The sequence below is a fragment of the Parasteatoda tepidariorum genome, chromosome 1 (assembly GCF_982258835.1).
Source record: "Parasteatoda tepidariorum strain Cologne lab strain chromosome 1, Ptep-v5.0, whole genome shotgun sequence".
NCBI classification, from domain to species: domain Eukaryota; kingdom Metazoa; phylum Arthropoda; class Arachnida; order Araneae; family Theridiidae; genus Parasteatoda; species Parasteatoda tepidariorum.
Genome location: NC_141755.1, coordinates 53,662,823 through 54,226,364, shown reverse-complemented (window position 1 = coordinate 54,226,364; position 563,542 = coordinate 53,662,823). Strand labels below are relative to the sequence as shown.

Genomic DNA, 563,542 nt, shown 5'->3' with positions numbered 1-563,542 from the left:
CAGACAAGCTGGTCCTCAACGGTATGATGTATACGACGATCTCTCTTAATTTTAATTTTTTATAGTATCTTTGAAAAAAAAAATCAAGCAGTTTTTTTCTTTAATTAGAAGCTTTTGCTAATGCGATACTTTGAACTTAACTTATTTATTACGAAAAATTAATTTTTAATTTTAATACGTAATACGTTTAGTTTAAATACGTTTTAATTTAAGCACATTTTTAATTTAAATACGCAAAATCGATGTTTTTACAATACACGCCAGAAATTTTTCTATTATTATTTTTTTTATAATTATTTTCAATAGTGATCATTAAACATCGTCAGGAGGTTTTTGATATGGGTAGCGAAATAGAGAGCTATCAGGTGTTCTAATTTTTTTTTTATTATTATCATTATTTGCGAAATTAAAATTTTAAGTTAAAAGAAAATAAATTGTTCAGTCACATACGGCATTTTGCAATTATTGCACTCAATATGTATAATATGTTTAGAATTCTTGTGAAAATAGAATCCTTTTAAACCTTTTAGGACCGTGATCACATACATCTGATAGCGCGATTCTCCATTCATGTCCCCACTGAATCATATATGAAACGAGCCTTTCTGATTCCAGTAGTTTGAGACCACGTGATCTCAATACGCTATTCCCATATTATAACTTATATTCGCACTCGTTAGTAATTCTTCAGATTAGATCAATAGTGATTCCGTAGAATTCAATAGTGTTTTTGCTTTTTTCCCGTCGAAACAGTAATTTACGAACGTTAATTATTATTTACGAACGAATTTAATTACGAACGTAATTTATGTTATATGTGAACTTTTTTAAGTTAATTTCTTACAAGGATTCTTAAAATTTCATCAAAGGAGGTTATTTTGGGAGGAGCGGTGTATGCAACTCTTAATGTATTTAATTTTTTAAATTCATTTTTCTCGAATACCGTCAACGCAGAAAAATAAATTTGCTATTTGTTGATTATTATTATATCTGTATCCTTGTTACAAATTATCTCTGTTACATATTATATTTTCTTCATCGATCTTTACTTATACTTAGGATGCTAAAATTAACATACGAAAAAGAAAAAAATTTCAGGAAACTATTAGAGTAATGGTCAATATATAATAAATTTAAATAATAGTCTAGTAGATAAATAATAATTAAATAATTAATAATTAAATAAATTAAATAATAGTGATTTAGATTAATTATTCCTAGTATATAATATATTATAAGTTTAGTGAATAAGCCTAACCAAATTAGTAAAACTGTTAAGCTATCCCTTCAATGAAAGATTATCCACTTAAAAATTTTAATTTTAAATCACAATCAAGTTGAACAAAAATAATAATCTATATAATTTATACCCTTGTTCAACTAAAAGGTTTCTTGAATTTTAACTTTAAGCCACACTTTTTCATATGGGACATTTTAAATTAAAATCTTTCTTAGTGTTGCATCCAGGTAGATGCCTAATAAGTTTCCAATAGATAACAACACACAGCATTTCTTAGAAAAAACATGGACATCGTGGTGTCTTTCACTAAAAATGCCAGGTCTATTCGAAAAATTGGTTTATCCTTGTATCTCATAAGCCATGCTAGGGTACACCAACCAGTGAAGGAACACTACCCAGTGAAGGAACATTTCATATATATTGATTAAAAATAAGAATTTGAAAGTTTTTCTTTAGACAATAGCTTACTGCCAAACAATAGGAAGTCATCTAGCAATGTTTTGGATTACCTGGTCAAATAGACTTCTCTGGAAAAAAAAATTTGAATTTGTTGTTAGCTCTCCAACACCTTGTTTCTTTGAAAAAATTATAAGGTGATCGTTTGTATTTATATGTTTGAAGTGGAATTAATTGCATGTAATAGCTTTAATTTTCTCACTGTGAAAAAGAGAAGTCAAAATATAGTTACTGAAGTTACGTTTTATTTTTTTAAGCATCATAGCATAATAAAGTACTGAGATAAGGGGGTGTTTATTCACTGGATCACCAAACGATGAAAAACCAGTGAAGGAAGAAATGTTCCTTTACTGGGTTTTTTTCTAAGTTAATGAAAATAAAAGATAAACTTTAATTTTCTTGTACCTTTAGTGATGTTTCGCATCAAAAGTATGCTAAAAATACGAAAAACAACTTCTAACCAGTGAGGGAACAGGCATGTTCCCTTACTGATGGGCATAGATTTCCCAGTGGATGAACAGTATGTGTTAATATGTTGACACTTTAATTTTCAATTCATGATTACAAAAAAAAGTTTACTTTTCCAAGTATTTATATGTTATAATTTCAATAATAGGTTTGTTTTTAAATATTTTTATGGCTAATAAATTCGTAAAGAGCATTAAAAAATAACCTAAATTAAGTGTTCCTTTACTGGATGTTCATTCACTGGTAAGAGCTGTTCCTTCACTTGGTCTTCTTACAGCTTGTTATTTGAACCTCCAAAACTTTAAAACAATATTTTGTAAGTTCTCAACAATTTTTTTACATAATTTGTAATTGGTAACAAATATGTTGACACTGTCATTTAACTATTAATTTTGAAATTAATATGATTTTTGAAAAGGCAAGCGAAGCTTAAGTGTTCCTTCGCTGGTTATTTTACTCTATAGAGTGTTTAATTGACGAGAATAATTTGGAGCATTAAATTTAATTAAAAAGAAAAAGGGGAGAAATTTTGAGTTAAAAGATAAATTAGAGAAATCAATCAGTAGAATCACAAAATTATTCAGTTACTTTGGTTTCGTTTTGATGTTTTTTTTTTTTACTATTCTGTAGACTCAAAATATCCATTCTATTTTTCGAATAAGCTTTAAATATTAATGAAGGATGAAAATTCGATAAAAAGTTTCCATTCCTTCTTTCTGCCCAACTAATATATAAAAGAAACGAATTTAAATTAGAAAATCATTTAAAGTCGAACCTAATACTTAAATTCCCTTCTGGAATTCCGCTAAGAGAATAGTTGCGTGAAAATTTTCTAAACTAAAATGCAAGCAGGCATCAACACAACACAACTCTGGATGTGTCAGATGGTGGTGTTGCAGCACGTACCAGCAGAGGGTAGCAGCTGGAAAACAATGCTCAAGGGATCCTTTTTCTGATGCCCGCCTTTTTTTCTGTTTTAGTCATTCTCTTTGCTTATTCCATTTTCCGGCCTGTTCCTTTTTTCAGTTTCCGCCCTTTTCCTTTTTCTCTCGCTAAGAATAAACTGATTAGCAAAACTGGCGTTTTGTGTTTTTAGACGAGTTTAGTGAATCGTAATGAAACGCCACATGCTCCCCCTGGTGAACGCAGCTGCAAATTAGAAGACTCAAACGATCAAACGATTTTCTGCGGACGCGTGGCAGACGCGCTTTCACACACACACACTCTTCGAAGCGAACGAAACGCAACGTCAGGCAAAAAGACATCTGTGTTACTTTCCGTTTTCAGTTTTTTCTCTATTTAATTTCCTATCTCGCAGCTGATGTAAAAGCAAAATGTTCTTCTAAAAGTATCTTTTAAGTCTTAGAAAAAGAAAATAAAGCATTTAAAATTTTCTAACTTGCTGAAAATTAAATCTCAAGGCTTGATAAAATAATTACGTTTCTTGAGAAATATTCAGGATAATTATATGGAGACTTTAAACTTCTGAAAACTAATTTTTTTTTAATATAATTCAGAAAAGTAAAACTAGATTTTCAATAAATAATAAAAGTTTAAACTTTTTTAGGATTAAATAATTTAAGATTTAGTGATTCTATTGTAGTTATTTGCCAAAAACTACCATTGAATTCTATATTGTTTTGAACACAACTTTTACCACTAACAATACTTATTAATTAGGCTTTCCAACAACACATAAAAATATTCTATAATTTCATTTGTATATTCAGGGGATAAAGCGTTCACCTTCCAATGAGGTGAGCCGGGTTCAAAATTCTCCAATTTCTCAGAAAAAAACATAAATTACATAAAATGTTGCCATGAGTCAAAAGTCCATTTATCGTCAAGGTAACCATGTGAGATTTTCTAGATCTGCAAGTGCAAAGCAAATATAAGTTATTAGATAATCTTTACTCTAAAAATCTTCAAAAAGGCGAATTACCACCTCAATACATGTCACACATAAGTTTTTTTGTCTTCTGAGTTGAATTCCAAATTAAGAGGTCACTGTGATAGCTGCTATTGCCTTGTAATGGCTGCTTAATGTAAAGAATCAAATGAAGTGAACGTTTATCGGGATTAAAAGAATGATTTATTAATTTGTAAAAACACCTGAAATCACGACTCTAATTTTGATTCTTCATTAAAAAAAAATCAGTCCAGAAGAAAGGAAAAACCAAATTTAGTTTAATTTTATGTCGATAAACGAGCAGTAATGGCTACAACCTAACTCATCTTTGCACTCACGAAACTTTCTAACACATCATTTCACTTCTCAGACTTGAAGATGTTCACGTCTTCAAAAATGGATAAGTCTCTAATCCATTTTGTAAATAGACTGATAAAATTAACTGAAAACGCATGCAAAAGAAATAAAGTAGAAAAAAAGAATATGACTGATTGGACGCGGAATGAAATGGTAGGCACAAGAGCCGGACCCGGCTACACTGATCCGAACATCAACTGCAATACATAATCCAAGTTTCACTAGGTTACTTAATGCTTAGTAACTAGCCAGCTTATCAAAAGCTGTTATAAGCTAAGTATAATGCTTAAAAAAAAGAAAGGGGGAAAATGAAGTAGGAGTGTTATATTTTGGAATCGTAGAAATAGTCTGAATGAGATGTTTTACAAAAGGTTGTTCTAAACAATAATTTAAGAAATTGTTTTAATGAAAATTATCGTCCAGATGAATGTTTTCAAGAGAGTAATAGAAAGAAAGAAAAAAAATTAAAGTGTGAAAAAGTGCTAAAAATATTCCTGCATCGCAAGAAAATGGAATTAAAATAATAATTATAACTCTTCCGTTTACATTGTACTTTAACGTGAAATCTATCCAATTCTTTGCTAATCAAGTTTTTGAGTATGAAATTAAAATCTGCCATTTAAAATAACTCCTTAGTAAGACTTCTTAGTATGTAAAACAAATTTCAAAAGCGAGTAATTTTCCTTCAGCATTTTTAGAAGCATTTAAAAAGCAAATCAAAACCTCATCAAAGGATCCAGAGAAAATTCTCATTTTTCAAAAGTTTAACCAGCATTATGTTTCAAATTTAAACTGATTTTTCTGCAGGCGTACTCTATCTAAGTAATAAGAATGAAATGATTGGGGATATCTCGTACTTACACACTATCAGAAAAACCGGTTCAACATTGAACCATAATACTGTGCGAATTTTCAACATTTTGTAAAATCGATTATAGTACCAAGCACTGGTCATAATACTAGAATTAATTTACACTATGATTCAACTCGGTACCATATCAATGTCAGAAAAAATTTGCTGGAAATAATGGCGTAACAGGACGTTTCTGCTTCCCCATTTCATCCCCGTTAATGTTCCTTCCCTTGCCAATTCTGTTTTTCTCTTTTAGATATCGAAATTTAAAAAATTTCACCCAAATATGCAAAACATACCAATGTAATTGGTATGTTGAATCCTATTTTTATTTATTTTTGGCTACTAAAATTTATCCACTATTAAAACATTTTCGTTTTTTCATGATAGAAATTATTTATAAAAGAGCTTCCTGATTACATCGCATGGAGGTAGTTAGAACAGAAATCCTTATTTGTTTATTTATTTGTTTACCAAACTGAACAATCATAATTCTTTATTACATAATTATCAACATAATTATAAATAATGGAATACAGAAGGAAAGATAATTCATTTGAAAATTATGGGCGATCCTTTGTAAATATTCTTAATAATTCGAACGTTTAATTCCACACTTAATAGCTTTTAAATATTGAATACCCATTCAGATATTCTGAATAATAAATAAATAATTTAATAAGCTGAATAAGACTGGAAATAATAAACAAATTATATAACAAACTGGAAAAAAATTATATTTTGGACCATCGAAACATAATCATCATAATAAGAAAAAAATAATAAATAGGATGGAATGTCGGCATCAGAATAGACGAATCCAATTAGTTATGAGACTAAATCGAGAAATGACCGAAATGACAACGGGAGTGGAATGGCAACGGTACCGAAATAATAATGGTTCAACGCTCTTTGAAATTTCTACTTGAGTATCATAAGTTGTATTCAAAACCACAGTACCCATTTACTCCTATATTTCTTTCAAAATGAAGGGAAAAAGAAGGAAAAAAATCGGCATTTTTGAATAAAATTTTGAAAGAAAGTAAGCTTTTTAATTTTCTAAAAAAGTTGATTTTTATTAAATTTTTTCATGTTTTTCTTAAATTTAAATTTTCTTAAATTTCCGAAGTTTAAAGTATTTTATTTATGGTGTCATATGCTTATGAAACTTTGGACTCAAAATGTCCACCGAACACCTTGATAGTACCTCTACAAGGCCATAAACAAGCTATTTCTTACCTTTGTTCAATGAAAAAAGGTCAAAAATAAAATCCTTGATTTATTAGCGGCAAAGAAATAAGTGAAACGTGGAACGCATGTTGGTACCCCATTTGTATCCTAAACGCCCTTCGATTATTAGTCTGCTGGACATTTTCCCTTGTGCTGGCCACTCGTAAATAGTTGTTGATGGTGACAGAACCCGGATATAGAACACAATACTACCTTTTGTGTCGCCGACTGAAGAACAATTGTAAAACAAGAAATTAATTCGAGGTCTTTCAATAGTAAGAAACTCGCCCCACTTCCCGACAGTAAATTTCAACTCTTTCAACTATTTGTACTGAAAAAAAAATACTTAAAAACTATTCGCTGTTGAAAGGTTGTAGCAGGATATCGATAAATCACGTTCGTGAAATTTTCGAAACCGTGAGGAAAGAAAATACTAACTAAAAAAAATCTAGGTAGATTTTTTTTTTCATCTGCTTTTTTGAAGAAGCAGGTATTGCTCACTTCAGAGATTACCAGGCCTCTATACGCCTTCACAACCAGGTCCAAAAATAAAAATTTCAAAATTTTTTTATTTTTGGGCCGTTTTAAAAAATTTAAAAATAAGTTTTTAAAAATAACAATTTATTTTTACGCTATTTACCTAAAATAAACAACCACTGGAAGTTTATATTTTGGGGAAAGGGTCGTAACTCTTAATTTACAGCAGGAAATTCAAATTTTACTTTTTCACACTATATTTTACCTAAAATAGGCATTAAACTTACATAATTGGTCGAATTATGTTTTTGACCATTTTAAATTCGCTATAAGTACACTCTGATATTTTCGACACTTCCTTAGGAATTATGTAGTTATTATTATTATTATTCAACACAAAGAATTTCTAATTCCTTTCGTAATGCGTTTGGAAAATTGCCCAATTGTCTAAATTTGTCGAACGTCAAAAAAATTTCCCTATATTCCGAATAATGAAACTGTTTTGGAGGTTACAGATCTTCCTAGATCAAAAACCTAGATTCCTAACGTGGGCGCGAGGCATTAGAATTGTCTGCAAAATTTGCACAGCTTACAACAGAAAATAATTTTAAATATCGAGTGCACATTAAAATGAATTATTTCGTTAGTTTTATATCGAAAAACGAATGCATACTTAACTCTGCCAACATTAAATGTGTTATTAAAGCCATTATTGGTTTAGTACTTAATTAAGAAAAAGATTACTAACCTATTGGATTTATTGGAATTACATACATTTACAGGCTTGTGTGCTCAATTTAGGGTTATAAGCCTTTGTCAAATAGAAGAACAGTTAGCACAATACAGAGACGACAGCACGAAGATGCATCCAGAATAACAGTGGGATTCGAACTCGCTACCTCCACGCTTTGCACAGCGTTTGGCGGGCGATGACGCTCGACCAGGGGGAGGCCCCACTAACCTATTGGATACTTGCAACTCGAGAAGAAGTGAAATGATTATGCCTAACCATGTGATTTAAACAAAATTTTATTGGATTCCTGTAAGCAAGGTCACACGAGTGAATAAATTCAACTCTACAATAACTAAATACTCTGTTCAAAATATTTAAAGGATATTATAAGTCTTGAATAAAATAACAGTATAAGCAATTTTTTTTTTGTTTTTTTTTTTTGTGCATAAAATGGAAGAGAGTCACAAATGCAAATCTTTCTTATTTTCAAACTTTGCAGTATGCAAATTTTGAGTTTGACGTCGAAGAGGACGCTTTAGCGGCAGCGAATTTGATTTGGCTTTCAACTTAACGTAAGACAAAGCGGAAAAGAATGATCGACATTCAGTAAGCGTTATTTCGATGAGTGTAATGTCTCAACGAAGTCATTTAACCGAATCTGAAGCTTGGAAAGTTGTTGGCCAGTTAGAGAAGGTCCGAACACAAGCCGAAGTAGCAGAAACCATTGGAGCTTCACAAATAGTGATTTCCAGGGTCTGGAACCGTTTTTGGGGGACTGGAAATGCAGACCGAAGACCAGGGCAAGGGTGTAGACGTGCAACAACACCCAAATAAGACCGTTATTTAACGCTAACGGCTCAGAGACACCGAAATATGAGTGCCAATCTTCTTCAACAACACCTTCACTCCGCTACTGGCATCACAGTTTCGACACAAACTGTCCGAAACCGCCTTCCGCTGTAGGTCTGTATGTTCTCCGATCAAAGGTGTGAGTCGCGTTAACAGCAAGGCATCGCCGAGCTCGCAGGGAGTGGGCAACAGATCATGTGAACTGGAGGAGAAGTGAATGGCCCAATATTCTTTTATCTTACGACTCCCGTTTTTCTGTCCATCCTGATAGTAGGCGGTTTTTTTGTCTGGAGAGAACGTGGCTCTAGAAACAATCTCGTGTTTGTGCTCGAAAGTGTAAGATTTGGTGGTAAGGGAGTGACTGCTGGCATCTCCATTGATGGGCGCACCGATCTCTATATCATTCTGAATGGAGCTCTGACCGGTCGCCGATGTAGCGATGAGATCTTGAGACCTATTGTAGTCCCTTACGCGGCAGCGATTGGAGATGACTTCATGTTAATGGACGACAGTTGCAGACCTCATCGTGCTAACTTGGTGAATGATTTCATTTTGGAAGAAGAAATCATACGAATGATTTGGCCAGCTTGTTCTCCGGCCATGAACCCAATCGAGCACGTTTGGGATAGTCTAGAGACAACGCCTCAAGGCTGTACGCCTACCACCCCCGGAGGAGTGGGACAGAATACCCCAGGCCCTCATTAATAGCCTCATTAACTCAATGCCTCAAAGGTGTTCAACGTTACTGGCTGCCCGGGGAAACCATATCCCCTAATAAAAACGATTTTCTTTTAAGGAAACAATTTTTTTTCTTCATATTCACAAATTGTTTTTTTTTTCCCTTTTGCACCCAAATGCTCAATAAAACACTTTTTTTTTTTGTCTGCCAAACAAATGTCATTTTTATCTCATATAGCCTACTACGTCTGTCGATAATGTATCAATCATTTAAACAATTCTCCAGGTGTGAGATCAACCCACAACCTCAATATTCCTTAATTGTTTTGCGTAGTGTATTAAACCCAAATCAGAAGTGCATTAACCTTTGCAATATTCTAACGTATAATTTTCCAAACAAGCTAAGGTCGCCAGTTTGAAAAATAATTGGTAGGAATTGCTTTCCTAAACTATTATTTTGTGTAAATAAAACATTTTACCCATTAGAATACGTCAGTAATTTAAAAATCCATTTCCCGTTCAAAAATATTTTCTTTTTCATCTGAAACTCAAACGACTTAAAAGCTTTGGGGGAAGGAAAAAAAGAAAAAATAATAAAATATAAATTCCATCTATTTTCCCGTCAAAGAGATGGGAATGGAAAGAACTTGAAATTTAGCAAACGAGTTTCAATTCCTGAAACTGTCATCAGAGAGAAAGAAATGGCATTAAAATGGCAACAGTATGTAATTTTTCCGCGACCTGGCGCCTCCATTGATATTAACTCTTGACATCTCAAAGAACAAAACGCAAACGATAAAGTAAAAGCAAAAACACTTCAACTCTCTCGACCTCTTCCTTCAAATTGCCAGATTTTTGGAAAAGAAACTAGCTGAGGACTTCTCAACCGGCTTCGTTCATTGAAGTTAAGGTTATTCTTGGAATGAAATTTCATATTTATTTTGCCATTTGTGAAATGTTTTGGAAAGGCCTGGGTGAGTGAATGACACCCTTTTCCAACGATGAAGTTCTGCACTGTCATCACGAGTTCATTTATCAGAAGAATCGAAACTAAAGAAAGAAAATTCTAAAAAATAAAAAACTTGAACTCGACTCAGCTTTTTAAAGTAACAATTTCTCAACAACAATCATTCTTTTTTTCTTTTCTGTAACTTATCATCGCAGCTGTGTTTGAGTAACTTTGTGGTTAAAAATATACCCAATCCGTTGAGTCACGACTCCGATTGTTAATAAAAATGAGAATGAAAAGAAAAAACTTTCAAATAAGCAAAATAATTGTATTTATCTAAAAGTGTATAAATAAATTGTCCTTGTATGGTATTGACCAATGAGATTCGTGTAATACTCAAAAGATAGTTTGAAATCAATACACTGCTTGAACGAATAAACGTTTAAACGCATTAAATTGAGACTTCATGTTAACTTTTCTAAGCTATAGAATTTGTTGAAAATGTGCATAAATTGAACACACCCGTTTGCGAAATCTGTGCCTTATTTACAAATTTATAAAAAAGCAATTTTTTACTGCAAACATCTAGTTTTAGTTAAATATTTCAAATTTGGATATTTTTAACTCCTAAATAATAAAATGGTAACTTATTATTTTACAACAAAAAATTTAGTTCGATTTAAACATTTGAAATCGGGATATTTTTCTCCCTTTACTAAAACAAAAAAAGTCTACTTATTATCAATACAATTTAATTTTGTAGTTATGAAGGAGATATGACATGTTTTAAAGCACCAAAAAACTCGTTGAAAAAAATTTGATTAATTAAGATAATAAAAACCTACGTGAAAGTATGAAAGATTTAAAGTCAATAATTTCAAACCTCTCCTTATGTCACAACCTCCTTTATCTCCTTATTCCTACAACTGCTTAATCTGCTTTTAATTTTGACGTGAGAAAGAACTATTAGTTCCACCATAGAAATTTATTCCCAAAAAAAGCTCCGAAAAGTGTGTGAATTGTTGTTACAATGTACGTTTAACAGGAGAATCCTTTTGTTTTAAAAATTTGAATTTATTTAACAATATAGCATCATCTTTTATTTATGAAAAAAATCTATTCGTATCAGAGTCAATAATACTGCAAATATAAGTATCAAATATAAATAGAGTAGAACCCACTTGAAAGCAGAGTTTTGCCTCATTTTCAATTGTAAGAAAATGCGAAATTCCACTATAATTTGAGATGTTTTATGATATTTGGGAAACTAAATGTTCAAAAATAATACATTTGGTTTTATTTTAATGATTGAATTTGAGATATTTTTCGTTCCATTGAATTGGGTATACTATAGCCTACGTCACAGGTTGTGTTATTCCTACTAAATTTAACCCATGAACGGCATTTTCTGCGAGCCTAACTTCAAGCCACAAATAAACAAACGAAGTGTTTAATCGTTTAAATAGCTGCTCGCCAGATTTTATTGCATTATAAAGAAAAGTAATTGATATTCGATTTTTGATTAATAATTGATTTATGTGGATAGTGGCATTTATGTGGATAGTGGCACAGAATTTAGCATTGCGTCATGGTAAATGTTATTCCTACTAAGTGGAAGTAGTTGTGTTTTTTTATATTATACCCAATTAAGATATTTTTGAATTTACCTGAATTTAAGATATTTTTTTTTTAAATATGATACCGTCTTATTATTTAAGGGATGAGTTAGTGGATATAAATTGTTTTTTCAAGTGTCGCCTTATTATCAAACAAATGTAGTTTTAGTCATTAATGAAAAGATATGAGTTGAACAAGTTTTAAAGCGTTCACGAACTCGTCGTGGAATCTTCATTAAGATATTAATATATTAAGGCTGAATTTTGACAGAATGAAAGTCTTTAAAGGCAACCCTTTCAAATCTTTCGTCGCATCCCATAACTATCTCCTACATCCACTCACTCATTCAAGTGTTTAATCTGTTCTTAGTTTTATCAGGAGGTGTAACTAACAGCTCCAGTACAGAAATGTAGCACCAATTTTTTTCATTTACAGTGTATGATTATATTTAACATAAAGTGCTCTCTGAAATCCTCAACCAGCAACTTAGTTTTCTAACCACTGCAGCTATATTTATAAAAGTGATGTCTGGGTGTAGTAAAATAGCTATGTGTTACAAGATGAGACACCCCACAGCACCACCTGTTCGAAAACTGTGACATTAGCGAGTATATCTCAGAAACAGTTCGAGAAGTTAAAGGTAAAAATCAAAAACAGTCCTGGCCTCCTCCAAGATTTAATATTTCCATTGAAATTTTTTTTGTTGTATATATATAACATAAAAAGCTTCAATTAATCTTTTTATGTTATTCCTTTTCTGTAAAGCCTTTTCTTAATTTATTATTCAAAACGAAACGCTTTCTCACACTTTTAAATTCACATCCTTTAATCTATTTTTGGCTCAAGTATGCATTAATTAAAAGTAAAACATTTTTTCCTTTTCCACTTCGTGGGAATCACGCGACCTATTTGATAAACCAATAACAATTACTAAGTTTTCCCTTATTCCCTAAAATGAAACATTTTACGGATTTACTTTGCAAGATTTTCCCTAACTTATATTCCCCTAGCACAGTGTTTCCCAAACTTATGACTTTTGTGTACCCCTTCTAAATTTTTCGTAACGCTGTGTACAACTGATAAAAAAAAATGAATCTTTTTTTTTACTGTAAAAAAAGTGCACAGAAGTTAAAAATCACAACTGACTGTTGACACAGCTAAATATTAACTGTTAACTCAGAAAAAAAAATAGCCAATAGAAAAATACGTAATAGTAAATTTTCATGGCTAGCTTTATCTTTGAATAAAATTTTTTTAAATTTTCGTTTGCTGCAAGATATTTCGCATAAGAACGCGAACCAAACTGTTCCCGTACCCCTGGGGGTACGCGTACCACACGTTGGGAAACACTGCCCTAACACAACATTTCGTGTCCACTTTGATAACCGTTCTCTGTCTAATAACTAATAAATAAATTTTATACCCTCTTTCCCTGCCTAAGACCTGTTGTTATCCTTCCACTCGGCCACGATTATGTATATATACAGAAAATATTAAATTAAGGAAAAATTAAAATTATGAAACAATTTTTTTTTCTCATCTCTGCAATATAGAAATGTTTTCCAACAGACATTTGTTTGAACTATTGGATTTGTTAGAACTATTGAACTATTTTCGCTCCATTAACAATGATTTTATGGTAAAGCGCCACTACCCGGTATATGTTTTCGATACACGCCTGGTATAACTAAACTATAACCTGTTTCAGCACACTCATCAGTTTTGTGTGTCTTCAAATGCTGTTTGAAATTCCCTATTGAATTGTAATTTGCACTGCAAACATCACAAGTATGAGAATAAGTTTCGATTGATTTGGTAAGTTTGAAGCCAAACAATATAAGGCTGTTTTTAATGGTGCGTTTTCAAAGTGGTTGATAAGCAGAAAAAGACTTTTCACAGGAAGATTATTTAAAAGTGCCCATGGCACATTTGTTCATGTTTAAAATTAGTATCACAAACTATGAACTATAATAACTCGAAATAATGAAAAAATAGCTAGCTTGAAATAAATAAAAAAAAATTAAAAAATGAAGTAAATATAACAAAAAAATTACTAACTTCAAAATAATAAAAAAAAAATGGAATAAACTAAAACAAAACGAATAACATTAATAAAAATAAAAAATATAACGAAAAATTTCAAGAAAAAAGTTATTTTATACGAGTTTGAAAATGATAGCAAACGTCTCAAAAAAATAAACATAAACAAGTACGAAAATGCCATTTAAACCGTGACGACAAACGCTTTGCTCATGCACTTGATTTTGGTTAAAGAGTATTTGTGCAGTTTCTTATCGTTCTTAATTAAACAAAACATTTAATGATCGTTAGATGAAAGATTATTTTTTTCAGAAGGAACAATTCAAAGTTGTATTTAATTTGTAAAAATGACGGTCACAATATTTACGGAATAAAAGCATCGTAAGGGTGACACAGCATACTGAGTAAGTAAATTTGAGAAAAGAAGGAAAAAGTTTACATTTAACAGTGCTTAAATCGTACCTGAAAGCTCAGCAAACAATGTTGGGTATTTCATTTCAGCAACAGTCAACCGTTGTCAAAGCAAGTTATTTATATGTTGACTGTTGAGAAAATGAATGGCGAACTGGTTAAGAAACATTTGACGGCAGTTACAAAATATATATATAAATTATTTTCCAAACATAAAAATATATATAGCAAACTATTTACCGATAAAAGAAAATTATTTTTAGGTATCAGACTTTCTATATGTTGTAGCTTTGATGACATCTCTGCAGAAATCGTGTAAAATTTGCCAATTTGGAGGATATTCTTTGGCATTTAATAAAAATGTAAAGGCACATCGCAATATGATAGTTGTTCGCGGTGTGAATGATTCATTGCAAATGTCAGGAGAAAGTTAAATCTTTTAAGTTTCAAAGAAACTACTAGCGATGTTTTCCAGGTGATTGAAAATGCTGAAAATAGCTTCAGTTTTGAGGCTCTTTCAGGATTAACAACAAATAGAGCAGCTGCTAAAAAACAGAGGAACTGTAAAATTACACGAGAAAAAATTCTGATAACAATTGCAGTACTTTATGGTATTGATATTTCTGGTTTCAACAAAAAAAATGAAAAAATCCATTAAAAAAAAAAACTAAAAACACCAAACTAAACTAAAACCAAAATAAGCGGTATTTAAACCCTTCATTTGACAATTTTTCCGTTCATATGGTAACGGTGTACCCGAAATTCTGGTTTTCAAAATTGTAGTTCTTATTACCACACAATTAGAAAATTAGAAGATTCTTATTACCACACAATTCGAAGATTCTTATTACCACACACACACACACAATTAGAAGATTCTTATTACCACACACACAATTAGAAGATTCTTATTACCACACAATACAACGTCATACGCTTAGTGTATACAAAACTGAAAAGTAAATTTAACCGAATAAATGGTTTTTATACCTTGCTCTAAGTTCTCGTGATAAAATTACCAAATTTAACCGCATTTACAAATTTCATCACACATTATAAAACCATATTTTATTGCTAATTTCACCAAAATCATTTACCAATTCTGGTAATTTTTACCAGTATTTAGCTAATTATTTTTTAAATATTCTGGTAGTTTTTACCATATTTTTTTTCGGTGTACTTCTGAATAAAATTAAAACCAATGGTATTTTTACAATTTGCTTTCTAAACCACAGCAAAATTTATGGGCTCAAGTATTATCCATGCATCACGTAATTAAAACCGTTACCTTTCTCTACTTGAATATTGATTATGCTTATGAGCGAGTAACAGGAAACTGTTTTTAAATTAAGTAAACATGATTCGCTGTAAAAGCTATGGTTTTTAAAGCGTATAACAGAAAAACTTAATCAACTAAAAAATCAAACTTAATCAGCTCAAGTATTATCCATGCATCAAGTGATTAAAATAGTTACCTTTCTTCACTTGTTATTCAGCGTCAACCATTCGAAGTATTCCTTGGAGAATTATCTTCTGAACCTGATGACGTTGTATTTTTTTACTAATATCAGATGTCTATGTCACGGAAAAAGCTTAAACAAAATATTAATATGCTTGTGAATATTGATTATGCTTATGAGCGAGTAACAGGAAACTGTTTTTAAATTGAGTGAACATGATTCGCTGCAAAAGCTATGGTTTTTAAAGCGTATAACAGAAAAACTTAATCAACTAAAAAATCAAACTTAATCAGCTCAAGTATTATCCATGCATCAAGTGATTAAAATAGTTACCTTTCTTTACTTGTTATTCAGCGTCAACCATTCGAAGTATTCCTTGGAGAATTATCTTCTGAACCTGATGACGTTGTATTTTTTTACTAATATCAGATGCCTATGTCACGGAAAAAGCTTAAACAAAATATTAATATGCTTGTGAATATTGATTATGCTTATGAGCGAGTAACAGGAAACTGTTTTTAAATTGAGTGAACATGATTCGCTGCAAAAGCTATGGTTTTTAAAGCGTATAACAGAAAAACTTAATCAACTAAAAAATCAAACTTAATCAGCTCAAGTATTATCCATGCATCACGTGATTAAAATAATTATTAAAATAGTTACATTCCTTTACTTGTTCTTCAGCATCAACACTTCGAAGTATTCCTTGGTGAATTATCTTCTGAGCCTGATGACGTTGCATTTTTTTACTAATATTAGATGTCTATGTCACGAAAAAAGCTTAAACAGAATATTAATATGCTTGTGAATATTGATTATGCTTATGTACGAACAAGAAACTGTTTCTGAATTAAGTGTACATGATTGGCTGTTAGAGCTAAGGTTTTTAGAACGTATAACAGAAAAACTTAATCAGTTAAATAAGGACTTGCAAGGGCAAGATTATTTAATAACAGATGCTTATAATTTCATCGAAGAGTTTAAAAAGAAATTGTTATTATTTGAGTTCCACTGATTAAAATCCTAAACATTTTCCACCTTTAAATTAGCTTTCTAAAAAGCAAACTTTACAAAATTGTAACTGCTATTGATATCGTTGTTTTAAAATTAGAAAAATCTTATAAAATTTTAAAAATATTTTCTTGCCTATTTATGTTGATGTAAATAGTGAGCCGGAAAATTTAAGTGCTGAAAATTTGATAGTATTTATCAAATTGCAGAACGATAATCAAAGGAAACAAATTTTTGTGTCCCCACTGAAATTTCTTTTTTACTCTTATAGAGACAACGTAAAGAAATTCCACTTAAAGATATTTTGCCCAGTAAGTTTTAAGGGCTTTTCAATTATATTGGGCTGGTTTTCCTTCGAAAATAAAATTTGCAGGCGCTTCATTAACTGATGTCAATTTAAAAAAAACTACTAAGGTGTGCAATATCAAGCAAAAATATAGATTTATAAATATTAAGTGAATTAAATAAAAAAAAAACACATTTCTTGTAAACTAAGACTTAAATGTGCATTGTATTTTAATCAGATAATAACTTATGCATTATTAACATTACAATTTCAATAGTGTGTTTACTTAAGTCCGATCCATTTTAACGCTCTTGGTCATTACAGTGACCCATAAAACCATTAAGATCGACCAGATTTGTTCAAAATCATCGTCGACTTAGTACAAATAAATTAATTTAGTAATTTCTGCACATTAATTCTGGGAAAACAATTTTAGAACGCACATTTGATCCCAACATTATGATCACGACAACTAGTTGTAGCATGTTACCATTATTTTAGATTTTCAAAATATTTTTAAGCTCTGTACATACAAAATAAAGATATCTTAGTAGTATAACAATTTTTTTCCTAAAATTGTTTCGCTACTTCGCATATTGTGAAATTCCAAACTAGCTAGCAAATGATGAGCATTTTAAGAGTTCATAGCTTAGCATTAGTGTCCACAAAGTGTCTATTTGATTTAAACCTCTAATATGCTATAAAATGTTGCAAGGACGTTCATCTTGTGGCATCTACCTACTTTATTACATCTATAGGCACGACTTTTATAACTCAGCAGCCAAGCGAATGAGTACAGTCTTTTGTGGGCATCCTATCAGTTAATTCCAATAAACTAATAAAGTATTAAATTCATAAAGAAGAATAGAAAGGAAGAATATAAAATAATAAAAAATCAAGGTCAGTAGCACAATTAATGATAGCAAAATAATTCTTTGTAATTGCACATACTCGTCATATATTAAATAAAATACAGACGTTTTTGTTTAAAGAAAAAAAAATTTTAAACGGTATTTGTTCTTCATGTAACATCCTAGAAAACAATTTTATCCAGAAAATCCCAAATCGTGTTCGGTAAAAATATTTTCTCATCAAAACAATAAGAATCGCTAAGGTAAGCGATTTTCTTTCTTTGAATGGGTTAAGTTCTTGCTCTTAGAGGGGAAAAAAGTTGGCAAATCCGTAATACGTGCAGAAGTTTTCCTCCCCTTTCTTTGATTTTCAGGATAAAAACTGTTCAGTTTCCAAAGAGTTTATCCGGGAACAAAATCTCGTAAATGGATCGTGAAGCCAGAAACAGGCTATACCCACGTTCAGTTCGAAAATGTTCCGGAAAAGCAAGCGATTTTATTGTTTTCCTTTACATTACACTGCCTCGAGTGATACACAAACGTCCTACTTTTAACTATGCTTATACGTAAAAGAAAAAAGCAAACGATTTTTTTTCTTTGAATTTTTTTAGCAAGCTTTGAGCTCTAAATGGAGCTATAAAACCTACTCAGTTTGCCTACCACCTTAGTAAAACTTTTTTTCTACTTGTAAACGTGAGGTATTAAGTTTCGAAATTCCAGATCGCCATTTCATTTCGCCTTTTTTTTTTCATTCTTGTATTATTTTACAGCCTATGCTCACATACGGCATTGCAATTTTCTTTGGATTGCTCCATTTGTTTTCAACTACAAGCGAACAGTCATCACTATTTTTACTTTCTCAGACGATAAATCTCCGAAGTTTTTGAGTTCCATTTCAGTATAGAGTTCGAAGAGACAGCTTGAGATGTGACAGAATTCAAAAATGTATTTAAATTTTTTTTATTTATATTTTCATCACGTAGCAAATAGCATATTTTCAAAAAATAAATAAATAAAAATCCTGATTTAGAGCATTTATTTTATATTACTTTAATATTTGCTGCTTTTACTAGTTGAAAAAGCACACAGAAATAATCTGATTCGTGAAATACTATGAAAAATTACTTCAGTTAACATTTTTGTTTAGTGTTGCACATTCCATTCACTTTCCATTAAACTTAATAATTTACTTGAAACTAAGCTATAAAATGATTTGAGGGATAAAATACGTGGTTCAGAACTGTAGGAAGGTTATCCACTCCTTTTCAGTTTCAAGTAAGATAGTTGCATGAACGTTGTTTCATCAAGACCATAGTTAATGATTGAAATAAGAAGAAAAAAATTTTAAAAACTATTTTGAAAACTTGCTAACACAGAATATATTTTATTTAAAAAAAATGTATTTATAAATAGTTCATTAAGTAATGATTCGATTGAACAATACATAGGTTGATACAAAAAAAAAGAGAAATTTTGAAGTAAGGAGCTATCCATAAACGAAAATAACTATTTTTTACCCCCATATCTTCTTTGTCACAAAATAGCACACTTCACCATATCCCTCCCCCGTCTTGTCACATGCCATGCTTATATTACAAAAATACATACTTGGGGTTCAGGAACAGAGCCTTACGTTAAATATTTAAAATTTAATTTTAGACTTTGAGTTTTAATAACATTTTTAAGCATAAAAATAATAATTATTGTATGCGTAAATTTACTTTTATAAAAAAACATTTAATTGCTGATTTTGAATGTTTTTATTCTAACCAAATGGTGGGTTATTTTCCCCGGGTTTTTCATAATAGGCCATTGGAATTTGAACACCACCATCTTTCCAATTTCAGCTTCAAGAACAAACGATTTTGTGTTATTTTTTAATAAAATATATGATCTACTGTATACATATATATCTGTATATATATACTTTCGTAAACAAAAGATGTTGTTCTTATTCTTATTTTTGCAAATTACATTACTTCAAAATTATGTAGCTCCCTGTATTTACTTGAAGGAAATGCAACTATGAAAATTTTGTATTTCGGCTCTTAACCATCTAAATCTAAATTAAATCTATTAAGTATGTATTTTTTTTATAACGAGGTGTTCTAACTCGCACAAATAAACACAGGAACAACATTTTTTTTGACGAAAGTGCATGAGTACGGTATACCATTTAAGTTATTTTAACAAAATGTCAGAAACTTTCCCTTCATTTCTTAAAAATGACAAAAATCTGTGCTAAACCAAGCTTTCCTGAATTTCCATAACTGACTATTGGAACTCTGAGCTCTGCAGAGAGAACATCTTTCCAAGTTCATATTTAAAAACAGACAAATTTTGCCTGGTTTTAATAAAACATTAATGACCTACTGTATATAAATATATACTTTCGTCAATAAAAAATGTTGTTCGCATACAACTATTAAAATTTTGTAATTCAACTCTTGGCCATCTAAATTAAATGAATCAAGCATGTTTTTATGGCAACGATGCATTTTTAGGTCGAAATAGATTTCTAATTTAACTTAATTTGCACGTTCGGATGCATTACCTTATCATATTCAGCATTACTTTCAGAATCGAACCACTTTCCTCTTTTGAAATAGGCATAAATCCTAGTACATTTTGTAAATCGCACTATTTTACTTTATACTGCCCGAAATGATCTCACATCTAAAAACGACGTATTTGTTTCCCCTGGGACAATGGAACATCTTTTAGAAACAAAGAAAATATGACTTTTCTATCCCTTTCTTTAATCTCTGGCTTTCTGGTTACAAAAACAAACAAACAAACAATTTTTGCAACTCAATTTAAGAAATGATTTACTTCTTAAGATTACCGAACAACACAAGAGTGGTAGAAAGATTGAAGACGGGGATATAAATGGAAGCGAAATATTTCCAAGAAAAACAGCTGGGACACACAACGTTAGTCCTCCCACTCATAAGCAGATGGCATTTCTGTCCCTTGTCCCACACAGCAAAACAAAATCCTTATGTATAGGCTGAGCTTTTTAGAAATGCCTAAGTCAGGGGGCCCCGGATTTTACGTTTGATCTGAGGTCCGCCCCATGGGACTTAAATCCATTCGTAACGGGGATTTAGAAGAGAGTCTATCATTTGAGAAAATCAAAGTCCTTCGACTTTGTTCGAACTATGCGATGTGATTTAGGGGACACTTTATAACGAGGCTTATATAAGACTCGTTCCATGTCGGGGAGATGTATCGATCTTTCTTTTGGGGTGACAGAAGGGAAATAAATTGGGTAACCTATTGGGGGAGGAATGCTGGAGTTTTTTGAGCTGATGACAACTCAGTAAATTGTATTCTGGAAAGGATTCATTTATTTGAACTTATTTATTTTTATATATTTATTCTGAAATTTTTGGAGAATAAATTAAAATATATCAAATATCGGCAATATTGGAAATAATTTGATGATAGAAATCATTTAATGGCATTGAAATTAACCAGAAATCACCTGGTTTTGACCAAAATACAGTTTTGTGAAATAATATAGATTTCCTAAAGCTGCTACCTCCACCTGTAACTTATACACCCAAAATGGAACTGGCAATAGTCCTGCGTCATCAAGTAGTTTGTTAAATTAGATTCCAGGATTTAACCAACGACTCCCATCTTTTAATCAGGGATGTAATCTATATTCCAACGCCTTCGTCAACGGGACTGAATTAGTTTACATCAGGTACGTCAAGTAAGTAAAAGCAGATATTCTTTTCTCCATTTGCAATCCTTGCAATAATATTCGTCAAAAAACTTTCTGTTGACAATGTTGAATTTCTATTTAAAAAATAAACTCCGAAATCTCCATTGAAGCACTTTTGTCCTGTTGCTTGATGATTAAAAACTTGAATACAAGCTGTTTTCTTAGTATTTTATTTCAGTCGTGTTATTATATTATGATGATCGATAAGAGAGAGGGCAGGGGGAGGGGGAAGCAAACAAGTGTATCGATAATTTTCTTAGGAAACGATATAAGCGAATGAACGAGTGACACCTCCAAGATGGAATTCTATGCCTTCATGGTTGAGTGATTTTTGGGACGTGGAACAAAGAGAGTACAACAGGTAGAAAAGTTATATCAAAACACTGTGTGCGTCCTTAATTTATTTTATTTCCGCAGACGAAACAGTAGCGCTCAAGTCTAGCGTGTCGGACACAAATTGTTTGCAGGTGTGCTGCAACAAGGTCGAGTCTCTTTTAAAAGAGCCTAAACAATGGAAGGAAACGGGCAGAAGCATTAGAGCAGGTTCGATGTCTCTCTACAGAAAGAGATAAAGGAAATATATTATTTCTAGACTGATAGCTTAAAATTCCCTTTCCTTTATTCGTAATCAAAATGCGCATCCTTTCGTCGTGAATAGAATTTTAATGCTGGCTATAAATCCACTGATTTTAGCCCATTGTGAAGCTCCAATGCGATGACGTAAATAAAAGTACTTACCTATCTCAAAAGTCGACAAGTGAATTTTCAAAAATAACAAGTGCACTAACAATAATAAAAAAGAGCTGCAATCGAATACGTTGCGGACTAAATTTTATTTTTGGCTATAGACCCACTAAATCAAAATTTGACTAGTGCACTTTCAAAAATAACAAGTGCAATAACAGTGCCAATAAAACTGAATCAAAGCACTGAAACAGTAACAAAACAGAATATTAATCTAATTCGTGACAAACTGAATGCTAATGTTGGTTATAGATCCACTAAATCAAAAGTCAAAGTGTAGTAACAGTAATGAAACTAAATCGAATGAAGCAGTAACTAAACAAAATCGTAATCGAATTTATTATAAATTGAATTTAAGTGTTGGTTATAGAAAGACTAAATCAAAAGTCGACAAGTGCAATTAAAAAAAAAAAAAAAAAAAGCAAGTGTGATAATAGTTATAAAACTGAATCGAAATGCTGAAAAAATGGATTATAGTTGAATTTGTTATGTGTTGAATTTTAATGGTGGTTATGGATGCATTAAATCAAAAGTAACAACATTAATGAAACCAAATCAAAACACTTTAACAGTAATAAAACTGAATCGCAATCGAATTCGTTGGGAACTGAATTTTAATGTTGGTATATATTATTCCCTGAATCAAAAGTCTAAGTGCAATAGCTAAGTGCAAATATAAAACTGTATCAAAATACTGAAACAGTAGTAAAACTGAATCGTAATAGATTTCGCTGCGAATGGAATTTTAATTGTGATAATAGATCCACTGATTCAAACTCGACAAGCACATTTTCAAAAACAGGTACTGCAATAACAGTAATAAATCTGAATTGAACCACTGAAACAGTTATAACTGAATTGTAATTCAATTTGTAACAAACTGAATTTTAATGTTGGTCATAGAACCAATGAATCAAAAGTCTAAGTGCAATAACAGAAATAGAGCTGAATCAAAACACTGGAACTGGCAATAAAACAGAATCGTAATCGAATTCGTTGCGAACTGAATTTCGATGTTGGTTGAAGGCTCACTGAATCAAAAGTCAAATACATTTTCAAAAATAACAAATGCAATAACAGTAATAAAACTGAATCGAAACACTGAAAAAATGAATTGAAAAATGAATCAAAAATCGACTGGTGCATTTTCAAAAATAACAAGTACAACAACATTGTCGTTTCTTATTCCACTTGATCCAGTCCTTAGCTAGATCAAGTCCAGAAGTCCGTCCATCCACGGAAAGTCATGAACCAGCACAGGATTTTCAAAGAGATCACTCTTCTCTAGCTTTAAACAGGAGAGCAAATGGCCTGGAGGGAGTAGATTGGTATAAATTAACCTTGGGACACACAGGAATTTCCTTTTGTTCTTGCACTTACAAAAGTGCACGCGTATGTCTACTGATGAATCTGGTAATGGTAGTCTGTAATTTTCTATAGCCTTTTAGCTCTAGGACAGCCTCAGGATGTTTTGTTAGTACCAATCATGAGCAGGTGGAATGCTACAGGTCCTGTTGTTATCGGCTCTGACTTTTGAGAATATTTCACTATAGGTAAAAAGACCTATATTTTCTAGTGGTTCAGCGGAGCCCTGATTGGCCAATACACACAATAACAGTAATAAACACTTGATGGCTTAGTAGGGGATAGGGCGGTCGATACGAATTCCGCATCCGAGTAGCACCGACCACAGTGCTGACGCAAAATATCCTCAGTGGTATAAATGATCATGGGTTAGAGTCCCCTTGCCGTCTGACTAACTATGGGAGGTTTTCGGGGTTTTCCTCACCATGTAATGCAAATGCGAGTTAGTTCCGTCAAAAAGTCCTCCACGAAGGCAAATTTCTCCCAATACTTGCTCCAGGAGCTACCTTGTCTTCTGGATGGGGTTCAAAATTACAAGGCTATGAAGGTGAACATTACTAGTCTTAAACCCAAAAAATTGGGTCGGCAGTTCAGCGACGGTTATATATAAAAAAATATAAAAAATAGCAGTAGTAAATCTGAATTGAACCACTGTAATAGTAAAAATTGAAATTAAAAAAAGAAAATAATAATAATTGTAATCTAATCCATTATGACCTGAATTTTAATGATTGTTATAGCTGTTCTGAATTCAAAGTCAAAGTGAAATAAAACTGAATCGAAACACTGAGTTATAATGTTTTTATCGATGCACTGATTCTATTTTCAAAAATAACAAATGTATGCAGTAAGAGTAACACTGTGAGGAAAATAGTAAAATTAACAATGGTATTTAAATATTTTACAATAATACTGTTGCAACAGTATAATTTTACAATTATACAGTTGCAAGTTCGAAATATAGAGGAAATTAAGATAAAGGAACTATGCAATTAATTAGTTGATCTGCGCCAGTAATTGCATATTTCTCTCCATACCAACTTCATTCGTAATCTAATGTGCGTTTTACATGCATTCCATCAGAGGTCAATGAGGGCATTTTGAAAAATAACAAGTAGGGCAAAAATAATAAAGCAATACGCAAAATAATGACCTCAACAATAGTATGAAGTAATACACGAAATTGCAAATCTCGGTGTCTAGTGAAGAAAGAAAATAGTTTTCTATAATAATACAGTGATGATAATTTAAAGTTACTTTTCATTACCCCTGTACATTATCGACGTGCGTTATCGATGCATTAAACTGGAAGGCATTTAAAAAAATTGGAGAAAAAAATTAGAATAATATTAATTAAATCTAAAGGTAAAATAGTAAGCAAAACAATCGTATTTAAAAATTGTTTAAAATTACTTTTCAGTACCTCTTTATTCGTTTTCTTATTCATTGTGAAGTGTATTCTAATATGCGTTATTGATGCATGAAATTAAAAGGCATTTCTAAAAATAACAAATGAGAATGACATGAAATAAATCTAAAGACAAAATAGCAACCACAATAATGGTATTTAAAAATTGTTTAAAAAAATGCACAAAATTGCAGCTGTACCATATTTCTGTAGAAAGTAATAAAGCAAGATAAATTCTGGGGAATAGCTTAAAATTACAAAATTATTTCCAATTTTTTCGCAGGCCAATTCGCTAGGAATTGAATTATATGAATCAAAAAGGCGAACCCTTGAAAAGCTTTAAAAATGTTTTTTTATTAATTAATATGGTTAATTATTAATTATTTTTGAGAAAATTTGAAAAAAACTTATTTTAATATTTTTCCTCGTGAACAAAATGATGTCAACAAATGAACAAATGAAAAGGTTTTTAAATTGCAAAAAAGCTGCCCTTTTAAGTTTTTATTTCTCAAAAACTATTTGAACGATTTCGTTCAAATGATGTTATTTTGACAGTTGAAATTACGCGTTTAAAAATTGTGTAAAAATCTGTATACCTTACAATTCAAATATTCTTTTGCCATAATTATAAAAAATTGTAAAAAGTAATGAATAATTATTAAAATTATCTTTTACGTGGAATTATTTTTGGATTTACGGAGTTTAATAGTTATACGGAAAGAGTTTTCGATTTGCTTAAAAAGCTTCCTAAAAACTTCGAAATATTAAAAATAAAAAAAAATTAAAAAATTAAAAAAAAAAAAAAAAAAAATTGAAGTTTAACTTTATTCAGAGAATATTCGTGCATTTCGTAACTGATCAATAATTAGCACCAATTATTCGAGCTTCCAGACATTAAAATTGGCACTTAGTACATGAAAATTCAATCATTAGTGCTAAAGTCGTTCAGAGTGATTTTTTTCCTTTTTTTTTTACCATCTTACATTGGACTATACCTTATTATTATCATTCTCAATCCAATATTTCATGTCACTGTTTTTAATGTTTCAAATTTTTGTTTTGATCTTCTTCTCTTCATTATTTCGATAGTTAAAATATCATTCAGATTTATCAATTTTCAAAATAAACAGGAATTAAAAATTATGTTAAAAAGTAACCCGTTAACGTAAGCTAGAGGTTTCCTCTTCCGATTTCAAAAAATACTCTAATTTGTAAATAAATAAAAAATGAAACTGAAAAAAGGAGTTGCTTTGTAAGACGGTTTACTAGATTATTTTGTAGAAGAAATGCATCGCTATAGTTATGAACGTATTTACTTATTACGGCATAATCTTTATATTCCCCCCTTGGTATCTTTTTTTTCCAGACAAACGAACACCTTCGTATTTATTTTTTTTAAGCTTATCTCATCCCCATCTACTCCTATTACCTCATTCCCTTGCATTTTTTACGAGCTCATTAGCAAATTAGCATCATTTTGAATTTTTGGTTAAATTTCTTTTTTTAAACTTTTTTTTAATTCATTTATTATTCGGAATTGAGTATCAATTTACCGCACAATATCTTTGAAAAATAATGAGAAAAAAAAATTTTTTTTCTTTTATTTTGAGAAAACTAATAGATCGCTGTTTTTTAAACGATATTTTAGAGAAATAGAGCGATATTTTTTAACTTCGTTATTAAGTTTATGCTTAAAAGTTAAAACCAATAAAACTATAAATTTTCAATAGTTTTGAATCAAGAACTATAAACTTGTTGTAGTGTTGAAGAGTGCAAAAGAAAGAAAAAAAAGAAAAAAAAACGGCCCAACTTGAATTACTTTTGACCTGATGATCGGATCTTCATGTTCTAGGACTCAATCTTAATGGCTCAAGAGGGTGACCTCAAGTAAGATAATTAAAAAGTGCAGACGATATTTTAAGTTGCGAAATCAGACACAAAAATATACTTTCTCTGAGAAAACATTTGTTTGTTTTTTTCTCGACGGATTCGAATTTTTATCCTGCAAAATAGAGAGGTAAATGCAATCTGGAAAATATGGCCCGATAGTTTGGTCACGAGAGCTATCCAAAGTTTGGACCCCTTAATGCAAATTTTTCTTTTTATGTATTTCAATATATCTCAAGAGCTTTTTAAGCCAATTAAAAAATTTTACACACAATTATGAAATTCGTTCATCTAAAGGTGCATACAGAAAACAATTTATGGAAAATATTTATTATTTTTTTTACTTTATTAAATAATGGTCAAAAATTGTTGAACCGTTAGGTATACAAATTTTTGCATCATTTTACAGAATATAATTTTACATGGCGAAATGCACATTTTGAGCAAAATCGGTCGAATAGTTCCTGAGAAATCGAATTTTAAATATGTGGCTTTTTGATATTTAATTTTTCAACCGATTTTACTCAAACAGTTTTGTTTTTTTTTTTGCCTTGCAAAATAATTTTCTTTAAAATTATGGAAAATATTGTATACCTTACAATTCTAAAAATTTTCGACCATTATTAAACGGAATAATAAAAAATAATAAATATTTACTAAAAGTTGTTTTTTGCATCTTTGGATAAATTAATTTTATAATTGTGCGCAAAAAATTTTCAATTCGCTTTAAAAGTTCTCGAGATAAATACGCAAAAAGAAAAATTATTATTAAGGAGTCAAAACTTTGGAGCGCTCTCCTGAGCAAACTATTGGAACCGTATTTCCCAAATTGCGACTGCCCGACATATTCTGGGGATCAGGTATCCGAATCCGTCGGGGGAAAAAAGGCATGTATATTCAGAGAAAGTAAATTTTCTCGTCTGATTTTGTAACTTAAAATATAGTCTGAATTTATTAATTAGCATATTTGAGGTCACCTCCTCGAACCATTAAGATTGAGTCCTAAAACTTGAAGATCAGATCATTAGATCAAAAGTTATTCAAAGCTGTCCATCATTTTTTTTTATTTGGCGCACTGTACATTATACTGTTTGAGACTGAAAGTATCGAACAGGAATACTAACGATTTCAGAAATGGTAATTATCCGTATAAAGGAACGTTTAAAGTAATGATATAGATTTAGAGATCCAAAGTCTCTAGAGTTCCGATTCAAGTAATTGATATGTTCTATGGAGTTCCAAAGAGTTACTGAAAAATAAAAGAATGACAGTTATTATAACATATTGGCAACAGGCTGATATTTCTAAAAATTCATTATTATTCTAACGCAAAAACAAAAAAAAATTAAATCGATAAAATAAAAACCATTTATGGAAATTATGTTAAGTAATCTAATCCTGCAACATGAAACTTAATAACATAAATAACATTGAACATTTTTATTAAATTAGGAAATGTTTCTGAAAAAATAATCGATAATTATATAACAAACGATTACTGTATAGTATCGATTACTGTATACCATGTAATCAAATAAAATTTCTGAAGAGAGTTATTATTGAAGCTACTTATAATTTGAAATATAATTCTGAGCATTCTCTATGGTTAATCCAATCTAGTTTACTATCGCTAGGCGTCCAAATTTGGATGCTAAGTTGGTATATTTATGGAATCGCTCAGATATGAAAACTTGTTAAGAGGAATTTATCGTGAACAAGCATTTAAAACTATACACCAAAACGATTTTTTAAATTTTGGTATTTTGGATCTTTTGCCAAGAATTTATCAAGACCATTAAATAGAGAGAGGACTAAAGAGGCTGAAGTAAAGGTCTGAAAAAGTAATGATTCAAACGAATATATAGTTTGAATTTTATTTACATTCACAATTCGATAACTGTAAAGTTAAAGTTCTCGATGAACTCGATAAGTTATAGAGAAGAAATAATAAATTTGTTAAAATTTAATTTAAAAAAAATCGAACTTAAGTCCTTTACTTTTTGAAAACAAATTATGGTATGAATCATAGTTACATCCTTTGACACTGAAAATGCTTAAATGAAAGTCTGAAAGAACGCAATGATTCATATAAATGAATCCATCAAAGTTTATAATTCAAATACTATTGTATATATTATTTTTTGACTTGAATTAGACAAAACAAAACCCGAAAAGTTTGATAAAATTCTTTGTAGTTGATAAATATTTGTTTTTCGCGTTCTAAAATAATTTAGTAATGTAATGATCATCATTACTTCGTCTGAAACTGAAGGCCGAACAGACGAAAACGTATACTTCGCTTCGCTAAAGCTGAATCGCTTGTTTTGTCTTCGTTTCGGATCAACGAAAACACCTGTTCAGATAAGACCGTAAATAAAAGGAATGCAATGAGAAAACAGAAACTGAGAAAATTAAAATAACAATTCTAGGTAAGTAATCTTTTTCGAATCTCATAAGAACAGGTGCACAGTTCATGACGAAATAAATAAGAAGAAAATTCGAAAAAAGAACAGCGAACAAGCTTAGTTCCGCATCGTGGCACATCTCTTGAGCACCTTACCATATCGTGTCGACAGAGGTCGTATTTAGAAAAAACTCGCCAGGTGCTATGGTGGTAATGGCCGCTATGACCCCTTTAAATATTCCCACCCACCCGCTTAACCAATACAACAACTCTTTGCAAAGTTGTTTTCATTTATATCACGTGATTTTCAGAGTCTTATTTTTTCTTTTTTTTTTCTTTCGCGTATAAGAGAGTTTTTCTTGCAAAGTATGATTCTTATCGTCTGAAGTTTCTTTAGGAAAATGAATGTAACCGTGAGTTTTTTTTTTTTTTTTTTACCATTTGGTATAGTCTACAAAAGGAGAGCAAAGACCTCGAAGATACAAAACAAGAAAATCTAGAGTCAGATTGGACAATTGTATTTAATGGTTCGCCGAATACAGATTTCAGTTTATTTTCTACTAATTAGAACTAAAAATGATTTTCATAATATCGTTTTCTTTTTCTTTTTTTTCAGTTGTTAATTTTTTATTCTTTGATCAGTTTTCAAATGCAGGATTGAAATGTTAACATTTTGCATATTAATAAAATATAATAAATGATTTCTATTGAGAATGGAAATTTTTACAAAAATAAAATTAACTTCAAAAACTTTTTTTATTTGTTCCTGTTTATAATTACGACAACTAAAATCATACAACTAGGATTCCTTATACTATTTGTGGAAGGAAAATCAATTCAATAGTTGATGGATATTTTAAACCGCCGAAAACGTACAAAACTGTGTTACTCAGCAAATAGAGCAGATATGAAGAAAAAAAAAATATCCCCATTTTCAAATACGCAAAATGACCGATAAAATTAGAAACGTACCTAGACACCAGCATCCGTAATTTCTAAGTATTCTGCATATAAATGATTTTGCTCATTCTTTGACTTTTAAGAACAAATTGTAAAAGAATTGTAAACTCCATTATCTGAAGATCATTTGTGGAAAGATCCTGGATTAGCTCTCTATTTGAAATTCGATTGTGAATGAGTTTACAATGATAGATACTCTTCAGCTAGAGTTCCATATTAATACTTGGCTATTTTCGGGGTTTTCTCTCCGTGTAACGCAATTACGAGAGCTCTTCATTTAACTCAAGAATTTTCTTGTCGTCTTCTTGGTTTTGTTTGAAATTACAAGAGTACAGAGGTAATTAGGCTAGCTGAAACCAAATGATTGAGTTATTCTAGAATCATAAGAACTAAACTTGAGAAAGAACTTTAATTAAAAGACATATATTTCAGCTAGGTCGTTGCAAAATCGTATTCGGCAAATATGGGGCGAAAATAAGTTAATAGTTATTTGTAATTATAATCCCGGTAGCAGTACTTGAATGGTGTGGCGACTAGCAACGTAGATTTATTTTACTCTTGCAGACAAAAATGAGATTTCGAGATAAGATAAGTAAAGCTTAAAAGAAAAAGAAAAAAAGATCTCTTTTGTATCATTCTTGTACAGTGCGTCAAAAATAATAAAATAAACGGACCACCCCGAATAACTTTTCATCTAATAATCTGATATTCGCGTTCTAGGACTCAATGTTAATGGCTCGAGGAGGTAACCACAAGTATGCTAATATATAAGTGCAAACAATATTTTAAGTTACGAAATGACCCACAAAAACGTAATTTCCCTGAATAAATAAACTTCTTTTTTGACGGATTCCGATTTTCGACCCCCAAAGTATAAGGGGTAGCCGCACTCTGGGAAATATGGTTCCCAATAGTTCGGTAAAGAGAGTGCTCCAAAATTTGGAGCCCTTAGTGTCAATTTTACTTCTTTCGTTATATCTCGAGAAATTTTTAAGCGAATTTAAAATTTTTTGCACACATTTATAGAATTCATTAATCCAAAGATAATTCCATTCGAAAAGTAACTTGTAGTAAATAATTATTAATTTTTATTATTTTATTTAATAAAGGTCGAAAACATGCTGAATTGTAAAGCAAACAACTTTTTGCATCATTTCAAAGAATTTAATTTTATTTAGCAAAACACAAAATTTGAGCGAAATTGCTCGAATAGCTCTTGAGAAATTGAATTTAGAAAAAGTCACATACTTAAAATTCGATTTCTCAGGTACCACTCGACCGATTTCGCTCAAATTTTGTATTTTGACATGCAAAATTATGTTCCTTAAAATGATGCAAAAATTTTATTCAAAATTGATTATACTTAAATAAAATAATAAAAAATTATAAATGTAGACTAAAAGTTATTTTTTGCATGGAATTATCATTGGATAAACGAATTTTAATGTTGAATTTTTCTATCAGCTTAAAAAGTTCTCGAGATACAGCGAAATAGGCAAAAAGTAAAATTAGCATTAAGGGGTCCAAGCTTAGAATCGCTCTCTTGGCCGAACTATTTTGATCATATTTCTCAGATTGCAGCTATCCCCTATATTTTGGGGGTCAGAAATAAGTCCTTTGAAAAAAGGGTATGTTTATTCAGAGAAAGTACGTTTTTGTGTCTGATTTCGTAACCTAAAATATCGTCTACATGTTCAGGGTGGTCCGTTTTTTTTCCTTTTCACTGTACATCTTTTTTATCTCACACGCTATTGTTTTTTTAATATTATTATTATTATTTTATTTTTACGAAAATTTGTAAAGCAGGACGTTTTATTAAATTTTCTGATTCTACGGAGTTAGAAAAATTTCCAAGGAAAAATCCGAAATAACATGCTTCGCGCTAGGATTACCATACAAAACTAAAAAATATAATAAAGCTAATTTTCCTAGACGTAAAACAGCATGACGTCATTTTGTGGTGGGGCAATATATTTCTATTTGTAACTATTGATTAAATTAAAGCAGTATATTTGTTTCCTCCTTGTTATCATCCCTTTTTAGGCAGAATTTAAAGAGAAGAGGTTTTTTCCGTTTTTTAAGCACGAAATTATTTTTCGGTACCAAAAATTCAAAACCGGCATTTGGATATTATTTAATATATGCTAATATAATTATTACTTTTGGAAAATTTAGCTATTATTCTATCGTATATAAGCAATTTCAAATAAAATATGAGTTGCGAAATTTATGAAAATCTATTAGGCGTACTCGTCAGATTTCCCAAAATAAATCAGACATTAAAAAAAAAAAAAAAAAAAAAAAAAAAAAAAAAAAAAAAAAAAAAAAACTACTTCGCCTTGAAATTCTGAAAACAAACTCAGTACCACCCATAACTGAAGACATCAATGCTAATTGATAAAAGACATAATTTAATAATTCACGAAGCTACCGATAACTAACTTATCGATTATATATGTTTTAAATTAAATTAATAGGGAAAAAATTGAATAATTATTTCTAGACATACATAATTGGTACTTTTAAGAAAATATAACACTTCATTTATATGAAACCAGTTTCAGTTATATGAAACCAGTTCTAAATAGCGATGTAAAAAATTATGAAAAATTCGTCAATTGTCTGAGAGCAGATGATATAATCAGATACCATTAAATAATTTAACCCAATTCTCTCTCACTTCTACGAAATTCAAAATAACAATTTACTAATCTTAACGACAGCATGTCACCTGACAACCAAATTTAAAATATAATTACTTTTCAAATTGTTTTGAAAAAAAAAAATATTTTTATAATCTTCTCTTAATTATTTTTTTTTTAATGTTTGCTATAAAACAGTTCAAAAATCTTAGTATCAGAAAACAGAGCCTGACTAATAAGGCAGGGGCATACAGGGCAGTTGCCCCGGGCCCCCACATCAGAGCGGGCCCCCAAATCAAATAGAAAGTTTATGTTACGTTTCCTTCTTTAATGAACTTTTTTTAAACAAAATATCAATACAGTGTAAAATCCGTCAGTTTTATGTTAGCTTCTTCATTATTCATATTTCGTAAATGGAATAGGCGGAATTCAGCTAAATTTTCGCAATTACGATGGACAAATTTGGCCAATCAAAAGCCTGTATTTTTACATATACTAATAAAATGCGATATGTTCACAAAAATACAGGCTGTCTGATTGGCTTAATTGAGCCATCGTAATTGCGTAAATTTAGCAGAATTCCGCCCGAATGTCAGCAAGGATATGAATTTTTCGCAGCTAGATGACAAAGTTAACAATCGGTATGATGGACATAGAATTGTCAGAAAATCAACAAAATGGACACAACGACATTTCGTCTGACCATTGGAGGGGGAGGGACTTTGTAGCTACTTTAGGTTCTAGTCAATTTTCGTGTTATCAATAATAAGGTGAAAAATTTATATTCCTCTATTAAGTTCGGTTCCTTATTACTGAAATGGTGAAGCAGAGTGGGCCCTCAAAGAAGATTTCGCCCCGGGCCCCAATTAGGCTAAGTTGGGCCCTGTCAGTAAATAGGAACTACAATATTACGTATCCACTAAATCGTGACGGAAAATCAATTGCATTTGTTAAGTAGCAGACCTAATGTAAGTATAAGTGGTCAAAATAAAAGACTACGTACAAGATTCAGTTCATAAAAAGAACTAAATGCATTTTATTTTAATTTTAAAAGGATCACTAGAAAGGTGAATGTATAAAATTCATATTACTTATATACAAACTGAATTATAATTTAAAAAAGAAAACAGGCGTACGCAATAAAGAAATTAAGATAAAGGGAAATTAAGTTAGAAAATGCTTAGTTAACATTTTTTTAGAATATGTATCACATAGAAGAATTGATGCTTGACGGGGTAAGGTAACTCGAAATAAAATGGAAAGAACAGTTGCTAACGTAAACAAAGCTGCTTTTTAATAACCAATCAGGCTTGAGATACTCACAATACGTCACTTGCAGGCGACCCCTAACGCACTTTGTCCATCGTCATTTTTTTATTATTTTTTTTCCAGCCAAACTCCTTAAATATCTCCTCTACCAACTCAAATTGCATATTTAATCTCTCTACACTCTGCAATCCTTTTTCTTTTTTCCTACTGTGAAAATTCTACTCAAAAATTTACCTTTAAAAAGTTAAAACCAAATCATCTTATCTTAAGAGTAAGGATCTAATCAAAAACTTAATATATTTTAACCAATCCTGAATTAAAAAGGGAATGATGCATCCGCACATTTATTTGACACAGCTGGTCAGAAGTTATGGGAAACCCTTTAATTTGGACTTTCCCCACAGTCGGAAAAAATGGACAGGAAACATGAAAGGGGGCAGTAAATCGTCCCCCAATCACTTGTTCACCAAAAAACATGGGTAGAAAAATAAATCCATTTAATCTCAACTCTTTATCTTAAGCATAAGAAAAAGGCAATAAGCTAAAAAGTTAAATTAAAATAAATATTAAATTAAATAAGTTAAATTAAAATATTAAATTCATTAAGTAACGATACAATTACAGATATCGTAACGCATACCATGAGTTAATTTTTGACACATGCACCATAAAATTCGAACACCATTATAATAAACGATGTATCTTAAAACACCACCCCAAAAATATCGTGACGAAAAAAGATTAACATGTTGAATTACATCCTGAAAATTTTCTTATCAACTCATTTCTCTTGCCTTTGACTATCAAACACATTTTTATTATTTCAATTTAACCTTTTTCAATAATGATTCGTTGGATTTTGATAGTGCTTTTGTTTTTTGCCTATGATTTGATTTGCTTGAATTTGATTTGCACATGGTAAAAATATAAATTTAGTTCACAAAGTCATTTTTAGTAATTTTTTTGACAATAGTAGCATACATTTAACTCCATGATTTTATAGAGCTTAATTACATTCGTTGGATATCCATTGTTTTTTCATCAAATTTTGAAAGAATTTTTCTATTTTTTTTTGGATAAATAAACATTATTACGTAATTTTTGAATACCATTTATTTGATTAATAATGTTATTAAATTAATGTTTTACAAACATTAAAATTCCAAATTTTTGTTCAAATTAAAATAATTTCTTTTATCGTTGTAAATTAACAGTGCAGATATTTTCTTCTCTTTTAATACATAAATCCAAAAAATTAAAATTAAGTTATGATTACGGAGCAAGATTAATTCCTCTGGGTAAATATTATTTAACAAAATTGTATAATTTTGAAAATAAAGATAGCTAAATCATCAATAAATCTAAAAAGAAATGTAATATTAAGAGTACAATTTTTTTCATAATAGTGTAAAAATAAGTTAGCTAAGAGTGATGAAAAATTAGATCCTTCTGGTATTCGGTCAATTTGAACAAAAATATGTTTTCAATTAAAAAGATAATTATTAAAATGGCAAATATTAATCAAAATTTCCCATTAATCAAAATCGCAGTTATGAAGGATATTTTTATAATCATAGTTATAACTCTGAAGACCTTTTTTTTAGTTTTGACAGGGAATGCTGTTGAAATAATCCTGGAAATCAAAAGTAGCAATGGAATTAATTTTATTAAATAAATTCTAAAATCGGTTTAATTATTAGTGATAATCCAAGAAAAACGTTTTTTAACAATATTGTAAATAATTTTGTTCAAGTAGTTAGAAAAAATGGCGCCAGGTTTAGTTATGTTTAAGTATTAGACACACAAGTGATTGTTCTAAATTTAATAGAAATTTTATGAAATTTTGGATTTGGACTGATAATTTATATATATATATATATATAATCTCAATTATATAATTAAAAAATTTCAAAAAGTAGAATTTGAATGGTTAACAATCAACTAATCACCATCGAAGCTTAAGTTGTCTAGAATTAGTCAACTATCTCAACAACATTCATCACTTCAACAAACACCATCATCTTCTTTCTTCAGTTTTATTATTTTAAAAAAGGGATAAAAGAAAAAAAATGAAAACACCTCCACGCCTTACTCATGATTACACGACATGATCATAAAACTGAACTTATCATCTTTAGATCACACGAAATGACCACGCAAATGCTGCTAACCGAACTGCAGGTGTTCAAAAATTTGCATTCTGTTCGCTTGTTCCACTTAAATGAGAAACAATTCTGATAAAATTTTGAAAGAGCAGTTATGATAAAGAAATATTCGGGCCGACCTTGAACTAGGTTTTATACGTAACGTAATGAAAAAACAAAAGATAATTCTTGACTAGATAACATATAACGTAAAGTTAATGTGATTTTTCGAGAAAATATTAAATTTTTATTCGGGATTTGAAGTTATTTTTTAATTTTTTTTTTATAATTAAATTTTATAAACATTTATTTTTTTCCCCCTCGGTTATTTTTTTTATTTTACTTTTTGTTATTTATTTTCCTTTCATTTTCTAATCAAATTTTTGACAGGAATAAAATATTTTGCAAAGGTAAACTGTTTTTTATTCTTAGAAAATACATTACTTTGAAAAAAAAACTATAATTATTAAAAAGCTGACACAATGCATTATTTTTAAATACCCTAGCAAAATTATCTTAAAATCATTTGTAGACTTAACTTATGCAGTAGTTTTAAGAAGTATATGTTCGATTTGTTTTTAATCATTTTTCAGACAACTTTATTTCAGTTATATTTTTTTTAACTAAAAAATAATACCTAAATTTAAATAGATGCAATCTGAGAAAAACAAACAAACTAATTCGGGCAAATTTATGTTATATTTGGTTGACTAAATGATGAGTTACACAAATTGTAAGTGGCATTTTATAAAATTTCATTTTTAATTGTAACACGCCAATTTACTCAGTTATTTTTTACCTCATCAAAGAAAATTTTTAGCCTTCGTTGAATTTCAAAATTTGCTTCTTGTTTTAATTTTTTTCACTCATTTCTTAAAATTGTAAACTGTGATTAGTTATGAACTTTTTTACATAATCGAATCAAACTTCAATAAAAACTCAATTTAAATACATTTTCCTCTTGCTTTAAATAAAATCAATTTTATTTTCTGTACAAATCAATATGAATCACGTTTTATGTTACCAAACCACACACATCTTTTTTTTTTCTCCATAATTTCCACATTATTATCCATCATCCTAGATTTTGACAATTTAAATAAATCTTTGACGCTTGTATGTCGTAAACCACTATTTGACATCAAAAGTAGGCTACATTATTTATAATTAAATAAAAAACTTAATTCGATTATGATTTTCTCATAATAGTTAAAAGCTTTCTTGACACCTTCGGTGTTAGCACATAACTTGTACGCGTTACCAATGTTATGACTTTAAAACTATGCGTTACAACTTGTACGCGTAAATAATGGAACGGCAGAGTTAAATTTGCAACAATACAGGGTCGGCTGTAATCACCGCTCTTAATATTTTTATTAAATAATTGTCAAAAATGAAACTATAGAAATATAACATTAAAGGCTGGGTTAAAATTTTGGACGTCCTAAACTGTTTTTGGACATAACAAATAGGTTTTACTGTTCTAACCCTTGAATTTTGTTTAAGGGTAAAAATTCTATACTTAACATATGCGTAACATATTGATACTTGATAATTTTTATTAACAATTTACTTAAATTACTAATAGCAATTTACTTATTAACTTAAAAGAAATAAAATATTATAAGAGAAAAATTTTTGTACCTATTGAAATTCCAGAATTGATAAAACAAAGAATTAGTCATTATAAAATTACAACCCTTTTTCGTTTCATGGTTAAAGATTATAAACAATAAAATTAATTTTTTTAAACTTATTTATAGTGTAAATTGTTGTATCTTATTTTAATATTTTTTTAGACTTCTATAAATACAAATGAAAATTAGAAGATTGGATATTTTTAAGAGCCAAATAATTTCAACTAAATAAAAAAAAAAAAAATTGTAATTTTTGACCAAAAATTTTTTTTTCCTCCAAATTAAATTAAAACCATCATTTTTTACAATTACTTTAATATTATTATATTTTAATACGCAGAGATACTCTTATAAGTTTAAATTTAATTACTTATAAAAGTGATAATTCTATGTTATATTAAGTACTCTTAAGCATTGTACAGATAAAATTATTACATGACTGGAGTAAAAGAGTTTCGGACAGAGGGATCTAGGACAGAACTGTTTAAACCATGGTTCACGGGGTCCAAAGCCCTGCCAACCCCGGTGAAGGGTTACAAATAATTATTTAAGTATGAAAGAAACAAGAATCGCTAAAGAAATGTGTTGAACAGCCAACGAGTTGGGGGGAGGTATTTAAAAAGCAGTTTGATTGCCTGATGATAAGAGGTGTTTCTAATTATCCCTTTTAGCATTCCTATTAATTTTCTAAGTCAATCCAACAAGTTTTTGTTTTCTGTTCCACCTTACTCAGTTGTGATTTCTTAGACTTTGATACTGTTTTTTTTTAGCTTATTAGCCGGAATACCAGCCCAAGCATAATTTTTTTTATCTCCTCCTCAACCCAAAATATTGTAACGTATCAAGCTATATTAAGAAACAGTTCTTTGTTTTATTAAAAAAAAAGTTTATTTCACACCACAACAAATACAGTAACAAATATAAAGTACCCGTAACGGGATAGTTATAATCTTATAAAACAAACTAAATTATATGAAAACTCAAATTTCAAAACAAAACTAATCTCTGCTGTTCTAAAAAGGTCTTCTAATTTTATCGTCTGCTTTTATTTTATTGCTTATTTCTTTATGTGTTTATTTTATTTTATTCATGCTTTTGCTAGCCCGTTATTTTTTAATATTTTTACTTTCATTCTTGCTTTTGCTAGCCAATTATTTTTGAAATATTTTTAGACTTTATAATATATATATTATCAAAGTAGTCGTTACGCAAAACTTATCATTTCCCATAGTAACAATCTTAAGGGGTTGGTCAAAATGACTATGATAACGCTGTAATAATCTGGACGTATACCGGCGGAAACTTAATTATCGATTGCAAAACATTCCTTAATAAACATTTTAGAATGTTATGAGAGACGAAGCACTAGATATTAATAATCTTTCATGAATTAAGATTAATAATCACATAAAAAATCATTTTCTTTGAACGGCTGACAATACAATGACGCGCCGCACATCTGCTGAGATTCGAATGAGCAATGGATTCTAAGCACTTTCTTTTCAAATATCTCATAAAAAAAGAACTGAAGTGAAAAGTGTCACTATAATATTGATAAAAAAATATACCGACCCTCTAGCCTTCGACTTTGTCCTCAAAGTCAAAGCAATATACCGCCTTTCGATACAAAAGAACTTTTATACTCTCCGTCCAACCGCATTCTTGATAGTGAACAACCCAAACAATCAACATAAAAATTCATATCTTTAATGCGAAGACTTCGAATGGGGTCCCCCTTTTTTTTAACATCAAGCAGAAATGAATAAAAAAAAAGTTCTTTTGAGATCAGCGTGTGAAACCGAGACGATAGCAAACATGGGGAAGTTAAGGGAAGGTAGCGGAGTTAGTCATTGAACACCTGTGAGTATCCAGATAAGGCACGTAAAAAATATTTTTTAGTCATCGATCTATAGAATTTAAGAATGGTATTGCGTCATTCCCCTGATTGTTAATACGATTCTATAAAATGAAATCGCAAGTTTAGGTCGATTACTAAATATGCTCACATTTTTCAAGATTTCCAGTTATCATCCTAGATCCTCTAGTCTAGAGTATTATTATATTATCTTGAATCTTTTCCCTAGGATTATTAATATGCTCTGAACACATAATTTAAGGAGGCTGCTACCTGATAGATCTTTAACAAATGATAAATATGGAAATAATGCATAATAGAAATTTATTAGGAAAGGGTTTTGCCATTTGTAGCCCTTTGGTATCTAAATTACTTTACATTTATGAGGATTTCACCATTATTTAAGAAAAATCTTAAAAAAAACCTATGAATTTTGTTGATTTTATAAGCTTTTTTAATCAAAATTTTGTTTTCAAAGTGCAAAATGAAATATATTTTCACTTAAATGGTAAGAATTTAACATACTTACCTCCTCCAAAATAATCAGGCAAAATTGTCTCTGAATTATTAAATAACATTAAAAAATCCATATTAGCAACTATTAACAATTCGGGAAATAGAAATTTTTTTTTTTTTTTAATATTGAATTGTTTTCACCATTTCAATAAAAAGAAATGCTTTTTTAATGTCGTATGACTTACCAGAAAGGAGCTATAATAGTATTTAAAAAAAATTTCTTATATAATTAATCTACTAGTCCTACTTAATTGTGGTATTAATTTTAAGACAGCATATTAAAATTTTTTATAACTATCGAAGTAATAAGACCCATCTAAAAAAATTTTATCTATGTATGAATTTAATTAATTACCTTAAACCATTTTAGTAATTACGGTAAAAGAAAATTTACACTGTAAAAAAAAGTTTATAAATGTCATTCTTAACTTGAAATTATTCTTGCTCTAATGCAAATTTCAATATTTAAAAATAAATATAAAATTATAAATTAGATTATTTTTATTTATATGATCCATAAAAGATATCTGAAAAGAGAAAATTGGAACTGCAATCTAAAAATGAAATTACAAAAGTTTAGAGTGAATTAAATAAGATAAAATAGAAAATAAATTGACAAAGACATGTTTCATCATTCTAAATAATAATTTTTTAATTTTCATAATTATTTTTACAATCCATACATTTGTACAATGTTTGAAAGGGCCAAAAAAATATCACAATTTCATTTGTACATAACTTATTTTAGTGTCAAACAAGTACCAGCTCACACTATACTGTATCTATTGAGGAACATCAAGTTTTTAACATTAAACAACCATTGTTGTACAGATGCAATTGGATTACAAGAAACAAGCTATGTACAATTTGTTCATCAAATTGTAAAATTGAATGCAGGATGTGAAATACTTTTAAAACATAAAAAATTAGAAAAATTTGTTCAAATAAAAATGATTTTACAAAATATTGAATGCTTTTAAATTAAATGAAACTACCTCTTCAAATTCAGACTTTCAAAATCATAATATAAAATCTCTAAATTTCTTGTACAAATTCAATATATACATTATTTACAAATATCACAAGGTAAACTGCGAAACATTAAAAAAATGATTAAAAAAAATACAGTATTATTCATTAAACTTGTTTTAAATACCTCATAAATAATAAATTAGATAAATAACGATTAAGAGAACCACACATCCACAACACAATTAAATGTCTAGCACTTAAAAAAATGTGGGAGTAAGAAAATAAAAAATTAATTATTATCTAAAGTGGTTACATTTATGGATAGTTAATTACTATTTAACATTATTAGTATAACAATTATATACTATTTAAAAGAGTCACAGATTAACAAAAAATTCTGCATTAATCCTAATTAAAGACTTAAACAAAATAATTGTGATTAAATAATTCATTAAATTGCTTTTAATTTAATTTTTAAATTGCATAATTCAAAATGCAATCTAACCAATAAAAAATTGACTTGAGATAATAGCAACCCTACATTTTCTTAAATAAAAAAAATAAAAAATTTAAAAAAAAAAAAGCAATATCACACAAAAATCTGTTTCACATAAACCTTGCAATTAAAAATTTCTATCACCTTTAAGTAGGTCCTCAAGTGTACAAACACAAGTGAGATCGCAACAAAGGAAAAATAACAATATCTATGAACATCTTCCACAGACGGATTAGACTAGTTGAGGCAATGGAGATAGGGCATTCACAGGTATTCACAAAAGGTTTCTCTCCATCGAGTCTTATAACAATATGTATATACAGTTCTGTATCATAAATGCAGCTAACAGGACACTGGTCTTTTAGCTATCACCTCAGCAATGATAGTAGGAATTTTATCTGTTTGATTTACCTGAGGAAGAAAAAAAAGCAACATGAGTATATTGATTTATCAATAATTATGATTTATAGTTTTATAAATAACATCTACTATTAAAACTGTTATGATTACACGTATATAGTTTTTTCTTTCTTCATAAATATAGGTGAAATCGTATCAATGACATGGAAATTTAATTAAAAAAAACAGAAAATGTCATTAATAATTCCTTCTTTTCATAGTCTTTTCAAAAACAATATTTTCACTGTCTTCAAAAACTTGTAAAACACTTTTAGAATTTGTGTATTCGTAAAATAATTCCTTATATATTTTCTACATGTAGTAGAAAATTTAATAGTCATAAAATTATTTCCCACTCTATAAATAAGATTTAAATATATAAAATTATTATTGATAATCTTAAGACGCTTGTGCAACAGGCGGAAAAAAATTATTCGAAAAACCAATGAGTTCGACAGTTATTATTACTATATAAAAGTACTTATTGCAAAGAGAAAGAAAGAAAAAATAAACTGGCTGTTAGTGATGTATATACATTGATTAATTTTCGAAAATATTGTTCTTAGTGTAGACATATCAGTTACTGAAATGGAAAATGTATTAATGAAATCTTTTAAGTTCTTTTCAGTCCCAAATATAAAAAATAAAAAAAAATTAGGTCTGGGATGCTTCCAATTCCAGGTCAAGAAAAGTTTTTCACTCACTCAAGAAATGAATGACGTACTTAACAGAGAATGACTCATAGCACACCTGGCATGGCAAGTCACACTTTCCCCCTTCAACAAACCCATACAATTGTACCCATTAATAAATAGAAAAGTCACTCCGTTGTTTAAATTTTAAGGTGAAGTTGAGACGTTTATATTTAACTACAGAAAATTCATGTAAGAAATTCAGAAAATTCACATAAATTTTACACCTAAGTAGAGAAAGAAAAAATTCATCAAATACAAAACTACTAACTATTATCTAGAATTTTATTTTAAAAAAATTATATTATTTCATCCTTAAATTAATTTCAATCCTCAAATAGTCAATAAAAAATAAGAACATTTATGAATATTTCTCATATTTGACGAACTTTTATATCAATGAAAGCTGTTTTATCCTGACAGTTGGGGCACAGATGGAGCATTAATTTGCAGACGTTAATCAGTAACGTTTAGGGAAGGGGAAAAGATATGTTTAAAAGAGACCAACAGTTATCATGCAGATGTGGTCGCATCTGCTTTGGGGATTTGAAGCGAAAGCCCAACGTACATTTTCATAATAAATACAGAGCTCCCTCTCATTTGAAAGGGGGAACCTTTCATTAAATTAAGCCATCTGCGTCATCCGTTACCAGATGGCGCTCCCAACACGGTCTGCTAGCGTTTCGGGATATCGATTTATTTTAGTTTCGAAATTGGAATAACATTTTGAAATCGTTTAACAGCACAATTATTCACATTTAAAATTCAGAAATAGTCGATGAAGCAATATTGTATGAGAATATAGAGTTAATAACAGGAATTTATAACTGCATTATTCAGTAACCCTAGCCTCATGAAACTTATAAACGTCTCGAATGTAATATTATATAATTTTTCAAGATCAATTCAATATTATATAATTTTCAAGAAGTACAGATTGATTAACATTAAATTTATTGCTAACAAAACATTACAGAAAACTTATTCTTGTATTATCTATAACAAAACTTAATGATTTCGAGCTCTAATGGATTACATTTCGAATAGCATTGCAGTATTTAACAAAACAATTTATTAAAGCTTGGTTTAAAAAATATTATAACCTATTCATGTTTATCAAAATGCTTCGTAAATTTTATTACAAATTCGACCTTGTAAAGTATTATTTTGTTACAAAAATAAACGAGATTCTAAGTAAACAAGTACTTCAGTTCAGAAAAATATTGATCGCTAATTTAAAAAAAGAAGCTTTATAAGATATACAGAAAATCAGATTTTGGGTACTACATAATAATAAAAAAAAAACAGAATTTCGGTACTTACTTCTTGTGCTGCACATGTGTTAATTGCTGGTGAGAGAACTCCAAGGGGTTGTCTGTTAGGACTACTCATTCCCAATACGGCAGCTGCAGGTTTGCTACTGGTTGCAGGATGAGTTTCCAAAGCAATTTGCAAGTCCAAGATGTAATCAATGACATACTGAATTATCTCCAATTTGGACAGTTTCTTATTCCTTGGCACATTGGGCACTAAATTTTTCAGTTTGCTCAGCAAGGTCTGCATTTCCTCCTGTGTCACGTCACGATCGACACGGCCAGCTCTACCCTTCAATATTTCATGTTTCGGCGACATTACGATATCACACGTAGCTTTCATGATGATCGATAGGATTTGGTAATCAATAATCGGAGAAATGAATAATCACTAAGTGTATCAACAATGCACTTGGCGTACGTAAACAGTGTATCCAAATTGGTTCGCAGTAAAATTGAGAATAACAACGTCGGAAGGAGAATATCGCTTCGATCTGACGAAATTTTCAGATTCTGCTACTTATAAACATCATGGAAGCAATGGGTGGGGCAACAGCTGTCATTCGCTTAGAGCCAATCAGATCGTCCGAAAAGGATTCTCTGTGCACGGAGAAGAGCCAATGAGGAGAGGTTATCGCAGTTGCAACTGTCAATCAATTCATATAGAATTCTCAGGCGGTTTTCCAGTTTGAACAACAGAATGTTTTCTCTATGCATAACTAAGGCAGCTGGTTTCATTTTTCTGTCAGAAGTGAGGGCTGTTCTTGTCCTCCCGCCATCTATTAAATGATGTTGTAAGTAGATGAGGCACAAATGCGTGGGAAAATATTTTGTTAGTGAGATCTCGCAGGTGCGCTTGACAATTGCGCGCATCTGGTCACGTAAAGATGACGATTTTTTTTTTTTAAATATTAAAATTATAATAAATGATAAGAGAATGTCCCAAAAAATATGAACTAAAGCTACTTCGTGGGAAAAATTTACTTGCCTGCAATTAGATTAGAAAGGCAGATGATAAAATACTTAATTTTATATGGGAAGAAATGCGGGTGTAGTAATTATGTAGTAAAATTAATGATAAAATATAAGTATATACATCAAGCTATTCTCTCTAATTTCCTGGCACACTTGCAAATTCAATTGAATAATGACAAAAAAATGCGCAAAGTGAAAACTCTCTTTAAAAAATGCCCTGTGAATATTAAATGTAAAATTAATAGTTGAGTGGGTCGTATTCATTAGTGTTGCAAATTTATTGGATAGGGGCCTATTTTATTCTAAAACCAATATCTCCTTCTTTTCTTCTTTATTTTCATATTTTAAACACTTTTCGTGCTATTTTATTGTATTCTTGAAATGTTTAACTGGAATTTTTGTGAGTAAACAGCAATTTTTTTAATTATATCCTTGCTTTATAAAAAAAGATATTTATCTCTAAATTTTCTTACGCAAAACTTGCCAACTAAAGAATCTTTCGGCTGGATCAAAAAATGCTTAAAAATAGATAAAATGAAATATACTTCCCCCGCCCCCTCCCCTCCCCCCAAAAGAAACTGTTGAACCAAATTTTATTTTCTTTGTAGCAAAATATAATACTTTAATGTTGTCTTTTATAGTTGTTATCGAGGAATAATTATTATTTAGAAAATCACACGATACGTTTTTCTTAATTAAGAAAACAAAGAAGCACAGCATAGAATTAATATAAGTATCTTATACCTTTAAACTAATTTTTATCAGTAATGTAACACCTAACGATACATTCTTGTAATATTTATTTATTACAATTTCTTAGCTAATACTTATTTAATACTTTTCTAATATTTATTTATTGTAATTTTATTATAATTCTCTCATCGGCTATCATGTCTTTGATTTTGATAATTATTCCAAAGAATAGGCTTAAACTATGAACTGTGTTTCTTTGTCATAAAGAAATTCTTTAATATTACGTTATAATTCAAAATTTTAAATCACTATCAATTTATCATTTTACAATTATTAAACAGTGAATATTTTCTATTTATTTTTCTATTCTATTACTTTACGCACTAGTATTGAATAAATCTCTGTGACAAAAAAAAACTTTGACAAGTTTTTATAACAATAAAAATAAACTAGGAATTTCTGTTCTATTTTTTATAATAAGATTTGTACAAAACTGAGTTTAGTAAACGTATGCAATTAAAATAATGACTATATTATTATAAAACATTATTATGAAATAACTTTTCTCACTAGTGTTCAATAAATCTCTGTGACAAAAAATATTTGACTGGTTTTTATAATAATAAAAATCAAATAGGAATTTCTGTTCTATTTTTTTATAATAAAATTTAAGCAAAGCTGAGTTCAGTCAACGTAAGCAATTAAAATAATGATTATAATATTGTAAAACATTATTATGAATTAACTTTTCCTTCTAGTATTCAATAAATTTCTGTGACAAAGAAACATTTGACTAGTTTTTATAGTAATAAAAATAAAACAGGAATTTGAAAAGCAAAATTCCTGTAGTTGCTAAGATAACCGAATAAAATCAATAAGTTATTTAAATAAAAACTAAGCCTGTGTTACTGCATTGGGATCTTTCATTTGAATACGTTTTAATTTTGATGTAACAATTTGATTATAATCGAGATACAAAGAAAGGAAAGGCTGCGCTGTAATCATGAGGGTTGGTGAACGAAAAGAGTAAAGGACACAACAGCCTTAAAAAACTAAAAATGAAAAGAAAAAAATTAACAAAATTTAAACTCACTAAATTTTTTTCTTTCTAATAATAAGTTTTTCACTTTTCTATCGAAAAATCATGCGTCTAAAAAGTCATGCTTCTTTTAAAAACCTAAAAGACTCCTTTGTCTCGGTATATGCATTTAGAAATTTTACTGATTTTATTTTACTAATTTCATATATGCAGTTATAAAGCTACTCATAATTTAAAATTTTATAATTTTTTTAAAAAAATATTTGCATGTTTTAATATTTTGAAAGGAAATTAAATTCTTGGAGAAGTTTTCGATGTGAAAGTTCCCCATTATACGATTCGTTAATTTTCACACCGTTTACTCAATTCGCCAAAACACACATCTAAGAAGGAAAAAAAAATTTAAATTTTCAAATTAAACCAATCTTTATTTTTCGATAACTATTCAAATGTTTTCGTTAGAAAGTTGATTTTTTTTTTAAAATCACATAGTTTATTAAAATGTGATATATTTTTTTTTCATTTTAATGCAAAAATTATTTGATCATTAATAAGTAGCAGTTCAAATATTACGTAAGCACCTAACGAGGATGAGGTGGTTCGCGATTTGCTTATTTTTACTGACAAGAGAGGAGGAGAGGTATGAGCAATGCTTACATACAGGCATTAAAATCCCCATATTTTCTTAAAAGCAAAATAAAAAACGTAACAAAAAATTAGTCGTAAAAAATTTAAAATCAACAAAAAAAAAGTGGAAAAAGTTTCTATGAAGAATTTTAGAGGTCAAGAGTTTGAACACTTATTCCTGTAGAATATTCGACTCAAAATTTTATAAAAGAAATTCAAAAGTAAACTTTGTTTAATGCAAAATTACATATAACTATAACTACAATAAAATTCTAAGTTGAAGCAAAAACAAAGAGAGGGGTGTTGCAACTTTCTAACGTAAACATGGGAGGGGTTAATGATTTCCTTATTTTTGCAGATTTGGAGGGGGGGAGGAGCCAAAATTGCCAAAAATATGTTTACGTTATATTCGAACGTCCCTTAAATTGAATATTTAAAAACTAATTGATTATTCCAAAATAATTTATTTTGTAAAGAATTATGTTTGGATAAGCGACTTTTAAATTCACTTGAATAGTTTCAGAAAACTGGATGAAATAAGCCAAAAAGTACAATCAGTTACTATAGTACTTTTCGTTCGCTTTCTTGACCAAACTAATGCGACCATTTTTCCTAGATTTCGGCTACCCTTTATGTTTTGTTTAGAAATTAATTTATTTTAAAAGCGATCTTATTTAGATTGATATTATTCAGAATTTATTAAGGAAAAAAAAGATATTTATTCAGGAAGATAATGATTCAGGTCTTATTTCGCAACTTAAATATTAGCTGTATAAATTTATTATTGGTTAGCATATTTAGGATCGAACCTTTAATCGATTCAGATTAATTGCTGAGTGAAAATCTGATGATCTTGATCAAAAGTAATTAAGAAATTGTGTGGATATTTTTTAAGCGCTGTTTATTAAAATGCGTTTTAAAAGGATTAATTACGGTATAAAAGGTTATCATATCAATCATAGGTTTTAAAAGGATTAAGTATTTTCCTATTCCAGAGTTGTAATCCAGGAAATATTGTGCTCAATTAATATCATGTTATAAAGTGAAAAATATGCAGAAACTAAAATATTATAAAAGCGCATTTTTATAGTTTTGAGTAAGATTTTTCTACTTAGTAAATAGTTTCATCTTCCATTGCATTGAGACAACAGTTATGAACGTGGCGACAATAAGACTCCGTCATTCATTCTCTAAAATGGAACTTCCGCATTTTGAAAATGCTGATAACTGAATCGTTAACAGAATGTAGTAGATAAATTAATTTACAACAGAAATTTTACTTTTAATGTTCTTGAAACAATCAATTTTCTTCCATTTTTCTATGCGACGAAATCCTTTTGCCAAAACAGTGATTTAAAATTTTAAAATAGAAATGTTTTAACTATCAATTCCTATTTTTTTTTTAAATCTAATAGAATGAACATTAAAAATATGTAAATATTTATATCTATGTAGAAAATAGTGCCAATGAAAAAATATTTCTTATTGAAACAAAATAGTTATTCGAAGGGCGAAGACGTTGGTTATGATCCATACTCGCAAACTTCCGCACAATTTTATTACTACTTTAATTTATTACTTTTAACTCCGAACAATTTGTAAAATAATAATGTAAAATTTGTTACGAGCTTTAGAACATTCTTTAAAAATAGATCTTTCAATGAGGGTTCGGCTTTCTAAAGTGATATGTTTACTTTGCATAACCCTTTGACGCAGATGGGACACTGGTGTCCCTTTTAAATAAAAAGTTTTTAGGGCTCTAATTAGAAGAAATTTTTTTTTCCTTTTTTAACTATAAAAACCAGTATAATAGTTATTTGAAAAAAATCTGTTAGGTTATCGGCATTATATTTGTACTAAAATGTAAAATCCGAAAAAAAGTAGTTAGGAAAAAAAATTTGTTTTCATTCCTATTCAAAAATTTATCTATAATTGATTTTATAAATTAAAAAATTTCAATGATAAATGTTTTTTCGATCTAAATAAACAAAACTAAAAATTAGTATAAATTTGAAAAACTGTTATTTGGAAGTGAGCCCTGTTAGGAAGATTTTAACTTCCATGCAGAAAAAAACTATGTTTCATGCTGTATTTTGTAACCATAAATTATTAAAATACTAAGTATAATATTTCTCTCTTATTTTTGCATAAATCAATACAAAATAATGAGAGAGAAAAGTATTTAAAATGTAAAATTCTGCATCAAAGGGATAAACTGTTAGTTAATAATACAGTCGACATCAAATATTATACAGTGAAACCTCCAGGAACCATCGCTATGCAGCGACCTCCTCTATTTACGACCACTTTTCGGAGGCACGGAATTTTTTCCATAGACTTTGTGTTGAAGAAAACCTTTAAAGAAGACCATCAAAACCTCTCTCAGCGACCGCGAAAACCTCTTCACCAAATAAGAAAACATGAAGAAAAAAAATCAAAGCAAAAAATATTAACAAAACAAATAAGGAGATGAAAATATATTCAAAATATTTGTGTGAGGTTCTTATTTAGAGAGCTTTTTTTCACGATTTCTGGAAGGGATCTACAACCTCATGCTGCAGTCAGAGTGCAATAAAGGCTATGCTATCAATGATTTGTTTTCAAAGTTAAAAGTTAAATCAGAAAAAAAAAGAAAAGATTTTTTTGAAAAAACTGAGCATCTCAAACAAACTAACTCCGTCTCATTTTTAAAGCCAACTAATTTTTATAACATAAAATTGAATGCAAACTTAAACAAAAAACATTTTCATTTATTTAAAATAGTTCTATCATTCATAACTCATAATTATTACTCATAATTATATCAGTAGGGATCATTTTTATTGAGGCTAAATTTTATTTGATCGATCCGGTTTTCGTGACATTAACACACCAAGGAAACGACACTAACTAAAATTAAAATCGTTCACAAAAAATCATGAATTTTTCGATAACATATTGAAGTCTATAAAGGTAACCCCTGAAAACTACCAACCTTCATTAACAACCATTTAACTCTGGTCAGTCACTCCCGAGAGGTTTCACTGTATCGAGATATACATTTGATAAGAAAATAATATTCAGCAATATCAAGTTATGATTCTAAAGCACATCACGATACTTCTCTGATAACAAAATATTGTTTGCAAATTGTGCAATAATAAACTATTGCTTCATAAAACTGCTGAATCTATGTCTGTGTATTGTGTCCCGATATGGCTTATTTTATTCAAAAACCGATTTTAAAAAACATTATAAAAGTAATTTACGATTAAATACATGGCGAATTTTTATAATTTTTTTCTTTCTTTCCTTTATCATTTCTAGTATTTGTTGTGGAAAAAAATAAAACATATCAAGATGCTTTTTGGTAACAGAATATTAAACAACTATTAGTTTGTAAATTGTACAAAATATAAAAACTAAATATAATACTTTCTTGTCAAAATCGCGAACGCAGAATTCCCTTGTAGTTAATTTAGTTGATTTAATTTAAATTTAGGAAATAACTGCAAATATTGACAAAAAAAAGGCTCTGTAGTGAAAACAGAAAAAATGGGCTTTTAGTTGTAATTTGCATTTTGATCTGTAAATTGCTATAGTGTACAAAATAAACTTTTAGATTGAATAATTTGGAATGAGTTTTAAATATCGTAACTAAAAATATCACATTCCTTTTCTAAATTTAGCAAATGAATTTGTGAAAAAGTCGCAGATAATAAATTTGGAAAATATACTGAATTAAATATACTTAATTAGAAATTTAAATAAATTAAAAAATATTTTATTTTTACTCTGACATTGTTACAATTTGCTGCAACCTTAAATAAGATGCATCAAATTGTAACAGAATGATTGCAATGCAACTAATTGGATAATAAATGTTAATCCAGATTTTTTGTAAAGAAGTGCGGAGGATGGAAACTTCAAGTGCAAAAACGAAAGTCTCTACACTTTAATAAGGTAGTAAAAAATTCTCAGGATTTTAAAACTGATATTAAAATAAAAAATATTTTTAATCATCTCTTTACTGCTTTTAGCTCGAATTTTCCCCAACATTCTTATAAAATAGATGCTTCTTCATTTATATTAAATATTATTCCATCACATTTATGTACACAAAGCAAATACTTAAAAAAAAAAATGGAAAGATCTTTTATTTTAACACTAACATCGTTACAATTTGCTGCAACTTTCAAGATGCATCAAATTGTAACAGAATGATTGTAATGCAAGAAATTGCCGATACATATAATCCAGATTTTCCTGTAAAGAAGTGCGGAGGATGGAAACTTCAAGTGCAAAAAAGGAAGCCTCTACATTTTAATAAGGTAGTAAAAAAATTCTCGGGATTTTAGAACTGATATTAAAAAAAATATACGAAGTGACTGCTTTAAAAAAAATGAAATAAATTTTAAGAAAAATATTTCATTTTTACACTAACATCGTTGCAATTTGCTGCAGCATTAAATAAGAGGAAGCAAATTGTAACAGAATGATTGTAATGCAACTAATTGCCCGATAAATGTTAATCCAGATTTTCCCGTAAGAAAGTGCGGAGGGTGGAACCTTCAAGTACCTTAACCTTAAATAAGATGCAGCAAATTGTAACAGAATGATTGTAATGCAACTAATTGCCTGATAAATGTTAATCCTGATTTTCCTGTAAAAAAGTGCGGAGGATGGAACCTTCAAGTACAAAAAAGTCTCTTTTTGACCAAGTTAATAGAAAATTCGCACGATTTAACGGATCAACGTAAAAATATTTTTAAACCTCTCACTACAGCGCTTGGCCAGAACATTCAAATCTGCGGTTTCATCAACTTGTTTTGCTCCTAAATTAACTTCTAGAAGTTATTTAGGAGCAGAAGTTTTCCAAGCAATTAGCTACGTTGGTTCTTTACAATAGGAATCAACCTTAAATCCTATTATATCCAGACCACAGACTCGAGCCATTATTACATTTGACAAAAGGATGGCGGAAGCCTGTGGTGAGAATGTTTACGCGATTTTCTGGAATGTGTTTAGCACAATTTTCCTAGAAAGCGATAAGAAGATGAGAAAGAAAAGAAGAAGAAAAAAAATAAGAAGTTTCCAGTAGAAGCAAATGATGTGTGAGGTGGTTTATAGACACCCAGTGAAAGAAATTGGGCGCCGTCTTGGAATTCTGAGCGTGGCGCCGACGCTCCTAAAGGAGATCGCTTTCTCACGCCGCACTCTTCATTGCTTTTCAAGTTAGCATGAAAGGTGGTCGTTCTTTTTCTGATCGTTGGCGACCGTCAATCCACGCCTCTAGCGGTGTTTAAAAAAGTGGGGAGGAGATCTCCTCAATGGGGTGTTTAATTCATCTCTTTCTACGCCGATTTGTTTGGTATTAAAGTGATCCTATTGACCTCAGGATATTTGGCTTTTGTTAAACATCGGTCAATTACAGTTTACAGATTATTTTAACTGGGCGATAGATAAATCGCGAAATAACACCGTGATAACGAAAAATCTGAAATAACTTCTCTTACTATAAAAAAATATCGAACACACGATAATTATTCAAATAATAATATCGTGATTAATGTCGAATACGATAACGTGGCAATTATTAGCGGCAACGATAAATGTCGAATTCGATAGAGCAATGTTTATTACTGATAACGATAATTATCGAGCATGTCGTTAAATGTTGATAAATTTCAATTTGGGGATCGAAAATATAGCTAATTTATTGACAACCAATTTCTTGACAATATATCACGTTTTTAAAATTCTAAAATTGCCCAGCATACGCTGTGCAGCTAAAAAAAAATCGAACAATTAAAATATTTGCTTCATACGAAATAATTTAAAACATTTTTTTTAAAAAATATATTATTTAATGTTATGCGTCATAATTGAAAGATATAAGAATTTATATTCTGTTTAAAATATAATTATAGTGATGATATTTTTATATTTTATACTAATATAAACTTTTGTGTTAATATAAAGCAAAAAAAATAATACTATATACTATAAGAATTCTTAAATATAACACAATTTTTTATTATTCTGTCAGTTTAAAACGTAAAACAATGACGTGTTTGCTTGTCTAATTCAGCTGGTCACCAGAACGTGCGTCTTCGCTCTACTTATTTTATAGCTCCAATTGAAGAATTTCTAAATTTGTTCCAATTTGCTTCTGTAACAAGCATTTTTCACGACATTTCGAATAAAAAAGCAGTACATTAAAAATTCGAAGATAATAAATAAATAAAATGTACATGCAATGAAAACTGCAACTGCAGAGTTCAAAAAAAAATAACGTTTTTTAGATGATTCATATTTTGTCTCAGAAACGTTATGCAGAAGATTTAATTCTGAAATTCATAATTTCTGGCAGATGATATACACAGTGCTGTAGTGGCAGATTTTCAGCGGAAAATATAAGAATAGAAAGATATAAGATTCGGAAAGAAATATAAAACAGAAATCACGGCTTCATGCATACAGCTTAAAAATTTTTTTTTTAAAAATGGGATTTTTTTTAAAAAAGTAATGTAAGAAAGTTTAAGCAACTGATTTTAAAAATAAACTTTGTTTACATATTTCGAAAAAATATATTTAAAACTGGCTTTAAAATTTTGCACTACCTATTAGGGTTCATACACACCTGGAAAAAATGAATAAAAGGTAACAATTTTCTTATAAAGTAGCTGAAAATTTCTTAAAATCAGCTTCCACTATCGAATTAAAATTTTATTTCTGCCACCTTCGAATCGATATTTATTTATCAGTAGTTAAAGTAAAATATTTTGGTAACTACCAACATAATAATGTAAAATAAATTTATATTAATATTACTACGACTTTTTGATTTTTTCTCGTCGCGTATGAACTTTACGATTATGCGAAACGTCTTTTCTGTGGCTTTGACTACAAACCAACTCGAGTCCAACCACCACCCCACCCAAACACTCCAATGATTTTTTTCATTTTTTTCCTCTCTATTTTGTCAGATTTAGTATACAACACCGTTTGCTGTGTTATGCTATTTCAGTTTGGCATAATTCTCGACGCCTCCAGCTTTAATGTCCTTAAATTCTACATTTTATTTTATCCAACAGAAAAAGCGTTGTACATCGAATCGCTTGCTTAAAACATTGTGCCCTTTTTAGTTCCTGTTAAAGCATATTATTTTGAACTAAGTAAAAGACATGAAGACAATTTTTGGATTACAATTTATTACACGACAATAGTTTCTTCTAAGTCTGAAATTTAGCTTCGACTTATGACAGAAAATAATCGTTTGCAAAATAATCGTTTAGTCAGACAAAAATAATCGTTTGCAGATATCTAGATTAAGTAACTTCTTTTACTGATGCATTTCAGATCACTAAAACCACCTAATATTCCCAAAATCCATGTCTTGATAGTATCATGTGGAACAGCTGTAACTCTTTTTACTAATGCGTGATAGGCAGTTCCTTATTCTCATTATATTTCTTTGCCCTAAAGAACGTTTAGTTCTCAAGCAAACATCGTTTTTCAGAAGCAATCGTTTTCGGATCGCGCTAAAACCACCTTAATATTCCCAAAATGCATGTCTTTTGATAGCATCATGTAGAACAGCTGTAAGCAACTCTTTTTACTGATGCGTGATGGACAGTTCCTTATTCTCATCAAATCTCTTTAGTTCTGAAGAACGTGATTCACGAAAATACCCACGATCTGCCTAAAAGAGATCAATTGCAAAAGGAATAGTATTTTGGTTGTGATCACGAAAATAACCAATTTCACGACCTGACACCGTCACGTTCCTTGAGTCTTTTCACCCTTTTTTCTAAGGAAGCAATCTGACATCCTCCTTGTCCTCTTACGTTGATGGATCTGTATTTAAATTATCAATTGGAGGATCTGGAGTCATAATTAAACGTTTTGGAAGGGTCTGATACAAATCTATGAACGTCGAAATGATATAGTATGGTTGAAATGATACTGTAATCATCTCCAATATCACTTTTGAAAACTATTTTCAATTCAAACTACATAGGTGTTTTGTTAAGTTATTTAAAAAAAATTTATTCGATTATTTAGAATTTCTGAAATGTTTTCCAAAGAAATTCGTTCGGGTCATTAAGTAACAGAAAAATAGAAGTTTAGATCATAATAAGTTATAAATAATTTGATTCGAATTTCGTACTTACAGCAGAAGATTTCTACGATTTCATAAATTTTGCTTTCGTGTGTGTGGATGGAATTTCGAAATTGAAATTTCGATCATTTTTCCGATCAGTTAAAGCACGTGTCTGATATCAGTTGTCGTTTGAATGGATTCTTATCACTCACTACAAGCAGAATTTATCACCAATTAGAATTTATCGTTGATCGAAATACCACCTTACTAAAATGCTCAAATCTCATCTGCCTAATGATAATACCAGTTACAATCATTTCCTGGCCGCTACAAGCAGAATTAATATCGCCTTTTTATCGCTAAATAGAATTTATCGCCCATCGCAATTTCGAGCACCTTTCGATATAAAATGACAGACACAAAACTATAAAATCAGATATTAAAACAAAACAAGAATTTTAAAAAAATAACGTTTTCTTTATAAACGAAAAAAAAAAAATTTTCTTTTTCTTTTTGCCAGAACTAAAACGTTAATCTTAGTTAAACCTCGTCCATTAGACATTAGCTAAACGTTATCACTTTCGAAAGATGTGGGTAGAAATTTTGGTGATGATAGACGTACATTGTGACACGCATTATTTCCACCAAAAATCCCTCCACTTCTTTTGAAAGTGATGCTATTCCATTTTAATTTTCCGTTTTAGGTCTGACAAAAATAATTTTCTTCCTTTTAATCTTCTTAAGAAACACAATTTTTACTCCATTTTTTTTCTCTATAATTCTGATATACAAAAATACTGCTGATACATTTTTTTATAAAATGAGATCAAAATTTTGTGCACTGATTCATGAAAACAAATCGAATAAAATGCTCAAAATAAATAAAAGACAATTCATGAGCAACACATTCAATTTCAAGCTCACTAATTCATAAATTTTCGGAGCTATAATAACTTCTTGAAAAATGATTAAATAACTTTCATGAATGCTCATTACAACTCGATTGGAAATATTCCTATAAAAATTTATGAGTCATTAATATCGTTAAAACTTGATATTTCCATTGGGTCTTTAAAAAAACATTATATTATTTTTTTTAAAGAAATTTTCCTTTAAAATGTCACAGTTTTATCAACAAAAAATAAATTAATAAAAGAAGAAAAAAGAAATATATGCATATTAAAATTTATCTAACTATAAAAAATTTTTACTAAAATATTGTTCGTTATTTTTACAAGCAAAAAATTTATAAAAATAAAATATAGATAATTTTTACAAGCAAAAAACTTATAAAAATAAAATATAGATAATTTTAAAATTGATTGCATTCTGCTTAATTTTACAAATATTCACCTAATTTTACACAGCATACAAGGTTTAAATAGTATGAATTAAAGTTCAATTAAATCCATAAATACAGTTCGTGCACATTTTTCATCAATTTTAAAATTTGTAGCTTTAATCCTATGAAACATATATCTATTTATAAAGTAATTTTCAAATTAATTGGTTTTTATAAATTCAAGAAAATTATGAACAAGTAGTGTTGAATTATCAAATCAAATTGAATTTATTCACAAAATAATTTTCAAATAAACTGATTGTATTTACCTAGGCAGAGTTGGTTAAGGTCACGAAATTAATTTTGCATTACTCTGATACTTTTGAGAATTTATTTATAATTTTATGAGTAAATTATCAAGGTATTTAAAATTTTATGAGCGAACTCGGTACTAAGTAATGAGAACTAATAACTGGGTGCCCAGAATATATTGCATTTATATACAAATTTGGTACAAGGTACAAATTTGGTACAACTGATAACCGGGCACCCGATCCGGTACTAAGTTTGCTGAATGGGATAACTGGGTAAATTCCGGCTACTTCCTTGCTCTGAAGTTTTTTATAATAAATTTCAAATAAATAATGGAATTAAATATTTTGTAAGCGAAATTAAAATTTAAAATATTGCGTGCTAGTGTAAAAATTAATTTAAAAATCATCTGGCAAATAGTTTGCAAAAAGTAAAATATTTTATGTTTATAACGATAAGATAAAAAATAAGGATTCAATCTTCTTTTCCAACTGTTCTGCCCTTGGTGGGCTTTGGCTTTCTTTACTTTAGAGTTTCACGTCACTCCACGTTATTGCACAAAATATACACAAAAGGTAAGCAAAGTGTGACCCCAAAAAGCCTTGGACAAGTATTGTTTTGCAAATTTTTATTAAGTAAAAGAAGATAATGCCAGGTTTATTTATGCGTTGAAATTTAACAATTTATATATACAACCATTCAACAGTATTTTGTACAAACAGTACACTTGACAAAATTCATCAATCACATTTTCTTTAAACCCATATCTAAAGTCAAATATTTAAAGCGTGTTGTTTATTTAGAATTTACACTATTATTTACAAAGATATTCAATATTTATTTTTTGCATACTTTATAGAAGGAAAAAAAAACTACAATAAATTTCAAAAATTCCATTTTTTTTTTTTTTTTTTTTTTGAATTTCTGAATTCAAAATATTTATAAAATTCCAATCTAACCACTTTTTTTGTTGTCTAGATTATACAGTATTTTGTTTTTGTCCTTTACTAATGGGCAGTTACAAAATCCAGAAAGAAAAAAACTAATTTTGTTTTCCTTCCTGATAAAAACATCAAATTTTTTTTTTGCAGTTTTCAAAATTTCAAAAAATTTCTTGAACTGTTTCTGCCTTATCTCGCACTCAGCACATTCTATTAACTCAATACATTTATTATTATTATTATTATTTTCGCCAGCTTTTTAGGGATAAGGGAGAAACAGCTGCGGAAATATCATCTCTGGAATGCAAGCAACAATTACGAATTTTCCACATTGTGACTAACTGCACAGTTCGAATTTCAAAACGAAAATCAAATATTTACCAACTAAAGGTAAAATTTATTGTTTCAATATATAGTTGGCTCTTAAAAGAGCCTTTTTTTAAATTAAGAAATGTCTTAAGAGTTTGCAATGAAATCAATAAAATTAGCGTTAATACAATGCAACAATTGTAACGATTTGTTTACAAACAACGCAGCTTGCGGTTGTGAGAATAAGATCTGTGATTGGTTAACTTAGAGGAGAAAAAAAAATAATTCGATGATTTCATTGGATGTGAGTATGAATGCGTTCAGAAAAAGAGTACGAAATATAATCTATTGTTATTAAATTACGACTAAATATTTTTTGGAGAACTTCATAAAATAAAAAATACTAAAACATTTTTAATCACTTCGATAAAAGAAAAATTGCCCCCAAAGCAGCGGAACGAATTTGAACAATAAATGCATTCGGCCCACGGATTATATTATTATTCAATTTTTCTAGCATGATTTTCATAGACATGTCTGTTTCGTCCATTATTGCGTTATATTCTATCTTATGATGTTTTCCCCTTTAATTTATTTTTCTATAACATAGCTGTATCCTTTCTCCATTTGTTATTCCAATTAATGGCTCAATAAATTCTTCGATTGTTCACTGTTCAAAATTTCTTAATATATTTTCATCGTTGTAGGATAAAACTCAGGTTTCAGATCCATTTATTTACTATTGGCTTTATTAGAGTTTTAGAAATCTTGAAATAAATTTGCTTTCTAACAATCCATTAACAGAAAATACTGCTTTATTTCCATATTTTAACTTTTTTCTAAGGCAGTTATTAATTTCATATTTTTTATTTCGCTACTGAGGTAAGTAAATTAAGATACTTGTACCTTTAAAAATTTTATCATCAATTTTCAAATTTTGAACTCATCTTCTCTCTTCCGATTTTGACATAATCACAAATTTCATTTTGGTTCCATTAATCTCTAGACCTATGTTATTTTCTTTTCACATTTATTAGTTGTATTAGCCTTATTTTTTATTCTTTCAATATTTACTATATCATTTGCGTTTGCACAGAGTTGTGTTAACTTTGTAAGTATTTTCTCGTCGGTTAGACGTGATTCTCAAATGCAAAATAAAGGTACATAAAAAATGCATTAAAGGAAAACTTATGGTGACTTCATTATTTTTTCAATTTATAACAGTGTTTAATCAAAACTTCAGTTAAATTATGGAGTAAAAAAAATTTCCGAGGTTCCTCATGAGATCAACTCAATTTGAAAACTTTTAGCAGATAAATCATCTGTAAGGAAAAAACTTATTGCTAGAGTGAGACCGAAATAGAAATAAAATTGTGCCCTTGTTCAGTTATAAAGTACCTTAACATCTACTCGATTTTCTACGTATCGTGTATAATAATAAAATTTGAATACTTAATTCGATATTTTATGTTTAACATTGTGTATAATAATAAAAATTGATATAAGTAAAATAACTGAAAAATTTAATCAGATAGTAAATTAAAATTTTAAAATGTCGTAAGAATTTAATTTGAACTCTATGCAAGTATAATCGTTAACGTTATTTTGATTAATATTAGTCATTTGCAAAATTTACTCATCAGGTTAAAAAAAAAAAAAAAAAATCTTGCTCATCTGCTAAATTTGGAGAAAATAGAAAGATGATCCAAAATTCTCCAAAGCCTAGATAATATTCGAAAGAAACCAGAACATTCTATCAAATAGTACTATTTGAAATGATGATTAAAAGATTAACATTCATCTTTTTTTTTTCCTTCAAAAAAAAGAAAGTGAAGAGAAAACAGGGTAACTGTTTGCAAAATGAAAATACTTGTGATACTTCTAATAATAACAAAGTCTAAAAATGGAATAATAACCAAATAACAGGTGTTGAGAACATCTGCGGTACAATATTGCTGAGCATTTTTGAAATATAATAAGCCATATCTCATGAACTTCTCAGCTGTATTAGAGTCAAGAATTCTCTAAAATATGCTTAGGTAATATTTGAACGATCTAAAATCGGTCTTTCAAATAGAACAATTTAAATACTTTTTTGAGGCGAAGTGAAGAAAATTTAAGATCAACGTTCATTTTTTCTTTTTTTTCTTAATAAAAAAAGACATTTGAGTAACCGTTTGCAAAATGGAAATATTTGTGATACTTTTTTCACCTAATAATCGAATATTCACTAAACAGGTGTTGTGAGCATCTGCAGTACATACAGCCTGGTATTTTTCAAATCTAATAAGCCACAGCTCATGAACTTCGCAGTTGAATAGTAGGCAAGAATAATAAACCGAATTTCAGACGGCTGGTGATGGCAACACCTGTTACATCGTCTGCAATAATAGTATCCTCGAACATAAAAAAAATGGCGCGAAAAAACGACTAGGTATGTAAACGGTCAAAGAAGATCTAATATTGTACCATTGGATGCAGCAGATGTCAAATACGGGAATGATCAAGGAAAAAAAAAAGTTTAATCATTTTTATATTTTTGGAGTCAAGCAACTGTGGTCTAAGGGAGGTTGTTCAGTTTCTCGGCGTGGGAAACTGTGTGCCAACCACCTGCTCATCTCGCCAACTTCTTTACCGCATTCCAGAGCTCGCGATCTGCCGCCTCTTCTTTTTCCCTCTCACTTTACCTGATTTCTCCCCCTTGAAAAAACAATTTAAGAAAAAAGAATTTATGGTAAGAAGTTTTTTGCATGAAAGATTGAGGGGTGTGAGTAAGACACGTGCGGAAAGTGACCCCCTTGAATAAGGACAAAAAATATATATAATTTTTTTTTTTTAAAATATGGTAAAAAAAAAAAGGAGGGGGTCCTTGTGTGCAAATGATTCTTTGGAATTCTAAGAACAGATTGTTAGATTTGAGTTCATCTGTATTCCATTGAAATGTCGCATTCACCGTATGTTATTCCAGAAGTTACCTAACCTTTTTTTTTTAGGTAATCCATACGTAAAAATTAAATTGTAGATCTCGGGTGTAAAAAATGAAAACCAACATTTATTAATTTAAAGAAAAATATATTTATAGTTTAATTAAATATACTTTAAAAAATTAATTCTATTTAAATAAATTTACACTTTAATAAATTAATAAAATATACTTTTCTATTACGCATTTCGAACTAAAAACTTATTTCAAAGCTACTTGCTCTTCAATTGAAGAAACTAGTCAACATGAACAGACGTTGTTTCTTTCCTCTGCTCATCAGATGTTTTCAATTCGGTCAACTGTTTTCAATACAATCAATTCATTTTCAGTTTATACTTGATATTTGTAATCCAATGTATATCGGTGAAAAACATTCCAGATTACTCAAGTAAACAGGAGCTACAAGTTAGATGCGTTGGCATGCATGTTATCTTGTTTAACCTTTTGATGCCACGCTATGTTTATCAAGGAGATAAGATTGACTGTTTGGCCTTCTTTGCATCGTTATTAATGATAAAAGATGATAAAGTCGCCAATCTTTTTTTAGAATATTTAGTCTCAGTAATTACATCTAGACAGAAATGCAGAACTTATCTGTATTTGTTCTGCAAACAACAGCAACAAGAAACAGATTTTTCAGCCTATATTTCGTAATACATCTCTGTGAAAACAAATCAGTAAGTATTCAAAATAAGAAAGTTTAATTCGAGGTACACATGTAAGGCTGGTTTATCTAGTACAAAATATAAAATTTACAAATAAGGAGAAATATTATTGCTATTATTTGACTCTTACAATTTGTTGCTCATTATTATCGATAATAAATTTTGGTAATTTGAATAAAAACTTCTCAATGAGCCTTGGTCGAGACTAACCAACTGTTTTCCCAAAGCAACAATTTGTGTCACATAACTGTACCTATTTTTTTAAAAAAAGAAAAAAAATTGTTTTTCACGTATATTTTTAAATTTTTCGTTGGCAACTTTACGTTTTATATTTCAAATCACTTTTGTTTGTTCTCATTCATGTCTGACAAGTCTTGTTTTTAAGCGAATGAAGCAATGTAAGTTCTTATTTCCAATTTGTATTCCCAATTTGGAACGAATGAAGTTTTTAATCACGTAATGCACTCTTTTACTCAATACCCTTTTTGTTTGTCATCACAAACAGTAATTTGATAGAGAAAAATTTAAAATTCACAAAAAAGTATCCTGTTTACCTAGTACGGAGTATAGAATTTATTAATAATAATGAATATTTTTTTTAAATTGATACTGATTGAAATTCGACCTTTTTCAGCTCTTCCTATCACTAAAAAGTTTAATTATTTGAATGAAATTCTCTGAAGAGGCCCTTTAAATCAAAGTCGACCAATTGTTTTTCCTTATCTAATTTTGTTTGAAATAACTTGACCTTTTCTAAGTACCCCTTTCATTCTGTACCTTATCTTCAGAAATAAATCTTTGAGAAGCAGAACAAAATCCACGAGAAAGAAATATAATACAATGGAAACAATGGTGATAGATTCATTACAAAATACTTTTCTTAAGGGGGTTCAGTACCTAAAAACCTTCAAAAAATCGAATTTGAGATTTTGATCAATAATTAAACTAGAAACTATTAGCTTTCTAACGATATATTGCTTTTGTTTGAAATCCACGTAGAAGTGCACTTAAACTTAATTTAAAAAATGTAAACAAACCGAAAGCACCCATGCCACGCCCACTTTTGACAGACAATTTCGTAAACATTATAATGTCCATTATTTTTTGCATGTGCTATTACCAAGTCATTAAAAAAAAATTTATAATTTCAACTTTACAATATCTTTAGTTGATTGTAACTTTAACTGAATTATTTGTTTGTTCTTTATTTCCATGCGATTTTCGAGAATTTTGAATATAAAACTGAGATTTACATTAGTTTGATTTGTTAAGTCTATTTTTGTTTTGTTCTTTTATTATACTGTTATTAGGTCATTATTTTTACGTTTTTTTTTTTATTCTTCATTACGTTTTTGTTTACTTACGTAAAAGAGAAGAAAATAAAGTCCTGAAATGCAAAAAAAAACATTGCTTATGGACCAGGATTGTTTTGAAGCTGTCATTACCGGCATAGATTAGGAATTTCGTTTACATTATTCGAATTTACCTTGGACTGAATTTTTTTTTCTCCCTAATTTCTAGTTACATCATTTTGATTTTTTGTTTAAATGTTCTTTACATAATATTTCTAATTTTGAAGTAAATTCTTATTTACAGTTCTTTGATAATTATTTCTGTGTTTAGAATGTTTATCTTGAAATATGCATTTTCTTAGATTTTTTTTGTAATATAGTTATTTTTTTTAACAAAAATACTTTTAACTCATTTAAATTTAAACAAAACATCTTGGTAAAGACTTGAATATTCAATTTTCATGAATAAAATTTATGGGTGATTTATGAATTATACAATTTTATAATTATCGCATTCAGTTCGATCATTTTAAGGGCTTTTTATTCGCTCGAAAAGTGAGGAGAGTATAGTATAAAAACCTATTTTTCAATCAAATAAAAGAAACATTTAAGAGTAATTTGTTTGAAATGTAAGCAGTACGAGATTTATAACTTAGAAACAATTTGATTTCTGAATTTAAATTTTAAATATTGTTGGTAGTCTAATATTTACGCTTTAAATGCAAATAACTCAAAACTATGTTTTTTTTGCTTCGATGTACCTTTTCTTGAAAACTGTTGATCACAACACTTTGATATTTGATTTAAAAAGTTCCTTTAGTACTGTAGTTTGTGCTGAAGTGAGCAGTTTTTTAAGAGAAACTTAATATTTTTTTTTAATTCAAAATTTTCGGATGAAAATGTGAAGCTTTTAAAATTTTCTGACATGCTGAGTAATTTCATTTTTTTAAATTTCTTTTAATTCACTAAATTAAAAAAAGTTCACTTCAGTATAATCTAGAATACCTATTACATACACAAAAAAAATTTCAAAGCTCTAACTACGATACTTTTTTTAAAAAGGTACATCGAAATATGCCATTTTAACATTGTCAACATAGGAGGTACCGAACCCCCTTAATTGTTTATGTTAAAACTCGTTATTGACTAATTAAGTTATCATTGAAACTTTGAAGCAAATAGAATTTATTTATCAGTTAAGAATTTTCAAATTTCCGCAGTTCTTACTGCGAATTTATTAATTGAAGAGATTGATCTTGCAATCGAAAATTCAACCATTTTCGATTTCCTAGAGATGTAAAAACTTAAATAAAACTCCATGCAGGTTTCAATTGTTTCCTGGACACTGCAAGTGGAACTGATCGACAATCGAAATTTTGATTATTTTCCGGCAAGCTAGATTGCTCAAATGTTTACTGAAGCTGTCTATAAATAAAAGTTTTAACTCCTTTGATTGCAACAACCGGAATTTATCATTATAATAACCAGCCAGATGAATTTATCATCAATTTTGGCCTGCTTCCGGTTAAGTGTTCGATTTTCAGTTGGAACTTAATGCCTGATGACAATTTATGACCAATTAAAAGAGCTGAAATTTCATCTCAAGCCGTGTCTGATGGCAATGAAAGTTTACAATTATTTTCTGGGTGTTACACGCAGAATTAATCGCCAAATAGAAATCATCGGTCAGTCGAAATTTTGACCCCTTTTTCACCTAAACAAACTAACAGACACAAAACTGAAAAGTTAGAAAATAATAGTAGCGGAAAATATAATAATAATAGAAAATAATAATAATAGAAAATAATAATAATAGAAAATAATAATAATAGAAAATAATAATAATAGAAAATAATAATAATAGAAAATAATAATAATAGAAAATAATAATAATAGAAAATAATAATAATAGAAAATAATAATAATAGAAAATAATAATAATAGAAAATAATAAAATATTATTTAAAAATATGTTTTTCTAGTTACCTCTAAAGAAGGAAATGGTATCATATTAGTCTACATCTTTTCCATTAGGAACTTTTATGATCCCCTAAGTTACACGTCTTTCATTTTTTGTTGAAATCTTACAAAATATTTTTTTACCTCCTTTTTGGTTTACTTAAAAAACGTAGTTTTTAATAATTTTATTATTTATTATATTTTTATTGTTTATTCTAAAAACAATATTAAAATAAATACTCTAAATGTTAGCCATTAAACGTTCGCGAAACTTTATGTACCAAAACAGAAACATTTAACTTGATGTTGTAAGCAATGTCTTAAAAAGCAAATTAAATATCTTATTTATAGAAGAGTATCTTGATACCGATCGTTGTATATTTAGTACTTATTAAAAATCACAAATTAACATAATAGCAGTAGTATTTACTACTAAAATTAATTAAACAATATTAGCGTTAAATATTCACCTTGATGTTGCAAATGATTTCTTAAAAAGCAAATTAAATACCAAAAATATTAATAATAAAAAAAAAGCCTTGCAGACACGTTTTAACTTGTAACAGCTTGACTGATTTTCAAAGCTTTTATGTTCGATTAACGCAACAGGCAGCTGCGTTTATCAACCGCAACTGTCATTTGGCGAAGTTACCAGAAATATAATTGCACATTGCCGGATAATTCAGGAAATATTAACTCTTAAGTAATGAGCAACAATTTTTCAGGAAGCCAGATGTTTTTGAAAGTAATTCTTAACAGCATTTATTTAGGTTTTTCAGAAGCTGAAAAATATAAGGTTTTTGAGAAATCAATTTCTTATCGTTTGTTAGTTTTTGCTTGTAGCTATCTTGTTTTTAAAGGTAAATCTCCCTTCCACATGACCTTTAAGTGATACGGCATCATTTGCTACTGCTATTACTAGACTGAATTTTGAATTAAATCGTTATATTTAATCAATCCACTGTCGAAGTACCTTTTGAGCTCGCTTTCCAAAATGCAGAGAAAACAGGTAATATATTGAAAATATAAAAAAAAATTGCCTCAAAATAATTTGGTTATTTTCTTTTGATAAAAAGTATTAGATTTAGAAACTTACATTTACGAAGTCGATTTATCAAATTTGTGTAGAAAAAATATGCAGAGAGTACGATGAAATAAAACAAATATTCGATACCGATAATTAATCCGAGAATTATTAACTGTTAAATTTGTATTTAAAGTTATCATGCCACCTGCTCTAAAGAACGCAGAAATGCTACGACAGAGTAAAAATTTGACTAAATGTTACGTCTAAATTGTTTAATTTTCTCTACTTTGAATGTGTAATTCAAATCCACTAAGCGACATTTAATTATTCAAAATGTTTATAAAGTTTTTAAAATTCTTTAGCACTTAAAAACTTTATAAAGCATTTTCAATATTTAAATTTAATTTGGTGAAATAAAGCTACAACATAAGAAATTCATTGAATGCGTTCTTTTAAGAGACAAAAAACATAAGATTTATATAGTTTTTAGCTCTCCTAATAATTGCTTTTATTATAATACCACCTCCAAGCGTCAGAGGTTAATAATACTTTTTAATGCGTCAAATGAGTTTTGAAATCGTAATTTCTAAAAAATATTTTACAATTACGCACTACAAGATTACATATACATTTCGGCAAAGTAATAAGGATGTCGTACGAGATTCTGTTTTTCCTTCTTGAAGTCACGCTTGAAAAAACATTAAGTTGTAAACAAGAAAAAGAGCAAAATAGAATAAGGTTTGACATTTTGAATGAAAACAGCATTAAGGCTCCATAGAGGCGCAGTTCTGATAGGTAATTACTATAACATCCTTCTTGGAGTAAAAACTTACGTAACCTCGTTTCAATATCTATCTCCTCACAAATGATGTGTTTTTCCTCTGAATAGAAAACCACTGACGACAAAAGGGTACCTTTTCATTTTTTCTTATTCATGACTTTGTAGTGATTCATGACGTGACTTTTCTTACGTCATAAGACTTAGTTGGAATCAACAAGAAGTTTGTGATTTGTCTTCTTGTTGTAGTAGTGACGACGGGACAAAAATTATTGATCGATGATTAAACCATAAAATGTAAAAGTTAGTATCCATTTCAGCTAATTGCTTGAATCGAAAAATAAATGGCTTAAAAAAATGATGAAGGAAAAAAAGGCTTACAGAATAAACGGGACGAGGAGGTAAAAGGGTACTAATTGGAAAATTATATGTCCCCAATAGTTGTAACGTGCTAATGACACTGATAGATGTACTGAAACAGAGTGATTCAAATTTATGTTACCAACTTTGTCACGCAAAGGAACATAATTTAAGCACGATAGATAAACTCTGCTGCTTAGGACGCTATACCGCGACAGGAACTTTTCATTGCAAATTCTGTTTCCTCTACACAACTAATCTAAAGTATAGAAAAAGTGAGTCCATGAAAACCTAGCCATAAAATTTCTATTGTTGAAAAAAATATATCAAAATGCAAACAAATTTTTGGAAAATAACTTTCCATTGCGTAATCCTTAGTTATCCTCTCATTATTTATTTTAATTTTGATATTTTTAGATGTTTTTTATAGTTTTTGAAACTTTATGGCTTACGAATTTTATAATTGTGTGAAAAAAAATTTGGATTCGTTCAAAAAATTCTCGAGATATGATGAAATACGCAAAAAGTAAAATTAATATTAAGCTGTCCAAATTTTGGTTCACTCTCTTGACCAAACTATTGGGACCTGGGACCATATTTCCCAGATTGCGGACCCCCTATATTTCAAAAGTTATAAAACCGAATCCGTTAAAAAAATTTATGTTTATTCAGAGAAAGTGCATTTTGTGCCTGATTTTATAACTTTAAATATCGTCTGTATAAGACCTGAAAATGAAGTAAACAACTGGTCACTTTTTCTCATCTTTTTATTTAATTATTTATTATCATTATTATTATTTATTTATTTATTTATTTATTTATTTATTTATTTAAAAATTGGGTTATGATTAAAGTACATCAATACAGAAAAAAGAGACACTGGAAAACACAATTTTCGTTACAATGTCCAAAATCTCGATTTAAAATTTTGAATCATCAAAATCCATCAATTTGTACCATTCATTTTTATGTGAAAAGAGAATTCTTATTCATATGTTTCAAAGTTGTAATGTATACATTAATGTATTTAGCCTCCCCAAATATTTCTAAACAGTTCTTTAAAGTCACTATGTTTTACTAAATTTTATCACATATTTATATTATTTTTATTGCTGAATTAACTTTTCATAGACGTAGATAATTTCTCATATGATTTTTTTAAACAAAAAAATATTTATAATTCAATCCAAGCAAAGAAAAAAAATAAGGGTAGCAAAAAGTGACTACTAGATGAAAAGGACTCATTGGTCACCGACTCATTAGGTAGGAGGATAAAATGGCTACTAAGTTATTAGTCAACCGACCACTGGCTACTAACTGATAATTTAAAATTTTTCGATACATTCCAGTGGTCTTCAATTAAATTTTTAAGAAAACCATAATTTGACTTAAAATAGTATTCTTCTCAAAACTAGCCAGCACGAACTGACGTCGTTTCCTTCCTCTGCTCCTCAAATGTTTTCAATTAGATCAATTGTTTTCAATTCATTTTTAGTTTATACTTAAAGTCTGTTATCTAATGTCTGTCGGTGAATAATATTTCAGATTACTCAAGTAAACAGAAGCTACAGTTCAGAAGCGTTAGCCATGCATGTGATCTTGTTTAACCTTTTGATTCCACGTCATGTTTATCAACGAGATGAGATTAACTGCTTGGCCTCCTATTTATGCCTGCCCAAACATTTTGAAAAAGTTCTTCAAAGATAGTATGAGCTAAATTTTATCGTATATTGTTTATTCTTTTTATTGCTGAATTGACATTTTGTAGAGGTATATTATTTCTAATAGAATTTTTTTTTTTAAAAAAATGTAATTTAATCCCAGCAAAAAGAATAAGTCTGCAAAAAGTGGCTATCGAAGAAAAAGACCTATCGATATTAGTGGCCGACTCATTAGGTTTGACGAAAAAGTGGCTACTAAATTACTAGAATCTACCGTCCACTGGCTACTAACTGAAAATTTTAAATTTTTAAGTCTAGTTTGCACTAATTATTCATCATATTTGATATCACCCCCTCAAATTGTTAAGTCATGGAACGTTAAAATCCGATTCTTGTGATATTGCAACTGGAAGATGAAAAGATCTTTGGAATCACTCTATGAAATCGAAGTTTTGCGAAAAGTTTCGGAAACGCAAAATAAACAACTTGCTTGCGTGTGATTCCCCCACCTGGCTACCTTGTATCCTTTTCGTCAGAAGTTTTATTAGGAAAACTCGGTTCTGGTGATTAAAAAGTACCGGATGATAAAATTAATAAATTATCTACCGGGATCATAGCGGAAGCAGATCAAAGCGCACCGGGTGCCAGATACACCAGGTGATGGGTCATTCTTGCACCCTCTCAAAAGGATGGCGTTGGGAGATGTTGGTCATCTGCCCACCTTCACCTGATGTCCGTTTGAAGAAAAAGGCCAGATGTTAGAAAGAAGACGGTTGGAGTTCCTTCAAAAAAATAGGTCAGCTGGCATAGGTGCGGCAATGTAAGTATAGGCCAGCTTGAAGACGGAATTCGGAAATGCATCTCTCCCTCAACGGAATCGGGGGTTGGCGCGTGTTCCACGTCACTCAAACAACATTAAATGCATCCGCTGGAAGATGCAAACTTGTTTATGAGTTATTTTTGTAATCTTTATTTATAGTTGTTGTAGGTTTCTTCGTGACCCTGGGTCACGATCTTTTGATTTTTATTATGCATAGAGGATATATGAAAAACCTCACCCATGCTATGTATTTTCGAATTCCTTATATGCAATGGAGGTCTGATTAGGAAAAATCAAAATTTAAGGCTATACTTTTTTTTCTTCTCTTCATAGGGAACTTAAAAACAAGACACCTTTGCAGTAAACGCATGTTGTAACTTCTCAGATTAAAGTGCTTGGGATATGTTGATCTTTTTTAATTATTTATTGATTTATTATTACAGTTTTTTTAATACAGTATTGTGATTGGATAGAGTTCAATAGCGCTTGAAAAATAGTGTGATTCAAATAGGACTGTTGTACCCGAATTATGGAGGAACTTTTAAAACTTTATATATTTATAATGAAATTATATAATAAAAAATAGTATTGTTATAATAGTGTATTAATTGATAGTCCATTAACAGTCTCTCAGGGGCTTTATCTTTTGAAAGATAAAAATCTTTGTAAAAATGACAAAGTATTTAAATTCAATAAATTTTTAAAAAAAAGTAGCTAAAAAAATATGATTTGTATGTACAATTATTTGTATTTGCATGTACAATACAATAAGGGTAATTAATGAAAGTTAGAACATTTTCAATGCTGCTTAAGAGTTCTAATCATTTTGTTAAATAGTATGAAATGAGTTAAGTTCTGGCCTTCTCAATCAACTTCCTCCAGGCCTGCCTCCGCCTGGCAGTTGTCTTCCAGTTTGAGACTTTTAAGACTGAAAAGTCTCTTTCCACGCAGTCGGCCCATCTCAGCTTTGGTCGACCTCTGGGTCTTGATCCGATGGGCTGAGTATGATGAATCCACCAAGAAAAAAAAAAGGTTTTAGAAAATACCCCCCCCCCCCCCCCTCTAAAAAATAATATGATTAAGTTCAACCTATCCACTGATCATAAAAGTTCATCTCTTATTATGCAAATTTTGAGTTGAAGATAGAATGAGCTTAACTAAAAAGAATAATTCCCACTAAAAATGAAAATTAATAAATAAATTAAAAAAATACATAAAGAGATACCCTTTGCAAAAATACCCTTTAAAAAGGGATTTTGAAATCTAATTTATCACCCAAAATAATTCTTATTTACATCAAACTAAAACACAAGTTGGAATAAAACTTCTCTTTCTTTGTAATTTTATGTGATTGCAAAAATGTACATTGATGATTATGTAATACATTTGGTGGAAAAATATTCCCCACAAAAAAAGATTTTAAAAATTATCCCCCCTCCAAATGTTAAAAAAAAATTTCCCTAAATTTATGAAATATTAAAAAATAAAAATAAATTATCCCCTCCCCAAGAATAGCTATGGCAATTTGTAATCCTTGTGGGAAACCCCTATTCAGCTCTATGAATTGTTTAAATCAGTGTAGATCAATGAAGTTCTGACTTTCTGAAGATCTTACACCATAAAGAAAACAATTGTCATGGTTAAAAGGCATAAACACTGTACAAAATCAATAGCAAACGTGGGAATCGAAACGTATTAGCCCTGTAATTGGCGATTTGTGCAATATTCAAAAGCGAAGAGCGTCTACAGGAAGAGAAAAATCTTGAGTAATTTTAAAAGCGTTTCAGCACTATGAATTATTTAAATCGACATAGATTTATAAAATTCTGCCTTTCTGAAAATCTTACACAGCAAAGGAAAACAATTGACATGGTAAAAGTACATACATAAACAAAGTCAATAGCAACAGTTGGAATCGAAACGTATTCTAACCCATTTTTTGCCTTTCTTTGCTGTTAAAACCCTTCAACTGGGAATGAAAATCTCGTTTGGATTTGCAAACGTCTGTCTGAACAAAGTAAATTAGTATTTATTATTTTTTTTCGGCGTAAATATTACACAGTGAAGTATTCTTTTATTATAAATTTTATCTATGGTAGAACGTATCAAGTTTTCGATTGTTAATGTACAGTGACCCACTAATAAAATTACCAGTTCCTAAATCAGCTGCTTTTTTTTAAATAAAACCTGTAAGAACAGGGTTATTGCAATATCAAAACATGTTAAAACTATCTTTAAATGAAATCATTATCACCGTTTTATACATTTATGCTTTCTGAGAGCATATGTTTTAAAAATGAAAAGCGTTCTGCTTTTTGTTGTCGGATTGTTAGGAATTTTTTTTCTTTTCGTGTTTTGAAAGTTATGTAGCATATAGATAACAAATACCAGTCTGCAATTCGCGAATAAAGGAAAACTGCTTATTAAGTAAAGTTATTGAAAGCCCACCAAAGATAATTAATCACTGGTTAGCCCTCAAAGATAAAATAAAGAAACAGGAAGGTTGAGAAAGAATTCAAATATAAATAATTTAAAGAACAGTTTACTTATTCAAAGAGATAAACCATATCTGTTAGTTATTTTTATCAAACAAGAGTGGATCATAATATATCTGAAAAGAGTTATACCAGTCACTGTTATATTATACTATGATTTAACTAGAAATGAAATTTTTACATTTATTTTAAGTCCAACTTGTTAGCTAGCCCATGTCTAAAGATTTGAGTGGCAAGGATAAACTCAAAATATGTTAAAATTTATCATTGACAGTCGATGGAAGTAACAAAAACTTATGCATGCTCTCAAACAATGTTGACTTTTTAAAAGATTATAACTTTGTTAAAAAAATTCGGACAGTTCTAATAATTTTTCTAAAAATAAGTCCATTTACACTTCGATATTTAAAAATATTGGAAAATTAAAAACTATCTGTTCCATATGTAACGTATTGAGTTACATCAATGACACCCAATTTTTAATTTTTTTTTTAAAAATTAAACACTTTTTAAACTAATGTAAGTTAATAAAAATTAGAGTAAGAGCAAATGACACAAACTTAATTTCACGAAATTTATTTGAACTGCTCGAATACTTTTTAATTGAATTTTTTAGCTTTTAAAGTCTGTAAATATGACATTCTTAAATGGTGGAATATTCAAATACTCAATGGTAAAATCAGCAATGTCAATTGTTAAAAGTTTTATACTCATACATTTTTTAAACATTTGAAATTTTGTCTCAAAATGTTTCGTTCAAACATTTTTCGAAGTTTTATTTTATTTCTATTTTCTGCTTTATTAAATTATAATTTTATATTAAAAGATGATTTGAATTCAGTAAAATATTTTAAAATATTAATGAAAGAATATTTTTTATAGTTAACTCATAATTTTAAGTTTTGATAGAATTTTGTCACTTCGAAGCGCGTACTAAAATTTTACGCATTTCTTATAATTTATTTTATTTAATTGTTAAATGTTAGACATTTTAGACTGCTTCCTATTTTTTAAAAACTAACTTTAAGAATTTTATTTTAATAATATTTCAAGTGGTTTCGAGATATTTGATATTATTACACAAAATATAACTGAACAGTTTTGATGTGGACATACTAATAAGTTATTTTTTAGCCTTTCTTTCCATACATTTTTTTCTGTTCATTTTTTCCCCATTTATATAGATAATGAAATACGTATTAGAACTATAGATACAATAACTTTGCCGCTTCCAGTAGCTTTCATCTTCATGAAGGATCCCGAATGATAATTAAAGAGCTGGTAGACTTCTTTAATCAAAGACTAGTTCCATCTTCCATCCTTGGATGCTGATTAGTGTTGTCGCAGCTGTGAAATAACAATTAAGGATGGAACTGTTATGTGAGAGGGCGGATGTCTGGTGAGCACCAGTGAAAACAAGCTGACAACAGCCGAGTCTGTTGGAAGCAGAGTACTTCCTGCGCTGGGCGACAGATTTTTATTGACCCTTATATTTATGGTTCATCTCTGTCTCTTAAGAACATGTGTTTATTTATTTAAGAATTATGATCAGAATGAGTTTGTTCTTCTGAGAAACAGCTTGACAGATTTGGGAATCATATTCCTTTAGAAGTTGCCGTGTTTATCAGGGAGGCAACTATAGTTCAGAGAGAACAAAGCTTCCTGACAAGTTATTTTTTGACTTGATGGATTCGAAGCTTTTTGTATATAGATCTATTAGGGGGACCGGAAAGTAATGTGGATGCATTTGATATTTGTTATCAAGATTTTATTTTTAATCAATAATGCATTCTCCCTCGTTAGCAACAACCTTTCAATGCCGGATAGGAAGAAAAAAAAATTATTTGGTTTTTAAGACTAACGAATATTTAATGCGCTGAAACTACAAAAAAAAAACTACAGACACTGGACTAGTACATTACTTTTGGGTGCCCCTCATATTATGAAAGTAGTATTTTTTTATTTATTATTAGAATTGGGCAGTTTTACCCTGTAATTACGGTTTACAAGTAGAAATTTTGGATCTAACCTAGCAAACAAGGGAACTCCTGGATGAAGCATAGGAAGAAATTCTCCATTGAGGAATTTTCACGTTATAGGGCGAGGAAAACCACATAAATCTTCCGTGGTTAGTTCGATGACAAGTCGACAAGGGGATTCAAAACGATAATACATCTACCACTTGGATGAATTTGCATCAGCACGGTGGTTGGTGCAAGCAATGAGCAGTATACGAATCGATCAGCCATAGCTGGAATTTAAACCGGGTTTGCCTCTTACGGAGTTGAGCTCTCTAATTTCTAGCCATTCCGGTTTTTATAAGAAATCTTAATATTTTTGTAGAGTGGGAAGAAAAAGTTTTGCATTTTTTCTTTGTCATGTTGCTGAGATTTCTGACAATTTTGGGACTCGATCAAAAATCAATATCTAATTGAATTCCCAAGGATCTATTTTGAAATTAACATTATTTTTTTTTAAAGACATTTATTAGATATATATTAGAATACAATAAATTTTTTAGGTATATATATTAATATATCAGATATACTATATGTTATATATAAATATATTAGAATACAGTAATATAGTAAAAAATAGTGTTCCATATAATAAATTATCAGCCACAACGGATAATTTTTTTAAAAAAAGAAAATTTTTTTCAAGTATATTTTAAAAATTACAGAAAATAAGAACAGATTTTTTCCTTTATGATAAAATGAGATAGAAAATCAAAGAAATAAATAAATAAATAAAAATTCTATTTATAACCATTTGACTTCCGACGTTGCAATGTTTTTACTTCTTTAAGAAAGGCTTTCGATAACCATTATACAGTTCATACTTCTTTGCACACAATTCTTTATTAGATTGGCAGTCCAGTGTCTCTTTCGCCCCCCCCCCCTCCACAGTGCCTATTACATAATGCTGTAATAACATCCTAGCTGTTAAACAATAATAATAATAATCAACTTTCATTCAATATTTGTTGAAGAAAAAAAGGCTGTATCATGTAAAAAGTTAAATGATTAAATAAATTAAAAAAATTCAAGCAATTTATAATTATGATTTTTCACCCCGCTAACGTTAGTGAACGGAGCAACGTAGCCAGTTGACACGAGTCGGCTAGTTGAAATTCCTCTTCGTGTTATTCTATGAGCCTTCTCTATTATTTTTTCATTGCACGCATTAATGAGAGCTACGCCATAGAAAAGTACCTCAAATTATTGCTGATATAACTGTACTTTGGAAAACTCAGTACAAAAATTTATATTGTATTTAGGAAAATAGATCTCTCTCGAATAATTTTCAAATGAAAAAAAAAAAATTAGATTGAAGTTTTTTTTTAAATTATGAAAACTCAGTCAAAATGCGTCTTTATTTTCCACCTTACTGGTGATGAGCAAAACTTGAACATCACAATGTTATGTTCGCTTGAAGCTCACTCGCACCATCTGTTTTATTAAAATTTAACAAACTACAAAAAAAAAAAAAAAACATTATGCGTGTCAAGAATGGACCGCTGCTTTGATAAAGAATTCCGCGTCGTATTCTTATAAAACCCTGTTCTCTCTTTAGCGAGGAGAGCTTCTAGGGAAAAGGGTTTCATTGGTCCCTTAGTAGGCCTCTCTCGGCCCACAAGCCTTATCCAAACACATTTACTCCTTCTGAAGCCAGCAGTGGAATAATGTGACGTCAGGCTTCATGATCCAACGATGCTATAAGAAATCCGCCCAATTCCGCATCAAAATTCCAAGCATAAGCTGGCCGCGCGTGCAGAACCGTAAAAGACATCGTCTGCTCTTCGAATTAAGAAAAGAAGGCAGGTGTAACCATCTGGCAACAGCGATGCGATGCCCACTCTCACCTTGTGAACCCAGCTGTTGGCTTTTTCCCACACTTCCAAATCACCTGTTCACTTATCGGTCCGCTTATTTCTTATGCAGCTTTCTTCCAACAGCTCTCTCCTCACCCATAACAAGAGACAGAAGAAGAAAAAAATAATCTTAAGACATACATGACTTATTTTTTATATGTATATATATTGCCTAAATTTTATATTTTATTACAGTGGGGTGACAGATTTTTCCAAAAGGGAGTATTTAAGAAGAAAAAAAAAATGTACGGTGGTGTTGAAATCTTTGAAACGTATGGTTCGGTTTTAGATTGAAAAGGAATTCGGGGGTGGGAAACGCTCAGGAGTTTAAAATTTAAAAAAAAAAAAAATCGAGGAAAATCATTAATTTTGGTAAGCTTTTTAAACATTTTGAAAGGCGTTTTAGCTTCCTACATTAGCGAATAAAATTTACATTTTATATTTATTTTTATATTCCCAGTTTATAAAAACTATTCGCCTCATTTATTTTACCTGTGACCGGTGACTAATTCATTACGTTGTGTGCTACGTGTACATGAAGAAATTTGTCATCGTGAAGTTATTATAAAAACTTCTGTGTTTTTCTTTCTTTCTAATTTTTTAATATTTAAAAAGTCATTCTAATTCTGCATTGTTTTAATTTAACTTCAATAGTTTTAATTTAATTGGAAAGTCTCGTCACCTATGCGATTTTTAAAAATATTAGTTCGTTTTAAAGCCAGGTCAAGTTTTCCCTAAATATTATATATCCTTGGGTTAAACGAAAGTTTTCTTTTAGGCAATTCTGTAATTTACTCTATATTTTAATCTTCTTGTGAATTTCAATATTGAAAGCATACTTTCCTCCTGCACACTATTGAAAGCTTGTTTTTCACAATAAACTGCAAAATAATTATTTATACTAATTACTTAAACTAATTTCAGAGTTATTTTAATGTAAATAAAGGAAAATTTTTGAACTTAACATTTATAATAGTTTGTGAAGTGGAATTAAATGACGAGATTTCTGGGAGAAAGATGTTTTTTTTTTACTCTTATTTGACGATACAACATCAATTTGTTTTCCCAAGCTTTGTTTTAACAAATTTCCCGTGTTTTTGTTGTCCAGAATACAAAAGGTAAAATCTGTTTTAAACTATCATGTCACACATAAACTGCAAATTACATTTTACATTGAAGGTAAAGCGTAAAATGCATCTTTATGAGGTGCAAAAAAAAAGAAAAGCTTTTAGGTAAGTTTGTCACGAATTGACCCCTTTCCTTACGACTAAAATGGCATTTTCACAATACTTTTTTTTTCTTCTTCTGAAAACGATACTTTAATAGGCATGTTTAGGGCTGTTGAGAAAGGTGTGCGAAATTGTGAGTTCAAAACCATGAACGAAGTAAATAAATGAAAAATAAAAAACATTGGTAATAGACTTCAAACTATTGAGGTAAATTGCCACTTCAAATGCAAAGAAGGGTATTTTTTCCTTCATTTTTCTTCTTCTTTTGACATCGTGCTCCTTTTACCTTCTCTGTTACATCCCAATACAAAACCAATTTCGAACCTTTGCATTCAACAAGAAAAAAAAATTTTTTTTTATTTAGTGTGTTCCATTTCTTCTCGCAGTAATTCATGTGTGATCGTAATAAGCCTACATTTCATCTACATTCTGATAATAATCATTTGTTTGTAAATTCCAACACAAGGTTAAATCTAAATTAATGAATTGAGGATACACGATGGTCTTACTAAAACTATTAAAAAATAAAATAAATATAAATGAAGATTATTAAAGGCAATATAATATTTCATATCACATCGTGAAGAACTACTAAACCTTAATTTTTTTTTCATTTTCCTTGAAAGATCTTTTTTTGGAATGTATGTCTCATACATTTGATCTTACCCTTGCAACATTCAGCTAAATGGGAAAGTGATACAGATTCCCTTTTTTATTATGGTACTGAAAGCAAAGGGTTTTTCGTATTCACAGTCCTTAAAGTATATTTTGAGAACCCTTGTCAAAAAGGAAGTAAGAAAATAAAGAAAATATTGAACGGTGCGAAAGAAAGTAATGCAAGATTAAAAACCTCAAAACCTGCTTGACTGCCTGAAAAAACTTATAATAGGAGACAGCAAATAATTTTAAATATCTTTAAGATTCAACTGGCAATCAAAATGGCGATTCCGCTTTCTTCAGTGATGCAGTGTAAGTTCCGCTTTTTTTTTCCTGACAAGTTTTTTTCTTTTTTTGTTTAGTTATTAACTCGCGAATCCTGAGGCGCGTAATTTTTTAATTAACTTTTCTCAAGGATTCTGGTCTGTAGGTACTTTATTTACGTCGCATTAGAGCTGCACAATGGGCTATTGGCGACGGATTGGGAAACATCCCTGAGAATGATCCGAAGACATGCCATCGCAATTTTGATCCTCTGCAGAGGGGGCGGCTCCCATGCTTTAGTAGCCCGACGACCAGCGAGCTAAGTCGAGCATTTCACGGTGAAACAGTTTAACGAGGACCGCGCTCCCTCCATCCCTACGCAGGCTGATCAAAGTGGTTGCCTACCCGCTTACTGACAGCAGTCATTGATGCATCCTTTGCATATGAACTGTTCCCTGTTTCATCCTTTTTCAACTATGACAGTTCGATATTTACAGTAAATGTAATATACGCCTACAACTTTGTGACAATTGATTTCCTTACAAGTCATGATCTATGAAATAAAATTATGGAATAAAGTGTGATCTCACAAAATAATAATAATAATAATATTCATTTCATTTTCAAAAGATAATGACTTTTAATGCTTAAATTAAAAAAAAAAGTGGCTTGATTTTATGATCCAATGAAATTTTATTACTGTCAGACACTATTAATATTTCTTCCGTTTCATAACAATGCAAAGCATAATAAACTTAAAAATATATATATTAATTTTATCTTATAACAGTCGTTAAACAGCCGACCGAATTTTGGGCCAACTCCAGAGCCTTGTAATTTTGAACTCAATAAAGAAGACAAGGGAACTCCCAGATCAAGTATTGGAAGAAATTTGCCTTCGTGGAAAACTTTTTGATGGAACCAACCCGCATTTGCGTTACATGCAGATGAAAACCACGAGAACTTCCCGCGGTTAGCCTAACGGCAAGGGGACTCTAACCCTTTACACGTCAACCACTGAGGATATTTTATGCTAGCACCGTGGACACTGCGAGTAGGGTGCAGAAATCGTATTGATCAGCCATCGCTGAAATTCGAACTTGGTTCACTTCATTGGGAGGCGATCGCTCTATCCCCTAAGCCACCAAGGCTCCTCAAATGATAATTTTATTTTTTATTTTATAACCGTCTTTGAACTGCCGACCCAATTTGTTTGGTTTGCGACCGCCAATGTTCAACTCCGTAGCCTTGTAGTTTTGAACACAATCCAGAAGACAAGGGAACTACTTGACCAAGTATTGGGATAAATTTGTCTTCGTGAAGGACTTTTTGATGGAACTAACCAGTATTTGCGTTACACGGAGAGGAAAACCATGAAAACCTCACACGGTTAGCCTGAAGGCAAGGGGACTCTAACCCATGATCCGTCCACCACTGAGGATATTTTATGTCAGCACCGTGGTCGGTGCGAGCCGGGTGAGGAATTCGAATCGACCAGCTATCATTGGGATCAAACCCGGATCATTTTATTGGGAGGCGAGCGCTCTATCTCCAGAGCCACCACGGCTCTCGAGTGATAATTATCGAATATGATAATTCGTTGAAATGGGTAGCGTAATTCGACAAGGAAAAAGTAGAGGAAGGTTATAAAATGACACTTTTAAAGCGCACATAAATTTGGATTTAAAATCATCTAAGATCAGCTGTTTGTATGAAACATATTTTGTCTTTTAAAAGTAAGTTTGCTTGTTTTATTTAATGGGAAAATATGATTTTTTCGAAACAGGTTTTTGCTTCCTCGAAATCAATTAAATGTCACTTAGTATCTCCTTTCTTAGGTTTTTTATATTTCACAAATGGACCAATTTTTAAGCTGCTCATGAGAGCATTCTTAAGAACGTTTTAGGTCAAAAACTTCACGGTTTCCATGAAGTTAATAAGATATTTGAGCATCGCACTTTTTTTCTAGTGAGAATTCTGAAAATTATAGGTAACTAACTGGCAAAATACAAAGAAACAGTTTGATATAAAAATTTCACCTTAGAGAAAGTGCTAAGGTACTATTACTATTGTACCCCAAGCCCTTCCAATTTAAAATTCTTCCTCCCTTTACTACGAAAGAAAGGGGTGGTGAATATTAATGAATAACTTGATCCGCTGGTGCATCGGTTCGAGAATATCGTTACCTACTCAGATAAATAAAAATGATTATGCATCAAGGAAAATATCACAATATTTTCCACGCAAGGGAAGATATTTTAAACTAACTTCTTTAAATACCGATTTTTTTTCCTTGTTACAGATGAGTATTTGTTCAGTAAATAAGAAAATCTTTTCATTCTTTCTTATACGAGGATAAGGAAAGAAAACTAATTGCGTTTTAGCATTTAAAGAATTTCGCAGATTAGTTTTAATTTGATACAAATGATCATATGAGATTTATCAGCGGCTACGAAATTTCAAATTTTTTAGAACGAATTTTTTCCGAATTGTTTCCTTTTTATAATAGAAAAAGATAAAAACAGTTCTCATTATTCAGTTCTCAGCGAATTCTTATTAGCCAGAAAAATCATATATGATCCTTATTTAACGAAGAATAATCGAAAATATTGTCAGTTTAAAACTAATAAAAGATAGACCGATATTTACTTGTAAAAATTACTTATCTCTTATTAAACGGTAATTTTATTCTGTTCTATTTAGATTATCGAAAACTGAAATGAAAATATCAATTTCCCGAATTTTGTATACATTCTTTCCCGTAAAGATAAATTTTTTTATTCTTATGAATTCTTCATCGATTCTCAAGTACATTGTAGCATTTAATTTATTCAATAGTGATCTCATTAATTCGGTCGATGGCGCTGAATATTAGTTAGTCATCTAATAAAATCTCGCCAAGTCTCTCCTTACGAGGTTTTATCTATGCTTACACAAAACATAATATTTTCCACGCAAAGTTACCCTACGTTTATAAACCACGCAAAGTTAATCGTAAAAAAAACTTTGCGTGGTTTGATTTCAGTTCAATCTCCCAGTCAATGTATGATGTCAATGAATTTTACGAGTTTTTCTTGATAATGTTTCCTCGTAGGTGCAGTTTGATTTGATGTGAGACACCTAACGAAGAAAATGTGGGTTATGGAAATGTGGATTAAAAAATAACACTGCACGATCAGATTTGTAAGAAGAGACAACTTATGCACGCATTAATGAGAATGTAACGCGTCAGAAACGCGTTTTGTGGAAACTAATTTACAATGGCAACGTCACGAAAAAGAAAATAGTAACATTCCGAAAGAAATTTATGCGTACACAGAATTGATATACTTGATATAAATCAAACAATTTGGAAGCAGTTCTATTTGAGTATATCTTGGACACGTAATGCTCAGAAAGAAAGTAATTGCATTCAGTTGCAGTTGCTTTTACAGCAATTGCAATTGTTTCAAAAAATAAATTTGCGTTTAAGAAAGGCATATTTATGGATTAAGTCGATGACGTACTATAAAAAGTATCCAGAATGATTCGCTTATAATTCATCTGTAATAGACATCGTATAACAAAGTTTTATCAATGATTTTTACAAGATCTACAAGTATTTAGTAACAACAATATATGAAGAATCTTGCACGTCAAGTGGTTCCGTCAAATTTTTAACACAGAAATCCTTAGAAAAGCAAAACAGAAACCGATTGAAAAGTAAATTAAAATATGTAAATGGAAATGAATTAGTCATGATCTTCATGTTCTAAGGATTATTAAACTCATAGCATTTCTGGATCAAACATAACTGTGAAAGTCACAGTGTGTTCATCAAGATCGTATGACTCGCCATAGAATGAAATGCGCCTCCGACAGTTATTTCATTAACAGGGGCGCATCTGGTAAATATGAAATGCTGCCTTCGAGACTTCTTTATAAACTGACGTCGTCAGTAAAAAACGAATTATTAATTTGAAGAAATAAAAATGATATCTTTGAAACCAAAATGCTCAAAGGAATAAGGAATTATTTGCTATAATTCTTTCAACGAAACCTTCTTTTTGCACAACTTTCCATACTCGAATTTCATATATCCTTGCTCAAAAAATTTGTAATTTAGAGTATTACTACTTATTAAACTCATAACATTTCTAGATCAAACATCATTGCGAAAGTCACAGTATGTTCATCAAGATCGTATGACACGCCATAGAATAAAATGCGCCTCCGACCGTTATTCCATGAACAGGGGCGCATCTGGTAAATATGAAATGCTGCATTGGAGACATGAGAGAAAAAAGCCATGTGCTCGGCATAATCAGAGGATAACGGACAAAAGGACCACGGGGCCTAAATAACGGCGGGCCACGTGCGAGCATTTGTCAGCGCGGACCCGTTCCCACGGGACACCCACAGCAGCAGCTGGGGGCCCCGTGCGCTCATCTTCCGGGGAAGCCCACGTGCGATGAGGGGTTGCCCAGGCATCGTCAAGCTGTCACTAGTTGTGACTCGATGGAAAGCATACGCTATAAAGTGGCTTTCTTTTCTCTCTGTGACGGAACGACCATTTTTTTTCTTCTTCTTTTTACCCTCTATCTCCTCTTTTTTTCTGATTGTTCCTGGAAAATATTGAGAGGGAAAAAAGTGATATTCGCTTAAAATATTTTTTTTTTCCCTTCAATATTCCCCAGAATGAAATCTTACCTTTACACATTTTAGTTCCGAGTTTTTTCACCTTCCGAAAAAGTGTTCAACTCCTTGTATTCTTCCCGTCATTTTTGTAGAGTTTAATTATTTTGGGATAAATAATCAGCAACGTAATGTTGAAACTGCTCTCGAAACATAAATTGAATTCAGGCAGGTATTTCGATGCTTTTAGCAAGCATGATCCTCACTGCTAGAGCAGAAACTGGATGAATTTTTTTATTTTTTTCTACACTGATTATGAAAATTATATATATTGTAACAGCTGCATGGCCCTCCTAACTCTTCCTGGTATGTTTTTTACAGGGTTTTTATAATTATATCCTTCAACCAAAGACTTCACTTACTTTTCTGTAATGTTAGAAATAATATTCTTATTAAAAGGGTTTTCCTAAAATGTAAAAAAAAAAAAAAAAATCCTGCAAACATGCATTTCGTTCGAAAACCAAATATCTTCCTTTAATAAATTTTTAAAAAAAAATTATTTTAAATAATTAAGTTGAAAATTTTTCTCAGAAAATAATTAAAAGCAATTTTTTCAAAAAAAAAAATTTTTTTTTTCCTTTAAAAAATTGATGCTCATATGCCATGAATTGATGATGCCATGATGCTCATATTAATTTAAAATTACTTCTGGTGAAAAGGAGGAAAAAAATTAAATCAGTCATAACGCATTTAATGTTTCTATAAACATGTGTACATACAAAATTCACACAATTTTTAAAAAATTAACTTAAGAAAAATAACTGTAAAAATGCGAAAAATTTTTAATATAATGATTAGCATTTGATTAAATAGAGAAAAATGTTTATAACATACTGTTAAATATAATTTTAAAAAAATTTCTTCGAAAAATTTCCTTTCTTAAAGCTTGTTTCTTACGATACTTTAATTAATACAAAAAAAAGAAAAAGACGAAGAAGAAAGAAAAAAAAAAGCATGCAGCAAAATGGATTCAAAATGTTAATGATTCCCAGCGCTCCATACAATTTTAAATTTAAATTGAAAAGACTAAATTAAAGAGTTGTATCTGCAAAAAAGACTAAAGTTGCATCATCACAAAATTAAAAAAAAAATTTAAGAAAAAAATTTAAGCATTTATGTCACAGTTAGGAAAAAAACGTAACGGAGGGAAGGAAAAAAAAAACGGAAAAAAGGCAAAGGTAATATATATATATATAAAAAAAAAAATAGTAAAATAAAGTAAAAATTTGAAGGGAAAAAAAGGTAGTGTTGAAACTATTAAAAGATATACATGTATAATTCTTGATACATGTGTAGAATATGTGTATTCTTTCATTTTCATCTATGATTAAAATGCTCTTAAATGCAGTATTTATATTTTCAAATGCTTTAATCTTCTTGCTTTAAATAAAAAAAATTTCCTTTCATGCTCACAAAATTATAAATATAAGAGTTTAAATGAACAAGTAATTCTCTTATAACTTTAGAATATAGAAATTGGTGAAATTTTTTCATGAATTACGATATAGGTTGGAATTAGGCAGTTTTACATCCAAAATTAAATTAAAAAGCACATTTCTAAGAAAAGTGTTCTTCGCGCTTTTATCTTAATCTTGCACTTTGGAATAAAGTCATTTTGAATTCATTAATTTGAGTAACTTTAATTATTAAAATGTAAATGTATATCTTGCAAGTTAATTGAAAATCAATAAAAATTTCCATTTTTAATGAAAGTATCCATTATTCCCCTCTCTTAAATAATACAAGAGAAAAATTTGTTAATTTTATAAATCACCACCCATTTTCATTCAGTGGAGTGGAGTCACATGAGGTTGTGAACATCAGGTCCAGCAAACAGCAAAGGAACACAATACTAGGGTGGGGTGGAACATATTGCAATGAAAGAGGTGACATTTTACCAAGGGAAAATCAGCAGGGGGGTTTCCATATGTAGAAATTCTTTTCTTCCCCCCTTAATCAACGAATGAAATGACGGCACGCGACGTTTTACCATGGGAATCGACTGGGAAACATACGCCACAAAAAGTTTTTAATATAATAATGAACCTCGTGTGCCACATTGAAAGAAGGGAGGGTGTGCACATGAGGTATTTTTTCGTGGCTGAGTGGGTTTTGTGCTATGCTGAGTACCGTGTGAACTATTCATTTATTGAAAAATTCGTGCTCCAGCCACGCGTCATGATAAAACGTATGCGAATGCAAATTATAGAATTAATAGTAGGGAGTCAGCTGCTGCGTGCTGATCATCTGAGTAAAAGCTGCTATTATTTCATTTTAGAGTAGAAAATTAAAATATGTTTGTTTGATTTAATGATGAATTTTTTTCTTTACTTTTTCGAGTACGTTAATGTGTAGTGACTAGAAAGTTCAAAAATATAATCACCGACATACATGGTTCTCATTTTTCTATTATCAATTATAAAGAACTGTTTTTCGATTATCAATTATAAAGAACAATTTTTCTTTCAGAACGAGTGGTTAAGTTTTGGTACTAATCAATTCGTTAGTTTAGCATTTCTGGTCACTTTTATCACTGAAAGTGTCGCACATTAAAGTTGATCATTGTTAGACTAAGAAATTCGAAATAGTTTTTAAAAGCTTAGCGTAAGACTCGTAATAGTTTGACATAAAAAAAACAACTTTTATTTGTTTTTTACTGGAGAATATTAATTGTTGAATTCTTCAAATCTGGCAGTTGCATTGAAAATACCAGAATGAGAGAACTGTAGGCCAAAATGACATCAAATTTTGATTATAACGTAAAATAATATAAAAGAGAAATAAATAATAAAAATTTCAAGAAAGTAAATTGCGCGAATTTTGTAGCGACACACAGCTATTTCAATGCTGTTGTAAAATTAAATTTAATAAATTGATAGTACTTATTGTCGTATTTTTATACACCTCTCTTCTCTACTGACTTTTACTCCTTTCTCATCGAAGTGCCAGAAATTCTGAATAAATTTACTTACAATAAGTTGTCAGTTATCTATCTTATTATATAAAACGCTACTACGTACGTATGTATGTATGTATGTATCAATAAAACCGATGATATTTCTTTTCTCGCGCTGGCAACAGTTTTCATTTTTAATTGATTGGATTCGGCGCGCAAGAGCACGTAGTGAGCAACCAGATAACAATAACCAGAGTAAGCATTATCAGGTTGTTCAATTCAGATTCATGCACTAAAAACATGACAATATTTAATTTAAACTCAATTAGGAATTAATTGAAGTGAGAATGCTTTAAAAGGAGGCTGTTGAATTGATATTTTTCTACTGGGAGCTACCAAAACGTCTAAAAAACGTTTAAGTGTTTGTATTGAATGCATTGAATTTTTTTATATTTCGCGTTTATTTATGCATTGAATTTTCACGCTTTAAAATGCAGAATATTAGTGAAGTAATATTTGATAATTTATTTAGCTAATATGTTTCTTATTTAGCTAATGTTTTGATTTTTTCACCATGTACAATCTAAATAGCTAATATACTTTTTTAAAAGCCAATAAGAACATTGGTAGAATTCTTCTACATAAGTACAATACTATGTCTTTGATGATAAAATACTATGTCTTTGATTATAATATATTATGTCTTTGTGCTAGAACATTGTGTTCATTGGCGAGCGAGCGCAGCGAGCCATGGTTCACGGCGTGAACCACATAGGATTGCGTAGCAATTCTCGGGGGTTGGCGAGCGTTAGCGAGCAGGGGGCGGAGCCTCCTAGTTAGATATTAATGCGTTTCATTGTTACCATTACTTCTGTATCTGCACGCGGTTTCTTTAATGACACAAATAAAAATAAAAACTGTCCCTTTATATACACTATAAATTATTTGCACTTACATACGGGTAAGTTTAAACAATGTTTGTCTGCATGTAGCATTGATATAAAACAAAATAACCTGTTTTACAATTACATATGAGTCAATAAGGCTTAAATTAAAAACGATTAAGATTGTAAGCAGTACGGGTAACTTCGGGAAACATACAAATGTAAGACACAGAATGAAATTCAAAAACGTGCTATAAAAAGTTCATAACACAATTCACCTCTAAGCCAGGAATGCACAACCTATGGTTCGCGTGCCTAGGCCTTTTAACTTGGCCCCTGAGTTGTCTATATTGATAAAAATATAAAAGAAAAATAGTAGTAGGAAGTTACTAATCTAGTTCAGACCCTTTCTCGAAAATGGGAAAGTGACAATTTCAGTTTCATTATGATAGCATTTATGCAATGGGTTTCAAGTTTGACGTGAAATGTAATTACTTATAAATTTGTAAATAAACTTAAAGAGAAAAAGACAATTATGCAAGCAGATAGGATTGAATTTTAAAAAAAATTATTTCAAAATTCTATCAACAGTCATTACATTAATTTCATACTAACTCATTTTATTTTCTAAATAAAAGTGAAAGTTAACTTTTATAATGAATGTAAATTAAAGTTTTCCTTTTCGTTGTTTGCCAATGCCTATATAAATTGATTTACCATAATTTTCTTTTGTAATCTAATAGGTATAATTGCTTAAATTTATACACATTAATTATTTTTATTATCTGCGCGGGAGCAAAAGATTAAAGACTTCGAACTTTTTAACGAATCTAAGTATACCGAACCTAAGTATACCTCGCATATTTGTAATTACAGTATTTTGTTAATGTTGGCCCCATACTTTGCATTTAGTAGTTTTTGTGGTCTACTACCCAAAAATGATTGAGTTTCCCCCATCTCAACACGATTTACTATCTTCAAAGCCTTTTTCGTTATTTTTTAGTTATTAAATTTATTACACAAACCACGACCGTCAAACTGCACTTTTTTTTTATAAGTTTTAATATCCTCCTTCGATGAATAAAAGGGAATTCGGTGATAGTCATGAGAAGGAAGGAAAGCGGGTCGCAGAGCAGCCCTTGACACCCTTCCAACCGACCCTGCCATCAGCGGATTTAATGAAAGTGGTTATATGTGCTAGTATCAAGGGTTACTGAGCTACGCCCAGGTAACTATACAATTTAATAAAAATAAGAAGTTTATAAAATATAATTTAAAATGCAATTAAATAAAATATAATTTAAAATGCAATTAAATAAAATATAATTTAAAATGCAATTATAAATTACAGATACAAATAGAAAATAACAAAAATTCACCAAAAGAAAATATACCTTGACGCAACTACAATGAATTTTAGCATTCGATCTTTAAAAGGTAAAGAAGAGTTTAAACACCTTTTTTTTAAATTGTTCAAGCTTGGTGTTGTCTTAGCGTCACTTAAAGTTGGTCATTACAGGAACTAAGGTGTGTTGATGCAATTCTAAATTGTAACTGGAAAAAAATTTTGAACGAAACAAGAGTTGAGAAAACAATATGAAACAGAAGCGAAAAAAAAGCAATTTTATTATTAAAAGTTTATTTCTAGAATTTAAAATAATAATAATAACTTACTACAAATTTAATAGCGCAATCAAAAGTTTAATGTTTGTAATATGTTAATTATGGTTCAAGCTATATAATTATGATTCATATAGTAAATTCTAATTATTCTTTAATTTAAGCTGGCGTAACTCAGATTGCAAACGAGACGACCGGGGTTTGAATCCTGACTTAGGCTAATCAATTCGTACACTGCTCTCGGCTATCAATGCCGCAGTTGACGGACAATGGATTTGGTACCCCTTGACGTCGGGCTGATTTTGAGAGGTTTTCCTAGATTTTCTCAACACGTAATTCAAATGAAATACGTTTCCCTTTAAAAATTCCTCTGCTCAATCTGTTCTAAAGCCCGATACAGGAATTCCTTTGTAAACTTAGTTGGTTTCAAAATTGTAAGACTGGAAAGTTTAACCGCATAACTTCATTTTATAACATTCTTTTTTTTTTTTAATTAAATTTAAATAATCCGTTGTGCTCGGGCTATTCAATGCAAGTTACGATTTTAAATTAAGTTTTTCTGTTAAATATTAAAGTTTTTTTTTTTCCTTTCTTTTCTTAAATATTACAATTTTCCAAAGTCATCTCGGTGAGTACATAATTGATATTTTGCGCTGCGTCAAAACTAAAATTTTTTCTGGGATTTTATTCGAAGACAGTAGTCGGGAAAATAATTAAAACTAAAACAATATTAATAAATGACAGTATTTAAATAATATTCAAATCTCACGAGAAAATAAAATCACCAAATGCTTTTTTCGGAACTCTGCGCAATCACCTGCACGCACAGATATCTTCTAATTTAAATAATCTAATAATTCGTCTCACTTTGTACAAACTATTTCAATTTCGGCAGAGTGAAATGGGAATAATTATACCCTTATAATGTCATCCTGTTTTGCATATCCTTACACACACACAACAACAAAACACCAGAAGACGCGTCAACAGATGTGATTCGGTTGTATCTTTCTCACGCTTATTTATTCGGAACACGTAAACCCCTCGGCATCAAAGGATGATTAGAAGCGAATGTAATTCAATACCCGTTGTCTTTGGATCCCAGAATTATTTCCCACGCTTCCCAAAGTAAATAAAAACACGTCTTTAAATATCACTAATAAATGAGTGGCAGTGTAAGAAGCAGGTGAAAAAAAAAAAAGCACGCTAAGGCAGGTGAAAAGCGCGCTTCAGCCTGCTGATAGCCGTTGAGGATACCTAAACATCCTAGCAGATGGTAGCGGACCATGGGAAAAAGTGGCCGTAACACTCCTTCGAAAGCATCTTGCACCTCCTCCAGATATCTGCTGCTGCTCAGCATCTGTGCATCTTATCCTGTCCAGACGCGTTTGCGTCCGAGGGAGATGTTGCTAAATGCAATACTCTTTAATTTTGATTTCAATAGCAGACAAAGTGTGTAAATTTAAAGAAACTTACACAATGAAATCATGAAATGATTTTAATCTAAACTGTTAACCCTTTGACATAGTTGGGACACAGGTGTCCCTTTTATATATATTTTTCTGATTTTTTAATTACAAGCAAAAATATTTTTCTGACTTTTTAATTACAAGCAAAAATATTTTTCGGTATTTTTTTATTGCAAAAACAATCTCCGAACTGTTGAAAAAAAATCTTTTAGATTTTTCGATTCATATTTGAATTAAAAAATTAAATCCAGAAAAAGGGAAAATAATATTTTTCTTTGATATTCATTATATTGTTAATTAAAGAAATTTCAATGATGAATAATTTTTTCTCCTAGATTTAAATAAGTGAAAATTCGAAAAATTATTGTTTAGAAGTGACGCGTGTTGGGAAAATTTTACCTCTAAAAGCAAAAGAAAATGACGCCGGTGTTTCATGCAGTATTTATTAACCATAAATTATTAAATAGCTAAATTTAATATTTTTTACTTATTTTGACTTAAACCAAAATAATTAAAAAAAAAAGCATGAAAAATATGTTTAATAAAAATTTTGCGTCAAAGGGTTAACAGTTTCTTTTTTAACAAAAATGCTTTGAAAAAAAAAAAAAAAACACAAACTAATTTTTTTTAAGGTTTTGTTGTTAAAGCCGGTTTACACTCCACTTTTAACACTACTTTACATCTTAATAGTGCATATTTCATTAAATTATAGTCTTCATGCACTTTTTATTAAATAAAAAAAGACTCAAAGAAATTAAAATTTTTAAAAATAATTTTTGCTTCTATAATTTACTTTTAAGTTTCAGTAAAAGTTTACTTCAAAGAGTTTTCCATCATGTATAATTTAAGAGTTGTAGTTATGGAGAAAACATTTATGATTCATATTAATTACGGAAAAGTATTAAATGAGTAATAATTCAGATTTTGACATGGCAGTAATAAGTAATTACTCAGCAACACTTTTAAACCAAAATTTTCATTGGTTAAACAAATTTTAAAAGGCCTGTAAAAAATAATGCCAATAATAATTCTCGATATAAGTTCCCTACATATTGTAAAAAACAAAATCTAGGCTAAGGATTTTTATTTATTTATTTTTTGAATTGCAGCCTATTATCATACATTAAGGACATAGAATTTAAATCCCTCGAAAAATAGTTTGGTTCAGGTAAAATTGGCTTTGTACAAATACTTTATTTAATAATATACTAGATCTTCAGGGTTTTCTTACGACAGTTAAGTGATTTAATAACTAATATTCTCTTTGTTTAATAGTTAAAAAAATATATTTATCTGGCACTTCCAGAATAAATTAAATGAAATCCATTACAATTAGAAATTATGAATAAATATAAAATTATGATTAAAATTAGATTTTATAAGTAAAAACTTTGCGTTTATTATTAAGTTGATTTTTAAAAGCTTAAAAAAATTACTCACATGAAGCTATTCAACTGTACAAAATCATACAATCTTTAAAAAATTGACTAGTGACAAATTAAATTCTCATCTTGTTTCAAAACGTAAAATTTTAATAACAAACTTTTTTTCGTTAATCTAATTCCTTACATTAATTTTCATTTGGATTCCTTTTTATTTATATTTTTTTTAAAAGTTTAAAATTAAACTTTAAATATCTTTTACATTTGAATTCCCTTTTTTTAGTCTTTAATCAATTTAAAAACAAATTATAAAGTAAATTAAAAAATACAATAAATAATTAAACAATATATTAAATAATTATATAATATATCAAATAATTAAATAATATATTAAATAATTAACTAATATAACTAATTAACTAATAATAATTATTGGTTTGAAGAGTAAAATAAAATTAAATAATTATTGTTTAAATTATCTTTTCTTTTTGAATTGCAAAATTCTTTTATATCAAATGTTTTTTACGTTATTATACGTACATAGTTTATTCAAAATCAGTCTATTCGTATATAGAACTTTAAGAAAATAATAATTATTTGAATATCTAAAAATTAAAACATGCTTGAATCGTTCTTTAAGTAACCATTCGAAACTTCTTTGAAACTTTTTCAGGTGTAATTGATTTTAAAGAGTTTATAGAAATTTCAAAAAATAAACCACTAGCGTAATTTTATTTTATAACGGTCGTTGAACAGCCGACCCAACTTAAGACAACCAATGTTCAACTTCGTAACCCTTTTGCACCAGCACAGCAGACAAAAGAACTCGTAAATCAAGTTTTGAGAAAAATTTGCCATCGTGAAGGACATTTTGGTGGAACTAACCCGCATTTGAGTTACATGTAGATGAAAACCACGAAGACCTCCCACGGTTAGTCTGACAACAAGGGGACTCTAATCCATGGACCATCTACCTCGGATGATATTTTACGTCAGCACTGTGGTCGGTGCGAGCAGGGTGCAGAATTCATATCGATCGCTGGGATTCGAATCCGGTTTACCTCATTGGAAGGCGAACGCTCTATCCCTTGAGCCACCACGGCTCTACAAACGTTATTAGCGTCAATTTCAATTACATGATATTAAATTTAATTAAAAATTTAGAAAGTAGGTAAAGTTTTTAATTATTATTTATGCTGAAAAAACTATAGCACGAAAAAATATTAAGAAATGTACCAGCTCAACGTCAATCTCTACAGCGAAGATTCTACAAGAACAAGACACTACTAAAATTTAATGAATAATAGTTACGACTTGGGAAACAATTTAAAAGTAACGATGGATAATAAATTATTATGAATAATAATAAAGCTAATCGTGATTCATTAAAATATTCTTAAAATATTAAAAAAATACATTAAAATATACTAAACATTAATAAAATATTCTCAATTGAAAATCTCAGAAGTGCTCGTAAAAATGTTTAAAAAAAATAATAAATAAATAAATATCTAAATAAATAGAAAACCTCTAATTTTTTATATTAAGCAATAATTTTAAATAACGAATCTTAATTATAAAATAAAGACAAATAACTGAATTTCTATTTTTAAAAAAAACTACTATAATAGTTTTAGGTTGTGAAGAAAATAATTACTATTGTATGGAGCAACGCTTTTGGTGAAAGTAAACTCAATAAAAAAATTAATAAATAAAATGACGTGTGATATTGCCATTTAAATATCGTGATATATCGCCAGCTGAAATTGATATTCCATGATATAACACTATCTTTTTCCAATTTAACTTAGTTACATAATTTTTTAAGGTATCCGACTACCTTAAAAAAGAGGATTTTCACAAAAAATCACTTTTTTATTTTATTGCTTTATAATAATGCCCAATTTTTCTAGTTTTAAAAACTGTTTTGTTTTTGAATGCACGTCAAGCAGAACTTTAGTTATAGCTATTTTAGTAACAGATGACAGCTCTCCAACTTACCGGAAATTACAAAAATGAAGCCGGTAGTAGGTAATAGTTTCGGATCCTTTTCTATTTGTGTCTTTATTTTTCTTAGATATTTAATTTTTAAAAGCTCTTAAACTCACGGCTAATAATCTGAATTATATTTTAATTAGATTTTACGTTTCGTGGTTACTGTTTGTGGGTACTATGAAAAGTTAGCATATTTTCTGATAGTTTGCTTACATTTGAAGCGTACTTTCTATATCTTGATTTTGATTTGTTTTGAAGAAATTTATTGATTTCTTTTAAAAAAATTTGTTATTTATTTTGATGAATTTATTGAAATGGGTAAAGGACGTACTTCTCGATCTAAGAAACGTAAATATTACGGTAATCAACATGCCACCAAAAGCGATGATTTGAGTAAAGTTGATTTTACCATTTATTCAAAATTGTGTAAAGCAGATGAATCTATTATTTCAAGCTCTTCAAATTTATCGATTTCTATGGATGTCAATAAAGAACTGATGCCTTTGGATAAAAACAATCTGTGTGGCAATCGAATAATTGATATTTAGATCCTAATGGTGATATTAGCTTCATTATGTTGTCCGGTTTGCTATGATAACAAATTGCATTTAGAAGAAAATTCTAGATTTGAGCTATTATAAATATTATAAGAAATATTTTTTACTTCTAATTATTAATAAAAACTATATTTAGACATATATATTAAAGTGTGAAAATACAGTAAGATGGTTGTTTAATAAAAAAATTGTTCCTGTGTTAAATGCTTTATAAGTAGTAGACTTTTGATGTTATTCACTAAATACTTTAAAATATCGCTAAATAATACGTTAAAATATCGCTACGTTAAATAAAACTAAGAAAATGTGTGAAGGAATGTGCCCCCTATAAAATATAATAACTTCCTACTGACAAAAATTCATAGTTTTTAGAAAAAATGTAATTATAAACTTTAATTGTGTTTTTCTCAAAATGACAATTTTGCTGTTTTTTGTCTACGGAAAACAAGATAACTCAACTAATTATAATAAATTTGTCTTCAAACTTTCAGAGATTGTTTCTTGTATTAGTGGTTATGTAACAGACCTCCAGAATTCAGATAACTGTATTATTTTTTGTTTTATGAGATATTTTGCAGTATATAATGTGAAGAAAGTGTGAAAAAAAATGGAGAAATATGCTTAACACTCCATAATTTTTTTTAATTTCATGCTATCATTTAAGTTGAGGTTCATAACACTTCAGAGGGTTATACAAAACGGCTCAAAAAGTTTGATAGCTGCATGTACAATAGTTTTTTGTGTAGAGTGTTTTCCGTTAATGAGTTATTTTCATTAAAATTATCTAAAAAATACTCTTTAAACAAAAAATTTTCTGTTTATTAAAATTTTCTCTATTAAATATGTTTATTTAAATTAATATACAATATAAATTGCAATAATGTTGCGAAAAATATTTATTTTTCAAAAATTTTGTCCCGAAGGTAGTCGGATACCTTAAATAGGTAAATGATTTCTTTACCCAAGGGAAATTTATCAAAACTTAAGATAATATAGAATTTAATAACTATCCTTATTGATATTGCTTCCTTACATTATCGTATTCTTAATTATCGTGAGCAGTATTATTCACGTTTCTAATTGAATATTTATCGTCCCCGATAATTATCATAGTATTAACGTTGAAAAATGTTGCATATTCGATACATTACATTCACGATATGTGGTACAGATTCTTTTAAAAAATATATATTTATCGCAATAGAAATAGATAAGTATCTGTAATAAAATACAGTTGTACCTCTATTTAACGAAGTCGCTAAATCCAGATGAAAAATTCGTTATATGTAAAATTCGTAAAATAGAAAATCGCCATTTGAAATACTTAAACAACACAAAACAGGTTTAAAATTCATAAACACTAGACATAATTAAGATAGCAATTGATACACCTTTATCTTGTAAATTATTATCTGCTATCGAATTGTTTCAAATGATTTTAATATATGAAAGCTTGGTGATTTATTCCGTCTTCATCTTCCTCACAATTTAATGCTGAATTGTTTTTATTTCTCACACTGTACAAAGTATCCGATTCAGGAAATGTTTCTGTGGTTGCAGCATCAGTATAAATAAAAAGAAAATCATTAATCTGTACATCATCGTTAATTTCGTGGTTCTCTCTTAGCTGTACCCATATTTTCTTAAGTTCTTAAAAAGAAATATCATCCTCGGCCTCCTCGCTGATTAAGAATCCAGCATTAGTAAAACTGTTACGAATAGTATTATCTGTAACATCATAGTGCCATACTTTAGAAATTTCTGTTATGCTTTCTCGTACATTGATTTTTGACATGGATTCCTGTATGAAATACAAACAAAAAGGGAAAGGGATTTTACCACTTTCTCTAAAAGTTAAGTGGCTGCGAAAATCAACTCAAAGTCATATCCCCCGTAAAATGCGTTAACAAGTTTGAAATATTCTGAAATATTTTGGAATATAGGGAAAGTGGATCTCAAAGAAAAGCTTATTAAATAGAAAATTTACTTTACTATTTGAAAGTTATTTTATGAAGAAATTTCCCAAAATGTTCTTTGTTCCTCGAAAAACAGAGAAATTCGCAAAATGGAAGTTCGTTAAATAGAAGTCCGCGAAGTATCATCACTCTGCATCACAAAAAAGGAAGAATGGGAACTACGCTTGCAGATGCAGAATTTACCCAATCTGCAAAAAAAAAAAAGAACACGGGGAGTAAAATTTTGCATCCCATTCTCAGCCCCCTTATCACAACGACAGGAGAAGTGATACTCGTATTATTAGGTTAAGGTAATCACTGTGCTTCGCTTAAAAAAAAATCCAATCTTCAAGGCATTCTCACATTAACTGTCTCCATTTGAATTGGACAACAAACATCTGAACATCTGTTTGCCTCCCTATTAAACCACTTATATAAAGTTCCCCACAACAAACCAGGAAAACTAAAAACTATTACATCTCCCGCCCTAGATGTTATCTTCCATCAACAGCAATAATCTCAGTAAGAGGGTCAATTAAGGCTTCAGCTTCGCCATTATTGACCATTTTAAGGGCGACAATGAGCGGTTTTTATTATTTAGACGCCTTAGGCCTTTCTTTGTTTTCCAGTCATCTTTTCTTTGATTCTTTCTCTCTTATCCTTCCAAATCTGATAACTGAGACAATAGGAGTGAAAAGTATAGTTATTGAGTTTTATTCTCTCTTTACTCAAGGATTTTCACATCACGGTTTGATTATTAACTTTCAGAGTTTACATGGACTAATTTTTAAATAAATAAATAAAAAAGATAATAAAATAAAAAAGATAATAAATTAAAATAAAAAAACAATATTTCGGGACGTAATAGGGAAATAACTTACTTTTCTGATGCGCGTTCTGCTTTGTTGTTTAATCGCTAGTGTACTATTGAAGAAAAAGGCAGTAATCGTCATTAAAATCTTTAAAATATAATAGCCTTCATTTTTATTTACTTATTTTTTTTCCTCAGATAAAGAAACGTAAAAGATTTATTATTTTCATTTGTAATAACATTGATTTCTACCATGGATACGTACAAAATGATAACTATGTATTTTTGATAACTATGTATGAATAAATGATAACTATGTATGGAGTTCTGTATTTTTAACCTACTTTTTTCTTATAGATTATCATGCTAAGGAGTGGGATCTTTTTTCGAACTATTCCAACCTGTTTGAAATTAAATCATGCAATTTCGTTTCAGATCGTACAATCACCTAATGTAAGAGGTTTATAAGAAAATCTGTAGTTGAAGCGATATGAAATTTTTTTAAGTGGTTTAAAATATTGCTAAAAATAAGTGCATAGCTACCAAACTAAAAAGAAGAAAACGCAGTAGAAATTAGTACATAAGAATTTCCTGCCAACTCTATTGCGCGAATTCTATAACATTTTTGGCACAAGGAGTTTCAAGGTTTTTTTATAGGTTAAAAAAATAATAAAAAAACTACATTGCGTTTCTAAATTTCGTTTGACTGCTATACTTTTTATTTAAATGCATTAGAAAAAAAAATATATATATTGATTTTATCTTGAAATTCATAATTGTGCATAGCATAGCAAATATAGTTAAATTCATTCAAGATAGTTAATGTAGTCTTTAATTGATTCAATATAGTCTTTAATTGATTCCAGATTTGAGAATACTGCATAAAATAAATCTGAAAATATTAAAAAATACAGAAGAAGTAAAGTTTCAAACCTATTGCGGACTGAATAGTTTACATCATTATTCAGTAGGAATACTTATTATTTATCAGTATTCTAACAAAAAATATTTATTTGATACTGATTTTCTCAAAACCTTTCTCGAACTCAAAAATTGTCTATAATAAAAAAACTCTAGAAGTACTTTTGATTAAGTCAGAAAAAACTAGCCAAAAACAGTTAGTATCTTGCCACTTCTAAAGTGCAAGTCATTAGACTTTGATTACTTAAAACTTAATAATTGTTGAAAAACGCGAATTAACCGGAGAATAACAATCAAGATGATTTTGATGGCATCCACCAGGATTTACATATTTGTGCTATGAATTTTTTCCCGCACCCTTTCTTTTTATTTTTTGTCTTGTAGGACGTCCTTCCCGTGAGGCAGAAATGAAAACGAAATAAGGTCTTCTTTTCCTCTCCCATTCAGCACCAATGCACGTGCGCGGAAATGGTGATTAGTTGAGTTAAAAAGAGGGGCAACTACTCAAGCGCGCACCTGCACCACAAACCATCTCCGCGAGCGGCCATCTTTAATGATTGAACAATGACATTTCTTCTCTAAGATCAATTTTGCGTGAACCCATGGCCACAGGTGGCGCTGCTTGTCGTGGCGGTTACAATCAGTGGAACACCTGTTGAATGCGCTGAATCGTGTTTTCTCGGCAAAACAAAAGCTATATTTTCAGGCTTTCTGTATAGTTACGCACGCATTTGTGCTAATGCAATTTAATAATGCTTTGACGATTCCCTCCCGCACCCTAATTTTTCTTACTTTTATTCTTTTCTCTGCTCCTCTTACTCTTAAATTATGCAAAAGCAAATGTATTAAACCTCAGAACATTATACTAACATGTAATCTTATTTTTTATGCTAGCTGCATTAATTCAGAAATTAGTTAGTTAATACACTAAAGGAAATAATTTTACAAAGTTTGAGTCAATTTAATTAGCCTTATCTATGAAAATAATAAAATAATTGTCTGTGAAAATCGTAAAGAGTTTTCAAACATTAATTGAATGAAAATTAGGTTATTAAACTATTAAGAAGTGTTTGGACTTACTTAAAACGTAACAATATTAATAATTTCATAACTAAATTATTACCTCTCGTCTCATTTACCGACATTAACAAAGTACAAGTAGTAGTAAGTTGTAATAATAATATAACAAGTAGTTATTATAAATTAATTGCTCTCTACTGCTATAAGCGCACGAAAGAAAATTCAATGCTAGCTTATTTATTAAGATTAAAGTTTCAGATTAAAAAGAAACTGAATAGAATTATATGAAATTATATTTTGATTAAGCGAAAAAATAATAAAAAAAGAATTTTTCGACCTATTAGTTTCAGACTATTAATTAAGTGGAATAATTATTTAATTTAATGTTTATATATATTCATTCAAAAGTAATTAGATTTTTTTTTAAATATTAAATAATATGCAAGATTTAATTTGAAATGTACGGGAATCTATAACTTTTAACTAGATGATAAGGATTAGGACTCGGCGAGGATCTGATTTTCTAAGTTCTAATAAATACACTAATTGCAAAATTAACATTCTGAAAAACTATCGCTAAATGGTTTTGCTACATTATATATACGTACTAACCCCGTTATAGGGGATGAACAATTAAAAAAATATATAAAATATTAAAAATTATTTATTCGGTTAATTTTTGTAGGTAATATTAGTTCACATCAGTTCATATATCATTCTTAATAATATATTATTATTATTTTACATTGTAAACAATTAATACGTGATTTGTATCAATTAATATCAGTTCCTGTATAAGTAGTTCAACTCATGAATTATTCAGTTCATTAATTATTTTTATTATTTACTAATACCTGAAATATTTGCAGCTGAAAACATCGTTTTCCAGATTTCAATCAATAGGGCCATATGATTGCCGAATTTATTAATTTTGAAATTTGATAAGATTAAAATCTTGTTTCCTAAGTAAAGATCAGCTAATGGTACATAATTGTTTCGGTACATATTCACATCAATTGTTTTTTCTTATAGCCAGTCATTTTTTGAAAGGTCTGGATTTTTACCTCACCGAATATGTGACTATTATTAGAAAATCCAAACTAAAAAAGAAAAAAATCGACAATATTTATCTAAAACATATAATTCACTCTTAAATAAACTGTCACCAATCAATAAGTACTTTTTTCTTTCTTTTATTAAATTAAATCATTTCTCCTTATTAATACCTGCAAAAATAATGCTAAAGTATGTTATAAGGAGAAATTCCAGCACATTTACGCATTATTACTCGTTTAGTCTTTCGGCGTCGTGAATTACTCCCCAAGTTTACTAACATCTGTTTACTTTATGAGATTTCACCCATTTGAATAACAAACTTCACCCACTCTAATTGATTCCACAATTTTCCGCATATTTTTTGGCGGTTCACGAAACACTTAGCACGAAATGCAAAAATGATTTATTACACGTATATTATTACTTCCAGTATTACAGCCCCATCACTTGGAGAACACGTGCTGAAGTATAAACAACATAGGACTTAATGACTCCACCAATCGAGAAAGTCGATAATAGGCAGCATAATCACCTCCTTTGCGATAGCAATCAGAAAGTCAGGGCCCACAAAGTTCAGGTAATTTGGACCGACCATTTCCCCCTCGACAAAAGGTGAGGGTTTTTAAATGAGGAACCGCAAATTGAACCACCTTTAATGGGCCGGTGGGTGGGATTGCTTGTTCCGCCAAAGGAAAAATTAGGTTTGGCTCGAAAATTTAGGAAAACAAGTGTTCTGAATCTTTATTTTCCGAAGTATATTTGGATAAGATCTAAGTTTTCCTTCCTTAAATTCTTGACATAACTGACGGTATTTTAGATGCGTTTGAAGAAAAGTAAATAAGCTTCGCTTTTACTTAGAAAATTAGAATTAAACGCGAAAGGAAAAAAATCAAGCTCGGAATTTCTTTTTTAACCTTTTAATTCTATATCATAATAAATTAAATTGGTCTTATTTACTACATTAAGCTCAAAGTGAAAGACAAATTTTAAATTAATTTGTAGACAATACATCCGAAATATCGATAGGAAGCGATTTACAAAATATGGAACCCTGAGTGCAAAGAAAGGAACGGAATAAAAAGTACCCGTAAAAAACGATCCCGTAAGGCTTCTCGGAAAAAAAGGTACTTCTAGAGGAAAAATCTGTACTGAAATTTCATGTGTGTTTTCCTCGTTATTTAAACAGTTTATGATCCCTCCAGATTCGCTATTTAAGGTAAAGGGAGAGGGATTTTTGAGTGGAATGTATTTCTTTTCTATTATTAAAAAGAATATTTTAAGTGTTTCCTTTTTCAGAAAAATTTGCAATTTCTCATTTTAGTTTTTTGAAGAGCTTAAATTTTATTTAATTTTATATCTATTTATTCATGAACAATTTATTGTATTTTTTTAACAGTTGTGAGCCCAACTCAAAAATCCTGAAAATTTCTCCAATATAAAATCATTAATTACGTATTTCAAAAAATTAACGTTTTTATAAATTTAAATCATTGATATTTTCAAAACATGAAATACTAAATAAATTATATGCAGCATAATTTAAATGAATAACTATGCAGAAGTTTACTTTTATCTCTAATCACATTTATTATTCTACCAGAAAAAATATTTACAAATGAAAGAGATGCCAAGTATAAATTCGAGTTCTAATATTTCTAAATAAAACATAAACTTATTTTTATGCATAAATGTGATCTTCTTGAAACTTTTGGACCTTGGATTTCCGGAAATCCGGATTTCTTGAAACTTTGTGGACCTTGTGAATATCAGATTTGCTAGTTATAGTAAAAGGAGGGCGAATTTTAAAAGAGAAATATCTCTTTTCATTTTCTTAAAGGGCAGGGGATTATTTTAAATATTCTTATGAAACATTTATTGTAATGTTCCTCGCACCATAAATTATTTTAATAATTAACTGTATTCAGCTAACATTTTTCTTATTAATACATTTCGCATAGTTGTTATTTTTTTACTTCAAACATTTTTAAAAGTCAAAAATTTTAAACTACTAATACATACACGTAGTACACATTTGCGTAGATCAAACAAGACACACATACTACGTAAGAAAGAGAACTGTCAATTATTTTTCTTTATTTAAATATTGAGGAAAATTTTGATTATTTCAAATCTCAATTTTTTATTTTATTTTGTAAGAATTTATTCTTTCCTTATTAAGCTCACTTTTTTGTTTTTTAATTTTGTAGATTTTTTTTGCTGTGTTAATTTTATATCTTTTACTGCTTTATTTAATCACTGTATTTATTTTCAATTGTTTTTAAAACAAAATCAATGAAAAAAAATTCTTTCGCCAAGAACTACGCCAAACACATAATTCCCTCAACAACGATCCTTACAACTCTACCTTTCTACTGTTTTCTTCTGTGGACCTTCTTTACCTACACTAATTAAAAATATGATTTTCTATCTTCTCATAATTCATGCAATTTCCTGAAGGAATATAAATTATTTTTGGCGCATTTTTAGCGCATCGTAAAATTCAAAAAATTGCCAACGTAAAGTGAAAATAAAATTTTTTATTTTTCATTTGATTTTATAGGCTGTGGAATTTAGTAATAGCATGTCGTCCCTCTCAATCAGTCAGGAGATGGGTTGGGCAGCTCTACTAATTCTTCACTTTCGGTGTGGTCTCAAGAAGTTCTTGCATTCCACACATATTATCAGGTGGTCAAATTTCCTTTAACAAACAGGAAATAGTTTCCTAGAAACTAACTGTCATTTGCATCAGGTGTCTGAATCCCACCAATACCATTACACGTGTTCAACAAAAGTCTTTTTAATTTTAGACTCTGGTGTTACAACCGTGAACATCTACAAATACTCAATAAGAAGTTCTTAACTTCGTTCTTTTGTTCGAGAATAGAGCCCTTGTTAAAGATCAAGACAGTGGAGATATAACCCCCCTGAATACAGATCAGCTATCTCTCTCAATAAGTCATCCTTCTGATAGATATACAGGTGTTTGTGTTGGTTTTGAAAGGGGTGAAATGCTTCCCCGTGTGGTGGTTATTCCTTCATCACGTATATGATAGCTGACACTGACATCTTTACCTGTGTGGAGGGCAATTTCAGGTGATAGCCAACCATCTGGTTTAAATTGCACATAATTTCTTCGAGATATCGTGGGAAACTTTCTGCATATTTTAAAAGTGACGAATAGCATAGGCTTGCACTTGCTGAAGCAATTTTTTTTTTATGCTGACTTGAAATACTCTCAAACTTATTTACATAAAATCTCCTTTAAATTTCTTAATTATAAATATGCTTAGTTAAATCAAAAGTTTTTCTTAATAGATATGAAATATCAAAAAATTATCTTCGTAAATAACTCATTATTTTCTATCTTGTTCCTACTTTGAAGAAGGCAGTCCACTGTGATAGAGCTTTACAATTTTTAATGCACTTAAGCTTTTATTCGATTTTTGAAAGTAAAATATAATGACTCCCAATTACATGAAACTTCTAAATTAAAATCATGACTCCACCCCGAAAATTCTGTTCAACGTTAAAACGTTCAACATTTCTTTCTTTTATTCCATTTTTTCCCTTAAATTTATTTATTTAATCATAGCTTTTTCTGACTAATATTTGTACATCAATTTAGTATTTAGAATTTATATATCTGAATCTAACTTTTTAAATCCACATTGCATGTACACTGTCAAAAAAATATGTAATTTAGCGTTCATTTGCCGTATAATTTTACGGACAAGACCCGCTTTACAAGAGCATCTAAATGGTAATGTTCTGTACATTAACGTTATTAGTTTATAACTGCAGCGTAGCATATTTCGGACTAGAGTGTTTTTACGGCATTCATAAACAATTCTTATTTCGCACACCTATTTAAAATATTCCATTTAAATTACAAGATATATTGAATTTATTTTCATTAAAATAGACATAAGAGTTTCCAATTTAAGCTCATTGATCATTAGGTCAATAACTTAACGGCATAGTAAGAGGTATATTTTAAAACTTACTAACAAAAAAAAATTGTTATTTGTTCGGGTAGGAAGAGGTCGGTCAAAGCTTTTTATTTTATTGCTAAATGTGCTGTGGTTAAAAAAAATTGAGGTCTAATGATATCGACCAGCAGTTTCCAAAAAGCATTCTATGAAAACCTATGATTTGGGCAATGGTGGACTGCACTCAGTAATTGCCTCAATTATAACCCCCCACCCCTAGCATTATGCTGATTGCGCTGCTAGTTAATAACGTTTGTAGGTAGATCTCTCCCCTCATTGACATGTGAGGGGTGCAATTTATAAAAATCAAGCACTAACTTGGCGATAAGCTTCTACTTAGCCAAGAAATATATCAAAATATATTAGTCCAATTTATTAAATTCGAGTTATTTCAAACAGGATTAGATTTACAATTAGAATGTAATACATTTACTGATAGTATTGCATTTATCATTACAATTTTATTATCTCTATGGGTAAGTTAATTTACAAATGTAATTATAGAACGGGTGAACTTATGCATTTGAGAACATTGTGTTCAACCCTTTTCAACTTTCGATTTATTGTGAATAAAAAATTTGATTAGGACACATTTAAAGGCATTATTTTGTTTAAATATAGCACTCAGTGTTTCGTAGTTAAAATTAAGAAACAGTTTAACAATCACGAGATAGGACACATTTAAAGGCATTATTTTGTTTAAATATAGCACTCAGTGTTTCGTAGTTAAAATTAAGAAACAGTTTAACAATCACGAGATATCTTCAGAGTAAGAATGAAATAATTTTTAAAAATTTAACAAAACAGCTCTTTTATAGTTTTATTCGATGAAGTAAAAATTAGAATATTGAAAGTAACTTGGGAAAATCGAGTTAATATATTTTCAGTCAATTTCTTTGATATTATGGCATTTTATTAAATTTTATCTTATAATTTGTTGCAAGATTTTCTTATTAACTCTAAAAATAAAGATAAAAAGTCGAATAACATAAAAATATCAAATAAGTTACCAACTTTTATTCCTTTATTTTTTGAAAAAATAATTTATAAGAAATTCTTGCAACGCCTTTTATGATAAAAATTATATTAAAGAGAAGAACATGTACTTGGAAAATTAACTGAGACTATGTCGACTCGACACTCATAAGTTAAAAAGTTACACTCAGTATTTTAAGTTCTGCTTTTCCTAATAAAACTTTAGAAAAGTTGTTGTTTTTTGAAACTATTTTATTTTATAAGACATATTAGGATTTTTATTAAGTGATTAAAGAAAAATAATAGAATTTTGTTAAAAAAATTGTTTCCAATATTTTCTTCTTTTTTTAAATTTTGAATTGACAGCAAAACTCGATATAAGATCATATTTGTATTGCACATAACTATAGAGTAAAGCTTATATTAATCTGCTGATTGACTCAATTATCAACTTAGTAGATGAAAAGAACATGATTTTCAATATATATATTGAAAATCAAATTCTTACTACAATGTTACTGTAAGCAAAACAGAAAGAATTTGCTAAAAATCATTTCGAATGAGAAGAAATGTACGAAATAATTCAACTTTATTTTAAGGTTTTTCTTTAAAAACACATAAATTAAATTTTAAAAAAAATATACTTGATTTTTAAGTTTCTGATTGCTTCTGTCAGGGTTGGCATAAATCACTTCATTTTAGTCATGAATTAAATCCTGATTAAATTTTTTCAATTTTTTAAAAATAAATCACTAATTTAAATCAGTTTAATTTAAAAAAACATTAACTTAAACAAACATAATTTTTATAACATTAATTATGAATTAATTTTTAAAAAAATTATTAATTCAAGTTTTACATATTTTCATACAGTATAATTAATAAATACATTCTTAAATGTGTGAATTTTTAAAAAGTCTGATTTAATTGATAATGTATGTTTATTAAGAAAGCAAGCTAATTTTTTTACTACGGAATAATAAAATGCATATGCATTGAAATCACTATGTTATCCCTTTCATTATAAAATGCATTGAGGTAAATAGTGATTTTTTTTTAAAAAATAAATCAGTAATTGCAACAAAATTATTAAAAAATATTAATTGAAAAGATATATAATTTAAAATATTTTTTTACTAAGAAATTTGATTTGAATTGAAAGATTTTTTTACTAAGAAATATCGAAAGGGATATTCATGTAATTATTGTGTTTCAAAATAGACTACACTTAAATAAAAGTGATACGAAACCTTTAAATAGTAATTTTCCTTTTAATATGTTTAAAATAATTTTCAAAAAACATATTTCAATTACATCCATTTAGTTTTTTGCTAATTAAAATGCAAAACTTTTATATCTTATTGAATATAGAGTTAGAGTGTATCAAGTCTTTCTCAAACCAGAATGGCGAAATTTTTTTTTCAGCAATGTTTTCCTATCTAAACAAATTTACTTTTCATTAGGCGTCTAGTTGACAAATTGTCATCACGTCTAGTTGGCAATTTTAGCAATTATCACCAAGTTGAATCTGAGAAATATAACTATGATTTTTTTTTCTTAACGCAGTGATTAGTACGTAATAATATAATAATAATTTTAACCATTTTTAGTAAGAAATATTAACTATTTTACTTCTATTTTTAAACAATAGTATTATTAAAATATTGTATCAGATGCTTTGGATGGTAAATTTTAAAAAATCCAATTAATTTTATTCGAATAAATCCATTTTAAATCAAACATGTGCGATTTTGGAGTAAAAAAAATAATGATTGCCAACCATGGCTTCTGGTCAGAGACATTTTATGTTCAAATATTTTTTCAAAAATAATATGCAGAAGTTTGGTTAAGATAGATTGGTTGAAACTGGTTTAAAATTCAAATTATTAAATATATTCAAAAATTGCATGTAAAAAAATGTTTAAATTATTAAATGTATTAAATAAATTCAAATTATTGAATATTAAAGTAAGGTTTTTTAAACTTAATTAAAACTTGATACTGTACCCTGAACTTTTATTTTTTAACCAACTTAAGACGACAAGTGAGCAACAAATGTGTATATTTTTTTTTAACTTTTCAACCAATATTCTTGAAACAATTGCATAGGTCTAATTAAAGTTTTGACCGATTTTCGAAACTTTGAAAGCCATATGTCACCTTAAAATGAACTAGGAAATTTTTTTTCATAGCTTAAATACAGTTTGTATTTTAAAATTACAGAAGTATTAAAATTTACAAACATATAAAAAAATTCCTTTTAAATAGAAATTACTAAAAGATGGAGGAAATCTTATTGACTAATCCCCCTCCACCCTCAACACACTAGCTTTTGGCGAACAATATTGGCGAGACGATGCTTTTATCAGAAATTGTTTTACTGCATGAATGAAGTAGGAGGGATGGTCATAAGGGTTACCTTAAGCGCAGTCCACCAACCTTTATTAAAGGGGGATAAGATGTTAGCAGCGCAGTCCACCATATTTCAGAAAACCATTAGCGCAATCAGGTATCACCGTATGATTTAGGGGCAAGATCACAGGGATTCCGAGAGTTAAGAATTCTTTTAACACAGATTTTTTGCAACATGCAATTATAATTATACCCAATCAGTAATTTATTTAATATTTCAATTATTTACATGAAATTATTAAAGCAAAATGCCAAAAAAAAAAAAAAAAAAAATTATTTCTATAACAATATATTGAGTAAATTAGAAAAGAATATGCATTTATAAAAAATTCCATCAGTTTCAAAATTTTCAATCATCAAATTTTTTAATCCAAGCTAAAACTACCAAATTCAAAAATATAAAATTATATTTCTCTGATAATTATTCTCAACCATTATAAGAGTTCTTTTTCGAATTAACTTATTTTATTAATTTTTAGCGTATGAATACACCAAGAATAAATTCAGATATCACATCATACCTATGAATTTAACTATCTCGTTTTAAGACAATTATTGATAAGACGATAAAATATTTTATTCCGCACATTAAGTAATTTCGAAACAACTATTAGTATTACTTCGGTTAGTATATTTAAAGGTCACTTTTAATGAAATTTATTTATAAAATCGGAATACCGCCTAAAAAAGCTCGATTATTTGAGGGTTCCATAGTCGAAAAAAATTGGAAACCGTTGGTTTAGATTAGAGGCTATCAAATGGTGCTCCGATATACCTTTAGGTTCCGGGGAAGAGTTTAAGGGGTTCCGCTAGTTAATATATTTTATAAGTAATGATTTTTAAGATCTCTAATTATACTTTGATCCAACCTATAATTCATAGTTTATTTAATATTTTGCTTGATTTTATAAAATTATTTAATGTGAAATGCCAATGAAATAGATATGACATTATTTAAAAAGAAAATATGATATTTCTACTAATATATTGAACGAAATAAGAAAAGAACAAGCATTTATGAAACATTGCATTGCTCTATTGCTCTTTTCAAATCAAAATAAAATAACTATTTTAATTAATAAACTTACCCTAAACTAAAAGTTTTTAACGTTTATATCAGTTCTTCCATTTTTTCCCCCTTCACTTTTGACTTATTTTTAGTTAAATTCATAACTAGACTAGTCTCAAAATTTAACTGTCGGACACTAAACCTAATTTAAGCTTACTGATAAAATGATGAAAAATATTTATTCCTCTAAAAAAATATTTTAAAAATAAAGTTGTCTTTTATAGGCTATGCGTTCAAAGTTACCTTAATACACTTTACTTCTAAAGTCGGGGTTCCACCAAAAGAAACCTGACCATTTAGGGTTCTATAGCCAAAAAAATTGGGAACCGCTAGTTTAGCATGTATGAAACTACAGACAATCATTGTTAAATGCTTCATGAAATAAAGTTCATGAAAAGCATGAGCAAAACATTTTAGATATCAGTGTCAGAGGAGTGAATGACATGAAACACATGTTCGTGGATCACAAGACACCCTCAGATGATAAGAACATTTCACTTCCAATTTTCTCACGGGCAGGAATTGAAATTTATTACGAATCTGTCCCCAGTTGCTTCCGAGAAAAGATAAATAGTGCATTTTCTTGCTTATTCGGCGGAGATACTGAGAAATTAATTTAAAAACATTATGAATGCATCATTGATTCTATATTTCAAGTAATTCACAAAGGAATGTTATTATTTTTATTTGTTTAAGTTTCTTATTGCGATTAACTTTATAGAAGCCAGTCGTCAATGTTACCAAAAAGAATTTAAGACACAGGCGAAATATTAACTATAATAAAAAGTCCAAATATATATAAAGAGCTGTGGTGGTTCAGGGGATAGAGCGTTTGTCTTCCAATGACGTGAACTGGGTTCGAATCCCAGTGATGGCTGGTCGATGCGAATTCCAAACCGGCTCGCTCCGACCACAGTGCTGACGTAAAAATATCCTCAGTGGTAGACAGATTGTGGGTTAGAGTCCCTTTGCCGTCAGGCTAGCCGTGGGAGGTTTTCTTCTCTATGTAACACAAATGCGGGTTAGTTCCATCGTAAAGTTCTCCACGAAGGCAAATTTCTCCCAATACTCGGTCCAAGAATTCTCTTGTTCAAAATTACGAGGCTACGGAGTTGAACATTGGTATTCGTAAACCCAAAATTGGGTCGGCTGTTCAATGATGGTTATATAAAATATATAGATTGATTCTTCCTATTATTAGAAAATATCCTGCTATAGTTTAATTATAGTTCAGCACAAGTTTTTGACATTTTCTTTTTAGCTGTCTGCAAATAATATAACAAAACTACATTATTAGTATAAAAAAAAAGTATGATCTCAACATAGAGAGAACAGATGATAACAGATGCAGTAAAAGCTTTTTAATGGCCAATATTCCCATGGTTAACAAAAACGCAGAAGAGAGGGATAGATGAGGTTGAAAAACATCTCAAGAGTTTGAAAATAAGATATTGAAAAGAGAAAAATCTTCTTCGGAGTGGCTTCTTTGGAATAAAATGTTGAAGAGGTCATGGTCCAACATGGACTGTAGTTCCAGAGAGCAAGTAAGTATAATCACTAATTTATTTACAGATTTTAAAAGATACTATCACAATGGCCTCTAACGAAAGTGATTAGGTCCAAAATTTTACTCTTATTTGTTTTAAATTCCGTAGTAGACAAGTAGAACTTTTTTAAAAACTTGATAGTAGGTCAAAATTCAATATTTGAGAGTTAATCAAGATCAAAATACTTAATAGTGCTGCGCAAATAATTTTAACTATTTGATTTTCTTTACCCTCTTATTTCAAGTTCCAATGACACTTGCTCGGAAATAATACTTTTAGAAATCATGTTACATTAGGAATATGTATATATACTTATAAAATATTTGCCGTTGAAGCCTAACTTCAATTAAATTCTTAGTCCCTAGTCATGGAATTATTGACTCGTATATTTTTGGAATAGGATATACAGAAGCTATATAGGAAAAAAAAAAGCAAAAGGAGAAACCTGTGCAAGTTTAACGTTTATTAACGCAATTTAAACACAAGACGGCAGGATAAATAAGCGAGGAGCACTTTTTTTGAGAAATATTTGAGCAGCAAAAAATAGCAGCAGGGGAATAAAAACTTGCATGAAGTTGGCAAGCAATAGGGACATTTTCAGATAAATATAAAGAAGACGTTGAATGGCTGATTCTAAAAGAGACATTTAATGGAAACAAAATGTGATAAATCGTCAACAAACGCTTTGTCACTCATATTCATGGGATAAGGACAGGTGTTCACATCTAGGGTAATTAAGCTCAAAATGCCACTTAAGAAACGCTAAACGTGATCTTTCTAAAAGTAACGTTTTTCGGCGTCGTCTCTGAAACCATTACCGTTAAGTCATACGCTTCTTGACTTGTCAGGTAGGCTGACGAATCGCAGTTGTATGCTAGATGCTGGAAGAATGTTTCTTACATCCATCTTCAACAGTATCTTTTTTTTTTATAAACATCGTTTGGCAACAATTTCAAACTGAGAAACGAATTTAAAAATGGAACTTCACGGATCAACTTTCGTGTAAATGGGGTGGAAAATAATTTTCTAGGGTGGATCCAGTCACAAAGTAATCTTTTTTACAGATGCTCTTAACAACATTCCAGTAAGAATGCTGCATAAATTTTTTTGAGTAATACTCTCCCCTTACAAGGATTTCAAAAAATAGGCTACATCCCAAAATCACAGTGAAAAAAAAATTTAAGAATCTGAGAAAGGTGTAATACTCATTCTGAACAATATATTGCATAACAATTTTTCTAATATTGTGTCATATTATTTTTGAAACATATAATTTAAAACCAACTTTCTGTTGAAGTTTTAAATGCCATTCCCCTAACACACAACCTTAAAGATAAGTAACATGAAAAGAAGAAAGTTCACTTAAAAATTTTTTTTTAAAAAGTTCACTTTTATCTAAAAAATATCATTCTATAATGCTTAAACTCTGATTTTTAATAATCTGCTAGCACGATTTTTAATAGTCCAAAGAAAACTAATTAAAAAGCATTAATTTTTACAAGTGAAACAATGCGTTTATATTACTGAAAATTTACATATTTTAATAAAAAATAAAATAAAAATATATAAATTAGAAATGCAAAATAATTTAATTACAAAAATAATCTACTGTACAAAAAAGCTGATATTTTATTAACAATAAAGTTCACTAGCTGGGATCTTGAAATATTAAATGAGAGGAAATGATAAAAAAATTTTATTTTTTTAATAATAAAATCAGAAATATTTAAATCGAAAGCAAGTTAAAAATTTTTAGTTATTCTTTTCATAATTCTTAACTGCGCAAAACTGCCAAGCAATTGAAGAAAAAACAACTTAAGTGCTTTACGGAGATTTTTCCGATGCAAAGTGGTAGCAGAAATTCTGTTTTACCATTCCATTAAAAAATGTACATAAAATATCAGATTAGTAAGCAATATTGTCTTTAAGTGATGGCGAAATTTTTTAAGAATCTTATTTTACTATATTATTGTTCAATTACTATTTTAAATACTGTGGATGGCTAGAACTTTCGAGTTGACAGCTCTGGCTAATGCTATGCATGCTAATAAAGAATTTCAGAAAACTAGTGAAACAAAATTTATTTTTGAAAACAAAAATTGCAATATGCAGCTTATTATACAAAAATACCTTGTTACTTAAATTGATTTTTATATTGCACGGCAATCTACAACAGTTATGTAATTTATTTTACTATTGCATATTATTTAACTTACATAAGAATATATTATTTTATTTTCGTCAAATTAAAAACAGTAATAAACGAATGTCTTTATGAAAAATATATTTTATGGACGATTTGAGAAACTACTCATTAATCCAACTAAAAATATTACTCCTTAACGCAAAAATTATTGTGCATTTTAAAATAATTTAAAAGTTTTATTTTGTGAACTAACTTAATTAATGAGAAATAGAAAAAGAATGAGAAATTTAAAAAAAAACGGAGTACACGATTGAATTCAATCAAACATAGCTTAATGGGTAATTGACATTGAAAGAATATACAATACAGTAACTTCATAAATGCTTGTGAAGTTATTTGATATGTAAACTTAGCATAAAGTCTAAACTAAAACTAAACAATTTCTATCATGGTAGACATGAATATTCAAAATTAAAAACCTAAGAAAAATTGGGTATCTTTCATCCTATCAGGTGACTTTTCCTCAAAAGAAGTATCGCGGCGGAAAAACAACATTTACAGTTCTCCCCCAAATCATCGATACATGCGGCTAGGTTCAAAGGAAACTCAAAAAAGGATTCTGACAAGCAATTAGGTATTCTAGAAAACCTTTTAAATTTTCAAAACACGAAGAACTTCAATTAGCATATATTTTCAATGTGAAATACCTGACAACCTTTCTGGCGAAGTTATCGATTACGATGTTTCATTAGCAGCCGGATTTCGAAAAATCATGTTAATGTGAGAGGAACTTTTTAAAAGTTGTGACCGCAACTGTCAAGGCTACTTTTGGTACTGTCTCTCATTTTATGTTTTGAAATATATTTATTTCCTTACTGAAAGGAGGAAAGTTTGGTGATATTGGAATGCAATTTAATTTCAAAGCTATAATTTAATAGAATGGTGATGGGGGGGGAAAAAAAACGAAAGTTTGTAGTTTAAGTTATTTCTTCTTACATTTCCCCCCAACTTTTTTGAATTTTTGTTTAAATTTTATTGATTTTTATGCAATTATATTTAAAATTTTACGCAAGTAAAAATAATAATATATATATTTCTTTAAGTGTTTAAGCTATTTTATTTCTTTGCAGAGTTTTCAAACCCTTTTTCTTCTTAAGTTTTAAATACGTTTTACGCCTTTTTTTAAAAAAATAATATTTTACACATTTCATAGCATCTTTTTTTTAACATTTCTTTGTAAGTGTTTGCCATAAGTATTTTTTATTCATTATTCTGGTTGAATAGATTAAGATATTGTTCAGTAATTCATTATTATTAAGAATAATTGATTTTTTTAAGCATGTCAGAGATCATTTTAAAGATGTCCATTTAATATTTATTTTTTTAAGTGAACGTTAACCACAAACTGAGAATTTTATAGTTGGATAGTTTGTCCTCTTCAACCTGAGTGTAAATAGATTTGATTTTTTTTTTCATATTTATTTTGCCCATTACTTGCAATTTTTATGTGCAGTAAAAAAAAAATATTAAAAAAAATTTAAAAAAAACTCCTAATCTCCCTCATTAGATTTTGATCTGATGTTCGGATTTCTGCGCACTTAATTAAATTGTCATTAAATTCATGGTTTAAACGACATTTTTCAATAAGTGAAATTAAGTAATGCTACCTACTAGCTAAGTTAAAACATATCAGTCACAAAAACATATTCTCCCCTCTCCTCTCTGAGTTTTATGGGTGGAAAAAAAAATTTGCTCACATTTATGAAATACGTTTTATCGAAGATAATGTGTATGTCCAAGAAATTCTTTTGTCTTACATTCTTTCATTATTATCTGTTTGATATGTTAAAAATTTTACATTTTATGGATTAATTTTAAATTTTTTATGTCAAAATTAAGACTTCACTTAATGAAGAAATAAATAATATAAACTATCAACATTTTTCAGATTATTTAACTTTTATTTTGGGCACTTTTTACAATTAATGATTTAATTATACAAATACTCGTATTGCACACATTTGTCACTTTTTCCTAAACAAATTTAGGAAAAACGAAATTAATTAATTAAAATTTGAAAACTCTCCCAGAAAAACATTCTTCACTGCTCATATACCCGTATAATTTTTCACCTCAACTGAAAAAAAAAATCAAAACATTTTTTCTTCAAGAAATTTTATCAACTTTTGTTTTGAATTTCTTTATTGAATAGTGTAATGAAGAAAGCTAAAAGATTTTTTAAATTTTCATGGATATAAATAACAAAAATTCGTCTAATTACAGTAGCATCTAATTTTAATCACGAATTCTTGGAATGCGTGTGCCTATTTAACATACGAAAATGATTACTTCACGTTTTTTATGTGAATGCACGTGTCTCAGGTTAAAGTTGAAGTATTTTATTATTAATATTTTGATTCCTCTTTTTTTTCAACACCCGTCGAAACGAGTTTATGGTATGTTTCCTGTTCCACACCTGCATGTTTAGCAGAGTGTAAAATTTGAATAATGCGATTTTAGAAGTTTAAACGGAAATTTTTTAAAATACTCTAAATTGTTAAATAGAAAAAAATAAATAAAAACAGCTGTTAATAATCTATTTGTCTGATTCCCTTCTAGTTGTTTTACAAAATATATTGTGCACATTAAACAATCTAGTTCCTTTTGGTTTAATGCAGATCAAATATTAGTAGAGTATGTATTTACTGTAAACTCCAGCTCTTTATCTTCAATCTTTCTTTGCCCAAATAGAGAAAGAATAATACAAATAAAATATAATAAAAATTTTCAAAGTAATAATTATCTAAAATAAATAAATATAGTTCCAAACAAATTTTTCTTCGGTTTTATTACTATATTTTTTATACACTCCGCTCTTTTTTACTCATTTTTATAGCTAGTAAGTTATTTTTAAATTTACTAGTTATAAGTATATTTTAACTTTATGATGTTCCTAGGAGAACTAGTGTTGTTGCATTTTATTACATCGAATTCACTCAATTTACAAATCGTTCATGTGGATTGTTATTTTAATACATCGCGACGTAAATATTCACACATCGTAATTCATATAAATGTTTACCATATACCAATCGTTTTTTTTTTTTAATAATTGTATTATTTTAGATTATAAAGAATCACGATACATGATAAGATAAAGTCGAAAAGTGCCTGTTTTCGTATGATTGGTTGGAGTGAGTTGGAAAACATTGCTCAATGAATAATCTGGATTTTACTGAAATACTACAGACAAAACCCCTCACAAGATTTATCACTCTAAAATAGTAAATTCCTAAGAAATATTTTTCCATCCTGAGGAAAGATATAGTTGCAAAACTAATTAATTCATCAGAGAGGGATTACAATAGATTTAATTCATGACGAGCATTTTAAGTCTTGTAGTTAAATTTGCCATTTATTTTTACCAAAAGAATTCCTATTTTTGAACATGCTATTAAAACCATTTCTAGAAATTTTGGCGAAATTTGTTTTTATATGGTTGTTTTATTTCATAGTACAGAAGGAAAAAATTTCCGGTAAGATCCTGCTTCGTATTTCAAGCAGACTGCATAAAAGTAATACAATCGTTATAAATAAATTAAATTACTTTTTATAATTTAGGAGCTGGATATTAAATCTAGAAAAGTTCATAAAAATTTAAAGTTGGAGATAATCAGAAAAGTGTGTCTCAAAAAATTACAATTTGTGCGATGTATCAGCAATGTTATTCTTATTATTGAAACAAATTGATTAAAATTTTAAACTGCATTGCAATTATAGTAAAAACAAAATTTTGAGCTACTTAACGAAGTTTTATTACTAATAGTTTTCCAGCAAATCTCAAAAAATGTATTTAAAAATACTCGGTTATGTTTTACTGGTGTGTTTGGCTTTAATCTACTCAGTGAATATTAATTTAATTGCAAATATAGAGGGGTAGTGAAAAAGTTCTAAAACGAAGTCACCTCCATTATCTTTTGCATGTTTTTCAAACAAGACAAAAATTGGCCTTTTTACTTAAATAAAGGTCATTTTACAACTGCCATAGAGCTAGAAAGTGTTATATATATATAAAAAAAGATTAATTGTCTCAAGTTTCGAAATGGCGCCGCTGGTAGGAATTCTTTTGTGCCTACGTGACTCGATTTCAGATCTAGGGCATTGCTCAATAATTTCGCACCTGAAACTCTCCGTATTCAGAGTTGTTTGGGCGATTAAAATGATTTCTTAAGCATCATTAAGCATTTTTTATCCGATATTCCGATGGGCGATTTGAATATAAATGAATCCCCTGATTCTTGTAAACAACATTGATTACTGGTATAAGCCGAATTTAACTACCCGCTAGTTTTAAATTGTATGCAGCAGTATCATGCCGAACAGCTGTTATATGGTGCGCATTTTTAAATAGTTACATGTAGGCGAAGTTCGAAAGTTAATGAAAAAGTTTCGATAAGCTTAAAGGATCCAGTTTTAATTATTCAGGGAAAATATCCAGTCTATAAATATTTTTTATTAAATTAGATCGAGCTACAAGTGTCTATGTGAATAACATTTTTAGTCATTATTTTCTAGATGTTAATAGTTAAAAGAATGAATTATTCGAACTTTTATTAACGCGAAATTTTTTGATCATTCGTCAGTAGGAAATACCATTTCAAGATTATTTGAGTTACAGAAAATTTAGAGACTCTTTGTTGATTACGCTCTCTCAATGTTTATTTCATTTAAATATCGACTGTTATGTTTACTCAATAAATTATGGTAAATAACTATTAACACTTATGTGACCTGAAATTTTAGTGTGATAATTTGTCTTCCCAAAAATAAATACGAATTATGGACAATTTAGGGGATCTCTACGAAATAGATACTCTCAATGCGTATTTTTTCTGAAATATTAACTGTTTAGTAACGAAAGTATTGCAAATAAGAAAAACAAAAAGCAATTTATTAAAACTGAATTTCTGAATTTTAGTGTAATACATATTTTATCTTATCACATCAAAATTATTTAGAGTTATTGAAAATTTATAGGGTCTTAACTCTCAATGAGTATTTTTTTTAAATTTAATTAATTTTTTAATTAAAATTTTATTTAAATAAATTCATAAACTGCAAATAAAAAAATATTTTACTTTCGTAAATCGAAACAACAGTAGACACAAGCAACAGTAAAAAAATATTCAAAAAAAAAATATATATATACTATTGCTTTTCTTTTTCTCCCATACTTGCCTGCCTTTTACGTTATTACTGCGAGGTTTTGCGGATGCTTTTTCCTTAAATTTCGATTTAAAATTTTTCAATTTAACTAGGAAGCTTAATTTTTCGAAATCTTTTAACCGCGTACGCAACGGTAGGTAAACTATTATAATAATAATTTTAAAAAATCATCAATAAGGGTATATTTTTTTTTTCTATTATACCCTTTGCCAACTACTTTAATGCTGAGCTATTTTATGGTTATTTATTTCGCTGATGCCTTAAAAATTATCCTAAATAAAAAAGAAACGTAATTATTTTTTGTTGATTTTGGCAATTGAAACATACACTTTTTTCCTATCTTTTTTACTCCATGTCAAGGGATAAATACAACCTATAACTCAGATGAATTAGATAATTTGCTGTTTTAGTCACAGGAATATATTCATGTCTCTGTGATTATCTCAACAGTATTACAATTGTCTTTGAATTTTATTTGAAGACAATCGCGATAAGGTTTTGCTGCGTTTCTAACCGTCCATTTCTCAATCCCCATAAAAACCATCCACAAGATAAAAATCTGTTTCCCGGAAATCTCCTAAGCGCTGTTCGTGAGCCGTATATCCAAATCTGTTATTTGCATCTCGGAGATATTGTTATTGCAAATAAAATACGTGACAGAGTCTGAAGTATTTATTACATGTTTGTTTCACGCAAAGAATGTGATAATGTATGCCACCTTTCGAAAGAAATGCTAAATACTTTTATTTATTTTTTTAAATTTTTGCTAGTTTTCAGCATCCTATTTTGTTCACATATTTTCATCGATAATTTTAGAAAATGAATTTTTACTTCATAAAATTAACCTGAATATTATTTTTGAAACACCACTGGTTGAGTAATATTTAAGAACTTTTTTCATATAGCAATAAAAAATTTTAAAATGATAGTTTATTATTACTAATTTATTAATAAAAATAAGCTTTAATCGTAAGATATGAGAATTGCACTTATTGGTAAGTGCAATAATTGCAGGAAATTGATTCCAAAAATGCGAGAAAAGTTGCTTATCTATCAAAATTGATCAATACCAATTTTAAAGAAATAGAGGATATCGTATTAATTTTTTTATCGTATGGGTTATTATTTACTTCATATTATTATTATTAACTTCATGTGATTAATTAGAAAAAATTGATTCTTGCTCAAAAAATAATTCATAAAAGTAAAAGAATATTATATATAAAAAATATATATATTATATATACATTTTTTAAAACGTATCAACTTTGTATTTTAAATGTGTTTAAAATAAAAAATGTGCTTCACTTTTCATCTAATTTTTAAATTAACCTCTTCTTAATTCTCGATTTCCAATTTTTAGGACGTGACAAAATGTATTCCAACCGCTAGCTAGTTATACGTTTAAAATAGATAATATTTCGTATTATTTTTGAAAATATTAAAGGTCATTAATATTTAGTTACATTAATATTAATATTCATCAAAATAATATTAATATTCTGCTAAATATTTACTACTACCACGACTACAAAAAAGAAGAAAAAAATGGCTGGCGGAATAAGGAGCACCGAGGAAAAGCACCGGAAGAAAAAATCCGAAAAAAAAAGAGCACTGGAATGCTTTATATGCTTTTTTTTGCCCGTGATTCAATGAAAAACACTTACATCAACAATCTCTAAGTTAGACATTTAATATGAATGCCTTAGACATTTAATATGAATGCAACTGAATTAAGTTGCATAGCTTTTTAAATTTAAAACATAATATAATTTGCAAAAAAATAATAATAATAATCACTTTTAAGGGGTCTATGCGAAGTTGTTTTGTTTGATGGGGTATTTTTGTATTATGTAATCTATATAAGACAGAAATACATAAAACAAAATAAATATATACATTATAAAACATGAAGAAAAAAAACATTGCAAAACATAACTTTTATTTTGGAATGAATTATTTAATAAATGTTTTTTTTTTTTTTCTAAATTAAGATAATTAAGCATGAAAAAGAATAATCAGATTTTCCTAAATTTCTAAAATTCAATCATATTATAATATATTAATACACTTTCAATGTGGCAAAATCTAAGAAAATCAAAAATATCGATACAAAAATTCCTGTGAAATATGACAAATATTTTTCATCAAAATCTTTAGCAACTTCTGTCCACTAGATGGCGCAATCCCAGACATTTGCTTATCAAATGACGTATCCGCCGTTGCTGGCGACGCCGTGTCTGCAGCACACCTGTGCTCCCTTTGCTTCAGATGCATCACACCCAGGTCAGGTGCGCGCCTTGCTGAAAAAGGAACACACGTGCATACGAATTGCAAGTGCAACAATCGGTAAATTCGTGTGAACTGTAGGGGGGAGGGAAGTATTAAGAAGATATAGGATATTACTTTTATCATCAAGACTGTTTTATCTACTTATTTATTTTCCACAATTCTATGTAGTGGCCAAAAGGTCTTCAATTTTTTTTTCCATCCCATCTAAATTCATAGATGTTTCCTTCAACTTAATCTTGTTTTTAAATTTCATTCTACCTTTATTTATTTCATTTATTTCTTGGTTAAAAGAAAAATGAATTTATTTTACATTTATGGTTAGTTGAGAGTAAAATTAAAGAAGTCGCCAGCTGAATTCGTTCGTGTATTTCGCGCTACTGGATTATGATTACAGTGAGGTACAACTATGTTTTAAATTAGGGGGAAAGGGAAAAAACTTAAAAGTAATTGTTTGAATGCATGTTTCGAATTTTTATTTCTAAAAAAGAATTTTTGAAATAGAGGCAAATCCTAAATATTAAATATATTTTACATTAACATAAAAAATATATATAAATTATTTGACAGAAAAAAAAATTTAAATTTAGTTATAACGAGCTTATGCCAACTAACAGTGAAAAAAAAAATCGTTTTTTGATTCTGAAAAAAAAAAATGACATGATATAGCTCATTTTTTTAAAAACTAAATTTAAATGCAAAAATGAGCACAACTTTTGAGTGAAAATTTTCGCATATGGAACAATGTTTAGGTGTGTTGAAATGTCCAAGTCATAATAAATTCCACTGGTTTAAAACATTTAAAATTCATGACAAAATTTCATTCCGATGCAACGTTTTGCTTTTACATCTTTTGAAACATCAGTTAAACTTGGCAGAACCTAGTTTATTGTGGATCTAATCATCTGTGTAGCACAAATTTTTGATATATAATAAATTGCGAGTTAGGGATGACTTTTGAAATTAATCCTTTTGATGAGAAATAAATAAATTATAGTAGTAAAAGAATAATAAAAAGAAAGAATGTAACTTCTAATACGTTTAACATTTTCAATTAGTAAGTATTAAAAACCAATTATTTGATTTAGGAAAATTTAAGCTTATAACAAAATGATTAAAGGATGATTTTTTTTCTCTCTAATTTTAGAGGGAAAGTGAAAAAAAATTTATCTATTTGCAGTAAAAGTAAAACGCTTGAAAAAGCACCCTTAATGACACATTGTGGCACCATTAATTTGTATTTAAATAATTTCGAAATTACAATTTTGACTATCTAGTTCTATATATCTCTTATATCGTATTTATAAGTCAGAAATTTGTGTCTTTTACGAAGCGGTAATAATATAACTTTTTAACGTAAGTAATTGTGTACCGCAGCGAAATTCTTAAGATAGGAGTTGTAAAAATAGTATCAATAAATAAATTAACTGTTTTTTAATGTTTCTTTAATTGATAAAAAAACAAAAACTTTATACAAAAAATTACAATTAATATTTAAAAAAGGAAATTTCCGAACTGAATTAAAATTTAATTTATGCTGCATCAATGGTATAGAATTTTTCTAAAAAAAAAGTTTTCTCTTTCAATGCTACGACATTTTTTTAAACAGGATTCCTTGTAACTTGCTGAATTTGAAATATTAGGGGAGAGGGGGGTACATTTCAACATGGGGCACCTTTCAACAACTAGAATTTCTGCTTTCTAATATTGCTTAATGATTCGCCAATATGCCAGACAATAAGCTTTAACTAAGCATAACTATTGACATTTAGTTTTAAGCACTTTCTTTTTACCACTGTTGTGTTACTCTGTGGAACATGTTTTAACATTCCAAAAGTAAAAAGACAGTTTTGATTTTAAAACTGTTTATCTACCAGTAATCTTTTAATAAAGTAAGTGATAATTATTCATCTGCTAGTTTATTTAATTCTGTTTCTAACTGTATTATTTATTAGTAAAAAGTCGTTTTCTAAAGTGGTTAATAATACTTTAACCAAAATGTCTGCACCAGGGGCAGATTTCAACAGAGCTTAGGGGGCACATTTCAACAGTGTTGAAAGGTGCCCCAGGCTTATTATTTCTTTGTTAAGTAATCTTGCAGAAGTCATTAGTCTGCAAAAGGCCCATTAATTACGGTTGTTACATTTAAAATACTCAACTTTTTCTGTAAGGCATTAATCTAAATTTTTTGAAAAACATGTGAATGTGTTCAAAGCATGTTTGTAAAAAAAATTTCAATTATATGAAATTTTTTTAAAAGCTTAAAACCAAGATTCAGTTTGTTGCATTGTTGTTAAAAATAGAATTTATTTACAAAGAATTCATTAAAAGCATCAATAAAATAATTATTTTAAAATTTTATAAACATATTCAAGAAAATTTAATTTAGAGTGAAAATAATTTAATTTTAAGAAAATTGAAAAGCTTACGGTGTAACATTAAAATTCTCAATCCTGTTATTTTACCTTCTTACAATTTGGTGCATTGGTTACATTATGGTGCATGTTTAAGAGCAGCAGCAGGCTTATTTGGAATAGACTTTTCAGCTTTATTTTATAAATTAAAAAAAAAAGAAAATAAAATAATTGTTTGGTTGGTGAAACCAAACAATGTACAGCTAACACAAAATGCTACAGTTCTAAATACATAAGCCAACAAGTTTTTGATGTCCAGCAAGAAACCCTGCTTTGTGAATACATAATTACATGTTCAATTCTCAATTATAGTCTAACTTACAGACAAGTTAGAAAACTTTCCTATGATAACGCAAAGTGTTTCAACTCCAAAATTCAAAGTAGATGGGACAAAAATAAAACCTCTGAAATTGACTGGGTTAAAGGTTTTACGAAGTGTCACCCACAGCTTACTTTTAAGAAAACCGGAAAACACCAGCTTTGCAAGAGCTATAGCTTTTAATAAAGAAAATGTTCAAGAATTTTTCAACAATTATGAGAGAACTCTTAATTCTGGTCATTTTACAGTGGATCAAATATATAACTTGGATGAAACTGGAGTTTTAACAGTTGTTCCAGCTCCAAATGTTGTTGCCAAGCTAGGAGCTCACCTGGTTCGGGAGGTAGTTTCTGGAAAGCGAGGGAGCATGATAATCAATGCTTTATTTTCCAGAAAAACATGATATTAGTGGTATTGAAAGAAATGACATTAAAATGAAACTGCCTCAACCAAGTTTAAGCTGCGTAACAGTTAAGCTGTGTTTTTCTTGACATTCTCCGTAAACTTTGATTTTATTAAAGACAAAATAATGCAGAAAAAACCTAAATCAATCCAATATGTTCATTCATTATTATTAATTTATGAATAAAGTTAATTTTCCAAAATGCATGATCTTGTTACGTTCTCTTCAATTGTTGAAATGTGCCCCACCACCCGTTGAAATCTGCCCCCCAGGAGGGGTAGATTTCAACAAAATACATGGTTCACTAAATATGTAAAATTAGGTATTTTGTCTTTGGCTTAGACCTTTGGAAAAAATTTAGAGGTTACCTCAAATATCAATTTAATAAAAAAAAATTAGAATTTAGATTTTGAAAGCAATAAAACTTCGAAAATAATTCTTAAGCAAAAACTGTTGAAAGGTGCCCCCCTCTCCCCTAAATAATATAAAAAATGCAATTAAATAAATTAAGGGAAATTATTAAATTCTAGGACGAAAGTATTTGGAAAACGTCTATGTCACAAGCAAAGAATTATAAAAAGAAACTTTTAAATACTAAGTGAGTGCCTATGATTATTTAAGTGAAAACTATGAAATGTGCTAAACTATGGAATAAGGTGTACTCTTAAACAGCTTAGTATAATTTCCATACAGAATTTAAATAAATTTAATTATGATTCAAAATTTATTCTTTAATTAAATATGCTCAATAATTATTTTGAAGATCTTTAACAAAATTCCGCTTTTTAGAATCCATCGGTAAAAATATATATTGTACGTTATACATCGTAAAATATATAGCACATAGTTTCGTATAATTTATGTAAATTGTTCTAAGTTTTTATTACCAAAACTTTAGATTGTATTCATCATTCATATTCACAATTTACTTCGTGATATTCGTATTCCGTAGAATGAGAAATAATAATTATATATTCAATACATAGATTTCCAAAACGGGCCTTCTTATATATTATAGATGGAAGCAAAAAACGATTTAAAATTCATAAAGCTTATGTAAAAATCATTAATAATACCAGAACTTGAAATTGCATATACTTTTCTTTACGTCAGAAAAAGATTCTGCAAAAAATTTGATGCAAACAACTTAACTTTGTATTTCATTTATTACTTTAAAAGTTTTTTTGTTTCAATACAGTTCGAAAATTTTTTTTGAAGTATTAATAACAAATATTGAAACTTTCTCTGTCTCTTAGAGTATATAATTAGTATTGCGATTTCACTAATATCAATACAAGAAAGGAATAAGTATAGCTCGTAAATAAAAGCTTACCCCAACTCGTTTAATAGATGTGATTTCTTTTTCTATAACAAGTTGATGTATGATACTAATTGTGGTACAGCATCGATCGAATAAACTATATTTAAGTTTAAGAAGAAAACACACGCAGATGTAAATTTTAAAAGAAAATATGCAAACGATTTGTTTTCTGCTTCCAATGCAAAGAGTAAAAATTAAATTTTTAAGTACATTTTCTAAGTAGGCAGTAATTTTTTCTGTCTATTAAAGACTAAATTCTTATTTTCATCTGCATTGAAAAATATCCCTAATTAAAAAAAAGTAAAAAAAAAAGTAAAAAATATCAATGATCTATATTAATTCGATAAGGACAAACGATTTTAAAAATCATACTTGTTACTTTTTCTTTTTATTAAAAAAGTATATAACAAATAAAATATTGACAAATAGGTATTGGTACTTTGTAATCCACATTTTGTTTGACATAATACGTAAATCAATCAAACAAATAATAAATAAACAAATATATAAAAGCTACAAGCACGCATGTTTTAGAGCAGACGATTTCATGAATGGCAATTTTACACAGCAATGTCTTTTTTTTTCTTCTCATCATAGTCTATTATATATAATTCTCTTACGTGGCTCCCAAATTTTGGCTGTATTTCTTTTCCGCCGGTGGCAACGTTTGCTTTGTTTTAAAAACACCAAAGCATTTTGCCTTTTAATGATGTGTTTCTAATCTAATATATATAACTCTCTTACGTGGCTCCCAAATTTTGGCTGAAGTACTTTGTACAACTAAATAAGATTCTTTTCACAATAGTTAAATATTTACTTCATTTTCTTCATTCATAGAGAAAACAGTCGGCAAAGAATTCTGTTAGGTTAAAAAACATTTCGCTAAAAAAATAACGAATTGGGTATAATATGAAAAAAACACAACTACTTCGATTTAGTAGGAACAACATATGACGCAATGCTAAACGAATGGAATTTAGTTGTTGTTTATTTAGTTATTGTTATTAGTAGTTGTTGTTATTTGTTTTAGTTGTTGTTTATTTAGTTGTATTTAGTTTCAATAACTTTTCTTTATAATGCAATAAAATCTGGCGAGCAGCTATTTAAACGATCGAACACTTCGTTTGTTTATTTGTGGCTTGAAGTTAGGCTCGCAGAAAATGCCGTTCATGGGTTAAATTTAGTAGGAACAACACAACCTGTGACGTAGGCTATATTATACCCAATTCTAAAAGAAATAAAAATAAACAACTTAAAAAATAAAAATGCTGTTGCCAGCCATAGAATTTTTTGAAAGTTAACTTAGCAACATAAATCAAAATGACATAGAAGCGCAACTAGATCAAAATTATGATACCTGAGCGCTTGGCGTAACAAATCCTTCAATTCTAAAAGTGTTGTATCGCCAAATGCCCAAATTAGCAATTGTGTTTTTAAAGAAATTCTATAAAAAGTTTTAAATAAACAACCTACTTCTACAACTGCTTCTTGAAGAACTTGGCTCATTGATTAAAAATATTGTTTTAATTTTACAGTACTAACTTTACTTCTACTTTCATTATTGCTATGAACCTCTTTCATTACATTTTACAGCTTCATGCTAAATTTGAGGACTTTAAGTTGTTTTGTGGTTGAATACTGACATTTAGAAATGTGTACATAAAAAAATAATATTTAGAGGTTAAGAGTTGCCTCAGAATTGTTGACATTGAATTTAGCAATGGAAACAATCGTTTTTGTGGAAAATTAAATTGCATTGTTGACATCAAAACTAAAAATATTGTGTTTCAACTTAACAATACTACCTTAATTTATACTTTAGAATTGCCTCGGAGAAATTTGAATTGTTAGCAGAAACTTAAACAAAAAGTTTTATTTTAACTGACAAATACTATATTATAATTTTAACTTTTTCTATGGCTATATTTTTCTATGGCTTTTTCTATGGCTTTCTAAGGCACTCTAGCTATACTCATTTTCTTACTCTTTTCTTCGTTTTTTATACATTTTATAATTCTGTGATAAAATAAAAAAACTTATAGCTGTTCTGCTTCTGAACGCTGATGAAAGCATAAAATTATGGGCTTCATCAACAATCAAAAATATATACATTTATTTTACAAATTCCATATTAATAGGGTGGCGCCCTTCAGAGAATTAAAAATACAAAATTATCTTCATCAAAGCCGATGCTTTACATCCGGCGTTCAGTGGCAGACTACTATTTCATATTGTTTCAAAACACATGGCTTTAGCCCTCTGGTGGGAAAGACTTTAAAACAAAACTTACAACAGTTACTTTTCTCAACAACTGAAATTTAGAATAGTGTGATTAAGAAAAATATGTGAACTGTTTTTAATTTTAAATTACTATTGAAATGTACAGGTTTAGAATTTTTTACAGTGAAAAGTTTTCGGAACTTCAGTATTCAAAAAAGTATACAAAAACTAGACGTTAAGAACGTATCCAATGAGCGAGCAAAGCGAGCATTGGATTGCGAAGCAATCCGAAATGGACTGTGAAAGCAGTTCCGGGGGTTGGTGAGCGCCAGCGAGCAGGGGGCAAAGCCTCCTAGTCATTTAAAAATTTCTTGTTTTCGGATTAAAGCGTATGTAACAAACAGAGCAGAGGTTCCCAAATGGGGTTTCGCGAAACCCCAGAGTTCCGACATTTAAGATGAGTTTTTTAAATAATTTTTGTAAAAATACTTGGAATTATATTTAGATCCAATCAATAATTCACTATTTATTTAATATTTTGATAACCTTTATTGAAATTGTTTAAAGTAAAATGGCAGAGAAAAAATAATTATTTTATAGGAGAAAACATTTATTTTCTAACAATACATTGAATACAATGTGAAATAGGCATGAGTTAAAGAAATACTCTATCTCATTTTTCAAATCGAAATAAAAAGAATAAATATTCGTTGATAAATATGTTGCGCAAAGACTCATTTTCCACTTTCATAGTAGTTCTCTTTCGTTTCCATTTCAAGGAATACCATAATTCGGCTTATATTATTCACTTTCAATTTATAAACACCAAAAATAAATTCTTAACTGGATTACATTCATCTCCTGGTTTGCGAATTCAACTCTGGGACATAAAACTTAATTTAAGATTATCAATGCTAAAACGATAAAAAAAAAAATTTTTTTTTTTAAATGTTTTAAATCTTTTACTGGTTAATCGGCTCACAATTGTTTCGATTACTTTAAAGTCTGGGTTCCGTGGAAAGAAGGTTAATCATTTAGGGTTCCTAAGCCGTAAAATATTGGGAACCTCTAATTTAGAGAATGAAAAAAAATATTATACTAAAGTTTATAATCTGTATACTTTCAAATTTAATTTCGTAGTAGACGTTTTTCATAAAATTGTTAAAGTTAAATTTGAATTTCGATGAAACTTAGCAAAGATTTTCAGTATTCAAGACCAAAGTTAATTAATGGCCAAAAACGACTCTTCATATTTTTTTTTCTTCAATAAAATTGATTTTCAAAGTATCAAACACGAAAAGATAGGAGAAAATAAATAAATAAATGTACGATTATTTTAATTTTTAAAGAATGATTCTAATTATTAATCTAATTTGTTCGTTTTTCCTGAATAAAAAATGCAAAAAACAGTTTTTCAATCTTAACATCATTTCTTTTATAATATTTCTGTTTGATTTCATTTCTTTTAAAATTTCTTTCTATTTTTTTATTTATTCTTTTTTACGGTAATATAACATTTGATGCTATGTCTTCCATGCATGTTATACTTATTTTAAAATATCTTATCAATTTGATTTCAAAAAATCAAATATCCTACGCTTTTAATGTTAAAAGAACATATCTAGACTAGACTGAATTAAACACTTTAAAGATGTTATCAGTTTGCTTCTGAACACAGACCGACTAATTTATATAGGGTATAAAAACAAAAATAAAGATTTTCTTTTTCCCACAATCTGATTATCGAAGTACTTACATTTTATCATCATATTTCCAATTTCGTATAATATCGATTGTTTGTGATTGAACTTGATTTTAGTGTGAATCATCTTTCATAAAGTAATCTTTTTCAATTTGTAACTGTTAGAAAATATAATGTATTTCAAATAAATAGGAAATAGATATTGAAGAAAAATAAAAGGAAAATTAAGAGTAGATAAAAATTAGTGGACAAGGCACGCATATTTTATACACGAGTTTTATTTAAAAAGTTTTTTTTTTTTGAATGATAATTCTGTTGTCCCATTTTTTATGTAATGGTAATGTTAAATTGTTGGATGATAATTAAAAATTAATTAATCCTGTACCCTAAAATTAAAGGACAGGAATATATAGATTTTTTTTTATTGAAATAGACGTTCCATATTGTTCCACTGCAAAGTAATTCCGTAATAATACTTCATAAACTAAGGAAGGAAGGAAAAATAAATACTTTGTAAGCATGTTACAAATTTAAGATTGCACAACTTGATGCATGCGAAATTTTATATTACCTACTTGCATTTTCTGATATCGGTGTAAATAACCCGAAATAAAATAAGTTCTTATAGGACATTACTGTAAATATAAAGAGGTTTTGTTAGCTAGTAAAAACCGAGTTAGGTCATTAATCAAAGGACAGTTAGGATATTTATTACCAATTTTTTCTATAATTTTTGTAAATATACCTATAATTATATTTAGATCCAATCAATAACCCATTATTCATTTAATATTTTCATAACTTTAGTGAAATTATGTAAAGTAAAATGGCAATGAAAAAATTATTCTTTTATAAGAGGAAATAATTTTTTATAACAATATATTGAATACATTGTAAAATAGACATGAATTAAAAAAAAAGAACGAAAAAAACTCTTTGCACTTCTTAAATCGAAATAAAAAGAACAAATATTCGTTGTGCAAATAGCTATTTTCAACGTTCATAGTACTTTTTTTTAACTTTCTTTTCAGCGAAAACCATAATTCGGCTTATATTATTCACTTTCACTTTATGTGCACAAATAAATTCTTAACTAGATTACATTCAGCTCCTGGTCTGCGAATTCGATTGTGGAATATAAAACATAATTAAAGATTATCAAGAATAAAACGATAAAAAAATTGTCTTTTTAAATGTTTTCAAATGAAAGTCCTTTACTGATCGTAAAAAAATAGGAATCTCTAATTTAGAGAATAAAAACATCATTATACTTAAGTTTATAATGTGAATACGTTAAAATTTAATTACGTTGTAAACATCTTTTATGAAATTGTGAATGTTAAATTTGAATTTCGGTGAAACTTTGCAACGATTTTCAGTTTGCAAGACCAAAGTTAATTAATGGCCAAGCACGACTGTTCCTTTTTCTTTTATGTGGAAGAAGAAAATAAAAAATAAACGTTCGATAATTTTAATTTTTAAAGAATAATTTATAAAGAACGATTCTTATTTAATAATCTAATTTGTTCACTTTTTCCCACATAAAAAATGAAAAAAAAAAAGTTTTTTAATCTTAACGTCATTTATTTTATAATATCAAAATTTACGTTTGATTTCATTTTTTTAAAATTTCATTCTATTTTTTTTTAATCTTTATTATTTTTTTACGGTAACGTAACATTTGATACTGTTTCTTCCATGCATAATAGAAGTATTTGCAGAAAATTTTTAAATTTGATTTTAAGAAATCAAAATCCTACGCTTTTAATGTTAAGAAAACGTTTCTGAATGTTAAGAAACTAGACTGATCACAAGAAATTAACACCGGCGCAAAACTAAAATTCATCTGTTTAGAAAATGTATAGTATATTATATGTTTTCTAAAATAAATTTAGTAATAACATGTTAATATGCATTATAATAAATAATAGGGTTACCTATTAAAAGACCAAATGTTATTTTACAGTATAAATGTATACTGATGTGTAGCATTTTTTATAGTAACAGAAAACAGTATTGCACCTACTGTAGTTTAGTACTCATAGTTACCTACATAGTATTTTACCCTATAATTTTTGCTCTAATAATTAAGCAATGAAATATTTGTGCCCAGTAATATTATCAATCAAAAATGTGCCCTCCTGTTAAATTAATATTTGTATGACTCTTTATTAGATGACAAACATTTAATGCACCACAAAAAATATTTTCCTTTTTTTAAATAATCACATTTTCAATAAGTATTTTCATACAGTAAGTCTTTTATTTCCCAGACCCCCTCCCCTCCTTGTGGCAAGGGGAAAAACTGAATTAAACACTTTAAGTATGTTATCAGTTTGTTTATGAACACTGACCGACTGATTTATATTGGGTACAAAAACAAAATGAAGATTTCTTTTTTCCCACAATCTGATTATCTAAGTACTTATGTTTTATCATCATATTTCTAATATCGTATAATATCTATTGTTTGTGATTGAACTTGATTTTAGGGGGAAGCTTCTTTCATAAAATAATCTTTTTTCAATTTATAACCTGCTAGAAAATATAATGCATCACAAATAAATAGGAAATATATATTAAAGAAAAATAAAATTAATATTAAGAGTAGATAAAAAGTAGTGGACAAGGCACGCATATTTTATTCACGAGTTTTATTTAAAAAACTTTGAAAAAAAATTTTAAGAAAAACTGTGTGGCCGTATTTTTTATGTAATGGTAATGTTAAATTTATGGATGATAATTAAAAAATAACTAAACTTGTACCCTAAAATTAAAGGACTGGAAGATTTAGATTTTGTTTATTCAAATTGACATTTCATATTGTTCAACTGTTCTTAATAATACTTCATGAACTAAGGAAGAAGAAAAAATAAATGTTTCGTAACCAAGTTACACGTTTACGATTGCTCAACCAGATGCATGAGAAATTTTAAACTAACTCCTTGCATTTTCTGAAATCGGTGTAAACAACCCTATTGAAAATACGATGGGACATTGCTGTAACAATAAAGAGTGCATATTATCTAGTAAAAACCCAGTTAGGTCATTTAATCAAAGGTTTTTACAGGAGGATCATTTATTTATTTCTATTTTTAATTTTTTGGTAGCAATAAATTGTTACTACATATTCAAAAAATAAGAAAAAATATTTAAAAAAAAGAGAGAGAGAAAGAAAAAAAACTCAAACAATTTTAGTATAGGATTTGAAAAAATAAATTCCTTTACAGAAAAATTATAATATTCCATAGCAGACTTTCAAAATTGATAATTACAAACAGTTTAGCTTTTAAAATACTAAAACACTATTTAGTTTTTAATATAAAAATAACGTAATTTATAAATTATAATAATTAATATACTTAAGAATAATGACAAATGAAAAAAATGGGGTTCAGATGATTTATGCATTATAGTTCTCTATTAATACCACTTAGCTCATGAGATTTTTCATACCTTTCCTATAACGAAATATTTCAAGTCTAAATTAATATAAATATATAGTTCCTACGTAATTGATCAAAGCTCTCTAAGAGCTTTAGCAACTAGCAGTTCTAAGCAAAAGGGAAAAGAAGAAAGAAACATTTTAGCCACATACTTAAATTTCTTGCTACAAAACGGGCTGGAGTGTGTAAGAAAAAAAGACACAGATACAATTATTACTCGTACAAAAGTAATGTTTTTAACATTAATGCAAAATGAACTCTCAGAATAATATACGAAATTGAATGCAATAACTTAAAAATGTAAAATTGTGGCATATTAATTTCTTCCGATTGAAAAATTAATTCAGGTTGAGGTTTCTCATTGAGGTTTTGTTCGATCACCAAGTTCGTCACCTCCTAAATCAGACCCTGACCATGATCAACTAAAATTGGATAATAAATTTATCCTTATCGAATTAATATCCATATAATGCTGAAATTTTTAAAAAAATGTATTATTTCTTTGTCGGTCCGCAATGCGTGAATTAAGTATTTAGACAAAAAAAAATATTTTTCGTCCTTAAAACAGTCTCCTTTCACTAAGTGCCACTTTGTTATTTCCTGATCAGTATCTTACTCAAAAAGTAAATATTTACAAGGGGGACCATGACGATATCCGTTCGTAGTCGCCGTAGTGTCTAGCTCACACCTGGATGGCAATCCGTCACGTGGTTTGAGGAGTGGAGGGAAGATAACAGTGCCTAATAGGGAGATCATCAGTAGGCGCGTTAGTAGTGTTGGAATTCTCACTGTTCGAGGGACGCGTTGCCATGGGCAACAGTGCACGTGGCTTCTTCCTCGATTTTCCACAACTTCTTGTATAAATTATTGAGGCATTGGGTGCCTCTCTTTCCTCCCCTTTCTCTCTCGTTAATATTTAAAGCATTTTTGTTACAAATGAACTTCGCTGTTAATTTTTTGTTGATAATTTAACAATATTATTTATTAAGCAGATATAAATAAATTATTATTAGTGCTCTTGCCCGTTTTGTATTTTATTTCGCGTCTATAAAGGTTTTTTAAACTATATTTTTCTTTTTTTAATTTATCTGTTCTTTTTCTTTCCGTTAGAGTTTTTTCTTTGTCAATGCTATTAAAATAAACATTTATTATTTTTTTAAAATAAGCATTATAGCATATAGTTGTAAAATAAAAGTAAAATTTAATTATAAATAATATATTACAGCACTGTTGTCCAGAAAATTCCAAAAGAGGCATTTTTTTCAAACTGGAAAATTTAGTTCATTATTTTTATTACCATTTTGCTTCAATAAATCATGCAATTTGTGTACTTTGCAGTTATGTTTTTAAGACTGGCAAAAAATAATGAGGAAAAAAAAAACAACACCAGGCATTTAAATATATATAAATGTTTTTAGTAATTTAAGCTCATAAATAATTATTTTTCTGTAAAGCATTTTAGTTTTAATTTATGTTAATTAGGATCTATTTATTATTATTTTTTTTAAGCCCTGCGGTTTTTCACTATTTATGAAAGAAGAAAAAAATTATGATGCTTAATAATATATTTATATTAAAGAATGAGATGGTCAATAATATATTTATATTAAAGAAAATAATAATTAAATATCTTAAAAAATATATTTCTAGAATGTAAAATATTTGGATAAAGGCAACAGAAAAATTATATTATTCATGAAAAAAGAAGAAAATTTTTCTGTGGCTACAAGTAAAATGCGTTATTTAAGTTAAAAAATTATATATTATCTTCAACACCTCCTTCATCCTAAAATCGTAATTAATTTTTAACAACATGTTAACCTAATTACTTCATTTGTAACTGTTTCCCCGCTTGGAAGTACTTCGATTTAATTTTTAATTATTTTCCAGAGATGGCCGTGATATTGTCAAAGTTCTTTATGTATTGAATTTTAGAAATAATTAAAAATCTGTCTCGCTGCCATTCAAACACACAAACCACGGTAAGTATGAGTTCTGGACATTTCAGCAAAGTAGGCAGCAGAAATATTAAAATTATTTCTACCACCGTTTTGAGATGCGATAGAAAACTCATCTCAATTCTTACTTAGGTTTGAAATGTATTCAACCATATTTGAAAGAATCAAAAATAAATCTATTTAATTACTTCGTGGCTAAGTTTTCATTTCTATAAAAATACCAAATTACTCTAAATAAATGCTTTATTTTTTGACTAATTATATATAACACTATTTGAATTTTTATTGAAGACAACTTAGCAAAATAAATTATAGCTATAGTATTGCCAATAGATAGATAAATATCTAAGTTAATGGGACATACTACAAAGAATCCACCATCGGGAGGAATAGATTATTAGCAGGACCGAAATTTTTGACGAATCAGAACAAGGAAACTTGTTACTAAAATAGTTACCATTTGTTGACCTGAATTCAGCTAAATGGGATGGAGTTGACAACTTTAAAAGCTTAAACGATTGATAAGCACTGTAAGAAATAGTTAATAGGTGTGAAATTTTGTTTAAACTGACCAGTAAGTTCGGTTTTTTAGGCAATGACGTAACTATATTGAAATTAATACGCCAATTATTTCTTTGCATATATATAAAAAAAAATTAGATAATTACGAAAGAAAGCACTATTGGACTATCCATTAATTCTGTCACATATTTATTCACTATATTTGACATTGTTATCACTTGACACCCTTTATTACATTAACATTTACTTACAGTTCAGAAACTAAGAGCCATGATTTAGATCATATTTCAGAATTTATTTATAAATTTTAATTCTACGTTTTAACGGTGTTTGTAAGCATAACAATCATAATTATTATGCGTGTATTTATTTTAACGAAAAAATATTTAATTTGTTTATTTTAAATGTTTGTATGTGCTAAAACCAAAATGTTGAATGTAACAATTCTGTCTGGTTTCTCCCCTCACTTCCCTGGTAGTAGGAAAAAAAGAGCACCGAAAAGAAAACAAAAACACTTCATTAGTAATAACATGCATTTTACAATTGATTAAATTCGTGCCTTTAAATCAGAAATTAATGTAATTAAATATTTATTCAAATAAAATTAGATATTTTCTAAAAATTAATTTATGTATAATGAAACAAATAAGACGAAGAAAAATTAGTAAAAATTGAAAACATATATGACAATCAAGGCTGACGTTTAATTCCCTGAAAAATTCATGGCTGGCAATTTATTACGATTATGACATCAGCCTTGATTGTCATATATTTTTTTCAATTTTTACTAATTTTTCTTCGTCTTATTTGTTTTATTCCTCTTGGTTTCTCTGCTGCTTAGCGCATTTTTTCCATTTGGATGTTATTTTTATTTTTATTAGTATTTTATTTTTATTAGTATTTTATTTTTCTTAGTATTTTGAATTCTTTTCTTAATTTATGTATGATGAATTATTTTAAAAGTTAACGGAAAGGAACTTTCCCCACTTCATATAATTTAACTTGGACTCTTTTTATTTTATTTTATAACCATCGTCGCACAGCCGACCCAATTTTCGGGTTTACGACTACTAATGTTCAACTCGACTACTAATGTTCAATGTTACGACTACTAATGTTCAATGTTTATGTGCATATCGGAGGGAAAAAAATATTTTTAATTTATCAAAAGATTAAGACCCTGAGAAATCATTGCTAATCGATTTAATTGAGCCATGATTCATAATAATTCTATTATATATTATACTAACTACCTTTGGCAACCAGCTTGTCCACCTTTCAAAATTATCTTTTAAGTGCAACACATAAACTTTAAAGGTAACCAAGCAGAATGCACATCACAACTGTATTTACACATTCGAATTCGTCAACCCCTCCTCCAATCCTAAAATCGTAATTAGTTAGCCCAAATTCTTAAAAATAGTTTGCTTCTCTTTCTTTTAATCTATCACCCATCTAAAAGTCGCATTATATTTCAATGAACTTCAATGGAGAAATTAATTTTAGCTTCTTCAATTAAAAACTTAACCGTAAAGGTTTTAATCTAATATATAATATTAATAATAGTTAGATATTTTAATATTATATTAATAGCAGCGAAGCCTTTTTAACTCTTTTCAAGAGATGCCCGTGATATTATCGAAGTTCTTTATGTATTGAGTTTTAGTAATTTAAAATTCGCCCCAATCTGACAAACCACCGTAGGTATAAGTTTGAGATTTGTAGGTAACAGACGAATTAAATTTATTTCCATCTCGTGATATAAAATAGAAATACTCCATTAAGCACCACTCGAGCTATATAGCCTGAGTATCGTCTATGCTCTACAAAGGCAAACTTCGTCACCAATAACAGTATGCGGCACCATAGTACCGTTTATGTTTTAAATTTATACAGCCATTTTAGAAATGATCAAAAATAAGTTTGAATAATTACTTTATTACTTACTTTATTACTAAAAGTATAACTATTCAACGCTACTTAAATTATTACTAAGGATAACCTGGCAAGATTAATCGAAATAAATATTTAACATATAATTAATTTTTTAACATACTTAAAAAAAACTAACAAAATGAATAATAACTAAAGTGTTGCCAAAAGATAGAAAAATATCCCCGAGTATATATATATATATATATATATATATATATATATATATATATATATATATATGGAGAGAGAGAGGTAATTGCATTTAAAAGTTTCTTTCATTCAACTTAAAATTAAAACTACCAAACAAAATAATAATTTAAAAGTACGTAATTATTTTGAAAAATTATCAACTGACATTAAATTCGGGTTCAAATAACCCGAATGGAGTCCGACTTTAAATTTATTAATATTAATTTATTATATATTTAATTATGCTTAATGAAGGGCTAATTTTCCTGCTTTTTCTTCAGGTGCTTCTTTTTTTTCTTCTGTGATTCGATGTTAAAACTGTATCTGACATTTTGTAAAGAACAGTTTCGCTTATTCTTGTCTCGCAGTCTACGACAAATTATGTATTTTCTTAGCGTAAATAAAAAATTCTGAATCAGACAAACACTATGGTACAAATTTAAATATTTCTAATTAAGTATTCATTGAGGCAAAAAAAAAAAAAAAAAAAAAAGTACAACCCTTTCTACACAAGGAATGAAAATCTGATAAAATTAGGAGTTAATTTGAAGAGGAAAGAAAATTAGAAATCTGACCTCCACAGAACAGAAGAGTAACTGTATAATCATTGTAAGGTGATGAGGTTCTGTGATTGATATGATACTCGATGGGGAGCAAAAATTATCAAATTAAAAAAAAAAATTATAAGGCCTTTTTTTCTACATAGTTAGGCGCCAGATACTGGAATTTCACGAAATGAAAGTAAGAAATTCCATACCGATTGTGACAATGATTACAAATTCAATGCATGGATAAAAGAAACCACTGAATAAAAAATCTTCTGATAGAAACTGCTTTCCCCTCTCCACATTCTCCAGACAGCAAACGCGCGAGGTGCCCGGCGCCATCCTGTCGTCGGCAGCAAGACAAGAATAAGCAAAACTATTCTTTACACAATGCTGAATACAGTTCTACATAGGACGTGAACATACATACAGGCCCACCCCCACCCGTCAATTGCACACGTGTCAGAGGTCGAGAGATCGTCAATTATCAACATAGTGAGCTTCCACTTGTCCCATAGCAGACGATATCCAGGTTCTGTTGATTTTTTTTTATTAAATATGTAAGGGGGGAGGGCATAGTAGGCAATGATGGAGCTGAGTTGAGTTGCTGTTGTCCCACTTCTTAGAATCATAGCCTTGCAGGTGTGTATCAGACTGGACGGCACCTCGTCGATCTAGAGTGAAGACAGCAACGTAGGAATGGTTTCGGATTCAGTCTTTCCCACGGATCCGTGGCGACTACAGGGATGGTTTTGTTTTCTTCTTTTTTTTTTCCGGATAGAACACTTGATTTAAACGTTAAGGAATGTTAGATGCCGTTGCAGGTGGGGAAAAGAGAGGCTAGTGAACCGAAACAAAATTTATTTAATTAAACAATACATTGCAAGCGAAAGTTTTTTTTTTAAAGCTAGTGTTTATTTATTTGATTTTTTTCGTTTTGGAAACTTAACTTCATTTTTAAAAATATGAAGCTTTCATTTTATTGAAAAAATTAGTTGTCATTCTACTTATTTAGATTTTTTATATATACTATTAAAAGTTAATTAATTCTTCCAAAAATATTTCGAGCAGTGATTGCACATTCAACTTTTACCGAAAGACATAATTATATCAACATCATGTTAAATATGGTTTAAAATTTTAGTAAATTTTATTCAACAGTTCCATTTTTCTACTTTTTTGATATTATTAAAGTACATAATTAATAAAAAAAGAAAACATTATAAAGATGGACGATTGTTTCTACTTCAATAGTTGAATAACCTAAATTTTAACTTGTCTATTGAAATTTTAAGTGTTGGTGGTCAGACATATTTTTTTATCTGCGTTGCATATTTTAGTGCTTGCCCACTGTTTTTGATTGAGCGTATGCGATACAAACGCTGATTTTATGATACAGACTTGTACCGATTTTTTTTTAAAGTACTGTTACATAAAAAATTGTTATGAAACTACATATTTAAACTAATGTCTGTTTTATCTCCACAACTAACTGCGTAGATGTGTCTTTGAAATTTAAAAAATTAATAATTCCATTGAATTAAATGATATTGCACAGTAAAATATCTATACTCTACTTTTCTTTTTTCTAATCATAAACCAGGTTTTAATATTTTGTGTCGTGGATATATTTCGCAAGTTTTTCTATCATATAACAAATGCCTTAATATTTACTTCTTAATTAAGTTCAGATAATAGCAGTTTTAATGCAACTTTTATATTTATTCTAGTTGCTTTCGAAGCATATTTATAATTTTTTAAAAACTTTTTATTCCATTCATTAACATTGCTAGCTGCACTTTTTCTCAAAACTGCAAATTTCAACACAAAAAGAACGTTTTCATAAAAACAATTGCTCCAGTAAACCTAAATTGTGGAATAAATAATATTTATTACTCTGTCATGCCCAATACTAAGCATACGTTAGTTTGAATTTCGGTACATATAAATATTTCTTACATGTATTATTAGCTTATTTTATGAGAGCTTTTGCCTAAATATTTTTTCAAGAAAAATGTTTATTACTATAATTGCGAGGCTTTTTTAGCGTTTTTTCTTTTAAAAAATCCTTGCACTATGCCAAATAAATATTTTTCTGATAAAAATCTAATTGAAAAATTTATATTCTTTAAAATTTGTCAAAAATTTATACTAATTATTGAAAACAAAAACTTTTTTTTTGCACGTATTATTACATGCATTCAGTTGTGCGTTACCAGGCTCCCACGGGTCAGGGAGAACAGATAAAAGCTGGAATTATCAAGAAATTTTATTTTGACTCTAAAAAGCAGGGAAATTTGCATTATTTTATAAAAACCTTGAAAATCTCTAATCATACTTGGGAGAAAAAAGAAAAAAAAAACAGTCTCAGAATTGTCAGTAACACTAATCAGTCGATTTAAACAATTCTAACATCTGTTAGAATTTTTTATTCTAAAAATTCCGCATATCAATGAAACTTTTCCATATTTCCATCCTCTTTTAATGAGGGTTTTTTTTTCCTTTTCAAAATCTAATATTTGATGTTGCAAAAAAAAAAGTTCTGAAATGAAAAATTGCATGGTATAAGATAAAATATGGTCTGGATTTGCATTGAAATTGTCCTGAAAATACCTGGAATTTTTCTTCTTAAATCAAGTGGGATGTGTGTATGATGCGTAATCCCACGAAGTTAACTGCAGTTATTTTACAAATACATTACACAAGTTTGCTTTCGAACCATATTTTAACTGCACGTTTTTTTTTTTAATAAATATTTTTTACAAAAAAAATGAACTTTTAATTTGATAAACTTCTTCCAGATGCATTTGCAACTCACATTAATCCAACCACCTGTGGCAAGGGGTTAGGGGGATGAACCATACCCAAAAAGCAAGGTGCTTTCCTAAAGGTAATGACTTTTCCCATTCATCTATTAAACGGGCATCCCGCCTTGTTTGCTTGGAGGCGCCAGTTGCTACTGCCCCCCACAGTGTGGCTTCTTTACCAGAGTGTCAACAGCAGAGAGTGAAGCACCTCACAAAAGGCGCTAAAATACGGATTCCTTCTTTATATGCCGCCGCCGTAACATTAAATACTTTCAATCTGGCGCCTATGTTCCCCCATAACACGGGTGCTCTCTCTCTAAAAGGGCTATGAAATTACGATTTCTATATTTTGCATTAAAATACTCATCATAACATTAGAGATTTCTACATTAGAATTAGGCTAGAGCGTCGCCAGATGTGGCTGCGCACTAACCAGCATCATCAGTTACCCCTCCCCGTAATGAAAAAGTTACATTTTATTGAATAAAGCTAATTTTAATAGTAGTTAATAAATCATATATACTTATATTTATTTTTATTCGTAGATTAATATTATATTAATAGTATAATTAATGTTAACATTATTACTATTGTAATTAGTATTAATTAAAAAATATATGGTGCCTCACCTGCAAAGAAAGCAGTCCTCTCTTTCCTTATTATCAATTGTGGCTCAGGATCAGGACATACGAAGAGTTGAGTTGGAAGAACTTCGAATTAACCGAATGTAATTCCAATTCAACAGATAAAAATCTATTTTTTTGCAATTATTTACCATTACGATAGTTTTCGTTTGTCATAATATAATCTGCGAATAACAACTTTTGCAAGTTTTGACATAGTAGACAGCTCTCTAAATTCACCGAACTCAGACAATTAAGGCTTGTCAAATTCCAGAATACTGTTTTTTACTTATTTATTTATTCATTTTTTGTCAGTTTGCAGCAATTTTTTTTTTTAAACTTGGCACTCCTAATAAGGTGCGATTATAAAAAAAATTTCATTTTAGCTTATCTTTAAAATTACTTACAATTTAGTAAATTTGGAGAACATGTACCAGAATTTGAGTCTATGGATGAACAAAGGTTATTGACATTAAAATGTTCCACACATACTACTTAGTTAGGGAAACTTGACCTAATTTCACGTCTAAAATATGATTTTTTTTTGCTATTAATATTTACTACCTATTTTGACGATTTAAATTTTAGACAAGCTCCTAAGGGGGAGAGGGTTTATTTTTGCTAAAAAGAAGGCATGGTCATTGACAAAAAATAGTAACTTTATAAGAAAGGAAAAAATAACACTATTGAACTGGAAGAATAATTAGATAGGAAAAAACAACAACAAAAAAACAGTACATTTTGAGAAAAAAAAAACTTGCATTAAACTAGGAGAATTGCGATTTTTTTTAAAAAAATTTGAGGACGATTGAGGACAGGAACAGGTTTAAAATCAACAGAAACACACTTTCGTAACATCTGAAATATTTTTATAACTAACGAAATTATTGTGTATCCATCCAGTTCGGGTTCCATTTCAATCACTATTGAACTGGAACATGTTATTTTAGTTGTATTATGTCGTATTATTTGTATTATGTCGTTGTTTTGGTTAAATAATGATATCCCGGACATCTGCCTGTAATCTTTAACAAATTTTAAATGCAAGAATTTTCAATACGAAGAATAGATTATCGCGTATATACTAATCGAGAAAAAAATCGCTGCAAACCACATTGTGAATAAGCTCTGAAACAAATACAGTGTTTGGAAGTCTGCAAACATCATACCAGTGGCGTATGATTTTTGCACAACGCAAAGCTAATGAAAAACGAAAAAATGTAAAAAAAATCCCGTAAAGAAACAACAATTAATCTGAAATAGTGATGCAAAATTGAAACATTGATTGGTGATGTTATGTTTAAAATTTATTTGAATTTAGCGGCTACTTTGGAGCCCCGCACGCTTAAATGAAATGAATTTGCATACACATTCCATTCAAATGTAAATAATTATATTTTTTAAAAGATGAATTGATATAAAATTAATTTGAGGTTAACGGAAAGGCACTTATCACATTTCATATTTTTTAGCTAAATGATTGCGATTCATTAAAAAAGTTTTAAAAATGTTCGAGATTCTAATACTTTTCCATTATTGCACTGAATGTTCCTATACAAATACTTCTTCGACGTGTGAATATTTTCGATTGAATGCAAATTTTTAAAATAAATCACTAGATCACATGAGTTCATCAATAAATATAATAAAAAGTTTCTTTTTTGTTTCATATCAATTGATGTGTATTAACTAGTTTTAAAATATCATTCCATTATTATTAGTTTAAAATATAAAATTCGAAAGAATACGTTTAACTGCATTAAAATTAATCTCGAATCAGTCTCCAAATTAGTAGAATTTTTTAGGCAAATTACTTCGCCTTTTGGAGTTTCAGTTTTACGATCTTGTATCATGCTCCTAAAAGAAACTTCCTTTTTCTTTTCCATTATTGATAATTCATAAGTATCGATTTTTATAATTTATCAGTATTAGGAACAACAAGCCCATAACAGGTTTCATACACTACACACAAAATGCAATAAGTTTTACTAAAAAATTGAAATCAATGTAGAATGTAAAAATTTGTTTTTTAATAATTATATTACACCCGCTATCCTATTTTAATGTCTACATATTATTTGCAACGAAAAGCATTGAATTTGAAAAGAAAATCGAAAACATTATATTATTTACAAATTCTTCTAACTGTGAATTGATTAAAATCTTTGGCTGTCATTTTTTCCCTTTTCCTCCTTTGACTACTATTTTCTTAGCTTTACAAATCACAAACGAGTTTTAAAGAAGTAATCGTCGATTCGCTAATACTCCGACCATTGGTGCTATTATGAATTTTTATAGGTTGGGCCTAGGTGAGAACTAGTCTGTAGTAAGTGCCAATTAAAGATTAGCCCGGGCCCGTCTTGAAATATCTGAAAGAAGTTTTAGGGCTCTTTGTTGAAGTTTTCTAATGTTTACTCCTTATAAATCAAAAAAAAAAAAAAAAGTACATTTAATACAGTTATTAGCATAAAAAAATGAGTGTTCAAAATTAAAATGCATTATATTTGTAAATAAGTACTCTTAATTATACATTCAGTTTGGCCTTTCTCTTTGCAAGTTTTGATTTCATAACTTTGTGCATTTCTGTCTTTATCTGTCATATTCTAAAATTGTTCTTAATTTTAATAATTAAACTTATTGTATCTTTATGTAAAAATGTACAAATAATACTTTTTGAACTAGTTAATTTTAAATATTGTATCAAATTGAAATTATTTGTCATTTTATTAACATTTTTAACTTTCAAAAGATAAAGCCCCTGATAGACTACTGATGATTCAAACGTTATTTATAGCTATTATATTGCAATTATATTATATAATTGCAATAAAAATAAAAATATATTAAGTATTAAAAGTTCTTTTCAGTCAATTTCAAATTTAACTGTATATATTTAACGATTTTTTTCCTTAAAAAATATATACAATTATGTTCAAATAATTATTTAATTTCTTTACATTCGCCTTCCATGACCTGAGTCGAAACTGACGTTAAATTTATATCATAGTTAATCAGGTGTTTCTTAATTACTTTTTCTACAGTAATTTTTTCTGAGCTTTTTTTATGTATGATTCAGTGAAGGTGAGACAAAGGAACAATGAAGTTGAAAAAAATAATATTTTAAAACTTGAAGATTTACTAGTTCTCGACCAAATTTGATAGATTCAACCATTTGATATGGTGGTTTTACAAGTTTATTTCAATGTTTTTTTTTCTTTCTTTTCTTTATTCTTTTTAACAAGAACATGTTTTACGGGACCATTCAAATATATAATATGTATTTCTCTTGATAAATTTTTCATTCTGCTTTTCAAGACAACTTTGAAAATAAGGAGCTTTTACGTTAGCATTGTTCATACCCCTTCTCAGCAAAATGAAGCAAATTGCAACCCCCTCCCCCGTTAAGTGCTTACATAATATTTGAGTGACCCCTACCTAAAATCATGACCACTTTAATAATTAAATGAATGTATCGACCCATTAGATTCGAGCCGCTGATCCCGATTTCAATATCAATAAATATTTATTCGAAAGTAATCAGGAAGTTTATTTAAAAATTAATTAATATGCAAGCATTCATATAAAATGCTGAAAGGAACTTTAAAATTTTTTTTTAATTCTAAATCTTTTATAATTGTATTGATTAAATTTACAATAACAATTGAATTTATGTATTAACAATTAAATTGTTGTTGTTTATTTAATGATGATCTCTAGGAGTTAATTTTGCGATGTGTTAAGAATATTGGAGAAAGGAAGCGGATTATTTTAATACAATTAAAAAAATAAAAAAAAAATCCACTATATAGCTGCTAATGAGTACCTATGATTTAATTGAAAAGCTTGAAGAGCGAAAAGCTCTTGTTATTACACTATAAATGAATGTTTGAGACTTATCCTTCTAACTATAGACCTAAAAATTAAAATTTTTATTTAGTGTCCAGTGGCAGCCGGTATACTCTAACTACGTAGTAGCCACTTTTTTTTTTAACCTAATGTGTCGATGACTGTAGGGCCTATTCATTTAATAGCCATTTTTTTTTTCACTTGGTTTAAATTGTATTTTTTTAAGGAAAAATTCATATTAGAAATAATCTACGGCTATAAAAAGTTAATTCAACAATAAAAATAATATAAATATGTGACAAAATTTAGTTAAACATATTTATTGACTTGACTTTACCGTCTGAGAAAATTCGATGCACAATAAAATAATCTTGAAAAAAAAAGTGACCGGTTGTTTATTTAATAAATCGCGACTTTTCTTTTTACCAAATTTTAAACATAAGAATTTTCAATACGAAGAATACATTATCACGTATATACTAATCGAGAGAAAAAAAATCGCTACATACCACATTTTATTTTATTTTATAACCGTCGTTGCACAGCCGACCCAATTTCATGGGTTTACGACTACTTACGTTCAACTCCGTAGCCTTGTAATTTTGAACCAATCCAGAAGACAAGGAAACTCCTGGATCAGTACCCCCAGAGGTATTGATTTGTTGTGGGAACATGGAGGACTTTGAGACTCGACAGATTTAACGTGCATCAGTCACCATTTACTACACGGGGAGTCTTCGGCCGGCGAGGATCGAACCCACGACCTCTTGGATATGGGCCCAGCGCCCTACCGACCAGGCTATCCCCTACATACCACATTGTGAATCGCTCTGAAACCAATACAATGTTAGGAAGTCTGAAATATTGCAAATTACCATACCAGTGGCGTATGATTTTTGAAAAACGCAGGCTAATGGAAAACGAAAAAATATAAAATAAATCGCTTAAAGAAAAAACAATACATTTGAAATCGTGATGCCGAAACTAAAACACTGAGTGGTGATGTTATGTTGAAAATTTATTTGAATTTAGCGACTATATTGGTGCGTTATGCTTAGATTAAATGAAATTGCATACTCATTCCATTCAAATGTAAAGAATTATATATATTTTTTTTAAAAATTAATTGATATACAATTAATTTGAGGTAAACGGATAGGTACTTATCGCATTTTATATTTTTTATCTAAATGATTGCGATTCATTAAAAAAGTTCTAAAAATGTTCGAGATTCTAATACTTTTCCATTATTGCACTGAATGTTCCTATACAAATACTTCTTCGACTTGTGAATATTTTCGATTGAATGCAAATTTTTAAAATAAATCACTGGATCACATGTGTTCATCAATAAATATAATAAAAAGTTTCTTTTTTGTTTCATATCAATTGAATTGTAAAACTAGTTTTAAAATATCATTCCATTATTACTAGTTTAAAATATAGAATTCGAAAGAATACGTTTAACTGCATTAAAATTAATCTCGAATCAGTCTCCAAATTAGTAGAATTTTTTAGGCAAATTACATCGCCTTTTGGAGTTTCAGTTTTACGATCTTGTATCATGCTCCTAAAAGAAACTTCATTTTTCTTTTCCATTATTGATAATTCATAAGTATCGATTTTTATAATCTATCAGTATTAGGAACAACAAGCCCATAACAGGTTTCATACACTACACACAAAATGCAATAAGTTTTACTAAAAAATTGAAATCAATGTTGAATGTAAATATTTGTTTTTTAATAATTATATTACACCCGCTATCCTATTTTAATGTCTACATATTATTTGCAACGAAAAGCATTGAATTTGAAAAGAAAATCGAAAACATTACATTATTTACAAATTCTTCTAACTGTGAATTGATTAAAATCTTTGGCTGTCATTTTTTCCCTTTTTCCCCTTTGACTACTATTTTCTTAGCTTTACAAATCACAAACGAGTTTTAAAGAAGTAATCGTCGATTCGCTAATATTCCGACCATTGGTGCAACTATGAATTTTTATAGGTTGGGCCTAGGTTAGAACTAGTCTGTAGTAGGTGCCAATTAAAGATTAGCCCGGGCCCGTCTTGAAATATCTGAAAGAAGTTTTAGGGCTCCTTGTTGAAGTTTTCTAATGTTTACTCCTTATAAATCAAAAAAAAAAAGTACGTTTAATACAGTTATTAGCATAAAAAAATGAGTGTACAAAATTAAAATGCATTATATCTGTAAATAAGTACTCTTAATTATACATTCAGTTTGGTCTTTCTCTTTGCAAGTTTTGATTTCATAACTTTGTGCATTTCTGTCTTTATCTGTCATATTCTAAAATTGTTCTTAATTTTAATAATTAAACTTATTGTATCCTTATGTAAAAATGTACAAATAATAATTTTTGAACTAGTTAATTTTAAATATTGTATCAAATTGAAATTATTTGTCATTTTATTAATATTTTTAACTTTCGAAAGATAAAGCCCCTGATAGACTACTGATGATTCAAACGTTATTTATAGCTATTATATTTAAATTATATTACATATTATATAATTGCAATAAAAATAAAAATATATTAAGTATTAAAAGTTCTTTTCAGTCAATTTCAAATTTAACTGTATATATTTATCGATTTTTTTTCTTAAAAAATATACACAATTATGTTCAAATAATTATTTAATTTCTTTACATTCGCCTTCCATGGCCTGAGTCGAAACAGACGTTAAATTTATATCATAGTTAATCAGGTGTTTTTTAATTACTTTTTCTACAGTAATTTTTTCCTGGGCTTTTTTTATGTATGATTCAGTGAAGGTGAGACAAAGGAACATTGAAGTTGAAAAAAATAATATTTTAAAACTTAAAGATTTACTAGTTCTTGTCAAAATTTGATATGGTGGTTTTACAAGTTTTACTTGAAGATTTACTAGTTCTTGACCAAATTTGATATGGTGGTTTTACAAGTTTATTTCAATGTTTTTTTTTTATCTTTATTCTTTTTAACAAGAACATGTTTTACGGGACCATTCAAATATATAACATGTATTTCTCTTGATAAATTTTTCATTCTGCTTTTCAAGACAACTTTGAAAATAAGGAGCTTTTACGTTAGCATTGTTCATACCCCTTCTCAGCAAAATGAAGCAAATTGCAACCCCCTCCCCCGTTAAGTGCTTACATAATATTTGAGTGACCCCTACCTAAAATCATGACCACTTTAATAATTAAATGAATGTATTGACCCATTAGATTCGAGCCGCTGATCCCGATTTCAATATCAATAAATATTTATTCGAAAGTAATCAGGAAGTTTATTTAAAAATTAATTAATCTGCAAGCATTAATATAAAATGCTGAAAGGAACTTTAAAAAATTTTTTTAATTTTAAATCTTTTATAATTGTATTGATTAAATTTACAATAACAATTGAATTTATATATTAACAATTCAATTGTTGTTGTTTATTTAATGATGGTCTCCAGAGTTAATCTTGCGATGTGTTAAGAATATTGGAGAAACGAAGCGGATTATTTTAATACAATTAAAAAAAAAAAATCTACTATATAGCTGCTAATGAGTACCTATGATTTAATTGAAAAGCTTGAAGAGCGAAAAGCTCTTGTTATTACACTATAAATAAATGTTTGAGACTTATCCTTCTAACTATAGACCTAAAAATTAAAATTTTTAATTAGTATCCAGTGGCAGCCGGTAGACTCTAATAACGTAGTAGCCACCTTTTTTTTTAAACCTAATGTGTCGATGACTGTAGGTCCTATTCATTTAATAGCCATTTTTTTTTTCACTTGGTTTAAATTGTATTTTTTTAAAGAAAAATTCATATTAGAAATAATCTACGGCTACAAAAAGTTAATTCAACAATAAAAATAATATAAATATGTGACAAAATTTAGTAAAACATACTGACTTGACTTTACCGTGTGAGTAAATTCAAGCCACAATAAAATAATTTTGGAAAAAAAAAAGAAGTGACCAATTATTTATTTAATAAATCATGATTTTTCTTTATTCGTTGACTCGGCAGTTGGCGAATAGTTATTTTCAGATCTATTTAGCTACAAATGAATAAATATTTAATTACTTTAAATTCGGACTTAGCGCTCCGAATAGAATCTAGAATCGTTCTTCAAATTTAAATAATTGTTAAAGTGGCGCTTTTCTCCTCAGGCTGTTCTTTACCGTGTTCTTTTTTCCGTTTACTTAATACTAAAAGTATCTTTAATCCTCAAGTGGTATGTCTAATGACTAAATTTGAGAAAAGAGAGAGAGAGAGAGAGAGAGAGAAGTTGTTTTTATGAAATAGCAAAAGGAAAACGATAATTGTGTATCCAAACAGGGATTCCAAGGCGAGAAAAAAATAGCCAATTTAATCCTTAAGTATAATTTTAATGAGTGACCGAAGCTTAACCGGATGTGAAAAGGAAACCTGTGGATACCGTAGAGATATAATTTGAGTGATGGCTGACAAGTCAGTATTAGTAGCAGCCCTTTTGTAACCTTGGAAGGCCGTCTCAATGGGTCACGTGCCCGAAATAAACAAGGGAGAAGAGGCGAGGGGAGAGTGATGTTGCAGAGATAGAATTGTCCTCCTGGGCGAGGTCAGCATGAGGTCGCCCAGCTGTGAAGCAGACTTCCTGGCACCAGCACTTCATTGGAAATGGAATTCTATATCAGCAAGACATTTCTATAATAATAATCCAAATTTTATTTGCAAAGTTGACTTATCGATTCTGGCAACATAATTTGATGCATGCCCATGTGAGTGAAAATAAAACTAGATGAACCTAATTTATTTTCAATTAATTGCTGAATGAGAAATCGTGATCAACACATTTTTTCACAATTTTAATATTTTTGATTTTTTTTCTCTTTTATCAACCACTTAATTATATTCCAGGAAAAATTATGTTCCAGGGAAAAGTTTCACTCAACTATTTTACACCGAAAAATGAATGTACAGTGGAGCATCGTTTATACGACGCCGAAGGGACCCCCGAAAAACGTCGTATAAACGATAACGTCGTATAATCGATTTTTACTTCTAAATCCGAAACTGACTCTGTTTTCAGTTAATTTTGATGTTTAACGTGTTGATTTACATAAATTTCTAAATTAGACAAAGCAAAACAAACAAATAACCAAAGAAGAAAGATTGCAGTGAGCAATTTGAATGTATGTTACCTCGAATTATATTTTCTTGCTATTAGTCTCTACAATGCTTTGAATAGCGAGTTGAACTTACTGCTTTCTATGATGCAATTTTAGATTTCTAATCACGGTCAAATCTAATGGCTGAAGCGCACTTGTACAATTTGCAGGAAAAAAGAGAGCTTTTACATTTTCCAAAATAATTAGTATCGATGGGTGCGCTGGACATGGTCGAAGAATAGCAAAATGTTTCATTTTTGCCTCTTCATAACATTGTCCAGTTTTTTCAGTCATCTAGTAAAAATTACGGTCGTTATCCAAGCATTCTCGTTGGCACCCTTTTCTGTATCATTTATGTTGGAAAATTGCGCCCTTTTTTAAAATACGCAAGAAAAAATAAAAGATTAAATAAACGTGAACAAAATCTAAAAACCGACGTATAACCGATTCTGTGCGTCGTATAAACGATATATTTTTACATTAAAATGAATAGGAATGATTTGGGACCACACTAAAACGTCGTATAAATGTAAACGTCGTATAAGTGATCGTCGTATAAACGATGCTCCACTGTAATTTAAAATTATTCATTGAAAATTAACCAAAGTAATGAAATGAACCAAAAATTGAAATTAAGATTAACCAAAGTTAAAAATCACTGATAAAGGAATTGAAAAGCACTTTTTTCTGCGATATTTTAATTAACGAGAAAGGAAAAAAAAATTATTCCCTTCGATAATTATTTTGGAATCGATAATTCGATAATTATTTAATAGATATTGAAGAATAATAAATTTTATGAATCATAAAATATTAAGATAACGTTACAAAAAGGGATAAGTATAGGTTTTTAATATGTTTTAGAAAGTACTCTCTAATGCAAGCTTAAATATGATACATAAACATTACATGCTGTTAATACGGATAATTTATTTTATTATTTCTTTATTTGTTTAAAAAAGCTGGATCCAAGCTAATAATCCAAGTAGCAGTTTTCGATAATAATTTGTATAATAAGATTGAATGTGAAGGAATCAATTAAAAAATTATTTAAATAATTTTGGTGACGAAATGCAAAATTCTTGGCAGTTTCTTTAACTTCTTATTTATTGTAAATAATTACACGAGCCAACACTTTTTATTAATATAGTGAAAAACTACTCTCGAGAAGGGTGAAATAAATTAAAAGATTACTAGAAAAGCCTGTTTGAAAATACTTTGTTCTGTTTGAAAAAGATGAAAATTTAGTAATTAGAGGCAAGAAAAAAAAAATTCAAAGCTGTGTAAGATTTTGAGGAAAAATAAGTCGTACAATTGAATCGATTAAAATGTTTGTTAAATTCCGTTTAATAAATAACAAAGTACGTAATTAATTAGATGACCTAACACTTTTCTTCTTGCCATTGTGATAAAAAAAACTTTTACATTTTAAATCAATTAATAAAATTATTAAAGTAGATTTTGTTGCTTAAAAAAATTTTTTTTATGTGAAAAAACCGAAAATGAAATACAAAATGCCGAAAATTATTAAATCGAAAATTAAATAAGATTCCAGATTTAAGGAAAAAATTATTTGTATCGCAATTGGTGAGAGCAAAAAAATAAAAAAATAAAATAATAATAATAAATAAAACATACGAAAACTAATCTTCTTGACAATAATAAGAGAAATTACTTTTTATGTGATTATTCAACTGAAAAACTAATTGAATTAAAAAAAAAACTGCTAAAAGATTTTTTTTAAATTTAAATATTTAGTGGCGAGCTGCAAAATCCAAAAATAATTATTAGTATCTCAAATTATAAAAGTTTCCGACGAAAAACTTAAAGAAACTTACAAAAAATTTAGTATTCTAAACCTGAACAGAACAATAGATATAAGCAAATAAATAATGGTTTATAATTAAAAAAAAAGTTAGTAAATAATATTTTTTGCTTTATACATTTTAATTTTTCCTACTATATTAAAACCTCTCGGGAGTGACCACTCTCTGTTCCTAAATAAAATGGTCGTTGCTGGAAGTCGTTCTTAGAGGTTACCATCATTGACTTCAAAATTGTTATCGAAGGCACATGATTTTTCGCAAACGATTTTAATTCTAGTCCGTGTTATTTTCTTGGTGCGGAAATGCCACTTCTTTTGGCGTCATGAAAGGACGGGAGAAGAGGTTTGTTTGAAATGCTTGTTTCTTTCTAAAAGAACTTTTATTTTAAAAATTTAACTTTCAACTCTAAATTAAATCATTGATAGCATCGTCTTTAGTACACTCTGACTACAACATGATAAAAGAGCTCTCTAAATAAAAGCGTCACACAAATATTTTGAATACATTTTAATCTACTTATTCGTTTCGTTAAATTTCTTGTTTTGATATTTTTTTCGTTTTCCCTTAATTGACCATTAGGCGCAAATGTTAGGCCGGTCACTGGGAGAGGTTTTAATTTTCTTTCATGAAGATTATCATAACAAGAGAAAGTCTATGGAAAAAATTCCATGCCTGCCAAAATAGGCCATAAATAGAGGTGAACGCTACGAGGTGGTCTTTGCTGAAGGTTTCAAGTATAAAATTTTTGAAACAATGGTTTATAAATAAACCATTATTGCCAATAATTATTATAAGTAAGAATGGCTTTTAATTTAAAAAAAAAAACTCATTAAATAGTTAGCAAATAATATTTTTTATTACCTACTATAAGATTTGCCTATTACCTAATAATTTGGAATATTTTACGAAATACATTCAAATCATGATATTATTTTTTTGAAGTTTTTAAATGTGTCATTCTTTCTTTAACAAAATTTCGATAGATTCCGCATAAGGTACCTTTCGATTGACGAACCCCGATGAAAAATTTTTCATTTGTAATATAATAGTATGTTTATAAGATAATATATGTTTAAACAAAGAAAACTGCATAAAACGAACTTCAGCAACTTTGTTAATTTTCAATTTCAATACATATATAGTTATTTATTATTATTATTTTTTTTTTTTCAAAAATGCTGAACTACTAAACAGTAAATTTGTATTAAACAGTGAATTGTAGTTGTAATTTCACAATAAATTTAAAACGCTAAATTTTCTTTTTAAATATTTTATTTGTTCTTCATTTTTTAAATAGCTTTTGGATAAGAGAAGCTTTCCTTTCATAATATAACTACTGTTACTTTACCGTTTATTTTAATGCAAAACTAAAGATTAAGAAGTGTCGGGATTAAGGCGATAAGGGGCCCGAGGTTGATCTGTAACATGGGACTCTATCCATTACAAATTAGCCGAAATTTATCATACATTCGGTGTTAATAAATTTTTTTAAATATTTAATTTCAATTCAGCTCCTCCTTGAAATTTACAGTTAAAAAAAAAGGAAGAAAAATAAGATATATATTCTATATAAAAAGAAAACAACAGAAAAAGATTACATATTAGAAGTTTTACAGTTAATGCTTCCATAGCTTTGAAGTTCGATATCAGTGATACCGAAAACGCGCACAAAAATGAATGCACAATGATTAAATAAATTTTTGAAAAAGAAAGAAAAACTTTAATAGAGAAAATGTAAATAAATAAAGGAATTTTAAATTAGACAAATTCATAAATATCACTTATTTAAAAAAAAAATAGGTAAGATGATTCTGCTGAATTTAAACAGAATAATTGATTTTATTATATAGAAGTTTATTACATAGAACCGAATTATCGATTAATAGATATATTTATTTATTTATTAAAAAAAACAACAAGGAAACAAAAACACAAACACTTTAAAGAAGTGACAATTTTTTTTAAAGATATTTTCTAAGAACCATTGTAGAATTGGTATGCAAGTGAAAATGCGTCTCTCTCATCCAGAAAATTTAGATTGTTTCATAGATATTTGCAGATAATCAGTTGGAGAGATCGAATTCCAATAAATTTAAATAAAATAATATAGTCCATTAAAATCGAGAAGAGGTCGGTCGTCAACTCGTTATCGTTAAAAGAATGCATTGCATTAATTGAACACACCAATTTTTTTTTTTTTTTTTTTTTTTTTTTTGTATTTTGGAAAATTTACACTAAAAATATAGAATGCATCGTAATAAAATAAGAAACAATTTAGCGTAAACTGCCTTACTAACGAAAAAATTGGGTGAATTAAGCCTCAGAAAGATTAAAACATTTTCATAAATTATTCATTCACAATAAGTGTTGCATTACGTTATTCAATGGCATTTGAATTTTGAACTGATATTAATAATTTAAAGGGAGGAGGGGGGAATTCTTTTCACATGATTTTATCTAAGAACTCATTAAGAATATTTGAGAGAACTGTGTAGTTCAGGTTATAAAAGTTGCAGAAATTCACTTAATTTAAATTATTTATTTTGTTATACATAATACTTATTACGGCTCTTCATTATGGCTTGTTTTTTCAGTTTTTCGTATGATGGATTAAGATCTCGTATAAAATTTTTGTGTAGCATGTGCTGCCATCTACTGTTGAATTTTTAAAGGAATTACTTAAAAGGTTATAAAACTTTATCTAATATTCTAAAATTATTTTTTCTTCATAATTATGAAACTTCGTGTATATATTTTGCATTATAATTAAAAAATATTATCACTAAGACTAATAAATGAATGTTTTATTATTTTTTGATTTTGCTCTGATCTGATTTTAACTGTATGGTTGACTGTAAGTAAATGTTTGTAAACACACATTGGGATCGATCGTGTTATTTCTATTTTGATTATGAGTTCTTCAAATTATGTTTTCTCATCTACTTAACTTGACGAAAATAGAATAATGGTTTTCATTATTTGATTCCTAGTATTTGTATGTAAAAAAAAGGTAATCCTTTATTAATTGCTATGTAATAATTGCACATTGAAGATGTTAGCTCCTAATACTGAAATTCATGTTAAACATTCGTGGAATTTTTTAAAAATTTTACAATCTTTTCCTTTTATGAGGGTTATTTTCATTATTATTATTATATTATTGAACATTAACATTTGAGAGTTTATGAGTAAATTGCCTGATTATTTAGTTGGAATACGGAATGAGGAAATCTACCATATATTTTACCAATTATTTTAGTGCAGATACCGATGCAGAAAATTTTGCCCACAAATTCAGGTTGAATGTTATTCCAATTGCATTAAGTTACCGTTTGGAAGATATTTATACATCGGTATCGCACCAACTACGATAGCCACGGTCCTAAATTATTTTTATGCTTGAAAAAACTTAAAATACATGTAGATCAGTGGTTTGCTTGTGGTTGGTTTTACCCTTTGAATTGATTCCCTTCTTGATATTCTTTTTAATTTCTTATGTAACATTACCAATTTGTTGCCAACGTTTGGTGATTATTTTGGTGCAGGTTGCAATTTAAAAATCTTGCCTAATTAGCATGTATTATTCCTGGTGTGCTTGTTCGAATAATTCATCTTAATAATGTAGTGACCAAAATTATGCTCTAAAATTTTTGTTTTTGCACAGCCTGCTAGAAAGATAGTTTTGCTCTTTTAATAAACTATATTTTATGCAAAAATAAATGAAAGCAGTTTCACAAGCAATATCAAAGCTCGATGTGACGATCCCTGTGGCTCGAACAAAAATCAGCATTGTAATGTGAGGTGGCTATGTTTGGAAGATGCAAAGCTAGAGCAAATATTTAATTATTATTCATAAATACTGGACTTAAATTGAGAAAAACATATATACATTTTTTTTTCTCTAACCTATTAAAATATTATTTAAAAAATACCTGTACAGCTGAGACAAAGCACCTAGGAGTAATGTCAAAAGGCAAAGTGAATGAGGACGTTGTTTTAAACCTTGCATTGTATTTGAAAATTGTGAGTAAGGTAGTCTTAAGGTTATTATAAATAACCGATCATTCATTAAAAAAAATATATTTTCCTTGTATAGTAATAACTTTTTAGGATGTGTTAATAACTTAAAGATGTATGCTTTTTGTAATTTGCTCTAAAATTATTAATTTATATTTAAAAGAAAGCGAATTTTTACAGCTTATTGTCTGAAATTTTTTTTCCATTAAACAGTGGTATTTATTTTTGAATAAAGATAATTAAGTTTTTTAAATTTTGTTAATTTTAAGTTATTAGTTTAAGGTTACTTACCTTAGACTTCAGGCTTACTTTCTTCTTTTGCATAATTTTTTTTTAAGAATTGTAATTTAATGTTTATAATCAGGTATTAAAAACGTTAAAAAAAAGAAGAAAACTTATCTTATACTGTTATTGTTCAGAACAACTTTTCATTGATCCATTATCCTAGTATATAAATATACTTGGCTCTGCAAATAGGCATTGCTTTTTGTTGACTCGATTCTTCAAAGACAAACACCAACCTTTAGTGTTATTTATTTTGGGTTTCAAATAGGCATGTAACCAAAGTTAAAAAGATTATTTGCATTAACTTTGCATAACTTAATTATTTTTCTCTTTCCCATTTCAGGAAGAAAAAATTATTTTCAAATGACCAGCTTAAGACTATTTCACTGTTTAAGAAGAACAGCTTCCACATTATCTTCATTTCAAAATGTTACTTCAAAAGAAGTTGCAACTAATGACTTTTCTAAAACAGATGAACCAGTCACAGAAGCATCTTTACGACTTCCACCTTTGCCTTCGCCAAGGGATCTCTTAAAACTTTATAGAATTAAAGCTCAACGTAATTTGTCTCAAAATTTTCTTCTGGATTTCAGACTTAACAATAAAATTGTCACCAGCACAGGAAATGTGAAGGATCATTATGTTTGTGAAATCGGGCCTGGTCCGGGAAATATTACTCGAGCCATTTTGCAGAACGGTGCAAAACATGTTATTGTTATTGAAAAAGATAGACGCTTTTTGCCAGCTTTAGAGGTAAAAAATTAATTTTAGTATTCATTAGTTTCATCAATATTTATAATTTGAGCACTTAATAATTATGTCTTGTTTTTTTAAAGTGTATAGAACGCTTTAACCATTTGTAATGTGATATTGTAGAAATGAGATGGACCTAGCCCAAGCTCGACACTCGTTTATTGAAAAAAGGTTTTGGAAAACGCCGGCTTGGACTAATAAAATTTTAATAAGCTTTTTTACTATAGTTTATAATAAATTTACTATATCACATTTACTATATGTTTGAAAATCAGTTATTAAGTTTAAAAAAAAGTGAAATTTAAGGTATACCTCGGGCTCAAGTATGCTCGGATTAAAATTTTTTTATAGAAGTAGAGTCGGACTTTCTAGATGACTGAATAGGTCATAAATTTGATTACCTGCATCCAGGGTTGGGGTTTTGGACGTCCTAAACTGGTTTTGGACAGGACACGTGGGTTTTACTGTCTTAAACTGGGTAAAACTGTCCTAAACTGGGTTAAACGGTCCCAAACTGGGTTAAACTATCTTAAAGTGTCCAAAACCTTGAACTTTGGTAAAAGGTAAGAATTCTATAGGTGTAACCATAGTACACTTAATAATTACATGTATCAATAAATATTTGATATTTTTTATACAATTTACTATAACTTATTAAAATAAAATAATATAATAGGAAAAGGTTTATAATTTTTGAAGCTCCACAATTCATTGAACAACAAAAGTGAATTCCTTTAAATATAAATATGCTTTTAATACTGATAAATAATATTTTTGCATAAGGATAAATAGGGTAATATTAAAAAATTATAATTTTTCTTAAAAAAAAATGCTAAATTTGTTCAAAAATTTACCTTTTGTTTTTCACAATAATTTTTTTTTAAAATTTTATAATTTCTGCATCACAGGATGATAAAAAAGGCATCTATTTTTAAAAAAAATGTTTTTTAAATATAAATATATTAGTTTAAATTGAAAATACAAAATAACTGTAAAATGTATTAACAGTTTTGAAGGGCATAACATCAGTTTCAGTTACTGACACTGGTGATGTATCACCACTATGCTAAAAGAATTGAATATGAATGAAATAAAAGTATTCTTGAATAGTACTATAGATAAATAAACCAGTTTATGACGAACCAAGCACTTAGTCCCTAATATTTTAACCTGTATGGCAAGGCCAAACTTCAGTTATGTACTATTAAATGAGAGGACCAATTGAACTTGATTACTGATTAATCTTCCTTTGTTTAAATTGAAGAGTCAAACAGTATTAATAAAACATTATACTTTTAAAAACAAATATTCTCTGGTATATTTAACTATCAATATGTTATTAGTTCTATGTTTGTTTAACCTCTTAAATATTGTTCAGATAAAATTGTGACATAATTTGAGTAAAAGGGTTTTGGACAAAGGGGTTTTGGACAGGACGGTTTAAACCGTGGATTAATCCATTCTGTCCTAAACCTTGCCAACCCTGCCTGCATCATCTACTGATAATTTGAACATTTTTGTATGCAACCTATTATATATTATAAAACTACTTTTGCAAAAAATAATTTTTACTGATGTGCATAGGTGATTTATTTTTGCTTTTTTATAAATATTTATGTACATTTTTATCAGAAGAAGGAAAAAAAGAAACCTATTAGTAGTTTTTAAACTTTTAAAATATACTACATTAAAATAAAATAGTTATATATTTTCTGTGGGGTGAAGGAAAAAAAAATAATTAGCTTGAACCTTTGGCCTATTTAACACACTATTTTATGATAAAAATGTATAAGAAAGTGGAGCGCATCGGTACATAGTCTAAGAACATTTTAAATATCAGTCTTGATTTTGTGAATCGAGATTAGTTTTATTATGGCATTATTAGTGTAAACTGATTTTACTCTTTATGTGTATTTTAGAATTTCTTACATTTTGAATGTCATGTCAGAATAAACTAATTTTAACTGTTTTAAAAAGGTATGTTTCTATTATTTAAAACATTCTAATAGTTTTTTTTTAAATATATTGTAACGTAACAGAGTAACAATGACAACTGAGCTAAAAGCATCAATTCCTCGAGAGGTAATGCTAAAATAATGTTGCTTGAGAGACACACACGAGAAGTGATGTTCTTTTTTTTGTTGTTGAAAAAGAGAGTTTTTTTCTGAGAAGAGATATTTCGTTTGGGTAATATGTTGTGATTTTTCGTGTGAATGTTTAAATAAATTGTTTGGTACAACTCACGTCTTATTTCTGGTTGTTGTGACACAACAATATATATTAGTAGATATAATTAATTTAATATTTTATGAAGATTAAAAACATTAATAAAAAAAATTAATGATTTTTAAACAAATTTTGTCAAAATTGAATGATCAACTATTATTATTTATTCTGAATTTAATGGGAAGTAAAATCTATTAAAGTAAAATTATTTTTGAACAAATTTTTCCAAAATTAAGTAATTATGAAAGCATTGTCAAGTAGTTAATGAGAATGTTAAAGGGATTTATTATGTTTAATTAGTCATATAAATCTCATAACTAATTGACCAGTTAGTTATTAGATTTGCTTTTTGTCGGCAAAAGGTTTTTATTAGTAGAAAGTTTAATTTACCACCAATCACAATACTCAAATATGCTACAAAGAGAGAACATTAGTTTCAGATAGAGAACTCAGTTCTCATGCTCAGTTATATAGGAATATATTAGAATGTTTTTATCTACTTCAATGATTCTTGCTATTGGATTGAATAAAATATATTTTTCACTATGTTTGTTGTAATTAAGGTCCATATAGCTTTCAAAATAAAAATGTTTTAATCTGTTTCAAAATCAAGATGCAAATTAATATATATGTTTTACTCCCTGCACATTATGCTGAAGCACTGCCAGTAGTTGCCATAGATTAAGAATTTTGACAAGTACCACCTAAAGGCTATTTGAATTGCAAAGAATTTAATATATAATAAATTATGCAAGAAGTCATATTATGTTAACTTAAAATTTCTTTTCTTGTTACTTGTAAAATAATGTATGAATAAGTTCACTAATTCCACTTCATACATTATTAAATATTTATACAGTACAGAACCCGTTATCCGGAAATCAGAAAACCGGAACGAAATTTAATAAATTTTCCCGCTATTTTTTAAAAAAAAAAAATTTTTTTTTCCTCATAAGATTTTAGGATTTTTCTTTCTTTTTTGAAAGATGTTTACCCTAGCATCATTTTGGAAATAATCATTAGTGTATTACTTCGTTTTTTCAAGATTATTTCCAAATAAATTTTTTTTTTTAGTTGGGTGTTTAACAATAAAAAAAACGACTTTTTGTAGCGATTCAGAAAACCGGAAAAATCAGTTATCCGGAATAGCGATGGTCACGATCGTTCCGGATAATAGGTTTCCTACTGTATAAATTTTCTTGAATTCTATTTAAAATTGTAATGTTTAACATTTTTTTTTTTTTTTTTTAAGCTCTTAGCAGATGCCAGTGGTGGGAGGCTTAAAATAATTCTTGGTGATATAATGGAATTAAATTTGGAAAATATTTTACCCAAGTAAGTAATTTCATCATTAAAGGATTATGTTGTATCTAGGTCCAAAAAAAATAAATTATTTTATTTCAAAATAAAAAAAAATTAATTGTTTAAACTTAAAACATCACCATCATATGATATAAAATTAGTATAGTATTAAATTTGGAGTATTGAACATTTTATTCTTACATAATATGCAGATTATGATGTTGTGTTGTCACCTATCAGTGCTTTGCATTGTATTTTCTTACTAGATATGTGTCCCTGGTGCATTATGTACATTAGAGCAGTATTCCCCATCCAAGGACCGGTACCGGTCCGTGGATGAAATAGTACCGGGCCGCCCATTTCATTGAAACTAAATTTAAATTCCTAGGTTTATGCCCCAAATAAAAAATATGTGTTCTATTAAAGTTTTATTTATTTAAAAGAAAGGGGGCCCTCGAAAGTAGTTACATAAATTTTTTAATGTTCGTAATGTATCATTGTCTCCGATTACCCCCAGATGGAACCGTCTCATTGCAAAGAAACAAGCTCAGGGTTCTCATTGATTTAACATTCTAGTAAGTTAAAATGTTAAATCACTTTGTATTTATTTTTTGGCGGAACTGCATTTTATTTTGAAGGCATGTTTAAATATAATTAAATTAAAATTAATAAATCAAAATAATCTAAATTATAAACAATCAACGTCCCCCCCCCCCATCGGGCTGCTGTAAAACTATCAAACGTTGACAGGTCCACAGTGATAAAAAGGTTGGGGAACAATGCATTAGAGGGTTGGTTATCAGAACGCTGATTTTCTGGAATGTCCAAGGATCATTCAAAGACCATGTTTCCCCCCCTTCTTCTTCTTAAAGAAAAGCAAAATCGCAAAAGTACTTTTTTATTTTCAAAATATCTGAAAGGGGTTGAAAAATGGTTTCTTCTATCTCTCGGTGACCCTGCAAAGAGACTAACATTCTTTTCATCCAGTTTTGATGTTGGTGGCAAGTAATTTCTAATAATTGAGTAGGTTTCTGATAATATTTTAAAACATTAAGCTTTCAAACACTGCATTTGTAATATGATGCTATAATAAACACTAATAACAATTTGTGAATATTGCAGTTTAATTCTAAGATGATTCACACACTAAAATAAACAAGTTAAAAAATTAACAACTGAAATAAATAAGTTAAAAATTCAGATTATTAAAGCTTGTTAATTAAATGAATAAATATATTTATTTTGTCGCAAGGTCCATCTAAAAAATTTGGTAAATCGATGGATATCTCAATAGCAATTTGAGTTAAAAAAGAATGTAGCCATGCGTATAAGCAAGGAGAGACTTCCGTAGAAATGACTGCTAGCAGAAAATGCATGAAATCAATGCATATTAGTTTGCTATGAAAAGTTAAATAGCATGTTGGAAAAAACTTGTTCACTTAAAATGGAGTAACAGATAAATAAAAAGTTTTGATAATGATTGTTGATCTGGGTATACAGAACAGATGATTCTTGAGCGAGAAATATATTTACCACTGATTTTAATGTTTTCGGGTGGGAAAATAAAACATCTTCGCTTTTATAGTAAGCAAATGACAATATAAAATTGGTTACATATACATTAAAAGTTATTGAAAGTATATAGTGGGTTGTTCTAAATTAATGCTGTTGACCATGGATGTATATAGGATTCCTAAATATGGCTTAATAAAATTATACTTCATTCAAAAAATGATAATGCTGGTAATTTATTTTAGGATGCTTGCAGAACTTTTGTAATAATCTTGTAACAGAACATTAGATTATATACTATTATAATATTGTTCATAAGAATATAGGGGGCATTGGGAATCAAAAATTGCAGATTATTCACAAAGATTTGTATAAGCCATAAGATTTGTTCCTGCAATCCACATTAAAGACATCTGTACTTTGATGGATTTCAAAATAAACCTTTACAGATTCCTTCCTGTACTTTTATCCAGAATTTGAAAATTGTTGCATGACAGTTTTGTTTTCCTCTCTCTCTCTTGTTTTATGCTTCCATTCACTGAACTTCTCAGATGGACTGCTTAGTGTATTCATAACTCAAACAAATTCATTTATTCACAAAACTTCTACTAAAATATTGTTAAATAAAATTTTCTTCATCTGTGTCTTCAGAGATATTGCAATATATTACTCTCAAAATATTTATTTATTCATTTTATTTTAGGAATCTGGCCCATGATTGGGAAATACACCCTCCTCCTCTGTATATTATTGGCAATTTACCATTTAACATTTCCACACCTTTGATCATAAAATGGCTGAGGTTTTGCTCAGTCCACAAAGGTCCCTTTGCTCATGGTCGAACAAGGCTGTCATTAACTTTTCAAAAAGAAGTTGCTGATCGTATGGTGGCTGAAGTTGGTGCTAACTGTCGTTGCCGATTATCTGTTATTTGCCAGTACTTATGTCATGTAGACAATTTATTTACTATTCCAGGTAAGTTTCTTGAAATGTTATTTTTTATTGAAATTTTATGTTTGTTTAAAAATAAATATGTTAATGAGAGACAAGCACATAGGTATAAGCCATCCATGGGGAATGTTCAGAATTGAGATATTGAAGTGAGGTTAAATTTAAATATGTAGTCTAATATTAAATATGTAGTCTAATGTTTCATTGATGTTTTAAAGATTTAAAATATTGTAATGTATTATTAAATTTAAAACAAAATTTTATTTTCATTCTGTATTAACAAATCTATAAAATTTGGAATAAAACATTACGAATGTGATTTTCTTGTACCGTTTCTCTTCATTGTGCAAATTAAAGTGCCTTTTCTTCAGAATAATTACTTGAATTTTTTTTTCTAAGAAAGCTATGTTATATTATTATAAACAATATCTAAAAACTCCCCCCTCTTCTCTGTATATACGATTATAAAAGCCATTATGATATGAATTGGTGCTTGACAGGGTTGGCTGGTTTTTGACATGTGACAGTTTAAACCATGGTTTAAACCGTCACGTCAAAAACCTCACTGTCAAAAATGTCGAAAACCTATATTCATAAGTGAAATTTAATTAATACATAAAATTTATATATTTTTTATAAAGGATAGTGTTTCTAAATATGTTCTAGAAAAAATAAATTTAAAATTTTGAAAAAACACTTATATTTTGAATAGTAACCAAAATCTTGTACTTTTGAAAGCTCACATCTTTTGTAATATTATGTATTCATTTTCATGTGTTATTGAAAATCTGCAGTGATATTATTAAGAAATTTATTTATAACCAAATTTAGTGTATAGTATAGATTATACTAAAAACTAGAAATTTTTAAAGATAAACATTAGCAGTTTTGCACATTAGACATCTTTTAAAGAAAAATCTTTTTAACATAAGACAATACAAATTTAAGTGCTTTCTGTTAAATACACAGAGTAGTTAGTGTCGATTTACAGTATATTCAGCCTATTCATTTACTATGCTGAAAATTTAGTTTATCCAAATACTTGTGAATTTCATTTTGCTGAATACTATATCCATAGTTTTGTTGAATATCTAAATATTCAGCTGTTGAATAATTACTTCTTGCTTTCAAGATATGCATTATTTGTATTCTTAATACAAGTGGGGGAAAAAATTAAGAGGTAAAAATTGTTTTAAAATGATAAGTGTAATAATTATAAATAAATATAATAAACAATATGAATTATATTTATCATTATTCACAAATATAACTACTTTTAAATCCAAATTATCAATCTGGATAATAAAGATATTCGGTATAACATTAAAAATTTTTTTCATACACTTGTATCAAGTTTGTATTTATACAACATAACTTGTAAGTTCCTTATAAATATTAGTTATATGTTCCTTATATGTCAAAAATGCATAGTAATAAACTTTTAATTTTCTTAAGTATCAAAAAAATTTTTTTTTTTTCAAAATATAAATATTTAAAAAAATTTTGTGCAAAATTTTTCTGCACATGCATTTGAATATAAATTTCTGAGATTTTAAATCTGTTATTTTACCTTAATTTTAATTAAAAAATATTGTAAAACCTGCTGATTACCTATAGTATAATTAAATTTCAATATAATGCATGGCAACTGTTGGTAGTTTTGAAGTTTACAAATTTTTTTGGCAAACTTTAGTTTTTGACGGTTTAAACCAGTATTATACCCTTGTCATGTCAAAAACCACTTTTTGACGTCAAAAACCCAACCCTGGTGCTTGAAATCTTATCCAGTTTTAGCCTTTACATACATCTTCTATAATTGAATAATTATGAAATTACCACCAAAGGAATAAAAAAATTTTGAATCGATTAAAAAACTCCCTAAATTAATTAATCAATTTCACAACAAACTATCACTTTTCAAATTTTAAAATGGAAATTATTAAGAAGAAATTTTAAAAAATGTTAATGAAAAGAAAAATAAATAAACAGAGGAAATGAAAGGATAAATATTCCATATTGAGAATTTTTAGTCACAATAAAAAGGAATCGGCTAACCTTGTAAGCGAATGATAGGGAGGAACACTTTTGTTTCATAATGCTTGAATGAAAAGGGACTTGTGGTAAATGCCTTTTAGGGTACTTTTTTTGGAAAATTTGTAATTTTTTTTAAAATATGAGTAATTTCAGAAAATATTGAAAATTGCCATTCACAATGGGGGTGCTTGAACTACCTAATCCTTTACCTACGTCCCTGTTGAGAGAGTTGTCACCCTTATCATTCTGGATGGTGTTTTACTTTATTATTGACAACTGGTAACACAAAAAATGACAACTGTTACTTCCTCTGAACGATACAAATGTATTGTTTTGAACTGACCTGAATAGAAAATGCTCCAGACTATAAAAATTTTTGTGCTATTTTACTAGTGATCACAGCTTCCCGTTAGAGAAGCTTCAGTGGTTACACAATACATTGAAGACAGCTTACAAAAACTCTTTGAAGACTGAGACACTGGATGATTTGCTCACCCCTGCTTTAAGTTATGCATAGTAAATGTATTCAAAAAAATTTTCCTTAAAAATAAAATAAAAATTTTGAGAACTCTCAATGGAGTATTGAAATACATTTTTAAAGTAAATCAAAATTATTTTTTTAAACAAAGGACTAATGAATTTTAAAATAAAATATTTAATCACAAGGATTTTATTATGCAAAAGTTAATGATTTTTAAATACAGATATATGATAAAATAATAATCAAAAAGCTGTAATTTTATTTCACATTTTTGAATATTACAATTTATTGTATATGCTATTCATGAAATTCGAACAAAGAATTGTACGACGGTAATTTGTTTAGAAGTACTTCTATTGTGTTTCATATAATGAGAAATTATGGCTATTGTAGGAAATAATGCAGTAATAAATTAAAGGTATAGCAGAACTTTAAAATTTTTACTGCACAGGATTTTGGAGTTGTGGGTAATTTAAGCTATTCAACTCCAACCCCAGACATTTTATGTGTTAAAAGAAAGTCCAAGTCTTAGGAAAATAATGGGAAAAAATTTATAATTTATTAAAGTGAAGATTACTTGCATTAAATAATTGTGTATAGCTTTCATTCAAATGAATATGACTTATAGAGATTATTTTTTAAATATCTCTTGGACATATGATTATTTAAAATGTATAAATACAGATAAATAATAAAGTTGTCAAGTTATAAACACAACTATATTTTCAAAAAATTATGTACTGATTCTTGCTAATGAAATATTTGTAATTAAAATTTTAATTAGGAAATAATTTTCATTGAATTAATTCCAAAGCCAATACTGCAATTGAATTTAATGTATCATCCTGTTCTTGAACAAGCCCTAAATTGTATTATATTATGTATATATTAGGGTAAAAAAATGCTATAAAATGAACATTCCATTCGGTTATACCCATAGGGTGATCTTTATATGAATAAAATAAAACAGCTAATGGTGTGCTTATTTTTGTAGGTCGAGCTTTTTTTCCGAAACCTGAAGTGGATGTTTCAGTTGTAAGGTTTACACCACGCATTCGTCCTCTAATCAGTCAGCCATTTGAGATTGTTAATAAAGTTATTTCAACAATCTTTCAGCATCGACAAAAGTTCAGCCTGTATGGAATCAAGTAAGTGCTTATTTATTGGTTATTATATTAATAATTAAAGCCTGGACTACCAATTTTTTCAAGCTCAACACATATTATTTCAAACTAAACTGTTTTTTTTTTTCTTCAAATAAATTCTATGTATATAAAGAACGGAAGAAATTATAAATAAACAAAAGTATGAAATACTTCACATCAAAATAAAGCTTCCATTATAATTTACCTTGGACCACAACAGCGTAGTGGTTAAGGCACTGAACACTATCTTGTCTAGGAAGTAAAGGTGCCCTTTGTCTAATGCACTGTTGGCCTGGAAATTATAGAGCCTTAACCTACATGACCCATTTGACTAACTGGTTGTTAGTTTTTTTTTGTTATTGGTATATCTACTGTAAAAGTAACTGAACTGGAATAAACTTGCTTTCTTATGACTTAAAACATTTTTGCAAAAAATATGTATTTTATTGTTTCATAATGCTGTAACTAATACATTTTCTTAATAGTCAAATAATAATTAAATGAGAGATAAAATGTGTAAACAACAGTTTTGTTGTGCAGTAACCTTAACCCAACTCACTGAAAGGAAGTCGTAGGGTGAAATCTGAATTTATCAAAAATTACTTAATTTTCCTTATTTTTATTCTGTTATGTATATATATCTCTTCAATTCGAAAAACAATTCTAAACATATTTATTTTTTTACCTTTTCTTTCTTAAAAAATCAAATATATAGGATATTATAGATTTAAGACTAATTCATCAAACTGCTTTAAACAAAATTTCTTAAGAGTTATTGTTTTTATTTTATCTTAATAAACTCATTTTCCTTGAAACAGCTATAAAGAGATAAAATATTAATTTTTTTACTAACTAAGCACATTAGCTTTCAATCTATTAGCATTATAAGTACATTAAATTAAAACATTTTCAATAAAAAAAGTTATATTATGAGTTAGTAATATATTCATCGAAGTTTCAGAACCACATCCTATTCCGCCTCACTAAAATGTCGAATCGGCCCCACTACATCCCTCATAATCAAATCAATATTTTATGTTATAAAAATGATCAAAACTCTAATTAGTAATTATAAGTTTGTTATTCTATGCAAATTTGTACGTGTGTGGATAGTCTTAGTAGGTATGTTACTAGGAAGCATTGCAGAAATTTTAAAAGTTAGAAGTATTGGGTGAGTGAAGTAAAAACATCTTAATACATTCACTTACAACAGAGCAGTGAGGTGATCTCCCTAGACAGTATATTTGAAATTGTTTTTTTTTTATAGATTAATGAGAAAGTCTATGAAACTGTCAAGCTACTTCAGATTTATTTAAATTTTTGTTGACACATTATGGTATTTTAATTATTGACAATTTCGATAGTCACTAGCCTGGTGTTATCATTTTTAAACAGAAATATCTTAAATTCCATCAATGGTAATGTTATAATTCTATGAAAAAAAATTAATCAAGCAATTGACTTTTTAGAGTACTTAGTTCTAGTCAACTTCTATCTTGTTTTTTTTTTTCTAAATGTAAGTGCTTACCCACAGGTTTAAAAAAGAAAGAAAAAAAAGGGGGGGGGCTTTTGTGACAAGATATTGACAAGTCACATTTCCATACCCGTTTAACTGTTGTTTAGTAGTGCATATCCAATTAAGAATTTCATTGAATAGCAATATGTTCATGAAAATTTATTTGTGCATTTAACCCAAACCACTCTAATTTTGACTTATTTTATTGTCCTAACATATTCATATTCCAATGAGTTATTTAATTTTTAGAAATCTCTTTCCAAAAGAAAATCCCGAACTGGTAGAAGAAATAGTGCAAAGAACAAAAATAAACCCCGAAAAGAAATCTTTTGAGTTGGAAATGGAAGACTATAAAGCTTTATGTGACGTCTACAGTGAAATGTGTAACAGACATAACAATCTTTTTAATTATATGTATCAAATACACCAAAAAGATGAATATCCTCTAGATGCAGATTGTACAGATGAATTGCCTACCAATAAATAGTTTTTATATTTTTGCTTTACATTATAGACATACTTTTTTTAGATTCAAAAAATCTAAAAAAATATCACTTTATTATAAATTTTTTATTAAAATAAGCTGACCATTAAAAGTAAATTTTAATTATATTAATTTATATAAAAAGTATTAGGATATTTCTGTCATTATTTGAAATCAATTCAAACATGTGTCTGTTTCTTGAAATGATATAAATCTTAATTGTATAAAAAAGTAGTTTATTTTAAAGTATGATTCATTACTTTTCAATATATACTAAATATATATACAAACAAATATGAATTGAAACTAGATACTCAACAAGTATCATAAAAAAAAAATTTATTTACAAAAGTGAAGTCAACACGAGATCATTATGGACCACATCTCACATACAAGTATAGGAACGTGATAAGATCATTTATTCTAAAGTACCTAAAATAAGAAAATATTTAAAATGAAAGTTACCTTTTTTTAAAAATAATAATAGGAATGATCATATTTTGAACAAAACAAAATGTATGCCTTACAAAAAATTTTCAGTTATTTTTTGGAAAAATAATTTGAGTAAAATATTAGTTATAGAAAAAATTCTTGATATCAGAATGAACTTATACTGAGACAAAAATGGGCACACATCTTAAGTTAAACAATGCATTGTAAAAGTATTTTTTTATTAATTATTTTAAATGAATTAGTAGCCACAGAAAAATATCTTAGTAACTTATCCAATCAAGATTCATTTTAAAAGGTTTGACAGATAAGCAAAATAATTGGGCCTGCATTAAAAATTTTACATTATAAATACTAAGGGAAGAAACTAAATTTTACGGTAGTACAGTTTAGTTTTTTCTGCCGACATAAAAAAAAACTGTTTGCAATATTTTATAAATAATTTAATTAAATGTAATTCTTGAAATTGGCTATATTTTTTAAGTAAAGCCTGGAAATCGTATAGTACAGTAAAATTGAAAACTTAAATAGCATTTGAGTAATTCCTAATTCATATTATTATGTAATAGAATATTCAGTTTTCAGATTCTTATAATGAAATTGATACACATAAAATGTCTGAGAACTAAGCAATTTTTATAGTTATTTTCTTTTCATTAAATAGCAGAGATTAAATTTTTTTGTTGTTAATCATTGCTTTTAATAATTTTAAAAACTTGTTTAAGTATACACTATAAGTAACAAATTTGATAAATTTTGTAAAGAGGTACTTAAGAAAAAAATTCTGTCATTTATAGAGTGAAAAATACTTAATAAAGGAATAATATAAATTCTGCAACATTGATATACTTAAAAATTATCAAAGAACGCCATTAATTTAACAATATATATTTGCAGATCCTTTTAAACAAGTTGCTTTTGGGGAGAAAAACAATGTTTAAATTAATTAAAAACACTTATATCTTTTTTTTTTAATATAAAATTTTATCTCCATTGAAAGTTACTTCAAAAATTTAAAATTGCATAATATCTGACTTTTCAACTTATATCAGATTCATGATGCTACACAGAAAAAAATTTGGTGAGGCATAAAAAGCTTAGATAATGAAATGGAGTAAAATTTTAAATTAATTACGTAACTTTACTTATTTCAATAAATTAAAAAATATCTACCGTGTCATTTGCTGCTAAAAAAGTTAAAATTTTATACTTTTAAAACTTTTTGGATAGTTTCTATCATATTGAAAAATGTATGAAAAAAAATTAAAAGTGTTGTAACTACAATCATATGATTAAGTATCTATTTATTACTGCTATCAACAGTATAATATTTTGGTGATACAAAAACTGAAATAACAGGAACACGAAGAAAGTATCTGATCAGTTTAGTTTAAAAAAATTCCTGCATGCATAAAATTCCAAATAAAATAAATATAAGAATTTACACAAAACTTGACAGGAGTCCAGATACACCAATTTTTTGTGTGTTCTGGACTCCTATCAAGTTTGTATAAATTTTTAAAAGTTACATTCAATATATTTAAACTTTTAAATGGTTTTTTTTTTAAAAATATTAAACTGTTTATTTAAATAGTTTTGAGTGGAAAACTTTGAATGAAAAACTCAGCAATTGTGTATAAGTACTCACCAGTGCCATTTTGTTTAACTGCAAAAGTATTCTGAGAATCTAAAGTACTGTCACAAACTTCAGTTAATGCAAAGAAATCTGTACCTAACATCTAAAAAAAAAATTTAAATCATAAAATGACCAGCTGAAAAAACTACTGAAACAGGTCACTTAATTACATCACATGCATAATGTTACATTTCTGTTTGAGAATTTTGATTTTTTTCAGAGTACCCCACTTTTTACTCAAAATAAAAATTCAAGGACAAAATAAATGAAACTATAAAATATTTAAGTTCATAATTAAAGAACATAGCTCAGAAATATTACTTCCATAAATATCCATATCCACTATTTTCTTTTCTTATTTAAGATTTTGAGAACTTAAAAAACAGCTTGAAAAAAAATTTATCTGAATATGTATACATATATATATAAGAGCTACCATATGATGCACATATTCTTTTTTAAATTTATTTTTTTACTACCAAATCCTATGATTTTATTTATTTTTAACTCCATTTTTATTGCCGAAAAGGTGTCTACTTGTCCTGCGAATATTTGATTTCAAAACACTGAAAACAATAAGCACATGAAGTATGGATGCCTTAAAAAAATCTATGATGAGAAAATTTATTCTTTCATTTCAATTTAATTAACAACTTAAAATGATTTTCAACTAAAAAGGACTGTAAAAAATCTAAGATAAAAAATAGGTCTAACAACAAAACAGTTGAAAGATATAGATTATACTAGTAATTAATTTTACAAGACAGAAGATGAATTCATTAACTCATATTTTTCTTGTATTTCCATTAAAAGAGAATAACTAAAGATTCAATTAGTCTGTGAAAGCTATCGTTTTTTTACTAAAGTGGTACAAATTGTCAGATGAAATGCATAATAAACTTTGAAATAAATACTTTTGTTCAATAGCTAAGTCTGGAACACTACTACTAAACTATTATTGTGAAAAAAGTGAAAGTTAACTTACTTTTGACGCAATATCAATAAATGATTGGTCAACCTCCATGTATCTTAAGCAATTATCAATCTAAAATAAAAGTATAAATAAAAACATTAAAAGACAAGAATAAACAAAATTTATTTATATACACTGAATATTTCAATAATCCTGCAACTTAGGCACATTTGTTAAAAAAAAGTGTCTGTGCAGCAGTCTTTCTATTTATGAGTGGATGAATTCAGTTATGGGGGACTAATTTCAGGAAAAATCTCTAACATATTTAACCCTGCATACATTACAGGTTATTAAAAGACTTATCAATATCAATGTAGCAATAGATATTGAGTGAAAAACTATTAACCAGGTTATAGGAAAAACATTTTGCATGCTCTTTTGTTAAAAAAAAAATAATTTATTCATCATCAACATGTTACAATAGTTTGGGATTTTTACAATAGTTAAAAGTTCTTTCACATTCTACCTTAGACGTTCGAAGAGAATGAATCTATACATCTATAAAGTGTAGAGACCTCTTCTAATTAAAATGCAATAGTGAGCCTTGTTCATCATTACATTGTTGTCAACGTCATTAGAAAAAACTTTTGAGACAAACTGTCTTTGCTTTGATCAAATTGAGTAATTAAAAATTATAAATCTAAGGTCCTCGGTTAATATCTACCTATATATAATATAATTAATTTCTGTGGGTTATGCTGCTTCAAAACATAAATTTTTAAATGTCAATATAAAAAAAAAAATCAACTGACAATATGTTTTTACTTTTCAAAATAAAACCATTTCAGTGTATGCTTACTTGCAATAAACATCACATTTAAAATTGTTAGCGACAACTATTAATTCAATATATACAGTGTGCAAAATACATGGAATTATCTTTGGATAAACAAATGTTATAATTGTGCTCAAAAATGTTTTAATTTTCTTACAAGTTCTCGAGATAAAGTGAAATAAGCAAAAAGTAAAATTAACATTAAGGGATCCAAGCTTTGGAGCGCTCTCCTTGCCTAAGTATTGGAACCATATTTCCCAGATTGCAGCGACCCCCTATATTTTGGGGGTCAAAATCCAAATCCATTAAAAAAAAAAGAAGAAAAAAAAGGTATGTTTATTCAGAGAAAGAACACTTTTGTGTTTTTGTGTCTCATTTCATAACTTAATAAAATATTGTTTGCACTTGTTAATTACAATATTTGAAGTCACTCCCTTGAGCCATTTAGATTTAGCCCAACAATGTGAAGATCAGATCAAAAGTTAATCAGGGTGGTTCGTTTCTCTTTGGCGCACTGTACGCCTAAAAAATTCTATGCCTGCATCTTTTCTTAACTTTCAGACAGCCACGAACTGTAATAGATCTCCTAAAATATTCACCATGCTTCCATGAAATGCAATAAGCTGGTTCACCTTAATTCTATTATGCTAAATTGAAATATAAATTAAGTTCAAGCAATGAAAAAAGCATAAATGTCATATATCAACACAAAATTAATTTAGTGTTTAGAGACTGAAGAAAGCACTTCATTATGGTACTGAAAGGTGGTATGTTGTCACAATTGATAAAAATATTTATACATACATATTTTAAAACTACTACCTACCTTTTCTTTAATTGCCACATCTTTCTCACCACCTAGAAGATTCAGTCCTCCAGAATCTATTAATGTTCTGTAAATATATAAAATTTGAAATGAATAAGAGGCATTCCTGTTAATAATATGCAAATTTATAATTCAGACTTAATTGGCAACAAGAATAATTCACTAGAAACTAAGAAAAACATATAGCAAACTAAAACCAATTTCCTGCCGACGCTTTGTTGTGATTTAAAAAGTATTTTTGGAAGAAAAAAAAACCCATAGCGAATTAGCGATCAAGCTAAATTTGTAACATTTACTGTGATTACCACTTTAGTTTAAGAAAATATTGCAAAAGCTTAATTTCAGATCAAAACATAACTATTTATATTATTAATATACTTTGCTGAACGTCATTATTATCTTTGTTTCGTAGGAAAAAAACTTTAAAAACAGGAAAAAAATTACAAATTTTAATTTTTTTTAAAAGAAAAATACACGAGTAAGCTGTTAATGTAATAAGTAAATGCAAATGATAGTCAGTGTAAGTTGAATAATAGAAAAGCTTAGTAAAATTAATTAGAGACTTTAACCAACAGCACTGCAAAAATTATAACCAAGTTCATTGATCTCAGCTATAAATTATTATCTGTCATTTGCTATCAAAAATGAAAAGGGAAATTGAGCATCAATGAATAGATAGCTAAACTGATAAATTGTCATGATATAATTTAATCAATGAGTCAGAAAACAGGTGACCTTGATAATAAATCTAATGCAGATTACCTGTTTTGAAACTCATCCACTTAATTTAATAAATTTCTCAGTGCTTTAATAAACCATTTTAATTCAATCAGAAATATAAATTAGGGACTGAGTTCTAGCATATGTTTGCTGGAATAAAGGTAAATTTTGCAAACTCAAAGAGACAACTGGTTATTCTATCCTAATAGGTATATTTAAACATTTCTGTTAATAAATTTACTTTGAGTATTCTGAAATCATTTTACAGCTGTTTCTAATACTATATAATTAATATTATGATACATAGTTGACATTGTTGCATGCATATTAAACACAATGACAATGTACACAAGAAAGCACAAATATGCCCAGAATGTTGCAAAGATAATTTTAAACACATTACAAAATAAGTTAAAAATTATCTTTGCAACATGCTGGGCATATTTGTTCACAAAGTACATGCCCAAACATACCTATTAATATCACATTAGGATGTTGTATATAGGATCTTTGATCACAGTTAAAATTATTTCTGTCCATGACATGACACTAACCAATATCATTAACCAACCATTAATGAAAATATATGAAAGTACCTATCATTACTATATCCAAAGAAAAAAAATCATAATAATAATATTAACAAAAATATGTCTACAATACTATTATTTTGAATATAAAATTGAAGTAAAAAATATTAACTAAGATGTATTTCAAGGGGGGTGTTCATAATTTTCTGAAACTACTCAAAGAAATACGAGTATGTAATAAAGCACTATTATTTCCCTTAATTTAGACAGCTAGACAATTTTGACTTTTTATTTAGACAACATTGTTTAGTTAAATTTTGTTTTAATTTTTCAAGTTTAAGAACATAATGTAATATCCTCTCGCATGTAATATCTTCTGAAAAAAGTCCAATGTCATATGGGTGGGAAGTAACACTTTGAGGGCCACTTTCACATTTATCAGATCAAATATATATATATATTTGCACAGAAATATCCTCTATGCTGCTATCTCAAAGTTTCGAGCTGGAATGAATAACTTCAACGAGCACAGTATCTCCAATGGTATTGTTGCTGATTTCTTCACTAGTCGAAATAGTGGTGACGACGGGCTCGGCGGTTGAATGAACTTTTTGTTAAGACAAAACAAAACAGATTTAGCGACGAACTCCGGAAGACAAACGGTAGAGATAACACTTAGTCTGACTAACTAACTCCACTGTACTCCGTTCCCGCTTTTATATAATTTTTCACCGCATCTCCAAAATTCTCGAATTGTCTCAAGGACGACAGAACGTCTAGGATTCCAGAATCATCGCGTAAAGACCTCGCGAATGGCAGCCAGTCCCGAAAACTGCCGCGACTGGCAGGACAGTAAGGAACCAGTCCGTCACAGTATCACGTGAATTTGGTTTCAAAAGTACAACCCTATTATAGTAAATGTTTCTTCAGTATTCTGAGAAATACCGTGAGAAAAAAAAAGTAGGCATAACGCAAATAAAAATATATAGTCTTAAAAAATAATAGCCCGCATAATTTCTACTAAAATGTTTATTTTTGCCATTTTGTCTGAGCTCAGTGGGGTAGTTTAAACCCCTCCCTTGCATACGCCACTGATGTGCACTCCCTTATTTTTTAAAAATGTTATAAGTAATTTTCTTATGCACACTAATTAAAGTATTTTGTTTAATCAAAAATAATCATGACTCGGGGAATTAAAGAGAATGAAGCATTTCTGATCGAATATATAAAGGCTGACTCAGCCTGGGTAATATAATTTTCAAGTCCTGAAATAAAGAATAATTTACTTACTTAGTACGTATAAGGCACGATGATACAATTTGTATCCCTAATGAACAAAAATCACATTTAACTGTGTCATCTTCTAAAATAGCAGGACTTGAGTTTTCATCAAGCTGTTTATTTGGAGAAGAATTGGCACTTTCTGAAGTCGAGACTAATTTAGGTAGGTGTGTGGAAGGCAGCTTGTATTGTTTTGAATTGAAGGCACAACACATTTCAGACTCACTCTCTTCATCTTCTGCCCTTGTTAATGAAAACCCAGGCAAGTTTATTTTAAAAAGTCCAGCATAACAGAGACCAAGCCTCAGCCAATACTCAGGACACACCTTGTGTGCATGCATACAAGAATGTAGAGCCTCAAGTTCTTCTGCAATTAAAAGAATTATTTAAAACCCTTACATGAATAATAAGCAATATAAACACACAGAAATGAAATAATATACTAATAAAAAACAAACTATATATTGTCACTTAGAATACTTAATACAAATAAAGCTAAAAAAAAAAGGGACATGTCACAAGCTCAATTTTGTGCTTTATTCAAACATTAAGCTTATTTTAAATTTCTCTAATATTATGAAAATTATAATTTTTGATTGTTAATCTATCAACTTATAAAAATTGCTTTCAAAATTTAAATCTTTGAAGCTTTGGTGACAAATTATTATTAAAAATTTCTACCTTATTTGGTTATTATACTACAATTTTTGTAATATAAATAATTTAGCAATGGTACGAATTTAGAGTTTCGAAGCAAATCACCAATAGGAAGATTAATATACTAAGTATTTTTCTTTCCATCTATAGCTCTACAGTCTGTTGCAGGTCCAGGCTGAATCCAAAAGTTTAGAATTATACTTCTTGTTATGCTAATTTATCCACTAGTTCTGTTCTATGTAAAAAAAAATTGTAATCCAAGATAGAAAAATTTTACATAAATATCCTAAGGACTGGATTTTTGTTCTTTTTAACTCAGCTGTGTTCAAATTGATTAAAAGAAAGGAATTTTCAGAGGGGGCAGAGCTTTAACAATATTTTTAGTTATGGAGAAAGCACACAAATGATATGCGTTAAAAATGTGGGTAATTTTCTTTTTTAATTGGAATTTAAAACAGAAGTAGTTTTTTTTTTCCTTTCTCAAAATTTAGAATAATTGGCATCTGGTTTGAAAAAGATAGGAAAAAAAAGAAGGTCTGGGCGATAAATGACCGTCCACGCTTCAAGACTGTCCGCATTGTGCAGAGGGTACATAATGGTTTATCCATTAAAGATTCACGGGGAATTCAAAATATGCTCATAATGAGATGCAGTGTTTTGTAGGAGTGTCTGTAAAGTGAGGTTTCACAGTACAACTATACAATTTTATAATTACTGACTTATTTAAGAAGCTTCTTAGAGGTGAATATGAAACTATTTCAAGGGAAAAAATGCTTATTATGGTTATGAAACAGAATTTGAGATTGAGTTGTTGCAATAAGTTTTCCATGATTGATTTTTAAAAACGACTGAACATTGAAATGAGCAACATATGACATCCATAACACATTCCTTTTTTATTCTGATCGATTCTGAGATCCATGAGTATATATATACATGACAACAATCAATGAATGATATCACATCAATCTAACTTCAAATATTTACCTTTGTATTTACCCAATTTATGACACACTGAAGCAAGTAAATTCATTGAAATAACTTTTTGATCTTCATTTATAGAAGATTCATCCTGCAATCAATAAAAAATGAATTATATTTAAAAACAAGAAAATGAGTTTTACTATATAATCAACACATTTTAATAGATATTTAGTAAATAGCGTAACCATAACAGTTGCTAAGCTAGAAAAAAAATTTGAATTTGATCATGAATTTAGTAGAAAACAAAATTGTAATAAAAAAATACAGTAATAGGATTTCAGTATGAACTATGGTTTATTTATTATTCAAATTATTTTGGTGAGGTTAAATAGATTGCCATAAATTATTAATTCTCTATTGAACTTGATGAACTATAGGGTCTTCCCGAAGCTGCACCACAGACAACTTAAACCTATGTATTACAAAAAATAAAGTGAATTATATTTAATTTAGCTTTTTAAGAAAAATGAGATTTGTAGACCTTTAAAAAAAAAATACCAATTACATTAGTTTTCAACTCTACTGCAATGCTAATTTTTTTTTTTTAAATTTTAACAGCTAATAAGTAAATTCTTAAAAATAATAAGTAAAAAAAATGGCAGCAAGAAATTTTTTGTACCAGTTTTAAGCTCCATTCTAAAGCTTTTTCAGGATCACCCAGCTTCAAAAATGATCTAGCTAGATTTTCTAAAAACTCTCTTTTCCAAGTATTGTTACTTGAAGGAACCAATTCTAAACATTTTCCATATGCCTCAGCTGCTTTCGCATAGTTTTTGCTGCGATAATGGAAGCTAGCTCTTTGTTTCAGGGTCACCAGGACCTCCTGAGAACTTTCCTCTCCTAGTACAGACTCCATGAACCACTAAAGCGAAAACAATATATTAATAATTTTGCAATAGAAATATTAACTTTCATAAAACAAAACAGTCAGAAACAATATTTTAATTCACAATTTAACTAATCTAAATTAATCATTGTAAAACAGTGCATAATTATTAAAATATAAAATAAAAACAATACCCTCATAGATCAGAACAATTTAAACAAAAATAAGTAGACTGACACAATTATTTAATGTAACAACAAATTAGATAAGACGAGAGTTCTTTTTCTTAATTAAAATGATAAAAGAGTTGAGTGGAAATGATTGAAATGCACTACTATAAATCTTTCACAAGACTTAGAGATAAATTTAGCGAAGGGATATTTCCTTCCTGATTATTTTTTTAGCACATCCAAGATAACAAACAATGTCTTGAACTTTCTCTAGATAAAATTAATTTTATTAATAGAAAATTGGGTTACTCAACTCCTTCAAAGTTAAGATATTTCCTTCCCAAAAGAGTATTATTATTTATCAATGTTGTGCTGTAACACTTTTTTTGGTAATGAAAAATAAAAAAAAAAGTGTCATATTAAAATCTATTTAAAAAAAATAAAAATAGATAATTCAGTTATATTTTTAAGAAAAAATAATAAAAATCAAATATTTCACACACTCAGTGGCATCTTTAGAACATTTGTTTGAAAGGGATTTTAAATTTGATAGATTTAATATCCATAAATTCAAACAGCAAACTATTTTTAAACATGATTTTTAAGAACATCAATAAAATATTGAGTAGAAGAGAGGGGACAAGCATGGGAAATATTTATAAATTTGCTAAAAAAAAAGTCTATTAAACATCATTTGGAATTTATCTAGCATTTATTTATTTTTTTAAATTAATATTTGAATGTTTATCTCAATTTTGGAGTTTATTGATACACAATTCACCTAACATTATTTATAGAAATTATATTTATGGAAATTTTTTTAATCAGCTTCACCTTTTTCTAAATGAACTCTTCCTATAATAGAATAATTGGACATTTTTTTACCTTCATCTAGCAGTTATTAATAAATGATTTACTGCAGCTATTCGACACATCAAAATTGATATAATAATTGCAACGAAGATTGGGATATTGTTTTTAATGCTGCAAGAGAGAACATTAGTGTGGATAATTTTAGGTAATGGTTTCAACTCCCAAATCACTCTTTACTGAGCAACTGCTTATTTGGAAATTTGTGATATATTCTGATTAATTTAGTTTTGGAGTTAATTCTGGCATCATGTTAGATGAAACTGCATTTTCCTCCTGATAGCAAAACCAATTTTCCTATTATTAGATACAATATATGTATACCAGCAACTTTAGAGAAATAAAATAACGAAGATTTTACTAACGACATTTTTTAGGCTACAGTGTTTTCATCGCAGAAAAAAAAATGGGTGAGAATTTCTCACTCTTCCTCAAAAACAGAGTGAGATTTCAAAAAGTTAAGTAAGATTTAAAAAAAAAAAAAAAAAAAAAAAAAAAAAAAAAAAAAAAAAACCACACACACCAAGAAACTTGGAAAAAATACATTCTAATTTTTAAAGCATTGAATATTTTTGCTGCACATCATATGGAAAATGTTCTACATCTACTTTTTCATCAGCTATTCTCATTAGGTTGCTCAAATGCGTATTTGTTTCGTTTTGATCGTTTCTACCCACATTTGTTTCATTTTCATTTGTCCATTTCGGAGTAGAAGCTATTGCCTTTACAAGGTATTTGTCCATCTTACATTAATGCTCAAAAAATTTGAACGTTTTGCATGAAGAAACCTTACTTACGGTAAACACGTGGTTGCAGAGAAATGCGTTCTATTCTTCTTAAAGGTTCTGAACAATACTGGTAAATAGGGAAGGTAGATAATGGGGCAGATGTTGAAAATAATGAAAGATCCAGGAAGGAAAGTGAAACGGATTTTATTCTAAATGGCGTAATTCGAAACTTTTTCCAAAATGCGAGAAATTCGCGAATTTTGAAATTGGCTTATAGAATGAGCGAATTTCTCGCGGTAATAATTTTTTAATGCGAGAAAAGAAAAAAATACGCGAGATTCTCGCGTTCTCGCTCTATAGTGAAAACACTGGGCTACAAGTAAAGTTTTGATACATCATGCATAATCATGTAACTCAAAATCAGAAATAATATAAGCACTTACATTTAGTAATATAACAAATATGTATATAAAAATCTTAATCTAAAGAAGATATTTTTAAACCATTATTTATAATTACCTAAACTACAAACATGGCAATAGCACTGTTGAGGAATAAGAGAAGTATTTTTTTACCATTAGCTGATATTTTATTGCCGAAATTCCTTTTTTTTTAAAAAAATTTCTTCTGTTCTACAAATACGGAGAAATTTGAATTATATAATTTGAGAATATACGGGTAAACAGTAGATAGTTGTAAAAGACAGGAGTCTTTGTTAAAAAACAGGAGACTTGGTATAAATGCAAATGATAAATAATCTCCTACATTTGTTTATTTGCGAAACTGCCAAGGAGTTAAGAAAATCTGTTAAACTTTTAATGAGATTTTGAACTCCTAAAACAAAAAATAATTTTCCTAGCAAACTAATATGTTCTTCCAGTTTTGAGGTCAAATTCTTCAAACAGACCAAAACACATTGGTGCAGTCAAGGCTCTTCTACTACTATGCCAATTGTTAGCAAATGTGCAATTGGGTGTTGACGGACGAAACAAGAATATACAAGAATTTGTAGTTATATGGTCACCAAAATAATTATAAAATTAAGGTTAAGTGAAAAAAAATTCTTTTTTATTGAATGATATTAATACTTATTTAATATTTCATCAATCATAAAACCAAAAGTTTATATCAAGCATAAACAAACATGACTAACCGCACATTGCCTAATAGAAGTGTGAGCAATAAAATAATAATAAAAAAGTCACACACTTTTACTAAAAAATTTACCTTGTTAAATTAAGTAAGAGTGTCATTACCCGCTATATACTTGCCTTGTATAAGACTGCTGATATTTAAGTTTAAGTGCCACTATCCAATCTACTATGCACTGATGACAATCTAAGGGAAAGTGCAATTGCCTAGTATATATTTACTCAGTCTACCGTGCACTGATGTTTTTTTAAGGTTAAGTTCCACTTTCTAGCTGCTCAGTGAAAAAGTTGGATTTTTAAGCATAGATAGCAGCAGAACTTACAATTAAGCGTTTCAAACAATAGATCTGATATATTTATTGCTTATGTATGACAAAGCATGAGTAGTGATGCTAATCTCCAGTAAGTGATTAGCATCAGTCAGACCAAACATCTAGAATTTAACAGTTTTTGGTTGCTAAGGTGAGAAAAGAAATTTTTATCAGTTTAGTGATAAAATAAGCATCAGTATTTCATATGTTAATAAAGATTGCTTATGCTTTCTAAAGATTAATTTAAAATAATAATTTAATATTGATTAATAATTTTAACCAACAATTCAATAAAAAAATTCTGATAGATCACACTCCGATATAGAGATAAAATATAACATTGGTAACTCAAGCAGCATATGCAAATTTACGAAGCAACCTCAAAGGAAATTAGTCTATTCCATACTAAACCACATGTTTGCACAACCCTTTCTGCATAACAGGTCATAAAAACTTGAAAATATTATGTAGCCTGGAATAGTATCATTGCACTGCCACTGATATAAAGAAATATCATTATCTCATCCTGATTTATTTAACATTAAATTCATAGACTAATTAAAAAACTGGATATTTTTAGAATTGATTCACAAAATAGATAATTAGAAAAAAAATGAATAATTCATTAGTTTTAAAATTTTTTCAATAACCATTTTTTTATCGCAATTCATAACAGCTGTATATATGAAAGGATAAACTTGTACCACTGTACATTTGCAGAAATTTGCATGGCACTAAGCATTGACTGCTAATGAAATAAAGACTGCAGTTTAAGGAAACTCTAAAACATAGAAATCTAATGCAATTATTTAAAATAAATTTTTTACCACAAGTTCAGATCCCCTTCAAAGTCTCTTTGAACTTAGAATACTTATCACTATTGGAATGAACAGATAACCTGCATATTTTATTAGACAGCATATTTTCAATAATTACTTAAGTATTAAGTTGTAAAGAGCAATTGTTAAAACATTAACTACAACAATAACTTTGCCACATGCAATTACAATAAATTTTTGTCAGACGTCTTAAATTTGCTTATTAATCAAATAAAATCCCAATGTTATCTTTAACGATCGGAAAATTTACATATGAGGAAGAAGTGCAATAAATTTCTATAACAGCATTTTTTCCTTGTTTACATACCGAGTAATTCAGAAATTTAAGCATTTACGATTCCAAAAAGACAGCCTAAAAGAAGGAGAAAAAATTGTAATAAAATCTTACGTATGGTTTATAAACTTTAGCCACATAACTTTTGGATTTCTCTATTTTACGCTGAATTGGCTCCTCAAAAAAATCGTCTTCAAACTGAGAGCCGATTTCCATGAGAGAGATATGGGAGCATCACTGATTAGAGTAAAGATAAAATCATCCATAAAAAATTTTCATCTGCAAATTCATACGTTAGTTGTGAACCAAGTCAATGACACGTTTTTTCTGATATGCGAAAGACTAAAAAAAATGTTTTCGTTATTTTAAGAACGGGTCGACGCGATCATTAACCGTTATCACTAAAAATATCGGTATCTGTTACTGAAAAATATAACGGGTACTTGGAGGAACACAGGAACGGAGGAATACAGGAACTGTGAGAAGAGCCTCAACGGCACAGTACACTGCACTACTTAAGCTACAAGCTTATACAAACATAGTATATCGTTTTAGAGATAAATTGGTCATACCTAAAAGCTATCTATTTTTGTGGTTTCGTTTTGTTTACATTTCTTTACCTATTGAAATTTTCTTCGAATGAAGAAATACTTGTGCAACATAGAGTCCCAGATATACATACATCTTTAAAAATGTCTAATTGTTAACCTTACTTTGTGATCATGATTTCAACAAGAATCTGGATTTTAATAGCTATACTTTTTACTTTAAAACATATAAATTCAGGTAATACAATATTTCATGCTGGTTATAATGGATTTCAATAGGTTTTGCTCTATGTAGGGGTGTATTTTGCATAATTTTCTATAGAAAAAGCATTCATTTTAACATTAGAAGATAAAAATACTAAATATTTACTCAGGGTCAGGTTAAAGTAGCTTGGGGATGATGTTTTACTTGGGGATCTTCATGTACCCAATTAACCAAAAGTGACCATAATATAGAAATATTTGTATATAATATAGAAATTTCTTGTGATTTAATGATATAAAAAATTCTTGTGAGATTCAATTCCAGTTAATTGTGTTTTACAAAAATTAACTGGAATTGTTATTAATTTTCCTACAAAATTAATAACATTAAGCATTTTAATGCATCAAGCTTTTGCATCAGGCTTTAAATGGCAGCCAGGGTTGATCAGTTCAATCCATTTGACTTACCCTAAGCAGGCTTTTTTTTTAAAAAAAAAATCCAGACCTTTTCTCTTTAAAGAAATCTTTTTAATGAAATAGTTTTTTATTATTTTAATTTTGCTTTTAGTTTAAGAAGTAAATAAACGAAAAATATTGATATTTCTTTTAAAAACTTTTTTAATTTTGAAATAAATTTGTAATATTTGTGGCTCATTATTTTCAGAAGTCCAATGTGCCACTTCTTATATTTTTTTAAAAAAAAATAATCTTTTAGCTCTTGGTTTGATTTTAAACTTTTGCTTATGGTGCTTAGCATAATGAAGCGTTAAACTATTGAAATATATTTTCATACTAGCTTTACATCACTTATTAGACTTCATACTAGCGCATAATGGTGTCCATATTCCCCTCATTTCTGAATCTGCATATGTTGACTGTTAGTTTTGTGTTTGTCTTTTCTTCCAAAATTTCAAGTTAAATAAATGTGAGTAAAAAAATATTTTAATTTGTACTTGTTGTGTGGCACTTGTGCTCTAGTTTTTGGCATCTCCTGACCTAAGCCATTATTCTTTTATATTGAAAAACAAAGTACCACACTTTTTACTTTAAAAATTAAATTAGAGAAAGTGCAGACTTTAAACTAAAAGTGCTGAAAAAATTGCTAGAAGTGTTAAAAATTCTTTCCTGCTTTATGTAAAAAATTTTCTTTACATTAATTATTTTTTCGTTTGACATTTCTGCAAGAACTTATTTTAATTCAGATATAATACATTTATGATAGGGGTGCACAACCTTTTTGAGTGAAGGGCCACTTGCACAGCAGGTTGGCTAACGAAGGGCCGCACATGTATTTAGACATGTTAATGACAAATGTAAATGTTTATTTAAACATTATCGTTCCATTTTTTTTATTAATAAACTTAGTAATATCAATAAATTAGTAGTGTTCCATTATTAGAATTCATTCAAAAATAAAAAAACTTATAATTTTTTTTTTTTTTTACAAAAAAAAATTGCTATTTTTATCATATGAACAATAGATTTATCAAAATAAATAAGCATTGAAGAAAAGAAATATTTTTTTTTATCATATCATGCAATATGAAAACTCATTTTAGAATTAAATTCTAATAAATTTAAAAAAAAACTGCAATGCCCACAGAATGAAAGTAGGAAAAAGTTTAGTCGTAATTAAGTAATATAAATTCAAATTAAATATTTTAATTGAAGAAAATTTATAGGTTTTAAACAAAAGCCTAAAATAAAAACAAAACTGTGATAGTTCAAAATAAAATTCAATGCTTATTCTGTAATGTACTTAATTATTTTATTTTATTAATTATTAGATTTTTTATATCGTAAACATTTTCCTTTTTTTTATCGAAAAAGATCACTTAAGCAACAAAAAATTGAAATCTAAACTACTAACAGTGAGCAGTTTAAAAATTCACGTTTTCCGCCATTTTATGAATTTCTCAAGTTGCAATAACATTGCATTTAAATTAGGGAGGGATGTAACGAGTATTTGGCCCTTCTGTGAAAAATTCAGTTGGTTGAATGATCAGTCAAATATTTGGCAAAATATTTTTTAGAAATGCATTTTTCTAAGTTTTTTTTATTTTTGAATTTTTATGGATATTACTTTTTTTTTTAAATTATAATCAGACAAGTCAATTTTGTCATTTTTTCGATACTTTGAGAATTGAGAAGGATCCATTTTTTGCAGTTTTTATTATAACCCAGCATTTTAACAGAACGTCTCATACTATTAATTTATTATCACTCTTTCCCTGTACTGTAATATAAATAACCAGTAACATAGAAAAGTGTGATTTTCAGCATTAAAGTTTTATTTCAGGAACTAAGAAAAATTTGTTTTTTCTGTTTTTCTTTTTTTAGGCATTTTTATTATGACTCAGCATTTTTTTAAAAATAAAGTTACAAATAAAAAAAAATTTTATAGCAATTTTTTTTCTTCTAAAATTATGGCAATGAGAAAAATTTAAATTGAGATTTTCGGTATAAGATTTTCACTTAAAAAATTAAGAACATTTTTTCTATCTTTTTATTTTCTTTAAATAAAAAAAAAAACTTCTTTTAGACGTTTTCATTATAACGCAGTAATTTTTAATAGCATTTCTGTTGACTTAATTCTTTTTTCTTGGCTTTTTCTGGTAATTGAAAAATTGAGATGTTCAGCTTTAAAAAAAATTTTCAAAAATTAAGATTGATTTTTATGTTCTCTGTTTCGCTTTTCGACATTTTCACAAACGTACTTGATTGGCCTTATTTTTTAGAGTTAATTAGCGTTTTTCCAGGAAATATTATTCTGAGCATTGAAATTTTAGTTTCAGTGTTGCTATACTGCTAAAAGATTTTGCTATTTGGCCCCAAGTGAACGGCGTTCAATAGATTTTTTCTTCTTCTTTTTGCCGAATATTTGGTTTTTGATCAAATCACAATTCATTACCACATTCGACCAAATCATATTCGTTGCGGAAATAAAAAAGAAGGAAAAATAACTAGGATTTACGATAAAACTGTAGGGTAATACCGTATCAAAAAGTGATTATTTAATCGCGTGATTAACAATCACGTGTCGTAATAACATAGTTAAATAACGGGATCGTCAAAATCACGAGGAAAAGTATAGAAATAATTAGGAAAAAATATATTTATGCTGAACTCAGCACAAATAAAGCTCGTCAAATGCATGATTTAAAATTTGCATGTCGTAACAGAATAATTGGAATTTTTTATAATACGTAGGAACGCATAGCAATAACTGCCGAGAAAAATTTTTGAAGAAAAAGAAAGAATTGCAAAAAAAGATAGAAAATCACTTAGATTTAAGATGAAATCGTCACAAATAAAGTGGCCAAAATGTGATTATTTAAATTTGCGATCTGAAACTCGCGTCGTTATAAAAATTCGGAATTTTCAAAATCATGTAGAAAAGCGGAAATAACTGTTTAAAAAAAAATTATTTATATTTACGATAAATTCGGCTTCGAGAAAGCGCGTTAAACGTACATTTACTAAAGAATCTGTTAAAATTGATTGTGTCAAAACGTGATGACTTTAAAGTGCGATTAAAAATTGCCATTTTTCAAAATTTTTTTTATTGTGTTTAGAAACTCTCGCGGGCCGCACTTCAGTAGTCGAAGGGCCGCATTTGGCCCGCGGGCCGCAGGTTGTGCACCCCTAATTTATGAGACTTCAAAGTTTTCAAAAAAGACACCAAGCTGTGATAATTATTACTTTAGTTATATTTTTTGTTACTGTGTTATTACTGTGTTTATTTTAAAACATATGTTTTGCTCCTTTCAGATGGTTTAGCATACCATTCTCCCTTCTTTAATGCATTATTGTACATTTACAGTGTTTTCATCATAGAAAAAAAATGAGTGAGAATTTCTCACCCTTTCTCAAAAACAGGGTGAGATTTCAAAAAGTTAAGTGAGATTTCTAAAAACTAAAAAAAAACACAAAAACTCTTGAAAAAAAAATCATTTCTTTAATTCTAATAAATTTTTAACGTCTTCTATTTTTTAAAGCATTGAATATTTTTGGTGCATCATCATAAAAGATTTCGACTTTACTAGGAATTTGTCCATCTTACATTAGTACATAAAAAATTTGAACGTCTTACATAAAGAAACCTTACCTACCGTAAACACGTGGTTGCTGAGAAATATGTTCTGAAAGGGGTTCCGTGGTTGTGTTCTGTTGTTCGAAAAGGTTCTGAATAATACTGGTAAATAGGGAAGCTAGATAACTTGGGGCAGATATTGAAGATAATGAAAGATCCAGGAAGGGAAGTGAAACGGATTTTATTCTAAATGGCGTAATTCGAAGCTTTTTCCAAAAGGCGAGAAATTCGCGAATTTCGAAATTGATTTATAGAATGCGCGAATTTCTCGCGGTAATCATTTCTTAATGCGAGAAAAGAAAAAAATATGCGAGATTCTCGCGTTCTCGCGCTGTAGTGAAAACACTGATTTATTTCATTACTCTATGTATGTTTAGCTTTATTTCGATGCATTGTGAATTTTATACAATACATAATGGTTTTTGATTTTTTCTTCACTAGCAGAGTCAATTATGTTTTGAGTTATACAATAATTTACTAGGTTTTTCAGATTACTTTTTAAATGATTAAACACAACTTAGCAATATTTCTAGTTACTTAATGAAAAAAAAAAAAAAACATTGCCTTATTTTAGCCGTTTTAGTATTCTAACTAAAAAAAAAATAATAATTTTTACTTTAATTTTTTTACTTTATTTAATAAAGCACCTTGATGTATTTTTCTTATCGTTTACCTTTCATTTACTGTTCACTGATACACATGCGCAAAACATTCCCATCGCATAAATTGAGGTGAAAAACAAAATCAACCTGTAGCTTCTTAACATTAATTTGATAGCCACTGACTCAGGAACCACTGATTCTTTATGGCACAAAAGAAAAATGAAATCAACATTCTACTTTTTTAGGTTTGTCTGCTGATTGGACAAAGAAAAAAAGAATTTGTCACTTTTCTATTACCTTTTGAGCTAAAGCTATTTTCTTCTTACATCTTGAGAGATTTTCTCTCCCATCAACTCAATTTCAAGGATAATTGTCATTTCTGCATCTGATTTCAATATTTTAAGTATTCATTCAAGTAATCTTTTCAAGCATTTTTTTAGGGGGGGGGGAAGCTTATTATATATGGTAATAAAACATGTCTTTTTAACAATAAAAAAAATGTTTCATTGTTTGTTTTTTCTTCGTTGTATAAAACTTGTTTTGACCTTTCTTTACACTTGGGGTCTATTAGACAGAAAATCTATTCACATTTGCTGAATTCTGGATACAGTTCATTACTAATTTTTATTTATTTTTTTATAATTTCTGTATCAATGCTCATCCAGCTTTGATCATTATTGTTTTTTAGTTAGCTTTTCAGCAATGTTGTATTTTCGTACTCTAGCCTGCAATTCTATTCAAATATGTTCGATTAGGTTTAAATCTGGTGAAGGAAATCGTTTTTTCCAATCTTGTGTACAATTTTAGGGACACCAAAGGTGAACATTGAGAGCCATGGACACAAAACAATTTTATTGTTATAAAACACAACTATTTCCAAAATCTGAATTTTGAATTGGTAGTTTAAAAATGTATCTTAAAATAAATAAACAGCTTAATTCCTTTTGCCATCAGTATATATACCAAAATTCCTAGTCCTGATATTGATATGCACCTTCGCACCACGACATCTCTTCAAGCCATGCTTTACTGTTCTGAATAATTCTTGGAATTATATATATTTGGACAGTCGTTATTGATTAAAAAAAAGTTTTCAATTTATTACTGAAAAATATAATTTTAAGTTGCTGATAAAAATGTTTTATCTTTTCACTTACCTTTTTCTGACTCATTTTTCAGAATCTTTACAAACACAAATCTTAGAGGCTCGCCAGCTTTATCCTCTAAGATCTTATAAAGATATACAGCTATTCCAGTACACTGTTCCACCACAAGTGACATTTGCATCATTTCAGTATAAAGCAAATGGAAGCTTTCATTGTCCTCTTAAAACTATTGCTGTGTAAGTTGCCTTTTTTAATAGTTATGCTTTTATCCTAAATGTAAGTATAAGTATATTAAATTGTAAAAAAAATTACAAAAAAAAAAGACTCTGAAATTTTGTTGTAATTGCAATTTGTGTCCTTTTCTTTACTTTTAAGGAATAATTGCTAAAATCGAAATAATAAATTAAAAGTAATTGTTGCTTGATACTTTACCAAATTACTCTGATATGCAAAGATTCAGTATAATCTTAAAACTTTCCTTAAACAGAATCATTATAAATTGTATCAACATTTTTTCAATTTTATAATTATGTTGGTTATAATAATTTTTTTATAATTATGAATTAATAAATATTTTATTGGTTTTAATATAGTCATAAATAAACGTAGTATAGTACATATTTAAAATAGATGTTATTTATTTTGTTATTTCTCTGTTCTCAAATATTTAATAAATGCATTGAATATTATTATAAAATAAATTTCTCCTCTTAAGAATGGAATCAAATATTAAACAAAGTGTTTTGTTTAAAAAAAACACATTTTCATTTATTTTGAGATGCATATTTATATTGTTTTATATCAACTAAATTAATTGAATTATGAGCAATAACTTAAGATGTTTTTTATGGGATTTTAAAAATCAATTTCGCAAGAACTTGGTGATTACAATGTTAGAGTAGGTTAAAAATAATCTTTTAACAGTGTTTTTTAAAAAAAAATTTATGACATCTGATTGAAAACATCAGGTGTTTTCTTGTTTAGGATAAAAATACAGTCAATAAACTTTTTTGAACTTTCTTTTAAAGGATATTTATCCTCTTGAAAAAAAAAGAAATACAAACACAAGCCAATATATAGCTTATATTTTAATATGTTTCTAATAAATGTAAAAACAGATAAAATAATAAATAAAGATAGTACTTCATTTAATTTTTAATGTGTACTTGCATTAGAAGTTTAATTTTGAATAATTTTTAAGTTTTCTACTTGCTCATAAAATCAATCACTTTTTAAAATTAAAAGATCTTGGAGCAAACATTTTTTTTATGAAGGGCAAGGATTGTAGTACTGAAAAATTTGTTTCAGAACATATTAAAAGATTTTATGCAGAATAAATTGTATTGAGAAGCATTTGATATCTTCACTTATCAAATAAATGTACGATTTTAAACTCAAATTTTTTGGAATAAGTGGAATTTTGAAATTAAAATTTATCTTTGACGTGTTTGATAAATTTAAGAGTGAAATTTATTTCTTGTAATATATTTTAGGTATCTTCAATATGGAAGTTATCCAGTTATGAGTTTGCAGAATTCTTCATATCCAAATTTCTTTGTAGTCCAACGAATGTACTTACATGACATAACATTGCTATCTGATGCCAAGCCAGTACTTATAAATATTACAAATCCTCTTCCTGGAAATTGGTATGCTGCTGCATTTTTAGTTGAAAACACTGAAAGGATTTCACAAAAAGTAATTTTTTAATTTGTTTTAAATTTTAGCTATATTTTATTGATTTAAAATATTTTCTTTATTTTTTTTTGATAAAAGTACATAAATAATGAAATTTTAGGGCAAATAAGCAAATTATACTATTTATTACTTAAAAAAAAAAACTAATTTTTCTTTAGTAGTTTGTAGAGGAACTAAATTTTGTCACTAGATGTAAATTCTATGTTTTTGACAGCAAGTGAGAAAAATTGCACAAATGGTTAATAAATTTTTTCAGAGAAAATTGTGTCAATTATTTTCTCTTGAAGTTTAATTGCATTAGTGTGTTTGTTTTATATAGCATACGTCTGTTTTACATGCATAAAGTCTAGTAAGTTTATTTTTTGTTTTTATTTTATTATCTTTCATCTACTTTAAGAAAGAGCTATATTAGTAAATTGAGCTTTAAGATTTAAATACAAAAATGAAATATATTTTGGATTCAATAAAAAAAAATATTAGAAAATTTCATGAAAATTACTCTGTTTGTTTTAATTATTATTGTTGTTTTTATTTCCTAGCTTTAAATGTTTACTCAATTTTTATCATAGTAAAAACTTGATTATACTAGCATAAAAAGTTTTGTTAATATTTAGAATCTCGTTAAAATTTAAATCATAAGTTAGCATAAATTACAAGATAATTTCCCAGAAAAAATACTGATAGTATATGTTTTATGCTATTAATATTTTATACTATTAGTTTATGAGCGAGGCCAATGTTAAATTCTAATAATTTAACAATTTTTATTATCTCTCTTTGAAGCAGGTTCAGAAATATTCAGTAACCGAACAAACTAAAAAAAAATTATTAATATTACCTTCATATTTCTCTTGGGTAGTGTCAACATAGAGACTATGTGTAAATAAATGAAACTTAGGTTTATAGAACAATTGAAAATCAGAATAGCTGTTTAAAAAGATTAAATATGAGGAACTGAGATAGTGTTATAATGTCAATAAAGTTTTGAAAAAAACCTTAACTTTTATTTAATTTGTTCTGAATTATGTGTTTTTAGGGTCTCTTTGTACCATGTCAGAGTTTCCTATCCACTTCATTAAAAATGTCCATGGCAGATAATATTGCAAACCTGCTTCATAATTCAGAAACATATCTGCAACTGTTTTCAGCTAAGACTTATAGGTAGTTATTTTTTTCTTTTATTATTACCTAAAAATCATGTGAATAATTATCTTTATTCTTAAAAGTATCTAATTCCTAAATAATAGCTTTATCATGCTTACAGCTTGATTTATAGATAAATATTTTGTTTTAAAATGAATAATCCCAAAAAACTGAAGTGAAAATATTCTTAATGATGTAAAAATTACATTTGCTCTGCATTTTTTTCAAACATATGGTGGAATAAGTAGACATGTTTTGATGACTTGAAAGTTGGTGTCCATTTTCAATCAGGGTTCGTTGATTTAAATCAGCTTGATTTAAATCACGATTTAAATCATGATTAAAATCAAATGATTTTTTTTTAAAAAATCATTGATTTAAATCAACTAGTTTATATATATGTATTATATTGATTTTAAAAGTTAAAAAACAGTGCTTTAAATATTGATACTTTTATTATTTTCTTTTCTTAGTTTTAAAATTTATTTTAAATAAATTGCTGCATTAATTAATTTTAGTTAACGAAATTACTTTCTTCCTTGGTGTGTGTTAAACACATTTGAAATTACATGTTTAAAAATCTTTTGATTCTTAACATTGAAAGTACAGATTAAAGTAAATATTTAATGCTGTCTTAATATAGACTTGCATAGCTGTAGAAAGTAAATAAACATGGTTTTTTTTTCAAAAAGAAAAAAAAGCAAATGTTAATTAAAATTCTACCTTTTGATTAAAAAAGCATGGAATTCAAATCTACATTATAGTTTATTGATGGAAATTTCTATGTTTCTAAAGCTCGAGGTAATATTAAAAAGAAATTACCTTAATATGCCAAAAATAGAAAGAAAAAAAAAGAAGCTGAGTTCAGATATTTTTTCCTGATATAGTGTCATTCTTCCCTTTCAAAGTCTATTTGAAGCAGTAGGGTTTATTAACTGGTATTTTTTTTTCTTCTTATAATATGTTTACGGTATCTTTGAAATTATCAGATTTTCTTTTGTGAAAAAAATTCCAATGAGTACATAGATTTATTTAAAATGTTTTTTAGCTTAACTTATGTATTTTGATATAGAATTAAAAATGAATATTTTAACATAAAAATTTATAGATTGAATATTTATTTTTTGATGAATAACAACATTTATAAACACAATCTGTTGCATTTATTCTGCCATTTTATAAATCATGAGGAAAAAAAAAGAGATAACAATTTTAAATTAAAATTATGGTGTGCTAATTGAAACTTTGTGTTACTAGTTAAAGTAGTATTCTTTAAATTATCTATTTTATCTTTTCTTTTAATTTCAATCATGCCCTTGTATCAAAATGGTCGCTGTGCATTATAATGAAAAATTATTTTAGTAAGTTAGAGCTTCTAAAATATTGTTATAATATAGTTTTAATATTAATTTAATTTTGATTAAGCATTTATAAGGTTTTTTTAATCATAAATTAAAGCTCTTATAGTGTTTTTGAATAGAAATTAAAAAAATCTGATTTAAATAAAAAAAAATCCGATTTAAATCAAAATAAACCGATTTTTTTATTTTTTTTAAGAAAATCAAAAAAATCACGAACCCTGTTTTCAATGCTCACCAGTTGAAGAAAATGAAACAGATTTGAAAAATAAAACACAAAGTTGCTGAGGAAAATGGTTAGAAAAAGCTACAAAGCAAAACTTAATAAACTGCGATAGCCGAGAGAGGCAAATTAGGGAAAGATACATTTTCAAAAGCTATGGAAGGGGGGCAAGTAACTCATGTGGTTAACTAGGGTATCAGTATTCATATAAATGAAACAAATTTCCAGAGCCTCAAGTAAAGCCAACGTAAGAGGAATGGGAATAGTTTTGTCATTATCGAAATTAAATTTTTGCTCAAGGTCCCAGCAATGTGCAGTGATAGATGATTTATCAAATTCTTTATTTGATGAATTAAGAATTTGATAAACTATCAACCATCAAGTTCTTACATAAGTAAGTATATTTTATTCTGGGTTAAAAGTAATACTATCAAAAAAACCAATATATTTGAGTATGACTATAAGTTATCATGAGTATTATTGCTAAAGAATAAAATGTAATGATGAAGAGTAGCTTCCAAATTTCATTCCTATAATTTAAATTCATTGTACTTATATTTTTAGCAGTAAGTTGTGCTTATTTAGTTTTAAATATTTGTATATATATTTAAAACTAAATAAGCAAAACTAAATATATATATATATATATATATAAAAACACAATAATGAAAAAAATTATAAAAGAGAGATTAACGAAGAAAATTAAGAAAAAATAATAATAGGTTTTATTCACTACGCATAAACTGCAAGTACACAGAACTCAGTAAATAAGTTAAAAATATAGGGAGAATATGGAAAAAATCTAAAGATTTTTCAAAAGAGAAGAAAAAAAATAAGTTAAAATATATTTAAAATTTAAAAAAATAAAAAAAGTTGGAAAACAAAATAAGGAAAAGAAAAGATATAATCCTGCCATCAGCTCACACAATTACGCTACCCTACAGTAATGGAAGAGACACTTTCAGATTTTGACATTTTTTAAATTTTTCAATAAATGCTTAAAGGATAATTTTTTAATTTTAGACATGTTTAGTGCATGCTATTTTTCATACTTAGCAATAAAATTTAAAACTTTCAGAAGTTTGAGAGACCTGCAATAAATTACGAAAGAAAACAAGTATTTTAAAAAATAAAAATAATATAAATTTTAAAAAAATTCACCAAAAATAACAATAATGCTAATTGACAGTAAACCCCTTTTTCAAAAAATAAATATCTGCTTTTTTTAAAAAACTTAAAGTTGGCTAAGTAATTTAAACTGGTTGTTTTTTTGGCCTTGCAAAAACCAATCAACTATGACGTATACCCTATAAAAAGATGAGTTCTCCCAAACATCTCGTTCCAATTACAGCACCGTGTGTATATATATATACACACGTGTTTGTGTGTGTGCGTGTGAGAGAGAGAGTTAAAAATATAGAGGAATACATGGAACATCAGTTAATAAAACTCATTATTTTTCTTAATTTTTCTCTGGTTTCTTTTTATCTGTTTTGTCTTTATTGTGTTATGTATATATATAGCTCAAAGTGAGACTTTTGCATAATTGTTGGAGGTTTTAAATGTAAATGTTCAGTTTTTGCAACAAAATTTTATGATTTCTTGATTGAACTAATTAGTCATATCATTTAAATTCTTAGGTTTTTCGCTCCTAAAATCAGTTGGTTTAGTAAAATATCTATCACCAACTGCTCCTTAGTTGAAAAATGTCCTGTCATTATAAGAGCTCGGCAATTGGGATTACCATCAACTTCTGAGGATGTCAAAACTGTCAATTGCAATGAATCAGATTTGTGCATGCTGAAGTTTGTTCCCGCAGTTTCTGATTGGAATTACATTTCCATAGAAAATCTGAACACAGATTCTGTAGAGTTAACCTTTGTTTTGGAAACAGAAGGTACCAAGTTTTTTTTTAAACAAAAGTCCACAAAAATTTATTTAATTATTTTAAAAGAAAATTTTATTGGAATTGTAAAATCACAATCATAATTTTATTATCATTATCCATAAATATGTTTTTATGAATTATTAGGTTATTACTGATTAGATCATGATAGATTTGAAGGCTTCTTCCTGTAGGTGGTTTTATAAACCACCTATACAACCATGTTGATCATTAAGTTTATCTGGCACACAGAATAAAAAGTAATTAAATATTAAAGAATGTGCAATAAATTCCTTATAGCTGTAAGTTATCAAACATCTTTGATGTTATCTATAAATTATTAAATAAAACAGAATCATCTCTTGTATAATTTCTATCTTTGACTAGTTTTGAATCAATGAGAAAATTATCTTTTTCAAACGCATCTCCCAAACAATCTTATCGTAATTTTTTAACAATTTTTAGAATTGGGGACTAATATTGCCTCTTTTATCCTCTCGTAAAATTTCAGGACGCTAGCTCATATGATTCTGAAGATGCACAGACAAACTCTTAATTTTAATATTATGGATGTAATGTGCAATTGTTATATTTTTCTTATTTTACATATTTAGTTGTAACTTTAATAATGCCTTCTTTCCTCATGTCTAAAAATAAGTTTTCAATTCATAAATATAATGATCATATACCAATACTAAGGGCATTATTTAAACAACTTTCTTTTTTGTTTTGCTGGATCATATTGCACAAACTATTAGTACCAATTTAGAACGAGTTGTGTGCACAAAACTAACAATAAATAAACAATTAGAGAGAAAGAGACTGTTCCCATTATGTATTTTAATCTTCCTTATATTACTAGTAAAGTTTTTTTTGCAAATTTTAAAATTTGAAAAGGTTTCTGTTGCATGCTTTTGAAACTTGCATTATATTGATATATTATAATTTTATTTATAATTTCATCTTTTTTATTTAGATTGCAGAAATACCAATTCTGATAGTTCATTTTGGAGCATTGAAACATTTGCTCAACTTAGTGCCATGAGTGCATATTTGCACAGACTTGAGAGTCCTGTGAATGACAGTTTTTGCTGGCCAGAAATTCCTTTAATGCGCATATCATTTTCAACAAATTTAGCATTTGAATATAATTTATTTTCGGAAGAAGAAGATATATATCCATTTATATTAAATATATCAGATTCTGTGTACTCCCTGTCAAGTTTCCAGGTTTTGCCAACTGTGGATATTGGTGGAACATTGTCAATAGATTTAGCTGTGTCACCTTTCATGGTAATATTATTTTCATTCACTTAGCAACAATAATTAACTTTTACTTGCATCATAATTTATAAAAATAAAACATGACTCTCTAATTTTATTTTCAGGACTCTTAATTTTATTATGACTTATGAGTTAATTAAAAAAATCATTTTGGACAAATTTGTGAACTATTTTTATTTTGGGAAAAAATATCAACATTTTGCGTTAGTATCTGAGTTAACACTTAAGTTTGCACTTAGTTAACACATGAGTTTGCACTTAAAATAATTCTGACTTTTTTAAAGCTGTTTTTTTTTTTCTGCAGCAGAGGACATTGTCCTTGCTCATCCTTAAAACTTTCAGGTCATTATCCTTTCTCTTTCTATTCTGTCTTAATACTTAATAAAAAATACAAGACAAAAAATTTAAGTATTTATGGTAAGTTTTTGAGTCAGATTTTAAAGAATTTTTTTCTAATAATTTTAATAAGTAAAATGCTACTTTTATTTAACATTTTAAGATTTGATTTAAATATTATGTTTTTCAAAATAAACTTGATATTTTTATTGCATTTATATGGTAATTGTTAAATTAAATAAATTTATAAAGTAATAATTATAAAAAACTAGTGAAATTTGAAACTGTCTTAATTATCTGCTTTAAACTGCCTTTGTCTGTTTTAAATTCTCTATTTTTAAAATATAATTTATTTATAAAAACTATCACGTCTTTTAAAGTTTAAGATAAGTAGGATCAGCATTTACCAATATTAGTTTTCCATTTCACCTAGCATATAAGTTGAATCAGATTTTTTTTTGTTAACCTCTTTTATTTTTATTTTCATTAAGTTATAAGTCAATTATGTTAAAGTTTGACAGAAACAACACAAAAAATGACAAGTGCTATTAGTAAAAAAAACTTTCAATAAAATTTCAGAACTTAACTCTATTTAACTGTGGATATGTGGCATGTAGGAAATCTCTTCATAGTGATGTCAGGTAAGGAACTGGGATAAGATAGAGAAGTGGAAAGATTCTCACAAATCTGTTTACTTGTGAAAGTTTTAAGGAATAAAAACAATTTTAGATTTGCAATATCAACCATAAAATTTAAAAGCTGCTTAAAGGAAAGCATACAATAAACTGTATGAAATAAAAAAAAGAATCTCATGGAGGAGACACATAGATAAAATATCAACAAATAGATAGAATATCAACAAATGCACAAAGAAGATTTAAGAAATAAAAACAGTTTTAGATTTGCAATATCAACCATAACATCCAAAAGCTGTTTAAAGAAAAGGATGCAATAAACTGTATGAAATAAAAAAGAATCCAATGTTTGGGACACATAGATAAAATATCAATGAACACACCAAAAAGATCTGTAATGGTCAATAACATGTTCAATAAAATTGATGAAGAATCGGATAAACGAGGTTGAGAAATACCTCAACACCTTAAAAATAAGAAATTAGAAAGTGAAAGCATGAAGCAAACTGCTTTGAAATAGAACTTAAAGCATTATAAATTAAACGTTAAATATACTTACTCAATATGATTTAGCATGTACTAATTATCACTTTATAATAATAATATAGATGTATCAAACTGTTTGTACTTGAAATTTTTATCTTAAGCAATTTAATTGTAGATCTTCAAACTTATATTTTTAACTGTATTGTAATTCATCTTGGTTTTTTGTTTAAAAATCTGTGTTTGATTATTTTGACAGAATTTCTCACTTAGCAATGTGTCTGTGTCTGGTTGCTTATCATATGGTATTAGGCCTGATCCCGAAGGTAATGAACTTTGTGATGGGAAATCTATGACAGTCAATACTTCCTCATGGGAACAGCGATTTTCTACAGTTTTCATTCCTTTTCCGGAAGCTGGCATTTGGTACTATCGTTTGAAAGCAGAATGCTATACTGCTAGCCTTTCCAACATTAGGTGATAAAGATTTATAATTTATTTAATAGAATGTGTAATGATTTTTCTTATTTCAATTTAAAATCTTACTTCTATAAATGTGTATTATTCTTTCATTATTGCAGTGCTGCTAGTACTTTTTTAATGAGTTTTCTTAATTTTTTTACCTGCTTAAAAATCTTACTTGCAATCTGAGATTCATCTTAATATTATTCTTCAAAAATTTATTACTCATATAAAAAATTTTTTTTACAGTGTTCTCAATCCCGTCATCTTGCATATTTATTTATTTGTTTTCTTCAAGGAACCATTTTCCCTTTATTTTATTTTTATAATGAAGAAAGGACTCACGGCAAACTAGATTTTTTATTTCCTTATTTATTTTTTCTTATTTTTTGTTTAAACATCATTACTCAAATTAAAATTTTTGAGTTAAATTAGGATTTTTTTATGCATCTTACCATGCTAATTACTCAATCATTTACTACTTGTCTTATGACAGCTAGTCAAGAAAGAATATTTTCTCATTTTAGATTCAGTTCAAAAGGGTGAAATCTCTTAGGGACTGAATAGTTACTGTTACATTTAAATATTTCAATAATAAGAAATAAAGAGAAACTTTCTGTTATTTTAAATTTTTCTTTTCATGCAATTGTGTTATGTACACATAAATTATATATATACACACTCATATATACAAAATATATATACACAATATAAGCACACATATATACACATATATATATTATATCTACACACACTCATATATATACACACATATATATTATATTTACACAATATATTATGTACGCACTCATACTGTAAAAATTGCCACAAAAACACCATGAAAAAATTATGCAAATTGAAATAATGAGGTAAAGCATGAAAATGATTAGAATTGCAAAGTGATTGTGAATGTATACCATTGTTATGCATGTTTATTTATACTACTGTCAATAATATGTTGAATACATTTTATTAATTTGGGACAATTCCTTCTTGGTGTTGTAATTTTTTACAAACATTAGTGTATATTCATTTTACGTTCGGGTGCCTACTTGTCATTAAATTTTTATTTATTTATTTAGTAGTTAGTGGCCTCAAAATTTTGGTAATTCCCTAATCCCTAATTAATTGAAGATAACCCTGATGGGGTTAAGTTCAATTTCACATGATGAGCTTATGATGATTTGACTCTGCTTTTAAAGTAGAAGTCTAATTCAATCAATTATTACTAGATGTTTAATGTTGGCCTTTTGGTTATTAATATTGGTGGTATAATTTAGTTATTAAATTAATATTTAGGAGATTTTGGAATATCATTATTGTGTGAATAAAATTGTATGTGTGTTGATACTAAATTAATTATTATTTAACATATAAAATAACTATTACTTAACATTTTAACTTTACTGATTTTAATATGTATTACAAATGTAAACTTATTTGTTTTATTTCATGTTATTTTATACTACACATAATACTTTGAGCTTAATACTTTAGCTGTGCCTGAATTGTGAGCAGCGGTTGCAGGAAATTAATTTCAAGGAAAATTTGGAAAGGAAATGTTTTGTTTATCTAATCCCCCATTAAAAAAATTTTGTAATAATAACAAATTAAATTGCTACGTTGAACCTTAAATTATTAATTACTAGTTTTCTGTTATAGAATTCTAGTACATCCTATTATTTTAACATTTTGTTATAAATAATTTTATGCTCATTTTATTTATTTATCTTATATTTACAATATAGATATTTTATTTATTTCCTAATTTTGTTTTTATGCAGTTATGTTCCTTGTGAATCTTCAAAGATCCCCATATACTTAAGAATTCGATCAGCACCATGTATTCTAGGAAATTGTGGAAAATATGGAACATGCTATCAGTATGTTAGCGGAGGTCTTATATTCAGTACATGTACTTGCATTGCAGGTAGGTTTTATATATACTTTATTTTTTATCATATTAAAATACTTAAATAAAATGTTTCGTTTACAGAAATAAGTTAAAAACTTTATAATATTAGTTAAAGAAGTCTAATATAATTATATGCTAAACATAGCTTACTGGTACTAAACATATTGTTGGGACATATGTTTTTTTTTTAGTTTTTTGTATTTGTATTAGATATCAAAACAGTGTATAGCATAGGATAAAATAACAAAGCTTAATTCTTCTAGTAATAATTTTATAATAATTTGGATTTTATGATTTTAATAACTTATGGACTTACAAAAATTGTTTTGAAAAATACCTTTGTATTTGTATTAGATATCAAAACAGTGCATGGCATAGGATAAAATAACAAAGCTTAATTCTTCTAGTAATAATTTTCTAATAATTTGGATTTTATGATTTTAATAACTTATGGACTTACAAAAATTGTTTTGAAAAGTACCTAATTTTGTTTCTGAAATTTTTTTTAGGATACAAAGGTTGGGGTTGTACTGATAACAGTACTGCTCGTTCAGATGCGCAGCTACTAACAGATGTGTTGTTATTAACTTTGAGCAACATGCTTTTCATCCCAGCTGTCATCCTTAGTATATACAGGAAATATTATACTGAAGCCTTCATATACTTTGCTACTATGATTTCATCTGCAGTAAGTTTATATTATTCTTTTAAATTGTTTTTAACTGTGTTTTTCAGGGCTTATTATTTCTAAATAAATAAATTACATATATGTATCCTATGTACTATGTATTGTGGGCTCTAATGCCACGAATATATTATACTGAAGCCTTTATGTATTTTGCTATATTTTTATCCTTCTTTTATATAGTTTTCAATTGTGTTTTTCAGTGTACATTATTTTTAAATAAATAAGTTACCTACATATACTATATACAATGCATTATTTGCTCTAATGCCATGAAGTTTGATGCTGAGATTAAGGCCATAAATTGTAAATTTAAATTTGCATTTTACGTTTTCTAAATTTAAGCACACCTCTTTAGAAAGATATTGTTTTTATTTACTCCCTCTCTGAAATTTTGGCTATTACTTCATATTCTATAAATGATTCTTACCCTTTTTAAAAAACGAAATTGCTTTGTTATCAAGTAATTTCTACTGGGTGGAAAATTGTTCTTCAATGAATCCCCACTACAATATCCCAAGAAATGAAAAAGCAGATATCCTTGCAAAAAGTAGATGCAAACTACAGCATCTACACTTTACTCACTTAAACACTTATTTAGTTAATGAATAAAAAAATATTTAGGTATCGAAAGATTTTTAATGTTGAAAGTGAAAAGCATTTTTTTTTTGTACTTGTCATAAATAATTTTTTTAATGGTATTTTAGTATTTTTATGCAGTCTTTTTAACAATATAAAATGTTTTCATTAAGTAAATCTTTAATCAAAGTTTTAGTTATACACTGAATTTTTAACATACTGAGCACTACATACTCTTGAGGAAACAGTGAATTAGGACTTTTTTATTGATATATTTAAGAAACTTGCATTTCATGACATATAACAGATTGTGTGTTGCAAGAAAGTATTGAAATAACACTCAAAAGTGGATGAATCTGCTTAATTTTCTTTATTCTAAATTGTTTATGAAATTTTTCCCTTTTTGATTCTTATTGCAGTTGAAATTCTATTATTCAAAGTAATTGGAAGCAAATCTACTTAGAATAATCGAAATTTTCAGATAATGTTTTTGATTTCAGTTATTCATTTTCATCAATGAGTTACACAAATCAAATTTATTTTAAATTTGGAAATTTTATTATTATTATGACTCTTTGATTTATGAATTTATTATTTTTTTGGAAACTTACTTTGCTTTTAAAGTGGTTTAAGTTCTTTGTAGGTCAAAGAATATTTTCTATTACTGCCATGAAAGCGCTCAGTATGTAGGGGATAAGCCCTTTCCTTTTGCATAAATTTATATCAAAAATAGTATCCCCTACGCAATGCAATGCTATTTATGCGGGTGGAATTTTTTTCATAACAAAAAGACAACTGTCTGGAATTATATATCTGTCTAAATACTATAACGTTATAGTTAGTAGTGCGGCAAATATTGGGAAAAAATCTCTAATCTTATCATGTTGGTCACAGCACATCATTAGAAATGGAAAAAAAAGTCACAAAACAGGAAATTATTGCCTGACAGAGATATTTGGACGGAAAAGGTTTAGATCGTCAAGTTTTTTCTATATTTCTACTTTCTATGAATGTTTTTAAATTAACTTTTCAATAACTTTAAGATATTACTGTTTAGATAAGATTTATAAAACACTTATAATTTAAATTTACACTTATTTCAGGTTTATCATGCTTGTGATTCTGAAGTTTATTCATACTGCTTGATTAGAATAACTGTTCTCCAATTCTGCGATTTTTACCTTGCTGTTCTTTCTGTTTGGGTAACACTCATCGCTATGGCTCAGTTGCCACATACTGTACAGTCATTTGTCCACATGGTTGGTGCAGTTGGAGTTGCCTTAGGAGTTGAATATGATCGTACTGGTTTATTGGTGTTTGTTTTGCCAACTGGAAGTGGATTATTAATTCTATTTACTTCTTGGGTTTGTGATTTTTCTTTATTTTAATGATACGTGAAGAAAATGTAACCTTTTATAGTTTAGCAATATTATAAAGAAAAGAAAAACTTTAAATATTATTGTTATAAACCAGCTAAAATATATGATGTTTCAGTTGATTTATAATGATATTCAAAAGCCAGATGAAAAAATGGAAACATAAATGAATTAAAGCACCATTAGTGGTATTTTTTTAGCATTAACGTTAAAACTATGAAGTTAATAAATGCATTAAATAAGTAAATTTTGTGTAGTGGCTTTAAATTCGACAAAAGAATAGAAAAAATTAAAGAATTAAGTACTTAGATTAATATATGTATTCAATCTATCTTGAAAATAAACATAACTCTTTCAATTAAAAGATTAATGAATGCATTTCAAAATTAATATTATTTGTTTAGAATTTAGCCATATTACAAGTATTAACAAAGTTAAAAATATTAAAGGGCTGGTATGATCTAAATTTTTTAGTTTCAAAAATCTACGAAAATGTTTTTTTTTATTATTATTTCAAAACTAAAATTTTAGGTTAAATAGATTTCTAGTTTATAATTTTGCCATTAATATGCTGTAATTTTTTTGAAGTTACATTGGATTACATTAATATTGCATGAGTATGTTCATAGAATCATTCCAAAAATAAAAAATACTATATGCTAATGCATTATGCGAGATTACCACTTGTCAGCTCGCCATAGGTGATTGAATATTTAGAACTGGTAAGTAAGTTTTGTCTTTTAAAAGACTATATTTTCCATGGAGTTGTGAATTTTCAGTTGAGAAAAATTTAAATTGAAGTGCAATAGTTTCTGACTTTTAAGAGAGTAATTAACTAAATAAGTGAAAATGTGCATCATGGAAAGTCTGCAGTCTATGTCAACAGATGTGTTAACATATCTGCATGTTTTTGATGCCTTACAAAGAAAAAAAATTCTTGAATTTGGGATGTTGGAGATGAAGAAGCATCTTCATGTATGTAAACCTAAATCTATTTAATAAATAAATGCATGTTGTGGGGGCAAAATTTAAGTTACTGACAGTGACTCAGATGCCGAAGAAGTTTACCAGGGAGGATTGTCCAGCAAGATTAATGGATATGCGAATGATCACAACGTTTTTGTGTTATTCTAAGAATGATTGCAGCTTTCTGTAAAAGAAGCTTCAGCTGTCACAACAGACTGAAGACAGTTTACAGAAACTCTTTGAAGACTTATTCTTTAAAACTGCTTGTCGTAGCATTTATAACTAGAAATTCGGAAATAAAACGTATATAAATTATATATATTTGTAAGATCATATTTTTTCCATTCAACTTATTAAAGCTGAAGTTAAAAAAAAGAGAGAGATTTAATTTAGGATTCTATATTTATAGTGTTTAAAGTAGCCCAATTAAAATTTATCAAAGTCTATGCTTTTAACCACTTGAAATTTTAAAAATATGCATTGATTGTTTGTGGGTGCTGTTTTCTTTAGTTTTTAGTGTTTTCTTTTCATTCGGCTTGCTTGTGAAATCGATGTTTGACCTGTGACTATGTGAGTTTTTATTTTTCTGATGATTTTGTTTGAGTTTCTTTTCTTAATTTGTTATTTGTATTGCATGTTTTTTCCTGAACTTCTATACAAAACCATCGGGGTACTGAGGGAGTTAATTTAGGCATTTGCTTCTCCCTCAATTAGAAATGGTTTTGTTTTTATGGCTACCAAGGCCGGTACCCCCTGAAGACGTCGGCTTCGGTGGTCATATTTTTATTTTTATTTCCTTCGTTTTCTTTATTGCTACTTTTTTCTGAAATTTCTGCTGCTTTTCAGCGCGTTTTTTCAGAGAAGTTTTTTCTATTTAAAATTAAAAATATTTGTGTTTTCTTTTAGTATTGATTGTTTGTGGTTCATTTATATACTAATTACAATTTTATTTTGTAGGTTATGCGCTGTTATAAAACCAAAGAATGCCATCCTACTCGCAAAACCTGGCTTTTTCGTTTGGTACCTGGGATTTGTCTTGCTTTGGTTGGTCTAGTGATTTATCTATTCTTTGAAACAAAAGATAATTATGCCTACGTCCATAGTGCTTGGCATGCTACGATCGCTTTGTCTGTTTTGTTTTTTCTCCCAAATAAACTAAAAATTAAGAAGAGTACTCCTGAGCCGACAAGTTCTTGTAGCTATATAAGAGTTGCAGATGTTAATGGCACTGAGACAACTCATCCAGTTGGCACAGCTTATTCCCATTTATTAGCACCCACTCCTTAAATCAATTTAATGTTATATTAGAGCATTCAAAGAATAAGGAATTACACACATGAATGAAAGGCCAAATTAGAGATATTCAACTCTCACCTTGGCATTGATTTGAATGGGGCTCAGCAGAATTTTTTTTTTTTATCAGGGATGAATACAATTGAAGAGCTGGTTGGCTCTAGATGCCTGAATAAATGGAATTGTAGTTTTTGAATAAAAGAAAAACATTACTCTCTGAATAAAATTTATTGAATAATTTTTTCATGTACTAGTATGCAATAATTATTATTTATTAGTTTTAATTTTGATCAAGAATGAATACAAATCAGGGGAGTGCTGGCTCTTGGTTAATGAAAGTTTTAAACTATAAGAACTTTACTTTGAATAAATTTTGATCTAATGATCAGATTTTTGTGTACTGTGCCTGCTCATAATTTTCCAGAAGATGTATGATTATGAAAATTGCACGTGAAGAAGATGCAATCTTCATAGTTTAAAAGCTCACCTAACATATTTAAATTAATTAGTGTTTACTACTAGATAAATTTCAAAATCTAACATAAAAAGTGTGATTTCTCTGAAAACATGTATTTTTTTTCCAACGAAGTCAGATTCTTAATCCATGAAGTTATAAATGCTATCTCCATTAGTTTACTTAGAATAAAAGTTTTAAACTCAATGTTATCGTTTACTTTAAAATTTGAACTTAATAATTTATGTTCAAATGTTTTTTAATACAATCTATTTTGTGTGTATCTTTTCAAACAATATAAGCCATATTCAACTGGTTGAATGGAATAGTAGTTTATTTTTCTATTCTTTCCTAATTTAGCATAAAAATGCACAATTCTTTTCAATGTATTTAAAAATGCACAATTCTTTCCAAATTGTGTAAAAATGCACAGAGTTTTTATTCCTTTTGATCTTCAATTATTTGAATTGAATAAGCTCAATCAAACGTTATTATTACTTAGAATTAATTGTGGTTCTTTGAATTTTTGTATTACACAGAGCTTGTTCAATTCTTTGGATTGAATAAGCAATTTACTTGCTTGTAAGCAATTTACTTGCTTATAAATATTATGTTTTACATTTGAAAAACTTAACTTTAGTTTGAAGTTTCTGTCCCTTCTAAAAATAAACACTGGGGTTAAGTATAGTAAATCACTATGCAGCACCAGTATAATTAAAAAAAATTTTTTTTTCCAAGTTATGTGAAGCTTGAGATTGATCAGAGGAAAGGAGTGATTATAATGCAATAGTTGTTAGTGATGATGAATTAATTAATTGTCATAAACTCTTTTTGTCCTTTGAATGTTCATACCTTTTGACATTAAAGAATTACACTTGCTATTGTTTGAATGCTCTAATGCTTTTCATGGGTATGCCAACAGCAAAGAAGTTTTGGTTGTTACTATAGGTTTCAACCTCTAATTATGGATAGTAATTTGAAATTCCAAAGAAGACATATTATTTAAAATTTTGCAAAATTTTCAAACAATTTACTATGGCTAAGTACCTTATTGAAATGATGCTATAGAAATTGTTATCAGTTTATTTTGGGTGTGCCAAGACTTCACTTGTCTATGTGAATAATCTATTTTGTGTAGTATTAGTTAGCTATTTCACCTAATAGTTATTTTTAATGTTTTTTTAAGAAAGGTAATTTAAAATAAAATGTTTGAATTCATGATGTCAAATTGTTTTATTACTGTCAAATTTGTAACTGCTTTGCAAGTTCATAAATAATAATATAGCACTACTACATAGATAATATAGCATATATCATTTTGGCAAAATAATATTGTAGTTTGAAACATTGGATTGTCCTTTTTTTAATCTTTACTGTAGTTTATGCAGGCCTGGCCCACCCAAAAGACATTGTGGGCCACTTCGGAATTGCCTTTTTTCCTCATAGACTGCAATGTATATGTATTTATTAAATTTGACTCATATTGGATGGAATATATTTATGTGAAAATTTAAAATGGTGTACTGTTTATTATAATATAATAATGAAACTATTGATTACCTAAATTTATGCATAATTAAATAACAGCATTTAAATAAATACAGTGGAATCCTGGTTTTACGGTTAAATATCCGGAATTTTGCGTTGCAAATTCTTAAGAAAATCCTGCTTTATACATTTTTCTAACAGATCAAAATCATTTTTTCTTTACAAAGCTTTTTCTGAGTTTTCTTTTATTTATTTTTCTTTCTTTTAAGAGACATGTTTACTAGCTGATAGTAGCTTTTCGGACATTCTTTCTATTCTATCTTATTGTCCCTTTGTCTGTAAAAGGGGATTTCCTGATTGAGTCAAAAGCAGAACAGTGGTGGGATGGGCAAAGCACAGTAGGGTGGTTAAAGGAAGTTACGGAAGCTTAAAATTTTAGTAAAATTTATTTTGTGGAATTTTTCCCCACAAACTTTAACTTTTGAATCTTGGAATTTTTCAATCATTTAAAGAATGTTACACTAAACAACTGGCTAGGAAATAATTTCTTTTTCGTAATTCCGGTGACCTTCAAGATGCTTCAAAAGCAAAAACAATATATATATATATATATATATATATATATATATATATATATATATATATATATATATAGTGTTCTGGAAGCTCTAAATTTGATTTCTACTGTGTGGGATAGTGTCGACTAAAATACATTTCAAGTTAGTATAATAAATTTTGTGGCATTAACTACTTCTCAGTATCCAATGGGCTCTTCAAAATAAAATTGCACGTCTGAAGATCTTCAGAAGTCGATGGCTCGTATATATCGACTGTAACACACATTCCATTGCTTTTCAATTCCTTCAATATCTGATTAAATATCTGCTTCCGATGATAGTGATGAAAAGAAGCAAAAAATTTTAGTGGATATACCCACAACTTATCAAGAGTTTAAAAGCAGTAAGACTTTGAAACATTTCCAAATGTAAACCATGAAGCAAATTTGCAAACAATTGAGAGGGCTATTGTTAAATTTGTATTTAAAAACAAAAAACGTGTAAGAATAAACACTTTTTCTAGTAGCTCGTCTTGTAAGTGTCAGTTTTTGAAAAATGTACTCATATTTGTTTTACCTTGATTTTATGTTATCCGGTTTCGTGCATTTTTCAATATAGCCCAGTGTAAGATATAAAATCGGGGTTCCACTGTAAAAGATTGAGAATCGATACAAGAAATCAAACATTATTTATTATATCTACTTTGCTTTAATCACTTACCCTTCCTCAAATATTATTTTAAGTAAATTTTGCGAATTTAATTATAAACCCAAAGGTTAAAAGGCATGATTTATGATCCTGAAATGCAAAGGGTAAAGTTAAAATATTATTCAAAGTTAATATGTTAAATTTATTTGAAAATGAAATTACAATCTTCTATAATTTTTTGTAATGAAATGCAAAATCAAAGATTTCACTGCCTATTTTTTAATACAATTACACACATTAAGAGAAAAGAATGGCACCTACTTGATGGGTGAAAAAAGTTTTTATAATTGAATTAAGTGTCCTAATCACACAAATTTTAATTAATTATTTGGTTTTATAGTTTATTTCACTTCTTCAATAAACTTCTCGCTTAACAATGCACAAAATGTAAAAGTTGGCATCCCTGCTTGCGATTACGTACTAACTTTTAATAAATTATTTTTATATTTCGATAGATATCCTAGCACTCTTGTTGTGTATTTTTCCAAGCTTTATTTTTGTATTGTTTTGTTATTTCATTGTTTTATTTATGAATTTTTATTTGGTTGTTTTTGTTTTGTGAAATCTTTATATTTTAAAAGTTTTAATGACTGTAAAATTTGATATATATGTATTTATTTTTTAAAATGGTTTTATTTATTAATATGAATATATATGTAAATTTGATTTTTCTTAATGTAATAAAAAGATCAATGGAATTGTGATGATTTACATACAAATAAAGTACTTCTTTCTTTATATTTTTCAGTAGTCACATTAAATTTTTATTTAAATAATATTATATAATATATTTTTAACTAAAATCATTTCCAAATTTTTTAAACATTTAATCTTGCGAAAGCATTTTATTTTTTAAAATATTTTAATTCATTCAAAAAATTTTGAAATTCTCGCCCCACAAGTTTTTAATTTACTACAAATTACACTGAAAAAAGTATACATTCGACTTCTCTCAATCAAAGGATAAAAAGAAAAAAATCATCCGAATTTGAATAACTATTATTAGATATGTATTGATAAATTAAGATAACAAAAAATAATGTAAAAGAATTCTAATTTTCGCAGCCCCTTTTTTCCCCATCATCTTGCTTTTAATTTTTTATAGAAATTATTCAATTTTTATAAATGTTATTAAAGGCATTTCACATTGTGATTAGTAAAATATAGATATATATAAAACAGAAATTTTTTTGATGAGCCATAAACTAGATATACTGTTATATTGGTGACATGTTTTTCAGAAGTATCATACATTATTCAAATACACATATGGAATAATACTGTGTTAAATTTTTCCAAGTATTGTTATTTTTCTATGCAATTTGACATTTTGCACAGAGCAATTAGGCAACAAAAATTCAAATGCAAAAACAGATTTGAAATAGTATATAACATTTTTAAATTATCTCTTTTTCAGCTTTTCTCATAAAAAAATTATGTTATGAGATGACAGTTAAAGAAATATTAGCTTTGTATAAATTCTTCTAAAAAAATCGATACAATTATTTAAATAAAAATATATTGTATGCTCATTGTTGCAAATTTAAGCTTTTGCAATTTATTTGTTATGCTGAAAAAAAAGTTACCGATTTAACTACTGTTTCTCTGTGATTTTTGACTAAGGGTTAGGGATTTTTGACTAAGGGTTACTGAACATCCAGTTTCATTAAAATCAGTATTTACACCTTTATTGTTTTTCAAATTAGACCGCTTCTTTTTAAAGCTTTAATTCTTTATTTGAGAAATTTTCTAACTGATTAATTTTTAACTTCCTTAATTGGAACATTAAGCTTCATTTAAACTAAATTTCCTCTCTTCCTATCCTTCAAATTAGTCTGATAAATTGTTTCTAACACTTGATAGCCCCTTAATTGTAATAACGTGTCTAATATATTTAAAAAAAATTAAAAAGGTCTATTTCCGTTAATTTTCATGAAAATCTACCCTTTTTTTGAAATTTCTACATAGTTTTTCAAATTCTGATATTTTTATATGCTGTTAAAATGAGTTTCGAATTTGAGTTCTTTATTTTGATGGCGCTCAGTTTGGGACGATTACATAATTTCCGATTTCGTATATTTGCCAACATTTTTAAAACCATACCATTTCCTCGTATTTTTTTCTCTGATATTCTTAATACTCCGACTCAAGAATTTCGAATTTAAGCTATCACTTTTTGATTCGCTCGATTTCATATTTCCGTTTCCAGAATTTGAGTAATAAATTTTTGGTTTGTGAATTTCTGTCATTTCTAATAGTCTTTCGACAAGTATCAATTTTTCAAATTCCGGTGTTTTTTAAACAATGTTAATATGACAAGAGACTTTCGATTATTATTAAAGGCAAAATAATTTCTTTGAACGTAATTTTCCAGACATTTCTACATGGTATTTTAAATTTCGACAAGTCAATTTTGCATTTTTGATACACGTAATTTGCTGATTATGTATAGTTTCTTTTTACATATTTCCATGTTTTTTTTTAAAATTTCATTTGAAAAAAAAAAATCTGGTATTTTTAATATTATCCGCGAATTTCAAATTTGAGTAATAACTTTTTAATGAGCAGTCGAGCATGGTTCGCCTCGATTCCAACATACATTCATGCCATTTTCTGTAGTTAGTTTTTTTCAGTAATTTCCACAAAGCTTTTTAAATGTTAATGTTTTTATTACGTTATTATGAAACTTGAATTTGAGGTACCACTATTAACCACTAGCTTCATAATGATTTCGTCAAATATTCGCATCGTTTTCAGATAGAGTTATTCTATAGCTCTTTTTAAATAATTTTTTGGCCATTTCCATAATTTAATGTTAATACAATGTTATTACGAAACACAGATTTCAAATTTGTGTTATTACTTCTGAAAGTGCTCGAAAGGTAAAGTGACTTTTTTCGGGATTTTCGTAATAATTTTTCAAACAGGTGACTTTTTAAAGACTGGTAGATAGATATGCTGTTAACTTAATCCTGAATTTCTACTACTTTTGTCTAAACCAGACATGTGCAATTATTATACCATGTACTGAATTTGCTGTGAGCAAAAAGAAAACAATAGTTTTGGTATACAAAAAAAAAGCAGCATACTAACAAACAAAATAACATTCTAACACTTGAGAAACACTAACCTGTCCCTTCGCATTTCTAGATTTTATTTGAGTTCAAATTTCAGGGATGAGAGTAGTCAGAAAGTAAAAAAGAGGAAACCCAAGAATATATATATATATAAGCAAAAATTTGACAAAAAAAGTGCGATTTTTAAACTTGTAAACCATGTGATTATAAATCCCGATATGAGGCTTTTAAATCACGTGAATATGAAACTCTACATAGAATTTAAAAAATGCGAACATACAAATCATGATGCGTAATTTTTAGATCAAGATGCATAATTTTAAAATCGCGAGATATTACAACGGCAAAAACGAATCACGATATTGGATTTTAAGCTCGCGTAACTACATAGGGTTTTAAAAGCTCGTAAATACAAATCGCGATATTGATTTTTTAAATCTCGTAAATAAGAATCGCAATGTACAATATTTAAATGGCCTGAATAAGAATCGCAACGTTCAACTTTTAAATCAGGTAAATACGAAAATCGATGATTGATAATAAAATCGCGATTTTAAATATTCAAAAATACAAAACACGATATTAGATTTTTAAATCTCGTAAATAGGAGTCATAATGTACGATATTTAAAAAGCGTAAGTCAGAATTGCAATGCGCAACTTTTAAATCAGGTAAATACGAAAATCGATGATTGATATTAAAATCGCGTGAATAAAAATCGAGATATTTGCAGAGTCTGGACTTGGAATTTCTAAAAAGCTTGTTTGAATTATTTTTTGTTTACACAATAAATAAAAATTTACAAGATTAATTGAATGAGCAAATAAATATTTTCACCGCAATTTCACCTCTATTTTTTTTCGCTTTTTTTGTTTGCTTTCACGAATACAAGAAGCAGCGACGTCTAAATTACGAAAATACGAGCTATCCCGCTGACGGATAAAAAATACGGAAAATCTTATTTTCTGTGCGTGAAATCGGAGAAAATAGCTAATATAAGTAAACATTCCGGAAGGGTTAGCAGCTAGGACGTAGTTTGAATTTTCTGTTTTCGTTGAAAATCGTAAATAAATATAATTATTTGACTTAAACGAATGAATTTTTTTTTTAAAAAAAAAGGGGATATTTATAAATAAATAAAAAAAAAGAAACTTTTAGATAATCTGAGTTTTTGATAAAAAGGCTGAAATTCGAGAGACAAAAGCGAAAAAAATCTCATCCCTGTATAAAGGTCAACCAGTTTTATCCCAAGGAAATGATTTTTAGAGAAACTTCAGATGAAGGAATGAGGACTTCAATAATTTCGCTCCGCGGAAAATTAAATTCCTCATAAAATATTTTAACTTGTGCAAATAACAATTTCAGCGGAAAAAATGGAAAAAGCGGAAATCCGCGGAAGAATCTCATCCCTGAAATTTAAATTTTTGTAGGTTTATTGTATTTGCAAAATGTTTCCAAATGATCATCAGTCGAGCATAAAAGTTGTTTATTTCTAATGATATTCATAATAGAGAAAGTGTGATTATATTATATATATATATGTCATTCCAAATATAAATGTCTGCAGGGCATCCCAAGTTTTTTAAATTTTATTATTAAGATTGTAAAATTCATGTAACTTGCATTTTTTTATCTTTTTTTAAATAAATACTTCAACATTGTAGATAAATAATTTCCATTAGCATATGAATTGACAACATCTTTTGGAGGTTACTGTAAATTACAGAAGCACACTATCAGGGGTCTGTCTAGGTTTTTCTGAGAGGTACCTATTTTGTGAAAATTTAGACATAATTTGTGAAAAATTAAAAATTATATTTAAAAATCAACACAAAAATATGGATTTATCGATTCTTAAAGGATACAAAAATAAAATTTTAAGAAAAAGTATTTTGTGAAACTACCGTTTTTCCTAAAACTGAATTTGTGAAACCACCGTTTTTCCTAAAGTTGAATTTGTGAAGGTACCGCTAAACGGTAGTAAATTCGGCCTAGACAGACCCCTGACTATATAGTATGTAAACCAATAAATGAAAGTAAACATAAAATAAAATTAAACTTCATATAATATGTAAATAAAAAAGTTGTTTATTTCAAAAGTACAATACAACACTTAATCTTTTCATACATTTGAAGGACAAAAGTCAGGTAAATCACGCATTCCATCTTTATCAACAACTTTAACTTTGAAAGAAGGCAAATTTACCAGAAATCGATGATTTATTTCTTTAACACACTTTCGTAAAAGATCCATTCCTTCTTCAATGCTCATATCTAAAAACAATAAAATTATTAGAATATGAAACTTTCTTAATCTTTGTTGAGAAATAACAAGACAAACTATATTTTGTTTAGACACAACCAAAAGTGGCATATTTTAGTTAAACAATTCACTTTATCATTTTTTAATGTAAAAAATATTGACTTGTTTTTCAAATATAAACGAAAGATTAAACTAGTTTTCTTGCAAAGTAGTAATTTAAAAAAATTTGTGACATCATAAAGGATCAAGATCATGAAAATTTTCTCTTGGCCAGTAGAAAAAATTTATTAATGGGCACTTTTTATGAAAATCTAAAAAAAGTAACTTCATATCAAATCAGCTTTTAAACTGCTATTAAAACAAAAACTACCGATAAACGGTAGTAAAATCCATTTCTATTAGGCCCTGACTAAGAATAAAACTCCATTAAATAATTAAATTAAAAATCTTTATTGCAAATTTTATATATTTTTTTTCTTTTATCAAGCAAAATTTAAATTCTATGGCAATTCTGAAAAAGCAGCCTTTCTTTTATGACCATATGTCTTTTGCTCCATTTCCATGCAAATATGTAAAACTCATTTCCGATCCCATGAAGTCTGTGCAGAGGAAAGGATAAGAGAAAACTAAAAACAGGGTATTTGCTCAAATCCATGACTTTTTAAAACAACTTTTCATGATTAACTTAGGTTATTATTTTTTATGAGAAGGAGATGCAAAATCAGTAAATATATGCTTTAAAAAAAGTTTACTTAGTAAAATTTTACGTCTGATTTTTAAGCTTAAATTATTACAATTACAAATTTTAGTTATATTTCTCAAAACATTAAGATTGCGTCATAATAATTGAATTCTATATCATTATATCGAAAGTTATTAAGGACTTTTGGACAAGTTATTAAGGACTTTTTCAACAAACAAAATTAGTTAAACTAACCAGGTCTGTAATAGCGATCTAATATACTCAGAACAAAAAAGGAACCATATCCATGAGCAGCATAGGGTACTTTTGCTAATGTGGCCAAATAATCAATATAATGCAATTCTGGACCAGACTCTTTGTCATATCCAGCCATTAACAAGTTTACAGCATAAGGAGTCTGCAATAGAAAAAATGAATCTTATTAAATAAAGAATATAAATAGGGTTTCATAATAAAACACTTCACAAATGTACACAAAAAATATATTACAATTCAATAAAGTATTAAATGCAATTCTTTCACAATATACTTCTTCTTTACATAAATATCAGCTTAGCTTATTTTTAAAGCAATAATTCTCAAGCTGCACTTTGTTGAAAAAGCTAAAATAAACAAATCAAATTTTTTTAAAATTTTTATTAGGAGTCATTCAATGAATTCATTCTTTTGAAAACTGTTGATTTGTTTATTTTTAAAAAATTTAACAGTATTCAAGTGGTTCAAAACCACAGATGTATAAAGATTCTGACCCCTGCCGTTACACAAAAAACTATGACACAATAGCAATCATTTTAGTTTTTTTCTTAGAAGTTACTTTTCAATTATATTTAAATCTGAAGGGTTTTGATAGAAGCACATATTATATTGATGCCAATGCAGGAAAAAAAAAAAAGCTTTTGCAATCATTAAAAATGACATTTTATGAAATCATTTTCCAATAACTGCCCATAGGATAATTTTATTGCATTGAAATTTTGTGTTTATTTTATATATGATTTAATATATAGTTTTATAAATATAGAACAAATTTCTTACTTTTAGAAATAAAAAAATGTGTTGCACTTTTTACTGTGGTTATTTATACATTATCCAAGATTTTGTTAAATTTAATAACAAGGAGCATATTAATAACAAATTATAACATATTTTACGTTAGAAAAGTTCTTTAGTATAATTTATGTAATGAAAACAAAATTTAAATATAAGTACTTTGCTTTTAGAATAGAAAACATTAAATAATTCACTAATGAGTTTAATGCTAAAATTGCTGAATGACAATTATTTGTTGTAAATCATGTGATTTATTTTGACATGCATACTAAAAGTTTAAAGAGTATTATTTTACTCTTTAATAAAATTAGAATTCTTTCATATCAAAATTTAAAACTCTTTAGGTTTGATCTTGAGAAAGCCTAAACAAACAAGAACTTAGAAATAAGTTCAAAAACCTGGACCAAAACGAAAATAATAATTAAAAAAAAAAACAATCAAATGAATAACATATTTACCCGGCTTCTTAAGAAATCAGCCAAATTTCGTCTAGTAAAATTAGCAGCCGCAGTGGGAGAAAGTTCATAACCTATAGAAAAATGCTAAGATTAATAAAATAATAAAAAAATGAGATAAATGTTTCATACATAAAAATTTGTGGTTGGAAAATTCACTAAATAAAAATATTACAGACCAAAAGTTGTTGTATTTTGCAATCATAGTTGCCTACATGGAAAGGAAACAATCCAGTAGACTTTGCAAAACAACATAAATTTTTTTGGTAACAATTACATAATACACTAAATATTTTACAATTAGGGAATATTAGGGAGTTTTATTGTCATCAAAATGCAAAAACTTTATTACACTAATAACTATAAATGGTCTGTAATATTTTCCATTTATAATTGACGTTAAATGAATTCAAATTTGAAATGTTTTTTTTTTATACGTTAATTTATAATTTTGAATAGTAAGACAAGTAATTTACTATTGAAGATTGTATTTAATTTAAAAAGGGAATTCTGTACAAAAATAAACTGAAAATTTCAGAAGAAAAAAAAATGCTCTAAACTGATTTTCATGATTGAAGCTCGCTTCAGTATGCATTAGTAATACAAACAAGCTATTAATTACATAAAAATTCTATATCAATCGAGATTTTTTTAAAGAAACTTACAAAATTTTAATGAATTATCTAAAATTTACGAAATCGAGAATTTTTATTAAACCAGTAGACCAGGAGAAACTGGCAAAATCCAGTAGATTTCGCAGCTATGTGGAATTAAATTTAATTTTTCTCAATTTTTATAAAATTTTATATCTTTTGTTTTAGTAGAGTGGTAGCAGGTTTAGCTTACTGGAAATAAGCATAGCTTATTTCCAGTTTTAGATGTTAACATCTCTTAGAAATACGAGAAATTCCCTACTAATAAGTGGTGAATGGCTAAGGAGATGTGACATGGGAGTAAGACCAATTAACGACAGTCAGAAGGTGTAGCTAGCAAGAATTAAGGGCACAATATACCTAAGAACCCCTCCCCCCACAAAATTTAGGCTACTTATCTAGGTTAAGATCTCAGCAAAAAGGTTTCTGACATATCAGATAATTAGGGCTTGTAAAAATGGTTGTCATTGGAGACCAATAATTTTTAATTGGCGACTATATTCTCACTTTTTCAATTACGACTTCACATTTTTTGTACCTAAATATCCTAAGAATTCAATTTAAAAGTATTTAAAACAGTCAAATAAATTCCAGCCCAATACTTTAGCTGACTGCAGTTTCAGACACACAAACTTGATAAAAATTACTCTTAGATCATCAATGGAAAACATTCTTTGAATGATCTTATGATTCATTTGCAGGGCGCCGAACTTACATTTTTGGGAAGAGGAAAATTTCCTGTTTTGCCGAATGATAGTCCTAATTTAACCTCATCATAAATAAGTACTTGCAATTATATTTTAATATAATAAAAAAGTATGATGGACAGTTCTAAAGAAGTATAAGTCAGAGTAAATATAAGTAGAAAACTTTTCCTACTTCACCTGGAAGATTTTATTTTTTATTTAATGTTAAAAATATTCTTGATCAACTATACCTAATTAATATATAAACTATCTCGTTATTATTAATGTGCTTTTAGGTGCTGCTGATGAAATTTAAGAAATTTTTGCTTACAGTTGTTGCAATTTTCATTTTATTATCACCAGAAAAAACTTCCAAAAAAGTGCAAGTATTGTCAGCTGAGAAATAAGTATGATCCTTTTTTGTCTGATATAATATCAACAGACATGCTTATTTTTTAAATTACCAATCTATCATTAAACCAATTTCACTAACACCTAGAGAAATAGATTTGCTGCAACAAATATTAAATTTTTATGTATAAAAATCAACAGAACTTTTAATATTTTTATCTATTTAGCTTAATGGAAAAAACAGACAATTTCATATTTAATTAAGCAAGCCTGATCGAATATTGGATATAATTTACTGAAATCTCTTAAATTACACTTAGTAGTCAAATGTGATAAAGTAAAAGAAGAATAAAATAATATATAGGGATTTAATCCATTTGATACAATAAAAAATTTGATTTTACAATTTTCACAAAACATTTTAATTTCCCCCACCAATATACTACTGATTTGATGATTTTATATCTTTTTATTAAAGTCAATAAATAAAATATTTAATGAACCACTTGATAAATATATGTATATATGTACTCAACAAGAGTTCTTCACCTCGTAAGATGCTGCTCTTTAAAGTTACCTGGGGAGCCACTGTGAACTTAAGATATGGAGGTAAGCAGCATTACCCATGCAAGTAGTATTACCATGCTTCACAGTCTAGTTTTAACGCTTTCAGAAAATTTAAAATTATACCAAAAACAAAAATATACATATATATATACTCACCATTTCTCATTTTATACAACTGTATGTTTTTTGCAATAAATTCAGCAAACTGAATAGTATCACCAGGTTCACCACATACTGACATCAGCAAATGATCACCAAGCTTATAAGTCTTGTCCTCATCTAAATAAAATGAAATTTATTGAAAATATGAACTTAACTTCCCCATCTTATTTAAAAATAAAATAAAAACTTGATTTTTTTTTTACTAACTATTTATTTACAGAATCTCTACTTTTATAATCTCATTCATTATTGCGTTTTAAATCCGAACAAGTCTTAATAAATAGTTTTGGGAAGATTTACAAATTGGGTCCTTTTCAATTTGGTCAAAGCAAGTAATTTGGGCTCTGGGCAATTCCATATGTGACGGAATGACATTTTGACTTGCATGATGACAATTAATTGAATTTTCTATGCATCTAATTTCAAATAAACATGATTTTTTCTCATGCATATCATTATTATTGGTATAATGTGATTCATAAACTAAAAAAAAAGAATTTTGTATTTTTTTTATTTTTAATTTTATGAACTTTTTACTTGTGTGACGGAATGACATTTTGGCAACCAAGCTTTCGGCATGCCACTTAGAACTGGTAGTTTATGTGAATTTTGCAACTATTATTTTCCTGAACTATTTTTTACTTTTAGTATAATGTGTAAGCAATGTAAATTGTGAATTTGGAAAATTAACCTCAGGTTGGCTAGTAGTTATTAACATCTATTTGCTGTGACGGAATGACCGTGACGGAATGACAAAAAGTTTAGTGGAAGAAAGTCTTCATTCAAAAAATGTTTTATTAATATGTAAATGATAAACAGAATTAATATTTACGTAAGAATCAGTTAAAATTTCAACAATTTGAAAATTAGGTTGTCTCAGAAGAGGTTTTATATCTAACTTGCCAATGTCACATCTTATCTTCGTTCTCAGGAAATTTATGCATAAATCAATTTTTGTCCCATGTTCTTTAAATACTTTAACATCTAAATCGTCTTTGTTTATCAAAGTAATTTGCGCTGCATATAAATGTGCCTTCTTTGTGCAATGATTAAAGAGCCGACCGCATACTCCTCAATCATATTTTCCATTTCATCTTCAAAACAGTGGCTTTTCAAATCATACACTTGGTTTTGGTTAAAATTAGAAAACATTCCAATTTTGATGATTCGCTTCTCAACTACATGAGCATCTAGTGCAGGTCTCTTGTTCCTGGCAATGCTAATGTAGCAAGTGTCTAGCTGAAGTCATTCTTTTTTGCGCTCTCTTAAATAGAATAGCTGGACAAAAACAAAACTTCAACGATTTGTTGCTTCGACTTTATGAAATCATAAAATTCTTTTACATATTATGTGCCGTTTTACAGCAGCCAACATCTTGTTTGGCCTTTTAGAACAACATCACAATTACATGGTATTTATAGGTGCATGTGCTGTGAGGTATTAATGAAATACACTTAACAAAAATGAGAATAAGAACAAAAATGAGATAAGACACACTTTACATCAATATATGCTTCTTTATGAAAAGCCTCTTTTAAGGCCATAAGTATATATTGCATCTGCACTCTTCGTTACTCTGTCAGAGTTTGTATTATGACTGAATCCTTCATACTTGGGGGCTTGTAACTAACATCATCTTGACAGTAAAATTTTTTTAACAAAATTAAACAGCTCATCAACATTACTTTTCTCACTTAGTTTCTTTTGAGTTCGATGTTAAATACTTCTCACATAAAGACTGAATTAATTTTTTTACCTCTATTGGTGATTTTGGAAGTGAGTGTACAATTTTTTTTATGGTGAGTGTACAATTTTTTTTTATGTCTTTACCAAGACTCTGCAGGAATTTGTATAGGGAATTTAAATTGTTTGTATGTGAAGAGATTGGTAGAATTTGATTTTTTCTTTGTTTACACAATCTCTGCACAACAGCGTTTGCACTTCTGAGTTTTTAAGTCCAACTTTTGTCGCGGAAGCTTTCTTCTCTGCCTTTCTTTCTCTGTTTTTTTTCTTCATCATATCATGGGGATCTTGGTCTTTTTTAACATTTTATCTGTCTTTCAACAGCTGTTTTAGCCATTAGGTTAATTGAAAAAAAAATAATTCCCTAGTTTCTGTCTCAAGGACTCGTTTTGTCATTCCATCGCCGAAGATGTGTCATTCCGTCACGCTAATTATTGGAAGTTAATAATCAAATGCATAGAATTTTACAACTTCTCATTGATTCTTATGTCACATCTGCTTTATATTCCAAAATATACACATTTTCATTCAAAAACGTAGTTGCTATTTGAAAAAATATACTAAAACATGTGACGGAATGACACAAAAAAAAGTTACTTTTACTTAATATATTAAATTTAAAATGACTTAAAGGCTATGTTTTAAATGTTTAAATTTTGTACTATATGCATATTTTTATCAAAATATTGCAAAAGAAAGATACATTTCTTTTATTTTATAAGTATTTTTCAAGAAAACAATTTGAGCACAAATGTGAAGAATTCACTTGTCAGCCATGTGATTACTTTAGAATGCTGCCAGATTCAAAAAACTTAAAATTATCAAAAATTAAACAGTAATATGTAGACTTTGGCTATTTTTGAACATATTTTTAAAATTAAAATATGCAATTCATACAAAAAAAATTTCACTGAAAAGTTGACACTTTCGTGGAATTGCCCCTCTATTATTTTTTTATTTCATTTTTTTAAAAAAAGCTAATACATTTACTTGAACTCAATAAGAAGTTTTTTTTTACGACTCTCTCGCCCGCGAGAAAAGCACTGGGTTATATCCTTATCGTGTTCAGCTACACCAACTGTAATCACCAAATTAATTTTAAAAGGGAGAAAAAAATATTAAAAATAAAACATGTAGAAGTTTGCTTAGGGGTGGCTATGAGTTATACATTTTGGTAGATTTCCATATCATGATATGTGGCAGAATAATCGTTAAGTCTAGGCAACTTCCAAGCAGTGACCTGTGAGGAACTAAAAAAACATCACACAAAGGGGCCAACTCGAAGGGTACAACTCGTAGCTGACCTCCGAGCATACTTCTAAATTTAAAAATAATATTTTTCCTGCTTAAAATCAGTTAGGCTCGTTGGAGATTGTGGTTGACATGGCAGATCACAAAACGGAAATATCCCCATACCCCTCGAGTTGATCCCTTTCTGCAATGCTTTTTAGTTTTTTGAGGGCAGTTGCCAAGACTAGGAGATTCACTATATAGAAATCTTCCCAAAAGTAGCCCGTATTGTGATCTGTGACAGAATAATTTCAAAGCATGGCAACTTACAGGTAGTAGTCCACAAGCACAAGAAACTAAAAACAACCTCACAGAAATGGAGAATTCGAAAGGTAAAACTATACCCACCTTAGATAAACCTACACTTTGAAAAAAAAGTTCAAGTTTAAAATCTATTCGGTAACTTGGCAATTGTAGTCGGTGTGACAGATCAAGATTCAAAAATATCCTCATTATTTTACCAATAATCACAAAAGGTATACATCATATAAAATTGTCGAACATTAAGAACAAATTTTTTATTTTCTAAGGGATTACTGCATTAAATAAGCAATTTGAATAAAAATAAAATCAAACTAGTAACTATAATTTAGCAGATCTAGAGATATTGAATGTGCCATTTAAGAAATATTCTATTAATTAATATAACCTTCTTTCATACAGACTGAAACATTACTTAATTTGGATCTTTTAGAATATGATGAATAAAAACTTTTTGGGATATAAAAAAAATTAAATATCATTAAGTAATTAGAATTTACCTTTCTTAACAACAATAATGCTGTGAGCAATATTCCTATCTGTGGCTACAATGACAAAGTCTTTGCACGCCACACCAATTAAACACTCCATGTTAGAGTGTCAGATTTCAATTTTGATGAGGTTCAATTTGCTTCAAAATTAAGTTTTTAATATTTTTTTCAAAAATGTTCTCTCATCCAAAATAATGCAGCCTAAAAAATTGTTTAGTCAGTGTCGGCTTTTCGTAGCGCCCTCTGCCGGATGTGGAGAATGAGAGATTGAAGTGCTAATTAATTAGGAAAATTTGTTTTATAAATTTTAAAAAACAAAGTTATGTTTTTAAATATATTTCCTGTGTTTCTTAAGGTTATCACAGTTTCTTGTCAAATTATAATTTTATTTTCCATTGTCAAAGATCAAGACGCACTCTATTGGCGATTATAGCAAGTACACTATTTCAGACGTTTTTTTGTATTCGAGAATCTTTTGACGTAAAACTTTGTCCATTTTGAAATCTTTGTTTTCTTCCACCGGTAGTATTCTTTTCTTTCTTGCTGTCATTGCCGAAGGTGTGTAAATTTATATATATATGACTCATTATGCGAAATATTTACTTAAATAACATTTGCTTAAGAAGTGATTAGTGAAAATTTGTTTTCTAATCAATAATCTGTGTTATTGCGTGCAGAATATCTACTAAATGTAACCCACGCATTAACCTCTAATTTCAGTTATTAATAATTCCTTATTAAGTCATCGGAATGGAATTTAACTCTTTATATAGTGCTATTACCTTATAAATTTTTATCTTTTTGATTGGGGTACTTCTATGTAACATTGCAGACATTTAATCAATACCAGTTATAGACAGGTGTCTCAAGCCTTTTTGCATTTGTTTTTATCAATACCTGACAGCTCGTTTCGAAAAATCTCTTTTGTCATCTGATTATAATATTTTATCCTCTTACTAATTTCATGGTTTAATCTAAATTCCGTTAATAAATTCTTCTATAATTGATTATTGTTATTCTGATTCTGTCATCGGCTTTAAATTAGTCATCTATTTTCTATTTCAACCACTCACATTAGTATTTTTGAAATCCCATGTTTTCAAATAATTAAGTTGGGAGTGGATTTTTGGTTGAAGTGTTGTAATTTTTACTAAAATAAAAATATGTGGTACAAAAATCTATTTATGGATCAAATGACTGACATATTCATAAACCTTCCCATTAATTTCAAATCTTGGAAGTAAAATAATTAAACTACATGCAAGATTTCCAATCAATAAAATCTGAAATTGGTAAACTTTAAGATAAATAAGTTTTAAGCTGTAATGTAATAGCTTTTGCTAAAAAAAATCTGTGTGGTATAAAAGTCTTGATTCTGTTTTTAATTAACACAATCATCATACATTATAATTTAATATTTTCAAAGTAAGAATTAAACTTCATTAAGATTCTGTTATTTTTTTATTTTATTTATATGGTTAAAAGTGATTAAACAATACTATCTTTCATTGTGCTAAAATGAATGATCCTTCATATTTTGATTCTTCAATAAAATCTATTGCTGTAGAAATTGATTTGTTCTATTAATAATGTGATATCAAAATAATATTCTGTTAGCTTGAATATAATGACCACCTGTAATTAAATCACTGCATTATAAAATCAGCTGCATTATAAAATAAAATTTGTTAAAATAAATTCATTGTAGTATCAAAAATATCTATAAATAAAATCAAATTGTTGAGTAAATGGTGTAGCAAATTCTAGTAGATGAGGAAGTTCCAGTCTATTACCTAGAGTCAAGGCTACTAGTTTGGATTTCAATAAAGATTTTGTTTTACCCCTCTGCCCTGTACTTGGCACCATTTTGTAAGTTGCAAATTAAGCTCATTTTTACAAATTGTCTCCTAGAGTAAATTAATATTGCAAATCGAAATAACTCATCAAACTAAATTAATTATATTTTAAATTAATAAATATAAGAAAATTATTGCTAATCAGAACTGAGCAAATTAAATGAATAAAAAAAATTTCATAGGGTGGGGTTGAACTATAATTCAGCCAATGAGAACTATTTATGAATTGAAGAAAGTTATTGTCAAAAATCTTCACCTAATTATGAACTTATGTTATTCAAAAAATAAAGCATTAGAAGTAAAATCGATCAAACTGTTCAGTAAAAATAAAGAGTTTGAAACGAAATTAATGTGTTAATGATAGAAAATATTTACTGAATCCTTTCATTTTGAGGTGAATGACGGATAGTATTCATTCTATTAGTCCAAATAACAAATAAAATAATGGAGCCAGAATATTGGTGAACAATTTTAAATGTGTTCTCATTCTCATATTCGGTTATGAATAAAAGTTAATGAGCATAATTTTGCATTCATTTATAATAAAAATTACCATTTTTAATGAATTTTTATGAATATCAAGAATAACTGTAAAATGCATTTAAATTGATCTTTGGCATTCAACACTCTAGGTTTTTGAAAAATATAAAAACTTTTATTAACTTTGTAAAGATGTGGGGGAGATTTCCGTATCGTGATCTGTGGCAGAATGATAGCTAGGTCTTGGAAACTTCCGGGTAGTGGCCTGCGAGAAACTAAAAAAAAATAAAACATCACATAAAGGGACCAACTCGAAAGGTATAACTCGTAGCCACCCCCGGGCAAACATCTACATGTTGTTGTTTTTTTGAAGATTGCAAGTTTAAAATCTGTTTGGCACCTTGTCGATTGTAGTTGGCAAGACAGATCACGATACGGGAGCATCCCCAAGATGTGGACCAATTCTGCTAATCAAACTAAAATATTTTAATAAATTTAAGACTTTTGAGTGATATAAGAAATACGCTTCATGTTTCTGTGCCCCAATTGATGAGCGACCTTTTTTTTCTTTTTTTTCCTCAATTTAATAGCCTTGTTAGTTTATGAAAACTTACTGCCTTAAGCATTTGAAATACTTCATCCACCTTTTGATGTATGTATATATATTATTTGAACTACTCCTATAAGAAATTTGAAAATATGTATTTTTATTATGCAGTGTGTGGCTACTAAATAATGGAACTGATGTTATGTAGTGTTACGGCTTTATTTTTAATGCATTTGTAAACGATTTAATCTGGCCGTAGCTTTTATTTGTATAAGAACTGATTTGTTTTACGGAAAAAATTATATTTTAACAACTTATCATCGTGAAATTTCGCAGTGAAACATTACACAAAGTGTATGGCAGTGAAAATATATTGTGTGTGCAAATTTGTTAGTGGTGCGTTGCGTATTTAAAACGTCCTTAAAGGTGCTTTCTTCATTTTTTAAAAGCCCTTAAAGGAGCTTTTTTTCATTGGATGTTTTCAAAAAGTGCTTAGATTAAGACTCTCAAAAGGCAAGAATGAAAGGAATGTGAATCTTTTTCTTTGAATATGACCAATAATAGTATTCTTATTTAATTGGAATATTTATTCTTAATTAAATAACAGAACATTTTTTACTTCTTCCTTTAGCTTTTATGAATATTTTGTATTTAAAAACTATTGTCTGATTTTTGTACCTTTTCATTTAATTGAATAGAATGTATGGAAACAATTTAGTATTAAAAAAATCGGCTCTTTGATATTTTTTTTTTTTCATTTAGAAACAAAATTAACTATAGTTTCTAAAAATCTTAAGATAATTTCCTATTCTAGCAATCACATGTCTGAGAAAAGAAAAGATTGTGAAGGGAAAAAAATCAAACTGTTTACATACTATTAATATTAAAAACCAAAGTTATACAAGTTAAATTCTATTTATCCACTTAACTCTTTCATAAATTTTGCCTGTATATTAGTTGTAGGTTACTTTTTCTTGATCTAATGTTAGTATTTCTGTCTGCACAGCTTAAAGCTAAGCAATTTAAATTTTGTCATATTATTGGTTTAAAAAAGAAGTCTTTTTACTAATTTTTTAGTTAAGAGGATTACAAAAATAAAAATTTAGACCTTAAGTTATACAAAAAAAAAGTTTACAGTTTTATTTTATGCATGTTGGCCAACTTTATAAACACGGGCCACGAGTTATTTTAATTGTGTTAGTTAATTATTCTGTTATTTTAAATTGATTACTTTGTAATAATTTCTATTAAAGATATCATGTAGAAAAATATTAGCGCTTTTAAAGTTTGTCATAGAAAGGCAGGATACCAACCTATACGTTGGATAATATTTTAAATGAGATAAAAACTTAAAAGTGGACCATCTAATCCTAGTTTCTCCAAATCCCAAAGTTTTTTTGTTCCAATTGAAGTTTTTAGTTTGGAATTAGCTTTTTATTAATGAAATTTTTTTAAATATTTTTAGTTCTATCTTAATAATGGGAGAGCGTGAAACTGTCTTGTGTGTCAATGTCTACTCAACTAGTGCTACTTCTGATAATCTTTCGAGGCATGATATGCTCAACTGGGTTAATGAATGTCTACAGAGTAATTATTCAAAAATTGAAGAGCTCTGTTCTGGTAAGTTTAGTTTTAATTGTTCTGTAAAGCTAAATTAAATTAATATATAAATTGAAATGCATGCAATTTGTTTAGAGTGCATACTAATGTGCCTTTAATAGAGATGGACGAAGTATCTTTTCTTATCAAGATTGGTTTTTTGATGTCAAAAACTGGTTTTTGTCTTGACACATCAAAGACCTGTTGAAAAGTGTCAGAAACGCTTGGGGCATTTTGACAGTGGAGACTTTCCATTAGATACTAAATCAGGCGCAATACTTGCGTTATATACTACAATAATTATGATTTATATTATATATCAATATCACATATTAAAAAAGTAGCCACAATTATTAAAACTATTAATTAGTTTTTCTAATGGTACTTAATACTTTAAGACTTCTATTATTACTATTTGGTTTATATTATTGGTAATAACTGAGTTAATTATTATCAATCAGATTTTAATTCTGGCAGATTTTTTAGATTAAGTACAATATAGTATTCTTAACAAAGTAATAAATAATTGTCTTTTTTAAAAGTAGTATATGCTACTGTTCCAAAAAATGTCCAGATTTAAAAAAAAAAAAAAAAATGTGATTTTATCTTTGGCCCACTACGTGAAGCCTGTATTTAGTTTGTATACACTTTTCCCAAAAGTGTGAAAATTACTACTTGAAGTAATATTGTGAAGACAATGCACTTTAGCTAATGAGAAAAATGCAATGGTTTACCAACAATAACTTCATGTAAATTATAAAATTAAGAGACATTTACCAAGATTTCTAACATCTTTTTAATGGTGAATGCAATGCAATAAAAGATACATGGCATAATGTCAAATCCGTAATTTATAAATCTAGTATGATAATGGATGCAAGATAAATAATAATAATAAAAAAGGTAATGCATGCAGACAATAGTTACAAACAGAAAACAGCATAGGAGTACGAGAGGTAGATTTATTTAAGCCCAGAGGTACCTGCAATTTTGATTCATCCTTAATCTTTGATTTCACTGTCAAGATTACTGTATTAAATTTTAATAACAAAAATTATGGGTACGGAGAATTCTTGTAGTAATCTGTAATTTCTGTTCAGCCATGGATGAGTATTAAAATGTTTACGGAAGATTTTTAAAAATAATTTTAAGTGCGAAAAATCACATAAAAATACTGTAGAGGAAACCCATGCCTATGTATTTTTGGATTTTGCAGCTGTTCAAATGAGAAGAATAGTGATAAATGTTAGAAGATTCAAGAAAACATGAAGTTTCGATGACAAAGCCCTATATATCTTATTATTGAGGACTTTTCTGCCCCCTCCTCCTTTTTTTACTGTTCTCCAACAAGAAGAAAATAGAATTCTAAATTTGATTAGGGAGATAGAAGTTTTACTAATTATAATGGGAATTTTTAATAATATTCTTCAAACCTACAATTAATGAGTCTATCAACTCTTCCAAGTTTTGGCTTTATTGCTTGTTTCACTTAGCTATGTTTTATCCAAAAGTAGTTTTCTTTTTGATGAGAAAAAGTCAAACTGATGCTTACCCAACTTTAGGAACTAAAATTTAATCTTATTTTCTTGTAGAAAAACAAAAAGAACATGAACTCTAATCTGAAATGGTGTGAGTAAAAAAAATTTTTAGTGGTTCAAATAAAAGATACTGATAAAGCAATAAGGGCTAGTTCTAATTTATTCAAAAACTAGAACATTCATTTTAAGTAATAAACTTAATTTTATAATGAAGTATAAGATTTCAGTGTTGTAAATCATTTAATTTATCTTTGCCAATGTGTTTCTTAAAGTTAATGCGAGTGAATTCTTGCATAATTTTACGAATATTATGTACCTCTAAAGACTTAAGTAATATGTAGACCTTAAAATTGTTAAAATTTGAATTTCGTAAACGCCAAGTATATGTTCTTTCGTTATCGTACCTCTGATTACTGATAGCTAGTTTGGAAAGAACATAGTATAATGTTTCAATTTGATAACTCTGCTTCCTGGTGATAGATTATGCCAATAGTAACTTTTGTAGATCAGCAAATTTGATGTTGAGGGATAATATATTACGACAACTAAACTGGCATGTGTATGATGCAAGGTTCACATTAAATCTGCCATGGCTAAAAATCTTCTCGATGGTTGGTGTGAAAGTTATGACAAAGTGGTACTAGTATTGTCTTTATCTTCTGATTAAAGACAAATTACATTAATGGCATTCGTTCTTCCTACCATAGCTGTTAAATGAAAATCCTGGATTAATGCCTTACTTTGTGTGCGTTCTTCTTAATTGGCAATTTTTAATGATTTTAGTACTTAATTTGTTTTTCAACCTTAGTCTTATATTTCTTATTTCTACCCTCTTTTGAGTTAATTCGCTCCTTCCAAAATGATCCTATTGAATAATTTTACTAAAATCTTATTTTAGACTTTAAATACTTATACTTAATTTCAAGTGAATATTTTTAGGGGCAGCATATTGCCAGTTCATGGACATGCTTTTCCCAGGTAAATATATTTGGCTTCATTTTCTACGGCATGTTTATAGTTTCATTTTCAAATTCCATAAGTGCTTTATTAATTTTTATTAATTACTTTAGGAAGTATATCTTTGAAAAAAGTGAAGTTTAAAACTCAACTAGAGCACGAGTACATTCAAAATTTCAAACTTTTGCAAGCAGCCTTCAAAAGAGTTGGTGCTGATAAGGTAATTAAACATCTATATTTTTCAGGATATTTTTTATGTAAACTCATGTTTCTTCTAGAATGTTACTAATAATCATTATTGAGAAAGACTTTTAGCAACATACCATGACTCTAAGAATTAGAAAAATGTGGGTTTCAGCAAAACTTCCTGGTTGCCACTAATCATCTATGCACCTCCCTGTTTCTAGTTTTCCAGATTTTGTTAAATTCATCCATGCATAAAAATCAAATATGTATGTTTGCAGTGCTCGTTACAAAATAAATGTTAACGTAATAAAATATTAACAAAATTTAAAAGAAATATCAAACAATAAAAATCTATAAAGGGAATAATAACCATCTGTGTAATATTAAAGCTATATACTTGTGCTGTTAAATTCAGAACAAATGCTCTTGCTGGGTTTTTTATGCAGAGTTATAAGATTTGTGTGCAAATCAAATTGGACAAAACTTTCCACAAGCTTTTTTAAAATTCTTAATTCTTGTATCACAATATTATTACAAAACGCAAAATCAAAAATGTAAGAAATTTCAATTTGATATTTTGTAGAAAGAAATACAATAGAAATCTGCCACGATTTTTGAAAACACTGGCGAGCAAGAGAAAATAAAATATCTTTCTAGCCCAATTCTCTTTATCAGACCATTTTTTTTTTCTTTTTAAAATTTAAGTGTAAAAATTGTCTAGTTGAAATTAAAAAGCTGAAAATAGTCACCAGTTAAAATTTATTGGTCTCCAATCGCAACTGTACTTCACTAGCCGTGGACATACTCTTATGACTGTAATTAATTAATTTAATTTATATCTCAATATTTTCACTTAATGTTTATGGGTCAATTTATCTATAAATAGCTATTTGGTAAAAGAACAAAAATTATTTAAATGTTAGGAAATTTAATATTTGTACTCAAAGTATTAACACTCATTTTCAATGGATAAAAAGCCTACAATGAACGTAAATATAACAGGGTGCATAGTATTTTTAAAAAGTGCTTAAAGGTGCTTGTTTTTGATTTACATTTTTAAAAACCCTTAAAGGTGCTTTTTTTTATTGGGAGTTAGCAAAACTTGCTTAATTTTCTATCTTTCAAAATGAGATTTTTTTCTCTTTGTTTTGTAGATTGTCATCATAGGTTACGAAAAAGCATGATTTTCACAATTTTGTCTGCAATATTTATCAGAAACTAATAATTTTATCATGACTTTGTTGCCTTTGAAAATATTTTTGTATTTTGTTGATTTTATGTTTATAAATTAAAAACTTTATACAATGGCTTTTTTTTTTGTGGAAAAAGATTAAAAATATTTTTTTAGTGCTTAAAAGGTGCTTATTTTTGTTGAGGAGGCTATGCACCTTATATTAAAATATTATCTTTACATTCTTGTATTTTAGTGTTTAGCTTTTCTTAATTTGTCTTTTGCCAAATATTTAAACTAGTAATTTTTTATAGCATATTCCAGTTGATAAGCTAATTAAAGGAAGATTTCAAGATAATTTTGAGTTTCTCCAGTGGTTCAAAAAATTTTTCGATGCTAATTATGGCGGACAAGATTATAATCCATTAGAAGCACGAAATGGTATGGCAATGGGTGTTGATGGTCGAGGAGGTGGTGGAATTAGTAATAAATCAGGATCTCAGAATAGACTCTCAACTACTTTAAATGCTTCAAAAAATATTGCACGTGCAGGTTTGTAATTTTTTAAAGAAAATTTTTATTATTTATTTTTTTTTTTTTTTTTTACGTGTTACTATGTTCAATGCTTTTTAAATAATTCTATAATGTATTATAGATATATTGTGGTTAATTTTTATATTTAGTTTATTGGTAAAGGCTTTTTATTTTTCCCCTTTAGCTAATTTATCTTTATATAATTTTTTTTTTCTTTTTAACATAAACTTATTTACGATATTAATAATTTCCCATCAGTCATAACTAATGATTATGTTTGCATTTTGGGTTATTAGTCTATAAGTATGGGTTATTAGACTTAATCTTTTGATTAAATCTGTACATAGTAAAGTAAATGCAATTAGAATACTCAGCATATATGTTTTTACTGGGGTAAAGTTTATTCTTTATGTACTATAATGTAAACAGAAACATTTTCAAAATTTTAGTGATAATGTACTTTTTTATTCTTGCATCTTGAATTTTTATTTGATGGACCAATAAATTCAACTCAATGCTGCTAAAAAATTACATGAAATCCAAACTTAAAAAATTTCAGTTTTTTTTTTTTTTTTTTTTTTTTTTTTTTTTTTTTTTTTTTTTTTTTTTTTGAAGAATATACATGTACACCTGACACAGTTTGTAACTCTGTTGTTGAATTATCCATATGTAATAATTGTAAATATTGCTTACTTGTCAATTCTGAGTTTTGAATAATCAATTGATTTAAATCATTACAACCCCAGTGAGAAAAAAATATTGACTTTTTGCTATATCTGAATATTTACGATAAAAGCACAAATAATGCTACTTAGGCCTGAAATACTGCAGTTCCGAATCTATAATGAAAAATCTTCTATGTGATCCAAACACAGATTGTATGTTTGGACACTGATAAAAGTTCATTTTTTAAAAAAAAAAATTTTTTTTATTCTGTGTTTAAACAGTAGTCAAGTTTCTTCATTTTTAAACTGAATATAATGTGAGCTTTTATATTTAGCTTTATACATTACTCCCCCACCTGAAATATTTATGTATTATTTAATATACATAAAATGTATGCTTTGAATTTTTTGAAATATTTTCCAAAATTTCTTTAGATATAATGATCTTCACAATTCGTAGACAAAATTGAAAAGTTTCAAAGGTGGTCATACTGCCAAGTGCATAATATTCTTTTTTGCATCCAAAAAAATATTTTTTTAGATTATTTACAAAATGTTTTTATTTACAGCACCATCACCACGAACAACTACTAATGCTAGAATTCCAACTCAAAGAGTAACTAACAGAATTGGAGGTGGAGGAGGAGATACCCAAAGAGTTGAAGAATTAACAAATCAGGTAAATTAGATTAATGTAAGTCAATGAATCAAACATTGTTAGTACACTAAACTGGAAGCTTAAAGTGTAGTGTCTCTGCCTTTCAAATGTTGTGCTTTACTTTCCTAGTATTCAGTTTAGTGTGTTCAAATGAAATTGCTAGGTATGCACTACACATTTGAATTCTATTCACTATTTGCTTCCTCTGATTGGATATTGGTCATAAACTTTTCTGTTAGAGAGATTTGTGAATCTTAAAATTTTAACTCCCAAGAAAGCAATTTAACTTCATTTTGTAAATATTTTGCTTATGTTTGAAAATTTTTAAATGCATTTCTAAATCGAAGCACAATGAGCAATTTTTTTTCTTCTTTTACGTGTATGATAATTTAAAAACAATGTGTCTAATTACCTTATGTAGTATTTTATTGCAAGATTGTTAATTTAAATTCATTGAGCTTATTTTCATTACAAAACCTGTAACGAATTTCTATAGTACATTAATACTGTTAAGAATTTATTTTATTTATTTATTTTTTAACATGGCTTGAAGTTGTCCTTAAATCTCTGATCGAAAAATAATGTCCTTATTTTTAAAAACTTCAGCAAAAAATAAAGTTTCAGGATATTTACTGAAGTTGACAAAAAAAAGTCAATATTTTATTTCTAAGAATGAAAGAAATTTTAAACGTAGAAGGAAATATAAATTTTCTTTTGTTGTGAAACAAGGTAGATATTGAAATGGTTACCATGTCTTCCTATTACCCTCTAGTCGTATTTCCGTTGTTGGGATTAAGCATTCTAGGAGAAAAAGGTAGTTTCTCTCTCCACCATAAACTTCATACATGCCAACGCTCTTTTTGATGAAAAAACTAACAAATTATAGGGATTTCATCAAGTGCAGTCTAGTATGGACTGATAGTAACACAGTGTGGTTATAACATAGCGGAAAAACTTCCTGAAGTTAGTAAAAATATTGTTTTTATTAAAACGTTAAAAACTTAAACAGCAGGTTACAAACCTTCTCATTAAATTTAAACATACATTATGACATCTATTTACATGTACCTGTAGCACAGGTAGAGAAAACTTTTAAATTACTAGAAAGGTTGTTAAAATTAAAATAGAGTCAGCGAGTCAAGTTGGTTTATATATCTTTAAAATAGTCAGGGAAACCAAACAATGTTGCCTGCGCATTACATTTTAATTGGATACTTTGAAAGTTTAGTTGTACCATGTCTGCTTCCCTGGAGAAATTTAAAAATACTTTAACAGCTTAGTTAACACACATCTTATATTGATCTTATCAATACACTTTATGAAGTTATATCTTTCTAGCATCATTGTTTAACTATGAATAAACTTCCTTGTAAGGGTGGAATTTGGCCCAAAAAAGTTTACCACTTTATTGTATTTACAACAACTGGTCACCTCTGACAGATTCAGCAATCATTATCCAATCATAATTTTTAAAAATTGATATTTATTAATTTAATAAAGAAGACTTTTAAATTTACTCTAATAAAGAAGACTTTTAAATTTACTCTAAATGTTTCTTTTTATATTCTGAGTGGCAAGCTCTATGCATGAAAATATTCACTTTCTTATTAAAATTAACTAACTTGTAGAAAGTAGTGTGAAAAGCAATAACTAATGACTTAAGTTATTTGTTTTAGGGATTTTGTTGTTAAATAGTTTAAAAATCAATAAATTTTTAATTTTTTAAAATTTCTGTGTACTTTAGCTTTCTGAAATGAAAGTCACGGTTGATGGACTTGAAAGAGAACGTGATTTTTACTATGGGAAATTGAGAGACATTGAAGTTCTTTGTCAGGAACAAGAAGCAAGTGAAGAGAAGACAACATTTATTGAGCAGATACTAGAAATATTGTATGCCACTGAGGTGTGTATTTATTTTATTTATAATTTCAATTATGTGTCAGAAAATCTTAATAAAGTATTTGAATTCATTTTTGATATGAGGTCCTCAAAAAAGCACCACAATTAATACTTTTAATGTATATTGATATGTTAAACGGTGCATATCGATTGTGAAAGGTGCTTTTTTTCATTAGATATTAGTAAAAAGTGCTTAATTTTCTCTTTTCGAAAATAAGATTTTTTCTTTGTCGTGTTGATTGCTGTCACGAATAATGTGTGGATTTCACGATGTTACATTCAACATTTTCCGAATTCATTGAACTACAATTCATTTCTACTGACAGTCTACCTTGAGCTGCGGAAGGACCAATCATTTCATATGTTGTATGAATTACTTACATGCATGCTAACTAAGCTAGATTCAGTGGGAAGGATTCTTGTATTTAGATTTTAGGTTTCATCTTGCAATCTCTGAAATCAAACCAAAAATCTCTGAAATTTTTGCTGATCATAGGAGACCAACTGAACATTGCCACACCTATGGCATTCTCGTACTGTTCCATTTATAAATCAGCTTAACTATCTTTAAATAAGACTTCATTCGGGTGAAAACCGTGGGGGATCATGAAGCTTCAAAATTTCATCTCCCGTTTATTCACCATTTGATTTAGTAAGAATTTAGATTTTTTAATCATGGGCATTTTTGCTTATGGGATAGTTCATTAATTATGTAGAATATTTTAGGATTTTTATTGAAGTTTTACTTTACTGATTTCAGTGGTCTTGGATTATTTTTAAAAAAAATGAATGTTAGAGCAAAGGCAAGATTTTTTTAAAAAAGTATGAATTATGGGAATTTTCCTTATTTTGACATTTAGTTAGGAATGTTATCTGGTTCCGATTTGTCATTTCAAAATAATATAATTTTATCTCTTATTATATTAAAAATTCATTATTTGTTAAATATAGGCTATATAATAATGTGCTTAGGACAAAAATGTTTAACTTTATTATTCATTGTACTTTCATTTCAAAATTATTGAAAAATGTTTTTTATTCATTCTATTAAAGAAATGTTGTACCATTTTAAAAATTTATTGAATAGGGGTCATTTAGAATAGGGCTATTCATTAATTTAAATTTGCAATATGAATCCATTTAAGTTCTTTTGTTTTCTGAATTCTCAAATTTTTATCTATTCAGTATGATTAATAATTATTATCTTGAATATTTTTGTTAAGGCTGAGAACTATCAGCTTTTGATTTCTTCAATGAAATAGATACCCCACAAAAACAAATTGAAAATTAGTAAGCTTCAAACCATTTGTGGTTGCCCCCTTTTACATGGTGGACGCTAGAGGACGGGGGCTTAAACAGCGAGAGGACCACTCCTGGTCAGCGGGGGGGGGGGGGAGGATAAGGAGTGATAGATTTATGAGGAATTAGAATGCAGAACGCCCTATCTTAACAATTTGTTCTTGTGGAATATAACATTTCTTTCATTTTTTTTTTGTGGGATATCTATGACATGGAGGAACGAAAAAGCTGCTAGTTCCATAGTTGTTCTTAGCCTAAGTTAACATTTATAATTTTCATAAATTTAGAAATATATATATATATATATATTTTTTTTACAAAATTTAGCAATGTAATTATTAATTTAAAAAATAAAATGTATAATTCTATGTCAAATATATTTAAATTTGCTTGAAATGTTTTTTTTTTTTTTTTTTTTTTTTCCCCTATTAAAATCCAGAATAGAGAACTTTGCCCAGAAGATAGTTATTTTACCATTATGATGAAGTCTGTATGTTTAGTAAAGTCTGAAATAGTTTTTGCATTTTGATAATTTTAAGTGCACATTAGATGACTTTTATAATGAAGAAAATCTTTTTCTTAGATGTGCATATTCTAATTAGAATTTCCCTTTAAAATATGTAATATAATGCTAAGTCAGACTCCTGCGTTTTGTTGGCATGATAATGGGGTTCATTTAAAAGGCACTAAATTTAAATATAGTTTTGAAGACCCCCGAAAAAGTCTTTTTTTCCCCTCTCTTTTCAAAACCTTTAAAAGGCCCTAATATTATTCTGGATTAACATTTTATAATAGCACTGCTCCGCATCCTTAATGTTTGTAAATTTTAATGATTCAAGTAAGATTTACAAAAAATGGGTGTTAAAAATCAATATTGAAATAAATGTTCTAATTTTTCTTCAGGTAATTTAAATATAAAACTAAATAAGAATAAAATTATGTAATTTAATGCTGAAAATCTCAATTCAACTTTTTCACATTGCCATATTTTTAGAGGAAAGAAGTGGATGATAAAAGAGTAACATTCATTAGAAATGCTCTTGAAAAAATGTGTCTTCATAAAAATGCTAACATAAAGAAAAGTTAATAAAAAAAACACAAAAGAGAAATAGATAAATCTTTATTTCTTGAAATATAACTTTAACGTTGAAAATCACAGCTTTTTTGTTACCGGCTATCTCTCTTACCATATAGGGAAAAAAGTAGCGTTAAAAGAATAAAATCTATCAGAAAATGTTTCATTAAAATGCTGTGCTATATAATGAAAACAGCAAAAATGAAACAAAAAATTTTTTCAATTCTTAAAACAAAAGTGTTAAATATAATGTTATATATGTTTTCTTGAATATAATTTTTAAAAAAATCAGCAGTGCAAAGCATGTGGTTCAGAATTAGTAATCTAGTTTTATTTTTAGAAATTTCGCTTTTTCATTGCTAAAAATTATATCATATAATGTATCATAAAAATACTATTTTAGATTTTTCTTTTTTTTAATCTAATAAAATTCCAAAAAATAAGACTGGCAAAAAAAAAAATTCAAAAAAATACTTGGCAGATGGGCCAAATACCGAATATTTGTTACATCCGTAATTGTGAGTGGCGTCTTACTTATGCCTCTCTAATCTGATCCTCTTCTCAATAAGCTCAAGATAGTTACTAAAGCTCATCTCACAGGGCGTCAAACTCCAAATTTAACAATAATAGACATGACCTAAAATTTTTTAGACAATTTTTAGCTTTAATCTAATTATTTTAGTTCTGAGTTCTAACTATGACTTGTTAACATGCCTACGATAAATATTAACTTGTATTTAACATAAATTATTCTTATAAAGAAGCTTAGTGTTTTTCATAATTAAGCTTTTAAGAACAGTATCTAGCAGTTTCCGGATCTTGCCCGTTTTAAATCTATTTAATCAGATCTATTTGTGTTCTTAGATAGCAGATAAAAACTGTCATTTGGTGCTAGCAAAACAAACAAGTTCTTCTTTAAACAAGGTTTGAATTTTGACTTTTAAAGTGTTAAATACCCTTTGATGTACTGTTTATTTGTTTTTATTACCACTTACACTCTGTTAAAATTCTTTTTGATGAACAGGATGGATTTGCAGTTCCTGATGATGCTCCTGAAGATGGCTTACCATCTCAAAATGATGAAGATGAATATTAGTCTGAACTCAAATCAAAATGCCCTAGTTATGAGGGCATGCCAATGTTTTTGAATGCTTGTTATCCTTCAAGACCTTTCATCTATGTTTAACCGAGTGTTTTAAATTTTATGAAGATCGTTGTAGTGTTATTGGCACACTAACTTTCTTTAATATAAATGCTCTATTACCATGCTTTCTTATATAAAATTTTTATCTGATATAGAATATCAATTTTTATTTTTGGAGAGTTAACAGTTAAAAATATTAAAAAAAATACTCTTCTTGGTGCAGGTTTAAAATTGAAAGTATATAATAAGCTTTTATTTTAGTATAAAACTAAGAAAAATATTCCTTGATTTAGATAATTCAATTATGTAAGTTTTTTCTGTAATCCCATGAAGATTGTTCAGAGAATATATTGATGTTTCTTTTCAAGTAAAAAAATATATAATTGAATAATTAATATAATAATTGAAATTGAACACTTCTGTTTGCTTATAAGATTTTTAGATAAATTACGAATTTAATTTTTATTGAAATTCATTTTTACATTTTTGAATTTTTATTTGTTTTTTTTTTCTTGGTGATAACACTAACAATTGTTAAGATTAAACTGTTATCTGCACAGTGTTAGCTTTATTAAGTAAGTGCTTGTTAATAAGTTTTGTTTCTAAATTTTGAAAATTTTTATGAAATTAAAATTTTTGTGATTAATTCCACAATGTATACCTTTTTGTAACACAATACAATTTTATTCCTATTTGTGTCAGCAAGTTATTTTCTTGTTGAAATTTGTATTTGTGTTATCTGTTTTAAATAAAGTCTAAAACATATTTTGTAAAGCAGTTGTAATAAAATAAGTTACTTAAAACTTTTTGTTATCAATTATTTATTAGTTGGTTTTAATTTTTGGTTTTTATTGTTTAAATTATTCTGAAATATTTTGGGCTTAAAAAGATTCTCAATTTTGAAAGGAAAAAAATAATGAGTCTGTGAAATTATGATAATTAATTTGTATTAAGCTTAAAATTAATCTAGTTACTATTTTATTTTCATCAAATAAAAGTGACCTTTTAAATTATCATTGTTGTAAGTAATGTTAAGTTTATTTGAAAATATTTTATTAATAGAACTTGAAATAATAAATTTGTCACTATGTATAAAGTTTTGATTTTAAATGAACAAAGTTTTTATTAGATTGTCATTGCTAGTAAGTTTGAATTATGGTTTTGAAATGACACTCATAATGAGACTAATATAGAAAAGGGAGCAATACATGGTTATTATTCCCCCTTTTATTTTGATTAACTTTTCTACCCTGATTATTTGAAGTTTGCCATTTAGAAATATATGGATAAATAACTAATTTTAAAACAATGCTACTATTTTTAAAATTATTTTTCATTAAAATAATGAATAGCTCTATGTCAGTAAGTAGTTTTAAATATTAAATTTTACAAAATTCTTCTTTATTGAAATATCTAAAAAAATTATTTTATAATTGAAATTTTTATTTTACTTACGTACTATTATTCTAAGTTCTTGTTTAAAAGAAAATTAAATATTTATGCTTCATTTAAATCACATCAGCAAATTGAGCTTATTTAAAGTTTAGTATAGGTTTTAGATTTTTAAAAGTGATATGCAAATTAGTTAATGATTAAGAAGCATTTTCAATAAGATCTGCTATTATTGCTTTAGAAGTACTTTAAAAATAAAATGTTAATTAATGTGCTTAATTATTCAAGCACTCTTTTGCTTATTGAATTGAGTCTTGTTTTAAATATCCAATTGAACACATTTAAATATTTGACCATAAATCTATAGTTGAGAAAAAATAATAAAAAAATGCTATAGAGCTTACTAATCTTTTTCTTACATTCCAAGCTTGCTTGAGGGTATTTTGTCTTCCCTTTCCACTTTTTAGTTTTGCAGTTTTTCAAAAAGTGAAATTTTCTGAAGATTGGTTGTTTATGTGCATTAAATATGTAAATGATTTTTATTGGTCTGTATGGTTATCAAATTATTTTTAAATAAAAACTGCAATGCAGTGCTTGTGAAATTGTTCCTTTCTTTCATTAAATTTGCACCTGACAATAACTATAATGTATTTAGAATAAAATTTTAATATTTTTCATTATCTAGATATTTTAATTAATGTTAAGAAATGAGCATATTTAATTTTCTTCAAAATAAACCTTGTTAATTTCGGGGGGGAAATTACTTCTATTTTTTGAAAAGGGAAAGATACAGCATTCTTAAGGTTGTTTGTTATTGCACTCTGTGCAAGGTAATAACTTAGTAAAACAAAAATTCAAAACTATTGAAATTTGCATGATTACAAATATTCTATTTTGGGATTTACTGTCCTATCAGGCAAGACTCAAATTCCCCTAACATCAGATTTTAGTGCGAGCAGTCAGTATGGTTGCAAGGATAAGTCACCTTAAATAATGATGTGTTAGTCGTTTTTTGCTTTGCTGTAAGTAATTAAGCAAAATCAATCTAAAGCTTTTTCTTTTGCTCTCATTCGATACTATTCTATGGTAAGCTTGGTATGAATTGTGGAACTATTTTTAAAATGAAGACATGTGAAATTCTTTTGTATAATGTGCAAAATAAAAAACGGACCACCCTTTATAACTTGAGATCTAATGATCGGGTCTTCGTGTTCTAGAACCAGCTTGTGCTCCGGATTTTTCGCTAACAGTGATCCGGAGATCGAAGGTCCAAACGTTTCAAAAACTCATTGATCGCAGAAGTTTCCGAAAATCAAATTCTCAAAGGTGGAACTGAAAAGCACAGTTTATTTGTTTGTAAGGGAGAGCCAGATACTTTATAAGCTTATATTCATGATTAATATTAATTTTTTATCAGTAAATAGTTATTATAATCATAAACTCAGGAAAGAAAGACATATTTTTAAATTTTAATTACTTCTCTAGGTCATTATAGGTATATGTAAAGTTTTAAATTTATTTTAAGTAAACCAAGAAATATTGAGAAACAGAAAAAACCTTGCTTAAATTTTTTTCAATTTAAACTGGTTTTTTTTTTCTTTTAACTCGAGAAGTTTTCCGGAATTTGGGCTCACAATCACCCCTGTAGAACTCAATCTTAATGGTTCGATCGAGGGGGTGACCTTTATGCTAATTTATTAGTGCAAACGATATTTTAAGTTATGAAATCAGACACAAAAAAAGTACTTTCTCTGAATAAACATTCCTTTTTTTTTTCTTGGATGAATTCGGATTTCTGATCAGCACAACATATGGGGTAGTCGCAATCTGGGAGAAATAGTCCAATGTTTGGACTCCTTAATGTTAATTTTTCGTATTTCGCCCTATCTCGAAAATTTTTTAAGCGAATTAAAACTTATTTTACACACAATTATAAAATTCGTTTATACAGAGATAATTCCATACAAAATATAACTTTAAGTACATATTTATTATTTTATTTATTAGTAGTCGAAAAAATTGAATTGTAAGGTACACAATTTTTTGCATTATTTTAAACGGCAAAAAATAGCGGAATCGGTCGAATAGTTTCTGAAAAAGTCGTATTTTTAACATTCGATTTCTTCGGAACTATTAGACCGATTTTGCTCCAATTTTGCCATGCAGAAGTACATTCTTTAAAATTATGTAAAAATTGTGCACCTTACAGTTCAAAATTGTTTTTAACTATTATAAAATAAACTAATAAAAAACAGCCAATATTCACTAAAAGTTGTTTTGCATCTTTGACTAAATGAATTTTATAATTGTATGCAATTTTTTTTTAATCTGCTTAAAATTTTCTGAAATCCGTCGAAAAGAAAGTATGTTCATTCAGAGAAAGTACGTTTTTGTGTCTGACTTTGTAACTTAAAATATCGTTTGCACTTATTAATTAACATATTTGAGGTCACCCCTTAGAAACAATTAAGTCCTAGAACGTTAAGATCGATCACTACCATCAAAAGTTATTCAGGGTGGTCCGTTTTCGATTTTGCGCACTTTACATCTTATACAATGCATAAGAAACATCGAAGTAAGAAGGAAAAGAAAAAAAACATAGTAAATAAGTAGATAAAAAAGTATTATTCTAGGTGAAATAAAATTTATGAATCTACGGGCTATTTCTTTCAAGATATATAGCATAAACATATCCTGAAATTTTATAAAAATTCCTTACTTACACAATTGTGAATTTTGTAGTTCAGAGGCATTAACAGAATATAAGAATTCTCACCTTTGAGAAAATTTTTAGATTTGCTCAATTATCTACTGGACAGATTGTAATGGAATTCGGTAAGAGCATTGGTTGGCATAATACAAATAAAATAGCCATTCAGTTGTAATATGCTCGCACGATTTAACGTAGCAGTCAATGAAGTAAAATGGTATCAAACAGTGGTTGCAGTATCAAATAAAAAATAATAATTTGTGGTCCCTCTATTTCAAATATGCAGGTCTTGTAATGTGATTTCATATTGGAAATAGAACATTTTAGAAAGTCTTGAAGAAATTGTTCCCACTTATTAAGCACTACTGCCCTCTCCGGAAAATCTCAGACATGGATGAGGTCTGGAGACCTGGCTGGCCAATCCATCCAACAAAAGTTTTCATTTACCAGAAATTCGTCGACCAAATAAACTCTATGACTCCGCGCAGTCCCGTCCATTAAAAAGAATAAGACCCCTTAGAAACAGTTATAAATCTTCAAGATTTTATCTATGTACTACAAATTTTAAATATTTATGATATTGCAAATGCCAATTACACAAAATCTCAATTTGTTAAAACGTACTCCTACCTTTAATATGAATTTAGCTTGTTTTCATTTTAACTAACTCACAAACAGTTCGGTTCTTTATGTCATTCTTATTGCTGCAATATATATTTTTCTCAGTTAGAAACTATTGCAAAACTAATTAAGCAGGGCCTCATGCTAGGAGGAGGATCACCCCTATTTAAACATTTCTAGTAATTATTTATGTTTTTCCCATTTATTTTTATTTCGAGTGACATTTCATCGCAATAAATAATACAAAAAAAAATAATGATAAAATAAATTTTAAAAAGCATTAAGTTGTTTAAAGAATATTTTTGTCAAAGCTTGAGGTGTGTTGAATTTTTCCTTGACATATCTAAGGTCTCTCGTGAGCTGATTTTTTCTGATCGTTGTCTGCTTGTGGCAATTCAGATTTTGGTTTCTGTTCCGGCATTCCAAACCTCTTTCTAGAAAATCCAATTAAAATAGAGAATATATCATTTTATTATATTTTTATTATGCATATATTATAAAATATCAATATTTACTTGTGGGTCAAAGCATATATCATTTTTATTTTATTTTTCCGTAGATCAAAGAGGCATTTCAGGCAATTCTATTTCTGGATTTATTTAAACTCTCGTAACTATTAATACACAGAAAATATAATATTGAGATGTAGATATTTGCATTCTACCTTGTAAGGTATAAACCGATAAATAAAGCGAGAATATTTCACTAGCTTTCTTTAACGAGTTTATAAACACGTTTTCAAATGCAGTTTGAGACTCTGGCCTTTATTTAATAAAGAAAAAAACTAATAACGAAGTAAAGTTGGTTGCCTTAAACAACGGTATAGTAAAGATATTAGCTCAAAAATCGTACAAACCCGACTTCTAAAAGAAAGAATAACTATATCAAATGACAAACTTTTAAGTATTATCCTCTTAGTAAGTGGTAAAAATGTTGCATGACTTCATATGCTGAATTTCAGCGTTATATACTGCTATCTAGATAAGTAATTTTCGAAGTATCTTTCCACGCTGAATGAAATGAGACCAAACAAAAAAGTTTAATAGTTCAAAAGTTGCAATGATTTTTATTTTATAATCAGGGTGAGCAAAATAAAAGCGAATCGTAAAACATTTAGATTATCAATAATGTAATGATAATTTGTATTTTTAGGACTACTTTGCCCCCCGTAAAGAACAGTTTTTTTACTAACTTGTACTTATTTTATCTTTTTGCACTGCTATCTAGACAAATGAGGTACTGCTTCTTGAGTATTATATATATATATATATATATATATATATATATATATATATATAAATATATATATATATATATATGAAAGGGTAGCAGTCATGGTGAGTGATGTTAGGCCACGCAGATAGCAGTTGGAAGGCAAAAAATATTTTATTAGCTTCACATACTATATTTAAGACATTTTCTAGCAAAGGCGGAGCTCCAAATCGCACGCAAAAACTCTGTGCTTAAGTTTTTATCTTAGGGAAAGTAGCAAAGGAATTTCCCTCTATTTTGTTATATTTGAGGGGAAAAGGGAAGTGATAAGGATTACTATTGGTTTATGAAAGAAATCTAGCTTTTCCCACACGGAGCATAGGGAGATATGTCCTGCTCTTAATTAAATGCATAGTTGAGCCAAAAATAGATTTAAGAACAGGATGTGGCTTTTAAAAGTGTGAGAAAGAATTTGGAATAGAATAATTAATTAGTAATAAAGTAGGAGTTGTTTTATAGCAAAGAAACTAACGTAAAAAGATTAATAGAAGCTTTTTATGTTACATCCCCCCTCGCCGAAAAATTTTAACTAACATCAAAAAAATTTTTAAAATTATCCCTTTGCAAAACTTTCCTTATGATGACACAATTAAAAAATTTAATACTAATAATAATATTTGTAATATCAACAAGATATAAAGTAACATGAATTATAAAAAAAAACACACACTACTATCAAAATGAAGTGTTAGAACTCCATTTTCAATAATTTTTTGTGATTAAGTTTTTTCAGTCTTTCTTGATAATCACAGTAAATAAAGTTATTCCTCATACTAACACAATTAAAATAAACTTTTCACTTAAGACAAGAAAATCTATAAAAATTTTCTAAAATATGTAAATATTCATATTCAACAACATGAAAGATAAAAAAAAAAAAAATATGAAAATGCAAGTGATATGAGACATAAAAATACAAATTGACACTTTTTATCAAAAAAATTTCAATATAAAATGTAAAAAAAATTTGACACAATGGTCTTTAATCTGAAGTTTAAGACTTCAGTGTTATTAGGGGAAATTGTTTTGTTGGATTAGGGGCTGTATTCCCCAAAAGGAGGAAAACAGTCCCTATTCTCAACAATAATGTGCTGGAAGATCCTAGATTCAACAAGGTGCATAAATATTTATTTTTTTGGTTTTCACCAGAGACAAAACTACCATCGCCCCATATCCTACTAGAGTTGGGTAAACGTTGAACTTGAAGAAAATTTGAAAGGTCGGATCTTCCAGAAAAAAGGGGACCGCATGTTCCATTGAACTATGCATATTGTCGTCATATTCGGTGTTTTTAAATTTTATTTCAACAATGAAAAATCATTAAATTCAATATAAAATATAATTAATTCTATTATTTAAACTATTACATGTTTTTTATTCGTGACATAATTTAAGTTTGTCAGGTGGGTGGTACCTTCGCAATTTTGATATATGAACTATTTCTGTATTTTCTTTATTATGAATATTCTTTTTATTTATTTTGTAATTAACATCAGAAATTTTTTCAAGAATTATATATGGACCGGAAAAAGTTGGGGTAAGTTTCCTAGTATTGGGATATTTAAAATCTTCATACATTACAGTATCATTAGGGGAAAATTCAATATGAGTAAATCTTGCATCATAATAAATTTTATTTTTCTCATGATATTGTTTAGTTCTTTCAACTGCAATTTTTCTTGCTTCTTCTATTGGTGGAAAAATTTCTTCAGATAAAGGATGATTAAATGGGAGAGTGCCAAACATTAAATAAGCTGGTGGGAATTTAGTTACTGAATGTGGAGTTAAATTATATTCTTCGGTTACTTCTTTTAATAATTTAGGCCAAGGAATTTTTTTAGAAGAATCATTAATTTTACATTTTAAACGTGTTACAATGGTTTGTCCTAAACGTTCAACTTTTCCATTAGTTTCGGGTCTATGGGCTGTAGTTAACAATTGTTTGATTTTGCTATGTTTAAGAAACTTTTTAAAGTGGGAAGAAGTAAACGCGGCATTTCTATCACTCAAAATACTTATAGGGGTTCGAATTTGAAAAATTTGGTGCAAAAAATTTACATAAGTTTCCGTAGTTATTGATTTAGATGCATAAGACCACATATATCGAGTGTGATGATCAATTACTAAAGTTAAATATTTTTTAGTAGAATTGTAATAATTAAAACCACCTACACTATCGATTGCAATTATTTCAAAAGGTTTGTCAACTGGGGGCATTTCCTGAAGTAACCCAAATCTTTTCTGTCTAGGTTTTTTATTAATTTGACAAGTATGACAATGTTTGTTAAAATTTGAAATGTCCAAAGTAATATTTTCCCAATAGTAAACAGGAGTAAGCAAATTAATGGTTTTTTGAATTCCCGGATGGCCAAATTTTTTATGAGTAATTTCAAGTAATTTATGCCTTAAAGAAAACGGAACAACAATTTTGGTAAAACCCTTTTTACGTAAACACAAAACATTATCTATTTTAATAAAATTCCCAGTTAAATTATCATTTTGTTGGGCTTCGCGAATTTCATCTAATTGCAAAAGATGTGAAAAATGGCTTACATTATTTAAATCCACATTTGTTTTCAAAATACTATTGTTTTCAATATTGTCCGGAATATCTCGGGATAGCATGTCAGCTTCAAAGTTCAAAGTGCCTTTTGTGTATTTTATATCATAATCATACATACTTAATAGTAAAGACCAGCGGAACAACCTACCCTTCAGATTTTTTACATTTTTTAGCCAAACTAAAGCCGCATGATCTGTATGTATGGTAAATTTATTTCCAAATAAATAGTGATAAAATTTGTTTAATGCATCAACAATAGCAAGACATTCCAGTTCTGTGATAGCATAATTTTTCTCATAGTCTCTAAGAGAACGAGAATGGAATGCTATTGGATGTAAGACACCTGAAACATCTGGCTGTTTCATAAATTGCTCCAACACCACTTTGACTTGCATCAACAAAAATATGACATGGTAATTTAGGATTAAATATTTTCAAAATTGGTTTACAAACTAAAGCATTCTTTAAAATTTCGAATGCCTCTTGACATTTGGGAGTCCAACACCAGGTTGTATTTTTCTTTAAGAGATTGTTTAAAGGTACTCTAATTTTAGCATAATTATTTATAAATTTATTATACACATTTATTGAACCTAAAAATCGTTGAAGAGATTTAACATTAGTTGGAGGTTTCAAGTTTTTAATTGCTTCAATGTTGTTGTTATCAGGAGTTACTACACCATGACATATTTCATAACCCAAAAATTGAATTTTAGTTTGCAAAAAAGAACATTTAGAAGGTTTTAATTTTAAATTTTCAAATCTACATATTTCAAAAATTTCCTTTAGATGATTTAAATGTTCTTCAAAACTATTAGAATAAATTATGATATCATCAAAATAATTAGCTGCAAATGAAACTTTATGTTTAGTGAGTATTCTACGTATTGTTCTTTGAAAAATACTAGGGGCGTTCTTCCACCCAAATGGCAATCTTAACCATTCATATAACCCACTATTGGTGACAAAAGCAAGTTTTTCAGTGTCTTCAGGGTTGATTGGAATTTGCCAATAACCACTTACCATATCGAGTCTACTAAAATAAACATTGTTCCCTAATTTATCTATAAGAGTTTCTATAAGAGGTAATGGTTCTGCATCCGATTTAGTGATTTGATTTAATTTTCTAAAGTCTATACACAATCTACTTTTTTTATTTTCATCTTTTTTATAAACTAAAGTTACTGGAGCAGAATAGGGAGAAGAGCTTTCTTTAATAATATTATGCTTTAACAATTCCTCAATTTGTTTATCTATTTCCTCTTGTTGTTTTGGGGAAGTTTTGTATGCTCGTAAGGATACTGGTAAGTCTGATGTTAATCTTACCCTTTGAGGTTCAATTCTTATTGTCCCTACATCATATTTATCTTTAGCAAAAATATCTGAAAAATCTTCTAAAATTTCCTGAAGTTGGGAATTTTTTTCATCATCATGAATTTGCATAATTCCGTCAACATGATTTTGACAATGTTGCGCACCATTATCACATTTAGTCTCAAGAACATTTGAAAACTCAAGATTATTTTCAGTTTTGCTATTTAAATCTTTATTTTTAAGTCTATTTTTTATTTTATTTTTGTTTACTTTTATGTCCAAACTTTTATTTTCCATAATCATTTCATTTTGTTTATTTTTAATTGATTTAACATTGTTTCTTTTATTTCTACTTTGCTTATTTTTATTCTTAGCTTTATTTTCTTTATTGATATTTTTGTTGCAATCATTAACCTGGATTTCAGGAGAAATGTGTACAGACAAGTTGCTTTTATAATCCGAAAAAACTATCAGCTTCTTCTGATTTTGCATTACAACTCGTTCAACACAATCTATCATTAATTTAAACCCATTACATTCCTTTAAACCCAGTATGGCATAAGGTAGATCAGTATTTAAAATATAAAATTCCACTGACCTAGCTATATCTCCAATTTTTAAATTTAAAGTACAAGAGTGGTTAAGTTGCAAAATACCTTTTGTTTGTTTTACATTAACAAAGTCTTTTCTTTCTTTTAGGACATTAAGTTTTTCAAAAAGCTTAGCCGGAATTATATTTAAAGTACTTCCTGTATCAATGTTTAACAGGATAGTTTTATTTGTCAAAATTGGGTTTTTGTCACTTATATTGTTTTCATTTTTATTTTGTAAATATCCTGTTACTATTAATTGACAATTTTGTTGTTGGTCACTTTCCTGTTTAGGCTGAGTTTGATTCTCAGCAGTAAAAATATTAGGTTTGTTTATACAATTTTGGCCCCAATGATAAGCATTGGTTATACTAAGCTTATCACAGTATTTACATGGCTTAGGAGGCAACTCCTGGGAAGCCTGGGCAAAATGACTAGTTTGTTGTTCATTTATATGAAACTTTTCATTTCGAATTGTAGGTCTAAATTGGGATTGTTGGTTATAACTTTGACTAGGCCGGGAAAAATTTTGATTTTGTTGAGGATTATAATTTGGATTACCCGAGTTGTTAAAGAATGGCCGCCCTAGTACCCAGCCTTGATATTGTGGTCCATACCCATTAAATTTGGATTCTGGTAATTTTTGTTTAGTTTCAGTTTGGGGTAAGACCGTAGGTACATCATGAATTATTTTCGAAACAATTGTGAGCCATTCAATCGGGGTTTTGGGTTCTTTTAAAACCAAAAGTGTCCTAATTTGGGGAGGCAAATCTATAGATAGACCCTCAATTATATGTTCATTACTTAAACCTATCTTTCTACCTAACTCTACCTTTTCAGTAAAATATGAGTTAAGGTCTTTAGCTTGGCCAGAAAATTTTAAATTTTGAAAATCGTTTAAGCCAAAGAGAGGTGAAAAATAATGTTCTTGAAAAATTTCAACTATTTCCTGATATGAATTACAATTAAGGCAGTTATTAATATACAATTTCAAAGCTGAACCTTTAATGAATTTTTGAAAATTTCTAACTTTCCATTCGTCATTACATTTAGCATCTAGAGTTTGTTTTTCGAAGTGTTTGAGCCAGGATGTGAATTGAACACCAATGTCAGGCTCAAAGACTAGTATGTCTGGTTTATCCTCTACATTTTGATGCATATTAAATTTGTAATTTTTGCCACTCAGTAAGGGCATTAAAATAACCAAAATAAATTTCAATAATTAAATATAACATTTAGAAAGAAAAAAAATTTAAATTTATGAATAACACATATTTTGCTTTTTTAAACACCATAATTAAATAAAAATTTAAATTTTACTTCTACAATCAATATAATATACACTGTGATATATAATGCAATATAAAAAGTGATTCCTTAAGTAATAATTAAAACTATAATCATACTGAATCATAAGTGGAAAAAAAAATATGTGATAGCACTAAATTTTAATATCATTATTTAATTTAAACAAATAATATTATAAACCATTGAATAATAGCATCAATAAATGGAACTATTATCAAAATATAAATATTAATAGATAAATATAATATTACCGGAATAAATATTTGGAACAATAAACATAAAATTATATGTTCCTATTTCAATATATGAGCGTAAATGATTCAAAAGTATTCACGTTTAAAAACTTAAACTTTTGAGAGTAAATACCAATCACATCTGTAATTAATCACCAATAAATCACTTCTAATATTTGATGAATCACGCGCACACGCGAGCGGAATCATAGCTACCACTTGAGATCACATTTTTGGTCATCTTCCGTTCAAGGAAACACAGAACACTCGAGAAAATCACCAGAAAACGAAATCAATTCGATCATATGCTGAACCTTTATCAATCCTCAATGAGACCGACAAGCAGCAAGCAAGTAGGGCAACACAGCAAGCACTTGCTGTAAATCCGCAAGAAGCTAATTGTTGATGGTAACACACGGTAGGCGAAAACGAAACCAAAACAGCGAAGACATCAATTCTTTAACGGCGATTCCGGTACAACGGTGTAGAGGCAACGTCTGGACCCATTATGAAGGAAAGTCCCGAAATTCTCATTCTTTTAGTCAGGATATCTGTTTCACGAGCAACGCCGGCATCTCCTAAAACTTCATTCGATTATTTTCTTTCCTTTTATATTTATATATTTTTTACTTATTTGAAAAGAGCATTTTTTTAATGGAGCCAGTGAAAAAAAAAAAGTGCCAAACCAACTGCAAAATTTATCCTGCTAGGCTTGAAAGGGTAGCAGTCATGGTGAGTGATGTTAGGCCACGCAGATAGCAGTTGGAAGGCAAAAAATATTTTATTAGCTTCACATACTATATTTAAGACATTTTCTAGCAAAGGCGGAGCTCCAAATCGCACGCAAAAACTCTGTGCTTAAGTTTTTATCTTAGGGAAAGTAGCAAAGGAATTTCCCTCTATTTTGTTATATTTGAGGGGAAAAGGGAAGTGATAAGGATTACTATTGGTTTATGAAAGAAATCTAGCTTTTCCCACACGGAGCATAGGGAGATATGTCCTGCTCTTAATTAAATGCATAGTTGAGCCAAAAATAGATTTAAGAACAGGATGTGGCTTTTAAAAGTGTGAGAAAGAATTTGGAATAGAATAATTAATTAGTAATAAAGTAGGAGTTGTTTTATAGCAAAGAAACTAACGTAAAAAGATTAATAGAAGCTTTTTATGTTACATATATATATATATATATATATATATATATATATATATATATATATATATATATATATATATATATATATATATATATATATATATATATATATATATTGCTGCGAATAAGACTAAATTATGGACGATTTTATCAATAATTTTGGAGTTGTAATAATTTTATGTACAAAAAATAAAACGTTAGACTTATACCTATTTACGCATCTAAAATTACTCTAGACATATGAAATATTTTTTTCGCGCTAAATCGAATGAAAAGCACGAGTTAAAATGATTAATAGTTCAAAAAAGGCAAAAATAAATATGCATAAAAAGTTCCATTTTTGACTTGTACTTATTTACACTTTCTTTAGCCTATCGACTTTAATTTATTTCATTCGATTCACCGTGAAAAATACATAAACAACACCCTCACTTGTTTACATAACCACAATACAGCAAAAAAAATTTAAAAAAATATGAAGCCTAAAGCTCTCTTGAATAGTATCAGTTGCGTAAATTGTTACGAGTCAAAAATAGTGCTTTTTGTACACAAAACCATGAGACTTGTCGTCTCAAAATTGGTCTAATTTAATTCACCGTGAAGAAAAATGCATCAGAAAACTAAAGGTCATTTGTCTAAATCAGCGGTTTGTAATTTTTTTTCAGCTATGAAACCTTACAGGATCGAACTTTTTTTGGCAGAACCTTGACTTTTTAAAAATTTTAATTAGCAGGTTTGTTAATGCCAGCAAAAGAAAAGGGAAAAAAAAAACTCTAAAAATTTATTTAGGAACGTGAAAAATGTTTTACTGTTACATCAATAACTGTCTTAAAATTCTTTTTTTTGTTAGGTTGTTGAGATTGCAACGACTTTTAGTAGTTTCAAAAGTATGCATAAATCAAATTGAATAAAATTAGCTGCATTATCCTTTTCGAAAAAAAATTGTTATAAACTTTGAGTGTATTTATTATTAACACAGTGTATTATTAACAAACAAAACAATATTATACCTCGATGGGGCTGCTTTTAGAAGTCTGGGTTGAAGTTGTTCGGCTTTAATAACACCATCGCTATCACCTGATACTTTTTCTGTCCTCTTTTCAAGATCTTTATTCATTTCTTCTTCCTTGGTTGCCATATCGGTTCTAAAAGTATAAACAGTTGACATTTAATAAATTTGCAAACGTTCTTACTGTTCGTACTATAGATAAGAAAAATGCTAACAAATACTTAAATAACTTTTGATCTAAAAATAATCAGATCATGTACTGAAACATGCAATCCATGAGTTATGCTCGTTGTCCATTTTCATGACTTTTATTTGTGATCTTTTCTTCCCTCTATGGTTGAGATGACCTAGAAATTTTATAACGATTCTTCTACGCCAACGTTTTCTTCCTTGTTTTTCATTTCCCTTAATTTAAAAAAATTTATTGACGTCATGACCGTCATTGTTTCAATAAAAATTTCCAAGCGTGCTTCTTTCTTAACTCAATAACTAAACGAATGAAGCAATATGAAATTTTACATATTTCCGGTACTTAGAAAACATTATAATATCAAAATGTTATTAACGTGTTCAATAGTTTTTAAATTACGTTGTATCAAAGTAGAAATTGTTTTTAGTAATATATATAAACATTGATGTATTTATTTCAGGATTCGTAAACTACTGTTAATTGATACTCTGACTACTATTTATTGTTATAGTTCCTAGTTATATATACCGCTACATTTACTCTAATATAAGTTGAAACATAAATTAGAGCAAATGTAGCAGCTAAGCTAAGATTGTCCAACGTTATTAACTTGGTAACTATATTATAAAAAAATAAATAAAAGAAAACTATTTTGTGAAACCTTGTAGCGTATCTACCACTACAAAATTACAACTCCAATTCACTAGTATATAAGACATGTTAACTCGATTTTATGACGGTGTACCTTTCCATAGATGAAGGTTGACATTGTGGATAACAACTGTCTCCCACAACCTCTTATGTTTCCTTAATAACAAGATTAGTAGACCAATATGAAATGTCGTAATTTAATATTATTACCTGTCAGTTTGTCCTTTGACTTGACTAATGGTTGAAACCTGTGGCAAAACTTCAGACTCAGTATCTCTTCCAAATCTTTTTCTAGAAATTTGAATAAAATTTTTTTTAAATTTTATTACTTTAATACTTCAGTACTTAGATTGGTCAAATCTAGAAACAATGTCTTTAGTTTATAATGTCATAATTTTTTTCTACATGTGAAAAAATTTGTAGTCTTTATGAATACTATAATTATTATATATAATTAATCTCTCTGTCTTGTATATGTGTTTATATACTTTGTTTTAAAAATTTTAAGAAAGTTTTGTCATACATGAAGCCATGAAGCTGCAAAGTACATATAATTCTTTATATGAGTAAAAGACATGAAAAGATCGTAGAAAATCAATACAAATTAAACAATAGTTTAAATGAAAATAATATATTAAAAATTAATCAGCAAAAGTTTAAATTAATTAAATTAAAAACTAATTAATCACGAAAAGATAAAAATCTCTTTCTCAACTCATACAGTTGTATCAGCAAAAGGTGCTTTAATTAAAAATGCTTAAAAGGTGCTGAAGCATTAATTTTGCTCGACAGACGAGTGACACTTTTAGGATACCTAACCTTTCTTGTCAGTATACGAACTCGACTACGTAGAACTTAGTAAACTTAGTTATTTGAGTCGGGGAGAGGATAGCAATTCCCCATTATTAAAATATTAAAAATCATTGATGAGAGTGGTTTTGTTACGTGTTTTGCTTGTTGTATTTAGATATGTATGATGTACCTGGAAGGCGCTGCCATTAACACTAGGGACTCATCTTGTTTGCTTGTAATAATGCCATCCGTGCTGTCTATAAATGTATTTTCTTCATTTTTCTCAGGTATAGATTTCGTCTTATTTGCTGCCATATTCCTTCTAAAAAAAAATTTTTTTATAAATAAGTCATAATGTACGATTGTTTTAAGTTAATTCTAATTAAGCGCGTAATAGACACAGTATTCTTCGACTTCTTAAGGAACTTCGAATTTGTGGATATCAAGATTATATAATTTCGTTCTCTATTTGCAAAAGTTCGTGCAGTATCTTAATGCATAAAAAACGCTTTGTGCAATGCTGAAAAGAGAACTGTTATAGGTAATTACTAAATTCGAAAAAAGGTGTGGTGTAGTAAAAAGAACAGAACGACTTTGCTGCCATAGATCCAGGGCCGGATTTAAGCTTGGCGGGGCCCTAAGCTACTGAAAATGATGGGACCCTTTTAAGTTCAATTCTATTTCTATACACCAAATTTTTATTGCTGAATATTAACATTATATTATTAAAAATTTGATAATATTGCTTGATTGTTAAATATATTGGTTGTGATGGGACTATAATGTAGAGCCTTTCTATTATTGCACATATTTTTTGAACGAGGAAAAAAACAGAAACTCATTTTAAGAACATCATAAGCACATTTTAAGCACCGAGTAAAGATTTGGCATGTTAGAAAAACCATTATATGTTTAACAGAGTTTTTTTTTCTTGAAATTCTGAATATATGTTATTTAAAATTTTAAATGATTTTTTTTTTTTTTTTTAACGTTACATTTCGCTTTGCTGCTCTATGACTTAGAAACATGAAATTTTGAAGATGTGTCAAAAATAAGCAAGGAGTTAGAAAGAACATAAGAAAATACAGCTTGATTATTAGTTTTATTTTTTTTATAACCGCCGTTGAACAACCGATTTAATTTTGAGTTTACGACTACAAATGTTTAACTCCGTATAATATTGAGGATCTTATAATTTTGAACTCAATCCAGAAGACAAAAGAAGTGGATCAGTACCCAGAGGTATTGATTTGATGTGAGAACTTAGAGGACTTTGTGACCACGGCAGATTTAACATGAACCAGTCACCATTTTATACATGGGTATTCTTCGGCCGGCTGGATTCGAAATCCCATTCTCACGAACACGAGTTCAACACCCTACCAACCAGGCTATCCCGGCCAAATTATTAGTTTATTTTATAATAGTCATTGAACAGCCAACCCAATTTCGAGATTACGACTACTAATGTTCAACTTATTAGACTTCTAATTTTAAACTCAATTCAGAACACAAGGGAACTCCAGGATCAAGCATTGGAAGAAATTTTTGTCTTGGAGCGGGACGTTTTGATGGAACTGACCAGCATTTAAGTTAGATTATGAGGAAAACCACAAAAGCCTTCCACTGTCAGTCTGACAACAAGGGGACTCTAACCTATGATCCGTCTACCACTGAGGATATTTTACTTCGGCACAATGGCTGGTGTAAGCCGGGTATAGAATTCGTATCGACCAGTCAACACTGGGATTCGAACTCGGTACCCTTGAGTCCATCTTCACTGGGTAATAACTCTGCAGGAGGAACCAATTTTATTGATTTGCCAAATTTTAGTCATCTTCAAAATGTAAATAGAAATTCAATCGTAATTTTGGTAGAATAAAATTATGGAAATAAACCGTTTTTCCTCTCAATCTGCAATGATTAATCAGAAGCAACCGTGAGGGTTAGTGTGCAAAATGAACAGGGTTTGTAGCTTTCTTGTTTTTTAAATACTTGTTAAATTATTAGTTTTTAACATGCATACTTTAAAAAACATAAGAAATACATTTTTCAGTATTAAGAAATAATAATTAAAAACTGTCATCAGCTGGAATAGAACCCGCAATCTCACAGTTTTGTGTTAGATTTCGTAATCATCAGCCCCAAATATACACACCTGCCTTGCAGATATTTTTTTTTATTATTTTTTTTTTTTCTAATTTAATAAATGAAGTCATTTGGATATTTGACATTCTTGAACTGGATACTTGAAATGCTTGACATTCGTTATTACAGAATGAAAAGCTTTGAAAGACAAATATTAGTTAATGTTTAATATTTAATTAAAGAAAAAGCATAACCCGTATTGAAATCTAATGAATTGTCCCTGATAAATTTTGTGGCCTGATACATGTCCGGATTTTTGGAACACTTTCTAGTTTTACTATTTAATCAAATTGGTTTCGATGTCTTTCATCCCGCCTGTCTCATTAGTGATTTAGTATATTTGATATCATTTTTGATTCGTTCTTATTTAATATTAATTTGTTTGCAACAATTAATTTGTACAACTTTTTTACTAAATTTTTGGGAGGAGTTTAAAAATATAATATCGAAGCCATTAACTGAAGTTAAATTGGCTTTTGTATGCCTCTTTTACTTACATCATCCACACACCCACACGCGACTGACTGCTTCTTAGAAACAGATATTAAATAGCCTCTTGATCAAATGATGGGACAAAATTTGCCTTTTAAAAAAAATCAAAAAACTTTTCTACCTTTTAAAATTGTTTATTTTTAAATAATTTATTAATACTCAAAATGTTTAAAAGATGTGTTCCTTTTCATTGACAACACAGTTTTATATTTTATCTAGTAATTTATTTATATTTTTTAAACTTATTTTTTATTTGTTTTTATTTTATTAAATTAAATGCACAGATTTAAAATAAAAACAAATCTGCCAAAATTTTATAAATAGTTTCAATTTGCAATTTTAAGAAGTTACTTCGACTTTGCTTTAAAAAATTGAAATCCTTATAAATTAAAAAATTTAGATGCCTTATTAACTTTAAACACATAATAACAACAAAAATCAGGGAGTTAAAAATAGAAACAAGTATGATCAATAAACAATAAAATCATAAGCTAACTAAATAAATGAATTTTGTGTACGAAATATCATATTTCGGGGATACATTGAAAATTTGGTCAGACAGGAGGTTTGAACAATATTTTTTACATATATATTTAAACATTTGTTTAGCTGATGATCACTTGATTTCAATGCTCTATCAAGCAATATCACATGTTGCTTCTGTCTATTAGCAGTAAGTAAAATTAAAGTAAAACCACATCTGTTATCTCAATTTCATCCAAAATAGACCAAGTCAAAAATTTTGGCAGATAGGCCTGTCAAAGAGGGAATTGAATAGTGGCCCACCATTTAAATAAAGAAAGAAAGGAGTTCACGGATTCATGTACAATTAATTTGGAAAATAACAAATTAAAATCAATTACAATAATTAAATAAATTAAACAATTAAGCTAGTTGGAACATTTAGGATAATTAAAAGGAAAAAAAGCTTTTATAATAAATTGGAAAAAATATATTTTGTAAAAAAGAAAATTTAAAAGTAAACGAGAAGCTCTTTAACGACAATGAGACACAACGGAAATCTCGAAACAGAATGACCCTAAACAAGATTCTCTCACAGCCCTAGAAATTTTTTGCCCAGAAATCAGACAAAAGGGTGTTTCTGTGGAGAAGGTCAAAAGAGCCCACAGCAATTTAAAGAAGCTGAAAACATTTCGCACAGTGTAAAATTGAGGCAGCTATTTGACTACTCCATGGAGTCTAGAGTACTGCTTTTTAGGATCCATGGACTACTCCCATCGCTGGTAGCTACGAAAGCTACAGGATATTTTCATCAGTCAAAAGGCTTTTTTATTGCTCTTTTGGTTAGAAAAGTGAAGAGTAACAATTATTTTTTATTTGTAAACACTTCTATTAGATTTTTAAAAGCGTTCGCCAATGTAAAAGAGAAAAAAAATGTATTTTAGTCTTCAGAAGGCTCCAGCTCCGAATAAAACTTTAAAAAAAGAAGGAAAAAGTTGGATCTGGGGGCCCTTGCCATATCGGGGCCCCAAGCGACAGCTTATTTAGCTTATACGTAAATCCGGCCCTGCATAGATCTAGAAACCTTTTCACGTTGCAATTGAACTCTCTATAACGCGTTTTAACATGAATCAATATTGAATGTTTGCCGGACGAAATAAAGTTTATTTATTTATTTTATTTATTTATTTTTTACTCGCGTTCTTTTTTACCCGGTGTTAATAACTGGTTCCATGCTCCTATAGTTCATATAAAGTATACACCAAGTTTCATCGCCTTCCCTGAATTATAACGAACTCTTTGGCCTTAACCGGGTAACTTCAGTTACAAACTAACTTGTATTTTGACTAGATTTTGAACAAAAATTAACTTTATATTTTAATATGTTTTAAGTTATTAGTCCTTATCTCAACAGGTTTAAAGCCTTTTAAGGAACTTTTAATTCAGAAGTCAGATGAAGCTTGAAATATTGCTTAGTTGGAAGAGAATAATAGAAATTTCGCATGGCATTAAGTTTTCTCACTGTCGCTATTTGAACTTCAACAGCCATGAGCGAAAACTTCCCTGCAATTTTGTTAAGAGGTAGAAAATAAGGTAAGAATTACTGATGACAAAAGACAATTGCTATGCTAAATCTCTCTAATTGTGTTATTTATTGGTATATACCTTAAGCATTGGTATATTGAGATACTTGATAAATCTCACGATGTACATAATAATAATAAGCATTTTCTTCGAAACTTAATTTTTTTAATTATTTTAAAAATTAAATTCAAATCTACCAATTTTATAAGCTTAATCTAATTGAGATTGAAAATTCGAAGAAGATTAATCATACGAAATAATTTTAATTTTATGCATTAAATTTATGTTGAAAAAAAAGTAATAATATTTAGATTTTGCTCGTGCTAATAGTAATAATAATAATAGTATAACTAAAAGAATAGATATAGAAATAGATAGATCTAAAAATAGGTAGATCTAGAATAAAAGAATAGATCTAGATCAATAGAAACAAATATCTTTTCAAATTATTTTTATACTTTCGCTATTATTTAAACGTTAACCATTTCCATGCATGGCTTGCACCCGCACTCTACGGTATAGCTGCTAACTTTGAACCATTTTGAGAAAGAATTTTTCTAAATTAACCCTTTGCTTTTGACGCCCAAAATGAGTTTGGAAAACGAAAATGCGCCAATTTTAAAATGCCCGACCTGAGTGAGTTCGGTCAAGACAAAGATCGGTGCTTTAATTCCATGAAGCCCGGACCTGAGCTAAGTTTGTCCAATTGCGCACTAATATTTATGGCTTATTGTAGGCGTATGTTTGTCCAATGCATATATTTCATTTACCATTTTCCCAATAGATGGCGATGCCTGTTTTGAAATTTTTCTGGGTAACGTTCGTCAATTTCGATTTTTTGGAATTTGTCGAAACTTTAAAGGATCCTGAAGGACATGGAATTCTTGAAAATTATGTCGTTTGATTTATTTTGCTGCAATTTAGACAAAAATTACTATAATCTATTAACATTTCCCATACATGTGAAAACATTGATTATAATTGTTATTTCGTTTAAAATTTTGTTTTATAAAAAATATATTTCTGACATTTTGATGATAATAACAAAAAAGAAAAAAAATCTCTTACATTTTGACAAATTTTTCTCAAATATATTCCACTGGCAAGGATTTAAGGTTTCAATACTTGATTCTAGATTCCAAAAGAGTAGTTTGAAATGGTTTTTTAACCACCATGTAAATGATTCAGACATATATTTCTTAAGACACCTGAAATTCATGCGTTGATGCATTCAGAGGCGAGGGCATGGTGTGAGCCTATGAGCTAGGTGAGCCATGGCCAACCCTAATGTTTTTTTGCGGTAAAAGAAATTTTCTCTCATAGTTTTGATAATTTAAAATTCACAAAATTATGAAAAATTTCTAATGTGTAGGATGTATAGGTCGACCACCGAAAAAACAAAACAAAAAGCAACATATCTTTAATTTCATTGTAAAATCTTTTTTAAAAAAAATATGGAATTTCGAATTTTTAGGATGGCAGATAAGGATGAAATAACATCATTCGCAGAATAGGATCCATAAGACGACGTTATTAATTCCTACATTAGATGATGCTCTGAAATCTTTAAATTTGTAGCTTTAGTTTAGGGCAGTGTTTCTTAACCTTTTTGGCACAATGGACCCCTTTTAAAAAATTTTAAGATGTCTCGGACCACCCCCCTGTGAAAAAAATAATTACAAAAAAAATCAATCGTTAGAAAAGATTTAATTTTATTATTATAATAATATACAAAAAATTTTAAAACAAAAATTTTTAATGTGAAGGCTGTTGCTACTTTTCCAAGTGTTTTTAAGTTTTTTTAATTAATGTAATTTAATCCATTTTTAGTAAGGACTTTGTTCTAAGATCAATAAGCTCATCCTTGACAAGGTTCATATTATCGATACAGTCACAAAGAAAAGAATTACAAATCCACAAGTCATCTTTTATATTTATCTCATCCAAATTCAAATATTTTTTAAATGAAACTTGAAGTACTTCAAGGTGTTCACAGATTTCATTTTTCAAGCTATTCAGTAACAAATTATCTACCGAGATTCATTTTCAGTAAGCTCATTCAGATTCATTTAGTCCAATATTTGAAAGTTTGCATAGTTCTCATTTTGAATTCTATTTTTTCGAAGTGGCACTTTCAATAAGAATGCTTGTAATCTCTCAGTTGCATCCATGATGGTGATATCTGGCCCTTGAATTAAAATACTTATATTGTTCATGTGGTTAAAAATATCTGCCAGGTAAGCCAATTTATATGTAAAATCTTTTTTTTTCTTAAATATTCGAAGAGCGGGTTATCTTTTTCTTCTAGAAAAAGTGATACTTCTGTTTCAACATGTAAATTCGTTTCAAAACCTGCCCTCGTGACAGCCAGTGCCCTTCCATGTGGTGCGGAAGTACCTCATGTTCTGCGTCCATTTCTTGACACAGTGTTTTAAAAAGACGATGATTAAGAACTCTACTTCTAAATAAATTCACAGTTTTAATAACTAGTGATAATACTTCTTTTAAGCAGGTTGGAAGAGTTTTTGTAGTCTGTGCATGTCTATGTAAAAAACAATGAGTAACAAGAACACTAGGAGACTCTTTTTGTACCAACAGGGCAAAACCAGATTTATTGCCAAGCATAGCAGGTGCTCCATCTGTACAAAGTAAATGAATTTTTTCTTTCCAGTCAATGTCGTGTTTGGTAAAGAAAACAATTAACATTGCTACAGCATCAACTGCCTTTGTAATTTGCAAAAGAGACTCACCAAATAAGAATTCCTCTTTGATAGTATCAATTCATCGATGATCTGTTTCAAGATATTGCAAGAAATTTCAACTATTCTTGAATGTATCACATCAATTGACAATGGAATAGCTTCAAGTTTTTTTCTCTGTTCCAGTTCACAAACTAATTCAACCATTTTCAGCGCACATGGCTTAATTAACGTCTCTCCATTAGTATGCGGTTTCTTGCTTTTGGCAATACGATTTGCAACTTTGAGAGACGCCTCAACCACAGGTTTTTGTGGAATACCAAATCCTAGTTTGGTTAATGTTCCAGATTTCAAAAATTGGGCTTTCTTCTTAGTAAAAAATTCTAGATCTAGTAACCTGGATAAGGTGTCAAATGTACGAAGCCTGATTGGGGGTGATAAAAAATAGCACAGCGGAGCGGACGTCATCGGGGGATTGCCTCTGATGGTGCAAACTGAAAGCCGGTTAGTGGAGGATGTTAAAAATATGACAGGGATATTAGAGGGCTGTGTGCAATCAGCACTGAATTTGGGGTATCTCGATCACCTAGTTTCAAATATGTACCTATGTATTTTCACCTTTCAGAAAAAAAGATCAATGTTATTTAAATATTATTGATCCAAACGTTTTGAAAATTAGGAGCAGTTGGCGGACCCCCAAAATATGACCCATGGACCCCTAAGTGGTTCATGAACCACAGGTTAAGAAACCCTGGTTTAGGGTATGTTTTAAAAGTTTCCATTGTGTTTTTGAAATGCTTTTAAATAAATTAAATTAAAAAATCGTGAGATATTCCTAAAATTTGATGAGAGAAAATGCAGAAAAAATGAAAAACTAACTGTATGTAACATTTAAAAATTGTTTTTGAAAGCGGTAAATTGATAAAGAGTTATTCATATCTTTCTCATTGTCTATGATGAATTGATATTTCACGAGAAAAAAAAAATCTGATGTTTAAAATGCTTTTTTTCTTTTACTGATAAAATTAACACTTTCGAAATTATAGGCTTGGTTGTACGAGAAACTCTTTCTTAAACTTGTAATAAGATCCGAAAATTAAACCATTCTAAGTTTTTTTTCTTTTAGTACCAAATTCTACAGATTAGTAGATATAATTAGTATAAAATGAATTGTTTATTTCAAATCATTAACTTATGATTTTTATTTTTATTTTGAAAGAACTAAAATGTGCTCATTGTAAGCATTTAGAATTAGTAAAATGAGAGAGTGACTACTATATTTTTTTTAAATATTACAGTAGAAATTTCTTAAAATATTAATGAAGTATATTTTAGAGCATTTTTTCTACAACAAAAAATGAAGTTGACTGCAAATCAGAAAGGTCAGCGAAGATGTTTCTCAACTGTATTACTTACTTTCCGTAAGATCTCTAGATTCAACCATGTAAATTTTTTTTTTTTTTTTAATATTTGAATTTTGAAACGTATAATTATTGTTTATAAAGCTTATTCAAAAATTGTCGTTCAAAAATTTTTTTATTTTCCTTTAACTGCTTAATTTTTGATTCTCATTGTTAAAGACATCATAACATATTTAGTGTCATATATAAATACAATATGGTATACAATAATGGAATAGACACTTGGAGTTTTTGACATTTTTCTAAATTTCTTAAGAAATAAAGGATTATTTTGTAACTTAAGAGATGTTTAGTTCATGCGATTTTTCATACTTAGCATTAAGTTTTAAAGCTTTCAGAAGTTTGGGAGACCAACAATAAATTACGAACGAAAACAAGTATTTTTGAGCACCCTACGCTAGAAAATCAAGCAATAAGCTTGTAACTTGCACCGATTACTTAAGTTCTTATTTTTAATAACCGCATAAGATTTCGCAAGCCTAGAGTAAATATTTATGGAGATATAGACTTTTTTATAAAAAAAACTAATTTTTTTTTCTTTTTTTTGCTTTACGTTTTTTGCTATAACTTAAAAAATATTCAATGAAATCAAGCAAAATTTTTGGAGCAATTTCAAATTTATTTATCGCAAATTATTTATTCAAAATTTTAAAAAAGTTCGTCAAAAACTGCGCAAGATACAAGCTTTTTTTTAAGTTTGTTCTTTTCATAGCTGCGCATGCGCGGAAAAAATTAATTTTTTTCTTTATTTTGTAATTGTACTTCGCAACTAATGAAAAAAGTTAGATTTGAATCTTAAAAATTTAAAAAATTTCACGTGATTTTCGAAGTCGTTTTTCTGCTTTTGAAAAAGAAGCTCAAAATGATCAGAGGTTTTCCTGAAATTTCATTTTGTACTAAACAAGATTTTTTAAAAGTGAGACCGGTGTTGTGGGGGATCACCCATAGAAGTATGTTTTCTTCCGCATGTTTTTTTTCCCTTATACCATCACATTCTGGTTTCCGGATTGTAAAGTTCATTTGTTATTAATTTTGTCGTATGATAGAAAATAAAATTTGTGGTAAATCCCTGATCATTTTGAACTTTCTTTTAAAAAGTACAAAAACTACTTAGAAAATTCCTTGAAACTTTTAAAATTTTTAAGATATCCAAAATCAAACTTTTTTGATTAGTTGCGAAACACGAAATAAAGAAAAAATTACGAAATAAAGAAAAAATTAAATTTTTTTTCCTCGGTATAAAAAAACTACCTTTAAAACTTATATCTTGCGCACTTTTTAAAAAATTTTTTAAAATTTTAAATAAATAATTTTGTAATTAATTTTAAATTGCTTCAAAAAATTTGTTACAAAATTATTTATTTAAAATTAAAAAAAAAAAAAAATTGCGTTGAGACACGGTTCCCAGCAGATCACCGAAGTCAAGCATCCCTGGCTGCGGTCAGTGTGCGGGTGGGTGACCACTTGGATCAGTCTGCGTAGGGACTAAGGGTGTGCGGTATTGGTCCTCGTTAAACTGTGCTACCGCAAAGTGCTCGACTTCGCGTGCAGGTCGTTGGGCTACCGAAGCGGAGGTGCTATCCCCTTTGCAGAGGATCAAAATTGTGATGACATGTCTTCGGATCATCCTCAGGGATGTTTCCCAGACCGTCGCCAATAGCCCATTGTGCAGCTCTAGTGCGACGTAAATGAACTACAACTACAACAACAACAGCAACAAAAAATTTGTTTGATTCTATCGAACATTTATAAAGTTGTAGCAAAAAACTTCAGGGAAAAAAATTAGTTCTTAAAAAAAATTCAATATCTATGTATACTCTAGGTTTAGGAAACTTCATGCGGTTATTAAAAATAACAACTAAAGTAATCGACACAAGTTACAAGCTTATTGCATAATTTTTTAGCATAGGGTGCTCAAAAATACTTGTTTTCTTTCGTAATTTATCGTCGGTCTTCCAAATCTCGGAAAGCTTTAAATCTTATTGCTAAATATGAAAAATTGCCTGAAATAAACATCTCTAAAGTTATAAAATAATCCTTTAAGTACTCTTTGAGAAAAATGGCAAAAACTCAAATTGTCTCTTCCATTATTGTAGGGTAGTATATATGATTAAGTGTGATTGATTTCATATGATATGATATGATGTAAGTTCATTTTCTGAAGTTTAATGCAGGAATAAAAAATGGAATAAAATTATAAACTGTTTTTTAAGAAAACATTTATTATCTAAATATATTAGGATCATTTAAAATTAATTAGATATATTTTTGAAAATAAAGATAAACGTGCCTGGTTTTCTAAATTAAACTATTTGTAAATGTAAAGCCAAGATGCTTGCATAAAACTATAAATTTTAAAATTGCATTTTTAATCGCATTTTAATGTAATCGATATGGTTAACATACCAGTTTTCGCTAATAAAAATTTCTACACACACCTAAGGTGTTTCAATTCCAGCAAAATTAACAAAGCTTCCGCAAAATTAAACGATTTTAAACGGTCTGTTTTTGTTGTTGGAAAAATATTTTCTGGATAAAAAATAAGAAGAATAAAAATTAAGCCTAATTTAGTGTGGAAGAAATTATGGGCGTTGTAAATATCGTATATGCTGTCTTCGGAAGGAAGGTAATAAAATAACACTTCAAAATAGGATTGCTTTTTAAAGAGGTAGAGAAAATTGTTTTAATTCATTCCCTGCCACTGAAGCAAAAAAATATAACATTTTGCTTTAATGAAAGAATTACGCTACTATTGGATCATTACGATTAAAAAAAAAAAAAAAAATTGAGCAGTTTTATTAATTTTGGCAAAATGACACTTGTTGTCATTTACATTTACTTCAATTTTTATCAACTTTAATACGTTTAAAATTTGCTTGTTTTTTTAAAAAAAATTAAGAGTTGTCTTTTACGGACGAAGTACAATGTGTTCGTGCGGAACAACCAGTTTTTATTTTTTTAGTAATTTTTTAAAGTTAATAAAAATAAGAGTGTAGAAAAAAATAACAATGTGTAAAAAATTGTATGGATAACGCCAAGACTTACTTCTACAGAATAATATTTAAATAACTTGAGTTTTTGATAACTGAGTAATATACATTTTTAGTACGCAATTTAATGCGTATGAAATGATGGAATCGCTTTACTAATTAAACTGAGTATTATTATAAATATTATATATTTGCCTTACGCATAGTACAAATTGACAACTCTTAATTCAAGAGTTTCTCCTCTGTTAGACCTTGCTTAGTTCGAATTTTGATTAAGAAGTAAAATAACGGTAAGAAGAATACAAAATGAATTATTGAAAATTATTGAGAACTAAGATTGAAAATAAAGCAACAAATATAAGTCTAATTTATTATCAACATTATTTTTTTAAATGTAAACATCGGAAAAATTTTGCTAACGGCTTTAACTTTTAATTGCAGTCTTCTCAAGGTGGAAGAAGAAAAAGAAAGAAAAGAAAACAGATATTGCTTGCTTACCGTAATTGGAAAATATCAAGAGAAAATTGTAGCTTTATTTGACAAAATAAATAGAATGTCTCTGTTCTAAGTTTTAAAGGAACACTAGTGATATGCCAAAATTATCTCATTTTCATTTTTATCTGTAATGAAACACTTTTTATCAATATTTTATATTATCTAGGTGACATAATGTAGTGACATGATACACCAAATGGAAAAAACTGATCATTATTTTTATTAACAACTCCTAAAAAGCAATACCAACTTATGGAGATAAAATCTTTTATTTACTCTTTGTAATGAAATATTTATGATTCCTTTTTAAATTAAAAAGGCCTGAATCTTATTTTGAACCTAATGTTGTGATGTAACATTGTAATGTAATTTGTTCCCATTTAAGGTAATGTAATTTGTTTCCAATTAATAAACTTTCAAATATTTTTACGTGCAAAAAATATTAAAAGTTTTCTTCAAATTTTACATTAAATTTCACAGTAAAATTAAATTATTTATTTTATTAAATTTAGAACCAGTTTCTTTATTACATATGGGGTTAATCTTTAAAAAAGATACATTTCTCAGAATTGAGTTTCTAAAAAAGAAAGTGAAACTTAGAAGGAAAAAAATATATATATACATTCTTAATATTTTTGACAGTAAAGATCAAGTCTGTATTCATAAAAATTGCAAAAAAAAATTTTTTTTTTAAAGATTAATTATAAACCTTTTGGCTTTATTGGACAAAAACGTTTTTTGATTTTATAAAAAATCAAAAATAGAATTACCTACTAAAAAAATTTTAAAGCTGCGTTGTAATGCAATTTACAATCATCTAATAAACACAAAATGAAAACATATCACGAAAACATTTAAACGAAAAAGAAAACAAATAAACACAACTATAAAAAAAAGCTGTTTGGAAAAATTTAGCCAATGGATTTCCTTCTTTTTTAAAATTTGCTGTCAAATTCGTCGTTCGATAAAGGAAGAAAGAAATATATTTTAATCATTAATTATTTGTTTAGAATTGTATAGAAAAATTATTTTACGTAAAAATTGTTTTATTAATTATTTGCGTTTAAAATTATTTTATTAAGATGTAAGTTTAAGAAGCTTACATCTTAATTACCAATGGCAAAATACAAAATCAGTAAAATAGTTCTTGAAACATAAATTTTTTAAAAAAACGAACTTTCGTGTATGCAGTGCACAATACCTTTTTAGCGCCCCCCCCTCACTCGAAAACCATCTAATATTATAAGTAAAATATACTCGCAAAGTAATAAATAAATTAAGTAAAATAAATAAAGTCACAGGCTCAAGCTAGGCATTAAATTTGAGACAAAAAATGTAGTTGAGAAAACAAGACTAGATTTTGATGATCATCTAGAATTAGTTCAAAAGATACCCATTATTTATTTTACATATTTATAAAGAAATATTTTAAAAACACGCAGTTTTAAAACAATAAAAAAGTAAATATTTATTATCTTTAAGGAGATACATATATTTAATAATATGATTATAATACATTAATAAAACTAATTACTATGTATAAATTTTCCGCTTTTGATGAAGCAAATTTATCAATAATATCATCAAAGTTGATCATTTCAAATTTTTCTCTTTCCACACTTAAAAATGCTAAGTCACTTAGGCGATCTTGTCCCATCGTTGATCGTAGATATGTCAAAATTAATTTTAATTTGCTGAATGACCATTCGCAGCTAGCTGATACTGAGATAGTCAGGAGTATTTGAAGTGCCACTCTCAGGTTTGGAAAAACATCTTCTCCATACGGGATTATAAAAGTAAGAGATTCTAATGGAGTTTTAAGTTCAATTTCTTTTCTACTGCGGAGTAACATTTTGCAGTCACATACTTCGATAAAGAGTTCTATTTCTTGAAATCTGTATTATAAAATTCCCAAAAAATTTTTAAAAAAAATTTCAAGGTCGTTATCAACATTATCCTTGTTTAATAAATTTTCAACCTCTAGTAGAAATCCAAATTTGAAATTAAGGTCACTTAATCGTGTAAATCCTGTATATATTTCTTGTTGGAGATGATCAAGAACGCTTTTCATAACGCGAGAAATTTCACTTTCTGCGGAAAGACTGACATCTCTAGCCAATTCTCCGGGCATTTTGCGGCGTCTTACACGTATTGTTGCATCAATATCCCATTTTTCACAAAGAGACTTCGCTTTTTCTATTGCCTCTTCACAGAGCTTGTCTCGAATTTCGGCTAGTTCAGTCGCTAATGATTCAAGATCATGGAACGCTTCTCTAAAATTCATTCTAGGATCTTGTAATCTGAGCTGCACACGATCATTCCTCCTTAAGATTTCATATCAGAAATGAACTGAAGTTATGAAACTAAAAGTTAGTATATTTCGCAACAGAATTGGAGCACCCTACAAATATTTGGAGATAATATATGTAACCACACAGCGTAGATGCCATAAGGAAGTGCTGACAGACACAGGTCGAGTCAGCCCTGTCATTAGAAAAGACGTGTCATTTCTATTATTAATATATTATTACAGTTTGATTAGTGTTCCTTTTTATTTACGAATTAACATTTATTATATTTCACTGGCACGAAAAAAAAAATAATATTTTCCAGAAATAAATTATAATAAAAATAAAAATTATCCAACAATTTTGTTTTGTTGACCATTTGGCGCCCCTTTGTGAGTAGCGCCCGGGGCATGATGCTCCCCCTTGCTCCCCCCCTCGCTACGCCACTGCGTGTATGCGTGATATTAGTGTGCATGCAATTTCAAAAATTATAAAAGTCGTACTTTTTTAAATCAATTTTTATTCGAAATACGACTAAATTGGAAATGGAGTTTTTAGGAGTTTATTATTCAATCAAATCGAATCGCATGCGAGTTTTTTCATTTTTTATTTTAGTTGACGGGAGCAATTAGTCACCGAAAGCAAATAAAAATATCGATAAGTTTTCAAAACAAGTTCACAATCGAAAAACGGGGAAACAATTATCTCGTTATCGGGAAAACAACTACTATAATTATAATTCCGGTATTAGAAGATACGAAGTATAAATCTGCAGGACTATCATCAAAAATCCAAATTTTTCTATGACATCAGCGTAGTCCATCAGAGATTATTAATGTATAAATTAAGCTCTGACACACGTAGTAAAATTTACAAATATAAAGCACTTAATTATTCATAAAAACTTTATTTGTGTCATTGAAATTGAGCGTTATACAATGATAATAAAAAAATGGAATAAATTCCTATTCAGTTAAATCTATGTATAAAAAAAAAAAACTCTTTACTTTTTGTTCTTTGCAATGTTTTCTCCATTCAACTTCTGAAACTAAGAAACATAAGTTCAGAAAATGCCTTAAAAAGGCGTCTCCCAATTTGTCTGTTTGTTTTTTAAAAATAAGGAGGAAAAAAAATTGTTGAAAACTAATTCGCAGATGCTGTAATAATCAGCAGCGGAGGCTTTTTGTTTACGGGATTATAATATATGGTTTATACTTGGATAAATTTTTGCAAAATTTTTTTTAGCGTTTTATTCAATAAAAATAACTTATTTAATTTCTATTGCAAAATTATACTCAGTTAAGGGATTCAAATCATTCAGGAAACACTGCGCTTTAAAATTTTTGACATAATAGGATTCAATCTGTACGAGTGTGCTAGTTTTTGAAATGAAATGACTTAAAATGTATTAAAAATATATGAATAATAATAAAAATAATAAATATCAATAAATATACAATGTCGTGGAAAATATTATATATTTTAACATTGCATAAATAATCATTGTTTAATGAAAAATTTCAAAATTATATTACGATTGAGAAATATACTGTTATTGCCTTCAATTCTCTTCTTACATTTCACTAAAAAAATAAATCACAAATTTTTTAGTATAGGCAGTTTTTGATTATTAGAATTTCCTATCATTTTACCGTGTCTGTTGCCTAAAAACTTAGGTTACATACTATTTATATATATTTAGGTTATTTCGTCAATATTTCATTTATTTATGACCTAAATTTAAAATAATAAATTAAAAAGGAATTTATCTTAATTTTTTGTGGAAAAAAAAGTTCCTGTCAGAAGTGGGATTCGAACCCACGCCCACATTCGTGGACCAGAACACTCAACCCTGAAACAGGGCAAGGTTAACCTTGAGTCTGGCGCCTTAGACCGCTCGGCCATCCTGACATACAAACTGAAGTAAAAAATAAAATGAAATTCTAATTTATTTTGATCAATAAGCGTTAGTAATCAGTAAATTGACATAAATTTATATTTTTAAGTCAATCTGACATGCTTCCAATTCTTGAAATCTTATCTTTCTGTTATTCATAGTCAAAAATGTTCGCATTGGTTTTTCAGATAAATATTTTAAGCTACGCTTAAAGGAACAGTGCTACCATCTCTGGGATTTATTTGAATTTAAAATTACATCTTGAAACCTCTAAAACAGTATTAAGAAAAGAAAAAAAGGTTATTCTATTAACTTGTACATATTCTATATTTTAAGTATTCATAATCTTTAAATGAAATTTGTATTTACTAGATTTCAGCCAGTTCTTGAAACTTAAAATGGATATATTTTTTTTATAATGAATAGAATATTGTATTTTTATACAGTGAATCGAGAAAAATTAAACACAAAACGATAAGACTAATGGTTTGGAAGTTATTTTAAAGTTTCTTGAAAAATTTTTTGATTGATACCTACTTACGAATCAAATATTGTTTCGTAAATAGGTATCAGTCAAAAATTGAAAAATTTTTCCTGAGAAACTTGGGTCCTTTTTTCCCGCGAATCGAATAAAATGGAAACAAATTTAATGACATTGTTATCTGAAAAATGACTCCCCTTTTAATATAAGCTTCTGGCGTTATGTACAATATAAGCGATGTCTAAGACCCTGTATATTGTTTTCATTTGAATCGAGTGCGCTAATGCATCATTTGTCTAAGATGTTATGCTAGACGCATAAAAAGGTAGAAGTACAAAAATTATCAATCCACTTGTCTAAGAATTTTCAATACTATTTTATAAACTATTCTAGGCTTAACTCTTTGAAAAGAGGTGTATATTCATGTCATGGAGGGGGAATTTAATTTGTAAAAGAAAAAAAAATCTAAATCCATTTTTTATATGCTTGGAAAATATTTTAAGAAAAAAAAATTAATAACTTTCTCAATAAATTATCTTAATTCTTAAAATTAAATTATCTTGAAACTTTTCTTGGGGTTAGATGCCTGGAGCTGTAGCCTCCTTCACTCCTCTCATGCCACTGATTAAACAGCTCTAAAATATTAAAAATATCAGTATATCATGTGAAAAATTTTCCTGCAGTTAATTACTCTGTTCATCCACGAAATAGTCAACGTATAATTTTCAGCTGAAAGCATTGAACTGTTGGCAGCTATGTCTTAAAATAATTTCTCCTGAAATCCTATTTTCTTAAAATGCATGATTGAAAAATAACAAAGTTGTAGTAAATTTGTAATTCAGGATAGAAAATTTTTACGTGCGAAAGCAATAATTTCTACTTTATTTTTTCATCGTTAAAACATCAAACATGTGACTCATCAACGGCTCGCAACTAACATCCTTAAAATGATTTAGTTATAAGATGTCATCATTAACTAAAAAGTCTATTTATCTACAACGTTATAGAGCAGGGGTTTCCAACTTAGATGAGGCCGGGGTCTGCAATTAAAAATATCAGTCAAATGTCAAGTCGCAACTTAATCAGAATTTTTTTTGAAATTAAATTTTTTTTTCTTTTCCGCCCGTGCCATATTCAATTCAAAGAATTTAAATAAAACATGATATTCATTAACCTTCTTTATGCGTTTTAAAATTTACAAATAAAAATAATTTCGTCCAAAATGAGTGGTTTCAAAAAGTAAAATTGGAGAATTTCTTCGAGAAAATTTCTGATACACACATGCTAAATTATATTCACAAAATACAAAAAAAGAAAAGCAATATGCACGAATACTTTTGTATTTGAATAAATATTTTTTTGGATGCAAAACCTGAGAAATAATTTTTTTTGCACCATTGGTATGTTAAATTTCACAGAAACTAAGAAATTAGGTTTTTTTTAAAAAGAATGAAAAGTATTTTAAACCCATTTAGATTTTCTATGAGAATTGAAAGGTTTCGCGCTCTGGATGCAGCCCACGAGTTGGTAACCACTGTCATCAGTCTAATTGCTTTTTTAAAACATTTAGCAAAATCATCAACAGCAGTTATAGAAATATCGTGCAAATCTTTGATTAATTTACACTATTTTTGAGAGCAACACATAAATATGCCTTCAAGTAAGAACCTCCACTTTTTAATTATAAGAAAGTGAATGTCAAGACATTCATTTTCCCAGTAATACTTAAGGATTTCGAATTGTCCAAAAGATATTTTTAAATTTTCACAGTTCTTAGTTTAAGCCTCTTGTTCTATATAGCTTTTAAAATAAATTTCAAAATCAAGACAAAAATTAACAAGCTCTCTATCTACTAACTTATATTGAAATCTGCCTAGGTGCTGCCATAGGTAAAGAATTTCGCTAAAGCACTTACTTTAAGCAATTTTGACAAAGAGTTAAAATAAAGATGTCAAATAATACCTTAAACAACTCTTTATTTATCATCCTTTACTGCAGCAACAATCAATAATTATGTTAAATGTTCCAAATAAATGCAGGTAAAAAAAAAAAATTGGTTTAAAAATAATTTTTTGGGCATAACTGATGTTAGAGTAAAAACAAATAACTACAAATTGCATGAGCAATATTTATTCAAAAAAATAACAAGCATAAAGGTTGATAAAGTAAAATGACAATTTCCTTTTCTCTCTTTTTACACACAACATATTTTAAAGAGAAGCTCAGTCTTATAATAATTAAATAACTTTACATTAAGTAATAATTTAAAAGAGGATGTAAAGTGTCTAATTCACATCATACTTTTGCTAGATTTCATAGAGGAGGTTTTAAGCAAAAAAAAAATGATGTTTTGGAAAACTATTAAAAAACAAACATTTTGTGCTTGGTCCCGGTAAGATGAGCATGAAAAGCTTTATAACAGCTACACAACATGAAATATTTTTTTGAATTACAATTATGATTTAAGTTTAACAAGCTAGGTTTCAAGTAGAAAATTTGATCATTGAAAGTAATTAAAAATTTGAAATGATTCCCCAATTTAACAAATAAAATTTTGCTACTGTAAAATTGGCTGTACAAGTGAGAGAGTGGATATGTCAACATCATCAGCACTTCAAAACAAGGATGCTAGTCTAATGGAGCTATTTTCAATATACAACATTTCCCACAGGTCTTATCTTTCGATGAAACAATTTTCCATTGAAATTATACAAAAGGGTTCCCACTCAACTTCAAGAAAAACATTCCTTGACTTTTGTACAATACTTTCTTGAATACTGCTTAAAAGACAATACTTTTTTTATATTATATGTATTACCACGAAAAGAATTTTTATGTATGAATGTTTTTTTTTCCTTCATAAAAACATACCATTATAAGATAGTATAAAAGGAACACTTTCAAAACAAACTTCACTCTGTGCGGGTATGCTTTTATGCAAATAGTTTTGATGCTAACTAATATAAATTAAACAGTCACTGAACAACGACATGAGTTTTAGAGGGACTTAAAAGGAATGAATGTAGTTTAATAATGTGAAAGTAGAATGCAGCTCCTTGCCAAACCATATATATTTAACAGAAATTATTGGTAAAATAAAAACAAAAAAAATGTGAGAAAGATGACTTTAGATTTATGGAAACTGCAATCTTTTCTCAAGATTTCAAATTTGAATGTGGTTTTTTTAATAATGCATGCAAATTACATAATAATAAACTATGTTTGAAAAATTATATCAATATTGAGAAGATAAGCTGTTGATTCAGAAAGAATTGGCATTCCTGAGAAAAATGACAACCATAGTTAAACAATATAGGCATTGTAAAATCAGAAATTACAAATAAATATCACATATATCAAAGACCTAAATGTCTTAGCAAAAACAGTATGTTTTTTATTTTGGTTTCAGCAATCAAAAATTAAGCTGAATGTTAAGCTTAAAGTAATAATGTAGTAAAACAATTGACTGAAAACATTTAATATTTCAATTATAGAAACAAATTTAAGATATACAATTTCTGCGAGCTGATTATCATATTTTAATGTTATCCATTATTCATTTAGGGTTACGATTACTTAAAAAAAATAATAAATTATATATATATTCACTGGTACTTAAAATTAACCATATGTTTAACCAAAAGTTAGCAATCTAGTTACTGCATTAAATACCATAAAATGAAGGCATTTATGTGATAATAGAACTAAGCTGCAAGAATATCATTCTAACAAGATTCATCACACTAAGGGAAACAGGCATTTACACATTAATAAAATGCACAGAACATTGAAAAATGGAAATTATCATATCTGAACAGTTAGTAGCATTGTGCTAGGGATTTTCTTTTTTGCATGTAACTGTTTTTTTTTTTTTTGTAATTTTATATTCTATTTATAATAAACATTTTCTGATTATTCTTGACATTCTTTCTGGTGGAAAGTAAAGATAATTGGGATTATAATGTACATACATTCTTAAATGGAAAACATTGAAATCACTACTAAATAATTAGCATCGTCAAACATTTAAGTGAAAATAGAGTGGATATACCAAAAGCATATAAAAGCAGATATTACCCCTTTGAAAAACAAACACTAGACATTGATATGAAGTATAGTCACATACACAAATCTTTTACAATTAATATTATGCAGAATATGACCAACAGGGAGAAATATCCCCACCGTTAATTTAAATAGTATTGCTTTATATGTTACACAATTTTTTTCCATATCTAATTATCTTTTTATTTTAAGGCCTCCATTTTAAATAAATTTGAAGAGCTTAATAGAAAAAGGTACTTCAGAAGTATCACATAAGACATGCTATAAACTGTGGATTTATTTTTTAAAAATTAAGTCTTGAAATAACGTTTTTTAATGTAAAAATATCACCATATTTTAAATTTAATAAAATGCCCCAAAGAACCTTTTTTCACTAAGCTCTTCAAATACTAATTGCACTATAAAAAACATGAAATGATATAATTTAAAGAAAAAAGGGACAATTGCTTAAATTATACTGTAAAAATCTTTGCTAGAATTAGTCAATACAAAATATTAGCAAAATTTAGGATTTCAAAACAAAGAAAATAACATCAAATAAATTGAGAGAAATACCTCTCAACGAATATGTACAAAATATATGAGAAAACTGGATTAGAAAAAAATATCATGCCAATTACAGTTTTATTTAAAAAAAAAAATGTTGGCAATAAATTGTAAAAAGTTGTTACAAAAATATTTTTCTGCGACGATACAAATATTTTCCATTGTAAATAAATGAGAATGCATAGTAGATTAATTTTTTTTTTTGCTTAGTAGTGTCTTTAGAGTAACATTTATACAAAAATCAATTTTTATGAAAGCTTAGGTATGGATAGGAAAAAAATTGAAATGATGAAAAAGTCAGTTTAGTGCTATATCATTAATTCATATTTTGTCTTCAATGAGATGAGATATAAAGTAATCAGCTAAAAAAATGTTAATCTGCTGATTTATCATCTTTTGCTGACTTATCTTCTGTATTATCATCTTTTGTTTCATCTTTATCTTTTTTATCTTCAACAGTTAAATTTGAAAGTTTATCAGCAACTTCTTTAGTACTTTTTTCAGGAGTGGCATTGTTGGATGACTTGTCATCATCATCACTTTCGTCATCACTTTTATCATTTTCAGATTTATCTATGAAAAAATAAAATAAGAATAAACACAAAAATATTATAAAAAATAATAATGGCCTTGTAGTGAGCTAATGAAAAAAAAATTCAGTTTATAATGAATCACGATCACTGAATAGAAAACTTGTATGTAATAGAGAGTAACACTTTTTTTTTAATCTAACAAACCCTACCAACAATCTTGAAAGAAAAGCACATTGAATATACTGTTAAACACATTTTTGTATGAAAGTAATTTAGTGGATGATCCCTCAATTTCTTTTTTTTTAAATTCTGTGATATGACTAACATAGCATTGATCCATGATTTTTAAAATCAGATGAGACAAATTAAAACTTGTGAAACCATGAAATTCCACCTGAAAAGATTGGTTACTGTGCTTGCTGAAAATAATAAAAAGTGCCAGAATTCAATGTATTAAATATTTTATAATTAATTTTTTTTTAAAAACAAGTTTTTCACTCTCATAAATGAATTTTTGCTATTAACATTATTAAATTAAGATGCTCAATCAAAAATCTAAATCTCCCAATTATTTAATTGATAATAAAATTGGCATTTGTATTTATAAAATTAAAAATACAGCAAATTGTAGACAATATTTATTAGGTGTATGCATAGGATTTAAAACATTAGAAGATTTGAGCAACTTTTATCAGGTTTTTAACTTATTACACAGAATTTTTTTTCTTATATATTACATAAATTAAAATGATTTATTTTTAAATAAATCTTGTCAAGATGTTTTGATTATAGAACTTTTTTTCTCTCTACAGAATATTTAACAGTGCATTCAATCCTCAGTTAACTTCATTGATCAACACTTTTTTTAAACAATATTTGTATATGACTGGTAGATACTTAATAGATGCCCACTCAATTTCAGAAATGAAATTCCACACTTTTTATATACACTACAATATTTCATCAGAATCACAATACTTTTTTTAAAAATCAATTAGCAATGAAACTGACCATTTGCTTGTCAAAAAATACATTTTGTAAAAAACAAAATTTCACTAACCAAAGGTTTAATGAGTAGATCGTATAATACACAATACATAAATTATTGAATAAAGCAATATTTTGGACAAAAACCAGGGAAAAAAAATTAATAATATACTTAACTAACAGTCACATGAGTCATATAACTATCATATGATTAAAAATAAAAATCAATTTATTAAGCTTACTTTTTAAAATAAATTATTACCTGCAAATCTAATAATAGTTTTGAACGACAAATATGGTTACATTTAACATTTGAAAATTTTTTTAAAATTATTTTACTTTCTAATTTTAATAAATCTATGAAAAAATGAATAATGTTGCAAGTGAACGTCTACAAGAAATGATTATAAATGACTTTAAAGTTATTTATTTAGAATTAACTGGCTACTTATAGTTATTATGAATTTCAAGAATGGTTGTTCTCCTCATTTAAAGTTTTGTCTAAAAAATTCAATGCTCATACATATAGTATTACAAAAGTCACATTTCTGATTCGTAAAACCATATATACTCTAAGCCAAATAGTTGAACTTAGTGTTTTAGAACTTTTAACTTATTTGTGCTGATATTTTAACTTATGCTGCAGTTAAAGGTCACATCCATTAAGATAGTTTTCCCTACCGTAAACCGGGGCGAGTTTACCCATCCAGGGGCGAGTCTACCCATTTTAGTTTTATTTAATTTTCACTATTTTAAATTGCAAATAAAATTTTTTTAACCGACGGAGGACTTAGTTCAGACTCTAAGGAAGATGACGCTGTAGTAGTTTGATCCGTTTTTATTTATTTGGTGTCTTTTTAACCGACCTGTTCAAACGTCTTTTGAGAGATTTGTATTGAAAATCAGCAAACTTTTAGTTGGTGCTCCGCAAGTATATTATTATTATTTTCACTTTGGTTAAGTGATAAACTTATCTAAGACTAAGATTACATTAATTTTATATGAAAAAAAAAAAAAAAAAAACAAAAAGAGTGCAAGTTTTGCTGTTGTAAACAAAAAGCCAGAATTCGCGGGGCGAGTCTACCCATTCGTATTTAGTTTTAATAAAGCATAATAATATAATTTAGAACTTTGTTTATATTAAAATTAAGTCATTTTAAATGAATTTGAGTATATTATTTTAATTCTGCATTGATAAATTTATCATTAATAAGAAAGTTTATAGGTTAAATATAAATATAAAATATGTTTATTTTACCTATTTTTTCAATTTTTATATTACAAAATTAACTTTTTTTATTTAATGCAAGTTAAATAAATTATTATTTATAAATTATTATTACCTCCCAAAAGAATGGGAAAAGGATTTTTCATGATTCCCAATGTTTGAATTTTGATTTTGTTATTAATCTTTAATTATTATTATTTATTAATTATTTAATTGCAAATTTATATTAATTTTAATTTATTTTTATCAACAATAATCAGAAAAAAATGTTATTTTATAATGTTAATGATTATAAAAACAAAACTGTGATCAAAATGTGATAATCGATCAAATACTCAATTTGTGTTATTTAATGAATAAAAAAATGGAATATATAATAAAGTTATGAATTTTACTTCATAAATATCCTATATAGTAACTAAAATAACAATTTAATAGTAAAATTTGATTATTTACAATGTTAACATTCATTTTAGTAGAATGGGTAGACTCGCCCCATACGAGAGATTTGTCAGCAGTTCTATAAAAATATACAGTAACAGCGTAACTGTTAATATTTTCTGAAATCGATTTCACAGCTTTAAAGAGGGATAAAGAGCGATTCCGAAACACCTATTAAAAGCCTTTTTTCTTTAATATTTACAAAAGTTTGACCACTTGAAAGTTGACAAACTGAAAAAATGGGTAGACTCGCCCCGTTTTACGGTACTTTTACATTTACAGTAAATCACACATTGGTTTTAAAATTACTACTCGGTTATTTCATGCAGGAAAATAATCATACACCAATAGAAGAACTGAAAAATTCTTACTCAAATCTGATTTTTGTTCCCCAGAAAATTGTGTAGCAATAGATTTAGCAGCATCAAATGCTTCCTTAAACTTCTGAGCATCTACAAAAAAAAAAAAAAAAAAAAAAAAAAAAAGTATATTCAATATGATTGATGTTAGAAAACACATTTATATCAAAGAATATTGTATTATTGCTGCAAAGTATTTTTCTAAAAGATACGGACATTTTTTCAAACAGTACACATATACCAGACTAATTTTAAAAATATAATTTGCTCTATCTAACTCTAAATATATTAAAGGCAAATTTCATCACAAAATTATAATTAAATGTACTAATTATAACTTAATTTAATTAAAATTTACTTGTAATAGCTTAACAGTTAGTAATAGAGTGTAACATAGATTTAATTTCCTTAACAAAATAATTTTAAAGTAGGATTCAAAGAATCTTGAAATGAAAACGCAGCAAATAGGAGATTGAAATTTTTCATTGAAAAGTAATTTAGTGGAGGATATCTTAAATTATACCAGCTAAATAATTCTACGATAACTATGTTGTTGGTGGGAATCGATCATTTTGAGAATTAGGTGAAAGAGACTAACTATGTGGAACTACAATGCACTCCCGATTATCCGGGTTAATCACCGGGACAGGTCGCATGGACAATCGAAAAATACGGATAATCTGAAAACTCCTTTTATTAAAGAAAAAATCAATATCAGTACAAAAAATATAAAAATTACTGACATTTGCATACTGTATAACATAAAACTAGGAATTTTCCTTTTTAAAAAAATGTGTAATGCGTCTTCGCCATACATTGATACGAATATTTTACGAACCGCAGTAATGTCACTGTAATCAAATCCTCCCATATAATCTAATCAAGTTTCCACAGAGCAGCAGAATGAGAAATCGTATTTCCCTCATTTACTACATCTTCTGCATCAGTTACTATCATCACTATTTGATTTAACAACATAGCAATGTCTTCATCTGTCAAATACTGGAAGCCAGGCTCACATGCATCACTTTGAAATCAAATCTTCTAAATTTTCTTCATCAAGAATTTAGAAACCTTAGATTTCTTTTGCTTGTTTGAGAATACTGTTATCATATTTATCTTGAACATCTGAATAAGATTGTTCATCAAGTGGTATGATCTTTCTCCAAGATCGTGATAACGTAGACGATTTTATCTTCGACCATGCTGCTGACATTCCATATACTAAAATCCAATAACGAATATTGCTTCCAAAAATTTGGTAGTGTTATAACTTCATGAATAAAATTTTTTTAATATTGAAAAATGTTTCTCTTTATATTTTTTGTGTGACTCTGGAATGAGCACGGATAATCTGCAAACCAGATAATTGAGAGTGTACTGTATAAACCATACTCAACAAGATTTGTTACTGAATTTGTTGAAAATAATATATATACCCACGATTTTGATATCAGGGCCTTTGCTAAAGTTAATATTCAAATATAGTTGCTTAGGTAGCCCCACAGTTCAAAAATAGTCTAAATAGTATTGTCAGAAATAAATAACAGTAGCATAAATATCTTTTTATATCAAGTTGTAAATGGGTTTTGAATTAATTTTTAAAGAAAAAGTGTATTCTCAACCAGGGATGTGAAGTCAGAGTCATGGAGACACTAAAAATAATCGGACTCCAGTTTTTGTTGAATCAGTTTGAATTTCAAATAAAAAGGTAAATTGAAAAAATACATAAATAGTAATAGCAAATTGAGTTAATACTTTATTCATTTACTATATACACTAATAAATATTTAGTTATTTTCTATTTTATAGACATATTGATAAAAATATGAAGATAAAAGAAAGTGGTAGTTTGCTAGACAATGAGACTCATTGCTTTCAATATATAATCCAAAACACTGAATTTTATAGGATAACAAACAAATTAAAAAGGAAATGAAAGCTATCTGGGAAGTCATTCTCAAAACAACTGGAGTATTCAAATAAGGATAGTCAGATTGCAGACATAGCAACTGAATCTCTATTATCCTCTTTTGATGATGAAATGGATTGAGAAATATTTGGCTAATAATGAAAAGCCTTTAGGTATAAAAATGAATTCCCAAAAAGTTAAAAAATAGCCCTAACAGTAATAGTTCGTCATTCTACTGAAGTTAGTGTGGAAGGACTATTCTCAGTTCTGAAATTAATCAAATTGAATCTACTGACCTAAATCAAAAATCTTGCCAACGCTAGTTCTGTCATTTCATAATAAATGCTAATATAAATAATCTTCTATACCAGTGTTCCCCAACCTTTTTATCACCGCGGACCTGTAAACGTTTGATAATTTTACCGCGGGCCACTGGGGGGGGGGGGGGGCTTTGATTGTTTATATTTTAGATTATTTTGATTTATTAATTTTAGTTTAATTGTATTTAAACATGCCTTCAAAATAAAATACAGTTACACCAAAAAATAAATATAATATAAAGTGATTTAACATTTTAATTTACGAGAACTTTAAATCAATGTGAACTCTGAACTTGCTTCTTTGCAATGAGACGGTTCCATCTGGGGGTAATCGGAGACAATGATACATGATACAAACATTAAAAAATTTATGTCGCTACCTTCGGGGGCCCCTTTTTTTAAATAAATAAAATTTTAATGGAACAGATATTTTTAATTTGGGGTACAAACCGAGGAATTTAAATTCAGTTTCAATGAAATGGGAGGCCCGGTACCATTTGATCCACGGGCCAGTACCGGTCCACGGAGCGGGGTTGGGGAACACTGTTCTATACCATAAATTTTTTCCCTATAGTATCAATTACTTCTTTTAAATTTTTAATTAAAAATAAAATATAACACATGTGTATATGTTTACAGATATATGAGGGTCAGTCTAAGTTTAAAGTTCCAAGGGTTGGAGCCTTGCTCTCAGCTCATCATTGGATAAGTTTATGGTTTAAAATATATGGCAAGTATTTTTTCCCAACTAAATAACATGCCTATAAATTTCAATAAAAGGAAACATGCAACATTATACTTTTAATTTAAAGCAATTACTTTCAACACTAGCAAATCTGATAGCTAGAAGTTCTGGTTTGGGTTCTTCATCAGCAAAATCAGCCATTGTACTCCACACCCAGGCTTTATCACTTGTGTTGTTAGGTTTCAATTCCATATATGGCTGAACTAGGAAAAAAATAATTATTCAATTTAATAACAAATAGTTTTTTGTTGTATATTTTTTAAATTAAGGAATAATTGAAGTAATAATTACGGTAGTGATTGGCACAGATTTTTAAAGTCTTATCTCTTCTCATAAGTATACGGACACATTCATCAGATTTGTGTTTTAGGATTTTGATTTCACCAATGCCCCTTTCTTTCCATTGTGGAGGATCGTCTTCACTATCATAGCGGTAAAGTTTTGCTCGCCTAAAAAAATAAAAAAATGCATTATATAACAATCAGGGTAAGCAAGTTGAGAGATAGCCAACTTCCTTGAAGAAAAAGAATATTATAAAAAAATAATAATAATTACATTTTGAATAAAACTTCTTCATCTTCTTCTAAAGTTTTGATTTCAACTAGAGGCAGTCTAACAATTGGCTCAAAATGAATGTCAGGACTTGATGGCACCCTAAAAACGTCATCCTAAAAAAATTTGTTTAATATTTTAAAAAGCATTGACATATAAAAAGGAATACATACTACAATAAATAACCTTTATAATAAATAAATCAGCAACAGGACTTTTTAACCCCTGTAGCAGAATTTTTTTTGAGCTATCTGCGATTAATCTCTCTAGCACAAATATCATTCTGCAAGATACATTTTTTTATTATAACAAACATGTATGTTACTAATTTAAAATAACAAATACACTGTGTTTACAAAAAAAACTACATAACTTTTTTAAATAGAATATGTAATAATTTTTAATTTAAATATTTTGGATGATATTTTCACATTTTGTTGGGGGGAAAAATGCACAAATTATTTGTGTATTTTTCCAAATTATTAAATTTTACAAATAAAATAATCATCACAATAAAAAAAAGTAATTAAAAATCATGAAATTCACGGTTGTAATACCTGGAGAAAAAAAAATCGACGAAATCACAAAAATCGGACTCCTCAAATGCGTGTTTCGTTTCGAGATTAGGTTGTTGTAAAAAATAATATCATATAAAAAATATCAGATTTAAGAACTACTGAGAAATCAGTAGCAATAACAGTCACAAATCCATATAGTTTGAAATATATCAGGATGTTTAAAAACCACATTAAAATCAATATCCGCTGAAAATACAATAAAAACATTGCATCGATTTACGATACTATCGGGGTAAATTGAGTGTGTCAAAAAGTGATTATTTAAGTGTATGATTCAAATATGTGTAAATTTTTGTAAAAAAGTGAAACTTTTTACTTTTCAAAAGAAAAATCTCTCTGCAAGAACTCTGACGTTCTGCGACAATGTCGCCATGATTCTGCCACCGGGGAGTTGAGATTTAAAATTTTGTTGGAGACAGTATGAATCGAACATCTCCTTCAGAGTGACTCAAGTCCTATTTTATTTTTGTCTACAATGTTATTTAAATGACCATTACTATTCTAGATTCCCTGCACCCATTTTAATAAAAGAGTTATGACCAAGAAAAGATATCAGACTTGGTTACCACAGCTGACGAAATTTCTCTCTCCTGTTCCACATCAAAATCATTTTAACTGCATTGGGCGAAGTTTCCTTCTTTCTTTTATACTTACGTACTATCCTGTTTACCATTTTTGCAACACTACATCTAATTAATTTTTTGACTCAATTAATTTTCATAAATTTCCAATGTACTTCCACATAGCAATTGGTTATAAAAAAAATAAGCAAAATGCAAACATAATTTAACATATAAAAAAGTGAGAAAATATTTAAATGTGAACCATTCTTAAAATTTATTATTACATAGACAAAATAATGGAAATTTTTTTTTGAGAAGAATAACAAATTTTTTTACTGCTAAGAATATATAAAATTTTTAAATGAATTTTACGCCAAATTAATTCTAGGGTCTTAAATTTTCTTATGCCCATCGAAATTAATATAAAGAAATCTTTGTTCTTGTGAATAGGATACTACGTAAATTTGCTAGGGAAAGATTCCTAGTGTAAGATTATACTGTTTTTTTTTTTTTGTGTTACCATTTCATATTATGTCCAAAGTCTTTTAATGTTATGTATGCTAGTTATTATTTGACAGTTATAAAGATGATCAACATTAAAAGGTTCTTATAATTATTCTTTAAAAAACAAAAGCAAAAATTTAAATATGCATCTTTATTAAAACATAAATGTGTGGACAAAATGGACTCGACTTGCATAGTACAGGCTTTGTAATAAGAGTATATCCAAAGCAATGTTTTTAGATTCTACGAAAAATCTGAACCATGGTTGCTCAGGGGATAAAGTGTTTGCCTTCCAACCCGGGTTCGTATTCTAGCGATGGCTAGTCGATATGAATTCTGCACTCGGCCCGCACTGACGTAAAATATCCTCAGCCTGTGGGAGGCTTTCCTGTTGATGTAATGTAAATGCGGGTTAGTTCCAAAAAAGTCCTCCACTAAGGCAAATTTCTCCTAGTACTCGATCCAGGAGTTCCCTTGTTTTCTGGATTGGGTTCAAAATTACAAGGATATGTAGTTGAACATAAGCAGTCTTAAACCCAAAACTTGGGTCGGCTATTCTATGACAGCTCAGGGGATAGAGAGGTCTTGCTTCTCAATGAGGTTGCCCAAGTTCGAATCCATCGGATGGTGGATGTGAGTTTCGCATCTCGCTTATACTGATCACAGTGCTGGCGTAGAATATTCTGAGTGGTAGACGACAAATCATGGCTTAGAGTCCGTATGCCGTCAGGCTAACAATCAATCCTTCTCCATGTAAGACAAATGCGAATCAGCTCCATCAAAAATTCCCAATGAAGGCAAATTTCTTCCAATACTTGATCCAGGAGTTTCCTTCTTTTCCGTTTCGTTTCAAAATTATACAGCTATGGAGTTGAACACCTTGGTAATCGTAAACTCAAATTTGAGTCGGCTATTCAACAACATTTATAAATAGAAATATAAGTTTTTGGAAGCAAACCTACAAAGTTAAACAAATTATGAATTGACTGACTAAGTTGGTTTTATTTTCATACCAGTAACTGTTCGCGAAAACGATCATTTCCAAAGGGTTTAAACAACTAATAAAAAATATTGTATAAAATAATGTAGTTCTTTGCCTAGTGCAATTACAATATCCTTCTTTAGATTTTAGTTTCCTACAGTTGCGTCCTATTAGTCCAGTATTTTCACTTAGAAAAAATATTGATATATTTAGCAGTCACAATCTAACATCTGCTTTAGCCCGTGTGACTGGGGTCTTTATACCAAATATAGAAGGAAGAAAGAATTGTCCCGGAGGAGAAAGAAAAAAAAAAAAAAGACTTAAGTTTGAGAGTTTTTTTTAATTTTCCGCTAAATAGTGGTTTGCTAATAAAATCTATGGAGTCTTAAAACTTTGCAAAATCAAAATGGAATGTAATTGTTAGTTTAAAAAGAAATAAAAGTAAAAATTTTAGGCCTTTCTGTTATAAAATATATAATAGCGTTTGCATTGGATGTATCTCATACTTAATAATTGTTAAGTTCTAAACAAAGCTCCGTTTTTGTAGTTTACGAAATGTAGGAGCTTTGTTTACAATTTTTTAGGAGACATTTTAAATTTGAATTACTTTAGATTGTGGGAGTGTATAAAAAAATGAGCAATTTAAAATCCTGGAGAATATTTAAAATCACTTACTTGCTCTTCAGTCATCGCGTTTTTGGGATTAAAGTAGATTTTAATTCAAATACTATTATTTCCTTACGCCTGTAAATAGTAATAATTTTGTATTGTAAACACAACAAACAATCGCGCGCCGAAATATTTTTATTGCCATCATTTATTAATAATGTTCTCTTTAAGTTAAATCTCTTGAAAGTAATAGCGTTCTCTTCAATGTTCTCAGTTGTTTAAATAATAAATATAAATTCAAAATTGATCTAACATTTCTATTGTTAACTTAATTTGTAATAGCATTATGTCAACTTTGTTATTTGATTGAAACTTAAAAAATATATTTCCTTCCTTTAAGTGAATCTTAAGCTATAAGGAAATAGATAGCCGGAAGCGTAAGAAAACAAAACCACAAATGCAAATATGTCGCTCAAAATTCGAAAACCACAAATGTGAGAATTACATTATTTTCTTTGTTCTCTAATATTACTTGTTGTATTAGTTTGCAGGGTAATATTTTTTTTAAATGAGATGCTAAATTTTTAAGTTGATAAAGATATTATCTTTCTCAAACGACAAATTGAGACTTAAAATTTTATTTTTCTTCCCGTTTGTTGTTCCTTCTTAAGTAAAAAACTCTTGACAGATGTTACTTCCATGAGCATTCATCAGCTTAAAATATCCATAAAATGAAATTACAAACCTCCCATATGGCACTGCATTTTTATTTCTAAGGATTCTAATTTTAAGGAATTAGATTATGCAATACAAAGCACAATGGATTGATCAAACATCCATTTGCATAGAGTTAGAGCACCTCGACCTAAAGCTCGCTCCATGCCTTGTTATGATGATAGTGATAGAGAGTTTGAAATTAGTTTCTGGTGGCATGAAATTATTTTAGGAAAATTATTTCCTCCTATTCCTTGCAAAGCAAAATTTGTATAACTGGTAAAAGAGCCCATTTTCCAGGACATGAACCTGTAGATCAGTGATTCTCAACCTTTTTATACTTTTAACGATTTCGAAATTTGACGGCACACAATGAAAAAAAATTAGATTAGTTGTTTACTTGCCTATTATACACTGTTAAATAGTTTGTGATAATAATTTTGAATGTGAATTAAAATAATATGCAGTACAAAAAAAAGTTTATTAAGGGATTAATTATTTCTTTCGACTATTTTTTTATTAGTTATTAACAGTTATTTATTTCTTTGCTAGTTATTAATTGTTAGCTTGTTTTTTATATTAACTGTTAGTTTTTTTTTTACATTAGCTGTTATTTTTTGTGATTTCTTGTTAACTAGTTTTTTTTTTGCTAATTATTAATTGTTAGCTTTTTTTTTGGTTAGTTTTCCTTTGTTAATTTGTTTTTTATATACTTGTTTTTGTAGTTATATTTTGTTAATTTGTTTATTGCGTAGCTTACTTTAATAGTTAGCTTTTATTTCTGTTTGAAATTTAATATTTAGCTTGCTTTCCTTTGTTAATTAACAATTTTAATAGTCATTAAATGTCCTACTTATTTCAAGATTTTTTAAAATTGTGTGTCAAAGACAATTTAAACACTTCCATTTTATTTTAAGATTGTCAGAGGCAAGACAATCACCGACAAAGATGTTCATGCGGTTAAAGCGTGGAAAAATTATAAAAAGTATATATATATATAATATTAAATATATATACACTTTTCTTTAATTTAAATTTTACTCATAATAAAAAAAGCATTAAAATTTTTATTGTATCATTTCTAATATTTAGCGGCACATTTTAAGAATTTGGCGGCACACAAAAGTACCGCTGCACAGTGGTTGAGAATCACTGCTGTAGATAGTGATGATGATAATGATGATCGGATAACTGAAGATTTTGTATTGTTTGATATTTATTGGTGGCCTGGCCAAATAATTTCTACAAGCAAGACAGTTATGACACTTTAACACCACTTCAAGCCCCTGTAAACAAGTTTAAGTATTTGGAAAAACCGCAATTTGAAACAATTTCAATTTACTCATACTTATGCCTTTTGCCATGCCTTCCAGGATCATTCTGCACAGTTTTTTTCCATACAATTCAGAACTTGCTTTAAAGATGTATGATAAATAAATTGTAATGTAATTCTTTGCACGTATTTTACCTAAAATCTAAAATAAAAGTAATTTAAGTTTAAAATGTTAAAAAAGAAAATGATTAAACGATCTTAATTGCTCAATATTTTATTTAATTAAAGGAAATCGGTAATGTTCTAAAGATATATGACCATCTAAGAAGGTTATTTGTAATGAGAAACTTTTTATTTTGTTTACCAGACTGTCCGCAACATACACATTATTTTTAATTTGGTAATTTTTGATTAAATTAATTTTATTTCTTCAAAATTCTTGTGATTTCTTGTATACAATTACACACTGAAATAGCTACTGCACCAATTAGTATATTTGAGGTCGCACGAACCAATAAGAATGAATCCAAGAACGGAACATCCAATCATTAGATCAAAAGTTATTTAGGATGGTCCGTTTTTTATTTTGCAAACTGGACGTCCGTTGAGATAAATAATTATGCATAAAAATTCTTGTTAGCTTCAGAGCATTAATTCTGGTTTATGATAGATAAAACCTAAGCTAGTGGTCTTTTATAAAAAGGAAAAACTTTTTTAGTCAATGTTTAGGATGCATGCATATGTCATCAATAATAAGATATATTATATATATACATATTAGTTTGCTTTTAAGTTTTATGTATACATATATACCTGGTAGCAGAAACTCTCCAGCATGGCATCCACAGATTATTCTCCATCTTAAGTTAAAGAAAAGGAAGAAAAAAATCCTCACAGAAGAAAAAAGAACAATTAAATGTTAAAGATGAAACAAGCAATATTATTTCATTTATGAAATGAATAGTTTACTTCTTTTTTTTTCTTCTTTTTAAATAACTGAAAAAAGACAATGTTTATTTTTCTGGTTATTGTTTTATCTGTATGCAAAGTTTGGTATATTAATAAACTTCAGGTTCAAATCAGAACACCATATATTACAATTTTGTAATTTCTCCGATTAAAATATTTTCATTTTATATCATCTGCGAGTTCAGCCTTTCTTTCTGATTTCTTTATTGGGTTTTGTATAAAAATCTGTTGTTTTTTTTTGATTTTGGATGAATCTGTTAAATTATTTTCTTATACTTTTTGCCAATTTTGCTCGTTAAATGTTAGATTAAGTTTAATTTTTTGCAATAATTTCTTGCAATTGTCTTCCTGAATGTGTTAGAAGTCGCAGCCAAATTTTTGTTTCTTAAGGTATTGCTGCCAGGTATATATATTTGCTAAGGGAAGAGAATTTGTTTTTCTCTAATAATATTTATTACTGAAGAGCACTATCTTATAGAGCTTGTACGATCCATTCCTACCTAATGTTCGTATATTCTGTTACAGCAAGATTTTTATATAGTAACTTTATAACACTTCTCTGTTTTACCTTTTGCAAATTTTTTCTAAGAGAATTTTTTTCTATTATTGCTCAATCATAACATTTATTATCATTTACTATTTGATAATTTAAAATAATATTATTTATTCAGGACTCCTAAATTGGTTCTTTTTTCGTTCTATCTAAATTCTATTTGGATTAATTTTTTTTATTAGCCTTTTTTTTTCTTTATTTAAACAAATAAATTGGTTTATCATTTCCCTTTTAAGTTTTTTATTTATTTATTTTGTTCCATTGTTGAAATTTCAGAATATCCCCTCTGCTAGTTTGAAATACAAGAACATAGAGTTTGCTGTAAAAAAAAGAAAGCCTTCCTTTTTTTTCTTTTGTTCCTTTTAATATGTTTACTTTTGTGCAATAGTAGAATAAACTAGAAGTTCATGATTTTTACTACAAGTATTTCTCTATATAACATAAATACAGAAAAGTCTAATACAGTTCCCCATTGTTTCTGGTGCTTTTTTTTTTTTAACCAGAAAATTACATTAAATTCTATATTTTTTTCCCTTAGTGTTCTCAGAATATAAGTCATAAAAGTATCATTTTCCTATAAAATATTTTTGTATCACTAATTTGCTTCATGCACTATTTGTATTTCATATATCAGTAAACGAAAATATTAAATTACGGTTTTGTACTCACCAAATTTTTAATAACTATATACCTTTAATTTAATGTCTTGGCATAGTCTTGTTGAGAAGGCCAAGGCCCATCCTGGGCTGTCGTGCCAATGAGAAGAAAAAGAATATACCTTTAATTTAAAATGTTATTTAAAAAAAAGGATTGCTAAGCAAACCATCCCCTATATCAGGGGTGGCAAACCTTTATGCACCAGCGTGCCATTTGTTTAATGAGGCCATAGACGTGCCGTCAAATAATTTTGACTTCGTGATTATTGGGAAAATAATATGACTAAATACTATCAACTCAAAAATCTTTATTTGCTATGAATAATAATACATTTTGCAATATCTCAGTTATATGCGTAATTCAACTTAAAGTAACATCAGTGTGACTTCTGTTGTTGCAGATTAGATGACAAATAACTTATATTAGGTTGTAAGATGTTAGTTCAAGCATTACTGTTAATTTTTTGCTAATTATTTATTGTTAGCTTGTTTTTTTATGCTTATTACTTATAGTTTGGCATTAATTGTTAATTATTTGGTTAAAAATTGTTTATTTTTTTGTTTGTTTATTGTAAATTTTAATTTAATTGTTAATATGCTTCATAGTGAACTTCGTGATGGGTGTCATGCTCAAAATATTGTATTGCGTGCCATTGGTTCGCCATCCCTGCCCTATATGTTTAATTTTGTGTATAATAACTATGTATGGAATTTTCACTATGTAACAAAATTCAATTTTTTGCCCCCCTTTTAGTTGGTAAAGGAAATATTTGTTGAATAAAATTGAATTGTTGAAATATTTGTTGAAGGACTGAAACTGATTTCAGTTCTGGGGACTGAAATCAGTTTCTGTCCTCAATAAATTTGTATTTATTTTCAATTTATTTTTCAAATTCTTAAGTTTTTATTTGCATACTTACTTCTCCTTTTTCTTGGAAAAAAATATCACAATTATTTTATCGTTTAATAAATAAAAAATTATTACTTTTTGTCTCACCACAATGAAAAAATGGGACTAACTGAACTCCAGCATCTATTTCTTTAAACAAAATTAATATTGTTGAAACTGAATTTGCTTGAGTTTGTATCCTCCCTCCCCCGCAATATTTTGAGTTAATGGGCAAAATTAAATTCGGATTATCTTTTAAAATATCAAATTTATAGATCTGGGACAAAGCAGTAATAATGATGAAGTGTAAAATAAGTAGAAATATGAATGGGTTCAAGAAAAAGTTAGTGGTGTAATTCAGCAATTGGTTCAAAAAGATATACAAGGTTCTCTTTTTTTTTTTTTTTTTTAGAAAAAAATAATTAATTATTGGTATAGTATCTGGCCCATTTTCATGGAAAGAGAGCTATAAATTTTGAAAAAATTCTTCTAAATAGCGTTAAACGGCGTTAATTGATCAAAAAATAAGTTCAGTCTTGAAATTTTTCTTGTGTGGTGCCATGGAAGGGTAGAGATCCATGGCTTGTTATTTATCAAAAAATAAACTCTGCCAAAAGTGAAAGCCTAGCATGCATTATCTAATGTTGATTTTAAATAATTTGGCATAAAATTGTAATTCCAAAAAATAATAGATAACCAAATCTACCAGGAAAAACATTTTTATGCGAGCATGCAAATGATTTAATGAAAGGTAAATTAAAAGCAGATTTTGATACTCGGTTGAATTACTTTGAATCTGTTATACAATTAAATGGAATAAAAAGTTGGCCATTACATTTATTAAGAAGGAAAAGACTTAGAACATTTATATTTGTTCTTCAGAACATTCATTTGGATAAAAAGTAGGAATGATTAAAAAAATTTTTTAAAAATTTGTCTGATATTTTTGGAAGGGGTGAGTTTTTTTTAGACTTTTCATAATTTAAGAAAACCTACTGTTTTCTTGTTCATATAAAAGATACTCAAAATAAAAGATTAAAAAAAAATGGTCATTTAGTTTTACAAATAAGAAGCATCATCAAGTGGTGATGGAATGATAAAATAAAATATGAAATAAAGAATCAAGTTGCCACAAAAAGTTAAAGTTTACAAATTAATGCATTTATGAGAAAGAGGCACACAAAATTGATATTTCCAGTTAAGGTAGTGTAAGTATTGAAAATGCTACAACTTGGTCATAGAATAAAAAATGATACGAAAAAAGATCACAAAATGCTTGATAAAAAAGCGGAATAATAAAAGTTATTTATAAGCATTCTTTAGAAAGAAAAACACAAACTTTGGCCAAATGCAATCCTTGACTGATCTATATGTGATTCTGTGTTTTTCAATCAAAAATCATAAAAATTCAGATATTTACCATATGTAATTTATAATTGTTTGTGCAATTAATTTCAAAAAACGTAAAAATGCTAAAATTTCTGATTATTTTAATTAAATATTTATTCATAAGTTAACGATGTAAAGTAATTTGCATATAAAAATAACATTCATTTTTTGACGGAGAAAGTTAAAATACATAGTTTGATTTTATTAAATGCAAAGTGTGTAAAACTTCATTTTCATATGGTATTTAATTCAAAAGTAAGTTAAGTCAGTATGTTTAACAGAATTTTGTCGGTTATTTATATTATTTTTTATTGTTGAATTAATTTTTTATGGTCGTAGATTATTTCTAATCTCAAATTTTTTTAAAAATTTAATTCAATAAAAGAAAAGCAAATAGTTTCTATTAATTAAAAACGACCTATATCGGTTTTGGTCACCGACGCAATATGTTGGAAGGAAAAGTGGCTACTAAGTTATTAGAGTCTACCAGACACTTGTAATTAACTGAAAATTTAAACAGGTCTATTGTACTGCACCCCTATTTTCTAGAATCATTCCCTGAAAGTCGGATCAACCGGTAGAGAACAGTGTTGATTCATTTTTAAAGAAGAAATAGGTTTTCATATAATTATAAATAGGAATACAAATTAACTAAAAATCACTTTTGTCATGGGAGAACTTGTTCTTGAACGTGATAAAAAGAACTTTAAAATTCATAATATAAGGATTAAGTAGATTGTACGTCTTGACTGTTGATAGTATGTGACGTAGATAACTAGTTGTGAAAGTGAATTCTCTCTAATAACCTATATTTGAATTTTCGTAGCAAGGCCGTAGCCAGGATTTTTTTTCGGGGGGGGGGGGAGGGGATATGGTAAGAAGCAAGGACGGTTTCTGACATGCAAAGTAGGGGGAAAAACATAGTAACAAATATTGTTTATTCTGTTGTTTGCAAAAGTTAAACTAGTAACTAAAAAATATTACATAATAATTATTTTTCAATTAATATTACATAATAATTATAATCAATTTGTAAACAAAGTTTACAAAGACATGCGTCGGGGATTTGAAGAAAATTTTTCGATTACTTTTTTAGGACAAACCGGAATATTCCGAAATATGCTTAATAAAGTTAGTTAATAAAAGGTTTTTGACAGTTTTTGTTTTTCTTTTTACTGAGAGGCTCAAAGAAAGACTAAAAGGTTTGAATCCCAGAATTTCGGGGGGGAGAGATTTGTCCCGACGGTCCCCCCCCCCCTGGCTACGAGCCTGTTTCGTAGTGATAGTTTCTTTTTCAAGATTTCCGTTAAAAAAAAGTAAAGCAACTAATGGAGAATTTAAGTGCCGAAAGTGGTTAAAAAAGTTTAATATTGCTAATTTTAATATTTCTGCATCTAATTTTTTGAAACTAATAAAAGCTTTGGCTAATTTTAGGTTTTGATATAGAGCTATTGCAGCATTTGGAACATTAAGCTTTTTATTTTCGCAGCAGCTTTTGATACATATTATATCATTCGTGCAAACACTCCACGCAAGCATACTGGGAGAATAATCTTTGAACATAAATTAACATCTAATTAAAAATGTAATATGAAAACATTAAGATATTGTAAACATTAGAGCATTAAAATCTAGACTTTAATCTAAACTTTTATGTATGAGTAGATGATTAAAAAGAAAAGAGAGATACTTTTAAAGACCCATTTCTGAAAATTCATTTTTGAAAATAAAAAATTTTAGAGTCGAGAACTTTCGCCATCCTTATTGCATGATAGATGGCACGTGAAAGATATTTTGTTTCGTGTGACAAATTTTATAAATATCAGGACAATTACAAGAATTATTTATAGTTTTGTCTAGGAAGATATATTTAGGCTTTGCCAATTTCATGGAAATAGTTACATAGCAACATCTTTGATGTCAATATTTTGGCTAGCTTATTATCATCAATCACAATTTTTTTCTTCTTTTTTTTTCACTGATTTTTGTTGTTTTCAGATGACATTACCTCAAACTTAAAAAATTTTCACAAGTTAAAGGCCTATACACAATTCTATTGTTAAATAAAAAATTAATCTCAAAATTAAAATGTGATAATGACGCTCAAGGTATGCGGATTCTTTTTTCTCCAAACAATTGCTCTAACAAAATGCGAGCTCTTCACCAACTGTTGGCATTGATGAACTATTGTTCGAGTATTGTTTGCATAGCGTCTATTTCATTCTTGTTCCCTCCTCTGTACTTTCAAAAAGTCAGTTTTTGTATTACCTCAAGCAAACAGCCAGGCTGGACTGAAAATATTCTACTTACCTCTCATGCATCCTCTCAGAATTTCAACTTCTTTTTTTGTTTCATTTTAAAACCGTCGTTGAACAGCTGACTCAATTTTGAGTTTACGACTACCATGTTCAACTCCGTAGCCTTGTAATTTTGAACAAAAGACAAAGGGATTCTTCGATCAAGTACTGTAAGGAATTTGCCTACATAGGATTTTTTGATGGAACTAACTCGCATTTGCGTTATACGTAGAGGAAAACCTCCCACGGTTAACCTGATGTCTAGGGGACTAATCCATGATCCGTCAACTACTGCAGATACTTTACGTTAGCACTCTGATCTTTGTGAGCCGGGGGGGGGGGCGGATTTCACTTCGACCAGACATCGCTGGAATTCGAACTCGGGTCACCTCATGGGGAGGCAAGTGCTCTATCCCCTGCTGGGCTATCATGACGATATTCCACTGCTTTGATAAGTTACCTACTACTGTAACGATTTTGAGAAACCACTGGATGCCCTGCTGATAGCACCTTCTTCAACACCGCAGTGATGATATGTTTTCAAAATGTTTTTTATAATAATTTTTTTTTATTTGTTTATTAACCAATAATGCAGTTATCAACATTATCAGCATAACAGTTGTATATAGATGAATCTGACATTTTACAACTTTTCTAGAGCATTGTTTAAAGTTAGATCTTTTCTTTCGTCCTTTTTTTTTTATATGAACAAAACTAGATTGAACCGTGACTCTCAAAAGTGTTCGTCCCGCAGTGGACTGATCGTTAAGACACGGTTCCCAGCAGATCACCGAAGTCAAGCATCACTGGCTGTGGTCAGTGTGCGGGTGGGTGACCACTTGGATCAGTCTGCGTAGGGACCGAGGGTGTGCGGTATTGGTCCTCGTTAAACTGTTCTACCGTCAAGTGCTCGACTTTGCGTGCAGGTCGTCGGGCTACCGAAGCGGGGGTGCCATCCCCTCTGCTGAGGATCAAAATTGTGATGGCATGTCTTCGGATCATCCTCAGGGATGTTTCCCAGACCGTCGCCAATAGCCCATTGTGCAGCTCTAGTGCGACGTAAATGAACAAATAAAAAAATAAAATAAAGTGTTCGTACACTTATTACTTTCAACGAGATAGGGCTTTATTCATTGATAAAATTGAATATTTCAGAATGGTTGTTTAATAATAAGATGTACTCTTATCAAAACTGTATGGAATGTTTTAAAAACAGAACAAAAATTTATGTCCATTCTGAAATATTCATTTTAATTAATGAATAGAGCAATATGAGAAAAAAGCAACTTTTTTTAACGAGAACTGCTCATTAAGGCTCTTTTTCGAAGGCTCCATCGTAATCTGAAAAGATGCTTTTTTAAGAATCTATATATTTCTCTTACACGGCACCAAAAAAAGAAGCCTCATTACAACTCCCCGAATGGCAACGTTAGAAAATCGACCAATGATTGCTGCTAAAAATGTCACATGGCAAATCTAGAAGAGGTGGCTCAACATATAGCGCTTTTAAAAACGGAAACAATAACCAGAGTGAGCATTATCAGGTTGTTCAATTCAGATTCATGCCCTAAAAACATGATAATATTTAATTTAAACTCAATTAGGAATTAATTAATTAATTGAAGTGAGAATGCTTTAAAAGGCCGCTGTTGAATTGATATTTTTCTACTGGGAGCTACCTAAACGTCTAAAAAACGTTTTAAGTGTTTGTATTGAATGTGTGGTGCGCAAGAGCAATAATATAACAAGCATTTATATTTAGTTTTATGAAAAATAAAAACAACGTTGCTAAGACAACTCAATAATAATAATTACTATATTGACGTTCCAGACATTGGGATGTAAAAGTATTAATGGATTTATATATTTTATATTAACTTGTAAATAACTGTGTATATTAAATGTTGTGATATCTCCAATTTACTTCGTTTTTATTTATCCAAAATCGCACATAGTAGGAAGATGGAAAACCTTCCCTTACAACTGGTGACCTCAGGACGTGATTAGTTTAACAGTGCGAAGATTTTATTTGGATAAAAGAAAGGTTTGTGCATTACCATTATTTTATAATTATCTTTATATTAAACATGGAGGAAAGCACAAACGATAATTTAAATTCATCAATTCAAGATAATGTGAATTTAGAAGTAAACAAAGTGGCAGTTAAACCACCAATTTTTTGGCGACATAAACCTAAGTTATGGTTCTTACAACTTGAAGCACAGTTTGCTAACGGCAATATTACTAGTGATTTAACTAAGTATAACATTGTCGTTGCTTCATTAGACGAAAATGTCTTAGATTTCGTTGAGGATATTTTGTTAAACCCGCCAATGAATGGAAAATACGACGCCTTAAAAAATGCATTGTTAAGTAGATTGACAGATTCTGAAGAAGCTAGGTTAAAAAAGGTGTTGACTACACTTAATCTTGGCGATAAGCGTCCATCTGACTTGTTGCGACAAATGAAAGGTTTGGCTGAAAATTCCATTTCTGAGGATTTGTTAAAATCACTTTGGCTACAGAGGCTACCACAACAGGTTCAAGCTATATTATCTATTAGCTCTGATTCTTTGCATAAAATGGCAGAGATGGCAGACAAAATTATTGGTATATTTAGCTCAACAGAGTTATGTACAGTTGATAAAGTATCCAGCAAAACTTTTGAGCATAATAACATTAGTAACGAAAAATTTAATTCATTGGAGATCAGTATTGAAGAATTAACTAAGAAATTTGATACATTCATTACAAGGAGTAGATCTCAAGATAAATCTGTAACAGCTCGAGACCGTAGCCGTTCGAGATCCCAATCTTCTCGTTATAAGTTATGTTGGTACCATTTTAAATTTGGAAACAAGGCACATCGCTGTGTTAAACCTTGCCAATTTCAAAAACCAACAAATACTTCGGAAAACTAACGGGCCAGTCGATTGAAGAGGCCAACGACTACGGCCATCCAAATTGCCGCCTCTTTCTTTTTGACAAGTCAAGCAAAAGGCACTATCTTATTGACACCGGGGCTGACGTGTCTGTAATTCCACCGCCAAAACCCAATAAACTGTTCCCATCTGATTTTAAACTTTATGCTGCAAATTCAAGTTCAATCAAAACTTACGGCAAGCAACTTATCAGTTTAGATTTAGGCTTGAGAAGACGTTTCAAATGGAATTTCATCATAGCAGACGTCTCAAAGCCAATAATTGGCGCAGATTTTCTTAAGGCACATGGACTTTTGGTAGACATTAAACAAAAACGTTTGCTTGATCCTTTAACATCATTGACAGTCTCAACTAAAATAATCAAAGGACCATCTTCATTTTTAACACCCCTCGATAGTAATAATCTAGATCCAGATATTCATTCTCTACTGCAAGAATTCAAAAACTTATCTTCAGAAAAAATAGAACTGAATAAAGTTAACTTCAACCATAATGTCACTCATGCTATTGTTACAAAAGGCCCACCCATAACATCTAGAGTGCGTAGATTGGCTCCAGAGAAACTAAAAATCGCCAAAGCAGAATTTGACTACATGATTGAGCGTGGCATATGCCGACCATCAAGCAGCCCTTGGTCTAGTCCATTACATCTGGTCAAGAAGAAAAATGGCGAATGGAGACCGTGCGGAGACTATCGTGCTTTAAATGCAGCTACATTACCGGATAGATATCCTATACCACACCTGCATGATTTTACACACCAATTAGAAGGTTGTACTATATATTCCACATTGGATCTTCATCGAGCTTATCATCAAATTCCCATGGAACCAGCAGATATAGAAAAAACAGCTATTAGAACACCATTCGGACTGTTCGAATTTCCTTTGATGACTTTTGGACTTCGTAACGCAGCGCAGACATTCCAGAGATTTATGCACGCCGTTCTACGTGGTCTAGAATTCTGTTTCGTCTATCTGGATGACATATTAATTGCATCGCGCTCTAAAGAGGAACATCTACAACATCTCGGAATAGTTTTTGAGAGATTGCAACAATTTGGATTAACATTGAATCTCAGTAAATGCAACTTCGCTAAGCCTGAGGTGAATTTTGTTGGCCACAATGTTTCTCTAAAAGGAATTCGTCCAACAGAAGAAAAAGTCAAAGTCATTGAAGATTTCAATAAACCCAAAACAGTCAAACAACTTAGAAGATTTTTGGGAATTATAAATTTCTACAGAAGATTTATTCCTCAAGCGGCTCAACACCAAGCTTGCTTATATGATTATTTAAAAAACAGCAAGAAGAATGATAATCGAACTATCGAATGGTCAGACGAAGCTTCAAATGCTTTTACGAAATCCAAAGAATTGCTAAAATCTGCAGCAATTTTGTCTCACCCAGTACCATCTGCTAAACTTGCCCTTATGGTAGACGCTTCCAATATAGCGATAGGTGGAGTGGTGCAACAACTCGTCAATAATAATTGGCAACCGCTAGGTTTCTTTTCCATTCGACTAACACCTACACAAAAGAATTATAGCACCTATGATCGTGAACTGCTAGCTGCATATTCGTCTATTAAGCATTTCCGATATTTGTTGGAGGGTCAAGAATTTACGTTATTTACTGATCACAAGCCACTGGTATACGCTTTCCAACAAAACTTGGAGAAAGCATCACCCCGACAACAAAGACATTTGGAGTACATTAGCCAATTCACATTAGAAATTCAACACATTTCTGGAAAAGATAACATGGTTGCTGACGCTCTTTCAAGATTGGAAGAAATAAGAATTACTTCCGAAATTGACTTTGAATCCCTAGCCAAAGCTCAAGAAATCGACGATGAGTTAAAAGATTTAATGACGTCTCAAAACTCTTCTTTGAAATTTGAGCTAGTTCCTATTTTTGGCTCTAATCATTCATTATATTGCGATACAACCACAAAAATTAAAAGACCATTTATTCCAATTAACTTTAGAAAACTAGTATTCAAAAGTGTTCACAATCTCTCACATCCTGGAATTAAAGCGACTGTTCGATTAGTTACATCAAAATTTATTTGGCCATCAATAAACAAAGACATTCGTGATTGGACCAAGAGTTGTTTGAAATGCCAGAAATCCAAAATTTCTAAACATAATCATTCTCCACTACAAGAATATCCTATAGTTGGTCAACGATTTCAAGACATTAATCTAGACCTGATTGGACCTTTGCCATCATCAGAAGGATTTCGTTATTGCCTTACGATAATTGATCGCTACACGCGATGGGCAGAAGCCATTCCTTTACCTGATATTCGAGCTGAGACAGTTTCTGATGCTTTATTGAAAAATTGGATCGCTTGCTACGGTATTCCAAGCGTAATTACAACTGATCAGGGTGCGCAATTTGAGTCTCAATTGTTCCAAGAACTTTCGAAATTACTTGGTTTTAAAAGAAATAGAACTACTGCATATCACCCACAAGCTAATGGCTGTGTAGAACGTTGGCATCGTACTTTGAAAGCAAGCATAATGTGTCATGAAAATCCGAGCTGGACAAAGTCACTTCCGATTATTCTACTTGGTTTACGCACAACCTCGCGAGATGACTGTCAAGCCACCCCAGCAGAACTCTTGTATGGTGAAAATATAAAACTACCATATGACTTTTTTGAAAATTCAAACATTGAAGAGTAATCAGAATTCATTCAGAATTTAAAAAGCACCATGGAAAAATTAAAACCCGTCCCATTTCGTCATCACTCGAAGCAGAAACCATTTATATTCAAAGATTTAAAAACTTGCTCACACGTGTTTGTCCGTACTGACAGTGTTCGTCATAGTTTGCAACAACCATATCATGGACCATATAAAGTTTTAAAGAGAACCGATAAAATTTTCACTGTTAAAATGAAGCAAAAAGAAGTTAATGTATCTATAGATAGAATAAAGCCCTATTTTTCGGACATTTCTACAGAATCTGAAAAGACTTCAGAAACACCTTTACTGGTTGAAAAGAATTGTGGACCTATTTCATCGTCTACAATTTCTAAAGCTGCTACAGAGCAAGGCAACGGAAACAAAAGAGTGAAGCTTGTTATTCCACCCCGAGTGACTAGATCTGGACGTACAGTGCGCATTCCAGCACGTTACACATGAGGTTCTTCATCGTTCGAGTACCTCACTAGGGGGGGAGTGCTGTGGTGCGCAAGAGCAATAACATAACAAGCATTTATATTTAGTTTTATGAAAAATAAAAACAACGTTGCTAAGACAACTCAATAATAATAATTACTATATTGACGTTCCAGACATTGGGATGTAAAAGTATTAATGGATTTATATATTTTATATTAACTTGTAAATAACTGTGTATATTAAATGTTGTGATGTCTCCAATTTACTTCGTTTTTATTTATCCAAAATCGCACATAGTAGGAAGATAGAAAACCTTCCCTTACAAATACATTGAATTTTTTTATATTTCGCGTTTATTTATGCATTGAATTTTCACGCTTTAAAATGCAGAATATTAGTGAAGCTGCTAGGGCTTTTAAACGTAATGAAAGAAAACGTGTTCGAAGAGCCCAAGAAAGTGTTGAGGAATGTTATGGAAGACGTAGATTGCAGAGATCAAGTGCAATAATAACTGTTCAAGATGTAACAGTAGATGTCGAAGAGTATTATATAGGCTCAATGACGGAACAATGTAGTTATTGTCATGCTTATTTCTGGGCCAAAGAAAGAAATTCTTCTGGCAAATATACGAAACAAGTTTTTAGTCATGGACAACTTTATGTTGGCCTGTCAAGAGTTAAGTCATTTGACAGCCTTTCAGTAATTGCTCCAAGATGCCAAATCTATAATTGTGTTTTCAAAGAAATTCTAAATGCTTAGTGTTAATTTCGTAGAGCTTTGCAGAAAAAAATGTTTTTTGGAAAAAATTTAATTGAAACTTGTATTGGCAGTAGGCAAGGGGAACTGCCAAAATCAAAACTCCCCGATTAGAAATGCAGCATGGCGACCTCCACGTGGTATTTCTCGGGTAATGCTAACAGCCATGCATTTTAATTTATTGTATGTAAAACATCCTTATTTTGTTCTAAAATATTATGTACTTTATCACAAATGTTAATTGATTTCCAAATTGATTTTTGCTGATCACCAAAAAATATTTCATTTGGCGATAAAACAAATTTTTGTGTTCTTGAAAATGAAAGACTTTTTGAGGGTTATTATCTCACAAGAAAAAGTTAGGATTTAAAGTTTATATTTTTAAATAATAACATTTTTTTCTAAAACTTTCAGAATTTCTAGCATTAACTAATTTATTATACACATTTAGTTGAATTTAGGTGAGTAACTGCAATATTTGATAATTTATTTTGCTAATATGTTTCTCATTTAGCTAATGTTTTGATTTTTTCACCATGTACAATCTAAATAGCTAATATACTTTTTTAAAAGCCAATAAGAACATTGATAGAATTCTTCTACATAAGTACAATACTATGTCTTTGATGATAAAATACTATGTCTTTGATGATAATATACTATGTCTTTGTGTTAGAACATTGTGTTCATTGGCGAGCGAGCGCAGCGAGCCATGGTTTACGGCGTGAACCACATAGGATTGCGTAGCAATTCTCGGGGGTTGGCGAGCGTCAGCGAGCAGGGGGCGGAGCCTCCTAGTAATATGTTATTTTTATAACTGCTGTGAGTTTGTAACTGTTACTTATGACTGTTTTGTCAAATTTTAGTTTATCTAAAGCCAGCGTTGTCTACGCTTATTTTGAAATTGACGCAAAGCGTCAATATGGAGAAAAGCCACACTTTTGTGAAAGTGAGAATCATTTGTGATCTAATTTTTTAATCTTTAAAAACTTGCTCCAATGTTGTATTACTAGGGCTCATAATTTGAAAAAACTGAGAATAAGGCAATGATTTTGATAATTTTTATCTAGGAGGAAAAATGTCGCCAAATTAGCGATTTTTAAAAAAGTTTAATAACTTTTTAAATATTTAAGTTATTTGTTTGTTCTAAAGCCCAGATAATTCTTCACATCAATATTATATATATAATTTAAAATCATTGCATAGCTTCAAGTGTAAGATACTTAAACTACGGCTTTTTTATTTTCCTTAGCGACAGAGCTTCGTAAAACACCGTTTAATCTACAGATCTTCACAATATGAAACTTTTTTAATTCGATAAAGAAAACTCCGATTTGGACACAATATGTTGTCTGTTACTTACTAAAGTATGGATTGTTTTAATATCTTAAAAACCAAATAAATAATTTTTGAAGGATTTTCCTCATTTTCACCGTCCATTGTGACTTTTCCAATAATGTCAAAAAAGTTTTAAAAATTTTTTTTTTACTACCAGTTTCTTTTTTTAAATTTTATATTTTTGCATGGACAGCATTAAACAGATATACGATTGTGCCCTACCAGGAAGATGTCATGAAGTGGAAGTTGAGGTTTCTATTTCATTAAAATTTTAAACCGTTAACAACTGCCCCCCCCCCAAATGGTTAATATATGTAAAGCACCAATACGAGAAAAGTGGTAGTTGTGATTAATTTAAATTAAGTACACGTTTTATTCTTTTGCTACTACTTAAGCTTATAAAAAGGTCTATGCACAAAGATACCAACTGCTCCGGATTCTACAAAATATTTTACGAAATGATAGACAACTCTACACTAAAATTTGCCTCTTTTAGTTTAATTTTGCCAACTTCTAAAGGGCTCTATAAAGCATAATAATTAAGTGACGTTTCACATTAGCTTTTGAATTATTTAAAAATAGTGGCGAGTAAGAACCCTATAAATAGAACTTACTGACCAAGAATCATACATTGCAACACTACCAGGGATAGATGCCAACTGCTCCGCTTTCTGTAAAAAAGTTTAATAAATTTGTAGCGAACTGAATAGTTAAATACGGATAATTACGCCTATTTTTTAAAAAAAAGTTTCGCCATGAGTTCTCGCCATATTAAGTCGCATTTTAAATGATACTTTGAATTTCTGATTAGTAATGGTTGAAAAATTACTGAAAATGAAATATACTAACCAAAAATAATTTAAATTTCATTACCACTAAAAAACGCTGCACTACTACTAGAAAATATTTATCGCTACGATAATGATGCTTAACCCAAAATGTTTTTAAATCTATGTATATAATATTTTTCATGATGTATGGGGTAGGGGCCGCTGCGCGGACCAGGTATAAATAAAGGAAGGAAGAAAATATTTATCCGCAGTCCGGAGCAAGTTTGCATCTCTATATGCATTGATTTTCCTTCTAAAGACAAATATTTATATTGATAGTAAAAACATTTCATTTTTACCTCTCATTTAAGACTAAAAAATTATTTCAATAATTTTTAAATCTATGCAATCAAGAATCTTATAACTTTTGAAAGTAAAAAACAGAAAAAAAGAAAAGAAAAAGATGTAGAAATTCATACAGTATGCCCTAAGGTTTTAAGACACCTCATTAAAATAAGTAGTTATCGTACGATCGAAAAATATTCGATAAAAATATTAGAAAAGGTTTCTAAAGCATTAAATTATTCATGACAGAAAATTTTGAAGATTTAAAATAGCCAGTTAGACGAGAAGTTAAAATTGGCACAATATCAAAACTTTAAGGCACCCATTTAATTTGTTGAAGTTTCATTGTTTCAGACAAGAGTTTTTTTTTCTTCTGTAGGTGTTTATCGTTTTCGAAAGAGAAGTCTTTTTGTCGATAGTGAGAATTTTATTAAATAAAAGCAATGTGACGCGGATTAAAATTAATTTACACAGCGAGAATCCAGATTATGACTTTTTATCTCTATGAATGTTCCCGAAATGGAATTTTTTCACAGGTTGTTACAATTTTTTAAAAATTTGAGACCATCCGAACCTTTTGTTACGAACTCAAAACTACTACGTATCCATAATTGCTATAAAAAATTGGAAAATTTAAAGTATTGTGCGAAACTGTATTAAACTTTGTGAAAGAAATGGAGAGAAAAATCTAGGTGGCAAGGGGTGAAACTTGCGAATTTATAAATCTCGTCATCTGAATACGTTGTGTAACACATATGCTATGTTACACGACGTAAAATGTCGTGCTAATTAAGTTAATAATCGAGACAATGCTCTTGGATCCAAATATAGTGTTTACCGAGAGCTAAAAATACTACAAAAATATAAAATACGTTGAAATTGCTACATAAAATTGAATTGTTAAAAGTTGGCGAACCGACTTATTCAACTATATTTCAGGCTTGCAAAAGAACCTGGGATGCAAGATTTTTTAAGGACCAATGAATGAATTTTTTTTTTTTTTGTTGGCATCGATGGGTACAAATATTTGACACCATCTACAAAATCATCACGATTTGGAATGGAATCTGCAGATGGCTCAGTAATGATTAAGTTAAAGATATAAACTGTCCTGCAAACTCACCTGATCTAAACGCTATTAAAGAACTTAGGGCAATAATAAAAATGAAAAAATAACGTTTATGAAGGCGGCAAGCAAAATGAAAGTGTTGTAAATCTTAAATAATTGCTGCATCATGTTCATAAATATTCTTAACAACAAAAAATTCTTGTTTCTAACATGGAAAGTCATAAATTTATACATTAAAAAATATGAACTAATTCATTAAAAAATGCCAATCCCGCTCGTTAATAGTCAAAAGATTTTGGTGTTTTAGCTCCTCTCTGTTAAAATCTTCATCAATTTTGAATGCTGCCTTATAGTTTCAGGGGGGGGGGGAGTATAATTTTTTTTCTTTTTCGTCCTAACAAAAGATTTGAAGGTTATACATACAATTAAATAATTTATTATCTAAAAAGTAATTTAGTGAAAAAATACACACAGCTTTTAAGAATATTAAAGTTTTGAATTTTAATTTTCTCATTTTAATAATTTTTTTGTAATTTTTACCTTATTATTTACGATTGTCAAAATTATAACTGTGTTTCAATCTAATTTTTTTTAAGCATCCGTTTTCAATACTAAGTTTTTTTAAAAAAAGAAAATTTTGCGATCAAAAATCAATCAAAATTTGTCCTTTTTTGATTGATTACTGCTTTTCATTTGCAACCACTTTTTACCTTTAAACGCTCACATTTCATCATTATTTTTTTCAATTGGTATCTGAAAAAGACCTTCTATTTTAGATAACTATTTTAAAAATTTACTATTAATTTAAATAAATTTGGTCGGTAAAAAAGGTGCTAACGTTAAAAGACAAAAAATGTAGTATAAATAATAAATGGGATAAACAGATTATTGCATCGTATAAATAATTAATGGAAATATAACTTACATATGCATAATCATATCTTTTAAATTCTTTAATTAATTTATTGCTCCCAACAGGATTCAACATTCACATTTTCTTACAAGTGGAAATAAATAAGGAGAAAAAAAAAAAATTAATCAGGGTCTATTAATTTTCCCTGAATAGGCTCTTTTTCCCCCTAAATGTCAACGACAAAAAATCCCTTTCAAGCAGTCAGGCAGAACAGGAGGCAACTAATTTTTACTTTTTATTTTAGTTGATCTACGAGTTCAAAACGTTCTCCTCTCTTGGCTCTCATACTTTGTTTGACGGCGACAAGTTCTGTCTTTATCAATGATAAACTCCTCCAAACCAGTGGAGGCATTATTATTATGGATGCACTTTCTAATAATCTTCTTCCTGTGGCCTTTTTGTGATTTTTCTTACATTTGTCTGCAAAGGTAAGGTATTATTTATTCTATCCCTAACTTCAAGCATATTTGCATGCTTTGTTTTAATTATGATGTTTTTAGAACGTTTTAAAAACGATATACTTGAAGGAAAAATTATTCTTTGTTGAGTGTTCCATAACCCTTTAAACCCGAGTGGGTTAGACCAGCGGTTCCCAATCTTTTTTTGACTACGGAACCCAAAATAATCAGCCTTCTTACGGCGGAACCCCGACTTTTAAATAAAGTTTATTAAGGTAAATGTGAACGTTATAATTGATAAAAGACTAAATGTAATTATTTAATTGGTGGTATGAAGATTTAATAAATGTTTTATTATTTATAATCTTAAATTATGTTTTACGTCCGACTGTTGAATTTGCAGTGGATTGGTATTTAATAATTGTAGTGGTGAATTGTCTAGCTATGAATTTGTTTTGGTGTATAACAAATTATGGTTTACTTCGAAAAGAAAACTTAAAACTGCTTTAAAATTGCTACTTGGGAAAAATATTTCTTTAATACAGATGTGCTGTAACTACCACTACAATTATTAAATACCAATCCACTATTATATAAACTATGTTAGAATACATCAAGGACTGGGCGATATTAGAAATTATATATCGTGATATATCGTCAGTTTTGCATCGCGATATAGCGATGTATCGCGATATAGTATTTTTGAATTTCATTTACTTTAAGGCACAGAAAGTCAGATTTCTATCAAGACTTCATACGCATATTGATTTAAATCAATTTATAAATTTGAAAATATATATGTTTTGCTAAAGAAAGATATTAAATAAATTGACTAAGATGTACAAATCTTACTTAAAATATTTATTGAAAAAATGTGTGTAGATACAGAATGAAATATTTGCACTTCTTTATCGTTTATAAGGTATAAGCAGTCTTAATTTAAGTTCACCCCTAAAACACCCTTAATGAAAAAAAAAATTGTTATTAAACAAAAGCTGATTTCAAAATTTCAAAATATATTTTAATTAAAATAAAAGTTAGATTGACTAAAAGCCGAAGTTTAAAATTAAAAATGTTCGAATTTTAAACTAAAAAGTAAACATAAGATTTGTAATAATTTCTTAAAATTTTCGTTCTCTGAAAGATTTCTCAGTTTAAAAGTAAAAAGGGAATTTTATAAAGATATCTAGCTGAAATTATTGAAAGAAAATTTAAAAAATTAAAAAAAAGTTTGTTAAGAAATTCATTATACACTTAAAACAAAGTGTTAAAAATATTTTTTTTTTTTTTTTTAAAAAAAGAAACTTTTTTTAACAAATCAATATTTGCTTGTACTATTATGCGTAAATAATTACAGAATTATTTAGTTCGATCGTAATGTTCAAATTCTTAATGAAGAAGTAAACACAAGTTTTGTTATATTTTCTAAAGATGATCACGCAAATAACAAAAGATTTCTTAGTTTAAAAATAAAAAAATAAATAAAAGTGAAATTTATCAATATATTTACCTAACAGCATAGGAACAAAATTTAAAAAATAAGTTCGTTAAAAAATTATTTGTATGCTTAAAACAAAGAGCTAAATAAATTTTAGAAAAAAAATGCTTCTTAAACACTATTTTTATTATTATTTCATATAAATAATTAAATTAAATTAAATAATGACCGAATTATAAACGAAAAACAAAGTAAGGCAAAGTTTCTTAATTAAATTCTTAAAAATAAAAACAAAAGAATTGTGATATTCGGTAATATATTTAGCTAATTAACTAATAATATAAAACGAAAATTAAAAAAAAATAATGATTTTACTCTCTAATAAAACGAAGTAGTAATTGATAAAAAAAAAAAAAGAAATGAATAAAATTCGCAAACTTTTCAAATTCTTTTGAACAAATAAAGTTTATTGACTTATGTCCAAAAAATAAGTTTTGTTTTAACTTTATTTCTAAAAATAAAAACAACGCAAGATTTATAAATTTAAAATCAGTAATAGAAGCCCATTAAATAATTAGAAGTTTTATCCGAAAAGTTTTTAATAAATTTAAAAAAAGTAAAAAAATAACCTAACAAATTTATTTACTTTGTAATTTAATTCCTTATGGGTGCCTTAAATTAGATTTCCGATAATTTTCACATTTAAAAATATAAAAAAAGTTTTGTCAGAAAATAAATAAAAAACTTACCTAATTAATGAAGAAACTTTTCTTTATAAATTCTTTTCAATAATAGATTGCGTTCAGAACAAGGTTACGACGGCGATCACGAAGTTAATCCCATTGAAAATAATCTACAAGAAACGATTTCAAATCGCGAAGGTGCGAAAACGAACATGTGATATAACGATATAAGGTCTCAAAAGTGATTCTGATTCTACCGCTCATCAGTCAAGGCCGTCTCAACATAACGAAACAATATCGTCTTCCACAGCGCGAGTTGGCATCGGAACGTAAGAGAAAGTCCTTGCGTGTATCGCTATATCGCTATATCGTTATATCGTCTTCTTCACTCGACGGCTTAAATCACATTTCTGATGTATCGCTTGGAATGAAAGTTGCTGTATCGGTTTGCCGATATAGGCGTTAAATCGATATGTCGCGATATATCGATTTATAGCCCAGTCCTATACATCATAGATGAAGCTTGATATCGTCAATCGTTCTTCTCCCTTTAACACCAAATTGCATAAGGAAGTCATTTTGACTGCTTTTAATTTCAATTAGAAAAACAATGATGTATATAATGACAAAATTTCTTAGAATTTTGTGAGTTTTTGTTCAACATATAATTTTTTTTATTGTTAATATTTACTAATAACTTGTTATATAACTGTAAATAATTTAAAAAATGTTAAAAATTAATTTTAAATACATTTATTTACGCATTCACAATTCAGTAATTTTGACTGCATTTGGGCTATATAGGTATATACTAATTTCCCGTCTTTCTAGTGTTAATAGTGGTTTGTGGATATGAATAAATAACTAACGTATTTTGATTTGAAAAGTGTAATGAGAAATTCTAATGCAATATTTTATAAATGCTTGTTCTTCACATAATTTGTTTAATATATTGTTGTGAGAAATATTATATTTTCTTTTAAAAAGTGTCATTTCTATTTCCTTAGCATTTTACTAGAAATAATTTCATAAAAGCAAACGAAAGATTAAATAAATTATGAACTCTAGGTTGGATTTAAATATAATTTGACGTTACGAAACTCATCACTAGTTATATAAAGGGTTTCGCAGAACACCATTTAAGAACAACTGGGTTAGACAATAATCCCTATTGATGTAGTTTTATAGTATTTTACTTAAATATATCTGCCAACTTTTACGCTTTTTGAGGAAGATTTATCTAAGTGGTTGTGAAAAAATAATTAAAGTAAGCAGATATTATTTTATTTTTTGTTAGTACTTAAAAAAGAAGAGAATAGAAAACAGTTTTTTTTATGTTTGAATTTTTTATTTGTGAAAGTGGTCAAATTCTTTTACATCAAATTTCTTAAAAATAATCAAATTTAGAAAAATATATTTTGTTTCCACTGGAAAGAAATCTTTCGTAAAAAGCGCACATGTTCGAAACTTTGCATCTCTCTAAATTAAAAATGTTACCGCTGTCGTCGTAACAAAACAAATAAATAAATAAAAAAAACATCAAATAGTTTACTAAAGTATATATCTTTACTTAGAATATGTTATCTTAACAATCACGCTAACTAATGTGGTTTTTAACTAAAATTTTCATCTGAAATTCCTTGCTTTGGAAAAGTTTATCATAGGTGTCATATGTAACCTTTTTTTTTACTCAATTTTTCAAATTAGCGGTCTATCACATCCTGACTTTCCACCGTTGTAGGTAGCGATTTATGGTGTGCAACTAAGTAGACACGAATTCTTTTAGTGTTTTCTTGCGTTAAATGACGTAAAAAATTTCTCGAAAAGCAAGATCATTCATGAAATTTTATCGTTAGGCATCCAGCTGCCTTATTTAAGACAAATCCTTTGACAAACTGAAAAAAAAAAAAAAAAATTCCTCCAAAAAACGTAAATGCTGGCAAATGCAATTATAACTAATATACATTAAAAAAGAACTCATTTTTTTGCTGTTATCTACCGTTTTAATTACAGAAAATCGCAGCTTCTTGTTTCCAATTTATAATAAATTTTTTAAACATATGATAACATGCATCATGTTCCTTTAATTTTAAAAGTTTAAAAGCGAACTTCTGCTATTTTTTGTTTCTCCCCTAATTGTTATAAAATATTAAAAGTATGAAGAAATTAAGCAAATTCTTATTTTCCTTCATTTATCATCTGTTCACTGGGTGATACAGTCGATTATCCTGTTTATGGGTTGAAATGCTTAAAAATCATTTATATTTCCCACATAATTTAACTAAAAAATTACCACTACTATAATTTTTCTGTTTGCTCTAGCAGAAGTCTCTTATAGAAGCAAACGATTAAAATGGTTTTCCTACTTCAATGGTTCACAAACTGCATGAAAGATTTCTTGTAAAACAACGAAATAACAAAATGTAATTTTTTTAGAAACAATTTTTAAGAAATTAGGGGTAAGACCATTTTGTTGACTGAGCTACTAGAAAAAAGTAAAGACCAGTGCCGTAGCGAGCTTAACTCGCGCCCGGGGCACAATACCTTTTTAGCGCCCCCCCCCCCATTCGAAAACCATCTAATATTATAAGTAAAATATACTTGCAAAGTAATAAATAAATAAAGTCATAGGCTCAAGCTAGGCATTAAATTTGAGACAAAAAATGTAGTTGAGAGAACAAGACTAGATTTTGAAATGTATATGATCATCTAGAATTAGTTCAAAAGATACCTATTAATTATTTTACATATTTATAAAGAAATATTTTAAAAACACGTAGTTTTAGAACAATAAAAAAGTAAATATTTATTATCTCTAAGGAGATACATATATTTAATAATATGATTATAATACATTAATAAAACTAATTACTATGTATAAATTTTCCGCTTTTGATGAAGCAAATTTATCAATAATATCATCAAAGTTGATTATTTCAAATTTTTTCATACCCTATTCACTGAATAATAGAATCGTCGAGTAGATGTAGTAAGTATTCTTATTTGTTTTATTACTTACCAAGAATGCCTTGAACTTGAAAGGTAGCAACACAGTGAAATATACACTATAATTTATGCTAACATTAAACTTATAATATTTTAATAATATTTCATTTTTATTCTAAGCAGAGCGCGAAGACAATGACGCAAAACTGAAAAATGCAGGCACAAAATAACTTAAACGTTAATATTTCGGGTATTTACCTAACTTGTAGCGGAATTCCACAACCTGTCGCAAGTGTCACGGATATGTACAGTCACGGAAAAAAGTATCCGGAAAGTAACAAATAAAGAATCATTTATTTTTTGAAACAGATAATTCTCAGGTACACAACAAATACGGCGTTTGTGTCCTTTCCTAGAAGCAGCAAAACGCTGTATTTGTTGTGTGTCTGAGAAGTATCTATATTAAAAAATAGACAATCTTTTAGTTGTTATTTTCGGGATACTTTTTTCCGTGACTGTACATATAAGTACTTTAGAGTGCTATTGTTATCGTTTTAAAATAACAAGCGTAAGCTACATTGCGTTTATAGAAACAAAAATAAATAGTGTTCTGAAAGAAAGAATGTTTGTACTTTGTACACTGTACAAACATACAAACACTTTGTACACTGATGTTTGTGCTTCGTACACTGCAAATATTTGGAGATAATATATGTAACCACACAGCGTAGATGCCATAAGGAAGTGCTGACAGACACAGGTCGAGTCAGCCCAGTGGAAAAGACGTGTCATTTCTATTATGAATATATTATTACAGTTTGATCAGTGTTCCTTTTTATTTACGAAATAACATTTGTTATATTTCACCGGCACTAAATTTAAAATATATTTTCCAGAAATAAATTATAATAAAAATAAAAATTGTCCAACAATTTTTTTTGTTTTGCTGACCATTTGGCGCCCCTTTGTGTGTAGCGCCCGGGGCATGATGCCCCCCCTTGCTCCCCCCTCGCTACGCCACTGGTAAAGACCCTTAATTAACTCATTTATGATCAATGTTGCGAAAATGTAACAACATTTGTTTTGATGTAGGCAAAACTTTGTGAAAGAAAAAGGTAGGGCATTTATACTTCGACAAGGTTAATATTTTATACTGTAGGCTTCCACTAAATGTATCGCAATGGCTTGATTTGAGATCAAAATACAGATATTCATATTATTAATAAATCTTGGTGTATGGTCAGAAAAGAAAAGCGGATCACCATAGGGTTTTTTGAACTATTGGTCTGATTTTAATTCTGTATGGTGCAATATAACAACATCTCGTAGAAATGTCTTAAAATGTGTGTAGCCGTTAACTGTAACCGTAGTGAAATACTTATTTTGATGCAAAAATACACTTTTTAACAAACTATTTTTTACTGCATTCGCATTAGAGGGCAGAAATAACCAATTACTGAAACTAAATTTAAAAAAAAAATTGGACAATAAAGTGGGGGTGGTCTATAGAAACAAATGAACATTTGACGTAAATCGCCAATTTTTAGTAAGTTATTCATTGCGTAAACCTCGTGCATACATATTCTTCTCCACTCCGAATTGGAGCATAGGGCTTCTATCTCAGCTTTCCATCCATCTCACTCTATTTGTGGTCAGACATTTTACCTCTCCCCATGTCTTTGCTATTGTTTTCAATTCGTTTACAATCGCCCTGCGTAAACCACGTATCTGCCAACATTTCGAAAATTTTTTTCTAGCGGTAGGGAAAGTTCATTTTAATTGAGATTACAAGCTGGTGTTTCATTAAAATTTACCAAACACATAACACACTTTCAGAGAGCCAGCAGGTCTACCATGTTTAACACGTTCACGCCGGGGTGACCCACCGGTGGGTCACGCTAGATTGTCTCATCTTGGCAACGCACCGGAGTAAAAACTGGTAACAATAAATTTCATTTTTTAGTTTTTTTTCGGGAATAATAAAAATCCATAACTACCAATTGCTTTTAACAGATGCAATTTTTATATTGAATTGCTTCTTCGCCGTGATAAATTTCCATACAGTGAATTGTTATTGTTGAGGATAGATTAACTCCTCCCGAATATTATCTAATATTGAAATAGTTCTTCTACCAGTATTTTCTCTTTTCCCGTACCAGTATTTTCACTTTTCCCGGCGTGAACGTGTTAAATTATACAGATGTAATGGTATTCAAAATGATTTTAAACCACATTTATGCAGGTAAGAATTAAGTGTGAATTTAGTATATATTTTGCAACGCATTAAGTATAAAAATAAAATCCGGAGGATTTTGCAGGTTACAACTTTTTAAGAACAAACATGTAAATACTACTTCAAATTTATAGCAATAAATAAAAACTGGTATCAATATTTTCAGTTATTTATCACGTAAATTTATAAATCCGCTCAGTGAAGTAAATCTAACCCTAGATTAATAATAAAAATAAAGGAAAAATGGTACTAAAAGTTTTTTTCTCAATTAAAAACTAGTAAAATAAATATTTTCTTTGCTCGTTTTTGGCTATTTGGGTTTAATAGATGGCTGTAAGAATATATTATTCCTGAAATTAATGTTTTTTTTCTCCTTTCCATTTATCCTGTACGTTTTAAGTAAAAACTAGCAACATTTGTATTGGTCTTAATAGAAATAGACTTTTAACACTAGATTGCCTAAAGAAGTCATTTTGACTGCTTTTAATTTCAATTAGAAAAACAATGATGTATATAATGACACAATTTCTTAGAATTTTGTGAGTTTTTGTTCGACATATAATTTTTTTTTATTGTTAATATTTACTAATAACTTGTTATATAACTGTAAATAATATAAAAAATGTTAAAAATTTATTTACGCATTCACAATCCAGTCATTTTGACTGCTTTTGGGCAATATAGGTATATACTAATTCCCCGTGTTTCTAGTGTTAAAGACAGAAATCAAACTTAGCACGGTTGGGTACTAATTATTAGCTTCTAATTTGGATCTGTAGTCCTCAAATTATAAATTTTAAAAAATGAAGTTGTATCCAATAAAATAAAGGTTTACATCATGTACGCAATATGCTATCATTACTTTCATAATAGCCTTTTTCACATCGTAGTAATGTTAGAATTTGGGCGATTTATACGTAATCCACATTGATAAAGATATAGGTTCGTGAAATGATAAAAATTTATTTCAGTAAAAGTTAAAATGGCATTATCATGAGTACCCCTTGCATTGTACTAGGAGCTATTTTTAAAAGCAAAAACAGCCATTTTATTTACCCAGGAAATTATTAAATATGTTTACAAATTATAGAATATTGTACTTAATACACTTATAAGATATAATACTTAGTTATAATACACCTATGATGTTTTTTTTTATACCAAGAAAGCATGTAGTTGCCAATTTTCGTCCCTTCATGGAAGATATTTTCTAAGGCAGAAATTACCTTATTTTTGCTATAATTTATAAACATTACTACAAATTATCAGAATATATATACGTAAATGCGTAAATTCTCTGAAACAAAGGCGTTTTTTAAATTCAAAAGTAAATGACTAAAGAAAGGATTAACACTATCATTTACGGGTTAACTCGAATGAGGTAGCTTATAAAGTGTTGCAATTTGGCGATATACTCGCAAAATGGGGTGTCATTTAAGTATTCTATAATTAATTTGTAAAGTTAAATTTATTAAAAAATTTTACATCTTTTACAAATCGATTAATAAATATTATTTATTTTTTATCTAAATTCTTCATTATATTAGTCATATTTGTCTTTGGGCCGTCGGCTCATGAATATTTTGTGAAAGAATTATTATAATTTAATGAATCATTTACAAGATATGAAGTTAAATCTGACACATTAAAATAACATTGGAGTAAAAAAAAAGTTTGTTTTTCTAAATACAAAGAAACTTATGTATCATAAAAATTTATATTCTTTTTGTGTGTACCATAATGTTTTTGTCTTAAGACAAATTTTTATAGAAATTATTTTTATAGACTTATCATTACATCCTTATCCCCTACTTACGAATTTTTGTTTTGTGTAAGAGAGAAAAATAAGGAAGGATATTTTTAATCGAAGTTCTGAAATTTACTAAATTCAAAAATGTGATTATTCCACGCGATACATTTTTTTCTCCAAAGAATATTTTTGATTATAAAAGAAGTATTTAACGATAATTGCATGTTGATCTTTAAAAACAACAGAAATATTTTTTAAAATACTAGTTAGTTGAACATTCTGGATAGAGAAAAAAATTCTGATAAAATTACCGTACTGTATTAAAATAAAAAGCAAACTTCTGGTTAATAAAAACAAAATATACAATATTTAAATCATTCATTTGGTAATTTTTCCGTTCATATGGTAACGGTTTGCCGCAAATGCTAGTTTTCAAAATTACCACACATTTAGTAAAAAATGCTGAATTGAAAAGTGAAGCTATGCTCTAGCAGGGGTCGCCAAACTTTTTTGATTATCGACCCCTATATAATTTTTCGAAATCTCCATCGACCCCCGCAAAAGTAATTTTCTGTTAATTAAAATAAAACTCTATTAGATACTATGTTTGTACATTTATTTTATGATTTTAAACATTTATTAAAGTAATAGTACATTATGTAACAATAGTTTTATGAAAAATATATTAATATTGAAATTTAAATACCTTATTATTAAATAATAAGTAATTATGCATAAGTAGATATAATAAGTAAAGTAACTAAAGATTTACTGCTTCTTGATCAATAAGATGGGTGGGCCTGGTGTTTTTTTGCAAGCTCCGCTTTATTGGGTTCAAAATTGGTCAATTTTAATTTTCGTCAAAATTGGTCAATTTTGTAATTTTCGTAAAAAAATACAAAGTGTGCTATAGTTTTGTCGCGGGCTGTACTAATCCATATCATTAATGCTTACCTTCTTTTTTTGTGCATTGATAATTAAAATTGATATCTAAACCAAACGAATGGTTTTATCGAAACAATAACTAATTATCCAAAACTATAAAAGTTTCAATAATGACACTGCAAATATTCAACACAGTTTGCAAAGATAGTTGAAACTACGTATGATATTTGCATTTGTAACGTCAATGCTCGTCACACGTGACATTTGGACAAGCGCATATATGCATATGACTTATAAACTGCGCTGAGTTCGTGCCACTGCGCGGTGGTACGTACATACTTGTTTCACCCCAATAAATATACGTTTATTAATTTATGTTTTATAAAGAAACTGATATTGAGTCAATTATAAAAAAAATTCACAAATTTTACATACTTAATTAGGTATGTGTGATTTGCGTATTGAGAACTGTTTCTTTTTTCGACCCACAATTGACCCTTCCGATTCGGATCGACCCCCATTCGCCCCCCTGTCTCAGATCGACCCCTGCTTTTGTTAAATAGACCCTTGGGGGTCTATATAGACCACTTTGGCGACCTCTACTCTAGGGTATCGTGACAAAATTACCAAATTTTAAGACGTTTACCACCTTTTATGTCGTATTACCATATTTTATTGTTAAGTTTACAAAAATCATTTCCAAAGCACTTCGGTAAAAATTACCGAGCTTTTTGATGTTCCGATAGAGGAATCAACATGGTAAATTTTACCGTTTTCTAGTAGTTATGACCACATTTTTTTTATTATCAGTGTGGACATCTAGGAATGGTAATATTTAGAATAACTACAATTAAAAAATTTAATTTTTTCCAGGTTTCAGCTTCCCGAAATTTCAAACTTATTTATCTTTAATGATCGAAATTTCAAACTAATTTATCTTTACCTCATTGGTTCTTAAACTAATTTTTGATTCACCGCCCATTTTTTAAGTTAAAAAATTTTCAATGTTCCCTTCATAAAATAAATAATACTTTTTTGTCCCATTTTAAGTCTTATAATATTTTTGTTAATATTTTGTTATTGTTTTGTCACTTTTTTAACCATGCCATTAACTTTTATAAAATATATTTAATGGCTAATATGTTTGAATTAGAAACACTTTTTATTCTAATTTTGATAAAAATATATTCAGAACTTCTTTAAAAAAACGAGTTAAAAGTGAACAAAAATTTGAATACATTAAAGTTCTCAAATAATATTTTTTCAAAGCATAAATAAAAGAAGATATCAGCTTTTTAGGGGAATTTAGGAAAGCCGTAGAAGTATTAACACTAGATTGCCCAAGAAAGTTATTTCGACTGCTTTTTAATTTCAATTAGAAAAAATGGTGTATAATGACACAATTTCTTAGAATTTTGTGACTCACATATAATTTTTTTATTGTTATTATTTACTGATAACGTGTCATGTAACTGTAAATAATATCAAAAATATTAAAAGTTAAATTCGTAAAGAGATATTACAGTATTTTATTGTCATCATTATAAAGCATAATTGTTTAGACAAACAATTTTAATAACATAACTGTTTTGATAACTAATATAATATGCTGAGTTATGTAAATAATTTGAAAAATTGTCGATTGAAAAAAAAAAGAATTGATTTTTAATGTGCACTCAATATTTTTTACCTGTAGTTTGTTAATTACCCAGTGAAAGTAACTATCCCAAAATTTTGCTAGCACCCCCCCCCCCTTCCCCTGAAATTGTTTACCGCTTGCTGGGAGGGAGGGGGAACAGAGCCATTTTACGCAGATTCTTTCTCATATTGCTTAACTTAACTTTTATTTTCACAGATTTCATAAGAAAGTAACATACGCATAAAATAAGACAGAGCCGTTTTATACAGATTATTTTTCATATTGCGTAACTTTTAATATCACAGATTTCACACATAGGTGACCGGATAAAAATTATTTGATTTCTTGAAATTTGTCCATCAAATATCTTTTTGTGGGTCCTAAAAACCTAGGACATGAATGGAAGAGGTAAATGTGAATCTATGATTTAACCACAAAAGTTGAGTTCATTGAAATTTAAGTGACTGGTGTAAAGATTTCTGCATCTTTTGTAAACTTTTTGAAATACCAAAGAAGCTTTATAACCACAAAATTGAATTCTATGTGATTAAGGTGTGAAATGGACAATTTTTCAAAAATAGAGAGGCAGCTAAAACAAGAAAATGTCTTTTACCTTTATTCGAGAGTTTACCTCTTTTTTCCCCTCAAAGTTTTGCTTATGTGTATTATTTCACATCTGTTCCATAAAAGATTACACCCCCCTCCTTAGAGTCTGGGGCTTTCGTCTGCCCAGGAAACAAGAAAAGTACATTTTAAAGAGAAAATAATGCTTATTGCAATTAAAATTCCCATGATTTTGAAAATTATTTCTCTGACACAATTCAAAAACCAGTCCTAAATGTTTACCACATATTTCTGCTTGAAATAGTTTAACCTCGTAACCAAAACACTCGACAGTGCTCTAGAAAACTGGCGAGAGGAGTTCTTTCATTAGACAGATTGTAAAGCCTGCCGACCGGCTTGTGTAGGGGGCAGGGAACTGTCCTTGCATCTGAAAGGTCCTGGGTTCGAATCCTGGGCAAGGCATGGATGTTTCTTTCTCTCTCTCTCTCTGTTCTATGTCCTTTCTCCTTTGTGTGTGAATGTGACACGCCCTATAAACGGGTTGTGGTTGTGTGAATGGCGTGGCAGAAGTCGAACTCCTGGCCATAGATGGCGCCACTGAAAAACAGGAACAATTGCACCCCACTGCCTAAGCAGGCATACGACAAAAAAAATAACAATAAAAAAAAAGTAATTAAAACCTACCATAGCGTTATTTAAAAATAGTTATATGTACTTAGAATGTATATTCATGCCATGGATATTAATTAAGCTTAAAAAAATATTTTGTTACTACTCTTTATTTCTTCAGAATTTTATTTTGCATTCGATGCTCTCTACATTTTGCATAAAGGGAAAATGCCTGAAATTTAATTCTATTAATGATAGAAAAGTTTTAAAAAAAACATTTTCTTATAAATGTATTTAATCTCTTAACTAATAAAGACATGTTTAAATAAGCACTTAATACTAACATCTTATTTAAGCTGCAAATTCGTTTATTGAATTATTCTTAAAATTAAAGTAAGAAAAAAAAATTTTTTTTTCCTTAAAAATTGTTAAATTTTCTATTACGTTTTTTTTTAAAGAACCGCATTAATATTCATGTCAAAAAAAGAATATTTTATTTTATTTTATTTTATTTTATAACCGTCGTTGAACAGCTGACCCAATAAAGAATATTCATAAAAAATAATTCATAATATAAAAAAATAATAATAATAAATAAATACAAAATAATGTCTACAGTTACCGTTTAGAGTTACCGTCTCATCGTGAGCAGGGATGCCAACTGCTCTACTTTCTGCAAAAGTCTTTATAAAGTGGTAGTTAATAAAAACTTAAGTTTGCAGAATATTGTTTAAATTTGCTAATATTTAAGAAACCTCAACGCGAATTAACCTAAAGAAAGTTGTGTTTTACTATCTATAGTGAATTACTTAATAGTGAAAGGCAAATAGCAACCAAAAGCTACAACCTTGAATATGTTGTTGGTGCTGGGACAATTTATATTAAGAATATAGTTAAACATAAATTTCGTAAATAACTTTAATTTTTGAGGATCGCAAAAATCCCTTAAGATAATTGTGTGCTGCCAATTTTAATTTAAAATCTTGATATCTGGAAGAATTGGCAGCCGCGAAGTTGGCATTTTTGGAATCGCTACCATCACTCAAATCTGTTTAAGCCCATTGAAACCCTGAACTATAATAATAAATTTTGATATACATTTTAACTTTGATTATGTTGTAGGCGCTGCGACAATTTCAACCAAGTATTTAGTTGAGCATAAATTTTGCAAACAACTTTAATTTTGGCAAACCACTGAAATCTTTAAACATATATTTAAATTCGAGAGTAAAAGTGATTTCTAGAAACTGTGTGTGGATTAACTTCAGGATGTAGGCAAACAGAAAATCCCTTGGAAGATCGATAGGAGATTAATTACCAAACACTTTTTCGAACTAACAGCATACAATGTATCATCCTCACGAAAATTGAGTTAGAGTTACTCGTTTTTTTTTATTAACTCGAAGTATCACCATCCACACAAAAAATGGCTATCTATATCACTAAATCAAATATCCTGACGGAAAATTAATTATTTGTAATTTATTTTCAGTCATTGTCGATTAAATCAAGTGAGATGAAAATCCGGGATGATGGATCGGTTTGGCTATTAATATAGAAGAATAAGGCTGGCGGGTATTGCTTTTTCTCAGGGATGCTTCTTACTGTTGTTTATCTGAAATTTATTAATTTATGGAGTTTAATATTTGGAAAGTTGCTTTGTTTCCCTCGTAACGGTTTATTTATATCAGTGCAATATGTCATTTTTTTCCATTTTTGATGAAATTTTTTCTTCTGTTTGAGGTTAACAAAGAAGTAAAAAGAAATATTTCAGTTTTTTCTTGGTCCTAAGAGCATTCTTGCTTTATATCATAACTTTTAAGATAAATTTTTATTAACTAATTTAGACAACTTATAATGTTTTTATTAAATTTGTTTATCATATTCATTTATTATATTATTCATTTATTATATCATACACCATCTAGGGGAGTGCATATTCCTATATATTCTTTAAGGATTAAGTATATACCTTTGAGGTTATATTCCTTAAGAGTATATACTTAACTGTTCAAAGATTTTATCATACTTTATTTACTACCTACATATTCACTTCATTAACGATGCAATGGTCAAGTTTAAAACCGCTTGTGCATGCGGTTCGATTTCTCATATATATTCTTTTCTCAAGAAGTATCAAATTAGATTTAAAATATTTTATTTTATTTATTATTAAATCTTAATTGACATTTAAATTACAGTATATATATTTTTTAACTTTATTTTATAAAATATATTTTATTTATTCTCAGGAAGCATCAATTTGGATTTAAAATACTTTATTTATTGTATTTTCTATTTATTAAATCTTAATTGACATTTAAATTGCAGATTTTTTTTATTATTTATATGTTTTATTATTTTTTTTACTTTATTTTCAGAAAATATTTTTTTCTGTTCTCAAGAAGTATCAATTTGGATTTAAAATATAAAATTTTTTTTATTGTATTTTTTTTATTATTAAATTTTAATTGGCATTTAAATTGCATTTTTATTTTATTATTTATTTATTTTATTATTTATTTATTTTATTATTTATATATTTTATTATTTATTTATTTTATTATTTATTTATTTTATTATTTATATATTTTATTATTTATTTATTTTATTATTTATTAATTTTATTATTTATTTATTTTAGTAAATATTTTTTTTTGTTCTCAAGAAGTATCAATTTAAATTTAAAATATTTTATTTTATTTAGTGTTATTATTTTCATTATTAAATCTTAATTGATATTTAAATTACAGTATTTTTTTTGTTATTTATTTATTTCTTATTTAAACTTTATTTTAGAAAATATTTTTTACTTTTTTCAAAAACTATAAATTTAGACATAAAATATTGATTTTACTTATTATATCTTTTTACAACTGTTAGATATTACTTGACATTTAAATTTCAATAATAATTCCATCTTTGAGTTAAATGATAATGGTTAAAATAATATTATTTATAAACAGTGATTATAATAATTAAAATTCTTTCCTTCTAAATGTATCGTTCACATACAGATCCTTTGACTTTTTTTTATGCTGCGAAATTAGTTACTAAGAAATATCTAATAAATAATAATGCAGTACATGAAATATAATTATATTTAAATTAATACTATTTGTAAACAAGGAAAAAAAAACTTTTTTTTTTTTAAAGAAGTACGCTATACCGATGAAGGCTACATCACAGGCGAAACCCTTCTTGCAAATTCCCACCTACTACGCAATTAGAACAAATTTTAAGTATATATATTTTTTTTTTTAAAACCGGCGTTGAACAGCAGACCCAATTAGGAGTTTACGACTATCAAAGTTCAACTCCATAACCTTGTAATTTTGAACTCCACCTAGAAGACAGAGAAACTCCTATATCAAGCATAGGGACAAGCTTGATTTCGTGGACGACCTTTTGATGGAACAAACCCACATTTGCGTTAGATGGAGAGAGAAACCACAAAACACCCATGATTAGTCCAAAGGCAAAGGGTTTTTTAATCATCCATGATACGTCTACCCCTGAGGATATTTTACTTCAGCACTGTGAACGGTGTGAGTCACGAGCAGAATTCGTATCAACCAGGCACCGTTGGGATTCGAACCTGGGTTACCTCAATGGGAAGCGAACGTTCTATCCTCTGAGCCATTATGGCTCTGCCACCATGTATAACAATATTTATATTTATAACATTAGTAAATAAGAGAAAATCTTATTTAAAAGAAAGTGAAAGAAAAGTTGACAAAATTATCCACAGTACTCATCCAATAGATTCTATTCCCAGCAGGAGAAACACTTCATGACGAATTCTCGTCCATTTACACAATTGTTTTAAAATTTGAAGTATAGTAAAAGTGAGCTGAGGCAAATTTAAAATAAACCAAACCGTTTGACATGCAGAAAAAATAAATTTCAAAATGCCAAATTTCAAATAAAGTTTGACTGATTTATTTAAGATTACGCAGTCGGGAAATATGTATTTAATAACATGTTTGCATTTTAATATTTTGAGTATAAAATGTTTATGTTATAAATTCACTGGTAAAACAATTTAAAATTGCCGTGAACATTAAAATGCATTAATATCAAACTATTATCCTTACACTCTTCAAACTTGCTAATACATTTTAGATAAGCATGCCCTTGAAAACTTCTGAAACTGATAGCTAGACATTTTAGAATATTTTGTCTCGTTATACCATAACCGCAAAAAGTACTGTCAAAGTCTTCACCCCCCCCAGGTCTTAGAAGTTTTAAAAAAGTAACGAAAAACAGTTTACTTTCATCATTTAATGCATTTGTAATCACCACTAAATGTTGTTTTGTTAAGGAAACATGTCTAAAAATTCATTTTTAACAGATCTCTAAACATTTAAAGGGTATCTTCAAAATATTAACTGCAAGGCTTAAATTTTTCCGGAGTATTTGAAGGATGGGCGAGGTACGTATGAATCCTGCTTTTTTAAGTGTTAGTAAAATCGCTTAATTTCAAGAAAATTCTCTATACTTTAAATCAGCGCTGTTTGAATACCGAAAGAGGTATGAAACTGGTCGCAAAATCATTTTTTTTTTTCCTTCACGAGGAACAAATCTGTGATTACCAAGACTTATTGCCCGCTATTTTCTTTCGTATAAAACAGTCTTGTTTGGCCATTATGATTTTTAGTACGTCTTAAAAGACAAGATTTTATATCTTTTCCGGTACAGAAACAGCTTGGCTTAAAAATTATTATAATACTATCACTAAGTAAAACTCATTTTTTTAATAAACATACAAGTTGGCAGCTGTGGAAGAGGTGAACCACTACGTACCCTCTTCCCCTCGTTTTTCAGATATTGTAGCAGATTTAAATATTTTATTATGTTATAATAATTAATATTTAAAGCAACCGATTGGTAATGAAACGTTGAAAAAAAATAGTTAAATGGCCCCAATTATGGGAGGCTTACAGTTAGCGTTGTGACAATTGTATAAAAAGTTGCAACTAAGTACATCATATCTGCCTACTCTTCCAGAAGATCTTATTTTTACAAGTACTTAGGTAGCCACTTTTATCCATTCAGACTCGATTCTTGTTTTAATAAATTTGATTTTAAATGATTCTGTCTACCGTTACTAGTATAAGCATACATATTGTAGATCTACTGCTCAACGTTACGTGGGTCTATGAGTGGACTAATTATGAATGAAAAGTCTGCTTACTGTGTCAATTCAAATGTCATTTTGCTACCACTACATACCTGCAAATTTTTACCGTCTTTAAAGAAACTTTTTGTGATAGCGAAATGAAGTTTGAATTGACGCTGTAAGTAGAGTTTTCATTTACGCTTAGTCCACTCTTCAAAGAATGTAATGATCTTCAATATGAACATGTAAATTATTTAAACGTAACGGTAGTCAAAATCAACGTAAGTTAAATTTTTTTAAAACAAGACTACCTGAAATTAGCTTCCAGATTACAGTAGAGCGCCGATTATTCGAACTGTTCGGGACCGAACGTGGTTCGGATAATGAAATGTTCGGATAATTGGAAAGTTGCTTAAAACCTAGTTTAAATGATTATTATTTATGCACCAACTTTCCTTCACACTTTTTCTAGGCTTAGGACTGGCAGTACTATCTAAAATAGCTCTGGCGAGACTTTTTTTTTTCAATTTTTAAATATATTTTTTTAAACTTTTTTTTCCAATTTGAATCATTTTTATCATATTTCGGCTTTTTGTATAATTTTTTTTTGTCAATTACTAATTTTGCCACATTTTTATTTATTTTCCATTGCAAAAGATATCCAGCAAAGACTTTTGTTTCAAAGAACATGTTCTTTTTTGTGCAGCCATATCCTTTGTTCTTTTTATATAAATCAACTGAATTGGATCAACATCATTTTGACGTTCTAGGCAATTCATTGCAATATCTAATGAATTGCATGCTTTTTATGAGAAGGTCCACGATCTTGAACTTGATCACGTACTTCTTCCTCTTAATCTGAGGAGTTCCGATTTTCATGCAAAATTTCAGAAACAATTTCATGATCATTTAAAATTTGAAATCCTGTGTCGTTTTCAGTGTCTCGACACCAGTCTTCTATTTCTTCTGCTGTATAACATGGTATATTTTCACCTGAAAGATCTACCGATTCACAAATTGCAGTTTCGTTTGCTTTTCTGATAAGAATTTTATTCCAAGATTTAAGATTCCAAGCACTGTAATCACTAATCATTAACCATGAGTGACAACTACCCATCCCCCAATTGTAGAATTTCGGCACTTATCTATTCATAAACACATTCTGCTTTCCAACAATTGTAGATTGTCAAAATGAAGCTCGCATTCTTTGATGATAATTTTCAGTTGAAGAGGGCTAAAAGGGTATGTAGGTTTAACTGTATAACAATACATGTATGTATGGCTACTATAAGAAAACTGCTGAAAAAGGTTGTAAATTAAATATGGTCTTCAGATCTAGTGGATATTATCTATCCCTCTAAATTTAGAAAAATTGTCGATAAGTTAAAAAAAATTCTAAACTTAAAAAAGAGAAGAAGAAAAAAAGCGAATTCGGACATAGTTCGGATAATTGGACGTACGGGACGTAAGGGTTCGGATAATCGGCGCTCTACTGTAATTGTAAAAATTAAATCTTCAGGAAAATTCGGAAGAGTTTGCTTGTATGCCACTAAGAAAAAGCTTTTCAGAAGAGCGAAAAAATAGGCAGATATGGTATATAATGCAGTTTTAGGTGTTGTCAAAATTTTAAAAAAAATTGCTTGCATTTATCAATGTAATTGTTATTTCAATATCATTAGGAAAAATATTCCTCTAAAAGTGCAACTGCCATAACTTTTTTTTTCTCTCTAAGTAAGGCATGGACATTTTGGCTAAGTTTTATAATTCTCTCAAGAATGCAGGTGTAAGAGAAACACCCATGAGTAATAGACATGGAAAAATGTGTCGTTAAGTGGAGAAGAAAGAAGCTAACAGGTTGATGGGGATAACTAGGATGACTATAATGTCCCCTGATCGCAATTAAAACGATTGAATTGCCTAAGTGAGGTCTCGAAGACCATTACGCAAATCAGTAATCGACTGAATTTGCGATGATGATTCCGAACAGTAGCATCCTAATGATTGGTTTTGATTATGAGGTGGGCTCCCGTGCTATTCTTAATTCCCGAGGGAAAAAGAAAGGGTTGTCTATCCATTCGTCTGTTCCGTGGCCTTGACGATTAGGTGGCAGAGGGTTAGAATCTACTCAGGGTGGAGTAATGAACCCAGAATCATTAATTACTGCGCGAGATTTGTGCCTTCTGTTTCTATGTTGCATCCATATTCATGGACCTTCTCTTAACCAGTTTTCTTTTCTAACTACGACAGCGGCCAAACATCCGGGACATTGACCTTCGCCATGTCTGGTCAAGCTTTGACCACTTCTTGACATGACCGAAATAACATTTCTCCCTCACAATGGACCCTGCAATATATTCATTTGTCATCCATCGGTTCTTTCTTTCCTCCCTTTCAATATTATGCAATAAGTGATGCCTATCTTTCAATATTTATAGCTTTGTTGATAGTGGAATGGGGATTCCATCTTCGATTTTTGTGAAGATTAGTTTATAAGCAACCAAAGAAACACTCCGTTGCAAAATTACTAATAATTAAAGAAAAAGAGGTAATCAGTCTCATTTTTAAAAGTGCCAAGTGCCAGTCTTTTTTTATTTTTTTATTTTTTAATGTATTATGGCTATTAAATTTAAACAAAGAAAAAATACGAAACTGTTTTTAGGTGAAACTAATTCATGTCAAATTAACTGTAAAACTAATTCTGTCTTGGCTTAATCCAAAAAAAAAATTTTTTTTAAATAAATTTAATTTGTATTTATCAGATGTTTACCTGATTAGTAAATGTGTAACCTACAAATAGGCCGGAAGTATACAAGGAATTACTCCCATATTATTTACGTTAATTCGTATTCATAGAAACCTTGTAGAATATGAAATCAGAGCAGCAGTGGCTCTAAGGATGGAGATGCACTAGGTTCGAATCCTAGTGGTGGCTGGCTGTTCTCGACTCGCACCGACCACAGTGCTGACGTGAAATATCCTCAGTGGTAGAAGGATCATGGGTTAGAATTCCTTTGCCATCGGGCTAACCATGAGAAGTTTCCGTGGTTTCTCTCTCCATGTAACGTAAATGTGGATCAGTTAGATCAAAAAGACCTCCACAGAGACTAAAGTTTGTCTTAACGCTTGATCCAGGAGTTCCTTTGTCTTCTGTTCTGAATTTAAAATTAGAAGGCAACTGAGTTGAACATTGATAATCGTAAACTGAGTATTGGGTCAGTGGTTCAACGCCGGTGAAAAAAAATATTTAAAAAAAATATGTAAAGTAAGAAACATATTATAAATTAATATTTATTTAAGCTATTTAATAGCGTAAGCATTATCAAATTCTGACAAAGAGGCATAGGATCTTACCTGAATGGCAAAACAAATTTGAAGGTATTTCTGGAAACCGCCTTTCATATTCTCTTAATTTCCTACTGCTTTCAGTTAGGTTATAAGTATTCATTCATCATATAATAAACTAATACTTAATGATGATAAAGCAGCATCAGTAGTGATTTTGCAGATTTTGATAGCTTATTTGTTTTTTGTATCTCTTTAAAAAAAGATACGACCTATAACTTTCATACAATTTTGACTACATTTATATCAAGGGTTTTAAAAATATACACTAAGGGTGGAGATTACGAGACACTCTGTATTTTTGATGTCATTTAATAAAATGTTTTATTCTAAAAAGTCAGACTTTTAGAACCAGTGGTTCGTAGAAATCTCACTGGTAAAGCAGGAAAGGTTGCTGAAAATTTTGATTCTAAATCTTAAAAAATGTGGATAAAAAATTTAAATTGTTGCAATAGAAATAAGCCACTTTTCAATTAAGTTTGTATTTGTTGTACAAAAGAGGTTTTCAAAAACATAGATTCAGCGACAATTTAACTAAAAATTAAAGATAAAAATGTTCTGAGATAAGTTTCTGTAAATTTAATGTTAGATATTGTTTAGATGATATACTATAATTTGTATTTCAAGAATTTTCTTTCGGCGTAGCTTTTTCGATTGGAAGAATAGATTGTATGCGAGAAACAAAATTTTATTTATTCATTTTAAATAGTTTAAAGTATTAACTATATAGTGTAGGTTTCATTATTAAGTAATATATAACTCAGAGATTTTAATAATTTTATGCATTGTTAATAACATTTATAGAGTGAGAATCCGTAAACCAATAGGCATATAAACAAACATTTAGAACAATTTTTTAGCGTACGTGACAGCAAAATGAAAATCAAGTTATGGCTAGTAGCAAAGTTATAAAAAATCTGAAAGTACGGTAACTTACTTGCGTAAAAGATTTTTTTAATAATTTAAAATTCGATCATTGTTAATATAAAATTATCTTCAGAGCCTGACTAAGGCAGGGGCATACGGGGCAGTCGCACATCAGAGGGCCCCCAAATCGAATAGAGAGTTCATTTTAAATTTCCTTCTTCATTGAACTTTTTTTAAACAAAACATCAGTACAGTGTAAAATTCGTCAGTTTTATGTTAGCTTCTTCATTAATCTATCGTATGAACACAAAATATCTATATTTCTTAAATCAATGGTTTTCTAGGAGGGAATTCGGCTAAATTTTCGCAATTACGATGGACAAATTGGGCCAATGAAAAGCCTATATTTTTGTATATCGCAAAATGCAATCTGTTTAAAAAAAATACGGGCTTCTGATTGGCTTAATTGAGCTATCGTAATTGTGAAAATTTAGTTGAATTCCGCCCTTATGTCAACAGGGATATGAATTTTCTGCAGCTAGATGGCAAAGTTAACAATCAGAAAACTGCCTTCGCATGCTGGACATGGAATTGTCAGAAAATCAATAAAATGGAAAGAACAATAATTCGTTTGACCATTGGAGGCGGAGGGAGGTCTTTATAGCTATTCTAGGTTCTAGTCAATTTTCTTGTTATAACGAGGTGAACAATTTAAATAGCTCCATAAAGTTCAGTTCTTCATTACTGAAGCAGAGGGGGGCCCCAAAAGAAGTTTTTGTCCCGGATCCCAATTAGGCTAAGTCGGGCCCTGATCTTATTTTAATTGTTAATATAAATTCAAACTAAAGCGTCAAAATATTGTATGCCGCTCCTCAACAGCAACAAGCAATCTGGGGAAAAAATTCGTTAGTACTACAATACTAGTTATTTCAGGATAACAGGCGCATGCAAGGATGCCCGGGCAAAGCTCCTTGATGAGATGCCCTACAAAAAAATAGTAATCGGTAAAAAGGGGAAAAAATTGTAAAATATATATTTATGTTTTTAAGCGTTTAAATTATTGTATGGTAAGATTTTATTTTGGATGAAATATTATTTTCCCCCCATAAATGCAAAGATTTAAATTTTAATTGTCCCGCAGTGGACTGATCGTTAAGACACGGTTCCCAGCAGATCACCGAAGTCAAGCATCACTGGCTACGGTCAGTGTGCGGGTGGGTGACCACTTGGATCAGCCTGCGTAGGGACCGAGGGTGTGCGGTATTGGTCCTCGTTAAGCTGTTCTACCGTAAAGTGCTCGACTTCGCGTGCAGGTCTTCGGGCGACCGAAGCGGGGATGCCATCCCCTCTACAGAGGATCAAAATTGTGATGGCATGTCTTCGGATCATCTTCAGGGATGTTTCCCAGACAGTCGCCAATAGCCCCTTGTGCAGCTCTAGTGCGACGTAAATGAACAACAACAAATTTTAATCATCAACAAAGTTTTTAAATATTAAATTTGCTTGAAAATCAAACTTTATGCTTTATAAAATATTTACTGAGAGCCAAACGTGAAAAATTTCAAGCCAGTAATAAAAATATAAAGTTTTAATGTTGTTAACTGTCGATGGGATGACCCTTCTTTGATTGGATGCCTGGTGCGCCCTCTGCACTCCACTGCAGAATTGTGTTGCACAGTGTAACATTCCCTTATATGAAGAAAAATGTCTAATTAATATATTCACGACATTGCCATGCCTACTTAAACTGATAATGACTAATCACAATACAACAACGCTACAAGTTGACGCATCGTGGGTTGGCGAAGTGCTAAAACAAAATTTAGCATCAATTAATTAACGCGAAGAGACATAAATATGCTCCCACCTTCTAAGATATGCCATTTATTTTTCTTGAAGAATAATTTTGTCTGCTCTTCAGCATTTGACCTGCCCAATATGGTCGACATATTCTGCATACGGTCGACCTTCAAAGGCCGAACGTCTTCGTAAACGAAAACACTGGCGCCATTTCTAAATTGTGACCTATTTTTAATAGGAGGCATCAACTGCCTGAATTGCTCGTAACTGTCAAAATAAGCCCTTTGGAGATTATTGAGAAGCGTTCATTTTTCTACCTAATCATTTTTTTATTTTTGTTAATTTAGAACATTGATACTATTGAGTCGCGTATTGGGTCAGTTTTATGTCGATGTTCAATTTGCATATATGATAGATAAGAGCACCGACTGTTGAGTGTCATAAAAATGATGTGAAATTTCAAGCATTACACTCGAAAGGGGCAAAAAAATTTTGTTTAATAATAAAAAAATCTTTTTTCTTATCTCGGAATCGGTTACGTTGCGTCTACCGAATTATATTCTATGACGAATAAATTTTTTTGCTTTTTTTGTGGAGTTATATTTACCGAAATCGATCCATTTTGAATTTGTCTTAAAAGCAATCAAAAGTCTTTTTTTTTTTAACTTACAGGAATAAAATTTATTATTTCCTCATGTATCAAAAGGCGTGTTATTATTCTGTATTATTTTAACCAATTATTTTATTTCAGGTTCTAATTGAATAATGGACGATGTTTTCGCAGCTGTGCAGAGCTAGACCAAGAACACTTTGGGATAAATTCTCGGTCAGGCCCTGTGAGTATTTTGATAATAATAAGTACCTTCTTAATTTTTTTTTTATACCAGTTTATATTACGACTACTAATGTTCAACCCCGTAGCCTTGTAATTTTGAACCCAATCCAGAAGGCATGGGAACTCCTTGATCAAGTATTGGAGGAAATTTGCCTTCGTGGAAGACTTTTTGCTGAAACTAACCCGCATTTGAGTTACAAGGAAAGGAAAACCACGAAAATCCCCCACGGTTAACCTGGCTGCAAGGGAACTTTAACCCATGATCTGTCTACCACTGAGGATATTTTACGTCAGCACTGTGGTCGGGGCAAGCCGGAATTCGTATCAACCAGCCATCGCTGGGATTCGAACCCGGTCGCCTCATTGGAAGGCGAACGCTCTATCCCCTGAGCCATCATGGCTCTTGCCAGTTTATAGAAATATTTCTCAATCCTAGTTTAATAAAACTTTTTCCTTCATTAAGAATTTTTTTCTCTTATTTTAAAATAAGCAATCTCAACTGCCTATATACACGACATTTATTGGGGAGGTTATTCTGAATTGTTTTAGTGTTGATGTATTCATAAGTACTTGTAGCGAATCATATTTGATTTCTCAGTAAGATTTTACATTTACAATAATCTCTTCAGCCATCAGTAAGACAGAAAACTTTCAGCCTTATTTTGTCCTCTTGGCGTTCAATTAATTTTTTAAGTTAAACATTATAGTACATGAAGGCAAGTTTGCAAGATTTTACTGCACTAAAGGACAAGTATTTCCCCGTTTCCTGCGGTATAGTTCACAATCACGTTCTCTATCATTTCGAAGCTCATCGCGCTCAAGCGACAGGTCCTAGAATTTTAACTTTTTTTGGTATTTGGGTATCTCATTATATCTATGATTTGCTAGCTTAGAGCTCTATTAATCTAAATATGAGTTTCATTGGGAGCACGTTTCATTAATTGAGGGAGGAATTATTCTGTAACATAACAAAGGGAACTTTTTATTAAAGCAAAGAACACTTGAGTAGAAATTTAAATACTTTTAAAACAAATCTCCTACGGGAAAGCTTAGGGAAATAGGAAAAGTTAATTTTTTAATGGCTGAGGAACGTTAAAACGTACAAAATATGAGCGTTTTTCTTTTGGCGAGAATTACAACAGCAATATCATTCCGATTCTTCAGTTCACTACTTTTGAAAGCTCTTTAAAAAAGTTTTTATTCTTTTATTTTCTACTATACTCCAAATAAGAGCCGTGGTGACTCACGTGATAGAGCATTCGCATTCGAATAAGGTGCACCGGGTTCGAATCCCAGCGATGGCTGGTTGATACGAATTCCGCATCCGGCTTTCACTGATCACAGTACTGACGTAAAATATCTTCAGTGGTAGACGGATCATGGGTTAGAGTCCCCTAGCCGTTAGGTTAACCGTGGGAGGTTTTCATGGCTTTCCTCTCCATGTAATGCAAATGAGGGTTAGTACCATCAAAAAGACCTCCACGAAGACATATTTCTCCCAATGTTTGATCCAGAAGTTTCCTTGACTTCTGGATTGGGTTCAAAATTACAAGGCTACTGAGTTGAACATAGTAGTTGCAAACCCAAAAAATTGGTTCAGTAGTTCAAGGACGGTTATAAAAATGAAAAATTTAAAAAAAAAATAAGAGTTCTAGATTCTCCATTTCGTTTCGACCATCTTTGCCTTCATCTTCTAAATCGCTAGAATAAACTCTACAGGTCCACTTTCGGCTCACTTTGCCCCCACCAGCTTGTCGTGGTTGAATAATAATCTTACACTCATCATTAAAATTATTTCGTTTTCCCCTTGTTAAGGTAAATATTGCTGATACCGTAAGATCTTCGTAATTGAATATTTTAATTAAACCTTTTGCAAGCCCTAATATGTTATATTGTAATTATTATATTCTTCATCGTTAACATTCACGGCAAAATGATTTTCTCTTGCGCTATAAAAAGAACAAGGAAAAAGGAAAAGAAAAAAGAGAAAAGTGATTATCACACACACACACACACACTATTTTGCAGAGAGGATAATTTTAATGGGGGAGGAGTTAAAAGATTCTAACAGCTTTTCTCAAATCCAATCCTCAATCCTCATTTGCCTTTTGTTCCAAAAATAGAGTTAAGAAACACAAATCCATAACCTTATTGTAAAAAAGAAACGATCTGAAAAGTGTACTATGCAATTGAAAACTACTTGATTTAGTTCTAAACTTTCTAAACATTGTATTGTAGATGTGGCGATTCTTACCTCTTCCGGTATCTTTCACTATTTTCTCCTTAGAGAGTTGTAACTGTATGGATCATTGCGTTTAAAGAAAGCCCATTCACTACTTTCAGCGACCGAAGTTTATCATGGTAACTCTATCGATAAAAGTATCATTCTGTTTTCAGCTCTTTTTTTATAAAGCATGCAACTATTAAAGAAACATTCTCGTGCGAAACAATCGCTTGAATCTTCGGAGAAATAGGATGACAGCCTTTACTAATTATTTTTGGTCTTCGTAGCATACTTTTTTATCACTTTTTACAATTCCTACTAATAGTCCACACTCTCCCGATATCTTGTTCAAATTTTCAATCGTTAATAACATACTTTTTAATCATACACTCAAGTTCAAATACATAAGCCTCTAACCTCGCCATTTTGGATTTTAGTTAAAAATTTTGATGTTTTTTTTCTTGATTTTTTTTGTACTTAAGAAAATTTTGATAAAAAATATTAATCTATAGTAAAGTATTTGTTGATAAAAGTATTAAAGCACGATACCTTTAAAATAAAATCGAAAAAAAAGGGGTCGTTTTATTAGATTAGCAAAGATAGCGCTTGATAATTTAGAACTTTTATGGAATTTTCCATCAAATTTTAAATTAATAATAATATGCGATTTGTATTTAATGCTACGCATTTGTCAGTTTTTAGATTTTTTAAAATTTAATTTAATTACAGTTTACACTGCTAAAAATTAATTTCGATGATGGCAAAAAACTTAAATGGAACAAAGCAAAGATATTTATCAAAAATCTAAAAACAACCAATGTATACTATTTACTATCTTTCGAAAACTGCTCATTTCAAAATTTTATTGGTTAATTTTCTTCAGAAAAAATTGAAAGACAATAAAAAATATCCATGGTTTATATCTCAAATTCTGATTGGGTGACGACATTGTATTTCTTGATACCGTGGAAACAGAGTTAATTTCCACCATCAGTTTATTTGTGAAGATCAACTAAAAAAGGATTAAAAGAACATTTAGATTTTTTCCATCCCTTCGACAGCCGAATTTGTTCGGAAGGAGAAAGGCCTCTTCCTGGATTATTGCTACTTCCAATATCTATTGTTACCATCCGACAAGCACAAAGTGATTATGAACTCATAGCAGATTTTAAAAATAATATTATAGTTATTTCTTGTTCACTATCAGCGACTTTTAAAGATCTTCGTATGAAAATAATGAAACCAATACGAATTAATTAACCAAAAAACCTGGACTACTGCTATCTACATCTGCTGCCAATTCATAAGCACACAATGATTATGAACTCATAACAGCTTTTAAAAACCATTTTAGAGCTTACTGAACGCCCTTTTCTTACTAACTATTTAACTATAGCACCCCAAGCAAAAACATCCCATCTATTAGCAAACAAAGTATATGATTACCAAATACCGCACGGAGACTATTTATGGTCGATGCAGAAACGACCAAAAAAGAAATCATCATTATCAGTTTGCCGCACTAATGGTAGCTCTTAGGTTAATGACATATTATCTTCACGTAATAATACTGGTTATAGTAGCATAAGGAGAGTTTTAAGTCTTTGATTTTAGGGCAGTCTACAGTGCCTACTGTTTATGTCCTAAAGAGACGACTTTCGCGTGGCAAGCAGAACTCTAAATGCAGTTCCAGACAGTTGCCTTGTAAACGGAAACCAATTGTTAGATTCCTTTTTGTGCCTATTACGTCGCTTGGAATGGTGTTGATTGTTTCTAGAACCAGGTAAGGTTTTGACCTATGGTAAACAAGCAGACAAATTGTTTGCAACAATGGTAGTGAAAAATAACCTGTCTTCAAGAACAATAGTAATTAATAACAATATATTCAAGGCAGCAAATATTTAAATAACAGTTGGAAAAGTTAGTATCTTGAAATCCTCCTGAATGCGAGACTAGTAAGAGTTCTAGGAAACAATAATGGGTCAGTCTCCCGGCACGGATTTTGAAGCCCGCTCTCAACTGTTCTGACGATGCCGTTCGAAAACTGAAAAGTTTAATCGGTGTTCATCTTAAGTGAAGAGTGAAGATATTCTTTCCTATTCTTTTCGTAATAAATAAACGATTTTGTGCAGAATTCGATTGTTTTGAAAGCAAACTTTTAAATTTAATACGAAATATTTTCCTAGCCGGCCCGATAATATTTTTTGTCACTTTAGCATTAAAATAAAAGTTCCTATAAAACATACATTTAGAAATTGAGAATTTGATTGGTGCTTTTAAAGTAAAACGATCGTATCACCCTAAGTTTGTAAAAATCGGGAATTGTATTTTATTATTCTTTTTTAAGATTTTAACTTTTTTATTGTCGTTTGATTTTCTGAAAGAAATATTTAAAATATTGATAAAAAGAATTATTAGTAAATAAAGAATAATGATTTCACGTGAAAAATCTGGATTGAATTAATCAAAAGTAAACAGTCAAGCAATTAACTACCGTTAAACAATGAACTTAACAAAAGTTGAAGAAATTTAGAGCAAGTTTCGAAAGCTTCGAGTCGTGAAACCTACCCATTTTTTTATAGAAACTTTTTAAATAAATTCTAGGTATAGATAACACATATGGAGTTTACAGACTATACTTATTTTGCACTCCTTATTTGATTCGAAGCTTTAAATTTTAAAATTTAAAGTCATTGGACTTTTTCCTTATATTTAAAACATTATGCTCTTTACCTATTAAGGATATCGTTCGTATTTTTTTTTAAATTCAATTCGTCCGATTTCACACAAAATTTGTATTTTGCTATGTATAAATTTTTTAAAACAGTGTAAAAATTTGTATACCTTACAGTTCAAAATTTTTTCGTCTATTGTTAAATGAAACAATATAAAATAATAAATATTTACTGAAATTTATTTTTTGCATGGAATTATCTTTGCAGGAACGAATTTTATAATTGTATGCAAGCATTTTTAAATTTGCTTAAAATGTTCTCGAGATATGGCGAAATACGCAAAAAGTAATATTAATATTCAGGGGTCCTAACTTTGGACAGCTCTCCTGACCAAATTATTGGCAACATATATCCCAGATTGTGGTTATTCCCTATATTTTGAAGGTCAGAAATCCAAATCGGTCAAAATGAATGCATGTTTATCCAGAGAAAGAACGTTTTTGTGTTTGAATTCTTACTTAAAATATCGTTTGTCCTAATTAACGTAGTTGAGGTTACCCCCTAAAACCATTAATTTTGAGTGTTGGTACTTGAAGATCCGTTCATTAGATCAAAAGTTTAAAAGGAAGGTTCATTTTTTATTTTATTTTTTCCTGCTCACTGTATAATGAGCAAAAAAATAATCAGACCACCCTGTATAAGTTTTGATCTAATGATAGGATCTTCACGTTCTAGGACTCAATTTTAATGGATTTAGGGGTAGCCTCAAATATGATAATTAATTAGTTAATTATATAATAGTTAATTGTATTAGTTGGACAACATTTTAAGTTAGAAATCAGACATGAAATTGTACTTTCCCTACATAAACATAGCTTTTTTTTCAATGGATCTGGATTTTTGACCTGCAAAATATAGGGGCGTAACTTCATCATTCAAAGTTAAAATCCCATGCACAAAATAACTTTTAGTAAATATTTTTTTTAAAATTATTTTATTTACTAATAGTCAAGAATATAAAATTTTTAACATCACTTTAAACTTAACACCTTTTTACATGACTATATACAAAATTTCAGCAAAATCGGTCGAACATTTCTTGAGAAATTGAATTTTAAAGATACGACTTTTCCGAAATTCGATTTCTCAGGAATTATTCGACCGAGTTCACTCAAATTTTGTATTTTACCATTTAAAAATGCACTCTTTAAAAAGATGTTTATAATTATGTTCCTTGCAATTCAAAACTTTTTCGACTATGCTTAAATAAAATGATAAATATTTACTAAAAGTTAAATTTTGCATAAGCAGATCTTATAGCAGATTCGACTCACTTAAAAATGTCTCAAGATATGGTGAAATACGCAAACTTCCCAGTTTACGGCAACTCAGTATATTTTGAGGTAAAAATCCGAATCCATCTAAAAACAGGTATGTTTATTCAGCGAAAGTACGTTTTTGTGTCCGATTTCGTAACTTATAAAATCATTTTGCGTTTGCACTAATTAAGTAGCATATTTGAGATCATACCGGCGAACTATTGAGATTGAGTCCTAGAACGTGCAGATCCGATTATTAGATCAAAAGTTATTCAGTCCGTTTTATGTTGTCCTTACTGTACATCGAAAGTAAGACATCTATTTTTTAGTCACTCACACTTATGATCCACATGTGATATTTTACCAATTCGACCACAAATTTCGACGAGCCGCCCAGGTGGTCGCGTGGTGCTGGTTCGAATCCCGCTCAGAGCATGGATGTTTCTCTCTGTGTGTTGCCTTCTGTAGCGTGTGATGTGTGAATGTGGCCCACTCTATGAACGGATATCTGTGGCAGTGTTTTTTTGGTAATGTTGCACGCTTTCATGACTGTGATCTCAAGGTTCTCACCAGACAACGCAAAATGAGTATCATTAGCACCTTCCTTGGTAAAAAGGAAAAAAAAAATAACGAAAATTATATGAAGAAGCTAATTTACGAGGTAACAGTGATGTTGACAATGCTTGAAATGTTTGGTTAGCTGTCAGATTGTCACGCAGGCGAGAACGCCTATTAAGTCAATTAATAGTTAGAATTTAATCTTTTGCACTCGGAGTTCTTTCAACGGTTAAGAAAAAAGAGAGAAAGAAACATACGCAATTACTAAGTTTGCACACTTCATTTACTTTATAATATAATACTTGGACAACGCCAAACATTAAGATGAAAAAATTTTTATGCTTAGAGAGTCTGACTGGAGAGGCAGCAATCGAGTGATAAGGATTAATACTGTTGTTCGTGGTCAAAAAAATTGATTCTTTGGCTTGATTATTGTATTGTCATCAATTTTCTTAAATATTTTTTATGTTTTTGCTTGTCATGTGTTTTAGAATACACGTAAAATACAAGTTTTTGCTTTATAAGTTAAGCTATAATAGTGACCTATGGTAAGTTTTAATGTAAAACAAAAGTCTTGTGTTCTTTGAAAAGTACTTTTAATATATGTCATTATTCATCCTTACTCAGTTTGGTGGCGATGTCTAATTATTTTCCTTTTTTGATTGTAAGTAGTTTTATTGTGAATTTTTTTTTTTTGGATTAGATTTATATTGAATCTTTATCTTTTAAATTTAAAATTGTAAGTGACAAAACAAAATATATATTAATAATAATTGTTTAGGCTTATATTATTGATATAAATTCAGTGCCTAGAGCCCCTAGAATTTTGAAAATAATATTTTTTTTCAGGAATTAAACTAAACCCAGTGGCGCGACAGCCCGTAGAGGGCCAAGCCCTACTGTGCCCATCTCAGTTTTCTTGAACTTGGGCTCTGGAGTGCAGGAGCAGATGCTCCGGTTTGGTGATCAGCCGAACGCGAAACCCCCAGGCATGCTTGGTACTCATTTATCGACCCACTGAAGGGACCCCTTGCCCGGCCCGAGGATCGAACCCAGGACCTGTGGCACGGGGGCGCGAAGCGCTATCACTCAGCCATCGGGCGTCTTTTTTAGGAACTATCTATTGGAATTATGAATAAACAAAAATTGAAATAAATATAGCCTTAAATTTACTGAATATATCATAATACTTTTATGTTACACATATTTCAAAGGCATTTTGTATTTTGTACATTAATAATGAGTAGATTTGGTACAAAATTACAATAAGTGCGGCGCGTAACGGTTGTGCTTATACAGGCCATGGGAATATCAAGACTTTCCTTTAAAGCAAGAATGAAACAAAAAAAAAAGTGACAAATTTTGCGATTATGAGCTATGGATAAATAACACAAGTTCTGATATTAAATAAATTATCCCAAGAAACTGAAGCAGTAAGATATTGCCTGATTAAAAACTTCATTAGCTTCAAAAATATATAAATAAGAAATAACAGTCGACAAGTTTCAAGAGCTCAAAAACAGGCGCTCATTTTCAAGATAGTTCATTCTCATTTTCCACGGGTGTTCATTTTAAGTCTGGCAACTCTTTTAAATGGGCGCTTATTTCTGAGTGCTTGGAGCTTGTCGACTGTTATTTCCTGTTTATATATCTTTGATGCCAATAAAGTTTTTAATCAGGTAACAAGTTCTGTTAATCAAAATATGATCTAAAAAAAAATTTACGTTTAAGTTCTTTTGAAAGAATTTTTTTAGATAAATATTGAAGCTAAGAGAATTTTAATTTTTTCCCCTTTATATTGGCTTCTATTTTTCTCTTAAATTAAATACGCGAATTGTGGTGGCTAAGGGGATAGAGCACTCGCCTTCCAATGAGGTGACCCGGGTTTGAATCCCAGAGTTGGTTGGTTGATACGAATTCTGCAAATGGCTCACACGGATCACAATGTTGACGTAATATTTTATATCTTCAGTGATAGACGAATAATTAGTTAGATTCCGCTTGCCGTCAGGGTAACCGTGGATGGTTTTCCTCTTCATGCAACTCAAATGCAGGTTAGTCCCATCAAAATAGTCCTTCACGAAGGCTATAGTTTATCTTAACGCTTGATCCAGAAGTTCCTTTTAGTTTTCTGGATAGGGTTCAAAATTACAAGGCTACGGAGTTGAACAGTAGTCGTAAACTCAAAATAGGTTCAACTGTTCAACGGTGGTTATGCAAAGGAAAAATAAATAAATATGGTTAAAAGTTTTTATTTCTATACTTTAAGTTTTTATTAATTTAAATAGCAGCGAACAAATCACGAAACAACTTAGTCACCACTTTTGATTTAAAAAAAAGAATAGTGCTAAAATCACAAGACAACTCCCTCAGTCACCGATGTCTCGTTATATATATTTTTTTCTAATGCTCTAATTACGAGCGCAAATATATATTCATGTTTTTTATATTTTACTAAAAAAATCTGTTAGATTATCGGAATTATATTTGTACTGAAATATAAAATCCCCCCCCCCAAAAAAAAAAGCAGTTAGAAATTTTTTTTTCATTCCTATTCAAAAATTTATCAATAACTGATTTTGTAAATTAAAGTAGCTATAATGATGAATAACTGTTTCTCTTAGATCTAATACGGTGCAAAATTTGAAAAATTATTATTAGGAAGTGAGCTGTGTTTAAAATATTTTACCTTTAACGATGAGAAAAACGCAGGTGTTTCAGGCTGTATTTCATAATCATAAATTATTAAAATGCTAAATATAATATTTCCCCCGTATTTTAAATTACATTAATAAAAAATAACGAAAAAAGTATGAAAAATAGGTTTAATAAAAATTCTCCACCAAAGGGTTAAAGATACACGTGTGGTGAACATAATGATCAGAAGTAATCGAAGGTAAAAAAGAACAATCCGAAGAAGGAAAAAAAAAAACATAACTTCAAAATCTTTTTTTGATACAAAAAGAAGCATGTTTGTTTCTAAATACTTCACGTGGGCAACAGTTAAAACATGTGTTGTTTCCATCGAAGCAAATGAGACTAGCATAATAAACGGCATAGCTAGACAACTAGCCTGGGGCTCTTCTCACTTATAAGCAGCAGTGATTTGCCTGGCACTCAGACAGATCTAACAACCGATGGGGGTTTTTCAAGTTATTCCCAAGGTCTGCTTATTGTTCATGACGTCATCTCAGTGGTCACGTGGGTGTGGCTATGCCTTATTTTGATCTTTTTGTTTCTTTCTCAGTTGGACAGTGGTTAGTGAGAAAACTCCTACCATGCACGGATGAGATAAGAACAACGGGCACTAACCTTGTAAAAAAGAAAGAAAAAAAATTTTTCCAGCTCAATTTTCAAATATATGTTGGCAGACGGTTGTTAAGGTATTTGAATCGATTACTTTTATAATATTTAGGTGGATTATTACCTTTAAAAAAAGCATTGTTTCTGCTTACTTAATTCATGGTACAAAACATATATTTACACATTGCAAATTTTCTTCAAGGTCTATGTTTTTAATAATTTATATCAAGGACAAAGTTAATTATTTCTTAAATTTATTATCATAATTAATAACTTTTTGAACTTGGCCAAAAAATATTAGTGACTTTCTAACGAATGAAAAAAAAATCAGATTTAGAACGTAAAGGGTATTCCATTATTTAATTTAATTCCTGTTTTATCTTTTAAAAGAAAAAATGTAGTTATTTTCTGTTTTGGTACCGTAAAAAAATTCACCATACAACTTTTATTATTATTATAATTAATTTTTATGATAGACGTTGAACAGTTGACCCAATGTTTGTAATTTTGAACCCAACCCAGAAGACAAGAGAACTCCGGTATCAAGCATTGGCACAAACTAGTTTTCGTGAAGTAGTTTTTGGTGGAACTAGGGCATATTGTGTAAAACTGCTAAAGCCTCTCACTGTTAGATCGATGACAAGAGGATTCGAAACCATGATCCGTCCATCACTGGGGATATTGTTATGCTAACACTGTGGTTGGTGCAAGCCTGATGCAAATTTTGAATCGAGCAGCCATCGCTGGAAGCATTAATCATTAGAGTCGCCTCATTGATAGGTAAGAGCTCAATCTAGTGAGCAAAGCAATCCAGGCTTACTAATCTATCATTGATTCCAGTGATGTTGTGGTAATAGGTACCTAATTTACTGATATATAGTGAACAGGTGTCAGAGATGCAGCTGCGCCAACAAATATAAAAAGGGGTAACTATTTTATGTTGAAATATTGCGAAAACTCAAATTTAAGTAAACAGTTTATTTTTTGAAACCACAGACGTTCATGGGCTACATATTCATTCTAAAACATTACAAATATGATTCGGTAACAAAAAATATCGTTAATGAGCTTTTTATTATGATACATTTCGAAAAGCGTGTTTTTTATTTTTATAATTGTTAAACAGCCAACCCAATTTTGAGTTTACGACTTCCAATGTTCAATTCTTGTAAGTTTGAACGCAATATAAAAGACAAAAGTACTCCTTGATCAAGTATTGGGAGAAATTAGCCTTCGTGGAAGACATTTTTGATGGAATCAACCCGCATTTGCGTTACATGGAGAGGAAAACCTCCCTCGGTTAGCCTGATTATAATGTGACTCTAACTTGTGATCCTTTTAGCACTGAGGATATTTTATGTCAGCACTGTGGTCGGAGCGAGCCGGATGCGGAATTCGTATCGACCAGCCATCGTTGGGATTCGAAACCGGGTCGTCTCAATGGGAGGCAAGCGCTTTATCCCTGAGCCACTACGGCCTCGAAAAGCGTGTTTATAAAAATGGGCAAGTTTTTAGAAGTTTAAATGCTATTTAGCTATATTGATACTGTAAATAATTATTATACTACAGTAGTTTAAAGCCTTTACGCAAGAACTGAATATTTCATACAATTTTATAACTTCATTGTGATTTCTAAAAAGGAGATCCCTTGCTTATTATAATGAAACTAAAGTATGGTCCATGCAAAGCCAGGGGAAAAAGATTACGGCCCGAAGTTAATATAATTTTTAATTTAACAATTATTGAAAAAATTAAACATGATTTTTATTTTCATTGAAATAAAAATATATTAAGTAAATATAACCAATTTCTGCTTTTTCCAATTTCTACTCTTTTTTAGTAACAACATTTTTAAAACAGCGATCTCAATAATAATAGCGGTTTGAATTAAAGATATTAATTGATTGTTGGTCAGTGGTAATAAACAATTACAGTGTAATGTATGCGGATTTCAGCAAGTAAAAAATCTATTTACTAATTACAGTACACTCTCGATTATCCGGTTTGCGGATTATCCGTGCTCATTCCGGAGTCACACAAAAAATATAAAGAGAAACATTTTCAGGATTAAAAAATTTTGATTCATGAAGTTATAACACTACCAAATTTTTGGAAGCAATATTCGTTATTGGATTGAAGTATATGGAATATCAGCAGCCTGGTCAAATTTAAAATCGTCTACGTTATCACGATCTTGGAGAAAGATCATACCGCTTGATGAACTATCTTCTTCAGATGTTCAAGAAAAATATGATAACAGTATTCTCGAACAAGCAAAAGAAATCTAAGGTTTCGAAATTCTTGATGAAGAAAATTTAGAAGATTGGTTTCAAAGTGATGCATGTGAGTCTGGCTTCCAGTATTTGACTGATGAAGACATCGTTATGTTGTTAAATCAAATAGTGATGATAGTAACTGATGCAGAAGATGTAGTAAATGAATGAAATACAATTTCTCATTCTGCTGCTCTGTGGAAACTTTATTAGATTATATGGGAGGATTTGATTACGGTGACATTAATGCGGTTCGTAAAATATGTGTATCGATATATGGCGAAGACGCATTACACATTTTTTAATAAGGAAAATTCCTAGTTTGATGTTATGCATGCAAATGTCAGTAATTTTTATATTTTTTGTACTGATATTGAATTTTTCTTTAATGAAAGGAGTTTTCGGATTATCCGTGTTTTTCGATTGTCCGTGCGACCTGTCCCGGTGATTAACCCGGATAATCGGGAGTGCACTGTATTTGAATAATATCTCGTGAATATTTGAATAAATCTTCGTTTAATATTTTGTTATTTAAACATCATTCTAAATTTGATATCGTTCAAAAAGATTGCAAAACATTGAAGATTTGTTTAAAATACTATAACTACTCAATATTGATGCGCTTTGCGGAAGAGAAAGGGCCAGAAATTTGCCTTCGTGGAGGACTTTTTTGATGGAACTAACTCGCATTTGCGTTACATGGAGAGGAAAGACATGAAAACCTCTGGCGATTAACCTGATGTCAAGAGGGTTTTTAACCAGTAATCCGTCTACCACAGAGGATATTTTACGTCTGCATTGTGGTCGGTGCCAGCTGGGTGCGGAATTTGTATCAACCAGCCATCGCTGGGATTCGAATCCGGTTCACTTCATTCCTCATTGGGAGGTGAACACTCCATTCCCCTGAGCCATCGTGGCTCCACTATTAAATATTTTATTTTATATTTTCTAACCGTCGTTGAATAGCCGACCCATTTTTCGGGTTTACGATTGCTAATGTTCAACTTCGAACCCAATCCAGAAGACAAGGGAACTGCTGGATCAAGTATTGGGAGAAATTTACCTTCGCGGAGAACTTTTTTGATGTAACTAACCCGCATTTGCGTTACATGGAGAGGAAAACTTCGAAAGCCTCCCTCGGTTAGCCTGACGGCAAGATAACTCTAACTCATGATCATTCTGCCACTGAGGATATTTTACTTCAGAACTGTGGTCGGTACAAGCCAGATGTGACATTCGTATAACAGTATATTAATGTTATTTGCACAAAAATAATAATTGCAAAACGGTTATTAAGATTAGACCACCTTCCTGAACTTTATCTTAAAATGTAGAGCAGAATTACATTATAATAATAATAAAAAAAACAACAATTCGCTTAGTTTTAAACTCTTGAATCAAAAGCGTAATAATAGCAGTACAGGAAAATAACTTCAAATGAGGGATACAAAAATATTTATAGAAAGCAATACCTTTATGAATAGCGCCATGAGAATACTCACTTTAAGAACTCCGAGGGGTGACGTCCCAGAGGCAGACCCCCTACTAGATGGCTCAACGATATCGAAAATGATTTGAAAACCCTAAAGATTAGAAATTGGAAGGGAGTTGCCATGGATAGAAGGCGCTGGCGTTTATTAGCTGTTGAGGCAGCCAAGGCGTGCAAGGGGCTGTTGCGCTGACGAAGTAGAAGAAGAATACCTTTATGACTTTTATGCTGATGAAAACCGAATCAATATGGAAATGAATGAGGAAAAACTAAATCCTACCACGTGATTTTCCGGCCAATAAAAATGCTCGGACGACATGGAAAACTGCTACACCATCATTATATATATATATATATATATATATATATATATATAGTATTTTATATATAGTAAGATTAATATTATTATTTTTCTAACCTTGCTTAAAAATACCGAATCAATTTTATTGCAGGACGTTTCAAATTAAATTTTAAAGTTGTAGAGAAATTTAGGCTTAAATATTTTATTTTTAAATTTTATTAAAAATAAAATATTAAAGCCCAATTAATTTAAAATTATATTGACCTAATTAATTTAAACATGTATGTAATTTTAATTTTAATTCAATCAGTATAGATTTGTTCAAGCAATAATTCTAAATTTGAGTACTTTAAGAAAATTTTCTTGCTCATAAACATTTTCAAAAATCCTTCAACTTGTTTTTTTCTTTTTTCTTCTTAATATTGTTCTATCTTATTTTCAAAGTTGTCTATCTCTGGCATCAACCTCTGAGTTCCACGTGCGGCTCGTTTTAGAGTTGTCCAGTTAAAGAATTTCATTGCTAATTACAATGCTATAACATAACTCGAAAAAATATTGAGTTATCTAGTTATTATAGTGCACACGAGGAATAATTTCTTATCAAAGATAAAAAATTACGGTTGCAGTTTGGTACTTTTCTTTGCTTGAGCAGAATATTAAATTATGTGGCCGAAAACATCGCATTAGTTTTTGGTCTATTTTTCATACAGGATAAAGAGAATATAAGAAATTTTTGAAATTTATGTTGTCATTTTCTTGCGTTATCATCTAACTTCAAAAATCTTAGTTTTTGCTGAAGGCCATTTTTGTTATATTAATCCATAAAACAAATGGTAGACAATAAAATTAGCGATACATCCACGTAACTCGTCTGTTTTTAGACAACTTCTACGTGATATTCTGGTTTTATGCCGCTACTTATTCAAAGTATCGCTTACGAATAACCTGTTCCCATTGTCGACATAAGGCCTTATCAGACGTCATAAATTTCGATAAAAATTATTTTTGTTGAAAAATTTAGATGAACGGCTAGTTTTTCTCATCGTTTTACGACTTAAAATGTTGATGAACTCTTAGTGAAGAAAATGAGACATGAACAAAAATTCATTTCGACTGGTTAAAATGTCTTTTTTAAAGTATTTATCACTATCGGAAAATAAAAAATCCATTACAAATTGCCGATAATAGAATTTTAAAAACTACGCTTTTCAAGTTGATTTCAAATGGCGAAAGTAATAATACTTTGGTCATAGTTAATTCAAAAAAAAAAAAAAAAAAAGAAAAAAAAAACGTTAAGCACAATGTGAAAAAAAAAGGAACATCTTGAATAACTTTTGATCTAATGATCGGTTTTTTACCATTCTAGAATTCGGTCTCAATGGTTCGAAGAGGCAAGCTAAATAGTTATTTCAGACGATACACTACCCACACGACGATACACTACCTTAGAAGAGACACTTTCAGTTTCTGTCATTTTTTTGTAAATTTTTCAAGAAATACTTAGAGGATTATTTTGTAACTTTAGAAATGTTTAGTTCAAGTGACTTTTCATACTTAGAAATAAAATTTAAAGTTTTCAGAGACCTACAAATAAATTACAAAAGAAAACAAGTATTTTTGAACACGCTGGGCCACTAAATCAAGTAACAAGCTAGGCTGTGCATAGCAGTTTCAAAACACGTAAGAATTTTCCGTGGTTTGTTTTTCCTCCTTTTTTAGTTTACTTAAAAAACGCAGTTTTTGAAATTTATCTTGATTTTTTTTATCTGCTTTTCAGTTTTATATCTGTTAGTTTTATTTATTTTTAGTTTGAAAAGTGGTCAATATTTTGATTAGCGAATCATTTTGTTTGCATCATACAGAAAACAATTGTAACTTGTATTGGTATGAGGCATAAAGCTCCAGTCAAAAGCAGAGCATTGTTGCTATAGGAACAGCAGTCGAGATTTTGATTGACGAAAATCGACCACTCGTCGAAAATACTGCAATAAATTCTGCTCAAAACTGTCAGGAAACTATTGAAATTTTTATTGATATTTAGCTAAGAGGTGCAGCTAAAATGTGAATACACTGACTAGTCGGATTTATTTATTTTGATTGGCATTTAATACTGTTTGTATAGACCCGTCAGGAAAGTAACTTCCATTCTCAACAGGCACATAGCTCTAGAAGAGATTAGAGCAGGGTTGGATTAAGGTATAATGGGGCTGATTTGTAACTTGAGGCTCTACCTCCCTGTACCAAATTAGCCAAAATTTACCTACATTCAGAAATATTGAATTTTTTTTATGAAATTCCATTCCAGTTAAGCTTGCCTCAGAGAAAATCGAAACAAAAAAGTTTTTTTTTTTAATTCTTTATTTTCACGAAAATAATTACGTTAAAAAACGATTCAGTGCCTATGTCAGCAAAAATAGCCTGTAAGTAATTATCATTGTTTGATAGTAGTAATAACTGTCAAGAAAATTTAAAAAAATTAAAAACACACCTTAGAATTTTCCGTGTTTACTTAATTCGTAATATTTTTGCTAACCAAACACTACCAGTAAATTATAAGTGTTCTGTAGAAGATTACAGAAAATCAATTAGAAAAAACAAAGGACTTTTGGCTTGAAACAAATTGTCGTAGATGAAATTAAGGAGTTGGGTAAGGGTACAGTTAGAAGAAGGAAACAGCATCCCTAAATATCATTTTTACTCATCAGAATAATTGAAATAATTTATTAAAATAATTTTCTTACAAATGAAAAAAAAGGGTAAAATCTTGACCTCTATATTTTTATTACAGCTGCTAATAGCGATCATCGAAATGTGGCGGATGAACCTGAACATGTGAACAACTCTGAGCCAAGCACAGAAGATATCCGTTGCCAATTGGAACATTGTACATTTTGTGACTACAGAGTTTGTTGTGGGATTGTGAGTATTTACTTTTGTGTGGAATCAATTCATGTTTATTCATTTACCATGTTCATCAAAGTTGAAATATTATTAATAGATTAAATAACACAACACGTTTAGTTCTCCTTCGAAACCAATTTCCCTGACCCATTAAAAGCTCAGCATTCTAAAGATATTTCACAAATTCACCAAAATTATTTTTGTACTAAAAATCATGTGTGAGCCGCGATGGATCAGGGGATAGAGCGTTCGCCTTCCAATGAGGTGAACCGGGTTCGAATCCCGGCGATGGCTGGTCGTTACGAATCCGACCGCAGTGCTGATGTGAAATATCCTCAGTGGTAGACGGATTATGGGTTAGAGTCCCATTGCTGTCAGGCTAACCGTGGAAGGTTCCCGTGGTCTTCCTCTCCATGTGACGCAAATGCGTGTTAGTTCCATCAAGAAGTCCACCACGAAGGCAAATTTCTCCTACTAGTTGCTCCAGGAGTTCCCTTGTCTTCTGGATCGCGTTAGAAATTGCAAGGCTACGGAGTTGAACATTAGAAGTGGTAAACCGAAAAATTGGGTCGGCTGTTCAACGACGGATATAAAATAAAATATAAATCAGTAAGTAAGTTCAGTTGGGGCCAGCGTGAGTTAAGATATGTTGAAAAAGTTGCCAATTTTTGCAGAAAGATAAGGCTCATGTTTATTTTGTAAGAAATTTGTGTCAAAATTCAATGCATAAAAAAACAAACAAAAAACATTGCATTAAAGGCAAATTGCTGGAACCCAGCAGCTAATACGCTGGTTGAAATACATTCAGTTAAACTAAAAAGAATAGTTGGCCAACAGGGGGACGATCAATAAAGCCCAGGCAGTTAAATCATGCAGTTTTTGAAGCTAGCCAACAGAGTGGAGGCAATGTGTTATCAGTAAATTATGGTCACTACATCTACAGTCTGCGTGTAAAATCTCGGCAACTTATTACTGGTCACTGACCAAACTGTAGAAGCGATTCAACCTCCAAATAAAAAATTTTAAGAAATTTTATTTTTTGTTTGTGCTTTGAGTTATCCTCTTTTATGCGAAAAATTTTGCCAGTCACCACAACTTTGGTTGCGTACTTGTAACATTGAAATAACTTATGTCAATTATTATAATAAGAATTTATTTAGTAAAAAATAGTAAATATGGTAGGTAATACCTTACGTAAGATCTAGATTAAAAATAAATAATAAAATCCCCCCCCCCAACTTTTTAGTCTAAAGAAATGTAATAATGAAACCCAAATAAAAATAGTGCATTCATAGACATCATATTCTTGTGATACTAATGAAATGATCAATTTAGGTTAGTATGTATTTATTTACATTATGTAGGTATACCGCTTTACATTCTCAACATCATAATTTTTAAACAATAACTTTTGTGTATATTGTTCACGACATCATTTTGAGTGTTTCTAGAAGAATATGTCATGTATAATTAAAGCAGTGCATTAATTTTATAGGTTGCCCATCCATGTGAAGAACTCACACCATGTAACTGGGAGTTAAAAGTGACAGAAAATCCCGCTTATGGTCTTTCAGTTAAAAACTGGCTAGAAATCAACGGAGACGACGATAACGATGAACAAGAACTCCTAAACAATTTGGTTGAAACAATAAATTCGAAAAAAGTAGATGAAAATTTAAGTGAGGAATACTCCGAAACGAAAGCAAATTCTACTAGTCAAGAAGACTGTGATGCAAATACCGATGATATGAACCAATTTAATATCTCCCACCAAAATGCAGAACTTAACCCTTTAGGGTCAGATCCACCAAAGGAGAAATCGGACAGTGATAGCCAAAAAGTCCACGATACAAAACATAGTGGTGTTTCTTGGTCTGTTTTGAAGCACCGCCAAACTTCTTCCTCTGATAATAATGAAAACTGTGATAAATTAAAGTTGCGTGCTATTGATCCGTTTTCATCGTCCAATTCTCATTTAACAGAAGACGAAGCGAATGACAAGTATAGAAGGACTGAAAAAGCTTATCCAATTTCAGTAGTGAAGCCGATAGCGAAGATGGGTGATAAAAGAGCAGATCATGCTTGCCACACTTTAAAAGCTGACCTGTCTCGGCAAAAACCGATAGATAGAAGTTTAAAAAACAGGTTTCAAACTCAGGCACCTACAGAAGATCGGTCTGAAAGGCTTAAAAAAGCTATCGATCCACTATCTGAAATAAGCCAGATCAAAACCGAAGAAAGCATTCAAGAATGGTTAGCACGAATTAATGTTTCTGGAAATAATCCTTCCGCAGACGAGTCTAAAGATAAACAGCTGCGAGGTTCAGCGTGGGACTTGAGAAACGATGAAACAAAGGAACTTAAATGCAAGCAAATAATTGACGAAGAGCCAAATAAAGTTAGCAACCTTAAATTAAGATCTCAAAACGATACGTCCAATGAAGAAGAAAATATTAGTTTTGAAGCATTCTATACAGGAATGTTAGAGGAGGACATTGTAACGGATACAACTACATTGCTCTGTAATGCATCAAAAGTTGCACCAGCCAACATACCTATGGTAGTAATGCAATGTTCACGATTGCATTCCCACATTGGAAGTAAACCACCATTTCAACAAACGTCTTTGCCAATGGGAACTTTAGTAACAGCACTTTACCAAGAGTCTGAGTGGTTGTATGTGCAAACTCCCCATGGGGTTGAAGGATTTTTAAGTGCAGCAAATTGTGCCCCTATTGGTACAATAAATGAACCAGCCCCTATGTCAAGGAGACCATGGGAACCTTGTGATTTTCCTATAAGAATCAGAAGGCATAAAAAAGAAGAATTTGTACGACAGCAGGCAGCATATATTCAGACAAAACTACCAATAAATGGAAATAAAGAATCCATTCCATATGTCAGTACTGTAAAGATGAAAACAAATTTTTACACTGATAGATATTTCAGCAATACTTTTAAATCTAAAGATTCAATTAAGATTGCCAAAACAGTAACAGATATTTTGCGCAGTTCTCCTGAAACAAAGATTTCTCATTAATTGAGAAAGGATTGTTAATTTACACAATTAATTCTAAGTCAATTTTGAAATTTTTTGGTTTTGCTTAAACATATGTATCAGAAGTCATTGTTTATAAATGTTTCAGAAATAAATATTTTTGTAACGAATGGTAATTATTTTTAGTCTCAATAAAAGGAAGATAGGCACTTTTTTTAGAATTTTTTAAAAAAAATTCACTTTTAGTTTTATTTATTTTTGCAGTAATAAAAATATTGATGCATATTTATAAAGATATTAAGCATAATTAAACAATTTCTAAGAATTTTTTATTAAAACTTTATGACTGAATAAGCAGTTACTCCAGTTGCTCTGAAAGTTTTAATTAAAATGTATTATTATTATTTTAGCCTAAAATTATTTGAAATGGAAAAACATAGATATTGAGAATAGGATATATATCCTATGCAAGTTTTAAATCCATCTCATGTTTTAAAAATATGTATTTTTTAACAAAATAAAAAAACAAAAATAAATAATCTGGGAGGGAGGAAAAATATTATTTAAAATGTGCAATATAGGTTTATTTACACAATCCAAGTTCTTAAACTGAAATTGATGAAAATTTATTTTTCTCAGCACTTGAATAATTTTAAAGTTTATAAGTTGTGGTTTAAATTATTGGATGTCAGTAGAGCACATTCTAGTCTTCCTTCCTAGTTTTGTCTAAACCAATTGACGTTTAGTATTATTGCTTTATAGAAATGTCACATATAAGGTTAAATTTTTTTCTTCATGTGTTTTAGAAAACATATTTTTTGATTTTAATACTCAAAATAGACTCTGGTGATATATTGTAGTATTCTTGTTCAAATAATAGCTAATAAATAATTTAGGCAATTGTAATTTTTTTTATTTTATCAATTGAGTTAATTTAAATATAATTGATCTGGCTGATTCAAAAATTCAATTAAAACATCTTAATGTGTTTGTCGGCTTTCAAAATATACAATAAAAGTTGCTATAACAGGAAGTTGGAAATTCTACAGAATTTCAATACTCAAGTAATCTTAATATTCCATCGTCACAACACACAAATTATGGAAGAGAATAATATATTTATCAAAACTATTTTGATAATAGTTACAAACAATCTTAGAAGCAGTAAAAGTATATCAAAAGTTATTTTCAATTGATATAAAAGTCATATAATTAAATTAACTAAAAGAGAAAAAATTAAGTTACATGAGAATTGAAAATGCTTTTTGAATGGGATTCAGCTTTTTGTGAAAAATATTATTTATTATTAAAAACAAGTTTTGTATTCTCATTTTTAAAATCTGAATATAATATTCTATCATCAAATACAGAAACTACTTAAACATTTATAAACAAAGCAAAAGATTGGAGAATTGATTGAACAGCGTTTTTTTCTTTTATTTAAATCTTTTTGTTTTGAATTAGTTTTTCATTTTCCGAGAGTAAATAAAGAATTCAAACAATTTTTAAGAACAATGGATGCTTGAGAGAAAAAGACTAAAAAAATTTAGAGAAGTAAAAATTAAAATAAAATAGTGTCTCCTGTCACAAAGTAAACCAAGAGATGAACTGTCTACACATCAACAAGCTTTTCATATAATCAATAAGGGGTATTCAAGAAATTGGACTATATCAACAACTTGTTCAATTTTCTGGATCAAGAAATTTCTTCAAGATCTTGGACACAAGAGCTTGGATCATACAAACAGGCCTTAAAATTTTTTTGCTTGGTTTATCAATAATTAAAAAACATTATTCAGTATATAAAAAATGTATTAAGTTTAAAATAACCAGCAGAACATCTAAAATTTTAAATCAGCAAAGATACCAACATGTGGTGATGATTTTCCTTGTCTCAAATTTTTTTTAATAACGGTAAAGACACTTTTTTCTCATTATATTAAAATAAAATGTGTAGATCATGTTGAGATTCTAAAAACTTTTTTTTTGTGTGTATATATATATATACACATAAAATAAGCTTGAATGTATCAAAAATATATAAGAATAGAAATTCAAAATAATTTAAAATCAAATTAGTTTGTCTAAACAATTAACAATTTGTTTACAAATTGCATGAAAAGCTTATTTATAATAAGTGTTTCATTGACAAGTATTAGAAAATACCAGAAATTTACCGATTTCATAGTTTTCAAAAGCTTTTTATTTTTGATACCTGCAATAGTCGGCATAGATTTGTTGTAAATTAAAGTCAACTCGATACATGATACAAATAGGAAAATTAAAAACATATAAATTATTTATTTACATGTGAAATGTTTTTAACAAAGAGTGTATGAAAGAAAAAATGAAATACTTCACAAATAACATTATTCAGAGTTATTACAAAAATATAAAGCTACATCTTTATATCGAAAATCTGTACAGAGGTCAATCTTGTAGTTACTTCCAGCTGATGCTAAAATCTAGAAATGATTAGGAAGGAAATGGAAATTAGTACCAATTAGTATTAAATATATATATATATATATATTATTTAAAAAATCAAAAATATCAAAATTATTCATTGATATAGTGTTTTTATTTCTTTTAAATTTTAAGCTAACACTAATATAAGGCCTCTGCAGCTTTAGAACATGGTTACCTAACTATAAAATAGAAAGAAAAAAATGGGAGGAAACAAAAGGCGATTTCGGGAAAGAGATTTCCCCAAAAGAAATTAGGGAACACATAAAACAGAAAATATTATACAGCAATAAATGGATGTCAACCATCGGAACCATATTTTTCCCAATCAGCAATTTTTTAGAACTCATTTTTTTTTTGTCTCAAGAAAATTCTTTTATCCATATCATACTTGGCCCTTTTTGTTCATATTTAGTACAATTTCGACTGTCAGACCATTCAACAGCAGCAGAGTACCGCTAACTTTAATAAAAATACCATAAAACAATTTTAATAAATAATTAAATGAAAATACCCTTTATTAAGTCATAAAACAACTTTTAATTTTTGTCATTTTGTCTCAAGTCATTAAAAATAATTTTGCTTTTTCAAAATGTGCAAATAATTCTACACTACAGAACCCGTTATCCGGAAATCAGAAAACCGGAAAACCAAAAAACCGGAACGAAATTCGATAAATTTCCCCGCAATTTTTTTTAAAAAAAATTTTCCTCATAAGATTTTAGGATTTTTCTTTCTCTTTTGAAAGATGTTTACCTTACCATCATTTCAGAAATAATCATTAGTGTATTATCTCATTGTTTTTTCTTATTTTTAAGATTATTTCCAAATATTTTTTTTTTTTTTAGTTGGGTTTAACACTAAAAAAACGGCTTTTTGTAGCGATTCAGAAAACCGGAAAAATCAGTTATCCGGAATAGCAATAGTCCCGATCGTTCCGGATAATCGGTTCTCTACTTATTTGAATTTAGATTATCTTAAGTTTAAAATAATAATCTGTCCTATTCTATTTCGATTGGAATAATCTTTTTGATTTCTTATATATATTGAAGTAGGCAAATTTCTTTCTTCAGAAAAACCGCTTAAAAGAAAAGTCACTAAATGGAAGGGTAATTTTTTTTCCTTACCTGCTGTGTAGGACTCGAATTTACTCCAATGGTGAAGATGTTTGATGACGAAGACGGGACTTCAATATTAAGCTTTCCATCTAAACTCCAGTGATTGATAAATGGTTCAGAGCCACCAGATATTATCTATTACAAAATTGTTTGTTATGTATAGCTTAGTATTACAATGACCAAAATTTATAAATCTACAAATTTAATTCTGCCGTAAGTCGCAATGACTGTTATTGAAAATAATAATTTCTCTATAAAGTTATTCAACTATTATGCATTAAATGAAATTGACTTTGAAGTAATTACTCAGAACAGATTAAGAACCATGCAATATGCACAGTTCGATTTAAAGAAAAAGATAACAATTCATAATATGAAAATTTTTCCATTTACAACTAAAATTAAAATGTAATCTTAAAATTTTACAGCACTTTTTATAAATGGTCATTGCATAATTTAATAATAAGATTCAAAAAAATTAGTAAAGCAAAAATTTTCTTAGAGCTGCTAGCTAGTATAAATAAATTAAATGGAATTTTTTTTATATTTTAAGAGGAAAAAAAACCCTTATCCATATAATTTAATGCAAAAATAAAAGACTTAATTTAAATCTATATCAGTAATAGATTAACTATCATGTATTAAATTAAATTACTATTAGGTATTAAATTAAATTGACTTTGAAGTAATTACTCAGAACAGATTAAGGAAAATGCAATATGCACAGTCCAACTTATAGAAAAAGATTATAATTCATAATATGAATAAAAATATTCACTTCTTCAAAATAAGAAACTTTCCACACTAAATGAACATGATATAAACCAGTGGTTCCCAACCTTTTGTGGACCATCGCCCCCTCTTGGGGTTGGCTGACACATATCGCCCCTTTCTCTTTTTGCTCAAAAAAACATTCATTGTTGCTTGTGAGCAACCAAACACTGAAAATATGCTATGTTATTTGATTTTAATTTAAATTGTAATGCAAATAAGGAGGCACATTTATCCTGTCATTTTTATTAATTAAAAAAACAATTGTGCATCTTTTTTTTTCAAAAAGAAATGATATTTAAAACGGAATAATCAAAACAAAAGTACATTTTTTAAATTCATATTTTAATGTAATCAAGAAAAAGTTAGAACGTTAACAACTAAAATTTGAGGAAAAAAAATGAAGAGGGAGAAAGTACATTTTTACCACTTCAATGACTGCCCTGTGCTTGGTGTATTTCAAGTTAAATCTTGAATGTCAGGTTTTATGCTCGTCAGATTTAAACGCGGGTCTCCTTTGAAGCAAATGTCCAACCTATCTCTTTGCTTTGTGAGCAGCTGGAAGACAGAACTAAATCCTCTCTCCACTAAATATGTTGACGGGAACGAGATGAGAAGCGGCTCAGTTTGCTTCCACAATTGTGGATAAGTGTCCATAAGCTTTACCCAAGCGAACTCGTAACCGTATTTTTTAAAGACGCCTTTGGCCTCACAGTCATACTTCAAATCTAAAAACTCAGTCTACAAAGAGGAAGTGAGCTTATCCACAACTTCAAAAGAGAAAGGATCGAAAATCCAATCCGGAATTTCTAATTTCCTCAAATCTTTAATTCTTGATTCCATAACTGATCTAGGTAATCAGTAAAAATTAAGATTTTATTTTCGAGAATCTCGATATCTGCCATTGAACACTTTTTAAGAGTTGGAAATTGCATTAGCTCTTTGCGACCAATGTTTGACTAGTAGATATCAAACTTGGCGATGAATGAAGATATGATTCCCTTAGCCTTGATAATGTTCATTTTATTTCCTTGAGTTTTACGTTGATTTCCTTCATTTTTTCAAAACTATCAGTGAGGTACGCAGTTTCCAACTTACGTTGCTTCAAACTCTCACTTAAAACAAGATCAGTGGTGTCGAGAAACTCAGTAACCGAATCCAGCAATTCGAAGAAACGGCTCAGTTTCCTTTTGAAAGCCATCTCACAGCTGTATGTAGAAGCAGGAATTCGAAATCTTCATCATTTTCATGGCAAAGTTCTCGGAACAAACGGTTATTAGGAAAATTAGCTTTTATTTTATTGTTGCCAGAAATAACCAATTTTTCGCAGCCAAAAGTTACCATCTGTTGCCCATGCACTTACATTTGTGAGAGGAATTTCTTTTACCTCAAAATAATCTTTGACCAATTTAAAAATCGACGATCCTTTTGTATCTGTGTTCCAAGTTCTTGTAAACAACATTTCCTCGTTAATCTCCTAACTCTCATTTATGAATCTCACGTAAACTAAAACAGCTTTGTTATCTATCACAGTTGATTCATCAATCTGCAACGCAAATTTACCTTCTTTCAGAAATTTGATGAGTTTTGATTCAACGTCGGCGGCAATCTCATCAATACGCCTGGAAACAGTATTATTGCTTAGAGAGGAACAGAGTGACTTATCAGATTTCCGCATGCGATACCAAAACGTATGACGAAAACGATCCTGCACTTGAATTTTTTTCTAATTTTTAACTATCATAATTCTTTGTCTACACCAGAATCATAGGTTTCATATATATTTTCAATTTCAATCTCTAATAGCTTTTATTATTAATATTATTAGCAATTTTTATCTTTTGAGTACTCGTCGCCCCCTGATCGCCCCCCTAAGGATAATCTCCCCCTTGAGAAGCTCTATCACCCCCTTTGGGGCGATCGCCCCCAGGTTGGGAACCACTGATATAAACTATATGAATCTACTAATATGAAACAAACAATAAACAAGATTATGTATTTTATTATTAACACATAGCAACGGATATAAAAGAGAAAAAATTCATCAGATTAAAAAAAAAAAAAAAAAATTGTGTTAAATATACAAGTGTTAATTCCATCTAAAATATTTTAGATGCAGAGAAATTTAGAGATTTTTATTGTCAATAAAATATCAAAACAACCAAAAGTATATTACACCAATAACTCTAGATTTAATTGGCAGCAATATTTTTCACTAATGATTAAATTCATATTAAATGGACTTTAATAAAAAATATTTTCATCAGGTTTAGTAATAACAGATACTGAATTAATTTAGATATTAACAATATATTCTTTAGAATATTTAACAGTAAAAAAATTTCGAAATTTTTATTTTTTTGAATACTTAAAAAGGAAAAGCTTCAAACTGGCTATTAAACATACATACACACAAATTCCTCTTCACTCCCAATTGGAGCATAGGGCTCCTATCATAGATTTCTATCTCACTCTATTTGTAGCCAGACATTTTGCCACTCTCTATGTCTTTCCCATTGTATTTAATTTGCTTACAATCATACTGCCCCAAGTATTTTTAGGTCTTCCTCTTTTTCAATTGCCCAGAGGGTTCCAATCAAAAACTTGTTTTACTTTAAATTTTTTAGGTTTACGTAGAATATGACCAATCCATTTCCAGTTAAATTTATTATCTTTGAGTTCAAAAGGTTTCTGTTTCGCTTTTCTAAGAATTTCTGCATTACAAATTCGATGGAACCACTTGATACGCAAGATTCTTTTTAAACAATTAAATTTTTTCATGTTATTTTTATTGCAGTGCCATGTATCAGATACACAGAGTAGGGCAGATTTAACATTAGTATTGAAAATTCTAATTTTTGTTGAATTCGTTAGGTTTTTGTTTTTCCAGAATTTACTAAGAATAGCGTAATTGCTTTGGGTTTTGTTTAATCTATTTAGTATATCATCGTCAGTTTTGATTATTAAAAATGAGGTTTAATTCATTATTTAGCAAAAATACTTATTTAAATATTAAAGGAAGTAAGAAATTGAATAAAAAAATCAATTTTTAAAAGCACTTCTTCATTTGTCAGAAATTTTATCAGTTATAGATATTTTTTAGAAATATATAAAAAATTACGAAATTTTTGTTTTTATTAAATCAGGAGAAACTGGCAAAATAACATAGAGTTAGGAGTTGTGAGCATGGATTTAAAAAAATAAATAATATTTAATACTAACAGTATCTTCATGGAAAAGTGCAACATATGAAAGTATTCCAGGTTTTTCTAGTCTAGTTGATGGAGCAAGTGAACGAATATGCCATACACCAAGAGTTGGAGCACCTCCACACACCTGGAAATACATGGAATAAAAATTTTTTTTTATAGATATCTTTAAATACTCAGTAAGAGTATCAGTTGTTACATTCTTCTATATCAGCATTGAAACTACAGCAGTCAGTACTGATTCCTAAAATTAATCTATACAAAATATAAATTAGACGAAAATCATTCAGTGAAACTATACACATAAGGTTGCGAAAAAAGAAAATTTTCTTCATAGAACTCTTAATATACATCAGATAAGCAAGAATGAATTTCACAGCAAATAAAAAAAAAGAAGCTATATTTAAAGAAGCTCTACTATGTTTTTCAGAACAGATATGTATTTAAATCTATCTGAACAGAAATATTTTTGATTTCAAGTATTAGTGTTAGGGCAAAATATGTATTTCACCCGATTGGAAATTTAGTTGTAGGTGCAAAGAACCAGTAACTAAGAAAATATTAGCAGTCCATACAAATCTTCACTGGCCCATTTACATGTCCCTGTAAGTTTTTTTTTTTTACATGCAGATTATAATGCGGAAAAATAATAACGTCCACAATTGTGAGGGTCTGTGCAATTCTATGACAAAAACATAGATTAAAACACAAAACTGAAAACAAAAGAACATACCATCCCTTAACATTGATTGCTGGCCGTGGGGCCACTGATAATTAAAACTTGGAGCTCTCTGTGGTTGCTCTGAGTGAAATCTTAGTAATCCCAGACAAACAGATTTTAATTTCAAGCAGTGTTTCAACGCCATTTTAAATTATCTGTTTCAATAATATTTTTCATATATTCTAGCTAAATACACATTTGCAAATAAAAATCAGGGAATTGATCATTTACCCTATTTTAAAAATATTGTATAAGATTCTTTTACATTAATATAGAATTCTTTCAAAGTATGAAAATTTGACAAACAAAAATATTTTTTGTTAAAAAAAAACAGTATTTTTACAAAATGTTTGCCAAGTTCTTTCAAATTTTACATATGCAACTCGTAAAAAATTATATAAATATTAAATGTCAGAGCGTTGTGGTGCCTTTTCATTACTCAAAATATTAAATAAATCAATAAATGAAATTCTTCATAAGTTAATGAAATTATCAATATAAATAAATTGAGGCTTCGAAAAATACTTGCTAATAAAAAACACATTCAGTGCATACAAAAGAATTTATGTTTTTAAATCAGGCTATATAATAATAACAAAATGAAATCAATGAGAAAATGACTGATTCATCAAAGATATCAATTACCCTTTATATCATTGATTTATCAGTGAAAAAAAAATGAATGTATCCAAATTTTTTCTACTTGCCAAAGAGTTAACACAGTAATACTATCAAGGAGTTCAATGAACAGATTTTGAGAAAACTGTAAATTTAATATATACTTAAATGAAAGAAAAATAAATGACATAATTGCTTTTAAATAGTATAATATATTTATTTTACCAGCCAATCATCAGAAGAATCAAATCCAACACAACCTATCCATTTTCCTTGTTCAGGTCTATTCACAAGCTGAAATATTAATAAAGGAAATATAAAGATTGATGATGGTTACTAGTTAATTTTTAAAATTTTTTCTAACTACCGCAACAAGCATTAATTGATTTTACTCACATTGTGCTTGTAAGGTTCTAGGACATGAATAGCATTGCCTCCTTTTCTTGCATCTGTAAATATATTACAAAATTATTATATATTAATGTTCAACAATTTATTTTTATAATGAGAAACAATATTGTGCTAAGTAGAAATATTTCAGTTCTCTGCTCAAAAAGATAATTTAAAGTTATTTCAAATTAGCTCAACCTTCATAGTTAAAATAGCAAAATACACGTCATATGTGCAACAAAGCTCGCTTGTTAAAAATTAATATTACTTTAGCAAGTATTGCAATTAATAAAATGAAATATTTTATTCATTTTCAATTAGTATTTAAAAGATAAATAAACCATAAAAACAAATATTATACTTCTAAAATTAAGAAAATATGAGAAAACATACTCTTTTTAACCTGGTAATTTAGATAATTAAAAAAATTCTGTGTAAATATTTCCTAAATAAAATAATTTGCTACAGTAAATAAAACTTTACTTTTTCATTACTAAGTAAATTATATGTAAAAAATTAGAACCACGTTCAGAATTGGTACATTATAAACTTTCTACGATTAAAATTTGGCTTTGAATAAAATTTAACCTTTAAAAAACAAATATAATTATAGAGCTCCTTTTGAAGACTAGGTTTGGAGAAAAGTTTCCTTTTCATTTCTGAAAAATATGGACTGTAAAAGATATTTTGATTAATTTATCTACGGATAATGATGCTTATGGTAATTTCCAGATTACCATAATGCAAAATAAAATTTTTTTTAGGCTGAACTAATCCAATATTGTATCAAAGGCGAAAGTTGAAAAAATTCTCAACACAATTATAAAAATAAAAAGCACTCCTGATAGTCTGGAATTTTTCATGGAAGACATTAGGACCAATTTTGGTGTATAACTTTATCAGAGCATTTGGACTCATGGATTTGATATAGTTGAGGTTATATTGCGAAGGATTGAAAACAACAACAAAAATAAAAAGGAGTATGTCTAATTTTTTTCTATGAAAAATGGATCACAAAAACAAGTGAAAAAATAGAAAATATGCATATTATAAGGATTGTTTCAGAAATATTTAGTTGGAACTAGAGATGCAGATTATATTTTTTAACCTTCATCATACCTCTCACTTCGTCCAAGTTTGGTGGAAGTTAGTCATAAGACTGAAAACATTCTTCTCTTTTTTTTCCTCTCAAGATTGCAAACATATATAATTTTATTATTATTAAAATTAAAAAAAGAATAATATCAAGAAATTAAAAGTGAATTTTTTAAAGATTGGCAGCATCAAAAAAAAATCTTTAACCATTTTAAATTTGTTAAAAATATTTTGATCAAAATTTTAAATTTTATTTAACAAATAATAAAAGTAACAGATGCCATTTATTTTTATTATATATTTATGATATAAAAGTATAAATTAAACAAAACAGGCTATAGGATGAACTATGTCTAGAGAAGAGAAAAAACTTTTAAAATTAAAAATAATACGTAAAATGATAAATGAACAGACCCCAAAGTCTCATCGAACCATCTTCACTCCCAGATACACATTCTTGACCACTGTTTCCAAGATCTATACAATTTATGCTATCTGTATGTCCTTCTAAAACAAACTAAATGTAATGTGCTTAAACAGATGCATAATATTCTGAGAGTTTATTAGTATTGCATAGATCAAACATTTATTAGTTTTACAAAATACATTTAAAAAACAATGCTACAAAGTAACAAAATACAACATATTGATTTATTGAAAAATGAGCTACAATTAAAAAAAAGTAAGAGAATGGAGTAACCTTTCATTATTTTTTTTTATATTGAATCTATAAAATCCTTTACATATAGACACATAAATATTTTATATTACATTACAAAAACACATAAATATTATATCACACATACATAAAATACATAATAAAAAACCTCTAATACTATATAAATTAATTCATATTAAAATATCTTTATTTTCTATTAATTCCAAACTATACCACCAGTAATATTCAACTCCCATTCATTTCCTTTCAAGAAGTCAATTTTTAAATTAAACAAGGCATTTCTTAAAAAATACCTTTTATAAAAGCTTGTCCCAGCAGACCATTGATTCCACTTGACGGAAGTCAATCAAATCACATAATTTCCCCCCACTTCATAAAATATAACTCTTACTGAGAGCTTCTAGCAACTCTTCCCTAAATAACCCTTATTAAAATCAAAATATGAATATTTTTTGTAACTTATGATTGCACACACTGCTTGCTTTGAATTTGTAATGTTTTAAGTATGGCAGTGGTTTCCAAATTTTTTTGAGTCATGGCACCCTTTTGCAAACAGAATTTTTTAATGGCTCTGTACTGTAAACTATGACTCATAAAAATAAATAAAGCTCCTGTATCTGTAATACAGTATTATGCCTATATTTGTCAATATTTTCATAATCATTAACGGGATAGACGTGCCTGCAAAGCATTACACCATTTTCAAATTTTGGCATTAACCTGGATTCTGCCTCCTCATCTCTGCCACTCCACATTTAGTGTTTTCTGATATTTGTTTCTTATTACAGAGAAACCCTGGGTTTTGCCTGAATAATTAAATATCGCTTCTTTGCCTTAAGTAACATAAAAAATTAACTGCTTCATCAAATATATGTAAAGTGTATTACCAAAGTAAGTTTCATGATTACCAATACTGTGTAGATTAATTTTTTTAATACTACCAATTACAAAAGACATATACTTTATAAATCTTGTTCCATACTCTTAAATGTGCCATTTTCCGAAGAATCATCCACATTTTTAAACATGTGCAGTTTACATATATATATATATATATATATATATATATATATATATATATATATATATATATATATATATATATATATATATATATATATATATATATGTACACATGTATATATATATCAAACATTGTTGCCGAGAAGAAGGATAAAAACGAGTATAAGACAGGGAAAACGATTATAGACAGGGCACAAAATTTATTTAATTATTTGAAAAAGAACAATCATTCAAGCGACACAAAATCGTTGTACTCCTCAATAAAAGTTAGGGAAAAGTCTTGCAAAGTAAATCTGTAAAATGTTTCATCGTATTTGAATAAGGGAAATATTAGTAATTATAATTGGTCAATTAAATTGGTCGCTGGAAAATATATTTCTCACAAGTTATAAAAGGGAAAAACATTGAAATTAATGCATACTTGAACTAAAAATAGATTAAAAGAATTTTAAAGTGTAAGGAAGAGCGTTTCATTTTGAATAATACATTAAGAAAAAGATTTACAGAAAAGGAATAACATAAAAAGTTTAGTTGAAGCTTTTTATGTTACACACAAATAAATATTCATATATATACATACATATAAGCATATAATATTGTTTACAGTAGTGGGGATTTATCAAAAAAATTATATTTTTCACAGTAACATGCTTACCAATAACGTTTGTTTTTCAACATCAAGACAATAAAGTTTACTGTTTCCACAACCTACATATAAAAGTCCATTATCATCCTAAAAATAAAATTTTTTCAAATATATATATCTTTACAGCACAATATATCAGTAATTACCAGAACTAAAAGAGTAATAATTTTCAAACTAATGAAAAAATGTTACAAATATAAATACTTGTACTGAAATTAAAGATTTTTAATTTCAGTTGTTGCAGATACAGGGTCTTCAATGAAACTAGTATTAAAAATAGTTGCTTTAGAATCCCCAAGGTTAAAAATAGTAGCCTAAATATCATTTTCAATTATAAATAATAGCAGCCTAAATAGAATCTTCTGATAATAAAAATAGCTCAAAAGGTAGAAGGAGAAAAAAATAATATTAAGTTTAAGAAAGTAGAGATGTTTCATAAAAACTGACCTTAGAAGGTTTTTTTAATATTTTTTATTTAGGATCGTTATCAGAAATGAAAACGAAAACGCATATTCGTGGGGGGGGGGGAGCAAAAATATTATTTAACTGGGGAAAAAAACAAAAAGGGTAATCCAAATCGTAGTAAAAGAAAGTGAATGCAATTAACTGGTTTGATTGCATATGAGGAAATAGAGAGGATTTGAAAAACGATTATTAAAAACACCTTCGAATTTCAACTTCCAAATAAACCTGTTATCACATGCGTTTTTCTCCATTTTACCAGATTTCTATAGTATTGTTATTCATTCCTCGCTTAAGTATTCATGTGTTATCCTCTTCATGTCTAAACTTTTCATTTTTAAAATAAATATTAAGAGCAGACTTTTCGGAACATATTTATAATACATGGTTCATTCTAGGCAAAGTTTGCAAAGCATCATCTTGTTAAAACTTAAGTTACAAAAAATCACTCCCATCATGCTCTTTGACCTCGATTGAGCCCTACGATGTGTATATGTATAATAATAACCAACTTTGAACTAAATTATTACTCATGAACTTTGAACTCTTTTAAGCATTTTATTTATAAGGACTTCATTGTGAGCGCACTACATTTTCTGCAATTATTTATTGTGTTTTTTCCCCAGCCATTTCCACATACTTTTTCAAAATAGAAATTTTATAAATCACTTTTTTTTACAATTCTTAATGCACTGACTCCATTAATCCCATCTTTTTCTTGTCAGTTACCTATCACTTTTTTAGCAGTTTCCATGTGATATTTCAAACTTTGATATTTTAATTCCATGTCATTACAACAAACAAATTTCAAACTAATCACATTTTGACACACTTGATTTGCGATGATTGCATCACAATTCTACATTGCTTTCCGAAAGTCTTTTGCATTTGTTTATTATCTTTCTGAGCATTTACACGTTTATCGAAAATCTAATATTTTAAATATATTAGAACACATGAATTTAGGTAGAATAATTACTTTCTGATGTGCTTGATTCCTGATTATTACATTGTATTACATGCTTTCATTTTTCAGCAGATAGTTATTGTTTTTTAAGCCTTTGTCACATGGATTTTCAAATTACAATACCCTCACAATTACTTTCCATGCAATAACCCTGTTTGCCAACAATTATTTATAAATATTTTTTAGCTGTTTTTTGCATAAAATAGTAGTCATAGCTGTTTCTCCTTGTTTTTAGTAGAAAATAGTTGCATTTTAGTCACCAGAGGAGGCTCTGCAGTTAATGAAATATCAATTGATCAAATAAATAGTCTTAATGTATCAATATTGTACCTTTCCTTAATTAAAAAATACATCAAACTTCAATTAGGCACGATTTTATATAAAAATCAAAATTTATTCAGTACAATTTTAATCAAAATTAGCAATGCTGAATAGAATATAAGTGTTATAGACAATAGATACTAGCTGCTTTCAGCAGCCAGCTGTTCCATTTTCACAAACTCATTTCTATGCAGCCTTTCACAGAAATGATCTGCATCCAGGGTATGAAGAATTTTAATTCTCATGGCATTATCTGATTAACTGTATTTAATCTTTTTTTGATCTTTCATACATTGGATTAAAAAAATTTTATTTTATATTTTACGCATAAACAAGTAAAGCAAAAAACTTTTTTATTACTCATAATTATGTTTACTTATTTTAAATTTAATCCTAGGGAAACATAAATTTACTAACAAAAACACTTAATTACTTTTTTACTGAGGACCATAGCATTTATTTCTGGCTTCACCAAGCTATCACTGAAACAAAATGGGATAAAGAAATAATTAATTTTCATTTTAAAAATAAATAAATGTTTAAAGCACAATACAAAATTTGTGTTAAACTATTAAATTTTAAATACCCTTGTGGTATTGTGAAGCTCCAACATGACTTAGCATTTTTCTTCTTAACGTCAGACCATTTCCAGACTTTTAATTCAGCAACTCCACCACTAAAATGTGAAAATTTTAATAATGGGAAGTTAATTATATACATATAAGTCAATAAAAAATAAACAAAAAGGAAACTATTTAAATAAGAAAACTTAAAAAAATTGAAAAACTGAAACAAAATATTGAAACTTTCAATTAATTTATAAATCTTAATTGTTTATTAAAATAAACAAATTGAATTGAAATATTTAAAACAAAGATTACAATTTTTAATTTTAACAAAAAATAAGTATTTTTCATTTTATTACCTTATGATTAACTGTTTGTTGGAGACAATAGAATATATTGGGGCATCATGAGCTGTAAAAAATAAAAATGTTTTATTACATACTAAATCAAAACTAACACTATGATGTAATGAATGTATGCAAATTTTACATTTACCTTTAAACTTATAGTAAGGATATTTATGCAATTCTTCAAATTGTTCTGAATCATCTTTTTCCAGGTATGGAGATAAACTGAAAAAAACAAAAAACTTCAATACTATTTAAAAAAATAACAAAACTAAGAATCAAATGTCAAAATTATCTTGAATTCAAAGACGAACTGGCAGAAGTAGGCTATGTGGGCAATAAATAACAAACCTTTATGTTTATTTCTGCAATCAGTTTTCCTTCAACAGAGTATAGAATTTACCAACTAAGAAAATTTTCATGTAAACTTTGTTAAAAAGAATTAGGCAATGTTGGCAATAAATAAACACAGGAGATTTATCAGGGTTCCCATGGTCTATAATTTTTTTTATAATGGTAGCAAAAATGAGATATATCTGGATGTTTTAAGCTATCAATAAGTATTTAATTTAAAGGAAATATACATGAGAGCAAAAAATAGCTTGGGAATAATATAATCCACAAAGGAAAGATAAATTTAAGCCTTTTTCAGTAGCCTTGAAACATTTCGATGAATGCAACTCAAAAGAAAATTTTGAGTTTCTAAAGAACATTTAGAGTTTGAGGGAGAAAATTTAGATTTAGTTTTAATATTACAAATTTTGTATACGCAATCAGATTTTGAAGTTCGTCTATAAAATTGTCGTCTTTCATAGTGGTGTGACATCATTACTTGATCATTTGTAATAATTATGAAAAATAGCAATATTTTCATAAAAGTTATTAATTTTTTTATCGTAACAGAATTTTTTTGTTGCATTTTTAAAATGTAAACTTTACTTATTTTTTGAAAACTTTGATTTGAAAAAAAAAAATGGAAATAAATATTAATCTGAGGATGAAATTCAGTCCACTGATTTTTTCTCAAAACCATTTCAGTCCGCAGGACTAAAGAGAGGCACCCATGTATCTTAGCTACCATTCCTTTTTTTTCTCCAGGTCATGGAAACCGTGGTTAACAATGCAATACTACTAGAAAGTAAAATTACTATTCCTAAAATGCTTACTTTACTTGAATAAAGCACGGTGTAACTTAAATTATGAAGAATTGATTAAAATATTTTACAATAATCCTGAAACTGTTATTTTGTTAGAGGAAAGTTTTATCCTTTTATTTTCTGCATGCAGGTTCTACACACTAAGAAGTTCATTGTTGATAGTTAAAGGAAACATCCACAAGAAGATAAAAAAAAAGATATTTATTCTAGAGAAATAGTAAAATTATGTTTATAAAATTGCGAGCAAAGCTAGTTTATATAATAAATGAAAAGTTTTTTCATTTATTATATAAACTAACTTTGTTCTCGTAGATTTTAATGTTGTATTGAATTTGTTTTCAAGAAAGGGCTGATTACTGTATTACCTATTTAAAAACAGTTTTGTATAACGGGATACCTATAGTTTGTCTAAAGTAAGAACTACCCTAGCCATTCGTCTGGACCTGTGGCGGTGACTATGGTAACAAGGTACAACTATTTCAAGTAGGGGTGTGGGGTTTTATATTTGAAACGAAACATACAAGTTATTCAAAAGTACTTCCCATTGGGGAAGTTTTAAGTTATGAGATAAAGATACAAACTTATATAATTCTTAAAAAATATAAAGGTTAATTATAAATGAAAAATAATTTTTATCTAATAAACCAGTAAATAAGAAACTTAAACGAAAGATATGGTAATTAAAATGCTTACTTAAAGATAGCAATGTCTCCATATGTATTACCAGCAACAAGATAATGCCCACATGAAGAATAAGCAACAGAATAAATATTTGTATAATACTGTTTAAGCTGCTCCATGAAGAAATAGCTATATCAAAGTATCTAAATATAAGATGAATAGAAAGCAATAAAATATCAATAAAATCATTCATAAATAACATTAAAAAAATTTGCTTTAAATTGAAAAGGAAAAAAATTTTTTTCTTTAAGGTTCCAATACCTTTTGTTTATTTCAGTTAACAAAACAAACTATTATGAAAATTTTATATAGGTAAATTTGATACAAAAATGATATCAGAATATGATATAAAACAATATTAACAAAAAGATTATAAGAATTATGCCTTTCAAAAAAATTAGCTTTTAAGAATTGTGGCGTAACAACCACTAGAAATATTGAATATCAATTCACTAGTATATAAGACATGTTAACTTGATTCTATCAAGAGGTACCTTTTGATAGATGAAGGTTGAGATAGTCTATAATTATAACCCCTCATTGGTGAACTACGGATGTGATATGAACTCGCCAACATGATGGATGGTCCGTATTAAATCAGTTAATTTGCTAAAAAAAATACTGCTCAGTAAAAAAAAAAAAAAAATCCGGTGAAGTAAATAAAGTCTCCCGGTTAACAAAACAATAAAAAATTGAGAAGAAAAAAATTATGAGTGAAATGCTATAAGAAAAAATAATAAATAAATAAAATTAAAAACTGAAAAAAATTATAATGAGCAAAAATGATATAAATAAATAAATAAAAACAGCAACTAGTGGCATTCAATCATCGAATTCTATCACAGATAAAAGTCTAGAAAGGGAGTAATGTGGAGTAACTACCACTATAAATATTGAATACCAATTCATTAGTATATGAGACATGTTAACTTGATTCTATCTTGAGGTACCTTTTGATAGATGAAGGTTGACATAGTCTGTAATTAAATCCCCACAGAATAAAATTTATATTGAAAGCTACGTCATTTATACGATTTGAAAATGAATAGATTATATAACAAAATTCATCTGTCTTCGATTCTTTTAGTTATAAACGGAAGAAATTACGTAGTTATTAAAAAAAAATAAGGAAAATTTACAATATACTTGATTAATTGTTTTAAACAGGTGGAGATGCTTAAATTTTCTTTCTTTGCAACATAAGATTTGAACTTGCTGCAAAATAAGATTGATTATTGCTAGGATATAAGTGAATTTTGTAATTGTTTACGAAAATTTCAAAACAAATCTTCATGGAACATGTACAGCCGTACTGATCCGAATCAATATAGCGTACTTAATAAACTGGAAAAGTTCATAAATCCAAGAGTTGTACGTAAAATTTTTTTAAAACTTAAAAACTCAGTTGAAACATATTTTTCAGTTCATATTTAGAATGGTAATTGCTTCATTTCTTCTTAACTTTTAAATTAGCTTTCAGCTCTTTTTTCTCGTTAGAACTAAAACTGCATTCTCACAAAATACAAAAAAAATTGCATGAGCAGCAAGAATGGTATTTAAAATAAACACCTGGCATCAGTAGTTATTGGTATATTTTTATCTGAATATGGCAACTTTAATATATTTGTTTTTTTATTGACGAAGTTCTTTTTTGTTGTTGTTTGTCGTGTCTGTCTCAGCTCGTAGCAATTGATTAAATTTCTACTGTAAGGGTAGCATATTTGTACGTTTTTATATGATCTATACTATTTAATAATTATATCAACCGAGCTATTACTTTTCGAAACTAATGTAGGGAATTCTTAAATTTGCAACCTATGAGTAATATAGATTTAACTGTCACTCTTTTCAATATTTAGTTTAGTCCATATTATCTTTTTCCTCCATATTCACTCATTTTATTTATTCTTATTAGTTCAATTTTCTTAAATGTGCGATTGTAAATAATATTATTTTACTTAGTTTACAGTATTTCTTATTGCTGCAATGAATTGTTAAAATTGCACTTTTTAGACCGTACTATGATTTACCAATGAAATATATCAAGGATAAATAGAATTTTTGAATTTTTCATTGATATGTTAATGCTATAACGTATTTAGTAAGCGATCTTCTTACTTAAATCAATTAATTTTATCCTTTGGAAAGTTTTTAATGATTTTGTACTGTAATGTCTCTAAATAACAAGTAATTAATCTTATAACTTAATTTTTATTAATCATTGATCAAAACTCTACTTTCTGTTTTTGTCTATAAAATAGTCAGCAGTGATAAGTTTCTATTTATTGTTAGCAATTATTTTAATATTTTATTTCAGTAGTGTGCTGATATGTATAATGGAATTGGACTACAGACCCCTCGAGGGAGTGGCACAAATGGTTATGTTCAAAGAAACATGTCATTTGTCCCCAAAAGTCGAGAGAAAGTTAATTATAAAACTGAAGAAGACATTAAAAAACTTGATGCTTTATCGAATAAAAAACCAAATCAAGGGATATTGGCTCATGAAAGAAAGCGCACCATCGAACTAAAATGTTTAGAAATGCAAGAATTAATGGAAGAGCAAGGGTATGTATTAGATTTATTACAATGGTTCAAATAAATTCAATCCGTTTTATCTAACTTCATTCTTTACAATTTTCCACTTTTTTGCTATTATTTAAGTGTAATATCTAAATGTAAATAGCTTTTATTCTATGTAAATTTTTGTGAAGAATGCTATTATTTACAAAAATATTTTTTATCACAAAAATTGGCACCCCAGAAAGATAAAACTTGGATTAACCTCTATATTTCAATGCAGGCTACTTTTAAAAACTGAAAGTTTTTAATAAACTTTTTCAAATTTTTTTTTCTTACACAATTCCACATTTTTTTTCTTCATAAGTTATTTCTTTGATAGGTATGAAATCAGGGATCTTTCCAGGCCAAATTTACTACCGTTTAGCGGTACCTTAACAAATTCAACTTCAGGAAAAACGAAACACCACAACAAAGTTTCACAAAATACTTTTTCTTAAAATTTTATTTTTGTATCGCATAAGAAACAATTAATTAATTTTTTACCATACTTTTGTGTTGATTTTTTAATAAAAGTTAATAATAATTTTTCACAAATTATGTCGAAATTTTCACAAAATAGGTACCTTTCAGAAAAACCTAGACAGACCCGTGGAAATTCTAACTATGTACATTTATCATTTCTTTTTTCAATTATAGATCTTAAAGCAATGTAAAATGTAATTTTAATTATAGAAAAAGCTGAGCATATAAAATATGAAGTTCATTTAAGTAGTTAAATCAATATTCAAATAAATCACTGTAAGCTTTCTGAATGTATGCTAAGTATTAATTATAATTTCTAGAATTGTTTTGTAGTTTTACTTCAATAATGCACTTAAAGAAATGTACTATTGAATAATTAAAGGTGAATTAGTAATACTGGTTTTTCTCTTTATTCATACAATTTAATGCTCTCACTATTGAAATCAAAATTGGGTCTTGAAGCAATTTAAAATTTTATAAGACATTGTCCATATTTAAAAAAAATTAATTGAAAGAATTTGTTTTTCTCTTTTTGAATTCTCAAAGGAAAAAAGAATAGCAAGGTGTATTTGGTAGCTGCAATTAATTTTAGCTCACCAACAAAAAACATCCAGTATTTTCTTGGAATTTTTAAGGGGTGGATAATTTTTTGGAAGAAAAGAAAGAAAAAGGAATTTTTATTCTAAACTTAAATTTCTCCACTAAAGATTAATAAAGGTGTATTATTAAAAAAATATTTAATAAAAATTTTTATCAAGAAATGCGTGAATTATTTATAGGAGAAAATTTTATGTTTTGCAACTAAAATATTTATTTTATTCTCAGGTATCCCGATGAGGAAATCGAAGCAAAGGTAGCATTTTTTCGCAAAATGCTCTTAGAAAAAGATGGTGGTGGTGAAAAAGAGATTCCAAAAGATGAATTTGGACGTCCTCTGTAAGTTTTTCTGAATTATAAAACAATATAAATATTTTTTTTAAATTATTACTTATTTTTAAAGAAAAATTTCAGTTTTTTTTAAAAGCTATGCTTTTTTTTTATCAGTGTCTTCACCAGCTCTTCACTGTTGTTCAGCAAAACTTCTTAAACTTCATTGATTTAGATTATATTGAGATTATATAATTTTTGAAAAAACTTGAAAATTGCTTCAGCATTAGCAGCAAGCTTCAAAATGTAATAATATGAAATCTTATTTCAAATAAATAGCCGAAATCTTATATTTTCTGACAAAGAAGTAGATAGCTACAAAAAATTTATAATTTTAGTGCAATTAATTTTCTTTGAAATCTTTAATTGTAAAAGCAAAACAAAAATAATCTGTAAGATACGTATTTTAAAACTATTTCAAAATTTAATATAGATGAGTGGCTGATCTTCATATATAAGAGTATATGCAGTGTATTCACACACCTATACATCAGTTTTTGAAAATCCTGGAAAGTCTCAGATTTTGACCTAGGTCAAAATTGGTCATTAAAAGTTATAATTTTCAATGAAAAATATAAAAATTATGGACTTTCCCAATTCATCATGGATTTTGGGTGTTAAAGCCGTCGATCCTGTTTTAAACTCATTTCCTGGTTTGTTATGTACAAAACAACGTTATTTTCCCATTCTTTAATTATTCTACCTACTTACCAAGATTGCAAGAAAGCACAGGGTTTCAAGTGTTGGGTACCGCAGTTCTATTTTTTAAAAATTTTATTTGTATTTTATTCTTATTTTTTATATAAATAAAGTAATGCTTAAAATATTTTTATTAATCATTATTTTCATATTTAATCACTATTTGATAAAAGCATCTTTATTTACCGTACATATCTAAGAATTTCATTTTCTGTATCATATTATTGGCAATTTTTTTATGATACAGTACAGAACCCATTATCCAGAAATCAGAAAACTGGAAAACCAAAAAACCGGAACGAAATTCGATAAATTTTCTTTCGATTTTTCTTTCTTTTTTGAAAGATGTTTACCTTACCGTCATTTTGAAAATAATCATCAGTGTATCACTTCATCGTTTTTTCTTCTTTTTAAGATTATTTCCAAATATATATATTTTTTAGTTGGGTTTAGCAATAAAAAAATGGTTTTTTGTAGCAATTCAGATAACGGGAAAAATCAGTTATCCGGAATAGCGATGGTCCCGATCGTTCCGGATAATCGGTTCTCTACTGTATAAATACAATGTATAAAAACAAAACACACAAAATAAATAGTAAGTATAAAGTTTGAAGTATTTGTGTTTTTGTTGTAAGAGTGTTCTTGTACATAAAACAATATAGCTCAATAGCCATAGAATTATTATGTTTACATTTTTTATATGCAGTTTTATTTAGAAGAATTTTTTTATATTGAAGCAAGAAATTTATTCAGCTAAAATGGTTAGAGCAAAATAAGCTAATTTTAGTATTCTATTTTTTAAATGTTTTAAGTTTGAAAAATTTTGAAGTTAGTATTATGTTTGTTTAGAATTTGAAATGTTATTTTTCTAAATTAATTTATGTTTTTTTTTTATATGTTTAAATTAATTTGATAGTATATGGAATAATGTTATAATTTTTATTATATAAAGTTAACAATAATTTCTAGAGTTAACCTTTAAAAAAAAGCATATTTGAGTTTTGTGAGATATAAGGATTTTACTTTATAAATTTTCTTAAAAGGCATTAAGTATTTTAAAAACTTTGTTCTAATTTGTATATTTGTCACCATTAGTTACTGGGTTATTTGTTTTTCGATTTGTTTAGTTCTTTTTTACAGCTATTGTTTAAATTGACTTATTAAAAAAATGCACAAAGTACTGCTCAAATAAAACAATATTGTTTTTTAGAAAGGAAGTTACACTTGTTCCGACCTTTTTTAGATTATATTGAAAAATAATATATTAACTCGTGTAAGTCATAGAAAGTTATTGGTACAAGTCATGGATTTAAAAAAAATCAAGATTTAGTTGATACCCTGTATATAAGTGCAAAGTATAATTCTCCTGCTAATAGTTTTCATTATTCTGAAGTAATCACACCGGACAAAAAAATTAGTCACTGTTAGAGAAATTGTGAAAAATATTTAATAACGTGTAACATGGTATATGTATAACCTCCTGGATTCAGTTAGGAAGTGAATCCAGTTTAAGCCACTCTCTGATGATTTGATCATGCAAATCTACAAAATTGCAAGGATGCTGATTTCAGCATTTTACCCGTTGTTCCAACATGTCCCACAAATTTCAATGGGGTTCAAGCCAGGTGATCTTGCATGCCAGTCAAGATGTAATTGAGTGTTCAGAAAACCATTAACATATTCTTCCAATCCGAACAACTTTAATGTAGTCGTCTTGAAATATAAGGGTATTGACAGTATACTCTTCATGAAGATGTTGACTGAAAGGCGACACCTGATCACCCAGAATGTTCAAATAAACATGTTGGTTCATGTTAGTGGCCACCTCAGTGAGGAGGCCCAATCCATAATAAGAAAAACACCCGCAAAGCATGATAGACCCACCTCCGACTTGAACCTGACCTTGCACACTTTCAGGATAAAATGCTTCATCTGGTCTTCGGTGCACTCAACAACCTGCGCCATTTGAATAAAGGCAAGAATGAATGTGATTCTTCAGACCAAGTTAGATTCTGCCAGTCAGCAACTGTCCACGTTTAGTGACATCTAGCCCACTGAAGTCGCGCAGCATTATGTGAGCAATGGCCTCTTACCATGTATTCACCTTCAAATGTTCATTGCATGCGACTCACGTCGCCATGTTCTCTCACTAATAGGTTGGGATGGACCGTCATTCACTAACTGAAGCAATTCCTGTCGGTTTTGGAAGCGATTTTGATCGTGATCCGTCGGGAAACATGTCGACTGTCTCTTTCAATGCAGGATCTTTTTCCGACCACAATTCTGATGTCGTCTTTCACGACCACATGTATTACGCTACTGCTTGTAGACACGTTGAAAACACCAACGAATCCAGCAACTTCATTCACAGTATGACCATGAGTATGGCCAAACACAATTGTCACCCTGTCACATCCTTACATTTACCACTACATCATCTAACGATTCATCGGTGCTTGCGTACTTGGGTGACTAATTTTTTTTGTCTGGTAAGCTTATATTATCTCCATCAACAATGTTTTTTTTTTTTTAAGATCAATTCCCCAATATCAGAAATTCAACCTGTACCAGGAATCCCGAACGCGACTAATTTTACTTGGTATCTAGTTCCGGGTAACATTTATGTTCAACACAATCCTGTTCAGAATTATACTGACCTTATTCATTCAAATAAATGTAGTTTTGGAAATCCATGTATTCTAACAATTTCTTCATAATCAAGTTAAAATAACTGGTTTCATTATGGCATATTTTATTTTTGTGGCAGAATTTTAATTCAAAGAAATCGTGGTCATGTTGGTACCTTTGGTAGGAAATGTGTTCACAAATAAGAGGAGTTAATTTAGGAGAAATACATGCAAATTAAGAAATCATTCGCTGAAACCTTTTTTAACTTATTTAATATGATAGTTAAATAAATTCAAAATTAGATAAAGGGAATTACATTGATATTTATTTACAGCTAACAAAATTACAAATAAATTCAAAGTTAACTGTTGAAAATTATGATTTATGTGTATTACTCTCATTTTGAATTTGCTTTCAGCAAAGGAATGAAAGTGATATCTCTTTATTGTTTATTTTAATGAGTGTAATATTTTGACAAAGTATGGGCAGCAGTTGCAAACAAAACATAAATATTTTATCACGAATCACATATAAATTATTCTGATACTATAATTAGAGATTTATTTCCTAGTTAATAAAACTGAGACAATTGTTTCAACAAAAATTACTAAATAAATTTTTTGTAGGGGTAGTTCTTATTTTTAAAACAAAACATACTTTTCATTTTTGCAAAATTCAACAAACATTTGGAAACATTTTATTATATTTTCAGTACAAGTTGATTTACGTTAATGTTGGAAAGAAGCAGTACTGTTTAAAAGTGAACATCGGTAACTTTGAACTAAATTTTTACTAGGCAGTGTGTTTCTTATTCAAAAAATTCATTTTTCTACCAATCTGGTTAAAGTATTTAACCAGAAATAATTCTGGTAAAAGTTTGGTATCTTTGTAACACAAATAGCATTTGTTTCACAGAAAATATTTTTCATGAAAGCTAATTTGCTCCTTGTTTGTTACTACATGTAGGAGTTACTTTATCGTTTTGGGGCCCGAAATTACAGGTATAGCATTGTAACATTAAGGACAGGGAAGCTGCTGTCTGCTTTCTATTAAACATTGGTAATAAGATAAAATTTATTGGTTATCGGATAATTAAACATTTAATCCTGGCCATGGAAACATTTTTCATGCAGTATATTGTCTTTTTTAATAAAATATTTCTAAAATCTTGTGCATGTAACTAAAGCTACATTAATAAATTCTAATTAAAATGTAAATAAATGAAATAATAATTATAAAATCCACGATTGGCAGATATTCACTTTTACCTTAAGTTCATTCTATAGAGTTTTATGTTTACATTCTGCATCTGAATAGTCAATTCAGATTTCTTTTTGAGGCATTTTTTAAAATATAGTTTAAAAGAATTCTGCAAGAAATTTTCTTAGAACTATATCTTGTAAATTATTTACTTGATAGAAGTGATTGTAGTTGTAGCAGGTGATGGACATAAGTTTTGAGCTTCAGAAAATTTAATATGCATGTCTTGTTTTCCCTGGCACATAGGGATGTCTAAGCTGTTATCACTTCACTTACCTGTAAACTGGTAATTCACCATTGATTAATACAATACAGATAACAACCAATAGGAATATGTTTCAGTTGGGATGGGATTATGGATTGTCTAATAAAAATGGTGCAAATGACATCTGATTGATTTGGTTCACTCAAGTGATGTAGTTTAGCCTCTTACTTGGACATCTTGAATTATAGAAGTTAGTTGGAAAATTTCCCTATAGGCACATTTTCTGTTTCAATTTTCAATTCAAATTTTTTTGTTGTTCCTGATTTAAAATTCAGACAGTCTTTGAAATGATTTAAATAATATTTTTCTGGATATCTCTTCTGGAATAATTTCGGCGTATGCTTTAGACTTGGTTAGCAAAAATATTACTTCTCAAATTTAGATAAATAGATGCATCAAATTAAAGCCGTACTCAAGAGGAAGAGAGGGGAACAATAGTCCCAGAGCCCTGGACTACTGACATACCTTCCAACTTTTAATCCTAACAAGGATGATTTTTCCCAGTGGTAGTAAAATAGAATTTTAAATCAAATAAATGGATTAAGACATTTTTCAAATAGAAAGCAATTAGATTTTGTTATATTACTTATCTTTTTTAAATTGTTTCGTAATATTACTTTTCTTCATTTTTTATCTCTGACTTAACTAATATGAACAAGGAACCTCAACCTACGCTCATTTAGGGTTGTTGTAAAAGTTAAAATGCTTTAACGATACATTGATTTTGTAACAAAACTATTTTATACTGAAAATAAAATTGTTCATCTTACGCCTACGATGTTACCGCCGATTCGAATGAAAACACTCATTCTCTCCCCACTAAGGTATTCCGGCTACTAATTAGAAATAGTACTTCCAAAAACTGCTCGTATGTTTTGGCTTCAAATATATTGAAGAATTTTAGAGCGTTTGTAGGAACAAGTCACAGGAACTTAGTTCAAAGATCGAAGGTTTTGCCTGTTCAACAATTATTTATTATTACCTGTTAGGTAATTATTTTAAAGTATCAGTTCGAGCGTTCTTTATTGGGCATTTAGACTAAGTGTTTAAATCAATTACAAATTATTAATAAGAAATTGTTAATAATTTACATATTTTTAGTAAGTAGGTAGCAGAATTATTTATTCCTTTTTTTTTTCTTTTTTTTTTTTAATCAGTCACAATTTTTAGGTCAATAAAATTTTTTGAATAGTAATTCAATTTAGTAAAAAATTATTACGGTACAAGGAGCAACGAAGTTTTAAGTTATGTATAGTGTTCTAAAAAAAAAAACTACCACACTGAATTACGCTATAGTAGTACTCAATCTTAATGGCTCAGGAGTGACCTCAAATATGCTAATTAATAAATGCAGGTGATATTTTAAGTTACGAAATAAGACTCAAAAAAGTACTTTCTCTGAATAAGCATACCTTTTTTTCCCAACGGATTTGGATTTTTGACTCCTAAAGTATAGGGGGTAGCCGCAATCTGGGAAATATGGTCCCCGTAGTTTGATCAGGAGAGCGATTTAAAGTTTGAACCCCTAAATGTTAATTTTACTTTTTGCGTATTTCGCCATATCTCGAGGACTTTTTTAGCTAATTGAAAATTTTTTGCACACAGTTATAAAATTCGTTTATCCAAAGATAATTCCATAAAAAAATTTTTTAGCAAATATTTATCATTTTTTATTATTTTATTAAATAATAGTCGAAAAAATTTAGAATTGTAAAGTATTCAATTTTTCACATCATTTTAAAGTATGTAGTGCAAAATACGAAATTTGAGCGGAAATCGGTTGAATAGTTCCTAAGTTCAATTTCTCAGGAACTATTTAACTAATTTTACTCAAATTTTGTGTTTTGCCATGTAAAATTATATTCTTTAAAATAATGCCAAGAATTGTATACCTTACAATTCGAAATTTTTCTACCATTCTTAAATAAAATAATTTAAAAAAAATATTTACCAGAAGTAGTTTTTCGCATAGAATTATCTTTGAATGAGCGAGTTCTATAATTGTGTGCAAAAATTTTTCAAGTCGCTTAAAAAAGTTTTCGAGATATAGCGAAATACACCAAAAGTGAAATTAATATTAAGAGACCCAAACTTAGGGTCCCTCTCCTGGCCAAATTATGGGGACCTTATTTTTCAGGTTGCGGCTACACCCTATATGTATAAATATTTTTTTTTGGGGGGGGGGGGGGGGTCAGAAATATGAATCCATCGAAAAAAAAGGCATGTTTATTGAGAGAATTTCCTATATTGTTGCTACCCCCAATATTTTGAGGATTAAAAATGGAAATCTGTCATTTTCAGAAAAAGTTATGTTTATTCAGGGAAAGTACGTTTTTATGTCTTATTTCGTAACGTTAAATATAGTCTGCACAAATTAATTAGCATATTTGAAGTCGCCCCCGAGAGCCATTGAATTTGAGTCTAAGCGCGTGAAACTCAGTTCAAAGATTATTTATTGTTAGCGAAATAGACTAAAAATAAAATTAACATTTAGGGGTTCAAATTTGGAGCTCTCTCCTGACCAAACTATGGGGACAATATTTCCCAGATTGCGGCTACCCCCTATACTTTAGGAGTCAAAAATCCGAATCCGTTGAAAAAAAAGGTATGCTTATTCAGAGAAAGTACTTTTTTGTGTCTAATTTCGTAACTTAAACTATCGTCTGCACTTATTAATTAGCATGTTTGAGATCACCCCCTCGAGCCGTTGAGTCCTAGATTCGATCATTAGATCAATAGTTATTTAGAGTAATTCGTTTTTTCCCCCTGTGTACTGTACATAATAAGAAGTTACTGTCTATTGTGTTATTCAGTAAAAATCCCGGAAATTTGTTAAGTTTTTATTTGGAAACCATATAAAGATTTTTGATGTAAAGATGTCACTTTTGGACCTATGGGAAAAAATAAAGTTTATACATAATGCTCCAAGCATTTCCTGTAAATGAAGCAAGAAATGGCATGCTGTAGCTGGTAATTATGTTTCAAACATTTAGAGCTGAATTGGGCTATTGAATCGATTTATGGTATAATAATCTCTTTCACATTATTATATTAAAGTGATAACAAATAAGTGATAGTCCAAAGTCTCGAGGAGTATTTTAATTTAGTTATATATATATTTTGTCATTTTGTTTTTGGTTCTGGCATATTTTAATTATCTGTAGTACATATCATTTGTCTATTTCGGATATTTTCAGCAAAAATTTTTAATTAATTCTTTGTGTACTCTTAATATTTTTCCTGTTCCTAATTAGTGAAACTATTTGGTAACAAGCGTTTAAATTTCTGTGTTGCGGCACGCCACGGTCTTTAATTTAAAAATGTCACTCTCCTGCAGACACTGTTTCGTTAAACCGTTGGCGTGCCCTTTTGTGACGTCACAGCATATGGTGACTTTTCCCCCCGGTCGATATAACGAAAAGCATCATTCGGGGCTGTGTAACGGGAGCCTCCAGGAGGCGGGGCTTTGAGAAGGGCGCACACCTCACTTCGTTTTGATTATGTGTGGCTTCTGACAGGATGGGGGGACTGCTGAGCCATGTAGTCGAATTCCGTTTTCAATAAACGGGCTTGTAGCCCCCCTCTCACAAGTATTCAACTTTTCCTGCCGTAGTCAGCTTTTTTGATTCCGTTCCTGAAAGAGTTTAATTACTTTCCAGCTGCAACATTTATTTTTGCCAGGATTCCTCGACAGGGATTCCGATTTATTCATCGTGATATAAATGATATTCGTGATTTTAATGATTTATAATAATCTCTCTTGATTTCATGCTGCTAACTATTAAGTCATTTCCAAAAAATTGTACTCATTTCTGGCTGTATTTTTCAAAGGTGACATTGAATTGTTGCTGTGAAAAAACCCCTATTTCGAATGATTCTTTTAATTCCACTGAATAACGAATTGGATAAGTTATATATTTTTGTAGTTGTAATACTCATCAACGTGTTCGATTCATATTCGTCAAATAGAGTCCCTCGCTCAGGTAAATACGAGTCTCAATATACTCGTACCCTAAAGATCTTTCCTTTTATTAATTTTTTTCTTTTGGTAACCTTTTGTTTCGTAGTCATCCTTGAGTGCTTTAAGCTGTATAGCTGTTTTTCAGGCTATCACGCCGTTGTCCGACATTAAATTCAATCCGGATTGAAACTAAAACGCATTTTAATCGGAAAAAAAATAGGGAAAATTGAAGTCTCTCATGCAGGTTAATTTAATCGTGTTTCAAGGTTGCAAAAAACCCGGTTTTTTTCAGAAAAACCCAACCCAAGTGAGTTTTTCTGGGTTTTATTGGGCTTTTCTGTTTTTTTTCTTTCACAAGAGAGCAGGGATAAGTACCTTATTTTTTTTTTTAAAAAAACTTAATTTAATATTAATAATTTAGTTTAATTTTCATAAATTGACTTAACGTATAGGTAATTAAAGTGTAATTAATACAAATGAATTGGTGCAAAAGTCTGAATAAAGTTTCTTCTGACGATACAAACTCATGATACAAACACGATACAAACGAAACATGACAATTCGGACCAAAAAATTTCTTCAAATTTAAAGTCTTCAAAATAATCAAAAAAAAATTTTTGTATACTTCTTTAGCTACACTTATTAGTATCTTATAGACAGCAGTGTAGTTTATTGACATTTGCTCGAGAAAAAAAAATAAAATAGAAATTCACCAGATCTTGAATGCCAGGAAAATGACATATTACCTTAGAAGTTTAAAAAACAGTCATTTTAAGTTAATAGTAAGTATCTCAACTTAAACCTTTATGTTAGATGGACCATAAATTGCTTAAATTAATTCTTTTTATCCACTGTGGAAAGAAACAAAAAAAATTTTGTTGCTGATATGTACAGAGTAAAATTGTGTATAATAATCAATCATTAAATAAATAAATAACTTTGATTACTTCCAAGCATATTACAATCATACATAAACTTGGTATTAGGTTAATATTTGCTTTCCCTCTTTACAGTATTAGCAGTTAAAAAGAATTTCAATGTCCTGGCATTCACAAGCCAGGAAAATGACAGCCAGGATAATGACAAATTCGCCATTTTATAGCATATAACTTTACTTTAATTTATTATTTTGGCCGAAGACGTTTATATTCTGCAGAAAACAACAGTATTTCTTAATTGAATACGAAGTTCTCTTTCCTTCTACCCCTTAGCCAGAGTTGGCCGTTGATTACAGTAATCGATTACAACTGTAATTGATTACAGATAATTACAGCTATGTAATCAATTACTTGTAATCATGATTACAAGTAATCAATTACTTGTAATCGTGATTACAACTTTCAAAAAATTTTGATTACAGCTGTAATCATGATTACAATTTTGATTACAGTAATCAATTACTTGTAATCACGATTACAAGTAATCAATTACTTGTAATCGTGATTACAACTTTCAAAAAATTTTGATTACAGCTGTAATCATGATTACAATTTTGATTACAGTAATCAATTACTTGTAATCATGATTACAAGTAATTGCGATTACAAGTAATCACAACAAAAACGATTACAAGTAATTATGATTACTTGTAATCAAAATATATGATTACATGTAATCATGATTACATGTAATTTGATTACATGTAATTGTGATTACTTGTAATCAAACAATACGATTACAAGTTATTACGAATGTATACTATAGTCAAATTTTTTATGTAAGTATTCATGTGTTTACATATTTTTATGTACATAGAATGTACGCACGCATGAACGTACAATTTGCGATTCCTATACATACAATGTATGCACAAACGTTGTTTGTACGTACAATATTCATAATTATATTGTAATATACTTAATGCAATGCGCATATGCTTAGTACATATAATTATGCATTTATGATACATGTACGCATGTATGTTAGTTTGTACAAAAAGGCAATGTTTTGTATCTTTGTATACATAGACAATGTATGTATGAACGTATATGAAAATAATGTTTATGCGTTTGCATGCTTTTATGTACTTAAGTGCATATATTGTATAAATTTACGATAATAGCACGTATATACAATGTACGTTTGTATATAAAATTGTACGTATTTGCGTACAATATGTAAGAATGTTATTTAAAGGTACAATATATGCACATAGTTGCGTAAATAAAATGCGTACATGTATACATGCATATTTATATGTACATCGATATATGTGCACGCAAAGTATGTACTTATGTACAACTTACGTATGTACTTGTATAACTACATACTTTGTTAATACTTATGCGCATGTAATGCATGGATGTACAAAAAATAGTTATATGCACAATGTACGCATGTGCATACAACGTATACATGTACATAATTACAAGTAATGTACAAATACATGCGTACATTTAAATATATGTAATTACAATATACACATACATTGTGCATACATTAAAAAATTTATATGAGTAAAGTTATTAAAATTTGTTTTAAAATTTATTCTAAGGCATATGAAACTCGACCTCATATTTTTTAGAAAGCAAACGATAATTTTATTTGGAATTTTTAAATATTAATTCCACACATAAAATTTACCGTTTTTCTTACCATTTAAAAAATTTCTATGAATCATGCATTATGTTATAAAAAAATAAATCTGTATTGTCAAACATTTCATGAAAATACCTGAAAATAATTTTTTATTCAGAGAATTTCAAAATGATAAAGAACAATTATAGCTGAAAACTAATTTTAAATATCGTTTGATTTTGTCATTTAACTTGCTTGAGTCATTAAAAGTTAACTTACATGCATTTTATTTATTGCATTGTACACATATTTAGACATAAATGTAATGTACATATGTATACGTTAATGTATGTACAATGTATGTACATACATTCATGTATTGTACGTGCATATATAGTACATATGGATATGCATACATGGAACATACGTGTATTATACATGTGTGGATACATTCATTGGACATATATACATTGCACCATATGCATAGATAGGGATAGCATGCATGTACACATGTAAAATTTGTACGAAAGAATTATGCCCAATATATTTATGCACATATGTACTGTATATGTACACACATATGTACATTATCTGAACATTATATGTTCATTTCATCATATGTACATTATATGAATATACATCTGTACGCTATATGTATATACATCTGTACGCTATATGTATATACATCTGTACATTATATGCATCTCAGATGTGTGTATGTACGTACGTTATGCATGTCGAATGCATGTATGAATATATGTGAAATATAAATACGCCCAATATACGTACAATCGTACACAAATGTATTATGCATATTTGGATACTTACATTGAGCATGAACATATTATGTACATGTACATAAATACACTGGACATGCATATCATGTACATGTATGCATACATATATTGTACATCCTACAGATATACCTATATTGTACATGCATACATATATTGTACTGTTCATAAATAAATTGCACATACATGCATGGGACATACATTGTACAGACAATGTATGTATGTTCGTACAAACACAAGTACTTGTATATACATGCGTACATGAACATAGATATACATTTTACATACACAAATATTTGCATAAAATGCATATATTCATTGTGTATAAATGTACATGTCTACATTGTTTGCACATACATACGTAATTATTATCTATATACATACGTACATATATTTTATACCTACAATATAAGTGTATGTACATGTGTGTGAAACTAAAATGTCTGAACATATGCACTAGATAAAATCATATGTATATACATTTTAGTTACATTCATTTGTACGTATACAAATACGTACAAAATGCAGTACATGTTAATACGTGCAAAATGTATCATTATAAAATACATTCTACTATCTACTGTAAAATATAATCATTTATAAGAATACAATAGTCTTGTAATCGTGTAATTAGATTACATGTAATCATAATTACATGTAATCAAATTACATGTAATCAAATTACATGTAATCATATATTTTGATTACTTGTAATCATAATTACTCGTAATCGTTTTTGTTGTGATTACTTGTAATCGCAATTACTTGGAATCATGATTACAAGTAATTGATTACTGTAATCAAAATTGTAATCATGATTACAGCTGTAATCAAAATTTTTTGAAAATTGTAATCATGATTACAAGTAATTGATTACTGTAATCGACTATGTAATCATGATTACAGCTGTAATCAAACTTTGTAATCACGATTACAAGTAATTGATTACTGTAATCAATATTGTAATCATGATTACAGCTGTAATCAAAATTTTTGAAAATTGTAATCATGATTACAAGTAATTGATTACTGTAATCAAAAAATGTAATCGATTACATTTTTGGCCATCTCTGCCCTTAGCTAATAATATTCTCTCTTCAGCGGGGGACAACCCACAAGTGGCTCAATAAGCTTTATTCAAAGATTTGCTCACCTAATAGCGAGATGTTTCGTTTACTGATTTGTGCCCCGAAACACGTATGCTTAGTTTTATTTATTAATTTTTTCCCCTTAGGTTATACTTCCTTCCTTTCGAGAAAGTATATGAGTTATTTAATGAAGTGAAAGATTAAAAAGAAAAATTTTAATTATTTTCACAAATCTCAAAAAATGCGGAGTTTTTATGCATAAAAAACTGTTTAAAAATTTTACGGTTGTGGCAATTTAGTAATTAAGTTCTGTATTTACGTAAGGCTGTTGTGTCAAATAACTCAGATAAATCTATGTAGTTTTTGTTATTAATGATTTCAAGAAGCCAGGAAAATGACAGCATAAAAACCTACTCATCTTGAAAAAAATTTTTAAATTCATTTTGAGCCAGAAAATTGGTTCATTATTCATGCAACAAGACATGTTCAGATAGGAGGGTATCTAATCAATCTAAGATATTGATTCCTGGCGTTATCTATTTTGGTTATAAATCATTAAATAAAAGTAGCCAGGAAAATGACAGATTTTCATGGGACAAACAAATTATTGACAGAAAAAATTATTTCAAACGAAGTTTTAGTAAACAATACCCTCTGCGTATATTCTAGAAATGCTTACATAGGATAAGATAAAATAAAAAAATTAGATTTTGAAAAATTTATGGGAAGTTTTGAAGCTAGTTATTATTGGAAATATTGTTTGGGACATGCCAGGAAAATGACATTTTGATATTCAATTAAATTTTTTAAATATACAAAACAGTCAATGCTAGTGCAAAGTCATTTTAAAATGCTAACAGCAATGCTATTTATTAATTTTTTTTAAAAAAAAAGTTCTTTTAGTATTATAGTATTAGATCTTGGAGCAAGGGACAGTGAATTGTCATGTTTCGTGAGAATCACCCATATGTACTTGCAAACATCGCCCATTTGAAACTTATTTTAACACAGGATTACTTTGTATTTATATTTTAATTTTAAAAAATATTTGAGGAAATTTTTTTTTTTTGCATTGAAAGCGAATCAAAGGCACTGACTAATCAATAGCCATACAGTCAAATCTAGCCATCAAGGTGACTCTCCAGTCTCCAAACACAGTTTTTTCGTCATAGGTTAATTTTTTTAGACTAAATTACATATATATTTCAATAGAATGGCTCTTTAATATAACAGAGGATAAAAAAGAAATAAATTTTAGTAAAACCCACTTTAGGGTGGGTTTATTGGGTTTTTCAGAGTGGATTTTACCCAGTAAAAACCGGGCAGGTTTTACTGGGTAGGTGGTTTTTTGCAACCCTGTCGTGTTTGGACTTATCGAAGATTCGCAATATACGGCCACTACGACGCATAACCCACACAGTAAAGTGACATTGTCAATACCAAATTTTCTTTCCCTCTCCACTGTTTCGTGAAAGGATTAATTTGATCGATTTATGGATATAATTGAGAATTGTTTTTTATTCTTCAACTTTTTTCATATGGCATCTTTTAAACACTTTTTCCTTTAGGTTTTTAAACTTGCTCTACAACTTTATTTAACGTTCTTAAAATTATAATCATGACCTATTATTGACGATCATCTAAGATTAAGGCAACATTGTTTCGCTTTCTTTGCGTAAAAAATATTAATTATTTTTAGTTAAAACTTTCTATATTTGATTAGTTATAATAAGGTTCAAATCCCATAGACAGATTTAAAATTGTAAAAAATGTTGTTTATTTAATGATGGAAGATGAAAAACTAAACAGTTTAATAAAATAAATGATCCCAAGACACTAAAGCGGAAATGTTACTTGATTAAAAACTTCATTGGCTTAAAACGACCGTACGCTAATTTAACGCTAATTTCATACATCGAATAGATTATATTTAGAAAAAATGAGATGGGGAATTAGGGAACTTCTAGCGTAATCGCGAAAAAATAGGTTGCGCCACCCATTGGCCAGCATATGCTTAATTCAATATTAATACTAATATTCTGAAATATGGACACTACTTTTTGATTCATTTCTTATACTAAGTAGACTATGCCACAATCTTGTTAAGTGCTTGTCAGATGGTTTAAATCCTTGTTCTATTTTTTAAAAAAAAATTCTTGCAAGAAAGAGTTCACTTTAACTTTATTTTGCAAAGCCCAATTACTCCATTGCTTTATTGGTAATCAAATGCTTTATTGGTGATCTTCTCAAGAAAATAAATTTATGAAGGAATATAAATTATTATATAAACATTTAAATCTAAATTATGAAGAAAGTTAATTTTTTAAAGTAACTGTTACGTATTGTTTTAAATTTTTATAATCTTTGCCCACTATATCTTTCTTCTGTATAGGGCAGAGGTGGCGAACCTTTATACACCAACGTGCCATTTTTTCTATAACATTGTTTGATGAGGTCATAGACGTGACGTCAAATAATTTTGACTTCGTGATTATTGGGAAAATAATAATACTAAACACTATCAACTCAAAACTCTTTATTTACATTGAAATAAAATACATTTTGCAATGTCTCAGTTATACGCATAATTCAACTTAGAGTAACATCAGTGTGACTTCTGTTGTTGCAGATTAGATGACAAATAATTTATATTAGGTTGTAAGATGTTTGTTTAAGCAGGACTGTTTATTTTTTTGCTAGTTATTTATTGTTAGCTTGTTTTTTTATGGTTATTAATTTGTTTTTTTTTTAGCATTAATTATTAATTTTTTATTAATAATTGTTTATTATTTTGTGTGTTTTTTGTGAATTTTAATTTAATTGTTACATATGCTTCATAGTGTAATACCATTTGTGTAATAACAAATGTGATCGGTGGCGTGCCCGAAATATTGTGTCGGGTGCCATAAATGGCACGCGTGCCATTGGTTCGCCATCCCTAGTATAGGGTATATAGAGTGGTAAAATAATTGAAATTACTCTTATCTTCTGCAATAAAATATTTAAATAAAGGATTTCAAAAATAAATTTGTAGTTAGAATTATGGGTACCTGAAAATACTTGATTTAAAAATAAAAATAAAAAAACTTTCCCTTCCTCCATATCCCTTAATTGAATACGAAGTTCTCTTTCCTTCTACCCCTTAGCTAATAATATTCTCTCTTCAGCGGGGGACAACCCACAAGTGGCTCAATAAGCTTTATTCAAAGATTTGCTCACCTAATAGCGAGATGTTTCGTTTACTGATTTGTGCCCCGAAACACGTATGCTTAGTTTTATTTATTAATTTTTTCCCCTTAGGTTATACTTCCTTCCTTTCGAGAAAGTATATGAGTTATTTAATGAAGTGAAAGATTAAAAAGAAAAATTTTAATTATTTTCACAAATCTCAAAAAATGCGGAGTTTTTATGCATAAAAAACTGTTTAAAAATTTTACGGTTGTGGCAATTTAGTAATTAAGTTCTGTATTTACGTAAGGCTGTTGTGTCAAGTGATTGAATTATTGTAAAGTGTAGTATTAGAGCTTTTTAATTAAAGAAATAAATATTTGTGTAACATTTAATTGTACGTTAATAAAAGTGAAACTACTTAGATCTGATTTTTTTTTTTAAAAAAAAGAAAGAAAGAGAGAAAGGGAAACGTATTGCAAATTTTTCAAATTATAAATAGTTGTTTCTTAAATGAAGCTAAGAGCAAACTGCAATTTTTATTTATTTAATTTAATGGTTTAAAAAAATCTATTTATTTTTTATGATAAAAAATATGGTTAGTTTGTGTTGAATTTTTTTCCATATAATGACTGTGATATGATCTCGGTAAGTCATTATTACATATAGTTTTTTTTTGTATTTTAAGGGTACATTATAATATTTAAAATTTTTTATAGTCTATAATTCTATTCTTAATACCTTTTTTTTAAACTGTTATGAATCTAAACAAAGGTGCATTATCATTACCGAGTAATTTATTGTTTTTTTTATTCGACAAACTCATTATTTCTTATTAAGAGCATTTTAAGATCTTTCTTTAAGGAAATGAGAATATAGAGTTTTCCTATATTTGGATAGATAATAGCTGCCTTGATCATCTTTGTCGCCACTAGCTATCCTAAAACCAATTCTTTCTCAGGTGTATTTACACAACGGTTGAAAGATTAGGGTGGTATTAGAACTTCTTGTTTAATCTTCAGAAAATGATTCTTTACATAGACGATTTTATGAGTTTTCGATTATTTCCGACCTTTTATGTGTTTGGATTTTTGTATTTATGTCTAGTGACTTTTAAAGTTCGTGCCCATTTTAAAAGCGGATGAAGTGCGACGCATTTTTATGTTTATAAAAAAAAGAAAAATCTATTTTAATCAATTATGTAGCTTCTATAATTTTCTATAACTGTCTCTACCTTTTACGCATTATTGTTATTTTTTTTTAAATAAGAACTGGAAGTTGGTAGAATTTTTTTTCTTTTTTTCTTTTAATAATTTGAACTAAGAGATTGTTAAAACTCTTTCCAAATGAAGCGTTATTATTTTTTAAATTTTATATCCGTCGTTGAACAGCTGACCTAATTTTTGGGTTTACGACTACTAATGTTCAACTCCGTAGTCTTGGAATTTTTGAACCCATTCAGAAGACAAGGAAACTCCTGGATCAGTACTCCCAGAGATATTGATTTGTTATGGGAACATGGCGGACTTTGCGAATTGACAGATTTAGCGTGCATCAGTCACCATTTAAAGCCGGCGAGGGTCGAACCCACGAACTCTTGAACATGAGCCCAGCACTCTACCAACCAGGCTATCCCGGCCTAAAATGAAGTGTTTATGAACAATCAAATATTTTTTTTCTGGTAGCTTTTATAAAATAATTTTCATGAAGCTTCTGAAAAATTAATCGTTTTTAAGTTATGTTCCTAATTGTAGGGTTTTATACAGATATTAACCCATTTAAGGCCTGAATATCTTTATATCTAAAGTAAGGATGAAATGCAATCTTATCAACATCTCTATTTATTCATATTAATCCCTCTATTTATTCCTATTTTCTTATATGCCGTGACGCAAAAAAAAGCTCCTATTAAAAGTATGATTAATTTTTTTAAACAAAGTGAATATTTTCTTCTTTTAGCTACTACTTGCTTTTTGAAAAGAATATAAATCATTTGCTTGATGAGAAAACAGTCCTTTTTCCAATAAGAATTCCAATTCTCATATAATTCTCACGATTCCCGTGACAATATAGGCCACTCTCTGTCAAAATGAGTTAACATTAAACTAACCAAGCATTCAAAATTTCATCGTTAAATCAGGTCTCTTAAAAAAGTGTTCAACATACGGAGTAGTATTCTTTCAATAATAAATTAAAATATTTTTTTTAAAAAAAGGATCGTCTCTTTAAAAAAAAGTCCTTTAATGATGGTATGATATTTTTTTGAAGCAGTTACTTTGAAATGTTAACGAAAGTAAAGAATGCGACCTATGCGTTTAATTTTTCATTTAACGCATAGAAAATTGTTTATTCTTACTTTTCACTTAACCATTTGACGAAGAATTTTTATTAAACAATATTTTTCTTACTTTTTTCATTATTTTAGGTCTAAGTAAGTGAGACATACTATATTTGTAGCATTTTAATGATATATGGTTATGAAATACAGTAAATAGAGCATGAAACATCTGTGTCTTTTTCTCTGTTAAAGGTAAAATCTTCCAAACAATAATTTTTCAAATTTGCAGTTATTTAGATCTAAGAGAAATAGTTATTCATCCCTGAAATTTCTTGATTTCAAAATTTTCAAAGTACTTTTTTTAAAATTTTATATTCTAGTACAAATATCTTTCCGATTATCTAACAGATTTTTTTAGAAACTGTTGAACTCTTTTTCATAATAAAAAAATACCAAAATATATTTTTGTTTGTAATCAGAGCGTCAGAAAAAAAAATCTAAAAGAAAAACCGGTGTCCTATCTGCGTCATAGGGTTGATTGATTTTGTCTGTTACTTTTCAAAATGCTTTTATTTCCTTTTCAAAAAAAATTTTTTTTCTTCAAAAAAATATTTTTATTGTTTATGTCTTTATTTGTGTTACTTTATAAATACTACATGACAAATGTTGAAAAGAAATTTTCAACCCTAGCACCATCCTAGGGTGCTTTATGAAATTCCACTTCATACTCAATCTCATCTGGTTCACTTTCAACTTGAGCTCCGAATGTTTATTCTTTGTTGAAAGCACACCTGTATTGAAGTTCAACATTATTTTAGATTAAAAGCCTCTTTTATTGGTAATTTTATGGGTGTCCATTTATGTTTTCAATGGTAGGTGATCTCACTGTAAACATGTTTATCAACCGTTATAGAAAGAAAAAAGCAATTCTTTTTAATTGTACATGCTAGAAAAAAATTTCATGCGCACCGAGTCATTTTAAAAGATACTTGAGAGTTAAACTTGAAAGTAATATAAATCTTAAAACTAAGCAGGTGTGTAAATATACATCATATTCACGACTTCAATTTATCGTAAAATTCTTTATTTTGTATATTGCGATTGCTACAAGGAAAACTTTATACGCAACAATTTCTACTAGGACGGAATACCTCGATTCAAGGACTTCCTCATTTCTTTTAATTTTTTTTTATTACTGAAGCGTTTTCGAAACTTTAATAAGTATATTCGTGCTATAGTGCTTACCAAATTGCAGCCTCACTTCCTTTTTCTTAGCTTTCTTTTTAAGGTTAATTATTAAATTAAATAAACCTGAATTACTATTTCAATTAGAAAGAGGAGAAACTTTTCTACTTATAATAATTTCGCATTAGAATCGATATATAAAGCGTTCAAATATGGTACATAAAGTGGTCATATTTATAAACCATGATTTGAGAACAAATCAGCTGAGCATCTTCGATAAATTTTGTAATTTGAGGACACCTATATATTTATGAAAAATATGAATTTATGTATGCAACAATTATGTTTTTTTTTTTTTTTTTTCTTTTGAATTGATAATATTCAGTTTATTGCAGTTTTGAATATTTAGTATGATTGCAGTTTCGATATATAATATTCTGCATTTGAACACACGTCAAATGAATGAGACCAAGATTAATAAAACTTGTTTAATTTTTGAAGAAATTACTTTAAGACGTGTATGATGGCGATTTCATCTGTTAGTTTTTGTACGATGCTTTTTTGCTTTTCGTTTGTATTCTTTGTACGACAAAACTTATCAACTATTGTTTGAATAAATAAAAAAATATTAGCATTTTTTTAAATATTTTATTGTATATGTAAAAAAAATTATATTGTCTCAGAGAATTCCGAGGGCATTTGAGTGCACATGTTTGGGGAAATTTCCTGTGCTCGAAAAGGAAAGTATTTGAGTACAATCAATGAAATTCGAGGACTTGCCTCATGATTTAAGTACGTTTGGTCTGCTCTGCCACAAAATTATAGCCTCAAAGGTTAATTAATTAACAATAGGTTATAATTAATTTTATAATACTGTTATTTTTATTAGTTGCTGTGAAGTTCAGCTTTTTACATTATTTTACGCTTTTATTATTTTTGCCGTTAAGTATATGAAGTTGAAAAACAAGTATTACTGAATTTGGTGCAGAATAGAGATAACATCGATAAAAAGGCCTTATTTCTTTAAAATTAAAGAAAGTTTCGGTGAGGCTATTATTTTGTGGAGCGTTAGACTTGTTTTCATTGAAAATGTTTGGACCCTGTAATATAAGTTTTAAGTTAGGTTCATTTATGAATAACTGAAGTTTTTAAAATTATTTTATTAGTTAGCTGAAAATCAATTCTCTAAGCTAACCCTTTTTCATATCATGGTACCCGATCTTAGTTTTTTCCCCTTCTTTTTTCATTTATGTAATTTATTCTTAACCAAATACTAAACACATCGTAACTTTGTGGGGAAAAAATAGTTAAAATGTGGAAAAAAATAATCATAAAAACAAGTACTTTTTTGCGCTTCTATCATATATTTATAAACAAAGCGATACGGGTTTGCATGCGTTTAAATTTTTAGGAACTGCAGTGACTTCTAGAAATTTAAACATGTTGACTCTGGCTGATGTATTTATCATGTTATTATAAAATTTAGTTAATGAAAAATTCCACTCATCCTGCTAATCTTAACATTTCTTGATTTTTTTAAAAAACAAAATAAGTTTTTATGAAACCTAATGTTTCTAAATTGTTTCCAAGTACTTGGGTATTTAATTTATATCTTCAAATACTTAATTTTTTTATTAATTATGAGCAATAGGTTTTTAAGGAATATTTCTTTTACATCCTTCATTAAATTCATTACGGATAGTACTTTTCTAGCAAGTTCTCTCTTTTTTTTCTTATTATTAGCATAAAATTTGTAAAAATATGATTAAAAGAAAAACTTTTAATTAATAATAATTTTAAGGGAAAAAAATTTTTTTGCCTCCATCGTAGAATCTATATATTTTTTTTTGTTAATAAAAGGTAGTGTTTAATAAATACATTGATTAAAAATTTGTAAAGAATGCTTCATTATTACGCCTTCTACTCTAGCCACTGCAATGACTCCTAGAACTTTAAACATATTTCCTCTGGTTGATGTATTTATCCCGTTATCATAAAATTTATTTAATCGAAAATTTCACTCATCGTGCTAGTCTTAACATCTCTTTTTTTTAAAAAAGTTTTTGTGAAACCTAATGTATTTAAATTGTTTTCAAGCACTCGGGTACTCAAATCATAGCTTCAAATACTTACATATTTTTATTATCATTAAGCCACAGGTTTTTAAGCAATGATTCTTCATTGAATCCATTACAGATAGTATTTTTCACCATTTTTATAACATGTTCTCCCCTTTTTTTTATTACGATCATATTAATTCATATGAAATTTTTATAAATATGATTAAGAAAAGACTTTTAATTAATAAAAATGGGAAAAAAGATGTTTATTTCATAGAATCCATTATGAAAACTATTATTTAGTATTTCATCTTGTTTTTGTTGTTAATAAAAGGCAGTGTTTAATAAATACGTTGATTAAAAATTCGTAAAGAATGTTTCCTTATTACGCCTTTTACTTTCGCCACTGTCAGTTTCGTTTTTTAATGGTTTCGGTTTGCATAGAGCTAATATCCCCTCTCCATATTCCCTCTGACTCCACCCCTGAAATCCCGAAAAGCCAATAGTCCTCCGCCGGTGGAGTTTCCATTGCAGGGATGCCCAAGACGTGTGCGCTATGGAGAAAGCACCCTTCTCACCTCCGGATGATTGCCGGATCCGGCACAAACATACGGCCATATTGGTGCTCCTTTATTCGTCCGTCGTGGAATCTGGAAAAGCGTTGCTATGTTTATCTTTCTTAAAATTATCGCCATTGACTACATTACCTCTTTAACATGTCAACATCTTGAAAGTTCGGTCATCACCGACTGGTTTCTGATGTGTCGAATATCTTAGTCGAATTTTCTCTGGAAATTGCTTTCTTACCTTGTCACTCTATGTATTTAGTTCTTACGAAAGCTTCGGAAAGATTTTTCAAATGCTTTTTATAAAAATGGCAGTTCTCGCATCATTCTGAATTTTGCTATATTACTTTCGAAATTTCGTTTCGGGAATAGTTCTGTGCAATGCCTAATGTGTCAAAGGCACTCATTTCTGTTGTTATTGAAGTTGCAAGTTTTCTGCTCTTAATAGGTGATGTTATAACTCACATTAAATATAATTTATTGTTGACTTTGTCCAAATGTTAGTGTGAAATTTTATAACTATTTAAATCTCGTCTTCCAATTAGCTTTTTGGCTCGATGTTTGTTTAATTATGAGTGCAATGAACTTCAAGTGCTTTTAATGCAAAAATTCGTCTTAAAGGAAAATACTTTTAAGACTACTGAGACATTTTTGTTGATATAGATTTTAATTTAAAAGAGAGAGAGATAGGAAATCGAATGCACTGTCTTCCGTATAAGAAGTTGTACCGGTAAAGTACCGATTCTCATTAAATGTTGCTGATTGCTTTTTCTTTATATATATAACTCGCTGTCATTAAGTGTTATAGTCGCTGTAAAGTTAATAGATTTATGTCAAAATGTTAAACGATGTTTATTCCTTTGACGCATTTTGATTCTCGTGGAAGTGTATTTAAATGATACTAGATATTTAATTTGTTATAAATAAACTGTCTCAAAGCTTTTGAAAAAGTACTCTTGGTGTACTCCTTTTTTTTATTGATCTCCAAGATTGTGACTTTAAATTTGAAATTGTTTTAAGAGAACTTCCAATTGCTATTTCTAGTGTGATATATTTTGCAAAATACTTGATGCTTAACTAAACTTTTAAGCGATTTATACCTCATATTCATAACATGTGACTTGTGAAGCCATGAAATGAATTTGTAAAAACTGAACACTTAATACCGACGAAGTCTTCCATTCTGTCGCCTTACGAAAAAAATATATATATTTCGTGCTATTACAGATGCCTTCAAGTTTAACATATCTTTAGCTCAAGACAAGTCTTCCATTTCTGCTAAAAAGAACAATTTCGAAAGTGATAGAAAAGGTTGTTATAAACTGGTAGCTAATCGTAATTCGAATTCTGAGGACCAAGTTCGTATCGCTTTCAAGCTTTGCTAATTTTAGATTTTAAATAACATTTACAGTTAGTAGTAATATTTGTCTTCCATCTTCGGAAATAGAGTATTTTCTGCTTTTATGAACAATTTTGACATGAAGACTTCAAAAAAGCAGCTGCAGCACACTGGAACTCATGCCATTGAATCGAGTTCCATTGGCGAAAGCTCCTCCACCCCCAGCAGATCATCTAGGGCTCGTAATGTAGGTCCCGTTGACAATAAGCTTTTATTTGAGAGATTGTGGAAAGGCACTTTTCGTGCTATCGTTGAGGCAAGTTTACAGTCCCGAGATAAAGAAAGCACAATTGCTTTAGCCCGCAGGAGCACGTTAAAGAGTGTGATCAGGTGAGTTCAATTTAATGAGTTCAAAAAGTTTTTTTCTCTTTCGTATCTTTATTTTAAAACAAGTAAATAAGTATTCTTTTATTCGAGTTACAGTAATGAAACCTTTACTACAAAAGAAGGAAAAAAAAAACAGCATTTTTCTTTTAAATAGTCAAAAGCTTTCAAGCAGACATTTTCCTTAAAGCTGAAGAGAAATACCCTTTTTTTTTTAAAAGAAATATATATATTTCTTTATGCAAATTGCAGTAATTAAACCTTTACCTTAAAACAAACAAGGTATTGATTTAAATACTTTTCTTTCAAATTTGCTTAAAATCTTCCATCTGTAAGTGCACCAAAACAAGCATTTTCCCTATAATAGGAAAAAAGTTCCTTCAGGAAAATCCCTTTAAAATGATTTAAAAAAAGGTCTTCTTTATACAAATTGTAGTAATGAATCCTTTATTGCGAATTTTTTTTCTTCTCTTTTAATATAGCTAAAAACATATCTCATAGAAGTGTTCCAAAACAGATAGTTTCTCTAAAGTCAGAAATTATATATATATATATATATATATATATATATATAATGTCTTATGTGGCTTGTTAAAGGACTCACAATTTTTTGCTCAAAATTGCTAAAAATCTCTTCTTATAAATGAGAAGCCACAACCGACATTTTCCTCTAAGTTGGAAATATTTTGCTTCGAAAAATTTTATTGGTGAAGTGGGAAATCGTAAGTATTTGTAAGTTTATAATATTGTATTCGTTATAATATTGCAATCGTTATAGTATAGTAATCATACTGGATTTGATTCAAGGTAAATCAAATAAGGATGATTGTGAATCCTAAGTTACTAAAGATTCGTTAAAAAAATTATTTTTGTAACAAAAGAAGGAAATCGTCAGTTTTAGTTACGGTTGCTGTTAGCTGTTATTATTCAGTTTATTTCAGTCGGGGGTAATCTTCGAGATAAATTAATGTAATTAATTTAGATAAATTAATTAAAGTTTATTTTAAGCTAAATCAGGTTATTTTTATATCAAATTATAGGAAGAATAAGTTTTTTGTTCCAAATGACTTGACTATTATATATAATTGTTACTTCTGAAGTGATAAATTATGCTTCAAAACTAGTAAAAATGTATGTAAATATCAAAAAAAAATTATTGTGGTAAAAGAACGAACGCTTATTAGTAAAAAAGTTATATTATCTATTTTATTTCAGTCCTTGAAAAAAAAAACGATACACATAATTTTATTTATCTTGATTATTATTTTAAAATTTGTTTAGCCAATGTTAATGTAAAAAGAAAAAAAAAAGCATTTTTGTTGTTTTGGTTTTCATTACCTTTAATTGAAATTCAGCACACGAATATCTAAAAAGGCTAAGCGATATGAAAATAGTTTTTTAAAGCTATTACTTATATTTATTTTTAATTATTACTTTTATTTCTATACTATTTGTTAATATCTTTCAAACTTCTAATTTGTATTTTCCGATAATAAGAAGCTTTTAAATTGTTTCCTTTGAATTTCCATGCAATAATTTAATCATTCAGTACTGGTACGATATTGAGATAATTATACTAATCTCAGGTATTTATATTTGTATAATTTAATTATGACTTTATTCTTATTCGACTGTTTGAATCATAGATGTTTTTACAATTTAATTTCGAGTTTTCTATTTTGCAGATTGCAGGTATCTATTATTTATGCAATTAAATTGTAATTTCATTCATAATGCGATTTCATTTTTAATTTGTTGGTCAAAAATTATCCATTTAGGATTTTTTTTTAAAAAACCAACGAGTTACATTTCTCTATTTCTTTTTTACTTCTGAATTAGAAGTATTTTTTATTTATTTTTAGTAGTCGGATTTCCCAAATTTTTCTTTAACGTCAGATGGATGCAGTTCTGATAATCAAAAATCGTCTAACGAATTAAATGCTTAAAAAGGAAACACTGGCTGTCCCAATCATTTAAAATAGACCCTTTTTTTAATTTAAAAGAAAAACTTAATATTTATAGCTTGACTGTGTGCTAAAATGTTATTCTGAAGCATTATTTGTTGAGTCTTGTTTTAAATAAATTTTAATCGTGGTCATTCATAAACTTGTTTCTGTTTTTTCTCACTTTTATTTTTAAGCCTAAGTTTACATTTTTCGTTGCTCTTTCACTGTTTAATGTTCTTGCATGACTACATTTGTTTGTTGTGCCGACATTTTGGGTAAGGTAAAAGGAATAAATTAATTTTTTTGACAAGTTTAGGATGTGCACTCCCTACAAACTCTTTGTTTTCGTGTTGTGGACCTTATCGTAAATTCTATTTAACTAAGGAGGAGTTAAACTCATTTATTTTGTGTGGCTAATGTTGCCGAAAATTAGAGAAACTCTTATAGTACTCACCAAGAAACTTTTTAGAAAATATTCAATTCATTATACATTATATGATATGTGATGTAACATTGCGTACGGTATTATAAAGTTGCTTACAGTATTATATTATGATTTTTATATCTTTCAAAAATATTGGAATCGATAATTTCACTTTAACTTTAAGAATTATGTTTAGTAATTAGTAATTTAAGAATTATGTTTAGTGTGCATTCTTTTTAACATACCTCTTTAGAAATAAGATTTCGTTAATAAATTTACATATTGCTTTAAAAATAGAACCTGGTAAATAAATTTAATATTTCAGGAATAAGACTTGTTAATTATCTTTACATATCTCTTTAGAAATAATATCTGGTAATTAAACATACCTATCTTTTCAAGAATAAGACTTGGGAAATATTAGGAAAGAACATCATATATGGATTTAAAAAATAAGATTTGGTAAATAACCTAAACATCAAAACTGCATAAAATTTGATGATTTGACTTGACTCTTATATTAGGAAATTAGAATTTTTTAACGCCTAAAGCTTTCTTTCCAGAAATGTAAGGTAATAAAATTTAAAAGTTTTTTTATTTTAAATATGAAAGAAGATAAACTGATTAAATATTTCGCTTTTTCTTTGACATTAATTTATTTAAAAAAATATATATAATTCTTTTTTTTTCTTAATATATAAAAATAATTACCGAAACAGAAAAAGAAATATAATTTTTGTTTATTTTTGTTAAAAGTCATGTCATCTATTTCAAGGTGCAGATATCTTTACATCATCTATAATGCTTATTATAATAGAAGATCTATAAATTTTTACACTTTTGTTATACAGATAAAGATAACTATCTCAATATATTCAGATCAGATCGTTGCACCTTAATATTGGTAGCGTGAACTATAATTTGTTGAAACCTTGTTTCCGTTCTAATTGAACCATCGTACTGATTATTCAACTGAACTCCATATTATGGCTGCAACAAAATTAAACGATTCCACAAGCTTCAAAAATCGCACTTGGTTCATTAATTTAAAAAAATGCGAGTCGTGTCCTGTTTTATTAAATGAATTAATATCACGAATTTTTTACTTATATACAATATTTAGTATTTTATTACATCATATTAATCCGAAATTATGCTCGAAAGTTTTCTTTTTTAAATAGAGCAGAAGTGATAAAACTATGGAACGATTACAAATTGATTGAACGATTACAAATTCCACATTAGTTTTTCTTGAATTATGAGAAACATTTGTTACTGTTTGCTTTTTATTATCTTTCTCCTAAATCATTTCTTAATTCCTAATTTTACTGATTGATGTCACTGGGCAAACATACAATATCCATTAAGATAGGGCAATTTTCTGTTTACTCGTATATTGTTGCCAGAGCCGGATTATACCTTTCGTAGGCCCTAGGCATAGCCGTTTTTGGGCCCTCCCCTCCTTCCCCTACTTTTCAAAATATATGCTAAAATTTTCTTGCATATTTTTTTTTACATTTTTATTAATATGGATTTTAATTTACAAATTTGTTTATCGAACTTTATCTGCAATGTATCTTCATAATTTTGTGCAAAATACACTTGTTGTTTTAAAAGCTGAATTATTCTTGTCAACAAATTTTTTTCTCCCAAGTTTTTCGTAGGCCCCTGAATTTCGTAGGCCCTAGGTACGTGCCTAATGTGCCTATAGGTTAATCCGGCCCTGATTGTTGCGTTATTTTTTAGGCATCTGAGAGCATCTACCAAAAAAGAAAAAAATCGGCGCGTGTTTTTCAAAAATGCTTTTTATCCATTTTTGCAAGTGAATCTTTCGTTCCTAATTTATTTTTAAACAATTATGTGCCATAAATCTCTTCATCTATTTAAATACCAATATTCTGAACGAAATACTATTTGAATATCTGTAATACCCATATTCTGAAAGGAAATTTTAAAATTCCCTTTTTTCCCCCCCTTCATCGGATTCGGAGGGCCTTAACTATTCGATTCGTATGTCACTTCAACGATGTTCTTTTTATTTATCCATCTTCTGCTACAGTATACCTCTCTGTTTACTGCATCGCTCTCCTGGGTATTTTCTTTTTCCTTTCGTTCCTGCGGCATTCTTCCTGCAAACGGCCCTCTCCCTTTTTTTATTGAATCGTGTCGGTAATATCCATGGTCAGGAACGAGGGGAGGTTTAACAAAGGGGCGCAGAAAATCAAAACGATCTATCCCAGTGAGTCAGAACTTTTCCCTCCTTCCTATAATCCGGTAGCTAATTGTTTTTATCCTTCCCTTCAAACCACCCACGCGAGAGCCACTTAGCTTCTGTACCAGGAATCCGGGTGTGTGGAAATGTTTCCTTGCTTCCTGAGATTGCGGAGTAGGCTTATTAAGCTTATTTGAAATGGAATATGCTAGAAGCTCTCTAGCCTTTATTTTATATAGCCTATATTTCGGATTGTAGAATACATATATTGCGGCTGATTATATAGTTTCAGTAATAAGAAATAACTTAAATGCTTGGACAATGTAATTTCAATTATTAAAATGGCATAACCAAACTTTCAAATAAATTTAAAAACATTATTACCTGTAAGATAATTCAAAATTTTAGACCCCTTTACCCTTTATTGCAGAATGGTTCAGTGCAATGAATAAAAAGGCCATATTTAATAACAATTAAATTTAATAAATGTAAGCAATAATGGGTTAGTCATCTTGCCGTCAGGCTAACCGTGGAAAGGTTATCGGGGTTTTCCTCTTCATGTAACGCATATTCGGGTTAGTTCCATCATAAAGTCCACTACGAAAGCAAATTTTTCCCAATACTTGATACAGGAGTTCCCTTGTCTTCTGGATGAGGTCATGAATAAACTACTGCCCAATAGCTCTGACTACCTGCTTCAGCAAGGTATTCGAACGTATGGTCAACTCTCGCTTGGTTTACTTTCTGGAGAAGAAACAACTCATCCCAGGCATTGTTTGATATGGGCCTCCGTGGTCACCTATCTATGTTTATCAAAAACTTTTTGAGTCAGAGATAGTCAAACTGGGTAATACACTTTCTGATCTCTACATCCAATCTGAAGGTGTTGCACGAGGTTTTGTTCTAAGTGTTATACTTTTCATAGTTCATGTTTCCTCCATTTTAATCATTCTACCCCCTACAGTTTTTGGCTCACTTTATGTTGACGACCTCAACGGGTCATGCTCAGGATCTAACTTGAGAGTGATTGAGTGTCAACTGCAACTTGCTGACAATAAAATTGCAGGCTGGTGTCATGAGAATGGTCATACCCTTTCACCTTCCAAAAGTTCATGTGTACATTTTTGTCCGCAACGACGGCTTCACAATGATCCTGTATTTTCGATCATAAGCTTACTTTTCTGCCTCACAAAAAACAATTGCGGAAAAGATGCGAGGGAACCTTAAATATGCTACGGGTGCTTTCTAACACCTTTTGGGGTGCTGACCGCTTTTCGCCATTGCGAATTTACGAAGCACTTATACTGCCACGCATTGACTATGCATGTACAGTTTATGGTACTGCTTCTGCTTCGCAACTAAAATGACTTGATACGGTACATCACACTGCATTAAGCATTAGTAGCGGGGCATTTCGCACTTCACCCGTGGAAAACTTGTATGCTGTTTGTCATCAGCTACCATTGGATCTACGCAGAATGCAATTGTCCTTGACGCACAACTACCTTATCATGTATTCTGCCTCACACTTAGCTTGCAACGTGAGGTTACTCCAATAAATTTAATGCGCCTATATGATGCTCTATCTTCTCATGTTCACACTTTCATAGCTCTTATGTGTTCACACATCCAAACATTTACTGTTTCAGATTCACTATCACAATCAGTAGACCACCATATCATTTTTACCCTTTATTTGATGCATCCAACAAATCACTTGTTTCACCAACCATATTTCAACAATTTTCTCATTATGTTCCGATATATGCAGATGGTTCTAAATCTGCTGGGTATGTTGGCTATGGTGTTATCATTGCTGATACCATGTACTGCCACCAAATTCCTGAAATTTGCCCCGTCTTCACTGCTGCAGCTGTTGCTATTTTATTAGCATTACAACTAATTTCTAATCGCTCTACTCGGAGGTATTGTATATACTCCTATAGTATGAGCGTTTTGAACCAATTAGAAAAGTTTCACTGTGATACTCATCCTATTTTATGTTTCATTATTCATTTGCTAACTACTCTTCAGAAGAAGGGATTTGTGATTTTATTTTGCTGGGTACCGAGTCATGTTGGTATTCCAAGGAATGACCTAGCCGACGCAGCTGCCCGATCTGCCACTTCTGTTTTAACATTGTTCATACCTTTTTCTGACATGAATCTGCATGTTTGGAAAGTTGTGAAATCATTATGGTAACAACAATGGGACCTCAAAGTTTTTAATAAACTGCATAGCATTAAATCTGATTTGGACCATTTGCCAGTACTGCTCTTGCTTAGAGCAGATGTAAAATTAACCCGTCTTCGAATTGGTCATACTCGGTTGACACACCTTCATTTGTTACTTGGAGAACCCCCTCCTCAATGCCATGCTTGTTGAGTTTCTCTCACAATTCATCATATTTTAATAACGTGTCCCTGTTTTAACCAGCATCGTTTAACGTATTTTGGGAGTTCTATTTTATGCATGCAGGATTTGTTATATAACATTAATCAACCGAAAATTTTTGCGTATTTACGTGCTGTTGGTATTTTTAACTGTATATAAGTGTTTTAATACATTTGCAATTTTATTCACTTTTACAAACATTTTACTTCATGTATTTTATATCGTATTCACACCTTTTTATCTGATTTTATTCATCAACCTATACCATCTTATTAGTTATAATTGTACGACAATTGAAGTGTTGTATGCACTATGTCTTTTAAACTGTTTTTACCGTATTGTTTGGCGCAGCATGTCCTCTTTTGGACTTTGTGCCACTAAAACCTACATTCAATCCAATCTAATCCTCTGGTGCATACTATAGTATTGACTGACATAAGTACAGCAATAACCCAACGAATACAGTTCTAATATCAAGTTATGTGGTACCGAAATAATCCAGTTTCATTCACTTTTTTTCGAAGTTGGCAACAGTTATAAGTGATGTTTTGATAAATTTTTCAATTTAATTGAGTGTAAAATTCTGATCCTTTTCTTTCATTTAAACAACGAATAAAATACAACGATTAAAATGTGCGTACTTTATGAAAAATTAAAACTTGGATATGAGTAGTAAACGACAATCATCTGTGTCAAACTCTTAATTTTAATTTATTTATTGACAAACAAACATAAAATCACTCGTTTAAATTTTAATTTCTGATATTTGCACTGTGTTAGTGTAAGTGGCAAACATCAATATTACATAATTTATAATTGAAATAAACTTACTTAATCTTTTTTATTTATTTTTTTTTAAAGAAAACTGACAGGATTTTTTTTTTTACTACTTGATCGTATATTTTTGTGAAAGAGAAATCTCAATGTTTATTCTAAGATGCACATTTGACATTAAAACGTATTACTTATCTCAATAATTTAGGACATATGATTTTGCTGTCCGAATATTCTCAAAATACCTGGCAGTTTTTGTATTTTTAGGAGTATATTACTTTTACTAGAAGACTATGTCGTAAAATTTGGGTGAGCGAGTTCGGGTCGCAAAGCGGTTCAAAATGAAAAAAGCTGTTCTGGGAATTGGTGAGCGGCAAGTAGTGGTTGATCCTGAGTATAATTTAGTCTTTTGAGATTATATATTCTTACCTCCATGACACCCTCCCTCAGCCTCGAAAGCTTTATTTTATTTTTTTAGTTGTATGTCTACTCTTAGCCTCCATAGCGCAAAACCATACTAATTTTAATATAGTATCAGGCAATACTATTCACTTAAGTTGATTGACTTTGGAGATATATGAAGTTCAAATTAATATTTACTAATTGTTATTTTTAAAAAAAAGTCTAATAGCGTTTTATCTTTTTAAGTATTCTGCATATTATACTCGTATCCAACAAAAACTAATTCCCTTTGATATGACAACTATGTACAATTTTAATATGACCTCACAGATTTTTAAAAACACCGATAATATTTAATGTATTTTAGTTAAAAGCTATTTAATGTATAAAATTAAACCAATTTCAAACTTTTTTTTCTTTTTCCTTAACATTTTATTTATATCCCTAAAAAATGTCTGGGGGGGGGGGCACAATTCCACAAAATCAAATTTTAGTTCTGTAACCTGTAATTGCCTTTTTTTTTTTTTCATTATCTGAACAAACATATTGATTTTGTCTAAAATAAAACCTCTCATGAACTACAGACATGAATTTTTTATTATACCGAATTCGAGATGAATTTTCTCACGCTGATAGTCATACGATACCACCATGCTGGGAAATTTAATGGTGATTTAATTTTATGTTTTTACTTTTTAGTGGTAAACTCATCGATCATTCTATTTGTTTTCCTTTTAAAACGTTATTTTTTTACTTGATTTCGCTTTCTGTTTGGTGGGAGAGAGAATGGTTTTCATTCTCTTGGGATAAAATGACGGATTTTATTTATTTTTATATTATTTAGTTTTGGCTTGGAAGATCACGAACACTTTCACCACTTCAAACGATTAATCAGTTTCTTAACTTTTTTTTTCCCTTTGAAATTGAACTTCTACTGAACTTTTTATACTCCTATATACATTCCCCCGTCCCGAAATAACAACGTTTGAGCAAGTTATTTAGAGTACATGATATTGTTTATAATTAATGAAACATTGAAATTAAAAGATATGTATGTACTTCCAAAAATTATTTTGTAAAAATTTTTTTAGCAAAAATATAAATTAAGAGTTTTTAACTAATGAAAGCATCTTCGTTTGATTATTTATTTTTTTATATTTGAATTATGGAATTTATTGTGTTGTTGTTCTTTATCGGAAAGATAGTAGTTCTTAAAATTTATTATGAGTTTTGTGTATTTATTGTTCTTCTGAAATTATAGATTTTGCATTTCGTCACGGTTTCCCACTGTCGATATTGAAGCTTTACTTGCACAATTTTGTCCTTTTCACCAATTTGTTTTCTTCGTATTCCATAACATGATGTTTATAAAAATATAAGTTCTTTAATTTAATTTATTCAAGAATTTATATAAGTTGAATAATTGATTTTCTTTCATTTTTTTTCAAACCTTGAAACTATTTTGTTTAATTAAACCTTAGATTAGTGATTTGAAATTTTTCTTTACCTATCAACCAAGAGTTTCTGTGGCAAATCAATGTCGGACCTAAAATGAATAAATACACTAAAATGAATAAATACGATTTGTTACCGTCTTGTTTTAAGCCTTATTCACGAGATGAGAAATTTGGTTAGGTTCAAAAATAGTTCTAAGACACTAGGCTAACAATTTGAGTACAGTTTAAATGGCTTGATACTCGACCTGTTCAGTAGTTGAAGTTGATACGTTGCTTCCAAAGCGTCACGATTTAGGAATGCACACGAGGTAAGATTTCGGCAACCATGTAACGTTTTAAACAAAGTGTTATTCTAAGTTATTCTTTTCTAAGTGTTATTCTATTAATTTAAATAAAAGCTTAACGCAAGTACGCAGTGATTTGATTCTTTTGCGTGGATATCTAAGTGTAAAAAGTATCATGATTTATCTGGTAGAACGTTCTTTATACCAGCAGTTCCTGAAAGGTGTTTTTCGGAACCCTGAGGTTCCGTAAGTATCACGGGTTCCGAGAGTTAGAATGTTTTTTAACTATTAATAATTATATTCGTGTCCAATCTATAATTTATGTAGATTTTCGGTTGTTCGTATGAAATTATTTATGTATTGCCAATAAATAAAAAGTAGTAAAATTTAAAGGAACTTTTTTTTTAATAACGATACATTTATTATGCTTTGTAAAATAAATGTGCATAGATAAAAAAATTTCATAAGTATTTCTCATCAAGTTTTTGTATTCAAAATAAAGAAAATGAAATCAGAATAAAAGAATTACGTTTCTATTCTCAACGTTTATGAAAGTTCTTTTTTGAAAATTGTAATTCAGTTGATTTATGTCATTTTCAACGCAAGCATACACCAATAACAAATTCACAGTTTTAAATATTTCAGTCTTCACTTTTAATATTTTTGAAATAATTAGTAGTCTTTTTTTTTTTTTTTTTTTAACTCTCTCTTTTTTTTATTTATTTAATTGTTTTGTTTTATATAGTCACGGTTCCTAATAAACCTTTTTTTCATAATGCCGGTGTTTCGAAAAAAGAAGCCTGATTATTTAGGGTTCCTTAAACTAAAAAAAAAAAAAGAAAAATTGGGAACCGCTACTGGCACGATATAGGCAACTTTCTCCGATATTCGCAAGTAGAGTAATATAAAATATTGTCGTACTTTCTCCAATATATAATTTTAGGAAAAAATAATCTTATTATCACATAAAGTTAATTATTGTTTAAAAAAAATATTTAATAAAGAATATTTAATTACTTACAAAGCTTTTTTTCAAGCATTTTCAAGGTACAATGTGACATTGAATGTGACATTGTTGGTACATTGAATGTGCTTAACTTTATCATTGAGCTCTAATTTTCTTTTAATGACTTCTTTGATCTTACATTTTGCTATAAATTTTTTCAATTTTCGGTTAAAAAGTCGAAGCTAATCCGTGGTTTTAATTTTATTATTATTATTATGCCGAAAAACCAATATTTCGCCAACCATAGATTGGCAATTTCTCTCTTAAGTGTCTTTTTAAAAACTTGTTTCTTTCGATTAACGTTTCTATTTATTAGGTGCAAAGGTTTTTGTTTTTACGATTCTCATTTATTTGTTTGTGGACTGTTATATTTTGGGGACAAAGCCATAAATAATGTGTCATTATTTATTTTAGCCCACATGGTTGTCTGAAACACTGCGTATAATATTACTATTGCGAAATAGTTTTCGCGGAAGACATAAATCTTGAGACACTATCGAAATTCTGAGAAAATAAAAATTATGCTCTACCCCTCCCCCGACTTCTTTTGAGCTGTTTCTATCACATCATCCTGGATTTTTGTTTCATACTTTTTTTTCTCATTTTACATCTTACCTTGCTGACTACTTATAGTAATTGAATAAAATTGTATGTCGTTGAAGTGGTTTAAACATCTAATTTTTTTAAAAATCTGAATGGAAATAACATGCATAAAACTGAGTTGTTTGCTCATTTAATTATGTACTAAAAATCAAAGTTACACAAAAAATTCTCGCTTTTTTAAAGGGGAAAAAAGCCAAGCCAGTTTTATTCTTTTATACAAAGTGCGACTTTTTTTTCTTCCTGAAAACCAGCTTATTTAGTTTTATGTTAAGGGTACCCAACCTTTTCGAAGTGAGCCGCAGAAAAAAAAATCAGCTTTAGGGGGCCGCAATTATGTTTTTATACTAATTACTTAACATTACTTAAAACTTACTTCTCAAAACTTACATTAACTTACTTCTCAAAATTAAAAGACAAAGTACAGTAAATCATGTATAACATTTACAAAGAAGGTGAAGTACATTTTCAAATTGAAAACCATTTGTAGTATTTTGCATTTTGACATTAAAAGTAATTAAATTAGTTATTATAGCAGGTCTTTGAATTTTACCTGTGAAAAAATTGATTTCATAACTTTTTTACTATTAATAAATTACAACATAATTAATTTTTAAATACATTTTAAAACTACTTTTGTTTTCAACACGTTTTGGTTTTTTTTAAAAAAAAATTCATTATGGGAAAAAAGATCGGAATTTCTAAAAATTTAACTATTTTCACACCTTTAACAAACTTTTCATTCTGAAATTTTATTGCTATAACTGCAGTGTTTTCAACGTTCCTTGAAATCAGTGTGAGAGACAATTATAAATGTTCTACTTCTATTAATGTTTTTTTTTCTTTTTTTTTTTCATTAATATTTTTTGGTTGCAATGAGGACTATGTAGTATATGAATCATCCGAAGACCACAAGTTGTACACTCCTTGTTTTATATCTTACTGCTTAGATTTAAAACACATGTATTTTAATTTATTTAAATAATGATTATTTTGTAAAAAAAATATGAAAGGCATAAAATTTATATAAAATTATGTATTTCATTTCAAATCTGTTATTGCGACAAACTATTAACGATGAATTTATTTATTACAATTTTAATGGAACAAGTTTATTAGTTTTCTTAAAGGTTTATGAAACCTGTACGTAAACCTAGGAAGATTGAATGTTGACTTTTGCTAGATTCGCTTAATATTTTCCTTAGCTTTGACTCCATTTATTTATGATTATTATTTTGTTATTTTTTATGCAAACAACTTAAAATTTTTTAAATTTTTTTTTCAGTTGTTAGTTTTTGTTTCACACAATACCAATAGTAAGTGTGTTTGCTTTCAATTCTTTAAAAGCATAATGTTATAAGTTCTCGTCGCACTGGTAGTCATTATTATGAAAAATTCTTAACATGGTAAAGAGTGAATAAAGAAGGAAGAATATCTGAAAAAACAGATGAAAAAAAGGAATCAGTAAATTTCGAGTGTTAGTAAATCAATCAAGGTTGACTTTGTTGATCAATGGATGAATGAATGAAGTAGCTAATCAATGGAAAAGGCAAATCAGCTTTAAAAATAAAATTTTTCGTATAATTTGTTGTAATGCAGTCGAGGTTATCAGCATCTGCGAGTTCAGATCATTTTTATGTTCGCATTATTCTTAATATTTCACTCGCTGAATACCCGTTCATTATATGGGGTAGATAAAAAAAGAAGATAAACTATCAATGAATCGGTATTAATTAACAATGATATCTGATTAAAATATAAACATCAAATACCGACGACATTAAAAATATTTTAAAGGTCTTTCCTTTATTTTAGTAGTACAGTTTAATTAATGAAAAAAAAAGAAGGAATTAACGATATTTAACTCATTTCATTCGGCACCAAAAATGATATTTGTTTCGGCCAGCTAATGATATTGATTCAATGCAGACTTCTTTGGTGAACAATGAAATCTGATTAAAATATAAACATCAAATACCGACGACATTAAAAATTTTTAAAAAGTCTTTCCTTTATTTTAGTAGCACAGTTTAATTAATGAAAAAATAAAGAAGGAATTAACGATATTTAACTCATTTCATTCGGCACCAAAAATGATATTTGTCTCGGCCAGCACATGATATTGATTCAATGCAGACTTCTTTTGTGAACAATGAAATCTGATTAAAATCTAAACATCAAATACCGACTACATTAAAATTTTTAAATAAGTCTTTCCTTTATTTTAGTAGCACAGTTTAATTAATGAAAAAAAAAAAAGGAATTAACGATATTTAACTCATTTCATTCGGCACCAAATATGATATTTGTCTCGGCCAGCACATGATATTGATTCAATACAGACTTCTTTTGTGAACAATGAAATCTGATTAAAATATAAACATCAAATACCGACGACATTAAAAATTTTTAAAAAGTCTTTCCTTTATTTTAGTAGCCCAGTTTAATTAATAAAAAAAAAGAAGGAATTAACGATATTTAACTCATTTCATTCAGCACCAAAAATGATATTTGTTTCGGCCAGCACATGATATTGATTCAATGCAGACTTCTTTGGTGAACAATGAAATCTGATTAAAATCTAAACATCAAATACCGACGACATTAAAAATTTTAAATAAGTCTTTCCTTTATTTTAGTAGCACAGTTTAATTAATGAAAAAAAAGGAATTAACGATATTTAACTCATTTCATTCGGCACCAAATATGATATTTGTCTCGGCCAGCACATGATATTGATTCAATGCATACTTCTTTAGTTAACAAAGAAGTATAATTAAATAATAAGAAAGATAAATTAAAGTTAAATGCTGTATAATGGTAAATTGTCATTATCCTGGCTGTCATTTTCATGGCTTATGAATGCCAGGACATTGAAACAGTTACCAGAAATATTTTTAAACAGTTGAATATAAAGAGAGAAAGCAAATATTAACCTAATACCAAGTTTATGTAAGATTGTAATACGCTTGAATGTAATCAAAGTTTTTTTTAATTTTATTTAATGATTGATTATTGTGCAAAATTTTAATCTGTACATATCAGCAACAAAAACATTTTTGGTTCTTTCTACAGTAAATAAAAGAATTAATTTAAGCAATTCATGGTCCATCTAACGCAAAGGCTTAAGTTGAATTACTTACTATTAGCTTAAAATGACTGTTTTTTTTTAACTTCTAAGCTAATATGTCATTTTCCTGGCATTCAAAATTTGGTGAATTTCTATTTTTTTTCTTCTTCTTTAGCAAATGTCAATAAACTACAATGCTGTCTGTAAGATATTAAAAAATGTAACTGAATAAATATGCAAAAAAAAAATTCGATTATTTTAAAGACTTTAAATTTGAAGAAATTTTTTGTTCCCAATTGTCATGTTTCCAAAGAATCACCCATATATGCGAAATCAAGGTATCAAAATTAATAAAATTAATTTTTTTGACAACTAGTAACTCCTTATTAACTTAAAAATTTAATTTATTACTTTATAATGCTGATGATTCTACTTGTAATTTGACCTTGAATATAAAGGTTGCATAACCATATCCATTTTCTCAAAAAAAAAAACCTCCAAGCTGTTTATTATATTAAAAAATATTTTTTTTTTGTTGTTTCCCCACAGTTTAACTGGGCGTTGAATAATACTTGGATATACTTAACTTCTTACCTCCCGTTGGGTTACTGAGGGAAAAAAAAATAAGACTATAAATTCCACTTTTTTTTTACCGATTCCGTCTCTAGGCTTACAATAAAATAAATTATTTCTCACTGTCGCTTTCTGCCTAAAAGAAGAAGAAAAAAAAAAATCTAATGTATGCGAAGAAAAATTTCAAAAACTGGATTTTTTTCTCACTCCCTGAAATGAGTACCTTGAAAAAAAGCTTCACTGCTATAACATTTTCTCTTCAGCTTCTCAGTCTGTGTGGGGTCCGATCAGCAGAATGCGTCTCCTTGCCATCCCGTCTTTTGGTAGAGGCCAGAGGCGGCTTTTCAGGAATATCTCCCGTGCTACCGAGCCGATGTGGTGGTGGACTGAAAGCTTCCATGCGTGGGGGTGAGAATTAATCGTCCTTTAACTTTAAAGAACTCGTTTCCTCTAGATTTTTTTAAAAGATTTACTGCAAATTGTAGGCATTTCCAATAGAAAAAAAAATTTCACTGGCAAAATAGTACAGGCAAACTCTATATTTAAATTTTCTTAACGAAACATTCTAAATAAATATTTAGATTTGTTCCACAATTTAAAAACCATTTTATAAATAATTCATGACCATAAAAGTGTTAATTAATATTTCTTTTTTCAATGACAAGGATTTTGAAAACTTGAAGTTTAGAAAGCGATTCTAATGAGCGATTTCCAAAAGCGATTCTAATTTATAGAATCGTTTTCAAAAAAACTTTTTTTTTTCGTAACTTCTTTAGAAAACGATTTCATAAATGGTGGTTTTTTAGTATCTTTTTTTTTCCTTCCAATTTTAAGCATATCCGGGTGTACCCCTATAATTTTTCTTTCTTTTTTTTCCCCCTCTTCATTTTTTGTGTTTTTGCATCAATTTTTCTTTCCCCTTTCTTTTATGTTCTCATGTCAAGAATATAATCAAATGATTTGTAACACAATTTCATTTCATACCTTGAGTTCATTTTGTTCGTTTTATTATTTATAAAAATTTTATATTTTTTCTTGCGAAATTCTTAGATATAATTATAACATTCATTTATTTCCTTAAATAAAAGCTTTACTAGTCGATGAATCACGAAAGTATTAGCCCTTAAAATATATATGATATATTCGCATAACAGGGTGATAATTTTAATGATTTGCTTTATATAAATTATCTTGACTTTAAAATATGTATACTTACATATTTACTTATCCCTCTCCAATCCAGAGAAGGAAAGAAGAAAAAAAGCTACTATGAATTAATTGTTTCCTATTTTTATTAATTTTCGCAAATGAATGTTTTGGACATTTATGTTAGAAATCTGTATGTTTTTTATTCCTTAGGATTTCAAATCCCTTATCCAAAAACAAAATTATATTTTAATTGATTATAATTCCGTGCATAATGTTTTTTTTAAAGAAATAAAATTTAAACTTAATAATATTTTTCTTAGTAGAATTCATTTCGTTAATTTGTGTTTTAAAAATGATGTAGTTAGTAATGCTAGGGAAACTTTTTTAAAATATATTCCATGTGCTTGTTGTTACATCAAAGTAATTCCTTGACTTATAAATACCTAGACTTATAATTCCTTGACTTATATATAGTCATATAAAGATATGACTTATAATTACCTTGCTATTTAAAACATAAAAAGGTTGCATAATATTTAGTAATAATGTCATATCTGTTCAAAGCTATTTAAGCAGATAAAAAGCTTTATTTTAGATCTTTATTATAGTTTTGATTTTATAAAAATTGAGGATGTTTGGTTTCCTTTTTACTTTTGTATCAAGCCTAGTTAATAACATTGTTGAATTTTAATACATCAAGTACTTCATATCGTTTGTGTTATGCTTTATATCAACCGCTTTTAGTTATTTGCCGATTCGCAATTCAACTACTTCCCAAAAGAACTTTTATTTTCTTACTTATTTCTAACTAATGAAATATATATTTTAGAAACCCAATGTTTCGGAAGAAAATTCAAGATATGTTATCATTAATAACTTGTGTGTGAAATTTGCTTTTTATATTTATAGGAATTTTTATAATTTTGTGATATGTGTTGCATATATAAGAAATATAGGGAAAGACAAATTAGGTTGGAACTCGGGACATGTTTGATTAGGTTCAATTATCTATTAAATATTATTATGCTATTACATATTTTTTTTCTTTCATTAACATGGTGCACCACTTATACTACAAATTCTGTAAGAAAATCGCTTGACTAGGTTTAAGTGGACTATTTTTGTTGCAACTATTTGTACTTTAGCTCTGCTAAGTAATTTATACAAATCTACTACTCTAATGCTTAACCTTCTAAAATTTATTTCTATTGAAATCGAGCAATGAATTGCAATTATTTTAAAAGGTTTAGCTCTTTCACCTAACAATTATTTGCAACTATTTAGATTAATATGATGAAGAAAAAAAAAATTATGGTCTTTTTCTGAAAGCGGGGTAAGTTTGTATATTAAAAACCGGGGGTTGGTTAGACCATCGTAATAATTCAGAGAAACTTTCTTATAAGCATTATTTTAGTTATAATAATCATTTAAATTTATACTTTTTATGAAGGAGAAAAGTCTTTCATGAATTTTTTTTTTTTTTTTTTTTAAATTTATGTTACACACGTCTGAAATGAAGAGTAACAAACTTATAGGAAATATAAACTAACAAATATTTAAAAATTACTTAGTATTTATCTAGTAAAGAAATATGCATTTTATTAATTTCAATTACATCAATTCAATTACATTAAACTAGTTTTATTCACATTAAATAAAAAATAAAAATTGTCTGAAATATTAAATGTTAAACTGTATAATATGTTAAACTGAAACAAAATTTAAAAAAAAAAAAAGAAATATTTTTAAAGAATAATAAATTTTTTTTTAAGGAATTATAGCTAACAAAATTTTTAGAGACATATGATTTTTAGATTTTGTCTTTTTTTATGTCTTAATTTAAACTGTATTTGTGTACAAAGGTGATAAAAATATTTTTTATATCCAACAAACGTGGATAAATAATAAGGTATGAAGATGATATTCTTATTTTTCATGCACTCTATTTAGGAAAAATCACGGTTTTCATTGCACAGCTACTGCTTGATCTATCATTTGACACATTTAATTTGCGAAAAACATTTATTATTTTTTATTTACGTTTATTTTGTTATTAATAATTTTAGCTACTGAGTCAAATCATTTAGCGTAAGTGCCAAAATTTTGTTTTTAATAAAATTCAATAAATAATTGTGTAAAATAAAAATGATTTTTTTTTACAACTGAAAATTTATTTTATTAGACTTTTATTCCTTAAAAATGCATTTTTCATTTAAAATACTAAAAATATAATGCAATTACTGTATTTCCTTCAGCATTGTTTCTAAATATATTTTTATTATGTGATCCAACTTGCCCCAAGAGGTGAAAAGGAGTACTTTCAGGTACTCCTTCTCGGAATACTACTAATTCTAAAAGCTTCGATCATGAAATTTTAGTATGTTACCGTTTTTGACAGAACATAATTTTTCCAAGGCAGTTCCATAGGGTGAAAATCCTGTTTCTATAAAACTGTTTCCAAAGCTTTTTTTTTTTTTCCTTCCAGAAACTGATTGTTGCATTTTAAAATAAACTCTACCTAAGTCACATTCCTCAAACAAAACAGCAAGTATGTGTACTAGAGTACTATTCCTGAATTTACGCAATTTGAATTCCAACTTTTACTTCAGAAAAGAGAGAAAGGTTACGAAAAAACTTAGATATTTTTTAATTTATTTGAAAATGCAATATTTTTCTTCTGCTTTTCCGTTCAACGTTTCAAAAAAGGGGTAGGAACTGTAACTATTTTATAATTAACATAATTTAACTATTTTTAATCTTTCGATTAGCAGATTAGCAATACCAGTTCTAAATTTAATAATCGTTTCTTCTCCTCACTTTTTTTTTTTTTTTTTTGCCAAAAAATTTTGACGTTCTACTTTTTGTTGTAGTTTTGATACGACTGTTATTATTTTACTAAAGCAAGCTATGCAAATAATCTGTACTAACAAACTTCTACCGTAAGATTACTGTATGTAAATTCCCTTAATTTTTGCTGTATTTTTATTTTATTAAAAATAAATGTCGATAAATCATGCAATAGTATTTCATTTGGCAGTATTTTGTTTTGATTAATGTTAAATTTAAAAAATAAATAAAATAAATGAAAAATTTATCGAAAATTGTATCTTAAAATTGTGCTAAAATTAAATATATTATAAACCTTGTTCCATTGATCGTCTAGGAATTCTGTTTTGTAACAACTACGAGGGAGATTTTAGCAACTAATTGATCGCGTCGTTCCTGTTTTTTTTAAATCATCGTTGCTAACGATCACCATTCAAGATTCAAAGCTATTAGCACTTCCTTTCTGCTTATCTATAAAAGAAAAAACTTTAAATTATTCCCCTAATTTAATTCGATAAAGCAGCCCGTGTAAAATATCTCGATTTACGAATCGCTTGCCTTTCAATTTTCCTGGAGATGGGATTGTCGCCTTTCCTGCCTAGCACTGCGCCGTCCCCAAAAACGGATCGATTTTTAGATGTGGGGAGTCCTGTTACCCAGAATTCCACCGGCTTTTCTCCGAGGACTTAATGTTACCGGAACTGGAGACAGGCCTTCACATCAGACTAGTGACAATCAACGAACTATGACCACATTTTACAGGTAAATAAATATGGTGATACTTATAACAACATGGATGTAAAAATGCAGTTGCTCGATCTTGCGTATCTGTTCATCTTTCGATGTATAGCGGGTTTCTGAAACAAATGATTTGAGAATGGTCGTTGTTGTGAGGAGACATTTGGAAATGACATTTTTCTTGTATTTTTCGTTTCTATTTTTGGAACTCCAAAATAGCGCCATAATTTGTTCTCAAACTTTATTAGAATTTGTGATGCGACTAATTCTTATTTGATTTCAAAGGATTTCCCCCCTATCATATGATTATTTTGTTAATTAACAAAAGATAAATAAAAATAATAAGTTTAATTAGTTTCCTAATTGAATTTAAAACTTCAAAATTGATAATAGCGGAACGTAGATTAATTAACCTGAAATGGATAATTAGAGATATTTTTTTCGTTTGAAATGATATTATATTTATATAATTTTGCAAATAATCTGTTATGGAATATATTTTACAAATAATTATTTATTATATAATTTATTATAATTTATTAAAAACAATTAATTATAGAAATCGAAAGAGGTGTGCTTTTTGTAAATTTTTTAAATTTTATTTTTTGACTTTTTAAAAAAAATTTTTTTTTAATGGTTTAATATTTATCTTAGTCTTTTATTTTCACTACCGATCATGTCAATAATTGGGCTCTCACAAAAAGTTAATTGAATTTCTAAATTTATTTTTGTAAGAAATTATGTTACTTTAAAAATTTTGAATGTTTAAACCCTCTTCTAATAAACAAATTTCAATTTTGGATTTGTGATATTATTAAAAAATGGGATGCTTATTGTTATTTTAGTAAAATTTTTTAAATTTATTAGTAAACACTATGATTTATTTACTTTTTTTGTAAAATACTTATAAATGTTTTTTTTTATTTTGTTGTATTTAGAAATCACACTGATATAAATTCAATTGTCCTAGTTTATCAGAAAAGAATAGAATTTCTGAGAGAGTTAAACTACCTACATTCATAGTTAAACTACATGGTGCTCTAAGTAATCAGTATTGACAAGATTATTTAGAAAAGCGTTAATGTATTTTAAAATATCTTAGTGAGCTAAAAAACGGAGATACTTCTTAAAATTACTAATGTCTCTTCTAATCAAACATCTCTCTCTTCAGAGAGAGAAAGTAAAAATATGTAAGCGCTCCTACAACAGCCAGTTTGTAGGTTAAGAGGGTCATGTAAGTCAAGACTTCAACATTTCGAGACCAACAATGTGATAATGGCTATGCATATCAGCCATCTCTGCTTTTCAACAAGTTGACACAGCTTGATCTGAAACTGTGTGGACTTCAAGCCAGATGTGCGTAATATACGTGTATGCCTTTCGGGGAAAATTTGTCACTATCCTGGAAAGTTTTTTAATATTACTCATTATGAAAATATAAAATACGGAGCAGAATTTCCCTATTCCAACCAGCAGTCAATTTTTGAAGATTCGGATACAAGAACAAAATTTTTTAAATTCAATAACTTGTTTTATAACTACAAATAAATTTTTAAATTTTAAGAAATGTAAGCAAATAATGAGTTTGGATTTTTATAAAAATTAAAAACATTTTTGAAAAAAATGTGTTCTTCAAGCGAATTTTGTCAATATTAAGTGGTGACTAAAAGGTTGAAAGTAGCTACAAAAAATTTAAATGCTTGAAGGAAGTTTTTTAATTAAAATCTTGTGTTCACTGAAAATTTGTCCTTTTATCTAAATCTGCTTTGTGAGTGCTTTGAAGTCGGGGATGGAACCCCGATTTTTCACAATGACAACTCAGTACCTTAACCACTATGCTATTGTAGTTCTTAGAAAAAGAAAAGGGAATATAAAATATGTCATTTCTTTTCTTTCTTTATTTCTCCAAATAAAAGTAAAATGCATTAATATTGAACATAAGATTACATGACTTATTATTTCATTGTTAAAAAAACATTTGTGTTGATATTCCAAAGGTGCACAACTGCAAGCCAGATAACAATTCTTTCTTCAAAAATCTGTGTTATTTTCATAATGTTTACAAATCAAGAATTATAAAAAGATCCAACATATTGCTATATTATTCAGCATAATTAATATGTTTTGGGATAACTACCTTATATGTCTGATTTCATGCGAAAAGAAGTACTCATGTCCAGATAATAAAAATATTTGTTGTTAATATTTCATTTTCTGTTTCAGTGTTAAAGAAAGCCACCAAATTGCAGAAGCCAGCCAGGAAAAAAATGCAAAGATGCGAGAAGCTCTTGGTATCAGTCCATTCTTTGTAGAAGGGAGCTCATTGGATCCAGAAAGGAAGTCCAAAGAAGCTGCAGCAGCTGCTGCCGAGGAAGCTAAAAAGAAATATACGTAATTATCTATCATATTGTCTATGTATTTTGTCTAATTAAAATAGTTTTTTGCTTTTAAGGCTCTTGTTGAAAATAAGTTTAGTTAAATTTATATGTTGATTTCGGCACTATTTATCAGCCTTCCTTCCTTATTATAACTTCTCAAAAATATCAGCAAAATTGCTACCTTCAAAATAATATTATAAAGGGAGTAAAAAAGGAATTTTGAATTTTTAAATTTTCTTTTAAAAAGCAATATGATTACTTGTATACCAAAAATTAATTTTTTAACTCAAAAATTAAGATTCTGTAACCTTGGAAACTGGTGACTTCTCTTTATTTTCTTTCTTATATTTTATTTGCATGCTTTTAACTTTTATAAGTTAATAGCATGTTAAATATGTTCCATTTATTTAAATTAATATCTGCATAAAAAATGTTAACTTTGTCTTGTAGAATGTGATTTTGTGTTTGGAAATTATTGATAGAAAACTACCTTCAATTTTTAACAAATTGAATCCTTGTTAAGAAATATGAATTTTTATTTTGGAAGGTTGGCAATATGCAAGCAAGGCAGCAGAGAAGACTTTTATGCTCCACGATTTTCAGATTCCCCCCCCCCCATTCTGAAAATGAGTAATGGCTTTCTTAATAATTATGAAAAATTATACGTTTTTGAAGTTCAAAAATTTTTGTAAAAACTGTTGTAAAACTTGAAAAATTCTTCGACAGTCATTTAAAATTCAGTCAACTTATGAAAAGCTTTATTAAAATTTTATTTTTATTTTATTACAACTTATATCAAATAACTGGTATTTTCTAAAAATGATTTTGTGGTCAATTGGTAAAAGAAATTCACGTAAAAAGTTTTTTATTTTATTTTATTTATTTATTTATTTTTATGATAGTTTTTTTTAAATTTTATTATTATTATTATTATTATTTTATTTTTTTTGCTAAATGCTTATAGAATAATTTTTATTGTCTTTTTAAGAAATGGAATTTTATTTGTCTTCTGAATTTTTTCAAAAATGTTGACTTAGTTTATTATTATTGTTTGTTACTTTGGTCGTTTCTGTTAATATTTAAGTTTTTAATAATAGAAATAAGTAACAATCTTAAAATATATTTATTCTGTAATTAATTACCATGATTTAATATAAATAAGGAACTACTTAAAAAAAATTTTTTTTCTATGGCAGGCTTATTCCAGATTCAAGCAGTGATTCTTCGCCTGAAAAATCTCAAGAAAAGGAAAAGAATAAGAAGAGAAAAAAGAAGAAATCTCATAGTAGTCGAGAAAGGTACTTATGATAGAATTTCAATTAATTTTTATGAAATGAAAATTTTTGTGGAAATTTTTTATACATGAAATTCTGGATGAGTCCCTGTATATAACCTAGTTGAAGAGTCGCGAATCACAATATAAGGATATTAATCTGTAATTGGCTGTGAGGCAAAATTTAGGGTGACTCAGGATAATTCCTAATCAGTACATTTCTGGGATAAATAATGATCCCCGAATTTTTATTTTTAAAAAATAAATTTTCATGAACTGAAGAATCCTAGAACAGTTACTGAAGTATGACTACATTTATTCAATTTTAATTTGCTGTTTAGTTAATAAACTATTTTTTTAAACTGCGCTCTGCGCTTCCATTTTAAAGATGTATTTCTGAATTTGCACAATTTTACAAAGATCCTCTTCCCTCTCTTCTTAATTGATGTTTTGTGTTTTTTTCTCTTTTTTTTTCTTCTTCTTTTTATTTTATCTGAAAAAAGTGCTAACTCTTCATTAGTTTCTCCCCACAATTTTACATTCATAAAAAGTATGAAAAACTTTTTAATAGCTGAAATCATAAAAGAATATAGGGGCTTCAAATTCAAAACACATTTATTGCAATCATAATACAGTGCCCGCCGTTTATTAAAATCACTTTCGTTTTATGCTCTTTTGATTTTATTAAGCGGCTGATTTTATTAAGAGGCAATTCAACATTTGGAGAAAAAAAAAAAAATTTTACGATATATTCTAAATGCACACACTTTAAAAGCTGAAATAATGATCAGATTAATGCTTTATTTTAACCAATTTAATTATTTTAATAAAGTAAAACCCTACATAAGATTAAATTTGAAAAAGTTTTGCAAAAAACCGATCAATGGTTGCTTGAGTTGCAGTATTTAAAGTTAACTTTTCAACATCATTTGAGAGTTTATAGAAGTTTTTATAGTTTTCGATATTCCTCCTCTTTGTTCTAAAGCTTGCCGCAATACATTAAGTGCTTTTCTGACTTCCATTGAAGATGGCACTGATGAGTTTATTTCATCTTCTGAGTCTGATTCCTCCATTTCTTGATGGGAAATAACTTTGCAATTTTTTATGTCTGTAACAATTTCAGAATCAGATTTTTCTCCTGATGTTTGCAGGTTATTGTCAATAGCTACGTTACGTGAAAAATTCTCGTCCATTTCATTTTCTTCCTTGCTGATCATTTCTTCGAAACAGTTATGAGCCCCATCTCCATTGAAGCTTCACGTTGACTACATTTAGGAAGCTTATCATAGTTTTGCAACACTTCGAATTTATGTTTAAGACTCAAATCCTTCCTTTTCGGCATGCTGATAAAATTTAACACCAAACGAACTTCAAAATGATATGTACTCTAACTATAATTTACTCAAACGGCTTAAATAATATGGAACATGAGCCCAGACAGTTTTTGGAAATCTATTCATGTTCTCTGTTAAGATAGATAACAAAAGAAACTTCTCTCTCTTCTATGATTCATTCAGTAAAAAAGTAAGATAAGAATTCGACCCCCTGTTGAGTGAGATAGGTTTCTCCAAACTTCATTCAAGTCAAGGAATTAACATTGATAAATTGATTTCTATGAACTTGCTGCTTACCACCCACATTTTTCCTTAACTCTTACACTATGTATATCACAGAAAAGTGCTAACCACACCTGTTTCACAGGTTTGTGAGTAGCTGTTGCTTCTTCTAAAAAAATCTTTAAACTTCGGAAAAATAAAATTTTATAAATAAGAACAAAAAAAGCTGCAATATTGCACCTTTGATTTATTATGTAGTCAAAATTTTGATTTTAAAAAGCGGCGGCATTGATTTTATTAAAGGATGTTTTTAACATGTATTAATATTGTAACGATTCGGTTTTTGCCGATTTGATTTTATAAAGCGGCTGATTTTATTATCCGGTGATTTTATTAGCGGCGGGCACTGTAATATTAAATTAAAATAAGGTTGGCTTAAGATTTCAAAGTTTCTAGAAGCAATGGTTTCATAGTTGAAAAGCAGGTTTTTATTCTAAATAAAAGAAAATTCTGTTGCTTGATTTTAAAACATTTTAATGTGCTACTTTATTTAAGCATTATAGCCTAAGGGCATGGAGATTTTAAAACTCAAAATTTTGGAAGGTAAAACTTACCTTAAATAATTGATCGCCACTAACGAATGAAAGTTTCACGCCCTGATATATATATATATAAAGCTACAACCTTTTTTTTTATAAAACGAGATAATGCAGTTAAATTAAAATTTTTACATTCTTCAAAAACTGAAATTTGTCCAACTGGGTTAAATGTACAAATTAGATTGGATGCTTTTTCAGTCTTTAATCTGCAGTTATTATACAATTTATAATTCAATAAAAAGCAGAAAACCAATTAGTATTTAAAAACTCATTAATAATATATATTTTTAGGTGCTTCAAAAATTATTTACAGATTATGTATGCATTCTTACTAAAAAATATAAGTTAACATTTTAAGTGTTTTAGAAATAAAATTATGGTAAAATTGTGTTCCCATCAAACAAAAATGTAAAGTATATTTTATCTATTCCTATAATGACATTTTGTAATTTTTGCAGCTTTGTTTATTTGTTTGAAAGTCAATTCTACTAGTATCTTATCACCAAACCTATAAAATTAGTTGCAGTTACAGATATAATTAAACTTCACACTTTTATTGACTGATAGTTATTTATAAGATTTCATAATTATATAAATATTTTAATTTTTTTAGAAATCACTTATTATTTTTTTTCTTTTTCTCCTGCATATATTATTCATTCCCTGATAAAATATCTTAAGCTTTATTTCTATTTTAGAGGTGATACTGTTTCTAAGAAAAAGAAAAGTGCAAAAAGGCACAGAAAAGAACGGTAAGAATTTTATTTCTTTTGAAATATTCTTTTCCTCTCAGAGTCTATCAATGATTTTTTTTTAAAATTTAAGATTAATAAAATACTAATAAATACTAACATTGATAAATACTAACATTATAACCCTTATTTATTAGATCAAAGTTAATTTTGGATATTATTAAACTATATTTGTTCTGATGTTTTATAATAAATGCTATTCTATGATATGAAAATTGAAAATTCTAATATTTTAATTACTTCAAAATATTTTTTTAAAGTTTCTTTTGTATCTGGTAAAAGATTTTATTTTAGAAATTTTTTAAAAACTTAAATATCTTAAATGAAAATTGTTTTTTTAATTCATGTTTATTTATAGTTATGTAATTTTTATTTAACCTACTAAATGTTAGTCTTACTTGTATTCTTCCAAAAGAAAAATATAAAACTTGACTTCTTGATATTTTTGAAGGAAATATGTAAAAAGTTAACCCTGAGGTTTAATATTAGGAGGTTTGAATTAACATTTTGTTAAACATAATGCAGGTATTTTATTCACTCTCATCGTTTAAATATTTTTTAAAAATGCAAAAATTTATCAATATGCATTATATTTTTTTCAAAATAGTTTTATGTATTATAACAATGTCAAAATTTAATAAATATTTCAACTTTATGTGTTTTCAACTTTATTAGCCATTATTTCACATACTTTTGTGATTTTTAAATAGTGTGCATAAACTCTTTATTGATTAGTAGTAATATATATTTTACCTATATTCACCATTTCTTCTTTTAATTGTGTAATAAATAAATATTTTCTACCATGTGTTTAAATACATAAACTTTTTTTTTGGTTAAAAGATAAAAATTGCAAAATTATTTCTAGTGAGACAATGTTCAAATTTTTTAATTAAAATGATCAGAAATTTTAATCTCTTCCCTTTCTTTTGCTGTGTGCAAGGGCATATTGATTAAAGGTAAATGTTACTACTTTTCTAAAAAAAAATATAGATTTTTAAATGATGATTATAAGAACAATTACGTTCTTTAAGCTTAGTATTTTCTGAACATATTTTATATTCTCTGAGTATCTAATATTAAAAATATGTGTACAACTGGGGGAAAAATGTCAATACCCTAAATGCTTGGAATTGAAGTTTTCAACTTTACATTCAGTGAATATTTACACCGTACTTAACTTATTTTTAGATTATTTAAAAAAATTTATAAATTGGTTGAAGACCAGTGTAGTAAAGTCTCTTAAGAGAAAATTTGTCCAAAATATTGTGTTACAACAGTATGACTATTTTATCTTAATATAGTTTGTCCGATGAATTTATGATAATTACTATTTTTAAATCTCTGTCAATTTTAAATTATAAGTAAATTAGGAAGGGAAAATTGAATTGAAAATTCTGTTGTTGTTGCCAGTCTTCTATTGTTAGCGATGCTAAATCAAGTCAATGACGCCAGCAACTTTGAGCATATCAAGCACATAGACCAGATCCACAAAGAGATCTTCTCTAGAGAGCAGTCGAGGATAGGGTCGACTGTCTTGATCATATATGATTTCTCATGGACAATTCTATGTATGATATGTTATCGTATGAGTTTCTCTCAGTTGTTAGAAATAAGATTTCTTTCATTGATATGACTGTTATGCCAATTTGAACCTGTTAAAAAATTTTCTAACTTTGTTAAAAATGAATAGGTAAGTGCATATAAAATGTATGCTATAGTGAATATGAAAGTTAGGGGTTTTGCTATTTTTTCCTCAAAATGTACTTGTGTTTATTGAATTAATATCATATTTAATCCTCACTTGTTACAAATATTTAAATTATATTTTCTTTGTTTAAAATTTATCTGATGGGTTCAAATAAGGTTTTAGAAAATAATTTTTTTTTTTTTTACACTGCAAATAGGTAAATATAATTTAATGGTTTGCAAGTTATTGCTGACACATATGCTGCACCAACTAAAATTATTGTGTTTATTTTAATAAAATATTTAATATTTAAAAAATAAATAATTATTTGGATTGATAGTTTGAGAATAGAAATTAGAGTATGACAGATGAAGCTATAGAAGGTTAACAGAGGTAAACAGCAGTTTTCTAAAACCAGAATGGATCATAGAGAACTTCCTTTGCATCCCTCCACGAATGTTGTATTTATGAGGTGATGGAGAACTGGCTCGATAATCTAGAAAACTCTGTTATTGATATTAGGATTTAAATTTTCAGTGAATTTTACTGTTCAGAAGATTTTATATATTTAATCAGATCATAAAAATATTCGAAGCATTTAAACAAAATGCATTGCTGTCTTTTGAATGCATTCTGAGTATTGAAAGGGTCAGAAAAACTATTGTTTGTTAATGAATAACTACACAATAGATAAATGTAAATCTTAAACATTTTTAACAATGAATCAGAAATAGTAAGTTAGGAGCCTTCTATTTTTTTGTCATTAACTTCTGCTTTCATTCATATGCAATTAATCACCAATATGGATAATGATTGAGTTTGAAAATTAGAAATGAAAATGTAGTACAGTGCGGAACTCGTTATCCGGAAATCAGAAAACCAAAAAACCGGAACGATATTCGATAAATTTCCCCCCCATTTTTTAAAAAAATTTTTTTTTCCTTATAAGATTTTAGGAATTTTCTTTCTTTTTTGAACGATGTTTACCTTACCATCATTTTGGAAATAATCATTAGTGTATTACTTCGTTTTTTCTTCTTTTTAAGATTATCTCCAAATATTTTTTTATTTAGTTGGATTTAACAATAAAAAAACGGCTTTTTGTAGTGATTCATAAAACTGGAAAAATCAGTTATCCAGAATAGTGACGGTTCCGATCGTTCCAGATAATCGGTTCCCTACTGTATTAAAAATTTACCCTCATGTTCTGGTGGTTACAAAAATATTATTAGAACATCAATGCAACTCAACAGAATTTCTCAGCAGATCAGTTTGTTCACAAAGGGTAAGATGATAAAAAATAAACATAGAAATATTTGGGTGTGATATGCTCAAAGTGTTATGTAAAAAAATTACTCTTGTTTGAAAACAGTAATCTATCTAACACTTAATTTTCATGCTTACAAGGTTTTGCATGCAGTGTATTTAACTAAATCTGAAGATCAATTTTAAAAAAATCAGTGCTTTGAAAAAGTTGGAAAAAAAAGTTTATTAAAATTTCCAAAATTTTAATTTTTTAATTTTTTTTATGACTGGATTTATTAGATTACTATTTATTAGACTACTTAGCAAATTTAACTTTCCATTAATATTTCTAAAATAGAAATGCTGAGAAAGTTGTTAGCTAAGTAAGAGGCTATTAAAAAGTGTTTTTATTTCTCTTTTCTGTTTAATGATGTAAGAACAGAATTTAAAGACATTTTGAAAAGTTTTTTTCTGTTGTTTTGTTTCACTTGGAAACTCTAAATTTTCTGTTTTACTAAAACCAAAACAGAAAGAAAGCTTTTTCTTATGCTGCCAATTATAAATATTGTTAATTATTCAATATTATTAATTATTAAATATCATTAATTACTTAACACAAATTTTTTTGTCACATAAAGAAAATTTAGATTTGTGAAAATATGCTCTATAAACACAATTATTTACATCAATGTATACATTGCAGTTACGTTTATCTCAAATTGTTGTACAATATTTTATTTTACCAGATATGAACATCATCACTCAGGGGTCTTTTCCATAATTTTTTTAACAAAAAGTTTAAAGTGCTTCAATCATTGAAATTCCACAATTTATGAATCTCATGCTTGCAAACTTTAAATGTGTATAACTCTGTATAAAAATTGTTGCTGTTTGCACTTCCTCTGATTTTCACTATTTTTCGTAGGCTTTAGAATTTTTTGAAAATTAAACATATTATGTAACAGATTAATATATTTGTGTTACATCCATAAATCTCAGTTTTTAGGTTTTAGGAAAATTTCACCTATGAAAATTCTAGAATCGGAGTAAGTGTTAATAATACTGATAGTTACCTAAAGGAAAGTTATTAGAATAGTTTGATATTTTTAATCTGAGTTGTATGCATTGAAAGTTACAAACATAACTTTCATGAATCGTGAAATTGCCCATTAATATTTTTTATTTATTTATTTATTTTAAATGAGTTTGTTTTACATATACCATATATTATTTTTTTGTAAAAAAGATGAAAGAACATTATTTATGAAAAAAATCTTTTTTTGATTTATCAATAGATTTTTATTCATTTTTCCCTTTCATTCTCTGCTTGATGTTCACTGATCAACCTAATCTAATTATCTTGCATGAAAAGACAATTGCTTTTAAAAATTATTTGGACTAAAAATTATTTTTTAACATTGCACATAAACAGAATTGGACTCAGTTTTTTAACATGTTTTTGAAATGAAATAGATTATATATTCAAAGACCATTAACATGTTTATTTCTTTTTTTTTTCTACATTGGCCATCCTTTTTTGGAACTTCGGTAATGTTTTTAGCCTTTCTTATGTATATATGTACATATTTTAAAATGTCGTAGTTTTACATAAACAATGTCATAACAATTGGATTTCTAAATTATTTACACTGTGGACTAGTAATATTATTAAATTATGTACATTTTTTAAACAGATCTGAATCAGTAGAAGTTCATAAAAAGAAAAAGTTAAAAAAACCAAGCAAAGAAAAAAACAAGCATAAAAGGTAATTGCTCTCTCAATTTTTCCACTTAAAAGTGCACTTTGTGACATAAGAATTAAATTTTTATTATTTGTAGTACATGATATAAATATGATTTAAAGACATTGGGACACTTTACATTCTATCTTTAAGAGTTATACTGGAAGGAGGGGTGAGATATTTAAATATTGCTATCTAGATAAATGAGGTATTGTTTACAAGTACTTTTTGCTCTGAATCAAATGAATCCAATTCTAAATGAATGGTATAGAAGTTATCAAGATTTTATATTTGAAAAATGCAAATTTAAACTTGTATCTATTTACACGTTAGGCATTACAAGTTGAATGGATTAATGGTTTTACTTATGTACTTTCCATATCTGACATTGAAGACATTCTTTTTTTTTATTCTTAAACATTTTATTTACGTTCAGTTTAATAAGATCAAATGCAAGTCAATATAATTAATAGTTTTGCAGCTATAAAGCTTTTATGTATGGATTGGTATAAAACAATTATAATTTACCCTCCATTTCTTCCAATCCTTGCAATGGCAGATTGATTTGCATACTGTTTAGGTCAATCATGGACCTCAGATTTCACTTAGTAGTGGTGGGTTCTAGAGTAAAAATATTGTAATCATCAGAATAATCACAAGAGATTCTTATAGTTTTGCCCCTGACTTGATAATTAACTTGCGTGTACAGTTAAGTTTAAAATTTTAATGCAAAGAAGTTGAAAGTTATTGTTTCTTTAAAAGCCATTACTTTGATAAATTGTTTTATCAACAAAAGAAACTTTCCCTCAAATCTTTTTATTAAAGAGTAACTTCAATGAAACAATTTGTTTTCATGTTTGCACAACTTTTTCTGGAGAAATTCAAAAATTTGGACTGCTCTTAATTGTTATACCATATCAATAAAAAATGAGAGAAAAACTAGGACTTTAAAGGGAGAAAAAGTTTTTCAGACAAATCTATTTTACAGATGTTTCCACTGTATTAATTAAAATATTTTATTTGGTAAAGTTTATATCTTTTTTAAAAAAAATCTTTATAAGAAAATGAAATGTTTAAATAGTGTTTGCCTTATTTCAATTGTTTTAGTATAGTATTTATTTTACTTAAACAGGGGTGATTAATAAGTCTTGACAAAAAGTGATCAATAATTATTGTTCATTTACTTTACTTAGTTTATGCTGGAAAATAGTTTGTTTCCTTTATCTTTTTGTTTTGAAAAACTTGTCCTATATTAATTTCTCTTTTTTATAGCAACCATAAGAAACAGCATACACGTTCTAGCTCAAGTAGCTCAGCTAGTGAAAGTGACTCACAAGAGGAAGAGAGCAGTAGCAGATCGAGTAGTAGAAACAGCAATTCTGAAGTTGAGAGGTACATTTTTATTTTTGTTCTTTTCTTGTTACATTGTAGTTAAATGATCTTTGTGTCAGAATGATAAATTCCAAATCTTGTAACTATTGTTATTAAGATTTCTTTATCAATAATATAATTTTACCTTTATATTTATAAAATAACTCATCTTTATTTATTATTTATTTTTAACATTATTCTAGTGATATGCTTCGTAAAAAATCAAAACCTTCTGCTAAAATTGACCAGAGCCACAAAGAGCATAGAAAAAGAAGTTCAAGTTCTGAAAGCATTAGATATTCCAAAGATTCTCGTTCAAGAAAAGATATTTATGAAGCTAAAGTAAGTTTAAGTTTTTTTATTTGTGAACCCAGTATTAAAACAGAAGTGATTGCTTTATGAAAGAGCTAACTTTGCTTACATCCTGACAATTCGTATATATCAAAGTCGTATGAATTTTATGCTTCTTTAGAATAATTTGTTTGCAAGTTGTTCAAAAAATTTTAGTTCTACAACTAGACACTAATTAAATTGCTTAATGAAATCAAGGAAAGCTTCACTATTTAATATTTTGCTGTATAGAAGGTTGAAAATTGACCAAGCTACTTAATGAGCATTAATTTAATTCGGATAAAAATTCAATGTATAGAAAAAAAATGAAGTAAAATTCATTGTTACCTTATGATTCTTTGAGAGAACAAATAAAAATTAAATTTTTTCTATATTTTATCGAAATTTGTCTAAAAGAAAGTTAAGCGATTTAATGTAAAAATAAATAAAGAATTGACTTTAGTTTACTAAGGTTCAAGAAGGGAGCTCACACTTCGACTGTACAATGAAAACTGAGTGTTCAATAGGAAGGTTTTCATGAAAAAACTTGCCCAACTGTTAGGATTAAATTTATAAATATCTATTTTATGTACAAAAAAATTATTTCCTCTTTTTTCCCAAAATATATTCATATTAAAATTGTCTTATTTTATGGTACCATGAGTTAAGTTACAAAATAACATGTTCTGTAATCAAAATTTAATATTTTTCATTTACTCCAAAAATTTATCTGTTTTAGGTTTTATAGTGTATTTTTGTTCTAAGATACTATTGTCGTTATTATCATTTTTTTTAGGATTATATTTTATACACATTTTTTTTTTTTTTTACCATTACAGAGCAAATGCATTTATGCATGAGTTAATTTCTTTTTGCATATAAACGGGTACTATTTTTCACACAAAGTATTATAATTGTTCTAAATATAAATTCATGAATTTAATAGAATCCACATAAAATTTCTTGCATTTAGGAATTTATCAGTCGTATTTCAGGACACACACTATGTTATAGTGCCAAATTATTTAAAATCCATTGCAAGTACAAAAAATTAATGTTCCACTAGAAATATTTATTATAACTTGTTTCAAATTTTTATTTGTTTTGATAAAATTTCTTTTCAAAAGAAAAAAAATAATTTAAAATAATAGTTCCTCTTGAATTTAAAGCCAAATTTTCCTTATTGACACTTTTTAAAATTCAATTAATATGGTTAAGAAAATTTATTTTGTTTTCACACTCTAAATAATTTTATGTTTTAATGTTAACGATTGATTATAACAGTTTGTATTTTTCCAGAACTGACCTACATTTTAAGGTTTGTATATTTAATGAATAAGCAAAGTTGAATTTTATTCTTCCTTGTTTTGCCTCATTCAAATATTCTTATAAAGGAAGAGAATAATATTAATGAAAAATACAAATGACAAGAACAAAATTACTTTTTTTTTAATATGATATTCTTTTAAAATAACCTTGTTATTCCTTGAATTTAATTTAAAAAATCATCGGAAGCATTTAATTAGTAAGACTTTCATCAAGTATGGTAGTTTGGAAATATTTTGTGTTATCAATAGTAATTAAAATATTATGTTTCTGTTCTTTTTCATAGAAGTATATTAAATTTTGAGTGTAAAATCGAAATTATATTTTGTTTCTTTTTATTTATTTATTTTTTTTTTTTTGTATTTTATATTGTTGTAAAAAAATAGTAAAAAATATAATTAAAATATTTTTTTTCTCATTTTAAGCAAAATTGTATCCTTCTTTTGTAGTTTTTGATATTAAATATTGTATAAATTTACTTACCTAACAATTTTTGCAATTCAGTTTGTTAATTTTTTCACAAGGAAAAAATATAATTAATTACTTTTTAAATAAAAAATAATAAGTTTACTCTAAAAAAACTTTTATATTATGAAAAGTAATAATAGACATAGGACTTGTATGAACTATTAAAAAGTTAGTTTTAGGGAGAGAAAAAGTAGATTAAATTAGTTAAGCCAAGTACTTCACAAGCACTCAAGTTTTTTAAATGCTGGTACTACTTTTACTGAAAGCAATAAACTTTATTTAAATATTGAAAAAACTAAATTTACCTCTTAGCATGAAACTTAATTACTTTGTCATTTTATTTGAAACCGTATAAATATATAATTGTGAAAGTTTTCAAACGTAAGACACTTTTCTTTAATATTTTTTCCCTTTGTATAAGTTTATAAGATAATCAGAATTTATTACATGTAATTATGCAGTATCTACATGTATGTGTTTTGTTATATTGATATTTTTCTGAATGTTGTCCTTTTTTATTTCAATATTAAACAACAACTGTAGGATAATGTAATGTAAGTATTTAAGTTTTGTTTTGGCCAGCTGAATTCTAAATTTTTTTGTAACTAATAATAATCAGATATCCATTAAATTATTTTGAATTAGGTATGTAGTAATTTAATAAAAATTTAAACATTATTTCATTTATTTTGTAAATCTATTATAATATCTTATTTTTATAATTATTACTATTTGAACGCTTCATATTTTACTGACATGATAGGACTTTACATTTTAATAATAATATGTCAGGTTTAACTTAATTTTCTATCCAAAATGTTACTTTGACGCCTCAATATGACAATATATGTACAAAAATAGTTTATCACTGAATATTAATTAAAAAATTTGCGCAGTTAATTGTTTTCTATTTGAACGATATACACTGCAACACCAAGAAATCTCTCTAATCACTGTCTATATAACTAGATTTAAACAGCCATGTTAATGATTTTAGATATTTTTTTTAAGCATATAACAAGCAATTACACTTGTTAATGTTGTACATTAATATGAATAAAGTAGTATTTGTAGGCACTGTGTATACAGTCAACCGAATAAGAAAAATATTTTTTTAATTATCACATTAATAATGTGTGATCTAATAATTCAGTTTCTATGTTATCTTAATTATGTTTTAGTAACCTGGATGGTTCAACCATCATAAATATATGTACTATTTTAAGGTGTAAAATCAGACAAAACATTAGTATTTCCTTTCAACTCTTAGGATGGAAGAAGATATTCAAAACTTGTGAGGTTATAAATTATTTAATTTAAAAATTTAAAGTATATCAATTGAAAAGCTCTTTTGAAGCTTTATTTTTTGCAACTTATGTTAAGTAGTTTGACCAATGGTCAGAAGTAGGGTAATACAAGTCGTGAAACTACTGTAATCACTACTTTCTAAAAAAAAGTAGTGTATTGAGTAATGCGATAAAATAAGACACTAGTTTGGAGCGATGCCTGGCAACTACTTTTAGCAGGGTGCATTGCATTTTTAAAAAGTGCTTATTTTCAATTTTCATTTTTTAAAAGCCCTTAGAGGTGTTTCTAAAAAGTGCTTAATTTCCCCTTTTCCAAAATGTGATTTTTTTTTCCTGTACCGTGTCGATTCTTGTCGTAAATTAGACAAAAAGCTTGGTTCCTTTCAAAAAATATTGTTCTTTTCAGCATTTTCACAATTCATTCATCCACAATCCATTTTGGTATATCATCGGTCTGCAATGTATGAAAGCTCCATTTTTTTTAAACAAAATTTACATGTTTAAAACCCAAACTAAATATTCCCTTTTCTTAGAATTATTTTAATTAAGGGACTCGGTGTTAATATTTATGTAAACTAATATCGAGAGTTTTGCTTAATTTTTTTAAAAATAAATGTTAAAAATGAAAGTTATGCTTCATTTAATAAAAATATAGTAAGTAGTTAAAAAAATACCAGAGTCTTATTATTTCTTTTCTTTTTGAATTTCACCATGCAAACATTTAATTCATGTAAGCAAATTTAAAAACATAACTTTTGTGATGAATTTTTGTTGAGTGGATTCTATATGGAATATCTATATTGCAAATTAAAAAATCTTCATTATTTAAAATTCTGAAATTATTACTTTTTCTTATCTTTTTAAAAAATGAAATATAACTTTTAATTTAATGGATTTAAAGGATTTATCTGTATATGTATAAATTTTTCTAATTTTTTCCCAATTTCTTTAAACAAAAAAATTTAATATTTATTAAATTTGTTCGAAGAATTAATTTATTACTACAAATTTCTGAAAGTAAAAACAAAATTTCTAAAATTTGGTAGTTTTAAAATTAATAAAACTCCTTTTTATGTGCTGACACTGAATTTTGATTTCTGAATATTTTTGATGTTCACTCTTTCAACCAAATTTTTAATATTTTCATGCATTCTAAAGTTTTATACATTTTTAATTAATGCATTTTAAATTGAAATTATACTTTTCTTTAGCTTTTTTAATGAAATTTATGGTTACTTAGAATTTTCGATTTTCTCAAATGTACTTTAAAAGCATTACTTCTTTTGTTTCGTACTTACTCGTTACTTTTTAAAAGTAACATACCCATGTATGTTAATAACTCTTGCTTAAATGTGCCAATTTTTTATTAAAAACCATTTTGAACATGGGTGTAAATTAAGTTTTACAGCAAGATTTGTTTCCTAGAAGTAGTGATGCAGTAACTGCATTTCGAAAGTTGTTTGTAGTTATTTAAAAAAGTACTTGTAGTTGACTATGATTGTAATAAAGAACAAAATTTGAATGATTGGCTTAGCATTAGGGGGCACACCTTCTAATTTTAGACTTATTTTAAGTTTATAAGTATTCGCATACTTATTTTATATATATATGTGTATATTTTATATATAAATATAGATATAAAACTCTGCCAAAAAAATAAAAAAATAAAAGCACATTACATCTATAAGTGTAGGAAACACTTTTACACACACACATAAGAAAAACACTATTATATTTCGTAATCTGATATATCTGAAGAATAGTTTGTGTATATAAATTATATTTAGTTAAGCTAGTTTTTCAAATCAAAATATTTTTCAATTTGTGCAATTAAATTTAAATATTTTCTGTAAAAACAAGTATATGAAAAATAATAGTAAGGAGTTCAAACTAATCCATGAGGAAGCCACATTTTTTCGGCTCAAAACATTTTGGCTCAAAAATGTATATGGGGGGGTGGGGAGTATTTTTTTTGTGTCTGATTTTATAACTTAAAATTTTCTTTATAATAACTATTCTCAGATCAAAAGTAGTTTGTTTTTCTTTTTTGGCTGACTGTTTTTTGTTTTTGTTTTTTTAATTTTTTTTATTAAAGAAATTGAGCACTTAATTAGATAATAAAATTATCTAGCACCAATTATAAATGTTATTATTATGTAAGGTTAACAAGTTTGTATATGCACCAAGTAGTTATCTATAACTATGAAGAAGATGTGGTACAAAATTCAAGTTCTAAGTGCAATAGGTTATCTTTTTTAAAAAGGTTCTATTATGAGTTGTTTTAAGTGTTACTTTTTTAATTTTCACTATAACCTTAAAATTGACAAGACAATATTTTTTTACTGTAAATTATTTAAACAGTGCTATAAAATAAAATGGTAATACTTGTTAAGCTGTATTACAATATAAAAGATAACATCATTTATATTGATTGTTATATTGGTTAGTATGTGCTATTATTTATTAACAATGAAATGCTCTTCAACTTGTTTTGTAGATTATTATTTTAAGTGTAAAAAAAACTTTCCTGATAATAAATTTTCTTTTCGTTGAAATAGTTTTTACTTTTATTTGTGTTTGAAAAAAAAAATGCTGCTTAGAACAGAATATATGTTTTTGTTATTTTGCATTGCGGGATTATATCTAAGATAGTGTTACTCTTTTTCAAATTAAATATTAAGTTTTTTTGTTGCCTCATTAAATGCGATCTCTCAAGTTCCAGGGGATTTTAAACCAGAGTAAGTTGATTGGTGCATGTTTTTACATTTCTTTAATTAAGCCAAGCTAAAATAACTACTTTTCATAATTATATTTGAAACCTAAAGCAACATGTATAGATTATTACTATGTCATTCTTTTCTATTTCAGTTAGAGTTATAAATATATTTCCTAGTATTCATTCTTACTATAAATTTTCAGACAAAATAATACTGTAAAGTAAGGGTGCACAACTTTCAGCCTGGGGACCCTTGATTGGTCAATGATTGTCCCTCTGCCTTACATCCAAAGATGAATTCGAAAAGCTATTGATAAATTAAATTTTAGAAATGATTTTTAAAGTAATTTTAATAAAAAATGCCAAAATTAAAGCAGTAAAGTCCCAAAATGTAGTGATAGGTGTCTTTTAAAGAAAATTTTTATTTAAAAAAGCATGTTTTATGAAGTTTTAGGGTTTACTAAAAAAATTTAAGTATAGTTTTTCAATAGAGAAAACTGATAACCTGTTATGTAATTACATGTTATAATTTAATTAAAGTCAATAAATGCAAAACTTCAAAATTTTTTTTTAAAATTCAAAAATATTATAAGTATGCTTTATCTTTCATTTTTAGTAACGAATTTATACTGTTCTCATTACATAAACATATTATTAAAAGGATAAATAAATTATAATCAATATAAGCATTCAGCAAATCTCCAAAAGCAAAATTTATCTTTCTACGGCCCTCTTCTGAAAAAACTTGTGCATCCCTACTGTAAAAACATTTTATTCTGTGCGAACAATTTCTCTTAAGAATTTTTCTTCTTATTCCTACAACTTTCCATCTTGCATTTAGTTTCTAGTAAATTCAATCTTGCATGTATTGTTTAGATTTTATGTTTGCCTTATTTTTATTGCTTTCTTAATTTTTTACTAAAAATTTTATAGAAGGCAAAAAGGAAAAGAAAACCATCTCATTCTTCATCATCATCCTCGTCAAGAAGCTCATCACCAAAGCAATATTTCAGACTCGAACCAGTCCTGTTAAAGTCAAAGCATAAGAAAGGTCATCATCAAATAATTGAAATACCTACTAATAATGCTTTTGAACTGAAAAAATATGACAAGAAGAAGCGATCTCGGCATTCTTCTTCCAGTGTTGAGGAATTATCTAAGCATGAAGGCAAAAAACGTAAAAGGTCTGATTCTCCAACTTCAGCTAAATCTTCAAAACATTATTCGGGAAGGTAAGCAAAAATTCAAATCATTGACTTCATTACTTCTGTTTAAACAGTAGAAACCTGGGATGCCCACAGGGGTCTTGGGGACAAGTCGTCATAACTATTTTTGGGGGGAGGTGGGCAGGTGCATGTGATTCTTGTTGTATTTTAAATGCTTTTTTGAAATTTTATATAAGTAGTTTCGAGGATGATTTTTACTATTTATAGTAGATATTTTTAATATTTCATTAAAATATTTTTTGGGGGGATAATTTTTTTTATTTTATTGTATCTTCAATGTAAAACCTGACCCAAAATAATGGATAAAAAAATAACATTTATGACTGTGGCTAAGTTTTACAGAAATTGGATTTTTTTTAGATGTGATTTTAAAATTTATTTAAATAATTTTATCATTTGAGTTGTTTTTAGTGTATCAATAATTTATAATCCTATCACAAATAATTTTTAATGGTAAAAAAAAAGAAAAATAGGTAAAGTGCATCAATAATCAGAGCTTAACTTGGATGGAAGTGCATTTCTTATGATATTAGTCAATTGCTAAGAAAGTTGCTAAAATGAAAATGTGAACCTTAAAAAATCCATCAAATTATCAAATCAATCCAATAAAAATTTTTAAAGAAATTGATTCGTGATTATTAATTCACCCATTTCCCTTCTAAACTCATATGCTTTGCCACTTCAGATGATGAAAAAAGTATTGTGTCAGTCCAGACAGTCGATTTTCCGCAATGTTAGTTGTGCCTTTTAAAAATAATGGTTTGCAAAATATTACTAGAAATTAAATAATTGTTAGATTTACATTGTGTTCAGAATTAGCTAAATAAAATTGTAAATTTAATAAGAAAATATTTATAGTATATTCATTTTTTTGTTTCCTGAAAATTGTACTTTTTTTTTTTTGGAGGGTGGGGTACCCCTCATAGCAAACAACCCAATTTGATAATTTTAATTTAAAAAATGACAAGTGAAATTCATATAGGATGATTTAACCCACTGACGGTTCTGCACGTAAAAAGTCGCATTTTAACCTGCAGTCTTCTCTGCATAGCAAAACCGGTTTTCCCATGTTAACTGATAGGGGAACTGTGTGTAGGGGAGAAACATTCTCCCAATTTTGCCCATTTCCTTAACCGCCAGTGGGTTAATTATGATTTAATCAACGTTTTTTTTTTTATTCAATATAAAAAATTTCATTGCCAAATATATAAAAATCCCCATAACATAATAACTAATTACTCTCTATTCATTATTTATACTTATTAAAAATTGTTTTTCTTAAAAATTAAAAAAGAACTTTTTTTTTCTTTTCTTATTATATAAAAAGAAGCTGTTTGAATTTAGTGCTCTTGCATTTAATATTTTATGTAAATAAAAATGTCTTTCTTTTATTAATAGGGAAACAGACAAAGGCTCTAAGCAGTCAACTTCTTATAAAAGTTCTAGATCAGATAAAGAAGGGCACCATCGTCATTCTCCAGAGAAACATAGACATCATAAATCTAGATCAAATGACAGTCCTCACTTGTCACAGAATCGAAAAGCTAGATCTGTCTCTCCTGATTCTGAGTGAGTTACACAATATTTTATAGTTAATGAATGTCAAATGGAGTTATAAGTTGCCTTAAATTGTTTTTGGGTGTTTGTTGCCTTAAATTGTTAAATTGTTTACTCTACCGAAACTTTTCATTCTTTACATGAAGCATTTAATTTTTTGTATTTTCATTAACGGAGACATTTTAAAAATTAAAATTTAAATTAGTTTTTTTTTCTTCCCTGAATCGTTTTTTTTTCTTCTTATTTACATCAAAACTACAGAGTTAAAAGTTTTAATTAAAGGACATGTTAATTAAATTCTTTATGATTTCATATATATCTATGTATGTAGCACAATAAATGAATACAAAAAGGACAAGGAGAAAATTAAGAAAATAAATAAGTTTTATTTACTGTGCATAAGCTGCAAGTATATCGAACCCATAAAATAAGTTCAAAATGTAGAGAAAACATGGAAAAAATTACAGAATAATGAAAAAGAGAAGAGGAAAATTATTTTTAAAAAATATTCGGGAAAGAAAAATCCGAAAGAAAAAGATATAATATCTATATTATATCTTTTTTCAGGATTTCACAAAAAAATTTAATAATTTTCTTTTTTCATTATTCTGTAATTTTTTCCATGTTTTCTCTACATTTTGAACTTATATATATATATATATATGTAAGCTTCTCTGAGGTTTATCTTCTATTGAATAAAGGTGTCAAGAACTTTCTAATGATCTTTTTTTTTTCCTTAGCTCTATTTAAATAAATTTGTGCTAAGTATTTTGAGAATTCTTTTCTCATTTAAATTGGTTTCAATGTAAGCTTATAAAGCTCACAAATTTTGAAGTTTGGACCCGAAAGCATTCAGACTTTTCTATAAGACCTTAAGTGTTAATAAAGATAGTGCTCATATTAAAAAATATTTGTTTCCAGTAAGCATTATTCTTTACAAGACTGATAAAGTTTAAACTTAATCTATGTTTAGTTTTATTGTCCTAGCCGATTTTATAAAACTAATTTCAAGAAAAATGGAAAGAAATGAGTTCCGTGTGGTTATTAAACACTTTTATTTAAAAAGTTCAACATTGAAAGGAGATTAAAATTGAGTTCGAATGCAGTTCATACCACACCTACTCCTGTGTTTGTTACTGTCTACAATGGGGTAAAGAGTTTAAATGTGGATGTACATTTCAAAAGTGATGAGCATTGATTCAGGATATCTCGTGTAATTAACTTTCTCCAAAATTATTGATAAATATCATAATATACTTTTATGTGATCTTTGTATCAAAGTGTGCCAAATAATTGAGGACACATGCATTTTCACTAAGAACAGTGTTTTAAATTTTGAACAAAAAATTGGGTGTGAAAAAAACTCTTGGTGTGGTTGGTGCTATGTTTGCTCTTATTAAATAATTAATGCAATCTTATGGTAAATTTCGAGATTGGTTTTTGGATTGTTACATAACAATTAGTGAGACGTGCCTGTACTTCTTATTATACCCCATAAACAAAGAAATGGCCAAAGCAGTGGGTGGTTATTACAGCGTAACATTTTGTAAGTGTACCTAAACACTCTGGTATTGCTACTTTTATTTTTGACAAATTAGTATTACACTTTCTCCTTTTCTGGAATCTTGTGTTTTGATTTTGATAAACCCTAAATTAAGAGTTTAATAAATATTTACTTTTATATCAATTTCAATTCCCTAAAACATACAGTTTGAGAAAAAAATATGTTTGCTTAGCATTCCTTAAGTTCCTCACTTATATATTATCTAGCAATGTAAATTAATGTTTGTCTTATAATTTTTTAGGGATGCTCTTCCGAAAAAAAGGAAAGATAATTATCAGGAGGAAAGTGTAGAATACACCAAAAAATCCAGTTCAAGCAAAAAGAAACAAAGCAAATATGACTCTCCTTCTCCTAAGCGCAATGGGACTTCTAAGCCTGCTACTAAATCATATTCTCCTGAATCTGATGTCTCTAAAAAAAGTGCAAGGTTAGAGTTTAATTTCTCTAAAATAAAGTTTTAAAAATGAACCAACTATTGAGAGGGCTTTATTTTTTCATGATTTAACTACTATCCTTATTTAATCTTCTGTCTCAAATAAAATATTTTAGCTATTTTAATTTTTTTTATAGACTTGCCATTAATTTCAATGAATATTTCAACTGTGAATATTTAAAAAAAATATTTCTGAGTCTTTTTTTAAAACTTTTTAATTTACTGCAGCATTTAATTAAAACTAATGCGAAATTTAAATTTTTTTTTATTTATTTTATGTAATAATTTTGGAAAAGTTTATTTAATATTTTTGGAGGGTCCAACCTACCTTGATAAGTTATTATCCATAGGAAATAATCAATAACTCAAGGAAATAGCTCCTAAACAATAACAGTTTTTATTGTAAACAAAAATAACAATAACAAAAATAGTTCATTAAATGATTCTGAATGAATAATAATATTCCACAATATAGTTACAATTAACCATAAAACAATAGTTATCAAATCAAAGTTAAATAATGAAAGCAATGAGCAGGAGAGCTTAAAGAAGAGTTAAGTGAGCGGGGAACAGGGTTGCTGATACCAGTGAAACTCAAAATTGCCAATGGTGCCAACAATTTTATTACTTTTTTTTTAAACCAATGCCTGTTAAAATGCACTTCTTAAAATTCTTATATCATGTGCTTGACATTGTGATCAATTACACTGCTGCATTATATATAAACATTGAATGATTTGATTTTTTAGATCTGGCTCATCTAAATATAGAAAGCAAATTCATGCCACTCCTCCACAATCTCCTCCTGTTTATAAACATAAAAAGCATATTTTACAATCACCAGATTATGTACCAAATAATGAGCCTGTTAAAAAGAGAAGTCAAAAATCGGCCTCACCCTCTCCATCACCTCCTCGAAAAGAAAAATATAAAAAATCTCAGAAGTCAGGAAGGAACTCTTCACCAGAACAAAGCATCAGGAAACATAATCGTAAGCAAAAAAGTCAGTCTCCTGTATCTGATAGCAAATATAGTAAAGATAAAGAATCCAAAAGATTTCAGCAGCAATCGAATGGAGAGTCAGGTTATTCAGGAAAGAAAAAGTTAGAAACAGATACAAGAACAAAGAGTCCAAGTTATCCCCGTACTATTAAGAGCAAATCTAAGCGAGAGATTGTTGATAGCAATAGATCTCAAAGTCCAGATTCTGATGATGCTAAGAGACATGTAAAGAAAAAGAAACGATTTAGAGAAGAAGCAGATGAGTGCAGTAGAAGTTCTAGTAGAAGTCCATCTCATGAAAGGAGAAAGTATTCCGATTCAAAGTTAGACAAAACTCACTCATCAAATGAATCTCGACAGCCTCAAAGCAAAAATTATGCTTCAAATTCCAATGACACTACTCAAGTCAGTTCATCTAAAACTAACTTACAACATAGTCGCAGAGACTCAAACTATGAAATTCCAACTCGTATTGTAAAAGACGCAGATTCTAAGATTCAGAAACGTAGTCGCAGTCCACAAGTTGAGACTCAGACAATAGAAATAACTACCCACAAAGTTATTGTTAGTGATCAAGAAAGTCCTAAAGCAGACAGGCCAAATTCTTCTAGAAAGATGAGTAGTTCTCCTTCAAATAAACCAAAAGAACAAAGCAGCACTGTTGCTACTGAATTGCCTGAAGAAAACATCAGTCGAAACAAAGGTAAATGGGTGACGGTTTCGAATGGAGTTCAGCCAAGTAAAACTTCACCAAATAAAGATTTCGATGAAGGTCCAATTGCCAAAAAGTATTCAACTTCACCAACAAAAGAAGTAAATAATTCAAGAGATTCTGAAAGGCCAACAGTATTTGAAAATGAAAATGCATCTAAAAAAAGTGAAAATGCTTCAAAAAGTAGTCCTCACATAAAGAGTAGTTCGAGTCATAGCAAGAAAGATAGTTCTCGAAAAATTAGGAATTCCAGAAGTCGAAGCATTTCACACAGTCGCAGCAGAAGTCATAGTGTCAGATCTAGTAGAAGTCGAAGCAGAAGCTACAGCAAAAGTCGCAGTAAAAGTTACAGCAAAAGCAGGAGTAAAAGCTACAGCAAAAGTCGCAGTCATAGTAGAAGCCGGAGTCATCGAGATAGTCGCAGTAGGAGTCACAGCAGAAGTTGTTCTGCAAGTTATAGTAGAAGTGGAAGTGTATCAATTTGTTCAAGGTTTGTGTTTATGTTTTCAAAGTTTAATTTATATTTTAAAAGTTAAAGCATGCAAATCATTTCACCTTCTTATGTTTACTTAGTATTTTTTATGCAATATTGCATAAGTTTTCATATTGCACCATGTTTTTTGTTCAATTAATTTTACTTAGCCTTTTATAGTCTTGTATTTTTGTTATTTTTTCAGGTAAAAGTAAGTAAATTGTTTTAAAAACTGTTTTTAAATTTTGCTTAAATTTATGAATATCCATTTGTTAACTTCTAAGTATGAACTTAAGTATGGTATTTCGTAACACTTTATTATTTTGTTCAGTAGAAATTGCTATTATATAAATTTTATTATTATTATAGCCTAATTAAAAATCTATATCCAAAGCACTAACTTATAAACTGTTCAATATGATCTATTTTATATACTTTAATTATTGAGTTAAAACATAGCATAATGAGCATAAGCATAATATGAGCATAAACAATGAGATGGAAAATAAAAAATTTATATTTTTCCAAGTAATAATTACATCAAATAGATTTTTTTGTATTAAATCGCAAGTTAAACGAAAAAATCAAAAGTACGAATTTTCAATCAGTTATATACAATTTGAATTTTTTTCTTTTTTCATTTATTTGTTTAAAAGAAAATGATACCTCAAGAAGAAATAAGTGACATTCAACAGAAATATGAGGAATCATATAAAATTGTGCATACTTTCCACTGCAATAATTTCGTTAAAAAACTCATTTAAATTTAGATAAGTTTTTCAGAATACTAAAATAAAGTAAGCAATATTGAATGGGAACTTATTGACTAATTTAGTTACAAAAAAATATTTTATGATAGTTTAAGCAGACATTATTTAGAAAATGTAGTGAAGATATTTTAGTCTTGAAAGCTCTCGAAAATTCTTACTTTTTTATGATCCTCATTTTGTGTTATAATTTTCTATTTATTGATTTATTATTTTATTAATAAGCATATTTAATTTGCTTCATAATTTATATTTTCTGTTTTTGGCCAGTGTTTTGGCCTCACAAATTTACTTAAAATGTCAAAATTGCCTTAATTGTCCAATTTTCTTGGTGCTGCATGTTCTTTCCAGACCTTGTGCCATTAAACCCTACATTCAGTTTTGTTCTACATTAATTATCATAAAGCGGTGACTAATTACTAACTTAAAATATAAGGCTGAGATATCCTGGTTGGTAGGGCACTGGGCCCATGTCCAAGAGTTCATGGGTTCGATCCCCGCCAGCCGAAAACTCCTTGTGTATTAAATGGTGACTGATGCACGTTAAATCTGTCGAGTTGCTAAGTCCTCCATGTTTCCATAACAAATCAATACCTCTGGAGGTACTGATCCAGAATTTTCCTTGTTTTCTGGATTGGTTCAAAATTACAAGGCTACGCAGTTGAACATTAGTTATCGTAAACCCAAAATTGGGTCGACTGTTCAGCCACGGATATAAAATAACTTAAAACATAAATGCTCTGTTTTATTAATATATGTGTCCCTATTGTATAACTGACTTAAATGTTTTTAAGTGAAATAAAGGTGACACACATTAAACCCAATATATATTAATTGTGTAGGAGGATACAGAATGAATCAGATTCATGTCTGCATAGCTGCCAACTCTGTATAATAATTATTTTAGATTTTGTCATATTTTCCCAGTCTCTACTTTAATTAAGGATTCTACTGGTTTTTATATAAATAATTTTAAAAAATTTCCTTAAATTAAATAAGTTCCTCTCAAACTTATGTTACTTGGCTTATTGTTAGCTTGGGAATTTAGTCGAGTAATATTTTTAAATAATGCAGTGAGAATGAAACATAAAAAAAATTTTAAAACATGTCCTTCTCTTTTAAAGTAATCAGTTAAAAACATCTATCTCATCAAAAATTCAGAATTTTTTTTTTCTTTTTTAACTAGTTCAAAGTATTTAGTTTTTGTTATTAATTTTTTTAAAATAAAACTTATATGTTATTCAAAAATGTGTTACAATTTGATTTCTCATACTGTTCAAAATTGTAAAATTAAGTATACAGTGAGTAAATTTGCTTGGTCATTAAGTATATTATTTTCTTGATTATATTATTTCTTGCTTATATAAATTAGTTTCCTTGGTATTCACTGTCTATAAATTTAAATCTATTTTTTTCATGAAATCTGCATCAAAAAAAATTCTTGTTTCATGTTGGCCACTAGGCACTTTTGTATTGTCATAACAAATTTAAACTTCAAGCCTTTTTGGAAAGTTTGTATGTGTGTAATATATCATTTTCAAGTGTTAGTTTTTTCCCTGAGTTAAAATTTTTATTTTTTAATCTATTTTTAAAATATTTCATTGCACATATATTTCCATACAAAGTTATTTAACAAATTAAAATTTTAAAAAATTAGGAGGTCAATCTTCTTCAGAAATCAGTATAGGATTATTTGATTTCTTGCATACCTAGACTGCATATTTCCACTCTACTATTATTTTTATCCTTACATCACTGATTTTCTTGAGATTACATATTGTATAAATTTTTATAATAATTATATAATGAATGAAACTTCAATAAAATTTTGCAAAATTATTAATCTCCCTCTATGTAATTCTCAGACTAGATCCTGTAATATATTTAGTATTTTTTACTCAGAAAATCACATATTTAAAGCATATATTAAAATTCTGACGGTAGAATATCACCAAATATTATTTATCATTTATTAAAATTTAAGTAAAAGACGCTACTAATATTAAAAAATTCATATTAATGTTAAAAAGTTATAAAGGGATTATTGCATTTTATTTTAGATTTATTTTATATTCAAACAAAAAATAATTATGACTTATCTTTAAAATTGTTTGCTATAAAGATGCAACTTGCAGTTTCTAAATAACTTAAAAGTTATTTTACATTACTTAACATCATATTACAGTAGGGAACCGATTATCCGGAACGATCGGGACCATCGCTATTCCGGATAACTGATTTTTCCGGTTTTCTGAATCGCTACAAAAAGCCGTTTTTTTATTGTTAAACCCAACTAAAAAAAAAAAAAATTTGGAAATAATCTTAAAAAGAGGAAAAAACGATGAAGTAATACACTAATGATTATTTCCAAAATGATGGTAAGGTAAACATCTTTCAAAAAAGATAGAAAAATTCTAAAATCTTATGAGGAAAATTTTTTTTTTTTTTTTTTAAATGGGGGGAAAATTTATCGAATTTCATTCCGGTTTTTTGGTTTTCCGGTTTTCTGAATTCCGGATAACGGGTTCTGTGCTGTACATTCTTATATGTTGTTATTCTATACATCACACAAATATTTGACTTATTAAAAAGAGTGGGATTATTCAATATATAGGGTTATTTAAAAAGAGGGATTCAATTGAAAAGCTTTTACCACCCCTTTGGTTCGCATTAGCATAGTAAATATTATATTGGTTGGGAAATAGCATTTACGGCTGACAGCTACATAAAAATCATGCAGGACGAGTTGAAACTCTTAAGTTTAATCTTTATTTCAGACGCTTTAAAAAAATTTTTTATTAGAATGTAAATTGCTCATGTCCATTGTATACTTCATTAAAAGATTCAATGTGACCCTCTTCTAGAAAAAGAATTAATAGAGTTCCCTCTTCCAAAGAAAATACTTGCGTTTTTACCACCTGCTATTATTCTTTATAGACTATGGCCGGGCATTTTCTGTTTGTAATACTTTTGATCTAGTTTACGGGTAGAGAAATCTTTAGTTATGGTGCTTTCACACTAGATTATGCATCCAGACATACTCCATTCTCAGTTAAATACAAAATTATTAAATTAGGACCATCTTTTTGAATAACTTTATAATATTATTGTATGTAGGTAATATTTTGTATTATAAAGCTATAAGTTTAATTAATTTTTTTATTAAATTAAGTTTAATTAATTTTTTATTTTGTTCTTTTATGTACTTTTTCTGCTCTATGATCTTGATTACTCTGATACTATTTTTATCATGTGAACATTAAAATATGTAAGTTATTAGAAATTGTACAAATTTTAAAACTTTTTGTTTGATATAGGTCTCGTTCCCGCTCCTATTCATCTCGTTCCCGTTCACGATCCATAGCTCGGAGTCCGTCCATTCCTCGACGCCGCGGCTCTCCGAGTTTTTTGGATAAACGTCGTATCACCAGGTATCAGATAGTATTTAATAGTTCTTAACTTGCGTTTTGAATACTAGCATCTGAAAACAATTTATTTTGCTTAATATTGATTGTTTTTACCTAATCCCATGTATTTTTGATTGAATAGTGGAAACAAATGTATGACGTGAGAGGTAAGTGTATAGATGCAAATGTCTTTATGCACTTACTTCTAATATGAGTCATGCACTAAATACATTGGCAAAGTTTAAAACATATTTCTTTAGCAATTAATAAAAATATTATTTTATTTTCTTACTTGAAACTTTTTCACCATTATAATCAATTTAATGAAATTTTAATTCTAATATATTGATAATCTGATGTTTTTAATGTTTTCTCTCAAATCATTTAAAAAGACTAACTACTTCTCTTTACAAGTATGTATCACTTATTGATCTAAAGTTTTAACAACTAACATGGGGATAACTTCTCTAGGGCTCGATCAGTGAGTTTTCCTCGTAAACGAAGACGTTCAAGTTCTCGCTCTTCTTCCTCTCAGTCCTTATCTAGGTCGCCTTTCAGCCGACATTCTTCAGTTAGCACCAGTAGCAGCAGTCTCTGGAGTAGAGTTTATCGCCTGTACTGAAGAAAAGTATTTCTTCCATTTAGCCCACTGGCTCCTCCCTTTTCAAGCTGCAGAAATTTAGCATAGAGCCTCTAAGTCCCATTTTTTCAAAAGATATTCTGCTATAAAATAATGCCCTATCACAAAAAATTTCTTTAAAAAAATGGAAAAAACAAAATTTCAACATAAAATCCAACATAGCTCATAGCACTACTCTTAAAGATAATGCATGCCACATGACCAATTTTATTTTGATTCTATCTCCCTGAAAATTCTGGTTCAAAGTTTTATTATTTTAATTCAATGCATACTTTTTAATTGAGTAACTTCAAAATGACATCTTAAGACTAAGTAATTCATATACACATTAAAAGACTTTAGACATTTATATCATATGAAAGGAAAATAAAAAAAACATCAAATTTTATTAACAATTCTCTGAAATTTTTATGCTTCAAATTCATAATTTAGCATGCAGTTAGCATTAAAAATGAAAAATTGGTCATATGCAATCTCCCTTTTTAAAAAGATTTCAAAATTTTTGTTTCTCTTTGAAAAAAATATTTTTAATTTTGAAAAGTAATTATTTTAATTTTAATTATTAAAATTTTATCAGTTATTAAAAACGTTAAATTATAATTTTCTGAGGAAATAATATTGCTACATAAGTCAAGAATTTTAAGTATAAGGTGTCAAAAAATTCTGCATTGATTTTTGTAGAATTTAAAATATATTTATTCCTATTTTGTTGGAATGAGAAGCTAAATTTCTGCAGTGAGACAGAATTCTTCCATTTATTGGTTGAGGATGTGGTGGTGGTCTTCTAGAAGTTCTATTACACTTTCCTCTTTTTTCCTTTCTAATCTTTGAGAGTGCTACAGTTTGTTCTCTGGATTTTATTTTATTTAACACCTGCATGTACACTTTTCCCCCACAATTCCTTATTAAATTTTTATTATTATTATTTTAAATTAGTTTAACTGGAGATTGCTTTAATTCATTATGCAATAAAAGATTTAATCTTGCAATGTACTGATTACAAGCAAATTTTTTGGAATGTTTTTATACATCAGGTATTATGTAATTTTGTTGTGGCATTAACTTTTATGTTTTACTATTTTCAAAGTATCTTACCAAAACTCTTTCTAAAAATCTTATCTCTAATAATGTTAGGAATTATCAATCTAAGTTTAATTTTATAAGTATATCTGTACACATATAGATATTATGTGTTTTGTTAACGATATCAAAACTTGGCTACTAACCAGTTAATAAATAATATAATGAGTTATTAAGTTAGATAGGAAAATTATAATTTTATTTTATGATGTGCTAATATTTCCAGATTTTAAATGAATTTTGTTACGTTATGGAACATCACACCATAAAAAAATTCATCTTTTTCTGATTTATATAATGGAATTTGTTGAAAAGTGTTCAATATATTCGATAAAGTTGAAATGAATAGGAAAAATTATTTTGTAAAGTAATGCAAATTAAAATGGCTACTAAAATTTAAACTTTTCATAAAATATTCTTGCATTTATTACATGCTGCTTACTTCCTAAGCTATAAATTTTTAGAAAATCAAATACCGGTCACAAGAAAAAGTGAACCAAGTTTTTATAAAAATTTCTAAAATATTTATGATAAAACATTTTACGGTTCTGATTGTTTTGCAGTCTCTTGTTAAACTATTATTATTGTTCTTTTTTATTTATCAACATTGTTTGTTTTTATTTATCACAATCCTTATCTTTTTTATGTTGTGTTAAGCATTCATATATATTTTTTGCCATACTGACATGTTTGTTTCATTTCAGTTAAGCTTCACGATTCAGTTCATGCACATTGCACACCGTAAACAGGTATTAGTTATCACCTTTTTGTTTTGTTTTAAGCACTTATGATTTATATTTTCCTAAAACAGTTATTGCATGTCATTATTTTATTTTAATTATTTGTATTCTCGTTTCATTATATTTTTAAGCACAAAATTTAAAAAATTGAAGCACTTCAGTGCACCACCTTTAAGTTGAATATTTTAAATTACTTCAATACCAAACAAGCACCCAATTGCGAATTTGCTCATAGTTTCTGACAAATATTGACAAGTAGCCTGCAATATTAGTCAGAAACTATGAGTAGGATAGGCCAAACAGGCATACCATCCCACATTAATCACCACTTTTCTATATCTCAATCCTGTAAGGCGGAACGTAAATAAATCGACAAAGTATTTCTCCAGTGCATGTTCTCTTGATGTTGACTTAGTGAAGTTTGGCCGGCCACACAATGAGGAGGTAAGTAAGAGACATACAAGGAATGCATTCCCATACTATTGCATTAGCATGCACACATCACATCTGTGCATCCTTGAAGTATAAGAATTTGCCATCTTTATACCTCTTTCTTATCACTTGCCTCCTCAGTGTGTGGCCTACCTTAAAGCCAGATATTTGCTACCTAAACTGCATTAAAAAGAAGAATTTTCAATTTCAAAAGTGTACAGGAGAAAGAAATGAAGGAGAGGATAAGGCAGAAATAATATTTTAATTTAATCATCATCAGCAGCGAAGAAAAATAGATATGAATTAAGGGTTGGTGTAAATACTATAAAATTTGCAGGTGTTCATAAAGTGTTTTATTATATATGTATAAATATATATAGTCTTGAAAGTTTTAATTCCATTTCCTTATCTCTATGATAACTTTTTAAAACTTGTTTATTTTTCGTCTTCGAAAATAAATTTTACAGGCTGTCGCAATTATTATACTAAACATTGCCTTTTATCTGTTGAGCTATTTAGGTGAATTTTCGAAAGCAGTGAAGCAGTTTTCCTTCTTTAAATAATTTAGAGAAGAAGTTACTGTATTTAAAAACTATACTTCTCAGCTTCTACTTGGCTGAGTTTGGATCAACTGGTTTTTTAACAATTTCGTGTGAGTTTTCTCAACTTGTGCAATACCAATTCTATTTCTATTGAAACAAAACACTACCCTAAAAAATGTATAAAATTTAAAAGGCAGGAGAAATATCTTTTTTTATCATCATTACTATAAAGTGGATGTAAATAGTTAGAACGTTTCAAGTCAATCATTATATTGCCGGTCATCAACATTTAAGATTAAGAGATTAATCATAAAAGGATGTACACTGTATTTTTAGAAATTTTCAAATGGTTAATAACTTAAACAAAAAAAATATTAAAGTAAATGAAAGTATCAACAAATAAATAACTAAACAAATTCGATATTCATTTAAATTTCTCGTTCTTAGTTTGCAGTAATTTTATTGTACAGAACTTAAAATACAGAAATCATAGTTTACATTCTCATTTGTATTTTTGTTTTATATTTTGTTCAGATTCTTTCTTAAGTACAATTTGTGTAAGTATTGTATTTGGTAAACTGTATGCATTTAAAACTATGCATGAGTATTTAAAACTCATTCATGATGATTCTTGATCGTGATTTTTTTAAATCATTTTTGCATAATTTTTGATCCAAGTGGATCAACAAAACAATAATTTTTTTATTAAGATGCTCTTTTTTTCCTTTTATTCGTTCAATAAACATATTAAGGACTTTAAGATTTAACATTTGGCTAAGCAACTTTAATTTATTCAACAAGGATTGCCACAGACTTAAAGAAAAAAATATTTTTTCTGTTCTGTGGCCACCCTGTTTATTTTCTTATGCTATTTGCCATAATTAATCGTATGTTATTTAAGTTTTTAAATATTTCTTTGAGCCCATATATTTCCAAAACAAATCTAACCAGGATTTTTTTTTTTTTACAATACTTTATATTTATTTTTATGACAACTTTGTATTCTGTTAAATCTTATTTTCTATGAAAATTAAAACTAGATTAATATGAAATAGAGGATGTGAATGTTACGAAGAATGGAAAAATGAATGATAAATCTAGAGTTAACCATTTAAAGTTGAGAACGAGCAATTCTAGTCAATTAAAACGCAAAGCCTATTTACATTATTATCCTGGCAATGGTTCTAAACCTTAAAAAAAAAACTATTTAGTGAATTGTAATATCATACATAACTTGTGACCACCATACCAGGCATGGGTTATTTATGTATTACATTAAAATATAATGCTCTATCTACTTATATACAGTAATTCCAGGATTTAATTAACTAAGATTGGTTAGACATAGTTTTAGCCAGTTAAAAGTGTAAGTATTTGAGATTCTACACATTTTAATCTACTAGAGTTTGTAATTCACACTCTAATCAGTTAAGCCTTTTGTTTATCTTTCATTTTTGCTTTGTCCATAGCATCTGTAATAATACACATCTGTAATTTTATATGATAAATATTTATCGATTTGAAAAATGAAAGTTTTTTTAATGTTGAATTTTTCTTGCTAAAATTTAAAGAAATATGTAATTCAAGCAAAGCTAGAAAATTTGACTCAGTGTTAGTGTCTAATGAATCATTTGAGCAATAGAAATGTATTAAAATGTATTCTTTTATTTCCTTTTGTTTATTTTTGGCAGAGTGATGTAACTTAAAAGAATTGTTAATGTATAGAAAATAAATTCTAGTGAACTTCTGCAACATTTGAAAATTTAAAGTTTATGGTAGTATATTGGCTTTGCAAAGCTTTCAATGATTTTTCAGCTTAAAAAAGGTATCTTTTCGCTTCGAAAAAAGTATAATTATTTATTAATAATTTTGTACAGTTTTTACAATCAATTGTATTTGGTATATCAAGGCAGACAATATTCATCACTACACCTTTTGCTTAAAATAAAGATCTCTTACTTACATCTGAATACGTGTGGCAACCGTTTAGCAAGCATTCATGCTATTCTAAGTACAAGCATGAGCTTAAACTTAAGAAAAGTTTCTGAATACAAGCCTTAGTTTTTTGCATAGTAATTTTTTTACTGGTGAATGGAAGGCTGTATAAGGAAAATAACTAAACCTTTAGCAAACAAAATAACTGATACTTATTACATATGTGACAGGTCTGTAATGTTTTATCAATTTCGTGATCATTCATGTTTTCTAAGTGCAGATTTCTATTTTTATTTTCTTGTGAATCCTAAGGTTGTTACTGTGCAATTTGTAAAATAAAATATAAAGCCAATTCACTTCAATAACGAACTGTATTTTCTATATATGTCAGGGATGAAATATAAATTTTCATTTTTCAAAACGTTTTAGCTTTTGTTACAGAAATACTAGACTTAAAAAAGGAAAAAATCCCTCTTTTTGCTATTTATAAATTTCCTCTATATTTTCAATTAGATTTTTAAAAATATTCTATGGAAAACATTGGCTTCAATTATACCTACTGAGTTAACATGGTTTAGGCCCTACGCATTCCAATCAAATTTACTATTACACTGAAAATCGTTTTTGTGGATACCAAAAACAACTTCATTATAATCTTTGAAACTCAAAAATAAGTTTTTGAGCATATAGTGATTATTCATTAGTTTTCTACTTTGTTATTATCTTGATTCAAATAAAATTTTTAAATAGCATAGTTTTTTGCTCTTCATATTGCTCTATATACCATAAAGAAATACATGTATCAAATTTAATCCTTTTATTTGCAGCTTTATTTTGATCTATAATTTTTGCCTTAGTTGTTTTGCATTTTATTTCATTGTACTTAGTTAGCTTTTTATTGTAGATATTTAGATATCAAAGTTATTAATATAATTTGCTTTTATCATTTTAACTAATAGTATTCCATTACTTTTATTATTTTCATGCATGTTCATTTGGAAGGATAGCAGTCAAAAAGGTGGATCTTTTGTTCATTTTTCCCCAATTACTTATTTTTGTTATTTAGTTATTGCATGATATTTATTTCAAGGATATATTATTTGTTACATTTCTATAATTTTAACCGGACCTGCTAATGTAATTTTAAAAAATAACCATGCAAGTTTAAAAATGATTTTAAGTTTTTAAAATTATTAGAAAAGTCGATATGTTACCAACAGTCCTTACACAGTCAAACAATCATGTCACCTGTAAGACACTTTCAATGAATTTGTTTTAGTGGTTTTGGTATAACATAAAACTAGTTTATAAAGTGGCTATTAATTATTTAATGAAATGAGACTCAGTAGATTTCTACAAAAACAAAACACATGCTTTTTGAATTTGATAGAACACGTACAAGATTTAATTAATTAATAAAAATCGTCGACATTGACAAAATGCTAAAACAAAATTATTCATTGTTTATGAAATTCATTTTTTCCCTTTATTTTCAAAACTAATTCGAAAAATATCATTAATGGAAATTTTTTTGCTTGATATTTCCCATGACCTTATTTTTAAGGAGTCTTGGAACACACACACACACACACACACACACATATATATATATATATATATATATATATATATATATATATATTTGGATTAACCCTTTGAGCGTCAGTCCTGGCTTTTTCTGAGCCGCAAGCTTTCCTGCATTGAAAAACCAGCTTCCATGTTATTCAGTGGGCAAGTAATACAGAGCAGACAAATTTCCCCAACAATTTCACCCTGAAGCTCAATGCCTGGAGGGTTAAGGTATTGAGATCTACAAGCGATAAGAATAAATTTTGGAAAGATCCCTTATGCCTGCATTCATTGTAACTAAGTAATTTAGTGTTAAATATTTCTGGAGAAAAAGTAAAGTGTTTGGGGAAGAAAAAACACCATGGATAAATTTTAATCTAGTGATCGCATCTTCACATACTAGGGTTTAATCATAATGGTTTAAATGGGTAACCTGAAATATACTAATTAATTAGTGTGGGTGATATTTTAAGTTACAAAATCAGATACAAAAATGTACTTTCTTTGAATAAACACGCCATTTTTTTCCCGACATACTTGGATTTCTCTAACCTCAAAATATAGGGATAGCCACAACCTAGAAAATATGGTCCCAATGTCTGGAAAGCGGTTGAAAATTTAGGCTCCTTATAATGTTAATTTCACTATTTATATATTTTGAGAACTTTCTAAGCGAATTGAAGATGTTATGCACACAATTATAAAATGCTCTCCTGACGAAACTTGTGAGACAATATATTCTACAATGCGATTATCCCCTATATATTGAGGGTCAGGAATCCAAACTAGTAAAAAAAAGGTATGTTTATTCAGAGAAAGTATGTATATTTTTGTCACTGAGTTTGAAATTTAAAATATTGTTTGCACTAATTAATTTTCATATTTAAGGTTAGGGCCACCCATTGTTGAGATTGAGTCATAGTGCATGAAAAATTTGATCAATAGATCAAAAGTTATTTAAGGGATTCCTTTTTTTCTTTTTGTTCTGTACTTTGCTACATCGTATTTTGTCAATTAGTATTTATTTTCGATTGTTTAATTTCAAAAGAAAATGGGGAAATGCAGCCCTATCTTTAAATGAAAATAGAGAAACAAATTTCTTTACTTTTGATATTTTTATCCATTTAAAAATGTATTTGATGTGAAAAAATATCTACAGTTGCTGATATGATTTGCTATATGACGATATTTCTACAACTTCATTAATTTATGTGCTTCCATTTTAGTAAAAAATAATTTTTAGAATTATCTTGAAACTCAGTTCTGTACATGCTGTTAAGTTTTTAAGTAAATCATATTAGAAATGAAGCGGTTATGAAACAATAAAAGAGTTAAACACATTCTTTTTTAATACATTGAGCATAATATCAATCATTTTAAATATAGTTCAAAACATGAAGTATAATATAAAAACAAATCCATGTTTTAATTTATTGCATGCTAAATAAAATTGCTTAGAAAAAACAAGCTTTTGTTTTTGAAAATTACGCTAGTGCTTTCACTTAATTTTTGTAATAGTAAATTTAGGACTGGAAATTTTTTTTATGATAATTACATTTAATAGTACTTTTTTAATTATCATTTTTTTTACTATTATCAATAAATATGACAGTTAAATTTTCCTAAAAATCCTCTGTTTTATTTTTAGTTTAAGTGTTTGAAAGTCTGATTAGGTTTAGGATTATGTTAAATAAAGAAAAGTTTTCTTTATAATTCATCACAAAAATAAAAAAATATTAATGCCTTTCAAATTAAAAAAAACTTCTATTATAATTCCTCTTACTGAAATTGAAAATTGTATAATTATGAACAGGTATCAAACCTAATGTTAATCTAAAAAATAAATAAATAATAAACTCGAAAGAATTAGAACAAAACCAATTGTAGCAAAATTATCTTAAGAAACTTCTTCATTAAAAAATATATATATTAGTTATACATTGAATATTCTTGGGTTGGTGATGTATAATAATTAAGTGGAGAAAAAGAAAATAAACTCTGATGTGATAGCAGTTGTGATAAAAACTCGATTGTTTAGAGATAGCACTAAGACCACTTTACTGTTCATTACCTAAATTATTATGAAAGATTTTAAATTATGCTTACCTGTGGGTATATGTAACCTCCTGAATTGTGATATAAAATTGGTTAAGTAAATTTTTAATATTATGTTATTATACAAAATTGCTTTATAAATAAATAGAAAAGCTTTTTTATTTTACTAAAATACTATCATTAGTAAATTTTTTATATGCCACATTATTAAAAACTTTGCATTAATTCCAATTATAGTGCACATATAAATTTTAATTATTTATTTTACCACTCTACTTCTTAAATTCTACGGTAGAAAATTATTTTCTTTATGATTAGAATTTAATAAATCCTAGCAATTCTGGATCGAACTGGTCGACAGCAAATAACAACACACTTTTCCTTAAACTATAAAAATTTATACTTTTGTAATGCGGAATATAAAGCAAAGAACATCACTGAAACTATAAAAATTTTACAAGCTTATAGTCATTAAAAAGATGGCAATACCATATAACCCAAGAGTAATTCCAATTTAAAAAATTGTTTGTTTCTATAAAACATTAATTTTATTACAATTTTGTTATGTGACATATTTTTTTCAATAGTTACATAATATAAATGTTTATCTGGTTCCCTGAAAGAACAATGGCAATGTGAAGTTCTTTGTGACTAATCAATAAAATAAAATAAAAAATCTGTTATCTTTGTTATGCTATTGGAGAAACTCATTTTGATCCAATATCTTAGTGTCATTTTTTACAGCTGATTGTAATTGACTGATGATTCTTTTTGACATCTTTTAACTCATATATGAGAAACAAAAACTTATTTTTATTGTAGTACCCAGTAATATAATACTTGGTCCAGTTTGAATATAATGGGTCAATATTAAGGTGAGATATAGGGCCATGTAGTACATAATACTGAATATTGACTTTGAATTTCCTCATTTTAACGCTATTCAACACACTATTATATATACATACATAGTAACCTATAAGGCCCCCTATTAGGCCTATAATTATTTCCTCTGGTAGGGTACACTAGTGCCCGGTAGTATAATAGCATTATATAATTTTTTAAAATTATTAATACTAATGAAAGATTTGCTTTACATATTTTACTTTAACGGTGAATTTTATTTGACTATTCCAACTAAATAAGAATCAATTATCGCATTTATCAGCATAATTTTTGTTTCTACATAAATTTGTACCGAATTTTTCTTTTCTAATTATGATTTCGACGCCCGGTGGCTGATCGGTAGCACTGTCGTGCCACAGGTCCCTGGTTCGATTCTCAGGCCGGGCGAGGTTGACTCAGCCTTTCATCCCTTCAGTGGGTCGATAAATGAGTACCAAGCATGCTTGGGAACTAAACACTGGGGGTTCTGCATTCGGCTGACCACCTGACCGGAACATCTGCTCCTGCACCCCAGAGCCCAAGGTCAAGAAAACTGAGATGGGCACAGTAGGCCTTGGCCCTCTAGAGCTGTCGCGCCGCTGAGTTTAGTTTTTTTTTTTAATTATGATTTTCAAATATGCAGCTTTACATGCCAAAGTAATTTGATTTTCTAGTAAATGCATTAAAAATAAGTTGGTAGTCTTAATTCTGTAATTAGAAAAGGTCCAAAAGTGGTGTAAATTGTAGTTTTTTTTTATTTCTCTCCTTTCTAAATAAATTATAGTTTTTTTAAAACAGTTTCTGCGATATTTAAAAGCACATAAAACAAGTTAAAGTTTTGTTTTAAAGGCTTTAAAATTATTATGCAATGAAAGTTAATGTAATTTCTTAATAAGTATATTTCCAAGAAAACTCTGTCAAAAGATAAAACTGAGCAATATATTTGGGGCAAAATGCATACGTGTGGCATATAAACTTTATTCAAACTGTTCTAACTAAACATAAGGCCGACTTCCGTACAATTAATAAACTCCTACAGTTTTGGTTATCCTAAAATCGAACAAACATTGTTTGGAATAAGTTTTTGAAAAAATTTTTGATATGACAAAGGTTTAGATAAAGTTTTTTCTTTCTCAAAAAAATCTCTTCTTACAAAAACTAAGTTTATGAAAAATTCTATATAATGATATTTATATTTTAAGTAAAAAAGAATATCTGACCCTTCTTATTATCAAAAATAAATGAATAAAAAAGACGCTTATTTAATATTGGAACAACCCTCCACAATCAGTCTACTATGATCATTAATAAATTGAAATTTGTAAAATATCTAAACTGTTGGCTGTTGGTATTACTTATACAAGTTAGAAGATAATGAGTTTGATATCCTTTTATAACTTGATATATTCAAAGGGTAAATATTAAATAAAAACTTAGAAAGTATAATTAATTCTTATTTTGGTACATGCTTACTAATTATCATCTTCAATTTTAGCGCTCGAAAGAGACCGGTTCCATATCGACGGCCCTCACCACCCACACCTAGCAGTACTAGTTCTTGGTCTTATCACTCTTTTTCCAGATCTTCCTCCCCTCTACATCCTACGAAACACTCCCCCGCTTCCATTTCCAGCTCCAGAAGTTATCGCAGTCGCTCTCATTCCTGGAGTCCAATTCTTAAACAAAAATATGAACTCACAGTAAATAGTGCATTTCGATAATGCTTTGTTTGCTATTTCAATTGGTGCACCTTTGCTTGCAAGAACAAAAGTGTATGGATTTTAATATTTGTTAAATATATTTTCTTGAGCTTTAATCTAATTAATTTATTGAAAAGCATTTTGTTAACTTTAAAAACTTATACAATTTTATTGCTTCAACTAAGTATAGTGATACTGAATAAACATATTGTTTAAGACACTTTTAAAAGGAACCAATTGCTGTGCCATTGATTTTGGAATTGTTATGTTCTTGATTTTTTTATGTGCCAATGTACCACTTTATTAAACTATAAAATATGCATATTATCTAAATGTGTGATTTGCTAAAACACAAATTTAAAAGTATCTTTCATAAAGTTCATTCAAACAAATTTGTTTTCTTAATCTACGTGTTCTTTTTAACTAATCCCATTTTTAATTTTTTTTTTTCTCAAATTTATTTTTATGTAATAATATCATTTTGTAGTAAATTAATGAATTTTTTTTTTGTATTAAACTATTCCTCCTAAAAATTTTCTTATCATATTGAAAAATGCACCGTTGTCTAGAAGTAATTTTTACCTTAAACAAAACATTTTTTTCCGTGTTAGTAAATTTAATTAGTGAGATTTTATTTTTTGGTGCAATTTTACTCTAATAGCTGTGAAAGCAATCAAGTGTATGTAGAGAAATTTTTGTGCATATTTTGATCCTATTTGTAGTAATTATAATGTCTTGTGATCTTTAGCTGTAGTAACAAACTTCTGCATTTGAAATCATATATGTATAAAAACCTGTCAATAGAGCTATTTTATATGTTGTGGAATAATTTTTTCAATGTAATGGATTTTTTTTTTTTTTACATTGTTTTGAGTTTTTGCAATGTGGTGGACTCAAACGTGTTAAACTTAGTACGGTCTACCAGAAAATACATTTATTTTGGCTGTAAAATAAGCTCTTCATTTATGAAATTAAGTTTTTTTCAGTTGCATTCATTAAAATGTTTTTCGGTTTTGGATTTATCACTGTATAAAAGTTATGGTAATAAAATGTATGTATGTTTGTTATAAGAATCTTGTTTTAATAATTAGTGAAGAATTGTTTTCATTAAAAACCTCTATCCACTTTATTTGAAACTAGCTGATTAATAAGGTTAGGGCTAAAAGAGCAATAATGACTTGAAAATAATTTAAATTAAGTATATTCTTAAAAATAAGTACTTCTGATGCTATTATGTACACATACCAAACGATATGCAGTAAATTGTCATAAATTTGATCATATTCTCTTACAGGAAGTTTTATAACTGCAGGCTTTATAAAACTAGAAAATACTACTAGAAGTAAGCACTTTGAGATCAATAAGCAAGCTAGGTGCCTTTACGAATATATTAATCACCTAAAAATCAATTTTGAGACCATAGATTATTTGACAGACTAGACCAGAGGTCGCCAAAGTGGTCTATATAGACCCCCAGGGGTCTATTTAACATAAACAGTGGTCGATCTGAGCCTCGGGGTCGATTGGTCGAAGGATTATCAGTATTTTTCAGATATGTGACAATTAGAAATAAAAGAAGAAGACTTGGAAATATATACAGGTAATCTTCAGAAACTTAGCAACGATTTTAAACTGTGTTTTGTTGATTTGGAAAACATTGACATCCCTGATTGGATTATTGTGCCATTTTCTGCTCAAATTGAAAATGTGGACATCAACCTGCAAGATGAGCTTGCTGAATTATTATGGGGATTTGAAGCAAAGACGCTTTTTAAAAATTTAACAATAAGCAAATTTTGGATAAATAAAAAATATAATACAAAAATATGTAAGACTTTACGAAATAGCTCATCCATTTATGATACCATTTCCAAGTTCCTATATGGTTGAAGCCGGTTTCAGTCACGAAAATTCAATCTTAACTAAGAACAGAAATAAATTAAATGTGGAGTTTCGAGGGGATTTAAGATTAAAATTGACCAATTTTGAACCCAATATAACGAACCTTGCAGGAAAAAAAAACACCAGGCACACCTATGTCATTAAGAAGCAATAAATCCGTAGTTACTTTACTTATTATTTCTACTTACTTATAATTACTTATTATTTCATAAATATTAAGGTATTTATATTTCAACATTAATATATTTTTCATAAAACTATTGTTACACTATGTACTATTACTTTAATAAATGTTCAAAATCATAAAATAAATGTACAAACACAGTATCTAATAGAGTTTTAATTTAATTAACAGAAAATTACTTTTATGAGGGTCGATGGAGATTTTGAAAAATTATGTAGGGGTCAATGATCAAAAAAGTTTGGCAACCCCTGGACTAGACAGATCAAACCTTTTATGTATTATTAAAACACTTTTTTTTTTGTTGATAAAATACCCTTTTTTTCAATAATTTTTTTTTTACTTATTGTAAAATTTATTTATTCTTTTAAAACTGATTGAAAAGTGTGCAGTATATTTGTTACAAAACACTAAAAAACATAGGAAGGATGCTCACTCACATTTTTGTGTTCCAGTATATAATTTAGAAATTTTAAACAAAATACAGTTAGAAAAAAAAAAATTCTATATCACTTTTGATTTCAGAATCCTACTCATTTTTACTGCAAAATTAGGTTTTTTAGTTGCTGTATTCTCATATAAGGCTAACTGTGAGAGGTTTTATGTTCTTCCTTTTCTCTTTATTTAATTCAAAATTAGAAACTTCCAATTATGTGCCTTAAATCCACTATGTGCATAGTCATATATTGAGAGTTGTAAAATAATTTGGACATCGACAGGTTCATAGTTGGATTTAAAGACAAGCTGCTCTTTATTTATATGCTATTTTTAAAGTTGTTGTGAGCTAGTAACAGTTATTCATAGCTGTTAGGTTAAGTTATGTTTGTCTCTATCCAGTGCCCCCTCTATGATGATTATGAAGATGGTGCAAAATTTTATTAAGGAGTTATGGAAGAGAATTTTATGCAGGAATTAGAAAATTTTAGGAAGGAAGAAGATTTTTTTTAAAGGTTCTGTCTTTACATGAAAAAACGCTTTTGGCGAATAATGTGCTATTTTCACTACTTCTGTAAGTTTGTAATAGTTATTCATTACTATTAGGTCAAGTTTAACTTATCTTTTAATAACTTCTTTCCGGTTAACATTGAAAATAGCAAAAAAATTATCAATATGAAGAAAAGCCACAGTTTTGTGAAAAATGTTTGTGACCTAATTTTTTAATACTTAAAAAGTTACTTTTAAGTTGTATTATCTGGACTCATAAAAAATTGCGAAATTGAGAATTAGTCATTGATTTTGATAATTTCCATCTAGCTGGAAAACACTTGCCGAATTGGCAATTTTTAAAAAAAGTTTAATAATTTTAACATTTTAAAATTATTTGGCCTTTCTTGAAGCCCCAATAAATCTTTACGGCAAGGTATAGATGACATGAAATGATAATCATTTATGCCTCAAGAGTAAGGCACATAAGAGGATGCTATACCGTTAGAGAAACTTTTCATCACAAATTCTGTTTTACTTCCATAACTAATTTAAAGTATAGAGAAAGTGAATCCAGGTAAACCTAGAGTAAGCCATGAAGTTTCAATTGCTGGAAAAAAAAATTCGAAATTGTACAATCAAATTAGTGAAAGAGACCATCCCCACATTGTGTTCATTTTGTTATATTGAAAATTTCTTATCAGTTTTTTAAACGTCATGGCTCACTCTAGATGAGCCTCAACTCACTTTTTCTATTCTTTAAATTACCTATGGTGGTGAAATAGAATTTGCTTTAAAATGTTTCTCCAATAAGCTATGGCTTTCTAATATTTCCCAAGTTTCAAAGCTCTGTTAAACGAAAAGTGCTGTGACTGCCCTTGCTCTGCGAATGAGCTTCCAAAAACACCCTTAAAATTTTTTTAAGTACTATACACTGTGCATGAAACTATGACTTAGAAACCGAGGTAAACATAATGCACTAACATTTACTAAGGACTTCATCTAATATAATTTAGTGGAAGCAGGTTTAAATAGTTACTTGCACTCTTTACTGATAAAAATCAGGAAAATATTTGCAAGATCAAGAAAATATTTTCTTTTTTAACTACTGTTTTTGGTATAATCTACATTAACCCTTTATTTATCAAAATATTTCTGTCACCTATATTTTAAAATAGGTAGATAATTGCCACCATGTTTAAAGACTCACCTTAATTCTTTTCATTACACTATATATTTTCTTTCTTAAAAAAAATTGGAAAACCAAGTATCAAATCTGGAAATTACTAAATTAGTATTAATAACTCTTTTACTCATACTTCTTTTACTTAATAGTAAAACAGACATATTAGTAACACAAACGATATTTCTTAACAGCTTGAAATTTTCTACTTGATTTTCAAAATTTAAACATCTTTTAATTTTATGACAACGAAAAAGGTAATAGTAATGCAATTATTTCTAAATTAAGTGGATATATTTTTTCAAATACACTACAACTGCATGATTTAAAATTAAAATTGGGTGATACCTCTGTAAATTTTTTTAAAATGAAATGACTTAGCTGATTTTTTTTCTTTTAACAACATCCAACAATTTTTTGGGAGAGGGAAAAAAGTTAAAATTAAGAAAAATTGAGATAATGCATCTCTCTTGTAATTATTACTATGATAAAAATATGACATTTAATTTTAAATAGCACACCAAATCTGTTTTACATTTGATAGAAATTTTTTGATAAATAAGATGTCATAATTTTGCTAGGAGTCATTGCAAAGTGATTTATGAACCTTAAATTTTGATATACCTAATAGAACGATATAACTGACTTTTTTTTCTCATATTTCGCCTTAAAGTTGGAACCTCTATTTTGTTGAATTGATTCTTCAAAATTTCACTATCCCCATATTTTATCTTCTGGGATACGTATAACTGAGATATTTTAAATAAGCATTTATTGGTTTTTAACATTTGCAAGAGTTATGCGTTACATGGTACAATTTTGAAAAGTTACTATGAAAGATATTAAATTCATTATCTCTGATTTAAACTGAAATTGCATTAATTTATATATCATACATTTAATAATTACATTAATAATTTTTACTATTTTGTTTAAACTGGTTTTTAAAAATAGATGCATTAAGTTCACGATCACTCATATAGTAAAATTTTGTGCAGCGCACCCGATGCAGCTTTTTTGATACTTTTCCATTTTAGTCTAATTTTGTAGATGAGGAATCTATCCCAGACAGGCGTATCTTCGCAAAATTACGATACTTGTATCTACTAGAGAGAATTTGAAAAAATATATACTTTTGATTCAAAATTTTCTTTATATAAAATTAGATTTCTGCCATACAGGATGATAAAATGCTTGTCAAGGGTAATTGTGACACAAAGGGAAAAACACTAAAAATTTTATGTGCAAAAAATCGATATCAAAATATTAATTTATAAACCACACGTTTTATATTTAACATAAATTTTCGAAATTTTACTTAAATTACCTACTAATGAAGAATATCACATCTTCAAGTAACTAATTCAAGAAAAAAATAATAATTTTTACAAGAATCGCGTTGTCAGATTTTAAAATCGCGATATCGAATTTTTAAAAACACGAGAATACAAATAGCGATATTGGATTTTTAAATTGCGTAAATACGAATAACGAGGCATTATTTTTAGATAGCATGAATACGAATCGCATTGTGCCGATTTTAAATCTCGTAACGAAATTAACCAATTTCGTTTTTTAAACGAAAATCGGTGTTAAACTCGTGTGGATACGAATCGCTGTATTTGGTTTTGAAAACGTGTAAATAGAAAACACGTCATTAGATTTTTAAATTGCGTGAATAGGAATCGTTATGTACGATTTTTTTAAATCGTGTGAATATGAATTGCCACGCACAACTTTTAAATCAGGTAAATACGAAAATCGATGTTTGATAATAAAAATCAAATATGAATCCTGATATAAGCAGATTCCGCCGCAGTTTCAAATATTCAAAATGACGAAAATCTGCCCTACCAAAAGAATCAAATTGGAGGAAGAATCACACGTATGTAAATATCTGGTTAATGGGATTTAGCAGGTTTAAAAATTTCGTCTGATTATTTTAAGTTTTAGATTCGCGGAAATCTGCGAACCTTTGATCTTGATTTAATTCTGCAATAATATCCCTGATTCTAGTTCTTAAGACTCGGAAAAATAATACGAAAAATCCGGAATTCCAATACCATCACCCCTGGTTTGTATTTTTTACTGGTATCCTAGAAGCACTCATCATTGATATTACTGAGTAAAGTGTTAGCAAACACAAGCTAGAAGTTACACATTTTATTCTGCATAACAAAAAATTAAAAAAAACATTAAAAATACTACACCGATTCCCTCAAAGCACTTCTCTGGAAAGGGCGAGCAAACATACGTTCTAAGTTACAGGACGATTTATTCTACTTGAATTTAAAATAGATATATTCACTATCTTCAAGCTGATAAACTTTTGCACTGTAGGTGTAAACATTCTTTTAAGTTGCTTTATAGGAAACAATCTAGGGAACCTATTATACAAAGATGACTGAACACCAATTTACTGATACCTTAACAAATAGATCAATAGAAACGAGCTGCCAGCTTTTTTTTCCCATTCGTTTATAGCATTTCTTAGTGTATACTAAATATGAATCTGTTTCTAGATTTTTCAGCTTTTTACTGGTATTTTAGAGCTTTGAACTTTCACTTAAGGGTGAGCATTTACTATAGGTTCTCTAAACCAGTCAAAACTTTATAATTCTATTGGCTAAATTTATTATCATAATACTGGATTCACTTTAATTATATGCACAATAAGAGATTACTACATAATTTTTTTTAAATAATTATATTAGAAATACATTATTTGTTTCCAATACAGTAAAATCTATTAAGTCTACCATATCTATGTGTTGATCACCTGTCTTAAGTTGATCTTAGTGATAAAATACCAAGCTGGCAAAAATAATTAAATTTTCCATTAATAGTAGACCTTTTGTCGTAAAGAAGCATTAAATTGTTGTTCCACAAGTGAGAAATTTGACAGCTTCCACTGAAAAAAATTTATAACATATATTGTAACTTCTTGCTGAAAATCTTCAATTTATAAGCAAAAGTATAATTTCTATTCTACGTGGTTAATTGTTATGTATGTTATACATGAATTCTTTACCCAAAGACTGTACACTCTGAAAAGGTGTAAAGCAAAATAATTTTAATTTTCTCAAAACTAAAGCAATCTATTTGAGAAGGCACTTAAAAACAAAAAGTGAAGAAAAATGTGCTGTTTTAAGTGACCTAACTAATTATTTCATAACTTGATTAAAAATAACCACAAATCAGTTTTTCAAATTGTTCTCTAAGAGAAAAAACATCAAATTTAACTAGAGGGGAAAAAACTAAACAACTTACAAAATATTCTGTAATCAGTAGTTAGAACTAGAAAATCTTTAATTTTAAAGGTATTAAAATTTTATTGTCTGATAATAAAATTTAGTAAATAGTACAATAGAAAAGGAAAATTCTCTAAAAATTTCTTCATTATTATTATTTTTTTTTCATTCTGTTTTTACAATTTTTAAACAAATCATAATAAAATAAGCTTTTTTTCCCCTTCAATATTTCGCAAAATTATTATATTGGAAAAAATGTTTTACACCTAAATCTTTCATTTTATTCCCTGGTAAATTATTGAGTAGGGTGAATCAGAATGTCCGTAGTAATTTTAGAATCATAAATAGTATTAATTTTCTTTGTAGGCTGATACTATTAATCTCACTTAAACAAAAATACAAAGGGAAAAAAATTGTCTTACTAACCATTCTGAAGTCAACATTTAGATATCAATTCCACAGATACATAAGAAATGTTTAACATCAGATAACAAAGATAATAATAATTTAAAGATAATTCAAATGATAGCAAAAACATTTATTTATTCCTCAAGTTACAGGCAATAAACAAGCATAATGAAATGTGACAGTAAAATTCATAGACAATGAAAGAACAAATTTGATTTTAAAAACATTTTCGTTCCTTTTAACACTAAAATTAAAAAAAATAATAATTTCTGAATAATTAGCGTAACTGATATCGATGATGAAAAATAAGCAAAAAAAAAATCTTACAAATTATGATATATCATCTTTTTTCACTTTAGTAAGGATGACTTTTGGATAAATATTGTGAAGTTGTGAGTAACTTAGAACAGACATTTTTAATTGCCTTCCATCTGATGAGTGGTAAGTTACAAACACACAACTCAGATCATCAAGAGGTTTATTTTTAGTTTCATTTTGAAGTGGACTTTTATCATTGGAATCTTGGTCAGTTTTCAATTCAGGTTTAACAACGTTACCAACCGTTTCTTGCTTGTATTTCACGGGCAGCCCCTTATGACACGCATCGTGATGCTCTCTCAGTTTAGAAGCAAACTCAAAACGTTTATTGCAGTGGCCACATGTGACTCTCATTTTGTGCTTCGTTGAGATGTGCTTAAGTAGGTTATCTTTTTCTGCAGTGAAAAGGCAAAACTCGCATTTATAAAATCGTGACTCGTAGTCACCACTAGAAGAGGGCATCACAACTGAGAACTCCAGCTGAAGACGGGAATGAGACTTCTTGGAATGGGTAGCAATATGTTCTTTGCTAGAGTAAGCAGCTCCACAGTGGGAGCAAACATACACTTGATTTCCAAATCGCACCTTTTTATATGGTAAATCTTCTTCCGTACTTTCGAGTGAACGTTTTTTACGAGGTACGTCAGGAAAGTCACCAATAGATTTGTGAGGTTGACCTGGATGGTTTGTAGTTAAGTGTCTCTTTAATTCAGTGTTATTATGTAGACGCTGATAGCAATATCCGCAAGCAATAATAGCAGATAATGAGGATCCACTATTTCTTGAAACAAATCCCCTAACTTTAAATGGACTGTCAGGATGCATTAAATCACAATGTTTCTTTACTGCAGCTAAAGTATCTTTCCCTGATTTACAATAAGAGCATTCAAATTGTACATCCTCAATTTCATTCAATACTAACTTAGGATCTGGGTTGTAGTAATAAAAGTATTCCATTTCATCACGGACAGAATGTACACTTTCAACATGCATTCTTAACTCTTGTAGAGTAAACATCTTCTTTATGCAAAATCCACAGCGATAACGCTTAATGTCACTCGAAGAATCCGGCAATGTCTTGGAACCATCATTTGAAATATCATCTGATCCAGCAGAGAGACCAGAGGGGATGTCCATTTTACGCATACTTTTCAACATGTCGACCTTGGCACCGACATGAGCCCTTTCAAAATGTTTTTCAATGTTATATTTGTGGTTTGATTCAAAAGAACAAATACTGCAAACATAAAATTTGGCAAACCAACAATCTTTAATAGCCTCATTTTCATCTTCTGCAGCTTTCCCAATCATATCTAACAAACATTCTATCTTCGTACTTTGAATTTTCTTTCCGATTTCTTCTTCAATTGTTGAACTTGAAATTATGAGAGAAAGGAAAGTTTTAGGGTGATGTTTTTCATCGACATGGAATCGAAGTATTTTTATATCCACACAACTAAATGAACAATATCCACATTCATGAGGCTGGTAATTTTGAGAAAGGCACAAAGGTAAGTGTCTTTGCCAATGATTTGAATAATTAAAATTTTTGGAACAGTTTTTACAAGTATAAGGTCCTTTCTTAGATACCAGAGTTCTTTCCTTCAAAACTAATTTAACCAATTTTTCGATTTGAAGATTGGGTATGACAGAGCAGTTTAATTGACTTTCTGGGTGTTGTTTTAAAGTGTGTATTTTCAAATTGTTTTTGCTCCCAAATCGCTCGTGGCAATAGTCACATTTAACTCTTTTGTAATACAATTCTTGGTATAAATGATTTTTCATAATACATGCACTGCTACTTTTATACAAACAAAAGTAACATTGAAAATTTTCTCCCTCAATGACGAAGGGACAATTAATTGGTAATGCTTTAATTTCAGAATTTTGCTTTGATTCCTGATCTTCTTCTCTGACAATAATAATTTTAGCATCTGAGGTATTATGCTTTTTTAAATGTTCTGAGACTCTATTTTTATCAGAGTCAAAAAATTCACATGAAGCAAGACCACAAGCATACAAGTTAGCTCCATGGCAAGAAAGATGAGTAATAAAAGTTTCCCAAGTCTCAGATACTTCAGGGCAATGAGGACATGAAAAATTTGCTGCTGCATGAATATTTCTTAAATGGCCGATGTAGGCTGACATATTTTCAAGCTTTTCTGAACAATAAGGAATGCCACATATTAAATCAGAGCAAATAGATTTTAAATATTTTGGATAGAAAGTGCTGCCTACTACTTCATACAAACTTGCTTCAAAATTTTGGAACACTTTGACAGGCTTTTCAATTACTTTATCGCTGCTATCTGCATCTTTCTCAACAATAGGAGCAGTAATTGCAGTGTCGTTTGTTTTTCCTGTCGAATCTTTTGTCACAGAGTAAGAAACTTGTTGCACCTCTGTGGACGCATCCTCTTCTGTTCCACGCATGTAAGCTTTTAGTGGCATGTCAGCGTGAATGGAACAGAGATGTAGTAAAATTTCATCCTTAGTCTCTGACCCATGAATGCAGTAATTACACTGAAATGTATTGATTCCATGTAAGCGGTAATGATTAAGCAATCGTTTGAGAGAAATGAAATCAACCTTACAGTAGTAGCAGTAAAAAACAGTAACAGTTCGATGAACTGATTCATTATGAATTTTGAAATCTTTGGGATCAAAGCTTTGGTAACTACATTCTCCTACTGCACAAATGTAAGGCCAAGTTGTATTCAATGTATCATCTGTTTCTTTGATTGGAGAAGCCGCACCACTTACAACAGGCTCACAACTATATATTTCAGTGTTAGTATCTTTCGTGTGATAATTTTTTATATGAATCTGAACATGAATTTTACTATATGCTCGATAAAAGCAGCTGCTGCATTGATAGTTACGTTTACTGTGTTCACCAACCATATGATCAGTAACACTTTCTCCTGAGAAAAATTCTTTGAGGCAGTAACAACAGTGTAGTCTCTTTCCTTTGTGTACCAAATCTAAATGCATAAAATAGTCATTGCGATCGTGTGAAGTAAAAGTACAATTATAAAGGACACATTTAAAAAAATGTTTCAATTTTTCTTCACACTTCATGGCAACAAGGTCATTTGGTGATTTTAGTTCTTCAATGGTTTTTAATTTTGAATCTTTTAAACTTTTATCATGGATTGCTGCCTGATATGGTATTTTCACATCAGGATCTTTAGTTGGATCAAGAACACTCACATCAGCCAGGTTCTTGACAACATTTTCCAAACCATCAACAGTTAATTTGGAAGCAACTTTATCAACTACATCCTGAACATCCACACTATTACGATTTGGTACCGTACTAATGACTACAGTAGCAGGGCTTCCTACTTGGGAAACTGTTTCAACAGGTAGCTTATTTGGAAGTTTACCATTAGCATGATCACCAAAATGATCAATAAATCCACGAGTGTTTTCAAATTTAAGATGACAGATCAAACAAGCATTTTTGTTCGCTACTTTGTGATGAGCTATATAATGATCTTCAAGAACTGATGTAAATGCAGCCATAAAATCACAACAAGGACAATTTAACATCTTATTTGAATCAAGTTGACTCAATGACAATGATGTTTTGGGCTGTTTAGGTTCAACATTAATAACATCATTCACCCTCTTAGCCCAGCGACCAGATCGTCTCAGACCAGTTTGCCCTGGTAATTCTTCAGGACGCCAAGATGGATCATCTGGATCATCAGAATCACTACTGCTAGAGGGTGGTCTTCCCCTACCTCTTCCCCTTCCACGACCACGCCCTCGAGACGACGGCATTACTTTACCCCGAGGTGTTGAACTAGCATTCATACCTGTAGGGATTGTTGGAGTTGAGGCAGTTACAGGTCGAACGGAAGATATGGTTGGAACTCTCGGTGTAACATTGGGAGTTATTGGCCTTATGATTGGAGAGGCGTCAGCAATTTTTGGTAATGAGTTAGTTGAATTAGAGGGGGCACTTCCTGGGTTTCTTCTATTTTTATCTTTAAAAGGGCAGTCATCTTGCATGTGTAATATAAGACAATGTGGTAATGTAAAAATTTTTTGACAATGCACACAAAAAATGAAAGGACTTCCTTTATGGCAATGTCTCAAATGATGCACAAATGTTTGCCCGCTAGTAGTTTCAAATGTGCAATCCTTCACACCACATCTGTAGATCATTTCTTCTTTTGTACATGCCCTCTCTTTAATATGAGAAACCAAAACTCCAGCATTACTGAAACATTTTCCACATTGTTTACACCACATAGATAAGTCACTACGATGATCAGTGCGAGTGTGCTTCATAAATTCTTGATCATCGTGAGTCTGAAACTGGCATGATGCGCAAGTAAAAACTACTTCACCCGAGTCTTGAGAGGTGTTTGAGTTGTTGGAAGTTTCATTGGTATTACTCCTGACAACTGGAGTAGCTATCTGAGCAGGAGTTGGCATTTTAACAGCAGGCTTATCTGGCTTTTCTTGCTTTATTTTATCAATAGGAAGAGGTGCAGGTATACTAATACTTGCACTTGAATTATTGTTCAAACCAACAGCAGATGTTTCTCTTTGTCGCTTAGTAGGAATAATCTCTATAGCTAAAAGAAAAACAGGATTTGAGTGAAATATCAAAAAGTTTTGGAAGTTGCAGCAATTTCTCTTGAGTGGAAGTACAATTTATTTTAAATGTGCATATTTAATCAATTAGTAGGACAAATATTTATTAATCAATTATTTAACTGGCAATATTTTAACTTTTAGAAATACAGTCGAACCCCGCTATAGTGAGCCGTCTGAGGACTCAGTAATGCGTCCACTATAAACGATGGTTCACTATATCCAAATTTTTTGAAGAACATTTTTTGCATAAAGACAGTTGAATGATTGAAAATTGGGTTTGCAATTTTACATAAGTTATTAAAAAATTATTAACTAATTAACAGATAATAAAGCAAAAAGTAATGAAAAAAGTACTTACATAGCTAAAAAATAGTTTTAATTTCACTTTTTATGAAAAAAAATTTGGGATTTTAGATTGAACTCAATTTGATTTTAAATAGAGATCACAAATTTTCTTATCTACAATGTGCAAAGAATGACAGATTTTTTTTATCAACATTTTCTGTAGAAAAAAACATATCAAGGACATTTCTGGCTGATTTTACTTCAGCTATAGATAGGAATGCATTCATTTTCAGTCCCAACACCTGCAAGTTTAAAGATGGAAGACTGAAAAAGATATTTAGAGAAATGAAATTTGAGTCCACTATAACCGATTTCCAAGTTCTCAGCTGTTCACTATAAGCGTTAAAAATAACATTATTTGAATAGGAGTACAGACGGGACCACTAAAAAAGTTTACTACATCAGAGTGTTTACTATATCCCAGATTCACTATAGCGGGGTTCGACTGTATTTTAAACTACATTGAAATATTTTTTATCTATGTGAACTATAATCAGTAGTTCCCCTTATGTTATATAGTGCTTTAAATATGGCAAATTTAGTAAAGTGTAGGCAAAATGAAACCAAACTTTAAAAAGGAGAGGAAAAATTAAAAAAAAAAAAAAAAAAAAATCTTCTCCAGTATTAACAGCAGAGGAAAGGTACATTATATTGCCTTTTTATAAATTCCCAAAACATTTATTACGATATTACCACTCGTAAGCTTATCTAATTTATCACTCTTTGTCGTGTTTTATTTTTGCTTCTGCCATTTTCAAACGAAGTTATTGGTACGTTTTTACACATAATTTTAATAATCCCATATTTTTATTACGTTATTACGGCACGCAAATTTCAAATCTTTCATTTAAATAATCACTTTTTGAAGTGCTTTTTTTTTTTTCAATTCCATCATAAATCCAAGAGACATTTTTTTGGCATTTATGACTACTAATTTCCACGTTGTTTATAAATTCCTGTTACATTTATTACATTACGACTCGTGAGTTATAAATCGCGCATTTAATTTATCACTTTTTGCCGTACTTAATTTGCGCTTGCATTGTAAATCCAAGTTATTTTTAATCATTTTATCAGCAGTTTCTGCGATGTACTCTCCCATAGTTTAAAAATTTTTTTTATCGTTTTTGTTATGACATGCGAGTTTTAAATTACGCTTTTAAATAATTACCTATTGGCACACTTTATTCATACTGATTTCATCATAAATGTAATTCTTTTTTAAAATTTATTGTGGTGCTTTTCTTGGTGATTGTGACAATCCCGTTATTTTAACTACGATGCTAATACGCCACGTGAATTTAAATAATCACTATTGTATGCAATTTATTTGTGCATATTTCATCGTAAATATCAGTTATTTTTTTATCATTACGGCAGTTGGTACTATGCATTTGTAAATTAATCCCAATATTTTAACACAATGTTATTGCACTATAAAAAATTTTAAAACTTTAGGAAAATAACGATTTTTTTAAACTGCTTACTTAAGTTTAAAATATAGAGAAAACATTGAAAATAATAATGATTAAGAAAAGAGATAAAAAATTACTAAAATAAAATTTTAAAAAAATAATAATTTACATAGGGGGAAAAAAAGAATTTACGTGGGGGAAAAAAAGAATTTACGTGGGGGAAAAAAAAACATTTTTAAACAGCCTGAAAACAAAATAGTGAAGAGATATAATCTCGTCATCAACTCACGCAAAAAGAAGTGCTTTATAATATTGCTTATAATCTTGCTTTATAATCATGATGAAAATATTAATTTAAATTTTTTGGATTTAGGTATTAAAAAAGAAGAAAATATCTATATTGTCAACTTATATGATAAAAGAAATTATTTTAATTTTAATATAAATAAACTAGTTAGTTGGAATTCTAATGTTTCTAAAAACATTTATTTAAACAACATTTTTAATCAAATGAATAGAATTAAAAGAATATGTAGTAATGTTTATTTATCTAAAAAACAAACATACAAACTCTTTCAAAATTTGAGAAAAAAACAATAGATACTCAAATTTAGTAATTTAGTTCTATATTAAATCATTTGGGTCAATTTTTATTATTAGTTAAAAATTCACTAAAAACTTCTTTGTTGACTAAACTTATATTTTTGCCATGTGCAAATCCGTGTCTAAAAATCTGTGCAAACCGCATAATTATGTTTCATTTTATTTAAACAAATGTTAATTTTCTAAAAATCATTAAATTTGTATAATTAAATATCAACCTTATTAATTATAAATTATCCAGTATAATATTATTACCTTGCACACATTCATTCTTGGGACAATCCAAGGTGACTAACAAATCAAACGGGCATCAGTGCTGCAGTAAGAACATGCCATAAAATGTCCCTCTATTTATGCTTTAAACTCTACATGCACTTTTTGTAATCTGGCAATCTTATTACGAAATTATTATAAATTATTCTTGAAAGATTCTGGTACATGCAAGTTCATTTGAATTCGCTACTCACTTTAAAGATTACATTTTGTGTTTTGTTGTGTATTTTTCTAACTTTTTATTTTCTGTTTCTTGCTTGATTTATTTAATTTCATATTATTTTACTTAATGTGTTCTATTTTCGTTTCAATTTTTTAAAATGTTCCTCAAATTATTGTATTGATGTATTTTGCTTTGGCTATATTAATACAATATTAGAAAGCATTCCTTATTACAGATACAATTGTGTGAGGTGATGACAAGATTATATCTTTTCCTTATTTTGTTTTCGGCTTTTTAAACAAATTCCTTTTTAATATGAACTTTTCTTTTCCAAATATTTTTAAAAATATTTTATTTTAATAATTTTTATTCTTCTCTTTTCTTAATCTTTATTATTTTCCATGTTTTCATTATATTTTTTAATTTATTTAATGAGTTCCACATACTTGCAGCTTATGCACAGAAAATAAAACTTATTAATTCTTTTCTTTTGGTCTTTATTGTGCTATATATATATATATATATATATATACATATCGCTCATGAGCTGTATTAGTGGCACAACTTAAAAAACATGCGTTTTGGACTAAGAACAGGTGTAAATATGAAAATACACATTCTTTTCAGCAGCAATACTGCATAACTCATAATTCAACTTAAAGGTTATCTTCGTTCAAGCAAACTAAAGCATTTCTATGCGTTTTCCCTAAAAATGAAAACTTGAAATCCATGAGCGATATATATTGATAAGTTAATTATTATAAAAAATGAAGAATTTTTTTTTCAAAATTGTTTTTTTAATTTTTAAATAAGTTTAAATATTTAAAAGTATTTAATTTTCTGAAAATATGTAATTAAGTTTAATGAAAAACTTCGTGCATAGAGAACTAATTAAAGGTACTAAAAAATTTAGTGCTTAGAACACAAATGTTTATACCAAAAATAATATTTGCCGGTTAACATAATGCACAATTATTTGCTGCTAACATGACTAAGTATACATGTGGCCTTTCATTAATCTACCTGCTGTGCAAGTGGACCTTCACTCAAAAAGGTTGTGCACCCCTAATCCAACATACTTATGAATTTAATACATTCTATTATATATTCTAATACATTTAATAACATATGAATCACTTATATAAATCATATCTTAGTTATAATCGAGGTTGGCAAGTTTCTGCCGAGTTGGTTAAAACCACTGGTAGAAACCGGTTAAAACTGGCATGGCAGAAACACTTTTCTGCCACAATTGCGGCAGAAACTGGCAAAAATTCAGAAAATGACATTAAAGTAAGCTTTGAGATTGACATACAATGGATAATTCATAGAAAAAAAAACAATTAAATGTTAAACAGAGTACAATTTAGTTACAATATTATCACCATTCAAAATCAAATATTACATTGTTTGCACTCCACAGTAATTTATAACAAAAGGCAAGTTTTGATGCAGTTTCTAAACCTAAACAATTTTTCAATTTGGTATGCAGGAACGAAAATTTTGAGAAGATTCTCTCAAGTCTAACAGAACTAGTAGGCATTGCCATCAAGGAACAAGCAAGATTTGTGAAACTTTTATCTATTGCATAATTTTTAAAACTGGACCACCATGTTGCAGCTGGGGTAGTTGTCAAAACTTGACTGGAAAAATAAGTTTCAGGAAATGGGGCTGATTTGTTTTGCAAAGCTATGACATAAGGTACAAAATCTGGGTTGATATTGGCCAGTAAAATTTTGGCACTTTCTTCTTGAGCACATGATAATTTTAATCCCAAAGACTTTGGTTGCAGCATATAAGCTAGCAAATAATAATCAGTAACTGCCTGTTTAAATCTGTTTGTCACTTCTTTTTCATAAACAGCCATCAAGATTCTCTTCCTTTATTAGATTAATCCAAATATCACAAGCATCTGCAATTGAACGGTTCTCCTTCTGAACTAAATCAAGGGCAATAGAGATGGGTTTTATATATAGTAGCAGGTGTTTGACTTCCTTGTAGATCAATTGATTATTTATGACCTGATCAATTCCTTTGTCCTCTTTATCATCAGCAATATTTATTTACAAAAAATGAATTAAAAAGTTAGTTACAGTTACATTTTTCAGTTTACTTAAACAAAATGTCATTAAGCAATTACTAGAACTAATATAGACGTTTTTTTAGTTTCTGCCAGTATTTGCCGGTTATAACCAATTTCTGCCACTGGCGTGGCAAAAACCAGTTTCTGCCGGCAAAAAGCCAACCCTGTTTATAATAATCAATAACTATCATAACTATATTAATATAGCCGAACCTTGATTTATTGTTCCTTATGCATTGCCTGAATAAATACTGAACTTACCTGGGTTTGAGAAGAAAAACAGTAACTGATTCTAATTATGAAGAAGAAAAATGAAAATTTTTAACAGTTTAGGGAAAATGCTTCAAAAATTCTGTTTGATATTTATGAATCAGTTAATGAAAATGTACTAACTTGCGGTGCTGGCAATTTAAAAAATGATTGCAGTAGAAGCGATTGAAATAATGAGGAATTTTTTTGTAGTCAGTTGAACTCACAGAAAATGAACATCAATATTTGCCTCATATGTAGGAAATTTATTAATCAAATCGAAATTTCTAAATTTTTTAAACAAATATGTATATTCATCTTTTTTTTTTTGCATCATAAATATTGTTGCAGAAAGTACATATTTTTTTCCAATTCAATTTTTTTATACACATGGTACATTTAGTAATTTTCAAATAAATTACTTTTTATAAATTTTCATGTCATTATTTGACATTTTATGTTAACCTGCATTTGTTGTTTTCCTATTTTCATAATGAATGATCCCAAGAGAAACAATTGATCAAGGTTCTACAACATAATTTTCTTCACAAAAACTTTACAAAAAATCTTTGTTAAAAAAATAACTACATTTTTTTTATTTAAATTTAATGGCAGTACTCACCACCTTGAGAGGAATCTGTATCTTCAATAAATGGTCGCTTAGACTATAAATATTAAAGTCAAATTAATTTTTTTTCAACACCAAAATTTTCAATTTAACAAAATCATATTGAACATGAAAATACTTTAAATATAATATAATTAAATATGTGATTAAAAAAATTTGTCTTTTTTAATAAATAACTACAAAGCACAAGCAAAAATTATTAAATACTAGTGGGCTGCGCCCCCTGCTCGCTAACGCTCGCCAACCCCCAAAAATTGCTAGCAATTTTATTTGGTCTGCTTCGCTCGCTACTAACTTAGGTACATTGCAAATGCATAAAATTCTAAGAATTCAAAACAATCATTCAAATCCATATGACAACTTTTTTTTTAAAAAAAAATTACATCTTTTTAGTAAATACTAAGTCATTAAAATAAATTTGAATTCAAATAAATGACATGTAATTCGTTAAACCTATTAGAAATGTGCTATAGTATAAAATCTTAAGATAAAATTTCTAAAACTGATATCTCTTTAAAAAGGTTAAAATTTTGGCTTTCATATTCAAGTCTGTTAAAAATTGAAATAAGCGAATTGCAATGCAAAAACCTGCATAAACAAATAAATTCTAGTAAAACAAATAAATTCGTGATATAAATAAAAAATCGTCAAATAAATTCGTGAAAAAAAAGCGTTTTCGACAAAATAAAATAGAGATCTATTGACAAAGACTACTCGCTTCTGCCTAGCTTATGCTCTCTCTGGTTATTTCAGTTTCCGTTTTTAAAAGCGCTATATGTTGAGCCATCTCAGCTAAATTTGACATGTGACATTTTTAGCCGCAATCATTGGCCGATTTTCTAGTGTTGCCATTCGGGGAGTTGTAATGAGGCTTTTTTTTATCGCCGTGTAAGAGAAATATATATATAGATTATCAAACAAATTTTTTAGGTAATATGTATATATATATATATATATATATATATATATATATATATATATATATATATATATATATATATATATATATAATAAAAGCTTCTCTTCCGTAAATAAATATACATCTGTTATAATATACATACACTCAAATTAATACATAAAATAATATTATATGCATTTGTAGAATAATTTAAAAGTACATTCGTTTACATTCAAGCATTTGTGAATGAAAAGTGAATTAAAACTGACACAAACTGTATCTAAATTAAATAATTCACTTAGCTATACATAAAAAAATGAGCAAAAATCAAAAATTTTAATTACTTGACTTGTAATCAACTCGCTATCACTAAACTATTCAACTCACTATCACTAAATTGAAACATAATTTACTGATATTAACTAAAACAATTTAAAGTTTTCATATCAGAGAGAATAAAGCCAAACAAATTTAATTTTTCTAGAACTTATTTTAATAACAATAAACAGGGAATAAGAAACTTCCATTTTCTAATAAATGCTTGAATCTAGTTGTATTCTTTGAACTAGCAATATATTTGTCTTGTCTATTGAGAGTTTTATGGTATGGGTGGTAAATGTTCATGGAATAGTTATTATGAAAAATAAAATAAAACATAATGAATTAGAAAAAAGAAAACTTACACCAGAGCTTTCAACTTCATTCTTGAGCTAATAAAAAATAATAAATTTAGAGTAACAGAACCAATTTTAAAATAAATATATGTTTGTAAAATAAGATCTTAAGTATGTACAGTCTGTAAAAAATTATATACAGGAATGCTAATATTAAACAACTCTTTTCTGAAACCACAGACTACAGAATTAATTTTCTGTGGAGTTGTGAAGTAATAAGAATTTTTCCTGTAGTAATTTTCACAGTAATGCGAAATAAAACATTTACAATGCAAAGAGCTTATTTAACATTCCATTTTATATATTTCCATAATAATAGGAATAATACTTAAACTGGATTTTCTGCTATGCATATAGAGCAGCTGGTTTGAAAATTACAAATTGCAATTTAATCTTTGTTTGCCTCACAGATGTGATCTTAGAGTCCCCACTTTGACCACATTTCATAAACAAATAGCACTCCACGATTCATATACATTCCATTTCATTTTCACAAGATTCCTATTAATTCCCATGCAATTTAAAAAATCATATATCGCAATTCATATTCCCATGATTAAAAAATCAAAAGTAAAAATTCACTAGTTCTAACAATCACACATCACAATTCATTTTCTTGAAAGTCCTACATTGAATTCATATTCAAGCAATTTTAATAGACTTCAATTTTTATAGTTACATAATTTAAAGGCTACACATTGCAATTTGTATTCAAATTTAAAAACTAAATGTTGTGCAATTTATGAATCGACCTCATATAAAAATCCAATATTATAATTCATATTCACATGTTTATAAAATCCAACATCGTGATTCAAAGTCACACAATTTATTTATAAGATTTTCATAATATGCAGACCAACTGATGAAAAAAGTCCTTAGATTCATGGATACATAATGGATAACTGTAAATAGTTATACATACATAAATATATGATTTTGCAGATACTTTTGGAAACTCTTACTCTATGCATGTGGGAAGGAGACAATAATTCATAATCAAGTACTTGAATAAAAAAAAACTATTTACTTCTAAATTAAAACAGGTTTTTAGATATTATATATATCTATGTCTTTGGATTGTTTTCTTATTATAGAAGTTTTTACACCAAAGACATTTCTGGCATATAAATCAAAATTAAATGCATATAATTTAAAATTTTCTCGGAAAATGCATGCTTTTATTACCCAAATCAGGTAGTTTAGTTAGAACGTCTATTAAAGAATAAGTGGAGTTTACCTTTTTATTTTGAGCATTGTTATACCATTTCTCCAGTTTCTTTTCATGAGTCTTAAAAGCTTCTATCTGCTTGCTAAATGAACAATAAAAATTAAAAATATAATATCTGCAATATATCTAAAATATTTTGAATCTGATTCACAAAATTCGTGAACTGTTTATGCAACATTTTTAAACTATAGGATGAGCAATAAGCATTGACACTTTAAACTGCAGATGATTTTTGTTTTTAAAAAAAATATTCGAAAGATAACATCATTGATGTTCACCACCAGCAAGCAGTTCACATTTAACTAAAAATGAGAGTCACTGAGCTTGTATTGAATGTTCTTTAACAGGATGCATAGCCAGATTTTTCAACAAAAAAATGTGCACCAAAATATGCAAAAATATGCACCAAAAGCATGCAAAAAATATGCACCAAATGCAAAAAATATCCAATTTTTCAACAAAAAATATGCACAAAATATGCATACATAAAAAAATATGCAAATATGCACAAAGTACATTTTAAGCACTCAAAAAATATTTGTAATCACTTTCCAAAAGAAAAAAAAATCATAATTAGGATCATAGCAGTGATAAAAATTCTTTTTTTCTGCCGTTTAATGTTCTTAATTTATAAACATAAAATTCAAAAACAATTTTAAAAAAACTTTACATAATCATTTATAAAAAAACTAGCTTCTGATAAATATTGCTGAGAAAATTGTGAAAAATCATGAATTTTTAGTAATTTAGAATGAAAAAGTTGTAATTTAGACGGCAAAGAAAAAAAAAAAACTCTTTTTAAAAGATAGAAAAATAAGCACTTTTTACAAACCCTGAATAAAAAAAAGCACCTTTAAGGGCTTTTAAAAAATGTAAATCCAAAATAAGCACCTTTAAGCATTTTTTAAAAATGCTACGCATCCTGTTTAATAATAATTTATCATTGATTTTTTATGTTAGGCAAGCAAAGAAAACTAAACAAAGATGACATGTTAGATTACTGTCACCAAAGTAGTATTTTAAAAGCTAAATGAAAACGTGAGCTGATTTTTACATTTTTGAAACATATTTCCATAAAATAAAAAAGAAAATTAATTTTAATAAGGTGCTAAAGCACCAGTTAAATTACTTAATTGAGGTTGACATTGATTATCAAATACTGGTGGCAATCAAAAGCACAATTTTTTTTTTGATGAATTAGTTAATCTTTTAAATAAATTTGAGTATAGTTAACATCCATTTTAAAAAGAGAAAGACCTAAAAAAAAATTTTGTAATAACCTGCTTGGTCTCATACAGTTAAATGACCAAAAAGTGCAAACGCAATAAATTAGGAAGAAAATGAAAATATTTTAAATTTTGTGTTTGTATGTTTCTCAATATCATACAAGATTGTGTACAGTATATTAATAATTCATTAATAATAAATGTCATTAATAATGTAACATGTTTTTAACCTAGAAAAAGAATGGGTATTCAACTAGTTCATAAATAATTTAATTATCTCCCATGATACAATCTAAAGTATAATCTATTGCATTTTGCAAAAATCTATTCCATTTAGCACAAGTTTAATTTTCAATTTACTTTTATCAAATTTAAAATTAACAATTACAATTTGATAAACAATTACAATCAAATAATTACAATCAAACTATTCATGTTCTTATCTTGTTACATGAGAGATTGAAAATATTTCATTTAACTTACGATTCTTCTGATGAAGTAAAAATGGCATATATGGCTTTTATTTTATTAAGCATATCTGGTGTAGCTGCAATAAAAAAAAGAATATAATAAAAATATATAGTAAATAGCGATAAAAATTACAAGATATTTAAAATGAACTTTTCATTCTACAATCTAATGTTAACCAATTTATCTTCCCAAAATCTAATGATAATGTTTTATTTAAAAATATAATGCTCATGAAATTGAAATATTTGAGTTTTAGTTGAATAAATAGTTGTCATCAAATAAAAATCACTATTTAGTGCTTTCCATAATACTAGTGCTGGGTAAATTACTTTCTAGAAAAATTGAGGTTTATTGATTTATTGTAATATTTTTTCCACAATTTATATACTTAATGTATTTCATACTGAACAATATTATTTGAACAAAAAAAAATTTTTTTATATAAATCTTAAAATTAAGAGTTCATTTCGGTCAGAGACCCATATCCAAAAAAAAAAATTTATACTTTTAAGAAATGATTATTTCTCTTTAAACCTTTATTTAAAGCTTAATATATGTCAATAACTTAAATAAAGTTTTTTATTTTTTATAAAGATAAGTCTTTTTTCCTTAATAAGATAATAGAATAATTTAAATACATTGTAATATATTACAACAAAAATGTTAATTAAAAAAAAGTTAAAAAATAAAAAATTATGCAGTATTAACAAACTTTTAATTACAATATTGTATAGCTTAACAAAAGAGCAGAAATATAGAGAGCTATGAGAAAGAACTGAAGACTTGCAATAAAAGCAGCAGAATTAAAATGGAATTGCAAAATTAAGCCCTTGAGGAGCAGACCAAGTTTTCAGAAAAATGCTGTCATAGGCATTCAGATTAACAAGAAACTTTAAAGTGATGAGGTTGCTAAAGAGAATAGAAGCTCTCTGCATACCTGTCAACCTCAATTTTCTAAAATGCAAAAGTTTTCCTGATCAATTGACTCTTCATAATTATTTAAAACAATCATCAGGTTCACACTCAAAATAGAGAAATTTTTTCTTTGACTTTTCCCCATTGATTTACAAAAAAGTAAAGTTTTTGCTTTTTGAATAAAAAAAAGAAGAAACGGCAAAACTTGAGCAAAATTTATCTTTAATGAAAATGCAAGGGATATTTGATACAAAAAAATATATATACTCATATAATAATAAACATTATGAAATAAAATTAAAAATAAATAAAATATAAACCACAATGTAATTGAATTAAATTTAATTAGTAAAACTAGCGTTTTAAATAAACTGATTTCATAAAAAATAAAATAGTCAATTTAAAACAGTATATAATGTAAAAATCAATGAAGATAATTTATTATGTTTCCAATTTTGAGCTGCATGACAAGAAATATAATTTTACTAAAGTTATTAAAAAAAATCTCAAGCTTTCAAACAAACTTTGAAATTTCAAATTAATAGCAATTATCATAAAAATGGGACTATTGCAACTTAAATGACACGGGAGAAAACAGATATGCGAAAATTACTCGAGCACAGAAAATCTCAGATAGCTTATTTTCTGTAAAAAATGTACTGCATTAATAAGTTTAAAAGTTAATCAATGCCTTTAGAAAAATTATGTCAATAAAGGAGAGAGGAAAAAAACTACAGTACACTCTCGATTATCCGTGCTCATTCCGGAGTCACACAATAAATATAAAGAAAAACATTTTCAAGATTAAAAAAATTTGATTCATGAAGTTATAACACTACCAAATTTTTGGAAAGCAATATTCGTTATTGGATTGCAATATATGGAACAAATCGTCTACATTATGGATGATATGGAAAATCGTCTACGTTATCACGATCGTGGAGAAAGATGATACCGCTTGATGAACAATCCTCTTCAGATGTTCAAGAAAAATATGACAACAGCATTCTCGAACAAGCAAAAGAAATCTAAGGTTTCGAAATTCTTTATGAAGAAAATTTAGAAGATTGATTTCTAAGTGATGCATGTGAGTCTGGCTTCCAGTATTTGACTGATGAAGACATCGTTATGTTGTTAAATCAAATAGTGATGATAGTAACTGATACAGAAGATGTAGTAAATGAATGAAATACAATTTCTCATTCTGCTGCTCTGTGGAAACTTTATTAGATTATATGCGAGAATTTGATTACGGTGACATTACTGCGGTTCGTAAAATACGTGTATCGATATATGGCGAAGACGCATTACACATTTTTTAATAACGAAAATTCCTAGTTTGATGTTATGCATGCAAATGTTAGTAATTTTTATATTTTTTGAACTGATATTGAATTTTTCTTTAATAAAAGGAGTTTTCGGTTTATCCGTGTTTTTCGATTGTCCGTGCGACTAGTCCCGGTGATTAGCCCGGATAATCGGGAGTGCACTGTAGTTTGCACTTAAATTTTATAGAAATAAATAAATAAAAAACTGAAATTGCAATAAGAAAAAAAACATGAGTAACTTAAGAAAATAAATAATTTTTACTCATTAATCGTTTTTTAACACCAAAAATCTGTTTTTCACATTGTCTTCACTTATGATAATGCGAAGTGTTAAGCAAAAAAGGAACCTGCACATAAAAATATCACAACATGTAAATAAGTTAATGGTCCCCAGTTAAATTTTTGTTAATTCAATACAATCTTCATCTGTACTTTAAAACTAAATTAACGTCCCTCTAACTTAAAAATTTAAAAAACACTCTACTAAGATTTTTTTAACACATTTAAAAAAATACATTTAGAAATTTAATACAATGCGTACAATCATTCAAGTATTAATTCATCATTCATGAATTGATTAAGGTACCAACTATATGTATTATGGTACTATTAGGGCGCTTTTTCATTACACGACACGATAACGACAAAACGGATCCGATTGTCGGCGAACGACATAGAGTCAAGTAAAATACATGGTCAGCAACGGAGCGCCTTTTCACTCACCGATACGATAACGATTATGTCGTATCCGACAAGACGATAACGTTTGTCGGAATCAAATGTCGGTTAGGCAAGAAAATTTCTCCTCAAATCGTGGCGATTTTATTAGTTGTTGTGTATCTTTCCTGTTTTATCTCCTCTTTTGATATCATTATTTTATTCTTTTAATCAATTTTAATATTTTATTAGATCATGTCAAATGTAAAATTCGAAAATAAAAGTTTTATATAATTTATTCTCATGTCTGGTTATAAATTTTTAATTTCATGAAGTTGCATTTTTTACATTATAATGAGGTTGAAAGACGTAAACAATCATAAAAGTTTCATTGGAAATTTTTATAAATTCATTATATGCTTTAATGAAGGGATGGTATTTTTTATAATAGTAATGGTTTGATAAAAAGGCAAATAAAGACCCTTATGTATTTCAAACAGAACTCGATCTAACTACTGGTTTCTGCTTGATTGAATAATATAAAGTCTGTTCCCTGATTCAACTGAAACATTTTTTTGAAACATGATAGAACGGCTTCATAAGATAAATTTGATAAAACTCATTTAAAAAGTCATCTAAAAAGATTATTCTAAATGAAACTAATATTTTAATTCGATTTGAAAAAAACGTTAATACTTTAAAACATTTAAAGAATTTAAGTAATGTTAAGCGATTACAGACATAATTTTAAGTGTAAATTGGCGGCACTTAAAAACCGCCAAATCTGTAGCTGCTGTGGCGTTAATACGTAAGTACCATTTCGTGCACCCAAAAACGTTTCTGCACTGCTAGCTTTTTTCTTCTAAAATAAAGTAAGAAGTTTGAGACGACGATTATCATCCGGCATAATTAAAGTTTGCAGAAAAAAATCACAGCAGAACACAAGCAACTGCTCACTTGTTGGGTCTTTGTGCCAACTAAATTAAATGAACGCCAATTTACGATACTACCAATAATTTCATCAAAAAATAACATATTTTATTTCTTAAACATTTTAGAACACAACAACATTTATTATGTATCTAACTCCGTTGCCAAAACGAATTCAAAACTAAAACTTATAATTTTTCGAAACACGTTCAAATAAATTATTTAAATTTTATGTCTCTACACACTCAAGCTCAAAACATTGAATGAACAAGAATTTCTACTTCTCGGACTAACGATATCGGACAAGTGAAAAAACAGTTGCTTAAACGATCCGGCAACGACATTGTCGTTCACACATTTGTTGTCCGATTTTGTCGGTATCGTGTCGTGTAATGAAAAAGCGCCCTTAAGGTACCATAATCAAAAAACCAACACCAAAGAACATGTAACATAACACTAATCAAAGAACATATTTTATAAATGTTTAAAAAATTCCACCATTAAGACTAAATAAAGATACTAGACAAAATCCTTAAAATGAAAAATTTTATTTAACAAAATAATTTCTCAGAAAATGAAATATTACTTTTATTAGTCTTTTCTAAGAACGCAATCAGTTTTTTCATAAATGGCACATATTTATTTTGGATTTCAGAAAGAATAGTAGTATCATCAGCCATCTGAAAGAAAAATATAACATGTAAATAATCACAATTGGTAAATTTTAGCCAAAAATTAAACAAGTTTCTCAGGATATTTAATTAAACTTTTATATGGTATGCAATTTATACATAGAAAAACAACAACTTGTTTTTTAAGGGTCATGTATTAGTCAAAATTTTACATACGCTAAAAGCATTTGTTTTTCATTGGGAAAATGTAAAAAAAATATATAACTCATTATTTCAACATATTCTGTTTTTCTTAAAATTGTTTCTTTTCTTTAAAGCGAATGGGCATTTTTTCCCTTCTTTTCCACAAATTAATTGTCATTATGTACAGAAAGTTTAAAAATATATTTTTTTATAAATGCAAACTGATAATAACTGATAACAATGCAACTTGTTTTGTTTTTTTTTTTATGCCGATGTACTTACTGATCCAAGCTCCTTGCTCGGTAACCTTCAGGAACTTGTAGACAGTACTTACACCACCCAATGCTCTTTTCTGAGAGTTTGTGAAAATGCTACAAGATAACTAGGAACCCAATGAATTCACAAACTTTTTTCAGTCACTTTCTCATCATTTTTTTGTTCTTCTGTTATTAGCTTGGTTTCTATCTTATTCATTTTGTTAAATTTCAAGGTTTGTTATATTAATTTTTTCAATCAAATTCATCTGTATTATTCAAAAGATCAACAGAAAATTAGTATTTTTGTTCCGCTTTGAGACACTTTATTATTTTTGTTAATACATTTCATTTATCACAAGATTAACCCAGTGAGAGACTATTAGTTGTCTCATTCAATATAATATTATCACAAAACATATAAAATCTAAAACATTTCTTTCTGTAAACTTAATTCTTGTGCGTTCTCTTAAAAATATATAAATAAATTAAAATTTATTAACATTAATCTTATTAATTAACAGCGAATTAAATCTGTTGTTAAATTCTAGTAATTTTTAAAGCCACAACTACTACTTTGTTAAATTCTAGTAATTTTTAAAGCCACAACTACTACTTTGTGAATCAGTTCACATTGCAATCTAAAAGGGACTTTTTTTTCTTCCAAGGACACTTTTTATGTGTATATTTCTTTCCTTTCTGGGTATTTTTTAATGTGATTCCTTTTTACAATTGTAATTCGGTCTTCTGAAAATTATACCTCACAAAGTAACTATCAGTTAACAGTGAAATAATTGAGTTTAATAAAAAATAATTAATGTGTAGTTTTGTATTAACTTAAATGAAGGAAGTCCTTCTTATATTTTTTTTTGGGGGGGGGGATTTCTCCATTTGTCTTGACAGGAATGAGCACCCTTGCTTTCGTGAAATCAAATAAATCATGATAAAAGCATTTTTCATAATATAAGATGCTAAATAGCATAGACCATATTAATAATTTTTACCCAATAGTAGAGAATGGGCAAGTACCAATGCTTTTGGTATCTGTTTCAAATTAATTTTTCGCTCTAAGTCGCAAAATTACTGAGTGAAATTCCTAGTGTTTCCAATAAAGCTAAAAGTCTATAGATCAATTTTTTTTAAGTTTATCTTTTAATTTTAATGCACTTCAATTCCAGACTTTAAAAAAAAATTTATAGTAAAATAAAACTAAATAGGATATAAATCAAACATACATATTTTGGTAAAAATTAAACATTTATTCATTATCATTACTTTTAATGAAGTTGTAAAAATGTAATAAATCTATGGGCATAACAGTCACAAGTTTATATATTAATAATAATTGAAAAATATACTAAATGTATCACTAATCAAAACATTTTATTTTATTTTGTGATAATTTAATTAGCAAGCAAAAGACAAATTTCTTCATCTACAGTGCTTTCACTACAGCGCGAGAACCTCGAAATATTTTTTCTTTTATAGCATTAAAAATTTATTACCGCGAGAAATTCGCGCATTCTATAAATCAATTTTAAAATTCGCAAATGTCTCGCATTTTGGAAAAAGCTTAGAATTACGCCACTTTTCTTCCTGGATCTTTCATTATTTTCAACATCTGCCCCGTTATCTAGCTTCCCTATTTACCAGTATTGTTCAGAACCTTTTCGAACAACAGAACACAACCACAGAACCCCTTTCAGAACACATTTCTCTGCAACCACGTGTTTACTGAAGGTTAGGTTTCTTTATGTAAGACGTTCAAATTTTTTATGTGCTAATGTAAGATGGACAAATACCTTGTAAAGGCAAAATCTTCTATGATGATGCACCAAAAATATTCAATGCTTTAAAAAATAGAAGACGTTAAAAATGTATTTTAGTTAAAGAAATGATTTTTTTTTTCAAGAGTTTTTGTGTTTTTTTTGTTTTTAGAAATCTCACTTAAGTTTTTGAGAAAGGGTGAGAAATTCTGAGGGTGAGTACCTTATTTTAATATTAATAATTAAGTTTAATTTCATAAATTGACTTCATATAGATAATTATTACAAATAAATTGATGTGAAAATCTAAAATAAGTTTCTTCCGACATCACAATACAAAATGTTATATGCACTCACATACATCACGCATTTGAAACTTATTTTAACACAGGATTACTTTTTATTTATATTTTAATCTTAAAAAATATTTGAGGAAAAAGTTTTATTTGCATAAAAAGCGAATCAATGGCACTGAATAATCAATGACCATACAGTCAAATCTCGTCAGCAAGGTGACTCTCCAGTCTTCAACACAATTAGTTTCTTCACTATACAGTGGTGGCCAAAAGTGTGGACACTTTTTGAAAGTTTCATGTTTTTCAACTTTGTGTGCTTGTAGAATATATTAATTTTCACTTAAATACAAACGTTTAGATATCAGAATTTTTTATAATTCCGCAGCATACACAGCAATTTAGAGCAGATTTTGCTCTAAATATTAGGTTTCATCATAAACAAAATAATGTTTAAAAATAATGCTATAAAGCTGCACAGATCTTTCTCTTTTTTTTCTCTGATTTTTTAAAAATTGGATAAAATCTATGCATAGATTTTTAAAGTCTTAATACATATATGTATACTAAGGTAATAAATCCTTTATGTTGATTAAAAAAATATTTATAATAATTAGCAAATATTAACATAAATTTGTCACAGCTGCCCCTAAGCCTATTTGAATCACTAAAACAAAACAATTCAATTTGATCTTGCCGGCATTTAAATTATAAGGTAACCAATGGTAGGAAGCAATGATACGAAATGGAACAATTTATAAGCACACGTCAAAGGAACTCATAATAAATCATACTGCATTAAAAAACACACACAAATAAGAATGTTTCAAGTCCCGGTATTTTTTTATGACTTCAATTTTACTTGATAAGAAGAATGGGAACAAACCTTGAACTGGTTTTAATTGCATACAGGTATCAAAAATAACCAAATATTAATTTCCTAGAGAAAAACTATTATTATTATATCATAATCGTAAATTATAAAATTAAAATTGAAATCTGGGAAATATACAGGTTGGAATCTACAATAACAACAATCATTTGCGCTTGCGCGCTTTTCCACACCGAACTAGACACTTTTTTTTGCATCACTGTGTGGCGGCCGAGGGAATAAAAGCTATATTTTCACTGAAATGTTCACTGCATCTTTGGAGATGCGAGTAAGAACCTGATTGAAGTTAATCGCCAATCAGCGGTTCTCATTTTCAATTTTTTTTTCTTTCAGCCATTTTTTTTCTTTTCAATTAGCTCTTAAAATTCTGGTGTTTTATTTTTAAAAAAAATGCCCTGGCCCACAAGCTAATTTTTTCATTTTAATTCCATAAATTAACTATAATTTTTTATTCAAACTCCCCGGTTTTCTTTTGTTTGAATATGCTAAAAATTACTTTTTATTGTTGATAAAAATTAAGTGAAAAAAAATAATTTTATTGTGGTTCATAAGTTACTAGTCTCTTGCAAATTTGTTTCCCCCTTCCTGATGATGCAGGTGTGAAGAAAAAAATTAAACGAAAATATACAAGCCATTTTAAAAAACAAATGAGTGAGATGAAATGCTGCAGTTTGTCTAAAGTAAGAAATCCCCTAGCCATTCGTCTGGACCCGTGGCGGTGACTATTTTCACGAGGTAGACTATTTTAATGAGGTTTCAAGTTAGGGGTGAGGAATCACATACATTTTAAAATAAACGCAGCTGTCGCATTTATCTTTATTTTAAAATCAACGCTCGACAATGAAGCCCCAAATGAAGCTCCATTCAAAATAACAAACCGGAGTTTGAAATTGAAGTGTTTTTTTTTCTATCAAAGAATCATCCGCCGTTCATAATTTGCTAATTAAATCCAGGTGATTCTATAGTTTGTCTAAGCTAATAACTCCTCCCGTCACAAAGTCTGAGGCCATTTGGTGCTATGGAAACAAGAATGGCTCATTTTAGGGAGGGTAACTTTACTCTAGGACTAACACAATAGAACAAAGAGATTCCCTTTCGCTCACCAATCCAAGCTGAAACCACTCCAAAACAGTGACCCGCACCCCTACTTGAAAGAGTCATACCTCGTTTCCATAGTCACCGCCACAGGTACAGACGAATGTCTGGGGGAGTTCTTATTTTAGACAAACTATATCTTGAAGGTCAACTTCCTTATTTTTACTCCTATTTATTATTATTACTCCTATTTAAAAATAATATTCTATTTAGCTCAAATTTAAGGAAATATATTAGGGGGAGGACCTGTTTTCTAGTCTAAGGTTCTGGGGAATACGAAGATCAAAAACCTAAATTCGATGAAAAATGTTTTTATTAAGGGGAAGTATGCTTTTACATTTGATTTTATTGCTCAAGTTAATGTATGCACTAATTTCTATGGGTTTAAAGAAAAATAAAGTAACTTACAATTTTATCGTAATATTTTGTAATTTAAAATAAAATATTTAACGTTTCCTTATCGAACCATTAAAATTGTAATAATACATGATTATCTGATACTAATAATTAGGATTACCAAAGGTCAAAGGTAATTCTTTTTCTAGTTTACTTGATGGGTTCCAACCACCTTCGGACTTATGTGTATAAAATGAACAAACAAGAATTAAAGATAAGAATTTTTAATTTAAATATACAAACTTTTAATTAAATATTTAAATCTTTTGAATAGTTCCAAGTCTACCATACGATTTAAAAAAAAAGTTTTATAATCCTAAAAAGAAGAAAAATTCGAAACGAAACTAAAATGTCTATACTTTAATTGTCTTTATTTTCCTTTTAAAAATTTCAAGCACGATGCCGCAAAAATATGTTCATAATAGTTTCCATTTTCTCAACCTACTTAAACATTAATTATTAACAATATCATTAAAGAAACTTTTTCTTGAATTATCACTAATAATCACTCGAGTTTAGAATATATTAAAGATAATAAAATTAACCCGATTGCGACTTTTGATTTCCAGGATCTTTTCAATAGCATTCCCCTTTTTAAACTAAAAGATGTCTTTTTGAATTATTACTATGATTTTAAAAATATCCTTAATTGCTATTTTCATAGTATTTCATATGATCAAATTTAATCTTAACACATAGATCGACAAATACATAATTATTAATAAAGTAAATTTTTGCCTTAGCGGTTATTCGTTTAAACATTTAATGGTGCAGAGACATTTTTTTTAAAATTTAAATATTGTCTGGGGTAATAAGTAAGTTTAAAATTTTAAGCGGTTAAAAATTTACCCAATCGAGAACCTTTAGATTAAAATGCAACTTCAGTTTACAAGCAACAAATAATTAATTTATCTATAAAATAAAGGATTTAACCATCGATATTTTTTTGACAAAGCCATTATCCGAATAAATCTTTTCAAAATTAATTGAATTTAATTAGTTTTAAAATACTCCTTTTAAGAAAAGGAGAAATATAAATCTTTTGAATATTTTGAGGACAGAGGGCTTTTTGAATTTTTATAAAAATGCATATGTTTAATAAATAAACAAGCTCGAATTTTTCTATAAGATGTTTATTATTAATTTTTTCTTATTTTCTTAAAATAAAGGGAATTAATTAATGAAAATTTTTTTTTATTGTGCTGCTTTAATAGATAGTTATAAAATACATATGTGCCTACAAATAAGCCTCAAATACATATAAGCCTCAGTGATATTTTTTTCCATTTTATTTTAATTATAATGGACAAATAAGATGCTTTGAAATTAAAAAAAAATACTAAGTAAGGTCTTGATAAATTACACAACTCTTTTTTTTCTCAATTTGTAAACAAAAGAATCATTTAAACTTGAGCTTAAGTTATTAATTTAAAATTAAAATTGAGTGTGAATAATATTTCTGTGACTTAAGGGCAAAATTAAAAAAAAAAAAAAAAAGATCAGTTTGAACAATTAACGATACGTTCCTTAATCTATTCATTCAATAAATAAATTAACCAATTAAAAATAAATAAATTGAACTTTTATGAGTGTTTAAACCTAAAATTTATCTTTTAATGAATGAAAGGAAATCTATTTCGTAATGCTACGTAATTTACACAAAAATATTTACTTATTGCAATTATGTTTCCAACATTTCAAATTTTAACATTCGTTTTTTCTTCCCATTAAGACATTGTTTTTAATAATAATACAATAACGAGCATTTAATTCACGAAGTTCACTTTTTGTTACCAAAATATCATTGTGCATATTAAACGATTTTGTTTTATAAAAATAATTATATACAAAAACAAAATATTATAATGTAGTAAACGCCCCTCTGAATCTGCATATACAGAGATGCAAACTTGCTCTGCTCCGTATAGAAAAATATTTTTTATTGAGTGCAAAAGTTACATTTATTGTATGATTCTTTGTTTATTTAATGTAAAACCATTTTCCCTTTCTACGTTTAAATAATAAATAATTGAAAAAAATCACGTGAAACATACTTTTGTTTACTGTTATTTTGTTTTGGTTATTTTGAGAATTATAAATTTTACCAGAATTATCTTAAATTCTGCATGGTTTCGTTTTTAACTACCACTGAATAAAATATTTTAAAGAAAGTGGAGCAGTTGGCATTGCTAGAAAGTATATCGATCGCTATAAAATATAACGTGAAATAATGAAGATAGCATGATTTCAATGTATAAGAAATGATTACTTACAATTTAATCCTTGATTTTCAGAAAATCCTAATACTTCGTTTAAATTACATTTATGGCTGTCTGGTTTAAGCAAGGCAGAGGCACCTCCTGTTTTTAGTATTTAAATGTTTTGTGACAGTGATTCCCACCATGTGTGGCAAAACTTTCCTTTTTGAAAGGATTTACGCTAATTTACAGCAAGGGTTCTATTTGTATATTCAACAAATTCGAAAGCCGCTTTTCAAAGTGATTTTCACCCCTGATAAAATTTAAGATAATTGGGCTAAACTGGACAATATCAGCCCTATATGGAAGTGTCAGATTCATTCAACATTATATATTCATTATTCAGCTAATAGAGGCTCTGTATAGGAACAAAAAATGTAGGTATCCCAATATTGGTCGCTTGGTGCAGGTTCATATAGGATCTATATTGAGCAAAACTGGGGCCAAGGTAAAATTGTTGTTAGGGAAGTTATCATTAGGTAAAATTCAAAGAAAATAATAAATTATTAATTTCAATACAAAAATATTAAATCTAAGTAGTTTTTTCAAAATTTATTTTTTTGATACTAATACAGGAAAATAAATAAACATATAACTTTGCATTAACATTTTATGTACAAACATCGCTCACTTGCGATCGTGAGAGATTCAAGGTAAGCTCGACTGTATGGCAGTATCTGAACACAGACTGACAGAAGACATATCCTGGCAAAGTTTAGAGTCACTCATTTCAACTGCAAGTGAGTCTAAAATGTCTAAAAGTAAATCTTTGCTTAACATTCGAAAAATTGGTTGGTGTGCAACCTGCAATTAAAAAAAATATTAAATACATTGTCCGATATTTAATAAATTTATAACATGTATTAAATAACTGAATGAAATGAATACATTACATCAGCAAAAAGCTGAATACAATCTTCAAAGGGAGAAAGAGTAAAATACTTTTTCAAAAATATTTTTTAAATGAAAACTACTTATCAGCATTTCAATTGGAAAAAGTAAAAAGTTTTTAAATGCTTACCTTTGGAAACTGATGAACAATTAAGTTTAAAGCATGTTTTTTCATATCACAAGCTTGAATTTTATCAGCTGCTTCCAGAATCTACAATTGTAACAAAAATTGTCGATTAAATTATTTATCATGCACTCTTATTTCTTGTAATCGATAATTACACAAAAAATTTTAAGGTTAATAATATTAAGGCCATAAAATTAATAATAGGTTATAAAATTATAATAATAGCTCTGATTCTAGAGTAATTATAATAATACTTATTCAGGGTACATAGCCAAATTTTTCAATAAAAAATAAGTACCTTTTAAGCACTTTAAGAAAATATCATAATTAGGATATGCGCAATAATAAAAAAATTTTCTTCCTATTGATGAAAGTTCTTCATATATATATTAACAAAATGCAAAATAATTTTCAAAGATTTTACATAATCATGAAAAAAAAAAATTTGTTTCTGACGGAGAACTCTTTTCATGACTACATCAGCCACCATAAAAACAATTTATTAACAATTTTAAATAAATTCAATATTGAGGAGCTCATTCTATTTTTTAAATTAATAGTTACTTATTTAATTATGTAAAAAATTTAACTCAAAATTATAATTAATTCAACTATTATTAAAAATATTATTAAGTGTATTTTTTAGATTAAGATAAAAGTTATTTATAAAAGCATATTCAATAAAACATTTACAAGATTATTATTATTGATCATTCGGAATTTATAAAGATATGTAAAAAATAAAACAAACTAAGAAAACTTTTTAAAAAAAATTCATATTACACACATAAATTAGTTACAATTGTTTAAAATTTTTTACTTGGTTCAGTATTTCTTTAATGAAATGATTCTAAAATATTTAATTTTTTTTTAACATGTAAATACAATAAGTATTGAAGTTAAATATTTCTGCACTAAATTATTATATGGTTCCTGCGCCTATAATCTTTAACAAATCTGAAATTATAGAATTTTTTATTTCAATTGCTTTTAAATCAAATCATTAAGAGATGAATTAAGGTTTCTTTGAATAATAAATATGAATAACGAAAGATTTTTTGCTGCATTTAAAATAGTAAAAGCCCCTCACTTTCAAAATTTTGTTTAAAATCTTACTTTTATAAAATTTTGCCTCTAAATATTATTGATTTTTTCTGTAAAACAACTTAAGAGAACTAAAAAATTTCTCAGTAACTATTCAACTGATTAAGCACAAATTTTGTAATTTGCCATGTAAAATTACATATTTTAAAATGATGTGAAAAATTTTATAACTTACAATTCAAAAATTTTTCAACCATTATTAAATAAAACAATAAAAAATAATAAATAGTTAGTAAAACTTATATTTCTAATGGAATTCTCTTTAAATAAACAGATTTTATAGTTGTCCGCAAAACTTTTTTAATTCAATTATAAAGTTTGCGAGATATGGCTAAATATGCATTAAGGATCCAAACTTTGGGCCATTGTCATTATCAAACTATTGGGACCATATTTCCGAGATTTTAATTACCCCCTATATTTTTGTGGTCAGAAATTTGAATTCAGCAACAACAACAAAAAAAGATATGTTTCTTCAGAGAAGTATGTCTTTGTGTCTGATTTTGTAACTTAAAATATTGTCTGCATAATTACTTGGTTGATTTAAGATCACCCCCTCAAATCATTAAGATTGAATCTCAGAACCTCAAGATCTAATCTTTACATCAAAAGTTAGTCAGAGTGGTTAAATTTTTATTTTACACACTGTACATAAGTTAGTAAATTTTAAAATTTAAGCAGTTAAAATTCAAAAATTTCTTGAGTTTGTGTGCAGGAAAAATTTTCTTCAAAATTAGTGAAGCCAAAGTTTGGCATGCACTACATGTTTTCCAATTGCTAAAAGTTTTAACAAATGGTTTTAAGGAAGTGTTTTCAATGTATATACTGTCAAATTGTGTTAAAAAAATCAATTATTAACAAATTTCTTAGTGATACTTTTCTAAATAAACTATTAAGTAATTTAAGAGCAACAAATTTTCTTCTCAGTTAATCTAAATAATTATATTTGTAAGGATAATTTAATTGAATTCATATAAACTACCTGCACAACATTTTCAAAGGTGACATTCATTTCCAAGTTTTGTTTGCAGAATGCCTATGGATAAAAAAAAATATATATATAAAAGAATTGAAAAGTTAGCATTGGAAATAAATTTGTTAGAAGTATAATAAAATTTAATAAGATCATGAATATCATTCAGAACATTTTAAATTAAATTAAAATTATTTGTCATAGGATAATTTCTCTAAAAGTAATAATAATCTTTAATAAATTAAGATAAAAAGGCATTGTTTTATTAATTATAAGTTAATCAGGAAGAAACAATGTAAAGGATCAATATTATTTTACTAGAAATTTATTTTATTACCTGAAATCTGTTATTTGTAAAACCATAAAAATAGGGAGCTGTAAATAAATATCTATTTTTTTATATTAAGGTACATAAACACTATTATAAAAGTACACTATAATTTATTGCAATATATAAATACACAATTATGGTGAAAAATAAAGGATACAATGAGTCTTCAGGGGGCATTGTGACTTCACCATAATAAATATATCGAAGAAGTGAATGAAATGACTGATAAGATGGCACAGTTTCTCCAATAATAATCTAAAAATAAAATTAAAAGCTTCATATGATATCAGATAAATCTACACTAATGTAAAATTTTACTCAACTGGAGGACAATATAATATTATTTTCTAAAATCAATTTTACTCAACTGGAGGACAATATAATATTATTTTCTAAAATCTATTTTTCACAACAACAACCCATATTGAAAAAATACTAACTTAAATATAACACAACTCCTTATACATTTTTAAAAAGATAATTAGGATATTATGACCATTTATGAATATGAAAAGGTACAGAATGGCTTGATCTATACTTTAGTAAAACAATGCAGTAATTTAAAATATAAATACTAAAATAATATTTTAACTACATTTTAATGTAGAAAGAAAATTTTAAAAAATTATACTTAATATCCAAGTAATCCTATACTTTTAAATTCAAAACAAATTTACAAAACTCCATTTATCAATTGAAACTTAAAAAAAAAAAAAAATCCGGCAGCATTACTTAATAGTTTTGAAAGTTATATTATTATGATTAAGTTACAATGAAATATTTACTGGAAATGTATAGAAAGCTAGTTTCGTCAATATAAAATTTATAATACAATAAAGTATAAAGATGTAAAAATATAAATCTTTTTTTACAATAAAAATGACAAATGACTTACAGTAACAATATTATTATCAGGCATAAAGGAACGAAACATTGCCTCAAAGTAACTACAGCGAGCAGCTAATATAGCTTTATGAGAACGCACTGGGCGACCATCTAGCATTAAAGTGATATCACAAAATTCTTTTCCGGAAGACATTAAATAGTGTTCCATGTCTTGCTCAAGAGTTGTTCCTATTAATAAATTAGTAATAATAATAAAATATATGTATAATAAGTCATATACATATTGTTTTAAGATTCCTTTTATAGGTATGTGAAAAAATGTAAAAGTAAAAACAACTTGTTTCATTCGAAGTGCTAATAAGTTGAAGATAAACACATTCTGGCAGTTTAATGAAATATATTGAAGATATTGTATGCAAGACATTGTATGAGATGTACTCAAATATATAATCAGAATTCCAAGTATTTTTTTACAAAGAAAATTACGTTATGAATGAAATAATATTATTGCATTGAAAAAAATTAACTATTTAGAAGAAACTGGATTTTAATAACTAGACTGTAATATTGTTTGCATTATATATCTGTGATTATCATGCCATAAAATGCAAAAGTTCATATTTTTAATACATTAATAATATTTTTTTAACTCACATTTTAAAAAATAAGAAAATACTAGCTCAAATAATTGAAAGAAAAAATACATTGGAATAATGAATGATTCTGATATTTAATTAGACAGTGGTGAAGAATTATGTACTTTTCACAAGTTGGTTGCGAGTAAATTCAATTATGTTTTATTTAATTTATTTATTATCTTTTTTTTTAGTGATGGCCAATTTAAAAAGAAAATTAATAAAAAAGAGCTAGTCGACTTTACCTATCCCTGACTAACAGAGAAGTACCAGAAAATATCATTTGGATTTAATAAATAAGAATGCATGCAGGCAGTTTTGACTTCAATGGCTTATCAAACCTTTTTGATACTTCTTGTAGCACTAATTAGTCATAAAATTTTTAAAAGTCAAAACTTAATCTTAAATTCAAAGTCTGCTGTGTAATAGGTAGAAGAAACTCAAACTTTTACCTGCAGAGTCGAAATGAGGTTCTTGAAGATAGCGCATGGCTGGCATTTGTCTTCTCCTTATAATTTCAACCATTAACGGTTGAGCAATGGTCTCAAACTCTTTGCTCATGACTATTTTGTTATAATTGTTTTCCTTAACAATGAACTTTAGACAGAATTCCTGCATTTAAAATTTCACATTTAAGTAAATCTGAATATTAAGTTATAGCTCAGACTTTTATATACAGAATAAAAAAATAATAAAATGTTACTTTTATGAAGTCCAGCTTCAAATCAGATGCATTCTGCAACGCCACCAAAACATTACGAATATTTATAGCAGCTTCTAAATATTGCACACATAGTTGTTCTAGACGCTTCATATGAAACTATAAGAATATGGAGGAAAATACAGGACATTAAATTAATTGAAAATGATAATGAAACTGAGAAACAGTTTTAACCAGCGGCCTGCAAAAATGTATAATTTCGAGGAGTCGGGGAGAATTTTTAGAAGTCAGCTCGTTATACAATGGAAAGTTTGGCAACAGCTTTTTGTTTTTATTTAGCAAAATACAGAGTATCAGCTACTACTTTTGATGCCATAGCTACCAGGAATTGTAGACCCTCGGTTTTATGAATATTTTAGTCTGATGATTGCAAAAAAGAGGGAGCAAAATGAACATATATTCTAAATTCAAATTAACAATATGTAATTAAAAATAAAACTTTTTATCATTTGATTTAATGTTTTGATGTCTGTGAAGTAAACTCACCATATAAGTTTCTTTTGATAAGAAGCTTCTTAACTCTCCGAAAGGATTTTACTTTATTTTATTATATCTTGAATTTCCAATTTCTTTTGCATGCTCTATATTTTAAACAAGTGAATTATGCAGTATTAAAAGTTTAATGTAGAGATTATATAAGCAGAAAACTCCTTATTGCTCCAAAATAAAATATTTTGAGAACTCAATGCTACAAAATCAAAGGATGTGAAAAACTAAGCTTGTGCAAAAATAAAAGGGAGTAAAAAAGGAGAAATCACTCGAGTGCTAACAGCTTCATAAAATCTGTATTTATAATGGTAACTTTTGTAACTTTTTGTTAAAGGTGCATCATAGTAAATAATTTAACACTTAATTATTGGCTCAATGCTTTTAAATAATGGCACTTTTACCCACGGGGTCTGATGCCCTTTGTAGGATGTCAAAAGTTATTTTGGTATATTTTTATTTTATCACATTTACAATTAATTTAACTGCCTATAATTAATTATATATATTTGAATGCATAATTAATATTATGATTAATTAATAGTAATATATATTAACAAATTTTCACTAAAATATAAATAATTTCTTTTCCTTCCTGTATAAACACTATTTATTTTTACATGAAAAGTAACAAACTTTGTGGGAAATGGACTTAGAATTCTGGAGTGTTAAGAGTTAATATTAAACTTTTAAAAAGATAATAACACTAAATGATGAATTAAATAATAAAAATTAAGAATACGTTATAATGACATTTAATTGAGCAGGAATAAGTGAAAATCGAAAAATTAGTATGTTATGCACGGAGAGGAAGTGAAAAAAAAGGAAAGAACGCACATTACCTGCACAGCTAACCTATAAACATCCATCATTAGTAATACTACTTTTGTACTCATAGGATCTGCACCTAAGAAAAAGAAAAATGTATGTGAATTTCAAATCAATAATTACATTTACTAACGTATGTAATATAAAATTGCACCTAAGAAAAAGAAAAATGTATGTGAATTTCAAATCAATAATTACATTTACTAACGTATGTAATATAAAATTAAAAAGTTCAATTACTTAATATCTAAATCTAATAGTCCATGACATTTTAATCAATGCAGTGTCACTACTGTCTGTTTAACATATTAGTTACATTTAATGAAAACTCTTGTTTACTTATTCTACAAATTTATTTGATGTTCTTTGAGTTAGTTAACCAAAAGTAAAGTTTATTTATTGTCACTAAAAAAGTTAAATTTCAATCAATTTTGACATACATTATTTCCTGTTAAATGGAATAAGGAAAAACCATATAACCAACTTGTTTGTAAAAATATGCTGAACTTGTTTTGATTTTCCAGTTATATTTCACCAAGAAATGTTAAAAAATAATATAAATTATTAAAGACCAATTTAAATTAAATGGATTTCTTATCATAAAATGCACAACACATTTAAAATTATATACTAGTCTAAAAAAAGAAGAAAAAACAATATTTATATGAAAATAATATAAATATAAAATTTATATAATATTTTTATAACAGGAATATACATAATAATATCCATTGTTAAATTCTCCTCCATTCATGTAAAGTTTTTCTATAAAGTGAGTACTACATAACCTCATTTGTAAATATCTAAATTTATTGATTTTATCTGCCTAGTTATTGAATTTATCACTATCAAAGCTATTAAGTATATAAATCATGCTAGCTGTACAAAAGACATTAAGTTATTACTGACTGACATTAAATTAAATGGAACTCTGATTACAGTGATGTATTGTACAATGCAAAATGGTTTCAAATATGTTTTTAAAGAAATTTTACTGTTTCCAATATCAAAATAATTTGAACTAGAAAACTGCAAAATGGATCTAAACAATTGTTATTTTAGCAGAAAAAAGTTACTTTTTTTTGTTGGATCTATTCGATCAGTATAGATGTATGTCAGAACAAGTTCAAATGCTTCCGGCACTGCATCTTCCAACTCTACTTGTAGAACAGGAATGTGGTTTTTTTCTTTTCGGTGATCATGTTGCAGTTGCTATTAAAATAGACAATAATCCTTGTAATACAAACAAAGGAAGAGCATTATTGCTAAACATTTTATATTATTAGTAATTATCATGAACACTGAAAAATTGCTCCTCTTTTCATTTGTATTTACAGAAATAAAATTTTCTGTTTTTAAGTAAATTTTATTTCATAAAAAATTGCAACCTAAGTAATATTTATTAGATTTAATTAAAAAAGAAAAAAACTAAGTTAGGTATAACTATCAAATAATATGTGCACACATATATTAGATTCAATTTTCTTTAAAGGAATAATCCTTCATTCATGTCTAAGAGGGTAGAAAGGGATGAAAGGAAAGAAGTGGACGGTTGAACATTTATTTATTAGCGGGAAAATCATAGCAGGTTACATCTTAAAAACACCTCCTTCTCTCAGCCTATCTCCTCTCAGAATGAGCGGGGAAAATTTGGTGGCATGAGAGAGTTGAAATAGCAACCCATAGATGGCATTGCTGGCTGAAGTACATGTATGGAATATTCATAAGCTTTTTTTATTTACCATTACAGTGCATAAGATTAGATTCATTTAAATGTAGAGTTCACAAGAGCCAGGATTTAACGATAGTGTGCAAACTCAAACAGTATTAAATTTACAAATGAAAGAAATTGAGCATTAAAACCCAGTCATAAAACTAATAGCGTCGCTAGTGGGGTAAAGGGGTCGAAGGGCGCAGCCTTGGAGGTGCCAAATTCAAAAAAAAAAAATTTCAGAATAAAATATCTTCTGCTTTCAAATATCCTCATATTTCTTTAGTTATGGACCTATAACTCCTTTAATATTTTATCCAACTAACTTTAAATTTTTGTAGGGTATCTTCCTTGTAGCTTGCATTGCTTGTAGTTAATTTTATATTGATTAACAAACTAGCAACATATTAATTGAGAAAAATTCTAAAATAAACGCTTATCATGCAATCAATCAATAAAAAAAAATAATTAACGCCATCAAATACATCTAAGTGTAACACTTAACTGAATAACGTCATATATTTTCATTTGATTTGGTTTAAAATTTAAGTGTAACACACACTTAAATTTTAAACCAAATCAAATGAAAATATATGACGTTATTCAGTTAGGTCGTTAAAATTCCTAAGTCTAACATCATATTGCAAAGGGGTGCATAAACTAAGATTGTCCCCAGGTACCGTATACCCTAGCAATATCTCTGCAAAACCAAGTATTTACTTACAGAATAGAGACACACAATCAATTTTGAATAGTAGCCAACAAAATTATGATATTGACAATAAAATAAATTTGTAATTGTAAAAATGCAGGGTGCATTTTGATTCTCCAAAAAGATAGGGTATAGTTTGTGCTATATAAACTAAAGTGAAAAACATGAATAAAGCAGAAATCAAGCACAGAAATGGACATGCTATAGCTTCAGTTCTCTAAACAAGAACATTCCTTAGTGGCTAAACACAAAAAAAAATCCTTCAACAAAACAAGAACCTTCCTTAGTTTGTGTTTAGACACCGAGGAAGGTCCTTGTCTAGCTGTCTGAAACTACAATAAGTCCATTTCTGTACTTGATTTATGCTTTATTCATTTTGTTTTTCACTTTAGTATTTAGATTCGATTTGAAAATAGTATAAATGATTAAAAAATGCATAACTATCTTTTTGATTTGGGAGCAGAGAGTAAAAATTAAAATAAATAAATGAAAAAATTAATGTACATTAATCTATGATGATATAATTAAAAGATATCAAAGCAGAAAATTAAAAAAAAAATTCTTTAATACTTTAGTGCAATATTACATTAACTTTTATATACTGTTATGCAGAGAAAAAAAATGTATTACTGATATAGTATCAGATAATTAATGTGATGGTTGTGATTGGAACAGCTTACAATCTCTAAAATTTCAAGAAGGTTGAACTAGACCAATTAGTGAAAAAGCACAGTTTAAAAAGATGTTTTTATGACTTTTTCATATTTGTATTAATAATTAATAGTTCAGGGGCCAAATCAAAAGGTTTTGAGAGTTACTTAGGACCCACGGGTGCATTGTGCACCTTTATCAAAGAAGGTAAACTCCTAAAGACGTTATTAACTTGATAAGCTAGGTGGTAATATTAATCCTAAAACATCTAATAATAAACGAAACACACACATTTTAATAACTCAAAGAAAGCTTAAAATAAAATAAAATTTAAGCTATTACGGCACCCAAATTAAATAAATAAACATGCTTGTTATAATTAAAATTTGTAAATAGATAGAGAAAATTACTCAAATAAAATGAATAAAGGCAGGTAAATCCAGCCGTCAAGGTACTTGATTGTTTAAAAAAATTTTTTAATAACATTCCGAAAAATATTACCAAATTTCATCCAACATTATTCGCATTTTAATTTTACACTTTAAAAAAATGTTTGGTAACATGTTAATGAGTAATAGAAATAAACAAGTCATTTCAAAAACTCAACATTCTTATCTAAATTGTCTGAATTATAATTTGTGAGAATTGTAGATCAAACATATAAAAACTAGTAACACTATTTTAAAAGTTAATGGAATCAGTGGAATTTATATGTCTAAAGTTATTTTAATCAAAAAAAGATGAAGAAAGCTGATAAATCCCTCTTTTTGGGAATCCTCATTGTACTAACTTCGTCACGATGGTTTTCTCTAGCAGCACATATCTTGTCTAAAAACTCAACATTCTTATTTGTTGTTGTTTCTGACGCCACTTGCCAATATCAGCAAGTCTGCTTGGTGAAACCAAGCGAATTAAGGCAGAGGTTGAATTTTTTGTTTTTTAGTGGCGCCATCTATGGCCAAGAATATGTCTTAAGCCATACACACCTAACAAACCGTTTCTGTGTATAGGGTGGACCCATTCATTCATAGATCATAATTTTTCTGACCTGACCCAGAGAACTATCAATTTTCAATTCTGCATAACCAGAAGTATAATTTGTTATGGGAACATGGAGGACTTAGTGACCCGGTCACCATTTACTACACGAGGAGTCTTCGGCCAGCAGTGATCGAGCCCACAACCTCTTGGACATGGGCCTGCGCCCTACTAATTAGACCGGTTGACATTCTTATTTAAACTATCTGAATCATAATTTGTGAGAATAACGGTATTTTAAAAGTTAATGGAATCAATGAAATTTATACGGCTGAAGTTAGTTTAATCAAAAAAGAAAAAGTGATATAGAAAATTTATAAATTTCTTTTCGGGAATCTCCATTGTACTAACCTTGTCTCTATGATTTTCTCTAGCAGCACGTATCTTATCCCTCAGCCATAACGATCGGGCTGATACAAAAGCAATGTGAGCAGGAATAGATGTCTGATCCTAAATATTAAAATTAAATAACATTTAGATATTTAAACTAATGTTCATAATTTGGCATCAAGAAATTGTTATAGAATAAATGAAACATCATTAATTTTTTTAAAAAAATCTATAGCTTAGTAAAACAAGTATAGAGTTTGAAAGAATTTTTTTTTCATACGTTTAAATTATCTAAAAATGGAAAATCAAGAACTTTTTTTAAAAAAAAGAAGAAAAAAAAAGCATAAAATAAGTAGCTTTTTTGAAACAAGTTTCTCTAAAAAAAACTAACATCAGTATTTAGCTCATAAGAGAAAAATAATTGAACAGACAAGTGTGGGGAAGGTAGTAACGACAATGCCAACCTTCATTTATTAAAAGATACCCCAAGACAGAATTGAGTTAACATGTGTTATATACTAGTGAATTGATATATAACAATTGCAATGGTAGTTATGCCACAACAAGCAAAGTAAACAGTTGCAAAAATAGCTTTACTTAAAAATTAGGAAATAGAATTTTATAACTTTAGTTTAAAGTAAATATAGCATTCTCAGAATTGTAAATATTAAAAAAATAAAATAATAATGAATGAATTAATGTTCCGAAAAACAAACAACTTATTCCACAATTAAAGAAAAACTAAAATATATTACTAAGCAAATCATAGTTTAATAAAGAGATAAACAGCTAAATTAATTCAGAGTTCTGAAAGAAAAATTTAAAGTAGTCTACAAAATTCAGTAATAAATAGTGGCATATAAATGTAAGGTAATAAAAGATTAATAGCCACAAGACATTTAATTTCTTTATTAAGCAAAAGAATTGTAATGAGTATAACTATTGAACAAGAAGTATTAACAATACAAATTGAAAATTTTAAATATATTTATTTGGATAAAATAGAGATGAATAGACAACTGAAAATAAGATTAAAAAAAAGAGAGAGGAAATTTTTTTTTTTTTAAATTTCAATATCCTTTTCTATTTGTAAACGTATCTATTCATGCTATTTTTCTTTTATATATTCCTCTTTATAAAATATTTCATTCTTTTATTATTTACATCTTTTCTGTTAATTTTTTTTCTTCGTAATTAATTTTTGAATTGTATTAAAAGAATGAAACTAACTGAAACAAAGGATAAGTTCAGAAAACAGTAGTATTTTAACAGTCAAACATATTTTGAAATTAATGTGGTAGTTAAAAATGTTCAGTTGCCACCTTTTCATGCAATGCAGTTTGAAATTTTAATATGGCGTCATTATTCTTTATTTGGTAATAATGCTTTTTTGATATCTAAAAATAAGTCTGTAAAAATTAAAGTAAAACTCTAAGAAAAAACAAATATAAAAGCACAGATTAAAAAATTCGCAAAGAATAAAAATTCACCTATATTCAATGAATCAGTTAAAAATAATTTATACTGCATCCAGTTATCTAAATTGGTCTAATAACATTCTTGATTTCCCAAAGCATATATCATATGAAATTTCATTTTAATAAAAAAATTACAGGAAAACACAATCTGCACATTGCTATATAAATTTTTCTTAAAAATAAAAGTTTATTTATTATATGATTTCATTTAGCTCTAAATCGCTTTTTAAAGCAAGAATGGAAAAAGTGTGATGGTTTAAATCAAATGTTAAATACAGTCAACTCCAGATTATCTGCAAGTGGATTATTCGGGCTTCACTCTTTTTTGCAAATATAAACAACATAGCATTTAGAATTGAAAATAAATTCATAGAGATAGAACTATTTTAAGAGTTTTGAAAACAATATACTAGCAAACATTCATGCTTCTTGCCCAGGTTTTCACAATTAATCAAACAATGGGTCTACATATGAGCATCACAGTTTCAAGTGCAATACCTAAGTAAAACCGTGCATTGAAAGGGTGAAAATGGTGAGGCATTCATAATGAGCGAGACAATGCAGAATGAAGTTTATATTTCAATGAATAGATTTGGCATCCCCCAAAGCATTTTCCTCTCCTGGATCGTATTGTTAGCCTCAAAGTAATGATATTGATAGACAGTAGAGAAATTCAGTTTTTCCAGTCTTAGCCTTCATATGATGAATGGGAATGAATTATCCTGTCATTTATTTAGTTAACAAGTAATAACATTCTTGGAACTCTTATCAGTTGTAAAATTGATCACTAACAAATTAGGGTTGTCCCTGCACACTTATACCCCTAAAAGAAAAAGAATGAAACAGGGTCTTGACTATCTTACGGGGCATATGCATGATTTCAGAATTGTAATCAGTTGTATATTTTTAGTTTTGTTGCTAATAAGAGTTTCTAAAAATCGTGTATGTGCAGTAACTCTTTATAAGAACTAATTCATGTGTTTCGAACATTGTTTTGTGCTTTCTTTTTACAAAACCCTATGAACTCCGGAGTTAAAAGTCTCTTTGTGCCTGTTTTATATTAGCCTCCTGTTCTCAAATACCAAAAAACAAAAGAAGTTAGCAGGTTTTTTCATACAGAAATAAAAAAAACAGGAATATGAAGAAAATGAGAAGAAAACTGCTAAAAACAGATATTGAAATTTATCATTTATATTAAAGAAATTGACGATGGGTGTCTTTCTTTAAGCGTTTTGGATTATCCGCAAATTCGTTTACCGTCTCTTCATGGCCCACTTTAAATACAGTAAACTCGAGTTTACTGTATTTAAACTTTTTATAAATGACAGAGGTTTCAACAATTTAGAACATGGACTACTGGTGCTGGTTTTTCAATAATACCACACATAAAATAAGCAATAATAAAAAGGTAAAATATTTTACTTTTCAATGCACGCAAGAGAACAGGAAATTAAATCATTAGAAGAGCTAGAATTTAATTACTGGCTGGCCGCGTAAGAGACAAGCTGTTTGAAAAAAAAGAGTGGCCAATATACTAATCTTCAATTTATTGTTCTTCGATGCAATTAAATTTACACAAATTAATAAGAAAATAAACAAATCATACTCTTCCCACTAAAAACTCAACATCACAAAATTGCTGACTCTCCAATAAGCGTCCAAAATCCTCATGTAGAGTACATTTTGGATAGCAAGAAAATTGAAATCTGTAAATCTCGCCACTTCTAACATTATTATCGATAGTTCCACCGAATATGTACATAGCATCCCCTATCACAGCAGCAGCATGAAATAACCTCCCAGATGGTATCTGTAATCAATAAATTTATAATTATATTTCAATTTATAATTCATTCTGATTTTCTAAAAGTTTTAAAAGTTCGATCAAAACTTATTACCTCACTGTCATTAGAAGGTTGAATGACAGACCACATTTGTGAATCTAAGTCAAAACTAAAGAAAAAAAAAATCGTTTTCAGAATTACTTGTTAAGAATATAAAACATAGAATCCTACATAAAAAGCTAGGTGGATGAAGGTTTGAAGCAAAATTTAAGTGATTTTGGGTAAATGAGCAACAAAGATAGTTACTTAATACCTTCATCCACTACAATTTAAAAACTTGGTGAAATAAATTAATGTTCTGTTGTTAAGTGAGACTAAAATCCTTTACTTTCTAGAGAAAGTTACATTACTTTTTCATAAATGTTACTTAGAATCTAAAAAGTTATTAAGAGGAAACTATGCTGCGGGAGAAACTTTTCATTGCAAGTTCTGTTTTACCTCTATAAGTAATTTAAAATAAAAGTGAATTCAAGTACACATAGAATGAGCCATGAAACAATTGCTGAAAACAAAATTTAAAAATATCAAAATTTAAACAAATTATTGAAAGAGAACTTCTCCATTGCATAATCCTAAGTTGTCTTCTCCTAATTTGTTTTCATTTTGATATTTTGAGTTAGTATTTCAAACTTGATGGCTTACTCTAGATTTGTCTAACTCACTTTTTTTATATTTCAAATTACTTACGGAAGTGAAAACTAATTTGCAATGAAAAGTTTCTCCTAAGGTAAAGTAGCAACTAAATTACAACTAAAGTAGCAACTGCTACATTAAATTACTACCATTAGAGGTACTTTAATGTAGCAACTAAAACATTTTAAGAAACATTATGGATAGTAGTTATTAAGTTTTAGTTTTCCTTCCGCACCTAAAATATACATTGAAAAGAATAGTGTAACAGTATTTAAATACACACATCATTACCAATATCATATTTAGAATTTTAACATTTAAATCAAGAATATTAAATTTATGGGTGCAACCAATAATTTTTATTATCATTAAAAAAAATAAGCATAAAATACAGTTTTTCTGTTCAAATAAAAGAAAACAGGAAAAAAATAATATTATGTAATAAAATACAGAGAAAATATCAATTAAATAATTTTGTGAGTTAGTTCATTTGAATAAAAATAAAATTTGATAAGATTTATTTCGTATATTTTACATTCTAAAGCAAAAGCTGATTATATTAAATTTATTAAAACGTTATTTATCTTATTCAACATGCTTTCCCTTTAAGCCTCCAAAGTCCACAATAAGATATATGCATAACATGTTTAGAAAACAATAAAATATTTGCCACAAAATACTAACCAATGCAAATCGTTGGGTAAAGTGCTATCGGCTGCACCTCCAAACACATACAAATGGCGATCAAAGGCTACCATGGTATGACCATAGCGTCTAGTCGGTGGTGGAGGTGCTCCTCGTAAAATATGTTCTGTTGATATTCTTGTCCAACTGTAGGAAAAGTTAATATTCATCATTTATTTACAGCATTAATAAAAATCAATAGTACTATGTTTCAGACAACAAGATGTAAAACCGATGGTTTTTTACTCAGGGGCAGATAATAAAAATTAAAACAAAAGTATTTTATTCCATATTTAATAAAATTCCCTTTTTTTTAAAAAAATAAAGAAACTATGAACATTTTAAGTCTTCTACCTTTCTGATTATTATGTAATTTTGAAAATTTCCAATCATAACAATGAAAAATATATAAAGGTCAATCAATACAATACAATTATGACCTATTTCTTCATGGGCTTTTGAAAAATTTATAATAGGGAAGCGCATTAGCAGCTTACAATGGCATTTTGGGGTATGGTTCATTTTACTAAAAACTGTTGAATGTGGCTGATTCATTTTATAAAAAACTTTGAAATGAATGTTGCAGATTCATTTTACAAAAAATAAAAATTTTTGTGTATTCTCAGAAGATTTGCATCTGCAGAATTCATACAGACAAAGTTTAACTATTTTTGTGTGTTTTCTTCTTTTAGTTTTTTCATGCTCAATGTTAGTTTTACCAATTATGAGAGTTTAAATTATTATTTTGTTTAAAATTATGCGTAAAATTAAAAAGCTTAACTGCAAAGATTAATGATTTGGGAAATAATTCACAAATAAAATTTAACATCACATGCTAACAGGCAAAATAAAAATTATATTAAAAAAATAAATAAAATATCTTACTATCGTTCCTTAAAATGGAATTGGAAAAGGCTATTAGTAATTTTTGCACCACTTTGACCTGAGAAAACAAACATACTATCTCTAGCAACAGCTACAGGAAAATTACAACACGTCGGCGGGCAGTCTCCTGACTGTGGCACCTGTAGACACATCATGCAGAGATAAAATATACAAATCAACCATAAGTCTTAAACGTTCTAAAGTATAAAACTTACTTCTTCCCAAACTTTTGGATCTCCTATTAAAGATATGGTCCACATATCATTAAGTCTGGCATTACCATCATAACCAGCAAAAATCCACAGCTTATTATCGTAAACAGCTGCTCCATGAGCAGATCTAGGAACAGGTCTCCTATAAAATAAAGATGATAAAGTCAAAGCAAGTTATTCAATAAAATAAAAATATTTCTAGATATTTAAATAGAGCAAATGGGGAAAAATAGAACCAAGATTATTAAAATAGATTAATTACAGAAGTAATTAGAATTATTAAGACCTTTTTTTTTCTATTTTCATCAATGTTGTTGTTGACGTATGCCTGTTTATGCAGAGGGGGTGCGATTGCTCTTGTTTTCCAAAGGCGCCATCCCCATAAGCAGAATATTTTCAAATGTTCTGCAACAGGACTTATTAATTTATGCAAATGTTCTGCAAGCATTTCACAGCGAAAAAAGGTCAACTTTACGTTAAAATACTATATTTTCCTTTATTAAAATACAGGATCATACATAGAAACACTACATTATTTTTTAAACCAAGGTAAACATTCTTGATTTGTTCCTTTTTCAATCACTTTTGAAGTACAAAATTTTGTTAATGACGATGATGAATTATTAATGAAATGCCTATGATATGAAGGTCCGAACATTAAAATAAAAATCTTTCGAAGGAAAACGTTGTCACTTATTCAATATACAAATTGTTCTGCAGGACTATGTTTGTTCTGCGACGTACGTCACAGTTTTAGGCACTTTCTGCTTCTGGGGCGCCATCTATGGACAAGAATTCGAGTTCTGCCACACCGTACGTCACACCTGTTTATAGGGTGCACCCATTCATTCATACACAGATCGTAATTTTGACCTGTATCAGAAAACGATCGATCTCCAATTCAGTACCCCCAGAGGTTTTGATTTGTTATAGGAACATGGAGGACTTTTGCGACACGACAGATTTAATGGGCATCAGTCACTTTACTACATGGGGAATCTTCGGCAGGCGGGGTTCGAACTCATGAACTCTCTGACATGGGCCCAGCGCCCTACCGACCAGGCTATTCGGGCCTATTTTTATCAATAAACTCTGAAATACTAAATAATATCTTAATATATATATACTTATAATATATATTCTTATTATACATATTCTTTATATATATACTTAATAAATGTATACTTAAAAAACTATATAGTGTCAAAAAAATTATTATGTTTTCGTACGCGTCAGTTTTCTCTTAGCTGGATTGTACTTCAATAATAATTTTACATTAGTGTGAGAAAGATAATTTAAAGTTCTTAGAAACTTCATTAATTTTGTTTAAATATTTTTCAAAAAAAAGAAGAAGAAAAAGACTTAAATATAGTAAATAGTTTATAATTAAAAAAATAATATAAGTATTCTTTTTTAAAGTTTATTTTTAAAATTTCCTTCTCAGAAAATGTTTAATTTAAGTATGTACATACTTAACTCACAATGGCGAATTCTGGCTGTGATGACACAGTACTTTAAACAGTGTGAAATATCTGAACTCAATTTCTATTATTAGAAGTTGACCCAGCTTTAGATCAATGAATATTAGCCTGTCTGGGAAGTAAAGGTCACCTGTGCCCAATGCTGATCCTACTGCAACCATCCAGCAGTTGGTCTCAAAATTGTGGAACCTAAACTTTCATGATCGCCGGCTATTATGTGAGTGCTTAATACTTTTAATGAACTTAAAGTTCAATAAAAAAATTTACAAATAAGTAACCATCTTTAACATACTATTACCAAGCACACTTTTCTCCATAATTCAAAGGTATACAAAATAACTTTTATTTTAAAAAAATACATTTAATTCAAATAAATGTATTACAAAAAAAAGGAAGATTTCTAGAATTTTGGGAAATGAAAACTCTTAATGACTTACTTTCCTTCAAATTTCCACTCAACCCATTGACCAGATGTGAATTTATATTCAAACAAATCGTTTTTGTTAGTTAAATTTGAATTCGAATGAATATCCCCAGTATAACCACCTGCAATGACAATAATTTAAGAAACATTGATATGAAAAAGCAGAAATAAAAGCATCAATGTAGAAAATAGAATTTAAAATTATTAATAAAATTACAGAATCAAACACAAGAGAGCATACCAAAAACAAACATGCTATTTTCATGTATAACAGCAGAATGATGGTAACGGGGTGCAGGTGGAGCACCAGTTGTGAAAGCCCTGCCAAATAAAATATAAGTCAAAAATTAAAATCAATGTAATAACATAAAATACAATTACATTAGATAAAACCTAAATTTTAGGTTTAAAAAAATATCTTGACTTAAAGACAACTTAATAACATCATCGGTAACCATAATTTTAGCCAGTCATTGCATGAATGGATAATTTGAGCAAATGATTCAGAATTAGACAAAAAGATCACTATGACTGATGCAATGGAACAATGTAAATCAGCCTGGAGAGTCTTGGAATCAGATTTAGTGGTTAAATGCTTCTTAAATTGTATCCTAACAAATACTGCAATTGAAAACAATATTTTTCCTTCTGACAATGAAAACATTGCATACTTAAAATATAGCTGAAGGAAAAGTAAAGAAATAACTGAACTTTCAAAGCTTTCTATTATGATACAAAAAACCTAGAGCGTGAAGAGAACTTATAACGTTTTGATAATATCAACAACAATTGCGAAGAACCCTTGAGAGAAAATGTCGTTATTCAAGATAAGTACACTCTCTTTAAGAATGTAAGCATTAGAGTTTAAAAATTTTTGAATGAAAAATTTTATGCCTTTCAGGCATTGATTCCAAGTTTGATGTGGAGGGTTACAAATGTTTAACAAAACAGCTTTTAAAAAATATGGACCAAAGCATATTGCACCCCGGAAAGAATAAAACACGCTTGTCTGTTGATAGGGGGAGGGGGTTAAAAATTCCAAACTATTCTTCACATCAGCAATACTTAATTAATTGTGGTAATAGATGCGGGTACTAAAGTGATTTATTTTCAAACTTCCTTGTAAAGTTACAAGTACTGAATTAAATGTAACCTTAAAGGACTATAAGCTTTTATATATTAAGTTGTTTTTGAAGATGTTTAAAGTATCTAAAATAAGTAACAAAGTTCTCAACTAATAGAGGTACATTTTGCACTAACTGTTCTTTCAAACATTTTTTCAGTTAGTCACTAATGTTGCATTTATTATTCGTTTTAAACAATTCATGTTATTTAACTATGATTCAATTTCATAACGTCTTTAACTTTATTATCCCTAAACTCAACAATGAGGTTTTAATAAAGTTATAATGCTAGTCTTACAAGGGTGCAATTTGGATTTTTCTCATAGCATATTAAAATTATTTTAAAAATACTTTATTTCTGACAACAACAAAAATATGCTTAATATTATAAATGTCTTGCTTATTTTGACATAACTTATAGAATATATCTGCTTGATAAGAAATTAAATAAAAGTGATATTATTATGCAAAGGTGAAGAAAATAATTAATAAACAAGGTTGAGAAATATTGATAGTGGCAATACATATTGACATATGTGTGGCTCTTATCACTATTTCTCAGACCAGGTTTTGTTACAGATGACACACACAAATATTAAAATATAAAAGTAACACAGAAAATCATTGTGAAGTGCTTAATAGAATTTTGATGACAAATCAAGAAATAATTGGTATCAGGCATACTTGCCACATGACTGGCTACAAATATTATATAAAAGAAATAATATATTATACACAAAAATTTAAATGCAACTACTATTTTCATTTAACTGATATTTAAACAGAAGCTACAAATAATTCAAATCTATACATATAAAATAAAATGGATTAATGTAAATATCAGTGAAAACAAAATTAAATAAAAAAAGACCTTGAATAACATATACATTTATTATTTATGTAAAAAAAAATTTGCTCATTAGTAAATTAAATTATGACTGAGTAAAACTGTTTATAATATAGTACATAATATACTAACCTTCCCCAAGAATTGTCTTTAACATCGAACCTAAGTAAATCATTTAACATATGTTTTCTGAAAAGAAAAATTTATTAGTCATATTATTGTAATTGGTAAAATAAATTATTACAAATAGCACTGAAATATTTAAAGAATTATCAATAAAATATTTTTTGGTAAAAGTAACTAAATATTAATAAAAAATAATGCTTTACATTAACAATTATTTAAAATAAAAAAAATAATATGGAAATAATTATCAAAATAAAATATACCCATTATCACCACCAAAAACAAACACTGCATCCTTGTAGGCTATCACTGTATGCTTACTTCTCCTAAAATATAAGAAAATTTCTTTCAGATAAAGACCAAATCAAATCCATTTTACAACTGTCAACTGATTACTTAATGTCAACAGTTATATCATTAATTCCTTAATTATTTTTGACATGCTATTTATAGTGGATTCTACATGCCCTGTCAGCCCACTACAAGACTTGAAAGTTGAATTAGGTTAAGTAAAGCAAAAATAATAAAATAATAAGTATTATTATTATTTTTAAATACAGATAGGGGGAAGGCATATAACCTATAGCCAAGAAAAAGTATCACACTTTTTATAAAAAAATTAAGACTATTTCGGTAAGAATTAACAAAACGTACATGTTAATTCGGGCTATGCTCCTATTATTGAGAAACTTAATAGGAATTCTGGCACAACTACTATGTTGTTCTGATAATTTTGTGTGACATTTATGGTAAACAGTAATTGAAAGAGTTAAAAAATACTAAAATAAAAAATTAGTAAACTCAGATGTCCTAACATTTTAAAAAAGTAAATAGTAAAAATCTTTAATTCAAGATTGAAATAAGCTTATAATTTAATTTATTTTGCAAAGTAATAACATGATTTAAATCTTTAAAAGTCTATTCAATTTAATAATAAAAGTTCAACATCATGATACAATGCACATGACTGACAAAAATTTGAATAAATTCTCCTCAACATTTTTCTACTCTAAACAAAAAAAAAAAAAAAAAAAAAAAAACATATCAAAATGAAAAATAAGAATAATAATTTAGAAAAACATTATAACATTATGAGAAGTGCGAATGAAAAAAGTTAAAAGATAGATAGCCAGTTCAGTACTATAAAAAGTTATCAAACATTCGACTTTTTTTTTATTTTTACATTGTTTAAAACAAGATTTAATTTCAGTAAAAAAAACTCAATTTTTATGGAAGATTTTTAATTAGAGTGACATTCAATATTTATTTTATTTTTTAAAACATTCTCACACTTGTTGACTGTGCATAACAATTGTAAATATTAAAAGCACAACTTCAAAATGTAATAAAATTTCAATAAAAAAATATTAACATTCTGCTACTGCTATTGCATTGTAAAAAATAAAATATGGGCAACTGGCATTATATTACTTTGTATTTAATATATTTTTAAGCCACATGGTGGATTCAGACAATCTAAGCCGATTTTAATCACAACATGAAGATATAAAGATTCGCAGCTTATAAAATAATCTAATCAATTCAGAGGAGTTATTGCATAAAGAGCAAAAATATTTGACTAATACCAAACTAAATTAAGTGCTCAATAATTCTCATTGAGAATTACTAAATATATAGATATACAGAGTCATATAAATATTATGGCTATTTTGTCCAAAAATGTCTTTACAGAATATCATAAAGAAATATTTCATATAATGGAAAAATCTTATAAAACACTAGGAATAACTTATCTAGTAAGCCACAAGACAAATAACTTAGAACAGTCTATATCCGTAACTCATTTAATTTATCCACTCAATATATTTTTTCTCTAACATTTTAGTAACAGTAAAACATTAAAGACTTGCAACTTAACTACAAATAACTGTTCTAAAGTAATTATATTTCAGATTAATTAGAGCGCTGATTTAAGCTATTTATTTTGATGATATTTTCAGATATTTAGTATTTAAGGATGTGGTAAAAAAAAAAAGGTGTAGCCAGGAAAATATTAAATTGTCTTTTAAAAATCATGCATTATATTTCTTTTGTATTTAGTAGAATTTTGCCTTTGTAGCATAGTTTTACAAGTGCGTATCAGAAATTTTCACAAACAAATGGAATAATTTAATTAAAACTATAAAACTAAAAATTATAGGCAAAAAATTTATATTTGATACAAAAATTACAATTCAATAAAAAAATAAATAGTTTAAAAAAATATCCAGCTTCATTCAAATTCTTTAAATCAAATATAGTATGAACACACACAATAAAAGCTCTGGTGTTCTATTATTTTTTTTGGTATATATTGTAGTTATATATATAGCTATTTATAGTTAGTAAGAAAAAAAATAATATAACTAATTATGGCATTAAATTTAAAAAGATAACTTTTGTACTTAGTTTATGAATCAGCCAGTTCAGTAGATTTAATATAACATGCCATAAACCTAATTTGTATCAATTTGAAATTAATGACATTTAGAAACGAAACATAATTTTTGTCCTCAGAAGGGAATCAAGACAATTTAAGAAAGGGGCTACAATTATGGGTGCCCAAGATGGAGTAGCACTTTTGACCCCCATTTTGGGCATTCGTTATTGTAGTTTAATCTTGAAAAGTGGTTTCACAAGAAGTTCAATTACCTTGCTCCAACAAATTCATCACATTCAGGCATTCTTCTCCAACGATGTGCAGTTTCAAAAGGACCAAAATCTAAAGTAAGACACTCTGCACTCTCAGGCCAGCTATGATCAAATTCCATACCAAGAGGTCTTGCAATAGCCATCTTTTAACTAAGAGTAAAAAGAAAAATTTTAATCACATTAAAAGAAAGATAATGAAAGTAAATGTCTAAAAAAAAAAAATTTTTTTTTGAAAGTGAAATTTAGAATTTCACCAGGAATGGCAAATTACATCAGTTTTAACTATGGATTAAACCATCTTATGAAAAACTTCAAATATAACTTTTACATAATAGTACATACATTATTATTGACACCTTCAATAGCTCATGGCATGCAATGTTTAAAGTCAAGCAATAGGCATTGATTTTCTAGTATTTAGCATATAGTAAATGGAAAGCAAAATTTATTGGGGAAAAAAAACCTCTTTATTACAGTTAGGAGCTCTAATAATTTATAAAGAAAGTTTTACTGCTATAACATTATAACTCTAAAATTACGAGTATATACACATTTAAATGTAGACCACTATAAATAATGAAATATCTGCAGGCAGCTCTATAGTGGTAAAGTTGTTTTAAAGAAGACATTTTAAAGATAGAATAAGGTACTTTAAATGTCAATGCTGTTTTCTAATGTAGGTTATCAATTATTTATATAAAAATACAATCTGATTTTTTTTTTTGTAAAATTTCAGCAGTAAGTTTAATTTGAAAAAAAAATTCAGTTATTAAAATTTAATTTTAACTAATTTAAAAAACAAATACAATTTTGATTAACTAAATAAATAAAAAATGTTTTTATTCAATAACAAAATTAAAGTTCAAGCTTTTTTTTTTTTTTAATTTTTTTTTAAGCAATGAATTGTTTGTCTTTATTGCCTGTTCTCAAATTTGTACATTATAATTTGGACTTTATGTACTGTTAAGGTTTTAAAATTTAAACAAAAAAAGGTTAAACTTAATAAAAAAAAGTTACAAATTATTAAAACAAAAACAAAATTTTTTAAATGACATGAAAAATAAAGGAGTAATTTCACTGTATAAAGATTTAATTAAATCTATCTAAGTATTTGAAAAGATAAGAGTTTTTCAATGAAATAAAACTATAAAAGAAATTAAGAATACAAAATTGAAATTTATTTCTACTTCAAATAATTGTTAAAAAAAAGAGAGAGGATCTTTAAATATTTAAAAATTTATAATTTAAGAATTTGCTTTAGTAAATTTATAAAATTACAAACTATAAGGCAGAGTAGAGAGGGATGGGACAATCTAATAAAAATATTCATACTGGAAGTAAGTCACAAAATAATAACTGCAAAATTTTAATACATTTAAAAAACATAGATTCCATAATAATTATAAAAAAGATAGTTTTATAAAGCAATATGAATTTTGAGAAAAAGTGACCCATAGCTCCCTGTATAAGGTAAAAATAAGACAGATTTTAAAAAGTTCAAATACAACAAAAAGTTAAAAAATTTCAAAAAGCATTTTTTCTAGAAAAATAAAGACAATGTATCAGTTATGTACTTACAATAAATATTGTTAGTGTGAAGTTTAAATAATATGTTTAAAAAAAATGGAGCGCCATGCACGTTTAACTCTGTACTGTAATCTAGTATAATATTTAATCAGCTATTTTTGAAACAAGAAATTATAATTAATTATTCATGGGGTTATTCAAAAAATATCACTTAAAAACTAAATTGCATTTCTTTTTTATTAAATTGAAAACATAGAAATCATGGCATTTCTCTCAATATTAAAGTTTAGTGAAAAATACTTATGGAGAGTCTCAATTTTGTCAAGAGATAAGTAGGTTTTTTCAAATACATTATACGTACACACTCCTGTTTATGTGTGTACATTAAATATAAGAATAACCAATCCTGAAAAAATATTACTCGATTATTACAAAATGAATTTATATAAAAAAATTATTTTGTCGAAGAATGAGTATTTCGGTCCTTTTTCTGCCTTCTAAATGTAAAATGAATTGCATAATGATAGTTACTGAAATGAGTATTTGTTAAGTATAATATGTAATGCAATTAGTTTCATATTATAAATAAGTAAATAATTTGCTTTAAAAGATAATGAAAGGAGTTTCTTGAAGTATTGTATACATTCGTGAAATGAAATATTTATTTGTTGCACATGATATGTTCATTCATATTTCATATGTGTTTTTTTTTTAATTTCTTAAAATGTGCAATAAAAAAAAATGACAATCAATTTTAAATATTTGTTTTCTAAGCATTCATAATTTAAGGCTTAATTAAAAGGTTCATTAAATTTAATTGATCATTATGTGTAAGTGAATGACCAATATCTATAATGTGTATATAATCCAATATATCTATAATCCAATATATCACAATATATCCAATATATCTATAATGCAATATATCACAATATATCCAATATATCTATAATCCAATATATCACAATATATCTATAATCCAATATATCACAATATATCTATAATCCAATATATCACAATATATCCAATATATCTATAATCCAATATATATCTATAATCCAATATATCACATTCTAGTAATTAACAATTTTATTATTATATGTTCACAATATAATTTAATCTTTATTTTGTAACTAAACACATTTTTTACCAAATAAAATAATAGCAAACAAAAATAAGATTATGGATTAATATTAAATAAACTACATTGTTGTTATTAATAAAAATGTAAAATATAAACTTAATTTCAAGTGTCATGACAATTTTATTGAACTGAGAGCTTATATCAGAATGTCTTTCTTTATTATTTTATTTTTTATTAAAACATAAGAGGAATTTTTCCTGCTTTTCAGTCCTTAAGCGATTTCACAGTATGAACTGAACTATTTAAAAATATTCTTTCTAATCCAGCTGTTATACATGAAACAGTGAAAAAATGAGCAATTAAATTTTAAATGTTCTCAACTTTTATTCTAAATTATAGTTTTCTGCTAAATTATGGATTCAACACTCAAACCTTAAAATTAAACATAGATTTTTTTTTCTTCAAAAGTTACAGTAGATAGATAACATGTTATAATAGAAATCTTAAAATAAACTGGAAACATTTTGGTCTTCTTTTTTTTTCTTCCAAAAATAGGCACTCTAGATATATTTCTTATTAATTGAAAAGCTTATTATTGCATTCTTAGACTAAATATATCATATACATCCGTTGATGTACTTTAGCTGAAGGGTTTATATCCAAATAGATTATGCAATAAGTGAAATGTGTATGCATATCAATGATATAAGTAATGTATAAAAATAAATAATGTATAAAAATAATTAATGTATTAAAATTTATTAATTTGCTTTTTTCAATCATGTAAATGCGTCTTATATACGTCAATCATATGCTTTTCTTCCCATAAAAACAAGTCAAAATTACAGTACAAAAAGTTGCTAAGTTCAAAGAACAACCTGGCTTGATAATTGCAAAGAAAATTGATTGGAAATGACAAAATTTAAAAATTAAAAAAAAGCACTTTGTATAAAGATAAGTTTATTTAAGTGGGCCCAATCTGAAAAAACCTCTTCATTTTTTTGGGATGGGACCTCCTTGGCAAATCTCTCGTAAAATCCAACCTTGATATATACACAGACATAGCATGATGGACAAAATGACTGTGCAATACATATTTGTCCTATAAATCCGGTGTTGAAATTAGTTATTTATAACGTATAAACAAAGATCTTATTCTATAAAGTAAATATTTTCCTTGCATAGAAATTACCGTAAGTTTTGAAATCTGTTCCCAGTTTAATGCAAATCAAGTATAAGAACTCACTAACACAAAATTTTGAGGAGAAAAAGACAAAAAGTTGCGTTTTTATCAAGAGATAAACACTATTTCTTTATAATTTTTAAAATATTAAAATTTGTAAGAAAAAAATATTCGATTTAATGATTAATATCATATTATTCTTTTTTAATAGGAAACCAAAACAATAACAGTGGAATTAAACATAAATAAACGTCTCCGGCTGCTTATTTCTTTACGAATCAGTTCCCATAAGAGTATTCAGTGACTCCTCATGAACCATTCTCCTTGCTATAATTTTTGCCGCATGCGATTGAAAACCAGATTGGACGGGAATATTTACGACCGAATAATTTGTCAACCGGTTCTCGTTAGCATGTGATTTCCACATGCGAAAAAAAAATTTCATCCAATATTCGCGACCGCAACCCTTGAATACGCCATCAGGACTAATCACCGGTTCCATGTCTAGACCCTCACTTTTTCCCTCTCCTCCTAAGAACGAGCTACGATATTTTCCCCTTTCTTGAAATTTTTGCCAAAAATATTTTTTAAAATTTCCACGACACTTTTTTAGAACTATGCTTAATGTAGTGTTCAATTCTATATAGTTTCCGATCTTAATTTTTTTTAATCTATTTGAAAAATCAAGACAGAAACTAACGTAGTACTTCCTTCTTATATTACTGTTTACACGCTAATGGTGAAAGCATGCGAATTGTTAAAACAGTTAGAGAGTTCTGCTCTACGCCACCTGTAGCCCATTTTGATAACCAATATTCATTTGTGTTGCTCATGGAGTATTTTCTTTCTTTCTTTGAGACAGGAGGCACAGTTTCGATATATATATATTATTATTATTTTTTTTTGCTTTAATTTTTATCATATTTTTAATGAAATTACAATAAAACATTTCTTTGATCAATTTAGTGTTTGAAATATAGCTTTAAATTATAAACATTAGGCTAAAAAAGTTCAAATCAATGTAGGAAAGATCTTTTCTTCCTCTTCATGATTTCTCTGGAACGGTCCAATATTTACCTTAAGTAAACATGTTTTGTAAATAGATATGCAGTATACATGAGATGGGGAGTAAAATAATATATTTTTTCTTCATAATAGCTGATAAAAGTTGTCTTTAGTGATAGCTAATCTGCAAAGCGGCGATTATGTACTACTAATAGTTAATGCCTTCTAATACCTTGAGGAAACGGGAAACGCTATTGTAATAAAGTTTTATTCTTTTCTTTTTTCCAAAAAAAATTATAGTTTTAGTATGAAATATAATGCTTTAATTAATTTTGTTATGCATGTTTTAGTGGTTATAGATATCAAGGGAAACAAAAAGTGAGGTTCCAAGTTCTTTCAAGTTCAAGGCTTTTCTATAACCGACCAGTGTCAATGCAACTGACTTCAACATCTTCTAAGTTTTTATATTGCCAGTATTGATAGCTTACTGTTATACTGGCCTATTTTAATAAAAAAGATTAATTTAAGAAATTTGCAAGAATTTGTTTTTTATTTTAAGGTACTGGATAATTTCAAAGGAAACAATATATACTATTTAAATCACAAATTTACGTAAAAGAAGCTTGTATATGTGTATTTGTTACCTGATTATATATTTGCGTTTGAAACAAGAATCTTCATGTGAAGACTTGTCATTTCAAGTAGTAAAAATCGTCATTTGAAAAGCAGGAATTGTTATAAAACGTTTCTTACCTTGTCAAGAATATACCAACTTCAAAATTTAAATCCAAATAATAATTTGTAAAATGAACTTGATCTCGTTGCTTGGACAATATGATGACCTATGATGGTGCACGACTTCCAACAAGAACAAACAGCAATAAACAAGTAAAAGGAGGATAAATCGGTACAGCCACAAAGCGTGTTCTTTCTAAATCTATCAACCATGTCTCTCTCTCTTATTTTTATAAATACACCAATAAATTACTAAAACAAATATGAAATACGGCAGATTTGAGATCAGAAACTATATTATTTATTTGTTTTATTAAAAACAAAATTATCTGCTTGAAAATATCCCTTCGCAGAATAAGCTGTAGTAAGCAGCTATAAACTTTCTAACCAGAAGTAGAGCAGGTCAAGAGCTCGAGATTGCTGTTGTTTATATTTATATTGAAAACACCATTCATGCATGTTTACATTCCGTCAACTATCCATTCGTAACAAGATGGGTCGTTGCACCGCCATGTTGGAGAAAATTCATTTTGGTATTGAAAGATTGAGCTCCTATCGGAAAATTTTTTCAATCTCTAGTTTGGTAGAAAGGGCGACGTAAATGTAAACAAAGATTTCTATAATTTGATTGGACAGGACTTTATCTCGCCGAAATACATCGAACGCGCAGAAGAAAGATCATTAAAAAAATAGAATGCAGAGGTTTTTGAATAAATATAGATTAATGTGCAAACAAATGTGATTAGAAATTTATAAATTCATATTGTATGGATCAAATATGATGGTTTTAATAAGTTTTAACATTCCCCCCCCCCCCATGATCGGAACAAAGTATCCTTTTATTAACGATTTTCGGCCGACGCCCTAAAATGCCTTGCCATGTCATTATTTTTATCTCTTTTGAGTCCTGTCAGATCCGATGAATTAATGAGAGCCGTTGCTACCGATATGGCTTACAGAGGTGCTATAAAATTACAATTGTCACAAAAAGCCTTTTTAAATTGTTCATTTTTTGAAATTTCAATAATTCATACTCGGTAAAACTTTGCAGTAAAATGAAATTCGATTATCTCTCTGAAGGGCTGTGGTTTTCAATACTAACCACAAAATAAATAAAATAACTCAAAAATCCATTTACTTTACTTTACTTTATTTATAAAAAATTGGGCACCTGGGCCGCGCAGCGGCCCCTATCCCATACATCTAGAAATTTACATAAGTTTAAAGTGATAACATTTTGAATTTAGCAGTCGATGTGGTTGCTAATACAAAATTACAAGCACTTTGCTTGGGTAAATAAACATTTGAATATCGAAACTAAATTTACACATATAAATATAAGCATATAAATATAAACATAATTTGAAATCAAAAATCCATTTAAATAAATTGTTTAATTAAAGCTAAGCTAAAATAATATTGACAATTCTGTTTTTTTTTTTTAATTAAATTTCCTGCCCTCAAAGTGTTAACTTAACGCCTCGTTTTCTAGAAGATATCTTTTCATAATGATGACTTACGGTTCAGTTGAAAGTAGGCGTTACTTTTCAATGTCTGCCCAAATTTTCTATGTTGCGGCCTAATCGTAAACGCCTAGTATAGCTATTGCTTTACTTAGGAGGACAATTCATCATCGATCATAATTCTGATTGGAAATTTGTAAGAGATTCGGTGTTGCAGAAGATATCTATTCATATTGATGACTTACGATTCAAATGAAAGTAGGCGTTACTTTATCTCTGCCCAAATGTTTAATATTGCGGCCGAATCGTGAGCGTCTGATATAAGATTATAATATCATTACCTATTGTTACTTAGGAGGACTATTCCTCATCGATCATAATTCTAATTGGAAATTTGATAAGAGATACGGTGTTGCTTCTAATCGATTGCCAATTTTTCGGTAACTTAATATAAACAAATCTTAAAAATTTTGAAAGTATAAATACCAGTATAATTTACATAATAGAGTGTATATATATTTTGAAATTCTTGAAATAATCAAGATCATACTTCATAGGATCATTTCTATAGTATGATTAGCGAGTTCACTCACCGAACTTCGCAGAAAACCCAACCACGATGATGTGGAATGGAGTTTTCTCCTGAGCGTGAAGCGGTTGCTTAATTCCTCTTGGGAATAAGCAACATTGATGATCGCACTGTTCGGCATTGCGCCAAATAGATGGAGAAAATTCGTTCTGAGTGGTTTTTATGAAAAAAAAAAGGAGGAATAATTAATGTAATATTCAATGGATGTCAAAAGCCAGCCATTGCATAAAACATCGTAATTACAAACGGCGTAATTTCTTAAAGCTAATCCAAAGTTATTTTTTATTCATTCATTTACTCTTATTTCTCCAGGATTCGGATTTAAATAACTTAAAGCAAACAATTTTTCCACAGTCTGGATGAAAAACCATTTCTATTTGATAAAATGTTTCATTTATCAATGTATCATTATTTATTTATCATTGTTAGAACTCCGTTGTTATTTCGATTCAAATTTAAACAAACTTTAATTCTTCATGTTAACTTAATTCTAATTGGGTATAATATGAAAAAAGCACAACTACTTTCACTTACTAGGAATAACATTTACCTTTTAGTTTAATTAATAAACTGAGTTTTAAATATGCTTACTAAATTCATAAACTTCGGTAAATCAACAATATAAATTATTTCCAAAGGAACTAGACTAATACAATTCCAACCTGGCGAGTAGCGACTTAAAACAAGACACTTCGTTTGATGCTTTTACTTGTTGCTAGAAATCAGGTTCGCAGAAAATGCTGTTTACGAGTTAAATTTAGTAAGAATAACACGATCTGTGACGTAGGCTATAGTATAACCAATTGTGTGTGCGTTTTTTTTTTCAATCTTATTCTAAATTATTTATTCAAGTCACTTTGGACTTAAATAACTCAATCAAGATAGTATTTTATTTGAAATACTGGATTTATTAGATTTTCGTGTAAATATTGGGCATAGCTCTGTAAATATTTCCGTTCTTTATTTCATTGTAGTTTGTTATTCAACTTATATTTTAACTTCATGATTTTTATTTAATAGCTTATAAACCATCTTACTGGTGCCTGGCAGCTTTCCCTTTCCTACTTATTCCTTCATACTACAAATTGTTCAGTTTATGTCATTTAAATTCGACGAATCAGTTGTTGCTGCTTCGCTGCACCGCACTGAGTTAGTTGTCGATTTTCAACCAAATAGCAATAGCATTATAATATTAAAACTATTGCTACTATTTTGCTTTCTTTGTTTAGTATTTCATATTTCATTTATTTACTTTCAGTTTACGAAAGAACAACTGCTGCAAATAAAATAGCATCCAATAAAATGTTTTTGAAAAATGGATGTTTTTGTGAAATGTTTTCTAATGTGGGTAGCTGAGTCTAAATATTATATTTATTTCGTAATATTTCTGTCCTTAGGTTAGTCATTGTAACACTACCATGATTCTCACAATACTTCATTGCAAAAGTGGTTCTTGGGTCAAACGCCACAGCCAGTGCTAAATTATATTCAATAATTATAATAATTAACTTCCAGCACGGCACAGTATCAAATAATTAAAAAGTTTAAAAATATTCGGTTTTTAAAATTAAAAAAATACTGATAGTAAAAAAGTAATTTTTTTATTTAAAAATTTATTAAAAAAAATTCCATTAAAGCGGAAATTGAAAAGTTTTGCAATGATCAAAACTCCCCGCGATTTTGTACATAACTCAAAAATAAGAAATTTTGAGTGAAAATGAGATGAGTCTATTTATATAATATAAACCTATATATGTAAAAAAAAAAATAGTATAAAAATAAATTTAAAAAAAACCCACATGTATATTTTATGAAAACTATGTAGATATTTAATAATTAAAACTAGGTTTTTAATGCTAATTTTTATTCGACACAATATAGTAAGAATAAAAAAAAAATAGTTATTACAAGCTATTTTAAAAACAACTTGTAGGATAATTTAAGAAGTAGACAAATCAATTTCTTATCTAACATATGGAGGATCTCTGTTGTAACAACGAGCTTTGAAGCCCACCGATAACAGATTTTTTCCTGTAGTACTGTGGAAATGTATGGAACTTTCGTATGCAGATCTATGCGTCACGTCAAACTCCCACTCATTCTTAGGCACCAGTCTGCTCTTACTACTGACCACAGATGGATAGATGAATTCTGTTGAGAAGTTAGACTTCAAATCTACATGCTTGAATATTGTGCTTGCTCTTCTAGGGAAAGTTGAACAGGGCTGACCATCAATAGAATCGCACCTGGCAACAAAGCAACTCTCCTCACACCAGTGATAACGGTTGAAGGAATTCAATGTCCCATTGTAAACACCCAAGTAAAACTCTTCTTCCATAGATTCCGCTGTATAATTTAAGGAACAGCACATTCCATTGTTACATGCTTCAATTTGGCCGCTGGGATCTACAAGTTTTGTAAGAGTATAGTTTGAGGTTTTCTCATCGAAACAATAAAATTTACCTGAAAAATGATCAGTGTCATTGATTATAAGATTGGAACAAATTTTTGGTACATCCTCGCCATCATCTACCCAATCCCAGATTTTGGTATCAGTGAAAGCAATTAGGCTTGTATTTGAGATAGGTTCACCCTCAGCAGGAACTTCCGCCACAACCACCTTTGACACGCTGTCAGGACTATATGTATAGCCCAGAGATCCAAATTTTTTATGGAATATTCCACTTCCAACTGCATACAAACTAGGGCTCTGTACATTAGAAACCACGATTGTGGCATTATTCCCTAATGCCCACCCTTGCCATAATGGAACTGAGACATACTGTGGAGGATTTTCAAACCACATGGTTGAGAACATTATGCCATCAACTTGTGGCCACTTAGCAACTTGGCTCATTCTTTCAAATATAATATCAAAGCAAATGTAAGTGGCAAAAGTGCCGAAATCAGTTGTGAATGTTGGATCCTGTTGCTCTTTTGGCAAATCCATGCCTAATTCAAAGAATAAATGTTCCTTGTAGTACCTGAGTATCAGTGTTCCATTTCGGTCAAAAACAACATTTGTATTGTAATGAAATACCCCATCTTCAGGGCATTCTGATTCACCGGTGCAATTTTTGATGTCGCCAGTGTTTGCAACTACGACAATTGAATTATTCCTTGCAATGCAGCTAAGCGTGTAAAGAATCGGTTTTTTCAGATAATAATCTTTTTCATCACATGGATTAGCCTGGAACTTTTTTGGATCTGGAATGTCTTCTAGGAAAGACTTTAATTGGGATCGGTCTCCTGGATAAAATAATCCGTATTCTGGATAAACAATAATGTCAGCTCCCTGAAATATAAAAAAAAAAATTTAAAAAATAAAAAATTTAAAAAATAAAAACTTACATAAATAGTTGTTTATGCAGATAAGGATAAAAAAAAATACTGAATACAAAATATACATCAGGAAAAATATCAGATAATGAAAAATTAGTAGGGATACAGTCACACGTCACAGTTTCACTGTTATTAACATCTCTAAAAATATCAGAAATTTTAACAAAATAATCTCGTTTTTTAATAGTTTCTGAAAGAAGTATAAATTTAAAACGAAACACCAGAAAACTGTTTTCGATAGAAATACAAAAAGCACAAATTTAAAGTTCTTATCACAAGATTTTTAAAAAAAATTTAAATGGTAGTTTGAAATATGAAAGTACACTTCAATCATATTTATAACTTGGCCACAACTTTTGTGCTTTTGAACTTTTTCCTGTTTTGTGGTTTATTTTAGTTTTTAACAAGGACTTTGTAAATAGAATACGTAGTAAATAAATACTTTATTGACAAACTTTGAAGGAGAATGAGACTTTTAGTGGTTCAAGGGCAGTCTTTTTATTAAAATATTTGTCTTCAATGAAATCAAAATATAAAGTTTTTAGTCGGATTTGACTTATTCTTACTTTTGAGCTTGCAATTTCAGCAGCTTGTATATACTTCTTCAAATTTACTTCCAAAACACGGACTGGGGGATCGTCTAGCCTTCCAAATCGGGCATGATCATATGCAGCAGCTGTGAAAGGTCTTGAGGCAGCGTCTATGCCTGAAACGCTCAGGTAGATGATTATTGACAATACAGTTATTCGAATCCCCATTTTTCTAGAAGTAGAAATAGGTAAAACATAAATAAAACAAAGAAAAGAGACACCCGTGCCAGACAAGGTATTAAAAAATGGTTGAAAAGTACGACAGGAAATAGCAACCTGATTATCAAAAAGGAGACATTTTAAACGATATTAAAAGTTGATGCACTGATATACATGGCAGCTTCATCAGGGAGGCAATACCATGCAGACAGTGAGGCAGCAGTTTCAGTGGTTGGCTGTAAATTACCGCAAACAACCTTGCCCCAGACAACCCCCCCCCAAAAAAAACGCAAAAGAAATGCTGCTATTTCCTGTAGTACTTTTCACAAGGTGATATTTAGTATGTTATTTCGTGATAATGGTTTTATGTTTTCTTCAGCTGTGTTGATCTCTTTAGTTCTCCCATGAGGTAATACAACTTATTTTATTTCATCATAAAATATTTTTCTTGTGTGAGAAAATAGTATTTGATAAAATATTTTTTAAGAAACAAATAAAATAAATGAATTTAAATGCACTACTTATTTATAACTTATAAACAATTTTTTATTAATTTTATAAAAAATCACAACTTTTTCTGTAATTAAATGCAGTTTACGACGCTTATTTGTTTCGAGGGGCTGTCAAGAAAACTAATACCACGATACCTATATTCCGTACCTACTTTAAGAAATTATATTAGTTAATTATGTATCGATTACCGAAGAACCTATTACTGCAATATCAGTATCCATTACCACAACTAATTAAGGATCACTGGTGTAAATATTAGTTTGGGAAATTCTTTCTTCCCTCCTAAATTGATAAATGCCAGTTCATGTTCATATTCTTAATTTACTGAAAACCTTCAACTATGTGTTTCTTAATTCTAATTTTATGGAATCATGTATTGTGTGTTTATTGATAGAAAACACTTTGATCTTACAAGGCCACAATTAATAAACTATTATCAGAATTCACTTAAATCAGTGAGGGGAAAAAGTGCATGATTCAAAATGGTAAATAACAATGTAGATGCCTTAGCAGCAAAATAACTTGGGCCCTCATTCACGAATCTTGCCTCAATAAGGGTTCTAAGAGCCGTTATCTTTCCGATATTAACCCTAGATAGAATTGTTCGATTTTTCACGTTATTTTACAACCACATTACAAACAATATCCGTCCTATATAGAATTATTAGATTCCCCCGATATTTTATATTCCTTAATCAGCCAATATAGGCCCCATGAAGACCGAGATTACCCCTATGTAAGACCAATGTAAAAAATTCTAGACATCCATATATATTGGTTCCTCGGTGCTTGTTCATATAGGACTCATATTGAGCCCAACTGGGGCCAAGGGAAAATTGTTGCTAAGGTGATGTTTTCAATAAACATGTAAACAAAAAAAAAACTTGAGCTTTTTACTTTTACGACTTTCAGTTAGAAAGTTTACAGCTGCTTGCTACAGCTCATTGCACGAGGCGATATTTTCAAGCAGTTTGTTTTCAATAAAAGAAATAAATGGTATAAATTCCGAGCTCAAACCTGCTGCATTTACTAAGATATTAATCTTATTAAGTAATTCTGGGGAGTTAGATGTGAAAATTTGATTTTGTTACTTATAGATATTTTGTTTTTAAAAAAAGGCAACATGAGGAACTTGTTCTTTTGCCGTCCAGATTTGGCTTTCTTTTGATTTGTCTATTACAATTTGTTTTTGATGAAAAGCAGTGCATCTTGCTGCATACGTTAATGTTAGCAATTACTCTTCATTCTTGTGCCGTTTCACAAGACTGTAAAACGTCAATATCAGTACAGGGTAGAAAGTAGGCGTTACTTTTTCATAATATTTGCAATAGGTAATACATTGCCACTGCTTCTGTGCCCTACCTAATCTTTTCCTTTTAATAAACGGAAATCCAAATTCCACTAGCCTACGCACCGGGATTCGGATTCCTTGTTAAATACATATCAGATCACCCTGTACATCAGTGTGTCAGCACAGCATGTCATATTATCCTTAATTTTAAACGTTTCTTTAATTTTAAAATGAAGTGGTAGGTAATTAGTATATAACTGAAGAACATTAGGGAACTGATATTTTGCTGCTTTTATACCAGTATTGATATTACACGATTCAGATGTAACAAATTCAAATATGAAATAAGTTTTATTTAGTAACCTTCATATTTGTTTTTCAAAATGATATTTTTCTATTTAGTCTTATTTTTCGTCAGATTGTTCTAATTTATAAGAAACGCATAGGTTTATATACAAAGACTGCGAAAAAAAAAATAACGGAAAATCCTAAAAAAATTTTGTTCTATAGATCGGATCTTCACGTTCTAAGACCCGTTTATAATGATTTGAGAGAGTGGCCACAAATATGCTAATTAATTATTGCAGCCGATATCTGAAGTTACAAAATCAGACACAAAAAACGTACTCTCTCTGAATAAACATAAATTTTTTTTTTAACGGATTCGGATTTTTGCCCTCCCAAATATAGAAATTAGCCGCAATCTGGGAAATATGGTCCCCATAGTTTGGTCAAGACAGCAATCCAAAGTTGGAATCCCCTAATGGTAAATTTACTTTTTGCGTATTTCGCCACATCTTGAGAGGACTTTTTAAGCGATATTAAGCATTTGTGCGTACAATTAAAAAAATTCGTTAATTCAAATTCGTTAACTACGTGCAAAAAATAATTTTTAGTAAATATTTATTATTTTAGTTAATAATAGTCGAAAACTTTTTGAATTGTAAGGTATGTATAGATTCCATTTTAAAAAAAAAAAAAAAAAAAAACTCTTTAGTAAAAAATTAACTTAATTCGAGTTCATCTGTACTGCCTTAAATATGTAAATCTGTATCAGGATACATGATAAAAATAGTAGAAACACTGAATAATGTAATGACTATTTGTATTTATTTGATGAATGCTGAGAGCGATAAAAATAATAAATATTACAAGCCCTTAATCAAAAGAATGTGTCACGGAACATGATGCATACAATTTATTTCATTCGTAAGAATTATACTTCATTTAAAAGTGTTAGATGCAATAGTGCGGAAAAGGAAGACATACGAGATCATAGGTAACTGACGCACTAAAAATGCATGTCATCGTTTTCTCTCCGACTGAAATAGTTGTGGTTGTTTTAAAAGATATTTTCAGTTAAAAAAAATTTTCCAAAAGGAAAAAATTTTGAAAAAATAACACGGTGATTTTTTCTTTATTGCATTTATACAAGTACTTGATCTTACCTAATTCAGATTTTAAATTCAAAATTATTTTTATTTCAGAAGCTACAGAATTTTTTAAAAATTGCATTTTTAGCTCAGTTTATTCTTTTCTGAATGTACAAGTACATAAACTGAAATGTTTTTGCCTTCTTGTTACTACTGCCTATGTAGCAGAGAAGTGGGGGCATTTAGTAGTCACTTCTGGTTAGGAATATATAATGGAATTGCATAAAAGCTGTAGCTTGTAGGGAGAAAACGATTGCAGATTTGAAACCAGCAACGCAGAGATATCTATAATCATATCAAAAACCTGAAACATCATGAAAAAAATGCGCTCCATTGTAACTGTTTCTATTTCCCCCCCCCCTTTAATATTTAAAATAATTGAATCCAACTGAAAACCCGAGTTATTGTTTACAGAAACAATTCTATTCTTAATCTCATCTCTTTTTAACTAGTTTATTATACCAGTTGAGAGTACTTACTTTAGTGCTCATTATTAATATCGTTGATTGGCTGTTTTTTTCCTTACGATGTTACCATTTATTTGCTTAAATTTTTTTTAAAAAAATACTGTAATTTTTTATTGAACTTAGCTATCTTTAACAATTGGATTCTGTCTTGTAAAATCCCTATTCACCATCGCCAGGTAATCCTAGGGAAAAGTAAAGCTGTTTTTTCGAAGGCTGTGTAGTAGCATGAAATGATGCTTTTTTCATAACTGATGTGAGTTTGCAACAGTTGTTCCTGTTATGCCAAGGCAGCGCACTGTAAAAAAGTATGTTTATTCTGAAAATGGTGTAAAACATCAATATGGAGAAGAGCCACAGTTTTAGAAAATGAAAAGCGTTTGTGGTCTAATTTTTTAATATTTAAACACTGAATCCAATGTTGCATTACCTGAGCTCATAAAAATTTACAATAAATGGGAATAAGGTTCTGATTTTGATAATTTTCAACTTGGTAGAAAAATCTCGCCAAATTTGTGCTCTTTAAAAAAGTTTGATAGCTTTTAAAATATTTTAGTTATTTGTCTATTGTAAAGCCCAGCTAATTCTTTACAGCAAGATAACGCATACAGTTTAAAATTATAGTTTTGTTTCAAGTGTAAGAAGCTTAAACTGTTATTTTTTTTTTTAAATTTTCCTTGTCAGCTGAGCTTTGAAAATTTGCCCGACAAGTAATTTGCTCGACAGGGGATTTGCTTGATAAAAAAGGCTTGTTGGGGCATCTCGCGTGGATGTTTGTACTATGATTGGTGAAATTAAAGAGGAACAGATTCAAGAATAACATAGGTCAGAGGATATTGTTCGTGGTAAACCTCTTCGCCAATTCGTAGACAATGCGTAGAAAGAAAGCGAATACAAATAATCGAATTTGAGCTGCAATTGTTGCTAGGATCTATTCTATGGACTATTCACGTGGTATTGCGCGCAATATTTCAATGTAATGTGATTGCACAACAGAGAATTCATTCTAACTAAGAAGGCAAAGAGCAAACAAAAATGTTTAAAATGTCAAAAAAGAAATTTAAAAAAAAGAATTTAAAAAAATAAATTAAAAAATGTAAAAAAATAAAATAAAAAATAAAAAAAGCAAAATACAAAATAAATTTAAAAAATTATGAAAGAAAAAGATTTTTACAAAAAGCATAAAAAGAAAATAAATAACTAAAAATTAAAAAAAAAAACAAAAAGAAGAAAAACTTCGAATGCTTAACTACGTATAATTCTGAATGGTCCCAAATTCTATAGAAAACAGATGGAGTTGTCTGAGAAACGTACCTGTCGGGTAAATGAGCTTGGGAGAAAACGGAGTCGAGTATTTGAGTTTTCGGACAAATGACCGGATCCGGTCATTTGTCCGAACCATGCATACATATAATTTTATGACTTGTGAGTACAAGTCATAAAATTAATTATTTAATCTATTATTACACGTAAAAATTATTACGTGAAATTATAGATTAAGTAGGAACTATTATTGCTAATAAAATCAAAATGAAACTAATTTAATTTTAAAAATACAGTCTTGAGCAAATAATTTTAATGTTTGTGTTACAGCCTAATAAATATTATTTTATTAAATAACAATTGAACTATATTTTAATAATGTAAGAAAAAATGTTTCAAAGACTAGTTGCTACGTTAGGAGTGTATTTTTTGAGCTTTATTTCGTAGAAAAATTATAAATAGTTTGCTTATTAGGTAGAATTCAGTTTTTATTTTATAAAGTAATTTGACAAATCATTATTGATCTGCAGAGAGTAAAATGCATAAATAGAATTTTAGAAGTTCTTATTTAGTTCTTATTTGTTATGCAAACAATAGTGAGTTCAATATTTCATATGTAATCACATTTCAAATTAAAAAATTTAAATAAAACATGAAATAATTAAACTTAAATTAAAAAATAAATAAACTTAAATATGTCAAAGTATTAATTTTTCCTAAATTTTTCGCAGTACACGAATTAATCACATTTAACAAATAAATGCGGAGAAAAATTGTAAATAACATAAAAACATATTGACATATTTAGGTAAATAAATACTCGAATTAGAGTTGTCTTAGTATTTAATTACCTCTGAAAACTAATTAATATCATGTCCCCAGTAGCATCAATCTACATCTAGTGGAGTCATTTAAGCGCATTATCGGTTAGTCAAAAAATATGTAAAATCGAAGTGGCTATTAAAATACGCAATAAGTATATTCATTACTAACATTGTTTGTCATATTATTAAAGCAAAATTTAAAATATTATAAATAGTCCAACTTTTATTGTAGTATATTATGTTTACGCTAGAGCTCTCCTTAATAACAAAACTGATAATCGATTGGTAAGGATTTCGTTAATTTACTTTTTTCAAAAAAATACTCTAATTTTTTACAATTTTTTTTAGTGTAGTAAATTGTTTCAGAAAAACTTCTGATCATTTGTTTTTCGTTTTACTGATCGTTTGACTGAAAGGTAAGAAAAAGACTCAAATAGTTGAGGCGAAAAGACCTATTCAGAAGTAAACTAAGTAGTGTGTATTCATGTGTAATAGTGGTTCATGTTCACCAATGCCACTTATTACATAAAATGAAATTTGTTCCGTGAATATTAAACATTGTTAATAACTTAACAATATTGGATGCTGTTGCTTATTGACGAAAGCGAATTATAAGAATGACAATGAGTTAGTTCTTCTTTTTTTAAAATCAGTTCTGAAAAAGTATCAACGTAGCAAAATAAATAAGTAAAATATTCATGACAAGAACGTTATCTATAAAAGCAATCAGCCACTATCTTCGGAATAAAGCGAAGAAAAAAACAAAACAAAAAATCGAAGTATGATACTTACAGGAATATTGAAAGAAAAGTTTTCAAGGACTGACGCGAAATGTAGTTTTATATTTAGTTTAAGTGTTGAGATTCTTGCAACTAGTGAGGTAATAGTAGGTAAATTTCCAGATCTGTTGCAAAACGTGTTTTTCTTTCAGCAAAAAAAATTTGAAAACAGTCTCTTACTAAATCTCGATCAAAAGTGAAACTGAAGAAATGTCAGCATCTTGAGCTTGGCCGTGAAAAGAAAAACTTGACGCAGGAAGTCGTTATTGGAAGAAAAAATTTTTTTCATTAGTGAATATTCGTTCTTTGTATTGTCTGTGAAGTTAAAAGTCGAAAACAGTTTTAATTGCGTCGGAGTTAGACACTTTTGCTTGACTCCGGTTAGATAAAAGTTAGGTCCTATAAGACATAAAAATATTTGAATAAATATTTATAATAACTTGGATAAAAATGTTACTCAAAGGAATATTACGATAGTTATTTAAGCTATTACGTATCCCAATATTAATTTGCTATGTTACAAAATTAATTAGTTGTATACAATATCTCTCATATTTATTTAGATATACAGTCTATTTGAAAATCGTGTAGTTAAATAGATAAAAATTATAAACATTCTAGTTGTTAAGGGGTGTAAGCTCCTTTTTCGCTGTCATTCACATATCCCAAAGATTGCCGGAATTGTTTCTAGGCATGACATATTTTTTTCTATGAAAGTTGAAATTATTCACTTATTTATGTACCAAAAAGAATTTTGTTTACTTACAATTGTGTCCCTAGTACCAACGTCTAAATATTTCCCTTATGATTCCATTAAGAGCTATTAGAGAACATAAGTAATTTTTCTAAGTAAACACTGTTTAAAATAACATTTAAAATTAAAATGATATTGTTATGACAAATTTGGTGAATTCAGAATCGTAATTTATTATTTTCGCTTACCAAACGGAAGGATATATTGAATAAATATTTCGCATGCATCAAATTGTGCATAAAGCTGATCGTTAAGTTCTAAATCATTTAACGAATATCTATAACTGCAATTTATAATAATATATTAATATAATTCGTAAAAGAAAAAAAAATAGAGAAATAGAAATTCTAAAACGGTTAATAAGATTAGAAAACGATTTAAGTAATTTTATCTTAAAATGTAGATTAGAATTATGTTATATACAATTAGAATTATGTTATATACAATCAAAATCAAAAACGTAATAATAACGGTACAGATAAATATCTTTAAATTAGGGATACAAAAATATTTACAGGAAAACAATACCTTAATGACTTATATTAATTTTATGCTGATAACAACCAAAACAATATGGAAATCAATGTGAGAAAACTGAATCCTATCATGTGATTTATCTGCCAATAAAAATGCCCCAACAACAGTGAAAAGCTGTGTAAGTAACCGTTATGTTTTTATTTTTCATCGAGATATTATTATCAAAAACAAGTGGGGTAATTATATCTCACGGCTCCTGAGATGGTTAAACGGAGGATAAGTCTCTCTTACACAAAAAAGTAAATTATTACATGCAGAATTTTTTAATCTGAAGTTTAGTCCTAATGTTCGTTACATAATTTCCACAATATATGCATACTAAAAGAAATACATTTTTTAATGAGCTAGTAAACTGTTGTAACGTATGTACGCAAAAAATTCGAATCTTCGATAAAGAAATATATAGTTAATCTTACTTTAAGGATCTTACTATCAAGTATTCACCGTAGCAAGTAATTTAGTAATTTTTTCGAACTCCTTTACCCTCGATCTAAACTTGCGTAAAAACAAAATCCTAAGTGGATTCTGTTTACTGTTTCCTCGACAATCGCGCTGCGTCTAATAAGACATTTTAATCGCTCATTAGAATAAATATCACGAGAATAAAGATAACGATATGAAGATAAAAGTATTTATTTTAAGCTCGAATTATTAAAAAAGGTCATTACTTAAACTTTTCAGAATTCTAAATTTAGAAGAATTCAGTTAGTCTCAATAGTTCAGGTAATATTATTTGTAAGACCTCTAAATTATTCTTTAACTCAGTTTAGTAAGATTAGTAAGTAAGATTTACATTTTAATTTTATTTCATACTTATTCCAAGTTAGAATCAGTTCATTTCATTTAAATGAATCTCTCGGTAAAATGAAATTTTTGAACACTATCGATACTTCAAGTTATTTATTATTTTAAACCCAAAACTGTGGGAAAATGTGAAACGGTTTATATTCATGCAATTTTTTTTTAAACAAACAAATATAACTTTATTGAGAACAAAACACATAAATACAAAGAATATATATTCGTCGTCAAGAGGAAAATCCTGTCCAGGCGACAAAGAAAAGTAATACAATAAATTTTAAAATAGAAATTAAAAAAAAAAAAAAAAAAAAAAAAAAAGGGGTATTACAATTATAAATTATTTTGCTCATCATAAGACGTCATATATTGTTGAACACTGTAATAATAGAAAACAAAAAAAAATGCATGAAACTATATATAAAATAAATAAATAAATAAATAAATAAAAAAATAACAAAGGTAACATAAGAAATTCATTTGGATTGGCACAAGACTGGTATAAAAAATTAAATGCTTCCTTTAAAGTGAAAAATAGAGATCTAAATCGTCAATGTTCATCACAAATTGAAATAAAGCACGCTTAAAAGAAGAATATATTTTGATGTTTTGCAACTGAAATGGTAATTTATTGTATAATTTAGGTGCTAAGTAAAAAAACTGTTTTCGTGAAATTTCTTTTGTAAAGAGGGGAATCTCATACATTTCAGTTGGTCTCCTTTCAGACACATTAGTTTTTAATTTGCATATTAATTTATTGTTGTGTAAATAGAGTAAAATACGAAAAAATACATTATGGCGAAATGGTAATAGGTTAATTCTTGTATATATATTGGTAGTAGTTACACTTGAATTATTTATATTTAGAGAATTAATAATCTTGAAGCATTTATTCTGAACTGAGATTAAGGGAAGTAAATTAGTTTTATATTCACCGCCATATATTATTGCACCATAATTAATTAAAGAATAAAACCAGGAGTAATAGAGTGCTTTCACAAAATTAAAATGAATTTTATTCTTAAGGTGATAAAATTTAACTAAAACGAAACGCAATTTTTTAACTAAATTGTTAATATGTGTTTTCCATTTTAAATTGGAATCGATATATAGTCCTAAATATTTGATATTATTTACAGATTGTAGAATATAGCATTGACAATTTTCATTAGTACTTTTGCAGGAGAGAGAGTGAAATTTTAAATTTAAGTTAAATTCTGATTTTCTTAAACTGAAATAAATATATTTAGTTTTATTTAGATTTAAATTTAAGTCATTTATTGTAAACCATTTGGAAATTATGCGTAAATCAGATTCAATTTGAAAAATTAGCTGATTTAAATCAGTGCAAGAATACAAAATTACGGAATCATCAGCATATGTTATTATCTTACCAAAAAGTTGGAGTTGACAAAAGTCATTGATGAATATAATAAACAATAAGGGTCCTAGAATAGATCCTTGTGGAACACCACGGTTTGAAAAAATATAATTACTAAAATTACTTCGGATTTTAACTCTATGTTCTCTGTTTGAAAGATATGAAATAAACCAATTTAACATAATTCCTCTGAAACCAGCAAATTCTAATTTTTTAATTAAAAGATTGTGATTGACATTATCGAAAGCTTTTGATATATCAAGAAATATAGCTACAGTTATCTTATTTTCAGCAATACTATTATGAATAAATTTTGAAAATTCCAAAAGAGCTTTTTCTGTACTTTTGCCTTTAATAAATCCATGTTGATTAACAGAGAAAAAATTTGTATGTTTTAAATAATTGTACATTTTATCAGCTAGAGCTTTTTCAATGATTTTGGAAAAAACAGGTAATATTGAAATTGGTCTATAGTTTGATAAGCAATTTTTATCGCCGGTTTTAAAAAATAGGAGTTATGGTTGCTCTTTTTAAAGAAGTTGGAAATATAGATGACTTGATTGAGGTATTGATGAAATTAGTTATAAAATTTATATTATTGAGAGCAAATAGTTTAATTAATTTTACATTAATACCGTCATAGTCAAAGGAGTTTTTATTAGAAAGAGAATTTATTAAGTGAAGTACTTCACAATCATTCAATTCTAGGAAAACAAACGAGGTTAAACTTGGTGAAATATATATTTGCAAACTGTTTGAATTTGGGTTTGAGGTACTGTAGGCATTTGCAAATGATTTATTGAATTGATCAGAAGATTCATAGTCGTTTAAAATATCAGGTAAAGTAAGTGATTTGCTCTGATTACCAATAATACTATTTACAAGATCCCATTTTTGTTTATTTGAATCACAATTTAAAAATTTGAATTTGAAATATTCTGATTTTGCTGTTTTAATTAAGTTCTTAAGCTCAGAAACTATAGTGTTGTATGCTGTTTTGTAAATAATATCCCATGGATATTTTCTAGTTTTTTTGAATAGTTTTTCCTTTCTTCGAATTAAAATCAAGATATTACTAGTCATCCAGTTATTTTTGGCTTTTTTGTTTGATTTATGCTTAAATTTAAAATTATTTTTTAAATTATTGAGTTTGAAAACAAAACTTCGATATTGTTGATCAAGAGAATCTTGAGGATTGTAATTAAATTTGTAATTTGACAGATAATTATTGAGCTTATTATAGTTGATTGAAATTTTATTTTCAGCTTCCTTAATTTTATTTACCTCATCGTAATGAATACTGCAAAAGGTTGGATAGTGATCGCTTATGTCATTTATGAATATTCCGGATTTGATTGAAAATTTATTTGTTTTTACGAAGACATGATCAATGCAAGTTGATGAGGAATTTACTCTAGTTGGTTTGTCTATGTAATTTTGAAATCCAAATTGGCATAATAAATTAATATATTCATGAGTAATAAAATCATCACTTAGAATATCAATATTTATATCACCCATCAGTATTATATTAGGATATTTAAGCTTAGAGATTATTACTTTAAGTTCAGTATTAAAAAAATCAACAGTAAAATCATGAGATCTATATAAAGATAGAAATAATAAATCTAAAGATTTGCAATAAAGTAATATAGATTCTGCGGAAACAAAATGTACAGCTAACTCTGAAATATCAAGACATTTTTTAATAAAAGCACAAACACCTCCAGAGCGATTATTATTTCTGCAATTAAAGAATGAATTATAACCATCTATTGAGTAAAAATTAGTTTCATTTTGGTAAATCCAAATTTCCGACATAATTATGACACTTATATTTTCAATCATGCTAGAAATATGTGAAATAAAATTATCAAAGTTGGCTCTTAAACTTCTAATATTTATATGTAAAATATTAATGTTTAACTTACAGGTTGAGGTAATAAAAAACTTTAAATCGTCCAAATTTTCAATTTTTAGGCAGTCCGGCACAGATAAAAATGTTTCTTCAGTTGGATGGAATATTAAGATCTTGAGATGATTTCACACGTATTATTTTGGACGATTCATCTTTTCTCAGGAATATTTTACCATCACGAACCCAACAAAACTTGAATCCCTTTTCAGATTTAGCCTTACGTGAAAGATAAAATAGATGCTTCAGTTCGGGAGTCAAATGTTCATTGAAGTAAACAGGCATTTCAGTGAATCTGGAGTTGACTTCGCAGGTTGAAAGTTTACGATTTCTCAGTTTCTAACTAATGCAACTAATTACTGCAACTAATTAATTTAAAGATACTGCAACTAATTAATTTAAAGATTTAAAGATTAGAGAATTGCAACTAATTAATTTAAAGATACCATTTAAATTAATTAGTTGCAATTAGAAAAAAAAAATTCAGAGCGATTCTCAAACATATGTACTATGAGTAACATATGTACTATAAGTATACAAGATCGAACGTCCTCAAATCTTGAGGACAGTTCTCGAATTTCTATAGTTGTCTCAAATCTTTCAAATTCTTTGAGGACAGAAAATGTCCTCAAAACTTATTATAGGTTCTCAAATGGTTTGAACTTTCGATTTAATTATGTGTTGTGGAATCTACTAAATTAAGATTTATAAATGAAATCATAAATTTTGCAGCCACTATATAAAATTTTTCCTCAAAGTGGTGCATAGCATCTCTGCATTGATTTCTTTAAACCGTTGTGAAAAACCTCGAGAACAAAGGGTAAATGCCGAGTTTGTACGGGTTGTTATTAAGGGCAAAATACTTTATTTCTGCTTGAATAACAAAAATTTAAAAATATTTGTTTTTATGCAAAACCGAAAGCTAAGTTCAAATATATGCTTATTAGTTTGCAACAATGCCTAATTAATAAAACAACAATTTCCAAGTTTTATGTTATATAAAAAAATCGAGTAAAAATGTTTTTGCAATTCATATCTTGTACAAATTTTGCATTAAAATGAGTAATACAATTTTTGTAAGATTCGATCACGTCTTTTCAAAACATCTTAAAACAGTTTTATGCATAATATTTTTCTTCGGAAAATACTTTTCTCATGGAATAAATACAACGAAAGGATGCACTAATTTTTGTGTTTTCATTTACATTAACTTTTGTAATTGCTTGAAATACAAAAAAATTACTTCATTGAAATAAGATAGCTTTTCATACAATCCATTTAATATAGCATTATTTATTTAAACGTGAATTTATTTTTATTAGTGAATAATGTAGGAATGAAAAAAAAATGCAAAATAATATATAGTCAAGCAAAAGTCAAGCATTTAATAAAGCAAATAATATCTTAGCTTCATACAGAACTGCCATTTTGTTTTCTTATCTTACATAAGGTGGATCCCTATCAAAACAACGAGCTCTAAATCCCACTGACAACAATTGTTCGCCATACTTGCTATGAAAGTGTATGGAGCTTTGAGAATCAGAACTGTGCCCTACGTCAAACTCCCATTCAGTCATGGGAACCAATCTACTCTTACTACTGACCACAGAGGGATAAACAAATGGAGTTGAGAAATTGGATTTCAATTCCACATGATAAAACACTGTGTTTGTTTTTCTTGGGAAAGTAGAACAAGGCCTACCTTTAATAGCGTCACACCTAGCGAGGAAACAATTCTCTTCACACCAATAATATCTATTTAAATCGTAAACGTTTATTGTCCCGTTGTAGACACCCAGGTAGTAGTCCTCCTCTATAGTTTCAGCAGAATAACTTACAGAACAGCACATGCCCTTATTACAAGCTTTTACGTGTCTTCCAGATTTTGGCAATTTTACAAGAGTGTAATTTGTAGTCTTTTCATCAGAACAATACAATTTCTCTGTTGAATCATCCGTAGCATCGATTAAAAGGTTGGAACAAACTTTAGGAACGTCTTCTTCTTCACTTTTCATATCCCAAACTTTAGTGTCAGTGAAAGCAGTCAATGAAGGCCTTGAGGTCAGTACTGGTTGGTGTGAAACAGGAACTTTAGCAACCACTACCTTTGATACTCTATCTGGATTGTACGTATATCCCAGAGATCCATGTGTTTTATGGAATATTCCACTTCCAAGTGCGTATCGAGAAGGACTTTGAATGTTTGAGACAACTATGGTAGCGTTGTTTCCTAATGCCCAACCTTGCCAAAATGCAACTGATAATCCTTGAGGAGGGTTTTCGGCCCACATACTCGTAAACATTATGCCATCGATTTGCGGCCATTTGGCAACTTGGCTCATTCTTTTAAATAATATGTCGAAGCAAATATAAGTGGCAAATGTACCGAAATCGGTTGTGAATACGGGATCTTGTTCCTCTCTCGCCAGATCCATGCCTAATTCAAAGAATAAATGTTCTTTATAGTATCTGAGTATTAATCTCCCATTTCGGTCGAAAACAACATTTGCATTGAAGTGAAAAACTCCATCTTCTGGACATTCGGAAACTCCGGAGCAATCTTTAATGTCCCCCATGTTTGCTACTACATACATGGCATTATGTTTTGCTACGCAACTGAGTGTGTAGAGTATTGGTCTTTTCATGTAAAGTTCAACTTCATCGCAAGGGGCAGTTCGTGTCTTCTTAGGATCTGGTACATCTTCAAGAAAATGCTTTAGTTGTGTCCTGTTACCGGGATAAAATATTCCGTATTCTGGATAGACAATGATATCAGCTCCCTGAAAAAAAAGTTTCAGTTCTAGAATGATAAAAATATTGAAGAATAGTTTAATAATAACTGTTATTAAAAATTAAATAGTTAAGATTGAAAAATTAAAATCAATAAAAGAATAAAACCCTGGTAAATATGAGTGAACAAATTTGTTATCTGGGTGTTTGAGGCCGCAGTCGGCCCTTTAAGCATTCATCTTGAAATTTTACACTGAGATAGTATAATAAAGAAAAGAAAATATTTAAATATGTAACGAAAAACGCACAATGAAAGTCCAAAAAACAGTCTGAAGGTGAAAAACGTCACAAGAGCGACAATGGATATGCGGCGCATATACGAGACACTCAAATTGCTATTGGTTTGAAACCTAAAGTATTAGCACGTTGACTGCCACATGCGTTAATATAAAAAAAAAAATGAAATTAGTTTCTACCACTTTTTACATTTTTAGTCGTCCGTAGCATCGCTGAAAATGATTTTGCAATAAAAAAGAAAATACATTTATGATTAATTCAAAAGGTTGTTTCCCTCCGCAATCAACCGAGTCAACACAGTGACTTCAGATCCAAATATAAACTACTGAAATAGAAACAGGAATTATTAAAACAGGTGTGCAGAACTATTTTATTTCTACAAAATAAATGCTTCTGATACCAATTTTCAAAAAAAGAATTTTTTTTGCAAGAATGCTAAATACAAAAGGGTTAAAATTATTAACAATGACTGGGTAAACTCAGTTACTGTTTTTTTTTTAATTACTATTATAAGTATAGTAACGCTTCAAAATAAGAACGTTAGCAGTTAAGAACCATCAAAAATCTAAATCTTACTTTTGATTTTGCGATTTTTCCAGCCTTTATGTATTTCTTTAAGTTCATTTCCACAACAAGATTCGGGGGATCATTTAATCTTCCAACTCGAGCATGATCATATGCAGCAGCAGTATAAGCTGCGTCAATACCAGTACAAGCAATAAAAAACATTGACAAAAGCAGGAACCAGCTGGTTGTCATTTTTTCTGAAACTGAATACAGAAAGAACAACTCATGTAAGATAAGCAACGCAAGAAAATAACTGAAATGAGCACAACTAGTAGCCGATGGTTCGAATTCCAGCGATGGCTGGTTGATGCGAATTGCACCGACTACAGTTTTGACGTAAAATATCTTCAGTGGTAGATGGATCGTGGGTTAGAGTCCCCTTGCCTTCAGGCTACCAGTGGGAGATTTTCGTGGTTTCCCTCTCTATGCAACATAAATGTGGGCTAGTTCCCTCAAAAAGTCCACCACGAAGGCAAATTTCTCCCAATACCACGATTTCCCTTGTCTTTTGGCTTGCGTTTAAAATTATAAGGCATTCTATGCTCCAAGTTTTACATGTTGTGAAATGTTTTTTATTTCATATTTTTAAATTCATTACATTTTACACGAAATATCACTCTTAGATTAAGAATAACAATAAAAAACCTTTAACGACTAAAAATATCAGTGTAATGATTACTCAGCATATATCTATCGTGCAGCGGCCCTTAACATTAAAAAAAAGTGTAAAAAGTACTCTTTAAGTATACAATGGGAAATGTGATTACTTTGCTCTCTTATCACATTTATCTAAAAACCAGTTATTGCTCATAATTGTACTGAAAATAACTGGATTAGCTGAGATAATTACCTGGCAAGAAGTAGTCAGGCTGTTGCTCGGTTTACGCTTAACAGTTATTATTCCCTAATCTGTTTCTTTAATTCTAAGAGCCATTGATCAACGTATACTTACTAATTTTTGCCTACCTGCACCGATTTTTTTAATATTAAAGGTCATTGCCCGGTACTTCCTACACTAACATTTTTCCTAAACTACTTTAAATGGGAACTTTCTAGCCCTTTACAGCTTTTACGAATATAACGTAAGATTTTATTCCAATTAAAGCGGTAGCAAAATTTATACCTTTACGGTTTAATCTTTGGATTTTGAAACTTAATTTAAAATAATTTTTGCAATTTCTTTCTTTATTTAGCAAAAATTGGGTTCCTGGGTCGCGCAGCGGCCCCTAACCCATACATCGTGAAATTATATACAATGATTTAAAAACATTTTGATTTAAGCAACATTATGGCGGCTTTTAAGACTTTTTTGCAATTACTCAGGGTATTTATAAGTTAGGACAGTGTTTTTGAAATAAAAAGTGGTAACTAGTATTTGAAAAGAATTTTACGATTGTGTAATTAAAAAGATAATAAATAATTAACAAGATAATAAATAATTAAAAGTGAATTGAGTTTTTACCACTTTTTAAATTTTTAGTCACTTGTGGCATTCCTGCCATTCTTCCATAATTAGTAAACAAAACACCTTATGAATGCCAGTTATTGTTCAAAAATATTGTGTTATACATTTAAATAATTTAATACATACACAATAATGCGACTGAAAATGTAAAAAGTGGCAGAAATTTTTTTAAAATTTTTATTTATTTAATCTACTTAATTTTAAAATTATAACTACCGCCGTGACTTACAGTGCAAATTATTTAAATTTAAAACAAAAAAATTTTGCTTTGAATACTACAGTAAAAGAAATAATGGTAGAAAAACGGCAGTTTTTAATCTCTTTTTATAGACTTTTATTAATCAACACTTTTTACACATTTCGTCTTCCGTTGTCCTCATGCTTACATTAGTTTAAGCGGCATTTTAGAGTGCCCGGACTTTAATGGGTTAAAAATTAAAATGTAAGAAATTTTTTACTTAATTACTAACCAATTTTCTGTTATTTTCGGATTGCTAAAAATAGAATTTCGCATGCTATTATTCATAAAAGAATTTTTCTATTCATGAATTTTTGCCTTTACGACTTTACTTCGACTAGCAGGAATGATAAAATTATGCCCGGAGTTGCATGTTTGATGTCAATTCATTGATGTCAATTGATGTTTCAATTATTAAGAACCGGATTTATCGTTGTATTATCGCCAATTAGAATTAATAATCAAACGAAATTCGGGCAATTATCCGAGTAGCTAAAGAGATAGAATTTATAAATTATAACCGTTCTTCTTTCTGTGTTCGATGGCAAAGAAATTTACGACAATCGTTTCCCAATTACTACAAGTAAAATCTATCGTCATATTATCGGAAAGAAGAAATCATTGTCACTATAAGTTTCAAATACTTTTCGACTAGCTAAGGATATAATGTTTCAATTGAAGTTCTGAAGATAATACTACTTTTATCCTTATCTGACCCTTTCAAACAAAATTTATCGCCAATGGTAATTCTTAGATTATTAAAATTTTTACCACTTTCCAACTCGTTAAAATGTTTTAAACTTTAATTAGAGCTCTGAGTCTGGTTAAAATGTTAGTTTTAATTGTTTTCAGTCCATCAGAACCACTTTTTTGTTTGATTGAATTTAGTATCATAAGTAATTTTGTAAATTAAAGTATCAAAAAGTTGAAATTATACATATTGTCCAAAAAATTTTAAAGAAACGATATGCTTGAAATAGCCCAATTCACACACAGGAAACAGGCGGTCCAGTGCTGCCATTGCTCAACACTACCCACTTAACCCGTTTGAGACGCATGCACCTGGCATCAAATCTTTGTAGAGGTATCTTATTTAAAAACATACCAAAACTATATACGTATTTCATAATTTTGATAAAAATTATTGGTAAAAAAACAATTAGGTTTAAGGTTTAAAAAAGTTTTTTTTTACGGGTTTTTATCGTTGGCCGTATTATATAAAGAACAAAACTATCATTACTAAAAGATAGCTGGAATTAAACAAATAATAATTATACACTAATGCTGGTGAAAATTGCAACACCTTGAAGGAACTGTCAGAAATAAGTGAAATTTATTCCGCATATTATCGATAGTGGTACAAATAAACATGAGCAATCTCTTTGAAATTGTTTTCATTTGTATGTCTTATTTCACATTACATTTCATGTTAGTTTGGTTCAATTTGCGTAATTCCTTTACGCTGTTGCAATTTTCTCAAACATGAGTGTATATAAACAAGAAAATATTTTTTAATCCTTTTTAACGACGAAAAAAAAAATCCTTACTTACATAAGAGGAAGACGATAAAACGAAGTGAATTCCTCTGGTTGATGTTTTTTGTGTTCCTGTTCTTGCTTTCGGCGAGGCAATACAGGAAAACTCGTCAGGTTTAGTATTAAGTAAACACTTTTGTTTTGTTTTGAAAAGAGACACAGAAGATACCTTTCGTTTACGTCATCTGAATATGAAAGCATTTAACTTCAGATATTTACAAACGAATTATATGTAACAAGCATTGAATTTAATAAAATGATTTTATGAATATTTCAGAGTATATAAATTAAATATTTTAAATATTCATTATTTTATATAAATTAATTTTTATTAATTCTTTAAATAATATAACTAGCATTTATAAAAATCATTTGCAATAAGATGAAGGTTTGTTTTTAGTTTAGTTATCAACCCAACTTACACCAGATAGCTCCCAAGTGCTTTTAAAAGAAAGAGCCAACTCAAATATTTGTCTTTTTGAAATTTAATTTTGAGAAACAACGTTCCTATTTCAAAAAATATATATTTTAATAAAAAATTTTTTTGGGGACATTTATCCTGTCGAAGGCTGTTGCTGACTCATTTGATACGGTAATAATAGAAGGTGATAAAAATTTGGCTTGGATTAAACGAATATAGGAGGACAAACATAAAGGAATGTGAAGTTATGTATCGAGGGACAAGTTAAGCATATGAATTAAATAACATTAATAGATACTATTTACAAATCATTTACGGGTTATTTACATACTATTTTAAAGTAAAAATCTGAGAGGATTAAAACCGACAGCAGAAAAGCTGTCAGGGGCCCTCTGGTTGTTGCTTTAAGCGAAATTTACTCGTTGTTTAATAATAAAGTGTTTTTAAATTGTTTATAACGTAGATAAAATTTGATATATTTTTACATTTGAGCTTGTATCTTTTACAATCTTCGTTAACTCATAATTCTAATAGACAATTCGTAAGAAGAAAAAAAAACAAGAAAATTAATTTATTAAAAAATAAATATTATTTTCAACAATTAGGGTCCTCTCAGGCCTTGTGATAGAAATCGGCCACTGGTCAGAGGAGTATGGAGGATCTTATCAGGTAGGAACATAGATATTTATGTCATATGTGAGAAATGGTGAAATGTAAGTATTTAAATATTAAATATCAATGTGTTTAAATATTAACGCCGATTTAACACGCCGTCATAAACTCGAACTACAACGGAATTACTGTAAATATTTTTTCCTAGTGATGAATATAATAATGTTTTAGCATGTAAAAATGTTAGGTAATGTATTTATATTTTAATACATTAGAATAAAAAAGAAATTTTTCCGCCACTATATTCAAACAATTTAAGGGATTGGTCAGGTTTTTAAATTCTGATCAAAGTTTCATAAAAATTTCATTTATTTTTTTAAAAAAATGTTTTATTTGATTAACACGGTAAAAAAAAAATATTTCTCTTCAATCTCAAATGTTAAGAATATGCGTCGTATAATCGTATAAATCTCTTAAGAAAAAAAATTTTTTTTTTTTTTTTTTTTTTTTTTTTAAATTTTTACTGCTATTTTCCTTCCCTTATTAAAGACAGTGGAGTACTGCTAACCAGGAAAAGAAAACCCGCCCAATAAGTTCCATAAATTTATTAGTTTAAAGAAATAAGGTTAATTATTAAATAAGTTGTATAAAAATTGTGTTTAAGGCATTTTTTTCGAATGTAGCAGATTGAGGAACTCAATTTATTAAAAATGAGAAAGGGTTTCTAATCATGAAAAATGGCGTTTCTTCATCTTTCTGCTTGAATCTAATAGATAAATCCTGTCTTTTGGAGCAGTTTTCATAAGTTTAAAGGGAGAAAAGTGAGTAGTGTCAAAAGTGAGCAGCATTCACATTTGTTCACTTTTTATGAAAAAACAATTAATAAAAGCAACTGAAAGAGTATTTGCTATGCTAAAATAATTTCAGATTGTTGACAGATGAGAAAACCAAAAACAAAAAAAAATGTTCTAATTTAGAGATGCAATGTAGTACTTAAATAACAAGAAAGATGGCAGCACTATACATAATTTTTAGACTTAGTTCAAAATTAAGTTTTAACTTTTCTAGTGATAAGTACTCTAAAAAAAGCTTTCCAAGATAACAATAATATTATCTTAAAATTATTTTACTGAATTCCTCTTTACAGTTCCTGAAATTATAATGTTTTTTTTCTTCTTTTAAATAATAATTTTATCATAAAATAAAATTTTAAAAGTATTTTCAGGTTTTCATTCTTCGAGATATAATTAGATTGTTTCAAATTTCATTTTTTGTCAAATAAAATTACATAGTTGAAATTATATAAAAATGTATGTATTTTACAGTTCAAATTTTTTTGACCATTATTAAAAAATATTTATTGAATGCAAACAGTGCTTAAAAATTTTCCGATTTCCTTATAAAGTTCTCGAAATATGTTAATTTCCAAAAAGTTCAATTTTAATATCAAAGCTTTTGACTGCTATCCTAAATTAAAAATTTGAGACCATGACTTCCACACTGCGGTTACAACTTTATATTTTGATAGTTAAGAATTTAAATCCGTCTATAAAAGGTACATTTAATTAGAAAAAGTGAAAATTTGTGCCTGATTCCATAATTTAACAAATGGTTAATATAAATTAATGAGCGTATTTAAGATTTAAGCTCTGAAAATTAAAATAGGCACAGTTCTTGAAAATCTCATCAGGATGATATCTTACTTTGGTTTATTGTACCATGTAACCCATAAACTTAAAAAGCAGAATGGGCATACTGGGCAATGTGATTAATGAGCTGACATAAACTATATATAAAAATTATAAAAATATAATGGTAATTATAAAAATATAATGTTTTTTTTTATAGATGGTTCCTTTGAACTTTGTCCCTGAAAATGAATTTTTTAAAATTAAAAACCTGTTGTCCGGTTACGCAATCCTGTATGTCAGCGTTTCCCAAACTGTGGTACACGTACCCCCCGGGGTACGGGAACAGTTTAGCGGGGGTACGCGTTCTTATGCGAAGTATCTTGCAAGAAACGAAAATTTCAAAAATTTTTATTTAAAAACTAAGCTAGCCATGAAAAATTTACGATTAGGTATTTTTCCATTGGTTATTTTTTGCAGAGTTAACAGTTGGTGTCAACAGCTAGTTGTGATTTTTAACTTTTGTGCAATTTTTTTATAGTAAAAAATACAAATTATTCATGTTTATCATTGTAAATTCTCATCTTCTTTTGTTTTCAAACTGGAAATTGTATTGTATCCTTTTGTTGATGAATAAATTTTCACCCCGTATGCCCCCGCTAGGGGGCGGGACGGGGCTGAGCTTTGAATAGTAAAAAATACATTCATTTTTTTTATTAGTTTTACACAGCGTTACGAAAAATTTAGAGAGGGTACACAAAAGTCATAAGTTTGAGAAACACTGCTGTATGTGTATACCATAAATTCATGTTTTTTTCTTTCTTTATTTATTTCAATTCTTATTAAGAGCCATTTCTTGAAAAACACTTTCCCAGTATTCCCTGCATTCGTACTTTTTTTTTCTTATCTAGAACAATCGTAGGTTGCAAATAAACCTTCCCTAACATAAGTGGGTAAAAAAACTGATATAAAATACTTCGGACATTTACCAAAATGATTATGTGCGAGTCGGAACTCAACGGAAAATGTTGACTTTCAGATTTTCTGGTACAATGAAGGAAAATTTTATATTTTACCGAAATTAAATAGAAAAATCAAAGAAAATTGTGCATTAAAAATTTAAATTCTACTGAAACACTTGTTAGCTTCACTTGAAAGAAACGATTGAATTTTAAAACAAATAACATTTTTGTTATTACTTTTAGTGAATAATCTCATTAATTGACTTGAACTACTAAAACAGTTTACATTTAAACATGTGATTAAAAAACAAGTATTTTTTTCATCATAACCAATTATGTTCCATAAATGCATTTCTTTTAAAGTTTAAGTTTTAAAATACTTCATTTTTTACACGAGGAAAAAATTCTATCAAATTAACCTATTTCTTTCGATTTTGCTCTCAATATAAAAAAATATACAAAGAAGAAAAACTATGATGCCATTTTGCGGTAGAGCATACAGGATTTTTTGCGCCATTTCACGCCCTTTCATCCAAGAAATAATCCTCCCTTCAGAATGGTTCCTTTTATTAATAAACTTCAAATGACTTTCAGCTATGCTTGGGCATCCATAGTGATGCTTTCAAAAAGACCTGAAACCACAAACCACAACAAATGGTAAAGACAAAACATATAAATTTAAAATTGAGCTTGTTAACATCGCCGATCAAGGGAACTGTTGCCATAAATTTGAAGTAATGTCTTTGAATTGAAACGGTCACTTTAAAAAGAAGTTTATGGCAATTTGTTTGTAAATCTAATAGGAAAATTTTACCTTTCCAAGTTGATTAGTATGTATTTACAATTTCTATCTAAATTGATAGCCTGATGCGCGGAAATAATCTATATCGTTTGAGCTAGAATTACATGTTTTGGGCTATTCGTTTTGCTGCCAGATTTTCTAAAAAGGGATAAATAACTCAGATGCAGTCATAATAAAATAAAATAAAAAAGTATTTCAAAAATTCGTGCTTGACCACTTTTTATCAATGGTATTTACTTATTTTTGTATTTTATTTTACTAGTTTACATACATATCATTAATTCTGAATAAGCAAATAAATAAAATAATAAATGGCAACAATAAATAAAATGATAATAATATACACTTTTCTAAATATATAATATACACTTTTCTAAATACATAATATACACTTTTCTAAATGTGTAAATATACACTTTATTAGATGTATATTATGAAATACACTTTAAATGTATATTATGAAATACACTTTACTAAATGTATATTATGAAAAGGAAGGTTTGAAATTGAAATAAGATGGAATCAGCAATCATAACTGCTAAAACTTGAATTGCCAAGTTTTTCCTAGTGGTTGCTAATGCCATCTTCCTCCACTTTTCCGGAAGATTTTTTTTTTTTTTTGAATGTTATTTGTGGTTGTGAATGTTATGCTCGACTATTTAATTTTTGATCAAAGAATTTATTTTTAAAGATTTTGTGGGAGCATCACTATAAAAAAAACGTTAAATAAATATATAAGACCTAATAATCTTGGAATAATATATGTAAGTACAGACTAAATTAAACAAACTAAGTTTAAACACTTTAAATATTCCGGGTAGCTAGGATTTCTGGGTTGGCGTCTTTGCTAGCGGAAACGAAACTTCTTTAAATTCCATTAGCACGGGGGGGGGGAGCTAATAGTATAACTATTTTAGTTACATCTAGTTTTCGGGAGGAGTAAACCAATTCTTTTTCTTTCTTTTTTTAACTATCTAACGTCAGCCGCGATGGCCAGGGGATAGAGTGTTCTCCTTCCAATGAGGTGAACCGGGTTCGAATCCCTGCGACTACTGGTCGATACGAATCCGTAATCCGGCTTGCAGCGACCATAGTGATGACGTGAAATATCCACAGTGGTAGACGTATCATAGGATAGAGCCCCCCTTGCTATCTGGCTAACCGTGGGAGGTTCTCATGGTCTTCCTTTCCATGAAACTCAAATGCGGGTTAGTGCCATCAACAACAAAAAAGTCCTCCAAAGGCAAAATTCCCCCCAATACTTGATCCAGGAGTTCCCTTGTCTTCTGGAATGGGTTCAAAATTACAAGGCTGCGGAGTTGAAAATTAGTAGTCGTAAACCCAAAAATTGGGTCGGTTGTTCATCGACCGTTATAAAATAAAATTAAAAACTATCGAACGTAACTTTTTTCCAGCAAAGAAGCAGTTTCATACATATGCTATAATTTTAAAAAAAATCTCGGTAGTTACAAAAATTTTATTCTTCTCGAAAAAAATACTACAAGGAAATATCTCTGGTAACAGTTTTTAAGAATTTAAAAAATTATATCTGAATACTCTATTATGTATTTTAAATGATATAGTTCTTATGCTAGTTTAGACAGCATTTTAATATACTCTGAATGCAAAAGGTAAAATCAACTGTGCTTAGTTTTCCCTTAAAAAATGCTTCATAATAATGCTTCATTTTTTTCAAAAGAAAAAAGAATAGCACAGGAGTGTTATGAATAGCATTTATGCAGCAAAAAACAAGATAGTTTTGCGGACAGTTACTTTTTCATCTAAATTAGTTTTGCGGACAGTTACTTTTTCAACTAAGTTAGTTTAGCGGACAGTTACTTTTTCATCTAAGTTAGTTTTGCGGACAGTTACTTTTTCATCTAAGTTAGTTTTGCGGGCAGTTACTTTTTTATCTAAGTTAGTTTTGCGGACAGTTACTTTTTCATCTAAGTTAGTTTAGCGGACAGTTACTTTTTAATCTAAGTTCCGAACCGATAGGCTGTAAAAAGTATTTTACAGCCAGTTGAGGCAAGAATCAGAGCTAAGTTAACACCTGTATCTGAACAATCTGCTATGACTATTTATCTCTGCTTCTGAAATTTAATAACAGTGTTTCTTTAAAACTAAATTGTTTGGTAACAAAGAAAATTTCCATCTAGCATAAGCAAATACGGGTTACCACTTTTCTTTCATAAATATAATCACCGTTTATGAATGAGCATTTATGGGCTAAATCAAGAAATATTTAAGTCTAAATTTTGCTGCTTCTTTAAATATAAAAGTAATAGCTGCCATTGCGAGTCATAACACTGTGAAAAAAAGTGTGAACAACTAAGGCTGCCAACTTTTACTTACGGCTTTTGTTTTTCTCAGCGGTCATAAAAAGGCAGAGGAAAAATAATTAGAACAAATAGCAATTTTTTCAATTTCGCCAGGTTTCTGAGTTTATAACCTAAAATATAGTCAGCACTAATTAATCAACATATTTGAGATCACCTCACTTTAAACAATAAAGATTAACACTTCGTGAGCATCTAATAAATTGAAAAAACTTTTTGACCATTTTTTTCTTCTTTTTTTGCACACTGTACATATTTTTTTCCAACTATTTGTAAGTTTTTGTGATCAAAATCATTTTAAATTGTGTTTATCTTCAAACTAAAAATCAAATATTAAGGTACAGTTATAAAAATATTCCGAAAAAAGCGTAAAATTAGGCAGCTTAACTTTATGCCTGCATAGAAAATCCTTGGGGAAAAAAATCTGTGTTTTCAGCGCGTTTTTTAACAATGTGTATTTGTTATTATTATTTCAAAAATGTGTATCGTGCGAAGGATCACTTAAATAAAAGTAGTTCCCGGAACCGGTAAAAGTTTCACTTCCGAATTGTTTAGCAGGGCCTCAAAAAAAGGGATGCCTGTGACGCGCCAAGAGGAAAATTGGCACAAGATCTTCATATTTATGCGTTCTATCGGGGCACAAGAAATGGAAAAGAATGTCGATAAGTTTATATAACCGTGAAGTCTTTTCTTGGAGGTTATCGTGAGATATATGAGCGATGTTTTTTGCTAACGCCCTTTTACAGTTAAAAGACATGAATCCTTGCTTGAGCCTCTACTGCGTGACAGGTGCAATACGTGAAGAAAAGGTCTACGGTTTTACTACACTGGGGAACTAAATTTTTGTTGCATGTATACAAGTACTTAAACTTAGGTGGGGATTTAAAATCTGATATTTGTTTGTCTCGAAAAGTTGCGTGTTTTTCTTTTTTTTTTTTCAAAGCTTCGTTTATTTTTTATTTATACAATGGTTAATTTTTTGTCGTCATATTTTGTTTATTTTTCATTCGAATATATTGAAGTTTATAAAGAATGTAGAACGGATAGCCATACATATGTACTTGTCTTTGAAAATAACACTTAAAACTAAAAACATATGACCTTAACGTATCGCATAGTAAACTGGAATATATTATTGCCTTCTCCCTACAGTTTCCTACGTAGCAGAGAAGCAGGGACACTTATTATTCACTTGAGCGAATTTTTAAAAAAAACCTGGATAGGAATTTTTTATTGAATTGCCCCAATACTGTAACTTGGAGAGAGAAACCAATTGAAGATTTTCAACCAGCGACGCGAAAATATCCAACAGCCGTTCAAAAATATCACGTAAAAAAACCGTTCCACATTGTAATTCGTTCAATTTTATTTATTAAACAATGTATTTTGTTGCAAAACATATATTTTTTCAAGTTTTTCTAGTTTAATCACCAATTTAAATTTGTCTTTTATGTGCGAGTTAAATCTGTGTAATTAACGTTTTAAATTTCAATTCATAAATCAGAAATCTACTGAAAATACCGTAAATAAATTTTACGGAATATTTTTATTTTATTTTAGGGGAGAGGATTAATGAGTGGTTGTATTATTAAGATAAAAATTGTATTTCATTATGGTTTTAACCATTGTAATATTTAATTATCTCAAAGTAAATATTTTTCGATCCATAGGAGACAGATTTTATATTTTATAACCGTCGTTGAACAGCCGACGCAATTTTATGGATTTACGACTGCTAATGTTCAACTCCGTAACCTTGTAATTTTGAACCCCATCTAGAAGACAAGGGAACTCCTCGATCGAGTATTGGGAGAAATTTGCCTTCGTGGGGGACTTTTTGAAGGAGCTAACCCACATTGCGGAGAGGAAGACCACGAGAACCTCCCATGGTTAGCCTGACAGTGAGGGGACTCTAACCCCTGATCCGTCTACCATTGAGGATATTTCATGTCAGCACTCCTCCACGAAGGCGATCCAGGAGTTCTCTTGTCTTCTGGATTAGGATCAAAATTACAAGGCTATGGAGTTGAACATTAGTACTCGTAAACCCATAAAATTGGTGGCTGCTCAACGACTGTTATAAATACATTCACTTCGTCAATATTACGTAAAACATACAAAAAAATATTGTTACGCAAATAAAATGTCAAATTTATTTCGTCAATATTACGTACAATATACGGAAGTTTTTTACGAAAATCTAAATGGTAAAATATATGTCAACATTTATGCGTAACACGTACAAAAACTTTCTTACCGAAATTTAAATGGTAAATTTTCTTCGTTAATAATACATAAAATATACGAAAGCAATCTTGCCGAAGATTGCTGGTAAAATACATTCCGTTAATATTACGTAAAACTATACAGAAGCGTTTTTTTTAACCAAATATCTCAATAGTAATTTCATTTCGTCAATATTATTTAAAATTTATGTATAAAGCGTATTGATTTCACCAATTTCCCAAATATTTACGTGGGAAATACTATAAAAATAGTAGCAGCATGGATTCAAATCTAAAAAAAGCCAATTAAAATTATTCCTACCGTGTGAACAAATGTCTACAGTATATAGGCGATTTAAATGTATTATTCAAGTTATATATCGAAAGAATATTCCAAAATATTCCTTAAAGATTCCATAGAGTGCACATTTATAAGTAATATCCTAAAAAATATCAATTGAAATTAATTGAAAAAACACCAAAGGGCATTTTTTCTGACAGAGTATTTTTTCTCCTCCCCAACACGATTTCTTTAATTTTCGTCCGCTTTGTCGAAAACTTAAACATTGTTTATATTACTAGGGTTTCGCCGACCTAGGAAAAAAAATCAAAACGTAGTAGCTACGTTTTTTCTTTCTGGCTACAAGGGAAAAAAAGGCTTCAGTAAAATAATCCCTTGAGCTTTACAAAAACATTGCACACGTTTTCTTACACCCTTATAAACTTCCTTCAAATTTTAAAAAATTTCAGCACATAAAATTTTTTATATCTTTCATAATTTCGGTGGTTTTTTAAAAAGTTTCCTTATCTTGGTAACCCTGATAATGTTGTTTCTGTTAATAACACCATTTATTTAACTAAATTCATAGTTTTCAATAATTGAAATGATCAATGCACATTTTCGATTATTCATTACCTAAATAATTTATTGAAAGATAAATTAGAAATAAGTAATTAAAAATAGCATTTATCCTTATTTTCTTCTAGCGTAAATTGATCAAGCATGCAATTATGTAATATATTCAACATAGAAATAAATGTATGAATCACAAAAACAGATAAAGTTAAAATATTCAAGACGAATCGTAATTTACTTTAGAGGCAATGAAAAAATATATTTTTGTCTTCATTAATATTAGACATCCCTTAAATAAAACACTTAGCGTTTTATAGAATTAAATTAGAACAAATAACCAAACGATTAAAAAGAATTTTATAAATTCGATAAAAAGTAAGAAAAGAAAACGATAAAATTCAACATGGGGACAAAGCGTTCGCCTTCCAATGTCTTCTTCCCTTGTCTTCTGGATTGGGTTCAAAATTACAAGTTTACGGTGTTGAACATTTGTAAACGTAAAACCAAAAATTGGATCGGCTGTACAAGGACGCTTATAAAATAAAATAAAATTCATTATGTACCATGGTGGCTAAGAGGATAGAGAGCTCGCCCTCTGATGAAGTAACCGGGTTCGAATCCCAGCGCTGGCTGGTCGATACGAATTCCGCACATGACACTCACCGACCACAATGCTGACGTAAAATATACTCAGTGGCAGACGGATTATGCGTTAGAGTCCCCTTGTCCGTAGGCTAACCGTGAGAGGGTTTCGTGGTTTCTCACTCCATGTAACGCAAATTTGGGCTAGTTGCATCAAGATAGGGTTCTCCACAAAGGCTAATTTCTCCTAATACTTGATCCAGGAGTTCCCTTATCTTCTGGATTTTGTTCAAAATTACAAGGTTGCGCATTTGAACATTCAGTAGTAAACTGAAAATTGGGTCGGCTGTTCAACGACGATTATAAAATTCATCGTTCATTTAGTATATAAGCTTAGTTCCACAGTGGGGTTTTGTATATTTCAAGACAAAAAGTGTTGCTTTGAAAATTAATAAATAAATGATAATGTTTGACCTTTTTGCATTCTATAGTACTAAAGTGGAAACGTTTTATCACTTCTCTGTAATTTTACGATATGGTCGAACGTCTTAAATGATTAAAAGAGTACTGCCGAGTTATGTAAAAATAAATAAACGAAAAATGAAGAGAGGAAGAAGAAAAAAAACTTCAACAAAATTAATTATAATGCAATATTCATTTCTTTCTTATTTTTTTGCATTTTCACGATCTTAAAATCACGATGAAAGCATCACTTAAGAAAAGTTCCTGTTCACTAAGACTTTCTCTTTAATTTTCTTAACCTCATATAATAAGAACAAAGTTCCTTTAAATGTCAAGTTGAAGAAGCAATTGTTATGCTTCCGTTTTTGAAAAGCATCCTTTCATTCCATAACATTGAAGATAAAATGACTCGGAAAATTAGAACGTGTCACAATGGGACAAGCAGACGATCACTCACGAGCAACCAGACGATTTGAAAAAATAAATAAATCAGCATTGTTACCCCAGGAAAGAACATAAAAAATTACAATTATTTTCCGGTTCAAGAGTATGGTATTTAGACAGGGTAAAAAAAAAAAAATATTTTTAAATAGGAGAGAGCTGTTTGGATGAATTTTCCTTTATTATTCTGGAAAAGCTTATATTACGCATCACTGAAGCATATTTGTGGGTTTTGATAGAGAAATCTCTGGTGCATTATAATTATATGTTGATTGTCAGTGACTGGATTCATGCTGAAGCTTTTAACTATGCTTGGTTCTATTAACATAATATTTGTTGAATAGTTACACAAATATATTTATCTGAGGTGAATGGCATCAGTACAATTTTCTAAAGAAATATTATCCTAGACATCACCTACAGATCCTAATGAGACGAAAAAAGCAAATATCAACTTCTGCAGTCATGCGCTTAGCTTCAAGTCAAAGCCAACTTATGGAATTTTGGAAATATACATATTTATTCAAAATATTTAACTTTCAGTCGCCAATTCACATTCTAGTCAATAGAACGTATCATCTTATTGGTACTATTTCCAAGATAGATGGGAAAAAGGCAGTAAACGACTTCAGACACACAGTTAAAAATTTTATGATTTGGAGTTTCTTATTAATAACAGGGTTGAAGGCCCATACGGAAAACAGCAAAAACTGATAAAGAAAAAAGTGATTAAGAAAATAATTTCATTCTAGCTTATTTTGAGGAACAATAGGAGATCCATTAGAACCAAGAATTTTTTTCACAGTTATAACACATATGTTTCTAACCCAAGAGAAAGTAAATCATGATGAAGAGTTTAAAATTAACTCTGCCTAACAACTGCCTAAAGCCAGCTATAAATGAAATGGTTTTACAGCCAAATTTTTCTCTATTCCATATGTAGGGTCCAACCTACCTTAATAATAAAGTTTCCATAGGAGTCAACTAATAGCTAAAGCAAATAACTCATAACAATAACAAGTTTTTATTGTAAACAAAAATAACAATAACGAAAACAGTTACTTAAATGATTCCGAGTGAATCATGATGTTCCAAAATATGGTTACAATTAACCATGGGCAATAGTTATCTAAATCTGGTTACAATTAACCATAAAACAATAGTTATCAAAATATGTTAAATTACGAAAAACAATAAGCACGAGAGCTTGAACGTTAGAAAAGTGTGTAGGATTGCCGCTACTAGCGAAACTCAAAATCGCCAACAGCGTCAACACCATATTACTTGTTTTACTACCATTTTGTAAAATCTTTTTCAACAACCGTACAAGTTGGCAGGCATGAATGTACGAAGTAAAATCGTTAAGCATTCTAATTTAAATATATCAATTTCATAGAATGATTTCAAAATTGCTGGTATTAAAACTAGGAAGAAGTTTCTCTCCTAATTTTCGTCGAATTTTGTATTGCGACTTCATTTCTGAAAGCTTCAAGCATGATCTTCCAAGTTGTGACAAGAGCTTTGACATGTCTTCCAGCTAAACGACATTCCTGCATTTACTGCCAAAATAAGGATTGTTTGCATGAAGTTAGTATCGAAGTGTTACCACATGTTTGTCTAACCCTTGTATGCAGGATGCACGCAGTCCTTATACTATTAAAAAGTGGTGTTAATTCGAACAAAAAAAGTTATAGATTTATAATTATCAGTTTTCACTTTAAAATTAAAAATTCTATATTTTAAAATTTCGTGACTAATTATGTTTAGAACACAAATTTATTAAAAGATATTTTTACTTTCCTAATTTTCGCTACCTCTTTTTAAATTTTATAAAGATTGCGAATCCTGTCCATATTTTACCTTATGAAAATTCACAAATTGTAAATACATCATTCATGAAAAAAAAACTCACTAAAATTAACACATTTTATATTGTTTAGCACTTTCAATCTGACGAAAAGAAAACAGATAGGAAGGCTTTTACCAATATTTTAATTTTTATGAAAATCAGCAGGTACGCTATATGCTACCACTGCTAAACGAGATTTTTACATTACTGTATAATAACTTCAAACATTCGTTTTTACCCATAAACGTCCAAACGATGATGTTATTATAATGTAGAGTATAAATATTTAAATCACGTAGGTATTAGATGCCACCTAATTTTTAAACAAACAATAATTCCCTTATTACGAATTCAAGGTGGAACATTTGTGATACTTATTACATCATATTAACCCAACTATGGCCAAGCACCTATTTTTTAGGATCTATCTTTAAACGGCCATGGTTGGATTCTTTGACCCTAATCAGGCGGCATGGACAGTGCCTGAGCTGATACCCCTTTTTCCAAACTTCTTCACCACAACAAACGAGAGGACTTTTAGCCATGACAGATTAAACGTGCACCCAACTGCGTTTATACCTCTGTTGTTTTGTTCGCTGTCAGAATCGAACTCACTACCCCAGCTCTCCAACAAGCTGTGTGAGTCACGCCTTACCCGACTGCGCCACTACCGGAGCGATTACTATTTGTTTTGCCATGGTAGATATGCCTGTTTTGTTTTTTAAACTTAAAAACTAATAATTTAATAATTATGCAACTTTTATTTGGAAAATATAACTGTTCTCAAACGAGAACACTGTGAGTTAAAGTTAAACTGCTATTTAGTTTTTTTAATTAACCCTCAACCATGATCTTTAAACTGCATTTAAAACTGCTGGCAATATTTTTTAAAAGAAACTCGGTGTAGTTTGGTTTATAAACATCACTTCGAAATTTTTTACATTCAGATACTGTCTTTAAAAGATATACAATTAATTTAAATATTAAAATATTAATTTGGCAATAAGTTTTCGGACTGGGAGACTTAAATGTCCCGTTTGAATTACTGACACACGACTCACTACTTATATATATGTAATACAAAAATAATAAACACTTTTGTATCAATAAAAGAATTAAAACTCTTTCGGTTTCATAAAATGTCTTTGTTAATGAGTAAGCGTAGAGCTATTGTATTTTGGGAATTCAAGGCTGAAAACATACCATTGAATAATAATTAGATTTATATTTGAAAGGAGGAGTTATTTTTGGAATCTTGTCCCTCTTTCACTTCCATATTAGGAAGCATTAAATGATTTTCCATACTGAGTAGAGTTACAAAGGCATGTACGACTGGGACCGAAGTACACCAATATCTGTAGTATTTAATGTGAGAGCGAAGGTTTTCGCATGACTCTTGCTGAATAACATGTTCCCATAACCATCTGGAGATATATCCACATCCTCTCCGGTGTGGAGTGGAGATGTGAAATGTTATAACCACCAGCATACCTGTTAATAAACCTTTTGATAACTTATTATGGCATTTTTCTGCATTTCTTAAGTCGAAAACAAAACGCAAAACCGCTAGAGGGCGTCAAAGTTTATGTTCTTATATGAGGCAAAAACACATTAAGAACGATGAAGTTAAGTTATAAAAGCAAATTTAATAGCATGTGATTACAATAAGTGTTCAAAACAGTGGCCTGCAGCGGCTATGCACGCAGTACAACGGCGAAGAAAAGATAGGTGAACATTCTGAAACACACTAGACATATCACGAACTTTCCCTGCAGCGGCCGAAAGTTTGGCGACAAGTAACGCAGCGCAGTAACTCGCTACAGGAATGGACCTTTCACGTTTGCATAAAACAACTTTCCAAATGCTCCAGCACCTTTGAGTTTTGTTTTCGACCATGCATTCTTTGATAAAAATTGTTTGCTTGGGTGCGTATTATCACTTCCTAAAATTTTGCCCATCTTTTCAGAATCACCATATATATAGAGGAGAAGGTGTAAAAATGGGCACAGGTGTAAATATGGGCACCCCTCCCTAGTAGCTATGGGAGGTACTGAAGACTGGCGGCAAGGACTGTATATGGCGCCAGTTGCTAATATAAGATTGTACAGAGCAGTTGAAACCATTTTTTCAAGTAGTGTGGATGCAGCGTGAGTTATTGTGCAAATTGGTGTTTATTCTGGACTGCAAACTTTTGAGAGGTATGTGAAATCGTTTTCTTCTCATGTACTTATGTTCAGTTAAAAATAATTTGACAGTGATATCCGGAAAGCGGAGATCTTAAGCTATTTTTTGAAGCACACCTTTAGTCAGGCACGCTTTTAGGTTACTCGTGATAGTGGCCATCCTTCTTAGGTGGGGTTGGTGTAAATATGGGCCCCCATTTAAAGGGTGCCCATAATTACGCCAACTTTTTTTAGTGGAGTTTAGCACATCAGGCTCTAGTTATGCCAATTAATAAGGCAGCTGAAATACCTCAATGTTCCCCGGCAACTTCAAGTGCAATTTCTCCGTTCGACATATCTCCTGTTCCCTACATTAAGAAGATAACCACTACTCGTGGACGCAAAGCAGCAAGGTCCAGCCTCATCACCGGATTACCATACAAGGATCAGTTGACCAAGACGCTTGACAAGTGCTCTCAAGAAGACGTCCTTGAGTTTTCCCGGGGTAAGAGACCGGCCAGAGGGCAGGGTGGGAAGACGAAAGGCCTTCAAAAAAAGAAAATTCGGCCCACGCAAGGATACGATTCATCATCGGACTCATCAGACTCGATGACCCTCCTCTTATCTACAGCGATGATGATACGAATCTAATAAATGTCAACGGTGGGGATAAACCAGACTCAAGCGATGCAACTTGCAGTTTTTGTGATGGAAAGTTCTCTGAAGACACTCGAGGAAAGGTGTGTAAGATGCGTTATGCACCAAATGTGGGCACTGTGCCGGAGGTGAAAGAGCCAGTTATGTTTGCGATTTCTGTAAATAATTTTTTTTCCTGTAATAAATAAATTCTCTACCATTTTGTATTATTTTATCCTGTTTTTAAACTATTTTTGGTGGCTTTTTTGAAGAGGGCCCATATTTACACCCCATTTTTTCTGGTGCTTTTTTAAAAGATTTTTCAAAATCGTCGTTTTTGAAATGAAATAATTGATGTTAATCATTGTTTTGCCTTCTCGCATTTAGGAAACTTGTTATAGTTGTTAATGAAAGATAAAAATCTAGAAATTTTCAAATTGAAAGTAACTTTATCCAAAAAAGAAAAGAGGGTGCCCATATTTACACCTTTTCCTCTATATATATATATATATATATATATATATATATATATATATATATATATATATATATATATATATATATATATATAATATAAAAAAATTTTAATTTTTTTTTTTAATTTTAGGATTTATAAAAACCGAAAAAAATGAGGATCGAAAATTTTTATGTATCTAAAATTAGACGTCTTCCTCCTTTTTTAAACCAATCCTGATTTATTTTTTAAAATTTCATTTCAGAATAGCGTGAGAATACGTCGTAAAATCAAGGATTTTAGAAAAGTAATCCCATTTTTAGAGTTCTACTTTTTTTTCCTCCGCTAGGTTCCAATTTAAGATTTCTGATGATATCACCATTAAAAATAATATATCCCTTGAAATAGCATGTTTTCTGAAATAAGTAATATGTAGTACCAAAAAAAAAAAAAAAATTACACGTAAGATGATAAGAGTCTATAAACAACAAAGGAAGTGTCACGAAGTTTACCACCTAAAAAGTAACCTCTAAACCTGTTATTTAAACTGCTTCCACTTTTACCTATTCTTTTTCACTTTTGGCCGCATTAGGAAGAGCCAGAAAAAAGATATTATATGAGATACTGAAATAAGGTAAAATACCTAAAAGAGAAATTAATGGCTAAAGTAATAAAAAGTTTCATTTATCTCCTCCAGAGGACGCTTCAGATTTATAAATTTCGTGATGTAGATTGCCCAGTCATGTTACGCCTTCTAGAATTTACAATGGTCATATATCATGATTGCGGGTGGTAAATCTTTGAAAGAATTATTTTGAGGAAAATAGAATTTGGTCACTCATTGTTTGGAAATCTGATTTTAAGAGAGAGAAAATTTAATTTATTTTTTTTAAAGGTTTAATCTTGATGCTTGTATTTTTAGAGTTTACCATTACTTTGTAGTGTTGATGAGTATGTAATCTTTAGAGTCTATTTTCAGTAAGAAAAAAATATTTTTCATTAATAGACACGTATTCATGTGCTTTTTTTTTCTTCATGGAACATGCAAAAGTTAAATGAACTGTGTCAGCGTAGCATTCAAATTTTAAGATTAAATCTAGAAGATGTGAATCACATTCTCAAAACAAAACTATTCTAAAAATACATTAGAATTGATTAAAATGGCTATGATAAATTGATAAGTTTTTGTTTTCACCATCTACAATCTACATCATGTTGATACTTCGTCCCCCTTAAATATTTACGATAACTATTGCCTCAAATTCAGCAAATGTACTTCATTTAATATACAGTTTTACTGTTGAAATAGCAGGAGAAAACTCTATTGCTATTATTTACGTCAAAAAGTTGCCATCTACAAGATATGAATCACATTCTTGAAGCTAAATTATTCCAAAATATATTTGAAATAATTAAAATTACGATGAAAAATTAATAATAATTTTTTTTTTAACTATCAAGATTGTGTAGACAAGTCTCCCCCCTTAAATCTATGTGATAAGTATTGCATCAAATGCAATGTATTTCACGTAGAATGCAATTACTTGTTGAAATAGAAGGGGGAAACTGTATTGCGGTTATTTATGTCAAAAAGTTGACACCCATTCCCGTGTCCCGTTGTCTAATGGGGAAGACTGAATGCATTCCAAAAATAAGTTAACACAACCCCTGGTTTGGGAAAAGGCAACAGATACTTCGAATCTAAATAAGGACGCAGTTGCAAAAAGTTTCTAAAATATCAGATGAAGAAAAAAAGAACATTAAAAA

General features: G+C 28.6%; 15 protein-coding genes and 2 non-coding genes across 53 annotated transcripts; 6 read left to right on the top strand and 11 right to left on the bottom strand.

Moving 5' to 3' along the window:
• Positions 1–41,065: 41,065 nt before the first annotated feature.
• LOC107450421 (DNA-binding protein inhibitor ID-2) lies at positions 41,066–45,098 on the bottom strand. The gene is made up of 2 exons (XM_016066209.4): positions 44,322–45,098; positions 41,066–42,318 (listed from the first exon to the last, which is right to left on the bottom strand). Exons 1-2 carry the CDS (start codon positions 44,652–44,654, stop codon positions 42,250–42,252), a joined length of 402 nt encoding a protein of 133 aa, XP_015921695.2. The 5' UTR covers positions 44,655–45,098; the 3' UTR covers positions 41,066–42,249.
• Positions 45,099–88,198: 43,100 nt separating this feature from the next.
• On the top strand, positions 88,199–167,488 carry mtTFB1 (mitochondrial transcription factor B1). Of its 7 annotated transcripts, XM_087164214.1 has the most exons (7): positions 88,199–88,321; positions 109,586–109,868; positions 155,406–155,815; positions 159,294–159,376; positions 161,559–161,830; positions 165,316–165,469; positions 167,232–167,488. In XM_087164214.1, exons 3-7 carry the CDS (start codon positions 155,426–155,428, stop codon positions 167,467–167,469), a joined length of 1,137 nt encoding a protein of 378 aa, XP_087020340.1. In that variant the 5' UTR covers positions 88,199–88,321; positions 109,586–109,868; positions 155,406–155,425; the 3' UTR covers positions 167,470–167,488. The 7 variants fall into 7 exon arrangements, with proteins under 7 accessions (XP_087020340.1, XP_087020334.1, XP_087020327.1 ...); XM_087164208.1 differs by lacking the exon at positions 88,199–88,321 and having other exon boundaries at positions 108,816–109,868; XM_087164201.1 differs by lacking the exons at positions 88,199–88,321; positions 109,586–109,868 and adding an exon at positions 139,345–139,396.
• Positions 167,489–167,685: 197 nt separating this feature from the next.
• LOC107455971 (uncharacterized protein C8orf76) lies at positions 167,686–181,889 on the bottom strand. Of its 4 annotated transcripts, none has more exons than XM_043042997.3 (8): positions 181,582–181,889; positions 176,918–177,160; positions 176,302–176,386; positions 174,667–175,024; positions 172,127–172,193; positions 170,538–170,597; positions 169,565–169,655; positions 167,686–167,898 (listed from the first exon to the last, which is right to left on the bottom strand). In XM_043042997.3, exons 1-8 carry the CDS (start codon positions 181,681–181,683, stop codon positions 167,885–167,887), a joined length of 1,020 nt encoding a protein of 339 aa, XP_042898931.1. In that variant the 5' UTR covers positions 181,684–181,889; the 3' UTR covers positions 167,686–167,884. The 4 variants fall into 4 exon arrangements, with proteins under 4 accessions (XP_042898931.1, XP_071035892.2, XP_071035895.2 ...); XM_071179791.2 differs by having other exon boundaries at positions 181,501–181,840; XM_071179794.2 differs by lacking the exon at positions 181,582–181,889 and adding an exon at positions 181,182–181,322.
• A 131-nt stretch (positions 181,890–182,020) lies between these two features.
• On the top strand, positions 182,021–206,311 carry LOC107455956 (transmembrane protein 8B). The gene is made up of 11 exons (XM_043042996.3): positions 182,021–182,253; positions 188,094–188,256; positions 189,514–189,718; positions 190,755–190,879; positions 194,083–194,339; positions 195,304–195,620; positions 197,325–197,542; positions 199,312–199,457; positions 199,952–200,130; positions 201,810–202,070; positions 204,006–206,311. Exons 1-11 carry the CDS (start codon positions 182,190–182,192, stop codon positions 204,333–204,335), a joined length of 2,265 nt encoding a protein of 754 aa, XP_042898930.2. The 5' UTR covers positions 182,021–182,189; the 3' UTR covers positions 204,336–206,311.
• Positions 206,312–212,690: 6,379 nt separating this feature from the next.
• Positions 212,691–221,559, bottom strand: Prosbeta4 (Proteasome beta4 subunit). Its single transcript, XM_016073714.5, has 5 exons — positions 221,310–221,559; positions 217,510–217,632; positions 215,100–215,170; positions 213,826–213,988; positions 212,691–212,899 (listed from the first exon to the last, which is right to left on the bottom strand). The coding sequence occupies exons 1-5, from the start codon at positions 221,398–221,400 to the stop codon at positions 212,748–212,750; spliced, it is 600 nt and encodes a 199-aa protein (XP_015929200.1). The 5' UTR covers positions 221,401–221,559; the 3' UTR covers positions 212,691–212,747.
• A 151-nt stretch (positions 221,560–221,710) lies between these two features.
• On the top strand, positions 221,711–238,902 carry Eb1 (microtubule-associated protein RP/EB family member 1). 5 transcript variants are annotated; one of them, XM_016073711.4, is made up of 9 exons: positions 221,720–221,858; positions 225,649–225,803; positions 228,260–228,298; positions 228,391–228,497; positions 229,949–230,186; positions 231,403–231,512; positions 233,236–233,394; positions 236,629–236,688; positions 236,789–238,902. In XM_016073711.4, exons 2-9 carry the CDS (start codon positions 225,662–225,664, stop codon positions 236,858–236,860), a joined length of 927 nt encoding a protein of 308 aa, XP_015929197.1. In that variant the 5' UTR covers positions 221,720–221,858; positions 225,649–225,661; the 3' UTR covers positions 236,861–238,902. The 5 variants fall into 5 exon arrangements, with proteins under 5 accessions (XP_071035896.1, XP_015929197.1, XP_071035897.1 ...); XM_016073712.5 differs by having other exon boundaries at positions 221,779–221,822; XM_071179795.2 differs by lacking the exon at positions 236,629–236,688 and having other exon boundaries at positions 221,711–221,858.
• Positions 238,903–240,906: 2,004 nt separating this feature from the next.
• LOC107455961 (uncharacterized) lies at positions 240,907–265,120 on the bottom strand. The gene is made up of 5 exons (XM_016073694.4): positions 265,001–265,120; positions 252,897–253,028; positions 252,125–252,205; positions 251,075–251,209; positions 240,907–242,065 (listed from the first exon to the last, which is right to left on the bottom strand). Exons 2-5 carry the CDS (start codon positions 253,019–253,021, stop codon positions 241,975–241,977), a joined length of 432 nt encoding a protein of 143 aa, XP_015929180.3. The 5' UTR covers positions 253,022–253,028; positions 265,001–265,120; the 3' UTR covers positions 240,907–241,974.
• Positions 265,121–269,082: 3,962 nt separating this feature from the next.
• On the bottom strand, positions 269,083–269,196 carry TRNAL-CAA (transfer RNA leucine (anticodon CAA)). The gene is made up of 2 exons: positions 269,159–269,196; positions 269,083–269,128 (listed from the first exon to the last, which is right to left on the bottom strand). It is a non-coding gene; the product is annotated as a tRNA-Leu (tRNA).
• A 2,581-nt stretch (positions 269,197–271,777) lies between these two features.
• On the bottom strand, positions 271,778–285,005 carry LOC107455966 (ran-specific GTPase-activating protein). The gene is made up of 6 exons (XM_016073709.4): positions 284,654–285,005; positions 281,355–281,467; positions 281,091–281,248; positions 280,874–281,002; positions 277,835–277,915; positions 271,778–274,847 (listed from the first exon to the last, which is right to left on the bottom strand). The coding sequence occupies exons 1-6, from the start codon at positions 284,666–284,668 to the stop codon at positions 274,648–274,650; spliced, it is 696 nt and encodes a 231-aa protein (XP_015929195.1). The 5' UTR covers positions 284,669–285,005; the 3' UTR covers positions 271,778–274,647.
• LOC107455965 (uncharacterized) lies at positions 284,981–349,913 on the top strand. 2 transcript variants are annotated; one of them, XM_016073708.5, is made up of 5 exons: positions 284,981–285,081; positions 304,836–305,019; positions 329,619–329,703; positions 346,633–346,763; positions 348,241–349,913. In XM_016073708.5, exons 3-5 carry the CDS (start codon positions 329,640–329,642, stop codon positions 349,783–349,785), a joined length of 1,740 nt encoding a protein of 579 aa, XP_015929194.3. In that variant the 5' UTR covers positions 284,981–285,081; positions 304,836–305,019; positions 329,619–329,639; the 3' UTR covers positions 349,786–349,913. The 2 variants fall into 2 exon arrangements, with proteins under 2 accessions (XP_015929194.3, XP_071035904.2); XM_071179803.2 differs by lacking the exons at positions 284,981–285,081; positions 304,836–305,019 and adding an exon at positions 322,150–322,171.
• A 2,111-nt stretch (positions 349,914–352,024) lies between these two features.
• thoc6 (THO complex subunit 6) lies at positions 352,025–368,426 on the bottom strand. 3 transcript variants are annotated; one of them, XM_016073725.3, is made up of 13 exons: positions 368,127–368,426; positions 366,993–367,123; positions 365,291–365,367; positions 365,155–365,206; positions 364,816–364,905; positions 364,663–364,711; positions 362,489–362,566; positions 360,546–360,648; positions 359,043–359,095; positions 358,872–358,940; positions 357,321–357,434; positions 353,337–353,462; positions 352,025–352,208 (listed from the first exon to the last, which is right to left on the bottom strand). In XM_016073725.3, exons 2-13 carry the CDS (start codon positions 367,097–367,099, stop codon positions 352,113–352,115), a joined length of 1,014 nt encoding a protein of 337 aa, XP_015929211.1. In that variant the 5' UTR covers positions 367,100–367,123; positions 368,127–368,426; the 3' UTR covers positions 352,025–352,112. The 3 variants fall into 3 exon arrangements, with proteins under 3 accessions (XP_015929211.1, XP_071035905.1, XP_042898942.1); XM_071179804.1 differs by having other exon boundaries at positions 367,931–368,289; XM_043043008.2 differs by having other exon boundaries at positions 368,120–368,260.
• Positions 368,427–368,544: 118 nt separating this feature from the next.
• LOC107455963 (uncharacterized) lies at positions 368,545–457,543 on the top strand. 19 transcript variants are annotated; one of them, XR_001585648.4, is made up of 18 exons: positions 368,562–368,703; positions 369,298–369,548; positions 370,851–370,961; positions 417,223–417,390; positions 418,574–418,675; positions 421,504–421,557; positions 426,187–426,258; positions 427,507–427,626; positions 427,809–427,947; positions 434,686–434,984; positions 436,377–436,547; positions 438,341–438,526; positions 439,282–440,736; positions 444,803–444,916; positions 445,364–445,507; positions 447,317–447,361; positions 448,861–448,883; positions 456,266–457,543. XR_001585648.4 is itself a non-coding variant. In XM_016073700.4 (17 exons), the coding sequence occupies exons 2-16, from the start codon at positions 369,310–369,312 to the stop codon at positions 447,318–447,320; spliced, it is 3,378 nt and encodes a 1,125-aa protein (XP_015929186.2). In that variant the 5' UTR covers positions 368,562–368,703; positions 369,298–369,309; the 3' UTR covers positions 447,321–447,361; positions 456,266–457,543. The 19 variants fall into 19 exon arrangements, 12 of the variants coding, with proteins under 12 accessions (XP_071035903.2, XP_015929185.2, XP_015929186.2 ...); XR_006225230.3 differs by lacking the exon at positions 448,861–448,883 and adding an exon at positions 451,264–451,279 and having other exon boundaries at positions 456,266–456,465; XR_006225226.3 differs by lacking the exon at positions 448,861–448,883 and adding an exon at positions 451,264–451,279 and having other exon boundaries at positions 445,364–445,520; positions 456,266–456,465.
• Positions 457,544–464,434: 6,891 nt separating this feature from the next.
• Positions 464,435–487,563, bottom strand: LOC107455967 (uncharacterized). The gene is made up of 7 exons (XM_043043009.3): positions 487,355–487,563; positions 483,927–484,020; positions 479,523–479,586; positions 477,823–477,895; positions 476,592–476,618; positions 475,005–475,047; positions 464,435–469,229 (listed from the first exon to the last, which is right to left on the bottom strand). Exons 2-7 carry the CDS (start codon positions 484,018–484,020, stop codon positions 464,650–464,652), a joined length of 4,881 nt encoding a protein of 1,626 aa, XP_042898943.2. The 5' UTR covers positions 487,355–487,563; the 3' UTR covers positions 464,435–464,649.
• Positions 487,564–491,646: 4,083 nt separating this feature from the next.
• Lztr1 (Leucine zipper like transcription regulator 1) lies at positions 491,647–518,942 on the bottom strand. Of its 2 annotated transcripts, none has more exons than XM_016073723.4 (22): positions 518,687–518,942; positions 514,884–515,033; positions 512,495–512,557; positions 512,238–512,294; positions 510,376–510,455; positions 510,148–510,256; positions 508,233–508,371; positions 508,018–508,157; positions 507,133–507,279; positions 505,870–505,924; positions 505,578–505,781; positions 502,515–502,613; positions 499,128–499,263; positions 498,066–498,130; positions 496,720–496,836; positions 496,469–496,628; positions 495,431–495,609; positions 494,693–494,790; positions 494,542–494,593; positions 494,214–494,267; positions 492,131–492,211; positions 491,647–491,913 (listed from the first exon to the last, which is right to left on the bottom strand). In XM_016073723.4, exons 2-22 carry the CDS (start codon positions 515,024–515,026, stop codon positions 491,758–491,760), a joined length of 2,334 nt encoding a protein of 777 aa, XP_015929209.1. In that variant the 5' UTR covers positions 515,027–515,033; positions 518,687–518,942; the 3' UTR covers positions 491,647–491,757. The 2 variants fall into 2 exon arrangements, with proteins under 2 accessions (XP_015929209.1, XP_015929210.1); XM_016073724.4 differs by having other exon boundaries at positions 518,745–518,910.
• Positions 518,943–522,420: 3,478 nt separating this feature from the next.
• Positions 522,421–522,627, top strand: LOC122269498 (small nucleolar RNA U3). Its single transcript, XR_006225234.2, has one exon. It is a non-coding gene; the product is annotated as a small nucleolar RNA U3 (small nucleolar RNA).
• Positions 522,628–524,316: 1,689 nt separating this feature from the next.
• Positions 524,317–534,978, bottom strand: LOC107455973 (pantetheinase). Of its 2 annotated transcripts, none has more exons than XM_016073721.4 (3): positions 534,835–534,978; positions 526,378–526,573; positions 524,317–525,764 (listed from the first exon to the last, which is right to left on the bottom strand). In XM_016073721.4, the coding sequence occupies exons 2-3, from the start codon at positions 526,567–526,569 to the stop codon at positions 524,433–524,435; spliced, it is 1,524 nt and encodes a 507-aa protein (XP_015929207.1). In that variant the 5' UTR covers positions 526,570–526,573; positions 534,835–534,978; the 3' UTR covers positions 524,317–524,432. The 2 variants fall into 2 exon arrangements, with proteins under 2 accessions (XP_015929207.1, XP_015929208.1); XM_016073722.5 differs by lacking the exon at positions 534,835–534,978 and adding an exon at positions 533,141–533,526.
• A 4,894-nt stretch (positions 534,979–539,872) lies between these two features.
• LOC139424765 (pantetheinase) lies at positions 539,873–545,523 on the bottom strand. The gene is made up of 3 exons (XM_087164077.1): positions 545,357–545,523; positions 542,116–542,309; positions 539,873–541,292 (listed from the first exon to the last, which is right to left on the bottom strand). The coding sequence occupies exons 2-3, from the start codon at positions 542,296–542,298 to the stop codon at positions 539,949–539,951; spliced, it is 1,527 nt and encodes a 508-aa protein (XP_087020203.1). The 5' UTR covers positions 542,299–542,309; positions 545,357–545,523; the 3' UTR covers positions 539,873–539,948.
• Positions 545,524–563,542: the final 18,019 nt, after the last annotated feature.

Excerpts from the sequence above, each read along its gene's own strand:
- Eb1 (XM_016073711.4), top strand. The coding sequence starts at position 225,662 with ATGGGAGAGCGTGAAACTGTCTTGTGTGTCAATGTCTACTCAACTAGT. Across the intron at positions 231,513-233,235 it reads TTGAAGAATTAACAAATCAG|CTTTCTGAAATGAAAGTCAC; the intron begins GTAAATTAGATT and ends TGTGTACTTTAG. Across the intron at positions 236,689-236,788 it reads CAAGTTCTTCTTTAAACAAG|GATGGATTTGCAGTTCCTGA; the intron begins GTTTGAATTTTG and ends TTTGATGAACAG.
- LOC139424765 (XM_087164077.1), bottom strand. The coding sequence starts at position 542,298 with ATGACAACCAGCTGGTTCCTGCTTTTGTCAATGTTTTTTATTGCTTGT. Across the intron at positions 541,293-542,115 it reads GAAAAATCGCAAAATCAAAA|GGAGCTGATATCATTGTCTA; the intron begins GTAAGATTTAGA and ends CTTTTTTTTCAG.
- LOC107455965 (XM_016073708.5), top strand. The coding sequence starts at position 329,640 with ATGTTTTCGCAGCTGTGCAGAGCTAGACCAAGAACACTTTGGGATAAA. Across the intron at positions 329,704-346,632 it reads TAAATTCTCGGTCAGGCCCT|CTGCTAATAGCGATCATCGA; the intron begins GTGAGTATTTTG and ends TTTTTATTACAG. Across the intron at positions 346,764-348,240 it reads ACAGAGTTTGTTGTGGGATT|GTTGCCCATCCATGTGAAGA; the intron begins GTGAGTATTTAC and ends TTAATTTTATAG.
- mtTFB1 (XM_087164201.1), top strand. The coding sequence starts at position 139,360 with ATGAACCATACCCAAAAAGCAAGGTGCTTTCCTAAAG. Across the intron at positions 139,397-155,405 it reads AGCAAGGTGCTTTCCTAAAG|GAAGAAAAAATTATTTTCAA; the intron begins GTAATGACTTTT and ends TTCCCATTTCAG. Across the intron at positions 161,831-165,315 it reads CAATTTATTTACTATTCCAG|GTCGAGCTTTTTTTCCGAAA; the intron begins GTAAGTTTCTTG and ends TTATTTTTGTAG.
- LOC107455961 (XM_016073694.4), bottom strand. The coding sequence starts at position 253,021 with ATGGCAGCAAATAAGACGAAATCTATACCTGAGAAAAATGAAGAAAAT. Across the intron at positions 252,206-252,896 it reads TTAATGGCAGCGCCTTCCAG|AAAAAGATTTGGAAGAGATA; the intron begins GTACATCATACA and ends TCAAATTTCTAG. Across the intron at positions 251,210-252,124 it reads GTCAAAGGACAAACTGACAG|AACCGATATGGCAACCAAGG; the intron begins GTAATAATATTA and ends TTATACTTTTAG.
- Prosbeta4 (XM_016073714.5), bottom strand. The coding sequence starts at position 221,400 with ATGGAGTGTTTAATTGGTGTGGCGTGCAAAGACTTTGTCATTGTAGCC. Across the intron at positions 217,633-221,309 it reads CATTATTGTTGTTAAGAAAG|ATGAGGACAAGACTTATAAG; the intron begins GTAAATTCTAAT and ends CATTTTATTTAG. Across the intron at positions 213,989-215,099 it reads CTGATTTCTTAAGAAGCCGG|ACTCCTTATGCTGTAAACTT; the intron begins GTAAATATGTTA and ends TTTCTATTGCAG.
- LOC107455971 (XM_043042997.3), bottom strand. The coding sequence starts at position 181,683 with ATGGAAATCGGCTCTCAGTTTGAAGACGATTTTTTTGAGGAGCCAATT. Across the intron at positions 176,387-176,917 it reads TAGAATGGAGCTTAAAACTG|GATGAATCTTCTATAAATGA; the intron begins GTACAAAAAATT and ends TATTGATTGCAG. Across the intron at positions 170,598-172,126 it reads ATGTGGCAATTAAAGAAAAG|ATTGATAATTGCTTAAGATA; the intron begins GTAGGTAGTAGT and ends CTTTTATTTTAG.
- LOC107455967 (XM_043043009.3), bottom strand. The coding sequence starts at position 484,020 with ATGGCTGATGATACTACTATTCTTTCTGAAATCCAAAATAAATATGTG. Across the intron at positions 476,619-477,822 it reads ACAATGCTCAAAATAAAAAG|CTCAAGAATGAAGTTGAAAG; the intron begins GTAAACTCCACT and ends ATTTTTTATTAG. Across the intron at positions 469,230-475,004 it reads TACAGATTCCTCTCAAGGTG|CTATAGAGATTATTCCTACT; the intron begins GTGAGTACTGCC and ends TTTTTCTTTTAG.
- LOC107450421 (XM_016066209.4), bottom strand. The coding sequence starts at position 44,654 with ATGAAAGCTACGTGTGATATCGTAATGTCGCCGAAACATGAAATATTG. Across the intron at positions 42,319-44,321 it reads ACACATGTGCAGCACAAGAA|GTAAATCAAACAGATAAAAT; the intron begins GTAAGTACCGAA and ends TTTCTTCCTCAG.
- thoc6 (XM_016073725.3), bottom strand. The coding sequence starts at position 367,099 with ATGGAGCAGCTTAAACAGTATTATACAAATATTTATTCTGTTGCTTAT. Across the intron at positions 360,649-362,488 it reads TTGAAAAACAAACGTTATTG|TTTGTTTTAGAAGGACATAC; the intron begins GTAAGCATGTTA and ends CATTACATTTAG. Across the intron at positions 352,209-353,336 it reads ATTCGAGTCCTACACAGCAG|ATTTTAGCATCAGCTGGAAG; the intron begins GTAAGGAAAAAA and ends AATCATTTCTAG.
- Lztr1 (XM_016073723.4), bottom strand. The coding sequence starts at position 515,026 with ATGGCTATTGCAAGACCTCTTGGTATGGAATTTGATCATAGCTGGCCT. Across the intron at positions 512,558-514,883 it reads GATGAATTTGTTGGAGCAAG|GAGAAGTAAGCATACAGTGA; the intron begins GTAATTGAACTT and ends CTTATATTTTAG. Across the intron at positions 494,268-494,541 it reads TTACAAATAACAGATTTCAG|GCATTCTGCAAACAAAACTT; the intron begins GTAATAAAATAA and ends TTTTATCCATAG.
- LOC107455973 (XM_016073721.4), bottom strand. The coding sequence starts at position 526,569 with ATGGGGATTCGAATAACTGTATTGTCAATAATCATCTACCTGAGCGTT. Across the intron at positions 525,765-526,377 it reads CTGAAATTGCAAGCTCAAAA|GGAGCTGACATTATTGTTTA; the intron begins GTAAGAATAAGT and ends TTTATATTTCAG.
- LOC107455956 (XM_043042996.3), top strand. The coding sequence starts at position 182,190 with ATGATTTCAACAAGAATCTGGATTTTAATAGCTATACTTTTTACTTTA. Across the intron at positions 182,254-188,093 it reads TTTAAAACATATAAATTCAG|AATCTTTACAAACACAAATC; the intron begins GTAATACAATAT and ends CTCATTTTTCAG. Across the intron at positions 195,621-197,324 it reads TAGCTGTGTCACCTTTCATG|AATTTCTCACTTAGCAATGT; the intron begins GTAATATTATTT and ends TTATTTTGACAG.
- LOC107455963 (XM_016073699.4), top strand. The coding sequence starts at position 369,310 with ATGTATAATGGAATTGGACTACAGACCCCTCGAGGGAGTGGCACAAAT. Across the intron at positions 369,549-370,850 it reads GAATTAATGGAAGAGCAAGG|GTATCCCGATGAGGAAATCG; the intron begins GTATGTATTAGA and ends TTTTATTCTCAG. Across the intron at positions 436,548-438,340 it reads TCTGTCTCTCCTGATTCTGA|GGATGCTCTTCCGAAAAAAA; the intron begins GTGAGTTACACA and ends ATAATTTTTTAG.
- LOC107455966 (XM_016073709.4), bottom strand. Across the intron at positions 281,003-281,090 it reads AATCTGTGCCAATCACTACC|TTCAGCCATATATGGAATTG; the intron begins GTAATTATTACT and ends TTTTTTTCCTAG. Across the intron at positions 274,848-277,834 it reads GGAACAAAAATCAGATTTGA|ATAAATCTGAAAATGATAAA; the intron begins GTAAGAATTTTT and ends ATTTTTTCATAG.